Below are 502,330 nucleotides of genomic sequence, written 5' to 3' on the forward strand. Positions count from 1 at the left end.
TTGCTGGGGACTTAATTAATTAATTGTGTTAATGAAAATTTCCATTCATTCTTTGTTATTGTTCTAAGCAGTCAGATTGCGTAATAATACTAGTCAGGGCCAACCGTTTACGAGACTTCGTAATCGGACAAACAGCTACTAAAGCAGAAATTAAAATTATTTGCATTATATTTTAATTAAGCCCCCATGCATAGCTTACTTAGGGGGCTTTGCTCACGGTCGCCAAAAAAAAAAAAAACAAAAACAAAAAAAAACAAAAAAAAAACACACAAAAAAAAAGAAAAAAAAGGGAAGAAAAAAAAACAAAAAAAAATTAAAATTATTTTCATTATATATTAATTAAGCCCCCATGCACGTGGCGACCACTGCTTCGGATCCTCCCTTGGAATCTTCTGATTGTAAAAATAGTAGACAGTAGCATTGTTGTAGCAATTTGTAGTTTAGTAATTATAGTCTGTTTTGCATGTGTAGATTTGGTAATTGTCATTCTTATAATGGTATTTTTTTCTCTGAATTTGATTGTTGTCTTGTATACGCGTTGACGATTTAGCGCAATTATTTCAATTGTTCGTTAATCGTGTTTTTTGGGAAACATTTCGAGTGAATGGTATTGTTGATTATAAAGAGTCATTGTGTGTAATTTTCGTACTGTGACGAGTTTTGTATGTTTTGTAAATGATTACGCGATCGATGAAAAAGGCAAAAATGATGGATAGTCAGAATGACGAAATTGTTGACATGGCGAACTCGCCAACACAGGACAACAGTACGATAAATAATGAAGTTGAAAACAATTTAATAAGCAGGGAAAATAGTCCAGAACCCTTTCAAAATTTTTCTCAATCAGAAAATTTAGAGAATACGAGATTAACGATAGAAGATTCTGGAATAGTATCGAACACAGATAGCTTTACAGCTATGACGAAGGAAACTGGTTTTGCGGGAAATGTTAGGGGCGAAAAGAATTTCGAACCGGCTATTATGGAGCAGTTGTTGGGTGCAATATTAAATTTGGGATCACAGTTACGATCTGAATTGAAAACAGATAGGGAAACAATGGGATCACAGTTACGATCTGAATTAAAAACAGAGATTGGAACTTTGGCAACACGGTTAGACTCACAAATAGGAACAATTAAAACTGAGATAGGAACAATGGAAACACGATTAGATTCACGAATAGGGACATGTTTCAAAAACATGAAAGATGAATTAAAGAAAGAAATTAGAGAAGAAGTACAACCGATTTTGAATGCTCACAATAATAGATTAATTGCAGTAGAGATTAGACAAAGGGAACAGGATAGAGAACAGGAGGAAAGAGATCGCGTGATAGTGAAGAAATTTTCAGAGTTAAATTTGCAACGTGCACACGATAAGGAAGAAATATTTGAGAGAATCGAGGAATCCGTACCAAATGACAGATTAAATAACCTAACACAACAATATGAACAGTTAACTACCAAATGTGTCAACACTGAAACCCGAGTCGCGACACTTACGGAAGACGTAGGTAAACAGAAAGAAAAAATAGGTGACTTATCGGAAAGAGTTGAGGAGATTTCAGATAAATTGACAAATCTTAGTTTACATGGGGACAGAGATTCAGATGATACAGCACCATTGCCATTTGCAGAAACCGAAGAGTATCAGAACATAAATAAGCATGTTGAAAATCAGGGAAAATTTAATGAACGCGTTAAAAGGGAAGTTGAGGCATTACGAAAGCAAGTCAAACAAATTGAAGGGGAAATTGTAGGAAAAGACAGCAAAAGAAATTTGGAATCACAGATAGCAGAGGGGTTTGAAGAAAATAATTTGTTTCATTTACGGGATGCAACAAGAGAGCGCCAGGCGCGCGAACTTGACAATAATCGACATTCAAACTGGGACAGACGCGGTAGGTCTTTGTCGCCACGAGGCGAAAACTTGCAATTCTAGGAATGACATACATCCATGTGCATGGTCAGATCAATTTACGTACGCACTTCCGCCAAATTTGCCACTAAGTCACAAACTGAAATTTATGTGCAGCTATTAATGTCCTCAGGGGATTCACTACACTAAGTGAATATGTGCCGTAGCGATCACAGGGTCCCGAGCTGTAGTGGTGCTATTTCCCTTTTAGTTTTCTGCACCGCTGCCTACTCTTTCAGTATTCTTTGCATCTATAAAAACAACTCTTCTACTATCCATCTATCTAGACAGTAGGTAAAGAATAACTGTTTTACCCAAAAGTGACTTTGGAAATTACCGTTTGGATTTACTATATTTTCTGCAGCATTCATTCGTAGCTTAAATGAAATTTTACCTGTTTATCTTCGTGACAATATTACTTCATATGTTGACGATATTCTTATTGCTAAACGTTCTTGGAGTGAGCATAACAAAATTTTGGATTCATTATTACGTAATTTTGCAAGAGTTGGCATTACAGTGAACTTGGAAAAATATGAATTTGGTCGTTCTCAGGTGAAATTTCTCGGTCACATTATTTCTACAGAAGCTATTCTTCCTGATCCAGAGAAACTAGACGCTATTCGTAATTATGCTGTTCCTTCCACAAAACGTGATGTTCGTAGTTTCCTTGGTGTCTGTAATTTTGTTAGACGCTTTGTTAGATTGGACAATTTGGCCACACCTCGTTTATGTGAATTATCTGGAAAAAATTCTAATTGGTGTTGGGATGAGGAAGCTCAGTCAGAATTTGAACAACTTCGTGATGCTTTAGTTGCTGCCCCACTTCTTTCACATCCGGATTTATCTAAAGATTTTTGTTTGGCGACGGACTCATCATACAAAGGCCTAGGTGCACATTTATTTCAAGAGATAGAAGAAAACGGCGTTGTAGTACAGAAGACTATTGCATTTGGAAGTCGTGTTCTCTCTAAATCCGAAAAGAATTATTCGATTACGGAACTTGAAGCTTTGGCTGTTGTTTGGGCTTTCACAAAATTTCGCACATTTTTGTTTGGCAGACATACTAAGGTTTACACCGATCATCGAGCTCTGGAATTTCTTATGTCGACAAAATTAACTCATGGCAGATTGTCACGATGGGCGTTGTACCTACAGGAATTTGATTTTCGTATTGTTTACATACAGGGATCTTCAAATATTGTTGCTGATGCTTTATCACGTGCACCTATGGGTTTGAAACAATGTGCTGAAGAGGACTGCAAAGAAAACCATTATTGTTTGATGTACATTCAAGGTGTTGCGTTTGAGAACTTTATTTCGTCTTCGCTCCAGGACATCGCTAAGGAGCAAAATAAGGATCCAATCTGGAAGGACATTAAGGAGAAGTGGAGGAGAAAGGAAAGCGTAGCGATTAGACAGCATTATTTAGTTCGCAATGACATTCTTTTCAAACGAAAATCGGTCGACAACTCTGTTTGGTTAGTTTGTATTCCTGATGAGTGGGTCAATAAATTGATTTGGTACACACATTTCAGTTATGCGCATTTTGGTCCCAGAAAATGCTTTCATAAATTACGAGAAAATTGTTACTTCAGTAATATGGAAAAACGTATTCGATCTGTTCTTGCCAAATGCAAATTATGTCAAAAGGCTAAGCCGCCAACTGTTTCTCACAGAGCACCGTTGTTTCCTATCATTCCAGCGAAATTAAAGGACATGGCTGCAGTCGATTTGTTCGGTCCAGTGGTTCGTTCTACTAATGGTTTTGCGTACATTTTCGTAGCAGTGGAATTGACATCAAAATATGTGTGTTTTACACCTTTACGCAAAGCAACAGCTCGTTCAGTATCTAACGCTTTCATCAAGCACTTTCTTAAAGAAGTTGGTCATATTGATAAGGTTATATCAGATAATGGATCACAGTTTCGCTCTAAAATTTGGCTTCGTACTCTACGGCGTCGGAAGATTAAACCAATTTTCATTTCACTTTTTCACCCTCAATCTAATGCTTCAGAGAGATGGATGAAGGAAATCAATAAATTGTGTCGTCTTTATTGTCATCAGAATCACAGAACGTGGGATCAGTATCTTCATCTTTTTCAAAACATTCTGAATGAACTTCCTAATGATTCAACTTCTTTACCGCCTATACTGATATTAAAAAATAAAGCACCGATAAATCGCATTTCTGAAATCGTTTCTTTTCCGCCTTCACGGAAACTGCGGCATTCTGAAGTTGTCAACCTGGCTCTACAAAATATTGCATCTGCGGCTGCTAGAAGAGAGAAATCAGCTAAACGTCCTGGTCGTTTAAAAACTTTGTCAGTTGGTCAGAAGGTGTTAATTAAGTCTCATCGTTTGTCTCATAAAGGAAAAGGCTTGTGTCGCAAATTTTTTCTGCTTTATAACGGTCCATATAGAGTTCGCAAAATTATTCATGATAACACTGTTGAAGTAGAAACTGTTAAATCTCGACGCTCTAAAGGAATACATCATATATCAAACGTTAAAATTTTTGTGGAATGACATACTTGTGAGAAACTAATAGCTATACGTAAACATAGAGAGAGTACAAGGATACCGCGCTGTCTTTGTCGGCGGCACATACTCAAAGCAACAGTCAGTCTGCGCGCCGCACAAGGCAGTCGTTGACCGCAAACAATCACTTCCTATGTCACGCGCCTACAGCTGATCGAGCGCTCAGTGCGAATGCACTGACAGACGTAAATAAATACACAGTTCAATTTCTCCGAATAAATTCTGTATAAAGTTATGGTGACTTCATAAATTATGTTATTAACGTTCAGTATTTTTCAGGATACGGTTGTGTAAAATATTTAAGACCTTCAGGTAAATTCTGTGCGTGTCCGACGTTAAGACGACTTGCTTTGGAGAAAATTTCAGGAAGAATGTAATTTCAAAAAAAAAAAAAAAAGAAGTAAAAGACCAAAAAGGTAACGATTAATTGAGTTTATTTTTCAGGTAACATATTTCAACTTAGGTACGTACTTTAGACGTAATTTGCTGCTTGCGATTACGTGATTCATACTTTGTGCTAATTTCATGTTCTATGAATTTACTAGTGAAGCGACGTGCTTACGCATGTTAACTGATTTTGACAATGATTGACTAATGAACAGGGTTGTTATTTGTATATATTATGCATCGCTTGGCTGCTATGCTTTTTCACTGATGTCATATTTTTTTATTATGTGCCTGCTGTGCTTATTAATTTAAATTATAATTGTCACCTGATTAATTGTGCTGATGTGGTTAGATATGTAAGTTATACTTTGTGATTTATCTGCTTGCGCCTTCATGTTTACTTATTAAGATTACATATAAACATTTATTTGCTTAAGCTGATATGATGCTAATGACCTGTTTATTATGATAGATAACATATTTGCTGCCTTGCTTATGGATTGCATATTTACACATTTCTGTTTTGTTGTCATAACTACTCTTCAATTTAGTATATAGAAATGCTGATATACTGTGTACAAATATAGAGTTTACGTTACACTATGGTATTAATTATAGATTGTTCGCTTGGCAGAGCCTTGTTATAGGGATTGTGCTGCATCCACTTGTTGACATTCTGTTCTCTACTGGTATATTTACTCGCTATTGCATGTTTTGCTTACGCTCAGTGCCTTATATTTTTAAGATAAGAAAATGAACTGCTATAATTCGACGAACGACATTAGTAAAAGAAAGTCATAGAAGTCACATGAGCTGAGGTTTTATGGAAGCTGTATAAATTTATGCTAATAGGAAGGAAGCTAACGACATGACAGACCAAAACTAGGTTTAGACCATTGACAGTATTACACTGCATTTTCGTGAGCAATTGAAAGAGGAAGTGACAATTGACACAAAAAATACTCCACATGTTTGCTTCTGCTATGATTCTTGAAGTGGTGTACACACTGTGAAATATTATGATCATTCACACTCCGTAATCGTACTTAATTACTGAGAGTTATTCGAACTAAAGTCTGTTAGAGGTCATGTATGCATTTCTTTTATTTAATGATGGACAAGGAACCAAAATGTATCTTATAATTTATAATGAGTAGAAAATTTGGGTCAGATGGATTACACAGAGGTTGTGTGTGGACACTGTGTCTTCGGATTGTATGGGATGATGAATTGAAGTTGCACTAGGATTTTGTCTGTACTTGTTCGAGGAGACTGACTAGAGGAAAGAGTTGTTATGGAAGTGAAATGATATTGGTGCTGAGGTTTATATGTATCGACGTATTATTGAGGTGTTGAGATTAGGTGAAGTTGATGATTATTGGAGTTTTGGTGAATAAGAGGTAAAGTAAATGAGGAGCATATTGTTTTTGTGGGTTTATATGGAACAAGGAGGATGAAGATGGCAGACTAGAACACTAAAGTGGAAGGAAGATTGTCTATACACACACTTTGTCAAATCACTAAGCAGTATACACTTTTTTTTGAAGAGAGGAAGTATTTGCATATCTTGGCTCACTGACAGTTGTTCAGCAACAGTACAATTTGATCTGGCTTGGCAAACATTGGTCTAGACATGATGACTATGACGTTGACTAACTATTATTGACTGTTATACATTGCTGCCACTACTACTTGATACACATGATGAACATAAAATTTTGACAGAATTGCATTTACACAGTTAACACTATTCAATTACACAGTAGCACTAATGTGGATGAAAGATGAGTGAGTGTGTTTTGTGTGTTTTCCTTTTATAATCCCAGAGAAGTGATCCCAACCTATCTCCTAAATATTATTTCACTTGTTTGTTGTGGCTTGCACTGACACCCATAAATATTATAGGTTTACTGGTATTTGTGTATTGTAATAGTTAATAGGACAATTATCTGATATCATTTGTGTGTTTGTTATGATTTGTATGTTTAGTGTAAGAGCATTGATAATAATTTGTTAAAGAACTTGTATGTGCATTCAAACTATTGTTCATGACTGAACTGTCTCAGTAGTTATGGTGAATAGTATGGACTGTTACTTGCACTTTTTCTACATGATTGGTGCCACAAGGACATGTTTAATTTCTGCTGATGAACAGTGTGATCAGTGATTGTAAAAAATTATGGACTGATACTTGTACCTTTTCTACATGATTGGTGCCACTAGGACATGTTTAATTTCTGCTTATAAACTCTGATGAACAGTGTGATCAGTGACAGTGTATTTTATTGAACTGCTTCTGCTGAGAAATGTGACTTGTTGCTGTGTGTACCTGCTCAACATTGCTGGGTACCACTGATGGACTGCTTCTACTGAAATGGTGTTACTTGTTGATGTCTGCACCTGCTCAACATTGCTGGGTACCACTGATGGACTGTTTCTACTGAAAAGATGTCACCTGTTGCTGTGTGCACCTGATCAACATTGCTGGTGCCACTAATGGACTGCTTCTACTGAAATGGTGTTACTTGTTGGTGTCTGTACCTACTCAACATTTCTGGGTGCCACTGATGGACTGCTTCTACTGAAATGAAGTTACTTGTTGGTGTCTGCACCTACTCAACATTGCTGGGTGCCACTGATGGACTGCTTCTAGTGAAAAGATGTGACCTGTTGATGTCTGCACCTGCTCAACATTGCTGGGTGCCACTGATGGATTGCTTCTACTGAAATGAAGTCACCTGTTGCTGTGTGCACCTGATCAACATTGCGGGTGCCACTGATGGACTGCTTCTATTGAAAAAATGTTACTTATTGGTATTTGCACCTGTTGACCATTGCTGAGTGCTACTGCTGGAACTGTCAACTGCTTATTCTTGAGCTATGGAAAGCGTTTATGTGAATATTTGTATAAACTGATTTTTTGTGTATTACTGTTTGTGAAAAGTTATGAGACTCTTACCTGCACATATTCGTCATTGCTGACGCTATTGATTGAATTGTTTAACCACATAATACTTGTGTAAATTATTATGTAAAGTCACATGTATGAAAGAATTTGTATTGCTTACTGTATTCTATATAATAGGTTTTTGAAAGGTCAGTGCAAAGCCAAAATTTTATCTAGTTATATGATATTTACGTATTAATATTATCTTTCATTTTTGTCTGTATTTTTTTTGACGAATTTGGTGGTATTTTCACCACCAATGCTGGCAAAAATACCATCAAATTCTAGCCGTGGAGGAAGGGCATATGAAAGGTGGCTACACTGAGCCACAGCGCCAGAGATCGCTAGAGAGCATTGTTCCGCCGCCTCCACTGGCAGTGATTATTGAGATGTCGTAGTGGGCAGTGCTTGTCGAGGACTCGTGGTAGTCAGTTGGTGTTCAGATGTGCTAGTAGGGAGTGCTTGCTGAGATGTGATACTGAAAGGTTCTTGTTCAGATGTGGTAATAGCGAGGCGGTGTGGAGATATATTGTAATTATGAGAGTGATTTTGGTCAATATATGAAGGTAACGAAACTTGATTTATTTTTCATTATTTCCATGTTTTAAATAATGTGTCATTACAGGTTCAGTCAACAAAGCATCTGGCTTGGGTTCTTGGATTAGAGTGTAATTGTGGTTCTCTTGAGTAATTATGGTATTTGTATTTTCTTTAATTAATTCAGTATAATGTTATTTAAAAATTGTTGTCTTGTTGAAGAAGAACCGTGCCAGATGCGTACGTTGAGTCACACTCCCACACACAGAACAGTTACTCTTGTGCTTGTTGTTGCGTTGGTTTTATAGTTGCTGGGGGCTTAATTAATTAACTGTGTTAATGAAAATTTCCATTTCATTCTTTGTTATTGTTCTAAGCAGTCAGATTGCGTAACAATAACAGTCAGGGCCAACCGTTTACGAGACATTGCGTAATCGGACAGACAGCTACTAAAGCAGAAATTAAAATTATTTGCATTCGATATTTTTATTAAGCCCCCATGCACCTGACTGCTTAGAACAACAACAAGGAATGAAATGGAAATTTTCATTAACACAATTAATTAATTAAGTCCCCAGCAACTATAAAACCAACGCAACAACAAGCACAAGAGTAACTGTTCTGTGTGTGGGAGTGTGACTCAACGTACGCATCTGGCACGGTTCTTCTTCAACAACACAAGAATTTTTAAATAACATTTATACTGAATTAATTAGAGGAAATAAAAATACCATAATTACTCAAGAGAACCACAATTACACTCTAATCCAAGAACACAAGCCAGATGCTTTGTTGACTGAACCTGTAATGACGCATTATTTAAAACATGGAAATAATGAAAAATAAATCAAGTTTCGTTACCTTCATATATTGATGACAAGCACTCAAATTATTACAATACATCTCCACACCGACTCGCTATTACAACATCTCAACAAGAATTTTTCAGTATCACATCTCAGCAAGCACTCTCTACTAGCACATCTGAACACGAACTGACTACTACCAGTCCTGGACAAGCACTGCCCACTACGACAATAATCACTGCCCGTGGAGGCGGCGGAACAATGCTCTCTAGCGATGTCTGGCGCTGTGGCTCAGTGTAGCCACCTTTCATATGCCCTTCCTCCACGGCTAGAATTTGATGGTATTTTTGCCAGCATTGGTGGTGAAAATACCACCAAATTCGTCAAAAAAATACAGACAAAAATAAAAGATAATATTAATACGTAAATATCATATAACTAGATAAAATTTTGGCTTTGCACTGACCTTTCAATAACCTATTATATAGAATACAGTAAGCAATACAAATTCTTTCATGCATGTGACTTTACATAATAGTTTACACAAGTATTATGTGGTTAAACAGTTCAATCAATAGCGTCAGCAATGACGAATATGTGCAGGTAAGAGTCTCATAACTTTCCACAAACAGTAATACACAAAAAAATCAGTTTATACAAATATTCACATAAACGCTTTCCATAGCCCATGAATAAGCAGTTGACAGTTCCAGCAATAGCACCCAGCAATGGTCAACAGGTGCAAAAACCAATAAGTAACATTTTTTCAATAGAAGCAGTCCATCAGTGGCACCCACAATGTTGATCAGGTGCACACAGCAACAGGTGACTTCATTTCAGTAGAAGCAATCCATCAGCGGCACCCAGCAATGTTGAGTAGGTGCAGACACCAACAAGTAACACCATTTCAGTAGAAGCAGTCCATTAGTGGCACCAGCAATGTTGATCAGGTGCACACAGCAACAGGTGACTTCATTTCAGTAGAAGCAATCCATCAGTGGCACCCAGCAATGTTGAGCAGGTGCAGACATCAACAGGTGACATCTTTTCATTAGAAGCAGTCCATCAGTGGCACCCAGCAATGTTGAGTAGGTGCAGACACCAACAAGTAACACCATTTCAGTAGAAGCAGTCCATTAGTGGCACCAGCAATGTTGATCAGGTGCACACAGCAACAGGTGACTTCATTTCAGTAGAAGCAATCCATCAGTGGCACCCAGCAATGTTGAGCAGGTGCAGACACCAACAAGTAACACCATTTCAGTAGAAGCAGTCCATGAGTGGCACCAGCAAAGCTGAGCAGGTACACACAGCAACAAGTCACATTTCTCAGCAGAAGCAGTTCCATAAAATACACTGTCACTGATCACACTGTTCATCAGCAGAAATTAAACATGTCCTTGTGGCACCAATCATGTAGAAAAAGTGCAAGTAACAGTCCATACTATTCACCATAACTACTGAGACAGTTCAGTCATGAACAGTAGTTTGAATGCACATACAATTTCTTTAACAAATTATTATCAATGCTCTTACACTAAACATACAAATCATAATAAACACACAAATGATATCAGGTAATTGTCACATTAACTATTACAGTACACAATAACAGTTAACCTATAATATTTATGGGTGTCAGTGCAAGCCACAACAAACAAGTGAAATAATATTTAGGAGATAGGTTGGGATCACTTCTCTGGGATTATAAAAGGAAAACACACAAAACACACTCACTCATCTTTCATCCACATTAGTGCTACTGTGTAATTGAATAGTGTTAACTGTGTAAATGCAATTCTGTCAAAATTTTATGTTCATCATGTGTATCAAGTAGTAGTGGCAGCAATGTATAACAGTCAATAATAGTTAGTCAACGTCATAGTCATCATGTCAAGACCAATGTTTGCCAAGCCAGATCAAAATGTACCGTTGCTGAACAACTGTCAGTGAGCCAAGACATGCAAATACTTCCTCTCTTCAAAAAAAAAAATGTATACTGCTTATTGATTTAACAAAGTGTGTGTGTAGGCAATCTTCCTTCCACTTTAGTGTTCTAGTATGCCATCTTCATCCTCCTTGTTCCATATAAACCAACAAAAACAATATGCTCCTCATTTACTTTACCTCTTATCCACCAAAACTCCAATAATCATCACTAATCTCAATACTTCACTAATACCTCATTTACCTTACCTCTTGTCCACGAAACTCCAATAATCATCAACTTCACATAATCTCAATACCTCAATAATACGTCGATACATATAAACCTCAGCACCAATATCATTTCACTTCCATAACAACTCTTTCCTCTAGTCAGTCTCCTCGAACAAGTACAGATAAAATCCTAGTGCAAACTTCAGTTCATCATCCCATACAATCCGAAGACACAGTGTCCACACACAACCTCTGTATAATCCATCTGACCCAAATCTTCTACTCATTATAAATTATAAGATACATTTTGGTTCCTGTCCATCATTAAATAAAAGAAATGCATACATGACCTCTAACAGACTTAGTTCGAATAACTCTCAGTAATTAAGTACGATTACGGAGTGTGAATAATCATAATATTTCACAGTGTGTACACCACTTCAAGAATCATGGCAGAAGCAATCATGTGGAGTATTCCTTGTGTCAAGTGTCACTTCCTATTTCAATTGCTCACGAAAAATGCAGTGTAATACTGTCAATGGTCTAAACCTAGTTTTGGTCTGTCATGTCGTTAGCTTCCTTCCTATTAGCATAAATTTATACAGCTTCCATAAAACCTCAGCTCATGTGACTTCTATGACTTTCTTTTACTAATGTCGTTCGTCGAATTATAGCAGTTCATTTTCTTATCTTAAAAATATAAGGCACTGAGCGTAAGCAAAACATGCAATAGCGAGTAAATATACCAGTAGAGAACAGAATGTCAACAAGTGGATGCAGCACAATTCCTACAACGAGGCTCTGCCAAGCGAACAATCTATAATTAATACCACAGTGTAACCTAAACTCTATGTTCGTACACTGTACATCAGCATTGCTATATTCTAAATTGAAGAGTAGTTATGACAACAAAACAGAAATGTGTAAATATGCAATCCATACAAAAAGCAGCAAACATATATCTTACGTGATAAACAAGTCAATAGCATCATATCAGCATAAGCAAATAAATGTTTATATGTAATCTTAATAAGTAAACATGAAGGCGCAAGCAGATAAATCACAAAGTGTAACCTACATAAATAACAGCACAACTAATCAGGTGGCAATTATAATTTAAATAAATAAGCACAGCAGGCACATAATAAAAAAGCAGTGCAGCCAAGCGATGCAGCCAAGCGATGCATAATATACATAAGTAATAACACTGTTCATTAATCAATAATTGTCAAAATCAGCAAATGTACACAAGCACGTCGCTTCACAAGTAAATTCATAGAACATGAAATTAGCACAAAGTATGAATCACGTAATCGCGAGCAGCAAATTACATCTAAAATACGTACCTAAGTGGAATTATGTTACCTGAAAAATAAACTCAATTAATAGTTACCCTTTTTTAGTTTATTACTTTTTTTTCTTCAAAATTACATTCTTCCTGAAATTTTCTCCATAGTAAGTCGTCTTAACGTCGGACATGCACAGAATTTACCTGAAGGTCTTAAATATTTTACACAACCGTATCCTGAAAAATACTGAACGTTAATAACATAATTTACCAAATCACTATAGTTTTATACTGAATTTAATCCGAGAAATTAGACTGTGTATTTGTTTACGGCTGTCAGTGCATTCACACTGGGCGCTCGATCAGCTGTAGGCGCGTGACGTAAGAAGTGATTGTTTGCGGTCAACGACTGCCTTGTGCGGCGCGCCGACTTGACTGTTGCTTTGAGTACGCGCCGCCGCCAAAACACAGCGCGGTATCCTTGTACTCTCCGCATGTTTACATGTAGCTGTTAGTTTCTCTAAAGTATGTCATTCCACAAAAATGTTTCAAAATTATATCATTCCACAAAAATTTTAACGTTCGATATATGATGTATTCCTTTAGAGCGTCGAGATTTAACAGTTTCTACTTCAACAGTGTTATCATGAATAATTTTGCGAACTCTATATGGACCGTTATAAAGCAGAAAAAATTTGCGACACAAGCCTTTTCCTTTGTGAGATAAACGATGGGACTTAATTAATACCTTTTGACCAACTGACAAAGTTTTTAAACGACCAGGACGCTTAGCTGATTTCTCTCTTCTAGCAGCTGCAGATGCAATATTTTGCAGAGCCAGGTTCACAACTTCAGAATGCCGCAGTTTTCGTGAAGGCGGAAAAGGAACGATTTCAGAAATGCGATTTGACGGTGCTTTGTTTTTTAATATCAATAGAGGCGGTAAAGAAGTTGAGTCATTAGGAAGTTCATTCATAATGTTTTGAAAAATATGAAGATACTGATCCCAAGTTCTGTGATTCTGATGACAATAAAGACGGCACAATTTATTGATTTCCTTCATCCATCTCTCTGAAGCATTAGATTGAGGGTGAAAAAGTGAAATAAAAATTGGTTTAATCTTACGACGCCGTAGAGTACGAAGCCAAATTTTAGAGCGAAACTGTGATCCATTATCTGATATTACCTTATCAACATGACCAACTTCTTTAAGAAAATGTTTGATGAAAGCATTAGATACTGAACGAGCTGTTGCTTTGCGTAGAGGTGTAAAACACACATATTTTGATGTCAATTCCACTGCTACGAAAATGTACGCAAAACCATTAGTAGAACGAACCACTGGACCGAACAAATCGACTGCAGCCATGTCCTTTAATTTCGCTGGAATGATAGGAAACAACGGTGCTCTGTGAGAAACAGTTGGCGGCTTAGCCTGTTGACATAATTTGCATTTGGCAAGAACAGATCGAATACGTTTTTCCATATTACTGAAGTAGCAATTTTCTCGTAATTTATGAAAGCATTTTCTGGGACCAAAGTGCGCATAACTGAAATGTGTGTACCAAATCAATTTATTGACCCACTCATCAGGAATACAAACTAACCAAACAGAGTTGTCGACCGATTTTCGTTTGAAAAGAATGTCATTGCGAACTAAATAATACTGTCTGATCGCTACGCTTTCCTTTCTCCTCCACTTCTCCTTAATGTCCTTCCAGATTGGATCCTTACTTTGCTCCTTAGCGATGTCCTGGAGCGAAGACGAAATAAAGTTCTCAAACGCAACACCTTGAATGTACATCAAACAATAATGGTTTTCTTTGCAGTCCTCTTCAGCACTTTGTTTCAAACCCATAGGTGCACGTGATAAAGCGTCAGCAACAATATTTGAAGATCCCTGTATGTAAACAATACTAAAATCAAATTCCTGTAGGTACAACGCCCATCGTGACAATCTTCCATGAGTTAATTTTGTCGACATAAGAAATTCCAGAGCTCGATGATCAGTGTAAACCTTAGTATGTCTACCAAACAAAAATGTGCGAAATTTTGTGAAAGCCCAAACAACAGCCAAAGCTTCAAGTTCCGTAATCGAATAATTCTTCTCTGATTTAGAGAGAACACGACTTCCAAATGCAATAGTCTTCTGTACTACAACGCCGTCTTCTTCTATCTCTTGAAATAAATGTGCACCTAGGCCTTTGTATGATGAGTCCGTCGCCAAACAAAAATATTTAGATAAATCCGGATGTGAAAGAAGTGGGGCAGCAACTAAAGCATCACGAAGTTGTTCAAATTCTGACTGAGCTTCCTCATCCCAACACCAATTAGAATTTTTTCCAGATAATTCACATAAACGAGGTGTGGCCAAATTGTCCAATCTAACAAAGCGTCTAAGAAAATTACAGACACCAAGGAAACTACGAACATCACGTTTTGTGGTAGGAACAGCATAATTATGAATAGCGTCTAGTTTCTCTGGATCAGGGAGAATACCTTCTGTAGAAATAATGTGACCGAGAAATTTCACCTGAGAACGACCAAATTCAGATTTTTCCAAGTTCACTGTCATGCCAACTCGTGCAAAAATACGTAATAATGAATCCAAAATTTTGTTATGCTCACTCCAAGAACGTTTAGCAATAAGAATGTCGTCAACATAAGAAGTGATATTGTCACGAAGATAAACAGGTAAAATTTCATTTAAGCTACGAATGAATGCTGCTGAAGATACAGTAAGTCCAAACGGTAATTTCCGAAACTGGTAACAGTTACCAAAGGCTAAAAAAGCAGTATATTTTCTACAATCAGGGTGGAGTTCTATTTGCCAAAAACTTGCGCGCATATCAATCGTGGATAAAACTTTAATTCCATGGAAATGTTGAAGAAGTTCATCTAAATTTTGTGGACCGTCAGTTTCAGGAATAATAATATTATTTATCTGTCTGGAATCCAGAACCAAACGAATTGACCCATCCTTTTTAAGAACAACGTGTAATGGGCTGGTATAAGGACTGACTGCTGGCTCAACAATGCCCTGATCTAACATGTATTGAAGTTCATTCTTAACCTTGTCTCTGTAAGCCAAAGGAATAGCGTACGTTTTTCCGCGAAATGGTGTGTGTTCTTTTACTTTAAATAAATATTGTAAGCCTTGTATAGTTCCTGTGTGGTGACTAAACACTGTAGCATGTGAAGTCAAAATATGGTGCAGCTCTTCTCTTGCAACGTCATCTGGCACTTCAGCTTTTTTAACCTTTTCATTAATTAATTCTTCGCTACTAATTATATCCTCCATCGCGTCTCTGTATCTATTGTCATTGTCATGAATAAACACACTGTCGTCATAATGCTCAACGAAAGCATCAGAAGTAAGAAACCTTAAACATTTTGTATCTGATTCAGATCTTGCTAAACACTCGAAAAATTTCAAACATTTCGGCATTCCGGCAACAGTCAAATTCACACTTCCTTCTTTAAAGTTCAAAATTGCCTTATGTGTGTTAAGAAACTCCATACCTAATATAATCTGTGTACTGAGTAATGGAACAATAATAAAATTAGCCGAAAATTCGTATCCTTGACAAATGAAATTTAGGTTGATCTGTTGTTTAACTTCCACACCTTTTCCAGAAATCGCTCCTCGAATTGTAGTTTTAGAAATAGGTAACACAGGACAGGCAATAGTTCTTTCAAATATACGAAAAACTGATTCACTAATGACGTTCAATGGGCTCCCAGAATCTAAAACTGCAGTGAACTTATTCTTACCCACACATACTTCAATAACAGGATGTAAAAATGCGTCTACATTATTTTCCTTTTCGCCTAGCAAAATGTCTCTCATATCTTCCAGGCGTACGTAGTGTAAAGTTGTAGTGTCATTACTTTCTGAACCGTCTATATTGCTGCCAGAAGCCGAAGCTGCTAGTCATTGTCGATTGTTTGCGTCACGTCTTTGATTATTCCCGACATTTCGCGGATCAATTTCTACTATTTCCACTTGTCTCTCTGAATTTCTATCACGCGGAGGATGCCAATTAGGTCCTTCCTGTCTGTTAGATGCTAATTCTTGGTTGTGTCTGTTATTAAAATTTCTGTTTTCCTGTCTGTCTGCATAACTACTCCTTGTATAATTTCGACTGTCACTTCTGAAATTATTGTTGTATCTACTATCCTGGTTATTTCTGTAGTAAGAATTTCTATTGTTGTATGAATAATTTCTGTCTTTATGATACCGATTACTGTTTCCGTATGAATGATCATTCCGGTACGAATTACCGTTATCATAATTGCCTGTGTAATTTCTGTTAGAACGTCTGTTATTGTCATAAGGCTGGTATCTATTGTCCTGTCTGTTACGTCTGTCATTCTCAAAATTACCCATATAACGCCCGTTCCGATCACTATCCCTTTTCTCTGAAAATCTATCGTAATTACTGTTACTGAAAAAGTTACAAGAAGTCCCGTCGTCGTTGTCATACTCAAGTTCTTGTAACAAAGTCTTAAAAGTCTCAATGTCGTCTTTACATCTTCCAGCTAAAGCAATTTGTCTTATGGATTGTGGCAGCTTAGTTAAGCAAATGCGAATTAATTCAGTCGGGCTGTAAGGGTTAGAAAGGAACTGATTCTTTCGAATCATGTCTTCAAAATATTCTGCTGGTGTGCGGAACTCAGACTGTTTGAAATTACGCTGCATAATAAGACTGTGTTTGACTCTGTCTTGCGTGTTTTCGGACCAATATGCCGATAGAAATGCATGATAAAAATCATTCAGATTATTACACTCTCTAATGAGTGCACGCATCCGCGTCGCCGGTTCGTTTTCTAAATATCCACACATAAATTCCAGTTTGTGACTTAGTGGCCAATTTGGTGGGAGTGCATACATAAATTGATCTAACCATGCACATGGATGTATGTCATTCTTAGAATTGCGGAAGATCTTAAATTTCCGAACAGTCAAAAAGTGTTTATAGTCAAAGTTTTCGCCTCGTGGCAATAAAGACCTACCGCGTCTGTCCCAGTTTGAATGTCGATTATTGTCAAGTTCGCGCGCCTGGCGCTCTCTTGTTGCATCCCGTAAATGAAACAAATTATTTTCTTCAAACCCCTCTGGTATCTGTGATTCTAAATCTCTTTTGCCGTCTTTTCCTACGATTTCGCCTTCAATTTGTTTGACTTGCTTTTTTAATGCCTCAAATTCCCTTTTCACGCGTTCATTAAATTTTCCCTGATTTTCAACATGCTTATTTATGTCCTGATACTCTTCGGTTTCTGCAAATGGCAATGGTGCTGTATCATCTGAATCTCTGTCCCCATGTAAACTAAGATTTGTCAATTTATCTGAAATCTCCTCAACTCTTTCCGATAAGTCACCTATTTTTTCTTTCTGTTTACCTACGTCTTCCGTAAGTGTCGCGACTCGGGTTTCAGTGTTGACACATTTGGTAGTTAACTGTTCATATTGTTGTGTTAGGTTATTTAATCTGTCATTTGGTACGGATTCCTCGATTCTCTCAAATATCTCTTCCTTATCGTGTGCACGTTGTAAATTTAACTCTGAAAATTTTTGTACTATCACGCGATCTCTTTCTTCCTGTTCTCTATCCTGTTCCCTTTGTCTAATCTCTACTGCAATTAATCTATTATTGTGAGAATTCAAAATCGGTTGTACTTCTTCTCTGATTTCTTTCTTTAATTCATCTTTCATGTTTTTGAAACATGTCCCTATTCGTGAATCTAACCGTGTTTCCATTGTTCCCATCTCAGTTCTAATTGTTCCTATTTGTGAGTCTAACCGTGATTCCATTGTTCCCATATCTGTTTCTAAACACAGCAGATGACGTTGCAAGAGAAGAGCTGCACCATATTTTGACTTCACATGCTACAGTGTTTAGTCATCACACAGGAACTATACAAGGCTTACAATATTTATTTAAAGTAAAAGAACACACACCATTTCGCGGGAAAACGTACGCTATTCCTTTGGCTTACAGAGACAAGGTTAGGAATGAACTTCAATACATGTTAGATCAGGGCATTATTGAGCCAGCAGTCAGCCCTTATACCAGCCCATTACACGTTGTTCTTAAAAAGGATGGGTCAATTCGTTTGGTTCTGGATTCCAGACAGATAAATAATATTATTATTCCTGAAACTGACCGTCCACAAAATTTAGATGAACTTCTTCAACATTTCCATGGACTTAAAGTTTTATCCACGATTGATATGCGCGCAAGTTTTTGGCAAATAGAACTCCACCCTGATTGTAGAAAATATACTGCCTTTTTAGCCTTTGGTAACTGTTACCAGTTTCGGAAATTACCGTTTGGACTTACTGTATCTTCTGCAGCATTCATTCGTAGTTTAAATGAAATTTTACCTGTTTATCTTCGTGACAATATTACTTCATATGTTGACGATATTCTTATTGCTAAACGTTCTTGGAGTGAGCACAACAAAATTTTGGATTCATTATTACGTATTTTTGCACGAGTTGGCATGACAGTGAACTTGGAAAAATCAGAATTTGGTCGTTCTCAGGTGAAATTTCTCGGTCACATTATTTCTACAGAAGGTATTCTTCCTGATCCAGAGAAACTAGACGCTATTCGTAATTATGCTGTTCCTACCACAAAACGTGATGTTCGTAGTTTCCTTGGTGTTTGTAATTTTCTTAGACGCTTTGTTAGATTGGACAATTTGGCCACACCTCGTTTATGTGAACTATCTGGAAGGAATTCTAATTGGTGTTGGGATGAGGAAGCTCAATCAGAATTTGAACAACTTCGTGACGCTTTAGTTGCTGCTCCACTTCTTTCACATCCGGATTTATCTAGAGATTTTTGTTTGGCGACGGACTCATCATACAAAGGCCTAGGTGCACATTTATTTCAAGAGATAGAAGAAAACGGCGTTGTAGTACAGAAGACTATTGCATTTGGAAGTCGTGTTCTCTCTAAATCCGAAAAGAATTATTCGATTACGGAACTTGAAGCTTTGGCTGTTGTTTGGGCTTTCACAAAATTTCGTACATTTTTGTTTGGTAGACATACTAAGGTTTACACTGATCATCGAGCTTTGGAATTTCTTATGTCGACAAAATTAACTCATGGCAGATTCTCACGATCGGCGCTGTATCTACAGGAATTTGATTTTAGTATTGTTTACATACAGGGATCTTCAAATATTGTTGCTGATGCTTTATCACGTGCACCTATGGGTTTGAAACAAAGTGCTGAAGAGGACTGCAAAGAAAACCATTATTGTTTAATTAATTAAGTCCCCAGCAACTATAAAACCTACGAAACCAAAGCACAAGTGTAACTGTTCTGTGTGTGGAAGTAGAGAAAATGTATCTTATATATTTTTAAAAAAAAAAAAAAATTTAAAATTATTTGCATTAATATTTTTATTAAGCCCCCATGCACGTGGCGTCCACTGCTTCGGATCGTCCCTTGGAATTCTTCTGATTGTAGAAATAGTAGACAGTAGGATTGTTGTAGTAATTTGTAGTTAGTAATTGTAGTCTATATTGCATGTGTAGATTTGGTAATTAGCATTCTTCTAATGGTATTTTTCAAAATTTAATTTTTATTGCCTTGTATACGCGTTTGACAATTTAATGCAATTATTTCAATTGTTCGTTAATCGTGTTTGAGGGAAGCATTTCGTGTGAAGGGTATTGTTGGAGATAAAGAGTCATTGTGTGTAATTTTCATATAGTGACGAGTTTTGTATATTTTGTAAATGATTACGCGATCAATGAAAAAGGCAAAAATGATGAATAGTGAGAATGACGAAATTGTTGACATGGCGAACTCGCCAACACAGGAGAACAGTATGTTGAATAATGAAGTGGAAATCAATTTAATAAGTCGGGAAAGTAGTCCGGAACCATTTCAAAATTTTTCTCAATCAGAAAATTCACAGAATACGAGATTAACGATAGAAAATTCTGGAATAGCATCAAACACAGATAGCTTTACAGCTATGACGAATGAAACTGGTTTTGCGGGAAATGTTAGGGGCGAAAGGAATTGCGAACAAGCTAATATGGAGCAGTTGATGGGTGCAATATTAAATTTGGGATCACAAATAGGAACAATTAAAACACAGATGGGAACAATGGAAACACGGTTAGACTCACTGGGATCACAGTTACGATCTGAATTAAAAACAGATAGGGGAACAATGGAAACACGGTTAGACTCACTGGGATCACAGTTGGGATCACAAATAGGCACAATTAAAACAGAGATGGAAACAATGGAAACACGGTTAGATTCACGAATAGGGACATGTTTCAAAAATATGAAAGATGAATTAAAGAAAGAAATCAGAGAAGAAGTACAACCGATTTTGAATGCTCACAATAATAGATTAATTGCAGTAGAGATTAGACAAAGGGAACAGGATAGAGAACAGGAGGAGAGAGATCGCGTGATAGTACAGAAATTTTCAGAGTTAAATTTACAACGTGCACACGATAAGGAAGAAATATTTGAGAGAATCGAGGAATCCGTACCAAATGACAGAATAAATAAACTAACACAACAATATGAACAGTTAACTACCAAATGTGTTAATACTGAAACCCGAGTCGCGACACTTACGGAAGACGTAAATAGACAGAAAGAACAAATAGGTGATTTATCGGAAAGAGTTGAGGAGATTTCAGATAAATTGACAAGTCTTAGTTTAAATGGGGATAGAGATTCAGATGATACAGCTCCATTACCATTTGCAGAAACCGAAGAGTACCAGAACATAAATAAGCATGTTGAAAATCAGGGAAAATTTAATGAACGCGTTAAAAGGGAAGTTGAGGCATTACGAAAGCAAGTCAAACAAATTGAAGGCGAAATCGTAGGAAAAGACAGCAGAAGAAATTTAGAATCACAGATAGCAGAGGGGTTTGAAGAAAGTAATTTATTTCATTTACGGGACACAACAAGAGAGCGCCAGGCGCGCGAACTTGACAATAATCGACATTCAAACTGGGACAGACGCGGTAGGTCTTTGTCGCCACGAGGCGAAAACTTTGACTATAAACACTTTTTGACTGTTCGGAAATTTAAGATCTTCCGCAATTCTAAAAATGACATACATCCATGTGCATGGTTAGATCAATTTATGTATGCACTCCCACCAAATTGGCCACTAAGTCACAAACTGGAATTTATGTGTGGATATTTAGAAAACGAACCGGCGACGCGGATGCGTGCACTCATTAGAGATTGTAATAATCTGAATGATTTTTATCATGCATTTCTATCGGCATATTGGTCCGAAAACACGCAAGACAGAGTCAAACACAGTCTTATTATGCAGCGTAATTTCAAACAGTCTGAATTCCGCACGCCAGCAGAATATTTTGAAGACATGATTCGAAAGAATCAGTTCCTTTCCAACCCTTACAGTCCGACTGAATTAATTCGCATTTGTTTAACTAAGCTGCCACAATCCATAAGACAAATTGCTTTAGCCGGAAGATGTAAAGACGACATTGAGACTTTTAAGACTTTGCTACAAGAACTTGAGTATGACAACGACGACGGGACTTCTTGTAATTTTTTCAGTAGCAGTAATTACAATACATTTTCAGAGAAAAGGGATAGTGATCGGAACGGACGTTATTTGGGTAACTTTGAGAATGACAGACGTAACAGACAGGACAATAGATACCAGCCTTATGACAATAACAGACGTTCTAACAGAAATTACACAGACAATTATAATAACGGTAATTCCTACGGGAATGATCAACCATACGGAAACAGTAATCGGTATCATCAAGATAGAAATTATTCATACAGTAACAGAAATTCTTACTACAGAAATAACCAGGGTAGTAGATCTAACAATAATTTCAGAAGTGACAGTCGAAATTACACAAGAAGTAGTTATGCAGACAGACAGGAAAACAGAAATTTTAATAACAGACACAACCAAGAATTTGCATCTAACAGACAGGAAGGACCTAATTGGCATCCTCCACGTGACAGAACTTCAGAGAGACAAGTGCAATTAGTAGAAATTGATCCGCGAAATGACGCGAATAATCAAAGACGTGACGCAAACAATCGACAATGACTAGCAGCTTCGGCTTCTGGCAGCAATATAGACGGTTCAGAAAGTAATGACACTTCGACTTTACACTACGTACGACTGGAAGACATGAGAGACATTTTGTTAGACGAAAAGGAAACTAATGTAGACGCATTTTTACATCCTGTTATTGAAGTATGTGTGGGTAAGAATAAGTTCACTGCAGTTTTAGATTCTGGGAGCCCATTGAACGTCATTAGTGAATCAGTTTTTCGTATATGTGAAAGAACTATTGCCTGTCCCGTGTTACCTATTTCTAAAACTACAATTCGAGGAGCGATTTCTGGAAAAGGTGTGGAAGTTAAACAACAGACCAACCTAAATTTCATTTGTCAAGGATACGAATTTTCTGCTAATTTTATTATTGTTCCATTACTCAGTACACAGATTATTTTAGGTATGGAGTTTCTTAACGCACATAAGGCAATTTTGAACTTTAAAGAAGGAAGTGTGAATTTGACTGTTGCCGGAATGCTGAAATGTTTGAAATTTTTCGAGTGTTTAGCAAGATCTGAATCAGATACAAAATGTTTAAGGTTTCTTACTTCTGATGCTTTTGTTGAGCATTATGACGACAGTGTGTTTATTCATGACAATGACAATAGATACAGGGACGCGATGGATGATGTAATTAATAGCGAAGAATTAATTAATGAAAAGGTTAAGATAGCTGAAGTGCCAGATGACGTTGCAAGAGAAGAGCTGCACCATATTTTGACTTCACATGCTACAGTGTTTAGTCATCACACAGGAACTATACAAGGCTTACAATATTTATTTAAAGTAAAAGAACACACACCATTTCGCGGAAAAACGTACGCTATTCCTTTGGCTTACAGAGACAAGGTTAAGAATGAACTTCAATACATGTTAGATCAGGGCATTGTTGAGCCAGCAGTCAGTCCTTATACCAGCCCATTACACGTTGTTCTTAAAAAGGATGGGTCAATTCGTTTGGTTCTGGATTCCAGACAGATAAATAATATTATTATTCCTGAAACTGACCGTCCACAAAATCTAGATGAACTTCTTCAACATTTCCATGGAATTAAAGTTTTATCCACGATTGATATGCGCGCAAGTTTTTGGCAAATAGAACTCCACCCTGATTGTAGAAAATATACTGCTTTTTTAGCCTTTGGTAACTGTTACCAGTTTCGGAAATTACCGTTTGGACTTACTGTATCTTCAGCAGCATTCATTCGTAGCTTAAATGAAATTTTACCTGTTTATCTTCGTGACAATATTACTTCTTATGTTGACGACATTCTTATTGCTAAACGTTCTTGGAGTGAGCATAACAAAATTTTGGATTCATTATTACGTATTTTTGCACGAGTTGGCATGACAGTGAACTTGAAAAAATCTGAATTTGGTCGTTCTCAGGTGAAATTTCTCGGTCACATTATTTCTACAGAAGGTATTCTCCCTGATCCAGAGAAACTAGACGCTATTCATAATTATGCTGTTCCTACCACAAAACGTGATGTTCGTAGTTTCCTTGGTGTCTGTAATTTTCTTAGACGCTTTGTTAGATTGGACAATTTGGCCACACCTCGTTTATGTGAATTATCTGGAAAAAATTCTAATTGGTGTTGGGATGAGGAAGCTCAGTCAGAATTTGAACAACTTCGTGATGCTTTAGTTGCTGCCCCACTTCTTTCACATCCGGATTTATCTAAATATTTTTGTTTGGCGACGGACTCATCATACAAAGGCCTAGGTGCACATTTATTTCAAGAGATAGAAGAAAACGGCGTTGTAGTACAGAAAACTGTTGCCTTTGGAAGCCGTGTTCTCTCTAAATCAGAGAAGAATTATTCGATTACGGAACTTGAAGCTTTGGCTGTTGTATGGGCCTTCACAAAATTTCGCACATTTTTGTTTGGCAGACATACTAAGGTTTACACCGATCATCGAGCTTTGGAATTTCTTATGTCGACAAAATTAACTCATGGCAGATTGTCACGATGGGCGCTGTATCTACAGGAATTTGATTTTAGTATTGTTTACATACAGGGATCTTCAAATATTGTTGCTGATGCTTTATCACGTGCACCTATGGGTTTGAAACAAAGTGCTGAAGAGGACTGCAAAGATAACCATTGTTGTTTGATGTACATTCAAGGTGTTGCGTTTGAGAACTTTATTTCGTCTTCGCTCCAGGACATCGCTAAGGAGCAAAGTAAGGATCCAATCTGGAAGGGCATTAAGGAGAAGTGGAGGAGAAAGGAAAGCGTAGCGATCAGACAGTATTATTTAGTTCGCAATGACATTCTTTTCAAACGAAAATCGGTCGACAACTCTGTTTGGTTAGTTTGTATTCCTGATGAGTGGGTCAATAAATTGATTTGGTACACACATTTCAGTTATGCGCACTTTGGTCCCAGAAAATGCTTTCATAAATTACGAGAAAATTGCTACTTCAGTAATATGGAAAAACGTATTCGATCTGTTCTTGCCAAATGCAAATTATGTCAAAAGGCTAAGCCGCCAACTGTTTCTCACAGAGCACCGTTGTTTCCTATCATTCCAGCGAAATTAAAGGACATGGCTGCAGTCGATTTGTTCGGTCCAGTGGTTCGTTCTACTAATGGTTTTGCGTACATTTTCGTAGCAGTGGAATTGACATCAAAATATGTGTGTTTTACACCTTTACGCAAAGCAACAGCTCGTTCAGTATCTAATGCTTTCATCAAACATTTTCTTAAAGAAGTGGGTCATGTTGATAAGGTTATATCAGATAATGGATCACAGTTTCGCTCTAAAATTTGGCTTCGTACTCTACGGCGTCGTAAGATTAAACCAATTTTTATTTCACTTTTTCACCCTCAATCTAACGCTTCAGAAAGATGGATGAAGGAAATCAATAAATTGTGCCGTCTTTATTGTCATCAGAATCACAGAACTTGGGATCAGTATCTTCATATTTTTCAAAATATTCTGAATGAACTTCCTAATGACTCAACTTCTTTACCGCCTCTATTGATATTAAAAAATAAAGTACCAACAAATCGCATTTCTGAAATCGTTCCTTTTCCGCCTTCACGGAAACTGCGGCATTCTGAAGTTGTCAACCTGGCTCTACAAAATATTGCATCGGCGGCTGCTAGAAGAGAGAAATCAGCGAAACGTCCTGGTCATTTAAAAATCTTGTCAGTTGGCCAGAAGGTGTTAATTAAGTCCCACCGTTTGTCTCATAAAGGAAAAGGCTTGTGTCGCAAATTTTTTCTGCTTTATAACGGTCCATATAGAGTTCGCAAAATTATTCATGATAACACTGTTGAAGTAGAAACTCTTAAATCACGACGCTCTAAAGGAATACATCATATATCAAACGTAAAAATTTTTGTGGAATGACCTACTTGTGAGAAACCAACAGTTTACGTAAACATGGAGAGAGTACAAGGATACCGCGCTGTGTTTTGGCGGCGGCACATTCTCAAAGCAACAGTCAGTCTGCGCGCCGCACAAGGCAGTCGTTGACCGCAAACAATCACTTCCTACGTCACGCGCCTACAGCTGATCGAGCGCTCAGTGCGAATGCACTGACAGACGTAAATAAATACACAGTTTAATTTCTCCGAATAAATTCTGTATAAAGCTATAAGGACTTCATAAATTATGTTATTAACGTTCAGTATTTTTCAGGATACGGTTGTATAAAGTATTTAAGACCTTCAGGTAAATTCTGTGCGTGTCCGACGTTAAGACGACTTGCTTTGGAGAAAATTTTCAGGAAGAAGGTCATTTCGAAGAAGAAAGTAATAAACAAAAAAAGGTAACGGTTAATTGAGTTTATTTTTCAGGTAACATAATTCCACTTAGGTACGTACTTCAGACGTAATTTGCTGCTTGCGATTACGTGATTCATACTTTGTGCTAATTTCATGTTCTATGAATTTACTAGTGAAGCGACGTGCTTACGCATATTAACTGATTTTGACAATGATTAATTAATGAACAGGGTTGTTATTTGTATATATTATGCATCGCTTGGCTGCTATGCTTTTTCACTGATGTCATATTTTTTTTATTATGTGCCTGCTGTGCTTAGTTATTTAAATTATAATTGTCACCTGATTAATTGTGCTGATGTGGTTAGATATGTAAGTTATACTTTGTGATTTATCTGCTTGCGCCTTCATGTTTACTTATTAAGATTAGATATGAAGATTTATTTGCTTATGGCGATGTGATTCTAATGACCTGTTTATTGTGTAAGGCATGTTTGCTGCTGTGCGTATGGATTGCATATTTACACATTTCTGTTTTGTTGTCATAACTACTCTTCAATCTAGTATATAGAAATGCTGATATACTGTGTACAAATATAGAGTTTAGGTTACACTGTGGTATTAATTATAGATTGTTCACTTGGCAGAGCCTCGTTGTAGGGATTGTGCTGCATCCACTTGTTGACATTCTGTTCTCTACTGGTATATTTACTCGCTATTGCATGTTTTGCTTACGCTCAGTGCCTTATATTTTTAAGATAAGAAAATGAACTGCTATAATTCGACGAACGACATTAGTAAAAGAAAGTCATAGAAGTCACATGAGCTGAGGTTTTATGGAAGCTGTATAAATTTATGCTAATAGGAAGGAAGCTAACGACATGACAGACCAAACTAGGTTAAGACCATTGACAGTATTACACTGCATTTTTCGTGAGCAATTGAAATAGGAAGTGACACTTGACACAAGGAATACTCCACATGATTGCTTCTGCCATGATTCTTGAAGTGGTGTACACACTGTGAAATATTATGATTATTCACACTCCGTAATCGTACTTAATTACTGAGAGTTATTCGAACTAAGTCTGTTAGAGGTCATGTATGCATTTCTTTTATTTAATGATGGACAAGGAACCAAAATGTATCTTATAATTTATAATGAGTAGAAAATTTGGGTCAGATGGATTACACAGAGGTTGTGTGTGGACACTGTGTCTTCGGATTGTATGGGATGCTGAATTGAAGTTGCACTAGGATTTTGTCTGTACTTGTTCGAGGAGACTGACTAGAGGAAAGAGTTGTTATGGAAGCGAAATGATATTGGTGCTGAGGTTTATATGTTATCGAAGTATTATTGAGGTATTGAGATTGGGTGAAGTTGATGATTATTGGAGTTTTGGTGGATAAGAGGTAAAGTAAGTGAGGAAGATTAAGTGATGATGATTGGAGTTTTGGTGGATAAGAGGTAAAGTAAGTGAGGAGCATATTCTTTTTGTTGGTCCATATGGAACAAGGAGGATGAAGATGGCAGACTAGAACACTCAAGTAGAAAGAAGATTGCCTACACACACACTTTGTGAAATCACTAAGCAGTATATACTTTTTTTTTTGAAGAGAGGAAGTATTTGCATATCTTGGCTCACTGACAGTTGTTCAGCAACAGTACAATTTGATCTGGCTTGGCAAACATTGGTCTAGACATGATGACTATGACGTTGACTAACTATTATTGACTGTTATACATTGCTGCCACTACTACTTGATACACATAATGAACATAAAATTTCGACAGAATTGCATTTACACAGTTAACACTATTCAATTACACAGTAGCACTAATGTGGATGAAAGATGAGTGAGTGTGTTTTGTGTGTTTTCCTTTTATAATCCCAGAGAAGTGATCCCAACCTATCTCCTAAATATTATTTCACTTGTTTGTTGTGGCTTGCACTGACACCCATAAATATTATAGGTTAACTGTTATTGTGTACTGTAATAGTTAATGTGACAATTACCTGATATCATTTGTGTGTTTATTATGATTTGTATGTTTAGTGTAAGAGCATTGATTATATTTTGTTAAAGAAATTGTATGTGCATTCAAACTATTGTTCATGACTGAACTGTCTCAGTAGTTATGGTGAATAATATGGACTGTTACTTGCACTTTTTCTACATGATTGGTGCCACAAGGACGTGTTTAATTTCTGCTGATGAACTGTGTGATCAGTGATTGTAAAAAAAAATTATGGACTGTTACTTGTACTTTTTCTACATGATTGGTGCCACAAGGACATGTTTAATTTCTGCTGATGAACTGTGTGATCAGTGATTGTAAAAAAATTATGGACTGTTACTTGTACCTTTTCTACAATATTGGTGCCACTAGGACATGTTTAATTTCTGCTTATAAACTCTGATGAACAGTGTGATCAGTGACAGTGTATTTTATTGAACTGCTTCTGCTGAGAAATGTGACTTGTTGCTGTGTGTACCTGCTCAACATTGCTGGGTACCACTGATGGACTGTTTCTACTGAAAAGATGTCACCTGTTGCTGTGTGTACCTGCTCAACATTGCTGGGTACCACTGATGGACTGCTTCTACTGAAATGGTGTTACTTGTTGATGTCTGCACCTGCTCAACATTGCGGGGTACCACTGATGGACTGCTTCTACTGAAATGAAGTCACCTGTTGCTGTGTGCACCTGATCAACATTGCTGGGTGCCACTAATGGACTGCTTCTACTGAAATGGTGTTACTTGTTGGTGTCTGCACCTGCTCAACATTGCTGGGTGCCACTGATGGACTGCTTCTACTGAAAAGATGTCACCTGTTGATGTCTGCACCTGCTCAACATTGCTGGGTGCCACTGATGGATTGCTTCTACTGAAATGAAGTCACCTGTTGCTGTGTGCACCTGCTCAACATTGCTGGGTGCCACTGATGGACTGCTTCTACTGAAATGAAGTCACCTGTCGCTGTGTGCACCTGATCAACATTGCTGGTGCCACTAATGGACTGCTTCTACTGAAATGGTGTTACTTGTTGGTGTCTGCACCTATTCAACAGTACTGGGTGCCACTGATGGACTGTTTCTATTGAAAAAATGTTACTTGTGGTATTTGCACCTGTTGACCATTGCTGGGTGCTACTGCTGGAACTGTCAACTGCTTATTCTTGGGCTATGGAAAGCGTTTATGTGAATATTTGTATAAACTGATTTATTGTGTATTACTGTTTGTGGAAAGTTATGAGACTCTTACCTGCACATATTCGTCATTGCTGACGCTATTGATTGAACTGTTTAACCACATAATACTTGTATAAACTGTTATGTAAAGTCACATGTATGAAAGAATTTGTATTGCTTACTGTATTCTATATAATAGGTTATTGAAAGGTCAGTGCAACAGAAATGTGTAAATATGCAATCCATACGCACAGCAGCAAACATGCCTTACACAATAAACAGGTCATTAGCATCACATCGACATAAGCAAATAAATGTTCATATGTAATCTTAATAAGTACCCATGAAGGCGCAAGCAGATAAATCACAAAGTATAACTTACATATCTAACCACATCAGCACAATTAATCAGGTGACAGTTATAATTTAAATAAATAAGCACAGCAGGCACATAATAGAAAAATATGACATCAGTGAAAAAGCATAGCAGCCAAGCGATGCATAATATATACAAATAACAACCCTGTTCATTAATTAATCATTGTCAAAATCAGTTAATGTGCGCAAGCACGTCGCCTCACAAGTAAATTCATAGAACATGAAATTTAGCACAAAGTATGAGTCACGTAATCGCAAGCAGCAAAAAGTACGTACCTAAGTGGAAATATGTTACCTGAAAAATAAACTCAATTAACCGTTACCTTTTTTTGTTTATTACTTTCTTCTTCGAAATGACCTTCTTCCTGAATATTTTCTCCAAAGCAAGTCGTCTTAACGTCGGACACGCACAGAATTTACCTGAAGGTCTTAAATACTTTATACAACCGTATCCTGAAAAATACTGAACGTTAATAACATAATTTATGAAGTCCTTATAGCTTTATACAGAATTTATTCGGAGAAATTAAACTGTGTATTTATTTACGTCTGTCAGTGCATTCGCACTGAGCGCTCGATCAGCTGTAGGCGCGTGACGTAGGAAGTGATTGTTTGCGGTCAACGACTGCCTTGTGCGGCGCGCAGACTGACTGTTGCTTTGAGTATGTGCCGCCGCCAAAACACAGCGCGGTACTCTTGCATTCTCCGCATGTTTACGTAGCTGTTAGTTTCTCTAAAGTATGTCATTCTACAAAAATTTTTACGTTAGATATGTGATGTATTCCCTTAGAGCGCCGAGTTTTAAGAGTTTCTACTTCAACAGAATTTAGCACAAACACAAGCCAGATGCTTTGTTGACTGAACCTGTAATGACACATTATTACATGGAAATAATGAAAAATAAATCAAGTTTCGTTACCTTCATATATTGACCAAAATCACTCTCATAATTACAATATATCTCCACACCGACTCGCTATTACCACATCTCAACAAGAACTTTTCAGTATCACATCTCAGCAAGCACTCCTTACTAGCACATCTCAACACGAACTGACTACTACGAGTCCTGGACAAGCACTGACTTCTAGCACATCTCAATAATGACTGCCCGTGGAGGCGGCGGAACAATGCTCTCTAGCGATCTCTGTCGCTGTGGCTCAGTGTAGCCACCTTTCAACTGTTGTGATTTGGTATAGCTGTCGCAGTGTCCGCATGTAGCGCTTGCTGCTATTGTTATTCTGCATTCGTCTCCGCACGCAGAACAACTATAGTACACCGTGTTACCAGACGTCTGTGATAGTGTAGTGTTGTAGGAACTGTGACCATGGTGTATTCGAACTCTGAAAAGGCGGAGATGATAATCATCTACGGCGAGTGTCGACGAAATGCAGCTGAAGCCTGCAGGGTGTATGCAGAACGGTACCCGGACAGAGAGCATCCAACGTGCCGCACATTGCAAAACATCTACCGCCAACTGTATGCAACAGTTATGGTCGCAGCACGCAAACGGGTCCGTAACAGGCCCGTCACAGGAGAAGCGGGTGCAGTTGGTGTGTTAGCTGCTATTGCCATGAACCCACACATGAGTACACGGGACATTGCGAGAGCCGGTGGACTGAGTCAAAGTAGTGTCATGCGCATACTCCATCGTCACCACTTTCACCCGTTTCATGTGTCGCTACATCAGCAATTACATGGTGATGACTTTAATCATCGAGTACAATTCTGTCAATGGGCATTAACAGAGAATGCGTTGCAGTTTTACCTGTTTACCGATGAAGCGGGTTTCACAAACCACGGGGCTGTGAATCTACGGAACATGCATTACTGGTCCGTGGACAATCCTCGCTGGCTCATACAGGTAGAGCGACAGCGACCGTGGACTGTAAATGTATGGTGCGGAATCATTGGCGACCACCTCATTGGTCCTCACTTTATTGCAAGGGCCCAAACAGCTGCAACATACAGCGCGTTTCTACAGAATGATCTGCCAACGTTGCTCGAAAATGTCCCACTGGAAACGCGTCGACTTATGTGGTATCAACATGATGGTGCACCTGCACATTCCGCAATTAAAACTAGGCTGACCCTTGACAGGATGTTCGACGGGCGTTTCATAGGAGGTGGAGGACGCATAAATTGGCCAGCCCGTTCTCCTGATCTTACACCTCTGGACTTATTTTTGTGGGGTACGTTAAAGGAGAATGTGTACCGTGATGTGCCTACAACCCCAGCGGATATGAAACAACGTATTGTGGCAGCCTGCGGCGACATTACGCCAGATGTACTGCGGCGTGTACGACATTCATTACGCCAGAGATTGCAATTGTGTGCAGTAAATGATGGCCGCCACATTGAACATCTATTGGCCTGACATGTCGGGACACATTCTATTCCACTCCGTAATTGAAAATGGAAACCACGTGTGTACGTGTACCTCACCCCTCATGGTAATGTACATGTGCGTCAGTGAAAAAGACCAATAAAAAGGTGTTAGCATGTGGACGTAATGTGCTGTTCCAGTCTCTTCTATACCTAAGGTCCATCACCGTTCCCTTTGGATCCCTACGTAATTCGGTGCTCTCCGATACACACTATCGAACAGCGGAGGAGTGGTACTCAAGCGTCAACTTTAGGTTACAATATCTCCGGATGTAATCAACATTTTACAATGCAACAAATGGCACTGATTACGTATTTGTTTATATGTTCAGATGTGCTAACAAAACTAACGTGGTTCGATTTAAAAAAACGTAGGTTTGTGTTAAAAAACATACTTCCGTGTATTTTTGTATGGTTTGTATTAACCAGTTACACTAGCCCCTCTCCTCACGTTCAGTGTGTGGAATCGATTCGTCAGTATTTGATGTGGTTTACGAAATATATCCATCGGTAATGTTAGGTGACTCACCCTGTATACGGTTGCGCTAGTGGCGGCACCTCGCGGCCCGTATGCAACACGCTCGCCTGCGATCGCAATGCACTCTTAGCGCTCGCGGCGGCGTCTAGCGGCCCGTACGCAAGTTGTACGATTGCTGTCGCAGGTCGACCCTTAATCTATGATGTCACACTGGCCAGGTACCGGTAAGAAAAAGTGAAGGCCCAAGAACAAGAAAAATTTGGAATTGGTTACATGCATGACAGCTGTAAAAATAACAGAATTAAATCAGAATGCGTGCGACGTAATATAAGCGTGTGTAAGAAACGTTGTTTCACAGACACATATTATGTATGAAGTCAGAGTGAGAAGCAGACGTAACATAAATATACAAACAGCGGTCACAGGCCCTCTCATCGCTACACTCCGGACTGAAGCGCCTAGAACCGCTCGGCCACAGCGGCCAGCAAGGATAACTTTCATGTGGAGATAGTTGGCAATCAAGATAAGCCAAATAATGGCAAACTGGAACATCTGCAGAGTTGTCTCAGGACTCGCTTGTGAAATAGTCTTAGATTTTTTTTTTTCAGGAACATCTCGACCATTTATCGCACACAAGACTGTTCAGATGATCCAAAAGAAGAAATGAAAAGGCCCGGAACATCTCAAGACTTTCTGTCCACCTTTTAGGGTCATTTAGCGGCTTCTGAAGTTAGCTGTTGCCTGGAAAAATACGAATATTGAATGGGCCGCTTTAATTGAAATGCAAAATACGCTTTATGCCAGCCGTCGTAAAGATATGAATGCACAGAAATGTCCACATCGACCTGGTTAGCTGAGCCGTGCCTGGAAGGTATAAGTCAAACAGGTTTCCGTCGAAACCACAGCACTACGCTGCGTGGCCAGTTGCTTCTCGGAAGCCGTAGGCGGAGGCGGCGGCTATGCCATTCTCTACGGGCAGACACGGTTCTTCTCAAGAGGGAGGCCAGATAAATACTTCAGAGACGGTCGTGAACTTTGCTGCAGTGCTTTGCCCTCTGCCAGAAGGAAGTCGTCTTCCTTTCACTCCCAGCGCTTCATTTCTTCGTTTCTTTTAGATAAGACCTATTCACAGCACTTACCGCCTAGTAAAGTCATCAGAAGATCAAAACCAATTACAAAATGATTTGAACAAGGTATCTGCATAGTTTGAAAAGTGGTAACTGATCCTGATAACGGAAACTTTCATGTCTTCCAAATGAATACAACAAACTTCTGATAAATTTTAGCTGTACGAAAAATCACAAAAATTTCAAGGTTGTCGATTCAACTAAATAGCTATGAACTACAGTTACGAACAACCTGAAGTGTAACCAGCACAAAAAATGTTGTGGGAGAAGTCCAACCAAATACTGCGTTTTATTTACAGAATACTTAGTAGGTGCAACAAATTTACTAAGGAGAGCGCATACACTACGCTAGTATTGCTGCGTGATATCGGGTCTTTACCAGATAGAACTGACGGAGGATATCGAAAAACTTCAAAGGGCAGTTCGCTTCTTATTATCACGATACAGGGAAGAGAGTGTCATGGACCGGATAAACGAGTTCAGGTAGTAATCGGAAAAACAATTGTCTCCTAACGACAAACTATTTTATTGACTTCGTTCTACATAGGGGACACGATCATCGTAGTTAATTATGAGAATTAAGATATCACACAGAAATATTTAGGTATTCATTTATCCCACGCGCTGTTCAAAAGCATAGCAATAAATAAATAATCTGAAAGTGGTTCTGTGGAATCTCTGCAAAACATTTTACAGTGAGCTGGAGGGCGGTCATGTAGACGTAGACTAATGATATAGTCAATAGCTCGTATATGGATACGATAGAAATGTTTCTGCCTTCACATATTTATAGCCTACCAAGATAATTAGTTGGCGCGTGTAAAACCCAGATAATAGAATCGATTATACCACTGCAAAGCCAGTTTATTTTCGGACCCCCAGGGGCCTAAAATGACATATGATGCCATGCAGAATCAGACAGATAAATCTGTGTCTACCACGGCGTAACACTAAATGTAAGGACAGAATCTCAGCAGCTAAACAGAGAACATCTGTCTGCTTATCTTTTTGCATTCGAAGATTTCGAGGTTAGTATGAGTCCTAATGATAAATTGCGTGATAGTTTTTGAATGTTTCTTCACGGATATGAAAAATAATCTAAATCATAAGTGTCCTTTTGCATTTAGGGCCACGGGATGCGCAATTATATAAAGTTTCTGACCATAATTTGTCTTTGACTAACAGAAGACTGACAAAATCGGATCGGGAGAAAAATCTGGTCGATTTCACGAACTTCCTCCTGAGTGTCTCATACGAATTGTAAAACACTACCGGCTGGAGTGGCCGTGCGGTTCTAGGCGCTACAGTCTGGAACTGAGCGACCGCTACAGTCGCAGGTTCGAATCCTGCCTCGGGCATGGATGTGTGTGATGCCCTTAGGTTAGTTAGGTTTAATTAGTTCTAAGTTCTAGGCGACTGATGACCTCAGCAGTTAAGTCACATAGTGCTCAGAGCCATTTGTAAAACACTGCTGCCTCAGTGGCGTGGCTGTTGGAACTCAATGTATAAGATGGTCTGTCGATAGCTGCGTTGAAGTTTGTGCCGGAGTGCAGTGTTTTTGTCAAGTTCTGAAATTATTTTACTTCATAAAAATGAACTGGATTCAAATTAATACGTCTCTGATAATTCGTTTATTACTTTATTAAGTATTCGTTACACAGGAAGTTTATATGCCTGAGAAGAGATTATGGCGTTACCGACACGTTCGTACGCTCGGGCACGACTACCAATTTAATGACACAAATATTTTGTATTTCCTTGTAACAGTGTTAGTATAATGCGGGTGAAAAGGATAAATATTTTTAGTTCAATTTGTTATAATTATTACTTTGTTTACGTTTTGTACTGCAGATGGAAAAATGTAAAAGAGAAACTTCTTGGGGGGGGAGGGGGGGGGGAATGGTATACAAAATACAATTAAAGTTTACCGTGAAAAGAAGTCTGCGCCACGCAGCGAAATTGTCTGGGGCGCCGCATTTCTGCCAACAAACGAAAATGCAAAGTGGAAAAGATTCTCCATGAAAGGTCAAACAATGTTTACTAAGGAGAAAGAGAAAACTCTTCATTTGAAAAAAAATGGTTCAAATGGCTCTGAGAACTATGGGACTTAACATCTGTGGTCATCAGTCCCCTAGAACTTAGAACTACTGAAACCTAACTAACCTAATGACAGCACACACATCCATGCCCGAGGCAGGATTCGAACCTGCGACCGTAGCAGTCGCGCGGTTCCGGACTGCGCGCCTAGAACCGCTAGACCGCCGCGGCCGGCTCTTCATTTGAAGGATCCTGAAGTTATACGCATTTAATATTTCTTTTATACGCTATTCTGTAGCTACAAACTGTATAAAGTAGATTGTAACACGAGTTCAGCAAAGCTACTTTTTTATATCTATTTTATTTAATGCTAGCGGTTTCGAGCATGCCTCATTTTCAAGCGGTACGCAGTAGTATTGTAAATGCTGTTTTTTAGATATGTAAAAATAGAATTTCCGATACTACTGCGTGCCGCTTGAGAATGAGCCATGCTCGAAACCGGTAGTAATAAATACAAAAGATATAAAAAAGCAGCTGTGGAGGACTATCATTACAATGCTTTTTATAAGCATATGGCTTCCCGTTGGATTCAAATAATGTAAGAAGTCCTACCAGAATTCAACAAAACAAAGCTTCCTTTACAGGCACCTACAAAATGGCACGTAAAGAATGGTTAGAACGAAAACAAATTTGTCTTCGAGAAAATTAGAAAGGCTTTCCCTAACGAGATGTAATAGTCTTAATGAAGCGTACGTGGCTGAATTCTTATCCTTGTCGAGGAGTACTACGGAGGACGTTGATTCATTGAACAAACCTCAGATGATTTATATGCTGATGAATCAGGTTGTCAAATGACAACAAGCACACAAGAATAGTTTTACTGAAACAAGAATCAAACATGTTTATGATCATATTTGTGTAGAGAGAGGAATATGTCACTATCTTAACTTGTGCTAGTGCTAAAACAATTTTTATCCCCCTCTAGTCATACTCAAAGACAAAAAAATGATTACCTGAACTTCTTGATGGTTTAAAAATGGGTCCTTGGTAACAATGACAAACCTAGGTGAATTAATTGCGCATTCCAAAAACGGCTGAAACATTTTCAATCTCTGCAGTTTCCTGAGCATAGCATCTGACTTGCTGCCAGCAGCCATTAGACAGATCCTTTTAAGCCACTAAAACATACTACGACGATGTACACACTAGAGTGCTGCAACGCTCAATGTTTGACTGGTCACGGCTCTTATGTTGACGGGAGGACCGAGCCGCTAGTGTCCGGCCCCATACGACTCGTCTCGGTCACGTACTCGCCCCATGTCTGTTGTCCGGATTCCGGGCACGCGGATAACCGAGCATGACCGGTCACCGCAGACGTCTCACCTCGCCTCGCCGCGGCTCGCTGCACTGTACTAGTCCACCGTCTCTCTCTCTCTCTCTCTCTCTCTCTCTCTCTCTCTGTACCACACACACACACACACACACACACACACACACACACACACACACAGACACTGTATTTATCTCTGTCTCTCTCTCTTTTAATACAAAAGTAACGTTTCCAAGAACGAGTACGTGACACAGCTAAATTCATAAAGCACTTGGAAAGTAATATATTTCAACACAATCGCGGATAGGAGATGTAGCAATTTTATGTCTGGAAGTGATCACAGTCTTCTCACAAACGAAAGTCAAGGGTCGATTTTTAATCCTTTGTACCTCCTCTTAAAAAATACATATCTGTTAATACACATCAATTACGCTAGTTAATTATAAATCTATGGCGTGTCATAATGAAACAGTGCTTTTAACTGCAGTAATTACTCACCTGACAGTCAGTGTCATTGACACTGCAAATTTGTTGCGGTTTGTGAAACCTAAAAAGAACTAACTGGATTGTAGGTTCTTTTTCGCCTTCTAATTCATCTGTGGCTTCTTTAAATGGTCTCAGAAAATGCGCAGTTTTTCCTCCAAGCTCACTATCATATTCTTGCAATCTGTAAGCGGAGTGCTTTTCCGTCAGCAAAGCAGCAACTTCGTTATACTGAGTGTGTAAGGATTCCAGCATAGTGTACAAGCTGGTCCAGCGTGTGCAGACCTTTTGTTTCAACAATTATTTCAAAGACGAGCATAGGCCATTTTTCTTAATGAACCTTACAATGTATTTTGCAGTATATATTGTTGATGCGATGTTCGGGCATGATTTAACAAGAAGTTATCTTCATCGAAAGTATGGCTAAGTGCTGTGTTTATACAATGAGCAGCACAAGGAATCCTTTCTTGATTTTCCAAAGCCTTTATTACATTAGCAACCTGGTCGGAGACAAAAACAAAACTGTGCAACATGAGCGGCGAAATGTCCCAATCAGCCATCCTCTCTTCAATTGCTTTCATAATATTTACTCCCGTCTTCTTAACGTCAGGGAATTTTGTTGTAAATAAAGCATTGTTCACAGGAGACCAATCTGTGTTAAAGTAATGTGTTGTAAGTGTCAAACAGTGCACCTGATTACGCGAATCAGTCCACATATCAACTGTCGCAGCACTTGTTTTATTAATAACTTTCGCAATAAGAGAAGGCATTGTGCTGCTTCGCATTGCATCAGCTTGTTCTTTGACATGTCTGCTTATAGTAGAGGGATGTGGCATGATATCTGCCACGTTAACTTCTCCATAATGCGCTCCTAGATGTAGTAATTCTTAGCCTAATTCTCTGAAACCTTTACCGGAAACAGCATTAAAAGGTCTCATATCTTTAGCACAGATTGCAACACATTTTGCTGTAATACTATTTTTTATTAGTGGTGGTATTCCTGAGGGAGCTGTATCTTTGTGACCGAGGTTTCCTGCAACTGTGTTTCTTTAAATGAGGGTTTCTCGACTGGAAACACAATAATGTGGAGCCGTTTATGCACGATACGAACCCAGTAGTCGCACTGTTTTCGTCTAAAACCAACAGAAATGTACTCCATACTTGGCTTTTTAGACCTTCCCATTCCTCCAATGTGTAAACAATGGTTTCAATCTTAGGTCTTACTACACTGGCTTCCTCGCGCTGCTTGATTACAGAGAGAGAGACACACCACAAATGAGAAGCCCGTACTGGCTGCAGTCTCACACGGATAATGACACGTGTAATGGGTTTCAAGTTACGTGCTACGTATTCGGTCACGGCTTCTATGCTCGGTCACTAGAACTAGTGCGGGCAGCCTATCCAGTTAGGGTGTGCTCGCCCCATCTCGTATTTCGTGCTCGTGCACTCGGTCATGCAGGACTCTAGTACACACTTCACTAGTAACGCAAAAGGGGCGACGAAGATGAACAAACTATCACTTAAATTTATAGAAGCTATACAGAAATGCTTGAGGTTTGAGACGGCATTGTAAATTTATGAAACAATTTATACTGTTGCAGTCACTTTTTTGTAACATTTAACTGTGCGTGTCAATCGGGCGTTGACATGATAGTGTGTAGTATATGCAACGCCCTTTATTTAGGCCAAAGTCGAAGAACCTTCAAAAAAAGCACAAGGAACATATAAATGCATACCTCACAGAAAATTATTCTAAATCAGCAATGGCCACCCGCACAAAGGACACTGGCCATCCATTCCATGAAACCGCGAATGATCAATCATATATTATATAAAATGGACAAACAACACTAAATGGAATTGGTTCTAGGCGCTCAGTCCGGAACCGCGCGACCGCGACGGTCGCAGGTTCGAATCCTGCCTCGGGCAAGGATGTGTGTGATGTCCTTAGGTTAGTTAGGTTTAAGTAGTTCTAAGTTCTAGGGGACTTACGACCACAGATGTTGAGTCCCATAGTGCTCAGAGCCATTTGAACTAAATGGAATTGTATGTAAAATCAGATTTTTCCTTCATGGCACAGTACGTAGTAACAGATTGCCAAACGATAATCCAGAGGTTAAATTATAAATTTAATCAAAGTTGAACGTTTATTGTATTAAAAAGTTGTCTTAATCAATTAATCACACCATATATATATATATATATATATATATATATATATATATATATATATATATATATTTGAAGGCCATTGTTTTTATTTTACTTATTCCCGCATAACTTACGTACCATATACAGGGTGGTCCATTGATCGTGACCGGGCCAAATATCTCACGAAATAAGCGGCAAACGAAAAAACTACATACAACGAAACTTGTCTAGCTTGAAGGGGGAAACCAGATGGCGCTATGGTTGGTCCGCTAGATGGCACTGCCATAGGTCAAACGGATATCAACTGCGGTTTTTTTTTAATAGGAACCCCGATTTTTATTACATATTCGTGTAGTACGTAAAGAAATATGAAAGTTTTAGTTGGTTCACTTTTTTCGCTTTGTGACAGATGGTGCTGTAGTAGTCACAAACATATGGCTCACAATTTTAGACAAACAGTTGGTATCAGGTAGGTTTTTTTTAAATTAAAATGCAGAACGTAGGTACGTTTGAACATTTTATTTCGGTTGTTCCAATGTGATACATGTACCTATGTGAACTTATCATTTCTGAGAACGCCTGCTGTTACAGCGTGATTACCTGTAAATAGCACATTAATGCAATAAATGGTCAAGATGATGTCCGTCAACCTCAATGCATTTGGCAATACGTGTAGCGACATTCTCTCAACAGCGAGTAGTTCGCCTTCCGTAATGTTCGCACATGCATTGTCAATGCGCTGACGCATGTTGTCAGGCGTTATCGGTGGATCACGATAGAAAATATCCTTCAACTTTCCCCACAGAAAGAAATCCAATGACGTCAGATCCGGTGAACGTGTGGGCCATGGTATGGTGCTTCGACGACCAATCCACCTGTCATGAAATATGCTGTTCAGTACCGCTTCAACCTCACGCGAGCTATGTGCCGGACATCCATCATGTTGGAAGTACATCGCCATTCTGTCATGCAGTGAAACAACTTGTAGTAACATCGGTAAAACATTACGTAGGAAATCAGCATACATTGCACCATTTAGATTGCCATCGATAAAATGGTGGCCGATTATCCTTCCTCCCATAATGCCGCACCATACATTAACCCGCCAAGGTCGCTGAAGTTCCACTTGTCGCAACCATCGTGGATTTTCCGTTGCCCAATAGTAGATATTATACCGGTTTACGTTACTGCTGTTGGTGAATGACGCTTCGTCGCTAAATAGAACGCGTGCAAAAAAACTGTCATCGTCCCGTAATTTCTCTTGTGCCTAGTGGCAGAACTGTACACGACGTTCAAAGTCGTCGCCATGCAATTCCTGGTGCATAGAAATATGGTACGAGTAAATTCGATGTTGATGTAGCATTCTCGACACCGAAGTTTTTGAGATTTCCGATTCTCGCGTAATTTGTCTGCCACTGATGTGCGGATTAGCCGCGACAGCAGCTAAAACACCTACTTTGGCATCATCATTTGTTGCAGGTCGTGGTTGACGCTTCACATGTGGATGAACACTTCCTGTTTCCTTAAATAACGTAACTATCCGGCAAACGATCCGGACACTTGGATGATGTCGTCCAGGATACCGAGCAGCATACATAGCACACGCCCGTTGGGCATTTTGATCACAATAGCCATACATCAACACGATATCGACCTTTTCCGCAATTGGTAAATTGTCCATATTAACACGGGTAATGTATCACGTAGCACTGGCGGAATGTTACGTGATACCACGTACTTACACGTTTGTGACTATTACAGCGCCGTCTATCACAAAGCGAAAAAAGTGTTGCAACTAAAACATACATATTTCTTTACGTACTACACGAATATGTAATAAAAAATGGGGGTTCCTATTTTTAAAAAAACGCAGTTGATATCCGTTTGACCTATGACAGCGCCATCTAGCGGGCCAACCATAGCGCCATCTGGTTTCCCCCTTCAAGCTAAACGAGTTTCGTTGTTTGTAGTTTTTTCGTTTGATGCTTATTTCTTGAGATATTTGGCCCGGTCACTATAAATGGACCACCCTGAAAACGGTACACCACGAAAGAATTATCTGAATGCGACGGAAATCGATATATGTGATGTAGATGTAGAGACAAATAAATGATTATAATTTGAGAAACATTGGATGACTGATTAGAGTGAAAGAGCTGCACAAAGAATTGAACAAGTCAGTAACGCGTTGGTACTCCCCTGATCGTTATTCAAGCAGTTATTCGGCTTGGCATTGATTGACAGACTTGTTAGTTGTCTCCCTGAGGGATGTCGTACCAAATTCCGTCGAAAGGGAGCGTTAGATCGTCAAAAACCTGACGCTGGTTGGCGGGCCCTCCCCCAATACTCCAAACGTTCTCTTCTAAGGAGAGATCCGGAGACCTTGCTGGCCAAGATAGGGTTTGGTAGGCACGAAGACAAGCAGTAGAAACTCTCACCGTTTGCGGACGGGTATTATCTCGCTGAAATGTAAGCCCAGGATGGCTTGCCATGCAGGGCAACAAAACGGGGCGCAGAACATCGGCGACGTATCGCTGTGCTGTAAAGATACAGCAGATGACAACAAAAGGGGTTCTGTCATAAAATAAAATGTTTCCCTACACCACTGTTCTTGGTTGTCGGGTAGTGTGGAGGGCGACAATCAGGTTGGTATCCCACCACTAACCGGGACCTTTCCAGGCACGTCGTCATTGGTCAATGAGTCTCAGTTCGAAGCGGAACTCGTCACTGAAGACAATTCTACTCCAGACAGTGAGATTACAGGCTGAATTTGCCCGACACCACTGCAAACGGGCTTGCTGGTGTGTAGTAGTCAACGATAGTCGGCGCAAGGGGAATTGTGAGCTCAGCCCCCTTTCTGTGAGCCGCCTATTAATGGTCCTTGTGGTCACTGAAGCACCAGCTTGATAATGATGAATCCGGGGCTATGAGTGCCTCTCTGACGACTGCTCGGTCCTCACGTTCTGTCGTCTCCCTGTGTCGCCAGCTTCTTTCTTGCTGTGTTCGCCATGGTTGACCCATTCCTGCCAACCTGACAACATCGTCGAATAGTGGAATTGCTCCTATTCAAATGTGAAGAGATTCACCAGTTACTCCCACCGCCTTATTTGAGCCCAGGCGAACTACATGTCTTCTCTGAAATGCTGACATCTGCGTATACTGTTCACGCACCTATGTGCGAGGTATAGTTACTGCCCAACTAAATCCACGAATGAAGTTCGCGAAGACTGTATGGTGTAGTATCGACATGTCCCCTTTTTACTATCCTTGCCAACAGCGTGGTGAAATTGTGCTGAGCGTCACATTCATCTTATCGATCGACCACCAAAGCTTAGACTTTTGCATTTTTGTCGATACCTGTATGAATATCGATTTGTAACCAATTTGCATAGCTTCTTTCTCGTGCGTCTTTTTTTTCCTTTTTTGCTTTCCATATAGTGTATCCCTTAACACTTGAACTCAGTTCATCTTCGCAGTTAAGAGTCTTTGGAATGATGCAGAAATCTCAATATGCAAGTGTTGTAACGTATACCTCGTACCCCCAGCTAATGAAATTTATTCCATAAATTCAGATTTGGAAAAGTTTTCAAGTTTATGTGCACGAAAGCGACAACATCAGCAATTGCAGAAAATGAATTTCATCCAACAGGCTTTCTTCCACTGAATGAAAATGCAGTGGGTGAACATGAACTGTCGCTGCCTAGTGTATGGTCGAGCCAAAAGATATACACCAAAGGAAATTGAACTTCAGCCTTTGTCACGTCACGATGGTACTATCGATGACAATAATCGCTCGCCATAATCTTCCGAATCATCACACGACATTTTTTGTCTCCACGAACGTCTACACTATAATCTTCAGGCAGAAAACTCTACCGTATTAGTTTTTACAGTTCAAGGAAACATAAACTAAATCCGTAAAAGACTGGGAAAAGGAAAGAAAATGTCTCCGCAGCCACACAGTGAGAAGAAATGCCGCGTTAAGAAGAGACTACCTACGAGATAAATCATCAGAGTCAGGTTCATTAGAATCCTCCAAAGAAAGAAATGAAGATAGTGATACTTCTTGTGAACTCTGCAATATTGAATAAGGTGTTCCAATATCAGCGAAATTTGGTGCCAAGATTCAGTGTGAAAGCAGAGGCGGGGTATGGTGTAATGAAAAATGTGTTGGTGCACCTGTATCCACGTCTACACGTCTACTCGGCAATTCACAATTAGGTACCTTGCGGAGGGTTCGTCGAACCACTTTCACACCATTTTCCTACCTTTCTACTATCGAGCAGTGCGTAGGAAAAACGAACACTTAAACCTTTCCCAACGAGTTCTGATTTCTCTTATTTTATTAGGATGATTATTTCCCTCTGTGTAGGTGGGTTGCAAAAGAACAGAATATTTTCGCATTCGGAGGGGAAAGTTGCTGTCTGAAATTTCATGAAATATCTTGCCGCAATGAAAAATACCTTTCTTGTAATGACTACCACTTAAACTCCCGCATCATATCCCTGACGCTGTCTCCACTACTTCGTGATAATACAAAACGAGCTGCCCTTCTTTGAACTTTTTCGATGTCCTCTTTCAATCCTATCCTGTAAGGATCCCATAAAGCACAGCAATCCTATCCGGTAAGGATCCCATACAGCACAGCAATACTCTAGCAAAAGATGGACAATAGTATTGTGGGCACTCTCTTTGAATGTATTAGTTGCAATCTCCAAATGAAACACAGTCTTTTGTTCGCCTTCCCCACAACATTAGCTATGTGATCGTTCCAGTTAACGTTGTTCGTAATTGTAATCCGTATGTATTTAGTTGAACTGACTGTCTTTAGATTTGAATGTTTTGTCGTGCATCCGAAATGTAATGAACAAGATGTTTGTTCATGCAAATTGTGTTGTTATTTTAATCTGGTATATACATTGTAGCACGTATCACATTTGCTGAACTAATAGTCCAGTTCGTCTTACTTGAAGACGGCGAAAAGTATCATGTAGCTCATCTTCAGATTGAATTTGTAAAACCATGAACAACTTTTATGTAGTGTTATATATTGGAAATTGAAGACAAAAGGATAGTTCTCCAGCATTCACAATGAACATGTGTTGTGAAAAACTTTAACAAGTTTTGACCCTATTCAAATGACGCCGTCTGATACACGACCATTTCAAAATGAGATAATATACCGAAACAGGTTGTGCAGTTAAAAATAAATATATAATACTGTTGTGGAGGGTTTTATTAAAATAGTGAGGCCTCCCATCAAAAACATATAACTGAATTTCTTATGCAGCACTTTTCGAGACTGCTCTAGTAGCTTTATCGAAATTAACCATTCTAATTTTAAACATCTTATTCTGCACCTCGTCTCAGTTTATACACATTTGATGGTGTCGGGTAATGCAACAGTAACGGAACAAGTTAGAAACCGAAAATTCGAAAATTATTGATGCATCTGTACACAGATTCTGAAAAAAACATTGGACATTTAACATGATAAAAAATTTTAATTAAAACTGTTAAATTTCTGACCAACAGATTGCTCCTATCTGATCACATTTTCATCAAATAAATGTAAATAGAAGTGAATATAAACTATACTACACTCCAACTAGTGTTGTAATTGGAATCGACTCAAGAAAACAATGTTTGTTTCTTTAAAAATCTCATTTAAAAAACCGCCAAAAGGCAAAAAAGCAAACTATATTTAATAACGAAAATGTCATTAACATTCAGAACATTACATAGTTAGCCTTACACAAAGTGTAAAGAGCCATCTTATTTAGTGAGGGTAACTATTTAGTGTCACAGCAATATGTTGCATTCATATTGTATTTTAAATTTTCTTGCAATATAAGAAACATACCTAAATATCATTTGCATTTCTAGAAAATAAAACTTGATGTAGAATCGTAATGACTGTAGAGCACAATTTACTACTTTTTGGAAGCATGCAAAAATTATAGATACTCGCTAACTTCTAGGATCTTTTCTCTCCTAAATTATTTCTTAATTTTGACCAAAAAAGCCTATAGGTAGAGAAAATTCCTCCAATGAACGCAGTGTTGGCAGCGGAAGATACTAGGCGCTAATGAAGTATTTGTAAGAATGCGTCAGCGCTTTGAATAAATTCACCATACAAATTTAACTGAACTATTTAACCGTCATTTCGAGAAAAATAAAAAAATCGACAAAATCGATCAAAATACAATTTTATCCACTGGGTTGGTTTCTTTTAAAAATACCTGGGTTTTTATTAGTCCTGGCTGCAATAGAATCTATTGAGTCTGTTAAGTTTCATTTATCTGTGAAAAATTGAGCTTTTCTAACTGAATGTGTGTCGTTACAAGAAAAAAATTCTATATATTTCTTTTGTTAAACTCTAGTCAGTTCTCCGTTCTTTTTATCGGTATAAGATTGGGTGTAACCACCCGATCCACATTTTACCGATGTCTTTACGCCGAAGACTCTTTGTACCTCGTAACCTAAATTTTCACGTAATAAAACTTGATTCTGATGTTACATAAAACACTTTTGGCTACAGCGTTAAACTGCTTGTAATAATCGGTATATATTTCCGTATGAGTCATGTTTCTTATATTTTCTCTAATAGCTGTGATTGAGTGATTTAAGTTTTTTCTTACAGTTTCCTTTCTTGAAATTTTGCCTAACATTCATTGAAAGTCACACCCACCCAGTGACGTAATATGTTTCGTGATGGATATTTCCATAGACTAATCCCACCAAACTTGATATAAGAGCACTGCTCAACTTATTTTTTGTCACTTACTTCAACAAACATTTTGAAGCAAATATATATGAAGCAAGTCGAAATATGAAGTCAACAGACCACGATTCAGATGAATAGTTTTAAAAAAAGATAAAGTTCTAATCGATATTACCGAATTAAAAAAATCGATAAAAATGTGTCGATACCTATCAAAATACTTTGCCTGGGCAAAATTCGATTCCAGGATTTTACTCTCCTAATGAAACACAATCATTTGATTCAATGTATGGTCCGTCTTTTTTGTACCAATTTGTGTTTTGTCATGTTTTAGCTATTGTATTCCTATGTCTACATACTTTGGTCAATGTATTATTAACACGATTTTCATGGCAACTGAACCGGCAATATATGAGGACTAAATATTTATTATGGTGCACTGATTTTTCCATAAAATTGTACTTCTGTTTACTAAGAAATTACATGGAAGATAATTTGTATTGGAAGATTTTTTTGTAATTATTACGTACAGCTCGGTTGATACTAATAGAATAACGTTAGAAAATCCTATTGCAAAAGAAATAGCCCCATCTGAACGTCGCAGAGTATCAATAAACTGATGAGAGTGGAGTAGTGGTTGGTCTGACAGCAAGTGTGTCACATCAGATGGCGCTGCACTTTCATTTTGAGTAATGTATGGTATCAAAATCGATGCTAGCCATTCTGCAGTGGTCAGAAACATGGTGCTGAACGTTGATAATAAACAAACAGTAGATAAAAATTTTGTTTCATATTCAAATCTCAACATCGCTTTAGACATCAAATGAAACTGTGTACTTACACCCACTATTGATAATGGGGCCTCAGTTAAATGCCACAAAATAAACAGAGGTAGGGCTCACTGTGTGTTGGCGTGAAAAGTGTATAGCTGAAAATTAAAACCGTAGACTTTCGCTTTTTATCTGCTAATTTTTGATACCTCTATTAAATTCTATATGATATAGTTAATAATTGCGAAGTAGTATTGGTACCAACAAGAAATGCTTTTAAACATATTCCGTCTGCTACTCCGCTATAGAGTAGCAGTCTTAGAAAGCCGCGAAAATTTGTATTGTAACACTGCGCAAATATACTGAAGAGCCAAAGAAACTGGTACACCTGCCTAATATCGTTTACGGCCCCCGTGAGCATGGAGAAGTGCCGCAACACGACGTGGATTGGACTCGACTAATGCCTGCAGTACTGCTGGAGGGAACTGACTCCATGAATCCTGCAGGAATGTTCATAAATCTGTAAGAATACCACGGGGTGGAGATTTCCTCTGAACAGCAAGTTGCAAGGTGTTGTGACTTAGCAACACAGCCAAGTCACAACGAGAGGAAGCCGAAAGGCACGCGTTAAGCTCACGCAGATTGGCGTGAGGTCTGGAACAGTTAAAAGGAAATGAGAACTTAGAAAATGGACGCAGTTGCTGTAATCCTTAACTTTAATCCACATTTGTAGAACATCGCTCTTGATGATACATGCTTCAAAATATTAATTATCAAAGCTATGGCGCCTTGCTAGGTCGTAGCCAATGACTTAGCTGAAGGCTATGCTAACTATCGTCTCGGCAAATGAGAGCGTATTTGTCAGTGTGGCTTCGCTAGCAAAGTCTGCTGTACAACTGGGGAGAGTGCCAGGACGTCTCTCTAGACCTGCCGTGTGGTGGCGCTCGGTCTTCAATTACTGACAGTGGCGACACGCGGGTCCGACGTATACTAATGGACCGCGGCCGATTTAAAAGGCTACCACCTAGCAAGTGTGGTGTCTGGCGGTGACACCACACAAGGCATCCCAGATATCCTCAATAACGTTCATATCTGGGTCTGGGGAATTTGGTAGCCAGCGGAAGTGTTTAAATTCAGAAGAGTGTTCCTGGAGCCACTCTGCAACTATAGTGGACTTGTGAGTTGTGGAATTGTCCTGCAAGAAATGCCCAAGTCCATCGGAGTGCACAATGGACATGAATGGACGCAGGTGACCAGACAGGATGCTTACGTACGCGTCACCTTTCAGAGTCGTGTCTAGATGTCTCAGGAGACCTATATCACTCCAACTGCCCACGCCCCACACCATTATAGAGCCTCCGCCGGCTTAAACAGTCCCCTGCTGATATGCAGGTTCCGTGGATTCAAGAGGTTGTCTCCATACCCGTACACGCCCATCCGCTCGATACAATTGCAAACGAGACTCGTCCGACTAGGCCACATCTTTCCAGTCATCAACCGTCCAATGTCAATGTTGACGGGCGTAAAACTTTGTGTCGTTCAGTCATCAAGGGTACACGAAAGGGCCTTCGGATCGTAAGCTCATATCGATGATGTTTCGTTGAATGGTCTGCGCGCTGACACTTTTTGATGACCCAGCATTGATATCTGCAGCAATTTTCAGAAGGGTTGCACTTCTGTCACGTTGAGTGATTCTCTTCAGTCGCCGTTGGTCCCGTTCTTGCAGGATCTTTTTCCGCCCGCAACGCTGTCGGAGATTTGATGTTTTACTAGATTCCTGATATTCACGGTACACTCGTGAAATGGTCGTACAGGAACATACCCACTTTGTCGCTACCTTTGAGATGCTGTCTCTCATTGTTCTCGCGCCGACTATAACACCACGTTTAAACTCAATTAAATCTTGATAACCTGCCATTATAGCAGCAGTAACAACAACTGCGCTAGACATTTGTTGTCTCATACAGGCGTTGCCGTCCGCAGTGTGTATTCTGCCTGTTTACATATCTCTGTATTTGAATGGCATGCCTGTACCAGTTTCTTTGGCGCTTCAGTGTATAAACCCGTTGGTCATGGCCCACGTTGAATCAGTAACGACAGCGTGACAGTTCAGACTTTTAAAACTCGCTGTCCAACAGTTTTTCTGCAAAAGGAAGTTACCTTTATTTGAAAAGAGTAGAAAAAATATTGAAATTTTCTTCCTGAAAAAAAAAAAGCTAATTTGATTTTATTAAAGTTATCCTTCTCATTCTATTAGAGCAACCATGTTTTATGTATATACACTTCAACAAAAGTAATCGTTATGGAAGCAGCCATCATACTGATAGCAATACAAGGCTTTCAGAACTAGTGCACTACCCTCCAGCTGAGTCTGCACCATTCACTGCGTTGTTCCAGATCAGAAGCGCAGTTCGCCTTTACTGGCTCGACTGCAATATACCGCTACTTTTTGTGTTCCGATGCAACAGCGCTGCGCTTATGTGTAATCACATAACGTAACATGTAATTAATACTAAAGCGCAATACAGTGTATCCTGCCCACTGCCAAATTACATTTCGTTACTCGCACGACTCAATAAGCGACTGCGGAAATGGTCATTGATTAAAACAGAATTTTGCTGTTAGCTACGCTAAAGTCACTACTCAACTCTGTAAAACATTCGTTTGCTGACTTCACTCCATCCTTTATCTATTGCTGACAAGACTACATGACTGACGGCTTCTTTTCAGTTTCCTTGTTTACTGTTTATTGTTTTTGTAGTTCCGTCGCTCATAGAATCATTTAGACACGACTTAGATATTCACAGCTGTGAGATGGAATTCCATTTAATGACGCATTGGCTTTTACAAATCATTCTGAATGAGGTTGGAGGGTAAAAAAAAAAATATTGTCGCTGTTTTGGTCTTCAGTCTCAAGACAAGTTTGATACAGCTCTCCATGCTACTCTATCCTGTGCGAGCCTCTTTATCTCCGATAACTAGTGCAACGTACATCCTCCTGAATCTGCTTACTGTATTCATCTCTTGGTCTCCCTCTCAATTTTTACCCCCTAAACTTCCCTCCAATATTAAACTAGTGATCCCTTCACGGCTCAGAACGTGTCCTACCAACAGATCCCTTCTTTTGGTCAAGTTGTGCGACAAATTTCTTGTCTCCCCAGTTCCATTCGGTACTTCCTCATTAGTTACGTGATCGACCCATCTCCAACATTCTTCTGTAGCAGTTTATTTGAAAAGCTTCTTTTCTCGTCTTTTCTAAACTGTTTATCGTCCATGTTTCACTTCCATACAAGGTTACAGTCGAGACAAATATTTCCAGAAAACAATTCCGAACATTTAAATCTGTATTAAATGTTAATAAATTTCTCTTTTTCAGTTCTTGCTATTGCCACTCTACATCGAACATCATGAGGTATTTTGCTTCCCAAATAGCAAAACTCATCTACCACTTTAAGAGTCTCGTTTCCTACCCTAAGTTTCCCACCATCACCTGATTTAATTCGACCACGTTCCATTATTCTGGATTTGCTTTTGTTGATGTTCATCTTATGTTCTCCTTTCAAGACATTCTCATTCAACAGATCTTATAAGTCCTTTGCCGTCTCTGACAGAATTACAATGTCGTCGACACACCTCAAACTTTTTATTTCTTCTTCCTGGGCTTTAATTCCTACGCCAAATTTTTCTTTTGTTTCCTTTACTAGTCATTCATTGTACAGATTGGATAACATCGGGGATAGGCTACTCTAACCTAATCTAATCTGACCTAAATTAACCTAATCTAAGCCGCGCGGGATTAGCCGAGCGGTCTAGGACGCAGCAGTCATGTACTGCGCGGCTGGTCCCGGCAGAGGTTCGAGTTCTCCCTCGGGCATAGGTGTATGTGTTTGTCCTTAGGATAATTTAGGTTAAGTAGTGTGTAAGCTTAGGGACTGATAACCTTAGCAGTTAAGTCCCATAAGATTTCACACACATTTGAAAATTTGAACCTAATCTAACCTTCTCAAGCACTGCCTCCCTTTCATGCCCCGCGACTCTCATGACTGCCATATGTTTTCTGTATAACTTGTAAATGGTGTTTCGCTCCCTGCATTTTGCCCCTGATATCTTCAGAAATTCAAAGAGAGTATTTCGGTCAGCACTGTCAAAAGCTTTCTCTAATTTTACAAATGCTATAAACGGGGTTTGTCTTTGCTTAACCTATCTTCTAATCTAAGTCATAGGGTCAGCATTGCCTCTCTTGTTCCATTTCTCTATAATCCAAATGGATCTCCTCCGAGGTAGCATTATACCAAAATTTTCCGTTCTTCTTTAAGGAATTCGTGTTATTATTTTGCAACCGTGACTTATTAAACTGATAATTCGGTAATTTTCACACCCCTCAGTAACTGCTTCCTTTGAAACTGGAATTATTACATTCCTCTTGAAGTCGGATGGTATTTCGCCTGTTTCATACGTCTTGCACACCATATGGAAGAGTTTTGTCATGGCTGGCTCTCCCAAGGTCATCAGTAGTTCTAACGGAATATCGTCTACTCCCGGGCCTTTGCTCTTTCAGAGCCTTATCAAACTCTTCTCGCATTATCATATCTCCTATCTCATCTACGTCCATTTACCTTCCTATTATATACAGGTTATGCCCACGGAAAACAATGATATCATTTCCTTTACTATATTTTGCTCCAGATACCAGTCTTAGCCCATACAACGCTTTTTCGTGTTTTATCTGCGGCGTGAATTCACAGATGCACAGTTTTTACAAATTAACTTGCGATATTTCAAAAAGAACAATATACTGGTTTCAACACAAAGAAGGCTGTTTTGCATCTTTAATGTTGTGCCTTCTGATTTTCAGGGTGTATGGGTATATTGATGGGGTGGCCATGGGTAGCTCGGTATTGCCTGCTGTGGCAGACATAACACTTTGAAGCAAATGTACTAGAAGCTGCCAAGTTCAAGTCGACGTCTTCCTGTCGATACGTGAACGAAACGTTTGTGGTATGACCACAAGGAACGAGTTCTTGGAACATTTAAATTCCGTCCATTCTAAAAAAAATATTTTTCGTGTGAAGCTTATTTTTCGAGTTATTCTGGTTTGTCAACTTAAAATTTACACCCTTTATATTAACTACATAGGAGACAATCTGAGTAGCTCTCTTTGCCGTCTTGTAAAGTCATCAGATGACCAAAACGAATTGCAAAATGATTTAGGTAAGACATCTGTGTGATGCGAAAAGTGGCAATTGAGTGAATACAGAAAAGTGTGAAGCTATTCACACAAGTACTAAAAGAAACCTGCTAAATTTTGATTACGCGATGAGTCACCCAAACCTGAAGGCTGCAAATTCAATTAAATACCTAGGGATTACAATTACAAGTAACCTAAATTGGAACGGTCACATAGATAATGTTGTGGTTCAAAAAAATGGTTCAATGGCTCTGAGCACTATGGGACTTAACTGCTGAGGACATCAGTCCCCTAGAACTTAGAACTACTTAAACCTAACTAACCTAAGGACATCACACACATCCATGCCCGAGGCAGGATTCGAACCTGCGACCGTAGCGGTCGCGCGGTTCCAGACTCTAGCGCCTAGAACCGCTCGGCCACTCCAGCCGGCCATAATGTTGTGGGTAAAGCAAACAAAAGACTGCGATTCATTGGCAGAACACTTAAAAGATACAACAGGTCTACTAAAAAGACTGCTTACTCCACGCTTGTCCGCCCTATTCTGGAGTATTGCTGTGCGGTGTGGGATCCGCTTCAGATGACATCGAAAAACTTCAAAGAAGGTCAGCTCGTTTTATATTACAGCGAAATAGGAGAGATAGTCCCACACACATGATACGTGAATTGGAGTGGCGATCATTAAAACAAGGCGTTTTTCTTTGCGACGGGGTCCTCTCATGAAATTTAAATCACCAGTTTTCACCTGAAATTGCGAAAACATTCTGTTGGCACCCACCTACATATGGAGAAATGATCATCACGATAAAATAAGAGAAATCAGGGCTCGCACAGAAAAAAATAGATGCCCGCGCGACGTTCGAGAGTGGAACGGTAGAGAGACCCTCTGCCAGGCACTTTATTGTGAGTAGCAGAGTAATCACGTAGATGTGGACGTAGTCGTAGAGGTCACCGTCGGTAGTGTTCTGTGTTGCTGCGAGTGCGTTATTTCGGAACTAAGCGAGTTCGAACGTTTGCAAATTGTTAGTGTTCGTATGATGGGTGTTTCAGTAACCAAGGGAGCCGAAATGTTAGGTTTTTCTGGGAAGGTGTTCGCCGCTGACACAGAAAGCGGGAGAACGTCATCCGCTAAGTTACAACGCGGACGGAAGTCTGTGTTAAGTGATCGTGACAAATGGTCATTGAAGAGGACTGTGACGAAAAGTAAGAGGACGACATCTGTAAAAGTCACTGCAGAACTGAATGTCGCACCCGCGAACCTTGTCCGCAGTCGAGATATACTGCAAAAAATTGAAACACCAACTTGGCTGTACATCTTGACATACGCTGTTAATCAGACAAGATATATTTTATAATTCACTATCAAAGATAAAACTACCCAAAAAAGATCTACCTCCTGAGCTTCACTTTTCACAGAATACTTTACAGTTAAACTACTTTCATAATGGATATGGTGTCCATTATTAATCAAATCCCGCAATTCTTGGAGATGTTAATGGCTGTTCGTTGTATGCCGGGTTAACAACCGTTGCGTCTACAAGTGCAAAAATTGCTAACAACAACTTGGTTATATAACCGGAACCACAACATTAATCAGTCACACCGACAAAATCAGATCAATATTTTGTGCAACTGTGCATCGCCGCCCTACATTCATTTTGAAATTTTGATTGCAGGAGCGCGAAGCTAGTATCCAATGTGGGCAATGGACTTCTATATCAATAGCTTAAAACAAACTTAGCACCGAATACAAGCTAATGACAAGCAACTTAAAGTAGAAAATGATCAAGAAGAGTAGGAAGGAGTTTAACCTCCTGCGTGAGATAAAACTGCGAAAGACAAAGTAGTACCAGAAAAAGTGGGAGAGTTCTGCTATCTATGATGCAAATAACACATGATAACCAGACCGAGGAAGTTGACTGGCACGGCGAAGAAATCTGTCGAGAGAAAAACTTTAATAAAACATTGAAATGAAGAAACGTATCCAGAAACATCTGGAGCAACAGTGTGTACTGGAGTAAGTTCATAAAAAAATGACAAAGAAGGACTAAATGGGAATATTCTAAATTATAGTTACAGAAATTGATTTAAAAATTAAGAGTGCAGTTAAAGTACGAAATGAAAATCTTCTGGAAAAAAATAGGGTAGGAAAGAATATTTAGGTGAAACACTTGTTTCTGCACCCAAGAATAGAAATACTAGAAAGAAAAGTGCAGGCATGAACAAACATTGGTATATGCAACATGCTATCGAGAATGCTGGATGTTATAGGTGATAAGAGGGTAAAAGATTAGAACATCAGTGGAAGAGTGGAAAACGGCATAACGCTCAATGTAGAGAGTAATGCATTTAAAAAGAATGTTAAAACTTTATACATGCACGTATTATTCTCGAATAGACATTTTTTTATTAGAAATAACTCGAACAAGGATAAAGTGTAAAAATTCCATAACAGCTTTGTTTCAAAACGTTAAAACAAAATAAATGTGTCGTGAATTAGAGCAAATAACAACAGGATGAAAGTTCCTGTGAATCCCATGAAGGATAAAACACGAATGTCGGAGTTGAAGGAGTCGTTGACACCGAGGTCATTAAAGACTGACAAAGAGCATTCGCGCAGGCTGGACGACGGTGGGTGCTGGAATGCAGAGGTACTCGTACTTATAAACTTGCCAGATAAAACCGATACACAGTTTCACTGGAGAGGGTAGAAGGGCTACGAAATAACACAGTTGAACGTGATGTACGATAAAATCTGCTGAAGTCTTCAAGTATATAAAAGTGCGACAATTTAGATATATACACAGTGAACCCGAACAAATTGTCTTAGGTTATTCAGAGATTTCTTCTATTTTAGTATAAGGCACCCGTGGTCTATGATAGCTCTTTAACTAGTGGGTGCATTTCATATTTTCATTTATTCACACAATAGTTTTTGCACTGGACAAAAACATTTGCACAATAAGCCAAATGTCAACAGCAATGTTCAGTATGTCTTATTTCGAAAGAAACATGTTCCAATTATTGACGGTACTTGTTACTTACAACAGCAAAGCTTATGTTACTCTTGACGCTCAAGTTTGCATTCAGTACCGCTCGGTTCTGTATAGGGTGTGATTTTCGAGCAGTGTTAGTTGTGCGATAAAAGTGATACGGCGCAATATGGATAGCTTTACTGATAAAGAGCAGGTCGATATGCACCTCGTACGTGGGCTCACCGAGTGCAACGAAAGACCGGCACAACGACTCTATGCTGAGATGTTCCTGCGTACGTTTTTGTAAAGGTTTTTTTACAAAGAAGCAAAGATAAAAAGAGTAAAGAACCAAATAATTCCTAAGCACATTAATTGTAACCATCCACCTGAGACTGCTGTTGTGTTCTTTAGTGCGGAGACTAGTTTGATGCATTTCTTCGCGCTATCCTGTGAAAGCCTCCTCGCTTTCCCTTTGAAACCTGCTTACACTATTCATATGTTGGTCTCCCTCTACAATTTTTACTTCTCAGACTTCTACCCAATAGTTGAATGATGATTTGACAAACTGCCTGATGGCTTTTGTCTAGGGCTCTTCGGACGACGTTCGTCTGATGATTTTTCTGACGTTTCGCCAGCACGAATGGCTGGCATTGTCAAAGCTTCACCCTAGCGGTGAACTGGAGCACACTACATGTACCTGGCGCGCCAAAATCCAAAGGCTCCCCCGCGGTCACTTCCGATGCGGTTCTCCTCTTGCTACCTGCAACGGCCGTTCGCTGCAGCACGGGAAGCCAAGATCCGTTTACCTTGAGGCTTTCTTCCTTCTTGTTGAAGCTGTTCTCGTGTATGTGTATTTCTGTAGCTTCTCTGAACAAGCGGGTGTGGTAGCTCTTCTCTACTGCCAGAACTTCCGTGTCGGTGAATTTTAGTATGTGGTCGGTCTTACACAGCGTGTGCTCTTCAATGGCCGATTTCTCCTCCTGCCCCAACCTGCAATGTCGTTTATGTTCCGTGATCCTGGTGTTGATTGATCGTCGAGTCATTCCAACATAAACTTTGCCGTATGTACATGGTACGTGATATATTCCAGATATTCCAGCGGGTCCCTTTCCTCCTTTGCCTCCATGCCAACATAAAATTTACCATGAAAGTAGAAAAGGACAAAAAACTAGCATTTCTAGGTGTGAAAACCTGCGACACCCTTCTATTTTTTACTTGTCTGAACTGCTTATCGTCCATGTGTCACCTCCGCACAAGGCTAAACTTCTAGTGCCTTCAGGGAAGGATTCCTAACATTTAAGTCTGTACACGGTACATAATTTTTAACCTTCAGAAACGGTTTTCTTGCCACTTCCCGTCAGCGCTTTAAATCCTCTCTACTATGGCCATCATCAGTTACTTAGCCGCCGAAACAGCAAAACTGTACTACTAATTTTAGTGTCTCATCTCCTTATATAATTCACTTAGCATCGCCTGATTTAATTCGATACATTCCATTACCCACGTTTTCTTTTGTTGGTGTTCGTATTATAGCCTCCTTTCAAGACACTGTCCAACCCGTTCAACTTCCCTTCCAGGCCCTTTGCTGTATCTCAAAAAATTACATTGCCTCGCCAAAAATCAGAGCTTTTACTTCTGCTCCCTGAATTTTAATTCCTTTTCTAAACTACTCTGTGGTTTCCTTCACCGCTTTTTCAGTATACAGATTGAATATTATTGGCGATAGGCTAGAACCCTGTCTCACTCCCTTCTCAACCACTACTTCCATTTCATGTCTTTATACTATTATCACTACCGTTTCTGTACGAGTTGTAAATAACCTTTCGCTTCCTGTAATTTACCTCTGCTGTCTTCAGAATTTCAAAGACAGTATTCCAGCCAACATTTTCAAATGCTTTCTCAAAGTCTACAGATGCTATAAACGTCTATTTGCCTTTCTATAACCTGTCTTCTAAGATGTATGGTCAATGTTCCTCGCGTTTTCCAACATTTCTCCGGAACATAAACATTCTGTGAAGTCGCCTTCTACAAGCTTTCCCATTCATCTGCAAATGATTCGTGTAAGTATTTTGCAACGGTGTCTTATTATTCTGATAGTTCCGTAACATTAAGATCTCTGAGCACCTGCTTTCTTTGTAATTGGGATTATGATATTCTTCTTTGAGGGTATTTCGCCTGTCTCATACATCTTGTACACTAGGTGGAATATTGTTGTCATCGCTCCTAAAGCTTTCAACATTTCTAGAGGAATGTCTGTCGTCCGCATCAGGGGCCTTGTTTTTTCTTAGTTTTTCTAGTGCTCTGTCACATTCTTCTCACAGTATCATATGTCCCATCTCATCTTCATCTACTGCCTCTTTCCTTTCTGTAATATTGCTTCATTTCCCTTGTATATATTCGTTTCACCTATCAGTTTTCCCCTCTTTACTTACATTAGTACCGGTTTTCCATGTGTTGATATTCATGCAGCTGGTTCTCTTTCCTCCAAAGATCTCTTTAATTTTTCTATAACTGGCATCTATATTTCTACTACTTATAGGAACTTCTATAGCACTTTCAGGCAATCTCCTCTTTTAGACGTCTGTATTCCCTCTCACCTGCTTCATTTTAAGCATTTTTATAGATTCTACTTTCATCAGTTAAACATCTTCTGTGATGTTCAGATATTTCTACTAGGCATTGTGCTTTTACGTACGCGATCCTCTGCTGCTTCATTATTTCATCTGTGAAAGCTACTCGTTCATCTTCTACTGTATTCCTTTCCCCTGTTTCAGTCAGTCGTTGCTTGAAGCTCCTCTGGTTCTTTCAACTTATCCAGGTCCAACCACCTCTTTAATCTCCCACCTTTTAGCAATTTCTACAGTTTTAGCGTGCAGTTCATAACCAAGAAATTATGCTCAAAATCCACATCTGCCCATACAAATGTCATACAGTTTTAAATCTGGTTCTGAAATCTCTGTCTTTACATTATATAATCAATCTGAAGGCTTCCAGCATCTCGAGGCCTGGTTATGTAATCTTTGTTTTTCCATTATATGATCAGTCTGAAACCTCGCAGTGTCTCCAGGTCTCTTCCATATAAATAACCTTCATTCATGGTTCTTAAACCAGTTGTTATTGATGACTAAATTACGTTCTGTGTAAAATTCTACCAGATGAGTCACAGTCCTCATTTTCCTAATACTCTTCCATCTCTTCCGTTTCCTACTATCGAATTTCACTTCCTCACCGCAATTTAATTTTCCTCCCTCTTATCTGAGTAATTTTCTTTATCTCATTATACATTTTTTCAATCTCTACATCATCTGAGGAGCTAGCTGGCATATAAACGTGTACTACTGTGCCAGGTTCTAGCTTCGTGTTTATCTTGGCTACGATAATACGTTCATAGCGCTATTCATAGTAGCTTACTCGCAATCCTAGTTTCTTATTCATTATTACACTTACCTGATTTTCTATTTATAGTTCTGTACTCACCTGACCGAAAGTCCTGTTCATCCTGCCATCAAGCTTCATTAATTCTCGCTATAGCTAACTTCAACTTATCCATTTCCCTTTTTTAGTTCTCTAACTTATCTTCCCGATTACGGGAACAAACATTCCGCGCTCCAGCTCGTAGAATGCCTGTTTTGTTATTCCTGACGATGACATCCTCTAGAGTAGTCGCTGCACGGAGCTCCAAATGGAGAACTGTTTTACCTTTGTAATATTTTACCCAATCGTTCTACAAATCTAAAGTATTGTATCAGACTACACAAATCTTTACAGTTGGCTCTACTAAAAACTGAGTGAGGTGTAACGCAGTAGTTAAAACATTTCATTCGTTCCGTAAATGGGTGGAGTTAAAATATTCTTGTCCACCCAGACTCATCTAGGTTTCCCATGAGTTCCTTAAAACGCTTCAGCTATATACCAGGATGTATTCTTTAAAAGTATCAGAGCTCATAAGCAAACGTTTCCAGTCCAACTGAGCTACGGCCTTTCGGTTTTTCTTCCCTGCAGATAAACCAACGCTCCATTTGAAGTGGTGTCGTTCCCAACGAAGCGTTGCGTTGTAAAACAAAAAAGGAAACGAACAGATCTGTAATTAAAAAAACAACGGTGCATTGTGCGGAAGTAACTATTGGTTGGAAAAAAAAACATGATGTTTTTGTTCAACCTAGTAATGTTTGCACCAATCTTGATACTTCCTCCTACTTCACTGGACAAAGTTTTGTTCATTCGTCCCGTATTTGCATAATGTAATCGAAAATGTGCGTACACGTAAGCAAACTGTTGGTTTCACATCTTTCTCATCAAATGAGAGGCATTACAATATTACATGTGTAGTCATTCAACAAATTACATCAGTAATTCCATCAACACGATTGCCGCTGTTCATAAACGCATGCATGAATAGCACAGTCGATTACTATTTAGTCAACGTTAAGGCAAAACAATTTTATTAGAATTTTGCTAAATATTCGTAAGTATAGGTGGCCGCATAAAAAATATAAGTTAACGTAAGTTATAAAACAAATTATGTGCGTTGCATGTTTAATTGTTAAATATCAGGCGAGCTATCAGATTTATTTGTTCACGACATAACACCTATGCCTCATTCCATACGGCAAAAAAATAGGGCATTATGCAACAATCTTCAGTTATGTAGAAAGTTTTACATGCTATATATTAGTCACGAAAACTTATTTTTACATAATTTAAATTTATGGACTGCTGAATCAGAAAGAGCGCCATAAAGAAATCCGTGATATGGACTTCAGATATCTAAGAGTAATGTGAAAATGTGCAATACGTTGTATTTATTGATCTTTCACTCTGCGACGGAATGTGCGCTGCTTTAAGCTTCCTGACAGATTAAAACTGCATACCCGAGCGGTGCTGCTAACCGGAACCTTGTGTTTCTCGGGCAACGTTCTTGTCTAGCTTATTTTTTCCTTCTTTGTAAATTTTTAACCAGTAGGCCTGTTTTTAGTAAATTTCTTTAAGCCTGAAAACAAAAATCGAAAGTTAAATTGTATTTTACGTGTTAATATCTTCCTCCAAATGTAAATTAATGCTCTTGAAGAAACTACTTTCCCTCTTCCTTCTTAAAACCTGGAATTCCTTCATTCCTCGTATTCTTCTTTATTTTTTATTAAGTTTGTTTACATTTTATCTTAACTGATGAGTCTTGAAGGTGGTAAATTAGGTTAAAAAGGAAGCTACTCTTTGGCTTTCCTGTCTCCAACATATCGAAGACTGCCGACGGAATTTATTAAACGTCACTTTCTCTTATTACCATAATATATATCACAGAATGAGTAAAACAAATCATCACCTACTCGGCCGGGTACTTAAAAACTTTTTGCATTGTAAAAGGACATCTTGACACTATCGTCAAGTACATCTTAAACATCCTACTTCGTATTTAGGTGTTGGTAAGAAATTTAATTATTTACAAAAAGGAATAGCATAGTGATGCTACAGAAAAATGCAAAACGTTAGATGGGTAGACCAGAGAATTAATGAAAAGGTACTAAACTGAATTCGGGAGAAAAGAAATGTATGGCCCTATTTGACTAAAAGAAAGGATCAAATGAGAGACACAATCTGAGGCTTCACGCAGTCGTCAATTTAGTAATGGAGGGAGGTGTAGGGTGGTAAAATAATTGAGGAAGACATGAGCCTGAGTATAGAAAGCATGTTGAAGTAAATTTAGGTTGCCGTAGTTATGCAGAGATGAAGAAGCTCGCACAGGGAGTGTTGCTGCATGAAATCAATCTTCGGATTTAAGAACACAAAAATTATAAACGTCTTGAGTTATCACTTATATTGAGGCAAAAATTAAGAATCAATTTACTGGAATTAAACTACAAAGGCTTCCTGAGGATGGTACATATCATAGGTTGTACCTTGCTGGCGTTGTTGTAATACAGCAATATACCTCGTCACGGTTGTAAGAAAGTGTATTATTGACAACTGAAGTACATAAGCACTGTGACAAAATAGATTTCATAGTCATGGTTAGCTCAGAAATTGTCATTGTTTCAGACTGGCCATGTAAGGAGTCGACATGTTGGTTCCTGAATGTTATACATTCGCAGTGCTGACCTCATTTTAATTGCCACAGAAAGCATTAATTTTTCAAAGTATGCTGATCGGTAGGTAATGTGTATTGCTTTCGAAGCTGTTTCATTCATTTATTTTTCGTTATTAGGGATCTGTGCGTCATTTGGTCTTCCCAGAAATGTAGGTCGTTTCACCTTCAGCCCTGAGGCAACTGATTGATGTAACTAATTCCAGTGATTTCTCAGCGGAAGTTTACTAAAACAATGTACGTTCTTTCCATGTATGTTGTGATGAAGATCAGGTACCAAGACTTGCATGGTGCATTGATCGTACGCAGATGTTCTGAAGACTGCTTCCAAAAAATTCTTTCTCTGTCGACAAGAACTGTTTTCACTCTTGTCTAGCACCCACCGATAACTACACACTTTTCGCTTAAGGTTTTATGTGAAATAAGAACAAAACAAGAAAGAATAAAAACTCCGTTTGATTAATCAGTTTACTTACGGATATGTAAATGTTTTTTTTTTAAAAAAAACCTTGGGTTAGTAAGACACACTAGTGCACTCAGTCGGCCGGCCGGTGTGGCCGAGCGGTTCTAAGCGCTTCAGTCGGGAACCGCGCGACCGTTACGGTCGCAGGTTCGAATCCTGTGTGTGATGGCCTTAGCTTAGTTAGGTTTAAGTAGTTCTAAGTTCTAGGGGACTGATGACCTGAGATGTTAAGTCCCATAGTGCTCAGAGCCATTTGAACCATTTGAAGCAATCAGTCCTCAATTAAGTGTTCAGTTACACCAATACCTTTAAAGGTTTACTGCTGTCCAGTTTCGATGCACGTGATGCTTATTTTGGATACGATAGTGTCTACAAAATATAGTAGCATTTTTGGCAAATTTTTCAGCAAATGAAATAAAATTTATGTAAGTTGCTTCTGACGTTACTTGCATGTCAAAAATGACATCCACCACTTACATTATTAAACAAATTTTTGTATAGGAGAAACTTAAAAATCGCTGTGCATGCTATCTTTTGTTCTTTGAAAAGAGCAGCTAAATACTGCCAACGCCAATAATTATTAAAAGCTAGAAAACTAAAAGAAATTTTCATTTTAAAATAATGGTTTTTGAGTAGGATGGAAATGTGCAGAATTAACTGTGCTCTTGTTAAAAATGAAAATCAGACAGCATCATCTTCACCGTGACAGTCAGCATTTACACTGTAACTGAAGATGCAGTCTGTCTTATTTTATTTGGAGAATAATTTTGGTTTAGAATACCCCCTTTGTTTCCAGTTAAATTGATGTCCTGCAGAGCCACACAAAATGTATGTGGTTCTCTAGCTGAGGAAATATAAATGAATTTTCACCATGTGATAAAATTATGTGAGCTGCAACCGACTGAGTAACATTAACGGAGTTGTGTACCCAGAGACAACAATTACCATGAGATGTCGCCACCACACAGGCATAGCCAATCGACTGGGATATGTCAGCTCTGTGCAGTAGCCTCCAGATGGCGTTCCCAAACAGGGGCGTCTTTCTCCTTCTGCATCACTTCCTCTGGCGCATCACGTACATACGCCGACAGTGTGGATAGACAACAGGGAATGCCGTCAACTGCGGACTACTTTGCTTCTAGCTTGTACTGCGGACATCGAAATTCATCCATCGAGGAACACCACAACACGACGCGACTGAGGCACTCATTCAGTTCCACACCAGCATTTAGACAATACCGATCAGTGCTCGAGTCAGATCAGACAGTACTCTGAATACTACATAACGTCGTAGCAGGCCCTATTGCAGAGAACTGCAAGCAGTAACAGCGGGTCTGCAAACTTTACTATCAGCGAATTTAACAATATCATGTATTGCCAAGAGACAGAAAATTTAGTTAGATATTGTTGTGTTAGGTTTCGGATATCAAGGTCCACGCACCTAGTGGTACCAAAGTTAAGTACCATTTTGAAACATACTTCTAATAAATATTATTTGTCATTTCTTGTTGTGTTGCAACTTCTATGTTATAGCACGCCCCATCACGGTAAGTGTAATCACAGTGTGCAATGACCACCATTAAGGAACGGTAGCAGCGAAACAGTTTTCTGTTGCCGTGGATATTTGAAATGAATTAATACTAGCATTCAGTTACTACGTTCACAACAAGCGGAGATGGTTACGCTGTCACTCGTTTCACAAAACGAGTATTAAAATGTTTTAACATAGCGGGAAAGAAAAAAAACTCTGCGTTTTAGAGCTGTTCGTCCGGCTAGCGCATAACAAATTTATTTTGTGCTGTCTGTGGTTTTGCGTTTTTGTACAAAAGTACACAGCCCGCACAGCAAAAAATAAAACAAGTATACCATAGCAAGAGAGATAATACTGTATCATAAACGTCGGATGATTAAGCTAGTAACACAGTACGATGTGGGGCAGATGTAATTTTTTTTAAAAAAAGAAAGGAAAATTAATTGTTTAGCAGGCAACAACAGTGCTTCCGACTTTTTTACACGAATATTCGACTTTACTGACTGACACGTAATGTGTGGTCGTTTGAAAATTTGTAATGAGTGCTTAATGAGTGCCCTGTACATTCATGCAAAACGCACCATAAATTTTCACAGTGACTGATCAGATAACTGCATCACGTACTAAAATTACTGACGTGGTCAAATCGTAAAGTTTCTTCCAACCTTAATATCGAGAATTACCATCATGAAAGTAATGCTGCTATTGTCTATTGAATATGGGATTCACTGTAAGATTTTATGAAAGTTCTCCATAATAGTATTGCACTTTTTGTCAGCCGTGGGTGCATGCACTTCAACTAGACTGACATGAAAAACTGTTACGTGGTTATTTTCTTCGTTAAATCCGCATTTGGCAATATATATACGTTATTTTTATGTTAAGATATAACAGTTTCTGTACTGCCTTATATTTATACACTAGTTTATTACAAAGAATGCACTTATGTATCCCAAAATCCAGTTAAATTGACTAATTAAAGTAAAGCACTTGAGTGTAGTTGTTGCAATCAATAAAAATAAAAAGTTTTGCTCGTCAGCTGTAGGAACGAAATTACGTTTAGACATTTGGATGTGACCGGTGACCTCAAAATCTAAATAAACTGCAAAACTCCCAATCTCGGTCTTATTTTAATTTATTTGAACAGACTGTCAGATAACGACTTCATGTCCTCTGCGCCATTCCTTTGTAAAAACTGAAGAAGGCTTTACAGATGAATGTGGTTCTTACCCTTTAGGAAGGTACTTTATAATTACTTCATTTGCATAAGGATATTCTCTATTTTTAATTCTTCATTGGTTTATTTTACTGTGTTTAAGTTTTTCTTCTAAACGTAAACATTTATTGATGGTTTTGTTGAGATTAGTTTCAATTGTGGCTAAACCAATGATAGCTAACCTTCACAAAGGTAATTAGTAACGTACACTGAAGTGTGTATCCAAAACAACTCACAAATTTCCTTCAAGAACCCAGATTTAGAAACACAATATGTCCATTTTTTTACTAACGACCTTAATGTCATCTCTGTGAGTGTTCGCTGTTAATTACGTTGAGACAAATGGAACAGTGGAAGCCGAACTTTGTGTAGTTTACTTTAGTGCATCTCACCGCCAGGTGCGATCCGAGAGTCGATTTAATTTGGTGTGAAGGACGGCTTCTCATAGAGGAGCATTCACCCGAAAGTTTATTCCTCTATCAGGTGAGTATTAGAAATGAGTGTAGACTACGTTTTTGTTCGCTACTCAAGTCCTGAGGGAAATACATGAAGTCAAACTGTATGTCGTTACATTATTGAATACAGATTTTAAATTTCTCACTGGGGCTGTAAACAGCAGACTGAATTTTATTTTATTATACGTATATTTCACCCCGCGAAAAAAATCTTAGTCGTTTCTAAAATGCTTCACTCTTGACCCGAAAGCCAATATTTACGCAATTTGGATGTCAGATAAATAGCTCGCTTCCCGTGTTATGACAACGACTGCACTGTTTTCCGCGTCCACCCGACATGCTTTGTGTACCCTCCACTGCTAGTGCTGCTACCTGTCGTATGTGAGAAGCTATTGCACTATCACGTCGAACAGTGGCAGTGGTCACATTAATGTGACTGTACATGATTAGGCTATTTGTCACGAGGAGCAATTTTCTTCTTAACCCTCTAACGGTAAGGTTGGGGTTGGATCCGATCCCAGCGAGTCTGTTTCGTTTATAACTCCCCACTCCATTTTCTGAAAGCGCTGTGGTTCCAGCTACCCTACCAGTCAGTCGTCCCGAGAACACCGAGGAGGCCACGCCAGTCTGGTGAGTGACGTGCAGCTGCCCTCTCTATCCGAAACCTACATTACCCGCGCTCGGGTTGGATCCGACACCACCTTACTGTTTACGTCACACTTGTTAGTTTCTTTTGTTTTTTCTTCTAGTATCTTACTAAAATGGCGCATCAACTCCTTAGAACTCCTGAGGAGATGTACAACGAGTTTCTCCGACAGGAGGCTGAGTCAGAGGATGGCGACAATATCGATGCAGAAGACTGTTCAGAAACCGAGGATGATGTATTATCTAATACTGATGACGAGGATGATGTATTTCATTGTGCGGCAGGAGCAGTCGAGTTTGATAATTCTCAGTCAGATGTAGATGACGAGAGAAATTTTGAGCTAGGTAAAGACTTAGAGACAATATGGACCAAGAAACCCATCCATTCCAAATTTTCTAGGACACCAGCGTCAAATATTATTAATCTCCCTGGTTCACGTGGGGAAGCAAGGGGGTCACTAGTGAATTGGAAATATTTTTATTATTTATAGATTCGAAAATTATAGAAAAAATTGTTTTGTACACAAATGTTGAAATCGAGAAATCTAGGCAAAAGTACAATACGGTCCAGTGGTTTCATTCACCAACAGAGAGCGTTGAAATAAAAGGGTTGATGGGCCTTCTCTTCATGAGTGGTGTCCTAAAAAAATCTGTGCTCAGTGTAGATGAGATGTTCTCAGCAACTTATGGACCTCCGGTATTCCGTTGCACTATGTGCAAGAAAAGGTTTGCATTTCTTCTAGAAAACCTCCGCTTCGATGATAAAGCCACCAGAGAGGCCAGAAAAATCAACGACAAATTTGCGGCTTTCAGAGAAGTGTGGGACATGTTTGAATCTAACAGTGAAAAAAATTATAGTCCATCTGAATATGTCACAGCAGATGAGACTCTACTGAGTTTTCCGGGTGCCTGTCCATTCAAAACGCACATCCCATCGAAACCCGACAAATATGGGTTGAAAATAATGTCACTATGCGACACAAGGACATTCTATTTTTTACGTGGCATTCCATACACTGGCAAGGACAACAGAATAAAGAGGAGACCTGGGGATTTGCCTTTACCTGCCCAGTATGTTTTGCGCCTGACGGAATCTATCAAGGGTTCTAATAGAAACATTACAGCGGACAATTGGTTCTCCTCGCTGGAGGTGACTGACGCCCTCCTCCAAAAGAAACTCACATTTGTAGGTACATTGAGGAGGAACAAACCGCAAATACCACCATCAATGCTGCTTTCCGCTCCACTAGGTTCTTCAAAATTTATGTATCAGGACGACAAAACTTTGGTGTCATTTACCCCAAGGAAAAAAAAAGTTTTACTGATATCGTCTATGCAATTCTCTGGAGAGAGAAATGATAAATCAAATAAGCCTGAAATTGTGGAGTTCTACAATCTAACTAAAGGAGGGGTCCATGTATTAGATATGCTTTGCCACAGCAGAACCACAAAAAGAAAATCGAGAAGATGGCCCATGCGTATGCTATTTTAGACATCGTTGCTATAAATAGTTTTATCATTTACAAAAGCAATAGCAAAATGGACAGCTTTTCAAATGACGCGAGAATATCATTTCTCAAAAATCTTGCGCTCTCTTTGACAAAACCTCTTTTGGAAAAGAGGTTGAATAACACACATCTTCCCCGTGAACTCCGTTCGTCTATTGGAAAACTTTTAGAAAAAGAACCAATCGAATTAGACAAGCCTATTCAAGCACAGCCACTAAAGAAAAGAAGATGTGATTTTTGTGACAGATCAAAAGATAGGAAGGGGAATGCTTTTTGTAATAAGTGTAATCGTTCTATATGTGGAGAGCATAAAGTTATAATATGCCCTGGCTGTAAAGAAACTGAGATGTGATAAATTGTGCCAAATATGTTTTTTCAGGGCTGTATGTGATCGTTTCCAGGATAACATTATACATTTATTATTTGTTCCTATTACATTATGTGTACAAAGACATTTATTATTGAGAACTTTATATTTCGAAACTGCTGACACTATAATTATTTTCTACAGTTAGTAAGAGATGTTTCTCATTTAGTTCCTATCTTTAGAATTTCTAAAGCACTCAAGTTCCTAGTTGATGACTGAATCTATTGATTTTTACTATGTTTTCAATAATTTTATAGAGAATATTTCTATTAAGGTATCAAGTTCCTACCGGCCGGAGTGGCCGAGCGGTTCTAGGCGCTGCAGTCTGGAATCGCGCGGCCGCTACGGTCGCAGGTTCGAATCCTGCCTCGGGCAAGGATGTGTGTGATGTCCTTAGGTTAGTTAGGTTTAAGTAGTTCTAAGTTCTAGGGGACTGATGACCTCAGAAGTTAAGTCCCATAGTGCTCAGAGCCATTTGAACCATTTTGAACCATCAAGTTCCTATTTTTTCCAAAGTACTTTATATTGTTACTTATTGACTATAAAATAAAAAACTTGTTGTTATAACACACATTATGTGTGTTTAATTGATAATAAAATTTTTTACCATTATTCATTTTTTATTTTACCCCGAACAATCGATATTTGGAGGGTGGGGTCTGATCCAACCCCACCTTACCGTTTATGTCAGGAAACTTCACCTTACCGTTAGAGGGTTAACTGTGCGATCAACAGCATCCTGGTACCTTTCGGATCTGGCTGGTATTTGTGAACATTCTTGTAGTGGCTCAAATGGCTCTGAGCACTATGCGACTTAACTTCTGAGGTCATCAGTCGCCTAGAACTTAGAACTAATTAAACCTAACTAACCTAAGGACATCACACACATCCATGCCCGAGGCAGGATTCGAACCTGCGACCGTAGCGGTCGCTCGGTTCCAGACTGTAGCGCCCAGTACCGCACGGCCACTCCGGCCGGCCATTCTTGTAGTGAGTCAAAGGCGCTCGTTGATATTTTGCTACTGGGCTGCATGGACATGGTTTGTGGCGAACGTGCATTATAAACTGATTTTGACTCGCCACGTTACTCGCTAGCGTGGCTGGGTTTTCTCTGTACGCAAGCCCGTGGTTTCTGTAAAATCATTCTTTAAGATATCCGTCTCACGCAAACTTCTTCATTGCTCGCCATATCCTGGCATATTATCTATTCAACGCTCGCCAGCCTTCCTCAATTCATCGTTGGTTTGGTGTTTAACGGTATCAGTGGTTGCCAAACTGGTTTAATTCATTGAAGTTTTGTATTTTATTAGAGTGCTGTTTAACTCTTTCATTACTTGTCAAACTTTTTATGGATTATATTTAATTAGAATAGTGTTTAATTCTACGTGTATGTTACAGAACAGTTTAGCCACTATTTAATAACACGAATCAGACAATGGCCTTGCCGCAGCGGTAACACTGGTTCCCGTAAGGTCACTAAAGTTAAGCGCTGTCGGGCTAAGTTAGCAGTTGGGTGGGCCACCGTCCGGATCTGTCGAGTGCTGTTGGCAAAGGGTTGCACTCGGCACTTGTGAGGTCAGTTGAGGAGCCACTTGACTGAGAAGTGGCGCCACCGGCCACTAAAACTGACAACGGCCCGGAGAGCGGTGTGCAGACCACATGCTCCTCCGTACCCGCAGCTGGTGATGCCTAAAGCAGAGGATGACACAGCGGCCTGCCAGTAACATTGGGCCTTCATAGCCTGTTTGGACGGTGTTTGTTTTTGGTTTATCGAATCAAGAGGCGTAGTATGTGCTGGTTGGTATTGTGGCATTCACAAAATCATTTTGTAAATTTCCCATACGTCTATGAAAAAGGTACCTATTTATGGTGAGACAGCTGGCAGGTTTATTACTTGTCGCTAGCTCTTTTCCGAACTAGCAGCCTGTGTAACAATTGTCTTGATTCCATCTGCATCTTCTGTGGGCTACTGCGCCTGTTTACCTTAACCTCTGAGACTGAGCGTTTGCCTTGATTTGATGCTTTATATTTCATTTGTTCGAGATTTAATGCAGTTGTGCAGTTGTTTTTTCTAAACATAATCAGCACAGTCTAGAGGCGGATTGGGCATGCGTTTAACCTGAAGCTTTGGTCGGCCATTGCACTGAAAAGCTCCCTGTGTTTGTAAGCCTGATAATCTTCCTGCCCAAAGGGAGTCTACTAGTATCAAACATGGGCCTTAATTTAAGGGATAAATTATCTCAGAATGAGTGTTTGGAGCACAGCATTCTATGTTAGTTAAACATGGACTGTCGAAAAACCGGAACAGAAGATAATCAAAGCATTTGAGAGATGGTGCTACAAAAGGGTACTGAAAATTAGGTGATCTGATAAGGGTCTCTGCAGAATCTAAAAGGGACAAGATGGTAGGACACTTGTTAAGACCTCTGGGAATAACTTCCGTGGTACTAGAGGAACTGTAGAGGAAGAGAGAGACTGGAATACATTCTGCAAATAATTGAAAACGTATGGAACAGGTTTAGTGCTCTGAGATGAAATTTTGGGTACAGAAGAAGAATTATTGGCGAGCTGTATCAAACCAGACAAAACACTTACGACTCAAAAAAAATGGAAAGAAACCATATTTCAGAATGTCAGCATTTTAAATTTTTGTAAGTTTCGTAATCTTCGTATAGGTGATGTTATTGTTATTGCGAAAGGAAATTTTCTACTCTAGAGTCACCAAGAAGTTATTTAAAGACATTGACTAGATGAAGTCTATGGATTTGATTACGCAATCTGTTCGATTTTCAGTCTAAGTAGCTTTCATGTTTAGCTATAGGCGTCTTGTCTGTCCATGGAGGCGTGTTCAGACATAATCTTATGATCATTCAGGGGGTTACTAATGCATTTCTTGTATTTTAACCAAACTTTATGTAAACCATGAAGCACCTTCACTAATAGTACAATTGCCGCCAGCCTTTGATTCAGTGATCTTGTATCTGTCTTAAATGCTATTAAAGTTTCTTGTAGTGAAACTCTGTTCACTTAATATTGGTTAGCGTTGCAACAAACTGGTCTTCATGCCACCAAAGGCATGGTGCCTCTTAATGAAATTTGTATGTGATATTGTATTACTCAAAATCGCTTCGCATCGGTAGGCATTTATCATTGGGTCTTAAACCGTTTGCGCAGTTGCTAAGTATGGTCATTTATTTGATCAGTTGATGTTTCTGACATTTAGTTGTCTGATTACAACCAGTGCTGTACGGCTATTACCAATTTGGTATGTCTCATTTTCTAAACTACTTCCCTCAATATCTTACGATTTAATTCGACTACATTCCATTACTTCTATTTTAGTTTCCCTGGTGTTGATCTTAACATCTCTTTTCAACATATAATCCGTTTTGTTCAACTGACCCATCAGCAAACTCCAAAGTCTTAATTTTTTCTTTCGCATCTTAATTTTATTTCCAACTTTCTAATGGATTCCTTCACAATTTTCTCGATGTGCCGAACGAATAACATCGATCATAGGCTGCAGACTCCCTTCTCAACTACTGCTTGCCTTTCATTTTCTTTGGCTCAAACAACTGCAGTCTGGTTTCTGTACAAGCTGCAGGTTATGTGACGTTACATAAAAAAAATTGAAACATATCATTAATTTGTGTAACAAGGATACAAAGAGTACAACGAATATGAAGAAAGTCTATAACAAGGAACTGATTTCATTCAACGTAAAATCTGGGTATTAAAATTGAATATCGTTTGGGATTGTTGGCTGAAACGGACGGGAATCAGCCGCCTCGCAGGAAGGATTTTTTTTTGTGGTGGGAAGGGGGTCATCAGTAATCTGATTGGTGTGATGAGGCCCGCCACAAATGTCTTTCCTGTGCCAACCTCAGAGTAGCAGTTGCAACCTACCTCAGCAGTTATTTGCTGAATGTTCCAATCTCTCCATTCCTCTACAGTTTCTACCCTCTACAGCACCCTCTAGTACGGAGGAAGTTTTACCTGATGTCGTACCACACGTACAACCATTCTGTCTTTTCTTTTCGTCAGTATCTTTCCATATATTCCTTGCCTCACAGATTCTGCTAGGAATCTCACTCCTTATTTATCAGTCCACCTAGCTCTCAAAATTCTTCTGTAGCACGACATCTCAACTGCTTCGATTCTCTTCCGTTCAGGTTTTCCCCTTAGTCCGTGTTTCACTACGGTACAATGCTCTACTCCAGACGTACATTCTCAGAAATTTCTTCTTCAAATTAAGGCCTGTGTTTGATACTGGTAGATTTTTCTTGGCCAGGAATTCCCTTTCTTCCAGTGCTAGTCCGCTTTTTATGTCTTCCTTGCTCCGTCCGTCGTAGATTATTTTGCTACATAAGTAGCAGAATTCCTTAACTTCATCTACTTCGCGATGACCAATCCTCTTGTTAAGTTCTTCGTTGTTCTCATTTCTGAAACTTCTAATTACTTTCGCTTTTTTTATCTATTCTCACTCCATATCCTGTACTCATTAGATCATTCCAATCAACAGATCCTTTAATTCTTCTTCAGTTTCACTGAGGAATGCATAGCGTTCTGACTGCGGACGAACAGAAAAACGTGCAAACACCACCTGTTTGATAGCTCTGTAACAAACTGAAGACTAACAGGTTGGTACAATGTAGAAGAGTAACTTGAAATGAATTATACCTATTGTAGTCTATAGAAGAAATAATAAATTTAAAAAAAACGCTACTAATAAAACGAAGAACTCTCCCTCAGCAACTGCTACTACGTCATCATTTCAACATCATTACTCAGTTTGTATACTTTACTAATTTTTTTCATAGTTCCACACAACTTCTTCCTGTTTTCTCGATTGATCTGTGTCCAGTTTTTCAAGGCCTATCCACTGTGCCAACTTATAACTAAATCTGAGGGGGGGTGCGATGGGGAGGTTCCCTTGTCAGAAATTTCAGTACTGGAAAGATAATAAGTAACCTAACATTATAGGACCTAAATAAATGTTTAAAAATATTATCTGTATACTCGTAGAAAAATAATGCTATAGAATTTTCTGGTCAGTGATCAAAATTAAACACCAACATTAGTACCCCACCGCAATTTTGCACATTGGTATTATAAATACATTAAACCCCATTAAGATCCGTGCAACTTCCATCTTGATACTGTCCTTAAGTGACAAAGATGTACGGTGTTTGTCCTTTCATATTCTGTCTTTTGCTTCAAGAACAGATGCACGTCTGACCCAATGTTGTTGTATAGTGCTGTTTGTAGTTCTGCTTCAACCTCATTGTTATCACCGAAGTCGACTGTCTGTTGTTTGTGGAGACAACCTTGTAGCCGGGGCAACCACAGATACGAGTCTTCGTCTTAGGTATTAATAACAGCTTCAGCTGTATTTAGTCCTTTATTACTGGATCACTATCGGTTTCGTGGCACTAAAAGCCACATCTTCAGGTGAACGAATAATTACAACATTAGAATGGAAAACCTCCGAATCTTTTTACGCAACATTTTCCCATCAAAACAAAACACCGCTAAAAGACTATTTCATAGGTTAAAAACTGACCGTATGACAGAGCACGCGTCCGCGTCCCCTGTTCGTGATTCCGTATAGATCGGAAAAGCGATCACTATGGAATGATTTGTTTTGGACCCATCCAGTATATATCGAATTTGGCAGTTTTTAATCCATGACATACCGCCTTTTAGCAGTGTTTTGTTTTGTTTTATTTAGTTTTGAAGGACAACGAATGTTGGATAAAAATATTCCGAGCTTTTCCGCTCTAATGTTTTAATCATGTGCTCACCTGAAGATGTGACTTTTAGTGGCTTTTAGTGCCACGAAACAGGTAGTGATCCAGTAATAAAGGACTAAGTACAGCTGAAGCGGTTATTAACATGGTGTTTAAGTGCGCTTTTATTTCACTTTAAGAGTGTGTTTGCAAGCCAACTTCGTAATTTTGTTCTGTTGTGCTTTTTTGCAGTTACGTTTTTTTGGCACTTCGTAACCGTCGTTGGCTATAGTAATCCAAAGCCAAAACAAAAAAAGGATAAAAAAATAAATAAACGACAACAGAATTTCTCATGATAAAGCTGAAACATCGGTATATACACTGAAATAGTAAAAATGGTATAAAAATACCTTTTTTCTTACACTTAGTTTCTCCAATGCTAAGAAGTACGTGGGACAATAAGTTTCCTCCAGCTATCTCGATCAGCTGCCATATTTTCAGTTTCCTCCCAATTCATGTCCGTGCATTGAATATCCGTTGCTAAAGTTCTTTACCAGGTATTACGACGTCTTCTGTATCGAACCCGGTTGCCACAATAGTTCTAATTTGTGGATTCTACCATCTTTCATGCGTAGAACATGCCCTGCAAGCTTCAGTCTTCTTTTGGCGAGCTGCGAAGACCACTTCTTCAGCACTTCATCAATTGACACGTGGTCGCGATAACTGATTTCATAATTCGCCTCAAACATCGTTGGTGAAAAACAATGAAGTTGTGTGCTGACGTTACTAACATTAGACGGATGTTATTATTCAGTCTCGGTATGCCAAGAATAGCCACTTTAGCTTCCGTGAAATCCCTATTTGTTTTCACGCTCAGTAGTTCATTCTAGAAAAACATGAAGGCAACGCCGGAGCATCGATCACTGTGGGCCCCTTTTGACGTCAGCGTGGCTGGCGCAAGCCCTCGGCCGCCTATGTTGGCAACCACCTGCCTACCAGATAGGACGATCGCCGCTGCCCGACACGCCGCTATGAGCGGCCCACCTTTGCAATGCTGATGCGGCTCCCCATTGTCCCTCGTGACTTTGCTTTGCCTGCAGAACTGAATCAATCGGAACGGTAAGAAAACTCTTTATTCACTGCATTATACCTGTAAGATTGACGCAAAACCCAGTCAATAAAGCTTAAGAGATAAAATGTTGCCGGCGCTCCCAATTGTAGCATTACAGGCTTTCTGCTGTTCCTTAGCTACACGAGCGATTTAGGAGACAATCTGAGAAGCCGTCTTAGATTGTTTGCAGATGATGTTGTGGTTCATCGTCTAGTAAAGTCTTCAGAAGCTCAAAACAAATTGCAAAATGATTTAGAAAAAATATCTGTATAGTGCGAAAATTGGCAATTGACCCTAAATAACGAAAAGTGCGAGGTCATTCACACAAGTGCTAAAAGGAATCCGTTAAATTTCAGTTACACGATAAATCGATAAAATCTAAAGGTCGTAAATTCGACTAAATAACTGGAATTACAACAACGTATGTTGTAAATAACACAAGGTAAATGTTGTGGGGAAGGCGAACCAAAGACTGCGATTTTTTTGGCAGAACACTTAAAACATGCAACAGATCTACTAAAGGGGCTGCCTACAGTACACTTGTCCGTCCGCTTTTAGAATACTGCTGCGCGGTGTTGGATCCTTTCCAGATACGATTAACAGAGTACAACGAGAAAATTAAAAGAAGAACAGCACGTTTTGTATTATCGAAAAATAGGGAAGAGGGATATGATACAGGAATTGGGGCGCACATAATTAAAACAAAGGCTTTTCTCGTTGCGGAGTTTCATTCACCAACATTATACTCCGTATGTGAAAATATTTTATTGGTGCTGACCTACATAGAGAGAAATGATTATCATAATAAAATAAGGGAAACCAGTGCTCGCAGGGAAAGATATAGACGTTAGTTTTTTCCGTGCACTCTTCGAGAAGGGAATAAAAGAGAATTATTGTGAAGGTGGTTCGATGAACCCTTTGCTAGGAATTTAAGTGTGGTTGTGGTCTTCAGAGTATCCATTTATATGTAGATGTAGTATTCCTCCATAAAAGGGACTCTGGCATGGCCTGATTCTGTCCTGGCACTGCACCACTGTTCTAAATCTCGTTTATAACTTAACTCATTACAGGTCTGACATGAATCCAAAATAAATCTTGCTCCAACACGACAATTCACGCCCACACAGGTCCCAGAACTCAGGAAAACATCACTAAAATACCCTATGGCCCACACCTGGCAGCCTCAAAATTCCATCTGTTTGTTTCACTTAGATTTCTTGCGCCATACACACTTTGAAAATGATGAGAGCATAATTCTTGGAATGAAAACATGACTTCGAGTACAGAAACAGGTTATACCAATAGGGAATACACAGCGCTAGCGAATAGTGATTTGAGACTGTTTAGAAAAATTTTACGTCTAAAAGAAATGTTGACTAACACCCTTACCAAATCCGAACTGTAAATAACAAGTATTTTTTGAGAAAACACATTGCGGAGCATTATTTATTTAACAACCTGTTAGGGTAGTGTCTAAATAAAATTTCACATAGATAATTTAAGCACTAAATCTGTATCAATGTAACATTTGCTTTGATTTCTTAACCATTATTCCAGCCACACAGTAAACTTAATTCAAGACACTTTTGGCTTTTGGTAACTCCGTTCTCACATTAAGAAAAACAAAAAATAGTTTCAGAAGAGTATGTATTTAAATAACGTCCCGTGTTTTCTGACCTTCCCGAATAACAAAATTGTTAACTAGCTAGGCACTAACGCGTCACAGGTGATTCTCCAATGTAAAATACCTTTAAAAAATACAGAGTGCATGGCTTTGCTTTATAAGAGTCAGCTACCTACATCTTAATTGCCTCTGAGGATGACGCTCGCAGTACGAAAGGCACAACAGTATGCTTTAGCCTAAGGCCTACTTCGCAAAATCTGATGTCAGTCTGGATGCCAGCCATCATTTTGTCGAAAACGTGCATCGAAAAATCAAAATGGTTCAAATGGCTCTAAGCGCTATGTTACTTAACAAATGGTTCAAATGGCTCTAAGCACTATGGGACTTAAAATCTGAGGTCATCAGTTCCCTAGACTTAGAACTACTTAAACCTAACTAACCGAAGAACGTCACACACATCCATGCCCGAGCAGGATTCGAACCTGCGACCGTAGCAGCAGCGCGATTCCGGACTAAAGCGCCTAGAACCGCTCGGCCACAGAGGCCGGTCCGAGAAAAAAATTTGACAAAAAGTACCCATGGTTAAAATAGTTTGTTATCTTTTCATTAATGTGAAGTAGTTTCCTGAAATTTATGAACTGCACTACAATGTTTTATCCAGGATTAGATATTCCCACAGTTTTTTTTTGTAACTTTTAAATAGCAGACCAGAGGGAGCGGTTGATAGTATAGGTCTTAACGTTGAATAACTTCCCCATATGGGTCGACATGTGCTATAGTATAATCTGTTAAACGCAGAACGGTGAAGAACATTACATGTGGTGTATGACTACTTTCAATACATGTTAAGACAAGAACACGATAAACGCTAATTCTGTGAAAATAATTGTGAAAACATTGTAATTATTTAGAGAAAGAATAAACAACGTGCCGTAATGTCTGTGAACAGTAAATTATGCAATAATTCCAGAGGTCTTCTTGGTAAAATGTTGAACAAGAGCGGGCATTAGATTTCTACTTCTTCTCTGGATGTAACTGAGAGTATACGCTTAATTAATATTAGTGCTGTTGTACACAGGTCTGTATAGTAAGGGAGGTGAATAATATATGTATTAAGCATTAGTTTTGTGATTGTTTGTGTAATAACAGCACTCTCCGTGTCAAATATTTAAGCATTTTCAGATTTTACGACAGCAGCTTCGAGAAATAACATCGCTGGGGTGCAACAATACCCCACAATTACGGGGCAAATTTAATTTTCTTTAAATTGTGAGAAAAGCGAGCAGTTCTGCGGAAACTAAATTATGCATTCTAATTTTCGGCATATTAATGAATGAGAGCAATATACAGTAAGTTAAAGTCAGTTTTCAGATTCTTGATGAGTATTCCCGCAACAGGCTTACGTAACAATAGAAAAAAGAATTATATTCATTAACATTATTCGAAGCTCTAAACCATTAAGGAAGCAAAAATTCCAAATTCAAAGATTTTGAACACAATTAACAGAAGGAACAATTTTTTCCATTCTTGCTATTGCCTATACGACTCTCTACTACGTACGTGCATTCACGATAACATCTAAAAGGTCATTTGAAAACGTAAAATAAAAGGATAATAGTAGAGGGATGGTATGGTTGCCACATCGTACTATCCCGTCTGTACAAAAAGTCTCAAGACTGAATTAATAAGAATAAAACTTAATATTGAGGTTTAAATGCTTCATGTGTTCTACACAGTCTCACCCTCACTTGAGTATAATGCACAGAACGTTCATACAGCCATATGAAACTGACACAGGACGGGCCTCAGAGAGCTTTCACAGATGGCGACCAATTCGGGCGCGGACGTCCGAGGGAGCACCGGGGGAGAGAACACATTACAAGCAGCGCCAGGCGGGTGCGGACGGCAAAGAGAGCGCCCAGCACCCTCTGGGCATAAATACTGCACAAGATCTTCCAATACGGCAGTCTCAGGCAGCACCTGAAGAAGGCAACGCGTTACGTGGCCGAAATATTGTGCTAGAGCGACACAAACATCCGGCAGTAGACCCGATTATTTTCATGTCACGATCTCGCCGGGAAAGCCTGAAGAGTTACATCAGTATTACCGTTTTCACTTTGAAACTAGTAACTGTTAAATTTTCTTCAAAAAAACTGAGCAGTGCGGTGAGGGACTACTTGTTCAGTATGAATAAACTGCCTCAGGTTGGTTCAGAAGTATTCACGAGCTATTCTCTTACTCTTTGTAAGGTGAAAAATGGTTCAAATGGCTCTGAGCACTATGGGACTCAACTGCTGTGGTCATAAGTCCCCTAGAACTTAGAACTACTTAAACCTAACTAACCTAAGGACATCACACACATCCATGCCCGAGGCAGGATTCGAACCTGCGACCGTAGCGGTCGTGCGGTTCCAGACTGTAGCGCCTTTGTAAGGTGATTCACAGTCGTATCCCCCTACAACTGACTAAGTCAATTCACAGGTAGGCAGAACTCTTGGGCATACAGCCTTCACTAGAACGAGGCCTAGTAAAATATTTCACGTTCAAACCAACATTCGTGTCGATGACAGCTTTATTTAAGACAATCATATGAAAAACTCTCAGCAAAATTCATTTCAGTGATTTTAGCAGATCGAAGGTGATATTCAAAATTAACATGCATGAAACACACAGTCCAATCTGGGACACTTGAATGTATGATCTCCCAATTCTAGAGTAGAGATGTAAAACAGTGTTACTATTTCCTTGAACATATCAAAATATTAGATAGTCGAACAAAGGAAACGAGTTTCGACATAGTCGTAGTAACGTTTTCCAGCGATCCAGAAATTATTTATTTTATTATAAATCGAGTCACGGACCTCGAATATTTATTAACCAGATCATTAACTTCGATCAACGATGACCGTCTTCAGACCCGAGAAAACGTAGTATGCTACACAGTTCACACAGTGACATGAATCGTGTAATATACTAAGTGTACTCCTCAAGGTGGTCCGTGACTGGATTTATAATAAAGCGCGAAAGGAAACGTCGGCACACAGCGTAACCTGTTGCCCAGTCTAATAACAGTTTAACAACAATGCTTTTGTCTGTATAGTGTTGTGAGGTTGAAATCCACTACCGCCTATTATAATTTAGCCTGAGTGAATAGCAAACTATGATTCCACTGTTAGTGCCCTGAAATTATCCCCCTTTGTACGAAAATTCACCCGTGAATGAACAACAACGCGAACTGACTGCAGTTAATGAAATATGAGGTAGTAAACAAACTTTCATAGCGCAACGGACTGCAAAATAAAAGGAAGATAAATTGCAAGCAAGGTTTTCAGCCAACCTGATACAGCCTCTCAGTATAAATGCCTCTCTCTTGCACAAGAGAAGCGTGATGTACAGACGTAACTGCAAACAATAGACGCGCAGTCTAGGGCGCCTTGCTACGCTTCGCGACCCTCCCCACGGCGGAGGTTCGAGTCCTCTCTCGGGCATGGGGGTGTGTGTTGTCCTTACCGTGAGTTTATGTTATATCAAGTAGTGTTTAAGCCTAGGGACCAATGACCTCAGCAGTTTGGTCCAGTAGGAATTTACCACACATTTCCAAAAAAATTGCACACAATGTCTTCTAAATGCAAACGATAAGAAAATGAAACTTCGTGGCAGATTAAAACTGTGTGCCCGACCGAGACTCGAACTCGGGACCTTTGCCTTTCGCGGGCAAGTGCTCTACCATCTGAGCTACCGGAGCACGACTCACGCGCGGTAATCACAGCTTTACTTCTGTCAGTATCTCGTCTCCTACCTTCCAAACTTTACAGAAACTGTGAGTACCGGGCGTGAGTCGTGCTTCGGTAGCTCAGATGGTAGAGCACTTGCCCGCGAAAGGCAAAGGTCCCGAGTTCGAGTCTCGGTCGGGCACACAGTTTTAATCTGCCTGGAAGTTTCATATCAGTGCACACTCCGCTGCAGAGTGAAAATCTCATTCTGATAAGAAAATGGTTCGCAGAAATACAAAGTCTCCTACCATTCATTGCTGAAGCACGTGTCTTGAAATTCTCCGCAACTCATACTTACATTGTTTCGCTGACGGCATTTTAAAGTATTACTAATTCTACTGAAGGCAATTCGTTTCAAATATGTAGCACTCGTCCATGGCATTAGCATGAACAAAGGTAAGTGAACAAATGTGTATATGAGCATAAAAGATCGTAGGATTGAAAAAGACTTAGAAGGGGAAATAATGCTTCAGAGAATTTAAATTTACTTCCGTTATTATTCACATAGTAGACACGCAAATTCATGAACTGCATACACAAATATTTTTATATGCGTAATGTATGGTTTTACTTTTCTGTGAGGTTGCGAAAAAAGTTAGAGATTTTTGCATGTCTGTAAAAAGCAGAGAGGTAAACAAAGAAAAATTGAAAATAATAATGGACAAGCTGCTGGCGCAAATCGCTTACCGTACTTATGTAACAATTTCGTAGTTCCAAATGCGTCACTTTTTCGTGTCACTTCCGCATCATCTACAGAGATTCGACAATATGTAGAAGTGCAATAGAAAACGGAAAAAATATTGTTGGCTGTCACCTCTTATCGCATTACCGAAAAAACGTAAAGAAAATGGAACTGAGCTATGATACAGTGGCGAAAAAGCACAATAGCATTGTTCTTCATATCTTTAAGACAACTTCAGTTCCTGGTATCAAATTGTTAAGATGTCTGTAAGTTGCGTATACAAAGTTTCACGGTGCTTCTGAAGGTGATCTACCTGAAACAGCGAAGTAATAACATTGAAAATACGCTAAGCGCTATGCGGGCTAAAATGCGCCTTCCTAAAATCACGGAAGTTCAGCTACAGGAGATTTTGCGGGCAGAATTTTCGTTCTGCGGATCCGAACGCTCGCTTATACTCTATGGGCCAGACTGCTCTACCTTGAGCAACCTCATTGGCTGACAAAGTTCTTCCCTCACAGTACTACATCAAGAAATGCCTCTCTTTGCTCATCCATAGACTTCTCTAGCAAACGAAAACATGGTCTGTTAAGGGATTTCAGTCAATCGAGCGGTTCGCAACTCGCGCAGTCATACATAACGTGAAAAACATTTATAAGAGTTGGTTTTCAGGATAATAATGCCTGGAAACAAGATGCCCAAACACAAAAGATGCTTGATTAGAAAAGTGCGGATATTCTATCACTGTTGTATATAGCACATCTCTACCAACGTGCATCTGTTTACCTTAACCTCTGAAAACAGTAATCAAATATTCAACGCCAAACATACAGAGTTGTCATTATCAATACTGTAATAGTTTGCTACGTTGCTTCCTTTGTATGAGAAAACATGCGAGTACTGTACTTCTTAAAACAAAGATGCTGGTGCAGTGCTGTGAGGTGGCACACCCCTGCAGCAGTGGTGACTCTTGCGTCTCAGCGTTGCCAGTGTTGGCAGATGTCGGATGGCGGCTGAGGCAGTACAAGGCCGGCGGTTACGAGTCATTTGGGGGAGTTCTTCCGGAAGGCCGGACCGCGTGGTCGATAGCCGCTATGTGCCTAAATTGCCGACGCCGCCACGTTGGAAGGGAAAATCGACTTTCTAAGGTACTCTACCCATCTAGCAAAGTGAGTAGCCACCATGAACACTAAACGTCCCAGATACCAATGTTGGAGTGAGAATGTACTCGTATGTACAAACTTCGTACGCATATATGAAACCTACTCAGCGGAGCCAAATGCTACACAGAAACTACACAGAAAAACAAGGATTGTGCATGCACTCGAGGAAATGGAAATATAGACGCATGCTTGAACAGAGCGAGACAAAATGCTGAAAGAACAGACAAAATTACGTAGAATAAGGTTTTGTCAGGATTTTAGCCTAGTATTTGATGACATAGAACGGTATAAATGTAAGCAAGTGTCCAGACAGTCTGGAGTTACATATGTGTAATTATACGACAACTTACAACCTTGATGAATTTGTGAAAGTTTTAAATTTCAATGCTTGTTAATGTTTGTTTTAAAGTAATGAATTCTGTTTATAAAATGACTTACCATGTAGCATAACGTAAGGATTAACACATTTGTGTATATGAGGTGGAATACATATACGAGGGTTGGAACTCTAATAGTGGAAACTATTTATTTACAGCTCGTACAAAATAGATACGTGTTTCAAAGTCTTACTGACCTTCAAAGTAGTCACCAAAACGGTGTATAACCCGTTGCCAGCGATGTGGAAGTCATAGGATACTCTTAGCAGTGCCAGTTGTGTTGACAGTTCGAGCGGCGCGGTCTATTGCCCGACGAATTTGTAGCAGTTCTGAAGCGAATGCCGTGAAGTGGTTCCCTCACTTTAGAAATCGAGTTGAACTCACAAGGGTTTAATTCAACGGAGTGCAGCAGGTGGTATAGCCCTTAGCAGCCCCATCACTCAAACAAATCAGTAACAGCTTGCACTATACGTGCTTGAGCATTGTCCTGCAAAATGATGGTCAGGTCCTGCAGAAAGTGTCATCACTTCTGCCTCTAAGCTGGTTGTAGGTTGTGTTCCAAAAATAAACAGCATAGAGACAGAAGTGATGACACTTTCTGCAGGACCTGACCATAATTTTACATCACAATGCTCAAGCACGTACAGTGCAAGCTGTTGCTGATTTGTTTGAGTGATGGGGCAGCTAAGTGCTATACGACCTATTGCTCTCCGTTGACCTAAACCCTCGTGCGTTCAACTCGATTTCTAAATTAAGAGTAAGAGAGTATCCTTAGTAAGAGCTAAGAGTATCCTACGACTTCCATATCGCTGGCAACGCGTTACACACAATGCTGGTGACTACTCTGAAGGTTAGTAAAACTTTGAAACACGTATCTATTTTGTACGAGCTGTAAATAAATAGATGACACTATTGAAGTTCCAACCCTTGTATAACACACCGAGTGAGGTGATGCAGTGGTTAGCACACTGGACTTGCATCCGAGAGGATGACGGTTCAAACCCGCGTCCAGCCATCCTGTTTACGTTTTCCGTGTTTTCCCAAAAATGTCCGACAGATGGCGCTTCGTCTCATCAGAATAGCAATAATTTGCATAACAAATTAAGAGAAAGCAAAGATTATGTTCTTTACAGGAAATGCTCATTATGTCCACCATCATTCCTTAACAATAGCTGTAGTCGGGGAATAATGTTGTGAACAGCACCGTAAAGCATGTCCGGAGTTATGGTGAGGCATTGGCGTCGGATGTTGTCTTTCAGCATCCCTATAGCTGTCGGTCGATCACGATACACTTGCGACATCAGGTAACCCCAAAGACAATAATCGCACGCACTGAGGTCTGGGGACCTGGGAGGCCAAGCATGAGGAAAGCAGCGGCTGAACACACGATCATCACCAAACGACGCGCATCTGTCGGACATTTTGTGAACTTTATTTTTTTTTTGTTCTAATAAAACCCAATGTCATTCCAACCATGTGTGTCAATTTTTACCTCTCTATCTACATTATTCCGTGGTTTATTAAGTTTTCAAATTCATACTGACTTTTTGATCACCCGGTATAATAAATAGTACGGCACCATATCTCCGGCACGTACCGATATGTGCGATCAATCGGGCAGTAGTGACACTTAGTAGCTATACCTTTGAACACGTGTTGTTTGATCAACCCGGGAATTACAAAGATCTGTACGAATAATGACAACAGTTTTTGTTTATATAAGTATCCCACTCTGCAGTAGTTATTTTTAAGTGGTGACGAGTACAGGACGGTTTTCTTGCCGGTATTTTTCAAAAATGTAGGAGTATGCACTTCGAAGTATCTAACAGCCGAAATCAGCTAATCGTCGTGTAAATAACGGTGGTTGGGCGATCGTGTCTCCATGCGTGCTTATGGGTGTGTGTTCGTTTGTGTGGAGTGGGAGGGGGGGGGGGGAGTGAAATGGTTAAGATACGTAGAGTCGTAGGTGTAAATTTGTGTTCTTACATTATGCTAACTATTCATATATTTATGGTAAAATGGAAATGAGCGTTTGGCGTCATTGGCCGGCAGCCTTGGTGCAGGTCTTATTACATTCGACGCCACAATGGGCGACCTGCGCGCCGGATGGGGGTGAAATGATGATGAAGACAACACAGCACCCAGTCCCTGAGAAAATCCCCGGCCCAGCCGGGAATCGAACCCAGGCCCGTAGGACGGCAATTCGTCACGCTGACAACTCAGCTATCGGGGCGGACATATATTTATGGTGATGGTCGTATGAGTCCCTATTGTTACCACATAAACGACAAATTTATTAATCAATACATAAACATTTACAATCATGAAGAATAATTTAATCACGTCCTTAGTAGTGCGTAGCGCCCAGCGTCGCTCTAGTGATGTACCGATCTGGGAAAGACTCCAAGAGACAACAAAAGTGATGGGGACCCATCCTGATCCGCGGCAGCTTCTCCACCTCCCACAACTCACCCGACATATAGATGCACTTCAGCTGGCAATTAAGCTGTATTACGGTTTACCAGTGAGAGACGATAGCTATAGGGGGTCCTATTCCATCCCAAATAACTTCCTTAAGACGATAATGACTACACCACTTACCAGAATTGTGACTGTTGGCTAGTGGGACGCGGTTTTCGACATAATTGTACCATGCATCAGCGTGTACAAACCTGTACAGCGGTCATCAGTCGAGTCGAATTTTTGACAGCTCCAAGCGCCAAGCTGCAGTGGTCCTGAGGCCATGCTACTTGTGCTCCCTGTTACGTGCGGGCAGCAGAGGTACACATGTCAGGTGTTGGCGAGGAGTTGGTGCTGGATAGTGTGACGGTTCATCGGTTGTTATCGCCAAACATTGTATTGGCGGGGGACCAGTCTAATCCGGCCATCCTGATTTAGGTATTCCGTGATTTCCCTAAATCGTTTCAGGCAAATGCCGGGATGGTTCCTTTGAAAGGGCACGGCCGATTTCCTTCCCAATCCTTCCCTAACCCGAGCTTGGGCTCCGTCTATAATGACCTCGTTGTCGACGGGACGTTAAACACTAACCACCACCACCACCAGTCTAATCGTTGTTGCAGTTCCTGATAGTCGACGGCGACCACTGTGATCGACATTTTGTTATACGTGACAGTTGGTTCTCACGTAGGCGACTGTACCCGGATCGATTCAATCTTTAAGCATGGTGCTTCAGTTGTCGAACAACCACGATATGGTCGCGATCAATTCCGCAGGTACCAAGCGTCTTGCTGGTGCTGCAATTTCACTGATCTCACATTTTATGGTCCGATACCTCCTATACTTACAGATTACTTTTAAACTGCTGATAATCATTTCTTTTTTGCAATGTAGGGTCCGTTTTACAACATTTGTAATTTTTAGAGGTTTCCAGATTCCCAAAACCAACCTATAATTACGCCTGCAGCCACGTATATTCTAATATAGAGCAAAATGTAAGGTTACATCTACTGTAGAATCGCGATATCCACAAACTTATGCTTTTTGCCCACAGCCAAATTAAGCATGCGCAGTGCTCAAATCGTTGAGGCAGAATTTTCTTTACAACCATGAAAACATTTCGAACGCCTTGGTTATAACCGAGGAAGGGAACTATTCTTACTAAATTCTGGGACAGTATGTCCATTGCCAGAAATTTCGGGCGCTGATGACCGCGCAGTTGAGCGCCCCACAAACCAACAGTCATCATGATCATCATCATCATCATCATCACCATCATTATGACCAGAAATTTCACAGCTTAATGTATAATCCTATTTTTGTGGTAAGTGCCTATGGGACCAAACTGTTGAGGTCATCGGTCAGAAGACTTAAACACTATTTAATCTAACTTAAACAAACTTACACTAAGGACAATATACACACCCATGCCTGAGGAAGGACTCGAACCTCCGACGGGGAGAGCAGCGCGGATCGTAACAGGACGCCATAGACCAAATGGCTACCCCGCGCGGCATATAATCTGAATTGAAAATTCTTTGGTCCCATTATTATCTGTGGATAAGGCCATTAGGACTATGCAAAGTACTCAGAGATAAACACACTGCTTCTTTTGTGGCCATATTTCTTTCACTCTCTGGCTGTGGGCTACCTTTCTCTCCTCAGACCGTGTTGTCCCAGGTTACTTCTTTGGTTTTTCCTCTTGGTGAAGTAGTCATTCGTAAATGTTGGACCCAAAAATTTCAAGGTTTTGGACACCTTATGGTGCAGTTACCGCCAATTTCAGATCACCAATCCATTTTATCGCGTCCTTTTCGGCTTCACTCTTGTTGACAAAGAATTTGACTGCTTGTTTTGTTAAGTCTTCCTGGGTTTATTCTTTTAATGTGTCGCGACCTGCGATTTTTGTCATTATAAGTATATGTCTACTGTTTCGTTTCCTGTTTGACTCTGAGTCGTTATTGTTCGTCTACAACGTTTGGGCCAGTAATTTTTTTTTCCTCTTCCTCGATGTTTTCAGTGTCTGTTTTCGTGTTCAAAATTAGAACTTCTGACTCATGTAGGCATTCTGTTTTAATTACTGTATAGCTTTTTGTGTTTGGTGATACGTTTACTGAAGTAGATCTTTTGGGTAAGTCGATAAGCAGTTTCCAACGTTCGGCTTCTCATTTTAATTTCATTTCCTTTTGTTTTCGTTCCACTTTCCTGAGTGGTCTCATCGAGAAATTTAAACTAGGAAACTCTTTTTAGTTTTAACATGTTTTATCTCTATGAATTTTGGTGCTTGTTTGTTGCACGTCACGTATTCTATATTTTCAAAAGATATCTGGAGAACGATTTATTCTGCAGTTTCTTTCGAAATTTCAGTCTGATTTTCGTCTGATAAAATGTCACATGTTACTGTTGTTAAATTGTCTGCAACCGCTCGCCAGACTATTGATAACTTGCCTCTACATAAAGAGATTGACTGATCAATTTTGAGGTTTGATTTCTGTTTCTGCCTTCTTGTATCACTTTCTCAAGGACCCGGCTGAAAAGCACTGGAGGTTCCCCATTTCCTTTTCCAAGTTTTGATTTCGAAAGGATTTGAGATGTCCCCCGTAAGATATATGCAATAAAAGTCAAAGGCTAATTTTTTAAATTTATAATTTTTTTCATCGCTTACTTATGACAGCTGAGCAGGCTGTTGTAAAAATTTGTTATTTTCTGCCAATATCCCAGTAAGCTTGAATTATAAATTGAGATTATTTGGGAAAAGAATTCCAGTTTCTGCAATCAAAATCTCCCGCAAGCCTCGATCGGGACAGGGTGAAAGTATGTATTTTCATTTAGTACTCTGACGTTGTCCATTGTCCCATCCCGAAAGTCATGCGCTTACGGACAGTACTAGTTACTTGTAACTACGCCTTTCAAAGCTTCGGCGATAGCCCGTCGTAGCAGGAAAATTGTACATATCGAGGAAGTCATCGATTTTACCTTCTTCCTCACTTAAATAGATTCACGAACACACACTAAGCCATCGTATTTTTGTGTGAGGTGTATTGTCCCATAAACTAAATAAAAATAGCTCCACTTGCCAGATTCCGACAAAACTTTTGGGAGGCAATTTACAGAAGTGACAATTCTGTCCCGAATATTTCCCGTTACGGTTAGGCCCGCTTTCAACTTCCTGGGATTTGGCTAGAAGTAAGCCAGCTCCGCAATGTACGCCTCAAACAGCCTTCCCTACTTTCGTAAGTAACCTCATTCAAACGAGTAAAGACAATATATAGCTGAAAACCCTTTTGCTCCACTTCTACTTTAAACGCTACAACTAGTCGTCCTGCCCACGTACTTTCAAAATGAAACATTCCAAAGGTAAACACGTAAATAAAAAGAAAATTATAAAATTAAAATAATATCGAGATGGACACGTTCAATTCGAGAAGGTTTAGTATGACAATCCGAACGGAAGCACTATAACCCATAGAATAATAATGGCTTTTTCAAGGTAAATTCCCATTGCATTTCTCGTAAGCTGACATAATTTCCGAACATGTGCAGCTAGGGCGATATTTCACAACAGCTGCGGGTCGCTGTGACGGCTTCGCTGGTTAATGTGAACGCAGGTAGACAGAGCGTCAAACAGCAAGCTTTACGACGACCATAAAGATAATATCGTACTCACAGCAGAGGCCTCGTTTGCTGCTGCCGGAACAATGGAAGCCTTGGTGGCTTTTGTGAGTAATGTTCTGTGATCATATTTTGCCTGCGAATATCGGCAGCCTTTATCTACCAACTAATATGTAGATTGCTGCACTAAAGCTGTGCAATGCCGCCTCTCTCTCAGGCAGTACACGTAAAGTAAACTTTACTGAAGTTTAAACTTGGTCTTCTTGCTATTCAGATTCCTGACAGTTCTCAACTCTGTACAGTGGATATGCAACCTCCAGAGCCGGCCGAAGTGGCCGTGCGGTTAAAGGCGCTGCAGTCTGGAACCGCAAGACCGCTACCGTCGCAGGTTCGAATCCTGCCTCGGGCATGGATGTTTGTGATGTCCTTAGGTTAGTTAGGTTTAACTAGTTCTGAGTTCTAGGGGACTAATGACCTCAGCAGTTGAGTCCCATAGTGCTCAGAGCCATTTGAACCATTTTTTTGCAACCTCCAGATGAGTACACGGAAAAACTGTTCTTACTTTTCAATATGGAGCACCCGCCAGGGTAGCCGAGAACGCTAATGCGCTGCTTCCTGGACTCGGGTAGGCGCGCCGGTCCTGATCGAATCAGCCCAGCGGATTAACGACGAGGGGCGGTATGCCGGCCACCCCGGATGTGGGTTTTTGGCGGTTTTCCACATCTAGCTAGGTGAATACCGGGCTGGTCCCCACGTTCCGCCTCAGTTACACGACTCGCAGACATTTGAAAATGTTCGCACTATTCCATGGCTTACACTAGATGCAGACAGCTGGGATACACTAATTCCATCCTGGGGCGTTCGAGGTGGTGGTAGGAAGGGCATCCAGTCACCCACTGTAGTAACACTGCCAAACCAATTGTAACGCGGCCGACCCTGCACTGAAGCGGGACAAAGGAAAGAAAGAAACTTATTGATATAGAGTACTTTCATCTCGCTACCGATATGTTTTTACCCAGTACTTTTCAATTGATACTTTCACTCATATCAATACTTAGTAGCAGGCTTCGTATCGATTGGTCCTAATATTATATTTTTATTATTTGTCCAAAATTTCGAATACATTCCTCAGTTCCAACTCTTTCAATAACTGAACATGCGGGAGCCAACAGTCCAACAATTGGATAATTGAAGAGGGTATGGACGACATGCTGAGTGCACGAAAACACTTGCGATGCTTCTCCAAACTAGGAAACATTTCGTTTGCAGTTCGTTCAATTGGAATCACCTGATCTTCGCGTTTAGTCTTACTTTTTGGTTCTGTTGTTTAAAACAGTTTCAGTCTTTAGAAAATCAGCAGACAGAATGGTGCCTACCAGAAGAGAATTTTGGCATTATTTTGATAAATTGCATAATAAGTACGTGAGGTCCCGAATTTGTTTCAGGTCTTCTCGTGTTGTTCAGTTAATCTGTCCAGTAATTTCATGATTTAAGTTGTAAATTTTTTAAAAAATTTAATCTGTATTGAAAATAAGAACTTTGCCTAATTTAATGCCTCTATTAATCTATTTAAAATTTGCAAAATTTGCTGTCTTCTGTTAAAAACAGGAATGGAGACATTGAAACTGACAGAGGGTAATCTTTTTCATACAGATAAACATTGATGCCTCAAGGTACAGATACTTTCATGAATGTGAAACTACTGATGAGTGAAGTATCAATACAATTCGTTCAATAGCGGATTCTTGCTTCAGGCACCTCCTTGGGCGATGAGTGTTTCGGTTAATATCAAGTAAATCATAACCGAGGTGTAACAGAATTGCCGAAATGGATACTTCGTTGCTTACTGATGAATATTACTTAGAAAACAGTTCACTTCATTTTGTTAGCTTCACCAACATAATCAATGTCACGTACCTCAATTCATATTATCTATTCTGCACCTGTTGCGCAGACTACTCTGTTGCTGGTATCCATATCTTCCTATCTTACAGTAATATCTACTCATGCGTTTTATTCCTTGGTCCACTGCTAATATGTCCTAAATACATATCCATACAATCTTTTCCTGAATGAGATTTTCACTCTGCAGCGGAGTGTGCGCTGATATGAAACTTCCTGCCAGATTAAAACTGTGTGCCGGACCGAGACTCGAAATCGGGACCTTTGCCTCTCGCGGGCAAGCGCTCTACCAACTGCGATTCCCAAGCACGACTCACGCCCTGTCCTCACAGGTTTACTTCTGTCAGTACCTCGTCTTCTACTTTCCAAACTTTAACGAAGCTCTCCTGCGAAACTTGCAGAACTAGCACTCCTGAAAGAAAGGATATTGCTGAGACATGGCTTAGCCACAGCCTGGGGGATGTTTCCAGAATGAGATTTTCACTCTGCAGCGGAGTGTGCGCTGATATGAAACTTCCTGCCAGATTAAAACTGTGTGCCGGACCGAGACTCGAAATCGGGACCTTTGCCTCTCGCGGGCAAGCGCTCTACCAACTGCGATTCCCAAGCACGACTCACGCCCTGTCCTCACAGCTTTACTTCTGCCAGTACCTCGTCTCTTACTTTCCAAACTTTACAGAAGCTCTCCTGCGAAACTTTCAGAACTAGCACTCCTGAAAGAAAGGATATTGCGGAGACATGGCATAGCCATAGCCTGGGGGATGTTTCCCGAACGATATTTTCACTCTGCATCGGAGTGTGCGCTGATATGAAACTTCCTGGAAGATTAAAACTGTGTGCCGGACCGAGCCTCGAACTCAGGAACTTTGCCTTTCGCGGGCAAGTGCTCCACCAACTGAGCTACCCAAGCACGACTCACGCCCCGTCCTCACAGCTTTACTTCTGCCAGTACCTTGTCTCCTACTTTCCAAACTTTACAGAAGCTCTCCTGCTAAACTTGCAGAACTAGCACTCCTGAAAGAAAGGATATTGCGGAGACATGGCATATCCAAAGCCTGGGGGATGTTTTCAGAATGAGATTTTCACTCTGCAGCGGAGTGTGCGCTGATATGAATCTTCCTGGGAGATTGAAACTGTGTGCCGGAGCGAGACTCGAACTCGGGACCTTTGCTTTTCGTGGGCAAGTGCTCTCCCAACTGAGCTACCCAAGCACAACTCACGCCCCGTCCGCACAGCTTTACTTCTGCCAGTACCTTGTCTCCTACTTTCCAAACTGTACAGAAGCTCTCCTGCGAAACTTGCATAACTAGCATTCCTGAAAGAAAGGATAGTGCGGAGACATGGCTTAGCCACAGCCTGAAAGATGTTTCCAGAATGAGATTTTCACACTGCAGCCGAGTGTGCGCTGATATGAAACTTCCTGGCAGATTAAAACTTTGTGCCGGACCGAGACTCGAACTCGGGACCTTTGCCTTTTGCGGGCTAGTGCTCTACCAACTGAGCTACCCAAGCACAATTCACGCCCTTCCTCACAGCTTTACTTCTGCCAGTACCTCGTCTCCTACTTTCCAAACTTTACAGAAGCTCTCCTGCGAAACTTGCAGAACTAGCACTCCTGAAAGAAAGGATATTGCGGAGACATGGCTTAGCCACAGCCTGGGGGATGTTTCCAGAATAAGATTTTCACTCTGCAGCGGAGTGTGCGTTGATATGAAACTTCCTGGCATATTAAAGCTGTGTGCCGGACCGAGACTCGAACTCGGAACCTTTGCCTTTCGTGGGCAAGTTTCATATCAGCGCACACTCCGCTGCAGAGTGAATATCTCATTCTGGAAACATCCCCCAGGCTGTGGCTAAGCCATGTCTCCGCAATATCCTTTCTTTCAGGAGTGCTAGTTCTGCAAGTTTCGCAGGAGAGCTTCGTTAAAGTTTGGAAAGTAGAAGACGAGGTACTGGCAGAAGTAAAGCTGTGAGGACGGGGCGTGAGTCGTGCTTGGGTAGCTCAGTTGGTAGAGCACTTGCCCGCGAAAGGCAAAGGTCCCGAGTTCGAGTCTCGGTCCGGCACACAGTTTTAATATGCCAGGAAGGTTCATATCAGCGCACACTCCGCAGCAGAGTGAGTATCTCATTCTGGAAACACCCCCCAGGCTGTGGCTAAGCCATGTCTCCGCAATATCCTTTCTTTCAGGAGTGCTAGTTCTGCAAGTTTCGCAGGAGAGCTTCTGTAAAGTTTGGAAAGTAGGAGACGAGGTACTGGCAGAAGTAAAGCTGTGAGGATGGGGCGTGAGTCGTGCTTGAGTAGCTCAGTTGGTAGAGCGCTTGCCCGCGAAAGGCAAAGGTCCCGAGTTCGAGTCTCGGTCCGGCACACAGTTTCAGTCTGCCAGGAAGTTTCAATCTTTTCCTATTTACCGATCTTACTAGTGGTAGCTCACCAACACGGCTGACACAATTTGTCTTTAGAAATTTAACCGTTTACGCAATTTCAAAAATCCTTCCATCGCTCCGAATTTCATGTTTTTCAGGATTTTACACCTCGGCATTCTCAAGGCCCACCATCCACTTGCTCACAAATTTGTGTTCCAGATTTACTGTTTATGAAGCTCTACCTCAATCTTACATCAGTATTTTATATGAGTAGAGTTAATTTTGGCAATAAAACTTTCTTCCCTTCTGATGCTTCGGCTATCATGTGTAACCTTTCATACTCGGAAGCTAAATACTTCCGCTTTTCCTGTTGCGTCATTCTGTATTTTTGTGTTCTGGAAGTGTTAGCCACTTATTTTCCACTGTTCATCATTTCCAGCATTTATTACTCATAATCCGCATTCGATGCAAATTACACTGTCCATTACGTTTAATAACTGGTTCTGTTCGCTACTTCCCACCAGAATGCTTATATCGTTTGCAAATCTCTAGCATTAGTTCCTCTCATACACGTATTCCCATTCGAAAGTTTCCCCTCTTTGCTTATTAAGGTCGCAAGTTATACAAATCAGAGGCGATAAATTCCACCTGTGCCACACAATATTCATAACTCAAACTTAATTTTTTTCATTTTCCGTTATTATTACAGCCACTTTTACTGACTAATCTTCTTTCTCGTATTATGCTATGTCATAATAGGGTCTACATATTAATTCGAGTTTTGCAGCATTAATGGTAGTGGTCAACTGAATGTCCTTCTTGATGCCATCACTTCCTCCTGGTATGGAATGTGTGTAGCCCATCTTCATGCGTCTAGTTTTATCTCACATTCCAGGGTGAGGACATGTCCGATATGTCTACGAATCATGTAGCTGAGTCGGGTCATGGGTACCAGCCCAGCATTCACTTGGTTGGATGTGGAAAGGTGCCTAAAAAACAACGTCCAGTCTGACCAGCACAGGGGCCTTTGTCGTTAATACGCCGGGCGTATTCAATCGGGAGTCGGCGTCACCTCTTTTCCATGGAAAGGGCGCATTATCGTGTTTTTTTCCTTCATTTTGTTCCTTATTGTTCTCGGCATGTGGTCTGGACGGCGGACGTTTCGTGTCACCACTTACGCTGCACTAAGCTACCGTGCTGGCTTCCTCGTTCAACTCTCCAGGTGAGTCACTTTCATCATACTGATTAAATTTCCGTAAATAAAGGCTACCAGGCCGGTAGATACATACCTAATAAACCTTGGCATGTCATAAATTAACATATGAGAAATACGAAAAGAACTAAGAACGGCTTACTGCATCTTGCTACCATAATGTATCTCTTTCCTCCTCTTTAAATAGACGGTTTTCCAAACACTGCACCACCCTTCATAGAGGAATCTGCTTGGCGCTGCTTTCTTTCTACAGAAGAGCTCTCTAGCAAGTTGTCGTTAGGAAGTTTCACTGAAAGCGACTCGGCTTGGTGCCGTACGCTCTCTCTCAGAATTTAATTAGAGATTCGCTTCTTTTGGAAGTCAGAAGAGAAAGACCGAACGCTCGTTGTACAACTATAAGAGAACTCATTAGTCAACAAGAAACATCTCAAAATCGATGTAATGTTGCAGTGTTGAAGGTAATCCTTAATTTAATGTGCCCGATATTTTTATTAACTCCATGAGAATTTCTTAAAGGCCGTCGGTGTCGTTTAAATTGTCAGTACACCACGGTGAACATTAAGCTCGTAATTGCAATTAAAGAACATTCTGGAAGAAACGAATTACTGCTGTTACTGAGTAGTGGAAACTGTAGCTCTGGGAGAAAACGTTTTTCCTTCATTTCATGCACCTGTAGGAACTGCAATCATTCTTCTGATATTGTTTTCCATATTACCGACAGTGACCTCTCAACATTTCATATGTGCTTTTTTATGGATTCTGGTTTTCTCTCTGAGGAAAAAGCGTACACTCGAAAGCAGAGAAATAGTTGTCAAAAGCTTTGCACTGAATTTCTGCTAATAGCGAAACCAAGACAGCTTAGGAACAAAGAACTGTCTTTGTAGTCTAGCAATATGATGATAAACTGAATGAGGAGCGTCTCATAGTTAAAAGCTCTGAGGCCGAGCCGCCCAAAAAAAAAAAAAAAAAAAAAAAAAATTCAAACTCCACCTACAAACTCTCAGAGGTCGTTCAGGGACACCTGCTGGATATATCGGTGTAACAGACCAGCGGTCTCCGGCTGGTCTTTACAGAGTAATAATGTAATTACGATTCATTCAGTTTGTTACCGGAATCACCCTTGTTTCCGTGGAAATATCTCCACAGCAGTGAAGAGCCCTGTAGTATGCAATAACCGAAACGTACAACACAGAGTATGCAAAAACCCGTCAGGCAAAATACGTACATTTTTATCACAGTGTGTTCAATTGGTTCTGTCAGTGTACAGTACAGCACGCAACAAACGCAGAACTGTTCCATTGCAGATACTGTTCAACATGGCGAACACAGCGATCACGGCAGAGTGTACAGTGACACACCGCAGGCTGCATTACACGTTCAAGAATTCCAGGAATGTGGCGGATTACTTCCTCGGCTGCTATAATCATAGCAGCGAGGTCCATGTGGGTATCGATCAGACTCTCATAAGTAACCGAACGCAAAAAGTTTGTTTCGAAAAAAAATACGTAGCATATAGCATTGATACTTGCACTGTTGTGCACTATATTCAGTGATACAGGGATAAAAAGCTAATTAGGGCAAGAAATCAAACGAAACACAAGAACCCAGTAACGAGACGTCGGAGACCGCGTCTGCTTATACCAAAATACTTAGAATATATCCCTGAACAAACTCTGAAAATTTGTCTGTGCTGTTTCAACCTGTAGATTAAAATACATGTTTCAGTAAAGTGAAACGTTTTCCAACTCATAGTGGGAATGGTACAGGAATCAGTAAGGTACGATGAAGAACCAATCAGTTTTGGCTGCAGTATTGAGATTATTAATCATTTAAAAATGACGCGTTTTGATTGATTTAGGCACCTTCAGACTGCCTGATATTAAATTATGTTAGCCACATAGGATACCGAACATACAAAACGTCCCAGTAAATAATTGCCCTCGTCAAAGGTCGCATAGCCCGAGTGTAAGCAACTACACCACCAACATTTTAAAATGGTGACATATCTACTGAAATGTGCTTTCATGTTAGTTTAAATTGCATGACAGGAAAAAATGCTCCAGTTGTTGTTGTTGCGGTCTTCAGTCCTGAGACTGGTTTGATGCAGCTCTCAATGCTAATCTATCCTGTGCAAGCTTCTCTATCTCCCAGTACCTTCTGCAGCCTACATCCTTCTGAATCTGCTTAGTGTATTCATCTCTTGGTCTCCCTCTACGATTTTTACCCTCCACGCTGCCCTCCAGTACTAAATTGGTGATTTCTTGATGCCTCAGAACATGTCCTACCAACCGATCCCTTCTTCTAGTCAAGTTGTGCCACAAACTCCTCTTCTCCCCAATTCTATTCAATACCTCCCCATTAGTTTTGTGATCTACCCATCTAATCTTCAGAATTCTTCTGTAGCACCACATTTCGAAAGCTTCTATCCTCTTCTTGTCTAAACTATTTATCGTCCATGTTTCACTTCCATACATGGCCACACTCCATACAAATACTTTCAGAAACGACTTCATGACACTTAAATCAATACTCGATGTTAACAAATTTCTCTTCTTCAGAAACGCTTTCCTTCCCATTGCCAGTCTACATCTACTTCGACCATCATCAGCAATTTTTCTCCCCAAATAGCAAAACTCCTTTACTACTTTAAGAGTCTCATTTCCTAATGTAAATCCCGCAGCATCACCCAACTTTATTCGACTACATTCCATTATCCTCGTTTTGCTTTTGTTGTTGTTCAATTTATACCCTCCTTTCTAGACACTCTCCATTCCGTTCAACTGCTCTTCCAAGTCCTTTGCTGTCTCTGACAGAATTACAATGTCATCGGCGAACCTCAAAGTTTTTATTTCTTCTCCATGGATTTTAATGCCTACTCCGAATTTTTCTTTTGTTTCCATTACTGCTTGCTCAATATACAGATTGAATAGCATCGGGGAGAGGCTACAACCCTGTCTCACTCCCTTCCCAACCACTGCTTCCCTTCATGTCCCTCGACTCTTATAACTGCCATCTGCTTTCTGTACAAATTGTAAATAGCCTTTCGCTACCTGTATTTTACCCCTGCCACCTTCAGAATTTGAAAGAGAGTATTCCAGTCAACATTGTCAAAAGCTTTCTTTAAGTCTACAAAAGCTAGAAACGTAGGTTTGCCTTTCCTTAATCTTTCTTCTAAGATAAGTCGTAGGGTCAGTATTGCCTCACGTGTTCCAACATTTCTACGGAATCCAAACTGATCTTCCCGAGGTCGGCTTCTACCAGTTTTTCCATTCGTCTGTAAAGAATTCGCGTTAGTATTTTGCAGGTGTGACTGATAGTTCGGTAATTCTCACATTTGTCAACACCTGTTTTCTTTGGGATTGAAATTATTATATTATTCTTGAAGTCTGAGGGGATTTCGCTCTCCCAAGGCTATTTCTAATGGAAGCTTGTCTACTCCCGGGGCCTTGTTTCGACTCAGGTCTTTCAGTGCTCTGTCAAACTCTTCACGCAGTATCATATCTCCCATTTCATCTTCATCTACAACCTCTTCCATTTCCATAATATTGTCCTCAAGTACAACGCCCTTGTATAGACCCTCTATATACTCCTTCCACCTTTCTGCTTTCCCTTCTTTGCTTAGAACTGGCTTTTCATCTGAGTTCTTGATATTCATACAAGTCGTTCTCTTATCTCCAAAGGTCTCTTTAATTTTCCTGTAGGCAGTATCTATCTTCCCACTAGTGAGATAAGCCTCTACATCCTTACATTTTAGCCATCCCTGCTTAGCCATTTTGCACTTCCTGTCGATCTCTTTTTGAGACGTTTGTATTCCTTTTTGCCTGCTTCATTTACTGCATTTTTATATTTTCTCCTGTCATCAAATAAATTCAATATTTCTTCTGTTACCCAAGGATTTCTACTAGCCCTCGTCTTTTTACCTACTTGATCCTTTGCTGCCTTCACTATTTCATCCCTATAAACTACCCATTCTTCTTCTACTGTATTTCTTTCCACGATTCCTGTCAATTGTTCCATTATGCTCTCCCTGAAACTCTATACAACCTCTGGTTCTTTCAGTTTATCCAGGTCCCATCTCATTAAATTCCCACCTTTTTGCAGTTTCTTCAGTTTTAATCTACAGATTGTGATCAGAGTCTACATCTTCCCCTGGAAATGTCTTAGAATTTAAAACCTGTTTCCTAAATCTCTGTCTTACCGTTATATAATCTATCTGAAACCTTCTAGTATCTCCAGGGTTCTTCTATGTATACAACCTTCTTTCATGATTCTTGAACCAAGTGTTAGCTATGATCAAGTTATGCTCTGTGCAAAATTCTACCAGGCGGCTTCCTCTTTCATCTCTTAGCCCTAATCCATATTCACCTACTACGTTTCCTTCTCTTCCTTTTCCTACCGCTGAATTCCAGTCACCCATGACTATTAAATTTTCTTCTCCCTTCACTACCTGAATAATTTCTTTTATATCATCAAACATTTCATCAATTTCTTCATCATCTGCAGAGCTAGTTGGCATATAAATTTGTACTATTGTAGTAGGCGTGGACTTCGTGTATATCATGGCCACAACAATGCGTTCACTATGCTGTTTGTAGTAGCTTATTCATTATTAAACCTAATCCTGCATTACCCCTATTTGATTTTGTATTTATAGCCCTGTATTCACATGACCAAAAGTCTTGTTCCTCCTGCCACCGAACTTCGCTAATTCCCACTATATCTAACTTTAACCTATCCATTTCCCTTTTTAAATTTTTTAACCTACCTGCTCGATTAAGGGACCTGACATTCCACGCTCCGATCCGTAGAATGCCAGTTTTCTTTCTCCTGATAACGACGTCCTCCTGAGTAGTCCCCGCCCGGAGATCCGAATGAGGTACTATTTTACCTCCGGAATATTTTACCCATCATCATTTAATCATACAGTAAAGCTTCATGCCCTCGGGAAAAACTATGGCTGTAGTTTCCCCCTGCCTTCCGCCGTTCGCGGTACCAGAACAGCAAGGCCGTTTTGGTTACCGTTACATGGCCAGATCAGTCAATCATCCAGACTGTTGCCCCTGCAACTACTGAAAAGGCTGCTGCCCCTCTTCAGGAACCACACACACGTTTGTCTGGCCTCTCAACAGATACCCCTCCGTTGTGGTTGCACCTACGGTACGGCTATCTCTATCGTTGAGGCACGCAAGCCTCCCCACCGACGGCAAGGTCCATGGTTCAGGGGGGGTGGGGGCGATGCTTCAGTTATGCGACGTTTAAAGATGCGAGAAATTCTGAAGATTCGCTTACACATTTTGCCGCATCATTGAAGTACAGTCCAACAGTGAAGGGAAGAATTCCAGGTACTGGAAGACTGTAATTAATAACATTATTGATGTCTTTTTGGTGCACAGCACAATGCAGTCTCAAATTACATATTTCCAAACCTTAAATTTCCAAGATCATTGTCAAGTATTACAAATATGCATTTTGGTAGTTTCTTTTCAGTAATTCTTCATCTCGGCAAGCACCACTTTAGGTAGCAAGAAGATAATTCATAATATTCTACACTAGAAAAACATAACCTATTATTCTGATTGACTGTTACTGCTTTTATTACAAATGATTCAGACTTACTAGACATCTTAAGGGGGAAGGTTACAATATTTACCAATGGGAACTGTGGTACCAAGGCTCTCTAAAACTGTATTTCCTGTAATCAGATACTAAGTAACACCAAAATGTAATCAAAATATTCAACGTGAAAGCAAATACGCACACAAAAAAAAGACCCAAAAGACTAACGAACTGGAAACACACACTTTTTGGAAGGAAGCTATTTTGACGGAATTTTATTTTTTTGTGGGGTATCACTTAAACTGCTTATTTTCTTAATACATAATGACCGAAGACGGGACTGGAAGAAGACAGAAATGAAAACACAGACGACGATGCAACTAAATGGTTCAAATGGCTCTGAGCACTATGGGACTTAACATCTGAGGTCATCAGTCCCCTAGAACTGAGAACTACTTAAACCTAACCAACCTAAGGACATCATACACATCCATGCCTGAGGCAGGATTCGAACCTGCGACCGTAGCAGTCGCGCGGTTCCGGACTGAAGCGCCTAGAACCGCTCGGCCACAACGGCCAGCGACGATGTAACTAGATGCAAATGGAAGGTTGATACCTCGACAGTAAAATTCAAATTTTACAGCAAAATAAAATTGTATTATTTCTCAAATACGTAAGATTTCGGGCATTAAATATGCTTTTCGTGCATAATTGATATTAAAATCAAATATTTCCAAATCCAAATTGTCTGTGTTATTCATCAAATACACACAGCTTATTATTAGCTTTGCTTAAATAAATGAAGTATATATGAGCACTACTGTTGATGTAACTTACAAATTAAAGTGTACTTCTTAACGAGAATTAGCAAAGACAACAATGTTATTCCCTCATCAGAAAGTCGTCTGATACCAAAGTCGGTCAAATATTATAAAACCCCATGTTAAGGTACAAATTTAATCTTGCTGGTCAAAACGTTGTCATCTTCTGCTGTCACACCGTAGATACTAAATGACACTTCAATGTAATAGAATAATGAACAGTAATAATACACATTTGTATAGGTAAGAATCAAGGGTTTAAATGCTTTCAGAGTCACCCAGATATTACAGAAACTCCATGGTAAATGTCAGAAAGTCTCAGAATAAGTTAACATTAACACCAGTAGATATCAAATGAACTGTGTTGAAAGATAAATTTAATACCCCAGCAAGATGTCACTACTAATACTGAAGAAGCATATGTATTTTAGTCGACTTTCCTGTATAAAAATAAGAAACATAATAATTATAAGTCAACGACGACTCGTCGTTATAAATCATGAATGTATACCCCTTTATTATGGTTTTACTCTTCGTGACGATGCCATTTATAGCCATATATTTTATTTGCCTACTCTGTTAACTTCATGAAGACAGATAAATCTCAAGATGATCATTGAATAAACAGATATTTGCAATCAGAGACTGGCGTGGTATTTCCAAATTTCATAATAATTAACGTTGTTTATTATTTTCATCACAAATCTCTTTTACAAACTGTACAGTTCAGTTTAATAAAAAGTGAACCGTACATCTGACACCTCACGTTCGTCTTGTAATGCTCATAACAGTATCGATATTGAGAGTTAAAATCATCAGTCTGAAACACTTAAGACAGCCTGTCAAAGATGTCAGAAATATCATAAAAGTATGGTAACAATTGTGCTCGAAACAGATAGTACTCAATCACATCAAATTAAGACCTTTTCTGCAACCTTCTTGTAAATTGTATAAAGTAATTTACATATATTTTTAATTTAATTTACTCGAACACAGAATATGTAGCATTAGAATCTGCAGCAACTTCCTGCTTTTCATTAGCACTGTTGAATCAGTAATCTTCCAGCTGCGGCATTTTGACAACCTCAGGGATAATTTGTTTCAGAATGTTGATGGCATCTTGGCAAAATTACTTTCACTAAATACCATCGTTTTACAGTCGATGTTCTCTTTAAACAATAGTTTAATAGAACAGTTTTATGCTTTAGAAGAAGCTTCTGATTTGCAATATACATACATTTCCCTGACTTGAGTTAGCAATTACTGCTCTCACTGGATGTTGGTAAACTGCTAGAAATTATTATAATTTTGTTCATTTTTGTCGCAAAAGACAGCAAGAACTTCAGTAGCTTCCTCTCGCTTTAATAGATGTCTTCCCACTAGTTACAACAAACCTCTTGATGACGCATTCGTGGGTTAGCAACAACGACATCAGTAACTAGCTAGAAGTATCAGACTCGCTTTTAACCACTGTCTTTCCGTTTAACCAGCTAGTGGTGCTGTCTGCACATGAGCACTGATACAATATCCAAGCGTGTCATGTTTCACCGAGTCAACATAAATGCACATGGGCTTTTTCTCAGACAGGTCGAGAGTTCTTGATGCAGCAAAATTCAGGTACTGTGTCTTCAAACTGGGAATGGGACGGATTTGAATTGTATTGTTGCTTCATTAAATTAAGCATTACCATGTTCCATCTCCTGCTGATAATGCCAAACATAATACTACTATAAGAATACTCATTTGAATATGTAATAAATGAGGGTTTCTTTGCTTTCAGCTATCCACTTTCAAAGTCATTCAAACATTACAATGACCCCGTTCTAGGGTACCAACTTTATCCTGCAGTACAAAATTTCTCATCTTCTGCTAATAACGCTAAATCATACTGTCACACTGTGGGACGTACTGTCTGTGAACTGGATATTTTCCATAAACTTTAAACGTCAGAATTATTTTATGAAATCTGGACAGCTTACTAGCACTTGCTGTGGTCTATCAGCTACTGCAGTATCAATTACTTGGGAGGAGGGTGTCAGTTATTGGAGGTATCAGCTACTGCGGTATGTCTTCTACTAGGAGATGTTTTCTACTGGGGATGTCCTCTACTGGGGTGGGGGGGTGGGGGGCTGTCTTCCACAAGGGGTGTCTTCTATCGGGGATGTCTTCTACTGTGCGGTATCTTCTATTGGGGGTGTCCTCTACTGATGGGTTTTCAGATACTCTAGGCTCTCAGTAAGTCTGGAGTACAGCATTGTATGGTAGTGAAACATGGACTGTGGGAAAACCGGAACAGAAGAGAATCGAAGCATTTGAGATGTGGTGCTATAGACGAATGTTGAAAATTAGGTGGACTGATAAGGTAAGGAATGAGGAGGTTCTATGCAGAATCGGAGAGGAAAGGAATATGTGGAAAACACTGAAAAGGAGAAGGGACAGGATGATAAGACATCTGCTAAGCCATGAGGGAATGACTTCCATGGTACTAGAGGGAGCTGTAGAGGGCAAAAACTGTAGAGGAAGACAGAGATTGGAATACGTCAAGCAAATAATTGAGGACGTAGGTTGCAAGTGCTACTCTGAGATGAAGAGGTTAGCACAGGAAAGGAATTCGTGGCGGGCCGCATCAAACCAGTCAGTAGACTGATGACCAAAAAAAAAAGGCTCTCAGCTATTGGGGGGGGGGGGGGAGGGGAGGGGGCATCAACTACTGGGGATCGTTTTCCAGTGGCAACAATGTCTGTCGGAATGCCTATGGCCAACACTATTGACACATAGATATAAAATTATATTTAACAACAGCACTTAGTAGGTAGCATCTAATTCAAGCGTTAACTGTAGCTTATACTTTTAACATAAAAACAGGGGAACGCAATCAACTATAGTTTCCAGGCAGTGCATCAAAATAAATCACACAAAATTGAAATAAAAATAAAACCTTTTCCTTTAGCTGCAAAGCAGCAGTGATCAAGTTGCGACATCAGGCTAGATGTTGGTGGCAGCCATGAGGGCCGAAGATTGAATTCGCTGTCGTAGTTAACCACCTTTTTAGTGACTAAGCTCCTCGGAATTATATAGCATTGCCTTACTCTCAACCACAAACTTGCTGTGTTGTGGAGTTCGTTCACTGCTAAATGCGTACTCTGTCTCATTATTGTAGACTAATCCTTATCTGTATTACATTGGTAATCTCCATGTATGTTCAACACATCGACAGCACGTTCTGTAGAGCACAAGACTCTCTGATTTTGTTCCTCATAAGACGAGTCATCTTGAGGCCGACTCGCTAGTGGACTTTTCTCACTGGTTAGCTGATTCCCCGCTGGTATGGAAGGAGCACTATGTGCCCTTTCTCGATGTTCACCTGCCTCTAAGGAAATATCCGTTACTGTCACCATATGTCAGCAGCTAACCTGACTCCAGCATAAAAGTTTCCGTACTACATCTTTTGAATTTGTTCCGTCGTGTTCTGCGATTGCCTGTTGCGTCCTAGCGTGCACAGATGTGTACTCGCTGCGGCACAGTGACTGCCTGCAGCTGTACAATTTCCCCAGGGAGGTCATTTAATTAGCTGTGGCGTTAAGGGGAGGTCTTCGTTTACGAAAGGGCCAATCAGCGCGCAGCTTCAGGTAGCACCGGAGCCGCTGGTCAGAAACAAGACACTCGTGCAAATTGCCCTCCTCCGCTGTCTGCAGAGAAGGCAGTCGTCAGCACTTAATGTCAGAATTTGATGTCCAGTTAACCGTTGCTATTACCGTAGGGGTCAAGATGGTGCTAACACGCATTTGCGAGGGCTGCAGTATTTTCGTGTGACATGATAACTAAATGGATAAATATCAGATTACAAATCCAAAGGTCCAGTGTTAAGGACACAGTCGCTGCGAGGATACTTTTCTCTCATTTATTTCAGGGTGATAGATGTCTAAAGTCATCAAGAAATAACCTCCATTGTCATTGATGGAGCTGTAGAGCGAATACAAGGATTGGTATAAACTACCAACAAATAATTGGGGACTGAGATAAAAAATGGAAGAATATCTTGGCAAGCCGCGTCAAACTGGTCATATGACCGATGATCCAGAAAAGTTTCTTGTTTTAGGTCTGGCTGTGAGCTGTTGATTGGTTGATTGATTTGGGGAGGAGGCCAAACTGCGAGGTCATCGGTCTCAACGGATTAGGGAAGGATGGGGAAGGAAGTCGGCCGTGCCCTTTCAAAGGAACCATCCCGGCATTTTCCTGGAGCAATTCAGGGAAATCACGGAAAACCTAAATCAGAATGGCCGGACGCGGGACTCAACCGCCGTCCTCCCGAATGTGAGCCCAGTGTGCTACTGGGAGCTGTATACGGAAACTCGGGGCAGAGCGGGATAGCGGGGTACAACAGGATTGTGCTGTTTCCTAGGCGGGAGAATGCTGCTACTTATTGTAGTGACATGTCGGCATGTGACTGACTGGAAAGGAATGTGCAACAGCCGTTTTTACATAGTCTGAAGTGTGACTTGTATAGTGTCCGGTTCTGCCCCTTCTTTTTTCTCCAAATAAATTTCAGACTATACATTTTTTTTCTCTCATTTTTCCACGTGGTGTGAACTTACTTTAGAAAGACTGACAGACAGCAGTTTTATATTGAATCAATGAAAATGGCAGCTTCAGCCGTTTTATCTACCGTAATGAGAGTCTTAGCAGCATCTAAGGAGTTTGGCGATCCCAAATCACCGTTCTAGAGATACATTCGTAAAGATAAGAACAATCCCAACTGCAGAGTTGACAAATCAGATGGGAAATTTAGAAACGTGTTCACTCCAGAGCAAAACGACGAACTGGTAGCATATCTACGGCAATGGAGAGCAGGCTTTTCAGTCCAATTATGAAATGCCTCATTGTCAGATCATTAGCCTATCGACTAGCAGAAACAGATGACTACCGCACAGATTTAACAAAAAAACTTATCTAGCTGGGCAGAACTGTATTGTAAGATTTATTAATAGGCAACCTATGTTATCTACTAGCAAGCCAGAAAATTTAACAGCTGCGCGAGCGATGGGATTCACTAAAGAAACAGCAACAGTAACTTGGTATTAACCACTAAAAGGAATGAAATTACAATATTTTCTTATTGTTATGATTTTTTATTCCATCTTTCTTTGTCTAAATTGTTCATCAAACAACTTTGTGCCTTATTTTTAAGACGATATTCCTAGTAATTTGCACCTCGAGCGAAATAGTATGAGAGTGCGATAGGTGGCGCAGAGAATGGACAGCTATCCTCAGAACTAGCCGCTGCGTGCCGCACATTGTAGGCAGAGAACGTCAGGCATCCATCAAGCGAGGAACGGGACTTGGTGAACGTGGGGTCACTGACATCGCTCTAGGAAAATAACACAAGCGTTTTTATTTACACATATAACAGTTTCTAAATTTCAAAGCCAATTTTGCCAGAGTTAAATAACAAGTAAAGTAAGAACCTGGAAAATAGCAAAGGATTATAGAACCACGTTTGACTGTTAACTTGGAAGGGCCTGCGGCCTGGCCGGTTACATTCCAACCAGTAAAGGCATAATTCCAGAGGCCGATCTATCAGCTACCCACAATAAGTCTGACACGGTCCGTAATCCATAGCTATAACCGGCCAACCATAAATAATTGAGTAAGGGAAGACAAGTAGAGAAAGACGCTCCACTCAAACAACACAAAAAAGTAACAGAGAAATTGACATATCGAACGTAGACGGGTACTACTGAAAGAAATAGTGTTCTCTTCAGCTACGCTGTCGTTGAGGCATAGTTTTCAGACCAATGTTGAGAATCGTAGTGCTCCGTGAGATACTGATAACTGTGAGTGCACACTTCGATTTCATACTTTTTAAACTATGGTGTTATCGTAGTTGCGATAATTTGTTGCTACGAGGGTGTGCTAAAAAGTAATGCTTCCGAAATTTTTATGTGATAACTCTCGAAGCTTATTAAATAAAACAGAAGTTATTAATATTCTACATTTTCCTTCTTCATGAATTCATATTTGGTTTCCTGTGCCACTACAGGGCTCCGAATGGTAGCGTGTATGATGACGGTGTGTAACATAAGTACGTCGGGGAGTGTGGAACAGCTCAGAACACTAAAAGCACAAATTTGAAGAGCTCGTCCAGACATGTAGCACCCTGTCCTTCAGCATGACAATGCCAAACCACACACGAACGCTGAGACATCTGCAACGATCAGATACGTTGATTTCCCTGTCATCCTCCATTCAGTACCAGCTTGGTTCCCATCTGATTTTCCTCTCCTTCCAAAACTTAAAGAACATCTTCGAAGACTTCACTCTAATAGTGATGCAGCGGCGCAAGCAGAAGTGAGGTCGTGGTTGCATCAACAAATTCAAACATTCTGCAGTGACGGAATTAACAAATCGGTTTCTCGTTGGGAGAGATGTATCCGTCACCAAGGCAACTATGTTGACCAATAAATATGTAGACGCGTAGAATAAAGATGTAAAATTTTAAGGTATTTTATTTAATTTAAAAATCCTTAAGAGTTTTTACATAAAAAACTTTCAGCACACGTTCGTATCATAGTTCTTAATTGTGCGACCCATGTACTTCAGTAATTTTCGGATGCTTATCAAAGGCTATTTTTTTTCTGAGTCGCCATTTCTTGAATGTAATGCTAAAGCACTGTACTACCCAAGTTGTAAGTAAATTAGTATAACTAAATTACTTAATAAATTATAAAATAGTTAAACAATCTGTTGTAATATTAAAACATTTTATATATTTGATTATTATTGTATTTAAAATGGTACACATTCTTGGGACGTTATTTTTTTCGTCTACATCTACATGACTACTCTGCAATTCACATTTAAGTGCTTGGCAGAGGGTTTATCGAACCACAATCATACTATCTCTCTACCATTCCACTCCCGAACAGCGCGCGGGAAAAACGAACACCTAAACCTTTCTGTTCGAGCTCTGATTTCTCTTATTTTATTTAGATGATCATTCCTACCTATGTAGGTTGGGCTCAACAAAATATTTTCGCATTCGGAAGAGAAAGTTGGTGACTGAAATTTCGTAAATAGATCTCGCCGCGATGAAAAACGTCTTTGCTGTAATGACTTCCATCCCAATTCGCGTATCATATCTGCCACACTCTCTCCCCTACTACGTGATAATACAAAACGAGCTGCCCTTTTTTGCACCCTTTCGATGTCCTCCGACAATCCCACCTGGTAAGGATCCCACACCGCGCAGCAATATTCTAACTGTCTCTTTAGTGGACTTATTGCATCTTCTAAGTGTCCAGCCAGTGAAACGCAACCTTTGGCTCGCCTTCCCCACAATATTATCTATGTGGTCTTTCCAACTGAAGTTGTTCGTAATATTAACACCCAGGTACTTAGTTGAATTGACAGCCTTGAGAATTGTACTATTTATCGAGTAATCGAATTCCAACGGATTTCTTTTGGAACTCATGTGGATCACCTCACACTTTTCGTTATTTAGCGTCAACTGCCACCTGCCACACCATACAGCAATCTTTTCTAAATCGCTTTGCAACTGATACTGGTCTTCGGATGACCTTACTAGACGGTAAATTACAGCATCATCTGCGAACAACCTAAGAGAACTGCTCAGATTGTCACCCAGGTCATTTATATAGATCAGGAACAGCAGAGGTCCCAGGACGCTTCCCTGGGGAACACCTGATATCACTTCAGTTTTACTCGATGATTTGCCGTCTGTTACTACGAACTGCGACCTTCCTGACAGGAAATCACGAATCCAGTCGCACAACTGAGACGATACCCCATAGGCCCGCAGCTTGATTAGAAGTCGCTTGTGAGGAACGGTATCAAAAGCTTTCTGGAAATCTAGAAATACGGAATCAACTTGAGATCCCCTGTCGATAGCGGCCATTACTTCGTGCGAATAAAGAGCTAGCTGCGTTGCACAAGAACGATGTTTTCTGAAACCATGCTGATTACGTATCAATAGATCGTTCCCTTCGAGGTGATTCATAATGTCTGAATACAGTATATGCTCCAAAACCCTACCGCAAACCGACGTCAATGATATAGGTCTGTAGTTAGATGGATTACTCCTACTACCCTTCTTAAACACTGGTGCGACCTGCGCAATTTTCCAGTCTGTAGGTACAGATCTATCGGTGAGCGAGCGGTTGTATATGAGTGCTAAGTAGGGAGCTATTGTATCAGCGTAATCTGAAAGGAACCTAATCGGTATACAATCTGGACCTGAAGACTTGCCCGTATCAAGCGATTTGAGTTGCTTCGCAACCCCTAAGGTATCTACTTCTAAGAAACTCATGCTAGCAGTTGTTCGTGTTTCAAATTCTGGAATATTCCATTCATCTTCCCTGGTGAAGGAATTTCGGAAAACTGCGTTCAACAACTCCGCTTTAGCGGCACAGTCGTCGGTAACAGTACCATCGGCACTGCGCAGCGAAGGTATTGACTGCGTCTTGCCGCTTGTGTACTTTAAATACGACCAGAATTTCTTCGGATTTTCTACCAAATTTCGAGACAATGTTTCGTTGTGGAACCTATTAAAGGCATCTCGCATTGAAGTCCGTGCCAAATTTCGCGCGTCTGTAAATTTTAGCCAATCTTCGGGATTTCGCGTTCTTCTGAACTTAGCATGCTTTTTCCGTTGCCTCTGCAACAGAGTTCGGACCTGTTTTGTGTACCTCGGGGGATCAGTTCCATCTCTTACCAGTTTATGAGGTATGAATCCCTCAATTGCTGTTGCTACTATATCTTTGAATTTGAGCCACATCTCGTCTACATTTGCATAGTCAGTTCGGAAGGAATGGAGATTGTCTCTTAGGAAGGCTTCTAGTGACACTTTATCCGCTTTTTTAAATAAAATTATATTGCGTTTGTTTCTGGTGGATTTTGAAGAAACGGTATTGAGCCTAGCTACAACGACCTTGTGATCACTAATCCCTGTATCAGTCATGATGCTCTCTATCAGCTCTGGATTGTTTGTGGCTAAAAGGCCAAGTGTGTTTTCGCAACCATTTACAATTCGCGTGGGTTCGTGGACTAACTGCTCGAAATAATTTTCGGAGAAAGCATTTAGGACAATCTCGGAAGATGTTTTCTGCCTACCACCGGTTTTGAACAAGTATTTTTGCCAACATATCGAGGGAAGGTTGAAGTCCCCACCAACTGTAACCGTATGAGTGGGGTATTTATTTGTTACGAGACTCAAATTTTCTCTGAACTGTTCAGCAACTATATCATCCGAGTCTGGGGATCGGTAGAAGGGGCCAATTATTAACTTAGTTCGGCTGTTAAGTATAACCTCCACCCATACCAATCCGCACGGAGTATCTACTTCGGCTTCACTACAAGATAAACCACTACTGACAGACACAAACACTCCACCACCAATTCTGCCTAATCTATCTTTCCTGAACACCCTCTGAGACTTCGTAAAAATTTCTGCAGAACTTATTTCAGGCTTTAGCCAGCTTTCTGTACCTATAACGATTTCAGCTTCTGTGCTTTCTATTAGCGCTTGATTAAAGGCGCTGCAGTCTGGAACCGCAAGACCGCTACGGTCGCAGGTTCGAATCCTGCCTCGGGCATGGATGTTTGTGCTGTCCTTAGGTTAGTTAGGTTTAACTAGTTCTAAGTTCTAGGGGACTAATGACCTCAGCAGTTGAGTCCCATAGTGCTCAGAGCCATTTGAACCATTTTTTATTAGCGCTTGAAGCTCAGGAACTTTCCCAGCACAACTACAACAATTTACAACTACAATTCCGACTGTTCCTTGATCCAAGCACGTCCTGTATTTGCCATGCACCCTTTGAGATTGCAGCCCACCCCGTACTTTCCCGAGGCCTTCTAAACTAAAAAACCGCCCAGTCCACGCCACACAGCCTCCGCTACCCGTGTAGCCGCCAGCTGAGTGTAGTGAACTCCTGACCTATTCAGCGGAACCCGAAACCCCACCACCCTATGGCGCAAGTCAAGGAATCTGCAGCCAACACGGTCGCAAAACCGTCTGAGCCTCTGATTCAGACCCTCCACCCGGCTCTGCACCAAAGGTCCGCAGTCGGTTCTGTCAACGATGCTGCAGATGGTGAGCTCTGCCTTCATCTCGTAAGCAAGACCGGGGTTTGTCAGGGGTCGAGTGAGAGTAAGGAACTGTTTTCCTCCAGCACGGAATCTTGCATCCGCACCTGGAGAAAGCTACTGACTGTTGCTACAAAAGATCACATGCCACAGGATTCCTGCTTTGGCCAGGCGTTTTGGGAAGTTTGTCCTGAATGTAAGGTGAATACTAGAGATGTGCCCGTCCGCAGCTCGTGGTCGTGCGGTAGCGTTCTCGCTTCCCGCGCCCGGGTTCCCGGGTTCGATTCCCGGCTTGGTCAGGGATTTTCTCTGCCTCGTGATGACTGGGTGTTGTGTGATGACCTTAGGTTAGTTAGGTTTAAGTAGTTCTAAGTTCTAGGGGACTGATGACCATAGATGTTAAGTCGCACAGTGCTCAGAGCCAGAGGTGTGCCTCATAATCCAATCGAGATAAATTCTTAGTTTAAAAAATGATCATCTCGCCCTCGAAATCCGACGTCAAAAAAAAAAAAAATCAATGTCCCAGTAAGGAAACTTTAAGTAAGCTAAATCACCACAGAACATATGGCTTTCCGTGTGCTCCTTAGCAGAAAAAAGGAAGACGACACCTTACCTGAAGATTATGAGCAAGATACCGTTTGAATAGTTCATGCCCGGCACCACTGACAATCGGTGATAATCTGAGAACATTTCTGCAGTGAAATCTGTCGAGAAATATTACGTCTCATAACGAAATGAATAGATGACAAATTGTAAGTATGTGATCAAAAAATTTATTAAGGACTGTCTAATCATTAACTATGGTTCAAATGGCTCTGAGCACTGTGGGACTTAACTTCTGAGGTCATCAGTCCCCTAGAACTTAGAACTACTTAAACCTAACTAACCTAAGGACATCACACACATCCATGTCCGAGGCAGGATTCGAACCTGCGGCCGTAGCGGTCGCGCGGTTCTAGACTGTAGCGCCTAGAACCGCTCGGCCACCCCGGCCGGCCATTAACTATGATGCACAAACTGGAGGTGTCGCAGAATCTTTTGTGCATTCCGAGAACGGCGTTCCCTCCGCCGTGAGCGCTTATTGGGTATGTTGCTGTGCTGCGTCTACACAGTTCGACAGAAAATTGCTCAGGAACTTCCTCACTCCGTACCTCCATGAGACCGTGAAGGCAGTACATACTGGCACCCACATTGGTGCCATTTCCTCGACTTCCGGAAGGCCCTTAACACCAATAGTTCTGTCATTTTGCCGTATAGCGGTCGATATCCAACCGACTGCGCCATTTTGCAGGCTGAGGCACACCTTCCCCCTTCAAAGGGTGATGCCGTGCAGTCACGTAGAACTGAACCAGGGCTATAATTCCTGGAAGGAAGAAATCTACCAACGCGCAGTAGCACTTGATCCACAAGTTTTTGACATGTATTTACATCTAGCGTCAAAAGTACGTACATAACATTGCTTAGACGACAGCTCACCATCCTCGGAAACCATTCTATTCCCTATTGTATCTCAGAATATGGGACCTTGGCGTCTGTGTCAAAATATCGTTCCTTATTGCCAAGTCCACTGGCGGCAGTGTTTCCCACTTGGGTGGGTGCAGTGAGGGACAATAGGATCCTTGATGCGACCAAGCGTCGATACATTTCTTGCTCCCAAGAATTATAGCACTGATTAAGTGCAGTTGATGGTAACGCAACTGCACTGGAAGGGCAAGGAGGAGCCCCAGTACCGCAGCAGCCTACCAGTGTCGATCTCCGGCCACCACCTGAGCTGACGGACGCAGAGCAGCGAGTTGACACGGAGGACGGGGTACAAGTGTATTTCTTCCACCAACCCAGTTTTCTACACTGCAATCCTTGCCGCGTAGTCCACCCTTCTGTCATTGTGGCTTTTCAGCATCCCCACAACCAGGTGAGGCTCAGTGTGTCAAACATTTTGGCGATTGTCCACAGAAGTCGCCAGCGCCACGAGAACGATTGATCAGCCCACTTGGTCAGCCAACGAGCTCGACATGCGATATCGTCAGTGGCCTCAGACAATTATGCGGGTCACATTTATAAATCTGTAGTGTCGCGGAATAGTAAAGAGTTGGAAACTGGAATATTGTCAAAGTTTCGTTGCCTATGCCGAGAGCCAGAGGCAGTAGTTTAGCCAAGAGGTAAGAGAATTGCACATATATTGGAATGTGTCGTGACGCAGGGGCAATGGCCTGGTTACACACAACAGGCGAGATAGAATTGCTTAGCACGCGGGTTTGTGTTAGACGGAGACTTTCGTAGAGTGTGAGACAGAAGTATAGCGTCAGCTGTGCTGCATTTCACAACTTCGCGTAAGTCTGCCGCAATAACACGTAACTCTGTCGCAAGAACACCTAAGGGGCGAGTACGACAGATGAATCAGCAGCATAAGTGGAACGAATGCGTTCATTACAAACGAGCATGACGCCAGGGCGTCACTCGTGCTTCCTTTAAATACGACAGCTTTGATAGCAACAAGGCATTCGCAGTTAGACTTGCAGTTAGATGTGTACTGGGTCGCTGCGCAGCACTCAGCTCGGTGATCGACATGTTAATCTCTATTAAGGAGATGTTGCAGTAAGGGCGTCCCATCCAGCAGCAGACGTGAGGGGACAGTAACAGCTCTGGTCCTCTCTGCTGCCGTTGTCAATCATCAACCCAGGATTTGCGGACATTTGCGGCAGACTCGCTCGCCGCCAATGCTGACCACATCAGTGAGCCCTCGTCAAGATCGTGCGGGGCCTAGGCCCTGTGCATCCGCCGTCACAACCGGGTGAGCCGACGACGCTGGGGGACTGCAGCCCGTTCCGCCCGTCCACCGCGGACGAGCCACCAGGAGGAGCATGGAAGAAGACGCGGTGGGATAGAGTACACTCCGCACTACGAGAACGCTTCTCGTGCCGACAGCGCTGGGACTCCAACCCGGAGCCTCCCACGCACAGCGGCTTGCTGTCCACAGCCGAGCCGACCGGCCAGCTGGACGCCGCCAGCCACGCGCGGCCGAAGTAAGGACATTCCTTCGCTACGTCACAGCACGCAGCGCTGCGCCAGCAAGACTGTGCAGCCCGGAGCTGGTGTCATCGCTACGAGTCAGCGAGGACTTGGGGAAGGTCGTTGATATCACCAAGCTACATTGTACTCGGCAGGAATAAAGGTGTTATGAATTAATAATGTTTCTTTGGCGTTTCTGACGCGTCCACAGTCATTTCCTAGCATCCTGACAACTGGAGAGGTCACTGCTAGGCCTCCAGTCCACCGTAGGCACCGTAGGCACCGTAGGCACCGTAGGCGCCTACAAATCTACGTGGCTTCGTAACTCGCAGCCAAGGGAGTGAGTGCAGTCTTCGTCTTAAGCAGCACTTCAGTTCTTCACTGGCAGCAGAAGAGTTTCATCAAGAGTGCATCAGCCCTGCTGCCCCGGGTTCGTTCTTGGCGGCAGCCTGAAGAGAGCAGCCGCCAGTCTGGAATCGGTCACTTACAGCAAACAGCCGACGAGCATAGAAACTGCCGCAGCACTCAGCGCTGCAACGTTGGTGTTTACGTCTGGAAGTGACGATTTTGTTCCCAGTCTGTATGTGCCTAACCTGAACTGCATATCAAAGTTTACCTGAGCGCAGCAATAAATAAGTGTTCGATTGCATCATATTAATTTGTGTAGCAGTGTCCGAGAAACCGATTACCAAAGAGGGGACTGCCCACATTCAACGGCGCAGTCAGTTGAATATCAAACTGTTATACAGTATATTCTTAATGAAGATAAATCTTCACGTGCAAGGGTGTGTTCTAGCTTAATTACCTTTTACAATCTACACTCTCAGACAAAAAAAAGCACCACCAAGGAAATGTCCGAATGGGACAGAAATCGATAGATGTGATGCGCTATCGTACCGTAAAGTACACTCCTGGAAATTGAAATAAGAACACCGTGAATTCATTGTCCCAGGAAGGGGAAACTTTATTGACACATTCCTGGGGTCAGATACATCACATGATCACACTGACAGAACCACAGGCACATAGACACAGGCAACAGAGCATGCACAATGTCGGCACTAGTACAGTGTATATCCACCTCTCGCAGCAATGCAGGCTGCTATTCTCCCATGGAGACGATCGTAGAGATGCTGGATGTAGTCCTGTGGAACGGCTTGCCATGCCATTTCCACCTGGCGCCTCAGTTGGACCAGCGTTCGTGCTGGACGTGCAGACCGCGTGAGACGACGCTTCATCCAGTCCCAAACATGCTCAATGGGGGACAGATCCGGAGATCTTGCTGGCCAGGGTAGTTGACTTACACCTTCTAGAGCACGTTGGGTGGCACGGGATACATGCGGACGTGCATTGTCCTGTTGGAACAGCAAGTTCCCTTGCCGGTCTAGGAATGGTAGAACGATGGGTTCGATGACGGTTTGGATGTACCGTGCACTATTCAGTGTCCCCTCGGCGATCACCAGTGGTGTACGGCCAGTGTAGGAGATCGCTCCCCACACCATGATGCCGGGTGTTGGCCCTGTGTGCCTCGGTCGTATGCAGTCCTGATTGTGGCGCTCACCTGCACGGCGCCAAACACGCATACGACCATCATTGACACCAAGGCAGAAGCGACTCTCATCGCTGAAGACGACACGTCTCCATTCGTCCCTCCATTCACGCCTGTCGCGACACCACTGGAGGCGGGCTGCACGATGTTGGGGCGTGAGCGGAAGACGGCCTAACGGTGTGCGGGACCGTAGCCCAGCTTCATGGAGACGGTTGCGAATGGTCCTCGCCGATACCCCAGGAGCAACAGTGTCCCTAATTTGCTGGGAAGTGGCGGTGCGGTCCCCTACGGCACTGCGTAGGATCCTACGGTCTTGGCGTGCATCCGTGCGTCGCTGCGGTCCGGCCCCAGGTCGACGGGCACGTGCACCTTCCGCCGACCACTGGCGACAACATCGATGTACTGTGGAGACCTCACGCCCCACGTGTTGAGCAATTCGGCGGTACGTCCACCCGGCCTCCCGCATGCCCACTATACGCCCTCGCTCAAAGTCCGTCAACTGCACATACGGTTCACGTCCACGCTGTCGCGGCATGCTACCAGTGTTAAAGACTGCGATGGAGCTCCGTATGCCACGGCAAACTGGCTGACACTGACGGCAGCGGTGCACAAATGCTGCGCAGCTAGCGCCATTCGACGGCCAACACCGCGGTTCCTGGTGTGTCCGCTGTGCCGTGCGTGTGATCATTGCTTGTACAGCCCTCTCGCAGTGTCCGGAGCAAGTATGGTGGGTCTGACACACCGGTGTCAATGTGTTCTTTTTTCCATTTCCAGGAGTGTATAAGAAAGAATTGCGTTTCGCCTGATTTGCATGTAGCCCACATAACTTAGCTGTCTTGGAGGGCCTCTAATCTCTTTACAGTACAGTCGTTTGACTATACAAAACGGGTACCATAAGAGATCACTAAAGACCACTGTTATTTTAATAACCCTTCCAGATGTAAAACAACACCACGATGTTGCAAATACAAGGAAATGCGTCGTTGCAGAGGAAACAGTCCGTAACACTTGTAACCTCAATTTTTATACAATGATTATTTCAAAATAACTAACACATTCAGCATAATTTGAGTTAAATAACTGCGTCACAAAAGTAATTCGAACAGTGTTTAGGCAAAATTAAATATTTTTATGAACAAGATATTTTGAGACAATATCTTGACAGTCGATGTATTTTCCTATTTAAAAGTTTTTTTTTTTCCACCTGTGAAACGCCATTCTTGACGAGAGTGGCTTGACCTAAACTGGTTTTGAACTAACTAGTTAATACCAACGCGATTAATAGCTGTAAGCGATCTATGGACACTAACATCGTTTTCACCAGTAATTTCTCTGTAGTCGTATTTAAGCAGTTATTTGTTCACATGTCTCAACTTTAAACGACAAGACAAAGTTTTGGTTTTGGATATGTACCTATTGTAAGTAAGCAAAGCTTTCGTGCCTGACCGAGACTCAATCACAGCAATGTTCATCGTTGATGACTAGGCCTATCACGAACCTTATCCCCCTGTTAACTAACCACAAACAACATTTAATATAATATTAAGTGACAAAGTTTCCACCTGTTTGCAATAAAGTTCCTTGAGGTAAAGCTTTTTGACGGAGACTCGAATCCACCACGTGAATATACTGTTAACTAAGTAAAATCAGATATTGGATATCGAATTTTTTCAACAGCAGCGAGATATTCTAATCTCAAACGAGAATATAATTTCTTTGCCTGATTGAGAATCTAACTCCGCACCTATCCCCAATTAATGGCTTACTATTAGTGAGAGGTGTGAATATTTTACTAGAAATAACAGCACCTATCGCTATTGTTGACAGCACACGAAGATACATTACAAACGAGGATTATTTATCACTTGTAGTTCGGTGTGCGTATTCTAGGACTTATAGTGAAACCATGCATATTTTTGTGCTCGACCAGGATTCAAACCGACATACGTGCCTTTCGTGGAGCCCTAGAGGAGTTTGCAATGTCGGGGAAACAATGAAAGAGGAAATCCGAATTCGAATCCCAGTCCACAACGAAATTTTTGAAGGTCTCAAGTTCAAATAAAGAAAGAGCCGTGTGACGTGAAGTGATCATGAGCTCATTACGTAAAGTAAAGTTTCTAGTGTAACGAAGCTCACTGGCGACAGTTTTTTTTTTTTTTTTGCCGCGACCTCCGCCTTTTCTGCGGCCTAACCTAAACTGGTTCTCCCCCAGTTGGTAGAGGCGGATTATAGTACAGATTCTGAACTACAATTCAACCTCGCGTTTTTCACTTGATATTACTAGACGTGAAGGAGATTTGTTCGTGTGTGTCTAAAATATATGACGCAAGTGAAATCGAACACATACGTCGCAACTGGTCAGTTAGAGACCACTGAAACCCCAGTTTGCTACATTCATGATTGTGTCGTAACGTATGGTACGCTTAGCTTACAAACTACACACGACGAAAAAACTTCAGTTATCTATTACCTGGTCACGTATCACCAGGTTTCTGACACGGAAATTATGCTAGTCTTATGGCAGCAGTATGTAAAGATGCTTTTAGCCATTATAGCCTCGATTCGAAGCCATCTTTAAATTTTCACTATTTTAAGAAGTTTCTGAGATCGAGAAATACAATTGTCGATTACGGAGTTACCAAATACTGCTACTATTGCTACTAACATCTTCATTCTGCTGCTGCTACACGCGTGCCTCAAGGAAATGTTCAATGCTTCTTGGTCGTTTTTAGAAGCAGTTGCCCAAAAACAGGTGAATAGCTCGGGGCAAATGGCTGGGGCGTTCTGTGGCAAATGGACCGAAACAGTTATGTTTTAATTCTTTCATGACTGGGGAATACTTTTCAAGTTAATATCCAATTATTTGAACATTACATTAAAAGTAAAATAACTAATGAAGACGTTATTTCATTACAGAAATTGCGGTACACTACTTCATTTACTTGTGCTTTGCAGCGACGCTCGTAAAATGCTAAGAGTGGCGGTGAACATCACTTTCAAAGCCAGAAGTTAATGTCTCCTGTTAAATGTCGCTTTTATTTTCTACATATGGATTGTTCGACGTCACCTATTTCAAGTAGTACAAGCAAGAAAATATTGCAGAGCATCTACTATTTTCGTTGTAATAAATTCATTTTACGTGGTCCATGTTAACAATTTCATGGAATTATTCTAAATGTAGTAACCACTCAGACCATATAGAAAAATATTTCAACGTTGCAAAACTGACATCCAACTCAGAGATCTTATACTTAGTCGCTAATTCTAACTCTGCGAAACACCAGTTTCAGTAAACTGATGTAGCGAAGACTGTTTACTTCTGCTCTTTATCATCGAAAAATACTCAACGGGCTTACTGGGCTGTATAACTATACTGCAGCAGTAATTTCGTGTGCAAGCGATTTACACGAATTGTACAATTTAATAGTTCCAGGACTTCCAGTTCTATGTATTCCTGACCTAAACTGGCTTTGCATGATTCCAGGCCCCAGGTACTTAGAAGTCATACTGACACAAACAGTGTGTTGGTATTGCCAACTTTATTATTCGTTTACTTGATTTTATAATCACTGAAATACAAATCACTTGACCTTCTAACATGAGAGCTTCATTTCGTTCCTACTTTCTTCCTGGTAGATTAGTCTTCTGGTCAGTAATTTTTTTCCTTTGAGAATTCCATTGCAATATTCCTACTGTTGAGTAGTTATGATGTCTTTATATTAATTTCTCAGGAAGAGTTAATGCTAGGCCTAAGAAAAGACATATACTGGAGCAAAGTGCAGTGCATTGTGCACTACAGAAACATACCCAGGGGAGAGTATACCACAGCTAGTATTTTTTACCAACAACTACGACATATATAGGTCAGAGTGTAAGAAAAATGATCTACAAAATTTCTTCATGTATTGATACCAGGTGATGACGCACTCTGCCAGTCACTAACGAAACTATCCTGGAGGTAGAAAATTCATGCCTCATCCACATATTCTTCTGATCTTATGCCCCGAAAGTTCCTTATCAAAGGACAGGCAAATAAATTCCTCACTAGATAAAAATTCACTACAAACGTGGTTTAATGACATCTTTATCTCAGACCCAGTACGTTTATACAGGCATGGAACTGGTAAATTAGCTGAGAATTGTCAGACTGTTTTAGATGATGCAAGAGAATATACTGTTGATGATTAATTTCTCTCATATGTTTACTGTTGTGTTCAATAATATAATGGACAAAGCTATTAAAATACGTACTGTCTTAATTAAAATGAATTCAAATTACCACAATATACTTATGATGAAAGTCCTCGTGTTTAACAAAATATAACAGGGGTGTATCTCCTCCTGCGTAAATTAGAAAGATAATACTCATTCTGGATTTCGAAATGGTCTATGTGTACTTCCAGTGCTATGTCTCAGAGTGGAGTAGTATGGAAATGTGCATTTCGTAAATAAAGTAAATAAAATTTCCTTGTTTATTTTCGATCTCGCTGCTTGTAGATCTGGCACGAAACAGCTAAAAATGTAGCGTTCAGCGAGACTGGAGCCAGGGACCAAAGCAGCTCTCACTTTAAAAGCAACCACGTTACCTCATAGCTAGCGGAATAAAGCAGCACTTTGCTCTCCCTTATTGCTCCAGTGGCGGCTAGGACAGATAAGCAAACAACGTAAAACATGAGATTAGGTGCGATTTCCGCGTTTAATGACTTTCCTTGAGTCAAAACCGTAAATTGATAACATTATTTCACACCTTCTATGAAAATCACTCATATTATTCAACGGAAATGATGCAAATGTATCAAGTGAATTTTGCAGGCTAATTCTGTGTCATCCAGCACGTAGCTCGTCGCTAACATTTCTCCAAACATATCCTGCATTGTACCCAACCTTCAGTTATACTTCCAGCAGGAAGAACACCAGTCTGCAGAGTACTTGACTACAATTTGTGTCTCAAAGACGTAGCAGATGGCCGAAATTCCCACAGTATATATCAACGAGTCTCATTTGCGTTTCTGTAACTGGATTTCGGGACTAGATCATCGTCACTAATAATACTTATATGCGCCAACTGTAACAAAAGTCATTAACTGTCACTATGATTTTTTTTCTGTCTTAAGTCAGTCATGTTTCGTATTTTTAGCATCTCCAGTAGTTATAGTGTAAATTTTATAAGTAGGCAACACCTCTTTTTTGTAATATTTTTCTTGAAATCTAAGTCAATGGCGCTATCGATGATAGACATCCATACAATGAAGAGACAACAACACAGTATGAATGGCAAAACGTTAGTTCCACAGGAAGACTTCGTAAGCTACGAATAACATGAAGTTCCAAATCAAGAAAGGCTTCAATGCAGAAAACTACAAAAAATGACAGAAAATGCAGACTCAAAATTCCGTTGAAAATTAGTGAATATATGCAACGCAATTTAAGTTCCACCTTCCGCTAATGTGAAAGGAGGAGCAGCTGTTATTAGAAAGCGGAACAAGAAACACAAAACGCTGACAGTAATGTCTAGAATAAGTAATTCTTGAATAAAATTGTCATTCAGTCCATAAATACTAAAAGATAAATACGTCATCCATTCGTTATGACTAAAATTTATCAGCTGCTGATGCTTTGTCAATAAGAGCGAAAAGCGCCTATGTTGAAGAGTTTCTCACGTGCAGTATGCTTAAGACGGAGAGAACCCAAAATAACATCAGGTTCACCAAGTTGAGCGTGGTGCTGAGATTCTATGCGTCAATTGCACAGACTGTTACCAATGTAGCATCTAACTTTTTAATATTGACGACACCTCTAAGTTGCCACAATAGGGATATCGGAATCATTGAGTTATATTGGAGCGGCACAGATTTTCAGACAGTTCTAGAATTTGCAGAGATTATCCATATGCATCTTAATCATAACGTCAGACTATCACAACATAAGATGATAGGCCATACTTAATTTCTACCTGAGATAGAATTGCTCAACGGTGGGTGAATAGCGTCAGTGTTGTGTTTCTCAACAGTTATTGTGGTGCGGTATCATGTGTTGCACTTTTTGTATGTCAGTTGTTCACTTACGATTTAGGCTTCCCAAACTTCATTTGGTTTTTTGGCACTCTGGAGGAGCTGTGTAGTCACATTATACTGTTGCACTGCTTAATCTGACACTGATTTGGACGTAATTATTCCACAGAATCCTGGTTCCTAAACGTAGCCATCATGACAACAATTAGTAAAGAAAGGAGCCAGTATCACACGAAACAATTAACGAGTGACTTTCTTGCAGTTAAAAACTTAAAGTTTCCAGCCCATGCCATGTATTACTCACAAATTGCTCAGAAAATTTCATCAAAATTACAAGTAAATATCTACTGAAGTGAGTAGGATAATTTAGTTCCAGTCCAGGGCTGTCACTGAATGGCCAATCATTTTTCTGATGGTATTTTATATTTAACTGTTTTCTAAGAAAATGTGATTTGCGAACATTTGTTTTTCTACCTGTGTAATGAGGCTTTATCGGCATTCTTCCCTTAGTCATTGTTTCGTGATGGCGCTAAAACATGTCAAATATATGTGACCCAGAGTGTAACATCTATTTATTCAAGTAACTAACGGACAGTATATTTCAGAACAGTAGAAGCAACATTACTGCAGGCCGATTACTTAACAAACTGTAACATAGAGACCCTGTGCAGTGGCTGTCATTTCAGTAGCATTGCAGATGGTTATCTGTTAAGCAAATATGTGCGGAATTTATCTATTTACCACAAGAATGATCTCTGTGCCGGTTTGCTGCTAATGAGATAGCTGTTAAATAAACACAACAAAAAAGGTTTTGCGTCTCCTCGGTTCCGAGAGTTCCGGAACCTGTACAGAAAATTGGAATAGAGATCAACATAAACATCATTTCCACCCTTTTTGTTGCTCATTAAAATCACACATTGCATGTTGTACCACCATACAGCAAGAACTTCAGAGCTGGTGGTCCACATTGCTGCACACACCGGTACCTCTAATACCCAGTAACACTTCCTCTTGCATTGGTGCATGCCTGTATTCGTCGTGGCACACTATCCACAAGTTCATCAAGGCACTGTTGGTCCAGATTGTCTCACTCCTCAACGTCGACTCAGCGTATATCTCTCAGAATGGTTGGTGGGTAGTGTCGCCCATAAATAGCCCTTTTCAATCTATCCCAGGCATGTGCGATTGGGTTCATGTCTGGAGTTCGCAGACACACAAGATGTGCACGATAGGGGCGCGAACTGTCGTCCATGAAGACGAATGCCTCGCCAATATGCCTCCGATATAGTTGCACTGTCGGTCGGAGGATGACATTCACGTATCGTACAGCCGTTATGGCGCCTTCCATGACCACTAGCGGCGTACGTCGGCCCCACACAATGCCACCCCAAAATATCAGAGAACCTCCACCTTGCTTCACTCGCTGGACAGTATGTCTAAGGCGTTCAGCCAGAGGGGGTTGCCTTCAAATACACGACCTAGTTTTTATGTACAACCTACTGCTCCTTTTCTCCATCTCTCGCCATACGTGTTCTGTGAGACGGCGGTCAACATCTTTGGGAGGCCAGTCCAATAGCTTAAAGTCTCCGTTCATTTGAAAACAGCATTTTAAAAAGTTCACTGTGTGGACAGTTGAACGATCATTTGGAAGATTATTCTGCCTTCTGAAAGAATCCCAAAAACAAAAGGAATCTTTACGTTCTCGAGTACTTCGCAGTAGTAATGACTAGTAAAAGCAGTCCAGTTGCCACACAACCCCACAACCGCTTACTGTTACCCATCCCCATACTGTTACAGCAGTTCGGGCAAACCTTTGCCTCAGATGGACATATTTGGTGTCGACTGTCGCTCCGCTTCTTCGACATACATCGACTGAAATATTTGGTGCAGCAGAAAACAACCTTCTCGATCGTAAATGTAACTTGCATCCAGTACGAAAGCGGTTTCCTTCAGTACGCCAGTGGAAGTAAAATCTTCTGCTTCAATATTTTCTTAACCGCTAATACCTTACTTTCTCGTTGAAACTTAACACGATGGAACTCTACTGTAAACAGGTGCAAACTTCATTATTCAAACTATATTAATTGCTTTTCGTGGTTAGTTAATAGAGAGATACGGTTCTTGATAGGAGTCCAGGCAGAGCACAAACATTTTCACGTTTACATTTGCTAACTGATACTGGTGAAGACTTCGATATGTCACGACTCTTCATGCCCAGTCACCAATGATGATCGTTTCTGTGGTCGAGTCTCGGTCGGACACGAAAGCTTTGCTTAGTTATAATGGCTACAGGTGCTTGGTTTCTATCCAGATCCGAAACAAAAGAGTTCTTCATGTCGTTTAAAGTTGAGAAATGTGGACAAATAACTGCTCAAACACGAGTGCAGAGAAATTACGGGTTACGCAATGTTAATTTTGAAGTATCTATAGAGCTCTTGGCCCGTTTAATCGCATTGCTTTAAACTATTTAATTCTATTTTTAGTTATGCCTTACAATTCGCATCATGAATGACGTCTCACAAGTATGGGAAAACTTTTTAAAAAGCTAAAATACTTCGAATGTCAGAGAAGTTTAGGAGTCCAGATATTGTCTCAAAATATCTTGTTCATAAAAATATGTAATTTCGCCTAATGATTGCTAGAATACCTTATGTGACAGAGTTAATTCAAATTCTAGTGAGTGTGGTAGTAATTTTGAATTATCACTTACAGTAATAAAATTGAGGTTACAAGCGTTAATGACTGTTTCATCTCGACGCGTTCCTTGTATATGCAACATCGTGTGTTGTTTTACGCGGTTCTAGGCGCTACAGTCTGGAATCGAGCGACCGCTACGGTCGCAGGTTCTAATCCTGCCTCGGGCATGGATGTATGTGATGTCCTTAGGTTAGTTCGGTTTAATTAGTTCTAAGTTCTAGGCGACTGATGACCTCAGAAGTTAAGTCGCATAGTGCTCAGAGCCATTTGAACCATTTGTTGTTTTACTTTTGGACTGATTCCACAAACACAATTCTTTTTTTTTCAAATAAGTTATCTATATTGTTACCATTATTATTATTATTATTATTACTATTATTATTACTATCGTTATTGGAAGCGGCTGTAGCTGTATCAATAAGTTTACAAGCATAACTGCTATACTGCAGTTGTTATTAATTTCACATTCTCATATTTATCTATATCTAAAAATTCGTGAACACCCAGAATGTATACTCACGAGCCGCCACTGCTCAAAATGATTTTACTCTTATGAAAATCGGGGATGCTTGGTAACTCATAGCATCATTCGTAACAGAGAGAATTCTTTAGCCGTAGACCTGGTGTGAAACCTCCCTCGACGTAGTAAATACAACATAAAACCCATGAGAAATTTTTAAACGGGTGCTTTAGTTTATAGCTGTTAATTCTGAGAAAATCCAGACAAGAGACCGTTTTCACCATGTGTAGTTGCTAAATTGTTGAAAAATATAGGTTAACTGTGAATTATATAATGGAAAATCTCCAACAAGTAGAATCAATAGACGGAACTTTGCTCCGTATATAACGTGTATAAGGGTAAAATAAAGTGACGTGTGAAATTTCATTCGAATAATACGCTAACAGTGTAAAATAGTCTGTGTACTGGCATGCTGAACGCGCTGTTGGCTCCATGATCAGTTTATGTAGCATCTGTTTCCAGCTGTACAGTGGCGGAAAAGCTGACATGTCGAAAGCCTGGTAACGGGATCGAACCAGCACGTGTTCAGCCCTTTTTTCTTCGTTAAAGCTTTCCTGCATAATTAAAGGCTCTTTTTTTATCAGTTGGGAAGAGAGGCAGACGTGTCAGGGTGACGTTTAATGGCATCCCCCACCCCCGTGCCCCCACCAAACACACACACACACACACACACACACACACACACATCCGCACATGCGCCTACTTGCGCATGCCGACTAATCATTCTGAGGGCTTTGTGGCGTTAATCCGGTGTAATTATTACGAACGCAACGACCCATTGCTTCCCTCGTGACCTTCTAACAGCTGTTTCTCATCTCCAGCAAAGCAGTTACACGCTACTACAAAAACAAAAAAATTACATAAAATGTCACTCATTCGAACAAGAATTGTATGTTACTTAACATTGTTGCTAAAATGGGGCTCTACGAAACGGAAAGCTGCAGCTATTCCGAAGTCGAAAGACAAATTTCAATAATTTTTCTCTGTGTCCTAAGTTCCACTAACTTATTAAAACGACGAGAGCTGGAAATTGTGAGGAAATAACTGTGTAATAAACGGTTACCATTTGCAGGTGAGATATTCAAAATGACAGATTAATTTCAGTCTGCTACATAGAAAATTGATGTGCTGTATGAACTTCCTTGGGAACGAAGGAAGTCAATAATAAACATAAAAATCTAATCCAAATGCGTAAAAATAAATCGTGTAACTAAATGTCAACATCTTGCGCAGAGGGTCGACCGAAATGGACTACATAAAGGGCGTTAACAGGAAGATCAAGAGGAACCAATATTACACACCAACGGAGCCGCATGAAGAAAATCATTTTCTATAAAGTCTAGTTGTATTATGTTGGCGCGTAAGTTCGTAGCGTTTTTCGTCTCGCATGTTGGTATTCCGGTTGCTGTGGGTTTACTTATCGATAGTCATTTTTACGTGTAGTACACTGTTACTATTTGAGTTTACATATCGTTGTTTTATCATTTGGAGACACTGAGTGCAGCCTCGGTCTCTGGAAAATGGAGTGCCAGATGGAGAAATTGGAACATTTTCCACAAATCCATTTGTTTGAGTTTAGTAGAGGGATGACAGCAGCAGCGGAAGCCAGAAACACTTGCACCATGTATGAGGATAACGGCATTGGGCACAGCACGGCAAAAAAATGGTTTTCTCGTTTTAAGGAGGATCGTTTTGACGTTAGTGACTCTCCACGTTCAGGAAGACCTTCGGGGTTTGAAGAGGATCGTTTAAATGCATTAATCTACAGTGATACGTATCAGTGTACTCGATAACTGGCAGATGTGATGAACTGTGATCTTTCCACCATCGTGCAACATTTTCATGCAGTGGGGAAGGTCTAAAATGAGTACCGCAGAGAGCCAGAGTCACAAAAATCATCAGTGGGCATGTGTGCATCTTTGCTTGCTCGTCATCAATCAAATGGTTCAAATGGCTCTGAGCACTATGGGACTCAACTGCTGAGGTCATTAGTCCCCTAGAACTTAGAACTAGTTAAACCTAACTAACATAAGGACATCACAAACATCCATGCCCGAGGCAGGATTCGAACCTGCGACCGTAGCGGTCTTGCGGTTCCAGACTGCAGCGCCTTTAACCGCACGGCCACTTCGGCCGGCTTGCTCGTCATCGATTGGCTCGTGACCACACCGACCATTCCTATCCTTTGTCGTTACTGGTGACGAGAAATGGTGTCTTTATGCTAACACAAGGAAAAGAAAGGAATGGTGTGGCAAAACAAAGCAGCAAATCTTCGTACAAAGACCTGCGTGCACCCACTAAACGTAGCGTTATGCATCTGGTGGAACAGCGACGTTATGGTGTACTACGAATTGCTTCCTCGAGGAGTAACCTTCACTGCTGACGTTTGCTGTCAACAACTGAGACGTTCTGCAGACGCACTTCAAGAACAACGATCATGAAGAATGAGTGAAGTGATGCTTCTCCACGATAACGGCAGCCAGCGCTCTGCTGGACTGATAAAAAGCACCATTCAAGAGTTGGACTGGCAACTCAGTCCGCACCCAACTTATTCGCCTGAACTTGTGCCCGCTCTCTATCGAACAGCCTTCAAGGAACTTCCTTTCCGCATCAAAATGGGCTCCAAACATGGCTTGACCAGTTCTTCGCCTCAAAACCATGTGATTTCTACAGTCATGGTATCGAAAAGTTAAGTCAGCATTGGCAGACTGTGGTAAATAGTGAAGGACAATATACTATTGATGGGTAAAGTCTCTGTTTTGTGTTTGTATTGTGTTTATAGTAGTAGTAGTAGTAGTAGTGGTAGTTGGTATTATGCTTTACGGCCTCTTCCACTTTGTTTGTCCACAGCCAGTCTTTTTATTCCTGAATATTTGTCTACTTGGATATTGTCCACCATTTGATATCTTCTATTGTGTTTATTAAACTTAAAAAAAACCTGCGAACTTGTGCACCATCCCAACAACACTCTCATCAAACTGGTATGTCTGAATGCCTTTCTTTCAAATGGAAAATGTTTGCTTGCTAAATAAGAACGAAAGGGATAAAGGTCTTGCTCTATAGGTTAACCGACAGTGGAAATTGGGATTCGCATAAAATAATCCATGCGAAATAAACTTCTAGATGAAACAATTCACAGATTCAATTATCGAACAATTAGCTCTCTTCTACGGTTGTATGACAAAAACGGACATGAAACATCATTTGCATCCTTGATTTTAACTCAGGAAAATAGCTTCCTAACACTAAAATTTACAGAAATATATGAAAAGAACTGGACTACAATCAGAGGATGCGCACGAGCAGGATTATTTCAACAAAGTTACAGTGTCTCTTGCGACTTTTCAAGATGACAAATTGCTGCCCAGAGTTGAAGGGGCTGGCGCAGGATACAAATTTCAAACCAGTCACAAAACGGTTTGGAAAAAAAGGATAGTGTCACGCTAACTAAACATACCCTTCGTTCTTTCCTTTCTATTGATTCAGCACGATAACAGTCCATTAGCTGACGATCAGTTTGGCTTTAGGAAACGTTGTCACTAGAGAGGCAGTCGTGGCGTTGCGACTGATAAGAGAAGTAAGGCCGGAGAAAAATCGAGACACGCTTATAGGACTTGTTGATGACCCTGTGGCTGTCACGTAGGGCCCAGTTTCCACTGACCAGTGCATGCGCCGCTGGTTGCCACCCTTCCAGTACGTCCGCAACACAGCCGTCGGGGATCACAACCAGCAGCTGCCACGGCTCCTGGTGGTGCTAGCTCGCCATGACGCAGCGTTGCTGTCATCGGTACTATTTCTCATCAACCAGTCACCTGCCACTAACAGGCCCTCCTGGTATTCTTCCGGCATAAGGCTTTATTGACGCCGGCCCAACACTCTGCAGGCGAGTTCACATAGTTCACAGTTTTCTGTGCTAAACGCCGACGGAACCAAGCTGTTCCGCAATCAGAGTTCCATCCTCCGAGAGTGGTGTACACTCCCAGTTTCACGCTGGCCATTGGCAAACCAATTTGAAATCGCTGGCCGGCCGGGGTGGCCGAGCGGTTCTAGTCGCTACAGTCTGGAACCGCGCGACCGCTACGGTCGCAGGTTCGAATCCTGCCTCGGGCATGGATGTGTGTGATGTCCTTAGGCTAGTTAGGTTTAAGCAGTTCTAAGTTCTGCGTGACTGATGACCTCAGAAGTTAAGTCCCATAGTGCTCAGAGCCATTTGAACCATTTTGAAATTGCTGTTTTGCATGTCGCGTCCAAACCGCCGAGTCATCGCGAGTGCATCAACCACAGATGACATCGAAGTACGAACATTTCCAGGCTATGTCAGTGAGTCCCTAATTGGACAGACTAGACGATATCCTATTAAGGTAGACCAGGTAACGTCAGTGACAACGCTAGCATAATTATAAACTGAATCGTAGTTGCTTAGAAGTCTGATAAGGTTCCTTTGTTTTTTTGGCTGTCTGGTAAGGCCATTCGTTAGTAGAGTGCAATCTTGACCTATCCCGGGGTACATCACTTGAACTTGAAAAAAGGTCCGACAGTATAAAGTGGTCCACGATGTTCGAAAGTGCCAGGAAAATAGGTGTAGTCTGTAATGAAGAAACGGTAATATACTATATGTGTGAGAACCAAGAGAGAGAAACAAAGATGGAAGACCAAGAAGGATAAAAGGCGGGATATGTAGTCTTTCATCCCTACTGTTCAATCTGAACATCGAAGAAGCTGTGACGGAAATAAAATAAAGGTCCCAGAGTGGGGTTAAATTTCAGTGTAACAGAAAATGATAAGATTCACTGTGATATTGCTGTCTTCAGTAAAGTGAGGAAGAATTGCAGGAATTATTAAACGAACAATATTATGAGCACACTATGGACTCAGAATGAACCCGAGACAGACAAATGTAATCAAGAGTAGCAGAAAAGAAAGTAGTGACGAAACGGAGCGGGCAACCCTCCGACCGGGCGTGGACCTTCTTTTTTTTTCTTTTTTTTGTCACCTAGTCTTGGTTTCACCATTCTTCAGTTATTTTACATTGATTCTAATGACAGTAACACGCGAACACCCGATCGCCTTCGCCGGAACGTTCGTTCCCAAGTGTCGGGCCATACCAACCTGTCCTTTTTTAAAGTCGCTTATGTCGCTTATGTTTCTCTACTTGCTGCCCACATCGTCTCTAGAATGATTCTCATTTCGTCTGTCTTCAGCTCAAATGATTTCGTTATCGCGTAACAGGCCGGAAACGCCATTAGATCACATTCTGTCTCACGTTGGGCAGTCATTGTTGATAAAGTACGGAGCAGGGCACGAGGCTGCGGGAGTGGAATGCTGAGCCATAATTTGAGGATATATAAAAAAGAGATTTGTTTGATAAAACCAAGATGCAAATACTGGTAACAACGCTGTTAAAAATAATACTATCATAAGCAGCCGATGGTGTACTCGTGGTTTCAGAATTAAACAAAATTTTAAAAAATCATACTCAGCGGCAAATATAGACTCAAATCACAATTTAATAATGATGAAGAGTAGGCTAAAGATTAAGACACTAGTCAGGAAGAAGCAATGCACATGGAAACGGGATGCAGAAATACTGAGAAATGAAGACATACGCATAGAGTTTTCTGAGGCTAAAGACACTGCGATAATTAATAGATATTGTGATAATGAAGAGCTCAGCACGCAGTTCAGTTGAAGAGTGATTAACGTCTCTAAAAGAAGCTATCACAGAAAAGAAAAACATAGGAACTGGGAAAGTAAGTGCGAAGAAACCGTGAGTAGCAGAAGAAATAATTCAGTTGATCGACGAAAAAAGGAAGCAGAAGAACGTTCACGGAAATTCAGCAATACAGAAACACAAGTGCCTTAGCAGTGCAATAAATAGGGAGTGCAGGGAAGCAAAGGCGAAATGGCTACATGAAAAATAGATATGAAATCATTATCGGACGGACTGACTCAGCATATATGAAAGTCAAAACAACCTTCGGTGAAACTAAAAGCAAGGGTTGTAAAGGGAATTGCGCTGCTAAATGCAGAGGAGAGATCCAACAGGTGGAATCAGTACAATGAAGGCCTCTATGAGAGTGAGAGCTTGACTGATTATGTGATAGAAGAAGGAACAGAAGTAGATAGGAAGGGCTAGGGGATTCAGTATTAGAATTATAATTTAGAAGAGCTTTGGATGAACTTAAAATCAAATAAGGCAGAGGGGATGGATAACATTACATTGGAATTTCTAAAATCATGGAAGGAAGTGGCAATAAAACGCCTATTCATGTTGGTGTGTAGAACGTATGAGACTGGCGATAAAACATCAGACATACGAAAAAACACCAGCCACACCATTCTCAAGGTTTCAAGAGCAGACAAGTACGAGTATTATCCCACAATCATCAACTCAGAAGAATAGAAAAGAAAATTGAGGATCTATTAAATGATGGTCAGTTTGCCTTCAGGAAAAGGAAAGGCACCAGAAGGGTAGTCCTGACATTGCGATTGATAATGAAAGCAAAACTGAGGAAAAATCAAGACACATTCATAGAATCTGTCGACCTGGGAAGAGCATTCGACAATGTCAAATGGTGCAAGATGTTCGAAATTCTAATAAAAATTGGGGTAAGCTATAGCAAAAACGGGTCATAGACAATATTTACAAGAACCGGGAAGGAAGAAGAAAGCTGGAAGACAAAGAACGAAGTGCTCGGATTAAAAAATGTGTGAGACAGAGATGTATTCCTTCGCCCTCACTGTCCACATCGAAGATGCTATGACCGAAATAAAATAAAGGTTCAAGAGTGGGATTAAAATTAAAGGTGGAAGGATATCAATGAGAAAATTCGCTGATGATATTGCTATTCTCAATGAAAGTGAAAAAGAATTACAGTATGCGTTGAAAGGATTCAACAGCCTAATGAGTACAGACTATGGACTGAGAGTAAATAGATAAAGACGAAAGTAATGGGAAGTAGCAGAAATGAGAACAGCGAGAAATTTAAGATCAAAACTGATATTCACGAAGCAGATGAAGATTTGGAATTCTGCTATAATCAGCAAAGTAACCCGTGATGGATCGAACAAGGAGAATATAAGAAGCAGAACAGCACAGGCAAAGAGGGCATTCCTTTCAAAAGGAGTCTACTAATATCAAACATAGGCATCAATTTGAGGAAGAAATATCTGAAAACGTACATCTGGAGCACAGCATAGCATGTTAGTGAAGTATGGACTGTGGGAAAACAGGAACGAATGTGAATTGAAGTATTTGGGTTGTGGTGCTAAGAACAATGTTGAAAATAAGGTGGACTGATGAGGTAAGGAACGAGAAGGAAAAGAATATATGGAAAACACTGAGAAGAAGAAGGGACAGGATGATAGTACAAGTGTTAAGACATCAGGGAATAATTTCCATGGGACAAGAGGTAGCTGTAGAGTGTAAAACTGTAAAGAAAGACAGAGGTCACAGGTTGGCATTGCTACTCTGAGATGAAAAGGTTGGCACAAAAGAGGAATTTGTGGTGTGTTGCATTAAACGAGTGACAAGCTGAAGAATTAAAAAATATTGCTGAGACAGTCCTGCTCCCGATTCGCTTTTCCTGCCCTGCACTTCCGATTTATTTCATTCCTATGGGTTCATATTGCAATACCCCGTGTTTCCATGAATATTTTTCTACTTCCTTCTTTCCTTGTTCAAATGAAGTATTTCTTCTGTTACTCAACTTTTCTTCGCAGTTACCTTTCTTGTGCCTATGTTTGCCTGTCCAACATCTATGACCGCTGTTTTAGACATGTCAACTCCTCTTCAACTGAACCGGTTGCCATGATATTCCTTACTGGCAGTATCCACATCAATAGCGAACTTCAAACGCGTCTACCATTCGTTAAAACTTCAGTATCACACTTCCTTCCACTCTGATGAATGCATACAATTCTCTTAAACTTCAGTCTACTCTCCACCATTAGTAAGTTGTGATCAGAGTCTGTATCTGCTCCTGCATACGCTTCCCATGTCTCCAGATTATCTCCTGTTATACCACCTCCTTTTGTGGCTCTTGAACAGAGTATTCCCTATCAATAGCGAAATTACTGCATAACTCAATTAGTCTCTCATTCCTACTGCCAAGTTCATATTCTCCCAGTAAACATTTATTCTATTTTTTCCACCACAACCACCTTCCAGTACACCATCATTATCAGATTTTCCTTTCCCATTACATACTGAATTATCCGTTCAATATCCTGATATAGATCCTCTATCTCTTCATCTTCTGCTTTCGACGTCAGCGTGTATACCTAACCACTGTTGTCGGCGTCGGTTTGCTGTCGAATGCGATGAGAATGACTCTATAACGGAGCTGTTCACAGTAACTCACTCTCACCCGTAACTTTCTATTGATGATCAATCGCCCGCCGGAGTGGCCGATCGGATCTAGGCGCTACATTCTGGAGCCGCGTGACCGCTACGGTCGCAGGTTCGAATCCTGCCTCGGGCATGGATGTGTGTGATGTCCTTAGGTTAGTTAGGTTTAAGTAGTTCTAAGTTCTAGGGGACTGATGACCTCAGAAGTTAAGTCCCATAGTGCTCAGAGCCATTTTTGATGAGCAATCCCAGTCCCGTTTCACCATTTTCTGCTGCTGTTGCTATTACCCTGTACACGTCTCACCAGAAATCCTTGTCTTCTTTTCATTTCGCGTCACTGCCCCCCCCCATACACCAAGACTGAGCCTTAACATCTAGTTTCTCTACCTGACTCAAACATCGTCCACACTAGCGGAACTTTGTTGCCCTTTCGTTGGTTATTCAGTTTTGGCCACCTCCCCCTTGCCAGTGCCCTCGCAGCGATCCGAATGGGGGTCTAATCCGGAATCCTTAGCCAGTGGAGAAATCATATGATTTTTTTCAATTACAGACCGCATGCTCACTGGATGTACATTATGTGTCCTTAATGCTATTATTTCCATCCTCATGTTGTTGACCATTGCTGATTCGTCGGCGTTGTAGGTTCTGTTTCCCATCTCAAGGGCAAGAGAATGCCGTGATCATCTGTCTGCTCGTCCGCCCTCTTGTAGAATGCTGTTGGCAGAACAAGGGTGATTTCTTACGCCGAAATCTCTGTTGATCCATCATGGACAGGGGACATCAGCTGGTTAAGTAATTGTCAATAGCAATTAAATTCTCCAACAGTCGTGTAAATAAGATATTGTTTTGTATTATTTTCAGGACAACCAGTTTCGCGCATTCCACTATGTCATCTTCAGGCATATGGGACCTGAAGATGGTATAGTGGAATGCCGAAACTGGTTGTCATAAAAATAAAATAAAATGACATCTTAGTTACACGGCTGTTGGAGAATTTCGAATTTCATGCAGAACGTCTTTGGCCGCTGTTTCTGATGAACTTTATTCAAAATTTAAGCAGTGGTTCGGGGTTCAGGACGCTTCGATCGCCGAACGCCACAAACACGATATATATATATATATATATATATATATATATATATATATATATATATATATATATATATATATATATATATTGTGTGTGTGTCATGAAATGTTTGAAAAACTACAGAGGGAGACGTTACAAGTAAGACGCTGTGAATCGCAAAAAGTCTTTCTCACCCTACACCCAGGGCCCATGTTCTAGAATGAGTCAAGTTATATATTACTTCCTCCAAAACCAAAATATATCCAACGCCAGAAGCACGACGGATCTCGCTCTTACGATTAAGAGTCATATGTCATTACTCGCTGGGGGATCACGATACGATGGTTTGCTCACGCACCTAATATGAAATAGTTTTCTTCCTACGCACACAATGCTGCTATATCACGAGAGGTAAGAGTTGTGTCTTACGTATCTGTTTATGTGACTGTAGCGGTTGTGTCTGTATTGTGTGGTGTCATGTCTGTGTTGTTTGATAATGTGAGAAGGTAGACTGATATTGTGTAATTCTGTACAGTTGGAGCATTAGATGGTCGTAAGTTCGAGCCGGTTAGAGGGCCCTGCCCATAACGATCCAAACGTTCACAATTGGGCAGAGATCCCGGGCCTCAGTAGCCAAGGTGGTTTTGGCAAACACGACCAACCAGTAGAAACACTCGTCGTGTGCGGACGGATATTATATTTCCGAAACGTAAGCTCACGATGGGTTGTCATGAAGGGCAACAAAAAGGAGCGTACAATACCGTCAACTACTTCTGTACTGTAAAGGAGCCTCCGATGACAACCAAATTGTTCAGCTATAGAATGAAATGACACTCCACACCAACACTACTGGTTGTCGGCCCGTATGGAGGGCGACAGTCAGGTTAGTATCCGACCACTCTCTGGGGCGTCTCCAAACACGTCTTCGGCCTGGAATTGTTGACAGTGATGAGTCCTTCTTTGAACTGAGCCCCAGTTACCAGCGAAGACGTGTCTTGAGTCGCTCCAAACAGCAGTGAGATACTAACCAAACTGCCGCCCGCCTAATGGCTCGACAGCTTGGAGTGATGCTTCCATTTCTGTTCATACCAGGATCCGGTTGTTTGTCAACACGCGGTAGCTTTACAGCACAGCGGTACGTGGACGGTATTCTGTGCCCCATTTTTCTCCCCTTCTTGGTAAGCCATCCTGAGTTTACATTTCAACAAGATAATGCCCGCACCCACAAGGCAAGAGTTTCTAGCGCTTGTCTTTGTGCTTGATAAATCCTACCTTCGCCATCAAGGTCGCCATATCTCTCCCCAACTGAGACGTTTGGAACATTATGGATAGGGCCCTTCAGACAAGCTTGGGATTTCGATGATCTACAGAGCCAGTTGGACAAAATTTGACACTGTATCCCTCAGGATGACATCCAGCAATTCTCTTAATTCCAAGCCGAATAATTCCTTACATAAGAGCCAGAAATGGTCGAATTGGTTATTGAGTTTCGCAGTTTGTGAAGTTATTTCTCTTGAATAAATATTTTTTTTAAATTGTAATAATTTATTTGTCTGTACATGTACATAACAGTTTCCGTCCCATTCGGGTACTTCCTTCTTCGTGCGTCGTGGCTTTTTTTTTCGTCTTAGAGTCAGTTCATTATCTGCGGACCCAGTAGTAAAATTCTTCTTTAAAATAAATGTAAAAGACTGTGAATTAATTGTAGCATTCTTTAATGTTTTAAACCAGAATAATTTATTCCAATGTCAGTTAACCTATCGCTTCGTTTGTCTCTCTGTAAGTAGTAAAATATTCTAACCCCACACTGTAATGATAATTTGTAATGGAGGAAAGTAACTTGAACTTATAAAATTTATAAAGCAGAGTTGCAACAAGTTAAAGCATATAATAATAATTACTTACCAAATCGTTTTACGAAAACTTAATGAAAATATTCTTGAAACCCCTGTCTCGTATCACCCACTGTGAAAGTTGGGACGACACTAGTCAGCAATAGGGACCGTGTTGACTGCCACTGATTTATACTACAATGTGTGTGTGTGTGTGTGTGTGTGTGTGTGTGTGTGTGTGTGTGTGTGTGGATTCGAACCGGGTACCTCCGATTCAAGCACCACCGCACAGTGACCGGGATACCAAAATATTACTTTTCACATAACTTCTACCAGTGGAATAGGAAGAGGGAGGAGGCTGGTCATATAATTAGATCTTCATCTACACCCTTCAAACTACTGTGAAGTGCATGGCAGAAGATGCTTCCCATTGTTGCTTGTATTAGGTTTTCTTACTGTTCCAATCGCGTATGTAGCGCGGAAAATAATTACTGCTTTAATGTCGCTGTACGCAATGTAATTAACGTAACTGTGCTTTCATTATTTCTAAAGGAGCAATACGTTATAGGATTCATCATCAAATATTGGTTCTTGAAACTTCGTATCTAATCTATCAACGATAAATTGATGACAATATTCAAGAGTTTCTCCAGCTTGGGTGTTTCAGCGTCTCCGTGACGTTTTCCTGTGGGTCGGTCAAACCTGTAGCAATTGGTACTGCCTTTCTTTATATACGTTCAGTATACCAATTCAGTCCTACATACTTTGGTAATTTTATAGGATCAGTCAGAGGAGTATTTGTAACCAATCCCTCTTTAATGATTATACTTTCCAAGTATCCTAACGATAAACCGAAGTCTAACACTTGCTTTACACAGAACTGAGCCTGTCTCATTGCATCTCATATTCCCAGTGCCAGCCTGGGTGGACGAGCGGTTCTAGGCGCTGCAGTGCGGAACCGCGTGACAGCTACGGTCACAGGTTCGAATCCTGCCTCGGGCATGGATGTGTGTGATGTTCTTAGGTTAGTTAGGTTTAAGTAGTTCTAAGTTCTAGGGGACTGATGACCTTGGAAGTTAAGTCCCATAGTGCTCAGAGCCATTTGAACCATATTCCCAGTAATTGTTAAACCCAGGTGTTCGTATGAGTTGACTGGTTCCTACTGTGACTTTCGTCAGAGGATTTCAAGTTGATTGCTTATTTTTAGATTTGCAGAAGGCTTTTGAGCCCATTCCTTAAATGATGCTTATCAAATGGCGTGCCCATGAAGTATCGACTATATTCGTGACTTCCTGTCAGAAAGATCGTACTTCCGGGCACCAACAAGTCATCTAGTGGAACTAAAGTGATATTTGGGGTTCCCCGAGGAAATGTTAAAGATCCTCTGCTGTTCTCTGTCTACTTAATTGATTTAGAAGACAATCTCAGTAGCCCTCTTAGATTGTGTTCGTTTACCGTCTAGTACATTCAACATATGATCAAATCGGATTGCAAAATGACTTAGCAAAGATTTCTGCATGGTGTGATGCGTGACAATTGACCCTCACTAATAAAAAGGTTGATGTCCTCCACGTAAGTACTGAAACAAATTCTGTTAAATTTCTGTTACACGATAGCACAAATTGAAAGACTGTCGATTCAACTAATTACCTAGGGACTACATTTATGGACAACTTAAACTGGAACCATCATACAGAAAATGTTGTAGGGAAAGAGAACTAAAGGCTGCGTATTAACGGCAAAAATTTTAGTAGTCCAGTGAATCAGTACTGTTTGTCCATCGTCTTCTGGAGCATTGCTTCGCGTTGTGCAATCGTCACCAAACAGGATTGGCGGAGGACATCGAAAGGGCAGCTCGTTTTGTTTTCTCACGAAATAGGTTACAGAGTGTCACGGATATGATAAGCGAGTTATAGAGTCTTTCGATGCAGCGAGGTCATTTCATGAAATTTCAGTCACCAACTTGCTCTTCCGAATGCTAAAATATTTTGTTGACCCCCACCTAAATACGGCGAAATCCTAATAAAACTGAATAAAATAAGAGAAATCGGATATTTAGGCGTTCATCTTTTCCACGTACTGTTGCTGAGTGTAAAGGTAGTAAAATAATTTGAAACTGGTTGTACGCACTCTCTGTCAAACCGCGAAGTCTGAACTGTACAGTAATAATGAAGACGTAGTTGTAGACTGATATTATAGTCCTAGGATATTGCAGGTATGCATTTTGTTGAGTAACACTCTCTGATCAAATGTATCCGGGACCATATTAGTGATCATTAATACGGGATGTGTCCATGTGTCTGAATGTCTGTTGTCGGGTGGCAGCCCGTTCTTCCTCGATAGCCAAGCCAGGGAAGGCATAATGTTGAACGCTCCAGTCTGGAGCGATGTAGACGTTTTCGTTCCAAAAGTGTTCCATTAGGGTCAGGTCGGGACTCTGAGCAGGCCAGTCCGTTTCAAGAACCTTATTGTCCACATGCCTCTGCCCCACATATGCGGCTTTATGAGAAGGTGCACAGTCATGCTGATGCAAACAATCATCGTCTCCGAACTGTTAGTCTACTGTACACAGTCCTGTAACGTGTGTTCATGCACTTCCAAATTAAGCATTTTCTGAAGTGCAATGTGGTGATCACAACATAACCACGGAAAACACCCACTACCTCAAAATCACCTCTCTACATCAGTGTTGGCACTACACATGATGGCAGGCAACGTCACCCTAACTCCTTCACGGGGCTGCAAAGGGTATAGCGTGGTTCATCGCTCCACGTCTGTCGTTCCCAGTTATCCGAAGTCCAGTGATGTCCAGAATGAGACGAGGTACTGACAGAATTGAAGCTGTGGGGACGGGTCGTGAGTCGCGCTTGGGTAGCTCAGTTGGTAGAGAACTGCCGGCGAAAGGCATAGGTCCCGAGTTCGAGTCTCGGTCCGGCACACAGTTTTAATCTGTCAGGAAGTTTCATTCCAGTGATTTCTCTCTTCACACCACCTCAAGCTTCGCTTAGCGTGACTACAACTGCAGCTATGTGTGACTTACGAGGAGCTGCTAGACTACCCCATGGTTTAATCGCACATTGTGCTAGCTGGAGTACTGGTAACATTTTGAAACTCACGAGCAATTGCTTCAGCGGATTTTATGCGATATTTCGCAACAGACTTCCGCAATACACAACAGTCCCTATCCGTCGACGTTTTAGGGATGCCTGGTCTCCGTTTGATTGTGGTTGTGCCTTCACATTTGCACTTCACAGTCGCACCACGAACAGTCGACATGGGCATCTTTAGAAGGACTGAAATACCCTTACAGATTTCTTACGTGACATCCAATGACAAGACCACGTCGACGTCAATGAGCGCTCCTGACATGATCTATTCTGCTGTCAATGCTCCTCTACTTACTACAAACTCCCCGTCTCCTTCTTATACTGTCTGGTCATTTCGAAATTATATAGAGGTGTCCGTTTACCTTTGATCATCTAGTGCGTGTCCCTTTCATCACACGCCCTGCCGTGGCTTGCGGAGTGCAGACGTCGATGTGCCGGCCGTGTGAGCTGGCTGCGCGGGGCCCGGGAAGCACGCCCTGTGTAGGTGGAGGCGTGGGCGCAGGTGTGGGAGTGTGAGTAGGCGTGGCTGGCCCCCGGCAACAGGTGGCGGCCCCGGGCTCACCACCTAACGGCCCTCATCGATTGGCTGCCGGTCGAACGCCGAGTGGCCCTGCCTGTCTTGTAGCGTACTGAAGCGCCGGCCGACGGGCCCTTTGGCACTGCAGCTGGAGCAGCGGGGACATTCGCGTGAACTAACGCCGACTCATTACAGATTATACATCACAAGGAAAGGAACTAGAAAACCATCAGGCATAAATATTAGGAGGAATAAACATGTAAAGACGACGTAATTTGCGGTTGTTCAAGTAAGTAAAGTAAGGTAACATCGTATGACTGGGATAGCTGGAAGGACAGGTTCAGGCCGCCTAACTGGAAAGACTTTTTCTGCCTTTCGCGTCCACAGGCAGCTTTCCTTTGCGAAGTATAAGGGTTGTATGGAGAAGTGCATCCGTTAAGTGTAGCAGGCTGTAATGGTTTGGCTGACCGTTGTGGCCGAGCGGTTCTAGGCGCTTCAGTCCTGAACCGCGCTGCTGCTACGGTCGCAGGTCCGAATCCTGACTCGGGCATGGATCTGCGTGATGTCCTTAGGTTAGTTAGGTTTGAGGACTGATGACCTCAGATGTTAAGTCCCATAGTGCTTGGGGCCATTTGAACCACTTTTTTGTAATGGTGTGTGTATAGTTCAGTGTCATGTTCGTGTTGGAGACGATGAGAGATGGGAGGGAGTGAAACCCGGTGGCGGCACTCAGCCTACACCTGTCTAAAAGCACCAAGGGGGCCGCCGAGATTAACTTACCACCATACGACGGACGGATCACCATCAAATGTTTTTGTGTCTCCATTCTTGTGATTGGAGGTCTGAGGGACTTCCGCCGTGCACTTATGTAATAAAATGAACACATGAAGCTGTCCTTACGATGTCATTTATTATATTGCTACCAGTTTCGGTGGTTCAGTGCACAATCTTCAGGCTTTAGCTGACCCTGAGGGGATTAACTAGATTAGTATCATGATGCATCAGCGGCCAACATTTATAACTGGTTTTCGCAGACTATCTTGATAGCGATGTTCTCTCTCCAACCATCAATTATTAATCGAAGTTGGTGGTTGATGGTTGCACCCTCCGACTTCCATGTGTTGGCCCAATGAAGGATGGGGAAGTTTTCGATACAGCAAGACGTTGGCTCCAACCTTCAGCTATCAACTCAAGTTGATAACTGATGATCTGGGGAACAACGTCGCTCTCACAGGTAGTGTGGGAAAACCAGTGACAGATGTTAGCCACTGGTGAATCGTGTATAAGGATGGAGTTAACCACCTCAGTTTCAGCAAAGACCTGAATATTGCGCACTGAAGTGCCGAAACTGGCAGCTACATAATAAATGACATCTTAAGGACGGCTGCAGGTGTTCCATTTTATTATATACCATCCAGAATGTCCCACGCCCTCACTTCATGAGTCACTGCTGAGAGGTTTGGAATTTAATCCAGGACACTGGAGCAAAGAGGACTTTAACTACCATCCTTCCTGTCCTCTCTGGCTTAAAGGCAAAGGAAATTGTCAACAGCGCGGGGCGTAGCGGACAGTCACCCATACAAGGACTGGGCTAGCCAGACGGTACGTAACTTCGGTGATCTGATGTTAAACGATGTAGCCACCTCGGACGGCCGTTGACAAAAATGGTTCAAATGGCTCTAAGCACTATGGGACTGAACACCTGAGGTCATCAGTCCCCTAGACTTAGAACTATTCAAACCTAACTAACCTCAGGACATCACACACATCCATGCACGAGGCAGGATTCGAACCTGCGACCGTAGCAGCGGCGTGGTTCCGGACTGAAGTGCCTAGAACCGCTCGACCACAGCGGCCGGCACGGCCGTTGACTGATGATCTAGTTACTGTACAAGACAGCTAAGATAAATTACAAAGGGCATAACATAAACTAAATGAGAAGTGCAAGCTACGGTCTATCTGTAAACAGAACCAAAACCATGCTAGCTTTCTTAGTTATTCACTCAGAACGAACAAATTTTGTCCTCAATAACACACCGATAGAACAAGCAAACCATTTCAATTATTTATGATACGACATAACATATGATCAAGATACGGATACAAAAAAAAATTAATACTCACCAGCATATACGTGGCACAATAAGGAGAACACTTAAGAGACGTAACTGAGATTTTGTGAAGTTATGACAGTTCCAACGTCACTTTTTCTGAGAGCAATTTGGTTTTATTCAGGATTCCAATACACCATATTATTCCCCACTCTATTCACTCATTTGGCTACAAAACTGTATTTTTCACCAGCGGTCTAAGGCACTACAGTCACGGACTGTGCGCCTGGTCCCGGCGGAGGTTCGAGTCCTCCCTCGGGCAACGGTGTATGTGTTTGTCCTTAGGTTAATTTAGGCTAAAGTGTGTAAGCTTAGGGACTGATGACCTTAGCAGTTAAGTCCCATAAGATTTCACACACATTTGAATTTATTTATTTATTTATTTATTTATTTTTCAACATAATGTGAGTTAAATGCGACGGCCGAAAGCTACCTTACTGGGAGGACCTGTATGCCTCGATGGTACCATGTTGCCGCTCGACGTTGCATCCAGTGTACTGCGCGTCAGTTACCTCCCCGTCATCCACGTACTGCTGCAAGGTGCAACGTACGGGCTGTAGTGTGTATGAAAAAGAACAGTCCAATGAAGGTTAGTGAGTCCTTGCATTGTCATGGAACGAGGCTGTGTACGGCCGTCCGGTACGTGGGATATCGGACAGGTTTGCACGACCTCGTTGCGGTGACGACACGTGTCGCCGAACGACTCACCGTGCTTTCGTTCACTGGCAGGTCTCCGCAAATATCCTGCAAGAACCTATGAATATCTGCGATGTTCTGGTTTTCCGCCAAAAGAATCTCAATGACAGCTCTCTGCCTGAAATACGCGGAAGACCCAAAGAAACTAGTACACATACCTAATACCGTGTAGGGCCCCCACGAGTACGCAGAAGCGCCGGAACACGACATGACATGGACTCGAATAATGTCTGAAGTAATGTTGGAGTGAATAGACACCATGAATCCTGCAGAGATCTCTTCTGAAAAGCACGTTGCAAGGCACCCCAGATACGCTCAATAATGTTTGCGCCTGGGAAGTTCGGTGGCCAGAGGAAATATTTAAACTCAGAAGAGTATTCCTGGAGCCACTCTGTTGCAATTCTGGACGTGTGGGGTGTCGCATTCTTCTGCTGGAATTGCCCAAGTCCATCGGAAGCACAACGGACGTGGATGCAGGTGATCAGACAGGGTACTTACGTACATGTCACCTGTCACATCTACATCTACATGATTACTCTCCTATTCACAATAAATTGCCTGGTAGAGGGTTCAATGAACCACCTTCAAGGCGTCTCTCTACCGTTCCACTCTCCAACCGCTCGCGGGAAAAAGGAGCACTTAAATTTTTCTGTGCTAACCCTAATTTCTTTTATTTTATTGTGATGATCATTTCTCCCTATACAGGTGGGTGCCAACAGAATGTTTCCACAATCGGAGGAGAAAACTGGTGATTGAAATTTCATGAGAAGATCCCATCGCAACTAAAAACGCCTTTGTTTTAATGATTGCCACTCTAATTCATGTATCATGTCTGCGGTACTATCTCTTCTATTTCGCGATTATACAAAACGAGCCGCCCTTCTTTCTACTTTTTCGCTGTCATCCGTCACTCTCACCTGATGCGGATCGGACTCAGCACAGCAATACTCCAGAATAGGGCGGACAAATTTGGTTTAAGCAGTCTCTTTAGTAGACATGTTGCACCTTCCAAGTGTTCTGCCAATGAATCGCAGTCTTTGGTTTGTTCTACCCACAACATTATCTATGTTATCGTTACAATTTAGGTTATTTGCAATTATAATTCATAAGTATTTTGTTGAATTGGCAGCTTTCAGATTTGTGTGACTTATCGCGTAATCGAAATTTAGTACATTTCTTTTAGTACTCATGTGAATAACTTCAACGTTTCTTTATTCAGGGTCAATTGCCACTTTTCTCACCATATAGATATTTTATCTAAACCATTTTGCAATTCGTTTTGGTCATCTGATGACCTTACAAGACGGTAAATGACAGCATCATCTACAAACAATGTAAGACGGCACCTAAGATTGTCTGCTATATCGTTAAAATAGGTCAGGAACAATAGAGGGCCTATAACACTTCCTTGGGGAACGCCGGATATTACTTCTGTTTTACTCAATGACTTTCTGTCCATTACTACGAACTGTGACCTTTCTGACAGGAAATCACGAATCCAGTCGCACAACTGAGGCGATATTCCATAGGCACGCAGTTTGGTTAGAAGACGCTTGTGAGGACCGGTGTTGAAAGATTTCTGGAAATCTAAAAACATGGAATCAATTTGACATCCCCTGTCGATAGCACTCATTACTTCATGAGTATAAAGAGCTAGTTGTATTTCGCAAGAACGATATTTTCTGAATCCGTGCTATGTGTCAATAACTCGTTTTCCTCGATGTAAATGATAATGTTCGAATACAGTATGTGTTCCAAAACCGACCGCGCGGGTTTAGCCACGCGGTTAGGGCGCTGCAGTCATGGACTGTACGGCTGGTCCCGGCGGAGGTTAGAGTCTTCCCTCGCGCATGGGTGTGTGTGTTTGTCCTTAGGATAATTTAGGTTAAGTAGTATATAAGCTTATGGACTGATCACCTTAGCCTTTAAGTCCCGTTAGATTTCACACACATTTGAACATTTTGATCCTAAACCCTACTGCAAATCGACGTTAGTGATATGGGCCTGTAATTCAACGTATTACTCCTACATCCCTTTTTGGGTATTGGTGTGACTTGAGCAATTTTCCAGTCTTTAGGTATGGATCTTTCTGTGAGCGAACGGTTGTATACAATTGCTAAATATGGAGATATTGTATCAGCATACTCTGAGAGGAACCTGACTAGCATACAAGCTGGACCAGAAGCATTGCCTTTATTAAGTGATTTAAGCTGCTTTGCGACACCAAGGAAATCTACTTCTATGTTTCTTATCTTGGCAGTTGTTCTTGATTGGAATTCAGGAATATTTCATTCGTCTTCTTTGGTGAAGGAGTTTCGAAAAATCGGGTTTAATAACTCTGCTTTAGTGGCACTGTCATCAGTGACTTCACCGTTGCCGTCGCGCAGTGAAGGTATTGATTGCGTCTTGCCACTGGTGTGCTTTACGTATAACCAGAATCTCTTTGGGTTTTCTGCCAGATTTCGAGAAAGAGTTTCGTTATGAAAATTATTAAAAGCATCTCGCATTGAAGTACGAGCTATATTTTGAACTTCTGTAAAACTTTACCAGTCTTCGGGATTTTGCGTTCTTTTAAGTTTGGCATGCTTTTTTCGCTGCTTCTGCAAAAGCGATCTGACCCGTTTTGTATACCATGGGAGATCAGTACCATCACTTATTAATTTATGTGGTATATATTTGTCAATTGCTGTCGATACTATCTCTCCCGCCAACAACGCTTTCTTGTGCAGACATTACAAAATGTATCAATGCGCGGTCTTTCCCGCTCTTTCATTAAAATGTATCCATACGCGGTCTCTCCCGCCCTTTTTAAAATTACATCAATTTGCGGTCTCTCCTGCCGACAATACTTTGGTGCAGACATTCCCTGCTACCACAATTATTTCCAACATGACAAATATTAATTATTCCTACATAATCCTATAAATAAAATAAATTGTGCTTTGACAATAGACAATAGAAATATATACGTCTTACAACTGTACGACACAAAGCTTTACGCCTCGCCTGGGCCTGTCAACGCCGACATTGGACTGTTGATGATTGGAAATATGTTCCCTGACTGGACGAGTCTCGTTCCAAATTGTATCGAGCGGATGGACGTGTACGGGTACGGAGACAACCGCATAAATCCATGGACCCTGCATGACATTAGCGGACTGTTCAAGCTGGTGGAGGCTCTGTAATGGTGTGGGGCGTGTGATATGTGGTTGGAGTGATATGGGACACCTGATACGTCTAGATAACACTTCAGAGGGTTTCAGGGAACCACAGAAAGAGCGCCGTCTAAAAGGGGGGACAGGTATAACACAGTAAGCTAGTTGTAGAAACGATCGGTATTGTAAATTGTCGTAGCTGCGTTGGGAAAGAACCAGCGTTCCAAGCCCTAATAGAAAGTATTGAACCTCAAATAGTTATAGGTACAAGAAGATGACTAAATCCGGAAATAAGTTCAGCCGAAATTTTTTCGAACGATCTAACAGTGGAATATTTATTGCTGTCAGAAGTAGTTTGTCTTGTAGTGAAATTGAAGTAGTTCCTGCGAAATAGTATGGGTAGAGGCTATACTTGACAATTGGACTAAACTGTTAACTGTATCGTTTTACCAGTTGCTGAACAGTCCGAAGAAAACATGAGTCTCATTTCAAATGCGCACCCCGCTCATACACTAATAGTCGTTGGTGACTTCAATCTACCCTCGATTTGCTGGAAAAATTATGCGTTTAAAACCAGCGGCAGGCATAAAAAGCCATCCGAAATTGTACTGAATGCTTTCTCAGAAAACCTACATCGTGCTGACATGAGGAAAGTTTCCAACCGATTTGTAGTACACAAACAAGAGTTGAACGGCGTTGCCTGGTGAAACGTTGTTGTGATGCCTCGTGTAAGGAGGAGAAATGCGTACCATCACGGTTCCGACTTTGATAAAGATCAGATTGTACCCTATCGCGATTGCGGTTTATCGTATCGTGCAGCCACGTCTCGATTCCTGAGTCAACAGATGGGGACGTTTGCAAGACAACAACCATCTGCACGAACAGTTCGACGACGTTTGCAGCAGCATGGACATGGACTATCAGCTCGGAGACCATGGCTGCAGTTACCCTTGACGCTGCATCACAGACAGAAACGCCTGGGATGGTGTACTCAGCGACGAACCTGGCTGTACGAATGGCATAAAGTCATTTTTTCTGATGAATCCAGGTTCTGTTTACAGCGTCATGATGGTCGCATCAGTGTTTGCGACATCACGGTGAAAGCACATTGGAAGCGTGTATTCGTCATCGCCATACTGGCGAATCACCCGGCGTGATGGTATGGGGTGCCATTGGTTACACGTCTCGGTCACCTCTTGTTCGCATTGACGGCACTTTGAACAGTGGACGTTACATTTAAGATGTGTTACGACCCGTGGCTCTACCCTTCATTCGATCCCTGCGAAACCCTACATTTCAGTAGGATAATGCACGACCGCATGTTGCAGATCCAGTACGGGCCTTTCTGGATACAGAAAATGTTCGACTGCAGCCCTGGCCAGCACATTCTCCAGATCTCTCACCAATTGAAAACGTCTGGTCAATGGTGGCCGAGCAACTGGCTCGTCACAATACGCCAGTCACTACTCTTAATGAACTGTGGTATCGTGTTGAAGGTGCATGGGCAGCTGTACCTGTACACGCCATCCAAGCGTATCCAGGCCGTTATTACGGCCAGAGGTGGTTGTTCTGGGTACTGATTTCTCAGGATCTATGCACCCAAACTGCGTGAAAATGTAATCAAATGTCAGTTCTATTAAAATACATTTTTCCAGTGAATACCCGTTTATCATCTGCATTTCTTCTTGGTGTAGCAATTTTAAGGGCCAGTAGTGTACATTTTTATCGTTGCTGAAGCGCAGCGACTTCGCCTTTCGTTTGAACCTTGTCAGTGGAAATCAACTTAGTAATCCATCAGAGAGCCATAAATTCTACAAATAACAGTTCTGCGTGATCTCCAGACGAAGCTGATAATTGAGTCTTACGTAATCTGATGTTTATAAAAATTGAAGCAAGAATTTTACGTCAAACGTTCAAATTACGCTGCAGGATTGCTGGAAGCCCTGGAGTAAGAAACATTTACTCCACATCTCACTTCCAGCGACGCAGCAGTCTTTCACGTAAGTGGCATGGTCAAACGGCTCCACATTCGAATACAGGGTTCAGTACAGCCTTCGCGTATAACTGTATATCGGCATGACTCACTGAAGGTTAATGTATTACGTTCTGTGCAATTATTCATTTGTTGATCTTTATAGTTTATCCGCCATATAGTGACTAATTGCACATGTACATAAAATGAACCCTATTTCGTTACTTACTATTTTAACATAGATTCGCCTCTAAATACTTGAGATGAAAATACGATGTCAGCACAAAAAGTTGAACAGTCCATTTCCCTTCATTTAACTGTTAAAGTAAAATTTATCCACACAGGTTTGCTCACTGGCTGATGACTACTTTGATACAGACTCGATGTATAACATCTATGAGGAAGATGGAACACATTCACCTGGGAGTATGGAGGTTCGCATTTCCTTTAGATCAACATCTTACAAATGGCTCGGACGTGCTGGACATGACGACCATGTGTCCCGCTCTTGGCCACGTAGGTGTCCAGGCCTAACACCAATCGGCTTTTTTATAAAATAATAATAAGAATTATGTGTTGCTAAAAAAATTATGTGAGAGTCCTGGTGTAAGTGTTTCAATAGGATCCACTTAGGCTACTGTATCTCTCCTCTACTCCAGAAATACTACCTGGGAGAGGAGACTTCCTGCTTGAACTGGAATGACGTGTCATTTCTGGCTAATTATCACGTGATTGAAAGCTAAGGCCTATGTTAAAGGAAGACTGAAATATTCAGTGGCTCCAGTTCTCGGTTTCCAAGCGCGCATTGCACCACAAGACCATTTTTTATCTCCTTTGATTTCTCCCTCCCCTACTCCCTTTTCTAGCTATCTCCCATTGGCCTAGACTTCCTCGAGGAAATCTTTCCGAGATTTAAGCGGGTTTTTTTGTCCATGCAACTGGAGGCTCTATTTAAAACGAAAGATTCCATACTGGATCGTCTGCAGTACACTCGTCCCATGTGCTGTGGTAACTCCTTCCTCACAACCAGTTTAATTAAATTTAACTTAATGTAGATTCTGTATACATAACAATAAAAGTAAAAAGCCTCTCTAGAGGTTGAATAAAACGTATTTCGCTTCAACATCCTACGATTATTTAAAAATCCAGTTGAACCAGGTGCGACTTTTATGAGATTAAGTGGACGACCTTGTGCGAAAACAGTTCCGTAACTCAAAATGCACATTTCTATCGCACTTGCTTCGATGGGTCCACACATGATTAACAAAATATGGCGTGGAATGGATTATCGATTACATTTCGTTAGTGTGTGTGTGTGTGTGTGTGTGTGTGTGTGTGTGTGTGTGTGTGTGTGTGTGAGTGCGCACGCGCGCGCGCGCATGCGTGCGTGCGTGGTGTGCCGAAGAGGTATGGTATAGAACACTTACAAATTATTAAAATTTTTTGTTCTTTCTTACTTATTCTCTGTTACTCTTGTCGATGTATTCTTGCACATTAAATATTTATAGCAGTTTGCCATCTCCATATTGATTTCGAATTGCCCTGCGTTATGCTATCTTTAGATCGCATGATTATGTAAACCTACTACGCAGGATGTCTCGCCGGGCACTTCTGCTTCCGGCACAACACCAGCGACTAGCGGGTAATCGTGCTCCTGTGCCACAGGCACTTCTCGTCCGGGAACAGCAAACGCGCCGAGCTACGCTAGTATACAGTGTGTTCGGGAACTCTACTCTCTGCAAACAATAGTACCCATGTTGACACAGTAGTTTCCAGCAGGCGCCACCTGGGGCGCTAGCCTCGCCCGACAGCAATGCATGCATCGACGATAGTGGCGCTGCAATCACGGCACTATGCTACATCTGCAAGACAAGTGCTTACTCAACACCTCGCAGGTATTTCTCCGCCTGATGGTTATTTAAATCGCTGAACGACCGCTAGCGAGCAGCCTACACTTACACACTCAGGACTCTCACCGAACTGCCATTGGCCGCAATCCGGCTTCAACATCTTCCAGTTTCACTGGACTCGCATTCCGCTGTGGAACGTCGACTGTGAACCTGTATTTAGTAGTTACTGTCAAACCCTACATCACGACGGACATTGGCTTCGCCACACTAACACAAGATCAGGAGGTTCCTTTAGGTGTGTTTATCAGAATCTGTATTACACTGAACTTTGCTTTTATGTGTTACGCTAATAAAGTATTACTTAGACGTTACCTGGGAATCATCCAATGTTTGCGTATGTGCCTTACCATTGCAGGACCCTAAAAGTTGGCCGCGAGGGTAAGGCTTCTCTTCCTGCTGCACTTGGCCTCGTCTGTCACAAGGCCGCCGCCCTACTCCGACCGCGTTCAACACTGCACCCGCCGCTTCGTGCCTTCACAAGCAAGATGTAGTCATGGCCGGCCTTCCTTAGAAGGGTGTCGCAACGCAAAAGGAGCAGCTAAGAAAGACCGTGCAAAATACATCCAGAGAGAGTAAATATATCAATGTGAAGTCTGATATTGTTTGGAAGAACGCAGCATTCTTAATGTCATTTATTGAATAAAATTTTTTTATTACTTTTGAATACATTATGGGAGTGGCAGTGATCAATGTGTTACAAATATTTACTATTAAAAACAGTCTTGATCACCTACTCAATGGTCTGAAGATGACCACAGTAGTGGTCGAAACCGGATACCTTTATAAATAAATCGTGATCAAGACTGTTTTAAATAGTAAAAAAAAGTATAAAACAGTTTATTATAAAGGGCGATTCAAATAAAACTGAACTGCTTCAAAGGATTAATTTCCACCCGAAAGATCATAAAAACTGGAAAGTTGTTTCAACGGTCTGAGTAGCTTTGGGAAAATCAAAAGTAGCGTCCTTTGCTGGCAAGTTGATTGTTGTTTCTGCGTCTTTTGTCTGGTAAAATGCAACAATTGCTCTGCTCGTATTAGTTCGTTCGTAGCCTCGTCGGTGGAGGTTCGTGAAGTTTGTAAGTGTGTAGTTCCAGCCACGTGACAATCACGAGCAAATTGGTGATTTGTCCGCAGTCTTTAGCTGGCATAAACATGCTGTACACACTTCGAGGGCAGGTTTTTATTGTGAAAACATATTGGAAGACAGACTCATTGGTTACAACACAATGGGCATTCCGAAGACAGTTCAATGTTCCAAAAAAGACAATAATTTTAACCGACTTTAAGTAAGCCGGAGACAACTGGTGTACTAAACAGTGACAGTGATAAACATGGACAATCACTGAGAAATTATTGATAATGTTTCAAGAAGCTTGGAGAAGGCTCCAAGCACATTGTGTGTCAATTGGGCCAGGAGATAGGCATTTCATATGGCATGTGTCTCAGAGCTGCGAAGAAGTCGGCATTGTTACCCTACAGAGTGCACATGGTGCAAACATTGCAAGAAACCAAGAAAGAGACCATGAGAAAAGAATGCGTTACTGTCGGTGGACTCAGTTGAAATGGTTGGAATGGCTCCGAGCGCTATGGGACTTAACATCTGAGGTCATCAGTCCCCTAGACTTAGAACTACTTAAAACTAACCAACCTAAGGACATCACACACATCCATGCCCGTAGTAGCAGCGCGGTTCCAGACTGAAGCGCCTAGAACCGCTCGGCCACATTGGCCGGCTGTGGTCTCAGTGGTTTCTTATTCAACGTCCAGACATTCTCTCCATAACGTGGTTTGCAGATGAGGTATGATTCCACCTGTCAGGTTACATCAACACTCAAAACAGCAGATAATGGTCCAGTGTAAAAACCGTATCACCCACTAAACACGACTGTGTGATGAAGGGGTTGGAGTGTAGTGCGTGGTGTCAGCTTCCTGCATTGTTGGCCCCATTTTCTTTGATGCGACCGTAGACGCTATAGAGTATACGGGCGTCTTCAATACATTTTTGGAGCAGTTGGATGACATCGAGGTTAACGAAGGTTACGTCCATCAAGATGGAGCAATGTGTCAAACGTCTAGCGCTTCTATGCAACTCGTAAACAATTTCTTTGATGACAGAATAATCACAAAAAACTTGTGCCCCCCACCCAAGATTACCCGATTTTTTTTCTTGTGGGGATATCTTAAAAATCGAGTGTACATTAATAGACGACGGACAACTGCAGAAATTCGTGAACCCATTGCACGCCAAACAAGCAACAAAACCGAGGATACAATTCACAGAACGTGAAACGAGTGCGGTCGTACATCGATGCCGGTGAAGAGCACTTCCAACACTTGCTGTGAAGACTTTGTATGTATGTATGTGTGTAATCTCCCAATTATGTTTCATCATCTTCGAAAATTGCAGATGTGTTCCATTTTTGGTTCAAATATCATGAATCATTCAATTTGTTAAGGTTTAAATGGGTCGCACTGTGTAACTACAGCATGTTGACTAGTTTCGTTCGCTTTCAACAACCATTTTCATATCGTTTGAATCGTAAAACCGAGTTAAATATTCACTGAAAACATCATCAGTAGCAACTGTCACAAAGGACATGCTTTCGCACCACCTATGACAGAACGTGGTTAAAGCGCCGTCAAGAGCGAGAGAAGTTGTAAATTGTAATGTCGTAAGTTGCAGGTAATAAAGAAGGAAAATTGCCAGCTGCTAAAGTAAAAATTGCATCACATGCTCATTATACGCAGTTACACAGCAGACGTTATAATGAGAAATATATATGCAACGGTGACAAGAATTATTAGTTGTTCCACAGCCTGGTATACAAAGCAGTGATATGTCAACGCTTCTAAAGAAGTTACACAAAATGTGCCGAAGTTGAAGATTGAAAGTAAAATGCCAGTAACTCAACCAGCCTCGCAGTGCACACCAAAACCTGCGGTCCAAGCAATCAAGTCAGTAAAACAGTTTTTATATATATATTAAATTTTTTTATTGAATCGAGTTGTAGTTTTCACTAAATTTTAGCAGACAATGTAACGAATTTTCTGATTTCCACGACTAATTTTTTACTTTCGAAGCAAAGAAATGACGACGTAGACTTTTTTAAATGGAACTTAGGTATATATTTTTTCTGTGACATTGCAAAAATCCTTCAAAGAGGATTCCGGCGTAACGTATGGGGAACTCGATCGAAATATCGGCGCCGCCAAACCCTGTCCTGTCACCAGAAGAGATGCCACAAGCGCCTGCCCAACTCTACCAAATGTAAGCAAAATATGCGCCTATAGTTACGAATGTCGTACAAAACATCGAAAATACATGCTATAAAGCAATTTCCGACACACACACTACTGCATGTTATATATGCCGCGAATTACCGCAGTACAGGATGATGCTACACGGTATTTCATGCATTCGTCAGTAGTCGATGTTTCTAGTTTTAATTTTCTACACTCGTTAAATTTCTTAGGTGTTACGTCTGGTGAGAGCACAGGTGATATTTTGTTCTTTGAACTGGCGATCCAACGGTCTCCATATGTTCTGCAAAGGTGTGCACTTATCTGTGAGGAATGGGCGGGACATCTGACGTGCTGATACCACGTGTATGGTCTTATGCCCAGTGTGACGTCTACCAATAGCTGCTGTAGCACACTTGTTAGGAACTGTTAATACTTGTAGCCATTTAGAGTCCCATCGATAACACAGGAACCAGCGGTAAAATTATAGAAAAGGCCGCACCTCATGTTGAGGGACCGTGGTTCTTGTTCATGCACTTTTTTGAGACATCGTGGTTTTTCAATAGACCACTAGCGCGTGTTTCGAGTACTGATTGGCCCATGTCTTGCAAATGATGTTTCATCCGTAAAGCAACCGTGGGCATCATTCGGGGAACTGCACCCTATTTTGAAAGTCACTGGCAAGAGTCTGCTGATGGAGCGAAGTGTGGAAAGAATAAAATGATTTAGATTGTAGTGTTCAAATAGTGCTGCGTTACCTGCTCTCACTCACACATTCAAGCTGCTCAGTAGTGACACGTGAACTTTGTGTTACTTCTACTACACGATTAATTTCACTTCTCTCCGCACCTCTGCTCTAACAGTTTGGCGAAATTCGTTATAAACGAAAATCATATCCAGTTTCTCGACTTTCTTATACATTCTACAAGTCTGAATATGCACACGGGCAGGTTTCTATGTGCAGGAAAGCACACTAACCTTACCTGAGTGAAGTCTCAGGTTAAGTAAGGTATAGAACGGCATACGGTGGGGCAGTGGTTAGCGGAGGCAATATCTTGTTACTATTGATCCATTTCCACAACACTTATGTCGAAGAAGATTTCTTCGTGGGCTCTTTCTAATACCACAGAAAGAAGTATATAATTCGACTTAAAAAGAAACTGTGTCATAATTCGGCAATTATAGACATTACAAATCAGTTGCGGAAATAGGTCACGCTGTGGCTATAGCTTACTGAAAACATCATGTAGATATGTTTACTTGTTCTGCATGTACAGGGTGATTATAATTAAAGTTCAACATTCAAACCGCTGCAGAAATAACACCACTGATCAGAATGACGTCAAATTGCAACAGAATATTATCGGAGGAGGGAGAAAACGTATGGAAGAAGAAAAATAAATAGTTATAAAATGTAGCAATAGATGGCGCTGTGAGCATCTCATTTAATAGTGATCGACTACAAACAACAATTGAATCATACAACAATGCCTAAGGAGTACGTTCGACATTAAATAAACTGTACTACTCAGTGCGCATGGGTGTACAGATGTGATACTGTTAGATACATAAGCCCGTCCAAGGTCATATCACATCGGATGGAAAAACTGTTTTTAATTGTCCTGAGGCCAAAAACCGCATAAAAAGCATCAATCAAAATCAAATCGCATTATTAATTTCCGCGTGACTGGCACAAAATATGTTCAGTATAGTGTCTACTGTTTTCTGCAACAAGTTGAAATCGAGAAACAGCATGTTCCACAACTGATCCAAGTGTTTCCGGGGTCACGTTCAGAATGTGTCGCGCACTGCGTGCCTTCAAAGCAGGTTAAGTTTCCAGTCGGAACACTGAACCCAACGTCTTTCAGACAGCCCTACAGGCAGAAGTCACACGGATTAAGATCAAGTGATCGGGACGGCCAGGCTGTAAGGAAATGGTGGCTGATAATTCAAGCATTTCCGAAATGGCGCTTCAGCAGCTGCTTAACTGGATTTGCAACTTGCGGAGGTGCACCATCTTGCATAAAAATGATCCCATCCACACATCCACGCTGTTGGATAGCTGGAATGGCGTGGTTGCACAAAAGACACTCATAGCGCTTACCGGTGACGGTACAGGTAACAAGACCGGAAGCACCTGCCTCTTACAAGAAATTTGGCCCTATGATAAATGATTCCGTAAACCAGCACCACACAGTGACCTTTTCAGGATAATGTGGTACCGGTTGATTTGCGTGTGGATTTTCCGATGCCCATATTCGAGAATTATGTCTATTGACATATCCTGTCAGAAGTAAGTGGGCTTCGACTGTCCACAGAATCTTCCACGGTCAATCATTGTCCACTCCCATGTGAGCAAGAAACTCTAAAGCAAAGCTCTCTCTTGCTGGCAGGTCAACAGCAAGCAGCTTGAGCACTTGGATAATTTGAATGGATAGCAAAGAAGGATGTTTCGTAGGATTGTACGCACCATGCTCACTGGTATGTCCAATGTTTGGGCAGTTCTCCATGCACTACACGTTTGTACACCACCATTCGTCTCCAGCTGCACTGATGTCGAATCAATTCGTTTGCTCCCTCTACCAGGTTACACACAAAAAGAACCCGTTTTTACTAATTTCCGAATCAATTTCTCCAGACCCAATGTAGTCATCGGACCAACGTCCTTTTTTCAAACACTTCAGTGTCCGGAACTTCTGCAGAGCAACGTGTGCACAGTCATCATCCTTGCAATACAGCTTTACAAGCAGAGCACGATAATGCATTGAGCCACTCATGGCGAACGTCGCCGACGCTTAAGGACAAAAAGGCGTGTACACGACGTGTTTTTACCACCTTCAATAGGTCGTGCGCATGACAGGTGTTTTCATTTACGTATTCTGGCACATACAGCGCCACCTATTGATCAATTTTCACAGTATTTATTTTCTTCTGCCATTATTTTTCTCCCTTCTCCGATAATATACTGTTGCAATTTGACGCCATTCTGACCATTGGTGTTATTTCTACAGCGTTTTGAAAGTTTAATTACAATCAACCTGTATATTAGGAGCGGCCTATATTTACTGCGTCATCCTACATATTCAAAGAAAATACTGGGGTCACACGAGTTCTTCCGTTATCGCATGTCAGATACTATTCGTACAAATGCAGTGACTAATTAAAAGTACGTGGATACTCATACGTAAGGCGGAACTGACACCCAAATGTCGCAAGAGGCTGACAAGCCAGCATAAGAGTAGGAGGCGAGTGCTGTGTTTTCAGCAGAGAATCAGGCAGTGTCGGTCAGCACAGTTCAGTGACTTCGACCGTGGATTTCCCCTTTACTCTCAGTCCACATTCTGTACTCATTATGTTTTTCATGCCATTCAGTGCCTCCTAAAATTCTTCTTCATTTTCACTGAAGGTAGCGACATAACCGTTGAATATTATCATTGATATCCTTTCCCCAGAATTTTGATTTCTCTCTAACCTTTCTTTTCATTGGGTCATTGCTTCTTCGATTTATAGATTGAACAGTAGCGGCGAAAGACTACATCCCTGTCCAATACCGTTTTTAATCCGAGCACTTTGTGCTTGATCTTCCAGTCTTACTAATCCCCCTCGTTTCTTGTATTTATTGTATATCTCTCGTCTTTCTCTGTAGCTTACCGCAGTTTTTCTCAGAATGTCGAACATCTTGTATCATTTCATATTATCGAACGCTTTTTCCAGGTCGACAGATTTTATGAACGTGTCTCACTGTTTCTTGCTTCCATTATCAATCGCAACCCCTGCAGTGATTTTACCTTTCCTAAAGTCAAAGCAACTTAACTGATCCACAATTTTATTTCAATTTTCTGTATATTATTATTGTCAGCAGCTTGGGTGCATGAGCTGTTAAGCTGATGTTGGAAAATTCTCGCATTCGTCGGCTCTTGCTACCATTGGAATCGTGTGGTTGATATTCTTCCGAAAGTCTGCTGGTATATCACCAGTCTCATACATTCTCCACACAAACGTGAATAGTCGTTTTGTTGCCAATTTTCCCAATGATTGTAGAAATTCTGATGGAATGTTATCCACCACTTTTGTCTTATTTGATCTTAAGTCCTCAAAAGCTCTTTTAAATTCTGATTGTAATAGTGGTAACCCTATCTCATCCATATCGATTCCTGATTCTTCTTCTGACACGTCAAGAGACAAATCTTTGCCCTCACAGAAGCCTTCAATGTACTCATTCCACCTACTCACTCTCTCCTTTGCATTTGACAGTGCAGTTTCCTTTGCACTCTTAATGTTACCACCCATGCTCGTAATTTCGCAGAAGGCTGTTTTCTCACTTTTATATGTTGAGTAAGTTTTAAGACAATTATGTCTTCTTCGATATCTGGATGTATTTCGTGCAGCCGTTTCGCCTTGTCTTCCCTCCATTTCCGGTTTATTTCATCCCTAAGTCACTTTGTATTTATGTATTCCTGGATTTCTGTGAACATTCTTGTACTTCTTTCTTTATTTATTTATTTCTTTCTTTCTTCTGTTATCCGTGGTTTCTTCGCAGTTGCATTTCTTGTATCTACGTTTTCTTTTTTCAGCTTCTGTGTCTGCCCTTTTTAAAGACGTCCATTCTTCTTCAACTGAACTCCTTACTGAGCTGTTCATTAACGCAGTATCTATAGCGTCAGACAACTTCAAGCGTATCTCTTCATTCCGTAGTATTTCTTCGCACCTTGATTCATCCTGATTAGTCTCTTAAACTTCAACCTACTCTTCATCATTACTAAACCCGCTCCTGGATATGCTTTACTATCAACAGACTTCAGAATCTCTGCCTGGTTGCTATATATTCTAACTGGAATCTCCCCGTATCTCTCGGTCTTTTCCAAGTATACCTCCTCCTCCTGAACAGCGGTTCCGCAGATTTTTAACGCTGAACACGTCTTTCACCTTCCTCATTCCTACGACCTAGACCATATTCTCCAGTCAGCAGCTCGTGGTCTAGTGGCTAGTACTGCTGCCTATGAATCACGGGGTCCCGGGTTCGATTCTCGGCCGTGTAGGGGACTTTCTCAGCACGCGGACTTGGTGTTTAAGTTGTCCTCATCATTTCATCATCATTCGGGAAAGTCGCGTGACTGGACTGTTTAAAGATTAGGATCTTGCACGGGTGCTAATAACAGCACAATTGACTGCCACACAAACCAACCATCATCATCATATTCTCCAGCGACCCTTTCCGATCGTTTCCTCTACTCTCTCCCCTATAACCGCATCCCAGTCGCCCATGACTATTAGATTTTCCTCTTCCTCTACGTAATGAATGACCCGTTCAATATATTTTCTTTATATCTTCATCCTCTGTTAGCGACGTTGGCATGCATATCTGAACTATTGTTGTCGGTGTTAATATGCTGTCAATTCTGATGAGGACAACCCCCAATCACTCAACTGTTCACAGTAACTTACTCTCTGACCTACTTCCCTACTTATAAAGAATCCTACTCCCGTTATAACATTTTCTGCTGCTGTTGATATGACCCTATACTAGTCTGACCAGAATGTCTTCTGTCCATTTCACTTCACTGACCGCCACTCTGTCTAGATTGAACCTTTGCATTTCCAGTTTCAGGTTTGCTGGCTCCCCTACCACGTTCCAACTTCTGACATTTCACGCCCTGACTGGTGGAACGTTACTCTTCCTTTGATTATTCAGTCTTTTTCTCTTACTCACCTCCCCCTTGGCAGTCGTCTCCCAGAGATCTGATACGGGACTGGTACCGAATCTTTTGTCAATGAAGAGATCACCATGACACTTTTTCAGTTACAGGCCATATGTCCTGTGCATACACATTATGTGTCTTCAATGCAGTGATTTCCTTGCCTTCTGCATCTTCACACCGTTGACCATTGCTGGTTCTTCCGCCTTTTAGAGCAGCTTCACGCACCAGAGGGCAATAGAGTGCCGTGAAACTCAATCCGTTCCTGTACTCTCTTTGCAAAGCCGTTGACAGAACGAAGGTAACTTCTTATGCTCAAAGTCTTCAGCCACCATTGCTGATGATTTTTATTCAGAATTTACGGAGTGATGGGACCGAGAGCACATTATCCGTAGACCACGGGCAATACAAGAAATATTTCCGTGGATCGACGGAAGAAGAGGTACAAAAATCTTCAATTAAATTCGGGAATACAGAACTACAAGTCACTTAGGAATGAGACAAGCAGGAAACGCAGAGAAGCTAAGGCGAAATGGATCAATGAGAAACGTGAAAAATCGAAAAAGAAGCGATTGTCAGAAGGAGTGACTCAGCACATAGAAAAGTCAAAACACTCTTCGATAAAATGAAAAGCAAGGGCAGCATCATTGAGTGCAATGGGAATTCGACTGTTATGGAGGCGACACCGCGGGTCGGCGGGAAGAGTACTTTGAAGGCTTCTGTGAGGGGGAGGACTTGTCTGCCGGCGTGATAGAAAAAGATGAACAACCTGCCAACAAAATGGCCGCCCACCTGTTGCCAAGGCTATTTCGATTACGCTGCAGAGGTTTCGATGGGAAGGAAGCCCTCACTCATCCTCCATAAAGTACCGTTCTCTCCCCATGCGATATCCATATGTTTGGAGCCCTGAAGAAACACCTTTGTGGTCGTCGATTTGCTACGGACGAAAATTGTGCGCCTCGGTACAGTCATGGTTCCGTTGGCAATCGCAAACATACACTCCTGGAAATTGAAATAAGAACACCGTGAATTCATTGTCCCAGGAAGGGGAAACTTTATTGACACATTCCTGGGGTCAGATACATCACATGATCACACTGACAGAACCACAGGCACATAGACACAGGCAATAGAGCATGCACAATTTCGGCACTAGTACAGTGTATATCCACCTTTCGCAGCAATGCAGGCTGCTATTCTCCCATGGAGACGATCGTAGAGATGCTGCATGTAGTCCTGTGGAACGGCTTGCCATGCCATTTCCACCTGGCGCCTCAGTTGGACCAGCGTTCGTGCTGGACGTGCAGACCGCGTGAGACGACGCTTCATCCAGTCCCAAACATGCTCAATGGGGGACAGATCCGGAGATCTTGCTGGCCAGGGTAGTTGACTTACACCTTCTAGAGCACGTTGGGTGGCACGGGATACATGCGGACGTGTATTGTCCTGTTGGAACAGCAAGTTCCCTTGCCGGTCTAGGAATGGTAGAACGATGGGTTCGATGACGGTTTGGATGTACCGTGCACTATTCAGTGTCCCCTCGACGATCACCAGTGGTGTACGGCCAGTGTAGGAGATCGCTCCCCACACCATGATGCCGGGTGTTGGCCCTGTGTGCCTCGGTCGTATGCAGTCCTCATTGTGGCGCTCACCTGCACGGCGCCAAACACGCATACGACCATCATTGGCACCAAGGCAGAAGCGACTCTCATCGCTGAAGACGACACGTCTCCATTCGTCCCTCCATTCACGCCTGTCGCGACACCACTGGAGGCGGGCTGCACGATGTTGGGGCGTGAGCGGAAGACGGCCTAACGGTGTGCGGGACCGTAGCCCAGCTTCATGGAGACGGTTGCGAATGGTCCTCGCCGATACCCCAGGAGCAACACTGTCCCTAATTTGCTGGGAAGTGGCGGTGCGGTCCCCTACGGCACTGCGTAGGATCCTACGGTCTTGGCGTGCATCCGTGCGTCGCTGCGGTCCGGTCCCAGGTCGACGGGCACGTGCACCTTCCGCCGACCACTGGCGACAACATCGATGTACTGTGGAGACCTCACGCCCCACGTGTTGAGCAATTCGGCGGTACGTCCACCCGGCCTCCCGCATGCCCACTATACGCCCTCGCTCAAAGTCCGTCAACTGCACATACGGTTCACGTCCACGCTGTCGCGGCATGCTACCAGTGTTAAAGACTGCGACGGAGCTCCGTATGCCACGGCAAACTGGCTGACACTGACGGCGGCGGTGCACAAATGCTGCGCAGCTAGCGCCATTCGACGGCCAACACCGCGGTTCCTGGTGTGTCCGCTGTGCCGTGCGTGTGATCATTGCTTGTACAGCCCTCTCGCAGTGTCCGGAGCAAGTATGGTGGGTCTGACACACCGGTGTCAGTGTGTTCTTTTTTCCATTTCCAGGAGTGTATTTCAATGAAGCTATTGACCATCTCATGTCGCCGCGATATAAATGTGTTAACAGTTATGGAGATTACCTTTGAAACAATAAACAGTTTACTTGTTTTTTTTCACCTGTTCCTTATAGTTGGAAAAGTTTACGAACAGTGTTTCTCTGTCTGTTTTAAATGCAAAGATGATTTCCTGATTAGTCGAATTGGGTTATCCTTGTCTGGTTCCATTATCAAGACATAATAAATATTATTGATTGGCGACTCCATGGAGTGCTGTGTGCGCAACGACCATGTATGTTAAATTAAATGGAAGGTCAGTGTTGGTCGTATATTGATGTTTTATTAATAGCAGAATCGATTTTCGATCACTATGTGTGACCAACGCTGACCTACCTTTTAATAGTAAATATTATATTCAAAATTAAGATCGCTTCTTCCACAAACTTGACCACGGCAAGCCTTAACATCTATGGAGAGAGTAATACTAAATCGCAAAAACGGAAACTCAATCCTCTTGTAAAGAGGTACAATGAATTGTATCTCGGATGTAAGGTGGCCGACCTGGAAGAGAACGGTGCTCCATACATTCCTGAAAGGTTAGTTAAAACGTCCACGTCACACGTCTTTGCTGTTCCTACGATTTGGAGGGAGAACGGCGTACACTACGGAGTGTTATTTTTGTCTGAGAAAAATATGTGGAATCGGTCGGAAACTAAACCTGTGGAATATTCTGATTTACCATCTGCTATAAGACCTATATGTCGCAGTGAAGAATTGTCTACCCTGAGGCCCCCTGACAGTGTGACAATCAGTGAAGAATACAGTGGCGAACATCAAAAGAATGCCACTGTGATCCAAACGAGTCACACTTTTTATCTCAAGAGGATATCAACGGTTTTGTTCGTAATTAACACCTGGGCCTTCGAATTCGAGAACACAACGATGTAATCTTCTTCTTTGCGATAGGAATATTTATCGTGAGCGCAATGCTGTTTTTTTGTGATTATTTCTCCAAGTAAGACGACATCTTCTTTTTATTATATCTAGTCCGTTGGGATATTCTTGGCCGTGATTTCGGTGAACATCACTGGCGCTTGTTAATAGACTCCAGAAAATCTAGTCTGAAAGCAGTATTTCTCCACAATCGTCGCCAGTTTACTTCTTTTCTGATCGCTCATGCAGTTTTCCTGAAGGAGACATATGAGAACTTTAAACTTATATTGATAGTTATCCAGTCTGAGAAATACAAATGGCTTGTATGTGGACAAGCTAATTGCAGTTCTTCTCCTCATTCAGCTCGGTTACATAAAACGCTTACGACAACAAAAACAGAAAGAAACACTATTATGTGGAAAACTGCCTGCTCAGAATGAACTACTGCCTTGACAGAAGAATGTGGTGAAGAATCCTACTGTTGATCCCAAAAATGTGTATTCACCATCGCCGCACACTAAACTGCGTCTCGTCAGAAACTTTGAGAGAGCCGTACATAAAACCTCACGTGGATTCACGTACAGAAGCTTCCAAGGTTCAGAGAAACAAAAATATAGGAAGGAACATTTGTAGGACCGCAGATTAACGCCTGAAGAATAGTTCTTTGAATTGCTGAGTGATGTTGAAAGACTGGACACTTTCGCAAGTGTCTGCAAGAATGGTTTAGGCAACGATACAGCAGGCAACTACCGCGATATAAATAACTGCTGAGATCACGTCACCTTATGGGATGTAACATGGCACTAACACTTATTTGTTGAATAATAATTTGGGCTTATTTCCAGATAATCTTGCTGCCGTTGGTGACTAAAATGGAGAGTGTCTCCACTAGGACATTTCTCAAGCGGAAAACCGTTATCAGAGGAAATGGAGTCCACAATGTTTTCGAACTACTGTAGGTCTTTACTACTTCGTGACGTTCATAAAATTAAGATCGTAGGGAATAGAAAGAATACATTTTTAGGTGTGATTCTTTTTACTATTTTTTGCTATCATGTGATGCGTTTCTTCGACTGCTTATGGAAGTCTATTTGCGAGTGTCTCATTTTGTCAGATACGTATATTAATAGGTTGTCGTAAGCAGCTAGGATAATCATTATTACATATAAAATAAGAACGGAAGAGAAATTCTAAAATTATATTTGAATTCAGTTCAAATTATGATCTGGAAACTTCGTATACTTTCTTCCCTCGCGTCGGTATTGTCATTTCTGTCGCGAGCAGTATGTTGGTGAAGTTCAGTTTGAAGATAAATACTGCACTGTAGTTACTGATGTTCCGAACACACCACCCAATAACTAATCACGTGTAAAAACTGCTTCTTAAATATTTCACGAACTCTGTACACCCAGAGTGAAATTTCGTTTTTCTTCTGCCTAAAACATGGTGAATATCTGATGCTGGATTTTTGGAATATTGATAAGACACACAACCAGCGTCCTAATCTCGTACGTGTTATTACTTTCGAGGGGCTTTATGCCGTGGCTTTAAGCAAACCAATCCAACAAGCAGTCCATGACCACTTCTTACCACAATATCATATGCTTTATTAGGGGACAGAAGAATTATCCTGCTGACACAGAATAAGTCCGATTTCACACTGATTCTGTGATAAAAATACGTTCTGCAAAACCCTTTTATGGGTACTTGGGATCATTCTTTTGCCAGCGAAGTTGGTAGTTCCCTCTCATTGTGGTTCCTGGGAGAAGATGCTTTTTGCAGATGATGCTGTTGTTTACAGATAAATGGTAACGCAATTGCAGCGAAATGCAGGAAGATCTGCAGAAGATCACCACTTGGTGCAGGGAGTGGAAATTGACTCTCAAGATAAACAAATGCAACGTATTACGCGTAAATAGGCAGAAAGACACACTATTGCCTGATTACACGACGAATGATCACTGGAAGCGCAAGGAGCCTTACCAGTAAGCTTTCTTCCCGCGAACCATTCGCGATTAGAACAAGAAGGAAAGTAATAGTGCAACAAAATACCCTACGCCACACACTGTGTAATGGCTTACGTAATAAAGAAGTAGATGCAGATATAAATGTAGATGTGATACAGATGTAGAAGCGTAGCTCTGACAACACTGGGGCCGGTTCTCGACGGATAGTTTTGTGGCGGTTTTTCACCTGAACTGCAATGCTGGAACGGATTTGCTCGTACAGTAGCCTTCCGAGTGTTTTGATTCCTCATTTAATAACTTAGACCCGTCAGAGCAATTTCCTTCCCAGGCAAATCCAATTTACCATAAAATACCTTCGCCTATCCTAATAACTTATTCATTGTGGGCTGATGAATAAATACTAGGTAAAGCATGGAATCCGACGCTATATTTGATCACTTTGTAAGGAAGTCGCTACACTATAAAACATATTGATCGAGTGTCTAACCACAGATTCAGTTCATAAAAGCTCTTCGCCACCGAACATCATCTCTGGCCCCCTGTGTTTTAGTAGCCAAAAGCACACCGACGCTACTTTCATGTTTTAGGTATCAAATGCAGTGCTGTAACGTCAGTGTGTCACCTCACTCAGAAGACGAAAGGAAGGTGAACGCCCGAAGTATCAATTCAAGAAACCGAGTGCCAGTGGCTGCATGCCCCAAATCAAATGGAGCAGTTCATACGCACCGAAAAAATGAAGATTTACAAATAATTTCACGTCTGACATGCGGAATGAGTTACCAAATATTTTTTACGAGACAATAGAATAACAACATACTTTTATTTATGGACATCCCGCAGGCTTGTTCATCGTGCTTATGTGTTATTTTAGGGAGTGGTCTGGGAGGCATAAAGTGGCCATGAACACTCGAGTAAAAAATTTCCGGACTATGCATGGAATAGTAGTTTTAACATGGCGAATTTCTTTGTTGTATTACCTAAAAATATACTAAACAGCAATGTGAATCAGTTTTTACAATGTTCCATAGTGTCCTAGGTGGTACCTGTTATTTTACTCCTAGGTCAGGCATGAAAAACGACAAAATGTACCACACTGAAACAGACTCACGGTTAAATTAGGGATGGCACTGGTTCGAACCTCGAAGCATGTGCACCAGGTGAAATTGACACCGTCAGCTTTAACAATACAAGACTCTTGATTTTAGAATATATACACTAACACACGAACACTGACGCACGCACGGGCACACACACACACACACACACTCACACACACACACACACAGCGAGGGAAACAGAAAGAGAAAGAGAGAGAGCGTGAGTGAATGTGAGTGTGAGTGAAAGACGAGTGAAGAGATGAAATTGGATGAAGAGGTCGAGTACGAGCGTGGGCGGGGAGGAGGGTGGGAGGAAATGGAGGAGAGGGAAAGAGAGGGATAGAGAGAGATGAAGGGAGGATATGAAATGAACACCTCATGGGAAAGATCTGGGATTCATCCGCGACTTAGCTTGGATATTATTGTTCGACGTAAGTCTAAAAGCCTTCGTTTCACTGTAAGGCCCTCGACTGCAGCATACACTATGTGAACAAAAGTACACGGACACCTCCAAAAAAATACGTTTTTCATTCTAGGTGTATTGTGCTGCCAGGTACTCCATATCAGCAACCTCAGAAACCTTCCAGCACCTGATTGAACGTATGCGTGTCAGAGTGGTAGCTGTCATCAAGGCTAAGGGTGGGTCAACACCATATTGAATTCCAGCATTACCGATGGAGGGCGCCACGAACTTGTAGCAATTTTCAGCCAGGTGTCCGGATACTTTTGATCAGATAGTGTATAACATCTTCGGGAATGCGTGATATTTTTGAAGCCCGTCACAGTGTAAAGACGAAAAGCAAGAAATTTGAGAAATATCACGATGTAATTCATTATGGTAGGAAAGGAGCAAAAACGGGAAATGTATTGTTAGGCGAGTGTTTTGTTCGCGGAGTTAATACACTGCGAGTAATAAACACAGCCGGAGAGATCACTGCGTTCAGAAATACTTGCTGCTGCAGCGCGTGTGAAGTTGACTAGCTCTTTTGTAAGCGCAGATGGACCGTGCCTCTGCCCTGATCAAAGCGCCGGGAAGTCGGTTGTTTACAGCCACGGCTCCTGTGACGCGTGCTTTTGAGCGACAGAGGTTAACATGTTATTACGTTGTTACGTCTGCTTGTCTACATCGTAAACACGCGCCTCTGTAAGCTCTTTCCCGATGCTTTACGAGCAACAGCCGTCACGATTGTGAAACAGGGCACTTTATTTCTGATTGCCCAGCGAATTGGAAGGGAATTAGCCGGCCTACAAGCTATACATCTGCTGCAATTCTTTTAAGTGCCTTGTGAGACACAAAAATGTGAACAAATACTTCATACGTTTATTTTAAAATTCTACTCATTGGCGCCCCCAGAATTTCATAAAACTTACATTCAAGGAATTGGCACGTCTACAAACACAAGCCGTAATAACGTTCGGAGATGTTCTTTAGTCATTTTCCCACTCTATTCCTACGCTATACACGTAAAATCATTGGATAAAAAGAGACAATATAATAAGAGCGTTTAACAACACTTCTAGCCGTGATAATTCGCTGAGAAAGGAAGTCCAGACGTTTCTTCTGGTACGGCGTATTCTGATGAAGCAACTCATTGATTAGACCCCGCAGAGATACCAAATTGTGGGAATGCTGATAGCTGTTACAAGTAGTCGCAAACATTAATAGACAGGATGAATATTCAGTGATCTGGTGAGTCGAATGAAGTGCGACGTGGTGCCAGTGTTCGTCAATCAAGGATGTAAGCACACAGCCCTGTGAAGGCGGCTGTTATCATCCTGGATCGGAGTGCAAGGTGTTACTGAATCGTGAACCCTCTCGATCCGCACGTGGACCCCTCTGACTCAGACTCAGACGTAATGTGACAACTGTTCGCAGCCGCAAAGACTGGGGAAATAATGGTCCTGGAAAATGAGTCACGGGTGTGAGCCTTGCGAGAATTACTACACTCTAAGACAAAATAGAACGACGCACAACGAAGGAATTATCCGAATGGGGCGAGATCGGTAGATGTGATGCACATTTATAGACAAACAAATGAGTACAGTTGGAGAAAAACTGGATGATTTATTCAAGAGAAAGAGTTTCACAAATTGAGCAAGTGAATAACGCGTTAGTCCACTTATGGCCCTTATGCAAGAAGTTATTCGGCTTGGTATTGATTGACAGAGTTGTTGGATGTTATCCTGAGGGATATCGTACCAGTTTCTGTCCAATTAGCGCTTTAAATCGTCAAAATCCTTAGCTGATTGGAAGGCCCAGTCCATAATGCTCCAAACGTTCTCTGCTGGGGTGCGATCTGGTGAGCTTGCTGGCCAAGGCAGGGTTTGGCAAGCACGAAGACAAGCAATAGAAACACTCGCCATCTGGGGGCGGGCATTATCTTACTGAAATATAGCCCCAAGATACCTTGCCATGGAGGGCACCGAAACTGGTGCAGAATATACCGTCTACGTTCCACTGTGCTGTAAGGGTGTCGCGGATGACAACCAAAGAGGTTCTGCTACGAAAAGAAATGGCACCCCAGACCATCACTCTAGATTTTCGGGACGCATGATTCGGGACAGTCAGGTTGATATCCCACTGCTGTCTGGGACATCTCCAGACACTTCTTCGGCCTGGAATCTCATTGGAATTGATTGTCTTCAGTGATGAGCCCATCATGCTAAGCCATCCTGAGCTTACATTTTAGTAAGATACTGACCGCCCGCACGCAGCAAGAGACTATACTGCTTCTCTTCGTTCTTATCAAAACCTACCTAATGCAACAAGGATGTCGGATCTCTCCCCTATTAAGAACGTTTGGAGCATTATGTGTAGAGCCTTGAACCAGCTGGGGATTTTGACGATACAACGCGCCAATTGGACAGAATTTGGAACGATATATCGCAGGAGAACATCCAACAACTCTGTCAGTCTATGCTAAGGGCCAGAGGTGGATCAGTGGGTTACTGACGCTAAACGTGTCAAGCTCTTTTTCTCATCCAATTTTTCTGAAACTGTAATCATTATTTTCCTTTACATGTACATAATATCTACCGATTTCTGGCCCATTCGGATAATTCCATCGTGGAGCGTCGGCTTTTTTTTCGTAGAGTGTAGCAGAGGAATTAAGGGATTCATTTAACTACCGAGAGTAGTGACGGATGCACTTTGAACAACCTTTATTGACATAAAATTCAGGAGTAAAACCAAAACTTGATTTGTACGAAATGTCCACTTCTCCAAACCAGAAATTAAGAGACAAATTGTATCACAGAATCTGCACAGTATTCACTTATAACAAACCAATACTTACTGGCGAAGTCTGCAGGAAGGGTCAGGGATGCACCTGATACTTACTCGTGTTCAACCGGAAGAAATGATACTATTTGGAGATGGACGTGATGACTACGTCGATTTTAGCGGCCAAAAGGAAAACACTACAAGAACCCAAAATATATGAGTCGCGAGCGATCCGCCGCTCATAACGTAATTCTGTGAAGGTGCGCTGGAGGGAGGTTTTAGTGTATGGCCTCCCGCCGCAACGTGAACAGCGTGCAGTATGCGGTAGACGAAGACACCGCCGACTCCTTCCCGCCCTCCCCCTCATAAAAAAGAAAAACAGCACATCATCGTCGCATATTGTGGGGGAGGTTTGTGCATGGTGCTGCTGATGGAATTGGTTGTGGCGCGAAGGCAGATGGCACCAACCAACACGCCTGATGAATCACCGGTTCCATCCATCAAAATACTGGAGGTAGGAAGTCCATCCAGTGGCGCAAGTATGCGCAGCATTGCCGCTGTTGAGGCAGCCAAGGACTGAACAGCTGGTTAGACTTTATGTCCGTGACAGATGTAGCTGTGAACGGCGACATATCTTTTTAATACATTGACTTAGAAGCTTACATTTATTACAAAGTAAAGGGACTATACACTTTAGTATGTGATACAAATTTCAACTTGATAGTCTAACAGTTCCTAACAGAAAGGGGTCTAAATAGACGGATGGACAGACAGACTATAGAATAACAAAAGACAAAATTTTTCGTATGGTACAGTTACAAATTTAAAATTTCCAGGTAAGACCTTGCTTCATGCCAAATTTCTTGATTCTAGGTGAAAGGTAAATACGTTAAGGCTTCAATGGGTGTCTTTGTATCAAAATATGTGACACAAATGGCCGCTACTTTTGATTGCATTGACTTAAAAGCTTCAATTTTTTACACCACCTAGGAACTGAAGACCTTAGTGTGAAATGTAAATTTCAACTTGATACGTCTATCCGTTCATAAGAAAAATGGTTTTTTAGTGGTCGACCGGACAGACAGAAAGGTACACAGACGGACAACAGAGTGATCCTATAAGGGTTCCGTTTATATCGACTGAGGTAGGGAACACTGAAAATGACGCTATTGCATATTTTTAACTGTTGTTGTAACATATTAGAAAAAAATTCTGAAAATACTTTTTGACTTAGCTTCCCGCTGGTTATCGGCAGATTCCAGAACTGGCTATTCCTACTCAGTACGAAATACCCTCAATAGGGAACTCATTTGCTTCTCTCCTCGCTACCTGAGATTTGACGCAAATGAACGGAGGGTTCTAAAACGATCCAAAAATTTCTTGTTTGAATCTACACCACAGAGGCGTACAACCCAACTGAAAAGAAGACTGCGTCAGTTACAGAAATATTGTGCATAAAACCTTCAACTCTAACGAAAACTCAAAAAGCACCGCGTTCTGTATGTATATTGGTACAATGGTTGCCGCAGCTAACATGGAAACTTTTCTATTTGTATATCGGTATGCGTGCGACAGCTTGCATACCAATATCTTGCGAAACGCCGCGCATGAAAGTGGGATCCTTCCAACGCCCATACCTCGATTTCTGTTGGTGATAGAAAGGGAGAGTCGAGTATTCTGTGTAGCTCTTGCACTAGATACCATTTGCATAGCCAACTGAAGGATCGCCTTAGTGTCACTATCCTACACTACAGGGTCAAAGTATAAACATTACTCTTCTGCTTAGGCAAACGGAGCAAAACGGTTGGTTCTTTTTGCACATGATATGATCTATAGTGGGATTGATGGGACTTACGCAGGCGACATCAGTTCATGGGCGGTTCCTCGGAAAACCCTACAAAAAGCTTTGTTTTCCTAAATATTCGCCTCACCAGCAGGCCAAAATCCAGCCGAGAATTGGTTATGCACAAAAAATGGCTGAAATATTTGCGATATATTCTTAAGACTCCGACCTCGAACAACCTTGAAAAGTTTCTTGATTCATTAACCGATTCCAAGATAAAGACGTTTAAACTTACCTTACCTCTACACGTAAAATCCTGTATGAGGCTAAATCTAAATAATAAATAACCGCAGTTAATTGCTAAAATTTTAACGATATATTCTCTAGGCATCTATCTAGGAGCTCCTTCTCCCCGTTTCCAAAAATCTTTATCCGTTATCGAGAAACACCCAAAGAACTTCTTTTTCCAAAACCCAGCCATGGAATCCGACACGGCTATGCACAGAAAATGGCTATAATTTATATGATGTATTCCTAAGATCTGGATCCTGAACAGTCTTGAAAATTTTCCTCATGTCTTTATCCATTTCCGAAATACAGAGGCTCAAAGGTACCCTGCTTGTGCAAGTGAAATATCCACGTAAAATTCGATGTGAAGCGGAAACGTAGTTTATGAAGTGACGTCGCACTGAGATATATCCTGTAAAGTGTCTCCATTATCATCTGAGAACCGCATGTTGTAGTACTGAAGCACTTGCAAAAGTTTTTTGCAGTTGAATTCCGTCTGAGGCAGGTAAATTATCTAAATTTTGCTGACCAATATATTTCTTTTCATATGCGTTATATGCCCTCCTGCAGCAGGGAAAGGAAAAAGCTGGTACTTCACTTTTCAGTCAGAGCCTTTAAATAAACAAGAACATACTTGCATTTTTTGTGCTCCGATAGAAGCATTTCTCCGCTCATAATATCCAGACCAACAATGAGATTCGTCTTTTCGATCTCAAAGCGTTGTCTCCGGAAAGTACAATCATTTTTACTCAGTGACAGGCTGTCCCCAGTCCATTTAAACAATGTTAGGAGGCTTTTTCTACATTCCAAGTCAGTTGCAGACTAAATTTTCAAATGAACTTGAATTGACAGATGAGTGGAAAAGTGTCAAAATTCAGTCTCTAGGTCGCTTTCCTTTAGTTCAATAAGACCGGAATAAAGGAAAGCAATCTAGAGACTGAATTTGGACACTAACTTGTAAAGAGACAAAGGAATTGCAGATATTGGCTGCGAACGGACATTGATTTTAATCAATGGGAAAGTTCGAACTCTTATAGGAATCGGCGAAATGCTGCGAGTAATGACGATAATCGCTAAGGTATTCTAGATTAACATCGTTTTAATAAGTTGAGAATTTGGGTCTGACGGGAGGTGCTCAAGGGTAGTCCACGCAGTTGCGATGACCACCGTGTCCTGATAGCTTGGGGTCAGAGCATCTGCCTAGTGAGCAGGAGACCCGGGTTTGGAACAGCGTCCCGCACCAATTTCAACTTTCCCCATTGATGTAACTCAATGACGGTCGCAGCTAATGTCTGTAATTCCTTTTTGTCTTAATTGATAATGGCTGCTGGATCAAAGATGGTATCTTAACTTTCGGACATGTCCAGAAGAACAGACACCACATATATATAATTTTTTTACAGTATTTTGATACAAGCTGAAATGTTTCTTTCTCAGAGTGCACTGGTACCGAAGTCACATTAGTGTTGAACTCTTAACGTGTGGAATGAAATCTAATGTGTGTTTCAGATAAACAGCAAAATTCTGGTTTCGGGTTTATGAAAAATTAACGGCAGTCAGTATGTGGAACAAGTATACCCGGCTTCTCAGTTTGTGGAACTGCAGCTGATGACTTTTCTACTTGTTTCAGACGAGGAGTTCGGCCAGAAGACGGTGTCTGTGATGCTGGATGGACGCGAAGCCGAACTTGAAATCGTCGACCACCCAGCCTCAGAGATGTCGGTAAGTGCTGTAAAATACAATGCCTTTAATAAGACCCAACCGGGGTGCCGCAGTGCTAATACACTGCATTCTTACACGAATGGACGGCGGGTCAGTTCTCCAGTTCACTATGCAGATTCATTAGGTTGGTGCATAGATTCGTAGCGTTTTTGTTCTGTATGTTGGTGTTCCGGTTGCTATGGATTTATTCATCGATTGCCATTTACTATTTGTAGTCCATCGTTGCTATTTCAGTTTACATATTGTCATTTTGTCATCTGGAGATAGTGGGTAGAGCTGGAGCCGCTAGAAAATGAAGTGCCAAGTGGAGAAATTGGAACGTTTCCGACATATTCTTCTGTTTGTGTTCAACACTGGGGAGACATCAGCGGAAGCAGCTAGGAGCATTTGCGACGTATTCAGGAACAACTTCGGGGTTTGACAAGATCATTTAAAGGCATTAATCCGCAATGTTCCACGCCACTGTACTCGAGAACTGAAAAATATGATGAGCTGTGATCATTCCATCACTTTGCAACATTTATATGCAATGGGAAAGTTTCCAAAATCGGGTTTTTGGCTATCGCATGTGCTAAATCAAAATCACAAATATCAGCAAGTGGTTCGTGAAGAGCACCGACTATTCCTACTCTGTAACGTTACTGGTGACGAGACGTGTGTCTTTATGCTAACAAAAGGAAAAGAAAGGGATGACTGAGCCCAAACAAAGAAGCAATTTCCTGTAAAAAGAACTGCGACATACACAAATGATTACCATATGCATCTGGTGGAGCAACGACCGTGTGGTGTGCTGCGACTTACTTCCTCGAGGTGTAACAATCACTGCTGAAGTCTACTGTCAAAAGCTGAGACGTCTTGTAGACGCAATCCAAGAACAACGACAAGGAAGACTGCGTGAAGCGATTCTACTCCACGATAATGCCCGCCCGCATTATGCTACACTGACAAGAAAAGCTGTATAGGAGTTGGCATGGGAAGTCACTCTGCACCCACCTTATTCACCTGATCTTGCGCCGTCATATTTTAACCTCTTCCGATCTCTATCGAAAAACCTTCAACGAAATTCCTTTCCGAATGAAAATGCTCTCCGAACGTGGCTTGACGAGTTCTTCGCCTCAAAACCACATGATTTCTACAGTAGCGGAATCGAGAAGTTACCCCAGCGCTGGCAGACTGTTGTAAATAGTGTAGGGGAATATATTATTGATGACTAAAATTTATGTTATATGTATGTGTTGCGTTTAAACTTTTGGAGGAACACTACGAGAGACCGATGACCACGCTGTCTGGTCTCCTTCCCCAAAACCAACCAACCACTACGAACTTATGCATCAACCCAATATGTTTCCTCTGATTTCTCTAACGCGTTAAAGCGATTCCCGGGATGTTATTTAAAGTGAAGGGTTGGTTTCATTCGCCATCCGCCCCAAATCAAGCTTTTGCTCTGTATCTAATAACGTCGTTACAGGCGGGACAATAAGTCCTAATTTCCTTCACTTATTATTTTATAAGACACGAATATTCATTTGCTTGTTACAAAAGCCACTTTCTGTACCTATGTTTGTACAGTGACACACTCAAATATTTCTGTGGCTCCTTTTGACGTCGATTTTAACAACTCACGGCTTGCGATACGACCACACTCACCTTTTGGTTCACTAGGGCAACAGACAACACTAACCTTCCTGTTCAGATTATTTATTTATTTAATTAACCTGCTAAAATTAGTGCCATCAGGTCCCCGTCCTTACATCTAAATAGGTGTTCTACATATGTTACATTGCGTGTATTGTAGTAATCATGCCTTAGTATATTTAGCAAACAAAAATTACAATACTGCAGATAAAAAACACCTAAACAACAGCTAGAGATTACAGTAAGGTAGGTCTTTAATCATGATTGCTATTAGCAATGGGCACAGAGACTGGGGTGATGCAGGGAGGGAAAGAAGAAAGTGATACATCTACATCTGCACTGTATACATACGGTGCATGGTGGAGGGAACCATGAACCGCTACTACTCGTTTCCTTTCCTGTTCCATTCGCAGACAGAACAAGGGAAAACGGCTCTCGATATACCCCCGTGTGAACCCTGGTTTCTCTTATCTTCGTGGTTCTTACGTGAAATGTTTGTTGGTTTCGGTAGGATCGTTCTGCAGTAGGCCTCAAATTCTAGTTCTCCAAATTTTCTCAGTAGTGTTCCTCGAAAATAACGGTCGCCTTCCCTCGAGGGAACCCCATTTGAGTTCCAGTATCATCTCCGCAACACTTCATGTTGTTCGAACCCATCGGAAATAAATCTAGCAGTCCGCCTCTGAATTGCTTCCTTTAATCCGACCTAGTGCGGATCCGAAATACTCGAACAAGACTCAAGTTGTACCAGTGGTCTATATGTGGTCTCCTTTACAGATGAACCACGCTTTCCCAATAAACCGAAGTCGGGCATTCGTCTTTCCTACCACAGTCCTCAAATGCTCGTTCCATTCCACATCGCTTTGCAATGTTACACGCAGATATTTGAATGACGTGACTGTGTCACGCGGTACAGTACTAATGCTGTATCCGAACAGTTGTTCTTCCGACTCATCTGCATTCAATTACATTTTCCTACATTTAGAGTCAGCTGCCATTCATCACAGCAACTAGAAACTTTAAGTCATCTCGAATCCTCCTACAGTCATTCGTCTTCGCCACCTTCCAGTACGCCCCAGCATCATCAGAAAACTACCTCAAATTGCTGCCCCCCTTGTCCGCCGATCATTTGCGTACATAAATGATAACAACGGTCCTATCACACTTCCCTGGCGCGCTCCTGACAATAGCCTTGTCTCTGATGCACACTCACCGTAGTGGACAACATACTAGGTTCTATTACTTAAAAAGTCTTTTAACAGTCGGAAATTTAGGAATATGGAATCTGCTTGTTGCTCTTCATCCACAGTTTGCGGTATATCTTAAGGGAAGAAAAGATGGAATTTCTCATAAAGAAAGGAAAGGAGAAAGATAGGAGCACTGGTTTTGATATTTGAGAGAGTAAAAGCTGGCCAAGTACTTTAATTTTGGGGAAGCGCTATGAGGGTGATAGAAGAAGTGCTTAAACTTCTTCTAAAAAGTAGAAGGACTTGACATTGTGCGAAAAGCGCAGGGTCGAAGTAGCTGTTCCAGAGGCGGACAGCAACGACAGCGAAGGATTTGCAGTTCTTGCATTACTAATTTTTGAGAACATTTTTCGTGGAGAACAGCAGTTTTTTTAGTACTTTAAAATTAACATAAACAGTCTCGACCGCAGGAAATCTTTATTTTTGTTGTTACCGGTTTTGGTCATTTACTGACCATCTTCAGATCTCAAACCATGACGGTACACGGTGGAGGAAAATGGAGCACGCGTTACGAACTGCTGAGCAGTTGACGTTCGTGGAGTGCTAACGCCTACCATCACAGTATGAGATCTGAAGATGGTCAGAAACTGACCGAAATAGGTAACCACAAAAATAAAGGTTTCTTATGGTCGAAACTGTTTATGTTACTTTTAAAACTTCTTGTATTATGAATGGACATAACTAGAATACTAGATAAGTGAAACCTTGTTTCGCGTATGATGACATGACAGGAACTTAATTTCTGTTGCGTGTTACTGGGGTGCCTACGCACTGAGGAGCCGGTTATGTAGACACAGCGCGTGAAAGTGTCGTAATTTGTCGGGCAGCAGCCACCCTAACTGGACGTATGAAGCACTGACGGGGTCATATTGACGAATGTTGCAGATGTAACGCATGCAACCGTTCATGGCTAGTTCTAACCGTCTTGTATTTCACAACTCATGGCATGTTGAATTATATCGCAATAGTGGAGATTCGATAGAACGAGTGAGTGCACGAGTTCACCTTTCATATCCTCTGTAAACATGTTTCGAATTTTTTGAGGGCATAGAGGCAAGCGGAAGCCTTCCGGCACTTGGCGACAATATTCTCTGCCCACTTTATTCGCTGCTTTCTGATGCTGGACTGTATCACCGTCGACTGAAATGGGAGGAAATTGATCACAGAATTCTGAAGTTATTAATTTCTTACAGACTACTAAGATTAATTACGACCTTTTTGCATTTCCTTCGACACTCAAGTTTCTCATCCAAGTTACCACTGAAGACAGGTCTGACAGTCGGGTAGAGCTGCAGGTCGTCGCTATAGAAAAGATGTTCACAGAAAGACAAAATAAAGGAAATTTCATTGACATACAAGGAAAACAAAAGTGGGCTTAAGACTAAAGCCTGTGGCCCTCCAGATGTAACATGTTTCCAAGACAATTTTTCATTCCCACAGACTACAAATTGCTGTCTGTTTTTCAAGTAGCACTTCAGTCTGAGAAGTTTAGCTGTCGTATTTTCCTGAGCAATTTGCCAAAGTTGTCAGTATCAAAATCTGTGCTGAAGCCTAGTACTGTTAGTGTTGTGGTGTCACGGTTGTCCATGGCATATTTCAAGACACCATTTACCTTAATTAGTGCAGTGTTTGTGCTATGGTGTTTATGAAAGTCGGACTAGTATTTGTCAAATAAGTCGAATTCGCACAAGTGTTCAGTAACTTGACATTTAATAAATGGCAAGACAGTGCGAGTAGCATTGTATATGTCATTCCGTGACACCTACCTCGTGGTGTGACCACAACACGTTCCAAAATTTCCTATTCTTTTCCCACCCTGTAGACGTTGAAAATCGTAATGGTATCCTACCGTTTTAGGTGGTGGAGTAAGTTATTAATTAAAAATATTTAATCTAACTGTGAAGGAGAGTTGTCAATTAATTGGTCCCCGCTACTAAAGCCATGAATTACTCTGCAGTTTCTCTACTAGTTTGGGCAGCTTTACTATCCTGTACACTCTTACGTTCTTTAAACAAATTAATTTTTTTTTGTCCAGAGCACCTATCAAGAAATTTTGTGTCGAACAAAACTTGATCTAGCATCCCTTCCTTGTTTCTCACATCATCTTCCTGGCCCGAGTTAACTTTTCTTCACAACTGTAAACTTCTTATAAATTGAATCACTTCTGAACGTCTTGACTACAAGACTTCTCCTAGTAACGACTTGAGAACAGTCATCAACAACACTTGCAGTAGTGGTACCTAACATTCACCGACATATTCTTGTCTGCTCTAGGCGGTATGTTCTGCGCCTACCAGCCTTGTAATTCGGCACAAGGTGTAAGCTTGATTCGAAAAGCTTGCTTCCTTGGAATTCATGAGAACTGGTAATGAAGATTACGGGGACATACACTGCTATGCCGATGGGAATTAGGAACTCTCGTAGAAATTTTAATGAGACAATTTTCGCTAACTGACGTTTCAGAAAGTGGTAACCGCCGGCACTTTAGAGATAATCAGAAGAAGATTCTCGTTGAAATGGAGTACCTACTGTATTTTGTGTTTCGTACTTAGCAAATCCAGCGTGAGAACTGTGAGAAATCTACAGGGATACATCCGCTTTGGTCAGAAACAATCGCAATTCTACAAGTTGCTGGAACAAACTGCGAACTTTTTTTCTGACATCTGTGGCGTTGAGGATGTCGTTCGGCATACACGATACGTTGGGGTCGATTAATGCCTACCACACCAGTGAGTACTGGTCGTTCTGAACTCAAGTAAATTGTCACTGTCTCAACAAATATTTGTTCTCAGACATGTTTGTAGGACTTTTCTTCTAGATTTGTCTTATAAGGATATGGTTGACTTTTCATCACACGTTTTTGTGCTAGTGAGAAAGGAACTATTTATGTAAACAGTTAGAGTGTGTGGCGTTTTCTAAGCTTAAGGACAAAAAAAAATTAAATTCTGAGCCAGCATTCAGCTGTTGCCACAGATCCAACTTATCGATTTTACTAAGAACGAATGACGAAGTAAAAGTTACTGGAAAATTGTAGGTAAAATTCCACTAAAATAAGTTGTTTTCGTGAACCAGATACATCAATCAAGTTGTTTTAATGAAGCCGGGGCAATCATCTATAGTAGAAAATTACTATATAATTGCAGGAAGATTTTTCAACAGTCTTTCTATGGAAGGCTTTAGGCTTAACCACCTTGTAGGTACATGTCTCAACAAAGCATTGTATTCTACATCAACAAATTGAGATAAATGTTTCGATTGAGATACCCTTTTAGCTGAATATGAGAAATAGTTGAAAGTCTTAATGACCAACATTTCAATATCTATTGACATAACATTCATACCAGATTTACAGCAATTATGGACTACATGTGCGCAGCAATTTGATTTCACAATACCACGATTTTCCTTTTTTAAATGAGGAATGAAGGGATCACCAATTTAGTATTGGAGGGCAGCGTGGAGGATAAAAATCGGATAAAAATCGTAGAGGGAGACCGAGAGATGAATACACTAAGCAGATTCAGAAGGATGTAGGTTGCAGTAGGTACTGGGAGATTAAGCTTGCACAGGATAGAATAGCATGGAGAGCTGCATCAAACCAGTCTCTGGACAACAACAACAACAACAAGTGAACATAAACAGTTTTTCTCCCATAGTTTACATTTGTATTGTCTGCAGTAAAACATGAAACCTGGGACAAAACAAATGGCTCTGAGCACTATGGGACTTAACTTCTGAGGTCATCAGTCCCCTAGAACTTAGAACTACTTAAACCTACTAACCTAAGGACATCACACACATCCATGCCCGAGGCAGGATTCGAACCTGCGACCGTAGCGGTCGCGCGGCTCCAGACTGTAGCGCCTAGAACCGCTCGGGCACTCCGGCCGGCTGAAACCTGGGACCAATTCACCTCTGTGCTTTGGAATCCTTTTCAAGATCTGCTCAGACATTGCAGTTACAGATTCACCAGATTACCCATAGAAATCTAGAATTCTGTGGGACACGCCTGCTTGCACATCAAAGTAACTTACACAAAAAAGATAACACTTTTGATTTCCTCTGTGGGAAGCGTCAAACCACATGTCAAAAAACTTGTTATCCGTCAACTTCCGAGCTAAATTATTGACCCTATCTAGTCCCAAAACACCATTTCAGAAGCCTGCTCCTAAAGTTCATTTAAGCTATGTAAATTTTAAGAAATGACAACCACGTCTTCATACCATGATCTTCATTTCGTAAGCACACATTAGAATAGAAGTTCACAATAACAACAGCCATCGGCCGTGTTTTCCCTCGTGGAAAACTTACATTTGGAAGGCGCTCACAGAAACACAAGTACTGACGGTCTTAACGGCCTACCTCGACATCAACTCACTACATTGACGTAAAAAATTCGGAACACCAAGAAGTAGTTAATGTAGAGTAATGAAATTTCGGGAATACATTTGTCTAGGTAACGTATTTAAGTAATTAACACTGCGAGATGGCAGGTTAAAGTAAGTGCGAGATAAGCCATTGTAAATGTGAAATGTTAGTACATTACTCTCCGGGTGTAACCGGCAGAATGTTGAATGCAAGCTTGCAAACGACTATGCATTGCGCTGTACAGGTGCCGGGTATCAGTTTGTGGGATGGAGTTCCATGCCTGTTGCACTCTGGCGGTCAATACAGGGGCGGTTAATGCTGTTTGTGGCTGACACTAGAGTAGCTGTCCGATGATGTTCCATTGCGCTCGATTGGAAACAGATCTGGTGTCCGAGTAGGCCAAGGCAACACGTCGACACTCAGTACAGCTTGTTGAATTAAAACAGCGGTACGTGGGCGAGCGTTATCCTTTTGCGAAGCTCTCCCTCGAATGCTGCTCATAAATGACAGCACAACAGATCGAATCACCAGAGTGAAGTACAAATTTGCACATAGACTGAGTGGAATAACCACGAGAGTACTCCTGCTGTCATAACATTGCGGCACTCTCCGTAACTCCAGGTGTAGGTCCGGTGTATCTAGCACGCAGACAGGTTGGTTGCAGGCACTCGACTGGCCTCCTAACAAACACAAAGCCCTTACTGGCACCAGGGCAGAGCCATATCTCATCAGAAAAAAACTGACTTCTAACCTGTCCCCCAACCCACTGACGTCGCTTCCTCCAACCCACTGAAGTCGCTAATGACGGTGACTTGGAGTCAGTGGAATGCAATCTACAGGGCGTCTGGTTCGGAGCTCTCCTTGCAGTAACCGATTTGTAACAGTTCGCTGTCTATTGTGGTGCAAACTGCAACTCAAATTGCTGCTGCAGATGTAGTACGATTCGCCAGAGCCATACGCCGAACACGATGGTCTTCTCTCACGGTAGTGCCCCGCCTTCATCCGGTGCCCGGTGTTCTTGCGACAGTACGTTCTCAGTAACATCACTGCCAGCAGTGATGTACAGTGGCTACACTCCTGCCATATCCTTCTGCAGTATCGCAGAAGGAACATCCAGCTTCTCGTGGCCCTAACAGATGACCTTGATTCAAACGGGTGGAATGCTGATAATGGCCTCTTTGTTGCCTTAAAGGTATTCTTGACAAACATCGGCTCACCGCGTCTAGTCTCAAAGGTGACTGACATTCACGACCGTTATAGAGCGTATTTACAGCAAACCTACTAGTGCCATTCTTATGCGTCTGGCATGAAATTTGAATGGACATCATCTTTCAAATTTAAAAACACGCCTGTCAACTTTCGGTAGTGTCGCACAACTCCTTCTTGCTGTTGCGATTTTTTCTTCCCATCAGTGTATGAACTGCCTTCGGGCGTCTCTCAAAAATCTGTTTATCGGTATGCCTCTCCCCACAAGTTTAAGGTATATGAGGTTACAAAAATAAGTACTCCATAGTAGAAATGGGCTATGAGCACTATGGGACTTAACTTCTGAGTTCATCAGTCCCCTAGAACTTAGAACTACTTAAGCCTAACTAACCTAAGGACAGCACACACATCCATGCCCGAAGCAGGATTCGAACCTGCGACCGTAGCGGTCGCGCGGTTCCAGACTGAAGCGCCTAGAACCGCTAGGCCACCCCGGCCGGCACTCCATAGTAGAATTCAGGCCTGATGGCCAGCACTATTTCAGTTCATATTAGTTTTAGTTTAGAGGAGATTTTCCTTTCTATATTGCATATATGATTGCGAAATGAGATGTAAAATATCTCATCTTTCAAGAATTTTTGCGCTGATTCAGAAAATGGACTTAGTTTTTTGAGTCTGTTATATTTTCGAAGTTATGGAGAAATTAATATTATTTTTTTCTCTCGAATAACCCATTTGGAGGGTACGATGAATCAACTTTGGCTACTCTTCATTGTATTAGATTTCTTCAGTTTCCAAATTTCCTTCATCCTTTTAGAGTGTAGTTCCCTTTCTTCTTGAGTCCACTTTCGTCTAGTTATTTTCTTTCTCTCCTGAAATTCTGCCTTTTGAACTGCCTTTCTGAAATGTGTTCTGTTTTCTATTGTAACTCCAGCATTTTCAATGTCCTTTTCAGTCTCTATGAACCATGCTGGCTTGGATTTGTAGCTATTGAGTAATGTGAATATCCGCTTGGTTAGTCTGTTGTTATCCATTCTGAATATATGTCCAAAAAACTGTAGTCTCCTCTTCCTCATTACATCAGTTAGTTTCTCCGTTTTCAGATATAGCTCTCTGTTTGGTCTTAACCTGTATTCAGCATTATCGTTTCTTTTAGCTCTCAGTATTTTCCTTAAAATTCTGCTTTCGACCTTCTCTAGTTTCTCAAGATCTCCATTTCTTGTTAGTTTCAGTGTTTCTGCCGCATAGAGAGCTTCAGGTCTGGCCACTGTTTGGTAGTGTCTTAATTTCGTGTTCCAGGACAAGGATTTTTTATTATAAACGTTTTTGGTCATATGAAACACTCTTTCCATTTTGTGCACTCTAGTTTCTATAGCTATCTTTTCTTTGGCATTGTATGTAATCCACTCTCCTAGGTATTTAAAGGAATCTGTTTTGTGTATTGTGTTGTTGTCAACTGCAATATTTTGAGGAGCATCACAGATGTTTGTCATAAACTTTGTTTTTTCATAGGATATTTGTAGTCCTACTTTGGCTGCTTGTTTTTGTAGTTCTCTTATTTGTTCTTGGGCATTGTCTAGTGAATCTGTAATCAATGCCATGTCATCTGCGAATGCTAAACAGTCGACAGTGATCTTGTTTGGATTTCTCCCTAGTTGAATCCCTTTAGTATTGATGGCCTTCCTCCATTCTCGAACTACCTTCTCCAAGACACAATTGAAAAGCAGAGGTGACAGACCATCTCCCTGTCGAACACCTGACTTTATTTCAAACGATTTTCAGAGCTCTCCCCTAAATTTTACTTTCGATTTTGTATTTGTCAAAGTACCTTTAATTATTGCAGTTGTTTTAGCATCGAGTCCCAATTCTTTTAAGATATCAAGCAGTGTATTTCTGTCAATTGAATCATAGGCTTTTTTAAAATCCACAAAAGTAATTACATATTTTAAGTTCCTGATTTTCTTCATTTCTATTATGTTCTTTAAATTTAGTATTTGTTCTGCACATGACCTTCCCTTCCTAAATCCAGCCTGATACACTCCTAGCTGTTTGTCAAGTATCTCTTCTGCTCTTTTTAAAAGCGCCTTAGACAAGATCTTATAGGTCACTGGTAAGAGGGAGATTCCCCTATAATTGCTAGGATCTGTTTTCTTCCCTTTTTTTATGTAGTGGATGTATTAATGCAGATGTCCAGTCTGGTGGTAAGCTGTGTGTTGTCCAGATTTCTTTTAGTATTTCTGATAGACACTGTATCATGTTGTCACTGGAGTACTTCCATAGTTCAGCAACTATATTATCCTCTCCAGGGGCTTTATTATTTTTAAGCTCTTTTATGATTTCTTTTATTTCTTCTGTGGTTGGCGGCTTGGGGTCTGGTGGTGTTGGGTTTACAATATTGAAATTAAATTTTTCTTTCAGTGGATAACAGTTATGTAGTTCTTCAAAATATTCAGCAAGTATTCTACAGTTCTCTATGCTATTGTATGCAGTTTTCTGCGTTTTTGGGTCCGTGAAAAATAGACTAGGAGGAGAGTATTTCTTTAAGTTACTTTTGAAAGTTTTGTAAAAGTCCCTAGCATTGTTCTGTTTGAAGTTGGAGTCTATTGATGCTAGTTGGTCTTTTATGTATTGAACTTTGATCTTTTTAAGGCCTTTTGAAGCTTGCTTCCGGGCTTCTTTTAGGGAGTTCCTATTTTTATCATTTTTGTTGGCATTCCAAATGTTCCAAACTCGTTGTCTTGTTAGGATTAGTTTGTCACACTCATCATTCCACCAGGCATATTTCCATTTTTTGGTAAGGAGAATGGTTTCTTCTGCTGTCTGTACTATATCTTTTTGAAGTTGTTCCCATGTTTTAGGTGTTTTCTTTTCCAAAAATGTCCTGAAATTGTGTTCCTTGGTTAATTTCTGAGTGTCAAACTTTTTAGGTTGATATTCGCTCTTTCTTTTATATATTGGTCTAATTTTGAATTTAACGACAGATAGATAGTGATCTGAATCTAAACTTGCACTCTTAGCAACTTTTACGTTGAGTATCTCTGATGCAGACAGTCTGCTTATAGCAACATGGTCAAGTTGTTTCTCCCCACAGACTGGATTCGGGGATACCCATGTAGTTTGTTTTCTAGGGAGTTTTTTGAAATATGTAGACTTTAGAACTATGTCATGTTCTCTGCATAAACTAATAAGTCTTTCTCCATTTGCATTGGTTCTTTTATGTGCAGGGAATTTGCCTACTATGGATTGGTGATGACGTTCTTTGCCGATTTGAGCATTAAAGTCTGCCAACAATATTATTGTGTTTTTGGATGAAATCTGGTCTAAGGTGTTTGACAGTTCCTGTCAAAAAATTTCTGTTTGTTGTTTTCGTGTTCTGTTTCTCTCATTTGTTGGTGCATGTGAGTTTACAATGGTATACAGTTTGTTTACTGATTTGAAGGTTAATGTTGGAAGCCTTTCATTGACAGATTTAAATTCTCCTATCGAGTTTAATATATTTTGGTTTACAATGAATCCTGTTCCAAATTGGGGTACATTCTTCATAACTCTTTTTCCTGGCTTCCCTTTGAAGATTCTGAATCCCTCTGAATCAAATGAATGTTCATCAGTATACCTTGTTTCTTGGAGTGCAGTTATCATTATATATTTCAGTTTTATAAAATTTATTAACGTTTTAAGTTTTCCTGTTTTTAGAAGTGAGTTTACGTTGAACGTTGCCAAGTAGTTTATATTTTTGTGTTTAATTTCATTTGTTGCTTGCTTAAGGCAGGTTTCAGGATGCTCCGACTCATCCTTCGCACATTGCTGTAGGCCCCCAGAATCCGAATGCCTACTTTTAATTTCCTTAGAAATTGGAGATTGGTTACTCCCTGGGGTAAAATCTCTTACAAGGTGCGTATCCATTGTTGATTGTTTGTTGGGTTAGGGGAAGAAGTCCCCTAAGGATTCTACTCGAGGTTATTAGCTCCGAGGAATGGTTTTCAGCCGCACCACTGGTGGACAGACGCTGACCACTCAGCCGCTTGTTTCAAGACAGACGCCAAGTGGATTTTTTTCTTTGGTTGCCTCTTCCGCTAGTTCCGCCGTACCGAGAACTATTCCCTCCGCCTTCACTACCGTTGAGGTCTTCACTGTAGTCCTAGCAAGGAGCCCTTACAAGGTGCTTTCACCCGGGCCAGGTGAACCTTGGTTTTTTTAACGAGGTTGTTACTCCTCCCCCTCCTCCTTCCTCATCTCTTGTATGGTGAGGCCTCGGGCTTGGGACCGGCGCAGCGGAGTTAAATTAATATTATAATTAATATTTTGTTAATATTAATTCACTTTATGTGTTTGTGTTACAGAAGTATGTATAGAATATGTTATTTTGTTCTCTAACAGTAACTGAATGAACGTTACTTTTGAAAACAGTTTTTTAACTGAATTTTCATCTGAACTTCCTTTGATAACGAGTGATGCAGTTTTGGAATAAGCCAAACGAATAGATCTCTTATGAAACCTATGATCCTATTATGATCTTTAGACGTTATAGATCCTCAATTCATGATAGCAAAATACGGGATCATGAACTTCAGTGGTGTCAACATTCGAAGTATGGATTTCTTGCAGAAATTCTAAAATAAAACTTCAGAACGATTGTATGGTATCTGTGAAATCAGCAAGCAATCAGTGATGTTGCGCTGTTGTTGTAAACATGACTTACGTTTGAAAAAATATCATTTACGTATTATCAGTTTAGCTTAGGGTCAAAGAGTCCGTTGCTAGGTGTTGCAATCGGGCCGCGCGGGATTAGCCGAGCGGTCTGAGGCGCTGCAGTCGTCGACTGTGCGGGTGGTCCCGGCGGAGGTTCGAGTCCTCCCTCGGGCATGGGTGTGTGTGTTTGTCCTTAGGATAATTTAGGTTAAGTAGTGTGTAAGCTTAGGGACTGATGACCTTAGCAGTTGAGTCCCATAAGATTTCACACACATTTTTCGTTGCAATCGGTAATCGATAACCGATTATCAAATTAGAACTCAATTTTTTAAACTGCAAACAGTGCCTACCGGAGCGCCCTTTGTGAGCAAAGTAACACTTGTGGAATCTGTCTCGCCAGCTTTTCTACAGTGGGCTTTGCGACCAGTGACGCCAACGCGGTGTTCCCGACCACAAATATTTTAGCTGTGGTTTTGTACTAAGAACATCCCTTCATATTTTCTCCAGGCTTAAGACTGGCTATGCGCATGGTACACAAGAATGTTAATTTTATTTTGTTTGTTTTTGTTTTTACCTTTTTGTATTTTATTTTTACCTTTTTTCAATTAGTTTACCTTGTTAATCATTCTACTACATTACTGCAGCAAATGATTAAACTTCTGCCATTATTTTATGAATTTTAAATCTCACTCAATTTTTTGTATGAAAGCCAGAGATTTTGAACATTTTCTTATATCCCCCACCCCTCCCCCCCTAGTTGTTACACAGGCTGATTCATCTGCCCCTACTTATCGGTCTTATGAAACCCACAATGCCTTCAAAAACCAGGCAATATATTTTTAGATTATCCTGCTCGCTACATGCAAATTATTAGTCCTGCAGGAAAAATGAAAACGACCATTTTGCAAGAAAATTAATATAGTTAAATTTTGTACAGGAATACGTTTTCGCCTGGGGCCACAGTTATCGATTTATTCGAGAAAACCCGTCTGAAAATTACTTTTGTACGTTTTGTATCCCGCCTGGGAGGCGGCTCGTGGGTTGGAACGGGGAAAACGTAATACAAGTCGGTACTGCAAGAACGTGGTTTACTGGTGCAAAAACAAGGTGATAAACGATTACACAACTTTGTACGTAGGTGCGATACTGAAGCGAAGTGTCCTGGCTGTCTGCACCTGATCAAATGGGCTGAAGCAGTCGCGGAGCTCGTAGACCTCGACAGCACCGGCTAGAGGGCGCTGTCGTCTGTGTCTCTCGTAGTGCCAACTTGAGAAACTATTCCGTGGCATCGTTGCTATCGATACCACAGAACTTTTTTTTTCTTTAATAATTCTAAAACTACGGCCTCTAACAAACATGTATCCCAGTACAAATTTTAAGTACATTAAATTTCGTACAAACAGGTCTTGTTCATGTTTCCTGTGGGACTAAGAGTTTGGGCATAGTGGGCTAAGAATATGAAAATCATGTACGTGTTATTTGAATGGTTTTCGCTGCATAAACCCCAGCGACAGGGGCAGCTGTATCACCTTGTACGTTATTGTAATGTCTTTTAACCTTTTGTCAAGATCTATGTATCTTTTTCTTCTTTTTTGGAGCGGCAAGAAAATGGACTATTTTTAATTTCAAAGATAGTATTCGCTGTATCTTCTTTCAGCTTATGCATCACCTACATCCGCGGCACCTCCACGGTCGGTAAGGCCGCTTAGCCAGGTAATCGGCTGACAGGCTTGCAGCATGTAGCAGTAGGTCAGTGAGGGGAGGTGCGCGGCCTGCGGCTGAGAGCCACTAGGGACACGGACGGCGTCTTCCCTGCTAATCGATTGTCGCCCGGGGCCACGTCCCGACACCGACACCCGCTGTCTGCCAGCCGACAGCCGCCGCTGCTCCACCGATAATGCCGGCCGTGGCGCCTCAGGTCCGCTGCAGGCCGCACCGTGCAGGGCACCCACCAGCCGCGCACCTCAGCACGGCTGGTGTTGTTGTGCTCTTCCCTCCGAAGACTGGTCTGATGCAGCTCTCCTCGCTACATCTAACCTGTTCAAGCCTCGTTATCTCTGCAGTCTGCTGCAACCTACTTGAAGCAGAATGGACATCCTAAAAAGGGCAATCGCAGAAGTAGGATGGACAAAAATACACTACTGGCCATTAAAACTGCTACACCAAGAAGAAATGCAGATGATAAACGGGTATTCATAGGACAAATATATTGTACTAGAACTGACATGTGAATGCATTTTCACGCAATTTGGGTGCATAGATCCTGAGAAACCACTTCTGGCCGTAATAACGGCCCTGATACGCCTGTGCATTGACTCAAACCCAGCTTGGAAGGCGTTTACAGGTACAGCTGCCCATGCAGCTTCAACACGATACCACAGTTCATCAAGAGTAGTGACGAGCCAGTTGCTCGGCCACCATTGACCAGACGTTTTCAATTGGTGAGATATCTGGAGAATGTGCTGTCCAGGGCAGCAGTCGAACATTTTCTGTATCCAGAAAGGCCCATACAGGACCTGCAACATGCGGTCGTGCATTATCCTGCTGAAATATAGGGTTTCGGAGGGATCGAATGAAGGGTAGAGCCACGGGTCATAACATATCTGAAATGTAACGTCCACTGTTCAAAGTGCCGTCAATGCGAACAAGAGGTGACCGAGACGTGTAACCAATGGCACCCCATACAATCACGCCGGGTGATACGCCAGTATGGAGATGACGAATGCACGCTTCCAATGTGCGTTCACCGCGATGTCGCCAAACACGGATGCGACCATCATGATGCTGCAAACAGAACCTGGATTCATCCGAAAAAATGACGTTTTACAATTGGTGCACTCATGTTCGTCGTTGAGTACACCATCGGAGTCGCTCCTGTCTGTGATGCAGCGTCAAGGGTAACCGCAGCCATCGTCTCCGAGCTGACGGTCCATGCTGCTGCAAACGTCGTCGATCTGTTCGTGCAGATGGTTGTTGTCTTGCAAACGTCCCCATCTGTTGACTCAGGAATCGAGACGTGGCTGCACGATCCGTTACAGCCATGCGGATAAGATGCCTGTCATCTCGACTGCTAGTGATACGAGGTCGTTGGTATCCAGCACGGCGTTCCGTATTACCCTCGTGAACCCACCGATTCCATATTCTGCTAACAGTCATTGGATCTCGACCAACGAGTGCGGCAATGTCGCGATACGATAAACCGCAATCGCGATAGCGTACAATCCGACCTTTATCAAAGTTGGAACCATGATGGTACGCATTTCTCCTCCTTACACGAGGCAGCACAACAACGTTTCACCAGGCAACGCCGGTCAACTCTTGTTTGTGTGCGACAAATCGGTTGGAAACTTTCCTCATGTGAGCACGTTGTAGGTGTCGCCACCGGTTCCAACCTTGTGTGAATGCTCTGAAAAGCTAATCATTTGCGTATCACAGCATCTTCTTCCTGTCGGTTAAATTTCGCGTCTGTAGCACGTCATCTTCGTGGTGTAGCAATTTTAATGGCCAGTAGTGTAGGTACAATGAAAGTAACTGCAAAGAAACTTTTGTTAAGAAAAGGAACATTTCGAATGTTCGAAGGAAGAACAAAGAACAAAATAGTTGAGGAAAATTAAGGGGAGTTTTACTATCTTTGTCCCGAAAAAAGCATGTTCCTTGAGATTTTTTTTCTTGGGTAGTGTTATAGATTTCAATGTCAAATTTGGTCATAATGTTAACTGATATTTCCTCTACAAACTGGAATTTTTTCGGCCGGAAATGTCGATGAGTAATTGCGCAAGTGCCGTCGGAACAAAACAAAATTTTTATGTAGACCTCCACGCTCGGTATGTCACAGGTCAGCCGGCTCGTCTGAAACGAAATTTGAGTTGACGTTAGCGAAGTATATAAGATTCTTTAAGAGTTGTTTCTCGCTTAAGTTATTTGGACCGTAGGAAACAAAATGGTGGCCATTTGAAAAAATAGGGTTTTTCATCGAATTTTCGACTTCGTCGGCCAAGTAAAAATATTTATAGTTGATGAATCGGAATAAAAGTGGTACAACTCCTAGACAATTTAGCTAGCTTCGTCGGAAACAAAGAATCAAGCCAGTCGGTTCAGTAGATTTGAAGTTACCATACCGCGCGATAAAAAAAAGTCATTTCCAGAAAAACGCGTTTGAATTTTTGACTACATATAAATGCAATATTATGCAAATTACGTTCAATCTGCTATTCCGGATCCATAAAATAGTCCTTCCTCATCCTCATAGAGGGCGTTCTTCTCGATCAGGGCCGTCCTGCGATGCTCCAGAGCTGCTATTACGGCCGGTGACAAGTGGTTTTCGGCCGCTAGAGTCCGGTGGTGGTCCGAATGCTTGGCGAACTGCGTCGAATAGAGTGCCAGGGTGGCGTCCATCGTTGCCATGGCCTTCAGAATTGCTGAATACCCTTCGTTGAAGCGTATCACTGCCAGGAAACTCCCTATGTTCACATTCTTCGCATCGGAATGCAAATGCTTGAGAGCTAACTTCCAAACACACACGTTCAAACTGTCATTTGAATTTTGTGAGTTTCCTCCAAAGCACAGGTACAATAACGAAAGGACTTAGTAGATAGGTTGAATCACTTTTTGAACTTCTTTGGAGAGCGGCTGGTCCTGTTGATATTCATCCAGATGTCCGGTAGCCTCTGCAATGCGCCAGTTGCACCAACTAGTTTCCCCAGCCGGACAGTTTTGGTGTTGTGGGTGGTCATCCGTCGAACACTTGTGGAAATACGTTGCCCAAATTGCCTTCTTCATCTGTTCCACCGAATTGTAATGCCGTCGGATTGCCAAGCCGTAGTACGTCGTAAGCTCCTTGATCACTTTATCACTTTTAGTCATGGGCAAGCATATAGAACAATTGTTCGCGGCTACAAAGTCGAAATTCCCGAAAAAAACTGGTGCGTGAATAAGGCCGATTTCAGGCAGGTGCATTTTTTTGTTCAACCACGAATAACAAACATTTCCGTTCAGTATTCGAAAAAACAGTTTCAGGGGTGGATTCTAAACACTTTTATGTATCCAAAATTACAATTTTAAAAAAATCGATTTTTTGAACCAAAAGATAGTAAACCTCCCCTTAAGTAATGAAAGACGAAATGGCTGCAGGAAAATTCTGAATAAATCGTAAAGGAAATGGGCGCAGGAAGTCAAAACAACCTTCGGCGAAATTAAAAGGAATGGCGTCAACATTAATCATGTCATGGGACAGGAAAAATCTTGTATCCGTCCTTCCTCTGTTTTCCCCATACCTGCAATATTTAAACCAAAGTAAGGGACAAATAATGGAAACGCTTTGATCATAACTATTTTATTTGAAACACGTGCACCATTTTAAATTTATGGCCCCCTTACAAGAACACTAAATGCTTAAACACACGGAACTTAGAATAGCGCATTCGCCAGAGATCGCAACTCTGACGAGCGGGCACGAACAATTACCCTTTAAAAATCATTTTCTTCGTAATGAGAAACAAACCGACGCATTCCGTGGGCAATGGGCGTCACATGAAAGACGGGATGAGCAGTGTGTGTTTGGTATGACACTATTTACACATCACAAAACTGAAACTGCAAATATCCGCCGAACCACCAGAGAAAATGCGCCTGATCAATCTTTCTCGCTTAAAAACTAAAAAACAGTAATAAAAATACACTTAAAACGTGTGACGATCTATTAAATACGCACTGCACTTCCACCAAAAGGTAGGTGGATCTCACTGAGAAAAATTGTTTGGGTTCCGTAATACAATCGGTAAGAACGGAACCCTTTTAGGATGACTGTCTGTCTGTCTGTCTGTCTGTTCGACTGTTCTAAATCCTTTCTCTAACGAACAGGCAAAAGTATCAAGTTTAAATTTATGTCACATACTAAGGTCTATGGGCGAAGTAGTAAGCGTTAGCTTCTAAGTCGATTCAGTCAAAAGATACGGCCATTTACGTCATATACTTTGAAACTCGCGAACTCACTCATTAAAACCTATGCGGTACTTCCTCCTGACGTAAAATCATGAAATTTGACAAGAAGAAAAGTTTCACAGTACAAGTAAAGTGAAAAAATGATAAAAGTGTTAATTTCTAATTATACGAAAAATATTTATTTTTTCATTTTTTATGCCAATACAACTTGAAAGTAAAACATTCTGGAAAGTCTCCAATCCCTGGGGCCGATATCCTGACAGTACCACTGCCGATAACAGGCAAAAATCGTCGAGATCCAGGATGCCCGGAATGGATGAACTGTATACATAAATAATTAATCTTGCTCGGAACACTCAGTGTAAGCGTCCTACTCACACCTCGTGATGTGGAGATAAGTACTGGGCACGGTTGGGTAGTATCTATGGAGATGGAGGAAGCTTTTGGGTTTCGTTGTGGATGGTGGAAAGACAGGGACGAACAATAAGGAGCAAGAGGGATAGAGAAAGGTGCAAGGGGGAAGAACGAGTCCTAACACAAAATGTGATACATGGGAAAGAGTTATAGTTCATAGGAAGGATAAACATCGAGGTGGATCTTATTGTCTGGGAAAGGACTGTGGAGTATCGCTGGGAAATGATATAGAGAGTCTCCAGTTGTAGAGTTGATGGAATGTGTTCGTGTAGGTGCGGCAGCATGCCAGGATTGAGATATAATGGGAGCCAATAGGACTGCTGGACTCCAAAAAATGGTTCAAATGGCTCTGAGCACTATGGGACTCAACTGCTGAGGTCATTAGTCCCCTAGAACTTAGAACTAGTTAAACCTAACTAACCTAAGGACATCACAAACATCCATGCCCGAGGCAGGATTCGAACCTGCGCCCGTAGCGGTCTTGCGGTTCCAGACTGCAGCGCCTTTAACCGCACGGCCACTTCGGCCGGCTGCTGGACTCCAGTTGCCGATAGTGTAGGATGTACAGATGTGTGAAATGTGCATCAGAACAGGTCAGAAGTTGGTGATATGGTACAGGAACCATTTGGGAGAAGGAAAAAGGTACGTAAAACGAGGCAGAGTGTATGGTGGTAAAGGAATTAGATGGATAGAAGTTCTTTGGAGACGATGGCTATGCAACATTGACACAGGAGATGGCAGATCGTATCAAGATATTTTAGGTGTGGAAGACAGCAAAGGGCTATAATCCCCAAGTTCTTCCAGTATTTATTTGGTAGTTTTCGTCCACTGTAGGCTTTCTGTTGGATTGTTAGCAGGTGGGGTTTATATTTTAGTTGCTGGTAGTGTGTTAGTCTCAGATATTTTAGTGTGTTGTTTAGTAGCGTTGGATTGTCAGAGATGATGAAGTACATGTGATGGTGTAAGTGGCGAGTGGTTGTCTGGATTTTGGAAGGGTATACTCTGCGCATCTATTGGTTATTGGTTACACCAGGAAGAAAACATGTTAACGTGGATTTTGAGAGACCCTTCCGATTCCTAGAGTGTAGCGTAGAGGTCTAAGAAAGCGATGTTATCAGCCTACTGGAGGAACTGCTGAGGGGGAGGTGGTTTGGTCACAGCGGCAGTGTAGATACTGTATCGTTCCAGCCCCCGTAGTTATTGATCAATGGCCGCGCGAGATTAGTCGAGCGGTCTCAGGCGCTGGAGTCATGGACTGTGCGGCTGGTCCCGGCGGAGGTTCGAGTTCTCCCTCGGACATGGGTGTGTGTGTTTGCCCGTAGGATAATTTAGGTTAAGTAGTGTGTAAGTTTAGGGACTGATGACCTTAGCAGTTAAGTCCCATAAGATTTCGCACACATTTTTATTGATCAATGTGTAGTGAACTTGTTCGAAAATGTGCAGTCGACTGGCACTACAGAGTCCAGTGATTCCACTTGTGTGCTGGTCCCGCATCCCGTTGCCGCCCGCATCGTGTCGTAATAGGAGTCAATGTCTGCCGCGAGCAACCTCCCTGAATAAAATAACAGCCCGCGCATCCCACCGTGCTCCAGGCAGCCACCTGTTGGCTCGTAGTAGGCTCAGACACACGCTTCCTCGTCTCTCTCGTTCTGATACTGCATTATACATCCATGTTAACATGATACCTAGGCGGGAAGAGGAGGGGGAAGCGCACAGAGTCTGAATAAAAGCATATTTGATAATTTCGTGAAACACAACATACGTTCGCATATTACAGCCAACATCTCTTATATCCAATAGGGCCTCGTGACCAGATAAATAATAAAGTAAAAAAGCATTCTTGTAAAATTTCCAAAGTAGCCAAAATTTTAATTTTCTCTTTCACTCATATTTAAATTCTTTATGTTACATATTTATATAATACTAGTTAACATTTTTATGTTAAAGACTGATTTTTAAATGAACTCAATAAAAGGGTAATATATTGAGATTCAAGGGTGTTTAATTGAAATGGCGTTATTGCGAGACCGCACTAATGATGTGAATTCCCACATTCACAAATCCAGTGGACGTACTTGTCACATTCCTTCTGGTTATGCAGGTTTTAAGAAAATTCGTACCACTTTGCTGTCTGTAGTAATGTTATACACTCCTGGAAATTGAAATAAGAACACCGTGAATTCATTGTCCCAGGAAGGGGAAACTTTATTGACACATTCCTGGGGTCAGATACATCACATGATCACACTGACAGAACCACAGGCACATAGACACAGGCAACAGAGCATGCACAATGTCGGCACTAGTACAGTGTATATCCACCTTTCGCAGCAATGCAGGCTGCTATTCTCCCATGGAGACGATCGTAGAGATGCTGGATGTAGTCCTGTGGAACGGCTTGCCATGCCATTTCCACCTGGCGCCTCAGTTGGACCAGCGTTCGTGCTGGACGTGCAGACCGCGTGAGACGATGCTTCATCCAGTCCCAAACATGCTCAATGGGGGACAGATCCGGAGATCTTGCTGGCACAGGGTAGTTGACTTACACCTTCTAGAGCACGTTGGGTGGCACGGGATACATGCGGACGTGCATTGTCCGGTTGGAACAGCAAGTTCCCTTGCCGGTCTAGGAATGGTAGAACGATGGGTTCGATGACGGTTTGGATGTACCGTGCACTATTCAGTGTCCCCTCGACGATCACCAGTGGTGTACGGCCAGTGTAGGAGATCGCTCCCCACACCATGATGCCGGGTGTTGGCCCTGTGTGCCTCGGTCGTATGCAGTCCTGATTGTGGCGCTCACCTGCACGGCGCCAAACACGCATACGACCATCATTGGCACCAAGGCAGAAGCGACTCTCATCGCTGAAGACGACACGTCTCCATTCGTCCCTCCATTCACGCCTGTCGCGACACCACTGGAGGCGGGCTGCACGATGTTGGGGCGTGAGCGGAAGACGGCCTAACGGTGTGCGGGACCGTAGCCCAGCTTCATGGAGACGGTTGCGAATGGTCCTCGCCGATACCCCAGGAGCAACAGTGTCCCTAATTTGCTGGGAAGTGGCGGTGCGGTCCCCTACGGCACTGCGTAGGATCCTACGGTCTTGGCGTACATCCGTGCGTCGCTGCGGTCCGGTCGCAGGTCGACGGGCACGTGCACCTTCCGCCGACCACTGGCGACAACATCGATGTACTGTGGAGACCTCACGCCCCACGTGTTGAGCAATTCGGCGGTACGTCCACCCGGCCTCCCGCATGCCCACTATACGCCCTCGCTCAAAGTCCGTCAACTGCACATACGGTTCACGTCCACGCTGTCGCGGCATGCTACCAGTGTTAAAGACTGCGATGGAGCTCCGTATGTCACGGCAAACTGGCTGACACTGACGGCGGCGGTGCACAAATGCTGCGCAGCTAGCGCCATTCGACGGCCAACACCGCGGTTCCTGGTGTGTCCGCTGTGCCGTGCGTGTGATCATTGCTTGTACAGCCCTCTCGCAGTGTCCGGAGCAAGTATGGTGGGTCTGACACACCGGTGTCAATGTGTTCTTTTTTCCGTTTCCAGGAGTGTATTATTTTGCTGCCTGTTTCGGTTCTAAACCATCATTAAAGGCACGAAAATTATCACAGATGTATGACATATCATACTTGCTTTAACATTAGTTACAAAATTAGCTTGCCAATTATGGTTTCCTGTGGTACCAGTGTTATGCATTTTTTTAAAAATTGGTACTTGCTGTTGTCCATCGCCTAAGCAAAATGGTTTACAGGGTTGCAGGTCTATGGCTTCATTTTTCGTTTGAGGTGTTTCTCAGTTCTATAAATAACTAACAAAAACTTTGCGTAATAGTTGTTTATTTGGCATCAATGAATACACCACAGCACAAGTGAGATGCATTGGATGGACATATCGTGGTATTCCAGGGGCCCCGCAGTTACTGTGCAAATTCACATTACTGCCAAGAATTATGTGGCCGTATTGGCTGATCAGATGCATCCCATGGCGTAATGTTTGTTTACTAGTGGTGATGCTATGTTCCAGGGCCCCTGTTCACAAAGTTCCCATCGCCCAGGACTGGTTTTGTAAGCATGAGGATGAACTGTCGCATCTCCCCTGGACACCACGGTCACCATATCTCAATATCATTGAGCCCTTGTGATATAATTCGGAGAGAAGGCTGCGTGGTCGCTATGCATCTCCATTATTGTTACCTGAACTTGCCATTATTTTTCAGAAAAAAATAGTAAAACTGTCCGTTTCGAACACACAGGCTCTGTATCTATCCATTCCGAGACTACTGGAAGCCATTTTGAATGCCATTGGTTTTCCAGCACCCTGTTAGGCTGTGTTGTTTTGGCCTTTTCATATTTTTGTCTACTCCCTGTACTTCGTTACATCAGTGTTACCACCATCACACTAAACAAAAGCAAAACATCCCCTACTCCTACAGTTGCCAAAGCGTCTACCTGCTGCAGCTGTTGATATCGTGTCAAGACTCTCACCGCGGTTGCCCATCTATGGTGTCTTCTTTCATTCTATTAGTTTGTGACGTAATTCCCATGGCATCAAGCAATCTCTGTGTCAGAATTGCGAAGTGCTTTATGGTATCAATATGAAGTTGTTATGATGGCCAATTATATGGATAGTTTAATGCATCTGAACGGTATTCGAAGTCTTGCTCGCATGTAGATCTTTTTCACCTATTCATTGAACCTAGTTGACGACTGATGGAAGTGCTAAAAACAAACGCAAAAATCACTAGAAAACTGCCAGATCAAACATTAAACAGAACGTTATTTCGATGTACTTCAAACGATTCAGGTTGGTCAGAGGAGTATGGGACTGAAATTGAGTGGTGTATCTTATATCGATGTTTCAATTAATTAACAAAAATTAAAACTTTGCCCTTTAACTAAAACTACGTGTTTTGACCCCGTGCTTCGATTGCAATACCTCACTGGCATTTTTAACATTATCTTATTCCCAAACTGAACGAATTTTAAACGTATACACTAGTAAAATAATTTACTAGTCCAAGATCGAGCAAAAATTACAATTTCGCACAGCTGGTTTGAACACTTGATTCTCATCTTCATATGTAATTAATCCACTAACAGCTTCGTCAAGGTATGCAGAATTTCGAATTAAGCTCCAAACATCTATTAAATTAGCGTCGCTTTTAATATGTGACAATATGATGTGTAATTCATTGATACGTTAACTGAATCGAAAATCTCTGGCCTGTTTGTAACCAGGAGACCTAAGATGTTACCTTGACGAGTCGGCTCTCTGATTAACTCGTCAAGATAATTTTTGGATAAGGCGTTTGGAACAATTTCACACGATTCCCTGTCCCTACTACCTGCCCTATTAGTTGAATCTATAGCTGATAAGTTGAAGTCTCCATCTAATACTACAACATGGCCAAAGAAACTTAAACGCAACTTTCTCTAGTTTTTCATTAAGACGTTCTGCCACTACTACTGCTGAGACAGGGGTCTGTAAAAGTACCCATTTATGTTTGACCCACATTTAACACTTACCTTCACCCAAATGATTTCGCATTCGGAATCTCTACTAAGCTCACTAGATATAATTGTATTTTCTACAACTATAAACACAGCTCTACTATCGCTTCATTGCTATCTACTTCTGGTTTCAGCCATATTTCTGCCCCTACTGCGATGTGCGCAGTATTACCGTATCTACAAGATTACTTCTGGGACCTTTCCATGGACGCTCCTGCAGTTATCTAATACTACACTAATGTTTTCTTTCTCCGTGACCAATGCAACTCTCTTTAAGTAGAGAGACTGATATTCTTCTCTGAAATTAGAACATATCGTACCGGGTCAGTGCAGGGATTTCTCCGCCCTAAAACACCCACATGTGCTCACCAAACTCACTCTGCAATCGTCTAGTGCACCCCTTACCCGTTAAAAAATGAGTTAAATTCTCCAGCCGATAGTAGAGATCGAGAAATCCGCATTACAGAATCGATTGAGTCTCTAGTTTGTGCTGTCAGCTGGGCCCCAGAGCACAGCGTTCGTTTCTGGCCAAGACGCTGCAAAACGCTAGCTCTGCTTCCAACCAGTGTGCGAGGCTAGCTGTCTTCACCAAAGCAGACAGCTGCTTGTAGGAATCGAGGATGGTCTCTAAGTCCAGGCGTCACTCGTGCAAACGTGAGCCACGATTTGCATTCGGGTGCAGCCGGTGCGCTCGAACGCAACCTGCAAATGTCCCCCCCTCCCTCCAATCCGACAAGCGGAGTGAACGCTTGCCTTCCTTCCCAACATGTCCTCTATTTCTCTAAGCGGCTCAAACATCTGACTAATACTGGACCTCCGTATAACCGGCAAACCTGTTTTTAAGGCGTAAGGTGACATCGGTGCGTGCCTCGTGTTCCACTTCCAACTTACGCCCAATGATTCCTGACTCCGCCACTGTACTGTTCGGCATTTACCGTCAGGTTTGTGCCGCCGGCTAGCGGGAGCGAGTCGGAGGGCGCTGCGACCTCCAGGGTCCCAGGCGACTCCGTAGGCACCAAAGGTACCAGAGCATTTGTCCCAGGGTCCTTAACGCTACCGCACTCCAGAGCAGCGGCTTGAAGCTTGTCGATTGTATCTAACGTAGCTCCTACTGTTTCCAGACAGGGCTAATTTCTCCTGCATACATACACAACTGGTGCCCTCGCCATCCATCCTATGATCGTCAATACGACAAATAAAACAAAACAAACGAACACCTTCCAAACTGAAACCAATGCCCAACGGTACGGACCGGCCGCCATGTCGTCCTCAGCCCCTAGGTGTCACGGGATGCTTTCTCACACGGGCTGCTGTGCGCCCCCTACTTGCCAAAAGGACTCGACAGACCCGTACGATGACCCCCAAGTACTAGGCAAACCCGAAAGCGCTTAACGTTGATGATCTGACGGAAAGCGATCAATACAACAAATAGTATAACATTAACTTAACTAGTCGCTAGATGCTGTCCAAGTCTTACTGCTACCATTCTTTTAGTTATCACTATAAGATCAGCTCATGCTACACTGCTACTAGAAAAATATGCAACCGCTCAGAAAAAGTTAATCGACACAAGAAAACACAAAATATTTTATATTCCAGGCAAACGCATCTGTTGAAAGGCATGATTGAGGAGGAGCTCCATTAACAGCTGATAAAATTGTTGTTTATTGAATCACAACCGGTTTCGCGGCCTAAAGCCTTATCAGGTGCAACAACGTTAAAAGATCGTAGGCATTACTGTTTTAACTAGGAGTGATGGATATGGCTAAGATCTTTAACGTTGTTGCACCTTTAGATACCGAAACCAGTTGTGTTTTAATAAACAACAGTTTGACCAGTGGTTAGCGAAATTCTTCCTGACATTATGCTAGTCAGCACAATTAAATATGTTGTTATTATTATTTGTTTCCCAGAAGCACGTGAGACAAAGACTAAACTAAATACCGTATGCAACAGAAACTGCTGCTGCAGCTGTTGGGATCTCCACTGAATTCCGCAGCTGCGCTTCTACTGACTATTCAAGTACTGTACATAAGGGTCGCAAAATTCGAACTGAATCATGCGATACTACGGCTTTAAGCGGCGTGAAGTTTCTTTAGAAAGTCAGTTTACACAATGCAAACGCATTAAAACTACGTAAACAAACAAAAAATCAAATGTGTGTGAAATCTTATGGGACTTAACTGCTAGGGTCATCACTCCCTAAGCTTACACACTACTTACCCTAAATTATCCTAAGGACAAACACACACACCCATGCCCGACGGAGGACTCGAACCTACGTACACACTCAGAATAAATTAGATGATACTAGACAACAAAGTTAAATACACACACCATACACATCTTTCCAGAAGTAAGTGAGAACGAAGACTTAACCAAATTCTGTGTAGAAAAGGAAACTACTACTGCCAGGGCGCACATTCGACTCCGTAGTTGCACTTAGCTGGGATCTTTATAATCATTCGGCTGTGAAGAAAATGTTTTAGGTGTTAATCTGTGTCCCTTACGTTTGAAGAGTATAGAAAATGGTGTGATTCTCACAACATGTTGATCGACAACATCGCATGGTATTCGAAGTACTGTGCTCCATGTGGACCTAAATGGAAGCTCTGACACCATTGTTGCCTGTGCATGCAATATTAGGACTACAACATCAATTTGAACTTAAGTTATTTACCAGTGAGTCCAGTCATCAAAAACCGTGATTACTGCCTTGGGGCGGCTTGTGTCACACAGATTCAGTGTGACGCCCTAATGGTGGCGTGATGTAGCAGCATTATAGCGGCTAGTGGCTTCAGTGCTGCTAAAATACCCATCAGCAGAAAATACAACTAGTAAATTTAAATGACTTTAGACTCAGGTGTCTATATGGCTAATTAACCATTTCAGTATAATCAGAATTTCACGTAGCCATCCATAAGAAAACTCTGACTCAGTTACACCACAAAATAGCTAAGGACTAAACTTCAATTAAAAACACTCTTTCAAAAAATGGTGGCCACCAACATTTAAATAAAACAGAGCAACCCTCAAAGTAATCACCAATACAATAAAAAGATAAATAACATTAGTTAAGTAACTGCCTTCGGCTACTGTAACTAGAGTTAAGCGACGAAATTACACATGCAATAAATAACACAGAAAACCACCCTTAGAGAAGCACTGAAAGGCAAAAACCAGTTATTAATAAAAAGTAACAATAAACAAAGAGAGCTCAATCGGTAATCACAATAAATTCAGCCCTTCAGGAAGCCACCAAGAGCAAGTATAGCTGACTATGAAAGGCGCCAAAGGCGATACAAGTTGAATATTATCAGGGCAGCATTAAGTATCCAGTCGCATACAGTATTTAATCGCCTGAATCACAAACCAAAGGATATCAAGACGAATCGAATTCATACAACAGGACGCCGTCTCCCAAAATATTGCAGCAGGCGAGAAACTGAGAACTAAACAAGCACTCGAGAAATATACACTATGTGATCAAAAGTATTCGGACCCCTGGCTGAAAATGCCTTAAAAGTTCGTGGCGCCCTCCACCGGTAATGCTGGAATTCAATATGGTGTTGGCCCACCCTTAGCGTTGATGACAGATTCCACTCTCGCAGGCATACGTTCTATCAGGTGCTGGAAGGTTTCTTAGGGAATGGCAGCCCATTCTTCATGGAGTGCTGCACTGAGGAGAGGTATCGATGTCGGTCGGTGAGGCCTGGCATGAAGTCGGCGCTCCAAAACATCCCAAAGATGTTCTGTAGGATTCAGGTCAGGACTCTGTGCAGGCCAGTCCATTACAGGGATGTTATTGTCGTGCAGCCAGTCCACCACAGGCCGTGCACTATGAACAGTGCTCGATCGTGTTGAAATATGCAATCGCCATCGCCGAATTTGTCTTCAACAGTGGGAAGCAAAAACGTGCTTAAAAAATCAATGTAGGCCTGTGCTGCGATAGTGCCACGCAAAACAACAAACGGTGCAAGCCCCTCCACGAAAAACACGACCATAACACCACCGCCTCCGAATTTTACTGTTGGCACTTCACACGCTGGCAGATGACGTTCACCGACATTCGCCATAGCCACATCCTGCCATCGGATCGCCACATTGTGTACCGTGATTCGTCACTCCACACGACGTTCTTCCATGTCGTTTGGCATTTACCGGCGTGATGTGTGGCTTATGAGAAGCCGCTCGACCGTGAAATCCCAGTTCTCTCACCTCCCGCCTAACTGTCATAGTACTTTCAATGGATCCTGATGCAATTTGGAATTCCTGTGCGATGGTCTGGAGAGATGTCTGACTATTACACAACTGTCGGCGGTCTCTGTCACTCAACAGACGACGTCGGCCTGTACACTTCGGTGCTGTGCGTGTACCTTCACGTTTCCACTTCACTATCATATCGGAAACAGTTGACCTAAGGATGTTTAGGACTGTGGAAATTTCGCGTATGGACGTATGACATAAGTGACACCCAAACACCTGACCACGCTCGAAGTCCGTGAGTTCCGCGGAGCGCCCCATTCTGCTCTCTCACGATGTCTAATGACTACTGAGGTCGCTGATATGGAGTACCTGGCAGCAGGTGGCAGCACAATGCACCTAATATGAAAAAGTACGGATTTTGGTGTGTCCGGATACTTTTGATCACATAGTGTAGCTGCCGTTAATAGTGTGGACCGCTGGTCGTCCTGCTTCGCCGTACCCAGCTGTTCGCTTGCCCTGGTTGTATTGGTTCCTCCGCGTTCTGTCGCCTCCTCGATGCACTGCCAGAGATGTTGCTTCACAAGGAGAATCAATACACAGGGATATGTGGAGCCATAAAGTCATACGACTACGGTAGTAACCGAGCGGTTCTAGGCGCTACAGTCTGGAACCGCGCGACCGATACAGTCGCAGGTTCGAATCCTGCCTGGGGCATGGACGTGTGTGATGTCCTTAGGTTAGTTATGTTTAAGTAGTTCTAAGTTCTAGGGGACTGATGACCTCAGACGTTAAGTCCCACAGTGCTCAGAGCCATTTGAACCATTTGAACTACGGAAGACAGGGAAGAATCGATAAGGAGTGGCGCCACTGCTCAGTTACAAGTTTTTTAACAAACCTACGGGGCAAGTCACTACAAAAAAAACAGATATTCCAATCAAACGAAACCTGGGCTAGAAACGGTTTTAAAGTAACGGTACCAAAACACTACCAAGTCATTTGTAACACTGTAAAACAAAATATAAATCTTTTTAAGCCTTCGAGATCGTAAGTAAAGTGAAACAACACTCTACATCATCTCAGGCTGGTACAAACAAGAACCGATACGATCTGTAGAAAATGACTGTACGACCTAAAGTCGTTAGATTCAAAGGAAAACTATTTTACTGTTTATATCCTCACTAGTGGCAAATAAGGAATAAACATATCTACAGAGCAATAGGCCCTGCCGTAGGTTAACCACACAATGTAATAAATAATTAGTAACTACTGCACCGCAAGCCCGCATCTCGTGGTCGTGCGGTAGCGTTCTCGCTTCCCACGCCCGGGTTCCCGGGTTCGATTCCCGGCGGGGTCAGGGATTTTCTCTGCCTCGTGATGGCTGGGTGTTGTGTGCTGTCCTTAGGTTAGTTAGGTTTAAGTAGTTCTAAGTTCTAGGGGACTTATGACCACAGCAGTTGAGTCCCATAGTGCTCAGAGCCATTTGAACCATTTTTTGAACTGCACCGCAAAGCACAATAACGTCTCCCATAGTCACTTTATGGATTACAAGCATAAAAAAGCCGAGCTGTATATTCTTAATGCATCATAGTAGATATCTCAGTATAACTAGGAAGAGTATGGTGGAAATATAATGTACATGAAAAGAATATCACAATTATTTCAATGTTTAACAACATGGACATTGCTTAACGAACAGTAACAGGTGCTAGTATAATTGTGACATCATTAATTATAATTATAAGGAACCAGAAGTAGGTAGCATTACAGCAAATTACAAATTATCATACTATGTTTTGTTAATACAAACGAAAAGTTAATAACTTACAAAGATAAAATGAGATAATAACAGGTACTGTACCCTGCCGAGATTATTGGTCGCACTGTACAAAAACCAGTCATATAACACATTATAAAGTTATTTTGAACATGGCTGCACTATAGCAACAGTTACAGAATAGCAGCCAACCAGTTGCAATAAGTGATGATTTTCAAATAACCTTTACCGTGGTTTCAACAGATTTAAAACTGTCCTACTCAGAAGGATAAACAAACTTCTCACTAGCAACCAGTCAGTAAAGCTGTCTCCACATGACATGTATCAGCAACGGTCTATATGTCCATATTTAAAAATTTAAGGGCCCTAGAATCAAGGGCTTATCACTTCATTAAAACCACTCTTAAAATAACAGACCATGTAGCTACTAACATGGTCTTCACTGTTTGCTGGTAAATCTAAAACGTCAGCGTAACATTTCTTCGCTCCCCATTAGACCAGCAAACCGAGCTGCCACGGCTCAATAACTATATATGTACTGTCTATTATTTACAATAAGTGGAATAGTATTCCACATGGCAGAGCTCTTGGATTCTATTTCCTGTACTCAGATTTATTTTTTTAACAAGTTACAAAACCGTATTTCTTGCTGTAATGAGCCACTTCCCAATGAAGGTAATTAGTCAATAGGCCCTCTCGTAATCCAGACGGAGTTTAGTCGACTGAAGCATACTCGAGAACTCGTGTCTGGCATCAGGTAAAGTCAAACACTACATTTGATCAATAGCACAGAAAGAAAAGAATGTCGCATATACTTCAGCAGGTGAACCGTTACTAAAAATGATTGAGAGACCGCCTCAAACGGCCATGACTAACCACAGTGAGAGACAAGGTAAATACAGTCACCTTCGTGTTGATTTTCCTCTGTTGATTAAAGCACGTCAGGTAACGGCTGCATCAGATAAGCTAAAGAACAGTAAGTTAACTAAAAATGAACGAGAGATGCAACACAAACGCCCACGGCTACCCTCAGTGAAAGGCAAGGCAATTACAGCAACCGTCATTTTGATTTTCTCCTGTTAATTAAAGCATGTGAAGTGAAGGTTCCATCAAATATACAACTCCGATTTCCTTTCTCATTTTTGTCTGTGTGAGCTATTTCTCCACAAAAATCTTGTTTCCTTCCTTTGCTGGTTTTCCTTTTACCTGCAATATTTAAACTAACATAAGGGAAAAACGACAGAGGTTGTTTATATTATCTGTTTACTCATAATTGCGTTACTTGCAACTTGTGTAGCGTTTTAAAATTCTGGTGTCTGTCTAAGAAGACTAAATATATAAACGCGCCGATAAATTCCCTATTAGACTTCTAAACACTGAAAGCTAACTAAATGCTTTAGGCTTCAAGCGCAGTGCTCCCCGCTCAGAAAGTTCCATGATGTTGTGTTCATTTTTCGGAGCGTAATATGTATACCGAACTGTGTACACTCCATTTGCATTCATTTATCTCTGAATTCCACTGTAAATTTGCTTTGTTGTTTCCGGTAAAGTAAAACTTTTTTCTTTGTTTTATTATTAATATTAATGTTGTTCGAACTGACCATGCATAAAATTTAGTTAACGACGACTACTTCACTTGCAGGATAAACTTTGCAGATGGTGCGTTTGTTTGACAATTAAAGCTGCGAAAATGGCGCTCATTGTCACTCTTGACGTTAAGGATACACTGGCACAGACAAAATCTGACAACAAATGTGCATTAATGACTCATAGATTTTCTAGCATTCTTTGCACGATACAAGAAAATTAAATTTATTTAAATTTTAGTAAATTAGGAAGTAATGTACAAGTAAGATCTGTATCGGTGGTCCATCAGACTTTGCATAACCTCGTGGTGTATTGCCGTACCTGCTGACAGCCCAATTGCCGCATTTAAACGTCCTGAGATCTTCTGAGGACGTATATTATAGGTCACTGCGCCTTTCGATGGAGTGACTCTGGGCACTAAAATTCATCTTTGTCTTTCCAGTGCAACTGGCTGAGAAGTTTCTGTCTGCATGGGATACATTCTAGAATTTAAGAAATCTCTCAGGCAGCTGCATTGTAAATCTAATCCACATAGTTCTTTGTCCTGTATCTCCATTTACACGTCGATTTACAAATAAAGATGATAGTCGAAAATTTACTCTTTGTCTTTTGTACTGGCAATCCACTCATCACAGACCAATTCGTTCTGAGTTTTCTGTACGGTGTAATTGTTGATTACTGTAACAGGAATATGACTTTTATTCTATTCAAATATAAAGTAAATTTAATTGTAAATTACTTCATTTAATAAATTTCCATTTTAGCTGGAGGTGAGCTAGTGGTTATGAAAATATTCAAATGTGGCTCAGTCACACAAAATTTGCAACAGTAACCGACATTTAGAGAGCAATCTCTCGTAACCAAGCAAAATATACAAGAATTTTTTAAAAAGGCTGATACTTCATCAAAGAGAAAACAGTACAACTGTCTGCTTAGACAGTCTTCCTCTTACTTTAGAGTCAGCCTTCTTCGTATTCTGTTAGCATCGCCGAACCCAAACGCTGGCTTTCTTCTGCATATTATCATCGGCTAGCACACACTTCATATCGTGCATTCCTGCATGTTAACTGGGAAACGTTGATCGGCGTCCATTAATGACTTGACGATGCAAGGGCCAATCAATAGAATCCAATCGTCATTTTTGACACGAAGTCCAATCAAAGAGGTTTAACTCCCAAACAGGAGAGTAAGATGATTACTTAGACACAAAGCCAAACTAGGAAAGTTACGGGACCACTTAAATTCAACGTCCGAACTAAGAATATTAAATTATTGTTTGGAAGCAAAGTCCAACACAATCACTCGTCAATGGTGAAAGCTCCATGGTCGATCGATGGATATCCGTAACCACGGCTCGGCTGCTCGATGAACTCGGAGGTAACTCGCTGAAGAGGAGTGTAACTGGAACAGGCTCTGCAATCGGAACTATCTGGCTTGCAGCTGTGCGGCGTACTAAATAGCCACTGGGCGGAAGGTTACGTGTTACACTCACATATGGGACCATGATAAGCATAAGAAAAATAGTGCGGTGACTTTGGCGCACCGGTGGCAATGTTGACGCCGCCGATCCGCGTGAAGCCATCCGCAAACCATCCGCTAAACGTTATTTAAAAGTTGTAGACCCTTGTTCGTTAGGCAACCCGGCAGACCTCGATGTGATGCCGTAAGGCCTAAACCCCAGGATATAGCAATTAGAGATTTTTTTATAAACACTAGCGGAGAAACGTCCGCCCCCGGTAGCTGAGTGGTCAGCGCGACAGAATGTCAACTCTAAGGGCCCGGGTTCGATTCCTGGCTGGGTCGGAGATTTTCTCGGCTCAGGAACTGAGTGTTGTGTTGTCCTAATCATCATCATTTCATCCCCATCGACGCGCAAGTCGCCGACGTGGCGTCAAATCGAAAGACTTGCGAAATATGTATATACTGTCTGCGGAATTTACTGTGAATTTAGTTAACAGCAAGGATGTAACAAATTTAAACGTCGTGCATGATGTGGCAGTGTTTCAGGCGTCTCATGTTTATGACGTCACGTCTCCTGAAATATGTATCGTACAATGGTATAATTTTTCGCTTAGATTCACTGATATACACTACTGGCCATTAAAATTGCTACACCACGAAGATGACATGCTACAGACGCGAAATTTAACCGACAAGAAGAAGATGCTGTGATATGCAAGTGATTAGCTTTTCAGAGCATTCACACAAAGTTGGCGCCGGTGGCGACACCTACAACGTGCTGACATGAGGAATGTTTCCAATCGATTTCTCATACACAAACAGCAGTTGACCGGCGTTGCCTGGTGAAACGTTGTGATGCTTCGTGTAATGAAGAGAAATGCGTACCATCACCTTTCCGACTTTGATAAAGGTCGGATTGTAGCCTATCGCGATTGCAGATTATCGTATCGCGACATTGCTGCTCGCGTTGGTCGAGATCCAATGACTGTTAGCAGAATATGGAATCGGTGGGTTCAGGAGGATAATACGGAACGCCATGCTGGATCCCAACGGCCTCGTATCACTAGCAGTCGAGATGACAGGCATCTTATCCGCATAGCTGTAACGGATCGTGCAACCACGTCTCGATCCCTGAGTGAACGGATGGGGACGTCTGCAAGACAACAACCAACTGCACAAACAGTTCGACGACGTTTGCAGCAGCATGGACTACTAGCTCGGAGAACATGGCTGCGGTTACCCTTGACGCTGCATCACAGACAGGAGCGACTGCGATGGTGTACTCAACGACGAACCTGGGTGCACGAATGGCAAAACGTCATTTTTTTTCAGATGAATCCAGGTTCTGTTTACAACATCATGATGGTCGCATTCGTGTTTGGCGACATCGCGGTGAACGCACATTGGAAGCGTGTATTCGTCATCTCCATACTGGCGTATCACCCGGCGTGATGGTATGGAGTGCCATTGGTTACACGTCTCGGTCACCTCTTGTTCGCATTGACGGCACTTTATACAGTGGACGTTACATTTCAGATGTGTTACGACCCGTGGCTCTACCCTTCATTCGATCGCTGTGAAGCCTTACATTTCAGCAGGATAATGCACGACCGCATTCTGCAGGTCCTGTACGGGCCTTTCTGGATACAGAAAATGTTCGACTGCTGCCCTAGCCAGCACATTCTCCAGATCTCTCACCGATTGATAACGTCTGATCAATGGTGACCGAGCAACTGACTCGTCACGTTACGGCAGTCACTACTCTTGATGAACTGTGGTATCGTGTTGAAGGTGCATGGGCAGCTGTACCTGTACGCGCCATCCAGGCGTATCAAGGCCGTTATTACGGCCAGAGGTGGTTGTTCTGGGTACTGATTTCTCAGGGTCCATGCACCCAAATCGCGTGAAAATGTAATCACATGTCAGTTCTAGTATAATATATTTGTCCAATGAATACCCATTCATCATGTGCATTTCTTCTTGGTGTAGCAGTTTTAATGGCCAGTAGTGTAAGCGCTTACTGTCTGTAAAATGCGTCACGGTTAAAGTTAGTACTAAAGACGTAATAAATTATAACAGTATACCTCATGCGGTAATTTTACTACATAAATGGCGGAAAGTAGTAAGGTGAAAGCATTTTTCATCTCATCATTTGTAGGGGTTGTCAGCGGGAAGATAGCCGGCCGGTGTGGCCGTGCGGTTCTAAGCGCGTCAGTTTGGAACCGCGTGACCGCTACGGTCGCAGGTTCGAATCCTGCCTCGGGCATGGATGTGTGTGATGTCCTTAGGTTAGTTAGGTTCAAGTAGTTCTAAGTTCTAGGGGACTGATGACCTCAGTAGTTAAGTCCCATAGTGCTCAGAGCCGTTTGATTTGAGCGGGAAGATAAGTGAAAAAGGTTTGCAACTATTCATAAGTAAACGCAGACCTAAATACAGACACACACACAGACGTGCCCAATTAAAATGGCAGATGTATCAGTGCACATTGTACTGGCTGGAACAAAGTTCTTAGTGTGAAATGACGAGAGCTTATAAACTATTTTAACCTGACGTAATACTACAAATGCCATTGTGGATCAAATCTGTGCTATTAGTTTCATAAAGAAAAGTGTATTGAATAATTACGTGCGGAAGCGTGCGATCGTGTGTGTGTGTGTGTGTGTGTGTGTGTGTGTGTGTGTGTGTGTGTGTGTGTGTGTGTGTGTATGTGTGTATGAACAAAAATTGTGTCTACTCCTCGAAAAAAGTTCAAACTCAGGATGGTAACGCCACAGAGCTGACGAGATACCTTGTTTTCAAATAGATAGCAACATTATTGTGAACTCTGCCTCATACATTGTTTCCGCATGCAAATCTGATATCACAGTGCACTAAATGGACGCAAGCGATTGTCGTCTATTGTGTCGATACCCCAGACACGTCCCGCACCGTCATTCATTATGGATTGACAGCAAAGTCGCATTGACGGGACAAAGTGAGTAGCGTTACTGGATGAACAATGGTTTAATGTCAGGGACTCGTCATCCGTCACTCCTGTAGAAGCCAGGTGACATAAAATGTTAAATGAGTAGCCAAAACTAAATCAGCAATTGTGTAATGCTTTAGAACCATGCTACCAGTTTCAAAACTTCCATGTCCTAAACCTGCATCCGCTCCTAGTATATTTCACGCATTAGGCATTTGCCTATTGCAATACCCATAATTTCCACAATCCTCTTCTCTCTTTATGTTTGTCTCCTATGATTTTGAGAAGTAATCTTCGGCTAATGATCCTGTTTGTTCATTTCATTTTGTTGTGTTTTCATGGATCTTTATTTTTTGTTTTGGAGATGTCCTTTCACTGCTCTGAGAAATCTGATTTCTGCTGCCACAATTCTACGCTGTTGTTCTTTATATGTGACCCGTGACTCAGTGTTACACATCGAAGTAGGAAAATCTTTCGTTTCATATAATTTCAATCGTGTCTCAGGTATATGTTTTTCTTCCCACATTATCTGAGGCTTGTCCTAGTTTCTTTTCTTGTTCTTTCCTGTATCAATGTACACATATCCAAAAACGTGAATACAACTAAAAATTATAGAAACTGTATTCTACATTGCTCGGGTGACCATACGGATGATGTGCTGGTATAAAAACTTGGTCTCTTTCAGAATGGGTTCGAATAGGGCCTCCATGTACCATCCCGTTTGGTTACCCTAGGGCAGTGAGGAGGTTGTTTCCTGAAGAATGTCATGATAAATGTCCTCCTCAGCTTTAGCCTTTGAGTCTGTGCTTCATTTGAAACAGAAAACTGTTAGTGTGGAAACGCTGCAAGTAGTACGAGGTCATGTAATGACAGGCGGACTCATTTTGGTCGGAATTTCAAATCGAACACAGGCGATCCTGCAACATACAGTGCCAGCGGCGAGGACACGCCCAAACGAGCGAATGTGGGCTGGTGCAGGGTGGTCAGAGTCAAATCAGCATCTAATCAGCGGATGATGAACGACAGTTTGGATAGTTTCAGCGAGATGAAGAAACAGTGTACACCGCACATGCTACCTTGCCACGAATTCATGGGATATTCAATGAGGGGAGGACAGAAAAGTCAGTAGATATTTTTTAAGTCATCAGTCCTCTAATGGGTTTGATGCGGTCCATCACAACTTCTTCTCTTGTGCGAAAGTCTTCATCTCAGAGTGGCACTTTCGGCCAACTTCCTCAGTCATTTATTCATCTTCCGAGTTTTCTTGGTTCTTATGGTTCAAATGGCTCTGAGCACTATGGGACTTAACATCTGAGGTCATCAGTCCCCTAGATCTTAGAACTACTTAAACCTAACTAACCTAAGGACATCACACACATCCATGCCCGAGGCAGGATTCGAACCTGCGACCGCAGCAGTCGCGCGATTCCGGACCGAAGTGCCTAGTACCGCTCGGCCACCACGGCCGGCCCGAGTTCTCTATACGAAGTGGCGTCTCTCGCAGCCAAGTTTTGACTTCCTTCTATCTAGCCAATCATCATCTAGCTCCGCTCTGTCCTGTAACGCACGCCTCACTCCGCCATTCCAATGTAGCCATAATATTCCTCTTTCCCTGTGCCGTGAGGGTCTCAAGTGCCTTATTCTAGAAGAACATGTACTTTCTGGCATTTTTTTAAGATTTACATAGCATGATAGGCGTTTGTTTTCAGTTGTTCTCGTAATGCCATTTCTTATTTTGTCACTTCGCAACTTTGCTCCAAAACTATTATGTTTGCCTATAATTTCTTCTCGTTGATCCTGGAGACTTCCCACAACTCAGCATGAATGCTTGCAACTATAGTTTTGTATTTCCTCCTTTCTGAATTTTTAAATCACTTATTCCAAATAATGTAGCGTAGCTGATTAATTGCCACCTTTGCCCTTTCCTAATCTGTGCTTTTATTTCCTCCTCGCTTCCACTCATGTCAGAAATGATTGCCCCAAAATCTGTATATGATCGGCTACACATTACGATTGATCTAATACCCATAGTAAGATCCTTTCCTATCCTGACAACCAAGCATTCACTCCTGAAATTTATTTTCGTACCCCCTTGCTAATATTCTTCTTTAAGCTTTCTTAACATGTAATATTCATCCCTCCTCGGCGAAAATGATCCTCAGCGAAATTTAGGAACAACAGGGTACCATTATTTATTCCAGACCCCATTTTTTCACTTCCTTTTCCAGTTTTTCGGTGCTTCATTAAAAAAGATGGTAGGCGCTAAGCAGAATATTGGTCTCATTCGTCTGCTAACCTTAAATTTGTGTGATATTAATTTCCCAAATTTCATTGAAAAAAGTGACTTGACGCTATCTACAGGCATAACAGAGACACTGCCAAAGACATCTGTGCAAAGCTTCACCGGATTTCCACTGTAGATTCCATGTCGCGCCCGATCGGACCTTACTTTCTGAACAGCCCTCGTATAACGGGACTAGGACTCGCCATGAATACGAAAGTAGGTCAGAGTGAGTTACCTTGAACAATTCATTCACAAGATTAAAATCGTCAGAATCGACAGCAATCCAGTGCCAACAACAATGAAGCACACATGCCGACGTCACAAGTAGAAAATGGAGATATTGGAAAGTATATGAGGGGACTGAATATGTAATTCAGTATGTAAAGACAGACGAATTTCTAATAATGATGGGTGAATGGAATCCTGTAGCAGGGAAACGAAGACAGAGCTACGGCAGAATGTGGGCTCGGTACTAGGAATGAGAGGAGAAAGACTGGGTTATGTAGTAAATTTCAGCTAGTACTAGCGAATACACTGAGCATGAATTACAAGAGGAAGATATATACTTGGCCTTGAGATGTGGCAACATTCCAGCTGGATTATAACACGGTCAGACAGACTCTCCGAAAACAGATATTCGATTATACCGTGTACTCAGGAGCAAATACAGACTCAGATGACACTCCAGTAATGCTGAAGAGTTTAAAACAGTCATCCAGAAATTCAGTGTAGAAAGAAGTGGGGTACTGAAGTAATGAGGAATGATGTACGTTTGAATTTCTCTGAGGCTGTAGATACTGCGTTAAAGAATACCACAGTAGGTAGTTCACGTGAAGAGAGACAAATATAGGTTCAAGGAAGATAACTACGAAGAAACATTGGATGTCATAAGATATTCTTCAACTGATTGACGAAAGAGGTAGGTACAGAAAGGTAAAAAAATAAAATAAAGAATAAGTGCCATGTGTGACTTTGTATACAACAGTAAGTGGGCTACAGAGTGGTGCTCAGCTGCCGTTGTGGGGAAGCTGCACAGGAGCAGAAATAATTAACACACAAATTATCCCCATGAGTTTAGGATTTACTTCTATTTCGCCAGGTGTACAATGACCCGTTACAATAATGCAGCAAGATGTAGGGTCCAGGTAATACGATAGCAACAGGGATTAGGCTTTCTGAACTAAAGCAAGGACGATGATGTTGGAGCCGAGACTAGGCATCATTTGTGTAACATCACATAGTGAAAAGGCTTCATGCGTGAGTGGGGTTTGTGGCAGCCGCTGGCCATCCTACATCGCGGGGGCAGAGGATGCTCATGGTTTGGAGCCGCTGGAGGCGAAGCTCAGCGGGCGCACACTATTGAGTCTCCCAGATTCTGCGCTACTCCTGTCGACGTCTAACTTAAACCTGCAATTCTGTTGACAACTTTATGACGCGTGTGGGGTGTCATCAATTCGTGATGCCACAATAAGTTACTCAAGAATCAAATAAATAAGGAATGTAGAGGGAATCCAAGAAGAAATAGCTGTAGGAAAAAAATTGCATAAATCGAACGAGAAATAGTTGTCGGAAAGACCAGTTCACCTTTAGTGAAATTAAACGCCGCCAACATTAGAAATACAATGAGAACTTAAAGAGGCCTAGAAAATAGCGTCACCCGCCGAATGTAAGAGATTTTGCCTCATGGCATGCAGCCCACATAAGATAACTCATGCGTTTTCTTCTTCATGAAAATTCTAGGAGGCACACAAACAGGGGCAATGAAGATGCTCCTGCAGTTTTTTGAGTGGAAAATGTTTGATCACCCGCAATACAGCCCGTAATTGGGACACTCTCAGTTTCATCTCTGCTCACATGAACCGCTGGCTTTGAAGACAATGTTTTGTCACGGACAACGAGCTGTAGACCAGCGTAGAGAATTGGTGGAAAGCACATGTGACTGCCTTCTGTGACGAGGGCACTGGAAAATTGGTGCAACACCACGACAAATGTGTAAGTCAGAGCAGCGAATATGTACAGAAGTAGCTGGAAGTTGTAGGTGACTGTTGTAAATAAAAACATTTTTGCTTTTCACAGTGGTTTCCATTTCGCGACCGACCGGACCTTACTTACCGAAAAGCCTTCGCAGTCTTTTCTACTATGGTTGATATTACTCTAAAGTCGTCTAACAAGATATCCGCCGGCCGGTGTGACCGAGCGGTTCTAGGCGCTTTAGTCTGGAACCGCGCGACCTCTACGGTCACAGGTACGAATCCTGCCTCGAGCATGGATGTGTGTCATGTCCTTAGGTTAGTTAGGTTTAAGTAGTTCTAAGTTCTATGGGACTGATGACCTCAGATGTTAAGTCCCATAGTGCTCAGAGCCATTTGTACCATTTTTGAACAAAATATCCTTAAAGGATTGGACAAATGATATTGTTCTCTCCAAAATGTCATTTACTATCTGGAGATAGTAAATGATAACAAGAATGAAGCTCACATGTCGACGTCACAAATAGAAAATGGAGATATTGGAAACTATTTTTTACATGTGTGATACCACTATCAGATAACAATTCCTGCAACACTGTCACATCAATGACGATGACATTGCGTCACGTCACCACGCCGTTACAGGCGGTGAGTGCATGGTTCATTTCGCAAACGATGGTATCGCCACACAGTTCTTAATGATTTTGCTGCCTGCTAAGCTGCAGCAGCCTCGGCAAGAAGGATGCCCTTATCAGAGATTTTAGTGTACTTGCCTGACCTCATCATCCTTTCTGAATGTAAGGCGGAATAATTTTCCAAAAGAAGTACCTCCTGCTTCTCTAACGGCAACAGTGGTGCCCTGTTTCTTATTTTCTTCTCCTCGCATACATGAGTTATCCTGGTAGAACTGAGATGTGACATCTGCCCCAGAGACAGCTCGCTAACGCCTACTTTGTTCTCCAACAGCCAATCGCGCTATCAGCACGTAGCTCACGTTTAAATTGCTATTTTTTTCTTTAGTTTCTACCTGTGTCGTGAACTTTGCAGTTAAACCAAGACACCCGTGCTCTGTGAAACAGAATATTGCATTGTAACGCGTAACGATGCCGGCTCAAGTTGATCATTCCAAAGGACTGACAGCCCTGAGCAATCCACAACTCTGATATTCCCCGGAATATAAAATAGTTCGTTATTATTCGTCAACATCACGGCTGCTTTTTATTGTCAAAATGAGTGAACGAATAATAGGGGCCGGCCGCTGTGGCCAAGCGGTTCTAGGTGCTTCAGTCTGGAACCGTGCTGCTGCTACGGTCGCAGGTTCTAATCCTACCGCGGGTATGGATGTGTGTGATGTCCTGAGGTTAGTTAGGCTTAAGTAGTTCTAAGTCTAGGGGACTGATGACCTCAGATGTTAAGTCCAATAGTGCTCAGAGCCATTTGAACCATTTGAATAATAGGGTTTATGGTGGTGCTACTGTATACACATACAATTTTTTGTTTCATCTTTCCTGTTGATTTAGCCATATATTTCATATCAAAATGCAAAAAACTGTGTGTGAAATCTTATGGGACTTAACTGCTAAGGTCATCAGTCCCTAAGCTTACACACTACTTAACCTAAATTATCCTAAGGACAAACGCACACACACACCCATGCCCGAGGGAGGACTCGAACCTCCGCCGGGATCAGCCGCACAGTACATGACTGCAGCGCCTTAGACCGCTTGGCTAATCACGCGCGGCATCAAAATGCATACACTCATTGTAAGTCTAATACACGTGTAATACAGCGGAAGTGAGTACTCTAACGTTGAGACCAACGTGATGAAGCAGAAATCTATTTATGCATTGGTTTACACAAAGAGGGCATCCATCGCAATAAGAAGTCTACTAGTTTCGAAATTAGATCTTAATTTGAGAAATAAATTTCTCAGAAAGTACGTCTGGGAACAGATAATTTCATTGAAATATGGGGAGAACGGTAAAGAACAGAATCAAAGCGTTTGATAAGTGGTATTACAGAGGATGCTTAAAGCTAAGTGGAGTGATAAGGAATGAGGAGGTTCTCCGCAGGACGATATGGAAAACACGATTGGAAGAAGGGACAGGGTGACAGGACAACTTCATGGAGTAATTTTCAAGGCAATATTGGGTGCCGTCGAGACGAAGAGCTGTAGCGGAAGACAGTGATAGGAGTATGGACAACAAATAACAGAGAACGTTGAGTGTAAGTGCTACTCTGAACTGGCTGGCAAAGGAGAGGAAGTCATGGAGAAATCGATGTAACTAGTCAGAATACTGCTAACGCAAAAAAGAAAAAAAGTAGATTCGCACACGCAAACATGTCGTTCAAACAGATATAAAATAATGTCAGAGTGGAATGTTAGAGTGGAATCGATGATAACAAAGGTGACGTACAGTTTTGTTCCGTTTTGCGGTTTTGATCGAGAGGGTGTGACATGTACTACATCGTGTGTAAAAAGCATCATGTGATCTCTTCCGCTGAACTTCCGAATGCAAATTCGCTTGAGACAGAACAATATTCACTCGCAGGTACTCTACTCTCGCTCCCTTTCTAGGAATTTTTTAAAACGATCTACATCCACAGACCTTTAACTCGTTTATGACCAAACTAGAATTGGAAGAAAAATACGCACTTTTACTGTCTTTACGTTTCTAGCCTTAAGTTTCTGAAATCTCCGGAGTTAGTGGGCTTAAGTTTCTGAACTCGCCGCAATTAGTGCGACGGCTTACGCGTCTGAAGATGGCGGTCAGATGGACAGCCGAAATACTGAGTCAAGATGGCATTACATTCCCGCTGGAGATCCGATACGAATATCATGTATGAACCAGTCACTAATATGTAGCGTAACCTGGCTGGTCAATGTCAAAAAATGGTTCAAATGGCTCTGAGCACTATGGGACTTAACATCTGTGGTCATCAGTCCCCTAGAACTTAGAACTACTTAAACCTAACTAACTTAAGGACATCACACACATCCATGCCCGAGGCAGGATTCGAACCTGCGACCGTAGCGGTCACGCGGTTCCAGACTCAAGCGCCTAGAACCGCACGGCCACACCGGCCGGCTGGTCAATGTCAAGAACAAGTCATATTTTACTGAAACGCACTGTAATTGGAAGGGAATCGCCAAGTAACTTATTACTTCCAAACATCATCGAGCTGCCATGAACCGCAATTTCTTGGTGCAATGAGAATTCTGAAATGTCGCTGTATTCACCACACAGATCTGTACTCATCATAGTAATGTAATACTAATACGCCTTCGAAATTCAGCTGCTTGCAGTAGTCAACATTTGTGAAAATGCAGACCTTGATGAGAAGAAATTAAATACCCTAAATAAATAGTTGAGATATTTACAATTTATCTGTAAAAATGAAATCTTTAGTCTTGTTAATATTGTAGGTATTGTTATATTTAGCCTCAGAAGGTTTAGCGGAAGTTGTACGAGGAACTCAAAATGTCTTAAGTTTCGAAATATTGAGAAAGATAAATCTGGTAATAAACAATGTATAATATGATAGATCTCATAGAATAGAACAAATAAATTCATAATCTGTACGAATCTTTCCTTTACAGAACTCTTACGTCTGGACCTCTGTCTTGGTTACTACTTACGACTTTGTTAAGAATACTCAAAATGGCAAACTCCATAAAATAGCGGCTTAAAATTAATAATTTGTAGAGCATTTCACGTAATTTATTGACTCGTATGTATTATAGACAAATCATTTAAATTAAGATCTGGTTCGCTAGCCACATTTAGATTTAAAGACAATTCCAACAGATCACACAAAATCTCTATTCAACTCTTGATTCTGAATAATTCAGTCAGTAAGTTCGTTCGCCAGTAACTCAGAAAATAGCTATGAGCAAAACACTAGGTTTTCGAAAAATAGACGAAATCAAGTGAGCTGAAATTAAACTTCCTCCCCTACAAGCAAAATAATTTTTACTGGTAACTACAATGATGGCTTTCGCCTTATAAACAACACATATTAGATACTTTATTTTCTTTCTCGCATTTGTTTATTCTTAGACAAAGGTAATTTTATTTAAAAATTGAAATACGCGCTTATTAATTCCCTCTCGACCAATTCTTGAGAAGATGATTCACTTGGTGGCCGCTAGGAGTCTCTTGCCTCGCATACAACATGGATTTTTCTACCGAGAGAAGAGAAAATGAGGTGTTAGTACCTTTTTGTAAAATTTTCTAACTTTGGTTGAAAGAAACAAAATAATGCTGTTAGGTATCCATTCAAACACGTTCACCAACACTCGTAACATAACCGAAATGAAAACTAACTGAACCATAATAATAAATACACATATCCATGAAAAGGTTAATTAAAACGTTTATGCTCCAAAATAGAGCCAAGAACCTGCTTACTCCATTGATACTGGAGAGAATGTAACTTTTAATCCGTCTTGATTGCAAAATTCTTATTCGTATGACCGGTTTCGGTTCCTTTAGAACCATCATCAGATTTTATATTTCGGTTACAGGAGCAACCCGTCCAAATACAGCAACTTTCACATGCAGCATGTGAAAGTTGCTGTATTTGGACGGGTTACTCTTGTAACTGAAATATCAGATCTGATGATGGTTCTAAAGGAACCGAAACCGGTAATATGAATAAGAATTTTGCAATCAAGACGGATTAAAAGTTACATTGTAAAATCACTGATTGCGGCTATCCTATCAGACATTATGTCTGTTTTTGCAAATATACTGGAGAGGTTCATGACAAGGAAACGGATGCCATAAATGCGTGGGGCATTTCCTGCGAACCAAGGGAGTTCGTCCGTATAGCGCCCGGAGATGTATCATGCGCCGGGCATTAAGAAGTTACGAGTTACGCTCCTGATGAAAGCAGCTCCATCCCAGATTCCGTACTTCAAGGTACTACACTCTTAATCTTGTCTCGGCGATGCTCAAAGGTCAGGAGAGACAAGAAAAGTAAACTGAAAGAGCGCCGGTAAGGTAGACGCGCCGAGACGCCGACCCACTGCTTCCAGGTGCTGGTAAAGAATTCATCCGATCGACTCGCGCGACCCTTTCGCCGGCGGCGGCGGCGGCCCGTACACGTCGCCGCCGCAGGGCTGCGGGACATTAACGGGATGAGGGCCACGCCCTAATGTATTTGCTATACAAATACGCCTACGCGCGCCGGTGGGAGGACCGTCAAAGGGCCGGGTCGCGACGGCTGCGGCGAGCTCACGAGGAAAAGAGCGCGTGGCGGATCAGGCCGGCGCTGTTTGCCGAAGAGTGGAGGACCGCAGCGCACCGAGAGGCAACTCGAGCAGACCTGCCAACTCCGGCGGGAAACCACCCGCCACCGCAGCCGGCTCACTTGCAGTATCGCCGAGACCGGAAGGCGGGCAACCTTTTACTTCATCTCTCTGCAAGGCTCGAGGCACCCAGTCGATTTAATTGTGTGATAAAAGGCTCGTCAAGACAGTAACTTTCATTTCGTAATAAAAACAAATCGAGTGTTTGAACCGTTACTTTCAAAACCTTTTCTTAAGAACTTACTTTATTCATCAACAATGTTAACACATTTAATCACACTATGTGAGCGTGTAAGTAGTTGCCAATGGGTAACTGATGACAAATTAATTTTTTTCAATAAATGGAAATTTTATTCCTAAAAGCCTTTTTTTTTGCTTTTTGTTGTTTTTTTTAACAGATTTAAAATTATAATCAGAAAGCACCCTGTAAATATCAAGCTACAATTATTCATAGGCAGAAATAACTTTTTTTATATAGTATGAGCTTTCGGGCTGAGATTCTTGCCGCTCCCTTTTAACACGGCCGTAGTCACGACCGCTCACAACAACCTCTGAAAGACTACACTGGTGCAAATCTGCAACACACCAAATTACTTTAAACTAAAAATTTTAACAACTCACACAAAAAAAATGGTTCAAATGGCTCTGAGCACTATGGGACTTAACTGCTGAGGTCATCAGTCCCCTAGAACTTAGAACTACTTAAACCTAACTAACCTAAAGACATTACACACATCCATGCCCCAGGCAGGATTCGAACCTGCGACCGTAGCGGTCGCGCGATTCCACACTGTAGCGCCTAGAACTGCTCGGCCACTCCGGCCGGCCGCATCTCACACAAACACATAAACTATGCACCCCGTAAGAGGGATGGAAACGGTACAAAACACTCACATTAAAAATTATTTGCCACCGAAAGTGCAACTTGTTTTTAAAAGAACTCTTACGGTGGAAGGGTGGCAACTTTATATACTAAAAAGACCATTTAAATAAAATCCATGAAATGCAGTTTTCCATAAAATGTACCGACATGCTCTACATTACACATATACCATCTCGCAAGATGATAGGCAAGACAAAAACATATTTCAGGAATTCGGCCTTAACACCTTAAGCAATAAATTCGTTAACACCGAATCCGACAAACATGACAGAGGCAGCTATTAACGTATGGCAGACCGACAGACAGACACTAACTGCCTAACAAATGCGGACGAGAGACAGACGAGCAAGCTGGGGACGAGAGACTGACCAAGAAAACAAGCAGAATTTAACAAGTAATGAAACAACATATCACGAATCACTTAATTTCTAATAAACTGCGATGTCTGGCGAAGACCTGGCGCAGCACCCCCAAAACGCTCTCCCAAACAGTCCGCTGCCAGCCGCTTCAACGGACGCAGGAAGGCGCGCCGATCTCCCGTCTCACGGCGTCGCATCTCGCCCCGGCCAGCCCGATGTCGTGGTTTGACTCCTGTTGCTCTCGTGTCGGCCGCGAAGCCACTACCCCTTTGTATACCCCATTTTAATATGGATTAATAGCTGTCCGGATACTCCTAATGAGGTAGTATACAAATATTGAAGAAAACTATTTAGACAACGCAAATTATTTTGATTAAATATACATATTTCATGCCCTCAGGTACGTGAGAACGAATCTTAAAATTGTGGTTAAATACATATGAGTATGTAAATCACGTTCTTCAGTGACGTAACGGGTAACAAACGTTTTATGCAGAGCATTATATAATAATATCATGTATTTATATCGAGGGAGCAATAAATTTACTTCAGTCCTTCAGGCATGTAAAGATACCTTTAGCTAAACTTTTTCTGTTATTTCGAGAGAATACTTTTTGGCAGGATACGAAGACTCCTTAAAGACTTGTAATTGGTCAAATAGGTGACGCATCTAGTGATATGAGAGTAACTATAATGCTCATTGGCAACAATTTGTCTCGACCGCCAGAGAGGAGAGCGTTTTAGAGACAGTAGAACCACCAAGTTATCCAGAAATCCAGATCTCGTTTTTCATACAGGAAGGACGTTTCTCGAATTACTCTGAAAAACTTCGTGAAGTGTTCTATCACATATCTCGGTGAGAAACTGTGTGACGCGTATATTGTAAGACAGCACAGTGTGTATCAAGCATTTCTCCAAGTATATCGATACTGTTGACAGACGTTTGAAAAACTTTTCTCTACTCTTCAAGAGTTGAGAAATGTAATTATTGAAGCTGTCGATTCAGTAAACCGGTACATGTTCATTCGTGTGTCGAATGAAATAGACTACCGCTCCGATGTTTCTCGAGCAACGCATGGTGTTCATGTTCAAATGGCTCTGAGCACTATGGGACTTAACTTCTGACGTCATCAGTCTCCTAGAACTTAGAACTACTTAAACCTAACGAACCTAAGGACATCACACACGTCCATGCCCGAGGCAGTATTCGAACCTGCGACCGTAGCGGTCGCGTGGTTCCAGATTGTAGCGCCTAGAACCGCTCGGCTACCCCGACCGGCTGGTGTTCATGTTCAGTGTATGGTATAGCGTCTATTCGAACTTAAAACTTTGAATCTTTCTCTAAACAATGACACGCGTAATGCATTTCTGTCTTTCATAGTTTGTCTGTAGTTAAAAAAATTGAGATCTGTTCTTTCTTTTTGAATCACCCTGTATAGTACACCTATTTGTGAAAGTACTCAATACATTCAGCTAATGATCTTAGACATGTTGATCAAAGATATAACAGGTTAACATATTAGATGGCCCTTTAGGGACTCGCTCACGACTCACAGATGACTTCTTCCAATTACTAATCGCCTAGAACCAGAAAAGTATCGTTTCACGTCTTTTAAAGCAGAACCAACATACATCCGAGGCTCTAATTCCGTGAAACTCGAAATATTTTAGCCTCGCATACACAACGGTAAGTGTATGGTCAGATGGCTAACAACCAGTTCGTACTTTGTTTTCAGTTAGTGTGCTCCTTTCGTGCTTTCCACATTTTCCTTTGGCGCGCTTTCACCATGCTAACACAGAGGAGCTTCCCTCCTGATTTTCCTATTCTATCATCACAATTTGATTCACCATATGCGCTAGCTAGTAACCTAAATAATATTTTACTGTTACAATACAGACATAGAAAAGTCCATATTCAGTACGAAATTACAAATTAATTTAAATATTAACGAATTATGCACAACATATAGGTAAAACATTATTAATAAACAAGTGAAAATCTTAAGTACCCTGATGAGTTGGTGTTACATGTCTGTTTTGTTCCGTTAAGAACTACGGGTTCAGTTTTGTGCAGGAGGTAGTGCTGAATGGACCAATTTATATGCAACGAAAAAAATTAAGATTTACAAATAATTTCATGTCTGACATACGGAATGAGTTACCAAATATTTTTTACGAGACAATGGAGAAACAACATACTTATATTTATGGACATCTCGCAGTCTTGTTCATCGTGCTTATGTGCTATATTAGGAGGTGGTGTGGGAGGCATAAAGTGGCCACGAACACTCGAGTTAAAAATTTCCGGACTATGAATGGAATGCCGGCCGGGATGGCCGAGCTGTTCTAGGCGGTACAGTCTGGAACAGCGCGACCGCTACGGTCGCAGGTTCGAATCCTGCCTCGGGCATGGATGTGTGATGTAGTTAGGTTAGTTAGGTTTAAGTAGTTCTAAGGTCTAGGGGACTGATGACCTCAGTAGTTCAGTCCCGTAGTGCTCAGAGCCGTAGCTGAAAAAATATGAACTCTTTGTGATGAAACTCCTCATGCTTCGGCGAAGCATATGACGTTGTCTGTGAGCCGCCTGAGTGACACACTTTTACAGCTGTTAACGTAGTACGTGTCGCCTTACAGGTGGAGAGCTACTGCACGACGTACAACCCGGACGTGTTCGTGGTGGTATATTCGGTAGTGGACCGCAAGACGCTCAAGGCAGCCGAGGACATCCTGCTGTTCCTGTGGAAGAACGACTACGTGGCGTTGCGTGGCGTCATCCTGGTGGGCAACAAGGCAGACCTGGAGAGGCGGCGGGAGGTGCCCATGGCTGGTGAGTCTGTTGCCTCCCACTAGTACACCCTCAGCTCTCGGAAAGCAGGTTATCCAGGTAGGATATTTTGCATATTCTGGAATTGTGAAACAGCCATCGACCTCAATGCCTCCCGAGGACTGCCCTGTCAGGGAGATCTGACCGTCCAGGGACAAGGTAAGTTATCTGTTCTGATTTGTTGGTACACTTGGTTCTTTGTTTTTGTAGGCTCTGTGGGATCATGAATTTATTGCGCCTGTATGCTTACATGGTTCCTGTAATCCGATTCACTACATGTTACACTGCTGAACCTAAAACATTTTGTCCATTGCTCATTACGAGTTCGAATTTCACCTGAAGGCAATGCGGGCATGGGACATGATGAGGATTCTTTCTGTCGAGAGTGATGGCTGCAGATGTGGAAATACACTGATATAAGCGACTCTGAAAAGGACAGATTGCTATGACTCATCGCCAGATAATGAGCAACTCAGAAGCGACGAAGCTCACATGCTACTGTACCCGTCACTGCCAAATGTAGATGTTGGCGTGCAGTGGAGAAACGTATGACATGGATGGAAACTGTCATGATGCGCGGTATTTAAAATCAGCAGTGATCTTAAGTGTTTTATTATTCCCAGCTACAGTGCTGTATTCCCCTCTGTCTGCATCTCAGGGTCCCGTGATGCCGAGGACGCCACTTCACTGTCTCGAAAACTGCCTGGTGTGGAAGGGCTACCTCAGCGACCCGAGCAAAGTACTGCGGCATGCCCTCTGTGTACAGCTGCAGAGTTTTGATGATTTCAGGATGCGCTGGCAGACAACTCAGTGGCCTTAGTCCCCGTTGCCTCAGTGCCACTCGTTGGGAGCAGTAGGGCGGCCAGCTGCGTGCTTCTTCCCATTGTGGGTAAGATAGTGGGCCACAACAAGTACTTGCGATCTGACAGCCAAACCTGCAGCCCTCGTCTTGGGATGCCTCCGGCGTGTGTTAGGAACCAACAAGATTGCCCGGGATAGCGTGCTGTCGAATGGCCCGCCGCTGGCTGGCTACGGAACCTTCGTTGGCCTCAGAGGGTCGAACCAGCGACCCACCGTGGACTGGAATGCGGCGCCCCATCTGCTGATCTCCTACTGTGTGTAGCCGATGTTGTGACACGCCCCACCGTCCAGGAGAACTTCCACACTTGAATCCCCCTCATTAGAAAACCAGCACCTACTTATGCACGGCTGTGCGCCTCTGTTTTGCTAATGCGCCTCTCCGAGTCACATACTAGTAACACCTAGGTTGCGTCAGTGGGCCCCTTCTGCCTGTAACTTGCGCCATGCAAACTGCTGCGTTTACTCTTTCCAGCGGTTCGATGGCCCTGCAGCCTCCATTCTGCTTCGCAACCGCTGGTCAGCATAACTTACTGTCAACTGGCCTGTGCCTGGCTGTAACTTGTGCGCTCAGAAATATTGCACCGAATCTAACTTTCCTATCTTAAATGGTGGTGCTGCTACACTACTATCGTGAACAACTACGAAAGTGGTTGAAGGAGGACGAAAGGTGACAAGGTGTTGCACGTCCATAACCTGTCACACAACATGGAAGTCGAATGGTTGCTCGCTTTGTAAAGCAACAGAGACGGCGTTCTGTGGTAGATCTAACAACAGTGCTGATGCAGGCACAAGGGTTTCAAAGCAGACAGTCCACGTCACAAAGTTGTAGTTGAAGCTCCGCAGCAGACGTCCTCTATGTTATTATATTTTTCTGTTGCTACAAAGACATTATCAATCACGACTGCAGTGGATAGGGATCTTCGAGACAGGAGTGTGGACCAGTGGAAACGTGTCGTCTGAGTGAATGCATCACGTTTGTTGTTGCACTCTGTTGATGGCCACATCCGGATACACCATCATCCACACAAACAGCTACTCCAAATTTTGCATCGAGCCACAGACGCAGCCAATGGGGATAGTCTTACTCTATGGGAACATTCAAGTGGACTTCCACGAAATCTGTGGTAGCAACCGAAGGTAACATGACAGCTGTACACTATGTGAACGTTACTGCGGACCTCCTGCCTCCCTTCATGTCTTCCCACCCAGCGATTACATCTTCCAACAGGATAACAAGGCCATAAGCGTGCTACAGTGCATTGAAGAAGGTGATAATGAATTCACTGTCAATGTCATGGTCAACAAATTCGTCTCATCTGAACGCTGCGGAACACATCTGGGGTGCAATCGGGTAGCAGCTCCATGCTCAGATACCATCAGCCGGGTGACTTTGTGACCTATGAGCCAACGACCTTGCTACAGTGGTAACACCGCTTCCCGTCAGATCACCGAAGTTAAGCGCCGTCGGGCTGGGCTAGCACTTAGATGGGTGACCATCCAGTCTGCCGAGTGCTGTTGGCAAACCGAGTGCACTCAGCCCTTGTGAGGCAAACTGAGGAGCTACTTGATTGAGAAGCAGTAGCTCCGGTCTCTGAATCTGGCATACAGCCAGGAGAGCGGTGTGCTGACCACATGCCCCTCCGTATTCACATCCAGTGATGCCTATGGGCTGAGGATGACACGGCGGCCGGTAGGTACCGTTAGGGCGGGAGGAGAGAGTTTTTGTGACCTATGCGTAGACACCTGGTGCCACATACCTCGGGGAACCTGCCAAGAACTTCGCGTATCCATTTCACGCAGAATTGTATTCCAAAGCTGAACCGAAACGCTGTTAAATTGGTAGTCATAAGGTTTTGGCTGGTCAGTGTATAAAGTAAGAAAACAATGTAAAGTAATTATAGATTATTGGACCATGTCTTAAAGTTGTAAGCCGTACTGTCACCAAATTAAACATAGGTTTCAAATTTAATCTTGCAATCATAATTGTTACTTAGCGGTAAAGGCTTAAACCAGAACCGCAGTATCGTATCGCAGGATATAGCTGTGAATATACCATTTTAATCCATACTGGGGAATAACTCGGGGCAGAAATGAGATACAGCAAACTGTTTGCGACGAAAGTTGTAGTTCACAAAGAGGGTCACGCATTGCTACTAATGGCCGTGATTTTTAAGATGATTTGGATGCTAAAGTGATTTTTGTAAATGGGAACCGTAATACCTGGTTTAGGATTAGAAAAGAGCGGCCAATTTTACGTGTAAAATGATGCATTATTCAAGATCATGGCAAAGGTTCAATGGAGATCAAATAAGTTCTAGTAGAGATTGACTCGAAACCGACGGGGGAATGGTGGTCACTTTGACCATATACTCAATGGTCAGTTTCCAGGTACAAAGCGAAGCGCAGGGGAACGCTTTTAATCAAGCACCCTGAGGAATGAAAGGCGAGAGAACTCACTCAGCGACTTGTAAATCAATGACCTACGTTTTATTTATGTTTATTATGTCTCCCAGTGTCAAAACAACATTTACACGTTATGATGCATTTATTTTTGCCAATAAACACGTTAATGAAAATTTCGCCTTTCCTAATCCGACTTCATAAGCTGTGGCTTCCATGAAACGAAACTGAATCTTCCAGTGACGTCCGATAATTACCTTTAAGATTATGGTTATTGGTAATGATACGTGACCTCTTTTACACCTTCCAATTTGTATCTAACGTATTTTGCTCTATTTTGAGTTAATCTTAAAACTAAAAACGTATTTGCTTATTTGACCTTCATTGAACGTTGCCGCTTTTTTCGAATCTAAATCTAGTATTACGGTTCTTATTTTTTTAAAAAAATGGCATTAAGCTCCAAATCGCCTTGGAAATCACATTCAAAGTCACAACCGTTAGTAGCAATGCGTGACCCACTTTGCCACCTACAGCATTTATCTGAAAAATTTTGCTCAAGGGAATGGTCACGTAAAATTCTGCTTTAAAAATCATTTTGTTTGTAACAGAAAACAAACTGACGCTTTCCGTCAGTACTGGGGGTCGCATGAAGGACTTGATGATCGGTATTTGTCTGAGCTGACTCTCGCTACATATTCCAAAAACGAAATTGCTGTTATCTGCTGAAACACCAGAGAAAATGGGCCTGACGTCTGTTAGGAGAAGATCTTGTATGTATGTATGTATGTATGTATGTATGTATGAGAGAGGGAGGTGACGAGGACAAAGAGAGGAGGAAGGAAGAGATGGAAAGGGATAGGGGAGAAGAGGGACAAAATGGTTCAAATGGTTCTGAGCACTATGCGACTTAACTTCTGAGGTCATCAGTCGCCTAGAACTTAGAACTAATTAAACCTAACTAACCTAAGGACATCACACACATCCATGCCCGAGGCAGGATTCGGACCTGCGACCGTAGCGGTCACGCGGTTCCAGACTGAAGCGTCTAAACCGCACGGCCACACCGACCGGCCAGAGGGACAAAGAAAGGGGGATTGGAGATTAGGACGTACATCCTCAAATGTGAATGTTTGTCGGGTTTGCTAGACTGAGCGACAGTATTGCGTGGTCGGGTACAGCTAGCAATCCTAATAAACATATGACGAAAACCAACGGTTTCCCCGGTATGACATATTACGATTGAGTATATAAACCACATGAAGGTCACTAGGATCCAAAGTGCATGTATACACTACAACCAGCGTTCCGTACCGTCACCGTTCACATGAAGACAGGCATCAACAGGTCTCCTCATCGAGGCCTGTGTGCATTCACAATTCCCTGGCGTGTTCCAGATACACAACCATCGGCAATGCCTCCTCGGAGTTCATCGACACTATAAGCAGAGCGGGAATACGAGCTTTCAAATACCACACCACAAAAAAATTTGGACGGCTTCAGGTCGGAGTTCTGAGAGGCCTTGATGTTTACGAGTCATGACCGAAACACTTGTCAAATATTCGTGCTACGTATTCCCGAATATCCACATGAAAATGTGTCGGTGCTCCACACATGCATCGTTTCACCCTAAGGAACATCATCCAAACTGTCTATTAGCTTGTTGCAGTAAATTTAGGAGCTCTAGGTACGAAATGTGGCCATATTGGAGAAACCATTGTCTTCTGGACTTATTTTTATTAGGATTACTTGCTTGTTTCTTTGTTCTTTACTCGTCCCCATTCGGTTGTACCTATAATAGTCAAACAGGCTGTATGTGCTACTGTAGCAGTTTATCTAAAATCCGGGAGAGCTGTTGCTGCCCCCGTGTCAGTTGACGCAAATGTATAATTGAGAAAACATTAAAAGGTCCACAATAACATATGAAGATGTATCAAATTTGGCCTCACCATCTCAATAAAATGGTAGCCCTAAATCGTGTAGATGCTGACACGTGTATTTGTGATACTGGTGCATCTCTTACAAATGCTGAAATAAGAATATAATGTGTTTAACTTTTGCAATTTAAATACAGTTTATTATTAATAATAAATCACACTGACCAGAAAAGAAACTATCATTTTGCAGGACGGTAATAGACAATATTGAACAGCGCATAAAACGCAAAAATGACAGAAATATCAATAAGTGACAATTAGAATCACTGAACTCATGCAACTGCTTGGTGTAACAGTTTGTAGGCATATGAAATGAAATAATAACATAGGCTCAGACGTGGGTAAAGCAGTCAACAGACTTCTGTTCATCGACAGAATACTGAGAAAATGCAACTGTTGTACAGTTAATTATCTCTTAGAATATGTTTTATATCGTTCGTCACTTCATGGAACAGTTAAGATAGCAAATAATCATTTGTTTAAAAATGACTTTCTGCCTTTATGCTCGCGATCTTCAGATGTAAAGCACCATGTGACTGAAGTCGGCCGCTCATAGAACTGTTTCGTGATGTCACGAACGTTAGTACCTTTTATAACACAAAAATGGTCGTGGCATCACACAACTGTTCTGTGCACTGCCGACATCAGCCACATGGTGCTTTAGATCTGAAAATGGCCAGTATGAAGGCCGAAACCTGTCATCATTTTTAAATAAATGATTATTTGCATTCTTGACTGGTGCTAATTTGTAACAGAGCGTTGTCTTATGTCCAACCACGTTATCTAAACTTATTTTATATCGTTAACCGATATCGGCTCCCATTGGCACATTCGGAGGTAAAACATCTGATTAAGGCCAATGATATCCGTTAACGATATGAAACGTGTTCTACGATTGCGTCGAAGAGAATTTTAAGTGTGCAATTTCAAATAGTGAATCACAAACACCAAGACTAATTAGTTTACACAGGATATTGATTACGAAATACTCGTGTGACAATCTTAGAACTCTGTTCCAGTATATGTGACACATACAATATAGAGCTAGTAGAGGATACTTAACGGATACAAATAAGAGTAGCGCCACCGGCTACAGTTTGATTTACCCACGGGTGAGCGTCACTGAAATGTTGGAGAACCTGATCTGGCAGACGCTTTAAGATTGACCTCAACTACGCAGCAAAAGCTTACGTGATCTAGACTTTTTTCATTAAATGTTTACTGTGTTGTTGATATGCAGCATGGGGAAGTTACGCGTCATTTGCATTAGTCGACCACAATATTATTGCTCCTGGGCGTGAGAGTGCTTTGGTCAATTTATCACGAATTTTTATCGTGATATTTCATGAGGAAACGCTGAACCACTTGATAGTATATGCACAACCAGAGTTCAAAAACTACCGTACGTTACTGTAGACTACAATAAGTAAACGTAGACTATGGCAGTTTTCCTGGTACATTGGATTTGTTCGGTTCGAACCCACATTACCTATACGCTGGGAGTGTTACATACAGATCGGGCGTTACCTCATAACGATTGCTTTCCTTTCATGTGCGATCACGGTCTTACTAGATTCCTCTAAAAACAGGAAACGGTGAACTGTCTAGAAACTGAGTGACGGTATATGGAGGTCCGTGTAACCTACAGAACATTTTTCTTCTTCATAGTTATTCTCCTGTCTGTTACATACAAATAAACAGTATTCCTAGCAAAACTGAAATTGTCAACGTTTAATTCAGGTTTTATTCGAAAATTGTTAATTTGTAACGTGAAACGGAGGAACGTTGTAGTAAAAATAAAGAAAACAATACAGGTCTATCATACAGAGCCAGAAAACGAAATTTCCTAAACAAAAAGGTAAGTTAAAGAAGCGGCAAAAACGAAAATATAACAAACATTGTTTCAATACATCGTCGAACTTGTTATAACAGGAAATTCTTGCCTTTGATCATGATGAATAACGATATATTGTATTTGTGCATGTAAACTATACTTGCATTAAAAGTAATTGCTTCAGTTACATTAAAGCGCGGAATTTCCGCCATCAGCCAATTTTTATTACTTCTAAAATGCAATTTATATTCTGTGAGGATATAAAATACACAATGAACGAACAATGAATGGTATTCAGTTCTAATTACGTGCAATACAAAGAACCAAACAAACAAAAAGGCAAAGAGAAGTCATCGGCTCCCAGTTTCCCTCTCATCATTCACTTATGTTTCTTCCCCTACCAATTCTACCAATAATACTGGTAATCCTTCCATTTACAACGTCATTTATGTAGAGTACCAAAACTACCGAACCGTAGTTTCGACAAAGTTCAACTCTATGCACAACTGTCCTGAAAGCATTCACAGTGCGATACATTTTCCTTAATCACCACTGTACTTGTTTACTATGAGAATCACCGCGTGGGACGCCAAGTGCAATAACATCGTGGAAATAAAAGAAAGCTTCAAGAATCGAATTAAAATTCGAGATGAAAGTATATCACTGATACGATTCGCTGATGACATTGCTATCCTGAGAGAAAGAGAAGAATAATTACATGATCTGCTGAATGGAATGAACAGTCTAATGAGTACAGAATATGGATTGAGTGTAAATGGTTCAAATGGCTCTGAGCACTATGGGACTCGACTGCTGAGGTCATCAGTCCCCTAGAACATAGAACTAGTTAAACCTAACTAACCTAAGGACATCACAAACATCCATGCCCGAGGCAGGACTCGAACCTGCGACCGTAGCGGTCTTGCGAGAGTGTAAATCGAAGAAAGACGAAAGTAATGAGAAGTAGCAGAAATGAGAACATCGAGAAACTTAACATCAGGATTGATGGTCATGGAGTAGATGAAGTTAAGGATTTCTCCTACCTAGACAGCAAAATAACCAGTGACGGACGGAGCAAGGAGGACATCGAGAGCAGACTAGAAATGGCAAAAATTGCATTCCTGGCCAAGAGAATTCTAGTAGTATCAAACATAGGCCTTGATTTTAGGAATAAAATACTGAGAATGTACGTTTGGAGCACAGAATTGTATGGTAGTGAAACATGGGTTGTGGGAAAACCGGAACAAAAGACAATCGAAGCATTTGAGATGTGGTGCTACAGACTAATGTTGAAAATTAGGTGGACTGATAAGGTAACGAATGAGAAGGTTCTACGCAGAAGCAGAGAGGAAAGGAATACGTGGAAAACACTGACAAGGAGAAGAAACAGGATGATGGGGCATCTGTTGAAACATCAGGGTATGACTTCTATGCTATTAGAGGGAGCCGTAGAGAGAACTGTAGAGGAAGACAGAGATTGGAATACATCCAGCAAATAACTGAGGACATAGGTTGCAAGTGCTACTCTGAAATGAAGAGGTTGGCATAGGAGAGGAATCGGTGGCGGACCACATCAAAGCAGTCAGAAGACTGACGATTCAAAAAAAAGTCGTTGACCCTGTTCTACCACGCCACCGATCCAGAAAATTTGTGATTTAATATGCTCTTGGCCACCAAGGGAAAATGTGCTAGAGACCTAGACCTACATTATTGCTACATTAACAAAGGTGTTGCTAGTGGAATATATTCTAGTAAGCCTAACAGTATACGTTGGACAAATACAGAGTGGTTGCCGCCATTTAATTGCTCATGGAAAAAATAAATTCTAGACAAAGTATTTATGTTCCAGTTTGCTGGCTCTCTTGCTGGTGTAGCCTCTGCAGTGTTGTTCTGATCACGAGTGAGTGTTCTGGATATTTACCTTGCCTTCATATTTAAAAGTGGCTTCACCAAACCAGTATCACAACCGCGATTTTCAGATTTTGATTTTGTGTCATGATGGGAAAGGCGAGTACAGTCTAGAAATTGTGTTCGCTTAATGCCTGCTGAATATGGATGTGATACGGTCGTAACCAGCTTTCACGTAGAATTCTACAGACGGTAATTCTGCTCACCCCAAAACACTTTTGTGCGGAAATATGTGGGTCAAGATTTATTTTCGCTCTAACACGTCCTCTGACTTATTTTTCACAATAAAGTACTTGGGTACTATTGCTATTGTGAAACCGTACCTCTATTCGCTGAAAAACATGTCGAGGCGGCTGCAGACAATCTTGATAATTCTCTGCATAAACTCACTCTGTTTGCAGGTAATGATGATCACTTCCTGCGGGAATATAAAATACCTCTTCATTAGAATATGTCCTTGCTGTACACAACATAAACTAATGGCCACCACAGAACCTTTTGACAGTGTTCCCCAAAACGCCCCGCGTTTCATATGGCACTAGCAGCGAGAAGGTGTAATTTACGGTATTTGCCGTCAACGGCTCCCACTCGCTTCGGCTGACTAGGGTGTCCTAGCATGGGGTGTTGCTAAGAAGAATTTTTTCGTGTTATCGTCGAAAAGGAGGGAAATTAAAAAAAAGTTAGGCCAAAACGTTGACTTTTGAGAGCTCGTTGTAACGGTGCTAGTAGGTTTTCCCATGTTCATGTCTGAAATTCTGAAGCTGAGGTCATATTCGCCATTTTCCGACGGTGAATGTGAATTTCGCCATTCTATTCTCCCTTAATAGGTTGAGTAAAACGCATTACTCCCGAGAAAGAACGGACGCACCGTTTCCGAGGAGAATGCTGTTACAGAAGGTCTGAAGCACCATGCATATTACACAGCATCATCTCTTGCAGTAATTAATATTCAACGAAAAGTATCAGGAATTCAAATCCCATCCGGCCGTCCGGATATAGGGTTGCCATGGATTCATTCCTGTGAAAACGAGATGGCACACTTCATACCCAGTCCTTTGAAGCACAAGGTTCTGTGCCGCCTGTAGTGCTCTCGCCTTCGACGGGACGCTAAAACCTAATTACGTGTTCTATTTTCCCGTTCCCTTTCATGAGAATGAAACTATGACACTGCTCATTCGTCTTTAAAAAGGAACTTTTAACTACAAAAAACGTGCTGCAGAAATAATATATGGTGCTTGCCCACAATCGTCTTGTACATAGCAATTTCAGGAATGTAGTATTTTAATTACACCATCAATCATGAAATATTTTGCATGTAATTCATACCGTCATAATAACAAACATTACTTGAAGATAAAACACCCTTATTATTCGTCGTTAATATGCACTTTAGCGCATCATGGAATGAATACACTGATGTGACAAAAGTCATGGGATAGAGATATGCACATATAGAGATAGTAGTAATATCACGTTCACAGGACACACAAGGGCAGTCATTGCGGGAGATGTCACTTGTACTCAGGTGATTCATGTGTAAAGGATTACGACGTCCCGTACAACGGGAATTAAGAGGCTTCGAACGCGGAATGGTAGTTGGCGCTAGATCATGGGATGTTCCATTTCGGAAATCGTTAGGGAATTCACAATTCCTAGATCCGCAGTGTCAAGAGTGTGCTGAGAATACCACGTTTCAGGCGTTACACAAACCAGTGGCCTTCACTTAAAGACCGAGAGCAGCGACATTTGCGTAGGCTTGTCAGTACTAACAGACAAGCAACATTGAGTGAGGTAACCACTGAAGCCGGCCGGGGTGGCCGAGCGGTTCTAGCACTACAGTCTGGAACCGCGCGACCGCTACGGTCGCAGGTTCGAATCCTGCCTCGGGCATGGATGTGTGTGATGTCCTTAGGTTAGTTAGGTTTAAGTAGTTCTAAGTTCTAGGGGACTGATGACCTCAGCAGTTAAGTCCCATAGTGCTCAGAGCCATTTGAACCATTTAACCACTGAAATCAATGTGGGACGTACGACGTATGTATCCGTTAGGAGAGTGCGGCGAAATTTGGGGTTAATGGGCTGTGGCAGCAGACGACCGACGCGAATGCCTTTGCTAACAGTACAACATCGCCTGCACCGCCTCTTCTGTGTTCGTGAACCTATCGGTGGGACCTCAGACGACTGGAAAACCGTGTCCTTGTCATATGAGTCCCGATTTCAGTTGGTAAGTGTTGTGTCGATTCCCTAAGGTCTCGACACAATGAGTGGCTAGGTGCACGCGAAACTAACGCAGACGGGCGTAAATTCTGAAACAGGAGACTGGATGAAAAACTATAAAGAAAAGAACGTATTGGGTAGATTACTTAACTTTAATGTAGTCTTGTTCTTGTTGAAATACATCTCTTGCATAGTAGTAAGCAATTAGCAATGATACACATGGCGCCTTGCTAGGTAGTAGCGATGGACTAGCTGAAGGCTATTTAATCTGTCTCTCGGCAAATGAGAGGAATACTTGGTAGGTCTAGTCGCAAGCTATGTCGTCCGTACAACTGGGGCGAGGTCAAGTCCGTGTCTTGTGACCTGCCATGTGGTGGCGCTAGGTTTGCGATTACACAGTGGCGACACGCGGGTCCAACATGTACTACAGGACCGCGGCCGATTTAAGTTACCACCTAGCAAGTGTGGTGTCTAGCGGTGACACCACATTCCTCCCCCGCAAATCGGCGAACGGTCGTGAGATAAGGCTGCCGCCCGCCGTGGGGAGGACCCCATGTTGACGTATGCGATGAGGTGGGGAGCCTAACAACAGGCGAGGCTGTGCCACCCGCACCCGGCCATTCGGTCCGAGGGGAGCTAGGAAACGCCTGCAAACCTAGTCCAGGGTGCACGTCAACATGAGGTGTATGCGCACGTAATGAGACAGAAGGGTCGACCTCCATGTGGTCGGAGCACCCGACGGGCGAAGACGACATCTGGTCCGGAGCGGGCAAGAGGTCCATGGCGGAGGACAGCTGGTCACGGGAAGCAAGCGGCGGCGCGTGACCCAGAGAGGCGCGTGGCGGCTGCAGCGAAGCGTCCGCTGCTGGCGGCGCCGGCGGCGGCTGCGGCGGCGCAACGCCATGAGGCAAAATGGAAGGCAGCGTCGGTAACACCTGGGGATGAGGCGAGCCAGTAGATGGGTCCCCAGGGCGCTGACCTGACGGCTCCGTCGCTGAAAGCAGACGGGGAGCGGCAGAACCCAGGCGACGACAGAGGCGCAGCTGATTGAGATGCCGACGCACCTCACCAGAGGCCCCCAAAACCAAATACATCGCGCGGCCGAGGCAGCGAAGAATGCGCCCTGCGAGCCAACGCCGTGAACCGCGATAGTTGCGATAATAGACAACGTCGCCAGGAGCAAAAGCAGGAGTCTGCCGCTGCACAGGAACCTGATGTGGCGGATGCAGCAAAGACATCAGAGTTCGATGAGGACGACCATGGAGCAACTCAGCCGGCGAGCGACCATCGCGGGGCTGAGAGCGATATGAGGACAAAAAGAGCAACAAAGCGTCCTCCCGAGAATGCGACTCTTTCAACTTCAACATCTGTGACTTGAAAGTCCGGACCAATCGTTCCGCGGCACCGTTTGACTGAGGCGAAAACGGCGCGGATGTCAGATGTTGAATACCATTGGCCTTGCAGAATGACTGAAATTCTGCGGACATGAATTGTGGGCCATTGTCGGAAACAATAGTCTGCGGAAGACCTTCAATGCAAAAGATAGCAGACAAGGCTTGGATGGTGGCAGAAGACGTCGTGGAAGACATCCGGACAACAAAAGGAAAATTACTGAAAGCATCGACCACAACCAACCATCGAGCATTCCAGAATGGACCAGCAAAATCGATGTGCAAGCGTTGCCAAGGGGAAGTGGCTTTCGGCCATGCAAAGAATTTCCGCGGCGGTGCGGATTGTTGTTCGGCACACGCCACGCAAGAGGAGCACATATTCGTAATCGCAGCATCGATTCCGAACCAAGTACAGTGCTGTCGAGCAAGTTGTTTCGTTCGCACTATACCCCAATGTCCTTGGTGAAGAAGCCGTAAGACAGAGGACTGTAACGAACGTGGGACCACGACTCGGGATTGATCATTATCGGAACGCAACAACAAAACACCACGTCGGACAAAAAGTCTCTCCTTGTGAGCAAAAAAACGGCGAACCAAAGGATCCTCGATCCGTGACTTTGACAAGGGCCATTGCGTAGCAACAAAACGCAAAACGGGAGCAAGGACAGGGTCAGCAGCTGTGGCTGTAGCTACACGACGAAAATCAATCGGAAACGATGCGACCACGTCATCGGCTTCCGAATCAATGAACATGCAAGCAAGTTCGGAAGAATCGAATGCTTTATCCTCAGCAACAGGCAAACGGGACAACGCATCAGCGTTGCCGTGCTTAGCAGTGGACCGATACAAGATATCGTAGCGGTACTGCGAGAGAAAAAGTGACCAGCGAATGAATTTCTGCGCTGTACGTGGAGGTACAGGGTTGTTCGGATGAAAAAGCGATGTCAAAGGTTTGTGGTCCGTGATGATTGTAAAGTGACGACCATACAAGAAGTCATGGAACTTGGTAACACCAAACACTAGAGCTAAAGCTTCTTTCTCTATTTGTGAATAATTTCTTTGCGCAGATGAGAGCAATTTTGACGCAAAGGCAATAGGGCGATCATGCGAACCATCTTTGTGCGCAAGCACAGCACCGATCCCGAAATCCGATGCATCGACCATCAACAAAAGGGGTTTTCGGGGATCGAATGGCGTAAGGCAAGTATTTGAAAGTAACGCCGATTTCAACTGGCGAAAGGCGCGTTCGCATTCCGTCGTCCAGACGAACGGAACACCTGTACGGCGTAAGCGATGAAGCGGAGCTGAAATAGAAGAAGCATTGCGCACAAACCGATGATAATAATTTACCTTACCCAGCACACTCTGTAGCTGTTTTAAGTTCTGCGGTGACGGCAAGTCCTGAATGGCACGAAGGTGCTCTGGACTCGGATGTATACCTTGGGCGTTAAGGACATGGCCCAGGTACGGTAAGTCACGAGCAAAAAACACACATTTGTCCTTCCTCAAGCGAAGACCATTCTGACGCAAGACCTGAAATAATGTCCGGAGATTCTGCAAATGTTCGGCTTCTGTCTTTCCTGAGATCACAATATCGTCCAGATAGTTCGCAGCCGTAGGGACCGACGCACAAATAGTTTGTAAATATTGCTGAAATAAAGCAGGGGCGGATGCACACCCGAATGGCAGTCTTTTGAAGCGATACAAGCCAAGATGCGTGTTAACCACTAAGACGCGCTGGGATTCTTCGTCCACAGGTATTTGCAAGTACGCATCTGCTAGGTCCAATTTTGAAAAATATTTTCCCGGGCACAGTTTGTCAAAAAGATCTTCCGGGCGGGGCAAAGGAAAAGTAGCAGTCACAAGTTGTGGATTCACAGTTGCCTTGAAGTCCACGCAAAGTCTCAATTTTCCGGAAGGTTTGGGCAAAATTACGAAGGGTGAGGCCCAGAGAGAAGCCTGCACTCGTTCAATGACACCCTGAGATTCTAATTCGGCTAATGTTCGTGCGACCTCATCACGCAATGCGTGGGGAACATTGCGCGCTCTGAAAAATTTTGGTTGCGCGTTATCTTTCAGTTCCAAATGCGCTTCATAGTTCTTAGCGCAACCAAGGCCCGGTGCAAAAATGTCTGCAAATTCTTCACAAAGACTAGAAACACTGGCGGAAGGCACAGTCTGATTCACTGATAGGACCTGATTTACTATAGACAAATTAAACAATTGAAACAAATCTAAACCAAACAAGTTCACTGCACTAGAGGAACGAAGAACGTAAAATGATACAAGTTTTGTCTGTCCCTTGTATGTTGCAATAAGGCTGCACTGGCCTAACACAGGGATCTGTTGTCCTGAGTAACTAGTTAACTGAACATTTGCGGCACGCAATGGCGGTGCGCCCAGCTGTTTGTACGTGTCGTGATTGAGCAATGAAACTGCAGCTCCGGTATCGAGCTGGAATGGTATCACTTTTCCTGCAAAGTCTAAGTCCACAAAAAGTTTATTGTCTTGTTGACGACAAGAGCGACTGTCTCGTGCAATTTGAACGGATACAGGTCCAGAAGCACTTGCAACTTTACGGGATTTCCGGCGACGTCGACGCACACTTTGGGTGGGACGAACACAGTCACTGTGAGCTAAAGTGTCACTGGACGGGTGGGAATGTACTACATGGATGTCCATGGGTGAAGGTCCACGAGCCTGATTGTCCTGGGTTCGATTCCGGCGCGAAGCAAAGGGCCTGGAATTTGTGTGATTGTCTGACCTAAGCTTTTTCTGGCAAACACTTTGTACATGTCCTTTCTTTCGACAGTAAAAGCAAATAGCTTGGCGTGACGGGCAATTTTCACGCGAATGTCTAGTTGCACACCGCGGGCAAGATTTCACTGCATTTGCTTGCTTACGCGGCGCACGTGGTTGCAAGCTAGGCGGCCGCAGCGAAGTCGGGCGCGAGGGCCGCTTAGCGTCCCGTGCAGCGGGCCGGGCGGGCCGATTAATGTGACACACCGCTGGCGAAGTTTCAAATGATGCCTGAGCAAAGTCAAGTGTGTCTTGCCTGTCCAATATGTCTATCACTTGTTGCAGGGAGGGATTAACTAGCTTCAAAATCTGTTCCCTTATGCGAACATCAGAAACGTTCTGTGCAATTGCATCACGCACCATAGTATCTGAATATGGGAGGCCACATTCACAGGCAAACGCGCAGTCTCTAGTAAGTCCTTGCAAAGTTGCTACCCACTCCCTATGAGTCTGACCGGCGGTACGTTTTGTACGAAAAAACGTATACCGTTTTGCAACAACATTAACTGTTTCTTTGAAATAGGCATCTAAAGCCGACAAAATTTCCTCGTAGGTCAGAGTTGCTACGTCGCGTCGGGGAAACAATTTCACTATCACCCGGTAGGTAGACACACCGACACAAGAAAGCAAAAACGGCTGCCGCTCTTTACCTTGAATTCCATAAGCAGTGAGGTGGAAGTTGAACTGATCGGCCCACTCAGTCCAGCTTTCGGTTGTGGCCTCAAAGGGCCTAAATGGCGGTGCGACAGCGTTGTGTGGCTGCGGTAGCGATGAAGCGGCGGGTGCCGCATCGGTTTGCAGCGCACGTTGACCCTGGACGAGCTGTCCAAGGGCTTCCAATAACGCCTGCGTCTGCTGATTCTGCAAGCGAAAAAATTCGGACAGTACATCTGGAGAATGCGGCGAAGCCATGACACAAGCAAATTAGAGCAAATAGAACACAAAGACTGCAACGTGGGCGCGGCACCACACCTCGTCGCCAAAATATTGTTGTGTCGATTCCCTAAGGTCTCGACACAATGAGTGGCTAGGTGCACGCGAAACTAACGCAGACGGGCGTAAATTCTGAAACAGGAGACTGGATGAAAAACTATAAAGAAAAGAACGTATTGGGTAGATTACTTAACTTTAATGTAGTCTTGTTCTTGTTGAAATACATCTCTTGCATAGTAGTAAGCAATTAGCAATGATACACATGGCGCCTTGCTAGGTAGTAGCGATGGACTAGCTGAAGGCTATTTAATCTGTCTCTCGGCAAATGAGAGGAATACTTGGTAGGTCTAGTCGCAAGCTATGTCGTCCGTACAACTGGGGCGAGGTCAAGTCCGTGTCTTGTGACCTGCCATGTGGTGGCGCTAGGTTTGCGATTACACAGTGGCGACACGCGGGTCCAACATGTACTACAGGACCGCGGCCGATTTAAGTTACCACCTAGCAAGTGTGGTGTCTAGCGGTGACACCACAGTAAGAACTGATGGTAGGGCTGGAGTGAGGCGCAGAGACCACGTAGCCATGGATCCGTCAATAAGGCAATGCGCAAGCTGGTGGCGGCTTCATAATTGAATGGGCTGTGTTTACGTGGAATGAGTCCTTTAGTCCAACTGAACCGATCATCGACTGGAAATGGTTATGTTCGGCTACTTGGAGACCATTTGCGGCCATTCATGAATTTGATATTCCCATGACGATGCGCCATGTGATCGGGCCACAATTGATCGCGATTGGTTTGAAGAACATTCGGAACAGTTCAGATCGTCCGATATGAATCCCGTCGAACATTAATGGGACATAATAGAGAGGTCAGTTAGTGCATAAGATCCTGCACCAGTAACACGTTCGCAATTATGGACGGTTATAAAGGCATCATGGCTCAGTATTTCTGCAGGGGACATACCACGTCGAGCTGCTGCACTCCACCCGGAAAAAGAAGGTCCGATACAATATTAGGAGGTCTCCCATGACTTTTGTCACCTAATTGTAACGCAACAGTCACAACCTCTAATTACTTACCTATTGATGCAAAGTGCCTGTCAGAGAGCAAAACTAAATTTGAAACTAAGCTATCAGCATTCTTACTTGGTAACTCTTTCTATTGCTTAAAAGGATTTTATTTTACTTGTACTCCCTATAGTGCTTACTTCTGTTATTAAAACAATTAATATTTTTCCGATGAGAATTCATCTAAATGGTCATTATGCAGCCGGATTTAACAGCTATTCAATGTAATAACCTGCAAATTAAGTAGCTCCACTACATTCTGATAAGTTGTTATAGTGATCCGACGACATGTAACTAACTAATTAGATGCTCCAGCTGTCAGTTATCGCCTACTTGGGTAGCTAATTTTTGTTTTACTATACCCTCTCTTCCTCCCTGTGGTGTGCGTACTGTAAGACCTTCGGTACACATACCATCAGATTATTGTCGCTCTAACGAAGTAGGTGAGTGTCAGCAATATGCCTCGTGGTCTTATCGTGGCGTGTTTATCTTCTGTCGTTAGGTCAGACGATAGAAATGCCACTTGCACGCTTAGAGTAGCTGATTGACGGTGACCAACTTTAAACTGAGAGTGATTAATTTTCACACACATTTATTAAAATAATAACAATCATAAACCTTACTTAACTTGATTCTGGATGCTATTTTACAATTGGCAATCTGAAGTTCCTTTGGTCTTCGTACGTTAATCTTATTCTCACATATCTCTGATACTTGACAAAGTGTCTAGTCATTTATCTTCATGGCTATGTACAGGAATATGGTAATCTTATTAGGCGCAGACTGAAACTTGACTATAGACTGGTACAGACAAATGCAGAGGTCTGTACACTCGTTTTAGGGAACAAGGGATACTAACTACTGCTTCCCAATATATTTATTCCTTAATGAAATTTGTCATTAAAAATATATCACTTTTTCAAACCAACAGCTCAATTCATGGAATCAATACTAGAAATAAGAATAATCTTCACAAGGATTTAAAGTCACTTAGTCTTGTACAAAAAGGTGTGCATTATTCAGGAACACACATTTTCAATAACTTGCCAGCAGCCATAAAAATCTTAACAACTAATGAAATTCAGTTTAAGAGAAGCCTAAAGGATTTATTGGTGGCCGACTCCTTCTACTCCATTGATGAATTTCTTAGTAAAACCAACTGATTTGTATATAAGTACAACATAACTTCTGCACAATTTCAGTGCAGTAATGTGTTCATTGAAAATTTGTGTGTGTGTGTGTGTGTGTGTGTGTGTGTGTGTGTGTTAGTATAATCTAACTTCTGCACCATTTCAGTGCAGTAATGTGTTCATTGTAAATAAGTATTACAGTAGTTGTATTACCTTATAAATAAATAAAAAACTTTTTTATTTTAAATTCAGTGCATTAGTATTTGTAAAATTACTCTTAGTGTTCATTAAAAAATGACGATCATTCCACTTGGGACCTGTGGAATGGTACATTAGCTTATTTGTTTTAATTGTAAATATTTGTCATGTATTGTTGTTTTTCTGACATGTTCCACATCCTGGAGGACCTCCTCACTACGGATCAATTGGAATGAAAGTAAATCTAATCTAATCTAATCGTTATAATACCTCGCGCGTTCAGGTATCACTGCGCGAGTGTGATCCGCGAGGAGAAAAGGTTCTTCGTTAGCAGCAATCTCATTGGCTGCGTTACATATTAATACGCGGATCGGCGGAAGCAGAATTTGGTCCGTCACTAAGACAGCGCCATCTCGTAGTGCGGAGACGGACGAGCGCTGCGCCTGCGCTGTTGTGCTTAGCGGGGCGCGCTCTATTGGGAAAGTTGTGTACGCGCTGACTACGCGGAACTATGTACACAGCACTCCCCTTCCTCCAACCACTGTTTGCATCAACTTTTTTTTATTAATACATCATCACAACATCATTCTCTCTTTTTCTTTTTTGAATATCTCAATTTCTTCTTACCTACATACTGTGACAATATCCTGGAACATGTATGATTTCACAATTCCTTAATTACGTTTCTGTTTCACCGGGTCAAAAACACTAAACTTTAAGGAAATATTCAGACTCTGGTAGTCTCCTTGTTAATCGAAACAGTGGTGTGTGACATCCAAAATGAAGGTATGATATGCCTACGCAATATGAGTGACTGTTCGGCTTCCTTCCTTCCGCCACTTTTCTCCACTGCCTCCATCATGATATTCTTATGAATCCTTCTGCTATTTTCTTGTAAAGTATAAACGCTTCTGTTTAGTTCAGAAAATTCTATAGCTCTCATATTATCCTGTACCCTTAATTTGCTTCTGCTCTTCAACCTTTGCGTTTCCCTAATTTTTTTTTTTTACTTGTTTTCTTGGACTGGATTAGGTGGCGCAATAGTTAAGGCAAGTGATGTGCATTCAGGTGAAGTGGGGTTCCAATATAAGTATTCCATGGTTTACCTAAATCGAATAAGGTGAATGATTGGGTGGTCCGTTGAAAAAGACACGATCTATTTTTCGTTTCCCTTTCTTGTCGAATCCGAACTTCTGCATACAGTGTCTACCAATTTCTTCATCGATGTGACATAAAAATCAACATGTTGCTTCTTGTATCATTCCTGGGAACTTTCCAGACCGTTTGGGGGTCTTGGAATAGGAATAGGAATGACACAAAGAGTTCATGTATGCATTGAAGCAAGATCGACCAGTTCATTACATAAAGGCATCGTTGTCAGTTCCTACAAGCAAACGATTGCAAGTAAGGGGGATTATGATTAAACTTTCAAACCGCTGTAGAAATAACACCAGTGCCAAGAATGACATCAAATTACAACGGAACATTATCGGAGAAATGGGAAAACTTATGGCGGGAGAAAAATAAATAGTTACAAAATGTAACAATATATGGCGCTGTAAGCATCATAATTTAATAGTGGTCGACTACAAATGACAAATGAATCATACAACAACGCCTAAGGTGTACGTTTGACGTTAAACAAACTGTACATGGGCGTACAGGTGTGATACTGTTAGTTACGTAAGTCCATCCATCACGGCAAGGTCATAGAGCATCGGATGGGAAAAATTGGTTTTTAATTGTCGCGAGGCCAAAACCCGCATAAAAAGCATGAGTCAGAATCAAATCGGATTATTAATTTCCGTGTGAGTGGCGCAAAACATGTTCAGTACGTTGTCCACCGTTTTCTGCAACAAGCTGAAATCGACAAACACCATGTTCCACAACTGATCTAAGTGATTCCTGGGTCACGTTCAAAATGTGTTACGCAATGCGTGCCCACAATGCAGCTAGGTTTCCGATCGGAACACTGAACAAAACATCTTTCACACGGATTAAGATCAAGTGGTCGGGACGGCCAGGCTGTAAGGAAATGGCGGCTGATAATTCTAGCATTTCCGAAATGGCGCTTCAGCAGCTGCTTAACTGGATTTGCAACGTGCGGAGGTGCGCCATGTTGCATAAAAATGATCCCATCCATACATCCACGCTGTTGGAGAGCTGGAATGACGTGGTTGCGCAGAAGACATTCTTAGCGCTTTCCAGGGACTGTACAGGTTACAGACCGAAAGCATCTGTCTCTTCGAAAAAGTGTGACCCTATGGTAAATTATGCCGTAAACCCGCACCACACAGTGGCCTTTTTAGGATGACGTGGTACTGGTTGATTTGCGTGTGGATCTTCCATTGCCCATATTCAACAATTCTGTGTATCGACATACCCTGTCGGATGGAAGTGGGCTTCGTCTGTCCACAAAATCTTCCACCGCCAATCATTGTCTACTTCCATGCGAGCAAGGAATTCTAAAGTAAATGTCTCTCTTGCTGGCAGGTCAACAGGAAGCAACTCGTGCACATGGGTAAATCCGAATGGATAGCAAAGAAGGATGTTTCGTAGGATTTCACGAACCGTGCTCACGAGTATGTCCAATGTTCGGAAAATTCTCCATGCACTACACGTTTTCACACCACCACTCGTCCCCTCCTGCACTGCTGTGGCCACTGCTCCCAATGACGTCGAATCAATTCGTTTGCTCCCTCTATCAGGTTGCACACCAAAAGAGCCCGCCTTTACGAATTTCCGAATCATTTTCTCCAGACCCACGCTAGTCATCGGTCCAACGCCTTTTTTCAAACCCTTCAGTGTCCGGAACTTCTGCAGAGCGACGTGTGGCACAGTCATCATTCTTGTAATACAGCTTTACAAGCAGAGCGCGATCCTGCGTTGAGACGGTCATGGCGAACGTCGCAGGCGCGAAACGAGGAAAAGCCGTGTACCCGGCGTGTTTATATCAACTTCAATGGGACGAGCGCATGACAGGTGTTTTCATTTACGTATTCTGACACATACAGCGCCATCTATTGATCAATTTTCATACAATTGTTTTTTTCTTCTGCCATAGGTTTTCCCCACTCTCTGATAATATTCCGTTGCAATTTGACGTCATTGTGACCAGTGGTGTTATTTCTACAGCATTTTGAAAGTATATTTAATTATTTTTCTGGTACTGCAATTTCTTGAGAGATTTTCAATAGAATGTTACTGATATTGTCATTTATCGTATTTCAATTGGTTCTCCAGAGTCTAGAGAAACGCAGCAATTATTATTCACTTACATTTCCTACTAGCATAGAGCTCCTCCAAGTGCGATCTCAAATGGTACACAAACGTCTACAATATGTTAAGCAAGAACTTCAGTATCTCGACTGGAGGTAACACACTTATATGGTTTAATTAAACGACAAACCTACCCACAGTTAACTTCAGCGATAGGGCAAACAGTTGAGACAGTAACGTCAAACACACGAATGACGTAACGGTAAACGGTGATTCTTTCTGAGCTTCATGGAAAAAGTAAAATTGACTGCTCTCTTAATTTTTTGTAAATTCTTCTGGATTAGGCTGGTTGGCAGCTAAAAATGACCAACCGCTTTCCAGCCAGAATTATTTACAATTTTACAGTAGCAAAATATAAAAATATACAAAGGGTGATACCTGTGCACTGAAAATAAGACATGGAGTATGTGTTTATGATTTAAAGTAAAACAATAACGAATTAAGGACGAGTCCGCCGTTTTGCAAGTACAAAAATTATTATTTTGCTTTAATAGTCGAACATGTTTCATCACAGTTGTGGTAATCTCGGTGGGCTTTTTTTCTTTTATTTTTCTGAAATATAGACACACAAGGAAAAAACGTCACACGCCACATCACTTAGCTACACAAATGCACACTATTCTACAAAAACACTACACATATACAAACAACAGAAGCTTAGAAAACACCAATGACCTAATAGACAAAATCGAAGATATGTATATACCCATCACACGTACACTACTGTCATTTTACATCACATCAATGTACTGTACACGTACATATCAACCCAAAAAACAATCAAAATCATCGAAAAACATCTAAGGCAGACAAACATTATCCCCGCAAATACAGATACAGGACAAAATTCAAGATGAATTCTGCATCACATAGGAAGGACTGCTGGCTAACATCTTCCTTAATCACCTTAAAAACAAAATCTTTGAAGTATTAATAAAACCAAAAGACTAAGAATTAATGTATTAGCACCGCAATGTTGACGCCATAATTTGCTTCGTAGATCAAGCACATGACCGGGTACTACAGTTACACATATATAGCAGCAAGAACTACCTAGAAATACACATCACCTTGAACCTGAAAGAGATAAAAAAGTGAACTTCCTAGACATCACAACAGAAAACAAAAACCACAAATATAAAAACTACATTAACCAGCACAGTTATTCACCACTGGCCACACCACATGACAGCTCACAAGGAGTTCAGCCTCAGACACCTCCTGCACAGACTTAACAGAATCCCAATGGACAAAGATAGCTACGCACGAGAACTAAACATAATCATACTGGTTTCCACAGAAAATAGTTACAAGATATTGTTGACAAATTGAACCATAAAATAAAAATGTAACTGCCACCAAACACAACACACCAGTAACAACCACTCAATAGAAAACACACAAGATGAAGAAATCACAAACAATGAAACAACACACAGAATAGTATATATTATCGAAAAAACAAGATATGCATTGACATATAAAATAAGCAACACACTGCAGAAAATCTTAAAAATACCCAGCGCCACCACAGCTAAATTCAACAAAGCAGGTATACCCCAATTAGCGTGTAAGACTGTGATTCAACACATCGGACAGACAAGCAGAAATTTCAGGATAAGATACTCGAAATTTTTAAGAGCGTTGAAAATTGACAGCACGCATTCCACATTTGAAGACTGTCTCATTAAAAACAATCACCACCCACAATGGCTAAAAATAGACCTCCAAATCCTAAATCATAGTAATCATTTGGCTTTTAACAACAGAAGAAAATTACCATATCTAAAAACCCATCACAAACGCCAAACCTCATAGTGAGCAAACAGTACTATGCAGCAAAACACTGTTCATCACACTAAAACATAAAACACACACACAAACACTTGCGGGGGCGTGCGAATGCACACACGCACGCACATACATACCTCGAGTAAAACTAAAACCAGCGGAACAAATTCAAAGATTGAGAGCGTCAAACAAAAACAGTAAAACAAACGACTGTAAAAAAGCGCAACATAAACGTAAATTGTGCAGTGAAACGTGTGTCCTAGTCACAGCAACATAACAAGACCCAGAATTCACAAATGAGCAGCAGAAAACGAAGGTAAACGCTGTTAAAGTAGTAAACATGAACCATGAATAGCAAATAGTGCCAAATATTTCTTCATACTATAACTTCATAAAATTTTTGCCAATTACACAAATAACAAAAACACAAAACAGAAACTCGTTCAGCACACAAATACAAACAGCCACAGCTCAGTACAAGCCAAAGGCCATAAAACGAGCATACGCCACAATTTTTACCGGAATTCTTATTTTATAGGTTAACTTGCAAACAAAAAATTAATTGCAGGCGATTTGTTTGAATTTCTTATTTCTAGAATACAGGAGTAATCTATTTTACTTTCTAAAAACATTCAGCAGCCTACACCGCATAAAAATTTCTTTATTTAAGAAACCTATATCGACAGACTTTGCTGTCATCTTCAGATCTAAAAAATCTTGTTGTTGTGAAACGTGTTCATTTTACGTTAAAGACAGAAATATTTATTCGATCTAAGCTGTTTAATGTTTTTAGCAGACGATTTTTTAACGTCCCTTCTGTTTCCAGATGACCTGGTTTACTAATTTAGACCTGCGGCAGATTTCGGTTGACAGCCAAGTTACACACAACGTCAAATAAAAGGCAAACTGCTTATGTAATTTAAATAACAACACAACCCCATGTAAGATATTTCCTAACCTGAATATGATCGGCATGTATCTATTACAGAAAAGTAAAGAAAAATGCCCACTGAGTCTGCCATGACAGTGATGAAACATTTAGGTATTAAAGCAAAACAATAACTGTGTACTAGCAAAAAGGCGGACCCAACCTTAATTCATTATTATTTTCTACCAGCATGGGAACTGAGCTCAAAATTCAACTATGGTAAAGTAAAATAATTAGATGAAATTTACAGCCAAGTTCTTAGCACGCTGATGAGAAACGTATACAGATGATGATGATGATGATAAATATTACGATGATAAGTGATGAGGACGATCAAGTTTATGATGTAAAGGAAAGGCTGATTTTCGTAATGGGGCCAAGAAATTAATTTGCCCGAGTGAGCGTATCTGGTGCCTGCAAGGCACCCCTTTACATGAAAGTTTCCAGAGATTCTTGTGGCAGGCTGGCTGTGTATTATCGGCATGGAGAAAGTCAAGCTCACAGCAACTGTTTAAAAGTGACAGACTACCACTCTCCATTATTGTATAATGGCCAGTAAAATGAAAATCAGAGACATGGGGAAAAAAGGAAGTATACTGATTATTATTTCAAAAGTAATCGCTATAACTGTTAACACATTAATGCCACTGTGACAAGACGGTCTATGCATTAATTATGCTGTATCCAGTCATGCACCTCTTCTTCAGAAGCAAAACGACGACGACAAACGTGTTTCTTCAGGGGTCCAAAAGTATGGTAGTCGCATGGGGAGAGACCGGGACTTCAAAATGCTCGCCCACATGTTGTAGAACTTTCGCTGCGAAGACCTTACATACCCTCCGTACAGTCCCGATCTCTCACCATGAGATTTCCATGTTTTTGAAGCCCTGAGAAAAGACATTCGTGACTGTCGATTTGTTTCAGAAGAAGAGATGCACGCCTGGATACAACATAGTTAATGCATTGAGCGCCTAGTCACAGTGGGATAAATGTGTTAACAGTTGCTCCGTAGGCAACTGCAAACGTTTCTCCATGATGACTGATCGTCTTGCCTCACAGTTTGAAATGCGTATTAACAGTTATGGCGGCGGTTACTTTTGAAATAATAAACAGTTTACTCACTTTTTCCAAAAAAAAAAAAAAAATGGCTCTAGGCACTATGGAACTTAACATCTGAGGTCATCAGTCCCCTAGACTTAGAACTACTTAAACCTAACTAACATAGGGACGTCACACACATCCGTGCCCGAGGCAGGATTCGAACCTGCGACCTAGCAGCCGCGTGGTTCCGGACTAAAGCGCCTAGAACCGCTCGGTCACCGCGGCCGGCACTTTTTTCAAATCTGTCTCGTTTTCATTTGATTGTCCCTTGCAGTAAAACTGATTTCGCTGTCGGAATTATTTTCCCCATTGCTTGCGCATGTTATTTATAACACGTGTCTATATCTACATCTATAATCCGTTATCCACGATGTGATGGTTCAAATGGCTCTGAGCACTATGGGACTCAACTGCTGTGGTCATTAGTCCCCTAGAACTTAGAACTACTTAAACCTAACTAACCTAAGGACATCACACACATCCATGCCCGAGGCAGGATTCGAACCTGCGACCGTAGCAGTCGCACGGTTCCGGACTGCGCACCTAGAACCGCGAGACCACCGCGGCCGGCTCCACGATGTGAGGTAGAGGGTGTTTAGTCTATCACTGTTTCCTTTCCCTTTCCTGTTCCAGTCGCGAAGGGTGCTCGGCAAAAACGGTAATCCTCCGTGTGAGCTCCGATCTCTCTAACTTCATCTTCACAGTCGTTTCGAGAGATATACGCAGGAGGAAGCAGCACATTGGTTCACTCATCTAGGAATAAGCGACCTAAAGAATTTTAACACTAAAACAAACAGTGATTATTAATAAAGGAAATGGATTGCTTGTATGAGCTGGTGATCAGTGAGGATAGAAGCAAGAAGACACGTCCAAGGCGTCGACATAAGAATGCAATAACCTACCAGCAACGTACCCGTGCCACGCTTTTTGGAATTCACTGCAGAACATTCGCTGTGAAGCCCTTACATACCCTCTGTCCCGATCTCTCTCCATGCCATTACCGTATTTTTGCAGCGCTTAAGATAGACATTCGATGCCGTTGATTTGCTTCGGACGAAGGGGTACACCCCTGGGTACAGTCATGGCCCCATGGGCAACCGCAAACATTTTTCCATGAAGGCACTGAGCATCTTACCTTACACTGGGATAAACGTATTAATAGTTACAGTGAAACTTCCTGGCAGATTAAAACTGTGTGCCGGGCCAAGGTTTGGAAGGTAGGAGACGAGGTACTGGCAGAAGTGAAGCTGTGAGGACGGGGCGTGAGTCGTGCTTGGGTAGCTCAGATGATGCCGGCACGGTAGCTCAGCGTGTCCGGTCAGAGAGTGAGCTGCCCTCTGTAATTAAAAAGAAACTGAGTTAATGGATCAACGACGAACTAAAACGGGTGTCTTGCGACGTCCGCCCCGAGCAGATGCAACGAACTAAAAAAAAGAACAAAAATAAGATTAAAAAAAAATGATAGACCACTTGCCCGCGAAAGGCAAAGGTCCCGAGTTCGAGTCTCGGTCCGGCACACAGTTTTAATCTGCTAGGAAATTTCATATCAGCGCACATACCGCTGCAAAGTGGAGATCTCATTCTGGAAACAGTTACAGCGATTATTTTTAAAACAATAAACAGTTTGCTTACTTCTTCCCGTACTTACTTTTTTTCCTTCTGTCCGGTTTTCGTTTGTCTTCCCCTTATACTTGCTATAAACGCTCGCCACGTCGTGAAGTGACAAGTATTGGAAAATTCGACTTGCTAGTTCGGCTTAGAACAATTATGGAATTTAATATTTTATTAATGCTATTAATTTTTTGTTATACCAGAATGGAACTTATAGATATTAAATTAATTCGTATTCAAGTGTTACTTTAAGAAACTTGTTAACTAAACTGGTTTTAACAATGGCCTTTAATTATAAGTTACTTTAATCTTGAATTTTGAGTGAATGAATTTGTCACTGAAAGCCAAGCAGAGACTGATACAATGCGTCCCATGATACTCGTGAGTCTCATTTTTTTAAATTAATACTGGCCACAATCTTCGCTTTTACTGGTGAAACTTGAAAATGAGAAATTAGTAGCTTTAAGACAAAATTTAAAATAAATGAAATAGATGCTTGAAATGAAATGTAGGCACTCGCTAATTTTCATAGTTGGTGTATTCAATCGAAACGCTTCTCGCACCTGTCGAATTAAAAAGTTCGGCTCTTCTAGACATTACCAGAGAATACATTGTCTACAGCTCGTCTTGGCTGAAGCAGTGATTTAGTGCTATGAGGGACCAGTGGACAGCCTGCCAGAACCTGAACACAAATAAAGCATGAAAACGGGAAGAAGGTGTACTGAACTGAGAAAAGAAAGCAAAATAGAAACAGTGAACGGTCCAAGCTTAACAAGTGCAATATTAGCGGGCCAGTGAAGCAACGGCGTCGTGATTAAGTGGTGACGGTGATGGACAGCAAAGCGGGTGAGCCGCGTTCAAAGCTACCTTGTGCCTTTTTTGTTAATTATATTTTTTCGCTGTACGCTGTATTCAGATTTGTGTCTGTGCCTTGCTGTAACGTCCGTTTGCGACAGTGAGACTTAAGGAAGGGACCTATAATGAAAATTGATTCTGTACAACTACTCTATTAGCAGACGAAAGGAAGTGGCTTTGATGACAAGGTGACAAGCAACGGAATCCTCCACCGGAAAACACGTTTGGGGTATCACACACGGCATTAGTGACAGTACGTGTGTCTTATAATAGGACATAATTTGTACGCCTGGTGAGTGAAATATGCCTCCTTGCTCGATTTAGGTGTTCATGTGAAAGTGATCACTCCCAAGGAAAAGATGAAAACGTAATAGTTTGTCACATAAGCTGCAACAAATAAACGCAACAGTTCCACAATCACCAGTTTCTCTGTGCTCTGTCAAGACATATGTTTTTAACGTTTTTGAGGTTGCGTTCCGCTTTGGAAATTTTGTGTCTTGAATCCCTTTGTTGTAACATAGTTCACATACGTTTATTTGTAGTTTTCATTTCTGTGTAACGACTATGTGATATCTCGCCTGCTCTCACTGTGGATCACATTTACTTGCGATGCTAATGCACTCTTACCACGTGGCTTACATTCTGTAACCATGACAGCTGCCAGGATTACAGAAAGAGAACAAACGTTTCGATAACCAGACGGACAGTACATGAAGTTGTGAAAAAATTAAATAAATGGCGCGAGGGAGTTCAGTACCCGCTTCGCAGGCGAACACCGTGAACACTTAAGCATGACGCCATAACTATTACCCTCTATGTTGCACTTCTTGAGCTTGAACCATTCACTGTTTCTATTTTGATTGTTTTCCATAGTTCAGTTCACCTTCTTCCTTTTTCCATGCTTGATTTGTGTTAAATTTTCGACGGGCTATCCACTGGGCCGCCTTACCACTAAATCTGATGGGGGTGCGTTGGCGAGGTTCTCTAGTATATTCTCTAGTATAATATGCTCCTGCATATTATTCACTTGTGTAGTCCAAAGTGTTGCTGCCATTTTTCGTCCCCCTAAGGTCGAATAGCAAACGACTTGATGCCCACTTTCGACAAGTTTGCTGAACAGTAACACCCACATTGATTCCCCTACCTTTCGGCTTGCAGTGCCTCGCTTCTCCGTTCCCCCAGGTCAGTCTTGTAAGTAGACAGTGCCCTGTGTGGGAGCGATGGAGGTTGATACATTGACAAGTGAAAAGGTGATAGACGGCTATAAATTCCGTTTCCATAAATGTCTCGTCGTTGGCCTTGATTGGTACAAGTGTACGAGGAGAACATGTAAGTCTTTATGAATATGAAGATGGTATCTGTTCTTTCGGACATCACTCACATTGCCCGAACTCTTACCGGAATCGGTAGATTGACTGCTGCGAGTAATGAGTATAGTGGGCAGGGGCACTACAAATGTAGTGTGTGGACAGTAAGTTGTAAGTTGGGGTCTCACGGGGAACGTGCCAGAGATAAGCCCCTGCAGTCGCACTATCCTCTCTGTCCTCGGGGGCTCAGTCGAATAGAGCGTCGGATATGTAAGCAGGAAATCCCAGGTTCGAATCCCGGTCGGGGTACACATTTTCAACTGTCCCCGTTGATATTTATCAACGCCTGTAAGCTGCTAATGGTCTGGATTTCATTGCAATTTCATGTAAGTCTTTTGTGATATTAAATTCTTTAAATTGTATTGGCGGTTTCGTGAAAAGGATGTCTCTAGTATATGAAACAGGCAGGGACACAGCGATATTGTCAAGAGAAAGGATGAAGAAAATTTGTTTTAGCGCCCCTCCAAATTTATGCCCCTCAAGTTAGCTAATGATGATACTAGCTCTCTCATAACTCACGATTTGGTTCGAATAAGGACAAATATTAATGTCAAACTTTGTTTGGCGTGCCTTTCTTCCTCCCTACCAAAGTGAAATGGTTCAAATGGCTCTGAGCACTATGGGACTTAACTTCTGAGGTCATCAGTTATCTAGAACTTAGAACTACGTAAACCTAACCAACCTAAGGACATCACACACATCCATGCCCGAGGCAGGATTCGAACTTGCGACCGTAGCGGTCACGCGATTCCAGACTGTAGCGCCTACAACCGCTCGGCCACTTCGGCCGACCTACCAAAGAGAAGATTGCTTCGTCGAGGACTTAATTCCCTGAAAGCTAACAATCAACATCTAGATGTCTTTTTGATTATTTGCTTCATACTTATATTCTTGCTTATAGTGACTTTCCTCCCATTATGTGGACGGACTTTAGTAGTAGTTCTGAACGGACTAATAATTGCTGTGAGGCGTTCCACTCTGAACTGAGCGCTCAATTTCAGTCATATTCCATCTGTCGGAGTGTTTAAACTGAAACTTGCGTTTAAATTAGAAGCGAAAATAAAACTACTCCGAAAAAATGCAGTACAAACAAAAGTACATAAAAGAACAAGTGGAAAAGTTATCTAATTGACCCATTATCCGGCATGAATATCTTAAAAACATCTGCTACAAGTTTTTCCCACCTACATAATTTTGTTACTTATGCTTGATAACTGCAACTTTGCTTATGCTGTACTTGTATTATGAGAATATCGAAAAGGCAGACTTTTTTTTCCGTACCTGATGTATGTAGGTACCTAAGTCTGTGTCAAATGGGAATGGAAATGTTATGGCACTGTAGGTAGCTTAGGGGAATCAGCACTTGCGCTAAGCAAAAATAAAATGGCAGCTAATGAGAATCAGTATGTCCGCTGTCGCATAAACACAGTGGTTACTAATGGTAATCAAGACGTCTGTTTGAAAACAATTCGGCGTCAGCCTTCCGCAGTATAATACTGGCTACCCTTGATCAGCGTACTTGAAACAATATGTTGCAACATTTCCCACAACCAGTAATGACGGGAAAAGTCTTGCACCCACGGCAACGATGTAGAAGGGACGACTTTTATTTACAGAAGTGCTAGTCATTACTTGTTGCTATCAATTGCCGCAAAGTTAGCCAAAATACACCATGTATTGCAACACGACCTCTCATTGTCACTGCCAGCAGGCGCCTCTGCCCAACTCTGTCTGCAGTATGCCTCCTACTGAAAAGAAGGCGTTCCCAGAACAAAAAACGGCACGTCACACCTGCCACCCATTCTCTTCCCTGTCCACCACGATGACCTGCTGCACTGTTCCCCTCGTAGAAAAGGTGTTCCGTGAACGCAGCGACAAGGGAAACGGTTTGGCCGTCCAAAGGCCTAATGGCTGCCACAGTTCCAAAGCAGAATACTATATGTTCCTTAACAATTAATTAAATTACCTTTGGGATGAGCTCAGACACTTTTATTTCGTGTTCATTTATAGTATATTTTAGGCTAGAACAATAATTAAAGACCCATTTTCAAAAATCTTATCGTTTCACAAGTTGTTGATTACATCTATATGAACATCATTACACATTCATAAACCAATCAAATTATAGCATTACGACACACCAAGAGCCATGTGAAATAACATTGTTCAGCCTGAGTCCTCTAAATATGAAGCAAAGGCGGAAGGACTATTGTCACATATCACTGTGTGCTCTTTAAACTGGAAGCCTGCCTTCCTTCCTGTTTGATCAACATAAAACATGAGCAAATTTCCCAGTTACTTTCATGTTTGCCTGCTTCCGATTTACATGGCGTATGTCTCAATAGGCGGTTGGAACTATTATTGTACTTGTAACTTGTTATCACTTTTCAATTTTTAAAGCTGAGAACTAGGTACTACTAGGTACCACAGTATCTACATGAAACAGTTGAATGCTCGGATGAACACTCCATCCCGTTTCCCCCCATTAACAGTCTCAACCCTTTCCTCCTGTTAAATGCTTCATTACTTATTTAATACTTTTCGCTTATCTTCATCTCCCTCTACCACTCTCGTCCTCCCTCTCCTCCACCCCTCTCGCCTTTGAGCCCTCTCCCCATCTCAGCCTCTTCTGCCCTTTCCTCCTATCTCCCACTCCCACTCCCCCTCTCCCCCTCCCTCTCTCCCCCTTTCCCTCTCTCTCTCCCCCTCCTCCTCTATCACTCATCCTCCCAATCACTCTACTGCTCCAATCCTTTACCACTCTACTCCTTTGACTCTCCTATCTTTCTCCCCTCCCCCCTCTCCTCTTTCCCCTGTCTCACACTCTCCTCCCTCACCCCCACCACCTCTCCCATCTCTCACTATCCCTATCTCCTTCTCTCCCCCATGCCTTTCCCCCTCTCTCTCCACCATCTCTCTCCCCATGTCTCACCCCCTTCACACTCTCTCTCTCTGTCTCCACCACTCTCCAAGCGGAGTTCTCGGGGCCTAACCTTCTGCAACGTATCCACGTTTCCTCCTTGAGGAAGGGATTAACTGATCTGTGAGCTACAGTAGAAACCTGTGTGTGTGTGTGTGTATCTCTCGCCAGTACCGAAATTTTGCCCCACACAGTGAACCGCTAGCTAGGCGTTTTGGCTTCTGCTAATGATAGTTAAGTAAGGTATTCGCGACTGATGCTCGTTGGACCGGGACGTGAGCTGTAGTTATCCCCCCCCCCCCTTACCGCTCCCACCCCCACTGATCGCTGCTGTGTTATGCAGGTATTTCACAACACAGCGGCTCCCGAAAGGAGGCCAGGAATATTTTTGGGCGCTCGCACGGCTTGGTTCAGGGCGGCACACGGCCTTTGCGTCAGACGCTGGGAGGGAATTAATTTTCGCCCCGTTCCAGGCGAGGAAAGAGCGCGCCAAGTTGGCGGCGCTGATCAAAGGCGCAACCGGGGAAGCCGCACCCCGGCCGCGGGAACTAATTTGTTCCACTCGAGTGGCGTCAACCCCAGTCCAGTCCACATCCACGACATCCTGCAACGTGAGGCATTTACAGCCGTCTGGCTTTATCTCGATACCACCGCTCACTTCTTTCAGTGTGCACGAGGTTTCTTCATAAAACTTTCGTACTGGCCCTTCCTTGCCCATCCACTGCAGTGTTCTGCATACTGTCTCTTATCAAAAGTATTCGGCCACTACAAGGGTACAGATGTCGATGCTCTACTTGAAGGATCGAATCTACCCTTACGCTCTTTGCTACAGCGCAGCGGCATCGCTGACGGCGATGCCCCATTGTTCTAGAAGGGACAGATTGGCGCCTGGAGATCTTTTGGCGCGAAGGAGTGAGTCAATCGAGCCTGAGCAAGCCTGCAGGGCAGGTCCTGGGAGCTCATGCTCCGCACATTGCTCGTAAAAATTTGAATTAGTTTTGTGTTATTGCGGAATATTATCAGTAGAGTCAGGGCATGATTGCAGAGCAGATCCCGGGTGTATAAAAGTAATAATTTTGAAGGCAGATTTACATTCCATACCGAGGGGATTGTTACATAAAGGAAAGGCAAATCGTACAGTACTGAATCAACACTGATAACTTCAAACAAGCTCATGATAAATGTGTGAGTATATTTGTAAAGTGAGTGCAATCAGTACCAAAAAGGACTTGTTATATGATTTAAAGTGGAATAAAATTAACTGTGACGTACGAAAGTGCTCACATATTATACCCTCTTCGTTATCAACAGCGTATTTTTGAAGGGACAGAATCACATAACAGTGTGGAAGAAAAGAGAGGGCATGCGTCGTAGACTCACGGTCAGAACTTTAATTGGTGCATGGACCTCGGGAATAAGTTCGCCCTCTATATCTGAATGTTTATTAATGTACGATTATAACTTCCTTAACTGTCTAGACTACAGCAACTATTAATTAAGTACATTGCTGGAAAAAAATCAGTACACCGTTTCAGAGATTTCCAGTTCATTCAAGATTTGTTGTTGTGACAGAGTACGTGGAATGTATGAAATGATTACATTCACAGATCAAGAGCACAAGTGGTTCTGAGGTACCAGGTGTCGATCGATCTTGAAACACCCATGTTAGTACGTGGTGTAGCCTCAACAGGCAGCGATGCAGGCACTGACTGTGGCATCCAGTCTATCAAGGCGAATACTGTACTCGGATACGTTATGCCACGTCTGCTCGACCTGTTCACGTAGTTCTGTAATGGTTGTTGGTTGACGAGTCGCACGATTCACTCCTCGTCCCATCATATCCCACACGTGCTAGATTGGAGACAAATCCAGAGATTGTGCTGGCTAGTGAAGTAGTTGTATGTCTTGCAGAGCACGTTGAGTTTCACGGAAAGTGGATGGGTGAGAATTATACTCTTGTAACAACACATCACCTGCCTGTTGCATCAATGGCAAAAGAACGGGTCTAACAACATTTTGCACTTACCAAGCGCTGTTTAGCGTCTCCTCCAGAAACACCAAAGATGAACGAGAGTTGTAGCTTATCGCACGTGTACACTCTACGAGACAGCACTCGCCAGGTCGACGTCATACTCCGAAACTCCAACCACTTGCTTGCAGACAGAATCTGCTTTCGTCCCTAAAGAGCACGGCGAGCCATTCCATCTTCCAGGTGATGGTTCGACGGCACCAGTCGAGCCTTGCAAGTCAGCTCTGTGGCGTGAGTAGAAGACGAGTTAGCGGTGTGCATGCCCCTAGTCCTATTGCTAATAATTGGTTCGGCTCACAAGCTCTCTTGTCTCTGCTGTAGCAGCTGTTGCCCTTACAACGAAACTATCCTGCCGGGCGTCTGTGATGCGTGGATGTTCAGAATCTCGTCTATGTGTTTGAGAATGTTTACGTGACCGCTGATACCGGCATCGTTGTACAACTGGCGCACCACATCCAACTTTGGTGCCAATTCTCCGAAAGGACCATCCCGCCACTTGGAAGACCACAATTTGACCCCTTCAGACTCGCTCAGTTTGCTGTAGGAAGCACGAGTGCGTCTCCGTGGCATGGTTGCCTGTTTTCTTCGCATGTCTGCACCAGACTGCAGTCTTCTTGCTATTAGCATTCGCTATTGAAGGTGCTGCCATCGGATCAAAATCGACGTCATCTTTCCAGGTGTAGTATTTTTTCCTAGCAGTATGTATTCACTAATAAAATCAAAAAATAGCAGGAGCACCTTACATCATTATGTAATGAGGAATTGCGATCTGAAGTCTCCCCGGCGTATTTCCAATTTGAACAGTTCTCGGGTATCCGATCGAGTTGTTGTTGTTGTGGTCTTCAGTCCTGAGACTGGTTTGATGCAGCTCTCCATGCTACTCTATCCTGTGCAAGCTTCTTCATCTCCCAGTACCTACTGCAACCTACATCCTTCTGCATCTGCTTAGTGTATTCATCTCTTGGTCTCCCTCTACGGTTTTTACCCTCCACACTGCCCTCCACTACTAAATTTGAGATCCCTTGATGCCTCAGAACATGTCCTACCAACCGATCCCTTCTTCTGGTCAAGCTGTGCCACAAACTTCTCTTCTCCCCAATCCTATTCAATACTTCCTCATTAGTTATGTGATCTACCCATCTAATCTCCAGCATTCTTCTGTAGCACCACATTTCGAAAGCTTCTATTCTCTTCTTGTCCAAACTATTTATCGTCCATGTTTCACTTCCATACATGGCTACACTCCATACAAATACTTTCAGAAACGACTTCCTGACACTTAAATCTATACTCGATGTTAATAAATTTCTCTTCTTCAGAAACGCTTTCCTTGCCATTGCCAGTCTACATTTTATATCCTCTCTACTTCGACCATCATCAGTTATTTTGCTCCCCAAATAGCAAAACTCCTTTACTACTTTGTCTCATTTCCTAATCTAATTCCCTCAGCATCACCCGACTTATTTCGACTACATTCCATTATCCTCGTTTTGCTTTTGTTGATGTTAATCTTATATCCTCCTTTCAAGACGCTATCCATTCCATTCAACTGCTCTTCCAAGTCCTTTGCTGTCTCTGACAGAATTACAATGTCATCGGCGAACCTCAAAGTTTTTATTTCTTCTCCATGGATTTTAATACCTACTCCGAATTTTTCTTTTGTTTCCTTTACTGCTTGCTCAATATACAGATTGAATAACATCGGGGAGAGGCTACAACCCTGTCTCACTCCCTTCCCAACAACTGCTTCCCTTTCATGTCCCTCGACTCTTATAACTGCCATCTGGTTTCTGCACAAATTGTAAATAGCCTTTCGCTCCCTGTATTTTACCCCTGCCGCCTTTAGAATTTGAAAGAGAGTTTTCCAGTCAACATTGTCAAAAGCTTTCTCTAAGTCTACACATGCTAGAAACGTAGGTTTGCCTTTCCTTAATCTTTCTTCTAAGATAAGTCGTAAGGTCAGTATTGCCTCACGTGTTCCAGTATTTCTACGGAATCCAACTGATCTTCCCCGAGGTCGGCTTCTACCAGTTTTTCCATTCGTCTGTAAAGAATTCGTGTTAGTATTTTGCAGCTGTGGCTTATTAAACTGATTGTTCGGTAATTTTCACATCTGTCAACACCTGCTTTCTTTGGGATTGGAATTATTATATTCTTCTTGAAGTCTGAGGGTATTTCGCCTGTTTCATACATCTTGCTCACCAGATGGTAGAGTTTTGTCAGGACTGGCTCTCCCAAGGCCGTCAGTAGTTCCAATGGAATGTTGTCTACTCCGGGGGCCTTGTTTCGACTCAGGTCTTTCAGTGCTCTGTCAAACTCTCACGCAGTATCGTATCTCCCATTTCATCTTCATCTACATCCTCTTCCATTTCCATAATATTGTCCTCAAGTACATCGCCCTTGTATAGACCCTCTGTATACTCCTTCCACCTTTCTGCTTTCCCTTCTTTGCTTAGAACTGGGTTTCCATCTGAGCTCTTGATGTTCATACAAGTGGTTCTCTTATCTCCAAAGGTCTCTTTAATTTTCCTGTAGGCAGTATCTATCATACCCCTAGTGAGATAAGCCTCTACATCCTCACATTTGTCCTCTAGCCAGCCCTGCTTAGCCATTTTGCACTTCCTGTCGATCTCATTTTTGAGACGTTTGTATTCCTTTTTGCCTGCTTCATTTACTGCATTTTTATATTTTCTCCTTTCATCAATTAAATTCAATATTTCTTCTGTTACCCAAGGATTTCTACTAGCCCTCGTCTTTTTACCTACTTGATCCTCTGCTGCATTTACTACTTCATCCCTCAAAGCTACCCATTCTTCTCCTACTGTATTTCTTTCTCCCAGTCCTGTCAATTGTTCCCTTATGCTCTCCCTGAAACTCTGTACAACCTCTGGTTCTTTCAGTTTATCCAGGTCCCATCTCCTTAAGTTCCCACCTTTTTGCAGTTTCTTCAGTTTTAATCTACAGGTCATAACCAATAGATTGTGGTCAGAGTCCACATCTGCCCCTGGAAATGTCTTACAATTTAAAACCTGGTTCCTAAATCTCTGTCTTACCATTATATAATCTATCTGATACCTTCTAGTATCTCCATGATTCTTCCATGTATACAAACTTCTTTCATGATTCTTAAACCAAGTGTTAGCTATGATTAAGTTGTGCTCTGTGCAAAATTCTACCAGGCGGCTTCCTCTTTCATTTCTTAGCCCCAATCCATATTCACCTACTTCGTTTCCTTCTCTCCCTTTTCCTACTACCGAATTCCAGTCACCCATGACTATTAAATTTTCATCACCCTTCACTATCTGAATAATTTCTTTTATTTTATCATACATTTCTTCAATTTCTTCGTCATCTGCAGAGCTAGTTGGCATATAAACTTGTACTACTGTAGTAGGTGTGGCCTTCGTATCTATCTTGGCCACAATAATGCGTTCACTAAGCTGTTTGTAGTAGCTTACCCGCATTCCTAATTTCCTATTCATTATTAAACCTACTCCTGCATCACCCCTAATTGATTTTGTATTTATAACCCTGTAGTCACCTGACCAGAAGTCTTGTTCCTCCTGCCACCGAACTTCACTAATTCCCACTATATCTAACTTTAACCTATCCATTTCCATTTTTAAATTTTCTAACCTACCTGCCCGATTAAGGGATCTGACATTCCACTCTCCGATCCGTAGAACGCCAGTTTTCTTTCTCCTGATAATGACGTCCTCCTGAGTAGTCCCCGCCTGGAGATCCGAATGGGGGACTATTTTACCTCCGGAATATTTTACCCAAGAGGACGCCATCATCATTTAATCATACAGTAAAGCTGCATGCCCTCGGGAAAAATTACGGCCGTAGTTTCCCCTTGCTTTCAGCCGTTCGCAGTACCAGCACAGCAAGGCCGTTTTGGTTATTGTTACAAGGCCAGATCAGTCAATCATCCAGACTGTTGCCCTTGCAACTACTGAAAAGGCTGCTGCCCCTCTTCAGGAACCACACGTTTGTCTGGCCTCTCAACAGATACCCCTCCACTGTGGTTGCACCTACGGTACGGCTATTTATATCGCTGAGGCACGCAAGCCTCCCCACCAACGGCAAGGTCCATGGTTCATGGGGGGAGGAGTAGCGTCGTAATTTCTCCACAATATTTCGGCAGACGTACACGCTGCCATCTTCAGGTGGTTCCTGACGAATGCTGTGCTGTTCCTCTCGGCGCCTTACATATACTAGCCGTTACTCCCTCCACCGTTCCTCTCCTGGTGTCTCCGGTACGGCCGGCGCGGCGGCTACTGGAGGTGGTGGGGGAAGCGGCGCCTGGGTCTGAACTGGGGTCTGCAGTCTCCCTGCTGCCGCCTTCGGGGGCGGTCCTCGACCTCTGGGACCGCATCTTTCTCTCCAGGCCGAGTGCAGGGTTCCAAGCCTGACTAAGTTGAAGGCCGCTGTCTTTATTAATTAGATCGTTCTGCAGTCGGATTTCGATGGCCTCTTTAGTAACGCAGTCCCAGAAGTAGGAGGACTGACAGAGTATTTTTGTTTTTTCATAATCCATAGTATGGCCAGTCTTTATACAATGGTCAGCCACGGCTGATTTAGTGGCCTGGCGTAATTCGGTATGGCGCTTTTGTTCGCGGCACCTCTCTTCTACAGTGCGGACTTTCTCCCCAATGAATGATTTTCCACACTGACAGGGAATTTGATAAACGCCTGGTTTTCGAAGGTCTAGGTCATCTTTCACTGAACCCAATAGAGTCATGGTTTCTGCAGGGGGCAGACAAGAGAAGACCGTTGAACTTCTTCGCAGTACCTTCGATGGAAAAACTGTCAAGGAACTTCGACCACGAGCGGCTGCACCGCCACGACTGTATGTGGTCCGCAGCTCGTGGTCGCGCGGTAGCGTTCTCGCTTCCCGCGCTGGGGTTCCCGGGTTCGATCCCCGGCGGGGTCAGGGATTTTCTCTGCCTCGTGATGACTGGGTGTTGTGTGATGTCCTTAGGTTAGTTAGGCTTAAGTAGTTCCAAGTTCTAGGGGACTGATGACCACAGATATTAAGTCCCATAGTGCTCAGAGCCATTTGAACCATTTGACTGTATGTGCTTCCAAAGGTCCACAAGGATGGGACACCTATGCGTCCAATAGTCAGCAACATAGGAGCAGCAGCCTATGTACTGGTCCAACACCTGACGGGTCTCCTTAGTCCGTTTGTGGGAAAATGCGAACATCACATCCGCAATTCCATCCATTGTGTGCAATGTATAAAAGAACTTCGGCTCCAGGATAGCGACTTGTTAGTGAGCTTCGACGTAGTGTCGCTCTTCACTAGAGTACCACTGAAAGACTCCATCGATCTGCTAATCAGAAAATTCGACAAGAACCTAACAAGGCTCTTTGAGTTCGTGTTCACCTCAACATACTTCCTGTTCGACGGAAATTATTATGAACAGACAGATGGCGTCGCCACCGGTGGGTTGTAGCCAACTTTTTTATAGAGAATTTCGAAGAGAAGGCACTAGAACAAGCCAAACAAAAACCAACTTGTTTCTTCTGCTACGTGAATGACACATTCGTTGTTTGGTCATATGGACGGGACAGCTTAAATGAATTTCCCGAACACCTCAACTGGCTGCACCCCAACATACAGTTCACGATGGAGGTTGATCAGGATGGTGCCCTACCATTTCTTGACGTCCTGGCGAAACGGAAACCTGACGGCTAGCTGGGACGCAGTGTATACAGAAAACCTACACACACCGATTTGTACCTAAATGCCTTCCGTTGCCACCACAAGTCCCAGCGTGAAGGCGTTTTGCGCACACTTGTTCACAGGGCACGATCGATCTGCGGTCAGGAGAGTCTTCCAGCAGAACTGCTGCTGCACCTCGAGACAACATTTTGGAAAAATGGGTACAACCAGAAGCAAATAAGACACGCACTCAGACACACTGCGCCAAGAGAACAAGAAGAAGAAACAGAAGAACGCAAGACATTGGAGTGCATTCCATTTGTCGGAAGCACCTCAAGAAAAATCGGTAGAATCCTGGGGAAACACAATGTGAAATGTGTATTCGGACCCCCTGCAAAAACCTTGACTCTATTGGGTTCAGTGAAAGATGACCTAGACCTTCAAAAACCATGCGTTTATCAAATTCCCTGTCAGTGCGGAAAATCATACATTGGGGAGAAAGTCCGCACTGTAGAAGAGAGGTGCCGCGAACAAAAGCGCCACACCGAATTACACCAGGTCACTAAGTCAGCCATGGCTGACCATTGTATAAACACTGGCTATACTATGGATTATGAAAAAACAAAAATACTCTGTCAGTCCTCCTACTTCTGGGACTGCGTTACTAAGGAGGCCATCGAAATCCGACTACAGGACGATCTAATTAATAAAGACAGCGGCCTTCAACTTAGTCAGGCTTGGAACCCTGCACTCGGCCTGGAGAGAAAGATGCCGTCCCAGAGATCGAGGACCGTCCCCGACGGCGGCAGCAGGGAGACTGCAGACCCCAGTTCAGACCCAGATGCCGCTTCCCCCACCACCACCAATAGCCGCCGCGCCGGTGGAGGGGGTAACGGCTAGTATATATAGGGCACCGAGAGGAACAGCACAGCATTCGTCAGGAACCACCTGAAGATGGCAGCGTGTACGTCTGCTCAAATATTGTGGAAAAATTCACAATCATAATGTGGAATTGGCTATAGATGTCCCACGAAATGTAATCGCCTATATAACAGGAGGCGGGTGGGAGATGTTAGTAGATAAGCAGTAACAGCATAACAGCGGAATGGATAGGTCAGGACAGCTCAGCGATTTAGAACGCAGACCAGTCACTGGATATCATCTGAGTAACAAATCCATCAGGGACAGTGCAGCTCTTTTAAAGCTGCCCTACTCGACGGTTGCTGATATGATTGTGATGTGGAAATGTGAGCGAATAACCACAGTTAAAGCAAGACCAGGCAGACATCTTCTGCTGACGGACAGAGACCGACGAACATTGCGGAGAGTGGTCGTAAAAATCAGCCTAAGAAATCGACGTTAGCGATATTGGGTCGTAAGTGTAACAAAAAACAGTCAGTTCAGATCGCAAATGGTTTTTATTTTTTAGCCTGGTAACCAGTTTCATTCTACATATCCACTAGTACGCCTGGCGTAGATGCACACACCCGTTGCAAGTGCAAAGATGCAACAGTCGTCAACTGCAGTCCCTTACAACCTCTCCGCACATTGACTCCATTCGCTACCAGTGGAGATTTTACTGTTCTCATGGTGGTCTATGTTGACCGAAATCGGTTACCATGCTCAAAATAAACACCATTTGCTATCTGGACTAAATGTTTTTTGTTACAGTAGCGGAAGGATTCAATCGTATGTTCAAAAGAGCTACCAGCAGCCAAGTTACCAAAATAACTGTTTGTAGGGCCATTTTTATACACTGGGGTAACAAAAGTCATGGGCTACGTCCAAATATCACGTCGGACCTTGTTTTTCCGGTGTACTCGTACTGCAGCAAATGGACGTCGCATGGACTCAAAAGTCGTTGGAAGCCCCCTGGATATCCATCCATAATACCGAAAGTTTCCAGTCGAGAGATTTTTGCACGAACTGTCCTTTCGATCATGTCAGGTGATCTTGGTGGTCAAATCATTCGCTAGAACTGTCCAGAATGTTCTTAAAAACCAATCGCGAACAATGGTGGCCCAGTGACATGGCGTTTTGTCATCCATAAAAATGAAGTCCGTGAATGGTTGAAACGGTCTTCAGGTATCCAAATATAACCGTTTCACGTCAATGATCGGTTAAGTTGGAACAAAGGACCCTGTCTATTAAATATAAACACATTCTACATTCTACATTCATACTCCGCAAGCCACCCAGCGGTGTGTGGCGGAGGGCACTTTACGTGCCACTGTCATTACCTCCCTTTTCTGTTCCAGTCGCGTATGGTTCGCGGGAAGAACGACTGTCTGAAAGCCTCCGTACTCGCTCGAATCTCTCTAATTTTACATTCGTGATCTCCTCGGGAGGTATAAGTAGGGGGAAGCAATATACTCGATACCTCATCCAGAAACGCACCCTCCCGAAACCTGGCGAGCAAGCTACACCGCGATGCAGAGCGCCTCTCTTGCAGAGTCTGCCACTTGAGTTTATTAAACATCTCCGTAACGCTATCACGGTTACCAAATAACCCTGTGACGAAACGCGCCGCTCTTCTTTGGATCTTCTCTATCTCCTCCGTCAACCCGATCTGGTACGGATCCCACACTGATGAGCAATACTCAAGTATAGGTCGAACGAGTGTTTTGTAAGCCACCTCCTTTGTTGCTGGACTACATTTTCTAAGCACTCTCCCAATGAATCTCAACCTGGTACCCGCCTTACCAACAATTAATTTTATATGATCATTCCACTTCAAATCGTTCCGCACGCATACTCCCAGATATTTTACAGAAGTAACTGCTACCAGTGTTTGTTCCGCTATCATATAATCATACAATAAAGGATCCTTCTTTCTATGTATTCGCAATACATTACATTTGTCTATGTTAAGGGACAGTTGCCACTCCCTGCACCAAGTGCCTATCCGCTGCAGATCTTCCTGCATTTCGCTACAATTTTCTAATGCTGCATCTTCTCTGTATACTACAGCATCATCCGCGAAAAGCCGCATGGAACTTCCGACACTATCTACTAGGTCATTTGTATATATTGTGAAAAGCAATGGTCCCATAACACTCCCTTGTGGCACGCCAGAGGTTACCTTAACGTCTGTAGACGTCTCTCCATCGATAACAACATGCTGTGTTCTGTTTGCTAAAAAATCTTCAATCCAGCCACACAGCTGGTCTGATATTCCGTAGGCTCTTACTTTGTTTATCGGGCGACAGTGCGGAACTGTATCGAACGCCTTCCGGAAGTCAAGAAAAATAGCATCTACCCGGGAGCCTGTATCTAATATTTTCTGGGTCTCATGAACAAATAACGCGAGTTGGGTCTCACACGATCGCTGTTTCCGGAATCCATGTTGATTCCTACATAGTAGATTCTGGGTTTCCAAAAACGACATGATACTCGAGCAAAAAACATGTTCTAAAGTTCTACAACAGATCGACGTCAGAGATATAGGTCTATAGTTTTGCGCATCTGCTCGACGACCCTTCTTGAAGACTGGGACTACCTGTGCTCTTTTCCAATCATTTGGAACCCTCCGTTCCTCTAGAGACTTGCGGTACACGGCTGTTAGAAGGGGGGCAAGTTCTTTCGCGTACTCTGTGTAGAATCGAATTGGTATCCCGTCAGGTCCAGTGGACTTTCCTCTGTTGAGTGATTCCAGTTGCTTTTCTATTCCTTGGACACTTATTTCGATGTCAGCCATTTTTTCGTTTGTGCGAGGATTTAGAGAAGGAACTGCAGTGCGGTCTTCCTCTGTGAAGCTCATACCAATATGAAGCCACCACCATCTTGCACAGTGCCTTGTTGATAACATGGGTACATGGCTTGTGGGTCTCACTCCAACCCTACTATCAGCTCTTAGCAGCTACACTGGACACTCATCCGACCAGATCATGATTTTCCAGTTGTCTAGGATCCAATTGATATGGTGACAACCCCAGAAGAGGCGCTGCAGCCGATGTGTGCTGTTATCAAACGAACTCGAGTCGGTTGTCAGCTGACATAGCTCATTAACTCAAAGTTTTTCTGCACTGTCCTAGCGGATGCATTCGTCGTACGTCCCACGTTGATTCCTGCGGTTATTTCACGTGATGTTGCTCGTCTGTTAGCACTGACAACTCTACTCAAATGTCGCTGCTCTCGATCGTTAAGTGAAGGCCGTCGGTCACTGCGTTGTCATTGGTGAGCGGTAATTCCTGAAAATTGCTATTCCCAGCACCCTCTGGACACAGTGGATCTCGGAACCTCCTAACGATTGCCGAAATACAGTGTCCCATCATCTACCTCGAACTACCATTCCGCGTTCAGAGTCTGTTAATTCCCGTCGTGCGGCAATAATCAAGTCGGAAACCTTTTCACACGAATCACATGAGTGCAAATGACAGCTCCGCCAGTGCACTGCCCGTTTATGCCTGCTGTGCGGGATACTACCGCTATATGTATATGTGTATAACGCTATCCCATGACTTTTGTCAGCTCGGCGTATGTGTGGTGCTTATTGGTTCAAATGGCTCTGAGCACTATGGGACTTAACTTCTGAGGTCATCAGTCCCCTATAACTTAGAACTACTTAAACATAACTAACCTAAGGACATCACACACATCCATGCCCGAGGCAGGATTCGAACCTGCGACCATAGCGGTAGCGCGGTTCCAGAGTGTAGCGCCTAGAACCGCTCGGCCACTCTCCGGCCGGCCGGTGCTTATTCTTTCGGACGTGTCCGAAAGAACAGTCACCATACATGCAAATACGTACATATATGCGCCCTGGCGGTGAAATGATATTTATTGTTTAGATGCACTCACTTGTCCGAATCCTTGCGGGATTCGGCTGAATAGCTGCGAGCAAATTGGGGATAGTGGACAGAAGACATTTCATCTATACTGTGGGGCGTGGTGGGAATTTGGGCTAGATGGGAGGTGTGCTTGGATAGACGAGGCGGATAAGGCAACCATTCTTGAGGTATAGAGCATCCGGGTTCGAGTCCCGGTCCGGCACAAATTTTAATATGTCGCCGTTGTATTTGATGCAATACCCCTATGAAGCTAATATCTGAAAATTTCTCTTTCATTCTGTTGGTATGAAGTGACAAAGAATGGGGTAAAATGGTCGAGCAACTCCTTATAAGCGACACATTTCTGCAGTCAGTGCTATGGACTAGAGTGACACCACTGGACAGAGGATGACTGGGAACGAGTGATCCGTGTGAGGAATCACGTTATGCCCTGCAGTAATCCGATGGAACGGTTTAGAGCAGGGCTTCCCAACCTTTTCAGCTGGCGGACCCCTTCTTCAGTCGAAAATCCATGACGGACCCCTAGTCAGTCAAGAGCACAGTAACTTTAAATTTCAGAGCGAAACCCATGGGAACTGAAAGCTGCTTAATGCAAGTGCCATGTTCCCAATGACCCTCCCCCGCTCCCCTTCCCGCCGAAGTATCAATAGTCTTTGGTTTAGAGATGAATGAAAACAAGTTGAAATTAACGATCCAATTTGAATTCCCACTTTATCCAGACACTTACTAGTGGATTTACTCCCTTTGTTCAACACACTATAGCCTTATTAAAATTACTTGGTAATTGAAATTTCACACGATGGAGCTGTCTTTCTCCAAGAGCAATAAACCTGATGTCGAAACAGTTCGCTGTTGACAAGCTGACGCTTATGTTCACTTCCACTATTTGGCTACTGTTGTATAAGGAGCATGCATATTTCGTAACAGTAGTGTGTGTATATGTGTGTTTGTGTGTGTGTGTGTGTGTGTGTGTGTGTCGTTTTTCGTGAAATTGGAAGAAAAATGTTCAAATGTATGTAGAGTCTTCCTTTGGTCGTCCTCCCTCCTCATTCATTTCAACTGGAAACTTCCCTTGTTGTGAAGGCGATGGAGAAACTGCACCCTTCTTCAATGATACTGACTTCAGCCACCGTCCTTGTTAGAAGTAATAAACTGGTCAAAAATCGACTTATGAAATAGGTAGTGCACTGACAAAGCAAGTTTAACATTTAATGATGCCTGGGGCCGCATACGTGCCAGCAAGCGCTTTGATTGGTAGACAAAGCTTGCTCTGCGCATGCGTAAAAGGTTTCAGCGCATCTAGCGCCGTGAGCCGGGGCACAAATGACCCGCGTGTTGTTGCTGAACAGTCGATCAGAGAAGCCGCATTCTCCGGCGCTAAACTGTGTATGAGTTCTCGCTTACGAACCGCAAAGGCTGCTTGGGGATACGACCTGAAGTAAAAGTACACATGTTTTCCACACGAAAAAAAAAATAGTTATGAATTTGATTTTCACATTTTTATTCAATAATTTTACTCATTATTTTACACGATTTGGTGAAAGGTGCCCGCGGACCCCCTAGAAAGAGCCGGCGGACCCCTAAGGGGCCCGCGGACCACAGGTTGGGAAGCCCTGGTTTAGAGAATGACTGAAGAAACTTACCTGTAATGATCGAAGCAGTGGGGTTGCGTTATGAAGAGGGGGAACGTTTTCATGGTTATGATTAGGTCTCTTTATTGCGCCTAAGAAAACGCTAAATGCGAAAGGCTATGAACACGTTTTACAGCTTCGTGTACTGAGTACGGTAGAGGAATTATTCTAAGACGAAGATTGTTTACATTAGCATGACAATGAGCCTGTCGTACAGCAGCATCTGTGAAACAATGTTTAGTGGACAGTAACATACCTGAAATGGGCTGGCATGCCCAGAGACCCAAACTGAATCCAATGGAACACTTTCGGTAACCGTGCGAGGTGGCGAGGTGGTTAGCACACCGGACTCGCATTGGGACTGTTCAAACCCGCGTCCGTCCACCCTGATTTAGGTTTTCCGTGATTTCCCTAAATCGCATTAGGCGAATGCCATGATGGTTCCCTTGAAAGGGTACGGCCGATTTCCCTCCCCATCCTTCACTAATCCGAGCTTGTGCTCCGTGTCTAGTGACCTCGCTGTCGACAGGATGTTAAATATTGATTGCCTCCTCCTCCTCCTCCTTTGGGATGAGTTAAGGTACGTTGTCCAAGACGCGACGCACACTAGCGACTGCGACGGGTCGCTACGTGACGTCAGAAGTTGCCTGCTGGCGCATGCGCAGTTCGAGTTTGGGATGCGACGCGCGACTGTTGCGGCAGCTGCCGCAGCACTGCACCAGTGACCAGTGTTGCGACAGAAGTCGCACGACACAAAGACGTACGGCTGCCAGAAAGATGTCGAGCCGGTCAAGGAAAACTGAAATGAGCCACTCACAGGATGTGATGCTCTGTGAGCTGGTCTCGCAACATCCTTGCCTTTACGATTTGAAGAACCCTAAATATAGAGACACTATGTTCAGAGAAGAAATTGGTGCACAGTTGAAACTGGCGGGTGAGTGAAATATATAATATTTTCCCATTAATGCAAATTTTTCAGGCCTGTTATTAAAATCAGTATAATCCATGCAGATGTAGAATTAGAATGATGAAAATGAACTTGAAGGTCAATTTTCGCATTACTCTTTTTTGTGACGATAAAAATTGAAAATGGCAAGTACATTATAAAATGAACAATCTAAAGTACAACGAGAAAGCTACATTTTACAATACCTTCACTTTGAAAGTAAACGGTAGATTGGTGTCTTGATGATACCTTCTAGTTGTGAAAAACCACCACCAGATTGTTGTACAGCTTTCTGTAATCAATAGATGTTCGTTTTTGAGGAAGGCGCTTCTCAACAGATTGCGCAAACAGTATGCTGCAATAAGTAATTTGTCACATTCACTTCAATTCATTGGTAGAAGATGGTGCTCAAAAAACTTGTGCCAAAAGTGCACTACTGTTTTACAAGGCCCTTCTGGTCTGACACAGTTCACAATTGAAATTCGTCTTTTGTAAATCCTGGAGTCATCTTTTGAGTGCAGCTAGGCAAGTTTAAATGTTCATGTCATCCATAACGATGTATGCTGTCAGAATATAAGAATATGGAAGTTCATTTGGATGGGAATAAAGAGTCAGTCGGCTATGAAAGTTGCCTTAGCTTGTTCCAAAAGCTTCTGCATGGGAGAAACTGACAAGTACAATTTGGGGAAATTTTGTGAACAAGCACGGACATTATTTCTTCCACATTTCTGCCAGTGTATTCTGTAGACGTTCAGAATGAAAATTCTAGAGATGTTTAAGGTGTAACCCTATTTTGTTGTCAAGAACTTGAAACAATGCAATGACGCTAGCGTGCGCTTATTGTTAATAAACTTATCTTTCATTGGAATTTTAGGTGAAATGTGCAAAAACAGATGGAGGAGTATTCGGGACTCGTATCAGAGAAATAAACGAGAAAGAAAGCTTGGAACAGGTTCAGATGCCTCAGCAAAACCAAGAAAATGGGTTCTGCTTGATCACTTGGCTTTAAGAAACCTACATTTCGTGGCATTTTAAATGAAATTGTCAAGAGCATATGGAGAAATATTAGTAACTCATACCGGAGAAATATATGACATAAAATGGTTTCATTAGGTCCAAATGTGTCAGCGAAACAAAACAAATGCATTCTCTATCGTGTGATGACCACACGATTCTCGTTGCGCGTCGACAGAACTGGCGGCTAGTCGCGACGCTCCCGGAGATATATGAGCCCAAATCTCGGAAACGGAGATCGATATCATTCTGATCTCAACTTTAAAAATAATTTCGATATGTTGGCTTCTTTTCATCAGCAACGATGTATGACCTAACGTGAACCATACGTAAAGTAGCCAGCGACCACATTTTTCACTGTACACAATTCAAATTTTATGCAGCAGGTTACTTGTAAATTAAGTATCGGAATAACTGTGACGAATATCGGAAAAATAGACACCTCATTATCAAGCTGTGATGTGAAACTGTAAGATACGCAAACATCAATTTTTTGTGCCTTTTACTTTCCTCACAATTGATAGAGAAGTAATATACAGCGAAAAAAACACGCAAAACCGGAAGAGATACTTTTCAATTTTTTAAAGTAAAAGGAGAATCTGTATCGAAAAACTAACTCTGGGAGCCGATGTAACTTTGTTGCATTAACATACAGTATTTTTTACAGCAATAAAATCGGAATTCTTATTTTTCTTATGTATTTGAATCCGCCGCCGCCGATCGCAGCTTAGGAAACAGCGACGACTCCAGTCGTGTTGCGGCCGTGTCGCCGTCTGCCAGGGTGGGAAAAGAGGAGGGGGCAGCGTCGCAGTCGCAGCCAACTGTCGCGTCTTGCACAACGTAACTTTAGACCGTCGACTTCGCTCCACACCACAGCGTCCAACAACACTACCTTCTCTGTATTCGTCTCTTAAGGAAGAATCGGCTCCAATTGTTCCACAGACATTCAGACACTTCATTGGAATTGTTCCAAATGGAGTTCATGCCGTCATAAAGACGACAAATGTTAATATCTACCAATAACTGTCTGGACAGTTTTGATCAGATAGTGTGTAATTCGAGCCAGTCCCAGAAGCATTCTGTAATGTTAGATGCCAATATTTAAGAAAATCATGAGGTCTAAATTATTCTTACATACATTGCTTCCATTATAGATTTTGAAGCCGAAGACACATCCACCTTTTACACCTATGTGGCGTAAGTCGTTAATTGTGCCAGCCATCTATGGTGACCTAGCTACAATAGTTCGAGCTGTCCTCTGTTCAGTCAATTGTTCAGGTATGATTATATTATAGTGCGGCGCATGTGGGAACACAAGCCACGCGGCAGTATGCGTGCGCCTTTCCTACGGCACTCTCACAAATCTAACAACGCAACCGTTTGCAAATGGCGCGTCTGTAGCAGCGCAACGGCAGACACCAAAGCGGCACGCGGATTGCCTGCTCGGCAGAGGGTTGGTTGCATTCAGTCACATCAAAGAAGTGTTCAGTGTACGGCTACTGCAGCGCGGTTTGCATCCATATAGCAGCTGCCCTAAAATCGCATGTGTATATGATACTGATATCAATTAATAGCAATTTTTTTAGAACGATTTTGAAAACGTGTCCTCATTCTAATCTTTCTTTCGTGTACCATACAAATGGTGAATAACCTAATGTTACATCCTTTCTGTTTCGTAAGCTGTTCAAGATGGCTGAGCTATGTTTTCAGTAAATGATACTAGGCATGGGGGTGCATAATTTTGTTGTATGGGATACTGACGCAAGTATGTTTTTAAAGGAGGATACAACGGTATTAGAAAGCAATTGAAAACGGTAGTTTAGTGATATAACGCTCGTTAACGTTGATATTGAAACTTTTCGTTCTATCCGAGAAATGTGTTTAAACTGAAAGGCAAGCCGGTCAGAGTTGGCTTTTGATGTGATCTTCAGTCAAAAGACAGATATGCTGAAGCTCTCCGCACTAGGTCTATCCTCTGCTAGTCTTTTAATTTCCAATTAACTACTGCAGCCAACACCGACTTGAACATACTTACTGTATTCATGTCTTGGCCTCCCTCTGCAATTTTTTGAACCCCCCTTACTTTCCTCCACTTCGAAACTGGCTATTCCTTGATGGCTCATGATGTTTAATATCAATCGACCTCTTCTTTTAGTCGAGTTGTGCCATAATTTCCTTTCTCCTCAGTTTCCAGTACCTCCTCATTAGTTATCCGATTTACCCATATAATCTTCAGCATTCTTCTGTGACCACTCATTTCTTGTTTGAACTACTTATCGCTCACGTTTTACTTCCGTGCAGGACTATACTCCAGACAAAAGTTTTCAGAAGAAATTTCGTAACAGTTAAGTTTATTGATGTTACGGAATTACATTTTCCTGGAGACATGTGACTCAAATTTTATTTTCTATATACACTCCTGGAAATGGAAAAAAGAACACATTGACACCGGTGTGTCAGACCCTCCATACTTGCTCCGGACACTGCGAGAGGGCTGTACAAGCAATGATCACACGCACGGCACAGCGGACACACCAGGAACCGCGGTGTTGGCCGTCGAATGGCGCTAGCTGCGCAGCATTTGTGCACCGCCGCCGTCAGTGTCAGCCAGTTTGCCGTGGCATACGGAGCTCCATCGCAGTCTTTAACACTGGTAGCATGCCGCGACAGCGTGGACGTGAACCGTATGTGCAGTTGACGGACTTTGAGCGAGGGCGTATAGTGGGCATGCGGGAGGCCGGGTGGACGTACCGCCGAATTGCTCAACACGTGGGGCGTGAGGTCTCCACAGTACATCGATGTTGTCGCCAGTGGTCGGCGGAAGGTGCACGTGCCCGTCGACCTGGGACCGGACCGCAGCGACGCACGGATGCACGCCAAGACCGTAGGGGACCGCACCGCCACTTCCCAGCAAATTAGGGACACTGTTGCTCCTGGGGTATCGGCGAGGACCATTCGCAACCGTCTCCATGAAGCTGGGCTACGGTCCCGCACACCGTTAGGCCGTCTTCCGCTCACGCCCCAACATCGTGCAGCCCGCCTCCAGTGGTGTCGCGACAGGCGTGAATGGAGGGACGAATGGAGACGTGTCGTCTTCAGCGATGAGAGTCGCTTCTGCCTTGGTGCCAATGATGGTCGTATGCGTGTTTGGCGCCGTGCAGGTGAGCGCCACAATCAGGACTGCATACGACCGAGGCACACAGGGCCAACACCCGGCATCATGGTGTGGGGAGCGATCTCCTACACTGGCCGTACACCACTGGTGATCGTCGAGGGGACACTGAATAGTGCACGGTACATCCAAACCGTCATCGAACCCATCGTTCTACCATTCCTAGACCGTCAAGGGAACTTGCTGTTCCAACAGGACAATGCACGTCCGCATGTATCCCGTGCCACCCAACGTGCTCTAGAAGGTGTAAGTCAACTACCCTGGCCAGCAAGATCTCCGGATCTGTCCCCCATTGAGCATGTTTGGGACTGGATGAAGCGTCGTCTCACGCGGTCTGCACGTCCAGCACGAACGCTGGTCCAACTGAGGCGCCAGGTGGAAATGACATGGCAAGCCGTTCCACAGGACTACATCCAGCATCTCTACGATCGTCTCCATGGGAGAATAGCAGCCTGCATTGCTGCGAAAGGTGGATATACACTGTACTAGTGCCGACATTGTGCATGCTCTGTTGCTTGTGTCTATGTGCCTGTGGTTCTGTCAGTGTGATCATGTGATGTATCTGACCCCAGGAATGTGTCAATAAAGTTTCCCCTTCCTGGGACAATGAATTCACGGTGTTCTTATTTCAATTTCCAGGAGTGTAGATTAGAAGCTGAGACAATGAATTAAAATTTGTGCCACATCTAGGACTTGAACTGAAGTGTTTTATGTATTAGCCAGATGTGCTAACTACACCACTATACGAGTGCGCTTACCATCACTGCATGGACTACCACAGTCCAATTTTCTCCCTAACACAAGCTTCAATTTACACCTACGCCCCATTTTCCCGTTCTTAATTCGTATTACCAAGGATCTCCGAAATTGGAATAGCATCCCGACGTTGTTTGTAATAGGGAAATCCTGCCTGTTCCTCAGGTGTAGGTGATGTTAAGGTCACTGGAGCAGGATAGACTGAGCAGCTATTGTCGCCACAATGTACAGTGGTATATTAAATGGCATCTCTGCCTTGTAAGTAGGAGATACACGCTCAGAACAAAAATGAAAAGTCACTTTAAGTCATTGATTCAGCCTCTGTCCTTTTCGAAGAACTTAAATTTATATTCGATGCTAACATTTTCCTCATTTTCAGAAACACTTTTCTTGCTTTACAAGTCTGTATTTTATATCCCATCTTCTTTGCATCATCAGTTAATTTGCTGCCTAAATAGCAAAACTCGTCTAATGCTTGAAGTGTCAGGGAGCTGGTAGGCTGAGAGGTAATGTGGTGGACCAACAAATGCATATAAAATTTCAACAACTTATTAAGATTAAGAGTCACCAAAAAAAATTGTAAAGACTTGATAAAGATATTCTTTTTGTTCCTGAGAAAGCACCTTGCAGGGCAGAAGAAAAAAATATTACAGTTCTCTACGGAGTAGGTACACTAGAACGGCAGTTGGTTACTATTCTTTGAGCACAACAGAGAAATACATTCGGAGGAGACATTTGGTGATTGAAATTTCGTGAAAAGATCTCGCCGCAACGAGGAAAACCTTTACATGAAATGTATTCGCAGTTGCAAATACGAAAACCATCAGGTGTGTAAGGGAATAACGACAGTGAAAATTTGTGCCCGACCGGGACTACAACCTGTATTTCTTGCTTTACGCAAGCGGTTGTCTTAACCGCTTTGGCTATCAGTGCAGGACTCATGACCCTCTGCAAATCTCCAGATGTCGTCGTTCCTGCATCATAACTTGTACTCGCATTCTGCGTAGGTCTTTAAAACACAGGTACTGCGTATTTGTCCGCCGAAACCAGACAGCGGCTTTCAGTTAAAATATCCTGCTGAGAATGGAAATTACAAAACGTGTGCACGAGTAAAAGTTGAGAGGCAAGAACAACGAAATACGGAGGTCTGGGTCTGGCCGTGAGTCATGCACGGATAGCCAAAGCAGTTAAGGCGACCGCTCACTAATGCGGTAAATGATTTTACTAGGCGTTAAATGACAACATCATCTGCAAACAATCTGAGAGGGCTGCTCAGACTGTCTCCTAAAATATTTATATAGATTAGTAACAGCAGAGAACATATAACGCTTTCTTGAGGAACGCGAGGTAGAACTATAAAATAGGACCCTTCTGACAGGAAATCACGAATCCAGTCCCAGAAAAAGCGATACTCCAGAGGCACGCAATCTGATTAGAAATCGCTTGTGAGGAATGGTGCCAAAAGCATTCAGGAAGTCTAGAAATATGAAATCAGTTTGAGATACCCTGTTGCTAACACTCATTACTTCGTGTGAATAAAGTCCTAGATTTGTTTCACAAGAACGGCATTTTCTGAGTCCGTACTGACTACGTGTCAATAAATTTCTTCAAGGCAATTCATAATGCTCGAATACAGCAATACGTTCCAAAATCCTACTGCAAATCGACATCGGTGATCTTTCTTTCTTTCTTTCTCGGGGCCTTAGTCCCGCTTCAACGCGGTGTCGGCCGTGTTACTACTGATTTGGCAGTGTTAGTTGCAGATGGTGGCCAGATGCCCTTCCTGCCGCCGACCCGAACCCCCCAGGACAGAATTAGTGAGCCCCCAACTGTCTGCGTCTAGTGTAAGCCATGTAATAGTGCGAACGTTTTCAAATGTCTGCGAGTCGTGTAACTGAGGCGGAACGTGGGGACCAGCTCGGTATTCACCTAGTGGGATGTGGAAAATTGCCTAAAAACCACATTCAGGGTGGCCGGCACACCGGCCCTCGTCGTTAATCTGCTGGGCGGATCCGATCCGGCGCCAGCGCGCCTACCCGAGTCCAGGAAGCAGCGCATTAGCGCTCTCGGCTACCCTGCCAGGTAAATCGACGTTGTTGACATGAGCCAGTAATTGATCGGATTACTCCTGTTTCTTTTCTCTAGTTTTGCTATGACCTGCGTAAATTTCCGATCTTACATACGATTGTTTTTCCTTTGCTCCGTTCCCTTGTGTAGCTTGGTTCTTCTCACTTCTTCCACTACATCTCGTTTTGTGTAATTTTTCTGATCGCGTATTGCTGCTGTAAATTTGGCGATCCTAATTCTTTAAGGCGTTTTACGTTTGTGTGTACTAGCTGGGCTTTAGTACTTTCACTTTTCAAAAATTTTGGATCTGATTGGTGAGCTTATTTGAAAACCCAACTCGCTTTATTTGTTCATGAGACCCAAAAATATTAGATACAGGCTCCCAGGTAGATCCTATTTTCCTTGACTTCCGGAAGGCGTTTAAAACAGTTCCGCACTGTCACCTGATAAACAAAGTAAAAGCCTACGGAATATCAGACCAGCTGTGTGCCTGGATTGAAGAGTTTTTAGCAAACAGAACACAGCATATTGTTATCAATGGAGAGACGTCTACAGACGTTAAAGTAACCTCTGGCGTGCCACAGGGGAGTGATATGGGACCATTGCTTTTCACAATATATATAAATGACCTAGCAGATAGTGTCGGAAGTTCCATGCGGCTTTTTGTGGATGATGCTGTAGTATACAGAGAAGTTGCAGCATTAGAAAATTGTAGCGAAATGCAGGAAGATCTGCAGCGGATAGGCACTTGGTGCAGGGAGTGGCAACTGTCCCTTAACATAGACAAATGTAATGTATTGCGAATACATAGAAAGAAAGATCCTTTATTATTTGATTATATGATAGCCGAACAAACACTGGTAGCAGTTACTTCTGTAAAATATCTGGGAGTATGCGTGCGGTACTATTTGAGGTGGAACGATCATATAAAATTAATTGTTGGTAAGGCGGTTACCAGGTTGAGATTCATTGGGAGAGTCCTTAGAAAATGTAGTCCATCAACAAAGGAGGTGGCTTACAAAACACTCGTCCGACCTACACTTGAGTTTTGCTCATCAGTGTGGGATCCGTACCAGATCGGGTTGACGGAGGAGATAGAGAAGATCCAAAGAAGAGCGGCGCGTTTCGCTACAGGATTATTTGGTAACCGTGATAGGGTTACGGAGATGTTTGGCAAACTCAAGTGGCTGACTCTGCAAGAGAGGCGCTCTGCATCGCGGTGTAGTTTGCTCGCCAGGTTTCGAGAGGGTGCGTTTCTGGATGAGGTATCGAATATATTGCTTCCCCCTACTTATACCTCCCGAGGAGATCACGAATGTAAAATTAGAGAGATTCGAGCGAGTACGGAGGCTTTCAGACAGTCGTTCTTCCCGCGAACCATACGCGACTGGAACAGAAAAGGGAGGTAATGACAGTGGACGTAAAGTGCCCTCCACCACACACCGTTGGGTGGCTTGCTGAGTATAAATGTAGACGTAGATGAAGTAAACTGAACTACACTCTAAGACAAAAAGACTTCCAGTGCTGTCCGTGGCACCTGAAGACACATCTTCGCTGGTCATTGGAGCTCAGTTAGAAGCGGGACTCATCACTGAAGACAGTTTATATTCCTGTTAATGTGATTCCAGGCAGAAGACATGTCTGTAGACGACCCGGACAGTGGTTGAGTACCAACACGACTGTTGCCCGCCATACGGCTCGACAACTGGAAGTGACGGTCTGGGATACCATTCCTTTTCATAGCAGGACACCATTCGTTGTTATCCACGGCACCCCTATAACACAACAGTACGTCGTCGATATTCTACGCCAAGTTTTGCAGTTCTTAACGGCAAGCCATCCTGAGTTTACATTTCAGCAAGAGAATGACCGTCCGCACACGGCAAGAGTGTCTGCTGCTTGTCTACGAACTTGCCAAACCCTACCTTGGCCAGCAAGGTCGCTGGACTCTCCCCAGTTGAGAACGTTTGAAGCATTATGGGCAGGGCGCTCCAACCATTTCGGGATTTTGTCGATCTAACGCGCCAGTTGGACAGAATTTGGTAGGATATCCCTCAGGAGGACCTCTAACAACCTCTATCAATCAATGACAAGTCGAATAGCTGCTTGCATAAGGCCCTTGTAAGCAGGAGACACAGGTTCAGAACAAAAAAGAACCAGCCAGTTATTGACCTGCTCAGTTTGTGAAGCTCTTTCTCTTGAATAAATCACCCAGTTTTCTGAAATTGTACTCATTTGTTTGAGCGTACATGTGCATCACATCTACCGATTTCCGTCCCATTAGGATAATTCCTTCGTGGTGAGATATTCTCGTGATACTCTCGTGGGGTCAACACTGTAATCCGCTGTCCAGCGCGGTTGACGCGAATGGTGGCAATGTTCGTTCCATACACTGATATTTTTTAATCAAAAACTACATTTTTCTCTCTAATTTGTATAATTATGCCGGTCTAGTGAGGGTCTACCCGTGGCAAGAGCGACACAGCTACTACGTCCACTCACTCTTCCCACTACACAACCTCAACGAATACTGTCTGCCAACTGACCACTGACCCACCGGTCTCGGCAGTCCGACCTTGATAATCGATATCTGTACCTACAAGTGATCTGTGTGAGTTCTCAGTGATAGCTCAACGGGATCGTGGATCCCTTACAACATATGAAATTGGAATTATATTAATACCTTCAGCTGCTGACGGGCGTTGATATATATCAACGAGGACAGATGAAAATGTGTGCCCCGACCGGGACTCCAACCCTGGATCTCCTGCTTACATCGCAGACGCTCTATCCATCTGAGCCACGAGTAATGAGTGAGTGGGGTAGGGGCACTACGAATGTAGTGTGTGGACATACAAGGTGAGAATGTGGGTCTCGCGGGAGGCGTGCGCGAGATAGTCCCTGCAGTCGCACTATCCTCTGTGCTCTCGGTGGCTCAGATGAATAGAGAGTCTGCCATGTAAGCAGGAGATCCCGGGATCGAGTCCCGGTCGGGGCACATATTTTCACCTGTCCCCGTTGATATATATCAACGCCCATCAGCAGCTGAAGCTCGTAATATTAGCTTGTTCTACTTCTAATTGCTGGTTTAATGTTTGGCTGATGAGCAAGCGTCTATGAAGCGTAGAGAGTTTCTGGTTTGGTCACTATTGTATAATGGCGTATTTTACAGTTTCAGGAAAGGTCTCTTTTGAAAACTGAAATCCAGTTTGTAATTTCTAAAGCTGGATTCTATGATCCTCTTTTATTTACAGTTTTCACCTTAGTATTTAAATTCTTTGACACGGAATACTTTTGATTGCTAATTTTGAGCTCGCTCAGTGCTGTTTTATATATTTATGTCTTTTTTACGAAATTTGTAGTCCAGTCTTCTCTGCATGCTCCTTCAACAATTTAAGTTGTTTTTGTGCGTCAGTATTGTTTAGTCCTGTGTCATTCGCAAAGGTTAGACAATTTAATTTCAAGCTTTTGTGTGTCCATCCTTGTGCCAGGAGGTCTTGGGGTCTAGAGCCGTTCACTATTGTAAGAATGTGAAATACCTACAGCCGTCCTTATATTGTAGCTGTGATGTCGTCTCTCTAACCATCAGGCGTCAATTGACAGTTGATGGTTGGAGAGACGACATCACAGTTACAGGTAGTCTGCGTAATCCAGTTGTTGGTCACTGATGCATTATATATATATGGGTCGTGATAACTCCTTCAGCATCTGCTAAGGCCTGAAGATGGTGCACTGAAGCGCCGAAATTGGTAGCTGAACAGTAAATGACAGCATAAGGACGGCTGCAGTTGTCTCATTTTCTTACAATCTGATTTTAGGTCAACAATTTTCTCTAGGGATCAGTACAATACTAGTAGGGGAAGGCCATTCTCTTGCCATACTACTATTTTAAATTCCACATCTACATTATTTGCACATTTCTTTCATAAATACTACTTTCCATTTTGTCTCCGCGTTTCCTTTGTGAGGTTTGTTGTTTTTTGACCTTATCCGCCATGTTTTCTTCTCGGATGGGCCAACGAAGGATCACGTGCCAATTTCAATTCGTTATTGGTTGTTCTCTTCTTTGTATCCAGTTCTCTTTCCTCTGTTCACTATATTTTTTCTTTCCTTCTTCTCCTGATCACTACAAGACCAGTTTTTTTTTCACTCTTCGGCCTATGAATCCTTTCACATTTAATACTTTTTCCCTAGAGCCTCCTCTGTCAGTTGTTTGTCCATGCTTTCACCCTATCTTTATCTAAATCGTTTTTTACTTGATGGATCCAACTCGCTGTTGACTTCTTATCCCATAAATATCTGAAGATCTTTTTACTTAATCTACTGTCTTGCATTCAATACAAATGTCCGAAAAAATACCAGTATTATTTTTCTGATTAGTTATGATATGTTCTCTATGTTTCGATGAATTTCATCATGACTACGTAATTTCCAATCTTCCACAGTTTTTGTAAGCTGAATATTTTCCCAACGACTCGCCTTTATAGTGTTTCTAATTTGTCTAAATTATAGTTTAATGTTAGAAATTCGCTTGCATAAAGGCATTCTGGGTTCACTGTGAAGTAGTTCCTTTCGTAGAAGCTGATCAAGTTTCTTGCTAATGTGTATAAAGTGTCAAACAAAAGGATTCACTTCATAGGAGGTAAAAAAGGGAAGGTGCTATTATTCTCATTCATAACTGAAAATGTTGCAAATACTGATTATTTTTCTGTCTCAGTAAAGTGGAGTTCATCGGCTTTACTAGCTTGAATGTCAATTAAATTCAGGCCAAAATGCTCAATGTTGCTCAACGGCGTGCCTGATGATGTATAACCGTGTACGCAGATAATGTTCACAGAAAGCAAATCACTTTGCAAAAACTTAATCGGGCTTCGAATTATGATGCAGATTCAATTTTCAAAAAATAAAATAATTTACGATGTGACGCTAATGACGGTCTATCGTTGAGTCATCAAGCAAATCGCTTCCAACCTAGTTTAAATCTCCAGTAATTGCTTGCATTATATAACTAAAACGGCAAAACTGGAAGGTCGGTAAATTTATAAAATAAAACAAAGTTTAAAATGTAATGGTCCAATTATTATTGGCAAAACTTCACTACCAGAAAAAGAAGAACGAAACAATCTAATGTCGCTTTTTTCATAGACAAAATAATTAAAACTTTGTGGGAAAAAATTAGTATCACATATGGGGTTTACCGATGTTAATTTTCCAAAAGATTTTGTCTTTTTGTAAAACAGTTAAAAGAAATAGTTCTTTACCGTCAAGTCAAAGCAGTTACCATAACTTTGCAAATATTTTAACTGAAATTACGTCAGGGATTATTACGTGGTGTCCATAAGCAGGAATATAACTTTGCTCTTTTATCAAAAGACATGTTGTAACTGTTATATTGTAAAGCCTTATTTTTGCATTTTCGGAGAGGCATGTTTTTCTTTTTCTTTCTTTGTGTAAAAGACTTCCAGTTACACCATATGCTCTTCCCATTTCATGCATCCTGTTCTCTACTGCAATTTTTTCCACACCATTATCTTCGATTATCTCCCCAAGGTATTCAAATTCTTTAAGATTTTCAACCTGGCCAATTTCTGTTTTAAGAAATTTCGGTGAATTTTTAATGTTTATAAAAGAAATTTTTTTCTGTAAAAATTCTTTAGTCAGCCCTATTGGTTAGTTCTTCTTATTTAATTTGTGTTACCTATTATTATTCCTTCCACTTTTTTTATCGATCACAAACTTTTTGTTAAGACATCATATTCCATCTTTCAATATCGAAGGATTTCTCTATAGAACCAGATGCCACGCATTCAAGTTAGAATTTGTTTTTGACCGCAGCTGAACTTCAAAAAATGGCTCAAATGGCTCTGAGCACTATGGGACTTAACTTCTAAGGTCATCAGTCCCCTAGAACTTAGAACTACTTAAACCTAACTAACCTAAGGACATCACACACATCCATGCCCGAGGCAGGATTCGAACCTGCGACCGTAGCAGTCGCGCGGTTCCAGACTGTAGCGCCTTTAACCGCTTGGCCACCACGGCCGGCGCTGAACTTCAGAGAGAGCATAATACAACTGGCACCCTAAGATACGTAACCCAACTTGCATTAATCGCCCTGGGTACGTATAGCGTAATCTAGATTGGCTGAGCCAGGTATATTTTGCCCGCCCTATGCAACCCTCCACCTTGACGCTGTTGTTCGCTCTTTTGGAAATTACCGGTAACCAACACGACTTTATGGCGATGACGAAGTCGAAAGCAGTAAAACGGAATAATTCTGTGAAGAAGCGACCCGGTACACAAAGGGAAAGGACAAGGGCAAGGGCACCCAGCCCTTGTCCAGGTCTCCTCCCACACAGGAGGGCGGGACAATGGGAGAGCGGAAAATAGCGACTTATGAAATATTTACGCTGTGCGTTGCAGCCGCGATGAGGGAAAGCGCTTCGCACAACAGACGAATTCTGCCTCTCCGCCTCAAGTCCAGTGTTTACGTCTACAGGTCTGTGGGAAGGTGCATTATGGAAATGCGACCTTCAGAAAATTCTCGACAGAAAACTCAATACAGAACCAGTCTCGGCATTATTCATCAATTTTTCTCAGAGGAAATAAGGTGAGCACACTAGGAGGCTTCCTCGCCATTTGTGGTTAGATCACAGTAAGCGACTGCAAGGGTGAGCAGTAGATAGTCACGCAGAGGAACTTTCTACACGGCAAGGTAAGGGTGACATTCTTTTCAGGTTCATAAAACGCGTGCTTCACCACGATCCCGCGCTTGTTAGCATTCCTTCATTTCCTTAGAATGTTGTAGAGTAATACCAGATCTTTCCTGATAGATGTCAGTGGGATAGCTAAATTCTTTAGTAATAGGAGTCACCTCGGCTGTACCTTTGCAAAGCACTAAGTTTTTCTCCGTCGTTTTCTCCATTTCAGTCCTACGACCGTGTAACCTGCGTCCTATCCAAAACCACTTTGCATTCGAGAGGAGATTTATCTGTTATTGGCGTAGCTTTCCTCTCGGTGTATCCCAGCTATTTTCTTTCTGTCCTGCAGGGAGCCATTATCTCTGTCGTACTGTACCTATCTGTTCTTCTCTCATCCCTTTCTGTTTTTCTTCCTTCCATTCCATCTGCTATTATTTCTCGTTTTTCTGTGACCAGTCAACTTCTAGTCCCTCTTTGATTCTTTGCGTACTGTTACTATACATTTATGTTGTATACCATTATTCACATTCGGCAGTTTTAATACAATGTTAATAAGCCTGAAATTTCTTATGTACATGGCGAACAGGTATAAGTGCAGATATTTTTATTGGTGAGTGAGGACGGTGTACTGAGCAACAATACATCAGCATTTACGTAATTTGTAGACACTAATAATTATAGCTGTTACAAGTTGTCTGCTTTTAGTGTGAGTAGTATCTACGAGTACGTGCGGCAAGAGTAAGACATTAATGTCTGGGCAGTAGGTCAGGCTTTGAAGTGTGGACGCGTGTACACGTGGAAGAAAAGCCGATAATCCACACTAACAGGTATAGTCCACTTAGTGGTGCAGTTACGCTGGCACAAAGAGCATTACGTCCTCTAGTTTGTGACGTGTTTGTGGGAAGACTATTTGAGGCAGAAAAAAAAACGAATACACTGATGTGTCTACATATTAAGGCACCACATATAAAAATATCTGCACTTATAGTTCGTTACACCGACCATAGTAATGCTCTCCTTATTTAGTTGCCCTCAAGTTTACATTCAGTGCCGATCGGTTCTATCTCAGGTTTCGTTTTTCCGGAAATGTTAGCTGTGCGTCACATGTGAAGATTGTGGTGTGTGGAAGGGTTACTCCTGTAACCGAAATTGCAGATCTGAAGATGGTTCTGGAGGAACCGCAACCGGCCATGTGAAGAAACATTTTATGCAATCAAGACGGATTATAAGTAACACAGTAAAACCAAAAATGGCTCTGAGCACTATGGGACTCAACTGCTGAGGTCATTAGTCCCCTAGAACTTAGAACTAGTTAAACCTAACTAACCTAAGGACATCACAAACATCCATGCCCGAGGCAGGATTCGAACCTGCGACCGTAGCGGTCTTGCGGTTCCAGACTGCAGCGCCTTTAACCGCACGGCCACTTCGGCCGGCTACAGTAAAACCACTGACTGCGGTTATCCCATCAGACATTGTGTCTGTTTTTGCAAAGTTATTATGGTTATTGCAAATTTTGGTAATAAACATTGTTGTGTCACCGCCAGACACCACACTTGCTAGGTGGTAGCATTTAAATCGGCCGCGGTCCGTTATTATACGTCGGACCAGCGTGTCGCCACTATCAGTGATTGCAGACCGAGCGACGCCACACGGCAGATCTAGTCTAGAGAGACTCCCTAGCACTCGCCCCAGTTGTACAGCCGACTTTGCTAGCGATGGTTCACTGACTACAGACGCTCTCATTTGCAGAGACGACAGTTTTAGCATAGCCTTCAGCTACGTCATTTGCCACGACCTAGCAAGGCGCCATATTCAGTTACTTTTGTCTTCTGAAAAGATAATATTGTGAATCATGTACCGTCAAGAGCGACGTTCATCATTAATGGATTAAAGTTAAGTGTCAAACTACTTACGTCCGCTTTCTGAATTCTAATTCCTTTTCATGTTCCAGACCTCACGTCAGTATAGTTCTTCCCTCCTCACGCCAGCCTGCGTGAGCTAAAACGCGCGCATTTCGGCCTCCTCTCGTAACACGGTGTTGGTTCTTCTGCCAACACAACAAACATATCAGTAAATTAGCTTACTATGCCTATTTTCATTAACTGCTTTCATATGGGGTAACTTGTCATTAAGAGAAAAAGTATTCAGTATACAAAAACATGTAATCAGAATAACAGCTGGAGTCCATCTACGATCACCTTGCAGACATTCATTTAGGGAACTCGGAATATTCACAGTACCTTCGCGATACATACATTCAGTTATGAAATTTGTTATTAATAACTCATCCCAGTTCAAAAAAAATAGCAAACTGTATAGCTACAACGCTAGAAGAAAGGATGATTTTACTATTCTGCCACAACAATCTCTGGTCATTTGCCAAATAGCATTAAAAGTCTGACAGATAGTCAACCAACATTTAAAAACAAATTAAAAGAATTTTTGGATGACAACTCCTTCTACTCAGTGGATGAATTTTAATGCGTGAAGTAGTAACCGCAAAAAAAAAGTCTGAAAAATCTTATGTTAAACTGATACGTTCCACTTCATTATGAAATGTCGTATTCATAGTCTAAAGAACAAGTATTAATGTAATGTAAACGGAAAAATTTCGAATCAGAGTATCTGGGCGAGACGAAAACATTCCCTTGTAGGCTCCAGTTCCAGCTGAATTATATGTCGAAAGTAGGAGCAACAGTGTACTTCTCACAGCCAAAAAGTCAAGTTTAGTGAAAACAATATACATGCGGAATGTGCTATGTGGTGGGCAAAGCTGACTCTCAAAGGTGAAGACCTGGTAGGGGGGTTTTCTTTGACAGCCGCTTGCTTCGTTCGCAAAGAGGCGAATTCGTACAGAGAAATCTTTGAGAACATGGGGCTACCGGCAGGTAGAAGTATTCCTTTACTGCAGAAAGCAGAGACAAGGATTTGTGTAATGTCATTCAAAGAGTATTACTGGAGAATTATATTGGAAAAAACGCATCTTAACAGTTTTCTTCTTCTCCAGAGCGAGAATACAGCTCCAGTTTCAGCAGCGGTTTATTCGACACGACCGGTTTCAACCCTAATCAGGGTCGTTAGCAAGTGACAATAGTTAAAGGCAGCTGGCATAAGAACAGAAGAAAATAAATTTGTTTTCGCTTAGAAGTGCTAAAACAAGCAAAGTGAAGCTAGAATCATACAGAATACTGAAAACCACGTTGTATCCAGAGAGATAAGGAGGAAGCACACATGTTATTTTTAATTTTTCAGTTTCTTTACTTATGGTAAAATGAGAAATAAATTTCGGACTAAAATAATTACAGTATAAAGAAGCAGGGAGCTTAACTGAATCTTTCTTACGCATCGTAATGATTTTTGCCATTCATGTAATCGCTGTTCCCAGTAACATTCAAGTCATAATTTATTAAATGAGCAGTGTATTCTAATTTGTTAAAGTCAAATAGAGCGCAGGGCCGTTGCAGATAGTAAAACAAAGTTTGCAAGGAATGAAATTGCGTAGATTAGTCAACTTTTTGCTGTATTATCAACATTCATAACTTATATTTGTCGAGGTACTGAGGCAATTATCTTTTTAACGGAACACAGTTTCTGACAACTCATTAGTCTTCGTATTTTGCGCACTAGCAACATCTTTCTGTCAACATTTTGGTGCAAAGAATAACAAGTACCGTTACACTATTCCCTCTTTTCAAGTGCAGTGGAAAAAAGTACGTAATTTCATGAAAGTAATGTAGTAGCTTCAATATCTCTGTAAACAAAAAAGCTAAGAACATGAATCATCGAAAATATTGGCGACTGAGTGCTACTGCATCCTGAAAACTTTATTTTCTTACCTCAAAGGCTGAAACGGTTACCACAATAAATGAGTTTAACAGCTTAGATGATTCGTCCAGTAGTTAGTCAGTATATATCTTTTGACTAGCCTCTTCCTCAGCGGGACGTTAAATCCTAATATTCCTAGTTTTTTACCCAAAGACATTTAAATTATAGCATTTGGCCTCACTGTCAATTTTATAGCAGATCGAATCTAGAGCATAACACAAGTAGAGCCTGTAAGATATTTTCATTATTCTCATGGTGTTACTAGTTAATGGTAAATTATTAATTTAGAGCTAAAAGAGCCTTTTGTGACGGAACTAAATTACTCCATCAGACCATATTTTATGATATTTAAAGCTGGAGCCATACAAAGAAAACAATTTCCTTTATACAGTATCGTAATCACCTTTGTGAATTCATACACATGCCCCATCAAAGGTGCGGTGTTAAACTCCCTTAAGGAGCTGGTGCCTGTCATAAAGGTAACTGGCTTAGACCTCATTACTTTCCAGATGATTTGGGACAGCGACCTAGAGCTCTAACGCAGTGACAACTTTTTGTGAAAAGGCAAAGCTGTCATCATCCCGAAGGTTGGTTTCATCTCTCCAGTAGTGGGGACCTGGTATGGTGAGGAATAAAGTGGTAGATATCCATCTTGAGCTTACTGCAGTTTAATCAAAGACAACTACAGCAGAAGCGTTTCGCTTTTATTTATAAAACATCTTCCACAGTTATTATGCGACCGCTATGGTCGCAGGTTCGAATCCTGCCTCGGGTTTGGATGTGTGTGATGTCCTTAGGTTATTTAGGTTTAAGTAGTTCTAAGTTCTAGGGGACTGATAACCTCAGATGTTAAGTCCCATAGTGCTCAGAGCCATCTGAACCATTTGTACATTTTTTGTTGTTTTAGGTTAAGAACAGCGTTTTGTTTATAAAGTTGGCGTGCAAGTTACTGACGCTGTTTGTTTACATGTTCTGCTTCTTCCCTCCTTGCTAGCAGTGGCTGACATCAAAAGACTTCGATTCACATATGCACTTGGCAGTTTCCGCCATTCTACAGAATTTCTTAAGCTGTATTATTGACACTTCATTTTTGTAAACTACACTGAAATTATATGTGTTTCCTACCCTCCACAGTAACAGTGTCTATGTCCGTTTGTTTTCGTTCAAGTTATGAGGGTGCTACTTTGTGTGTGTGTGTGTGTGTGTGTGTGTGATTGTGTGAGACAAAGAGAGAGGGGGCGGGAGAGAGAGAGAGGATGTGTTAGTGTAAATTAGTGAAACTGTTTTGTATGTTAGGTAGAGATGTGAGAGGGGATGGGAGGGGGTTGGAATGGGCCTGAATGCTGATTATAGGACGGAGTATGGGAGGAGATAGTAGTGATAAATGGGACCTGTGGTTATATGTGCATATTTAATGCTATATTAAGTGACCAATCAGTTTAAAGAGAGTGTGATTTGCCAAGTTGCTGTGAGCATTTATCTTCTTTTCTGTTATGATTATTTGAAAGTGATGGTTTTCTTGTAAGGTGAGGAGGCAATTTTGTTGTTGTTTGTGCTTATGATTTCCATATCTGTGTCTCAGGTGGCATTTTTATGTTGGTGTTGGTGTAAGTGTTCTGCAAAAGTTGAGTAATTTGTTCTATACTTTTATGTTCTTAGGTGTCCTTTGTATGTGGTGTCAAATGCCCTCCTGGTTTGACCTATGTATCTTCCATCACATGTATTGAATTTCAATTGTTGTATTCCTTTTGTCTGATATAGATCAGTTTTTCCTGTTGTTTTTGGGAAGTATTTCTGAATTGAGTTGTTGGTTTGATAGGCTAGTTTTATGCCTCTTTTTTTGAAAATATTGGATATTCTGTGTCTGTGTATTTGCAGCTGTATATCATGGTGTACCATCTTTAATTTTCTGTTTTTTCACATTTTGTATTGTTCCTGTTCTTGTATTTTGCGTGTTTGTTTGTATGTGATTTTGTCCTCGTGTTGATGACAGCAGGGTGTTTATTTTTTTCTGTTTCTTGATTTTCTTGTTCAGCTTTGTTATTCAGTTCTCTTTGTATTCAGTTTTTGTCGCTATTTGTATTATGGTATTCATTTCTTATTTGTAATTTTCTGGATCTAATGAAACTGTAAGTCTGTGGATCATGTATCTAAGTGCTGCCTGCTTTTGAGCACAGGGGTGTTGTGATCGGTCATGTGTAAATGTGTATGTTGTTGTCGGTTTTCAGTGTATGTGAAATGTATGTTCGTTTATGGTGATGTACAAGAAATTTAACTGTCTATTTTGCTCTTTCTCTGTTGCAATACAATTTATGTCTGTGTGTAACTGGCCAATTTTATTGATTGGTTCATCTATCAGGTACAAGATATCATCCATATATCTAATTCTGTTTGGCACTATTTTGTTAAATATAAAATTACCTCCAGAGACACAGACATGGAAATCATAAGGATAAACAACAACAACAAAAAAACACCTCCTCATCTTAGAAGAAAACTATCACTTTCAAACAAGAAGAACAGAAAATAAGATAAATGATCTGAGTAACTTGGCAAATCACACACTCTTTAAACTGACTGACCACTTAATATAACATTATATAGACATATGTGCCACAGGCTCCATTTACCACAACCATCTCAGATTCCGTCCTATAATCACCATCCAGGCCCATCCCCAACACCAGAAAAAGAAAGCAATCGAATCCCCCATCCCCATCTCCTCTGACATCTCTACTTAAAGTACAAAACAGTTTCACTAATTCTCTCTCTTTCTCTTTCTCTTTCTCTTTCTCTCTCTCTCTCTCTCTCTCTCCACACTCGCACACACACACACACACACACACACACACACAAAGTAGTAGTTTCGTAGGTTGGCAACACTCAAAACGTAAACGAAAACAAACGAACAGACATGAACACTGTCACTGTGCAGAGTGAAAAACACACATAACTTCGGTTCAGTTTACAGATGTGAAGTGTAAATAATACAGCGCAAGAAGTACTGCAGAATGGAAAAAGCTGTCAAGTGCGTATGTCAATCGGAGCCTTTCGATGCCAGCCACTGCTAGCAAGGAGGAAAGAAGCGGAATATGTAAAGAACCACACTTCATAAACAAAACGGTGTTTTAGCCTAAAACAACCAAAAATGTACGAGTGTTTGTATCCAATTTTCATAATAACCACGGAAGATTCTTTATAAATAGAAGCGAAATGAGTCTGGTATAATTCTCTTTAATTAAATTGCAGTAAGCTCAAGAAGGATAACCAATAGTAATCGATTTTAACAGCTACTGCGGAAGATGACCATGCAACAAACGTATTAAAAGTACATAAAATTTCAACAATTTGTTAACATTAAGTGTCATCAAATAAACAGATAGTAAACACTTAAAGTGGAGGCTCTTAAGGTTCTAGACAAAGCGCGTTGGTAAACAGTATTACAACCATCAAGAAAGTACTTTAGAAAGATAGTTGTTTACTGTTCCTTTTGTACCACGGACAAGTACAAGCTTGATAACAATTCTAACGCCTCACGAAAGTATTAAAAACATAAAACTCCAAAATTTTAGATATCATCAAGGCCTTCTAGCAAATGAATGAATAATAATTAAATGGAAAAAAATTCCCAATGACAGGTTTTAAGTTTACAGTAAGTCATAATTCGCCCATAACGGCCAGTTACAGGTTGAAGAATAAACACCGCCTCACTGCGGTACTAACAAAAATTTGTTTTATTTTCTTACACCAATGGAACAGCCATCAATGGGCATGTACAATTAGGCTTAGAAGAAGCTCCTTAAAGCAATAATATGCCAAAATGGAGTAGTAAATACATGACGCTAAGGGGATCTTGCACCCAAGATATTTAATTAAAATGCCTTCTGTCACCTAATTAATAAATTAGCTAAGACATCTTGCAGCAACAAGAAAAATTATTAAAAATCAAATGAAATTCTTGATGCTCTCTTAAAATAAAATTAACAATTAACGCCGTTGAACAGCCAGAAACATTAAATACAAAATCCTTAAATTAACCTCCTCCACAGCAGTCAGAAGGGGGACAGAGAGGGGGGGAGGGGGGGTAGAACAATAGATAACAACAGAAAATTGTGGCAATACCACAAAGGGTCGAGATAATCCAGAATATGGCTCATGTGTTCAAAATCTGTAACAGAAACTCACAAATTGAACTAGCTTTAATAAAAGGAGACAGATACCTTTATTAGCCACTGCATTCAGAAATTATGCCGAGTTAGTCCTTTGATTTAAATTATTTGGCAGTTGAGGCGCCCAATAGCAGGCACAAAAGATTATACAGCTAGTCCCCCTTTTACGACTTTTGCCATGTAATTACAATAATGATAATATGAACTGAATCTTCCGTCGGTTCTTGGTAGAAAAACATTATAATAAATGAAAAGCACTAGTTTGCTTTTGTTCTACAGTACTGCAGAACGAAAGCAAAATAGTGCTTTTCATTTATTATAATGATAATAACAATAATCATCATCCTCCTATGCTCCTTTGCAACATATGAAATTGTGATAAAAATGCTCCTACTAACACAGGCGCAGAAACACACAAATAAACCCTACAACGTAGGCAAGGACATATGCAAACCAACAGGGAAGTTTTAAAACAAATCACATAAGTGCACAGCTCCTCTGGTGCAATTAACAAGAAAATTCAGCAAATAATATACACACGCAGAAGTTTTCTACGCGTGTGAAAAACGCACTCTCTCCCAGTTGTAGACAAGGCACAGAAAACACACTTGCCAGGTGCAAGGTAACCAGGTTGACAAGGGTTCAAGACACCTGTTTAACAAATACAAGTCGCGAACAACGACGAAATCAGATGCTTTCCGTACAGATTCCAAGAGTTCTCGGGTTCAAAGCAATTCCCCGGGTTCCCGTCCATCGCGTGGTTGAGTGGCTAGTGGCTCGAATTCAGATAGGTGTCTCAGCACCAACAGTCCTCAGACCAGCCTGCTGCTTCTGCCCCAATGATCATCCCGCTGAAAAGGTAAATATGCCCGCATCAACAGCGAATCCCAAACATCCGACTGTACCTCCAGTAAACCAACTCTCCTAACGTCAAGCGTGCATATCCATATATCGTCCCTCGGCGTCACATCGCTGTCCCTGTTTCGGAAGCACGTACGCCCGTTACCCAACAACGGAGCAAAGATATTTCTGCACAGCGGCAGCAACTGATATGGCACGTGCGTGGATCAGATATGGTTCAGGCATGGCTCAAAAATCACAGTCTATGGTCCTGTTGCCTTTCTCCTACCACTGAACAAGTTACCCAACCAGTTGCTGTGGGTCTATAAGTTATCGTGGACTCTGAATCACAGTGCAGCTTGATACCAACAAATCAGTGCCGCATGTGAAAAAAATGGAGAGTATTAATCGTAGGATCGACTGGGAATCGAATTACAAGACTTTGTATTTGTAGTTGACATTTATCTACTTTTTTTCTTTTGTATTCGAGACCCTTCATTGCTACGACAGAGCCCCACGGCAGACAGCTTGGTTTTTATCCAAAAAACTATCGGAAACTACCCAATCAATCGTTTGCTTTCCCAGGGAAATGAGCGTTTTCCAGCAGGCCTTGGCGGGCCTAATATCTATTATCCATATACTGTCGCAGGACTATCTAATCACTTGTATCTAAAGTACGTTTTATGCGAGTGACTTTCTTGTTTCAAACGACTATTACTTGAGTCTACGCTAGCGTCCCTGGCGTATCATTCCTGTACAAAGACTTGCCAGTCACGAGTGGTCGTTTTTGTTAACATATCGATGCCAAAATTATGTTTATTGTGAGGACTATCCGTCGTGCAGGTTGGAACCAGAACAGTGAAAGTGAGATTCTTACAAAACGTCTAAATAAACACTACACAACACAATTAAAGGGCCACTTTTTCGAAATCCCATAATTGTCTACCAATGAGACGCAGAAGCTTGACGTTTGGGTCCAAGGTGCCTACAATTTCTTTTGTAATGGTGCAGACGTGTGCCGGCTGGGGTGGCCGAGCGGTTCTAGACGCTACAGTCTGGAACCGCGCGACCGCTACGCTCGCAGGTTCGAATCCTGCCTCGGGCATGGATGTGTGTGATGTCCTTAGGTTAGTTAGGTTTAAGTACTTCTAAGTTCTAGGGGACTGATGACCTTAGGAGAATTCCCATAGTGCTCAGAGCCATTTGAACCATTTGCAGACGCGTGCTGCTGTGTCGTCACCCTGTGGCTCAACGATACATGAAAAACAATGTGTCGACACATGCGAAAAAAAAGGCCAGAGCTAAGAACTTCATGTGAGGTGGTTTAATGGTGTCAAATTGGCACCAAATTTCACCAAAATTTTGTCCAGTGCTGCAGGGAACGTATCACACGATGGGAAGGTTGACACATGTCCCTCTTACTCAGATTTCACCGCTTCTTTTGACGCCTCTGCAATGGAGGTCAGAACCATGACGCCCAGCCTTGAAATCACTCCATTTTCTTATGGGCACCCGAGGAAAACAACTCAGACACACCGCAAAACAATTCAGAGACACCGACTCTCAGAATCGACACCAAGAGGCCTCAGGGAATGGCACAATGAGCGTCAATGAAACCACCCCTTTCCTTGAGGCGTTGATCCCCTCACATCTCGCTGTCGAAAACGACAGTTCACAGTGCGATGAGCACAAAGATGACGTTCTTGACATCCATTGACACTGCTAATACTCCCCCCTCCCCCAACGATTCAACCCTTCTCTAAGGACATCGCGGGCGATCAACTCGACTGAACATGATCGCATACCTTTGGAACGCAGCGCGACTGCAACTTTTGCTCTGGTGTACAGAGTGGGACCACTAGAGACCATTCGAAACCATTAGAAGAAATCTGAACGTGATACGAAGCAGCTTTTTCAATCCTCCTCTTTGCCGCTCGCCTGTGGCGTGGTCACCAGATAGTGTGAAATTGACACACGCTCGAAATAAAGAACAAAGGGTATCTCTAAGACCCCACCAGTTCAGCAACACTGGGTGCCACTCGCACACCTTTGTTGTGACCTTTAGAAGTGTTCCTCTAAAGAGACAGTTTTTCACTGATAATTAGGCGCTGGGATGATGAGCAACCCTTTCGACACCCTTTATATTCCTCATATGGCCAGCAGATGCTAGGTTAGCGACATAGCTCCACTCAGATCAGGGATTTCGAAATGGTTGCCGTCAGATCTAGTATTCATTGATTGTCTGCCTCTGTAAATGTTTTTGTAGTGACCAACTAATGTGTACAGGTGGCAACGAGGGTGTTACCGAACAGCCGTGGGGAGTGACCGCGTGGTCTCAGGCGCCATGTCACGGATGGCGCGGCCCATCTGGCTGGAGGTTCTAATCCTCCCTGGGGGAAGGGTGTGGGTGTTGTTCTAAGCACAAGTTAGTTTAAGTAAGTTTAAACAGTGTGTAAGTCTAGGGACCGATGACCTCAGCAGTTTGGTCCCTTAGGAATTCACACACATTTGAACATTTTGTTACCGAACTGGTGGCTCTTAGATATACCATTTGGCGTTTATTTGACGCATGTGGCAATGTCGCACCCACTCGTGATCACGCCACAGGAGGGCGCGAAACAGGCGGGGTGAAGAGCATAAACAGTCTTAGCTGCTTCGGATCACGTTCAGATTTCATCGAATGGCTTTGAACCGTCTTTGGTGGTTCTACTCAGCTACCCACAAGAAAACAGCGGTGCTGATCTCCATCGCACAGGCGTGAAAAGAAAGGGCGAAATGCGGGTCAGTGCGGGTTTGACGACATTCCCATCGTGTGACAAGTCCACTATGGCTCTAGACAGAATTATGAAGAAATTTGGTGCCACTGTGACGCCACCAACCCACCTTGCGCATGATCTACTGGGCTCGGCCTTTTTTTCCGCAGTGTTGGCACCTTGCTGTTAAAAGCATCGTTGAGCCCGAATGTGAAGTACCAGCCGCCACGCTTTCGAGCCATTACAGAGACAGGTTGTAGGCACCTTTGAGTGAAATTTAAAACTTCTGCGCCGCAATGGGAGAATATTATCGGGTTTTTAAAAAGTGACAGTTTAATTGTGTCCTGCATAATTAAGAAACTAGCAGTGGTAGGCTTATAGAGCTTATTAATGAGCGAAGTAGAATTCAAGATTATGTTTTCGACAAAGGTCATACGGTAAATTCTCCACACTGATGAGAAGTGAAAGGATAGGAAAATTGTAGATTAAACATCTCAAAACAAACATTTATTTGCAAAAGAAAATAAATACACAGAAGCACATACAAAACGTAGAATGCAGTAAATTGCACCTTCTTACATTATCGTTTCTCTTGTTCCCCAAAATAATTTTTCCCCATCAATTAGATTTTTACACTCCTGAAACAATTTCCCTAAAATTTTTCAGCTATTTACATTCTTATTTATATATAGTGTAGACTTCATTTGTTCAGGTATTTTAATACTTCTTTGCCCTCAGATATTTGTTATTTCTTGTGGGAATAGTTCACAGAAAAAATAGCAAGTATCCTGGAATCTTTGCAAGCTTGTCACGTAAACGAAACAGACAACGGACTGAAAATTAAGAGTACCTAAAATATCAAAATACACTACTAGTTTGGTATCCGACATTGATCCGGATTCCCCGCCCGGCCCGAATACGACGGCTGCAGCTTTTATCTGCAAAGGGCGCCGCAGCAGCTGCGGGCATATCACGAGGGCCCCGTACGCTGACGCGAGAGTGCATGTAAATGCCACAGCCCCGCACTTATCCGGCAGTTCTCACTATTCTGTGAAGCCTTAGATATGCCCCATTGATATCAGAGTGATTGACCTTCGATTAAGATCACTCCTGGGCGACTTTCACAACGCTCTAGACTTCGCTTCCGGCTAGCTGTTCGCTTCATGAACACTGGCGCAGACAGCGGGATCCGCTTCTTTTTACACCGGTATCTGCGTTACCGCCAGTGTGAGTGATCATAAACTGTGTTCTACTAAAGCCGATGCTAGCAGACGACACTGCCGTCTTTGCATGCATGCACAGTCGTCAGTTGATCATTGACAACACCGACCCATTTGCCACGCAGCTGGTGCCTGATTTACTCCCTGGTACGCAACGTTCACCCACCACATATAGTGCATATTGACTAGAAAGTCGTTCTAATAAAATAGGCTCAAAGGCAACATGTGTGCACCAGCAGGTAAAGCGACAGTAAATGTCATATCCTCGATGATGACTCTTCAAAAGTGGTGAGAGGATCAAACCATCTCCAGCAGTAAATACACTGATGAGAAGAAATCACACCACCAAAAATAATTAATGTGTAGTAATGAAATTTCTGGAATACATTTGTCTACATAATAAAAATGGTTCAAATGGCTCTGAGCACTATCACTATGGAACTTAACATCTGAGGTCATCAGTCTCCTAGACTTAGAACTACTTAAACCTAACTAACCTAAGGACATCACACATCCATGCCCAAGGTAGGATTCTAACCTGCGACCGTAGCAGCAGCACGGTTCCGGACGGAAGCGTCTAGAACCTCTCGGCCACAACGGCCGGCTGTCTACATAACATATTTAAGTTATTAACCTTACAAGATCGTGGGTTAATGTAAGCGCGAGATAATCCACAGTAAATGTGAAATTATGGTACGTTAACAAACGGTGTAACCGCCAGAATGTTGAATGCAACCATGCGAACATACATGCATCGTGTTGCAAGGAGCTGGTTATCAGTTTGTGGGATGGAGTTCCGAGCCTGTTGCACTTGGTCTGTCAATATAGGGACGGTTAATGCTGGTTGGGGATGACGTTAGAGTTGTCGTCCGGTGATATCCCATATGTGCTCGATTGAAGCCAGAGCTTGTGATCGAGCAGGCCAAGGCAACATGTCAACGCTCTGAAGAGTATGTTGGGTTACAAAAGCGGTAATTGGGCGATCGTTATCGTGTTGGAAAGCACCCCCTGGAATGCTGTCCACGAATGGCAGCACAGCAGAAAGTAACACCAGACTGACGTACAGATTTGCAGTCAGGGTGCGCGGGATAACCACGAGGGTGTTCCTGCTGTCATACGATATCGCACCCCAGACCATAACTCCAGGTGTAGGTCCAGTGTGTCTCGCACGCAGCCAAGTTGTTTGCAAATCCTCAACTAATCTCCTCCTACCTAACGGGCGGCCATCACGGGCACCGAGGCAGAGCCAGCATTCACCAGAAAACGCAACAAACCTCTACCGTGCCCTCCAATGAGCTCTCGCTTGACACTACTGGAATCGCAAACGGCGGTCTTTTGGGGTCGGTGGAATGCACGCTGCAGGGCGTTTTGCCCTTGAAGTAAGTGAATTGTAACAGTTCGTTGTGCCACTGTGGTGCCAACTGCTGCTCAGATTGCTGCTGCGATACGCCAAAGCCATACGCCGAACACGACGGTCTTTCCTCCCGGTAGTGTCCCGTGGTCGTCCGGTGCCCAGCCTTCTTGCGATCGAATATTCTCGTGACCACCGCTGCCAGCAGCATACACAGTGGCTACACGCCTGTCAAGTCTTTCTGCAGTATCGCAAAAGGAACAACCAGCTTTTCGTAGCCCTTTTACACATCCCCATCCAACCTCCGTAACTTTCGTTTATGTCGTACAACTCTTTCTTCTTGTTGCGATTTTTTTTATGTCAGTGTATGTACAGTGTAACAAGTCCCAACCATCCAAAGGCCCTTGAGTTCGTAATCACTAACACGAGGGAAATCAGGACACTAAGGGAACTTCGGATCGACAGTGGATAGCTCTGGCCAACTGCGTTCTCCGACTCCTGTTATATCCTGTACTTTGACGCATTGCTCAATGCACAGGCACTGAAGCAGGGTTATAGCGATGCAAAGTGTAGTGTAAGTCGGCCGAGGTGGCTCAGTGTTCCCCGTGGGCACAGGCCCGCTACAGCGTATCCGCTGCCAGTGGCGAAGAACATATACTCATCATCTTCATCACCACAATCATCACCATTTTTTCTCTCGTTTAGGGCCTTTACATACCATGACAAGTAGCTACAAACCATTTCTGAAAGCCTTTTTTCGAGCTGAACTGCGTTGCATTCTTTCTCCGCGTGCCTGGCTTCTCTCCTCTCTCCAGCCGGTGTTTTGCTGTTACTCATGGTGGAAGTTGTTGATGGAAGTTGTTGATCAGCGAAGTATATGTTGATTGGTTGGGGATGTCTTCCTGATTTGGTTTAATTGCTCTTGACATCTTTCCTTTTTTCCTTGAACCATTTATCGGAGACTTTAGGTCTGTTGTTCTGCACATTAGGAATGTACTTCATTAGTCGAGTTGCATCAATCCCCAACAGATTTTCATACAGCTTCTGTCCTCATGTTCTTATTGACTTCAGCAGCCTTTCATTACCGGTGTATAATACTTCTCTTCTCGCAGTTTTTCCCGGTCTGTCGATTATGCTACGATCCATTACTTTCCGAAAGATCTTGCGCTCAAAGCTTCGGATTCCTATCATTCTGAGGCATTCACTAGCGTATAGGCATTCGGTTTTTATCACTGCTTTGTAATGCCTGAGTTTAGCTTTCTTTGAGATTGCGAATTGGAGCGACCATCTCCTTTCTCCAGCTGTCATTGGTCTTCTTTTCGCTAGTTTTCATCTGTACTGTTTCACCAATGTAACTGAAACTGTCTACGATATTCTGTTTAATCTTTGAATTGACCAACTGAGATCACGTAATAATTCTTCTTGCTTAGTTATTTCTTATTTTTTCAGTACTCGTTCATCTTCTCCCCATGTTATCTTCCCTTTCTTCTGTCAATGTTGTTCCCTATTTTTCATTTCTTATTTTGTAAGTCTTTTAAGTTTAGTATTGCATTCTTAAAAACGTTTCTTTCTGTTACTTCCGATTCTTTGATATTGTTTCTTTGTAGTTATTTCTTTTTTTTCTTTCCTATTTCTGTAAACCATGCGATTTTCGATTTCTTTCTCCAGAAACGGGAAATATCTCTTTCGTTAGCCTGCTCTCATTCATTCGGTAGTGTGTAAAGAAGAATTGAGGCGTTCGGTCGTAAAACATGGTAACCAACAAAATGAAAACTTACGGGAAATCGGCTGTTACGTTTTGAGGAAAATATCAAATAGTTTGCTGTAACAAAACTCACATAATCATGTTGCGCAGATATTGTATGTGTACTGAAAAGTAAAATTCGTCTTAGCTGCTCCTCATAACATTTTGTTTGCGAATATAAGAGCTAAAATCAGAGGAGAGGTACCCGTAGATACCATATTTTTCATTCACGTATGAGACATTGCTACCTTGTTATCTGCCAGATACCATGTTTCACAACAACTGACGTTAAATGTTGCTTCTCGTACGTGGCAGTTACCACATACATGGAACCTTACCAGGATGTTTACAGTGCAGTGGTGTAACATGATAATCACATTGCAAATAAAATAAAGTAGTCAAAAGTTGCATTACCGATTGTTTTATTAGTAGTTTTTAGGTACAATAATTTTACATTTAATGCTCAGGAACTACGCTCGTGTAGTATCCATGATACGCCTTTGGAATATACACTCCTGGAAATTGAAATAAGAACACCGTGAATTCATTGTCCCAGGAAGGGGAAACTTTATTGACACATTCCTGGGGTCAGATACATCACATGATCACACTGACAGAACCACAGGCACATAGACACAGGCAACAGAGCATGCACAATGTCGGCACTAGTACAGTGTATATCCACCTTTCGCAGCAATGCAGGCTGCTATTCTCCCATGGAGACGATCGTAGAGATGCTGGATGTAGTCCTGTTGAACGGCTTGCCATGCCATTTCCACCTGGCGCCTCAGTTGGACCAGCGTTCGTACTGGACGTGCAGACCGCGTGAGACGACGCTTCATCCAGTCCCAAACATGCTCAATGGGGGACAGATCCGGAGATCTTGCTGGCCAGGGTAGTTGACTTACACCTTCTAGAGCACGTTGGGTGGCACGGGATACATGCGGACGTGCATTGTCCTGTTGGAACAGCAAGTTCCCTTGCCGGTCTAGGAATGGTAGAACGATGGGTTCGATGACGGTTTGGATGTACCGTGCACTATTCAGTGTCCCCTCGACAATCACCAGTGGTGTACGGCCAGTGCAGGAGATCGCTCCCCACACCATGATGCCGGGTGTTGGCCCTGTGTGCCTCGGTCGTATGCAGTCCTGATTGTGGCGCTCACCTGCACGGCGCCAAACACGCATACGACCATCATTGGCACCAAGGCAGAAGCGACTCTCATCGCTGAAGACGACACGTCTCCATTCGTCCCTCCATTCACGCCTGTCGCGACACCACTGGAGGCGGGCTGCACGATGTTGGGGCGTGAGCGGAAGACGGCCTAACGGTGTGCGGGACCGTAGCCCAGCTTCATGGAGACGGTTGCGAATGGTCCTCGCCGATACCCCAGGAGCAACAGTGTCCATAATTTGCTGGGAAGTGGCGGTGCGGTCCCCTACGGCACTGCGCAGGATCCTACGGTCTTGGCGTGCATCCGTGCGTCGCTGCGGTCCGGTCCCAGGTCGACGGGCACGTGCACCTTCCGCCGACCACTGGCGACAACATCGATGTACTGTGGAGACCTCACGCCCCACGTGTTGAGCAATTCGGCGGTACGTCCACCCGGCCTCCCGCATGCCCACTATACGCCCTGGCTCAAAGTCCGTCAACTGCACATACGGTTCACGTCCACGCTGTCGCGGCATGCTACCAGTGTTAAAGACTGCGATGGAGCTCCGTATGCCACGGCAAACTGGCTGACACTGACGGCGGCGGTGCACAAATGCTGCGCAGCTAGCGCCATTCGACGGCCAACACCGCGGTTCCTGGTGTGTCCGCTGTGCCGTGCGTGTGATCATTGCTTGTACAGCCCTCTCGCAGTGTCCGGAGCAAGTATGGTGGGTCTGACACACCGGTGTCAATGTGTTCTTTTTTCCATTTCCAGGAGTGTACTTGAACAGGGTGAGGACATCGCGCAATTTTTCCTTATTGACTGGTATTGGTGTATTATACAGCAGTGGAAGAGGTGCGTTAAATTTCCCCAGAAAATCTTCTGTAAGAGGACGACCTTTCAGCTTCAATGATATTTCTTCACCGGATCCGAAACATGATTTATAAACAGTCAGAGAACCTGGTACTTCGCGGACACACAGAAGTTTGACAGACGCAGAAATTACATTCTTGGGTGCTCTAAACAGTGCCTTCAGTGAAGAAACTTGAAAGAAATCTCCCTGCTGCATTCTGTACACATTAAAGGGAGGTGAGCGTTGGGCGTTTTTCAAGATCTGTCCCCATTCCTCCGGGCAGTACACACACTGAATGTGATCCCTCACATACTGCTCTACTCGGCCGAAATCTCTATCTGATGGAAACATAGTATGTCCAACTACTGGAAAAACATGTTCAACACGTTTTACACGGCCACTTGCCAATAATTTAAGCCAGAGAGCGACTATTGTCCAGTTCTTATTTTGACCACAGCAGTTATCTGATATTACTATCAGTTTCTTGCACTGTATGTCATTCACGGTGAACTGTTTCAATATGCAACTTGCAATTTCATCTCTTCCTCTCCTAGCAGTAGCCTCGTCCCAGTAATAAAAGTACCCTACGTTATTGGAGCAATCATGAATGCTGAGGTTGTAGCAAAACAATTTTCTTTTGTAAAATGCAGGCCCAGTGGATAATTTTGTAATGGGCAACGCCTGTTGGAGATCAAATGTTAGAACAAGGGCTTCTTTGTCCTCTGGGGCAACTTGGATAAATTTTTGGACGGCAGCAGCATGTAGGTGGTCTCTCTCTTTAGCGTCATTTTTATCGTTTTCGGCTTGTTGCAGTTCAATTCTCATTGAGTCGCAGTCCTTACATGTGTCTGTCTTAGGAGACTTGAATCCTATATTAAATTCTTCCGTAAATATTCTTCTGAACTTATCTGAAGATACAGGGCTGCTACCACTTTCTGAACACAACTGAGCATATTCTTCAAAACAACGTTTAACTGTGTATTCCATAGACATAAACATCTTATAAGGATTTTTGCGCCTGGTGTAGTGACTCTCGTATTTGGGAGGTTTTGATATAAAAGTATGCACATTTTTTATATCGACTTCTGAATACTTTTTCTTGTGGTGCCCATGTGCACCTCTCTTATCTGTTGGTGGAGTATGAGCGCCATTGGTTTCTTTTTAAACCAAAATTTCGACTCTCCCCATACTTTTTTGCAGTCCGTGGATGTTGAGAAAAGCAGTTTTACATACTTCTACTTTTTGCCCTCCAACCAAGATATTGTAAGTAATGGTAAATTTACTTCGAGAGGAACTTCACTCTTTTTCGTACTTCTGGTAGTTTTTTAACATTTATTAGACCAAATAGATAAGCGTTTTGGATGTTGTAGTTTCGCATTCTATTGAACTATTCAAACACCGAATGTCGTTCGTCAGCACCAATCTTTGCAAAACATTTTTTCTTACAAAGGCAATCTGGGATTGCTTCTCGAGGTGCTTGTGGATTTCCTTTTCCTCGATAAGACAAATAGCTTTTACCTAAATTTCTTAATTTTTTATTTTTTCCTGTTGGTGTACCCCACGTTTCCTTTTTCTACCTTTTTTGTCTGATTTTTCCTGATCATCTACAGTATCCTTTTGTTCAAGAGGTACCGACGATCCTGCATAACGGACTCTACTAGGCGGATTAGATTTTCCAGAAGCAATAGGTGACCTTACATCCGCATTGTTTTCATCATGACTGTTGGTTGTAGACCTACTGGTACATGGTTCCGATTCACAATCCTGGTTGATATTGAGCGCGGTCGATTTCTGAAACAAAACAAGGAATACTTGTATCGAAAAGCTCATTACCCTTCTTTCTAATAAAAAAAAAAGTGCAAGAGATAATAATAAAAACCTCGTGTGCCTCCCGATTCTGCTGCTAGTCTATCAACTTGAAGCCACTTGGGAGGTCCCCGTATCCCCAACCTGCAAAAGAAGGGATCTACAGTTCAACGCGGAAGCCTAACCGAGGCTGTATCTGGTGTAATTCGTATCTTATTGAAAACGATCGGGTCGAAGATTAACTGAAAACGCTTCGTGATCCGACCAGGATTCAATCTCGTGACCTTTGGCTTGGTAGTCAAGCGCTTAAGTCGCTAACATTTCTTCTGAAGAACTGAGTTACACTATGATAATAGAAAAAATCCTGAGTGATTTACCCTATTGGGTGTAAAAAATGGTAACTTCAGTAGATACCGTGGTCACCTTCGCACATATTTATAATTTGCGAGTCAAAATGAAACCTATTTCGGTTATTTCTATATAATGCATTGTGTTTATGTTTTACGAAGTTTGGGTACCATGTACTCAGTTCATATTTGATGAAAGGAACGTTCAGAATTCCCGTTTTTGAAAAGTTTCAGTACGGAACAGGCAGTAAAACTTGGTAAGTGCAGTACATACCTTCTTTTACTTCAAATAGATTAAGAAATAAAGGCATCTGTTCTTACCTTTTAAGGAGTAATTTGCATCCGATTTGTTTGCACTCATAAACAGGGTAATACTCTGGGCTTTCATCTTCGTCATTACAGGAAGAACTGTAGTCAGAATTATTGTTAGCGCTCGAAACTTTCGATTCAAGTTCCTCATCACTACGGAACAGACTGTGTCGGGCCGCCATGTTTGTTACTTACAATGTTTTACCTGCAGTCAGTTGTCACTTACCATAACATAACACCAACATAATTTCTTACAACGTACACATCTCCCACAGATTCCTTCACCAACCTATTAAATCAGCTGTAAGGAGTCCGACGTTGCCAAAAACGCTCATTGGCAAATATTGTTAGATACCATGTTTTACGACCGAGTACCTCAATTATCTTCACTTTGTCGTTACTTCTGATATTTCTCTATACTCGTATTTTCGTAGATCTCGTAACTTCTCAGTTCCGAACTATTTGTAGTCGGTATTACGTCATTTCCTCAATAATCCGTCTTTCATATATCTCTACTCTGTCCAGCTTATAGTTCATGGGTAAGCACTCACATACCTAAAAACAAACTGTTCTTACCTTTGTAGTACAGTTTTGTTTTTCTAGATATTCTTGTTGTAGATTTTTTGTCAAATCATTTACTCTATCCATTTCATTAACTCTTACATCTATTGCACGTTTTTCTAGTCCTTTCTATTGGATTGTTATTCCAAAATATTTAAATTTACTAACTCGCTCTATTTTAACCATTTGTGTTTCTATGTACTTTGATGCAATTTTTCGTATTTGTCGTGCCCACCTCCGCTACTGAGTCAACGCGGCTGACTGCCACGTGGGGGACCCGGGATCGATTCCCGGTACTGCCGGAATGTTTCCTTGCTGGGAGGACTGATACGGGGTGCATTCAGCCTCGTGAGACCAAGTGAGGAGCTATTCGCCCGATTAGTAGCGGTTCCAATGTCAAGAAAGCTGACGACGTCCAGGAGACCGGTGTGCTGACCTCAAGCAACCAATGACACCATCGTCAGAGGATGACACGGCGGTCGGTAGGACCCCATTGGCCCGCCTAGTTCCAGAACGCGGAACTTCGTAGTCGTTGTTGTTTGTATTTGTCAGGAATTCTGTTTTTTCAAATGAAATTTTGAGACCAGTGCTGTTCGCTATTTTTCACAGAAGGTTTGAGTAAACTGCTTCTATTAGATTTTCTGAATGTATTGCGAGATCGCCTGCAAAATCCAGGCAGTTTGTCTTAATTCCATTTGATATCATTTGCAGAATTATTGGTTCAGTTTTGTGATTCTTTTATTCCAGATTCTAGATCCTTACAACTTTTTCTAAAACAGAGTTAAACAGTAAAAGTGAAAAAAAATGAAATTAAATGTCGTGTAGCTAGAGACTCGCGTCGGATAGACCGGTCGCCTGGTGCAAGTCTTTCTAGTTGACGCCACTTCGGCGACTTGCACGTCGAAACAATAAAAGTGATAAAATGGTTCAAATGGCTCTGAGCACTATGGGACTTAACTTCTGAGGTCATCAGTCCCCTAGAACTTAGAACTACTTAAACCTCACTGAGGCTCCAAACTGTAGCGCCTAGAACCGCTCGGCCACCCCGGCCGGCTGAAAGTGATAAGTCATTTCCTTGTCTAACACCAGTTTTTACATCAAATGGCCGAGATATTTCTCCCATACACTTCTTTGGGGAGAGGGAGAGACGACCTATGCCTTCACCCCCCACCCGCCTCCCCCACCACTGCGCATCCCTACGCCAAGAATATAACCCTGGATCTGCGCTTGCACGGTATTGACATTGCGCTGCAGTCCAGCAGAGGCCGCCCTGTTGTGTGGGCGGTGTTTGCAGCTGTGGGACGCAGTGGCGTGACCCTTAGACGGCGGCCTTGCGCCGGCAGCGGCACGGAGGTGCGTCCAGTTGGCTGGCTAGCGCACGGCGCTCGAGCGGGCCGAGTTTGACGCTCCACTAATTCTGTTAATCGCGGCTGTAATCACCCCAGTCTGCCGGCGCGGCGCGCGCTGCGGATCGCGGAACTAATCGAGTCACGTCGATAGTAATTAGTGCGCTACCACTTAGCGGCTATCTGCAGGGCCTGCGGCATTTATCGGACGGGGAGGCCTCCACAGTGGCCAGACAAGTGGGCCAGACAACTGGCTCTGCCCGCGGCTCGCAGCTACCGCCGATATCTCTTTCCTTTATCGTTTCGCGCTGCCTGTCCTTAATGGGCTAATAATGCTGCATGACTGGTGTAAGTCTTTCGGTTTATACGCCACTTCGGCGACTTGCGTGTCCCTGAGCCAACGGCAGCCGGTATACCCAGACGGTCATCCAGCCAAGTAATCGCGCGACCCCGACGTTAGAATATCCTTTTACTACCAGTGGTTTCTGCCTGAAACCATCATCCTATTAATATTTTTAAAGTACCAGTGCCCTTCGCATGATACGACCGACCTGTCGCAAGACAGATCTAGTGGTACACTGACCTACGTGTGTATTAGGTTCGTACATAAGTTAGCAGCGCCTTTACATAAATTAAATAAACACAACACAAGCACGTAATAGAAAGTTTAGTCGGAAATAATATAGTATCCTGTGCAGCTGGTCCCGACGGAGGTTCGAGTCCTCCCTCGGGCATTGGTGTGTGTGTGTTTGTCCTTAGGATAATTTAGGTTAAGTAGTGTGTAAGCTTAGGGACTGATGATCTTAGCAGTTAAGTCCCATGAGATAAAAAAAATATAGTCTCCTTCACTATTTACAATAGTGTACCAACGCTGGGGTAACCTTTCGAAATCACGAGATTTTGAGGTGAAGAACTCGTCGAGCCATGTTCGGAATGCATTTTCATTCGGAAAGCAAGTTCCTTGAAGGCTGTTCGATGGCCCGCGGAAAAGGTGAAAATCTGAGGGCGCAAGGTTAGGTGAATTAGGTGGGTGTGGAATGACTTCCCAACCCAGCTCCTGTGTAGTGTTTATTATCAGTCTAGCACAAAGAGGACGGGCGTTGTCGCAGAATAGCATCACTTCACGCTTTCTTCCTGGTCGTTGTTCTTGGATTGCGTCTTCAAGACATCTCAGTTGTTGAGAACAAATCTCAGCAATGATGGTTACACCTCGGAGAAACAATTCGTAGCACACCACACCGTCGCTGTTTTCCAGAAGCATGACATTGCCTTTTGTGTATGCTTGCAGGTCTTTGTACGGAGAGCTGCTGCTTTGTTTTGGCTCAACCATACTTTTTTTCCGTATGTTAGCATAAAGACACCATTGCTCGTACCCAGTAGCTTCGCCCGTAGTACTGGCGTAGCGTCTTTGATTCCTAATGAAAACGTCTTCATCCGGCGTTCGAATCCCGCCGCTGCTTCCGACAGAAGAAGTCACCCTCATTCTGCCAACGGCCTTGTCAAAGAGGGCGGAGGAGCGGACAGAGGTTCGGGTCACTGTATTGTCCTAGGAGTGGGAAACCGCCCCTGAAGGCAGAAGAATCATCGATCAACGGCCTGAGGATGCAGAAGGCAATGGAAGCGCAGGAAGCTAAGACGAAATGGCTGCAGGAAAAATGCGAAGAAGTCGAAAATGAAATGATTGTCGGTACGAGTGACTCAGCATACAGGAAGGTCAAAACAACCTTCGGTGACATTAAAAGCAAGAGTGATAACATTAAGAGTGCATCAGGAACTCCACGGTTAAATGCAGACGAGAGAGCGGATAGGTGGAAAGAATACATTCAAAGTCTCTATGACGGGGAATATTTGTCTGATGTGATAGAAGAAGAAACAGGAGACGGCTTAGAAGAGATAGGGGACCCGGTATTATAATCAGAATTTAAGGGACCTTCCGAGGACAAGATCAAATAAGGCAGAAGGGGTAGATAACATTCCGTCAGAATTTCTAAAATCGATGGGGGAAGTGGCAACAAAAAGACTATTCACGTTGGTGTGTAGAATGTATGAGTCTGGCGACATACCACCTGACTTCGGAAAAATATCATCCACACAATTCCGAAGACTGCAAGAGATAACGAGTTCGATAATTATCGCACAATAAGCTTAACAGCTCATGCATCCAAGTTGGTGACAAGAATAAGAATGGAAAAGAAAATTGACGATGTGTTACATGACGATCAGTTTGGCTTTAGGAAAGGCAAAGGCACGAGAGAGGCAATTCTGACGTTCCAGTTAATAATGGAAGCAAGACTAAAGAAAAATCAAGACACGTTCATAGGATTTGTTGGACTGGAAAAAACGTTCGACAATGTAAAATGATGCAAGATGTTCGAAATTCTGAGGAAAATAACGGCAAGCTATAGGGAGAGACGGGTCACATACAATATGTACAAGAGCCAAGAGGGAATAATAAGAGTGGACGACCAAGAACGAAGTGCTCGTATTAAAAAGGGTGTAAGACAAGGATGTAGTCTTTCGCCCCTACTATTCAATCTTTACATTCAGGAAGCAATGATGGAAAATAGAAGAAAGGTTCAGGAGTGGAATTAAAATTCAAGATGAAAGAAAATCAGTGATACGATTCACTGATGACATTGCTAAACTGAGTGAAAGTGAAGAAGAATTAAATGATGTGCTTAATGGAATGAACATTCTTATGAGTACAGAGTATGGATTGAGATTAAATCGAAGAAAGACGAAGGTAATGAGAAGTAGTAGAAATGAGAACAGCGAGAAATTTAATATCAGGATCGATGGTCACGTAGTAGATGAAGTCAAGGAATTCTGCTGCCTAGGCAGTAAAATAACCAACGACGGATGGAGCAAGGAGGATATCAAAAGCAGACTAACTATGGCAAAAAGTGCATTCCTGGCCAAGAGAAGTCTACTAATATCAAATATCAACCTTAATTTGAGGAAGAAATTTCTGAGAATGTACGTCTGGAGTACAGCATTGTATAGTAGTGAAACGTGGACTGTGGGAAAACCGGAACAGAAGAGAATCGAAGCATTTGAGATGTGGTGCTACAGATGAATTTTGAAAATTAGGTGGACTGATAAGGTAAGGAATGAGGAGCCTCTATGCAGAATCAGAGAGGAATGGAATATGTGGAAAACACTGATAAGGAGAAGGGACAGGAAGATAGGACATCTGTTAAGACGTGAGGGAATGACTTCCATGGTACCAGAGGGAGCTGTAGAAGGTAAAAACTGTAGTCGAAGAGAGAGAATAGAATACGTCCAACAAATAATAGAGGACGTAGGTTGCAAGTGCTACTCTGAGATGAAGAGGTTAGCACAGGAGAGGAATTCGTGGCGGTCCGCATCAAACCAGTCAGAAGACTGATGACCCCAACCCCCCCCCCCCCCCAAAAAAATGGGCGATACAGGTTAGAGCATGCGGTGGCTATAAACCCGATTTTTCACCCTCCCTCAATGCATCCAAATGTGGCACGATGGTGGAATGACCACAATTCATCACATTTTCCAATTATCGAGTACACTGCCGTGGATCATTGTAGATTAGTGCATTTAAACGGAGGAATGTGGTGAGTTACTATCAAAACGATCCTCCTTAAAACAACAAAACCATTTTCTTTCCATCCTCTGTGCAATGGCATTACCGCCACACACGGCGCAAATGTTTCTGGCTACATCCGCTGCTGTAATCCCTCTTCTGAACTCAAACAGAAGAATATGTCACAAATGAACCGATTTCTCATTTTGTACTCCATTTTCTAGCGTCCACAGCCCCACTCATTATTTCCAAATGCCAAAATGACAACATGTAAACTCATATAGCAACAGTGAATTGTAAAATAAAAATGTCGATCGATAAATAAACCTGTAGTAACCGGAATCCAACATGCAGAACAAAAACACGAGAAACTTATCCTCCAACCTAATATCTGAGTGGTGTCTGCTACGTGGAACATGTCCGAACAGAGCTTGAATGCTCCTTGACGTTTGTTTCGGTGTTGATGCACTAATATCGACCGAACTCCTACGGGGAATAATAATTTGCGAGTAGGGGCTTAATGAACGCGAGGCGCCGCATTGCAGCGTGCGATTAGTTGGAAATTTGAGTCGATCAGGGTCCGTTTACGGATATCCGAAGCGGTGAACGCAGACGCTCATGAGAAGCAGTGAATCCGAGCTCGAGTTCCGGACCGGCACAAATTCGAAGCTTCCGCCGCTGCGTTGTCAGAATGCCCTGTACGGTTTGAAGTCACTAACTCCCGCCCATCCCTTCCCTTCCTTTCCCCCTTCTTTATAAACACGAATGTAGTCCATTATAGCAGTCACTTACATCGTTCAAAGCACAATGAGGAGATCACTGACGTAAATTTGAGTTTATACTACTGCTATGATGAGTGGTTTCGAAACGAAACAACGGAAGTAGTACGTACTTTCCATATAAATCTATTAAAATTGAGGGCCATTTTTCTTGTGATTTACGGCCATACTTTGTTTTAGGCTCAATGAGTTCATGAAAATTTTGAGGTGTGGGATTTTGTCTAGGAAAATTTCGAAATTGCTTTCGAATATTTCATGTGGTTGGTGGTAAAAACTGTATGCCCCAGTGGTTCCAAAGTGAAAACACAATTTTTTTAAATGTTGTTTACTTTCTGCCAATTTCTTCTTGTATTCGTTGCTTACTATAATAATAAAGGTTAAATTTGCGGAAAATTTTAAAATTATACTTCAAAGTGAAACCACCTTCTTAAAATATTTGATTGTTTACTTTTTGCCAATTTCTTCTTCTATTCGTCGCATACTATGGTGATAAACGTCAACTGTGCGAAAAAATTATAATTAATTTTTTTGTATTGTTCTGACTCAAAGGGCGGATTTCGCTGATCGGGCGGGAACGGGCGCATGCAACGCGGTAAGGCCGCTGCTTCCCTAATGGGCTGACGGCTTATAGAGGAAAGCTGGGGAAAAGAGGCCACCGTAAGGAAAATGTTGTTTTCCTCTTAAATCAACGCTGATAACGTTGTCACTGACAGGCCGTAAGTTAAAGTTTTCTCTGATATCACGTCATAAATAAGCTTATGGAACATACCTGGCATGGTTCATTTCTAAATACTCATGGCCCATATCCAACATACCTACCGCGTGTCTCACTTTCTGAGATAGTTAACTGCCAATGCGGCGAACATGGATCTCCTGAACACATCTTGTTGTACTGAGAGAGATACTCACACGTACGCCGAAACATAACAGGAATCACAACATAAACACTACAACGCACACTCAGGGACTCACAGAAATGGATACAACTAAATGAACGATACATCTCCACGACATAACACCTCATCTATAAACAAAGGAGACGTTCAGACATCGTAGCAGACGTCAAAGAGACAACTGGGTTAGTTCCGACGAGGACTCCAGTACAATGTCCGCCAACAACCATATAATCGTGACCGGTTATTGGACCAGGCGCCACGTTAAACCCGTGACTATAATGGTATAGATTTTTAGCAGACACCGTAAGTTAGAATAAGACAACACACAGCATACGTCAATGGTAATCTCTTGTCACATAACACACAAACACCATGGAAAACCTAGAATTAAGTACACCAGCATCTCAACATACACTCCTGGAAATTGAAATAAGAACACCGTGAATTCATTGTCCCAGGAAGGGGAAACTTTATTGACACATTCCTGGGGTCAGATACATCACATGATCACACTGACAGAACCACAGGCACATAGACACAGGCAACAGAGCATGCACAATGTCGGCACTAGTACAGTGTATATCCACCTTTCGCAGCAATGCAGGCTGCTATTCTCCCATGGAGACGATCGTAGAGATGCTGGATGTAGTCCTGTGGAACGGCTTGCCATGCCATTTCCACCTGGCGCCTCAGTTGGACCAGCGTTCGTGCTGGACGTGCAGACCGCGTGAGACGACGCTTCATCCAGTCCCAAACATGCTCAATGGGGGACAGATCCGGAGATCTTGCTGGCCAGGGTAGTTGACTTACACCTTCTAGAGCACGTTGGGTGGCACGGGATACATGCGGACGTGCATTGTCCTGTTGGAACAGCAAGTTCCCTTGCCGGTCTAGTAATGGTAGAACGATGGGTTCGATGACGGTTTGGATGTACCGTGCACTATTCAGTGTCCCCTCGACGATCACCAGTGGTGTACGGCCAGTGTAGGAGATCGCTCCCCACACCATGATGCCGGGTGTTGGCCCTGTGTGCCTCGGTCGTATGCAGTCCTGATTGTGGCGCTCACCTGCACGGCGCCAAACACGCATACGACCATCATTGGCACCAAGGCAGAAGCGACTCTCATCGCTGAAGACGACACGTCTCCATTCGTCCCTCCATTCACGCCTGTCGCGACACCACTGGACGCGGGCTGCACGATGTTGGGGCGTGAGCGGAAGACGGCCTAACGGTGTGCGGGACCGTAGCCCAGCTTCATGGGGACGGTTGCGAATGGTCCTCGCCGATACCCCAGGAGCAACAGTGTCCATAATTTGCTGGGAAGTGGCGGTGCGGTCCCCTACGGCACTGCGTAGGATCCTACGGTCTTGGCGTGCATCCGTGCGTCGCTGCGGTCCGGTCCCAGGTCGACGGGCACGTGCACCTTCCGCCGACCACTGGCGACAACATCGATGTACTGTGGATGATGTGTTGGTGAATGTGCCAACACCTTGTAGATAGAGGAGGCCGAAATGCACTCTATCTAACGCAGACGGGCGTGAATTCTGGAACAGGATAAGTAGTGAATTCTAATAAGAAAAGTATGCAGCTCCTCTAATACTTAACTTTTATTTATCCTTGTTGTGAATACAGCATTCTTGATGAGACATTTCATACGATAACTATCAAACTATGTAAGGCTAATGGCGCCTTGCTAAGTCGTAGCCATTAACTTAGCTGAAGGCTATTCTACTGTCTCTCGGCAAATGAAAGCAAAGGCTTCGTCCGTACAGTCGCTAGCAACGTCGTCGTACAACTGGGGCGAGTTCTCGTACGTCTCTCGAGACCTGCCGTGTGGTGGCGCTCGGTCTGCGATCACATAGTAGCGACACGCGGGTCCGACAAGTACTAATGGACCGCGGCCGATTTAAGCTACCACCTAGCAAGTGTGGTGTCTGGCAGTGACACCACAGTGGAGACCTCACGCCCCACGTGTTGAGCAATTCGGCGGTACGTCCACCCGGCCTCCCACATGCCCACTATACGCCCTGGCTCAAAGTCCGTCAACTGCACATACGGTTCACGTCCACGCTGTCGCGGCATGCTACCAGTGTTAAAGACTGCGATGGAGCTCCGTATGCCACGGCAAACTGGCTGACACTGACGGCGGAGGTGCACAAATGCTGCGCAGCTAGCGCCATTCGACGGCCAACACCGCGGTTCCTGGTGTGTCCGCTGTGCCGTGCGTGTGATCATTGCTTGTACAGCCCTCTCGCAGTGTCCGGAGCAAGTATGGTGGGTCTGACCAGCACCCCCTATAGAGGAAAGCCTGCGCGCCCGCTCAGTGACGTCACGCACGTAGTCTGGTGCCGGTGCTCGCAGTCCGTTTGGCCACAGCAATAAGACTGTTACGGAAACCGCACGAGGAAAATTCGTAAAGAAATCTGACATACCTCTCTCATGAATTACAAGATTTCCTTTCTCAAATGACCCAGTTCTTTTGTCTGTAACTTATTTCTGCATACCATTTAGCCCCGACGTAAAAAGTGGCTGTAATAACTTTCATTATCTGAGGCATCAAAACTCCCAAATGAATGGACCCATTTCATTGTAGTTTATTTTAAAGTTGCTTTAATGGGGATTGTCACGACTTGTTTGATGGCAGTTTGGTTAGCCGTTCAAAGATCGTCAGCTACACAAAGTGCAAGTGTTTGCCACCAGTGTGCTCTTTTCCAATACCATTCCTAAACTGTAAGTGCTGTAGTATAAATTGTAAATCTCGAAAAGGCCAATATAAACGTCTGCAACGGTATACATTTATCTTTTATGGCTGGCCACCATTCACCATTCTTCCGTTTTGCAGCTCCTGTGTAAGACGATTTTTAATGACAAAAATTTTGATTGAAAGCCACCCGCGAAAGATTCTCGTATGCTCTCGCGGACTTTCTATTAGGGTTTTTGTTATGTTTTTTAAGTTAAATATTGCATCACTTTGACGCAGGTCTAATAGTGTGGACAGCAATTTGCAAAGTAGCACACTGGCAGCTAACATTTTAAGGACACTGTTATTGCCGCTGCTTATTCCTTATGTAGCAAAATCTATTTTAAAACCTGGTTGGATGATATACGTGTGAATTAAAAAAAGAAACACGAAAATTGGGCAAATAGTGTTCGAATTATAACACCCCCTAGAGAGAGGCACTGGTAATAAGCAATAGTATGAGTCGTTTCAAAAACTAACACTGCCCTGAAAGACATGTTCTACATATGTTTTAGTCCACCATTTCAGCAACCTCGTATTCATGCTTTTTTTTAAATTTAAAGAAATTTCTCCTGTTAATATTTTTTAAGTAAAATGCAGTTCTAATAAATGATATGATATCTCTTCTCAGTTTGTGCACCTTTCCCTAAGAAACTTTCTTTCCATTAAGAAAATCTCACTGACCTGAGATGAGTATGTAATGGTATTGCCATAAAGTTTTGGTATGCCAATACAAATTTCAATGAATTCTCTTTTCTCAGTAAGTTAACTAAATTTCCATTATGTATTGAAATTACATGAGGTCTCAAAATACAGATTACCAGGTTAGAATTTCGCTGCTCTAAACTGAATACCTTTGAAGAAAGAATGTTTCTGTACTAAGAAGTATATACTTTGAAACAAACTGTTTGCATGAATTGCACATAAATAAATTTCAACTACGAAGTAAACTTTCATTTCATCTGTTGAGAAGTTTTATGACGTGATGTGACCTGTGATGAAATAATTGTGAAAAATGAACACTTACCTTCATTTGGCATCACATTTGGGCTGCACTCACCAGTGGCTTAGATACTTCATCCTTCCGTAAGTTTGGGGAAAGGGGTGGGGGTGGTGGTTCAGCTCTATTTAGTTGCAATACTTTAACAGATCATCATTCCAAAATATATATACTGGTAATTGTTTAGAAGTGGAAAAAAAGTTTCATCTACTGACCATGCTGATATGAATGAATGCAAATTAAGTAAAAAAATTCTGTGTATGAATGAATTTATTTATTTCTTTTGTTCATCTTCCATACACTCTTGTCGATCACTAACACATGGAATGAGAAAAATTTTAGATTATAGTGGTTCACAATAGAAAATTATAGATGTACAGCATGAATACTATGTAGGGACAAAATAATTAAGACTTATGGACACCAAGGCCAAACATTAACAATAACCACATTCTTGAGACTTAAGTTTCATAATTTTAGGAATAATAATGATAAATTTTGAACAACATTAATTATTAAATTGCTATTTTATAATCTCCAGGGTAGTAATGGAAGGTCTTTAAGTGGGACACTAAAAGAATGCAAATAAAACACTGCACCATAAAGTTTTGTGGAGGAAGAATGCATATGAAAGCACTGTAGTAGAAAAATGGCAATGCATATAGACATTATATTAGGTCACCCTGTAAATTGCAAGTAATTACCAACTGTAAGTGTATGTTATGTGGCAAAAATGTGTCAAGTGGTGTTGGAATATGATCTGCTAACATTAATTAGATTAGGTGAGTGAAAAGCAATTGTGACAGGCTTAAGCTTTTTTAATATTCTTTTATAAACAAATATATTCAAAAAGCCAACAGAAGGGCATACCTGAGAGTCCACCTCAGATTTTTTCTCCTCAGCAAAGATGAGCTAACAAGAAGGCACTTTATGGCACAGAGCAAGCATCTATTTAAAGAGCTCAGTAATTAGTCAACCTGAGGATTAGTGGCACTCAATAGTGCTTGTAACAGAAGTGAGAGCTGTTCCAGAATTACATTACTATTAGATGAGGAGACCTGCCAATCATTATACACAAAGGCCATGAAAGTACTGCAAAGCCCTCCCCCACCAGCTTCTCCATTTGTATTGGTAGTAAAATATATGCAAACATGATCTACATAAGAAAATGTTGAGAGAACAACAGTTATAACAGCTGCAGAGAAAGTAGTAAACTCAGAAAAAGAGGGGCAATTGTCACAGCATGCACATCTGCACTCATAACAGTGACAGTAGTAGAAGACAGAGGAACACCACGAACACTACGTGAAATCGAAGTTTGTCTACCTAAAGAATGCATAAATACTATAGTAGCTTTTTCAACAGTAACAATTAATGAATCATTACAAATTGGCAGATTTCTCACATGTATCACAAGCTAAAGTAATAACTTCAGTATACAAAGAAAAGTATTGCAGAGAATGTAGAGAACTATAGAGCAATTTTGCTCTTGTCTTCCATTTATCACCAAAACAAACTAACCTTGTTTGCAAAAAAAGTGGAGTCTGCTATAGCACAGTTTGTGTAAGTTTTTCTCAAAATAATAAAGGAAGGTGATCAAAATGGCATTGTCTTGTCTTTGTCAAAGGCATGTGCCATGTTTGCAGCACATTCCGAGTTATATGACATGCCCAAAACACTACCTCCTTTATATTCCAAATAAGAATTTAGATGAATTTCATCTACACTCAAAACAACATTGACATCATTGCTGTTCAAGTATTGAAATTTCTGTCTTGCATAGGACAGGAAATTACTTCCCCCAAGCCTTTCGTGAGATGGATTCACATTAAATTTGCTGCAGACCCTACGCAGAGTGCTTGGATGTGGCATTTTCATTAATGAGCTGCTACGTAAAAAATTGTAAGCATGAGATGAAATGGAAAATAGCAAACAACACAGTATCATAAATGTAGAACTAAACCTATGATTAAATTTCTTTACATTTATGAGACTAACTTGTTCATATATAAAGTCTACCATCTCCTTTTCACTCTCCTGTAAACTGTCTTTCAGCACTCCTAGACTGTCTTTCACTATCTCTACAATACTATCTATAGAAGTTTCTGAGTGCCCACAATCTGTGTCTGAAAACTCCTGCAGTACACTGACAATTTCATGGATATTGGTTACAATTACAGGAAAAGATCTTTTTCCTAATGTCTTAAATTGTACATCTTTCTTAAACAATGAAACATTTAAATTACTATCTATAATGACAGAATGTGTGATTAATGGTGCTGGATTTCTTATTATCTTTAAAAAACAAACAAAATCACTGTGTTTTTCGATCACACTCCACTCGTTGGGCAAATCCACTTCCTTCGTACGCAACATCAACTCTTCTAAAGAACTGAAGCTGAAAGTGTTTTCATAGTCCTTCTGTGATGCTAAACTATATTGTAACGCTGCAGCTAACTGCTCATTTTCAAGCCTTTGCTTTTTCTCCTCTGGCCCTTCACGTCTACTTTCTTCCTTTGAAAGGTAGGAAGGACAGTTTGGGAGTAGTGATGGAACTGCATGTGGTCTCAAACGTGGTTTGAGAAGGGGGGCTCTTAATAACTGACCAGTCCTTTCATCCACAATTTGTGTTTCCCAAATAACATCATCCTTGTGGAAGTGAACATGACATACCTGTAATTAAAAATGAATAAAAAATGAAAACTGTGCTTACAACTGAATGTGATGACAATATTAATAGTGTGAAAACAATTTATGAATATAAAGTTAGTTTCTAGTTCTAAAATACAAATAGACTCCCAACTAAAATGCAGAATACTCAAGTGATAAATGTGGCCATGGCATAGTAACTCTATAAAACAATAACACTTCAATATCAAAACACATGCAGTTACATGTCATGGCAACAAGCTCTTAAAGAGATGGTGAAATGAAGAAAGTACTTTCCCCATCAAAAATTACAAACATTGACTAATGTTTGTAGCATGATTCAATAACAGTGACAATTTTTTTTATAATTTAGCCTTGAAGCTCATATATTCACAAGAGGGGTGGGACTTTTGCTTAATGTCTTGCTCTATTCCCCCCCCCACCCCCCACCCCACACACACACCTCGGACACAAGAAAGCATGATGACACCAAACTCACACAGGTGTAATCCATAGAAGCAACTGTGACACAGTAACAGAATAATACAAAGTAATTGTCACACTGTGTAACCTTTAGAACTACGAAATACTTAAAGGTAGTGCTTTTTATCAGATAGACACTGTTTTGCTTTTGATATCAGTTCATAACTTACATAAAAACTGACAGTATGATGAACTAATACATTGCCACTTATGTGCTACCTATTAGGCTAAACATGAGCACACAATTGCTTTCAAGTACTGTAGCTGTGTATCTATAAGACAGCTGTGTAGGTCACTGGCATGTATCTGAAATTCCAGACCCAGAAAGTAAGAATTTGTAAAATCCACAAGTATTTTTTATGTTTTCACAGTTTCTCCCTTTGCATTTTGTGATGGCCTGTTAATCCATTCATGTACCCATTCATTTTTCCTGTCTATGGTTCACTGTTAAGTCTAAAGCCTACTATATTCCCTAATAGTAACATTCCTTGCAATGACTTCAAATTCCCACCAATAATTTATTAAAAACAAGCGACTGAGACACTGTTTTTACTTCATTTTCAATTTCTGGGTAAACCACATTACTTGTTTTTGAACAGGCAACTTCCTAAAGACTTTTACAGCAAAAAGAAACACTAAATACAGAAGCAGAATACATCGAAAGTCGTCTGTATCTTAAGTGCACGTACTTAATTATAAACCGACTTTTATTCCTAACAACAGGCAGCATAAACAGTAAGTATAAAGATATACTGAGATATTTAACTACGTAAGTATGACTGTGCTTAGGCTATGCTGGTTGAACTTACAGAATTCATATAACCTATACCAGCTAAACTGTAGAATTGCCAGGGCAAGAAAACGAAACGCTATTTAGTTCGGCACTTATTCAGTTAAGATCTATTAGTCAAAATGTCGCTGACCTTCCTTACTGCATAAGTGCCTATTCTGTGTTAGCACACTTAACCTCTTTTAAGAAATAAACAAAACAAATACTTACTCTTGAACTTGAAGAAGGAGTGAAGTTATGTCTGCGAATACGTGACAACCATTTCTTCCTCGTTGCTTCATCCTCCGGAAATTTAAACACGGTTACTTTTGGTCCACCGTCGTAATTTCCTCTACAATTCGGCACACAACAACGATACGGCATTTTGCAGGCAACGAAATTTTCACAGCAAAGAAAAACAGATCACCAGTTTAGTGCACAGAAACTAAACAACCAAATCACGTACACTAACGCAGGAACACCATTCACTATAATACTAAACTGACGCGTAACTCGCCGAACGACTATTCACAAGCACTGTTCCGTGAAACTGTTGAAGAAGGGACTATGTGTGTAGCCATCTTGTGACGTCACGCACTACGTAGACAGGCTTTCTTTTACAGGGGGTGCTGGTCTGACACACCGGTGTCAATGTGTTCTTTTTTCCATTTCCAGGAGTGTATCTTAGTAAAATGGGAGGATAAAAATCCTACGTCAAGTTCGCTAAAATTCCTTTATTGATTAATAGTTTTAGCTCATTCATGAGCCATAGTCTGATCAATAAAAATTATTACTTAATTGAGCGTATATTTGCCACCATAGCGTGTATGTGTGTGTGTGTGTGTGTGTGTGTGTGTGTGTGTGTGTGTGAATTGCTGTTGGTTTCAGTATGATTAGGTGTGGGTTTTTTCCCGTCTCTCTCTCTCTCTCTCTCTCTCTCTCTCTCCCTCACACACACACACACACACACACACACACACACGTACCACACGCACAAACATTCCAGGTATCACAAAAACACATTCAGTAGCTGGTAATATCATTCGATAGTTGGCAATAACATTCAACACTTGGCAACATCAACCAATACAGTACATCAAAACGAGTATTCAGTTCCTAGTACTGTGAAGTCTGAAAACATCATTTGAAATGGTAGTTATAAGACGAATAACAGTGATAACAAAGGAACGAAAACCAACATGTAGACCAACATCCACGAAATCTGTAATTAGAACTTTAAATTGTAGTGGCTTCATAGAGAAGCAAAAAGTGGTAAAAAGCTTCAGACTTCACAGTACTAGGAACTGAATACTCGTTTTGATGTACTGTTTTGGTTGGTGTTGCCAACTGTTGAATGTTATTGCCAATTAACGAATGGTATAGCCAGATACTGAATGTGTTTTTGTGATACCTGGAATCTTTGTGCTTGTGTATGTGTGTATGTCTGTGTGTGTGTGTGTGTGTGTGTGTGTGAGAGAGAGAGAGAGAGAGAGAGAGAGAGAGAGAGAGAGAGAGAAAGAGAGAGGGAGATCGAGAGAGAGAGAGAGACGAAAAAACCCACACCTAATCATACCGATATATACAGTATAAGGACCTAAATGTAACCAGAATGAGATTTTCACTGTGCAGCGGAGTGTGCGCTGATATGAAACTTCCTGGCAGATTAAAACTGTGAGGACCGGGCGTGAGTCGTGCTTCGGTAGCTCAGATGGTAGAGCACTTGCCCGCGAAAGGCAAAGGTCCCGAGTTCGAGTCTCGGTCAGGCACACAGTTTTAATCTGCCAGGAAGTTTCCTAAATGTAAACTAAGTAATATAGACATAAACATGTACATATTTCAGGTCGCTGAAGGTGCCTTGAAAATAATAATGCCGAAACGAGTACGCCACAAAAATTGTGTTTCATTCGTCGTGACGTTGTGACGTGTTTGTGTAAATATTGTTCGACACAGAAAAAACGAGCAACACACTGATGTGTGTAGATATTAAGGTACCATACATATATAAAAGAATCTGCATATACAGGGTGAGTCACCTAACATTACCGCTGGATATATTTCGTAAACCACATCAAATACTGACGAATCTATTCCACAGACCAAACGTGAGGAGAGGGGCTAGTGTAATTGTTTAATACAAACATAAAAAAATGCACGGAAGTATGTTTTTTAACACGAACCAACGTTTTTTTAAATGGAACCCCGTTAGTTTTGTTAGCACATCTGAACATATAAACAAATACGTAATCAGTGCCGTTTGTTGCATTGTAAAATGTTAATTACATCCGGAGATATTGTAACCTAAAGTTGACACTTGAGTACCACTCCTCCGCTGTTCGATCGTGTGTATCGGAGAGCACCGAATTACGTGGGGATCCAAAGGGAACGGTGATGGACCTTAGGTACAGAAGAGACTGGAACAGCACATTACGTCCACATGCTAACACCTTTTTATTGGTCTTTTTCACTGACGCACATGTACATTACCATGAGGCGTGAGGTACACGTACACACGTGGTTTCCGTTTTCAATTACGGAGTGGAATAGAGTGTGTCCCGACATGTCAGGCCAATAGATGTTCAATGTGGTGGCCATCATTTGCTGCACAGAATTGCAATCTCTGGCGTAATGAATGTCGCACACGCCGCAGTACATCTGGTGTAATGTTGCTGCAGGCTGCCACAATACTTGTTTCATATCCTCTGGGGTTGTGGGCACATCACGGTACACATTCTCCTTTAACGTACCCCACAGAAAGAAGTCCAGAGGTGTAAGATCAGGAGAACGGGCTGGCCACTTTATGCGTCCTCCACGTCCTATGAAACGCCCGTCGAACATCCTTTCAAGGGTCAGCCTAGTGTTAATTGCGGAATGTGCAGGTGCACCATCATGCTGATACCACATACGTCGACGCGTTTCCAGTGGGACATTTTCGAGCAACGTTGGCAGATCATTCTGTAGAAACGCGATGTATGTTGCAGCTGTTTGGGCCCTTGCAATCGAGTGAGGACCAATGAGGTGGTCGCCAATGATTCCGCACCATACATTTACAGTCCACGGTCACTGTCGCTCTACCTGTCTGAGCCAGCGAGGATTGTCCACGGACCAGTAATGAATGTTCCGTAGATTCACTGCCCCGTGGTTTGTGAAACCCGCATCATCAGTAAACAGGTAGAACTGCCCATTGACAGAATTGCACTCCATGATTAAAGTCATCACCATGTAATTGCTGATGTAGCGATACATGAAACGGGTGAAAGCGGTGACGATGCAGTATGAGCATGACACTACTTTGACTCAGTCCACCGGCTCTCGCAATGTCCCGTGTACTCATGTGTGGGTTCATGGCAACAGCAGCTAACACACCAACTGCACCCGCTTCTCCTGTGACGGGCTTGTTACGGACCCATTTACGTGCTACGATCATACCTGTTGCATACAGTTGGCGGTAGATGTTTTGCAATGTGCGGCACGGTGGATGCTCTCTGTTCGGGTACCGTTCTGCATACACCCTGCAGGCTTCAGCTGCATTTCGTCGACACTCGCCATAGATGAGTATCATCTCCGCCTTTTCAGAGTTCGAATACACCATGGTCACAGTTCCTACAACACTACACTATTACAGACGTCTGGTAACACGGTGTACTACAGTTGGTCTGCGTGCGGAGACGAATGCAGAATAACAATAGCAACAAGCGCTACATGCGGACACTGCGACAGCTAGACCAAACCACAACAGTGCACTACAGCCACACTCGTAAACACGGTCGTCATCGTAAACATGTCCCTGCAGATGCTGCTCGCCGACCGTGGCACGCGTTTGTTACAATACGCAACTGAACGTCGGAGGTTTCAAGCGTCAACTTTAGGTTACAATATCTCCGGATGTAATTAACATTTTACAATGCAACAAACGGCACTGATTACGTATTTGTTTATATATTCAGGTGTGCTAACAAAACTAACGTGGTTCGATTTAAAAAAAACGTAGGTTTGTGTTAAAAAACATACTTCCGTGCATTTTTGTATTGTTTTGTATTAAACAATTACACTAGCCCCCCTCCTCACGTTCGGTCTGTGGAATCGATTCGTCAGTATTTGATGTGGTTTACGAAATATATCCAGCGGTAGCGTTAGGTGACTCACCCTATATACACTCCTGGAAATTGAAATAAGAACACCGTGAATTCATTGTCCCAGGAAGGGGAAACTTTATTGACACATTCCTGGGGTCAGATACATCACATGATCACACTGACAGAACCACAGGCACATAGACACAGGCAACAGAGTATGCACAATGTCGGCACTAGTACAGTGTATATCCACCTTTCGCAGCAATGCAGGCTGCTATTCTCCCATGGAGACGATCGTAGAGATGCTGGATGTAGTCCTGTTGAACGGCTTGCCATGCCATTTCCACCTGGCGCCTCAGTTGGACCAGCGTTCGTACTGGACGTGCAGACCGCGTGAGACGACGCTTCATCCAGTCCCAAACATGCTCAATGGGGGACAGATCCGGAGATCTTGCTGGCCAGGGTAGTTGACTTACACCTTCTAGAGCACGTTGGGTGGCACGGGATACATGCGGACGTGCATTGTCCTGTTGGAACAGCAAGTTCCCTTGCCGGTCTAGGAATGGTAGAACGATGGGTTCGATGACGGTTTGGATGTACCGTGCACTATTCAGTGTCCCCTCGACAATCACCAGTGGTGTACGGCCAGTGCAGGAGATCGCTCCCCACACCATGATGCCGGGTGTTGGCCCTGTGTGCCTCGGTCGTATGCAGTCCTGATTGTGGCGCTCACCTGCACATCGCCAAACACGCATACGACCATCATTGGCACCAAGGCAGAAGCGACTCTCATCGCTGAAGACGACACGTCTCCATTCGTCCCTCCATTCACGCCTGTCGCGACACCACTGGAGGCGGGCTGCACGACGTTGGGGCGTGAGCGGAAGACGGCCTAACGGTGTGCGGGACCGTAGCCCAGCTTCATGGAGACGGTTGCGAATGGTCCTCGCCGATACCCCAGGAGCAACAGTGTCCCTAATTTGCTGGGAAGTGGCGGTGCGGTCCCCTACGGCACTGCGTGGGATCCTACGGTCTTGGCGTGCATCCGTGCGTCGCTGCGGTCCGGTCCCAGGTCGACGGGCGCGTGCACCTTCCGCCGACCACTGGCGACAACATCGATGTACTGTGGAGACCTCACGCCCCACATGTTGAGCAATTCGGCGGTACGTCCACCCGGCCTCCCGCATGCCCACTATACGCCCTCGCTCAAAGTCCGTCAACTGCACATACGGTTCACGTCCACGCTGTCGCGGCATGCTACCAGTGTTAAAGACTGCGATGGAGCTCCGTATGCCACGGCAAACTGGCTGACACTGACGGCGGCGGTGCACAAATGCTGCGCAGCTAGCGCCACTCGACGGCCAACACCGCGGTTCCTGGTGTGTCCGCTGTGCCGTGCGTGTGATCATTGCTTGTACAGCCCTCTCGCAGTGTCCGGAGCAAGTATGGTGGGTCTGACACACCGGTGTCAATGTGTTCTTTTTTCCATTTCCAGGAGTGTATTTATTATTATTATGTGCGATTGGACCCATACGGATCACGCAAAGCTTTTCCGATTCAATTTTTTAATTCTCCAAACTTCTCTCATTCTTTCCCCATGAATTCTCTTTCTTTCCTCTGTCCATTTTGTCCCCTGTCTCTTGCAAACTTCATTCTCGGGTTGTACTTTCCAACTATTGATTTTTTGCCTGTATACATTTCTGTTTATAACTTCTGAAGAATTTATTTGTGCATTTGCTAGATCTGTTTTGGTTTCTTGTATCCAGGGTATGGTTTTCAATTTTTCAATGTATATTAAAATTTTGTGGGAGAGTCTGGGTGTTGGGAGTCTGTGGATATGACCGTAAAATTTTAGTCTTCTTTTCCGGATGTCTGCGGCGAGGTTAGATAATTTTTCTGTAGTTTTCCGAGACTGTAACCTGTATCCATCTTCAGTTCTTTTTGGGCCAAGAATCTTTCTGATAATTTTGCGTTCCTCTTTCAGGATGCCTTCCAGGTCGCCTTTTCTATGGAGTGTGAGTGTTTCGCTGGCATATAGTGCTTCGGGCTTGATTACTGTATTGTAGTGTCGTATTTTTGAGTGAATGGAGAGACACTTTTTATTGTAGATGTTGTGGGTTTTCCAGTATGCTCTTTTCAGTTTTTGCAGTCGAACTTTTTGTGCAGTTTTCTCTCCCCCTGTGGGTTCTAGGACCTCGCCTAAGTATTTAAAGAATGGAACTCTCTCAATATGTCCATATTTTGTAGTCAGTTTTTGAGTTTCAAATTTTGAGCAGATGAATTTGGTTTTTTGGAAGGAAATTTGTAGCCCAACTTTTTCGGCGCATTCTTTGAGAATGTCTATCTGTTTAATTGCTGTGGTCTCGTTTTCTGCTAGAATGGCCACGTCATCTGCAAATGACAAGCATGAAATTTTAATACCATCTTTAGATATTCCTAGTTGTATAGGCTTCCAGTAATTTTGATTCTTCAGTTCTTTTTCCCATTCTCGAATGACTTTGTCTAAGACAAGGTTGAAGAGGAGTGGAGACAAGCCGTCACCTTGTCTGACGCCGGTTTTGATCAGGAAGGGCTCTGATATTTCACCCAGGAATTTTATCTTAGAAGTTGTGTTTGTGAGCGTTTCTTTGATAAGGTTTAGGGTTTTCGGATCGAGTCCTAGCTCCTCAAGGATAATAAAGAGAGGTTGCCTATCGATTGAATCATAAGCCTTTGCGAAATCAACAAAGGAACAAATGATCGGACTGTTTCTGACTGCTTTGTATTTTAGTGTTGTCTTCAAATTGAAAATTTGTTCTGCACAGGATCGGTGAGGGCGAAAGCCAGCTTGGTATTCACCAATACTGTGTTCGAGTTGTTCTTGTGTTCGTTGAAGAAGACAAGCTGAGAGGATTTTATAAGTGACTTGGAGAAGGGAGATTCCTCGATAGTTGTTTATATCTGCCATGTCTCCCTTTTTATGCAGTGGATGAATTAGGGCGCATTTCCAATCTTCTGGTAGTTTTTCTGTCTGCCAAATGTCTGTGATGATTTGAGTGAGTTCTTTGAGGGAATTTGGTCCAAGATTTTTAAGTAGTTCTGCAGTGATATTATCTTCTCCGGATGCCTTGTTGTTTTTCAGTCTATGAATATGTCTTTGGATCTCCTCTAGTGTAGGTGGTGGGGATTCTGGATTTGTGCAGACAGCAGTTTCTTGAGGGAATCTTGAAGAAGGTTCAGGGCAATTGAGGAGTCCGGAAAAGTATCTTGCCAGCTCCTCACAATTTTCCCGATTTGTGAGCGCTAGTTTTCCATCTGGTTTTCTGAAACATAGATTTCGTGAGCCGTATCCATTGATTCTCCCAGCAAAGGTCTTATAGAAGTCTCGTACATTATAGTTACGGAAATTTTCTTCAATAGACTCACACTGTTCCTTGAGGTACTTCCTTTTGACTTGTCTGATTGTTTTTGCCACTTGTCTTCTGGTGTTGTGGAAGTGATCTAGATTTTCTGGGGATTTTTTACTGTTATACTTCAGAAAGGCTTTCTTTCTTTCTTCCAGCGCTTTTTCACATCCAGAGTCCCACCAGGGGTGTTTTGTGTTCTTTTTCAATGGGATCAGTTCTTTTGCCTTCTTTGTAATTTTTGTTCGAAATTTTTCCCAAGACTCACCCTATATATATATATATATATATATATATATATATATATATATATATATATATATATATATATATATATACGCGGTGGCTCAGATGAATAGAGCGTTTGCCATGTAAGCAGCAGATCCCGGATTCGAGTCCGGGTGGGGGCACGCATTTTCAACCGTCCCCGTTGACTTATATCAACGCCTGTATGCAGCTAGGGGTACTCATTTCTTTGTAATTACTGATCATTGTGTTACATTGCCTCAGTGTGCATGAAATAGGTTGCTCGATCACACCTTCACTTAGTTGGTCAAGTCCCGGTCTATAGGCATCCCTAATTAATCACACACAACCGTTTTCACCATCCACGTCTTCACTACCGTAAATTTGTATTCTAAATGAAAATATTTTAGTAAAGGAATGAATCTGAAAAGAATGTGGCCCCTAGTAATGCACCAAAAATATCACAACATTGGATCTCGAAACTGACATTCGAACAGCCCTCGATGTGTGCTTCACACTGGGCATCAAATGTAATAAAAATGAAATTAATGAAATTTAGATTCAAATGGCCCCACGTCATAGAAGTCGGAAGATAATAATGCAGAGACTCATTTACATTTATTACAGTTATGCTCAACCCATCGATACAAAAATTCAGGACCGAATTGAGTAGGCAAGCAAATTACACAGAAATTTGGCATGTAACGGAGTTGATTAATCACTTTATGTCACAATCTGCATACTCCAGTAACAGATCAATGTGTGGCATTGTCTCGGTGTGCATGAACATAACCTATGTTATGTTCAAATGTGGCGCGATGGTGCGATGCGACAAACCTCTGCCCAATCTCTCGCGGTGCCGCGCGGCCATTGAATGACAGCTGACAGCTTACAGTTTCATGCGCCTCGACTTTGGAGCTGCTCGCTTAACCCCCTTCTTCATTTCGCACTTCCTGTCCAATCGCTCTCCACGGAAAACACAAGCCAATGGCTGACAGGTGTTATTGTCCCCGCGAAATGGAGTGAACATTGCGCATTTCCAACACGCTCACAGCATCTATTGTCTGGAGTAATTACACCAAAGAGGCAGTGTCACATTGTACTGGAATTTAGGTCATACGAGAGGAACACAATTGAATATTTAAAGTTTCAAGCATAAGGATACCTGAAAGACCATATGAAACAGGATGGAAAATGTCATAAAGTAACAATAGACATCGAAATGAAAGCAGGAATCATACTCAAAATCAGAAATCATAGTATAAAATAGACCGTAATGCTTCCAGAATGCAATATCAGTATGTTTTATGTGTAATTGAATTGTTTAGCATAACACATGCGTCTCCTGAGAGCACCTCTTATATGACTCTTGAGTCACTTTCGAAAGAACTCTCATAGGTGTCTGAATCCTCCGACTGATTTAAGAATCTTCCCATTGTTTTCATGTCAAAGAGCCACCAAGTATGCTCTATGGCCCTGTTCAACAGTTCATTTTCTTCCACTCTGTCCATCAGAGCACGGAAGTTTCCATCTTCTCGTCTTTGTCTTTGGGTAACCATCCCCGCCAGCCTTCATGCAGGGATCCAATATTGCTTTGAAAAGTCCCAGGTGGTAGCTGGCGTAGAACATAGGAACTCCGGTGGTTGTTCCCACGTCGTTTCTCGTTGCGGCGCCTGCCACCGTTGGCTGCAAGTTCCCTGGCAACGCGCATGACGAATCTCCTTAAGAAAACTGCTGATAATGCCTCCTGGCGTTCCTCAGTATTACTGAGCCTTTGAGAAGACTGCAGTTTAACAAGAAACCTGTTTGTTTTTAAAGAGAACTCCTTTAATCCTCCTGTCCCCTCAGGAGCTCAGAACTTGGAGCTCAGGGGGAACTCTCAACTGTGACTCTGTCTGGACATCGGACAGCATTTCAGAGCGAAACAGGCACTTCAACTATTCCGCATCTGACTGGCTTCTGAAATTCTCACTATTTACAGACGTGCCTGTAGTGCAGCCTTTTTGTCCTCAGCATTGGGCTACGGAGTACTACAATTTTTGTTATAACAGCAAAATAATCTATGATGATGGCATTTTTATTTTTATATTCCGGGTGATTCAAAAAGAATATAGGTACTATAAAGCACTTTGTTGTTAAAATCATAGACTGCTGCGCCAGGGCTCTGTTTTTCTAGGAACCAACACAGTGTCTAGTTTATATTCATTGCCGCTAGATGCCGACTGTCTTCTGTTTGCTTGATTATCGTCGCATGTTGCAAAATGGCTACTCCGCAGCAGAAATCATTTTGTGTTCTCAAGTTTGCGAAGCGTAATTCCGTGATTACAGTGCTATGACGTTTCAGACTGAGGTATCAAACCGATGCTCCGAATAGGTGGAACACTCGAAGATAGAATCGACAGTTTGTAGACACAGGATATGTATGTAAGGTAAAGACTTCAGGCCGCTCTCGTGTTTTCGACGAAAACTTCGCACGAACCAAAACCGCTTCCCAACTTAGCCCTACAAAATTAAATCGTTGTACAATTCGGCAGTTGCAACTGTCTGCAAGAACAATTTGACGTATTTTGAGACGTCGATTGATGTTTTCTTTTGTGTCATCAGTCTTCTCACTGATTTGATGCGGCCTGCCACGAATTTCTCTCCTGTACTAACCTCTTCATCTCAGATTAGCATTTGCCACCTACCTTCTACATTACTTGCTGGATGTATTCCAATCTGTCTTCGTCTACAGTTTTTGCCCCTTACAGCTCCCTATAGTACCATGGAAGTTATTCCCTCATGTCTTATCAAACGTCCTATGATCCAGTCCCTTCTCCTTGTCAGTGTTTGCCACATATTCTTTTCCTCCCTGATCCTGAGCAGAACCTTCTCATTCCTTACCTCATCAGTCCACCTAATTTTCAACATTCGTCTGTAGCACCACATCTCAAATGCTTCGATTCTCTTCTGTTGTGGTTTTCCCACAGTCCATGTTTCACTGTGCTCCAAACGTACTCTCTCAGAAATTTCTTCTTCAAATTCAATATGTTTGATATTAGTAGACTCCCCTTGGCCAGGAATGCCCTTTTTGTGAGTGCTAGTCCGCTTTTGAATTCCTCCTTGCTCCGTCCGACATTGCTTATATTGCTGCCTAGGTATGGCTCAAATGGCTCTGAGCACTATGGGACTTAACATCTGAGGTCATCAGTCCCCTAGAACTTAGACCTACTTAAACCTAACTAACCTAAGGACATCACACACATCCATGCCCGAGGCAGGATTCGAACCTGCGACCGTAGCGGTCGCGCGGTTCCAGACTGTAGCGCCTAGAACCGCTCGGCCACCCCAGCCGGCCTGCCTAGGTAACAGAACTCCTTAACTTCATCTACTTCGCGACCATCTATCCTGATGTAAAGTTTCTCGCTGTTCTCATTTCTACTACTTCTCAATACTTTCGTTTTTCGTTGATTTACTCTTAATTTGTATTCCATACTCATTAGAGTGTTCATTCCATTCAGCAGATCATGTAATTCCTCTTCACTTTCACTCAGTGTGGCAATGCCATCAGTGAATCGTATCATTGATATTATTTCACCTTGAATTTTAATTCCACTCCTGAACCTTTCTTTTATTTACCTCATTGCTCTTCGATGTACAGATCGAACGGTAGGGGTGAAAGACTACGCCCTTTTTAATCCGAGCGTTCTTGGTCGTCCACTCTTTTTATTTCCTCTTGGCTCTTGTACATATTGTATATCACCCATCTCTCCCTATAGCTTATCCATATTTTTCTCAAAATTTCGATTATATTGCACCATTTTACATTATCGGGCTCTTTTTCTAGGTCGACAAATCCTATGAAAGTGTCTTAATTTTTCTTTAGTCTTGCCTCCATTGTCAACAGCAACGTTAGAATTGCCTCTTCGGTGCCTTTGCCTTTCCTAAAGCCAAACTGATGGTCGTCTAACACATCCTCTATTTTCTTTTCCATTCTTCTGCTTATTATTCTAGTCAGCAACTTTTACGCATGAGCTGTTATGCTGACTGTGTGATAATTCTCACACTCGTCATCTCTTGCAGTCTTCGGAATTGTGTGGATGATATTTTTCCGAAAGTCAGATTGTATGCCGCCAGACACATATACTCTACACACCAATGTGAGTAGTAGCTTTGTTGCCATTTCCCCCAATGACTTCAGAAATACTGATGGAGTATTATCTATACCTTCTGCCTTATTTGACCTTAAGTCCTCCAAAGCACTCTTAAATTCTGATTCCAATACTGGATCCTCTATTTCTTCTAAATCGATTCCTATTTCTACTTCTATCACATCAGACAAATCACTCTTATCATAAAGATCTTCAATGTACTCTTTCCACCTATCCGATCTTTCCTCTGCATTTAATAGTGGAATTCCCGTTGCACTCTTAATGTTACCACCCTTGCTCTTAATTTCACCGAAGGCTGTTTTGACTTCCCTGTATGCTGAGTCAGTCCTTCCGATAATCATTTCTTTTTCGTCCGCATCTCGTGGTCGTGCGGTAGCGTTCTCGCTTCCCACGCCCGGGTTCCCGGGTTCGATTCCCGGCGGGGTCAGGGATTTTCTCTGCCTCGTGATGACTGGGTGTTGTGTGATGTCCCTAGGTTAGTTAGGTTTAAGTAGTTCTAAGTTCTGGGGGACTGATGACCATAGAAAAAGTTACAGCTGTTACAGGCTCTACGTCAAAGGTGTGGCATTTTCAGACGAGCTTCAGTACGCTATTGACAATTATCACACTTTTGCACAACGCATAGTGTCCAGCGATGAAGCGACTTTCCACCTTAGTGGGGAAGTAAAGAAACACAATGTTTAACCCAAATGCAAACACTGAACATGTACGACGCGCACACACACACACACACACACACACACAGTCAATATGTATTGTTCGATATCACACTCATTTGTTTGCGGTCCAGTCTTCTTTAATGGAAACATGTTTAACGGGCAGCAGTACCTTGCTATGTTACGAAACTGGTTGTCTCAGAGGCTGAACGAGGGCAACTCCATTCTTCTGTTAGACGAGACACACTCCCACTGGAGTCATCAAGTGCGCGAATATCTGAATGAAGCTCTAATGAGCCGCTGGATAGGTCATCAAACCGTTGGCGACTTAGCACTTCTCAGCTGCCCTCCATGGTCACCAGATTTGATGCTCTGTGATGTTTTCCTTCTGGGGCTCATTAAAGACAACGTTTATGCATCTACGCTGCACAAAACATAAAAGAGTTGCAGAACCATATCCGTATTGCCATAACATGAATGACGATGGACACAATTACCCGAGTATGGGAGACATTCCGATATCGTTGTGATATTGTTCGCTTCGCTGCTGGAGGACATATTGAATATCTTTAATCTAAACTTGAGAGATTCGTAAATACGTGCCCCAAGTTTCAAAGTTGTATGTCTTACAGTTTAATAAATATATTCATTCGAAATACGTATATTCTTTATGAAACAGACTTTATAATGACACGGCTGCTAACTTTTTATATTTTTTAATTTGCCCGTTCGGTATGGAATACACGACGATTATCTGCGGTCCTACAGGAGATACATAAAAATAAAGCACAATATCTATATAATTACACGTACTTTGCACTGGACTGTTCAATACTTACTTATATTGTACGTATTTTCAAGCCTTCATAGAATTTTTTCAGCTGTTTTATTATTTTTAAATATGTTCTACAACATCCTCATATGATTATAAACGAGGAAGATCGTCCTTTCAAAAATCGACGACACATTTTGTTTCAAAGCTCCCAAAGGAGTCCAAGATAACGCTTCTTGTGTATTTTTTCTTTGATTTTGGTAATGTGTACTATTTTAATATTACTTTCGCTCATTGCTAAAAGAAACGTATAAAGTATTGTTAATATAAAAGTAAAACGTGGAAATGCTAACAGCTTTAAGTCTGTTATGCCTCTTTTAAAAAGGTTGCTTCTTCGTTGGACGAGGTTATTTGTTAAATTTTAGATAAAATGTTTAATTTTTAGGTTGGTTTGTTTGTTAAGAATTCCACTCGGGTCTCATATCACGTGAGTAAAAATTTCTAGTTCTTCCAGAATGTTTAGATATTCGTCGTTTATAAATACATTCGAACTCTCGTAACATACAGCATATAGCATTCATTATGTAATACTTTATATAGCTTTAGGAGGACTGCTGGTAATAAGCATGTGCTTGTATACTGGTCCGGTAAATTAAAAAGTATAAAAAATATATCAAAAAAGCAGACTTCTAATTATATATACAAATAAAAATTTCTTTTATCAACTATATTCAGGGCGCAAGACTCCTTGACTACAGACCTTTAATAAAATTACATTTAATCCTTGGTTTTTCTTTTTAAAAAAAAAACAAATCGCAGAACTATGCATGGATATTCTGCAAGACTAATAATCCACAACTGAATGATCAATAGTTTGCTGTACTTATGATACCTGCAGACTACGATTTTATATTGTGTAAATTACGACGTCGTCAAAGATTTGAGAGTTTCTTCCCACTTTAGTTCTTAATAGCACGCCACATGAACTTCTCAAATTTGAGACCAAATCCTTTCCAAATACTATATTTCTCTGACTTGAAGTTTCTTGGAAATTATGTGAAACGATGTACTAAAGTTAGGTGTAAATAAATTATTATTATTATTATTATATCTATTTTACATATTCCGTTATAAGTAAACAATTTATTTTTATTCTAGTTAAACATTTTGTTTTTTATGTTGTTGTTGATGTTATTGTTCTGGTCTTCAGTCCCGAGACTGGTTTGATGCAGCCCTCCATGCTACTCTATCCTGTGCAAGTTTCCTTCGTCTCCCAGTACCTACTGCAACCTACATCCTTCTGAATCTGCTTAGTGTATTCATCTCTTGGTCTCCCTCTACGATTTTTACCCTCCACGCTGCCCTCCAATACTAAATTGGTGATCCTTGATGCCTCAGAACATGTCCTACCAACCGATCCCTTCTTCTAGTCAAGTTGTGCCACAAACTCTTCTTCTCCCCAATCCCATTCAGTACCTCCTCAGTTATGTGATCTACCCATCCAATCTTCAGCATTCTTCTGTAGCACCACATTTCGAAAGCTTCTATTCTCTTTTTCTCCAAACTATTTATCGTCCACGTTTCACTTCCATACATGGCCACACTCCATACAAATACTTTCAGAAACGACTTCCTGACACTTAAATCTATACTCGATGTTAACAAATTTCTCTTCTTCAGAAACGTTTTTCCTTGCCGTTGCCAGTCTACATTTTATATCCTCTCTACTTCGACCATCATCAGTTATTTTGCTCCCCAAATAGCAAAACTCCTTTATACTTTAAGTGTCTCATTTCCTAATCTAATTCCCTTAGCATCACCAGACTTAATATGAGTACATTCCATTATCCTCGTTTTGCTTTTGTTGATGTTCATCTTATATCCTCCTTTCAAGACACTGTCCATTCCGTTCAACTGCTCTTCCAAGTCCTTTGCTGTCTCTGACAGAATTACAATGTCATCGGCGAACCTCAAAGTTTTTATTTCTTCTTCATGGATTTTAATACCTACTCCGAATTTTTCTTTTATTTCCTTTACTGCTTGCTCAATATACAGATTGAATAACATAGGGGAGAGGCTACAACCCTGTGTCACTCCCTTCCCAAACACTGCTTCCCTTCCATGCCCCTCTACTCTTATAACTGCCATTTGCTTTCTGTATAAATTGTAAATAGCCTTTCGCTCCCTGTATTTTACCCCTGCCACCTTCAGAATTTGAAAGAGAGTATTCCAGTTAATATTGTCAAAAGCTTTCTCTAAGTCTACAAATGCTAGGAACGTAGGTTTGCCTTTCCTTAATCTTTCTTCTACGGTGAGTCGGAAGGTCAGTATTGCCTCACGTGTTCCAGTATTTCTACGGAATCCAAACTGATCATCCCCGAGGTCGGCTTCTACCAGTTTTTCCATTCTTCTGTATAGAATTCGCGTTAGTATTTTGCAGCTGTGACTTATTAAACTGATGGTTCGGTAATTTTCGCATCTGTCAACACCTGCTTTCTTTGGGATTGGAATTATTATATTGTTCTCGAATTCTGAGGTTTTTCGCCGGTCTCATGCATCTTGCTCACCAGATGGTAGAGTTTTGTCAGGACTGGCTCTCCCAAGGCTGTCAGTAGTTCTAATGGAATGTAGCTCATTCCTGGGGCCTTGTTTCGACTCATCTATGTCAGTGCTCTGTCAAACTCTTCATACAGTATCATATCTCCCATTTCATCTTCATCTACATCCTCTTCCATTTCCATAATATTTTCCTCAACTACATCACCCTTGTATAGACCCTCTGTATACTACTTCCACCTTGCTGCTTTCCCTTCTTTGGTTAGAATGGGGTTTCCATCTGAGCTCTTGATATTCATACAAGTGGTTCTTTTTTCTGCAAAGGTGTCTTTAATTTTCCTGTAGGCAGTATCTATCTTACCCTAGTGAGATAAGCCTCTACATCCTTACATTTGTCCTCTAGCCTTCCCTGCTTAGCCATTTCGCACTTCCTGTCGATCTCATTTTTGAGACGTTTTTATTCCTTTTTGCCTGCTTCATTTATTGCATTTTAATATTTTCTCCTTTCATCAATTAAATTCAATACATCTTCTGTTACCCAAGGATTTCTACCAGCCCTTGTCTTTTTACATACTTGATCCTCTGCTGCCTTCACTACTTCATCCCTCAAAGCTACCCATTCTTCTTCTACTGTATTTCTTTCCCCCATTCCTGTCAATTTTTCCATTATACTCTCCCTGAATATCTGTACAACCTCTGGTTTAGTCAGTTTATCCAGGTCACATCTCCTTAAATTCCCACCTTTTTGTAGTTTCTTCAGTTTTAATCTACAGTTCATAACCAATAGATTGTAGTCAGAGTCCATATCTGCCCCTGGAAATGTCTTAGAATTTAAAACCTGGTTCCTAAATCTCTGTCTTACCATTATATAATCTATCTGATACCTTTTAGTATCTCCAGGGTTCTTCCATGTGTACAACCTTCTTTTGTGATTCTTGAACCAGGTGTTAGCTATGATTAAGTTATGCTCTGTGCAAAATTCTACCAGACGGCTTCCTCTCATTTCTTCCCCCCAATCCATAATCACCTATTAAGTTTCCTTCTCTTCCTTCTACCGAATTCCAGTCACCCATGACTATTAAATTTTCGTCTCGCTTCACTATTTGAATAATTTCTTTTATCTCCTCGTACATTTCTTCAATTGCTTCGTCATCTACAGAGCTAGTTGGCATATAAACTTGTACTACTGTAGTAGGCATGGGCTTCGTGTCTATCTTGGCCACAATAATGTGTTCACTATGCTGTTTGTAGTAGCTTACCCGCACTCCTATTTATTTTTTTATAGTTGTTATAAAATCATATGCACATGAACTGTAGGGGTGACAGCAAGCCCTGTTTGTAGAGGGGTGGGGGGGGAACCTCGAGCTGCGCCTTATTACGCACTACTACGTTCGCACAAAACAAGTGCGCTGATATGCTGTGCTGGTCGCGTGTGTGATGCTACATGGAGCGGTGCTGCGCGGCGCCGCTCGGCGTGTGCGGGCCTTTATCGAATTGAGTGACGCGGATAGGCCGCCCTTGTGTGCCGTCGTGCGTGTGCAAACAGCCGCCGGCGGCGTTACGTTGTCACCGGCGCTCCTCGCAGTTTATTCCGTCCATTGTGGCCGCTACACGATACACTGCACTAGGGCATGCTCCTGTACCCCTGTGTAAACGCCCGCCGGTTCTGCTACAAGTACAGTGCCGGGCGTGACTACTCGGTACACATTTTCTTCTTTCTGGTGACGTCTCGTGTGTGATCCTAAGATATTTTTGCTTTTATTTGGTTTCTGTCACACTGTGAACGTCTCGGTAAAAGCGGAGTTCTTATCTTAGGTTGCTCTGTCGTAATTTTAGGGGAGCAAATATGAGTCACACTTACACTAGACAGGGTTCAAATAAGCCACTCTGGCAAAAGAAATTTTAATGAAAAATAATGGTACGAAACATACGGATATAAATCTATATCTGCATCCAGGGTGAAGTGCATGGCAGAGGATATACTCAATTGCGCTATACAAAGTGAGTCATCTAAGCTCTTCACATACACTCTAATAAAAAAAAGAAAAGGCGCACCACGAGGCGGTGCAGAGATAACGGAGTCAGTGGCCAAGGTCCTCGACCGCACAGCGCATTGACATTGATCACGTAACATAAGTTTACACACAGAGAGGTTAAGCATTAGGTTACTGGGTGATGATAAGACTACTTATTAAAACAGTTTTCTAACAGATCAACGTAATTTATTGACAAAACTGTTGCATCTTTGAGCCCTGGTTCGCCATGTACGCGAGCTATACACTATTGCATACAGTACAGTCTTCAATAAATTTGAGTTTCTCTGACGTCATCAGTTTGCACATTGCTATATAAGTGATGGTCCTTGTAAGACGTCTGTTAGTCGGCAACATGCCATGACTTCGCGCACGCATCGTGTTTATCGCTGGCGTCCTACGATTTAGAAAACAGTTGTAGACGTTGAGACTGATTACAGTATGAATGCTGATGCTGCCAAAATACGAGGGTTGTCCAGAAAGTAAGTTTAGATCGGTCGCTAAACGGAAACCACGGTGAAAATCAGAAACATTTTATTTGTAAGAGTTAGCTACAGTTTCCAGATACTCCTCTACATATTCGCCGCTCCGACTTAGACATTTGTCGGAGTGTTATGCCAAATTTCCAGCACCATCGTCTTAGAGGGAGCCGCCGGTGCTTTCCGATGATTCTCTACGCTCGTCTGTAGCGCGTAGCATGCGCCCAAGTGTTGTCTTCGTATCCAGCGTTTCATGTGAACAGAGATGATATTCAGGACGGGCCAATTAGGACTGTGTTGTGGGTGAGCGAACACCTCCCATCGAAAAGGCTGCAGGAGCGTCTTCACTGCCCCTGCAGAGTGCGGCTGAGGACTGCCGTGAAGAAGGAAGTGCGTGGCAGTTGTGTTAGGTGAGCTGCATTCATTAAGGCGAGGCCTCTCAGCGGGCTCTCCTACTTGGAGGGAGACATCGTTGTTCTAGGCACCTTCACTCGCTCACACTGTGCTCACAACTGAAAAGAGCATCTTGATGCGGTCGACGGTCATACTAGAGACACCACCCAACACATTTGTGCAAAGCTTCATCGGGTTTTCACTGTGGTGTCCATTTCGCGACCGATCGGAACTTACTTTCTGAACAACCCTCATAATCTGAGTTGAATAGGCAGATGTGACGTACACGTACACACAAACAAATGATTACAGTTTCAAAAAAATTGATCACTTATTCAAGAGAAACAGCTTCACAAATTGAGCAAGTCAATAATACGTTGCTCCACCTCTGGCCCTTATGCTAGCAGATATTCGGCTTGGCATTGATTGATAGGGTTTTGGAGGTCCTCTGAATGGATAGTGTGCTATATTCTGACCAAATGACGTGTTAGATCGTCAAAACCCCGATCTGGTCGGAAGGCCCTGCCCACAATACTCCAAACATTTCCAGCTGGAGAGAGATACGGCGACCCAACTGACCAGGCAGAGTTTGGGAAGCACGAAGGCAATCATTACAAACACTCGCCGTATGTGGACGGGCATTATCGTGCTGAAGTGTTAGCCCAGGATGACGTGCCGTGAAGGAAAACAAACGAGGCCATAGAATATCGTGGACGTAGCGCTGTATGGTAAGATAGCCACCGATTCTCGAAATCCGGCATGTAAGCTGCCGGGGAACTAACGGTCAACAGTGGCAAATGCCGCAACAGGAGGCTGACTGGCAATGGTAACGTAATTCTGTTTTCATCCAAATGAATTGTCTAAATGACGTATAGTCACTTTTCATATCTATATTCATTACAGAGATGGAGGTACAACTGCGCCATTTTAAACACAGTTATAGCAACTGCTCCTGATGGCATCACAGGTCTAAAAGAGACGAATACAATGTCTAAGTTATAAATACAGGCGGTGAGCAAAAATATAAATACTGCAGAAACACGACACATTACTGTACCTACTACGGTAGTACTTAACATCTGAAGTTCAAAAATGGTTCAAATGGCTCTGAGCACTATGGGACTCAACTTCTGAAGTCATTAGTCCCCTAGAACTTAGAACTAGTTAAACCTAACTAACCTAAGGACATCACACACATCCATGCCCGAGGCAGGATTCGACCCTGCGACCGTAGCGGTCTCGCGGTTCCAGACTGCAGCGCCTGGAACCGCTAACATCTGAAGTCATCAGTCCCTTAGAACTTAGAACTACTTAAACCCAAATAACCTAAGGACATCACACACATCCATGCCCGAGGCAAAATTCGAACCTGCGACAGAAGCAGTCGCGCGGTTCCGGAATGAAGCGCCTAGAACCGCACAGCCACCGCCGCAGGCTGTTGGCATTCAAAACGCCTTCCACCCATATCAGAATGTATAAATACGGGTCTATACGGTTCCCAAGGAAATCTTAAAGCATTCTTCCTGCAAGGTAATGGCAAGTTCTGGTAATGATGATGGGAGTGGCTCGCAATAACGCACCCTTCTCTCCAAAGCAGACTACAAAGGCTCAATAATACTGAGATCTGGTAGCTGTGGTGGCAGGGGAGGTGCCACAATTAATCTTTGTGCTCACAAAACCAGGCTTGGTGGATGCGAGCTGTGTGTACAAGGGCACTGTCGTCTTGGAACATATCAGCGCCACTGGGGAACATACAATATATGGACCTGATCAGCCAAAATAGTCACATAATCCTGGCCAGCAATGCGGCTTTGCAGATTAACCATGGGGCCAACGGAATACCACGATGTGGCTGCCCACCGTGTTTCATGTAAACTCGGCCAGAAATTGGAAACACTGTAAAGCAACACTCATCAAACCAAATGACTTCCTTCCAGTGTTCCATAGTGCAGCCTTTATCGCTTCAGCACTAAGTTTTCCTGTTACGGGTATTTGCATCACCGATGAGTGTTTTGGAGCTCCAGCTGCCCCTGCAACTCCCTTCTTATTAAGCTCCCTTAGGTTCTTCTGGTGCTGATAGGGTTCACCAGTGCGACATTCGGTCCTGCAGTGAATTTTGTAGCTTCGTCCTTATCCTCTTCAATGACCGTCCGTCACGATAACTGAATACACACTTTCGTTTGCTTTGTGATTTAGCGACTGATGTTTTCCCGCATCCCCTGGATGCTGTATAAATCGCCGATCAGTGTCTCTTGAAAAACTAAACAGTTCACCTATCTTGATTACGGAAGCACCTGCCGTACGAGCCCCAACAATTCGCTCACGTTCGAATTGACTTACCTCCGACATAATGCACCACAATTACACAGAACACTGTTCTGACCACGGCTGACACTTGCGACGAATTGAGAGCATTGCACAGGAGCCGTTCGTAGTTAATTACAAGAGCGCAACTTGCAGGCTCGGCTAGAATCTGCAGTTACGTTCAAGCACACATTCATCACGTTGTTTTCATATTTTTGTCCAACGGCTGTATTACAGTTATTCAGTAACTAGTAATCGGATTTTGAAGGGTGAAACGGCGTTGAATTCCTCTTTTTTAGGACTAAAATTCTAGCATCGTAACTTACCATACCTCATTTTTTTAAAAGCGAAATAGATACCGATATGTCTGTAAAATATCTGCGAAAAGAGACTATAAGTCGTTTAGTGAAAACTACCTCGCAGCTCGTCTGAGTCAAAACAGAAGTGGCCACCTGCATAGCTCAGTAGTCCGCGTAGATGGCTGCCATGCGGAGAATCCGCGTCCGATTCCCGGAACTATTAAGAATTTTTCCTAGATTGGTGGATTGGAAGGACTGGAACGGGGTGCGCTCAGTTTCCTGATGCCAACTGAGGTGCTACATGAATGAGAAGTAGCGGCTCCATGATGTGGAAAGCCGGCAAAACGGCCGGGAGAGCGGTGTGCTGACCACATGCCCCTCCATACCGTACTAGGATTAGGCCGCAAGGTCGAAGATGGCGCGACGACCGGTCCATATCCGTTGGGACTTCAAGGCCAGAATGAGGAGCTCCCAAACAGAATTAAGATATCTTAAACGGTTCCTGTATTACTGAAGGTTGATATGTACGGGTCGTCTTGGCTGGACAGTTCATTCATTTTCCAACAAACAGCTCAGTTCATACATGCAATACCAGGAACAAAAATGATCTGCACAAGGACTTAAAAGCACTTACTTTAGTTCAAAAAGGGGTCCACTACTCAGGAACACACATCTTCAATAACTTGCCAGCAAACATAAAAAATTTAGTTACAAATAAAGATCAGTTTAAAAGTAGCCTGAAAGACTTACTAGTGGCCAACTCCTTCTACTCCATTGACGAATTTTTAAATAGAAACAAATGATGTATTGTATGTACTCATACTATTAGTACTGTTATTTCAGCTTTAAAAAATGATGTATTGTATATACTCATACTATTAGTATTGCTATTTAACCTTTAAAAAAATTGACATGTTCCACATCCACGAGGATCTCCTCAGTACGGATCTATGGAACGAAAATCTAATATAATCTAATCACACATCGTATTAGGTTTAGGTGTTCCGAGGTGGACGGAGGAACTGTGACAGTGCGAACAAATTAGTGACACACAGATGTACACTTCACTGCGCTGCGATACTTAATTTAAATTGTACAGCAACTCGTGGGATGTGCTTGCGGACAGATGCAACTAAGCAGTGGCCAGTCTAGGCGTGTGTTACTGAATACAATGTCAACAAGACTATGTCCGTCCTGGGCGCCATATTGTCAATCACTATAGTAAACACTTGTCCCTTTGCGAAGGCTATAGGTGATGTGATTCCACTTGTAAATAAGTCTCGCTGGCTGATCTCCACTACGAACGGCAACCCTGGAACCCCGAGCTAGAACTGTCGTGCGCCAACGCAGAACATGGAAACCGCTGCCGCCTGTGGCCGCCACTAATCACCGCGTGGAAATCGCTCATTGGGCCGCGCGTGTGATTGGCGGCGAACTTCAAAGCACCGACCGTGGCGCCAGTCGGCAACTGTCTCAGCGCGCCAGCTCCGGTTGCATCCATTGCCGACGACACAACAAAGGCGAACAGCTGAATCACCCCGTAAATTAAGGTCTTCTCCCTTTCTATTCAGAAATGGAACACGGGAAGAAGATCTGCTAAAACACCTCTGCACGGGTCGTGAGTGCCTTGATCTTGTCTTCGTGGTCTCTAAGGGTGAAACACGTAGCAGGTTTTCGTATATTCCTAGATTTCTTACTTAATACTGCCTCTTGAAACTTTTTAAGTCGCCTTTCAGGAATACTCGGCGTCTTTCAGCGTCTGCCAGTACATGTTTGTCAGAATTTTTGTAATCCAATATCCCTTTCACTCCTCCTTGTAATTTAATTACTGCCAAGCCTGCAATTTGCGCTCTTGTAATTAACCATGAATGGCATCTGTACAAAGTCCTCAGTTCGTTTCAAGTATCAGCCATGGTCAAAACAATGTTCTGTGTAGTTTTGAGTGCAATAGAGGCAGAATCACACGGTGAAATAAGTGCGGCTATGTTCAAATGGCCCTTAGCACTATGGGACTTAACTTCTGAAGTCATCAGTCCCCTATAACTTAGAACTACTTAAACCTAACTAACCTAAGGACATCACACACATCCATGCCCGAGGCAGGATTCGAACCTACGACCGTAGCAGTCGCGGGGTTCCAGACTGTAGCGCCTAGAACCGCTCGGCCACCCAGGCCGGCTCCGGCTATTTATTTAGTATTTCACTCGTAGCGTGGATTCGCGTGCTGTTACAGGAGTAGCACATGCTATAGTCTCCACAGTATACGACGGAAAAAAATGAAGTGATTTAAGATATGGTGACCACGTTGGTCGCGGTACGGGTCCCCCTTATCAGTCCATTGGTTTGGATATGTTGCCTCCAGATAGTGCGCAAATTTTCATCTGAATGATGTGGAGCTCTGTCGTTTTGCAGTCACATTATCTGACGAACCCGTGCCACTTCATCCAGTACGTCCCTGAGTAAAATGAGATAGATCTGCCCATTAGTCTTGTTGGTATTGTAATGATCTGATTACCAATTATACCAGCCCACCTGAACCACTGCTGGAAACTTTTAACAACTTGTCAAGTACATTTCCATTTGCCTGAATATGGATGTTGTGCAAGCTGCAGTGCCTTCTCAACTAATCGTCCAATCATCAGCAAATAGCACTAATGTCAGGAATCGTGGCTGGAGTACATAGTGTTGTAAACACCATTGTAGTAACTGAACTGGTTGCGTGTAGACCTACACAAGTTACTTGGAAGAAAGGGTTGATTGATAGGACACATCCAGAAGAATCAAGGAATAGTTAAATTGATAATGGAGGGAAGTGTCGGGGAGAACATAGATATTATAGAGGGAGATCACTGTGCTTCCTATGGTTCACATGTTAGCATAACGTACGCTCAAAGCCTGAGCCACTTGGCAATTTCTGTTTGATAGTTCTTCTTGGTAAGAGTTCCGGAACGTCTTCTTCAAAGGCAAGCATTCTAACCGACCAAGAAACACCGGCATCAGTTTATGACACCTAATACCAGCAAGAAATGCAGAACAACGCATACCATACGTACAGAAATTTACTCACTACTATACAGTTCTATTGTAAATACATAAAAAGGTAACAAGCACAGAAAACGCACTTTGACGTATGTACACCTACACTCCTGTAAAAACTCCAGGCGCAAAATAGGATACGGAAACTTTACGGTCCATCATGCTCTTCTGTCAATCGTTGCGATAGTTCAATGGCCCTCGCTACGACAGAGGCATTGTCTACCCATGAGTGTGTTACTGTTAAATTTTCAAGAGTGTACTTTCGAAGAAAAATCGAGCAACATACTGTCAAGGACGTAGTCAGGATTTTGTCACAGGAAGGGGCCGATGTGTTAAAGAAGACCTTGTTTATTCTGAAAACATTTTTTTAAAAATGTTCTATACATAATTTGCTTTCTGGAGGCCTTCATACAAGTAGCTTTCTGTCTATAAAAGTAAGCAACAAAAACTTTTCTTAAACATGTGTAACATATATTCTCAGCAACTGTATAACTGACGGAAAAAAATCGCTACACCAATAAGGTGCTGAGCACCAAAAGAAAGTTGGTAGGTGTGTTTCTACATCTGGAAGATTTTGTCTATTCAGATTTCGCGCCAGTGACATAAGAGTGGCGCTACTAGCGCGTAATATTCGCGAGCGTTAGTCACCTTTGAGACTGGACGTGGTGAGTTGATGTTAGTCAAGAATGCCTTTAAGGCCACAAACATGCCATTATCAACATCTCACTGAGTCTGAACGAGGCCGTGTAATAGGGCTACGAGAAGCTGGATGTTCCGACTGCGATACTGAAGAAAGAACTGGCAGGAATGTAGCCACTGTACATGGTTGCTGGCAACAGTGCTCGCGAGAATGTACGACCACAACAAGTCCGAGCTCCGAACAGTCACGTGGCACTGCCGACAGGGAACACCAACGTTGTTGGCTTTTGGCTCTGGCGCATCTTACTGCATCTGTAACAGCTATTCAAACAGCAGTTGGCACCACAGTGACACAACAAACTGGTACTTATCGTGTACTTCAAGAACAGCTCCGACCCAGACGCCTTGTAGCGTGCACTCCAATGACTTCAAACCACCGCCATTTGCGACTTTGGTGGTGTGAAACTAGAGCTCAGCCGGCCGAAGTGGCCGTGCGGTTAAAGGCGCTGCAGCCTGGAACCGCAAGACCGCTACGGTCGCAGGTTCGAATCCTGTCTCGGGCATGGATGTTTGTGATGTCCTTAGGTTAGTTAGGTTTAAGTAGTTCTAAGTTCTAGGGGACTAATGACCTCAGCAGTTGAGTCCCATAGTGCTCAGAGCCATTTGAACCATTTGAACTAGAGCTCATTGGAGGGACCTATTATGTTTTCTGATGAAAGTTGGTTTATCCCTCGACGCCGATGATGGCCGTGTGTTGACCAGGAGCCTGCAACCAACCTCTCTACGTGCCAGACATACCGGACGTAAACCTGGACTTATGGTCCGGGGTGCGATTTCGTATGACAGCAGGAGCTCTCTCGTGCTTATCTCACGCACCCTGACTGCAAATTTGTACGTCAACTTGGTGATTCGATCTGCTGTGCTGCCGGTCAGAAACAGCATTCCAAGGCGTGTTTTCCAACAGGATAACGCTCGCCCACATACCGCTGTTGTAACACAATGTGCTCTACAGAGCGTCGACATGTTGCCTTGGCCTGCTCGGTCACCAGATCTGTCTACAGTCGAGCGCGTATGGGACATCATCAGACGACAACTCCAGCGTCTTCCATAAACAGCGGTAATAGTTCTTGTATTGACCGACAAAGTGCAACAGGCGTGGAACTCCTTCCTACAAACTGACATCCGACACCTGTACACACGATGCATGCGCGTTTGTATGCTTGCGTTTAACATTCTGGCTGTTACACATGTTGTTAATGTACCAGAATTTCACATTTTCAGTGCCTTATCTAGCGCGTACATTAACCTGTGATCTTGCAATGTTAATCACTTACATATATTACCTAGACAAACGTACTCCCGAAATTTCATTCCCCATATTAATTATTTTTTGGTATTGCAATTTTTTTCCGTCACTGTTGTACACTGAGGTGACAAAAGTCTCGGACTTCTTTTTCCCTGCGTACTGCAGGAACTCGACATGGCAAGGACTCAACAAGTCGTTCGAAGTCCCCTGTAGAAAAATTGAGCCTCTAAAGCCGTCCGTAACTGCGAAAGCGTTGCCGATCAAGAATTTTGTGCATGAACTGACCTCTCGGTTATGTCCCATAAAAGTTCGATGGAATTCAAGTCGGGCGCATCTGGGTGGCCAAATCATTCGCTCGAATTGCCCAGAATTTTCTTCAAACCAATGTGGCCCAGTAACATGGAGTTTTGTCATCCAAAAAAATTCCATCTTTGTCTGGGAACATGAAGTCGATTAATGGCTGTAAATGGTCAAGTAGCCGAACATACCAGGGGAACCAGTCCACTCCATGTAAACCAACTCCAATCGAGACTCATCTGACCATCCAGTGATTTTTTAGCTAGCGAAGGCACTCTACATCTACATCTACATTTATACTCCGCAAGCCACCCAACGGTGTGTGGTGGAGGGCACTTTACGTGCCACTGTCATTACCCCCCTTTTCTGTTCCAATCGCGTATGGTTCGCGGGAAGAACGACTGTCTGAAAGCCTCCGTGCGTGCTCGAATCTCTCTAATTTTACATTCGTGATCTCCTCGGAAGGTATAAGTAGGGGGAAGCAATATATTCGATACCTCATCCAGAAACGCACCCTCTCGAAACCTGGCGAGCAAGCTACACCGCGATGCAGAGCGCCTCTCTTGCAGAGTCTGCCACTTGAGTTTGCTAAACATCTCCGTAACCCTATCACGGTTACCAAATAACCCTGTGACGAAACGCGCCGCTCTTCTTTGGATCTTCTCTATCTCCTCCGTCAACCCGATCTGGTACGGATGCCACACTGTTGAGCAATACTCAAGTATAGGTCGAACGAGTGTTTTGTAAGCCACCTCCTTTGCTGATGGACTACATTTTCTAAGGACTCTCCCAATGAATCTCAACCTGCTACCCGCCTTACCAACAATTAATTTTATATGATCATTCCACTTCAAATCGTTCCGCACGCATACTCCCAGATATTTTACAGAAGTAACTGCTACCAGTGTTTGTTCCGCTATCATATAATCATACAATAAAGGATCCTTCTTTCTATGTATTCGCAATACATTACATTTGTCTATGTTAAGGGTCAGTTGCCACTCCCTGCACCAAGTGCCCATCCGCTGCAGATCTTCCTGCATTTCGCAACAATTTTCTAATGCTGCAACTTCTCTGCATACTACAGCATCATCCGCGAAAATCCGCATGGAACTTCCGACACTATTTACTAGGTCATTTATATATATTGTGAAAAGCAATGGTCCCATAACACTCCCCTGTGGCACGCCAGAGGTTACTTTAACGTCTGTAGACGTCTCTCCATTGATAACAACATGCTGTGTTCTGTTTGCTAAAAACTCTTCAATCCAGCCACACAGCTGGTCTGATATTCCGTAGGCTCTTACTTTGTTTATCAGGCGACAGTGCGGAACTGTATCGAACGCCTTCCGGAAGTCAAGGAAAATAGCATCTACCTGGGAGCCTGTATCTAATATTTTCTGGGGCTCATGAACAGTAGGTCCAAGATGTTATCTCCACGAGTCGGTTCTCTGTTTAATTGCTCGAGGTAATTTTCGGATAGTGCACTCAGTATAATGTCACTCGATGCTCTGTCCCTACCACCCGTCCTAAGCATCTGAGTGTCCCAGTCTATATCTGGTAAATTGAAATCTCCACCTAAGACTATAATATGCTGAGAAAATTTATGTGCAATGTATTCCAAATTTTCTCTCAGTTGTTCTGCAACTAATGCTGCTGAGTCGGGAGGTCGGTAAAAGGAGCCAATTATTAACCTAGCTCGGTTGTTGAGTGTAACCTCCACCCATAATATTTCACAGGAACTATCCACTTCTACTACACTACAGGATAAACTACTACTAACAGCGACAAACACGCCACCACCGGTTGCATGCAATCTATCCTTTGTAAACACCGTCTGTGCCTTTGTAAAAATTTCGGCTGAATTTATCGCTGGCTTCAGCCAGCTTTCTGTACCTATAACGATTTCAGCTTCGGTGCTTTCTATCAGCGCTTGAAGTTCCGGTACTTTACCAATGCAGGTTCGACAGTTTACAATTACAGTACCGACTGCTGCTTGGTCCCCGCATGTCCTGACTTTGCCCCGCACCCTTTGAGGCTGTTGCCCTTTCTGTTCTTTCCCGAGGCCATCTAACCTAAAAAACCGCCCAGCCCACGCCACACAACCCCTGCTACCCGTGTAGCCGCTAGCTGCGTGCAGTGGACTCCTGACCTATCCAGCGGAACCCGAAACCCGACCACCCTATGGCGCAAGTCGAGGAATCTGCAGCCCACACGGTCGCAGAACCGTCTCAGCCTCTGATTCAGACCCTCCACTCGGCTCTGTACCAAAGGTCCGCAGTCAGTCCTGTCGACGTTGCTGCAGATGGTGAGCTCTGCTTTCATCCCGCTAGCGAGACTGGCAGTCTTCACCAAATGTTGGTCGTCTGCTACCACAGCCTTGTAACCTTCAATTTCGCCGCATTTTCCTAACGGATACGTTCATCGTACGTCCCACACTGATTTCTACGGCTATTTCACGCAGTGGTGCTTGTCTGTTAGGACTGATAACTCTACGAAAACGCCGATGCTCTCGGGCGTTAAGTGAAAGCTGTCGGCTATTGCGTTATCCGTGGTGAGAGGTAATGCCTAAAATTTGGTATTGTCGACACTCTACTGACACTGTGAATCTCGAAATACAGAATTTTCTAACGATTTCCGAAATGGAATGTCCCATGCATCTTGCTCCAACTATCATTCCGCAATCAGTCTATTAATTCCCGTCGTGCAGCCAAAATCACGTCGGAAACGCTTTCACATACTCACCTGAGTACAAATGACAGCCACGCGTTCAGACTCAGTAAGGTGTTGATAATGCATGTTTGTCGCCTTAAAGGCATTCTTGACCAGCATAACTCACCACTCCAATCTCAAAGGTAACTACGCATATTGTCGAGTTCTTACGTAAACCGCATTAAATTTAAACACTGTCTGCCCCAGAAATAAATAACTATTTCCCAAATTAAGGAAAGTACTGTTACAAACGTGACGAAAAAATTATTTACATAGTTGTTTCTACAATCTAAAAATATTTCTGTTTGAAGATAACCATACGACAGCTGAAAACGCTTCGGTTATTATAATGTTACAAGTGCATAAACAGATTATTGACGAAAGGAGGGGTGGAGGGGGCAAGGGTGGGAATGCAAGGTGCAGCCGGTTCGGACGAAGTGAAGCAGCTCGCTGAAACCTCTGTTAGAAACTAACGGACTATAGAACGTGCTGTCATCTCATACTCCTTCCGCTCTCCACAGTGCCCTCCCCGTCGTTCCGTATCGGGACTGGTTTCATAACTGAGTGCCACTCGGGTGACCATGTCGGGCGATACTTTGCCATTTGGGCTACTAATAATAGAATTTTGATCAATTTTTAAGGAAATGTAGCCATCACCATTTTGGCGACCCCGGCAAATCCAAGCGTATTTTTACGCACTGATTTTAGTTTAATGTTACTTGTAGTTATGTTTCTCTCTCCGCTGCCTTATGAAATACGAAATTTTGCAACCCCAAAGTTCTATCAGTTTCCAAATAACGGCGCCAGTGCTAACATAAAACCTTTATAGGTAGGCTCAAATGGTTCAAATGGCTCTGAGCATTATGGGACTTAACATCTGAGGTCATCAGTCCCCTAGAACTTAGAACTACTTAAACCTAACTAACCTAAGGACATCACACACATCCATGCCCGAGGCAGGATGCGAACCTACGACCGTAGCAGTCGTGTGGGTCCTTACTGAAGCGCCTAGAACAGCTCGGCCACCGCGGCGGGCTATAGGTAGGTAAATAAGCTATTACAGGAAAGGGTATATATTTTTATGTTAACATAACGTTAGTGGAGGAACCAGAATTGATTATCCTCTTCTTTCTTCTACATCTGGATCTATACTCTGCAAACCACCGCGAGCTGCGTTGCAGAGGGTACGTCCCATTGTTATTGGGATTTCTTCCAGTTCCACCCACGTATGGAGCGCGGGAAGAATGACCATTTGATTGCCTCTGTGCGTGGAATAATTATTCTAATCTTATCCCCACGATCGCTGTGTGAGCGATACATAAAGGGTTGTAGTATATTCACTGAGTAATTATTTAAAGCTGGTTCTTGAAACTTTGTTGACAGACATTCTTGGGATAGTTTATCTTTAACAATCTTCCAGTCCTCGCTTCCCACGCCCGGGTTCCCGGGTTCGATTCCCGGCGGGGTCAGGGATTTTCTCTGCCTCGTGATGGCTGGGTGTTGTGTGCTGTCCTTAGGTTAGTTAGGTTTAAGTAGTTCTAAGTTCTAGGGGACTTATGACCACAGCAGTTGAGTCCCATAGTGCTCAGAGCCATTTGAACCATTCTTCCAGTCCACTTCCTTCAGTACCTCCGTGACACTCTCCCACGGATTAAACAAGCCTGGGTCCATTCATGCTGCCCTTCTCTGTATAGGTTCAATATTCCCCGTCATTCCCATCTGGTACGGGTCCCACGCACTTGAGCAATATTCTAGAACCGGTCGCACGAGTGATTTGTAAGCAATCTCCTTTGTAGATTGACTGCACTTCCCCAGTAGTCTACCAATAAACCGTAATCTACCACTTGCTTTACACCCACGACTGAACCTATGTGATCATTCCATTTCATATCCCTGCCAAGTGTTACTCCCAAGTATTTATATGAGTTGGCCGATTCCCACAGTGACTCATTGATATTATTGTCATTGGATACTAAACTTTTTCGTTTTGTGAAGTGCAAAAATTGAGACATCCGAATATTTAAAGCAAGTTGCCAATCTCAGCACTACTTTGAAATCTTATCAAGATCTGGCTGAATATTTATGCAGCTTCTTACAGACAGTACATCATAGATAACTGCAACACCTGAAAAAACTCTGAGGTTACTATTAGTATTGTCTGCAAGGTCATTTATGTACAAAATGAACAGCAAGTGTCCCAGCTCACTTCCCTGGGACACACCTAAAGTTACTATTCCATCTGACCATGACCCTCCATCCAAGGTAACATGCTCCTTACTACAAAAAGGCCTCAGTCCAGTCACAAATTTCGCTTGACACTCCATGTGATAGTACTTTTGACAATAAGCGTAGGTGTGGTACTGAGTCAACTGCTTCTCTGAAATCAAGAAATACTCTATCTAGCTGACTCCCTTGATCCAAAGCTTTCAGTACGCCATGTAAGAAAAGTGAGAGTTGGGTTTCACATAATCGACGTTTTCGAAATCCATGCTGCTTGGTATTGAGAAGATCATTCTGTTCAAGATACCTAATTATGTTTGAGCTCAGAATATGTTCTAAGATTCTACAAAAAATCGATGTCAAGGATATCGGACGGTAGTTTTGTGGATCACTTCTACCACCCTTCTTGCAAACGGGTGTGACCTGTGCCTTTTTCCAAGAAACGGGCACGGTTTTTGCTCGAGGAATCTACTATAGATTATAGTTAGAAAAGGGGCTAACTCAGCCTCAAATTCACTATAGAATATGACGGGGATCCACCGCGCCCTGGAGCACTCAGCTGTTACTAAACACCTCTCCCACTAATAATGATTTCATTCATCTTTTCAATGGTACGAGGATTGAATTGGGGCAGTTATCCTGAGTTTTGTTTTGTAAAGGAACATTTTAAATCGGAGTACAGCATTTCAGCTTTTGCTTGCCTCAGTCACTAGTGACTGGACACTAACTTTGGTGCCACTAACAGCCTTTACATATGACCATAATTTCTTTCCGTTCTGTGAAAAGTCACTTGACGATATTCTGTACTGTAGTCACTGAAGGCACCAGGCATTGCTCTTTCGACAGCCAAACGCATTTCATTCGGCTAATCTCTGTCTATAGCCCTATACACTGTTTCTTCAAATCTTCCTTTGCAGTGTCTGTCTATAACCCTATACCGTGTTTCTTCAAAAGTTTCTTTACAGTGGCTTGTAACATTGTGGAACCCTCCCATTATGAACTGTTCTACTGGATACATATCTATACAGTGCATGGTCAACTATTCTTTTAAACCTGAGCCATAGTTCCTCTTACAAACTTACCTGTAATAAGAAACCATCAGAACAGCACACAGAGCAAAAATAATAAGCAATAAATTCGGCTCCAAGTAAGAACTGAACTGATCAACAAAACAACTGAGATCAAGTAAGGCCAACAATGCGCAGTAGTTGGTCTTGACTTAGTATGGATGGAGGATAGCTGATAGTGCTATCGATACATCGGTAATTGAAATCTATAGATGGCCTTGTTCACTATCGACAGTGCATATCTCTTTTCCGTCGTATGTTGAAAATTAAAACATCTTTTAATTTCACTACATGCCAACTAGGGCAAGTGTAATTTAGGTGATAGGGTCCAGACGCCTCCCCCCTTTTGCTTACGTCCTTGATACTCGTACTACCTCCTACCGCATATGTCTCGTGATGTGACAACTACAAGAAAGCCAAAGATTTTAGAGTTCATATGGGGGCTTATGGACAGCCGTTCTTCCCCCTAAAGCATTCCCGAAAGGAACAGGGAAGGGGGAAAATAGTATTGGTAGCAGAAGTACTCTACGCCACACATCGTAAGGGAACTTGAGCAGCAGACGCAGATGTAGTTCAGCAGGTTCATTTTCTAAGAGCGTGACATGCAGTCTCGTTCATCGTTATCAAAAGTGCTTAATTAGTGGTGGTGACTATGCTGAAAAAATGACAGCACAGCACTAATCAAAAGTACCCGGACGTCTACTAGTGGACAGCAGTATTGGGTGTATCCACCCTTAGGTTTTATGTTGAGTTGAACTCTGTTGGGGACAGTCTCAGTGACATGTCTGAATGTTTGTGCCGAAAAGGCAGACCATTACCCCTCAAGAGCCGAACCCAGAGATGGTAGTGCTTTTGGGCCCTGGGATTCTGAGTGATGACGACAATCTATCTCACGCAGACGGTGTTCCAGTGGATTCAGGTCATCACTCTGGGCGGACCAGTCTACTTCAGGAATGTTATTGACCAAAAACCATTGCTCCACAGATTCTGCTTTGTGACAGTGTGCGTTGTTATGCTGATACAGTCATCGCCTCCGAACTATTTGCGTAAGTGCAGTAAGCAGCCCACATCCTAACCATTAAAATCTGCCCCCCCCCCCTGCCATAATGCCACGTCCTCCACAATTCACGGCGGTACTACACACAATGTCAGGTAGTACTTTGGCCATTTGCCAAACCCAAACCCTTCCGTCGATTTGCCACAAGGAGTGGCGTGATTATAGCACTCCGTCTTCAGGCCACAAGTGGCCCATCGGGACCATCCGACCGCCGTATCACCCTCAGCTGAGGATGCGGATAGGAGGGGCGTGTGGTCAGCACACCGCTCTCCCGGTCGTTATGATGGTTTTCTTTGACCGGAGCCGCTACTATTCGGTCGAGTAGCTCCTCAATTGGCATCACGAAGCTGAGTGCACCCCGAAAAATGGCAACAGCGCATGGCGGCTGGATGGTGACCCATCCAAGTGCCGGCCACGCCCGACAGCGCTTAACTGCGGTGATCTCACGGGAACCGGTGTGTCCACTGTGGCAAGGCCGTTGCCAGTGGCGTGATTGATCACTCTAAATCACTCGTTTCCAGTCGTCCAGTGTCCTGTGCCGTCGCTCTTTACACCATCTCAAGCGTCGCTAACCTTTAACTTTACAAATCTGTGGCTTGTGAGGAGCTCCTCACCCATTGTACCCCGTTCATTTTTACTCCCTACATACAGTCTTTGTGCAAACTGGACTGCTGGTGGGACTTTGAAACTGTCGAGTGATAGCTTTCCCCGATTTCATGTGATTTTTTACAATCGCCTTCTACAATGCTCGACTATCCCTGTCAGCAAATGAGGTCTGCCTGGTCTTGGCTTAGCTGTGATTGTTACTTCGCGTTTCTGCTTCACAACTACATCAACAGTCGCCCTGGGTAGCTTTAGAAGGTTTGAAATACTGGCCATTAAAATTGCTACACCAAGAAGAAATGCAGATGATAAACAGGTATTCATTGGACAATAAATTATACTAGAACTGACATGTTTAATTTTTTTTTAAATGAATTGTCTTAAAATTCTTTGGAGCTTTCTTATCTGGCCAATTGCGTGAATTGTGATTACGGGCTTTGTTTTCAATTAGAAAGAAGACTGTTTCAGAAATCTGTATCTATAAAATAATTATTCTTGCTCATTCAGTAAAGTACTTGTTTGTCAGGCGTACAGACTGGGTGTTGTGAAAATTATCAAGATTGATAAATGTTTTTGCATATATTGGCTCAGTGGCCACCACTCCCTGATCGCCATGTCCTGTTATCACATTTCAAAAATCAGTAATAAAACATTAGACCATGAAAATTAAAAAAGGGGACAGATGATTATGGCTAGGTGGCTACTTAGAAATAATGGCTGACCAAACCACTCTGTGACACATTAAAAAGGGAAGAAGTGCTCACTTCATACAAAAGCTTAAAACACGAACCACACTCCCCTCATTATCAAAGATTAGTGGATACGTTCTGTGGGAGACCCAAATCTGCCATCGGGTCATCATATAAAACACACCCAGCTAAAATATATTATACCTACAGCTTTGTTGCACATTTGTGACACACTGGAGGCTCCCTGCGACTTAAGAGAAAGCCGTGTCTCAATGGGTAATGTCGCCCTTTTTTTGTGATCAGTCTACTGACTGGTTTGATGCGGCCCGCCACGAATTCCTTTCCTGTGCTAACCTCTTCATCTCAGAGTAGCACTTGCAACCTACGTCCTCAATTATTTCCTTGACGTATTCCAATCTCTGTCTTCCTCTACAGTTTTTGCCTTCTACAGCTCCCTCTAGTACCATGGGAGTCATTCCCTCATGTCTTAGCAGATGTCCTATCATCCTGTCCCTTCTCCTTATCAGTGTTTTCCACATATTCCTCACCGATTCTGCGTAGAACCTCCTCATTCCATACCTTATCAGTCCACCTAATTTTCAACATTCGTCTATAGCACCACATCTCAAATGCTTCGATTCTCTTCTGTTCCGGATTTCCCACAGTCCATGTTTCACTACCATACAATGCTGTACTCCAGACGTACATCCTCAGGAATTTCTTCCTCAAATTAAGGTTGATATTTGATGCTAGTAGATTTCTTTTGGCCAGGAATGCCCTTTATGCCATAGCTAGTCTGCTTTTGATGTCCTCCTTGCTCCGTCCGTCGTTGGTTATTTTACTGCCTAGGTAGCAGAATTCCTTAACTTCATTTTACTCCGTGACCATCAACCCTGATGTTAAGTTTCTCGCTGTTCTCATTTCTGCTACTTCTCAATACTTCTCATTAGGCAGTTCATCCATTCAGCGGGTCATGTAATCCTTTTTCACTTTCACTCTGGACAGCAGTGTCATTAGCAAATCGTATCATTGATATCCTTTAACCTTGAATTTTAATTCCACTCCTGAACTTTTCTTTTATTTCCATCATTGCTTTCGCGATGTACAGATTGACCAGTAGGGGAGAAGGGCTACATCCTTGTCTTAAACCCTCTTTAATCCGAGCACTTCGTTCTTGGTCGTCCACTCTTATTATTCCCTCTTGGCTCTTGTACATATTGTACAGGGTGATTCAAAAAGAATACCACAACTTTAAAAATGTGTATTTAATGAAAGAAACATAATATAACCTTCTGTTATACATCATTACAAAGAGTATTTAAAAAGGTTTTTTTTCACTCAAAAACAAGTTCAGAGATGTTCAATATGGCCCCCTCCAGACACACGAGCAATATCAACCCGATACTCCAACTCGTTCCACACTCTCTGTAGCATATCAGGCGTAACAGTTTGGATAGCTGCTGTTATTTCTCGTTTCAAATCAACAATGGTGGCTGGGAGAGGTGGCCGAAACACCATATCCTTAACATACCCCCATAAGAAAAAATCGCAGGGGGTAAGATCAGGGCTTCTTGGAGGCCAGTGATGAAGTGCTCTGTCACGGGCTGCCTGGCGGCCGATCCATCGCCTCGGGTAGTTGACGTTCAGGTAGTTACGGACAGATAAGTGCAAATGTGGTGGCGCTCCATCCTGCTGAAATATGAATTGTTGTGCTTCTTGTTCGAGCTGAGGGAACAGCCAATTCTCTAACATCTCCAGATACTGTAGTCCAGTTACAGTAGCACCTTCGAAGAAAAAGGGACCAAAAACTTTATTGGCTGAAATGGCACAGAAAACGTTCACCTTAGGCGAGTCACGTTCATACTGAGTTGTTTCCCGCAGATTCTCAGTGCCCCATATACAGACATTGTGACGGTTGACTTTCCCGTTAGTGTGGAAAGTTGCTTCATCACTAAACACAATCTTTGAAACGAAAGATTCATCTGTTTCCATTTGAGCAAGGATAAAATCACAGAAATCGATTCTTTTAATCTTATCAGCTGCAGACAGTGCTTGAACCAATTTCAGACGATAAGGTTTCATAACTAACCTTTTTCGTAGGACTCTCCATACAGCTGATTGTGGAATTTGCAGCTCTCTGCTAGCTCTGCGAGTCGATTTTCCTGGGCTGTGAACAAATGCTTGCTGGATGCGTGCTACATTTTCATCACTCGTTCTCGGCCGTCCAGAACTTTTCCCTTTGCACAAACACCCATTCTCTGTAAACTGTTTATACCAACGTTTAATACACCACCTATCAGGAGGTTTAACACCATACTTCGTTCGAAATGCACGCTGAACAACTGTCGTCGATTCACTTCTGCCGTACTCAATAACACAAAAAGCTTTCTGTTGAGCGGTCGCCATCTTAGTATCAACTGACGCTGACGCATAGTCAACAGCGCCTCAAGCGAACAAATGTACAACTAAATGAAACTTTATAGCTCCCTTAATTCGCCGACAGATAGTGCTTAGCTCTGCCTATTGTCGTTGCAGAGTTATAAATTACTAAAGTTGTGGTATTCTTTTTGAATCACCCTGTATATTACCCGTCTCTCCCTATAGCTTACCCATATTTTCGTTTTTTCCAGGTCGACCAATCCTATGAACGTGTCTTGATTTTTCTTTAGTCTTCCTTCCATTATTAATCGCAATGTCAGAATTACGAGGTGCAGTCAAGTTCTAAGGCCTCCGATTTTTTTTCTAATTAACTACTCTCCCGAAATCGATGAAACTGGCGTTACGTCTCGACGTAATCGCCCTGCAGACGTACACATTTTTCACGACGCTGACGCCATGATTCCATGGCAGCGGCAAAGGCTTCTTTAGGAGTCTGTTTTGACCACTGGAAAATCGCTGAGGCAATAGCAGCACGGCTGGTGAATGTGCGGTCACGGAGAGTGTCTTTCATTGTTGGAAAAAGCCAAAAGTCACTAGGTTCCAGGTCAGGTGAGTAGGGAGCATGAGGAATCACTTCAAAGTTGTTATCACGAATAAACTGTTGCGTAACGTTAGCTCGATGTGCGGGTGCGTTGTCTTGGTGAAACAGCACACACGCAGCCCTTCCCAGACGTTTTTGTTGCAGTGCAGGAAGGAATTTGTTCTTCAAAACATTTTCGTAGGATGCACCTGTTACCGTAGTGCCCTTTGGAACGCAATGGGTAAGGATTACGCCCTCGCTGTCCCAGAACATGGACACCATCATTTTTTCAGCACTGGCGGTTACCCGAAATTTTTTTGGTGGCGGTGAATCTATGTGCTTCCATTGAGCTGACTGGCGCTTTGTTTCTGGATTGAAAAATGGCATCCAATTCCAATCCATTGTCACAACCGACAAAAAGAAAGTCCCATTCATGCTGTCGTTGTGCGTCAATATTGCTTGGCAACATACCACACGGGCAGCCATGTGGTCGTCCGTCAGCATTCGTGGCACCCACCTGGATGACACTTTTCGCATTTTCAGGTCGTCATACAGGATTGTGTGCACAGAACCCACAGAAATGCCAACTCTGGAGGTGATCTGTTCAACAGTCATTCGGCGATCCCCCAAAAGAATTCTCTCCACTTCCTCGATCATGTCGTCAGACCGGCTTGTGCGAGCCCGAGGTTGTTTCGGTTTGTTGTCACTCGATGTTCTGCCTTCATTAAACTGTCGCACCCACGAACGCACTTTCGACACATCCATAACTCCATCACCATATGTCTCCTTCAACTGTCGATGAATTTCAATTGGTTTCACACCACGCAAATTCAGAAAACGAATGATTGCACGCTGTTCAAGTAAGGAAAACGTCGCCATTTTAAGTATTTAAAACAGTCCTCATTCTCACCACTGGCGGTAAAATTCCATCTGCCGTACGGTGCTGCCATCTCTGGAACATATTGACAATGAACACGGCCTCATTTTAAAACAATGCGCATGTTTCTATCTCTTTCCAGTCCGGAGAAAAAAAATCGGAGGCCTTAGAACTTGAATGCACCTCGTACCTCTCTCATGCCTTTACTTTTCCTAAAGCCAAACTGTAACCTTTTTTCTACTTCCCCTACAACTGCTTCCAGTCCCCCACGACTGTCAGATTTTCATCCCCCTTTACATACTGTATTACTCTTTCAATATCCTCATATACTTTCTCTTTCTCTTCATCTTCAGCTTGAGACGTCACAAGTATATCTGAACAATCTTTGTCGGTGTTGATTTGCTGTCGATTCTGATAAGAATAAGCTTCGTGGTCGGAAGAAGGTAAGAGACGGTCGCACTGAAGGTTTCACTTAACGCAGGTTATTATTCGTCACTTCCAACCACTGAGCTTCTCACCAACACATGTTCTCCTGGGTCACATGTGATAACAGCCTGCATGGGGACGGAACAACAACCAGGGGATGGAAGGGAGCAAGCCGGTTTGGCAGCAGCATCAGCGAGTTCATTTCCCGATCCCTAGTGTGCTCTCCAACCCAGCAGAAAATTATTTCCATTTCCTGTCTTCGCAAGAGAATGAGAGCGTCCAGCACTTCTCGCAGCATCCGATATGCGAGGTACATCTGATCGATAGGAGCAAGGGCGCTTGGACTCTGAATAGAAGAGGAATTTCATGCCACGACGTCGTCTCATCTGTTCCAATACCCTCAGGATAGCCAGCATCCGATATGCGAGGTACATCTGATCGATAGGAGCAAGGGCGCTTGGACTCTGAATAGAAGAGGAATTTCATGCCACGACGTCGTCTCATCTGTTCCAATACCCTCAGGATAGCAAACATTCCGGTTTCGTCGCCGAGTCAGCAACAGTTCTCGCCTCGTCGGTGAGCTTATACGACTGAAGCGGGATTGTTGACTTTCCTCTCGGCTTTTGCTTCACATTGTTTCTAAATCGTCGCATTATTTCGCCGGAACACATGTTACTTACCCCAAGGGAATATAAGGGTCATTGCTAAGCTAAAGCCTCGCATTTATTTTCTTATAATCTGTAACACGTGCAGAAAGCATAATAACACACTTAAGTAGAGCAATATACAGCAAAAAATGGTTCAAATGGCTCTAAGCACTATGGGACTTAACATCTGAGGTCATCAGTCCCCTAGACATAGAACTACTTAAACCTAACTAACCTAAGGACATAACACACATCCATACCCGAGGCACGATTCGAACCTGCGACCATTGCAGCAGCCAGGTTCCAGACTGAAGCGCCTAGAACCGTTCGTCCACAGCGGCCGGCTTACAGCAAAAACACCGCATCAGAAGTATCCGGAGACCAGTATGTAAAGCGGAGTTAACCAGTAGATGTGACAAGGGTCAGACCCGCCACAATAAAAGGAGGAGAGGAGGGATGCTGTATTGACAGCAGACAAGTAGCAACAGCAGAATGGGTCGGTCAGAGAGCTCAGTTACTTCGAAAGTCAGACACCTACAACGTGCTGACATGAGGAAAGTTTCCAACCGATTTCTCATACACAAACAGCAGTTGACCGGCGTTGCCTGGTGAAACGTTGTGGTGATGCTTCGTGTAAGGAGGAGAAATGCGTACCATCACGTTTCCGACTTTGATAAAGGTCGGATTGTAGCCTATCGAGATTGCGGTTTATCGCCGTGCAGGATCCCAACGGCCTCGTATCACTAGCAGTCGTGATGACAGGCATCTTATCCGCATGGCTGTAACGGATTGTGCAGCCACGTCTCGATCCCTGAGTCGACAGATGGGGACGTTAGCAAGACAACAACCAGCTGCACAAACAGTTCGACGACGTTTGCAGCAGCATGAACTATCAGCTCGGAGACCACGGCTGCGGTTACCCTTGACGCTGCATCACAGACAGGAGCGCCTGCGATGGTGTACTCAACGACGAACCTGGGTGCACGAATGGCAAAACGTAATTTTTTCGGATGAATCCAGGTTCTGTTTACAGCATCACGATGGTCACATCCGTATTTGGCGACATCGTGGTGAACGCACATTGGAAGCGTGTATTCGTCATCGCCATACTGGCGTATCACCCGGTGTGGCGGTATGGGATGCCATTGGTTACACGTCTCGGTCACCTTTTGTTCGCATTGACGGCACTCTGAACAGTGGACGTTAAGAAACAAACAGAAAATCAACTGTAGCCTGTAATCAGAACTTATTTATAAGAAAATGGGCGAAATAAGGAACAAGTACAATCATTAAAACTTTAAAAAATTTTAAGAAACACAAGCAATCATTAGTCTTTTTTATAGTTTCTTTTGAAGGCCTTCAGTGAATAACTAGATGATTATAATCTCAAAGAAATAATTCATAATTAGTTAGCAAGGAGTGCTAGTTAAACAATACCAGAAATCTTTTTCTTAAGAAAACCGACACATACATGTACTGGTCCACAAGCGGGCTACAGGCGGCACCATGCTTTACGCTTCTACTACGCGTTCCCTATACATATGGCTAAACGTACCTCAGCATAGGTCACTTAACAAGAGCAAATACCCTTTTTACAACAGGGAAAGAATCATTAGTCTTGAGCTCGTGGTATTATTTAAGAGTACTAGAGACCACCAAAAACACTTAATTAAAACATTACCTCCCAGTAAAACAAGACCCACTGATAACAAGAAAATGTTCTGACTTAAACAGAGCTCTGGTGAGAGGTATTACCCAACCAAGTTTATTAGACGTCCTTAGACTCCAGGAAGGCATCTGGCCAAGACGGTATACCCCTAAGATTATATGTTGACTATGCTACAAATATTGCACCATTCTTGTCCATCAACTATCAGAGATCATGGGAACAGCGGAAAGTTCCACGGGACGGGAAGAAGGTCCAGGTCATAGCAATCTATAAAAAGGGTAGAAAATCGGATGCACATAATTACCGGCCAATTTCACTGACATCGATTTGTTGTAGAATCATGGAACATATTTTGTGTTCAGACATAATGATCTTTCTAGACTCTGAGAAGTTCATCTGCAGAAACCAGCACGGTTCTCGGAAACAGCGGCCATGCGAGACACAGCTGGCCCTCTTTGTGCATGATATACAGTAGGCTCTAGATACCGGCTCCCAGGTTGATGTCATATTTCTCGACTTTCGTAAGGCGTTCGACTCAGTTCCACACTGTCGCTTGCTCCAAAAAGTGCGCATTTACGGTCTATCCGATGACACATGCTGTTGGATAGAAAGTTTTCTAACAGACAGGTAGCAGTATCTCGTCCTGAACAGGGTGACTTCAAGAGAAACAAGCGTAACTTCAGGTGTGTCCCAGGGCAGCGTAATAGGTCCGCTGCTTTTTGCGATTTACATAAACGATCTGGTTGATGCCATTGACAGCGGAATTAGACTGTTTGTCGATGATGCTGTAGTCTACAGGAAAGTAGTATCACGCGAAATTTGTGAACAAATCAATGAGGATTTGCAGAAAATAAATCCGTGGTGTAATGACTGGCAATTATCTCTCAACATTAGTGAGTGTAACCTATTGCGTATAACAAGGCGAGAATCCCCATTAATGTGCGAGTACAAAATAAATGCCCAGTCTTTCGTCAAGTATCTGGGTGTGACTATTCGAAATGATCTCAGATGGAATGGATTACACAAGTAACGTGTAAGGCGAACTCTAGATTGCGGTTTCTTGGTAGGATCCTGGAGCGATGCAGTCCTTCAACGAAGGAAATAGCATACAATACCTTAGTTCCTCTAGTCTTAGAATATTATTCGTCTGTATGGGACCCTCACCAGTTGGGTCTGATTCAAAAGATTGAGAAGGCCCAAAGAAGAGCGGCAAGATTCGTGACTGGTACATTTAGCCATCGCGAGAGCGTTACAAATCTGACAGAAAATTTGAAATGGGACACGCTTGTAGATAGACGGCACGCTAAACGGAAGGGGCTGCTCACTTAAATCCAAAATTCCATCTTCACAGAGGATGTAAAACATATATTATTACCACCAACTTTCAAATCGCGCAATGATCACCATTCAAAGGTAAGGGAAATTAGAGCTCGTACTGGGGCGTTCAGACAGTCGTTTTTCTCTCGCTGGCGGCTAGCGGAGTATAGATGTAGATGTAGAAACACTAATCAACGGGCACAGTAACTGAATACCACCCCTAGGGCCCGGAAAAGTAATTCAGGCGTGGTGCTTACGTAAAATTGAAAGTATGACATATCACTATCACCTGATGTCACAATGTCGAAGAGACTTCAAACACAAGATGACACAAGGAGGCTCACCATTGTCAACAGACATCCGTATGAAAGCAGCCAGAAAGTCAACGACCAATAACAGGCGGACAGGCAGTCTCATTATCACGCTTGTTGGCACGCGACGCCCTTCGCGTGAACCTCTGTCCTCATGCACAGAACAGCGACCGACTCTTCAACACGTTCCTCTGCACTCCGCCGCCGCGCGGGATTAGCCGAGCAGTCTGAGACGCTGCAGTCATAGACTGTGCGGCTGGTCCCGACGGAGGTTCGAGTCCTCCCTCGGGCATTTGTCCTTAGGATAATTTATTTTAAGTTGTGTGTAGGCTTAGGGACTGATGACCTTAGCAGTTAAGTCCCATAAGATTTCACACACATTTGAACATTTTTTTGCACTCCGCCAGAGCTCCCGTGACCGACTGCCAAGCTGTTCCCTCGTCCGTCCCAGCACGCTCCTCACGGGGCCTGCGCCGGCAAATAACGTCTCTCGAGGACCAAACACGCCTTCTCGTCCCGGAATTAGGAACTAACACGCCACTGTGGACGTGGAATCGATACCGACGTATCAGTTTTATCTAGTTACTAGCTGACAAATCTGGCATTGTCCGGGATCTCATTTTGCCAGTTTTTTATTATAAAAGGAACAAAAATGAAATTTATTTGTAGTGCAACATCGGAAATATTTCATTTCTATGCATTCGTGAAAACACTTTTGAAATTATGAAACGGTCGTACAGAGAAATATGCATAATGTACAAATGTATAAGTACTGCTGTTTCGTGCGTCTACAACGCGATTTTGTAAACGTCTCTACGGCAGCTCCTCTTCATCGCTCTGTAGACGGCTATTTTCCATCGCCTACACCCGTTTGCGCTTCGCAGCTGGAAACTGCCAAAGGCGCAGACAGGTGTTTAGGGATGTAAGTTGAGTCGGCTTGTGGGAGTGCGTTACAAGTAAACCTACCCAAGGAATGCACTTCGATTTTGATCGGCTTTGAATATGATGTAGAGCAGAACGAAATATTTTTTATACGTGACCATACAATCGTTAAGGGGGTGAAATACCCCCTTGAAAAAAACTGAGTTTAATATTTCTGAATGAATACCGTTGAAACAGGAACACACATAAAGTAGACTGCGCGTCCAACAGTCGAGGTGCCGGCACCGCTATCAGTGATGCGAACTAGGCGTCTCGGCACGCTTCGTTACTCTCGCACTATTTGTGCACACTTCGCTGCCCGTGCATTTGGGTAAGGTTGGTCAGTCGAGGGAAGGAAAAGGGGAATCGTCCCTTCCTTCTCGCTCCTGTCATAAAACTGCAATTTGCCGATACTTAGTGCGCAAAATCAGAGTGCATTCAGCATTTTTTTTTTTTACCTGAACAGTTCTGCACTTCCTCATTATTCTACACGTTCGCAGTTATGTTACAGCTATAATGTACAAATTTAACATAATTAAATCTGAAAGAGTTACAACTTGAAAAGAAAGTAAATATACCAAATGTAAAAAGAAAACAGTAATGCAAGGCAAGATATTTTATATTTCATAAAAATGAAAAGAGAAATACATATAGAACAATGGATGTATGATATACTTTTAGAACATGTTTATCTGGGAAAGACTCATTAAACAACCCAACGTGACAACTGCTGTTAAAGAGGACACATATCAGGCGCGCATACTCACAGATTATCTCTCACAGGTGCGTCTTCGGAATAGCACTTTAACATATATGATTAAATTTGGAATTAACGATGCTATACACACTGTTCAAATGATCAAACGTGTGTGAATTCCTAAGGGACCAAACTGCTGAGGTCATCGGTCCCTAGATTTACACACTATTTAAACTAACTAACCTAACTTATGCTAAGGACAACACATACACCTATGCCCGAGGGAGGACTCGAACCGAACTTCCGACGGGAGGGGCCGCGCAATCCGTGACAAGGCGCCTCATACCGAGCGGCCGTATATATTCTGCTATTAGTCAAATATCGAAATGAAAAAAAAATGGTTCAAATGGTTCTGAGCACTATGGGACTTAACATCTGTGGTCATCAGTCCCCCAGAACTTAGAACTACTTAAACCTAACTAATCTAAGGACATCACACACATCCATGCCCGAGGCAGGATTCGAAATGAAAATTAAAATAGCGGGGAGACAGGATTTCGAAAAAAGTGGCTATTTCAACAGATCTAGGTGCACCTTTGTAATGTACATAAAAGCCATAGAACTTTTATTTGCAGTTTGTTTATACGTGTTACCGTTTCAACGGTATTCAGACAGAAATATTAAACTCAATTCTTTGAAAATAGTGTTTTACCCCATTAGCAGCAGTATGTGCATGTAAAAAAAAGCATCTCTTATTTTGATGTAATTACAACATATTCAAACCCAATCAAAATTCAAGTGTATCGCTTGGTTAGGTCTAGTTGTTAGTAGCAAGGAAGAAATGCATGAAAACTGAATCTCAGTGTTTATGATATCATATCTCTTGAACTGTGTGTCATAGAAAAATGTAGGTACATTTAGCGGCATGTATGGATACTATCTGCGAATAGAGTTAGTAGCAAAGAAGTGATAAATTTAAACGTCATGTATAATGCAGCAGTTTTTCACGCATCTTATCTCCTCAACTCTGATAAGAAAGTGGTTCTTACCCCGACAGCGATTGTTGTGTGACAGTAAGGGGTATGTGCAGCAAGTTTGGTTGAAATCGCTCCAGTGTAGGCCTGGTCGACCAGCGCTCCAAGAGCGTAAGCGCTCTGGCCGCGTTCCTGCCTAGCGCTCCGAACTAGTCGCTGGTGAGGTTGAAGGGAGAGGAGGAAGACGAAAATGAAGGCTGCAGCCGGACGCCACTAGAGCAAGGTATTCGCCTCATCAGACGTCAAGCAGTTCGCTGACAATGCTACTTGCGTTACATTACATTTTCGTTCTGCATTAGGAGTGCTATCGTGTCTACGCCCTTGCAACAAAAAAAAAAAAAAATATATATATATATATATATATATATATATATATATATATATATATATATATATATATATATATATATATATATATATTAAATGAAAATAAAATTAAAAAAGTGGAGAAGCTGCATCATTAACACCGAATTGGAATTACGTTATTTTTTGTTTCATTTAAGGGCGACGCAAAGTGTGCAATAGGCCATCGCTCTATTATGAGCTGGAAAAACATTTTCTGGCATGTCATTAGAACACCAACCAGAAAGATGGTATGATGCACCTGTTTTCTGACAAACGACAGTGAACATTGCCTGAAATGAACGCAACCATTAGCGAAAAAACCGAGTTAATGTTAAGCAGAGTGGTAACAAAATCTTTTATGGCCAACATAACCAGTTATTTGAATTCATTAAGTGTCTTAATGCGAGAGAAGGATCATTTGGTAACAAATATGGCAGACAATATTGATGCTTGACAGATGTGAAAATTAACGAACTATCAGTTTAATAAAACACGGCTGCAAGATACTGACACGAATTCTTTACAGACGAATGGAAAAACTGGTAGAAGCTGACCTCGGGGAAAATCAGTTTGGATTCCGTAGAAATGTTGGAACACGAGTTACCTTAGAAAATGGATTAAGGAAAGGCAAACCTACGTTTCTAGCATTTGTAGACTTAGAGAAAGCTTTTGACAATGTTGACTGGAATACTCTCTTTCAAATTCTGAAGGTGGCAGGGGTAAAATACAGGGAGCGAAAGGCTACTTAAATTTGTACAGAAACCAGATGGCAGTTGTAAGAGTCGAGGGGCATGAAAGGGAAGCAGTGGTTGGGAAGAGAGTGAGACAGGGTTGTAGCCTATCCCCGATGTTATTCAATCTGTATATTGAGCAAGCAGTAAAGGAAACAAAAGAAAAATTCGTAGTAGGAATTAAAATCCATGGAGAAGAAATAAAAACTTTGAGATTCGCCGATGACATTGTAATTCTGTCAGAGACAGCAAAGGACATGGAAGAGCAGCTGAACGGAATTGACAGTGTCTTGAAAGGAGGATATAAAATGAACATCAACAAAAGCAAAACGAGGTTAATGGAATGTATTCGAATTAAATCGGGTGATATTGAGGGTATTAGATTAGGAAATCAGACGCTTAAAGTAGTAAATGAGTTTTGCTATTTGAGACGCAAAATAACTGATGATGGTCGAAGTAGAGAGGATATAAAATGTAGACTGGCAATGGCAAGGACAGCGTTTACGAAGAAGAGAAATTTGCTAATATCGAGTATAGATTTAAGTGTCAGGAAGTCATTTCTGAAAGTATTTTATGGAGTGTGAAGTGAAACGTGGACGATAAATAGTTTGGACAAGAAGAGAATAGAAGCTTTCGGAATGTGGTGCTACAGAAGAATGCTGAAGATTAGATGGGTAGATCACATAACTAATGAGGAGGTATTGAATAGGATTGGGGAGAAGAGAAGTTTGTGGCACACCTTGACTAGAAGAAGGGTTCGGTTAGTAGGACATGTTCTGAGGCATCAACGGATAACCAATTTAGTATTGGAGGGCTGCGTGGAGGGTAAAAATCGAAGAGGGAGACGAAGAGATGAATACACTACACAGATTCAGACGGATGTACGTTGCAGGAGGTACTGGGAGATGAAGAAGCTTGCACAGAATAGAGTAGCATGGAGAGCTGCATCAAACCAGTCTCTGGAGTGAAGACCACAACAACAACAACATTGGTGCTATTAAACAAAATCTAATCCTGTGGAAAAATTAGCTTCAAGTTTATTACGTGGAACATTTCCCATAACTCAAGGTAGTCATCTATGGAAACATTTTATCACGAGATTCCAAAGAGATTTCAAGATACTGCGTGAATGGAGACGGATTTAGATTTATTTGTCACACCATTCTCGCTTTTGGCTGCTAATGTATCTCACTTCTTCTAACCTAACCTGAGCTGATAAACGTACCAACCTCAATGTCGTCTTTGTCGAATCCGGGACTGACAAGACTTTCATAAAAAATTACCCAAAAAGCAACGACATCAACTGCACAAAGAAGCTTATGAAGTTATTTCAGTATTTGGTTCAAAAAATGCGTGTAAATGTGGTTTTTCCGTTATGAGATTTACAAAATTGCACTAAAGTTCAAATTTAACAGATTTTCATCTGTGTTACTCCACGTGTTTGACAGAATCACAACCATATTGTCAGATATATGACATCTTTAAAAATCGAAATGGGTACAAATGTATAAACATCACAACTTAATATTGAATGCATGTGTGTAAAAAAAACACTTTGCTAAAGTTATTGCTTTGGAGAAAAATAAAAAGTTAAAAATCAACACGTACGATACAATCCCGTTTATAAAAGTATGCTGTAATTGTCGCCTCTTAGAAGTAGTTGCACAGTGTTGCAAACACGTCTTCCTAAGTTTCTCGTGTGTACAGCCTGCTCTGAGTAGCCGAGTGGTGGAGGAAGCTAGAGCGCTGACTAGAATCGACTGCTCTCATGGAGCGAGACACTAACATACACTACTGGCCATTAAAATTGCTACACCAAGAATAAATGCAGATGATAAACAGGTATTCATTGGACAAATATATTATACTAGAACTGACATGTGATTATATTTTCACGCAATTTGGGTGCACAGATACTGAGAAATCAGTACCCAGAACAACCACCTCTGGCCGTAATAACGGCCTTGATACGCCTGGTCATTGACTCAAACAGAGCTTGGATGGCGTGAACAGGTACAGCTGCTCATGCAGCATCAACACGATACCACAGTTCATCAACAGTAGTGACTGGCGTATTGTGACGAGCCAGTTGCTCGGCCACCATTGACCAAACGTTTTCAGTTGGTGAGAGACCTGGAGAATGTGTTGGCCAGGGCAGCAGTCGAACATTTTCTGTATCCAGAAAGGCCCGTACAGGACCTGCAACATGCGGTCGTACATTATCCTGCTGAAATGTCGGGTTTCGCATGGATCGAATGAAGGGTAGAGCCACGGGTCGTAACACATCTGAAATGTAACGTCCACTGTTAAAAGTGCCGTCAATGCGAACAAGAGGTGACCGAGACGTGTAACCAATGGCACCCCATACCATCACGCCGGATGATACGCCAGTATGGCGATGACGAATACACGCTGCCAATGTGCGTTCACCGCGATGTCGCCAAACACGGATGCGACCATCATGATGCTGTAAACAGAGCCTGGATTCATCCGAAGAAATGACGTTTTGCCATTCGTGCACCCAGGTTCGTCGTTGAGTACACCATCGCAGGCGCTCCTGTCTGTGATGCAGCGTCAAGGGTAACCGCAGCCATGGTTTCTAGCTGATAGTCCATGCTGCTGCAAACGTCGTCGAACTGTTCGTGCAGATGGTTGTTGTCTTGCTAACGTCCCCATCTGTTGACTCAGGAATTGAGACGTGGCTGCACGATCCGTTACAGCCATGCGGATAAGATGCCTGTCATCTCGACTGCTAGTGATAGAAGGCCGTTGGGACCCGTATTACCCTCCTGAACCCACCGATTCCATATTCTGCTAATAGTCATTGGCTCTCGACCAACGCGAGCAGCAATTTCGCGATACGATAAACCGCAATCGCGATAGGCTACAATCCGACCTTTATCAAAGTCGGAACGGTGATGGTACACATTTCTCCTCCTTACACGAGGCATCACAAGAACGTTTCACTAGGCAACGCCGGTCAACTGCTGTTTGTGTATGGGAAATCGGTTGGAAACTTTCGTCATGTCAGCACGTTATAGGTGTCGCCACCGGCGCCAACCTTGTGTGAATGCTCTGAAAAGCTAATCATTTGCATATCACGGCATGTTCTTCGTCGGTTAAAATTCGCGTCTGTAGCACGTCATCTTCGTGGGGTAGCAATTTTAATGGCCAGTAGCGTAAGTGCCCGCCTGGCCGCCTGAGCGGCGTACCCTGTACGGCGCCCGTCGTCCACCGCCGCCTCCCGCGGGAAATTGCGCGGGAGGCTCGCGTGTCCTGGTCCCCCTCCCGTGGCCGCCGTGACGTCTTCCGCAGCCGCGCCCTGCTGCTTTCCCGTCCCTCAAGAACCGTCACGTGCACATCTTCAAAACCGATTTCGTCCCACCGTAGCTATACTGCTGACAAATACAATGTCGCATCCAGAAGGAGAGGAGGAAAAGAGGGTGTGCAATGTTATTTTATTAATTACAAAATAGAGTGAAACTTGGCAGTAGTACACTTACCGCCCCCCGCCCCCCGTCTGGCATGCATGCATGAACAGATTAGTTTGTGAAAGCTGTCTTAAAGCCATAGTATCCTCCCCTGAGGCAAGCTTCCCACAACTGTGACTGGACCCAGATGTCCTGTATACAGAACTGGTGTCACCCATGTTTCATCAGGGACACGTCTGGAGATCTTGCTAGCCACAGGAATACCTCAACATCATCCAGATAATGTGTAGGCTGAAGCGGTTAATTAAAATTTGCACCTGCTCTGGGATTTGAACCTAGATCGCCTGCTTAAAAGCAGGAGAGCTTCTGTAAAGTTTGGAAGGTAGGAGACGAGGTACTGGCAGAAGTAAATCTGTGAGTACCGGGCGTGAGTCGTGCTTCGGTAGCTCAGTTGGAGGGCAGTCTGCGTTCGGCAGGGCAGCAGTGCGCACCGCGCTCGGCCGTCCACGCCGCTGCGCGCGCGGAGTGTTTTGTTTACTTCCTCGTCACAGCGCTTCTCAGTCGAACAAGCTGTAATGGCCAACTCTTACAGGAAGAACATTCTTAAGTTCACCTTCTCAAACGAATACGCACGGCCCAAAGCACTGGCCGTCGAACGCTTCCTACGCGAAGACGTGAAGATCCCGCGTGACGAACTCATCGGCATACACCTATCGATCATTAGCAGCGTCGTTTATGTTAAGATGATTTCCGACGCTGCCTGCAACGAGATCATTCAAAGGACGCGACATGGACTAAAATTTCGGCACTCCGACGGAAACGTCGGGCCTGTGGATGTCGACCATGCAGGACTTGGCCTTCGGACGGTCCGTGTATTCGAACTGCCTTTCAAGGTGAATGAAGATGAAGTCATTGCGGCGCTAAGCCCGTTCGGAAAAGTCCAGAGCCACGTAGCCGAGACATGGGCACAGTTTACGACGTATCCAGTGCTTAATGGTGTGAGACAAGTCCGAATCGATCTCAAACGGCACGTTCCATCGTACATTTCTATCGGCGGCTGCCGTGCGGTGGTCATTTACGACGGACAACCTCGAACATGTTCCGGTTGTGGCAAAGAAGGCCACGTCCGTAATGAATGCCTGCAACGCCGCATCACACAACTAAGGCCCGACGATACGAACACCGACAGAACCACGACCACCCTTCCAGTCACCTATGCGGCGACACTGCACGTCCAGCCCTCACAAGGCGCCGTTCATGAGCGTCTCTCTGGTCCGATACACCCGGAGGCGTCCCAGCACCTTGACACCGGCGATGCCGCCCGTGAACATGTCCAACAGCCGGAAACACCCACGCTAGAAGATCACAAGGATACCAATGAGAGTGTTCTGGAGAATGAAGACCGCATCATAGCACCCGCGGCTTTTTTACCGGAACGACGTGACTCTCTTCCTTCCTCAGACACCGAAACTCATTGCCGAAAGCAGAAGTCGCCCAAACGACGAAAAAAACGCCGCAAGACATCAGACTCGACCATTGAGCCCCCTCCGCAGGACGAAGAGATGCCACATCACTCCGACGGAGAACACGATAACACTTTGGTTCAAATGGCTCTGAGCACTATGGGACTCAACTGCTGTGGTCATAAGTCCCCTAGAACTTAGAACTACTTAAACCTAACTAACCTAAGGACAGCACACAACACCCAGCCATCACGAGGCAGAGAAAATCCCTGACCCCGCCGGGAATCGAACCCGGGAACCCGGGCGTGGGAAGCGAGAACGCTACCGCACGACCACGAGATGCGGGCGATAACACTTTCTCCTCTGCCACGGAGACGCGTCATCCACAAGACGGTGAACCGTCCAACAGAGATAGTGCGCAAACCTCGCGCCCAGAAGCCATGGAACATAGCACGCCTGTCGTCACCGACGCCATTGAGGCGACTCGGCCAGCGCTGCCACCTCTCGCCGATGTCAAACCTGTCGGACACCTTTCATGGGCGGATGACACGGATTTCCCACCTCCATCTGATGCGGAAATGAGATCTGTTTCTCCGTTAGACCAACACTAAAACGGGGGAAGTTTCTACGGTGACTCCTGTGACTTCTATGGACTTCCAGCATCCACCACAACAATCTTCACCAGCTGCGAACCTATCGGCAGCACGGATCTGCCATCAGGCGTACCGAATAGCTACTATCAATACTAATAATATCGGCTCCCACGCTAAACTTCAACTGCTCCGTGACACGCTAAGAGCAGCGGACATCGACATCGCCCTGTTACAAGAACTGAGGACAGCGACTTGGACTGGGTGTTATGGATATGAGACGTACGCCGCCCCTGCAGCTATGGAACACTCAGGCGCAGCCATCCTCCTCCGAGAAGGAATTGCAGTTTCCGATGTCGCATACCTCCAAACAGCGCGAGGGGTGGCCATAACAGTTGAAGGACTCAAAATCATAAATCTCTACGCCCCATCGGGCACTGATAAAGGGAGGGATCGCTCCCAGTTCTACGCAGAAGATATCACGCCTTTATTCCTCGGTCGATACGATCATCTCATCGTAGGTGGAGATTTCAACTGTGTTCTCGAGCGCACAGACCAATACCCCCATTTCACCACATGTCCCGAACTTCGCTTCCTCGTCCGCCGCCTTTGTCTCCTCGACACTTGGCGAGTGGTACACGGCGTCCGCCCGGGGTATACACACATCACGAGCCACTCCGCCAGCCGACTTGATAGGATATACATCTCTAACGCTCTAAAATCAGTTCTCCTCGACGCAGAACGTTGGCCGTCTGCCTTTTCGGATCATGACATCTATATCTGTACCATGAACCTACGTCGACAATCTATATGGCGCAGTGCAGGACCTTGGAAACTCAATGTCGCGCTACTGCGGGACCCTGAATGTCGACAACAGGTCACCGACACGTGGCACACCTGTGTTCAACGCATTATGCGTTACGAGACCACACTGGAGTGGTGGTTGCTGTGCGCCAAACCGGCCATCCGACGCACATTGACACACTATGGCAGAGCCAAAGCCAGGTGGAATCATCATACAACTGATTTCTACTATAGCGCTCTACGTGAACTCATGGATCATCCTCCATCCCCGGATCGCCTCAAAGAAGCTCAACGCATCAAGGCAAAGATTTTATCCTTGACCAGATGCCGTCTAGAGGGAGCCATTGTACGAGCCCGCAGCCAAGACAGGATTAACGGTGAAGACCCTTCTATGCATCATATTGTTCAAAATGTTCGTCGACGCCGACAGACTTTAATGACAACTTTAGACTTACCAGATGGACGACGGCTGACTTCGCAAGCTACCATTGCGGATGCATTCACAACGCACTATAGACTTTTCTATCAAGAAGTACCTGCCGGTGCAGAGGCCATTGCTGAGGTTGCCCAGGAGACACTTGGTACTCTAAACGCAGCAGCTGCAACCCTCCTGACTGCTGAAGTGAGCACCGACGACGTCCAAGGCGCTGTGACCAAGGGGTCTCTGAATCGATCTCCCGGCCCGGATGGTTTACCTCTCGAATTTTACAGAACCTTCCAAGATTTGATGATGCCACGATGGAGGGACATGTACTGGGAACTTTTGTCCGGCGCGGCGAACCCGCCACCAATGTTCATGGAAGGCTTACTTGTACCAGTCCCGAAACCCGCAGGAGGAACACGACTCGACAGTTATCGGCCGATCACGTTACTCAATTCGGACTTCAAGATTTTTACACGCCTTCTAGCAGTGCGACTCAAACGTGTCTTACGGGACATTGTTTCCCACGAACAAACATCCTTAGGCGGCGATCGTAATATACAGACAGCCCTCAGTGAATATCGAGATGTGATCGCTGTGGCAACACACTCGCGACTGCCAGGCGCTTTAATCTCCATCGACTTCCAACAAGCGTTTGACCGCGTCAATCATGCATTCCTCAACGCAGTGATGGACCGAATGGCAATTCCCCCGACGTTCACGCAAGTGATTATGCGGCTCCTTCGTGGAGCAACGTCCAGACTTCTCGTCAACGGCAGACTTACAGAACCTATACGGATTGAACGCTCAGTACGGCAGGGTTGCCCTTTGTCGACGGTGCTTTATGCCATTGCGATGGAACCACTCATTTGCGGATTACGGCGACGTTTGACAAGTATTCCACTCCGGGATCATATGTTCCGCTGCCGAGCTTACGCGGACGACTTGGCCCTCGTCGTACGTTCAGCGGCTGACGTACAAGCTGCGATGCAGTGGATTACCCGTTACAGTGCAGGGGCAGGAAGCGTTATGAACGTGGCAAAATCATGCGCCATGAAGATCGGCCGCGGCCTTCCCGCAGACAGCGTAGTTCCATTTCAACTGGCGGACACCCTTCGTTGTCTCGGATTGGTGTACACGCGAGACATTCGTCGCACCTCGGCGATCAATTTTCGGGCGCTGCTGCAACGCATCCGGGCCAACATACAAAATCACATACTACGCCCGCTGAATATGTGCCAGAGAGTCACCTTCGTCAATACCCATCTGGCAGCTCGGATACCCCATATAGCGCAGATTCTGCCCATCACTGTGACAATGGCGGCCAGGTTACAGGCGGCATTCGGCTATTTCATTTGTTCTGGACACATCTTCAAAGTCCAGTATGAAGCTCTCACCTTACCGAAGCGGGATGGTGGCCTCGATCTGGTTAATGTGAGAGCCAGGACTACGGCACTTTACACCAATACTATGCTCCGGTTATGGAAAAGCCAAAATGCTAGTTTTACTGGAATGTTGACCACCGAGCTCGCACCTGTTTCGAGACGCCCACCGACGTCTTTGGCACACATCCCACCTCCGATGTCACATATCGGCCGTTTCTTTTTGGAGTACAGCTACTTATGCACCGAGCTCCCCAGGACCAGGAAGACGACCACCCGCGACATCTACCGCCTTCTCCGAAAGTCTCCACCCCGCAACCCCGTCGAAACACGTCACCCCCAGGTTTCATGGCCTACAGTTTGGAAAACGATCCACCAACCATATCACACCACTGACACCACCTCTATGTGGTACCTTCTAGTCAACGGCAAGTATACTACAAGACAGAAACTGCATCGCATCGCACTGGTGAACTCACCCCTGTGCCTGAAGTGCAATGTCGAAGACACGGATTTACATCGTTTTGAGTGTGGGCCAGCAGCAGCTGTCTGGACCCTCGTACAGAAGATTGTGGCTTTCTACCTCCGAGTACCACCACATCACGTTTCTCCCACTATGTTGATACATCCCGACACGACCTACTTTCCATCGGCTAAGTGGCACGCCATTACATGGATCAGTGGCATGGCTGTCAACTACCTCTTCCGGGACGACATCGTCGATCCGGCGGACTTTTGGACATGCCTCCAAGTACATCACCACACCCTTCGCCGGCATCGACACTATCGGGCCACTTTCGCGAACTATTTACAGAGCATTTTCACCAACCCGCCTGAAAGCTGGAATCTCAACGAACCGTGCCAGCCACGACTGGAATGCATTTTGTTCTGCTGGCGCGCCAAAGTGGAGCATGGCGCGGAAAGTATTCCTATTTATTTCACTTCTCTTTTCTCCTCCTCTTCTAAGTTTTTTTTCCTCCTTACACATGTTTATCCTTTTCACACTTAGCTCTCTATCTGCAGCCTATTTGTTCTCTTTCTCTTGTGCTCAAAAAAAAAAAAATTGCTGCTGATGGTGAGACTGTATACTCATTTATGTTAACAAAAAAAACATAAAAATACAAAAGAAGGCCGTTGCGGAAATATAGCTACCTTTTATGTTTTACGTTTTCAAAGGATATTCTGTTATTTTATGGAGAACGTTGTCTTTTATTTTCATACCCAAGAGGTTTTTATTTGTTTTTCTAAAAAAAACTGTAGAGCACTTATATAAAAAAAAGGTTGGTAGAGCAAAAAAAAAAAGTTGGTAGAGCACTTGCCCGCGAAAGACAAAGATCCCGAGTTCGCGTCTCGGTCGGGCACACAGTTTTAATCTGCCAGGAAGTTTCAAATTCATAAAACTTTAACAGCATGACCAGGAAGGATTCAGGATTCATACTCATAGCAGCGGAAGCTCAAAAACGTAACAAAACACATTTTTTTACATGTGAAATTTCATCATTTTTTCACTTACTACTGGCTGCATTTGTTGCAATAGGTACACTTTTCTTCCTAAGTAAGAGAGATTCTTCGATGACTTTTGCACAGCATACAAACCATAGTTACAGGTGTATGAAACTCTAGAAGTTATGTAATTTATGAAAAAATGACTGAACTGTTACATTTTAAACTTCATGTTTAGAAAAAATTCAGGTTTTATAGTTAATTATCTCAATTTTTCCACAGTTTTTTAATAGATTTGGAAAATTCTAGAGTTTCATACACCTGTAATTACTGTTTGTATGCTATGAAAAATTCATCGAAGAATGTCTCTTACTTAGGAAGAAAAGTGTACCTATAGCAACAAATGCAGCCAGAAATAAGTGAAAAAATTATGAAATTTCACATGTAAAAAAAGGTATTTTGCTACGTTTTTGAACTTCCACTGCGATGAGTGTGAATCCTCAATCCTTCCTGGTCATGGTGACGAAATTTTATGAATTTATTTGTAAAAGTATAGGCAGTAGAAATTAAAATGTCCTGTGGTGACTCTCCTGCTCCAAGTCGGCCCGTTTGATGTCCTATCCCCCTTAAGGTGCTATTACAAAATCGGTAAGCCTCGACAATACGGACGTCAGTTTGCAAGAGGAAGAGCAACTGTAATTTGTATTGAGGATGGAGAAATACTGGGGTAGTGCGTGCACCTCTGGCAGCTGGACTGCTAGTGTTGCGCAATGGATAGCACATCTGCTTAGTAAGCAGAAGGCCTAGGTTCGAATACCAGTGCTGGTACAAACTTTAATTCATTGCTTCAGCCGTCATCATTATCACAGATGAAGGTGAGAGTCGATATGTGTCAGGAATGTCATCTGTATATGATTAACATATCATGCAGATAGTTCAGAGAGCCATTTATGGACGAACATTCTCCTGTTTTAAAGTGGCACTGCGATGCTGTCGCATTACAGGTAATATACCAGAATGCAGGAGGTTCGAATGGCTACAAGCACTATGGGACTTAACATCTGAGGTCATCAGTCCCCTAGACTTAGAACTACTTAAACCTAACTAACCTAAGGACACCACACAAATCCACGCCCGAGGCTGGATTCGAACCTGCGACCGTAGCAGCAGCGCGGTTCCGGAATGAAGCGTCTAGAACCTCTCGGCCACAGAGGCCGGCAATGCAATAGGGCCGTGACGTACCATTGTGCAGTCAGAGTTCCCTTAGTAATTATCGATCATGACCTGAAGTCACAACCTGTGTCGTGCAAACATGCCGCCATTTGACCATCGGACAGACTCCCGTACTGACGACATAGTGATAAGCACCCGTGGCGTATAAATACTACTGAAAGACTGGAAAGCTATAAAATCACCAGGTCCGGATGGAGTCCCAGTTCGGTTTCCAAACAGTATTCTACGACACTGGCCTCTTACCTAGCTTGAACTAATCGTGAATCTCTCGCCCAGCAAAGTGCCCCAAGCGACTGGAAAAAGGACAGGTGACTCCGGTATATAAGAAGGGTAAAAGAACGGACGCACAAAATTACAGACCAATATTCTTAACTTCAGTTGCCTGCAGAATCCTTAAACATACACTCACTTCGAATATAATAAATTTTCTTGAGATTTAGAAGCTTATATCCACGAATCAGCATGGTTTTAGAAAGCATCGCTCATGCGAAATTCGGCTTGCCCTTTTCTCACATGATATACTGCTAACTATGGATAGAGGGCAACAGACAGATTCCATATTTCTGGATTTCTGGAAATCATTTGACACGGTGCCCCATTGCAGGTTGTTATTAGGTACGACCATATGGAATAAGTTCACAGATACATGAGTGGCTAGAAGGCTTATTAAGTAATAGAACACAGTATGTTGTCCTCGATGGTGAATTTCCTTCAGAGACAAGGATATCGTTAGGAGAGCCCTAAGAAAGGTGATAGGACCGCTGCTGTTCTCTATATTCACAAATGATTTGGCGGACAGGTGGGCAGCAATCTATGTTTGCTGATGAGGCTGTGGTGTACGGTAATGTGCCGAAGTTGAGTGACTGTAGCAAGATACAAGACAATATAGACAAAATTTCCGGTTGGTGTGCCGCACGAAGTAGCCGCGCGATCCAAAGCGTCTTGTCACGGTCCGCACGACTTCCCCCGTCGGAGGTTCGAGTCTTCCCTCGGGTATGGAGGTGTGTGTCGTCCTCAGCGTAAGTCAGTTTAAGATAGATTAAGTAGTGTGTAAGCCTAAGGACCGATGACCTCAGCAGTTTGGTCCCATAAGACCACACCACAAATTTCCAATTTTTTTCCAGTTGGTGTGATGAATGGCAGTTAGCCCTAAACGTGGAAAAATGTAAGTTAATGAGGATGAGTAGGAAGAACAAACATGTGATGCTCGGTGACATTATTACTAGTGTCCTGCTTGATACAGTCACATCGTTTAAATAGCTGGGCGTAACGCTGCAAAACGATATGAAATGGATCGAGCGTGTGAGAACTGTGATAGGAAAGAAGAATGGTCGCCTCCGGTTTATTGGATTTTAGGAAAGAGTGGTTCACCAGTAAACGAGACCGCATATAGAACGCTGGTGCGACTTGTTATTGTGCGCTGCTCGAGTATTTGCGATGTGTACTAGGTAGATTTGAAGGAATACCTTCAGAGGGGGGCTGCTAGCTTTGTTAACAGTAGGTTCGAAGATCACGTAAGTGTTACAGAGAGGCCATGTGACGTTCTTTTCGAGAAACGCTATTGGGGAAAATTTAGAGAACTGGCATTTGAAGCTCACTATCAGACAATTCTATTGCAACCAACAAACATTCAGCGTAAGGACCTCGAGGATAAGATTCGAGAAATTACAGCTCATATGGAGGCATATACGAGGGTTGTACCAAAAGTAAGGTTCCCATATTTTTTTACAAATAGAAAACATTGCTTATTGTTATTAATTTATACATCGCTGAAAAGCTTACACTTTTGTCTGTTTTTCTGCATAGTCTCCATTTTTTGACACTTTTGAAGACGGTGCTCCAACTTTTGTATTCCTAAATCGAAGAAGTCCCCCACCAACCCGTTGAGGAAGCGTGTGACCTCTGCTCGGACTTCATCGTCGTTGTTGAAGCGTTTGCCACCTAAGTGTTCCTTTAGCTTGGGGAAGAGGTGATAATCGTTTGGGGCTAAGTCCGGGCTGTGCGAGGGATGGGACGTAACAGTCCACCCAAATTTATTCAAAAGCTCCTGTTTTTTACGAGCGACGTGGGGTCGAGCGTTGTCGAGAAGAAGCACTACTCCCTTCTTCAGTCGTCCTCTCTGGCGGTTCTGGATTGCTCGCCGGAGTTTGGTCAATGTTTCGCAATGTCTGTCTGAGTTGATTGTCATCCCAGAATGCATGAAGTCGATGAGGAAATCCCAAAACTCAGTCGCCATAACCTTTCCTGCCGTCTGCGTTTGTTTGAATTTCTTTGGTGGCGGTAAACCCGAGTGACGCCACTGACGAGCTTGTTGTTTTGTTTCGGGGGTGCAATGAAAAATGGTTCAAATGGCTCTGAGCACTATGGGACTCAACATCTTAGGTCATAAGTCCCCTAGAACTTAGAACTACTTAAACCTAGCTAACCTAAGGACATCACACACACCCATGCCCGAGGCAGGATTCGAACCTGCGACCGTAGCAGTCCCGCGGTTAGGGTGCAATGAAACACCCACGTTTCATATCCCGTGACGATGGAGTCTAACAACTTCTCCTTGTTGCCTCCCACCTCACATTGTTGAACAAACTTGCGAGTACAGTCAAGGCGTTGCTTCTTATATGCCCTACCAGTCCTGGCTTTAACACTACACACGGAAACAGTTATGCACTCCGAGTGGCCGAGCGGTTCTAGGTGCTTCAGTCTGGAACCGCGCCACCGCTGCTGTCGCTGATTCGAATCCTGCCTCGGGCATGGATGTGTGTGACGTCCTTAGGTTAGTTAGGTTTAAGTAGTTCTAAGTTCTAGGGGACTGATGACCTCAGATGTCAGGTCCCATAGTGCTCAGAGCCATTTGAACCAAGGTATGCACTCCGGGGTGGTCGTTCTACCTGTCGCAAGAGAATCGTTTACATTCCTGCTGTTGGTGTTTACGTGTAAGAAGCTACATTGGTGTGCCACCATGCCTTCTGGATACTTTACTTTTTCCGGTCAGCCAGTGTAAAAATTCGTGCTTTCAAGTTGATTTCATGTTTCTAGATTTACAGAAGGCTGCTGATAACGTTCCTCAAAACTAGCTTCTAATCAAACAGAGTGTCATCTGAGTTGTGCATTTGGATTCATGATTTCCCGTCAAAAAAGTCACAGATCGTAGTAACTGACAGGAAGTCATCTAGTGAAGCAGAAGTAATACTTGATTTCGCCAAAGAGGTGTTATAGGCTCTATGCTGTTCTTAACAAATATAAACAATCTAGGAGACACTCTGAACTACTCTAAAACCTGTCTCTAAGCACTATGGGACTTAACGTCTGAGGTCATCAGTCACCTAGACTTAAAACTAAGGACATCGCACACATCCATGCCCGTGGCAGGATTCGAACCTGCGACCGTGGCAGCAGCGCGGTTCCGGACTGAAGCGCCTAGAACCGCTCGGCCACAGCAGCCGGCTGAACTACTCTCTTATGTAGTTTACAAATAATGCTGTTTTTACAGTCTAGTAAAGCAACAGTAGATTAAAACGAATTTCAAAATGTTTTAGACAGACTATCTGTATAATGCAAAAAGTAACAACTGACCCTAAACAATAGAAAGTGTGAAGTTCTCCACACGAGTTCTAAAAAAGATCCGTTAAATTTCCATTATGCAATAAAATATGTAATTTTAAAGGTTATCGGCTCAACTAAATATCTAGTCACTGGAATTACCAACAACTTAAATCTGAAATGTCCCATAGGTAATGTTGTGCAGAAGGCGAACCTAAGACTACATTTTACTCGCAGAACACTCAGAACATACAACAAACGTACTAAAGACACTGTCCACACTACGCATATCTGCTTTCTTTGGTAGCAAATTGCCCGTCCTCTTCTGGCGTATCGCTGCGCGGTATGGGATCCTTACCAGACACAAATGACGGAAGATATCTAAAAAGTTCAAAGAAGGGCGGCTCGTTCTCTGTCAACGCGAAATAGCGGGAAAAAATCAAGGAGAAGCAATAATTAAAATTCGTTTTTCCAAGAAATTTCAATCACCGACTTACCATCCAAAATTGAAAATATTTCGCCATCACCCACCTACATAGTGGGTAGTGATGATCGTAAGAAAAGAAATCAGAGCTCGAAGGGAGAGATTTGGGTGTTCATTTTTTCCACATGCCATTCGAGAGTGGAGCCATTGAGAAATACTGTAGTATGAAGGCAGTTCTATGAAACCTCGAGCAATCATTTATCTCAATGCAGAGTAGTCATATAGATTTAGATGTAGACGAAAGATGCACACACAACCTTTTGGGATGAGTTCCTCACATCAGACAAAAAAAAAGTTATCAAAACATATGCTTCGAGCATACTGATGCCTCAAATGCCAAAACACTCTAAGACCGTCTCACCCAAGACTGTAAAAATCCTCCCGCTTGATATCAGTGAAAAACAATGTCCGAATCTCAGTATCTACGCCTATGTAACAACTGCAACCACTCCCAACCAACCTACTCATATAACACGCCTCCTTCCATCAAACATAAAGTAACAGTCCCCATACGCCCTAACAAAATGCAAGTACACCGTAACGGTATAACAGACGGCACACAAAAACACTCAAGTTCATAGCATCTGAGTGGCAGCTAATTCCAATTCAGTAACGCTGTTACACGCGAAATTTCATTTAATAGTTTCTCCTAGTTTCTCCATGACGCGATGAAGCAGTTAGTTCCCAGATAGCACTCAGTTATGTCACTCAGTATTTTTTTACGAGACCATTCGGGACACGAAAGCTCACTAAAAACACCATCCGAGTCACACAGGCCCCACTCACAGGAAATATCTTTCCTGAGGCAGTAATAGTATACGGTGCTGTAAAGCGATAACTAATCTTGGTCAGATCCTTTCTCTGCACGGGGACGTTTTTCGCTTTCGTTCTACAGGAATCTATTGTATGTCGATTAGTACTCATAGACAGTTTGATTGGTATTAATTACACAATCGAAGTCTAAATTGGGAATGAGTACTTTGCCTGTATGTGGAATTCATCCGTAGCTGCAAATACTTCGTCCATCGTTTCGAACTGCTGTTGAAATATTTGGAATTGTAACTACAAACCATAAACAAAACACACTTACAAAGAAAGTTTGCTGTAATGATTGATTATTAGTGATATTACCTCGGTGAAAATGACTATTTTTGAATATTTTTGCGCGGCATGTACACTGAGGTGGGAAAGTCATGGGATAGCGATATGCACTTACACAGATGATGGTAGTATTGTATGCACAACCGATTAAAGGGCCTTGCGGTTCCAGACTGAAGCGCCTCACGTGATTCATGTGAAAAGATTATCCCGCACGACCGGAAATACACTACTGTCCATTAAAATTGCTACACCACGAAGATGACGTGCTACAGACGCGAAATTTAACCGACAGAAGAAGATGCTGTGATATGCAAATGATCAGCTTTTCACAGCATTCACACAAGGTTGGCGCCGGTGGCTACACTTACAATGTGCTGACATGAGGAAAGTTTCCAACCGATTTCTCATATACAAACAGCAGTTGACCGGCGTTGTCTGGTGAAACGTTCTTGTGATGCCTCGTGTAAGGAGGAGAAATGCGTAACATCACGGTTCCGACTTTGGTAAAGGTCGGATTGTAGCCTATCAAGATTGCGGTTTATCGTTACGCGACATTGCTGCTCGCGTTGGTCGAGATCCAATGACTGTTAGTAGAATATGGAATCGGTTGGTTCAGGAGGGTAATACGGAACCCCGTGCTGGATCCCAAAGGCCTGGTATCACTAGTAGTCGAGATGACAGGCATCTTATCCGCTTGGCTGTAACGGATTGTGCAGCCACGTCTCGATCCTTGAGTCAACAGATGGGGACGTTTGCAAGACAACAACCATCTGCACGAACAGTTCGACGACGTTTGCAGCAGCATGGACTATCAGCTCGGAGACCGTGGCTGCGGTTACCCTTGACGCTGCATCACAGACAGGAGCGCCTGCGATGGTGCACTCAACGACGAACCTGGGTGCACGAATGGCAAAACGTCATTTTTTCGTGTGAATCCAGGTTCTGTTTACAACATCATGATGGTCGCATCCGTGTTTGGCGACATCGCGGTTAACGCACATTGGAAGCGTGTATTCGTCATCTCCATACTGGCGTATCACCCGGCGTGATGGTATGGGGTGCCATTGGTTACATGTCTCGGCCATCTCTTCTTCGCATTGACGGCACTTTGAACAGTGGACGTTACATTTCAGATGTGTTACGACCCGTGGCTGTACACTTCAATAGATCCCTGCGAAACCCGACATTTCAGCAGGGTAATGTACGACCGCATGTTGCAGGTCCTGTACGGGCCTTTCTGGATACAGAAAATGCTCGACTGCTGCCCTGGCCAGTACATTCTCCAGATCTCTCACCAATTGAAAACATCTGGTCAATGGTGGCCGAGCAACTGGCTCGTCACAATACACCAGTCACTACACTTGATGAACTTTTGTATCGTGTTGAAGCTGCATGGGCAGCTGTACCCGTACACGCCATCCAAGCTCTGCTTGACTCAATGTCCAGGCGTATCAAGGCCGTTATTACGGCCTGGGGTGTTTGTTCTGGGTACTGATTTCTCAGGATCTATGAACCCAAATTGCGTGAAAATGTAATCACATGGCAGTTCCAGTATAATTTATTTTTCCAATGAATACCTGTTAATCATCTGCATTTCTTCTTGGTGTAGCAATTTTATTTGCCAGTAGTGTAACAGATTTTGAACGCAGAATGGTAGTTGGAGCTAGACGAATGGGACGTCCCATATCGAAATCGTTACGGAATTAAATATTGCGAGATCCACAGTTGAAGAGTGTGGCGAGAATACAAAATTTCAGGCATTAACTCTCACCGCGGACAACGCAGTGATCGACGGCATTCACTTAGTGACCAAGATCAGCGCTGTTTGCGATAATTTTTCGGTACTAACAGACAAGCAAAACTGCGTGAAATAACCGCAGAAATCAACGTGGGACGAACGTATATGTTATGACAGCACGGTGAAATTTGGCGTTAATGGGCTATGGCAGCAGACGACCGACACGACTGCCTTCGCTAACGGCATGGCGTCGTCTGCAGCGCTTCTCCTGGGCTCGTGACCATATCTGTTGGACCCCAGACGACTGAAAATCTGTGGCCTGGTCAGATGAGTCCCGGTCTCAGTTAGTAAGGCTGATGGTAGGGTACGAGAGCAGTGCACATCCCACGAAGGCATGGAACCAAGTTGTCAACAAAACACTGTGGAAGCTCGAGGAGGCTCCATAATGGTGTGGCCGTTTATGTGGAAAGGGCTGTATCCTCTGGTCCAGCTGAACCGATCATGGACTGGAAATGGTTACTTTCTGCTAATTGGAGACCATTTGCAGCCATTCATGGACTTCATGTTCCCATAAAACTATGTTACCGGGCCACAGTTGTTCGCAGTTAGTTTGAATAGCATTCTGGACAATTGAAGCCAATGACTTGGACACCCAGATCGCCCGGTATCAATCCAATCTAACACTTAAGAGATCTAATCGAGAGCTCTGTTCCTTGAATAAAGTCCTGCACCGGTAACACTTTGGCAGTTTTGAGAATTATATAGACAGCATGGATAAATAGTTCTGTAGGGGATTCCCCGACTTTCTGGATCCATAATACGTCCAATTGTTGCGCTACGCCTGAAAAAACGAGGTCCGACACGATATTAGGAGGAATCCCATGACATTTCTCACCTCCGTGTATTATCAAATGGCTCTGAGCACTATGGGACTTCTAAGGTCATCAGTCCCCTAGAACTACTTAAACCTAACTAACCCTAAGGACATCACACACATCCATGCCCGAGGCACGGTTCCAGACTGTAGCGCCTAGAGCCGCTTGGCCAACCCGGCCGGCCGTGTACTATCTGATCATACGATGTTCAATGAAGTTCGAAAAAAGAAAATAGTGCGTGGGCAGGATTTGAAGCCGTACAACCAGCATAGCAGTCATAAACATGCACTATGTGAACAAAAGTATCCGGACATCTGGCTGAAAATTACTTACAAGTTCGTGGTGCCCTCCATAGGTAATGCTGGAATTCAATCTGGTGTTGGCCCACCCTTAGCCTTGATAACAGCTTCCACTCTCGCAGGCATACGTTCAGTCAGGTGCTGGAAGGTTTCTTGGAGAATGGCAGCCCATTCTTCACGAAGGTATCGATGTCGGTCGGTGACGCCTGGCACGAAGTCGGCGTTCCAAAACATCCCAGAGATGTTCTATAGGATTCAACTCAGGACTCTGTGCAGGCCAGTCCATTACAGGGAAGTTATTGTCGTGTAACCACCCCGCCACAGGCTGTGCATTATGAACAGGTGCTCGATCGTGTTGAAAGATGCAATCGCCATTCCCGAGTTGCTCTTCAACAGTGGGAAGCAAGAAGATGCTTAAAGCATCAATGTAGGCCTGTGCTGTGATAGTGCCACGCAAAAGAACAAGGGCTGCCATCCCCTCCATGAAAAACACGACCACACCATAACACCACCGCCTCCGAATTTTACCATTGGCACTATACACGCTGGCAGATGACGTTCACCGGGCATTCGCCATACCCACACCCTGCCATCGGATCGCCACATTGTGTACCGTTATTCGTCACTCCACACAACGTTTTTCCGCTGTTCAATCGTCCAATGTTTACGCTCCGTACACCAATCCAGGCATCGTTTGGCATTTACCTGCTTGATTTGTGGCTTACGAGTAGCCGCTCGAACATGAAATCCAAGTTTTCTCACCTTCCGCCTATCTGTCATAGTACGTGCAGTGGATCCTGATGCAGTTTGGAATTCCTGTGTGATGGTCTGGACAGATGTCTGCCTATTACACATTACTACCCTCTTCAACTGTCGGCGATCTCTGTCAATCAGCAGACGAGGTCGGCCTGTGCGCTTTAATGCTGTACGTATCCCTTCACCTGTCCACTTCATTATCACATCGGAAACAGTGGACCTAGGGATGTTTAGGAGTGTGGAAATTTCATGTACAGACGTACCTCACAAGTGACACCCAATCACCTGACCACGTTCGAAGTCCGTGAGTTCTGCGGGGCGCCCCATTCTGCTCTCTCACGATGTCTAATGACTACTGAGGTCACTGATATGGAGCACTTGGCAGCACGTGGCAGCACAGTGCACCTAATATGAAAAACGCATGTTTTTGGGGTGTCCGGATACTTTTGATCACAAAGTGTAACTAACGTTACGCATATAGGTGGAATGCGTAAAACTTCAGTACCGATTTTCTCGGTTACAAAGAACCGTCGCAAAAAAAACCGCCAGTCAGATATTCAGGGCAGTGCCCTCTACAAGTCATCTTACACACATCAAAATCCTTGATTGACAAGTCTAATGGTCCCTTGTGAGACAATTGTCACTCACTCACTCGTGACACTAATTCCAGTGCTGTGTGCTTTGCCTGCAACCTTCAATAGTTTTTGTGATACTTTAGTTAGATACCTCTTTGGAGTCTGTCACCCCTTTTTGTGAAAATTTCCCTTGAATAACTCTTGCTACTCGATTATGAGTCGCCCAGCAGTATCGGCCACCTCGTGGTCGGATGGCAATGCACCTGGTTGCACAGGCTGGCAGTAAGTCGGTTTCCGGGTTGCTGCGTCCATGTACGAGGCCTGTTCAGAAAGTAAGCTCCGATTGATTGCCAAATTGAAACCACAGTGAACATCAGAAATGTTTTACTTGTAACAATTAGCTACACCTTTCAGCTACTTCTCTACGTAGTCGCCGTTCTGACTTATACTTTTGTCATAGCGTTGTACCAACTTTTCAATAGCCTCATCATAGAAGGCAGCCGCCAGTGCTTTCCGCCAATTCTCCACGCTGGCCTACACCTCGTTGTCTGTGTCAAAATGTTGTCTTCAAAGACAGCGGTTCATGTGACCAGAGATGAAACTCAGGGGAGACAATTGCGGACTGTATTGTGGGTAATCTCACATTTCCATTTGAAAACGATGCAGGAGCATCTTCATTGCCCCTGCAGAATGCGGCTGAGAATTGTCTTGAAGAAGAAACAGCACGACAGTTATGTAATGTTAGCTGCATAGCTTCAGGCGAAATTTCTCACCAGGCCCTCGTACTTGGCGGCAGACACTATTTACTAGACATCTTTACGCACTCACTGCGAGCTCAGAAATGAGAAGAGCGACGTGATGCTAACTGGGGTTATACTAGAGACACTACCCAACACATCTGTGCAAAGCTTTATCGGATTTTCATAGTCGTTTCCATTTCGCGACCGATCGGAGCTTACTTTCTGAACGCCCCTCGTATAAAACTGGCGCACAGTCTGTCGAACTCTGTTCGGCAGCAGCGGAATTCCAGCGATCTCAGCAAGTTCTCTCGTGGGAAAGCACCACGGAATGCTTTATTCTGTACATTTTGGCGTAGCGCTGTATGCTTTTTGGCGGCCTTGTTTCGTACCACGGCTGTATATTCAAGCACTTATTCGATTTGTGCCATATAATTTTCTGCAGCGTCTGCGTAGACGTGCCGTGATGCGGACGGCATGCGGAACACCTCCCCGTAGTTCAATGCTAACCCAGTTCATGCCTACAAAACGCATATAACTTTCCCCTTGGAGTCGTTGCATAAATAATGTATGCTATTTGTGATATCTACTTCTCAGTTAAAGTGGATAAATACCATTTCTCAGCATCTATAAACATTGCTAAAATCAAATCAAATAAAAATTGGTACTGAATCACAGTTCTTCAACTCTAAAAGAATGTTTAAAAATACACTATACCCTCATAATTTTAAAATTTAATTCAACTTTATTAATTCTATAACTGAAAGTAGTGCTGAAATTTCTGCATTCTATCCCTGTGGTTGATCCACCTTTTACAACAGAAATTCACATTTTCTCACGAGCTCGGAAAACAATGAAAATATTTGTGAATCGTCTTGGGGGCTGACCTCAAACATACATCCTCTGTAAGTTTATTGTTGTTCTTTACAGTAGCACTGAGCGAGTGAAGTATCTAGAAAAATACTTGTCGAAATCAAACCAAAATCACTTTCACAAAGATTTGCATTGGATTTTATGAAACACTATGATGTGTTATTGCACAGTCTCTTCCAGCAACACATCGTACTTTGTACTGGCTACTACCCTCAGGAATTCGTATAGGAACCAAACTCCCTTCCCCACACATCTTGCAAAGTACCGTTTGTGAAACAAGTGCGTTGTGTTTCACACGAATAGTGTTTCCTGGATCCCCAGTGATTTCTCGAAACAAAATTCTTGCTATTGAGCAAATATGAGATGCTCCCCAATATTTAAAAAAATGGTTCAAATGGCTCTGAGCACTATGGGACTTAACATCTATGGTCATCAGTCCCCTAGAAGTTAGAACTACTTAAACCTAACTAACCTAAGTACTTCACACAACACCCAGTCATCACGAGGCAGAGAAAATCCCTAACCCCACCGGGAATCGAACCCGGGAACCCGGGCGCGGGAAGCGAGAACGCTACCGCACGACCACGAGCTGCGGACCCAATATTTCATAAACGACTCGAGATTACGAAACAAGAATTTCGAGACATGATGGTAAGAACATGCACGACCTTTCTTTCCTTTATGGTTAATAACTGTAACTTTTTAAGACAGTCGAGATGTTTTTAAAAGAGTACTTTGGTAAACAATCTTTAATGTTTGCAGAATAAGTTTCCTCTAAAAATGTATGGTAAATGTTCATCAGTTAATCACAATATACAAAAATGACGGTTATAAATAACCGCCCAATGTAACAGATCTCGAAAAATTATTGTGATAACTGATAACCCAAATAAAAAGGTTCCCCTACTCCAACCTCTCTGAATTGTAGCACTCAAGTTTCTGTTGTCAACAGTGCTCTTCACAAATGTCATGATGTATGCCATTAGTCTACATTAAGACTCAATGTTCCATACAATTTTGAAAGTAGCATCAAGTCTTCTGTTATGTTTCATCATGCTAACGTATTTCGTGTTGTAATGAATGGAAAATTCTATGAAAGTCTAAATACACCAAAATCACCGGTTTCCTTCTGTCTGTGGTTCTTGGGATTAAATAGCAACGAATGGTTCCTAGTGAACGCTGACTGCGTTTTTATAAGGTTTTGACTCTGAAGCCGCAGCCGGACCGGAGTAGCCCCTTCGAATGCTGTTGGCGGCAGAAGCTTTCATTATCAGTAGTTTACCACCAGAGAAGGAAAGAAGTGTGAATAAATTTCTTGATTACATGATCTGGCACTAGTGTGCTGCGATACACAATAGCTTCCGGTGTAACACTGGAAGATGATCCGCGCGTCCGATGAGGACGTGTGTCTTATTGTCAGCACCACACTTGACGCATCGGTTTCACATTCTCGCTTCCTTTCATTCTGGTTTTTTTCTTTTTCTTTTTTTACTTCGCCCCACATGGGTGGGGGCTGGGATGTGCTCTTCAGCGTAGAGGTTGTACAAAATATGAATGAAGACATAACAAGTAATGTATATGGACCCAATGTTTAAAAACAATGATTAAAAAAGGGTTTCTAAAATGTAAATTAAAGTAAAAGTCTGAAGGTAGAAAAATGATAGACATTAAAAAGCAATAAAAAGGTCGGCGACGTTCATTAGAAAAAAGCACTGCACTATCACTAAAATGTTGGACTTGAGTTGGGTACAAAAAAGTTGTGTGGAGAATAAATAATGGGGATTCCGTAGGCGGAATGGTTGTGGGTGTAAATTTATAAGCCATCGGGAGGTGTCTGTGAAAAGAGGATAAACGGTATGGTAGATATTGGTAGGACGGAAAGGAAGGATGAATTTGGTGGGTGGGCAAGGCTGTTATACAAGAAGAGAATGGGGTAGTATGAAATGTAGTAGAGAAGAGAGGTGGGAGTCCTGATGTGGTATGGAATATGTGGAGACAGCTATAGCTGATAGATGGGATAAATATTGGAGCGGATTTCATTGCCTTGGGGAGGAAACCAGTTGAAATTCCGCTGGGATATGATATGCAGTGTGTATAGGTGTACAAATTTTGGGATGTGTTGTGAGAGTGCAGCAACATACTAGGGTATCAGAGGCGAAAAATTGGGGTTTTTGGAATCTAGTTTTCGGTTAATGTAGGAGACGCAGAGCTTTCCGATGTGGATGAGGAGCGGTGGGAACCTTACGAGATAGTAGAGGATTCATGTGGGGGAAGATAAACAGATGCAGACAGCGAGGCGAAGTGCATAGCGTTCAAGGATTTGGAGGGACTTATAGAACTTTAGTGGGGCAGATATCCATGAAACATTTGCGTTGGATAGGATGGGTCGGACCAAGGTTTCGCAGGTGCTGATGACAGTCGAGGGGTAGAGTCCCCAAATTCGCCCAGTCAGTAGTTTTATTCTATTGTGGATAGTCTGTTGGATGGTTGGTAGGTGAGGATTCCATGTTAATTGTCAGTCGAGGGCTAGTACAAGATATTTTAGTGTGTTAATTTACTGTATAGGACGGTCGTAAATAGTAGGATAAAAGTCATTGAAAGGGAAGGTGTGGATAATTCATGCTACAATTATTCCCTGGTTTTCGGATTGGTTGTCTCTATAGCGGTTGTCTCAAAGGTGACAGGGATGATAACAGTGACGTCCGGGGCGATGGGGTGACGATGACTGCAGCAGACGAAGATGGCGGCGGTGAGATGGCTATGACTGTAGTCCACAACGCGAGGTGCAGAGTAATGTAATTGTGGCTGGCAATCGATGGTAAACAGACGGGAGAATTCTGGACATGAACGAGTAAATATACACACGCAAAAACGAATGAAGACACACTGAGTAGACATTGTATATGACACGTACTGGGATAATATATGCGAGGCGTAGGAGTGTTCTCCTGTCATCTACGCAAATTCTGGAGTGATGAGAGCGCAATCTATTGATCTAACAGCAGGGTGTGCCGTAGTCAGTCTAGTCAAATAGCTGCAGGGAATGAGGGACTCCAGCCCTCAATTGTGCTTTCATTCCATACTCATAAAATCCGTAGATATTATAAATTAAGTGTCCATGCCCATGTATTCCTGTCTGCATGTTTGGCGAATCTCTGGGACAACTGTAGGGATTTTGCTATGGTTTTCTGTAATATATAGACTGATTGATGAGAAATATTTGTATATATAATGTATTGTTTATAGTAACGATGAGTGTGTAGTATATTATTGCTGTCTGCCCCATATTTAACTGGTGTTTGAAGTGATATCTTGTGGTGATGATGCTGGTCAGCTAGTAAGGAGGCAATATCTAGCGGGAAAACCAGTAAAATAACGGCACCTGCAAATTCAGTGAGCAAAGAAGCCTGACCAGAATCTATACATATAAATTAACCCCTCTCCCCCTCCCAAACTTTCCTGGTTTTTTTTATGTGAAGGGGTTTACACTAATATACTGAATCACGAGGAAGGTTAGTCTGTATCACCACACATTATAAACAAGCCGTCTGGCCGTTCATACATAGTGCTACCTATGCAAAGCCGAGATGGGTCGCTAGCAAGAATACAAATAAAACACTGAACTGCACAAGCATTTATAGCAGTCACTCACATGACAAAATGAAAACCACACGTCTTCGTCATGGCCCTAATATCAACTGCTAGTGGGTAGTGTTGCAATGTGAAACAACGTGTTTATAGGGTGTGGTGTAGAGGTGGGTCGTTTGCCAACGAATGGATCTGTTAATTAAACTGAACAGAAGGACTGAGGAACAACCATCTTCTCACACAACAGCAAATTTTAATTGGTGGTACGACTTTCACAAAGCAGTGGACAAAAAAATCAAAGCCTATGTATACCATCTAAACTGATAAGACATTTTTGCAATGAGATATGGTGATCCTCTGTTTTGGTAGAAACAAAGAGTGCTTGTTTACTAACATACGTAGAGACTTCGGAAAGTAAGTTGCACATGTCCGATGCTAAGACCATAACACAAGAGTGGCGCACTGTCAGAAGAGCACATGTTCCAGATATTTTGGAAAATTCTGCTGCGGTATGGGTAACAGGTGGATCACGGTGTGCAAAAGAAATCGCTCGGCAGCTGGAAACGTACTCCAGAGTTGATATATCTTTGATACGTTGCATTTATTTAATTTTGCACAAAAATAATTAAGTACTGACTTATTGAAGTAAATGTTAAAGAACCCAGCAACAACTGAACTATAAGTATCAATAATTAAGCAAAATGTTTAAAGACATCTAAAAAAATACTGTCCTAATAATACCAAATTATTTAAATGAAGATAAACCTAAACAAAACGTAAATTAATGAAAAATAAATATTTCTGGTGCTGTTTTGTTTCTAAGGCGAATATTACTATAACATTTGTGTTTATCCAGTCAAGACACCTCCGAGTAAGTACAAAAGGATGTTTTTACGTGATTCAGAAGCCGAGATATCAAAGATTATGCAAACACGTGCCGTTTAGAATCAGTTTTCAGAGCGAGTGCACACCGGCTGCCCTCCACTCCGCTGCTTGCTCCAGCTGACTCACCCCGCTATTGCACACTTCACTGTATTACTCAATTACTAATACCAAAAATCAATTAAACATATCCCAGAATTTCTTTTGATAATATAAGTATTAAATATTAACCACCATCAAGCACATCGCTGTAAAATGTTAATTTCATCCACTAGATTAAAAAAAAAGAAGTTATCTCGGTGTCAGAAGGTCGTAAAAAATTTTGTTTTGAATTCGTGAAAAAACTGTCAGCAATCCCTTCCTTTAAAAATTACTTTCATTAAAAAAAATTGATACAGCTAGTTAAAAAAGCAGCCCCAACAAAAGTGAAAATTATTCGAAATCATTTTTTGATCCTTACAGTTACTAAAATCTTATAAACCATTTAATAGCACGGTAGCACAACTCTTTGCGAAGAAAATAAGCCTAAAACCATTACTGTAGGACCATCCGCTGACAAGAGCTAGCCAGTTATCCAGAATTAATATTTTTCAATTTTTCAGATAAGTGCTTTTTCAATATATTTCCAGTAAATAAGAAGTATGGGAACGTGACTGTTAAAGAGTTATAGACAATCCTATTTTAACTGTTCTTCTGGTGGACTTCGAAGCATATGAAAGCAGTCGATACTTAAGAAAAGCAATCGATAGATCTTTCGAAGTCCTTTAACTTTCTCATTTAACATGTTTCGAACGGAGCACGAGTTTTTTACTTAAGAAATACCGTTTTTTGCAAATTTTTGTATTTTTTTTCTTTGCCACATTCGCGGTCTTGGATTGACTCTCTATTCAAAATTTAATTTCCCATGCACTCATATCTTTTTGTCTTCATGTAATTATTTTTGCAAAGTTAACATTAGGTCATCACAGGATGTTAGGACTAACGACGCTGTAGTCGGTGACAGGCGGCAACCACACGGAACGACGGCGAAACGACTCGTGATCATGCAGTAGGTAGAGTCCTCGGAGGCTATACTTGTGCCGACTTCTTGGCTGCTCATGGAGGTAACTGGTGTCTAGGCAAGTAACTCGGCGAGAACACACAATGCGGGATCTCAGCGAGAAATGTGCTGGCTATGCGTCGGCTGTATGGTTTTACGCACGCCCGGCGCAAAAGCACATGATCAGTTTCCAGCCAGCACGTGACCGGTGTAGGAAAATAGTTCCGTGATTGTCATGCCGCTTGGAGTGAAAGAAGCGCCACTGTATTATGAGGAGCTTTCCGTAAGTCTGCCGATACATATGCTCGCTATTATTGACAGTGGGTGTATTACTCGACAAAATGAAGAGGTAATCTCGTCACGTTGGCGGCACTGTCGTGTTTAACCCCAGAAGTAGGTAGGAGAAAATAATACTGTCGCACACCCCAGTATTCATAGTAATGGGCTGGTGGTTTACGCCGCCTGTCACCGTGTTTACACGTGACAGTTTTCTGAAGACGAAAATCTCATTTTTTAATCCGAATGTCATGTTCGCTCCGTGTTTTCATATTGTTTGTTTCCATAACCAGATCAGGTATCGGTTTCCGTGTGTCACTTGTCTAACAAGAATAGATTATGTAAATGTGCTGTTACGATTTAGTTTACTCTGTTAAGTAATACTGTCAAAACCTTCGTAGCTTTTTTTTATTTAATACTTTTTCAAAAAAAGAGATGCTGAAAAATCTTATCCGTGAGAGAGTTTTCTGTTATTCCCGCCAGATCACGAGCAATAAGGAAAATAATTGAGACGTCATCACCGGTTTGATATCATTGCAATCGAACATTTTGGCAACTTACAATGGCTATAAATGTACCGAATGATAAAGAAATTACGAGTAATCAACAAAAAGAATTTGCGTAATTCTCTAGGCACAAGAGTGTGTCGCTTAAAACCAACAGTATTGTCCTGAATAGTGGTGTAAAGCAGAAGCGTAAAACACATACCTAAACGTAAGAGGTTGTGGTTCTAATCGCTTCAAGTGTGTTGAAATTTTTATTTATCATCAAAATGACTCGATTCATTACGTAATTAATTGTATTTATTTCATTCCCAATTCTTTGCTGCGTCATTTACTCATCGTATTGGCTTTTATTTGCCCAGCACTGTATCCCTAAAATCAGCCTGCTAAGCTAAGAAGGATAATACTACTGTCGCTGATTAGTTTTGTTTTGTTAAATTAGAAAATATTTTAGCATTTGTATATCTTGTTGCAAAAATGGTTCAAATGGCTCTGAGCACTATGGGACTTAACATTTGAGGTCATCAGTCCCCTAGAACTTAGAACTACTTAAACCTGACTAACCTAAGGACATCACACACATCCACGCCCGAGGTCGCGCGGTTCCGGAATGAAACGCCTAGAACCACTCGGCCACTGCTGCCGGAATATCTTGTTTCATAAAAGAAAGATAAACGCGATTCTCCTCAAATAAATAAAGAAAATATTTCATGGTCCCTTTCTGAAGGACAGTCCGAAGCTATGGTGTCTTAATGACCAGCCCACGACACCGCCCTCATGCACAATAATGACGGACTGACCGGCACTTTCACTCGATAATATTTCTCGCACAATGTCACTTTTCGGTATATGAATCCATGTTTCATATAAGTAAACGACTGGTCGCTCTGATTTTGATGGTTCACTCTTCCGTAATATATACTTTTTGCAACAATGTCCTCTTGTTTGCACACAACACGTTTGTTTAGCACCTTTTAAAACTAAATCCCGTAGACTGAACAATTTTTCTAGGAGATTCAATGCTAGATTTGAAGTTCATTTCTGTGCGACAAAAGCTGTGCAGTGTTCCCGAAGTTAATATTTCTTTATATTGTTCGAAATAGCGTTTTAGAATCGAAGAACTCAGTGATGATAGCGATATTTGTCGCTGAAACTAGTTTCGAAATAAATAAATGAATAACAAAAGTGTTTTGCACAAAGGCGGACCCACAATTCCATGTGGTTGCTTTTGTATGCAAAAACGGACTAACGGAAGATTTCAAGAACCTCGCTTCTCCCTCTTTGGTGAAGGAACTTGAATTCCACTCTCTCCGGCTTCGTGGCCCTCCTTCCGTAATTTGCAAACCATCTTTTTGCTGACCATTGACATTTTAGCTGCACGTTCCGTCGCCTTCTCCGCCGGCACGACAAATCCCTTCTCTTTCTCATCGCCAACAAATTTAGTCACGTTATCCGGTAGCCGTCGCTCCAGCCAGAGAAGACATTTTACGCACTCACTGTCCATGCTTGCACAACGCGATGAACTTAAATCGGAGAGTGGCTCTACCTAGTCTCCTGAGCACGCTAGCTTCATCCGCTCTTTGCGTTGCCAGGTATTAGAGAGAGAGTCGCTGGCAGACTCAATGTGTTGCGGTACAGCCGAAGTTACAAGGAGTACCCCACCGTGACACCACAGACAACGCACCACTTCACTCAATCCTCAGGTTTGAGCGATTTCTTTTACATACTTTTTCGGTTTTCGGTAGCACATGGAACATGACGAGTGCCGCCAACTTTTTTAGAAACAAGTGACGTATCTTATTTAGAGGGGAGGAGAATAAAAAGTACGCTGTATTTCCTAAAAGAAAATTTTCCAACTTCATGGTTTTTTTTTTACTTAAATACGAATGTTTCGTACGTCTGTCATTGAATATGAACTTTTTGTCGGTTTTGAAAGGTCAATAACTAGTGTTACTTTATAAATTTATGTTTAAATAAATAAACAATTAAAGAATTAGTTTTTTATTTTAATTTGTTGAAACAAATGTAGACAGCCGAATACTCATCCAAGTCATCTATCGCTGGGAAAATATGTCGTATTGAAGTGTAAATTCATAGAGAACTAACAAAAAAATTCATGAGCACACTGTGTTTTTTCGAGATGATCATGAAAGTTTTATGACCCCCTCTCGTATCTGACATTTTTCAGGTGGCACTCAAACGTCGCTACATCAACCAAGACTCGGACAATACGGAGTCGGCTGTCTGACCTTGCAGAACGTGGTATTTCCCGCCGTGGCCAGCGGCTGCTGCATGAGCTGCCGGCATCACCAGTTAATGAATTACGCGTTTAAATGGCATTTCTTGATGCCTGCAAGAGAACTGGTGTTTTGTTATGGCAAAATCCTAGCGAACGAAATATCAGACCAACTGTTTGGACTGAAGTGTTTATGGCGAACAGAACACAGTCTATCATCATCAACAGGGAGAGATTTTCAGACGTAAAAGTAATCTGAGGCATAAAATACGTCTCATTGACGTATTTCAGGCACAAACCGAGGAAGCGTAACTGAATGATGACTTTTCACAATTGGTATACACAGAGTGAGTCACTAACTATTGCCACCTAGAATAACTACGAAAGTTTGATAGTAGCTGAAAAGTTTGTGGGACAAATGTTGCATGGAACAACGGGGGCCATAGTATGACGTTGGTTTTTTGTTGCTAGGTATGAAGGTCAACTTTGTTTTTGAAATAGGATGCTATAGTTTGGTACTTTCTGATAGTGGCTATCGAGACGAAACCAATTATGTGTAACAGTAAGATCTTTGAAGGTCAATGAAGGTCAAAAAGGTGCCATGAACGTCCATTTACAGAAGTGATGACAATTGGTATCAATGCAGTGCTGCAATGTTCTTATCATGGATTGAGTGATATTTCTTGTCACTTCGGCACTTATCGAAGCACATACTCTGACAATTCTGTGTCGTATATCGTTCAAATAGTAAATATTCGCCTAATACGGTGTATCCATCTGACGTGCTACTGACATGTAAACACCATTCGACGGTTTCGCAATACAATACTAATATGAACGGTAAGACTAGTATCGTCGAATCAAGCAAATGGGAATGGCATATTCCTTCGAAGAACAAGTCGATGTGCATCTCATTTATAGAGAATTCCAACGAAATTCAGTGAGGCTAGAGACTTATACGCTGAAAGATATCATCAACCTACTCACCCTACACGTCGTACATTTAAATATGTGTATGATAAACTGAGAACAACTGGATCTTTAACGCATCGTAAACATATCCGGCAAAGGAACGTTGCTAACGAGGAAACGGAAACTGGTACTCTTGCCATTGTGGTTCGAGATCCTTGTGTTAGTTCATGTCAAATCGCAAGGAAATCTGGCTTGTGCCAGAGTAGTGTTGTTCATGTTCTGCATCGCCATAAATATCATCCTTACCATATTAGTCTCCACCAAGAATTAACTGGTACGGATTGTATGCGTCGCATTGAATTCTGCAATGTGCTGATCTTCAGTTTCAGAGGCATGAAATATTTATTAATTTGATTTTATTTACTGACAAGGTTACATTCACGAACCATGGAAATGTTAATTTGCATAACATGAATTATTGGGCACCTGAAAATCCATGTTGGGTGCGGCAAGTCGCACGCCAAAAACCGTGGTCGGTGAATGTATGGTGTGGGATTCTGGAGGACAAAATTATAGGCCCCTATTTCATCGAAGTAAATCTTAATACTAGGAAGTACACCACATTCCTGCAAGAAATATTAGGTCTATTATTGGAAGAAATACCTTTAATAACAAGGAACAGAAAGTGATATCAACACGATGGTTGTTCGGCACATTTCTTGCTGATGGCTAGAAATGAGTGGCAGAGACAAGTCCCAAATCGTTAGATAGGACGCGGAGGAGATGTGTCGTAGCCGGATCGTTCGCCAGACTTTACGCCTCTGGACTTTTCCTTGTGGAGATTCGTAAAAGACATTGTTTATCAAGACGTTCCAATTACTCCCGAAGATATAGGGAGGGAATCCGACCAAATGGCTTTCTTCCCTTGTTCAATACTCCAGGTTTTATGGTTTCGCCACTGTATTCTCCCGTCAAGGGAATTTTTATCACTGGTCAGTGGCTTTGGAAATCCAGCTCGCCGTGCAATTGCTTGCTTATGGAGCGCCCTTCATGTTATTTTGGCGCTGACAGGCTTCGCGACTGTGACATTCAGTTCTGCAGTGGCTTATGGAACGGTTGTCCTCTTATTTGTCATCTCAATCCTCTTCAATGAACGAATGTTGGTTGAAATGGCTCTGAGCACTATGGAACTTAACATCTGAAGTCATCAGTCCCCTAGAACTTAGAACTGCTTAAACCTAACTAACTTAAGGACGTCACACACATCCACGCCCGAGGCAGGATTCGAACCTGCGAACGTAGCAGTCGCGCGATTCCGGACTGATGCGCCTAGAAACGCTCGGCCACCGCGGCCGGCTGACCGAGTGTCACGACCTCTCAACCATCCTTTCGTTCGCGTTATGACTTAGCTGATTATGTTCTTCCGCATTCCATATCCCGTATAAATCGTCGATACGGGGCCTCTCGAAACACCAAACAATTCACTTACCTCTGTTACGGAATCACCCTCGATTCGAGCGCCATCATTTTTCCCACTTTCGAATTCACTTAGCCGCTGTATAATGCTCTCACAACTAGTCAGAACACTGTTCTGCCCACAAATGACCCTCTCCGCATATTGAGGACATTGCGCAGGTGCCGTTCGTGGTCAAAGACAACAGCGCAACCTGCTTAATTGGCTAGCTTCTGCGTTTGTATTCAAGCAGACATTTCTCATGTGTTTTCATATTTTTCTTCAATCACTGCACGTCCGAGTTGGAGAGTAAAGAAACTGTAGAGCGTCCACTGTACCTGCGACGCCCAGCATAGTCCAAGACGGCAGCCACGCTTCGCATGCCGCTGCTTCCTGGAATCGCTGATTGATTAATCGACGGTGAGCTCAGATAACACCGCTCCATTAAGCGACGAGACCTCCCGCTCCTCTGTCAGACTCTAAGCAACTCCCCCACCGTGCCGCTTGTGAAAAACAAACAGCTTCTGGCAATGGAATAACATGTACCTCCAACAAAATTTACAATGAAATAATCCTTCTGTGGAAGTGAGGAATAACAACGGGACCTGCTAAATGGAATGAGCAGACTACTGAGCGTGAATTATGGACTGAGAGTAAACCAAAGAAAGACGATAGTGCTGGGCACAACAGAAATGAGATTAGCGGCTAATTAAACATCAAAACTGGGTACCATGTCTTCACACGCAAATGAAAATCTCTTGATCGGTGTTGGTAATCTAGTCTCTGTGCATATTCGCTGTATGTTTGTCATAATTCTGCCAATGTTCTTCGAGTAACATAAGCATATTCGTTAGAATAGCCATTAGTGTACAAATCATATAAACAAATGAAAGACCAACACTCAGTAATTTGACAGTTTAGTGCCAGAACACCTACAAGTAACAGCACTAACACGAGTTTTTTCCCCTCGCTTCAGCTGAGCTGGCGTGGAACTTTACCACGTACAGCTTTTTTATGATACCATCGAATCGGTCAAAATTTCATAAAAAGAGAGAAAGGTCAGCGTAAGCTCAGATGTGGAACAAAATTGATCGTAACCTTTTAAAGGCACCATTCCAAGATTTGCCTCGTTTTAGGGAAATCATGAAAAATCTGAATCTAGATGGCTGGGCAGGAATTTGAACCACTGTCCTCCCGAATATGCATCTAGTGTCTTAGCAACTGCGCCACCTCGCTCTGTAGGTACTGTGAGCCCTGTTAGACAGTATAAATGATACAATATTGATGTACCTGTGTTGTTAAGAAGAACGATGTAATGTTCCTTCGCTCACGCATGCATGTCCGAAGGAATATTGCATCGTTGTTCTTAACAATACAGACACTATAGTATCGTATTTATCCGCCGATAACAGGTAGCGCCTTTCTGTACGGGAATTTCATAATGAAATGACAACTCAAACAGCGGTCTAAATTTCCAAATTTTTTATTTTATTGGGCTATCAGTTTCGGCTGTATATTACGCGAACTTCAGGCCCTACGACCGACGTGTAGGAAGATTCCCACTTCTAATCTAGTCAAAATCGGGGCCAGCATTCAGTGATTGGTATCCACAGATTTTTGAGACAGCGATCACTTCAGACACAACCTGCCGACTGTTAGATGAACAAAGAAGGGGCCTGAAGATGGCGTAATACATCATCGAAATGGTAGCCCAGTAAAATAACAATATGGAAATTTAGACGGCTGAAAGGTGTTTGATTTGACACTCTGCACTAAACATCCGAGGTCACGCAACAATTTGTGAAAAGGTGGAATTGCATAAAGTGTTTACGAGTGCAGGTCGGGGAACGACGATATATGGAAGTCTGGATACGGTCGTAGATCGTGCACGGATATCCGAAGCGGTTAAGGCGATCGTTCTCTTAAAGCGGGAAATCCGGGTTCGTGTTCCAGTTCGGCACAAATTTCCATTGTCGTCATTCTCTTATACAGCTGATGGTTGCTCGTATTAGCAACTGCGAGTATATCTCATGCTCACAGATAGATTTAATTTAGAATCCCTCATTTTTGAAGCTTTCCGACGTGGAGTGGGGCTTTTGGCTTAGGGATACCAAAGCTAGTGATGTTAGTTACCACTCATGCAACATACGGCATGTGAAATGTAGAGGTATATAATTTTCCGTCACGATTACCATTTCCTCAAAACACAAACGAACAATACGTCACGAAACCGTAAGATATCAAACACTTTGCAAGTCGAAATCGACTGTGCAGTCTTGTGACATATGCAGATAGTTGGGATGGAAGCAAGAACAAACAGACTTAACTGATTATTCGATGCCACACAGTAATCACATTATTTGAGGATTTAGAAAAGAAGAAACTGAAAATTATGTTCATTAACACAGAAACTAAACTGTAAATGTAGGCAATGTGCAAATCTCCTCCTTCTCTTGTTTTTCACCTTGAGATCTATACATATATAACGCATGCCAACTCTATTTATTGCTTTCGTAATGTTTCCTTCCTGTTTGGTCCCTAACTGGTGAAAAGAATCCATATCCACGTCACTGGTGGTTCCTTCTAATCTTTGTAGCAACTTTTTTTGTGTTGTGTCGCTCGGTACTCATAAAGCAGACCACTTTGCCTGCTCCGACGAGGTATTGGATCGAGGTTGCCAGTGGCTTACGTATTGTATTCGAAATATAATATTACAAATGCAACACTCGCTCGATTACCCAGAATTTCCGTGTTGTGATGTCCTTAGGTTAGTTAGGTTTAAGTAGTTCTAAGTTCTAGGGGACTGATGACCGTAGATGTTAAGTCCCATAGTGCTCAGAGTCATTTTTTTCCGTGTTGTGTAAATAGAAACAAGAAGAAACCCCAGTTTGTCCGTTGGCATAATTCATTCGAGCAGCAGAGCAACAAAATTGTCATTTATTTTTTGCTCCTTTCGTGTCACCCTGCATAACATCAGTGACTATTCTCTTGTACAACCACAAATGGAACGGAATTACGATTAACCGGGATTGCCCCTCATTCCATCAGGAATCGTGGTGATGTGGATCTAGAAATAAGAGTCAGAACAGCTTCAAGAAAAATAGTATATTATGCTTGGTGTACTACATGGCACCTATCCTTAAGAGTTGATAAATGCAAGATAATGTCAATTAATAAGAGCCAGATAATATCAAATTTCATTACATGTGATAAACTTCTAGATCCGCTCATATAATTGAAAAATGGGGACAAAACGTAAGATTCATAGCAGACAAGTCGAACTGAACTTACGTTCGTTAGAAAAATTCCATGAAAGTGCAGTGCATTTGAAAAAGAATACCGTACAAGTCGCTAGGGCGACCTGTTATACACTGCTGTTGCAGTGTTTGGTTTTCTTGTCAAGTGACCTGCCAGAAAATGTCGCAATAATAGAACTACACGTCGACAGCACCATAAAAGGCTAGCAAAGGTAGTGTGCTACGATCCATGTAATTAACATACACGTAATTGTCAATCAATTAATTCTACTGGACTCGCATTCGGGAGGACGACGGTTCAATCCCGCGTCCGGCCATCCTGATTTAGGTTTTCCGTGATTTCCCTAAATCACTCCAGGCAAATGCCAGGATGGTTCCTCTGAAAGGGCACGGCCGACTTCCTTCCCAATCCTTCCCTAATCCGATGAGATCGATGACCAAGCTGTCTGGTCTCCTTCCCCAAACCAACCAACCAACCAATTAATTCTGTACTCGACGCCCCAGATTGAACAGCGCTTTTACATAAGAATCAGAATAACTGTTCACGAAGAATCTTGTAGCAGATTCGTCTAAAATTCTTTTTTTGTTTGTTTTTGTTTTTTTAGGCAGAATAGTGACACAACTGATACTATCTTTATCCAGTACAATTCAAATTAAAGTTTTATCCGTAATGTTCCACAGTTCTTTTTATACTGCTATAGGAACCAGAGATAAGACAATACTGCCTTGCTTTGACTAACATAAATCTCTGGATACAGATTAATTATTTTCAAATTTTTTCTTTAGGATCTTTTATCAGTATGGTCACTTTCCAGATAATTAACTGCAGTACTCTTTGCTGATAGATAACTTCAAAGCTCCTCTCCTTTCAGAAGCACCAAATAATTTGTTAAAAATTCATTCCGTCGTAATATTTCAAAACCAGTTTCAGTTTTGCGTCGTATTTACTTTTTAGTTCTAATTCAGCTACACCGGTGATTATATGCATACTGACAGTGGACAATTATCAAAATAATTTCATATAGGTATTTTCAAAATAAGTCTTAATATAAACACATTTTTACCTCCAACACTTCAAATAAATTTATTGCCTGTAGCAAAATATGTTTCATGACTGCTTAAAAAAACTCTGAGTTAATAAGCATTTATGTGAAAGCAGTAGTGGCTAAATCAGAACTGATGCAAAAATAACGTTAATATTTTGGCCTACTGAAAGTTAATAATAACAACGAAATTCTTGGCAAGGTTTCAGAATATTCCCGCGAGGAATCGGATAAAAATGCGTTCAAGCGACTCGAAAACTTCCTACCGCACCCAAAAGATTCACTTACTTCTGCCCAAGTCTCCGCATCGAACAAGCAACGTATAGAAAGCACCAAAGACACTTTGTAGCTCTTTGCGAATAATAATTAATAACACAAAATTCATTAACATGCGTAAAGATAGACTGTATAACATATTTCACGCTCTATTATTGAGGTGGCAAAACTACGAGGAATATTCTCTTTTTTTTTCTTTTTCTTTCAAACCTCCGATCCATCGCAAATGAAAACTGCAATGAAAATCAAAAACGTTTTATTTGCAACATATAGCTACAGCTTCCAGCTACTTCTCTGCATAGCCACCATTTCGACTTAGACATTTGTAATAGCGTGGTACCAACTTTCCAATACCCTCATCACAGAAGACGGCCACCAGCTATAAGTCTGGGCTGTATAGTGAGTGATCAAACGCTTCCCAACGAAAACGCTCCAAAAGTGTCTTCATTACCCCTGAAGTATGTGGCCGAGCATTTTCATGAAGAAGGAAACGAATGACTGTTACGTTGTGAGGGCTGCATGAAATCAAACGGAACGCCTCAGCAGGACTTAGCATTTGGCGGGAAAGACTATTTTCAAGGCGTTTTTACGTGCTCACTGTGCGCTCGGAACTGAAAAATGGGACGTGGCGCAGTACACGAGCATACCAGAGCCACTGCGTAAAACATCTTCCCAAAGCTTCACCAGATTTTTCACTGTGATTTTAATTTCGCAACTGATCGATGGTTGAAAAAAAAATAGCCCTCGTACATATAGCACATGCCAACGTGTAACAGAGTTGCCCAGTGAACCTGAATTGTAATATGTGAAAGAAACACACAGCAGTTCCTGTGAAAACATGTTGTTTACATTCAGAAAATCGTTAATTGAGGGGATTATAAAAGAACATTGTTTCTTCCAACCCATATCTCACATAGCAACCATGATGGTAAGAGAGATCGGGTGTTTTTTTTTTTTTTTTTTTTTTTTTTTTTTTTTTTTTCAGAGTGTTTCACCAAGAATAGAAAGGACATTAGGAGGTGTAAGAATAGAGCCATTCGAATAAAACATTCCACTTTCCATGTAATGTGTGTCTCTCCTGTTTACTGGTTGCAGAGACACAACTATTAAAATGTAATCCAAATAAATATTCACAGAGGTTGTTAATCAAAACCAAATGATTAAATTCAAAACTGAGTTTCATAAATTCCACCTCTGACTTCAATTTCCGTGGCACCTGTAGCTATTCTGTGGTCATCTTGCTGTTCTTATACAACGGTAGCATCATTCAGAGTGCGGTCTATTTGTCTTTGGTACTTAATTTTTCTTTCTAGAGTTGCCTTTCAACCATCCCTACAGACAAAATTCCAAAGAGGTTATGTCCGGGGATCTTGGTAACCATGATACGAAACGACTTTTGTCGACCCATTTTCCAGGGATTATCATCTGATGACTAGAATATGATGTTGCCCCTTCAACACTCTCTTTGCGTTGGCAAGACGTGCACCAGCCTGTAGCTGTAACAGAGTGCTGTACTTGCGAGGTTGTCGTTAGAGATGTGTAAACCCGTCACACTTCGCTATTTTTCTGAAATCCACTAACTGTGCATCCATTCGCTATGGTGGTAGTGCTCAGTCGTGGGCTCGTACGGATGTGGCGGATGCGGCACTGTAATGATGATAATTGCAGGAAATCTAGGCTTGTAGGAAAGAGTTTAAATTTTTAAGGGATGCCATTTACGAATCCTATGGTTTTAATCACCTGACAGTTCACTGTACACTTAATACGTAGTACAATATAATAGCTATGTATACCATTCTGCAATTGTGGGCTGATGACTAATTACTTCCAACGCACTTACTTGACTGGCCTGCGACTATGCAATCATAAACACTCTTTTTAACGACAGTTCTCAACAGATGAAAAGAGCCACTACCGATACGACTGCCTACAGTGGCTCTCGCTTCCAGACTGCTTTTCTACTGCTATAATTAACATAGATACGAGGGGCGGCCGATTTAAATACCCTCCGCCCGCGGCGCGCTCACTCCGCCGTCCGCGCCCCGCGCCACGGTCGCGCGGTGGAGCAGATTGCGACGGCGTCTGAGATGACGTCGGTGTGATGGCTCTGTCCGCCGTGGTCGTCACAACTATACATTTGCTCGATTTACTCTTGATTAACCCAATCAAAAAATGGTTCAAATGGCTCTGAGCACTATGGGACTCAACTGCGGAGGTCATTAGTCCCCTAGAACTTAGAACTAGTTAAACCTAACCTAAGGACATCACAAACATCCATGCCCGAAGCAGGATTCGAACCTGCGACCGTAGCGGTCTTGCGGTTCCAGACTGCAGCTCCTTTAACCGCACGGCCACTTCGGCCGGCTGATTAACCCAATCGCTGGTTCCCAAGCCTTGCTAAGATTATAGCCACAGTCACAGTTTATGAGGTCGTCATTGGTGTGAATTTCGATGGCCTCTCTAACAACGCTGTCCCAGTATCTCGACGTCAGTACCAGAATCCTCGTGCGTTCATACTCCATAGCGTGATTTTCCGACAAACAATGTTCAGCGACCGCCGACTTGCTCGGATACATCAGTCGAGTGTGCCTCTGGTGTTCACGGCATCGATCCTCGACGGTACGCATCGTCTGACCAATATATGACTTGCCACATTGACACGGAATCTGGTACACGCCGGCCTTCCTCAAACCGAGGTCATCTTTGGCGCTCCCCACCAGTGCACGAGTTTTATTCGGAGGACAAAACACAGTTCCGACCCGGTGTTTCTTCAAAATGCGGGCGATTTTCCCCCAGAGTGCGCCTGTATATGGGATAAACGCAGTGCCTACCTCCTCCCTCGTGATTTCATCCATCTCCACAGGTTGTGCTGTAGTGGGTGGGCGGAGAGCACGTTGAATCTGCCACTCTGAGTACCCATTTTTTCGAAATACAGTTCTCAGATGTTCCAATTCCTGGGGTAGACTCTCTGCGTCAGAGATAGTGCGCGCCCTATGTACTAGAGTTTTAAGCACCCCATTCCTCTGTGAAGGGTGGTGGCAGCTGTCTGCGTGCAAATACAGATCAGTGTGCGTTGTCTTCCGATACACCCCATGGCCTAGGGTGCCGTCAGGCCTTCTCTTGACCCAGACATCAAGGAAAGGTAGTTTACCCTCCGTTTCAGTCTCCATGGTGAATTTGATGTTGGGATGTATGGAGTTTAGATGTGTAAGGAAGTCAAGGAGTTTATCCATACCATGTGGCCAGATGACGAACGTGTCGTCCACGTATCGGAAGACAACGCACACTGATCTGTATTTGCACGCAGACAGCTGCCACCACCCTTCACAGAGGAATGGGGTGCTTAAAACTCTAGTACATAGGGCGCGCACTATCTCTGACGCAGAGAGTCTTCCCCAGGAATTGGAACATCTGAGAACTGTATTTCGAAAAAATGGGTACTCAGAGTGGCAGATTCAACGTGCTCTCCGCCCACCCACTACAGCACAACCTGTGGAGATGGATGAAATCACGAGGGAGGAGGTAGGCACTGCGTTTATCCCATATACAGGCGCACTCTGGGGGAAAATCGCCCGCATTTTGAAGAAACACCGGGTCGGAACTGTGTTTTGTCCTCCGAATAAAACTCGTGCACTGGTGGGGAGCGCCAAAGATGACCTCGGTTTGAGGAAGGCCGGCGTGTACCAGATTCCGTGTCAATGTGGCAAGTCGTATATTGGTCAGACGATGCGTACCGTCGAGGATCGATGCCGTGAACACCAGAGGCACACTCGACTGATGTATCCGAGCAAGTCGGCGGTCGCTGAACATTGTTTGTCGGAAAATCACGCTATGGAGTATGAACGCACGAGGATTCTGGTACTGACGTCGAGATACTGGGACAGCGTTGTTAGAGAGGCCATCGAAATTCGCACCAATGACGACCTCATAAACTGTGACTGTGGCTATAATCTTAGCAAGGCTTGGGAACCAGCGATTGGGTCAATCAAGAGTAAATCGAGCAAAAGTGTTGTTGTGACGACCACGGCGGACAGAGCCATCACACCGACGTCACCTCAGACGCCGTCGCAATCTGCTCCACCGCGCGACCGTGGCGCGGGGCGCGGACGGCGGAGTGAGCGCGCCGCGGGCGGAGGGTATTAAAATCGGCCGCCGCCGCGACCGAACCCAGTTCCCCCTGAGCAGCCATAGTGTACGGATCTCCGTGCCGGCACGTTCACAGGAGCTCAGTCCGTCAGTTCACCTGATGATGGCGACATGTATGATCGCCGAAATATTGTGCCCGTTGGACACTGTAGACCGGCAGTACACCCGTGGATATTTTGAGTATTAATGGCGTTACTCGGTAATTTGTAATTAGCCAACGACAAATTCCGATAGTCTATCTTCATCTCCTTCTCAAATGCTGAATCCGCTATAAAAGATAAGAATAGAGCACACGCATACTTAATGTCCGCCACATTTTTGTATGTGCAACAACGATATGTGTAGAAATTCTGCATGTGCTTGTTGAAATACTACTTTCTACCAGCTGAATAACTTGTTTTACCCTCTTGAGTATAGTTAGGTTATCGTCTACCGTATGCACTGCAAGCAGCAGCAGCAGAGTTTCCATTGCGAAACCTGTACGCAAATACCATGAAGACATAGTCAGCATCTGCAAATACGTGCTGCGTATTTAACGAAATAGTGGAGTTGGCGAACAAATCAGAATCACAGCGGCTGGTCCCGGCGGAGGTTCGAGTACTTCCTCGGGTATGGGTGTGTGTGTTTGTCCTTAGGATAATTTAGGTTATGTAGTGTGTAAGCTTAGGGACTGATGACCTTAGCAGTTAAGTCCCATAAGATTTCACACACATTTAATAAACATTTTTTTCAGAGTCACAATGGAATGGATGTTATCGATAGGGGATCTCAATTTGATTCCATATTTCTAGATGGCTTCTGACACACTTCCTCACAAACGACTTCTATTCAAATTATGTAAACTGATGGTGGAGGGAGTGGGAGAAAGGAAACGAAAGAGATTGCTAATTTCAGCTGCATTGGGACTTTATGCGGAATCATCGGCGACGAGTAAAAATGTGGGTCGGCCGGTGTTCGAACCCGGGATCTTCTCCTTACTTTTTTTATCTCATTTTTGTTCGTTTTAATTCGTTGCATCTGTTCGGGGCGGACGTCGTAAGACACCCGTTTTTAAGTCCGTCTTTGATCCATTACCTCATTTTTTTCATTACAGAGGGCAGCTAACCCTCTGCCGGCGAATACTAGGCCGTTAACCACTGCGCCACAGGGACGCAGTACTCATCGCAACTGCGCGGCCAATCTTGCCACACCTCGCGGCCCACATTCCCACGAAGCACCACTTATCCGCACTCCCTGTCCATGTCCTCCATCTTCGCTATTTTGAGATTACTGGAGGAGGTCGAACGTAATTGTGCAACCGCACTGAAGGAGGTAGTTTTCTTCGCCCGTCGAGGCGAATCATTTAAATGAATGCGTGGTGTCTGTTCTTTCGGACATGTGCGAACATGCTGCGGATTCCGCGTGGTGTCTGTTCTTCCGAACATGTCTCCCGCATATCCTCTGTTCTTCCTAATCTATATAAAAGATTTTGGAGACAATCTGAGCTACCCTCTTGCTTTGATTGCAAATGACGCTGTCATTTAGCGTCTAGAAAAGTCACCAGAAGATCAAAAACAATAGCAAAATGATTTAGACAAGATATCTGTATCAGATGACAACTGGAATTGACGCTAAATGATGAAAAATGTGAAGCCATCCACATGAATACGCAAAGGAATGCGCTAAATTTCTGTTACACGATAAATCACACAAATCTAAAGACTGTAAATTCAACTAAATACTTAGGGATTACAATTACTACGAATAACTTACACTGGAACGACATCGTAGATAGTGTTGAGGGTGAAAACGAACCAAAGACCGCGATTTACGGGTATAACAGAATATTCAACTGATCTACTAAAGATACTGCCGGCACTACGCTTGTCCGTCCTCTTCTGGACTATTGCTGCGTGGTACGAAATCCGCATCAGATAGCACTGTCGGAAGACATCGAAAAAGTTCAAAGAAAGGGAGCTCATTTTGTATTATCGCGAAACTGGGGAGAGATTGTCACGGACATGCTACGCGAACTGAAGAGGCAATCATTAAAGCAAAGGCGTTTTAGTTGTGGCGGAATCTTTTCAAGAAATTACAGTCACCAACATCCTGCTTCGAATGCAGAAATATTTTTTGGCGTCAATCTGCATAGGGAGAAATGATCATTATACTAAAATAAGAGAAATCAAAACTGAGCGGAAATACTGGTGTGTTCATTTTTGCCACGCGCTGTCACACTGAACTGTGAACCGCAGTGTAGTCATGTAGATGTAAATGTGAGTGCAGGTAAATGATCCAGAAATTTGACAATTTTCGCCGATCCATCTTGCAGAGATTGTGAGGTGACATTCCAGACGACTAGAAAGTGCAGCCTACTTGAAATGACGTACACACCCTTGTAGCGAAAGGACTCTCATCCAATAATGCTGGAAGCTCGTTTTCTTGATAAGACCCTGTGCGACGATGTGGTAACACAAGGAACCCCTCAGTGGATTGTCTCACGCCATACCACACGTCAACAAGAAAGCATTCTCTAAAATGTCTCTCCTCCACAAAGGCAATTGAGTTTCCGTCGGACGATGGATGTGACACAAAGTGCTACTGATGCCACATGGGTGAAAGCGGCTTCAACAGCAACCAGTATCAATGGAATTATTCGGCGATTTGCAATTAACCAACTGCAAAATTTCAGTCGTATACCTTCATCTCCTTATCGAAGGTGTTCAAGCCACTGTAAATGATAAAACAGAAGTCGCGCGTATACAGGGTGAAAAGTATTTAAACCGTCAAACTCTGGGAGGTTGTAGGGGACATCAAAACAAATATTTTTCCCTAATGTCATTTTTTCCTATGAGAACTATTTAAACCGGTAGAGGAAGATTTCTCTGGCGGCAAATTAATTAAACCAACAAACACTTTTCCATTTTTTATGACCAAGAGACAACACATTAACACAACCCAATTACAATAGATTTTCAAAAATGCCTCCATTGACCTCCAACGACACACACGACGACTGAAATGTGCCGGCGCCCCGTCATGTTGGAACCACATGCGTTGTCTTGTAGGGACTGGGACGTCTTCCAGGAATTCTGGCAATTTTCTGGCGAGAAAATTGTAATACTGCTTGCCATTTAATGGCCTAGGTAGCAGATACAGCCTAATTAAACACTCCTCAACAACACCGACCCACACATTAACGAAGAACCGCATTTGATGAGCGCTAGTAACTGTGCATTTGGGTTATTCTCACTCGAAACATGCAAATTGTGTATTTTGAGGACTCCATCACGCCAGAACGTTCTTCATTAGTAAACAACACGGAGGATGGAAATGTAGGATGCATTTCACACTGTTCCAGGTACCACTGCGAAAACTGTGCTCTGGGTGGATAATCAACTGGTTCCAGGTTGTGGACGCGCTGTAAGTGAAATGGACGTAACAATTACTCTCGAAGGAATGTTCTTACATTCGTCTGATTCGTCCCCATGTTACGTACAATTGCACGAGTACTGATTGAAGGATCCCGCTTCCTCAAATTGCAGCGTTCTTACCGTGCGACGGCGTCCCTGTCCAGGAATTCTGCTAAATGACCCGGTCTCACGCAGACGTTGGTACACAGCAGGAAACGTCGTATGATGCGGGATACGGCGATTAGGATATTGTTGTTGATAAACCAGCTGTGCAGCTCGTCCGTTGTGGTGCGCTACGTATTACGCACCAACCATATCAGTGTACTCACTTCAGGTGTATCGCTCCATTAGTAAACAGAGACAATGCACTACTACGCTGGTGGACAGCAGTTGCCTACAACTGAAGATCGTAATACTGCCTCTAACAACTGAAGAGCGTAATACGGCCTCCACCGTTTTAAATAACCCTCGAAGGAAAAAATGACATTAGGGAAACATATTTGTTTCGGTGTCCCCTACAATCTCTCAGAGTTTGTCGGTTTAAATACTTTTCACCCTGTATAATGTCCGCCATATTCTTATATGTGCAACAACGATACATTTAGAGATTATGCGATTGAAGACCTACTTTCTGTCGGCTGAATAATGTTCTCTACTTCATCCACACTTTGCTCGTTTGTACGTTCAGACGAAATATGGTTGCTGGGCACTGGATCAGTCTGGCTCAATTTAGTGAAAACACCGCTAAACGCTCTGAAATACAGTACTCTGCGGTTAGGTCATCAGCTACCGTATTTTCTACAAGGAGCAGCAGCGTTACAATTACAAAACCCGTACACAAATATCATATCGGCATACTCAGCATTTATAAATGCGTGTGGTATGCTTAAACTGTTTTGACCAGACGAAACTATTGTCGTCTGGCCATAACAGTGAACAGTGGGATCTTTGATTTCTCTGGGAGAAGGCTCATCAAACAAGAACACGTGAAATATTAGCTCACTTTATTACATAAATGAATAAAATATTTGCTTAACTTTGACGCAGTTCTTTTCTACAGGTTACATCTGTCATTGACTATGAAAGCACCATTTGATACACAGGCTATCAAACTGTTCTCTTGCAGTAAACTTGCAATATTTAAGAAAGTACATTTCATCAGAAACCTTAAATCACTCGTCAGCCCTACTGGACGATTTTGTCTGCTTCTCACGAGGTCACAAACTGGGACAGAGCACTTTCGTGCTCGGGTCTATATTGACCTCCGATGTGTTGAGAGTGCTGTTCGGAACGCCACGCATTCGTTGTTGCGGATCGCGGCGAGACCTCGCTAACGCATGCGGTACCGATGTGTATGGCCGACTTTGGAGTGGCACCGCGATCACTGGATGATATATACCACATAAACGATACTGCAGAACTACGCACCAAATCAAAACGACATTTGAAAAATTCAACTACTTGAACTCAAATAGAACTTCGCAATTTGACCTACCAAGCAAAAATGACAATCGATAAATAAACCCCAGCAGCTGGACTACAAACACACAAAATGAAAACTTATCTCTGTAACCACCTTACTGCAAGAAAAAGGAATAAAAGTGAGATAGTGTTAATACTTTCATCCTTCTTTACCTCCTCTGCATTACTGCAGATGACGTGTCACTGAGCACATTTGTACTGTGCATGCAGTACACGTGAGGTGCCTAGTTGTTTCCACTGCCCTGTGTGGAATACATAAGGTCCTGTACACTTCACTAACCTGCTGTCTTCATGATGATTATGTCCCCAGCGCAGAAAACAGCACGCAGGTCGTGGATTCTTTTTCTTGAGGCTGAAATTAATTTCGCAAGGAACTGCTGTTACGAATAAACTATAACTCATTTGGGATGCAACTCGCGTTTGTATTGATATAGACGCGAGAAACTATTCTTGATCACAACATATTGAACATATCTTTCCACAGTCATTATATCTGGCTAAAATAACATGAAATACATCCTGCCACAGACAACATGTCTGTCTACTGGAACCGTCAGAACTGGAGAATAAAATTACATGAATCAAATGCTACTATTACAGACAACATGTCTGTACCTAGCGACGGTCGGAACTGTAGTAAATAAAATTGCATGAAACAAATACTGCTGTCTACTGGAACGGTCAGAACTGGAGAGCCGGACGACACTTGGCGCGCCAAGCCAGCAAGGAGTGATCCGAACGCCACCGTAGTGCATCGGCAGTAATATCGTCAGTCTTTTGTTTTAGTAAAACTTTGATTTTAATAATTTTGAAATGACTGATTGATAGCTGGCTGTTGAGAGATGTTTATTTTAAAAAATGAAGTAATTTGGTTGACAGGTTTAATTAATAATAGCAACTAAAGTTAAACGTTTTGGCGCCCTACCGCCGAACACAGCAGCCAATCACAGAGCAGCAGCATCATGCAGGCGGTCTTTCTCACGGGAATGGTACCGAATCTAACATCTGTCACCGGTACCTCATCCCACATTGCGTCATCTATATACTTCTTGCATCTCCACTGCCCTGGGAATAGCTTCCTGGAGCCTAATATGATGGTTGAATAAGCCAGAAATATTACAACCTGTATCCCATTAACCAATAAAAATGGGCACGCCTTAAGTGGAATGTTTTATTTGTATTAGGAGATACTACCACTTCCTAAAATATTTACTGATCCTCCTGAAACATAACAAGTGATTACAACAGAAAGCACTCTCACGTGTGCGATGCAGAGAGTTGCGCAGTATACATCCGTACGTCAAATACATCTGACGCTTCTTTCAGTCGTCTTTGCAAGTTCTCCGTTTCTTACGAGTCTAAACATGTTCATGACAGCGCAGTAGACTCTACCGAAAGCTTGAAAGGTGTCTTGCGTCACGAGGGAAGAACAGACTGAACTGTCTCCCGCTATAGTCGTATTACTTACAATAGTAAGTGATCTTACAACTTGGAATTTAAAGTGACTTAGTTAACTGCTTGTGAATGGTAACGTCCTTCCTCTTCCCACCACATAAAAAATTAATGTATTGCACGTAACTACGTCCAGAGTATAAAACAAATTACGTTTGAAACGACGTATACCTAGATGTGAAAAAGATTCTTACTTGTAGTTATGCCGGAATAGAACTCGAACCATAATTATTTATTTTTCGAACAGTTGTTTTACCGACTGAGCTACCCAGACTCGCCCCTCTCCCATATCTCTTCCACACGCTCAAGAGCTACACAGTCTGTCAGTATATTTGTCTTACTTTCCCTTCAAGCACCTTACGAATTACCTTGTTCGACTGGCAAATCCAGCAAAAAGCGTTTGGCTGTCAGGAGAGCAACGCATGAAGACTTCAATGACTACCGTAGCAAAATAATGTCCTATTATGTTTCACAAAACTGAAATAAATTCTGGTCGTATACAAAGTTAGTGTCCAATCACTTAAGGTCGAGACAGGAACTGACATTGTAGATACAGAACAAAAACAGAAATCTTCAACTCCTACACGATATTAGACAGGTGGTGTACCAGTTTCTTTGGCTCTGCAGTGTATATAATGTGTCTTCAACACATCAAAAGATAATTAAAGTGAAGAGCCGCATCACATCACTCGGAATGACGGTAGAATCGGAAAGATTGTACACTAAGGCACACTTTTTGCTGCGAACTATTTTCATATTCCTGATATGAAGAACGTGTTTGAATTGAAATATCACCATAACTATGACCAGCAACAAAATGATGGACACTTCGCCATGAAGCTGATATCATGCAGAAATCAATTTTTTTACTGGATATATTGTGTAAAATCGTTTGAGAAAGAGTGCAGGACGTGTGCCTCGATTCTGTCAGTGCAGTACTTCACTAATCCCGGCCCGCTCTGCGAGACATCACACCGAGCAAGCTGCGGCTTTCTGTTTAGTTGGTGGTGATGGGAGCCGTCCAGATAGGACTGGCAGGAGCTGCTGAACGTGTACAAAAAAGAGCAGCACCAATGGTGACAGGTGTATTTGACTTGCGGGAAAGTCTCACACGGATATTGAAACAATCGAACTGCCAGACTCTTGAACATAGATGTAAACTATCCCGTGAAGCCTACTCACAAACTTTCAGGATCCGACTTCCAATGGTGACTCTAGGAATACACAGTAATCCCCTACGTATCGCTCCCTAAGTGAGCCGGAGGGAAAGATCAGACTAATTACAGCATGCACATAGGCATTTAAATAATCATTCTCCCCCACTTCATGCATGAATGGAACGGAGAAACGCCCTAATAAATGGTACAATGGGACTTTCCCTTTGCCACGCACAGTATGGTGTAGATGTCGATGTTTTGCCACAGCCTAGCGATCGTCCCGAGAATAAGTATTCCTGTCTGCAGTAACACGGAGCGTTCAAGTCACGGATGTGCCCTTAAAATGCAGGTTGCAGGTAAGCGTTCGGGCTCAATTCCTTGTCCAATTGTTAAGCTTGGAACAACATAGAGCGAGAGAGCTCCATTCTGCCAACAGAAAATGTTCTTGTGTTAAACTAAGCTTCAGCACACAACACGGAGCCTTGAAAACCACAATGAAATCAGGAAATCAGACCATTGTGTCTAGTCTGCTATTTTGTGCATACAGTTCATAAAGTTAATATAATTCCCTAATGTTACCTTTATTGTCTCAATAAAGCCACTGCAACAAGCTAAAGTAGTTAATTCGTTGCTTGTTCCAAGGATCCACGATAATTCGTTATGATGGCTGACGTGTCAGTATGTTACATATAGTAAATCTTTGAAATGCATATTTGGCTACACAGACGCCTATCTAGCCTGTGATTTCGATGAATGAAACTAAATTTAACATTTTTAACACCAGAACGATGCTTTATTTTCTATTTACTCATTTTATGATCAGAAAAAGAAAAACGTCTTGGTTGAGACATAAACTGCGTAGGAATTGTCTGCAACAAAAAGTTATAGGAGAGGAAATGAGAGAAAGAGAATTAGAGTGATGTACGATATTAGAAACGGACGGATATACAAACAGACGAAGGAAGATGCTCAGAATAGGACACTTTGGAGCGCCTCCAGCTAATCCCAGTCATAAGACAGATATACTAAGGAAGAGGAAGGGCGTTGTTTACAACTTCACAATGCTTACACTGTGTCCTGTAGTTGTAAAATCTGTCAGTTTATACCACATTTTCTTTTAGTGACTGACAAAAAATAACACGTAATGTTCTTTTATCGGCCACGTCCGCAATGGTTTCAGTTGTCATCCCGAGTACAAAGAATTACTCCCAAAGCACGAAAATAACCGGCCACAAGCCATTTCATAAGCGGCATTTTTGAAGTTCAATTAACATTCTACTTTAATATTTATGGACTGTAAATGAATAGCTTGATTTTGCCCTTGATTGGATCTGATATACGAGGAAAATTAATTCACTAATTAATAGCTCTGTTTTGAAATGCGGTCACTGAGGAATGCTAAAGCCATTTATTAAAACACGGGGAAAATAATTATTGTTTTGAAACTTCCTGGCAGATTAAAACTGTGTGCCCGACCGAGACTCGAACTCGGGACCTTTGCCTTTCACGGGCAAGAGCTCTGCCATCTGAGCTACCGAAGCACGACTCACGCCCGCTACTCACAGCTTTACTGCTGCCAGTATCTCGTCTCCTACCTTCCAAACTTTCTCACCTTTTACGCATTTTAGACGTGTAGGTACCACAGTAACACTTGACAAGCACAATAGAAAAATTTGTATGTAGAAATAATTAATTTCAAGGTCCATTGTGCCTAACATCAACTACATGCCAAAAACGCATCTTTTTAGGGTGTTATTTTTATCCACTTGTGTTTTATAGCTATTTACGCATGAAAATAATACTCCAGCAGCAGCAGGGGAGGTGGGTAGGGGGATGTGGTATGTCCTGTTACGTGGTGTTGATGATAATGATAGCACTGATAATGTTGTTGATGTCATGAGATCAAGGTCAAAGATCACAGGTAACGTCATCACCACCTGACATGAAGGCAACCCGAAGCTCAAAGGTCATTTTAATACAGAATCGGCACAGCGTTCCTGCTATAATAGACTGTCTCAAAATTTTCCTGGCCACGAGGCTTTGCTTGAAGACTGTTTTATGGCACCAACACAACAATGGAAATGAAAATGCAGAGAAACAGATATAGATACATACACTGCATACGCTGCAATTTGCGGACAATCAAGTCGTGATTGCAAACTAAAAAGATAGTCTAGGACGTATAATACAATAACTACAAGAAGATTATAAACAATGGAGATTAGAACTTAACGCCCAGGGAACATCTTCCAGTGGGAGAATACAAATTTAGCAACCAGCTCGATACAGAGGAAATTGCAGTTTGCAGTAGTCACACATATTTAGGGATAGAATCTGATACCACAGGTAAAGATTGCAGGATAGAAGTGTGACGTCTTGTTTGAACGAAATCCTTTGGAGTAGCGTAATCAGGAAGGTATGGCAGTACATTACCATGATACTCTAATTATACGTTCCTTGTTGCATGGACCAGAGACATAGTACGCTACAGAGAGTAAGAAGAGTTAATGGGAGGCCACCAATATTATTGTGCTCTGACGATCATTGGGAATATCCAGAAAAGAGATTCGACTGGGAATGAGGTATAAGGGTCATTAACAACTGATATCGAACGGAAACAATTAATACGATATGATCATGTCCAACAGATGAATGAATCCAAGTTACCTAAGAAGAGTGTGCTGTGGATATCACCGAACCGCAGAAAAACGGAAGGCTGAGGGAAACTTGAAGAGAGTGAATTATGAAAGCAAAGACATCAAAAAATTTAAGATAATATCGAAGGGACGATAGAGAATCATGGGAATTGGGCATTTGACAACGCAGATATTAGTATTTCCCGAAGAAATTGAAATTTATTCTCACAACTGAGGCTTTCCAGATGACATTCTAAATGACCAGAGTTGCTCAACAAAATGTTTCTGAGAAACTTCCATAATGTACTTACACAAACACACTCCACGTAGTCCTGAAAAAAATACTAATAACAAATAAAAGACCACATATTTCTGTTGTATTCAACATGAACCCATCCAGTGTATAATGTAAGCCTGCATCATGTAAATCAGTTGTTCTATCTTCATTCACTTTCTTCATTTTAAATGTCACTCCAATAGGTCAAATTTATTAACTGTGGGTAAAATACATAATATTGATCCTTTTAAATAAATTGTATTATTTTTGTAATATTGAACATAATTTGGTTAGCAAGTCATTATTTCATTTAGTAAATAACCATGCATAGCACTCACTACATTCCGTGCCAAGCATTTTCAATATTCAGTCACACAAAAGCATAAACTAAAAATATTTAATGTATACACCCGACTGATTTCAGCAGTACTTTAGATCCTGTTAGCAATGTATAACTTTGACCGTAAACATAATCTTCCGATGCAAACAAACATCTCAGTTGGCAGCAGCATGGGGGATATTGCGCTGTTTTCTTGCATCACACTTAAAAACAGTGTTTGTGCCACTGTTATAAATGCAGGAAAAAAGGATCAAAGACAAGCAGAATAGAAAGTAAATGCGAGTATACTTTGTAGTGTAAATGTTCAATTTGTGAAACGTGCTCGTAGTAGATAAATAAAATTGTTATTTTGCACAGGGCAGCTGCAGAATCCAAACTGCAGTCGATGTTTTTAACGACATGCTAACTTAAGATTTAAATATGTAATACACCACTTGAAGTTGGGTGAAATCCCGAAACGAATATTGGCATGAATAAAAATACAAAAAAAGTGGCTGGTTGCTGTATTTTCGATTTTTATCGTGGACTTAGTGGTGCTGACTTTAGGCCAGCTACCTTCCTTATACTTACACGCAGTAACTGCGCTTACGTTGTAAACTCAATGCTCGCATCTATAAGATACGGTATTATCATAGGCATGGTTTGCGTATTAAATACCAGAAAGTTTCTAGTAATATTTTCGAAAACCATCCCACGGCTGGAGTGGCCGAGCGGTTCTAGGCGCTACAATCTGGAACCACGCGACCGCTACGGTCGCAGGTTCGAATCCTGCCTCGGGCATGGATGTGTGTGATGTCCTTAGCTTAGTTAGGTTTAAGTAGTTCTAAGTTCTAGGGGACTGATGACCTCAGAAGTTAAGTCCCATAGTGCTCAGAGCCATTTTTGAAAACCATATGACCATTTAGATCAGTCCTTAAAATCTAGCCTGAGTACTCTGTGAAAGCTGAAAATCTCCCAAAGGCATTTCCCTACTCAGCTTGGCGAAATCCACTGCTCCTCAGCGTATGCTAAGAATAGATATTCTTATCACTGGGAACGACTCCATGTCATGCCTTTTCACATCTCTCGCGCAGAAAGGCAATGAATTGCTCGCCGCGGCTCAGTGGTTAAGAAATCATGACCACGCTAGGCGCCATACTTAAGGCACGTAAGATGACTTCCTAACTGAAACTATGAGACCGACAATTCACCTCTGTGTGGTGCTACAAAAGAATGCTTAAGATTATTTTATATTGGCAGACTGAATAACTAATTAAGAGGTGTTTTATCGAATTGGGGAGAAAAGAGAGGAAAAGAAGGAATCAGTTGCCTGCTTAACCAGACGCCCAAGGCACATACTTTTGTGAACCCAAAATATAACTGTAATTGATTAGGTTACATGTACTTCTCGTTCCATAGATAAATAATGAAGAGATCCTCAATAATGTGGAACACGTCAGAAAAGAAGAATCCGTAATATTTAAAAAGCTTAAATATCTGATAATGTGCCTTGCAAACACTGCAAGTAAAATGTTCTTCCTGGATGTGGAATAAATCAAAAAGTATTAAATATACACAGGTGTACAAATCTTAAGAACGAAAGTAGCTGATGCATGATGTACCGTTTCGAAGTATCGTAACTTGATAAAACTTTGACCATACACAGAAAGAACTGCTACTGTATAGTACAGGAGGTAGTTGAAAGAATACGCGTTAGAATGAACAGAAATTACACTTTTATTCAGAGACGATAATTACATTGAAGTCACCGCGTTTCATGAACTTCCCTGGGCATTACAAAAGTTACCTTCTGTACTATACTGCAGCAGATCTTTCCATCTATGGTTTACGTTTCATGGAGCTATGTCACTTTGCGGTGACACATTGTGCGGAAGTAACTCTCGTCCTTAAGTTTTGCATACGAATGTATATTCATTTAAAAGGCAATAACGGACTTGTCACAAACGTGGAAATGTACAATTCGCTGAGGTGCATAGGTCAATTCTTGGGCCATTGTAGCCACACATTATCAAAGAGAAAAATCAGTCTAAAGACTCACTTACTTTGATCACATTAGTCTTCTGCACTGAAGATGTACGGCAGCCAGATTACACGTAATACTCGCAAGATTCCAGATTATCAATAATATATACATATCAGTCGGTTCTACTAAGAAATTCGACAATGGAGTAGGAGGAGCTGGTCACCAATAAGTACTTTTGGCAGGTTTTGAACTAGACTTTATTAACAGCTAATCTTTTTATGGCTATCGGTAAGTTATTGAAAATTATTGAATACGATTTTCCTGAGTGAAAAGTTGCCATAAAATATTCCTCCAAAGCATAATAGATAACTGAAACACGCAAAACATGTTGAGAGTCTGATTTCCATGTCATATTCGCAATAATGCTTCTGAAAGTAGTAGCTGACTCTGAAAGTTTCAGTAGTTTTCTCGACATTAGCGTAAGGAGTGGCTGTGTACAACGACATAATAAATATAGCTCAGCGGAGAGGGTGCGGGGCAGGGGGAAGAGGACAGCAGGCTATAACTCTTGAAGAGGCTTTTCACACTGAAAGACTGGAAATGCAGTAACAACAACGAACTTGTTTCAGCTGGAGAGATGGACTCGAAAATTTTCACCGCCGGTAACAAAAACGTTACTTTGTGTCTGACAAAGAGCCAGATAACTCTCCTCGAGCATTCTGATATTATGACACCTTCCGTCTTCTCATTATTTCTTAACCGCAGGTGTATTTCAAACTCTTCTACGTTCTTCTCGTCTTTTACACTGCTTCCGTAAGCTGAAATTTTCATGTTCCACAATTACATTTAGTTAGGAGAAAGTGGTCTGCCTTACGCCTTAATTAACTTCACATTTACCTGCGGTTGGTAAAAAAGAAAAGAATACAGAAATAAAAGAGTACTAACAAGCCTGAGAGCTAGCGCGCCCAAGACTCCAGAACGAAGCTACCACAACGCCTGGTTGCTAGTAGCTATTAGGCAATTCACTTCTTTCTTCACATCTGCAAGAAGTGATTGTGGTTCGGATCCTGCTCTGACAGGCAGTTTTAAATTGTCCCCAAGGATCGTAGCAGTGAGGTATTTTAATTACAGTTACACAATACATACAACTCTTAATCAGAACTGTTGCTAATAACCCATTATAGTCTAAAGTGATTCACAATTACAAATCTATAAGATTTAAAACACCGACATTTATCTACCCTGACAATAGCTTTACTTACAAATATGTGATCTATACTGGCGTAGAATTTCTGGCAGTTATCGAAGTAAACAATAATAACAAAGTCAAAATCTTCCACTGTGGCTACATTGCCTATTCCATGGACTATTTTGTATATAGAACCATGTAGCCATCACAGAACAAAAAAGTGAAACACTTACTGCTACTGCTACAGTCTTCAACCCGGACTGATTTGCTGCAGCTATCAGTACTGGTCTATCCTGTGCAAGTATCTTCGTTCCTACAGAGCTGCTGCAACCTATTTCCATTTGAACCCGATCATTGTAATCAAGCCTCAGTCTCCCTCTACTACAATTACCCCCTAAGGCCGTTACTTCCCTTATTCCTTGGTGCCTCATAATGCCTTCTGTCAACCAGTCCCTTCTGTTTCTGAAGTTGTTCCATAATTTTTTCCCTCCCAATTCAGTAGAAAATGAGGTGTGCAGACAGGACTTGCAGTCACGAGGACTACAATTCAAATCTGCGACTGGCCATCCAGATTTATGTTTTCTGTGATTCCTCTAAAACGTTCCAGGCAAATTCCGGGATGGTTCCTTTCAAATGGCTCGGTCAGTTTGCTCTGATTCTAATCAACTTGATGTCTGTGGAACGTTAAATCTTAACCTCTCTTCCTTCACTTTGATTCAGTACATCCTTTTTGGTTAGTAGGGGGGGGGGGGGGGGGCAGATTCTGTCACAGGTTGTATTGTTGCCAGATTTCTTGTATTCTACATTTAGAACTCTATCCTAAGTCTAAAATGGTGGAAAATTCAAAAACCCACTTGTCCTAATTTTAAAACTCTGGCAACCTGCATGTTGAAACAATTTCCCCCACCCTAGCTACCCTTAGTGTGCTGTTGAAGCATTTGCAGTAGAATTGTATGGGAACACTCGCGTCTTTATTTAACCAGAGTACAATAGACCCCTTCCACAGTCTGCTCACAAAGTCTCTAGATGCCTTGCTTGCATTGCAATATGCCACTACCTGAGGGCAGTTCCAGAACTGAAGCTTCCTTGCTTCAACCACCCTCACTCTGCCGTAGACGCCTCAGCTGCCTTAACAAAGCGGCAGACCACAGGCTTCTGGTCCCAAGTTCATAATCCAAGAGCCCACAATTTAAAAATTGCGAAAAATTCAAAATACAAAATGGAGAATCTAGTGCAATTATCCTTCTCCTCAAACCCATCCGCTGCACTTCCTCCACTGCCTCTACAGAACTTGGACATCGAGTCTCAAGTTTATAACCCAAGAGTCCGCTCGTCCACCATAAAAAATATCGGTAAATTTCAAATTGTCCTAAGTTTCAAATAGTGTTAGATGTGGAATGGTCCTTACATATGTACTACACCATTATGTTACTACAACACCCATGGACAGAGACACAAAATCATACACACTAGATCCCTGCTGAGTACTTGGGCTACAATAGATTCAGGTACTATGTTTCCAAAATTCACCGCAATAATTAATGTTTGGGAAAGATGGCAGCTATTAAACAATCAGTAAGTAATCTGCTTCGTTAATAGCCAAGTCCTAGTTCTGTTAAACATGTACCAGTCTTATATGCGTGCACCACATTTGAGAGCAAAACACATTTATACAAAGTGACAAAGCAAATCACAACCACCAAAAATGTGGCAAACACGTGTGATGAAAAGAACGACACGTTACGAGAGTAAGCTTCTGGAATATATTTGGTCCAGCATTTCGAGGCGGAATATGTATGACCCCCAGAACGTCTTGGTCATGGAAACTGAATGCTATAGCCGCAAGCCAGTGAATGCAACTCGCATGAGAGTGCACCGCCCACCTAGTGGTGGTATGCATCTTGTGTCCACTTAAGCCGCAGTTGCCACCACATCGAGGCCCTGACACAGATAATGGGCCATCTACAAGCCTGGTGCTCACCAACAGCAGCAGTATTGTAGCAGAATTTGTGTTCGTTGTTGGAGTCTGGTTACCGTATTGTAATACAACAGTTTGTAGTTTTTTGCAATGAAAGTTCATGGAAAAGGGATAGAGATTGAAGAATATGTGACATTCAAGACAGTAGTTTTTGCATTTACTGCCATGATGTAATATTTACTGCCTGAACTTTCTAGGTCAACAAAGGTAGCTGTTTCTGTATCTTTTAGCGAAATATTTCCTATGAATAGTGGGTTATAAACCGATTACATGCATCAAGTGAACTAGCAAGGTAATTACATTCAAAACCTACAGGACGCTACAGGCAGACCTATTGTACCATAATCAGGTGTCTTAGGGGACAGTTGAGGAATCTAAGGGCGTGGCTGATATGCGAAAGGTTTTCGTTGCCATGATCGATCACTGTTGGAGTGGAACTTCTGTTTGACAGCAAGGTATGTTTTTGGCGAGCTTACATGAGAAGCACATACGTAAAACTTTCTCAATAGCCAATGACATTGATACTTCTCGAATTTGTCCCAAAATGTAGAATCCACCATCTAATGCACCGTATTTTCCAATAAAATAATGTCAAAGACCGATTCTTTGTTGCTTATAACGGGCACAGTGTTCGGAAAATGCATGGTAAACATAGTTAAAAGCGAGGGAAGAAGGTATGCAAGTATCAGGATGGAGATCAAATGAAACCATTAAAAAACTATCCAAAACAACATTAGATGAATTAAATGTACAGAACACAGTGAACACACAGAGAAAATCAATTTTGCGTCGAAATCAATGAATTTTTTGTCAGAATCGATTTCCAAGAGAGAAGTGCTCGTGTTGAACTCGTCTGCGTGATACGCATCTGTAAGTGCAATACAGCCATCAAATGTTTCCACGGCATTTCTAAATTATTCTGACATATATCAGTGTGATTCCTTCAACGAGGTCGCTGTCAAGAAATGTGTACCTCATGGAAACACCAGAGAGATAAGTGATTCGTCGTGTCGAAAGGTAAAGTCTCTTTCCAAGTGGGTGAAAGGGAGGATGTAACCACTCATTAATAGCTAATTATCCACATACGCCACCATTATAGCAATGAGAGTGCTTGTCATACATGTCTGTAGAATGGAATATTAGGTGTTTAAAATTTACATAAGGTTAAAAAAATCATATGCATGGCTTCAAACATCCAAATACTATTACACGTATTCTTACGTGTACAGTGTATGGAATGAGTTTGAGTCATTCTAAAACCATCTATTTGAGACGTTTTAGTGAAACGATATTTATGCAGAAAATCTGTAACAAACTGCCCCTGTCACAGAGAAATTGGACAAATTGGCCATGTTATAGCAAAGTTGCCAGTTTTCGATCTAAATCAACGATTTTTTTGTGTATAATCTGTAAATTGTACGTCGAAATCAGTAATTCTATGCCAAAATCGGCTTATGTGGTGCTTATGTTGGAGTCTGTATTATCGATTTCCATATAGTTTACCAATTTTGGGAGATGAATGATCGTTAAATGTAGTTATTCCATGAGTTATAAATACCGAAACTCAAAAAATCGTTAGGAATTCGAAAATCGAACCATGTTTCCTCGAGCCCAATTGTGGTAAGTGTAGAAACAGGGATGGCTGACCTGCGCCTCTGGAGCATTATTTTGAATACACGTAAAGCGCAGACTTGCCCATGTAGCTGCCAGGTATGTCTGCTCCCATTATTATAATGTTAATAAACCATTATATTTGACCTTACGCGCTGATAACCGCCGTTGAGCGTCCGTAAGCGCCTTCCTGGGCCTAATAAGCTTTGTATGAGACTAAATAGGATATAATTGCCATAAATCTACTACAGAAATTCATCTAGCGTTCCAGTAACGTATATGGAGGAAACTTCATTTGCTAAATGTAGTATAGAATAAATAACTATACTTAGAACATTGTTAAAGAAGAATGTCGCCAACACACGCCATGGGCTTAACAGACATTTAGTGAATGGTGTCAGCGAATACAGTGGGGCAGGAACTTCAGAAAGCATACATTGTGAAGTAGTGATGCTAGTGCCATACCTTTTATAAACCAGGTCAATACAAAAAGAATGTTTCTGCAGTGCATGAAGCACAAATGTCTGAAATTGTTTTGATCATTGTGACGTTAAAACATTATGTCTTCTTAGGCTTGAAGTATAATCAAGGGAGATATCATGCTGGACTGAGTCCACAGCCATGAATGCTTAATACTGCTCTATATGTCACAATGTTACAGCAAAATTTTTAAAAATTACCCCATGTCACAGCTAAATCGTAACAAAATACCTCCTATTACAGAAAAATTGTAATAACTTATGACACATAATGTCATGTTAATGCAAAAATTGTGACAAATTACCCCACTACAACCAACATGTAATAGCAAAAATTACAACAACATTGCCAGTGTTACTCTGAAATGGTTACAAATGGGACCCCATGATACAGTAAAGGCCCTGTGTTCCTATAAATTGTAACAAATTGCCTCTTGTTACAGTAATATTGCAGCAAATTACCCGATGTTGCAGCAAAACTGTAACAAAATGTCGCTGTTACAGTGAAAATGTAACACCACGTTACAACAAAAATTTTACCACAATACTCCATGCTACAGCAAAATTGTACCAAAATATCGCTATTACAATAACATTGCAGCAAATTGCCCCATCTTTCAACAAAATTGTAACCAAATTCTCCATGTTACAGAGAAATTGTAACAAATTACCGCATACATCATCATATTATAGCAACAATTATAACAAATGACCCAATACATCATTACCTTACAGCAAAATGCGCTAAACGTCTCCAAGCGGTAGAGTTCCTTACGACCTTTAGGGCAAACCACAGGCCCAACACAACAGGTCAGTACAAGTTCAGCGTCACTCACATACCAGTTATACTGATATGCAGCTATTAAAGGGTGCAACGTCATAGCTTTTAACAAGTGCTTGGTGCCGTTATCAAAGATCTCTTAGTTCCAACACAGTCATATCCTACTGGGCTTTACCCTTACATCACGCAATGTAGTGGTTGTGGCATCTATTTATAGCTCACAAACGTTCCATAGTTTGTGGAGCCTGCAAAGGTTTTAGATTTTCACTTGTCCTTTTGAGTTTTCTGTGACATCACAGTGCATATAGGTCATATGTGCTAAGTATAAAATACAGAATGGCCTCTTGCAAAATCAATCCAAGATAGTTCAAATGGTTCAAATGGCTCTGAGCACTATGGAACTAAACTTCTGAGGTCATCAGTCCCCTAGAACTTAGAACTACTTAAACCTAACTAACCTAAGGACATCACACACATCCATGCCCGAGGCAGGATTCGAACCTGCGACCTTAGCGGTCGTGCGGTTCCAGACTGTAGCCCCTAGAACAGCTTGACCACCCCGGCCGGCAATCCAAGATAGTCACACAGAGTATAATATCCAACATGACCACTTGTCCTACTGGGTTTTTCCCATGATGTCGGGTGATATGGAGGCTATAGTGTTTATATTTGATCTACTTCTCCTATGCAACACTGGTAGCCCAAAATAGTTGTTCCAGTTTCTATGGCACTGCAGTTACCTTACCCTATCACTCATCCAGTGAACAGTGCAGATGTGTTCAGTACAACCTAGTGAGGGGTTGATAATCATGAAGCACCTTCAGATATCTACGGTCTCCCATTGATCTCTTGTATGATTCACCTGTACATACTTCAGTTTTTAAACTGACACATTCTTTCAGTGAGTGTAGACAGTTTCTGGCTGCTTACCTGAACGTTGATGATAGCATACAAAACTCGAAGCTGCCAAGTGTGTGGTAATCACTTTCCTCTTAGAAGACGAAGAGAAGAGAAAACACGCTCATGTAGGGTCATAAAGATGTGTGTGAGTCGTAGCTCAACCAGTAACATGGGCAAAAGATAGGTAACCTCTAATTACAATACTCTCCCCCAATCGTAGTTGATTCAAATAGATTCCTAATAAAAATAGATTACCATTCTCTCCAACTGGCTGGTCTGTTATGACCAAACACACTTTGTAACTTCTAATAAGTGATGACTGGGTGTTGTGTGATGTCCTTAGTTAGGTTTAAGTAGTTCTAAGTTCTAGGGGACTGAGACCATAGATGTTAAGTCCCATAGTGCTCAGAGCCATAACTTCTAATAATGAAATCTTAATTCTGAAAATGCATAAAATGCTAAGATTCTGTTACATAGCAATAACTGAAAATGCATGAGACTGTCTCATTCTCTCTGACTTATGCTTTTACAACTATTATGCAGTAGTCTCAGTTTCTTTTGAAGTTTCCTTGTAGTGACTGTATGCCATGGATGACCCCCACATAAAGAATTGTTCTACTATGTACAAATCTATCCTGTGTATGGTCAACTATTTGTTTAAATTTGAGTTATAATTCTTTTACATGGCGCTACCCACAACTAAGTGTCTTCAGTTCCTCTTTGAGGTATGACATGAGTGTCTATTTGTTTAGGTTACTGAACATATACCTCATTCTAGTTGCCCTATGTAATTTAGTAACCGTAAATCCATATTTTATTCAACATGTTGGAGGTTTGGTTCAATGAAACATAGTTCAAAGAGATGGACATTCATTTATTCATTTTACGTTGTTTTAATATAAAAGAGTTCAAATATACACATAATTCTGTAACAGCATTTGCCACTCATGCTGACACATCATAAATAAAACAGTGCTGATGTAAGGACACATCGAAATCCGTAGCAAAGACTTGTTCTGAAGTGTTCTGATGGGCGAACCTCTATAAGGTATTTTTTTTACATTTGATAAAACATGAAGTAATTTGTTACAGTTTTGCTGCAACATGGTGATGCATGATACAGTTTGAGAAATTTATGGCTGTGGTCTCAGTCCAGGATGTCATCACTTGGTGATGTAGTATTTCAAGCTTGAGAAGATTATGATCATCAAGCCAATCACGGACATTCATTCTTCTAACACCGCAGAAACATTCTCATTGTATTCACCTGGTCTGTAAGAGAAACAGCATCACTACCTCACAGTGTATGCTGTCTCAGTTCCTGCCCCATAACAACGTTTAATGGTCGCTCATCTGCTAAACTGGTAAACTATATTGAAATCGATAACATAGATTCCAACATAAGTATCATACGAACTGATTCTCACGTAAAATTCACTGATTTTGACATAAAATTCACTGTTTCTAAAACAATATTCGCAGATTTATATTGAAAACAGGCAGTTTGCTATAATTTTACTATAACAGGAGCAATTGGTTCAATATCACTGTAACAGTTTCTTACAGGTTTACTGCATAAATACTTTTGATTATGTTTCAAATATTATACAAAGAACAATAGCGTTTGGGTGTTTCAGACCTTGCCATAATATTTTTTAAACCTTCTGTAAGGATTGACCACCCAAGATTAAAAGTGGCTCTGAGCACTATGGGACTTAATATCTGAGGTCATCAGTCCCCTAGAGCTTAGAACTACTGAAACCTGACTAACCTAAGGACAACACACACATCCATGCCCGAGGCAGGATTCGAACCTGCAACCGTAGTGGTCGCGCGGTTCCAAACTGAAGCGCCTAGAACCGCTCGGCCACATCGGCCGGCGCCCAAGATTAGGTTCTACTGACAATCATGAAAAGTACTCTCATGTCTTTAATGGTAGCACATGAGGACAGTTAGCTGTCAATGCGTGATTACATTCTTCAGAAGACAGAAGATGTCTTGCGACATCATGCGTGACTGGTCACTCTGGTATCACAGGCTTGTGGTGTAGGCTGTGATACTAAGACGAGAATGATTCAGTACGCGAGTGACTGAGTCTTATACGCTCCAGACTATGTTCCTTTAGGGCTTAAGGCATGTATTCTAAACATTTCTATGGTGGCAAGTGAAGAAAGGCTTCCGTCCTTGAGCCAGCACATAGCAGCGTCAGTAGTTGCTATACCATAACTAGCTGGCTCCGCTTCGCAAAGCCAATCGCCTGTATTTTGCTTTGCAACGCATAACACTTAGTCTACCTACAGGTGGCTCTGTTCCAATTCACTTCCGCTCTGGCGGAATTTTTTGATCGAATACGGTCGATACACTACATTGCCTTCCTTTTTATCAATATCCAGTCCCTCGGGTCGATCAAACAAGATTATCTTTTACGATAGATTTCCTGGCGACTGGCCCTTCTGGACCTATTTCGCCTCTTAAGAATTATTCTGACAATTGGTTCCCTTAGCCCTATCACTTAATCTTACACATTTCCACAGGGCCTCTTATCCTGCTCCTTAACTCAAATAGCATCGAACTTGCTTCATTAATAGGCTTCTTGCTCAATCATTTCTGACTCTCTTTTCCCAATTTAAAAGCTAAAGTGGGTCACTTATTCTTAATACTACCCCCTTGTGCGTTCAGATTCCTTTTGCTGCTTTTATACTCGGGAAATCCAATCCACTGGAATCTGAACGATGGCTGGATCCGACCTCAGTCTCGTGCTTTGTCTTATGTGTACTAAAACAAGGACTGCGCTCAGCGGAACAAGTGCCACTCCAGTGACTGGTGTGACAGTAGTCAGTGTCTCATTCTAGTACCGATATTCCCGGTATGAATTTACATGCTGCAATAATGTATCCGGAGAGACTCGTCCCTCCTTTTGGTTCAGAAGCATGTTTACAGACTGCATTAGCTCCACCCCTAGAGTTTGATTTAAACTGGTTAGATTTGCAACAGGTAGCACTTCCATGGGCTTCTCTGGCTGCGAAATATTCAGAAATGTTACCCCTGAAATTATGGAGGCCGGACGGAAAGTAGGCTCCATTATCTCGCACGCTGTTACATTTAATGAAAAACCACTCCCGTTTAATTCTAGCTTGTTTGCTGCCGTAAGCTCCTCCTGCTGGAAACAGGTAGCTACTATTTTCATCTTGTCAAAGGTGAATACAACCAGTGCGTCTCGACATGCTGAAAGTACAATTCCGGCTCGACTTCTCCTTTATTGCATTCTGTTTTCTTCTTTTGTCCCATTAGCAATTTCACTGCGCAGGAATCCTGCCCCTTTCTTATCACCATATTCGGACTGACTGTGATTTCCCCTTTGTGACTTTTTTGTAACTTTGCTTCTTCCATTTCTACATATCTTTCCTTGTCTTTTGCAATTAATAGCAGTCGCTGCGTTTTTACTCTTACAGATTTCTTCAGTATACCCCATTTGACAGGATACGCATGAACATGTAGCACTCGTAATGTACTTGTTTCTCTGTACTGGTATAGAAACGGAAATGTAAGCTTTCGCTCCATCAGTTCTCACCGATACTGTGGCTACCTTGAAATAAAAAGGTAAGTTTTTGTGTTCGGGTTATAAAATCAGCCTCAACTCCGGTGGCAGTTCCTTTTGTACTTTCCTTACCCTCTTTAAATACTGTTCTGGAGAACAGCACTCCCCTTTCCAGGTGCTGGTTCTGTAGAGCTTCCACACCGACGAAAATCAGTAGTCCCGCTATCAACCGCATCATTTCGCCTTCTCTGCACCTCGCCTACGGGTACGAATACCTATTATTTTCCTCTCCCTTAAATTCATTGCTGCTCCGCAGCTGCTTGTACTAATTAGACTAAATCTATACCAGACCTAAAAAAATATGAAATGACTCTCTCCTAGGTCTTAATCCATACGGTTCTTCGTTACCGTTTCATTCACAACCTCTTGTTTCTCTTCCGATACCTTTCTCCTCACTCTCCCTTTCTGGTCAGCATCTCCTACCGCTGGAATAACTTCCGCACTCCCTTGAAAAGGGTTCAACAGCCCTACATGCGCAATTATCGTTCTCGGCGCCAACTGAATCTTGACATTTACTGGCAACGTAGTCTCTATCACTTGGTATGGCTCCTAATACTTGCAAAAAAACTTCGTCTTTCCCTTCGGCGTATACAAAGCTGATAGCATCACCCCCTGACCAATCTTATATTATGGCATTCTTGCCGTACTACCCACTGCTTCTTACTGTTTCTCCAGTGCTCGTGTATTTACCCTCTGTATTCTATTCCAAATTTCCCTAATAACTCGGCAAATTCATTAACATACTCTCCAGTCTTCCCTTCCTTCGCTTTCAATATGTCGAACGGTGATGGTACTTTATGACCATATACTACTTCATATGGTGACTATCCTGTATTCGTATACTGCTTCAGGTTGTAGGCAGAAACGACGTACTTCAAACAGACATCATAGTAACCAACCATCTTCCCGATTATCCTATGCACTCTTTCAGTTCTTCCATTGGCTTGTGGATGGAAAGAGATCGTCCTTAACAACTTCATATTCAATAACATACACAATTCCTTGAATAGACCTAACATGAAGTTCGTTCCTCGGCCTATTGTTATTGTTTCAGGCACTCCAATCTTCAATATCCAACTATTCACAAGTGCTTGTGCCACTGCTGACGCCTGCTGATTTGCCATTGCGACCCCTTCTACGTCTCGTGAAAAAGATCTATGAATGTATTACTTATTCCCTGCAGGTGTTTTATTGAATGGACCTAAACATTAATCCCCATAAATTCGAATGATGTTAATGCTTCATGTAACCTCTGAAATGGTACTCTTATTTGACACAAATCTGCTCTCTATGTGCACTGTAGGCAATGCCGCACATACTGGTTTACGTCTGTCAACCTATTTCTCCAAGAATACTTTCCACTACTCTTCTATTGGTAGATCTGCAACCTCCATGAAGCGCTAATATGTGGTCATGGGCTTCTTGAGCACTCTATTCAAATGGTTCAAATGGCTCTGAGCAGTATGGGACTTAACATCTGAGGTCATCAGTTCCCTAGAACTTAGAACTATTTAAAGCTAACTAACCTAAGGACATCACACACATCCATGCCCGATGCAGGATTCGAACCTGCGACCGTAGCGGTCGCGCGGTTCCAGACTGAAGCGCCTAGAACCGCTCGGCCACATCGGCCGGCAGCACTATATTCCTTAGCTTCGCTCGTACCACTACCTTCAGTCCCATCTTGTTTTCTTTGCATAGCAACCCATCCTGCATACATAATTGTGACCACAGTTTTGAACATGGCTGTCTTTCAGTAACTGTATATGAAATTGTTGAGGCTTTCGTGGCCACTTGTTGACAAACTGCCTATTGGCTTCTGTCTCGGGTTCTTCGGCCGACGTTCATCTAATGATTTTTCTGACGTTTCGCCAGCACGAGTGGCTGGCATTGTCAAAGCTTCTCCCTCCATTGCCGGTGGTGAACTGGAGCCGAGCTCGCGGGCGCAGACTATATGCACCTGGCGCGCCAACGTCCGAGGGCTTCTCCGCGGTCATTTCCGATGCGGTTCTCCTCTTCCTACCTGCGACGGTCGTTCGCTGCAGTACGGGAAGCCAGGATCCGTTTACCTTAAGGCTTTCCTCTTTCTTGTTCAAACTGTTCGCGTGTTTTTGTATTTCTACAGCTTCTCTGAACAAGCGCATGTGATAGTGGTTCTCTACAGCCAGAACTTCCGTGTCGGCGAATTTTATTACGTGGTCGGTCTCATTCAGTGCGTGCTCTGCCACGGCCGATTTCTCCACCTGCCCCAACCTGCAATGTCGCTTATGCTCCTTGATCCTGGTGTTAATGGATCGTCCAGTCATTCCGACATAAACTTTTCCGCATGTGCATGGTATGCGGTATATTCCCGACGTTGCAAGTGGGTCTCTTTTCTCCTTCGCCCATCTAAGACACTCTTTGATCTTCCTTGTCGGTTTGAAAATCGTCTTTACGCCATGTTTGCGCAATATACGGCCGATTCTGTCCGTCACTCTGGGAATGTATGGCAGAAAGGCCGTACCCGACATTTCTTTTTCTGGTTCCTTACTTCGCCGAGTGTTTGGCTCAGTTACACTTCTAATATAATTTGTGGAGTACCCATTGCTCCTCAGGACAGTTTCCAGGTGTTGCATTTCTCGTTTGAGGTGTTGCGGCTCACATATTCGTCCTGCTCTCGTTACGAGCGTACTAATCATGCCTCTTTTCTGGCTCGGGTGGTGGTTTGACAGTTTGTGCAGGTATCGGTCCGTGTGAGTCGGTTTTCGATACACGCTGTGTCCCAGGTTTTCGCCGTCCCTTGTGACCAGGACAAGTAACTGCCATTTCTAGATGTGCTGGTCACAAGGGACGGCGAAAACCTGGGACACAGCGTGTATCGAAAACCGTATCACACTGACCGATACCTGCACAAACTGTCAAACCACCACCCGAGCCAGAAAAGAGGCATGATTAGTACGCTCGTAACGAGAGCAGGACGAATATGTGAGCCGCAACACCTCAAACGAGAAATGCAACACCTGGAAACTGTCCTGAGGAGCAATGGGAACTCCACAAATTATATTAGAAGTGTAACTGAGCCAAACACTCGGCGAAGTAAGGAACCAGAAAAAGAAATGTCGGGTACGGCCTTTCTGCCATACATTCCCAGAGTGACGGACAGAATCGGCCGTATATTGCGTAAACATGGCGTAAAGACGGTTTTCAAACCGACAAGGAAGATCAAAGAGTGTCTTAGATCGGCGAAGGAGAAAAGAGACCCACTTGCAACGTCGGGAATATACCGCATACCATGCACATGCGCAAAAGTTAATGTCGGAATGACTGGACGATCCATTAACACCAGGATCAAGGAGCATAAGTGACATTGCAGGTTGGGGCAGGTGGAGAAATCGGCCGTGGCAGAACACGCACTGAATGAGACCGACCACGTAATAAAATTCGCCGACACGGAAGTTCTGGCTGTAGAGAACCACTATCACACGCGCTTGTTCAGAGAAGCTGTAGAAATACAAAAACACGCGAACAGTTTGAACAAGAAAGAGGAAAGCCTTAAGGTAAACGGATCCTGGCTTCCCGTTCTGCAGCGAACGACCGTCGCAGGTAGGAAGAGGAGAACCGCATCGGAAATGACCGCGGAGAAGCCCTCGGACGTTGGCACGCCAGGTACATATAGTCTGCGCCCGCGAGCTCGGCTCCAGTTCACCACCGGCAATGGAGGGTGAAGCTTTGACAATGCCAGCCACACGTGCTGGCGAAACGTCAGAAAAATCATTAGATGAACGACGGCCGAAGAACCCGAGACAGAAGCCAGTAGGCAGTTTGTCAACTGTATATGAGTTTAAACGGAGGAATAAGACGGCCAGCCAGTTGCAAATCATTTTTAATACATTGACCTAGGTGTTGACACCTCTAAGAATGTCATTAGAATGAAATCTTAACAACCGTAAAGTTACATTGCGAGAGCGCAGTAGTCAAATTTTCGAGCATACATGCTCAAGTCAAAAATTAATTTTAATTTATTTCTGAATTTTTGACTTGTGCATGTCTGCTCGTAGCTTTGACTTCTACCTTCATGGCTATTAAAATTTTATTCTGATGACGACATCCGTAGAGGTTTGGCTTTGTTATTTCTCCGTTGAAAACTGTGACTGCTTAAAATACTGCTTACATTCGTCATTCGCTTTTTGTGCAGCCTGCCGTTCCTTATGCTCATTACCACCAACAAGTAATACTGCTACTTTCGGACTTAAGCCAACCTCGTTTCCGTGGTTCTTCACAGGTTTATTCGTAACTTCGACTCAAATTCATTTAGACTTACTGCCCATCACGTCAACCTACTGGAATGATCCTTTAATCCCAACAACCATTTTAATGCCACATGATCTGTTGTTACTCTAAACTTTTAACCACACAGAAGACATTTGAAATATGTGATTCCATAAATAAGGCTTGACATCTCTTTCTCCGTTGTGGAATAATTTCTTTCTGCAGAATTTAATTTCCTCGATGCATAAGCTACAGGATGTTCTACGCCTTCTCCCTCCTGTGACAACACACATCCAAGTGCGTGGTTTTATGGCTCGCATAATAAAACAAGTTCTCTATCAAAATTCGGAAATATCAATATCGGACTTGACGTTAAACTTCTTTCAGCTCCTCAAAAGCGTGCTGGCACTCTTCTGACCCCACAAATTTAGCACCCTTTCTTAACAACTGTGTCAACGGTCTGGCAGTTCCGCAAAACCTTTTATCAACCGGCAAGTAATAGTTCCCTACTCCCGGGAGCAACTGCAACTCCTGTACAGATTCTGGTACGGAAATTCACATGCAACTCTACTTAATCTTGGGTCTGTCTTATGATATGACCTGGGTATGCTACCTCTTCCATAAAAAAAAATTACACTTTTCTGTACTCACTGTTAATTTCGCTACTTTTAATCTCAGGAACACTTCCCTTAAACGCTGCATATGCTGTTCCATATCATTCCCATAGACAATTATGTCATCGTAATACACTAAGCATTGCCGTGGTTTCAAACCTCTGAGTACTGCAACCAACAATCTCCGAAACGTTGCAGGTGCAATTTTTAGTCCAAATGGCACTCTTCTCAACTGGCAGTGCACCAAGGGTACCGAAACACTGTTTTGCGTCTGTCCTGCAGTGCAACATGTATCTGGTTAACCGCTCTTCAGATTTCATTGTTGAAAAATATTTACATTGCCCTAAATGATCCAATGTTCCTGTGATGCTTGACAAAGGATAGGCATCCGTTATAATTTTCGAATTTAGGTGTCGGTATTCACAACAAAACGTATAGTTTGTGATCCATCCACAGATTTTTTTGGCAGGACGGCTACTCCTGACCCCTTGGACTGTGAATTTCTTCAATTATTCGCTCTATCAGCTGTTGATCGATAAATTTCTCCATAATTGGCTGCAAGTACCTAGGTACTCCGTGTGGTTTGCAGTAAACTGGTGATCCATTTCCTATTGGTGTGAGGTGCTGTGTAATATGCATATCTGGTAATGGCCCTTCTGTAAAAAATAAATCCTTACATTACAAAAGTAATTTTTCCATCCGTTCCCTATAGGTTCCCTCTAGGTGCTTCCCTTCTCCTTTTGTTGCAAATTCAATACCGTCCGACGATTGTCCTTGGCTGACACCCCTTGAGTCCCAATTCTTATTCCTCCAGGATACACACATTAGCGATTAACCTCCCTTTAATGCCATGTCCTCTGTGGTAAAATTATCTATAGAAACAGGTACCTTCTTTTCACCTTTCATTTCTTGTACGTATACGTACAATACCTCTTTTAACTAAGTAACTCGCCTAATCTCTTCTAACGGTTCCACCATACACAAAATTCCCACTGGCAAGCTAGACTCAGAATTGACCCAAAGTTCGTTCCCAGTACCCTTTGGTACACAGTTGTGAGAATCGTCATAGTGTGGTCGTGCACAGTTTAATCGGTTGGTTTTTCATGACAGATTCCCCTCACACGACATCACTACACTGGCAATGGCTTCACCTAACTGACACATTTCGCCATCAAGTTTCACCCTATGTTCCCAAAGATCGGTTGTGGCACAATGCTGATATAAGAAATCTAATCCCAGAATCATCTCGTAGCCCTCACGTGTGGCACAATCTCTACACATTGTTTAAATCGAACCGTATCCAGGCAAAAGTCTATGTCCATCGTTCCTAATAGCGTGACACTTTTATCCCCCACTTCACGCAGTCTGTAGCATGGTGGGTGCCATTGCTTACTTTTCGCTAGATCACTACTGGCGACCGACCTTGTGTCCAATAATAACCTACAACCCTTTTCCCACTATTTTTGGTTCAAATGGCTCTGAGCACTATGGGACTCAACTGCTGAGGTTATTAGTCCCCTAGAACTTAGAACTAGTTAAACCTAACGACATCACAAACATCCATGCCCGAGGCAGGATTCGAACCTGCGACCGTAGCGGTCTTGCGGTTCCAGACTGCAGCGCCTTTAACCGCACGGCCACTTCGGCCGGCCACTATTTTTCATATCATACAGTACACCTGTGCGTATGTTTTTGTAGCAGCCAATCTTACTGGAAAGGACCGTAGGTGGACCTGGGATTCCCATTGGTGTTTAACACCTTATTCCTTTCCGGTCCTTTACTCCTAAAACCATTACTTCCTCTTACATTATTCTCATCATCCTGAGGCTGGCGATATTGCCTCCTTACATGCTCCATTCGTCTACACCTGAAACATTTTATACTAGCTGCAAGCACTGTCCGCTTACACTGTATTACAGTCGACAAATCAGTCTCCTCTCACTCTATAGCTAACTGCACCGCTGTGTGCAAATCCGTCTGACCACCTGTCCGCACACACATTGGCATTTCCACATGCAGTCCTCCTAAAAAAGGATGGATTACAGTCTGCTCAGCTTCTTGCAAAATAATTTCATTGACAGCAGCATCCTGTCCTAATTCAAAGATACATCTATTAATTTTCCTTATCCTATAATTGTTCCACAGTTTCCTTATTTTTCTTAGTTATTACTCCTAATTGTTCCCTACAGTTCCTGGCACTATTTCATTTGGTTTATCTCTGAATTAACTCTTCTTTAAGTTCTTCGAATGTTGTGGCTCCCTTAATAGCTTCTGCATACCTTACATAAGTTGTTTTCGCTTCCGCTTTTAATCTCAGTTTTGCAACACTCAATAATTCCTTACCAGACTAACCTTCCATCTCAACCAAATTTTCAAGGTTTCCTACAAAGGCCTGCACGTACTCGGTGCCTCACCAGAAAAAGGAGCAATTAAACTTGCAACTGACAAATCTGCACCCTATTGTGACGGTCGCGATTCTACAAACCTACGCAGTTCTGTATTATCAGCTGTTAATTGTGCTACCTTTTCTAATAATATGCGTACTGCTTCTGGTTTTGACACACATTCCGCCTCTGGTTCTGTCGAAGCTTTGTCCTTAACACACTCATTTTGAGAACTAACATTCACAAGAGAAGAAAGCAAAACACATTAACTTCATTCTTACTTCTAATCATCTCGACTCCCAGCATTGCCTAACCATATGCCCCCAACGATTACATGTATAACATTTTACTGGAACTGATTTCGTACGTGGTGCTGAGTGACACTCAAGGTAACTCCGTGCACATCTAACAGGCACTAACCGATTGTGACTTCCATTCCCTCTAAAACTAGACAAATCCACTGGTTCTCTGCTTGCAATAAAATCTACTTTACAAAATGCACGACCATCAAACTTCTTCTCCATGACCAAATATATATATATATATATATTTTTTTTCACTAACTGTACCTTAGGCTGCAGGGTCCGCAGCTCGTGGTCTCGTGGTCGCGTTCCCGCTTCCCGAGCACAGGATTCCGGTTTCGATTTCCTGCGGGGTCAGGGATTTTCACCTGCCTCGAGATGACTGGGTGTTTGTGTTGTCCTCATCATTTCATCATCATTCATGAAAGTGGCGAGATTGGACTGAGCAAAGGTTGGGAATTTGTACGGGCGTTGATAACCGATCAGCTGAGCGCCCCACAAACCAAACATCATCATCATCATCATCATCATCATCATAGGCTGTAGGTTCAGGCGTTGCTCTAAGAAGGCGAATCAGTGTTCTGACACCAATGTTAAATGACGCTGGGATTGTCACCCATGGAGAGCGGAATGAGACGTCAGGAAGACAGAAAATTTGTTCAATTAATTTCTTTATTCCGGCCCTCGGCCACAGCTAGGAGGAGGCGTCCAGTTTCTTTTCTTGTGAAACAATAGACGTCAGGCATTTCTGACAGCGCAAAGAGCGGGGCTGAGGGTGGCATCACTCGAATGCCACTGTCAGCGACGTCTCCGGCGGCAACCGTGATGACAACGAAGGTTGTTAACTTCCTCCGGTGAGTATACAGCACCCTCGTGGCTCAGGGCAGGCTGCCCTGTCTCGTGGCCATACAGCGGACCCCGTACTGCATTCTGGGATGTCACTCTGGGTGTCACTGGTTCGTGGTGTAGGCTATGATACAGAGACCAGAATGATTTAGAACACAAATGGCTGAGTACTTGTATGCTCCAGATTATGTTCGTTTAGAGCTTAAGGCAAGTACTGTAAACACTCCCGTGGTGGCAAGTGAGCAAAGGCTTTTGTCCTTCCGCTAGCGTATTGTAGCGTCAGCTGTTGCTATTCCACACTCAGCAGGCTCCACTTCGCAATTCCAGTCGGCCATGTTTTGCTTTGCAACGCATAACATTCTCGTTCTTCTGCGAATGGCTTTGTTGCAACTCACTTCCACTCGGACGTATTTTTTTGTCAGAATACGGTCGATACGCTATACATACTTGTCTACGGTTATTTCTGTTAATCTCCATCCTGTTGTTCACATTATCTCTAATCTGAATCTTTTCATCGTATTAACCATGCATTTCCCAAATACTGTTTGCTCATTGTAAGCACCAAGAAATTGGTCTTTGACTTCACAAAGTACACTTCTTATCGCAAAATACAAGGAATTACAGTATGGGTTCTATATCTTATTATTAATTCAGGAATTATCAATGTCTTTGGCAGTAGAGAGAATTATACACATATGTCTGCTCACTAAAAACTTATCTTACGAACAAACAGAAATCTCACTCCACACAGATCGGTTATGACCATGAAGACCTTTCGAAAATCGGCCATACTTAATCCTCAACTGCTTCCAGAATCATGTGGCTATGGTGAAAGGCAAGATTTGCCTGGAAGAATCCTGCAGATTTTGAATGTCACTCCCTCGCTAGTTCACTTCATAGATTATGTAATCACAAATTATATAATGTATGTCACTAAAAGATGCAAAACTGTGCTACATTTGTTGTCCCAGTCTGTTGAGGTGGTAAAGTTTACATCACGTTATACACTGAAGCGCCAAAGAAACTGGTATAGGCATGCGTATTAAAATACAGAGATATGTAAACAAGCAGAATATGTAGCCGCGACCAGCAACGGCTATATAAGACACCAATTGTCTGGCCAGTTCTTAGATCGGTTACTGCTGTTACAATGGCAGTTTATCAAGATTTAAGTGAGTTTGAACGTGGTGTTGTACTCGGCACTCGAGCGATGGGATACAGCATCTCCGAGGAAGCGATGAAGTTAGGATTTTCCCGTACGACCATTTCACAAGTGTACCGTAAATATCAGGAATCCGGTAAAACCTCAAATCTCCGACATCACTAGAGCCGGAAAAAGATTCTGCAAGAACTGGGCCAACGACGAATGAAGAGAATCGTCAACGTGACAGGAGTGCAACCCTTCCGCGAATTGCTGTAGATTTCAATTCTGGGCCATCAACAAATGTCAGCATGCGAACCATTCAACGAAACATCAGCGACATGGGCTTTCGGAGTCGAAGGCCCTCTCGTGCACCCTTGATTACTGCACGACACAAAGCTTTACGCCTCGCCTGGGCCCGTCAACACTGACATTGGACTGTTGATGACTGGAAACATGTTGCCTGGTCGGACGAGTCTCGTTTCAAATTGTATCGTGCGGATGGACGTTTACGGTTAGGGACACCACCTCACGAATCCATGGACCCTTCATGTCAGCAGGGGACTGTTCAAGCTGGTGGAGGCTCTGTAATGGTGTGGAGCGTTTGCAGTTGGAGTGATATGGAACCCCGATATGTCTAAATGCGGCTCTGACAGGTGACACGTACGTAAGCATCCTGTATGATCACCTGTATCCGTTCATGTCCATTGTGTATTCCGACGGACTTGGTCAATTCCAGTAGGGCAACGCGACACCCCACACGTCCAAAATTGCTATAGAGTGGCCCCAGGAATACCCTTCTGAGTTCAAACACTTACGCTGGCCCCAAACTCCCAGACATGAACATTATTGAGCATATCTGGGATGCCTTGCAACGTGCTGTTCAGAGGAGATTTCCAGCTCCTCGTACTCTTACGGATTTATGAATAGCCCTGCAGTATTCATGGTGTCAGTTCCCTTCATTACCACTTCAGACATTAGTCGAGTCCATGCCACGTCGTGTTGGGGTAAATTCTGCGTGCTCGCAGGGGCCCTATACGATGTTAGACAGTTGTACCAGTTTCTTTGGCTCTTCAGTGTATTTAACTGACAGTAATGAAAAAACTGTTGTCTTCAGTGTCAAACATTTTTCATTCTCCTTCGTTTTTTTTCCAAGAACTTTCATTGCACAAACCATTAACAAATCATCATATTACTGCATATTAACCCTGACTTCAACAAACATTGCAAACTCGACGAGAATACTGTTGCTGCTGGTAAGCACCATGGCGACAGAGGGCACATCATCTGAGCTAGAGCCTCACCAAACCCCTTGGACTGGAGTGGACTTGTGATGCATGCCTCCGCTATAAGCGGGCAGAGTATTCTCGTGGAAGTTCCATTAACCAGCTTGTGGCTACATTATTCAGCTTCCATACTCTAGGAGCTGCTATGCGTCCTGCATCTACTGCTGCTGAAATTTTATCGTCTCTAAATGCTGGACACAAATATGTTACAAACCATTACTTTCATAACCCGTCGCTCTCTTCGCTACATGTATCGGTCAAGTTTTTGATATTTACGATTCGCCTTCTCATTTCATATAAACGTATTTTGTTCTCGAATTTGGTGGGTGCATTGTGAGTCCACATAAGAATGACGTGTGTTTGTCTAAACTTGGACTTCGCTGTGAGCAAAGCAGTTTGTTTAATAGCTGCCGCTCATTGTATGCGTTCATGTTTGTGGTGAAATGTAAAAGCACGTTATCTGGATGTTCTGTAGCACAAGTTCTAAGCAGAGAACAAGTATACATCTGTGATTTTGAATTTCCTTCCATGAGAAATGAGGTAAAATAGTGCTTAAGACATACGTCGACCATGGCATGTAAGAAGCAGTTTTAAACTCAGGACAATTTTGAATTTCCCGCTGTTCTTGGGTTCTGAACTTGAGGCTCAGTGTGTGTTCTGTGGAGGTGGTGCAGAGAATGGCTTGGAGGAGGAGAACAACGAGGACAAATACGCATGTTCCACCATCTTGGATACTGAATTTCCCATAATTATTAACTTAGCACCTGTAGGATCTGCGATTCTAAATTTGGGACTCGGTACCCATGGTCTACAGCTGTTCAAGGGAGGATGACGCGCCACAGTAGTGCGGGTCCTCCAGAGGTGGCACAGTGGAGGCAAAGCGGCCAGAGATCTTGCGAAAGCACTGTGGAAGGGATCTCCTGTTTTTTGTTTAAATAAAGTTGCCCAAGACAAAAGTAAATGGGCAAACATGAATAATCAGTTTTGTGATTTACATTTCTGTTTAGTCAAGATTTGTGGACTGGATGTGTTGATCACTTCGTTACGTTTTATGTTCTTGTATTTGTGTGTTTCTGTCTTCTACCACGGGCCTAAATGGCCAGTTTATGTGCAATAAATGATGATGATGATGAAAGATGCATTGTTCCCATCCTGTCCTACTGCGAATGCTTAAACAGCACATTTAGCGTAACTGGAGTGGGGGAGATAGTTTAAACACGTAAGTTGTGTGAATTTCAGTGGATTTTTTTAATTTTCTACGATTTCACACTTAGAATAGGATTGTAAACTTAGAACACAAGAAATCTGGAAACCATGCAGGCTGTGCCAGTATCTCCACACCCACTATTTTGGATTCTGTGCTTAGTAGGGGTTCTTCCAAACCTCCATCACCGATTGCATTCATATTGGGACGGTGAGTAGGGCACGACTAGGACTTCAACACATGTAAACAGGAAGATGCAACTCTCAACTGCTTTCAAGAAAACCGAGTTTGAAAATTTTATGAGTGCTTTTCTACTTTGTAGAATCGCTAGTATTCAAGGAAGCCACAGCAGAGCGAGTAAACACTTATTTTTCTAAGAGCGAAGTCTCTGGATCTAACCCACGTAATTCTAACAACAATTTCATTATGAGTGTGCAAATTATCACTAGCTAATGATTCGTCTGTTATTTACATAATATTTATCTTGAAAAAATCGGAAATTTTTCTTAAGGACATTGGAATTAAAGAAAAGATAAACGAAAATTTTCAAATCAGTATAATGATTTTATTTATATTATTGTATCTACATTTGTGAGACGTTTTAGTGCACTACTGACCATTAAAATTGCTACACCACAAAGATGACGTGCTACAGACGAGAAATTTAACCGACAGGAAGAAGATGCTGTGATATGCAAATGATTAGCTTTTCAGAGCATTCACACAAGGTTTGCGACGGTGGCGACACCTTCAACGTGCTGACATGAGGAAAGTTTCCAACCGATTTCTCATACACAAACAGTAGTTGACCGGCGTTGCCTGGGGAAACGTGGTTGTGATGCCTCGTGTAAGGAGGAGAAATGCGTACCATCACGTTTCCGACTTTGATAAAGGTCGGATTGTAGCTTATCGCGATTGGGTTTTATCGTATCGCGACATTGCTACTCGTGTTGGTCGAGATCCAATGACTGTTATCAGAATATGGAATCGGTGGGTTCAGGAGGGTAATACGGGTCCCATGGCTCTACCCTTCATTCGATCCCTGCGAAACCCTACATTTCAGCAGGATAATGCACGACCGCATGTTGCAGGTCCTGTACTGGCCTTTCTGGATACAGAAAATGTTCGACTGGTGCCCTGGCCAGCACATTCTCCAGATCTCTCACCAATTGAAAACGTCTGGTCAATGGAGGCCGATCAACTGGCTCGTCACAATACGCCAGTCACTACTCTTGATGAACTGTGGTATCGTGTTGAAGCTGCATGGGCAGCTGTACCTGTACACTCCATCCAAGCTCTGTTTGACTCAATGCCCAGGCGTATCAAGGCCGTTATTACGGCCAGAGGTGGTTGTTCTGGGTACTGATTTCTCAGGATCTATGCACCCAAATCGCGTGAAAATGTAATCACATGTCAGTTGTAGTATAATATATTTGTCCAAAGAATACTCGTTTATCATCTGCATTTCTTCTTGGTGTAGCAATTTTAATGGCCAGTAGTATATAACCTATGAAGCAATGCACCAATCGGGATGACACTGATCTTAGAAACACGAAAAACATTAACTGTGATACGCAGCACATCCAACTTATACTGGAGTTTTCTTGCGCATGGTTTTTTTCAAAGTGCCTTTTGCAAAACAAACATGATTTACATCCACAAACGGTTCTCGGTCGTCGTACAGTTTCGCAACGTACCACGCACATCAAAGCATATCAGCGAAAACTGGTGCAGACAGCTCACAAAAAATTAGTACCAGCAGCGGGACTCGATGCAGCAACCTCGCGCTAATGAAACTAAGCGATTACCCTCTTTTCTTTTTTAAAAAGTATTGTTAGGTTCGTTTGGTCCGAGCGGACGTCACATAGCATCCGTTCAAGTCAATCGTCGATTCTTTTACTCAGTTTTTTATTACAAAGGACAATCGGCCCTCTGGCCGAACACGCTGAGCTACCGCCCCAGGGTTACTGGCTCCGCTGCTATCTCGTTGAATATTAGCGATCCTACGAAGTATTTAAGCAAGCTCAAAATTTTCAAACTCTATTTTCTCGAAAAAGATTGAGAGTTGCTTCTTCCTGCTTACATATGTTGAAGTCCTAGTCGTTTCCTACACACCATACCAACATGAATCAGATCGGTGAGGGGCAGTTGGTACAGTCCCCTTGTTAGCACAAGTGACCTGTCAACCATACAGGCTGTGCCCAATGTTGCTCTTCTGCCGACATGACAGTAATATTGATCTCAGAAGTATGTTGTTCAATATTCTCATGTTTACGATTCATGACTGTGCTTTGCAAAATGGTTCAAATGGCTCCAGGCACTGTGGGACTTAACATGGTCCCCCAATATGGATTCATACTTGTGTTAATGCGTAGTGCCTTCCAGAATGACAAGATTAACCAAGAATACCATCTGGCCTGGACTGTACCACTAACTGTTGCAGCGTGTTTGCTTTCAGATGTTTCACGCCGTAGTACACGCCAAAGGTCATCCGTCCGTTAGAGCATAAAACATGGTTCATCTGTAAAGGCTGTCTGTGGCCACTCAGTGGACTTCGAGTTGCGCTGTTGGCGTACAAATTCCAGCCTTTCTCGGCTGTGAACGGCAGTCAGCATGGGTGCATGAGCCAAGTACCTGCTGCAGAGGCCCATACGCGGCAACGTTCACTGAGCTGTTGTTGAGGAGCCACTGTTGGTAGCCCATTAGTTTATCTGGGCGATCAGTTGTAGAACAGTTGCACGTCTGTTTGCCCGAACACATCTCTACAGCCATCGTTTACCCTTGTCATCTATGGTGACAGTGCACCATAGTGTCCAGGGTGCCAATTTTGAATATCGCCATTTTGCGTTCATGCTATACTTTAACCACGACAGCACGTGGCACGAGAATGACTTCACTGTTCAGAACGCCCCCCTCCCGCAACCCCTTCCCCCCCCCCCCCCTCACACACACACACCCGCTTTATATACACTCCACTGTTAGTGCTGCCCCTGCTGGCTGTGAGTTGTTACTGCACGTTGTCGAACGTAAGCGGTGGTCAGATTAGTGTAACTAGACCGTTACTAACAAGGGAATGGTCAGGCGTGTCATGTCGAAACCTGTGTTGCTTCCTTTACCACTGTGAGTTAACATTGTAAGAAGTCTGTATGCAGAATTTTAGCTGCTGACATGACCTGTAAGTCTGTAATCAATTTTATGAAGTAAGACATTATTGTCGCATGGTTTCCGCGCTTATAACTGCCTCTTGTACAACCCTGACCTCTCTCGCTACGTTATATCAACGCCATCTAGGGACAAGGTGGCGTTAGCTACGCGCCGCTCTCTTGCCACAGCAGTGAGAGAGCTGATTCCCCAGTGAAAGGAGATCGTACGACAGTTAAACATTCGTTGACAAATATGGTTGATATGTCATCTACAACATTCTTTCCAAATAGCTATGAAAATAGACACAAATAAATATACGGTTTAGAACACGTCCAAATTTTATTTCTTGTAATTACCGCAAAAATGTAAAATATTGATACAATGTTCAAAACATAGGTATTTTGTGCACCAAGAACACACAAGCAAAGACGACATATGACAGCCCTGCGAATCACAGACGTTGTTAGATGTCCGTAGACAAAACTGGGCTGGTGTTAGGAATGAATCAGGCCTAGTATCAGTATATTTCGAGGAGTGCCACGCATATTTAATCAAATTCTGAAACCGTGGGGAGGAAAATTGATAATGTACTACTGATTGCAGCTTGAGATTATTGTCACGGTGATAGACAGGAAATTGCAGTGATCTGCACACAATAATTTTCTCTGTTAGTTTTCTGTAAAATGCCTTCCACTGACGGAAAAATTCTGTCTAAAGGTTGAATTACGTTCGTCGTGCCGGGTGGAATCTGAAGTATCTCTACTTCTTTGTCAGGGTGGGCTCGAAATACAACTTTTAATGAATCAGACCTTTTATGACCTGACCACGAATCTAGACGTCCAGTTGGTTCTTGAAGACACATATATAGTTTAGGCAGCAATGAACCATCCAGACTAATTATGGGCATTATAGTGTATGAATGGGTGAGTGCAGTCGTGGACTGCGCAATCGCCTCAATATGTTTCTCCCCTTTGAATGACAGTGTTCTTTTCGCACGCATTTCTTTTTGAAAACCTGACTGATCTGCATTGTACACGTACGATTCACTAAAACTAGCGATCTTATTTTTTGCATTCGTAAGAAAAGCTTCTATCATTTCGATTTGTGTCACTCCATTTTCCGACCTGTTTCTCGATACAAATTTTGTTATTTTTCTTGCCACAATTTTATGTGTCTTTTGAAGCGACTAATCCAACTTTGAGAAGCTGTAAATTCTTTAGCGCCTATCGCGTTGGCAATCTCTAACGCCCAATCACGCAAAGTTGTATCGCTGACACTAAATGACTGTTGTCTGGCATCGGTAAATAGCTCAAACTGTCGCGCATTTATCTCCGTCGCAATTTCCAGTCGACTCTTGCGCCGTCCAGCGACTTCCTTTTTCCATCTATACAATTCACGTTCAGAACGGACAAAGCGATACTTATTTTGAACAGTACTGACACGTAGGCGTTTCTTACCACTTTTGTTCAATCAATACGTCACCGCTTTTTCTTTATCTGATAAGGTAATTGTAGTTGCTGGTGTTACTTCCGGAGATAATTGATGATGGTACGTGGCACTATCACTCGAAGGTCTTCATGAGTGCAACTTTCGTCGGTGTCTTCACCGTCTGTAGATTCACAGTCTGCAATATCGAGTGTTTCAGTTGTTCCTAGCCACATGTCTGCGCCATTTACATGCTCGTCTAGAAGTTTAACAACCATGTCGCACAACACATAGTCTTCACTCGTGTTTTCTGTTGATTGCTTCATTTGGCGTCTGTGGTATATCTCCATGGCAAGCAGCAAACATTTACAGGGTTCGCCATCACCTGTGAAGAGAGATTGAATGTTCACCGTAAAGTGGCTTGCGGAGTTTAGATGGACATGTACAGAACATCTTTCACATCTCTAACCAGTTTCAGGACGGTATGTTTCGAAATACGTACCAGAAATTAAAAAGGACGTGCATGCCACATAAACGAATTTCCCCTTTCAATCAAAACCGTGCAGCGATATTCCTCTTTAGTGAACGCCGCGATAAGACGGCCGCACTTCCCGACCATGCGCACAACGCTCGCGACTCGCCATTTCCAGGGGTGGCCAGCCGTCACTGCAAGCGCCAAACAGGAAACACAGCCATGTTCGTGATTTTTTTTAGGTGACTTCCAGTTCATGTCAGCAGCTACAATTTTGCATACGGACATATTACACAGTTAAATAACAGCGCTAAAAAAGGAATACATGTTTCGGCATGACAAGTCTGACCATTCCCTTGTAAGTAACTGCTCCGCAGTATATTAATGGCACGCAAATAACGTAATGCACTTGAATGACAAGCAGTTCTACGTATACGGAAAAAGCACATTATCTTTTCTGAACTTACGCTCCGTGCGTATTTATTGTCCTTGTTGTTCATGACATTCCAAAGGTTTCACTGACTGCCGATTACTTCCAAGACCATGAGTTCCAATTCGGAAATTTTATTTCGACTCCTCTATTAGCTCCTTTAGTGTGTAACCTTTCGAATCGCCCCGTATATGAGTATCCCGCCATGAAATATTTTTTTCGGTTGTAAGCTGCAACATCAGATTTAATAGTTTCCAGATAGTAAGCGCAGCCTGCCAATAGAGCACCAGCGGTATGGCTTCCGACCTGACCTGCCATACAGTTAATTGCCGTCCCGGGGAATACCGCTTTCCGATAATGGTTCACGCAGGCAAGAGACACACTCGCCGTAGCGAAGAACTCGTCGTATGTCGCCACGGAAAATGCGCTCTGCAAACCTTCACGGGCGATGTGTCGTCTGCTTACGTACCACAGAAACTAGACTGTAAGCAGCCACAGCGCAGCATTCGACTTCTGCAACAGAGCTTATTTTTAACAATGTATATAATACGCGTTAGTAGGAGCATAAGAAACACTATTGCTAGTCTAAAGACAGCTACACCACTCACAGAGTGACTCCCGAAAGACATTTGATTCAGCACTTATTATCATATGGAGCAGCAAATGAAATTTGTGCTTGGATATAGTACCAGTTGTACGAACGTGGGATAAAGTCAGCAATAGCTATTGCGAGAATAGGCTTACAACGGGAGGGTGCATTGTAGGACGCCATTTTATTCCGCGATTAATTATTCCTGGAATAGCATTCCCATTTAAGTTTGGTTTGACAATGCAAATCAAATCTGCGGAGCATTTTTGTAGGTGAAAGTTAAGATTTGCAGTTATTTTCGTTGTTGTCTGAGGTAATACCAATCATTAAAGGGAGGACGCGCTGTAACAAATATGTCCGAAAAGCCACACGCAGAAAAGCGGCGTGGTTTCTTAGTTCTCGGTTCCTATTTGAGCTAGGAAAATGGGGTAAACTGTTTTTGGTTTAGAGTGGACCAGCAGCCATTCGTATAAACAATCGAACATCTGTCTCACTGTAGCTACGTTATACGAGAAGCAATGTTTTAAGGACGAACCAGAGTTGGCGCCCAGGCAAATTCTGCGAATCGATTAATTCCTTCCGTAAATATTTTAATTGGACTGAAATTAACGCTCAGTTAATGGCACTATTTGCGTGTGTACCGTTCGGATTTTCGTGCAAAAGCATGCAAAGAAACACGTTTTTGGGAGGTTTTTGAAACGCACTACTTCTATACTTTAAGTTTGTACGAACAGATTCAAACTTTGCATGAAGGTAGATAGATGGATACAGTGAAATAGAATTTTTTTTCTCCGATAATCTTTATCCGTTGTCGAGATACGATGGTTTAAAGTCGAGCTAAATGTAGAACGTAAAATTCGTTCTTAAGTGCATTGAATGCGCAGAAACGGTTTAAACTGAATCAAATAACTAAAAAAGGCATTCTTGTGATAAAATTGAAAACACGTTTTCAAAAATCTAGCTTCTTTCGGATTTTATGTGCAAAACACAGCCGGCCGCGGTGGTCTAGCGGTTCTGGCGCTGCAGTCCGGAACCGCGGGACTGCTACGGTTGCAGGTTCGAATCCTGCCTCAGGCATGGGTGTGTGTGATGTACTTAGGTTAGTTAGGTTTAAGTAGTTCTAAGTTCTAGGGGACTTATGACCTAAGATGTTGAGTCCCATAGTGCTCAGAGCCATTTGAACCATTTTTTTGCAAAACACACGCTTTTGGTGTGTTTCTTTACGTGTGCCCCTACTATGTTTCAAACTTGTGCGGATACGTTCAAATTTTGTAAGTGCTAGACAAATACATGTAATTAATGGTCGTCCGTTGTTTTGTGAAAGCTTTCTCCATTGCATAGCATGGTTCCAAAGAAAATGAAAACAACCTTTACTGGTTCAGTCGTCGCCCAAGTCAACAAAAATCTACATTGGCTGCCAGACAATGGCGGTGTAATGTCAAAATTATGGCAGAAACCTGAATGAAAAATACTTCTATTACAACACAAAAAAGGCTAAAATGTCCTGGGCAGAATTCAAACCATGAAATACCAGTGGAAGATGCTCCTATCGGAACACAAAAAATGCTATTATTTTCCCATTTATTAAAAAGACTCTTACCATAAAGTGGGGTACCAGCTGCCTGATTCTACCATCCTCAGCACCATCAAAAATTTTCCAATAAATTTCGCATTTCAAAATAGTCGCACCTTTTTTGACGTGCAACTTTCCTCAAACTCCCATTAGCTCCACTACTATTGGGACAAGGCTGGTATGAGGCCACTCTGCATTGTTGCCAGATGTTCCCAAGATGGCGGCGATGACGTCATCCAAGATGGCAGCGTGTAGACTTGGCAACAGTGCATGACGTCATCCAAGGTGGCGGCGATGACGTCATTCAAGATGGTGGATTTTGGCGCGAAAGTGCCACGCCCCCATCCACCAGAAAAAAGGCAGGAAGTCAAAATTCCAACAGGATAACGCATGACACCACAGTTATCTCTAATAAACAAAGAAGAAAAGTGCTGGCGATATCTTAATATTATTCAATGACTGATCCACACCAGCTGGGGTGCTGACTGCCCTACACTGCTGCAACTGTAAAAAGCCCTTGTGCAGTCCCGTATTGATTATGGGAGCCTGGTGTATGGTTCAGCATCGCCCTTGGCATTGTAGCTGCTAGACCATATCCACCACCACTGTAGTGTCTGGCTTGCGACGGGAGCTTTTTGAACAACCTCTTTGTGGAAGCTGGTGTCCCTCCATTATGGCTCCGGCAGAAACTAGTGCTTGCAAATTATACCACCCACATTCATAGTGTGCCTCCACCAGCCCAATTACTGTCTCCTTTTTCCTAACAGAGCGATCCATCTTCCAAAATGGTGGCCCAGAACAGGGCATTCCCTTGCAGTCTATTTCCGGTCACTTCTTACTGAACTCGACACTTTCCCTCTACCACCTTTCCTGTAGATCCACTTATGTACACCTCCATGGTCCATCAGCCACAGCATCATCTGGACCTATCACAAGACCCAAAAGGCTCAGGTCCACCTGAGGCCCTCTGCTGGCAATTTTTCTCTATTCTTGGCGAGTTTCAGGGCTCAGAAATAGTCTACTCTGATGGATCAATGGTCGACGATCTTTTTAGTTTCACTTACGCTCACGTTGGACATACTGAACAGCTCTCCTTCCCGGCTGGGGCTGCAGTGTTTTCACTACAGAGATAGTAGCCATCTATTGTACTCTCGAGCATATCCACTCCTGCGCCTGGCAGTCCTTTGTTATCTGTAGTGACTCCTTAAGCAGCCTAAAAGCTCTCAACCAGTGCTTCCCTCACCATCCTTTGGTACTGATTATCCAGGAGTCTCTTTATGCCCTTTGCAACAGTGGACGTTCAGTGACCTTCATTAGCCCGGGCAATGAACTTGCTTACTGTCTGTCCAAACAGGCTACCAGTAAACCAGTTCTGGAGACTGGCCTGCTGGAGACTGATCTTTGCCACAAAGTTTTCACTATCTGGAATACTGAATAGCACACCCTCAGCACACCAATTAAACTCCGTGTTATCAAGGAGACACAAATGTGTGGTGGTCATTCATGCAAGCCACTCTCAGGTACTCCATTGTTCTTTGCTAGCTCTGCATCAGCCACACTTGGCTAACGCATGGTCATCTGCCCCGCACGAGGACCCAGTTCAGTGTGACTGTGGCTCCTACATGACTGTCACCTGTGTCTTGTTGGACTGTCCAATTATAGCCACTCTGCGGTGGACTTTTAACCTTCCCAGCACCCTGCCTCCGGTGTTGGACGACAGTGCCTCAGTAGCTGGTGTTTCTTTGTTTTATTAATAAGGGGGGTTTTTATCACACAGTCTAAGGTTGGGCATCTGGCATTCTCTCCCAGGCCTCCACTTCCCCTCAATTTTAACTCTTCCTCAATCTTTCTTTGGTATTTCTTTGCCTTGGTGTTGTTCTTGTCCCTATGTGTGTTAATCTCGTCTCCTCTTTTAGGCTGGAGATTTTAGTGTGTTGCAGAGTGACTGGCTCATCCTTTTTCATTCTTGTGATCAGCCAGCCTCAGCCATTTTTAATACCTTCCGCTACTTTTACTTTTAGTGTACGCTTCCCCCTTTTAGTTAACTTCTTTTGTTTTCTCTTTCCATGTGGTTCGGCATTAGTTTTCTGTCCTTTTCCTTTCCCCGACTCCTTTTGGGAATTGTTTTAACTTGAGCCTTGTTTGCATGAGGGAAAAGGGACTGATGGGCCCTTTATCCCCCAAACCAACCAATACGTGTATCTGAATGAACTTTCATTGAATTTCCAATGTTTTAGTTGTTCACTAATTTTTTTATTATTACAACAAATATTATGCGACTTTTACTTCTATAGGCAAGTTAAATCTTTATCAAGTGGCTTCAGACTTGCTCATATTTGATTGACAATGAACAGGAAATTGCTTCTCGTGAAGATTCTATTATACAACATTCAATCGTACATCGCCAATATTCTGCACCGATATTTACGAAAATGTTGCGTTACGAATTGTTTGCACCCAACTTGGAGGAAGGAAGAGAAGTTTTTCAAAATGTCAACGAACTTCATTTTTACTTTGAAACACTGAAGATTCCTTGTACATTCAGGAAAATTCCATTCTTTTGATGCAGTAGATGCTGTTTTAATTCATGAGTTCCGTGTCTGTATGAAAAATGTCATTCTGAACTTGTAATGTAGAAAGCACATCTGGCAATTAATCTGACATATTGTGAATTACTTTATTATCAGTGTTTATTGGTGTTTGACTTGGGCTTCCCAAACCTGTCCCTCGTCCTTGAAATGTGTGTCTACAGAATGAAGCGTCCAGATGCAATGCAGTTCTCAGTTCCTTACCCGATTACAGGTATAATAGATTTCTGAAATTAAGACAAACATACATTTTCAGGAATACTTTATGTGTTTGGTTGTCTACTTGTCGACATTTGTAATACAGGGTGAGTCAAAAATAATCATCGGATTTTGCACGTCTATATTTCTGAAACTAATAAACATATACAATGAATTTTGTTTTTTGATGAACGGGAAATTCAAAAAGTTTCTTTCATACCTTTTCATATGTGTGTAATATGCCCCCCTTGAGATGTATGGCATATGTCAATGCCGTATTCAAATTTTCCCGTGAAACTGCACAAAACACATTAAATTTTGGAGAGTCTCTCTCATGTGGTTGTTACGTACCCCATATTCTCACATTATGACAGTTCACCTTTCCATTTAAATGGAATGTTGCCTTGTCACCAAAAAATAAGCGTGGAAGAAAACTGTCACCCAAAGCGATTTGCCTTTACACAGACAACCTGTTTCTCGGAATTGTTTATTCCATGGCCTAACGCTCTGTGCTGTAGGAATATCCACAGCATACCTCGTACAAAAATCATGCTGAACAGTTATTACTGACCCGCACTGTTCAAAACATAGAATACAAAACACTTTTGATTTTTACTAGAACTGAACTGGGTGCACACTGCTGTACCAAGCGGGAACCATGTAAATCTCAAGAGTTTGCTCTTTTCAGCAGCGCGGTCTAAGCATCTTGCCACGATTCGCGCGGCTCCCTCCGTCGGATGTTCAAGTCCTCCCTCGGGCATGGGTGTGTGTGTTGTTCTTAGTATAAGTTAGTTTAAGTAAGAGTAGGTAGTGTGTAAGGCTAGGGACAGATGACCTCAGCAGTTTGGTCCCATAGAACTTACCACAAATTTCCAAAATTTTTTTGCTCTTTCCAACAGTACGTTGTTCAAGCACATATTTCAAATAACATAATATTTATGATTTTGTTTGAATCAGATGATTCTTTTTGATACACCCTGTATTTGCTGTGAAAAATAAAAATTATTAAACAACCAAATAACATTGCAATTCAGTAAACATTCAAGCATGTACACATGTCTTTGCATCACATTACCTTTCAAATGTAATATGTATGAAATGATATGACTAGTGTTGGAAAAAAATACAATTTAAAAAAACCATAAGCGTGACTCTATCCACTGATTTCAGAGCTAACCACATGCCCGCCTCCATCTTGTGCTCATGGTCGCAATGCACTGGTACATCGTTGATGTGGAGAGCTTCTCTTGTGATTCCCTTGAAGTCACCTAAGAAGTACACCTTACTATTTGCTCATTATGTTGTCCTAATGGACTACTAAAAGTGTACAAAGTCTGAAGCAAATCCGTGATCCGAACTACGTGACCTCCCCTCGTCAATTAGAGAGATCGTCTGGAGAATGAGTCTGAGGAGTAGTTAGAAATGGTTATAGAATCAGACAGGAATTGTTGTATTTTTCTGCATCATTCATCAGAATGGAAAGAGATAAGAAAATGAGACTGACCTAATTATTTCAAAGAATACATCGACTCAGAATTTACAACAAGATTTCGTGTCATTATTTCATCTGAGATGGAAGAGAACAGTATTTTGTAGTTTTATTTAGTGAATTAACTGCATGCATCCATTCATGCTGAAAGAGCTGCAAATACATCCTAACGGAAAGAAAGAAAACGACATACCACGAAGGAATTATCCAAATGTGACGGAAATCAGTATCTGAGATGTACATGTACAGGCCAACAAATGATTACAGTTTAAGAAAAAATGGATGATTTATTCAAGAGGAAGAACTTCACAAACTCAGCAAATCAATATGACGTTGATCCATCTCTTGCCCGTATGGAAACACTTATTCGGTTTGGCATTGATGAACAGAGTTGCTGAATGTCCTACTGAGGGATATAATGCCAAATTATGTCCAATTGGAGCGTTAGATCATCAGAATCCTGAACTGGTTGTAGGACCCTGTCCATAATGCTCCAAACGTTCTCAAAAAAATGGTTCAAATGGCTCTGAGCACTATGGGACTCAACATCTTAGGTCATAAGTCCCCTAGAACTTAGAACTACTTAAACCTAACTAACCTAAGGACATCACACACACCCATGCCCGAGGCAGGATTCGAACCTGCAACCGTAGCAGTCCCGCGGTTCCAGACTGCAGCGCCAGAACCGCTAGACCACCACGGCCGGCCAAACGTTCTCAGTTGTTGAGAGATCTGGCGACCTTGCCAGTCAAGGTAGGGTTTGACAGGCACGAAAACAAGCAGTAGAAACCGTGGCCGTGTGCTGGCAGGGATTATGTTGCTGAAATGTAAGCCCAGGATGGCTTCCCATTAAGGGCAACAAAATGGGACGTAAAATATTGTCGATGTATCCCTGTGTTGTAAGGATGCTACGGATTATAACCAAACGCACACTGCTATGAAAAGAAATGGCATCCCATACTACCACTCCTGGTTGTTGGGCCACATGGCAGGCGATTGTCAGGTTAGTATCCTACCTCTGTTCAGGGTGTCTCCAGACACGTCTTCAGCCTGGCGTCTCACTAAGTGTAGAGTCCTGCTTCCAGTCGAGCCCTGATAACCAGCGAAGACAAATCTGGAGACTGTACTGGTTGTGGTGGGATACCATCTGACTGTTGCCCACTGGGCAGCCTGACAACAAGGGTTGGGCACTTTTCAAAATTTTCCCAAAGATTTTGGCTTGCAAACGTATTTGCACATTTTTATGCTGGAAGAGAAGAAGACAGTTGCAGTGGCAAAGAGACAGAAAAGTAATAATTACTTGAAGATACCAGACAGTGGTTTTCTTATAGAAAGAGCAAAGGAGACAGTGGCAGTGTGAGAGAAAGAGAGGGACACAGTAGCATGGGAGCATAGTTGACTGTGATGGAATAGTGCTAGGAAAAGAATGAAGGATACAGTGCCGGCCGAGAGGGGGGGGGGGGGGGGGGGGGGGAGGAATAAAGAGAAAGTGAAAGTAGGTGATAGACAGTGGTAATGGTGAGAGACAGACGATTCGACAATGACAATGAGGAAAAGGAAGAGAGAGAGAGAGATATTGAAAATGGGAAGAAAAAAAAAGTGTTCAAATGTGTGTGAATTCCTAGGGGACCAAACTGCTGAGGTCATCGATCCCTAGACTTACACATTACATTAAGTAACTTATGCAAAGAACAACACACACACCCATGCCCAAGGGAGGACTTGAACCTCCGGCAGGAGGGGCCGCGCAATCAATGCATGGTGCCTCTAACAGTGCAGCCACTCCGTGTGGAAATAAGAACAGATAGCAGTAGTAGAAAGGAAGGTATGAGATGCCAGAAGTAAGAGAGAACAGGAAGGAGACTGTAGTAGGAGGACAGAACAAAGGGAAATGTGTCTGTGACACAGGGGACAATGACAAGAGACACACAGAGATAATGGCAGTGAGTTGGGCTGAACGAGTGAGTTAGAAGGGCAGCTGGGAATGGATGGGTATGAGCGACTTAGACCTAACTCACAGCGGTATCCTACCAATCGTTCACGCAACATAATTCCGAAAATGCGGACTGGGAATTATTTCTAAACAAACCTGAAACTTTACCTAAGTGGAGCATGCTCTAGGCCGCTGAGTAACTAGGAACAAAGAGATGAAAAATGATATTTCCACCCCCAAATACCGATCTCGGTGATGTAACAGATTCACTGTGTATGCAAACCATGCGAAAATATTTTTATTCTTGTAATTGCAGAGTCTGGAGACCGGTGCAGAAAAAAGAAAGCAGGGAAGCACGTCCAGACCAGAAACAGTAACGTGTCTGTGTCTAGGGAAACAGGCCAGTCTTTGCACAACACTTCTGAGAATGATTTCAATCTACAGGCGGCTTTCTGATGTAAAAGGGATGATTTTGTATGGTGGAGGATATCAATTGTACATTTACTACATTGACAAGGTACATGGTGATATATTGCTGAGTTGGAGATCGATTTCATTCACTAGTATTCAAGCTCCTGGCATCAGTGGGAGGACAGTATAACTGAGTAGGTGTCTTTCCGTATTTGATGATATGTATGGCACTTTGCGCGGTTTAGTTGTTGGTGCAATATGGCGATTAGTGTAAAACAGATTTTTTGCTGCTGAATGTCACATCTGTAGAAAGAAAGAAAAGGCAGACGGTGCTTCCCTAGGACTGAGGAGCATCGTGACATATAGTCGGTGTGAGTGTAGGCATACAATAATTTTTTCAGGTGCTGTACAGATATAAAGGATAATTGGACTATTTGTATAAAATGTGTATATACTGCATTGTAAAGTTACTGTGGCTTATGTTGAGCAAAATGTGTATATATTGCATATTAAAGTTACTGTGGTTTATGTTGTGGCATGACTAGAGAGGATGACAGTGTGTCCTATCATGAGGGACACATAGATTCAGCACATCGATAATGGTGATAGATTTTTTACATGGAAAATTATGTGTGCTGTAGATATTGAGATTCATTCCACAAGCACAGTCGTTAAGAGGAGACATTACCTGTACATGGATCAGTGTCAGACTATAGCAGCAATCATAATATTTCATTGTAGTTACACTGGTAAATAAGTTCTTAGCTTCCAATATCCTTGAGAGTTTCGTATGTATTTGATAATCTGTAAACAACTTTGCGGGTTCCACTGTCTAAGCAATTTAGCGATCTGTGTGACTTAACAGCTGAAAGTCCCAAAAAAAAGGTGGCTGAGGCTGGCTGATCACAAGAATGAAAAAGGATGAGCCAGTCACTCTGCAACACACCAAAATCTCCAGCCTAAAAGAGGAGACGAGATTAACACACATAGGGACAAGAACAACACCAAGGCAAAGAAATACCAAAGAAAGATTGAGGAAGAGTTAAAATTGAGGGGAAGTGGAGGCCTGGGAGAGAATGCCAGATGCCCAACCTTAGACTGTGTGATAAAAACCCCCCTTATTAATAAAACAAAGAAACACCAGCTACTGAGGCACTGTCGTCCAACACCGGAGGCAGGGTGCTGGGAAGGTTAAAAGTCCACCGCAGAGTGGCTATAATTGGACAGTCCAACAAGACACAGGTGACAGTCATGTAGGAGCCACAGTCACACTGAACTGGGTCCTCGTGCGGGGCAGATGACCATGCGTTAGCCAAGTGTGGCTGATGCAGAGCTAGCAAAGAACAATGGAGTACCTGAGAGTGGCTTGCATGAATGACCACCACACATTTGTGTCTCCTTGATAACACGGAGTTTAATTGGTGTGCTGAGGGTGTGCTATTCAGTATTCCAGATAGTGAAAACTTTGTGGCAAAGATCAGTCTCCAGCAGGCCAGTCTCCAGAACTGGTTTACTGGTAGCCTGTTTGGACAGACAGTAAGCAAGTTCATTGCCCGGGCTAATGAAGGTCACTGAACGTCCACTGTTGCAAAGGGCATAAAGAGACTCCTGGATAATCAGTACCAAAGGATGGTGAGGGAAGCACTGGTTGAGAGCTTTTAGGCTGCTTAAGGAGTCACTACAGATAACAAAGGACTGCCAGGCGCAGGAGTGGATATGCTCGAGAGTACAATAGATGGCTACTATCTCTGTAGTGAAAACACTGCAGCCCCAGCCGGGAAGGAGAGCTGTTCAGTATGTCCAACGTGAGCGTAAGTGAAACTAAAAAGATTGTCGACCATTAATCCATCAGAGTAGACTATTTCTGAGCCCTGAAACTCGCCAAGAATAGAGAAAAATTGCCAGCAGAGGGCCTCAGGTGGACCTGAGCCTTTTGGGTCTTGTGATAGGTCCAGATGATGCTGTGGCTGATGGACCATGGAGGTGTACATAAGTGGATCTACAGGAAAGGTGGTAGAGGGAAAGTGTCGAGTTCAGTAAGAAGTGACCGGAAATAGACTGCAAGGGAATGCCCTGTTCTGGGCCACCATTTTGGAAGATGGATCGCTCTGTTAGGAAAAAGGAGACAGTAATTGGGCTGGTGGAGGCACACTATGAATGTGGGTGGTATAATTTGCAAGCACTAGTTTCTGCCGGAGCCATAATGGAGGGACACCAGCTTCCACAAAGAGGTTGTTCAAAAAGCTCCCGTCGCAAGCCAGACACTACAGTGGTGGTGGATAGGGTCTAGCAGCTACAATGCTAAGGGCGATGCTGAACCATACACCAGGCTCCCATAATCAATACGGGACTGCACAAGGGCTTTTTACAGTTGCAGCAGTGTAGGGCAGTCAGCACCCCAGCTGGTGTGGATCAGTCATTGAATAATATTAAGATATCGCCAGCACTTTTACTCACGCTGGGAAGATGGGGAAGCCAAGTTATCACCCATCTGCCAAATCATTTATGTATATACAAAGCAACAGTAGTCCTATCACACTTCTCTGGGACACTCCTGACAATACCCTTGTCTCTGATGAATGCTCATCATTGAGAACAACATTCTGGGTTGTATTACTTAAGAAATCTTTGAGCCACTCACGTATCTGTGAAGTTATTCCATATGCTTGTATCTTCATTAACAGCCTGCAGTGGGGCACCATGTCAAATGCCTCCTTGAAATCTAGAAATTTGGTATCCACCTGTTGTCCTTTATCCATAGTTCACAATATGTCATGTGAGAAAGGGGCAAGCCGAGTTTCCCACAAATGTTGCTTTCTAAAGCCAGGCCAATTCGTGGACATAAACTTCTCAGTCTCAAGAAAGTTTATTACATTCAAACTGAGAATATGTTCAAGGATTCTGCAGAAAACTGAAGTTAGGGATATTGGTCCATAATTCTGTGGGTCTGTTTTTTTACCCTTCTAATACACAGCATTCACTTGCACTTTTTTCCAGTCGCTTGGGACTTAGTGCTGGGCAAGAGATTCATGATAAATGTAGTCTAGGTAATCTAGGTAAGGGGCCAATGCTGTAAAGTACTCTTTTTAAAAGCATATTGGGATTCCATCTGGATCTAATGACTTGTTTGCTTTCAAAACTTTCAGTTGTTTTTCTACACCAGGGATGCTTATTACTATGTTGTCCATACAGGAGACTGTCCGATGGTTAGGTCACAAAATGTTTGTACGATTCTTCTGTGTGGATTATTTCTTGAACATGAAATTTAAAATTTAAACATATCCACAAATCATTAAGTCTCTGCAGAAAGTGCTGGGTATTGTGCAGTCCTATGGTACAATATCTTGCACTATATATTGAGATAGCATCTGTATTTTTAAACCTCTGCAGTCTCCTTCAATATACTGCACAAACTGTCATTACTACTCTCAGGTGCTCAATATTATTGCAAAATGTTTAGTGTTGTGCAAGAAATATTAAGTGTGAGAGGGCCCCTTTACAATGTTACAATTTTGGGATCATTGAGGGTGGCATCAATCTGAAACTGAGAACATTCAACACAAATGTTCTGAACAGTACCAACTTTTAATGATTAGTATTGGGAGCTGGCAGCCAATTAGTCTATTAGTAGGGGTGCACAACATATTAAATTATATAAGTTACCAATTAATAAGAAGATCTGTAGATATGTGGCCCCACATTGTCAGTATTGGGTTCTTGAGTAAAAATGTTTGCCAACCACTGGTTCAGATCATCGAGCATAATAGTGCGACAGGAGACAGTGGTCCACCAAAAATAACCTAGCCATAAATTTCTACAAGAGTTCTTGAAGTCATTGTCACATGTGTGACAGCACACTTGTCCATTTCTAATACAGTAAAACACGCTCAAAATAGAATCCCATGGACCTAAAATAATTTTCCAAATTTGGCAAGTTTCCAGATTACACAAAACTCACTAGACTACATAAAATTTGTCAGGTATCATGCACAAAAATATAAATTTATGTAGTATGTGCACTCCTGAACAATAGATGTTTGTTTACCATGTATTGTACAATAGGACACTAGACTATTATAGTAACTGATAAATAATGCAGCATTTCTCTATTTTTACACCAACTTTAAATTCATTTATTGTTGTATCTAACACACATTATTCCTACATTTATTTGCTTTACATTTCACTTTTTTGCTACATATCACGGAGGTAAATCTGTATGAATTTCCTTTGCAAAATTGTTTTTGCTATGCAGTGTTTTGCGCTGTACTATAGTTTCAAGAGAATGGGAGAACTTGTGTGTACTTTAAATTGCATTAGATCAAATACACATACAATAGCTTCTTCGGGAAATTAATTTTTCTAGGGTCATAATTTTGCTACTTTTCTTCATCCTGACCATCTCCTGTGTTGCGGATTCCTGTTAAATTTGTTGCTGACATAAAAGTGGAGTGAGTTGACAAAAAGTTGTAACTTTGAATACTGTCATCTGCACTACATGAAATGTTTCGCATTTTAATTAATTAAGCAATTTCTGCTGCATTTCCTTGAGCTTCAATGGCCACAAATGTGTCTTGTTCTTGAGCTCCAAACTCCGCTTTACTGAAGCACTTGGTAACACTTTCGGACTTTATTTCCCTTCCTGCCAAGCCAAGCCAGTTTACTGCACCCAGGACAGAAACAGACTGTGCAAGAGCAAATGCACTTTCTGCTTCTTCAACACAAAGAATACAAGATTGCATTTACAATCACACATAATGGGACTTGAATGTGTAAATAACCACTTGGCCCATTGATTGTGTTGGGAACCAAGCAAGTTGCACATTTGATAACTTGACTTTCAGGTGGCAGGTTGCTTTGTCTGTGAAAAGGAAAATTTGGCAATTTTCTGTTTTCATTTTGGCATTAAAGATCCCAGCCATTCTTCTGTAAGACCATATGCCATCCATGCCTTTTTATCACTTCACCATTTGACTAAAAGATTACTGCAGTCTATGTTTTCAAAACAATGCGGTTTTGTCATCTTTCCAATCACCACTGGCTTCCCCTTTTCATGTAATGTTTCCAACAGCAGTACAGTGAGTCTTTCCTTGGACATTTTTCTGCCGGTCCACTTTTCACCTCAAATTGCTAGAGATTTTGAAGGCAGTTCACAATGAAACAGACCCATTTTATCGGCTCTGAACACGTTTTTCAAGTCACAATCCAAAATTTGGACATATAGTATTGCTTTCTGTTCTGTTGTTAGACTTTCCTGTACATCCTTAGGTTACCCGCATAGTTCATTCCATATAATGTTGTGCCTAGCTCTGAAACTGTTCAGCCTTCCTGTGTATGACAAAAACCCGCATTTCCAAGCTCTTTGGCGCACTATGCAGCATGGGTCCAGACAGAGGTAAGTTACTTCCCCAAGCACTTACAAACCATTCCCACATTATTTCATTAATTTCTTCATTTCCTGTCTTCTTTGCCTTTCTTTTCATTTGCCCATTCCTAATCATCCATTCATCTAGTATCTTATTCTTGTTTCTTAAAGTATTATAAATTTGTGTTTTACCACATTTGAAATGCAACATTATTTCGTGGAGAGTTGGCCTTTCTCACTTGCCTCAATTACCTTAATGTTTTCATTAAGTGTAAGTGTTAGTGACACATAATTTTTGTTTGGCATCATTTTATCACTTAAAGTGCTACTAGTCAACTGAAGTGGACAGAAAATAATGCGATAAGTGCATTTCTTTTGAATGCTTCACCTTGCCGGGTAAAACCATTGTTTATCAGAAAAATACTCACCTGTTTCAGTGCGCACATTGCAGCAGTGTCCACAGTTGGACTACTGTGATCCAATGTGCAGCCCCCTGCATCAGTAATAGTGGAAAACCAGAAACCCCAACAAACATAGTGCTCACAAATGAACCATTTCCTTTGATGTACTGACACTACGCATTAACTTTTTTGTTGTCGTACAGAGTGGTGCAGTTTGATGTCCACAACCACAACACATATCCTCTTTTCTTGGTTTGGCACTACTTAGCAGCATTGTCAGGGATATATAGTCTTTGAGTTAAAAGTAATGATCTTGTAGAGTTGTAAATAACTTTCTGCATTACACAATGAATTATTAATAAATTTGCATTTCGTTTCCACTTTATATACATTTCGCTTTATAAAAAAAATTGCATGTAAAAGTGTATTGAATGTGTCGAGACTGAAATACTTCTACAGTTTGGGCAGCTTGCTGACTTATACATGTTCCACATTGATCAAGTTTTACTGTATCTTCCTTGTGACAGAATTGTTATCAGTTGACAGAAGGAACTGGAAGGGGGGAGGGAATTAGAAATCCTCACATCACCAGTACAGAATGCTCTCCAGCAGAAACAGAAGGATAAGGAGAACAAGGAAAACTGAACAGAAGACAGAAAAAAATGAACTTCTAGAACAGAAAAAAGTCCTCATTCTGCAGAAGGTAAATTGCTCACAGCTTCTCAGTAGGGAAAAAAAACTTTGTCCAAGGGGTGAAAGTGATTGTGGTGAAGACTGGAACCCAAAGAATTTTTTATGTTCAACTACATTTTCATCTAATTCTTACAGCTGGGTTTATGATCTGTTTTTCTTCTGTTCTTTATGAAGAATAATGCTTTAATTTTCTCATTACTGAGAACCACCCTATTGATTTCATTCAAGTGAATCACAGCTGAAATTCTTAGTTTTTAGTTCAATTGTCTATAATTGTGTAATTTGCAAAAAGTATCATTTCACCTTCATTGTTTAAAGATATCTGTAAATGTTTCACAAGTACCAGGAAAAGCAGAGACCCTAGTAAGCTGCCCCGTCATAACTTAAGCCATAGAATTCTGATAGATACTGCCTTTGTTTGCATCATCTTTTCATTGCTTGTTTTCTTCTTAGTGACCTACATCTATACACATACTCTGCAAGGGTACATTGTACTGTTACTAGTTATTGATTCTTCTGTTCCACCCACAAATGGAGCGAGGGAAAAACTACTGTTTACATGCTTCTCTACAAGTCTGTTTCTCTCACCTTTTTTTACATGGTCCTTACATGAGATCTACATTAGTGATTGTAACATCGTTCTGCAGTTCATCACAAGTGCCACTGCTCTACACACTTTATTGATGGTTAAAAATGTACTCATCCCTCCAGGGATCCCATTTGAGTTCACAGAGCACCTGTGTAGTACACATTGACTGAACCTACCAATAACTAGCTGCCCTTACTGCTTCAGGAGTTCAAGAGTTCAGCCACCAGACACTCCACATGCAACTGGAAGTGGCGTGTTTGTCACTGTTAGTAGTAGTTTATCCTGTAGTGAAGTAGAAGAGGATAGTTCCTGTGAATTATTATGGGTGGAGGTTACACTCAACAACCGAGCTAGGTTAATAATTGGCTCATTTTACTGACCTCCTGACTCAGCAGCATTAGTGACACAACAACTGAGAGAAAATCTGGAATACATTTCACATAAATTTCCTCAGCATGTTATGGTCTTAGGTGGAGATTTCAATTTACCAGATATAGACTGGGACACTCAGATGTTTAGGATGGACGGTAGAGATAGGGCATCGAGTGACATTATACTGAGTGCACTATCCGAAGATTACCTCAAGCAATTAAACAGAGAACCGACTCTTGGAGATAACATCTTGGACCTACTGATAACAAACAGACCCAAACTTTTCGACTCTGTAAGCGCAGAACAGGGAATCAGTGATCATAAGGCCATTGCAGCATCCCTGAATATGGAAGTAAATAGGAATATAAAAAAAGGAAGGAAGGTTTATCTGTTTAGCAAGAGTAATAGAAGGCAGATTTCAGACTACCTAACAGATCAAAATGAAAATTTCTGTTCTAACACTGACAGTGTTGGGTGTTTATGGAAAAAGTTCAAGGTAATCGTAAAATGAGTTTTAGGCAGGTACGTGCCGAGTAAAACTGTGAGGGACGGGAAAAACCCACCGTGGTTCAACAACAAAGTTAGGAAACTACTGCGAAAGCAAAGAGAGCTTCACTGCAAGTTTAAATGCAGCCAAAACCTCTCAGACAAACAGAAGCTAAACGATGTCAAAGTTAGTGTAAGGAGGGCTATGCATGAAGCGTTCAGTGAATTCAAAAGTAAAATTCTATGTACCGACTTGACAGAAAATCCTCGGAAGTTCCGGTCTTACGTTGAATCAGTAAGTGGCTCAAAACAGCATATCCAGACATTCCGGGATGATGATGGCACTGAAACAGAGGATGACACGCGTAAAGCTGAAATACTAAACACCTTTTCCCAAAGCTGTTTCACAGAGGAAGACCGCACTGCAGTTCCTTCTCTAAATCCTCGCACAAACGAAAAAATGGCTGACATCGAAATAAGTGTCCAAGGAATAGAAAAGCAACTGAAGTCACACAACAGAGGAAAGTCCACTGGACCTGACGGGATACCAATTTGATTCTACACAGAGTACGCGAAAGAACTTGCCCCCCTTCTGACAGCCATGTACCGCAAGTCTCCACAGGAACGGAAGGTTCCAAATGATTGGAAAAGAGCACAGGTAGTCCCAGTCTTCAAGACGGGTCATCAAGCAGATGCGCAAAACTATAGACCCATATCTCTGACGTCGATCTGTTGTAGAATTTTAGAACATGTTTTTTGCTCACGTATCACGTTGTTTCTGGAAACCCAGAATCTACTCTGTAGGAATCAACATGGATTCCGGAAACAGCGATCGTGTGAGACCCAACTCGCTTTATTTGTTCATGAGACCCAGAAAATATTAGATACAGGCTCCCAGGTAGATGCCATTTTCCTATGACTGGAACAGGAAAGGGAGGTAATGACAGTGGCACGTAAAGTGCCCTCTGCCACACACCGTTGGGTGGCTTGTGGAGTATAAATGTACATGTAGATGTAGAACAAGACACAGAACAACTGATGTGGGCACTACAACGTTATGAACATAGAGAGAGTCAGTCAGCACTGCTCCACGCATGTATAAGCATGAGTTGCCAACAGACAGCATGGCAGAGACCGCGCCACATGCAGGCATCCCACAGGTGGCCTCCATCGGACAGTCCACGCTGATACAGTTGGTGGCTGATTCAAGGTCACACATGAGGTGATACCACACTCAGTGCATTTACACTAACATGCATTAGTAGAAGGATACAGCACACCTCTCCTTCATGTGAAGCAGGTGCCCAGGTGATGGAGGAGACACCCAACGATAGATAAATCCATCTGATCCAGAGTGGTGGCAGCTTGTGCTGACACAGGGGGTGGGACAAGGTCCCGGGCAGGCACCAGAGCATAGGGCCAGAATGCATGGGGATGCAGGCATGCCCGAAGGCAATGGGTCCACTGGAGCCCAATGGCAGCATCAGAAAGGAGGGTGCTATCACCATCTTTGTTTGTCAGCAGGCAGGTCCCAGTGCAGAGTAGACAGGGCTGGACCCACTGGCAACAATGGCTGAGGTGATGATGGTAAGGGGCCCAGTGTAGGCGGCCTGACAAGAACAGCAGGCATTGCCAATGGACCCAAGGATGGAGATGGACAGGCACCCACCAGGAAGCTGGAACCCCAAGGTGCCGCACATGGAGGAGGCAGCCAATGGGACAGAGGCGGCTCCACAGCAGGCAAAGATAGGCTCAAGGCAGAAGGCAGTGGGGTGGGCTGCAGTGGCAGGGTCACACCTGTGAGCCAGTAGCTTCTGGTGGCAAATGGGAGTGCAACTGGTAAAAGTTTTACGCCACCAGCCTGTTAGTGATATGGACATCACAATGATGGTGTCTCCAGAGGTGGACAACAGTGGTCAGTATCCACTTGCACCAGCAACCAAACCCTTGTGCCTACACTAGCGCTTACAGTGTGAAGAGCCAGATGAATCCAACCATGGCAGGTGTGGCACAGGCTGCAGAAGGTGGAGGAACATGTGTGGCTGCCAGCAATCAAACAACTCAGCTCGGCTCTGCTCTCCCATAGGCATGAATCAATAGATGCTCAGTAAATGAAGAAGGGTATTGTCCAGTGAAAAATCCAAAACAACTTTTTTCATTTGGGACTTGAACATATGCACTAGTCCTTCTGCCTTGGCATTTGATAGAGGGTGGAATGGCAGAGCTGTAACATGACAAATGCCATAACAGGTACATAACAATCGGAATTTGTGAGAAACCAACCGGGACCCATTGTCTGAAACTAAGGTAGAAGACAACCATTCAATAGAATAAACCACAAAGACATCCAAATTGTGACCGCAGCTGACATCCAAGCAAACTGAAGAATGTAAGGGAACTAGGAAAAGGCATCCACAACCAGGAGCCAATAGGAATTTCAGAAGGGACACATGGATGCCGGGGAACAGACCAGGGAGACAGGGACATTCTGGGAGCTGCCTGTTGTCAGGCACACTGCTCACAAGCTGCGACAAAACATACAATTTTGCCATCAATCCCTGGCTAAAGAACATGTCTCCTAGCTAACAGTTCAGTGTGCAGAACTCCCCAATGGCCCTGTTGGAGAAGGAGTAGAACCTCACGCCGTGGCATGGTGGAAATGACTACTCTGGGAGAGAGGTCTACCACTGACAACAGTAAAACACTGTGAGAAACAGAGAGGTGACACCATAATGAAAAATAGTTGTGCAGAGGGTCCAAAGGCCATCCCAGAAGTTTATCTGGCTAGCCCTTTTGAACAAACCAAACCACCTGCCAGAGAATGGATCAGTGGCAACAGCAGGTCATAAATGCAAAACCCTCAACCACGGCCTGTGTTTTAATATCAAGACAGAAGCAAAGCAATTCTGCACGATCAAAGTCAGGATCAGGACAGACAGGAAGATGAGACAAGACATCTGCATTGGCATGTTTAGACGTAGGTCGAAAATGGATTTCATAATTGTAGTGAGGTGAGAACAGCACCCATTCTCAGACAAGCAAGGAAGTGTGAGAGTTAAACAAGGAAACCATGGGTTTATGGTCAGTAATAAGGTGGAAGTTGAAGCCACACAAAAAACATGAAATTTCTGGAGAGAATACAACACGGTAAGAGCCTCTTTTTCCATCTGAGAATAATGCTGCTGTGCCAAAGTGGGAGATTTACAAGTGAAAGCAACAGGGCTTTCAGAGCCATTGGTATAGAGGTGCACTAGGAATGCACTGAGGCCATAGTGTGAAGCATCAATTGCCAAAACTATGTGCTGGTCCAGAGAGTATGTAGCTAAACAAGGGGCTGAGAGTAGTTGGGATTTCAACACTTGAAGAGCACCTTCAGAATCCGGGCTCCAGCAAAACAGTACATTCTTGTGCAATAAGGCATGCAACAAGTGGGCCAATGTGGCTACCCTACCTAGGAAGGCCTGAAGCTCCTTCATGCATAAATTTAACAGTGGAGATATGGTCTGGCAGATGCCGCAAACGCTGAATAAACAATAGAAGATAGAAGGTAGAAAAAATTGAGATTTTGTGAGGTTACACTGAAAGCCTGGCAACTGTAAGACATAAAACAAAGTGCACAAATTTTTAAAGTGATCAGCCATGGAGGAGCCAATGACAACAATGTCATCCAAATAATTAATGAAACCAGGTACATGCATATCTAGTTGCTCTAAAAATCATTAGAAAATAGCAGAAGCTCTAGTCACACCAAAAGGAAGGCACAAATCTTGATAGAGACCAATAGGATTATTCAAAACCAGTACCTGCCGAGACTAAGCATTCACATGAACCTGCAGATACACCTCAGACTGCCACCTGATATTTTCGCCAACAGCTCCTCCTGGTGTGGGAGAGTATACGTATTCACTGCACGTTGACAGTAGTACTGAAGTCACCACAGAGGTGAACTTTCCCCAACGGCCTCCAAACTACAACCAATGGAGATGACCATTACAAGCCATAACAGGTTACACCACTCCTAGAGATTGAATTCTGTACAGTTCTGCTTTCACTTGACCTTTAAGGGTGACAGGAATTGGACAAAAATGAGGCTGAGCCTTTGATTTCAAAGAAATATGAGCAGAAAAATTCATAGCACACCCTATACATTCCAAATATTTCTCACACAGTGTTTCCAATTGAGAATACAGTACCTGATCGGACAAAAGGTGAACGGCGTCAGTGACAAAAAAATCCAAATGTTTGAAATGCATCCATCCTGAACAAGATCTCAAAACTGGCATCAGCAACCATCAAAAATGTAATGGAGTGAACCACTGACTTGTAAGAGGCAGATGCTGTAAATTGTCCCAACAGTATGATGTTCTGTTAGTCATAACTGACCAGCTTCTGCCTGCCCAGTGTCAATGGCAGTGGGCCTAAACTCACATAGGTTTGAGAACAGTCATGTCAACCTGTAGCCAGAGCACTTGGAGAAAAAGGCTTAACTCGATAAACAACTTGGGAGAAGTCACAAACATTGGAGTCACACAATTTACACCCATGCTCATATCGCGAGCAACCTTCAGCGAATGACACACGGTGAGGATGTGACCTTTCATCTGGCAAGCATTACAAGTAGCCCAGTGCTTAGGGCACGCTGAACGTTTGTGTGGGACAAAACATAAAGGACAAGACGGAAACAGAGAATGCTGTCACTGGCATGGTCACAGTTGCTTGGGCCGGCCTACTGCTGCTTGTTGGGCTGGCCTTGGTCTGCTTGACATAGGGCCCACATGTTTATGGCTGTTGCTGCCACTTCCTCATGTAAGCCATCTGTCATAATAATGTGCACATCCTGTGACACTACCACCACATCACCCCACACTTCAATTTGATCACTGGCTGCCTGAGAAACTTCAAAAGACTGGGCTATTTGCTGCAAACGTTCTGCCTACAGGGGGTTCTCACAGAGCAAAGGCTTCTGGTGCTCTTCCTTGTCCAGAGCTAAATAGATAATTGTGTTGTGTACCACAGAGTGTGCATAAGAGTCATTGTGGGCATCAGTAATGAACTGACACTTTTGGCTAAGCTCGTGAAGTTTGGCTACACAGGCCCAATATGACTGGTGCGGTTTCTTGTGGCATTGGTAGAATTCAACTCATGCTGCAATGTCATGCTTTTGTTTGTAATGGTAGTTGGACAATAAACTGCACATACAATCAAAAGTAACAGCTGCTGGTTCTTGTAAAGGGGCAAGCTGACTGTAATTCATACATTTAAGGTGGAACCCACAAGAGGAAGACAGCTTTGCACTAATTCCAGTCTGCCACACCGAAAGCCAATAAATGCTCTCTGAGTATTTTTTTGTGAGTATCCCGAATGGTCATGGGTTTGTCCTCTTGCCGGATACTCTGGACAATGCATGAATGTGAATGCTTTACCTGCCGGTGATCACAATGTATCCAAGGCAACCCACAAGCTTGGTGGTAGCACACCAGCCTTCCACTTTGGGGGCGAACCCGCCGGGGTCCCGACACAGCCACTGTAGTTTCATGATAAGATGTACCGGGAACAACCTGTCAACAGCTGCTATTTCACACACAGAAAGTCTTTTACAAATTGTGTCAGTTCTGAAAAGGGCCTTTTTTGTAGCGAGGACATTGTTTACTCAAAGAAGGTGCTCAAACTGGCGACCCTCTGATGCGACAGATGCTCGGGTCCATGTCCTACAAGCACCTCTGCCAATTACCCAACCGTCTAAGAGTTCATTTAAATACCCGCACACAGCACAACTGTTATGTGCAGGTGCCCCATCATGCTGCAAACACATGTGTAGCAATATGTCCAGCGGAACATCTTCCAGCAGGTTGAGTAGAGTTTCTTGCAAAAATTGAAGGTAATTTGCCGCAGTTAGTCAAGGAGGTAGACAAACTGGCTCAATCAGATGGTCATCCACAATGCCTGCCCAAATGTTGAGCGAAAATTGTTCCTTGTGTCCGTGGACGTATGTGATGTAAGGATTTCCCCTTGCTCAGTAATGGAAGTTTTGAGTGTCATAAAAGCCACCCCAATGGAAGGTGTACTCGTTGGTAAACAACACAATGGTGTGGAAGTCAGGATCTAATGCAAAATCCAAAGAAACCACCGGCAAAAACCTAGCCTGTGTTCATAGTCCGCCAAAGGATTTAGGTCTTGGATAGGGTGGAAACTTAATGAATGCTGGCCATCAACCCTCAAAACCTCCCAAACTAACCAATGAGTGATCCCCATGTCATGTCCAGCCACTGAAGTACTTGTCGTAGGTGCTTCCACAAAGCACTCGAGAACAGTCTCTTCAAATGCAGCATCCCATTGTGTTTGAGGTCTTCCAGCATCACCATGATATCTCGCTAATGAGCTTGTTTCACCAAGTTGCCGGTGAATTGCTGTAATTGTTTGTGGGTGTGGGTGGTGTCTTGCTGGGTACCATTCCTCACACAACTGTTGAGTTTCATGCACGTTACTGTTGGTTAGTCCACAAACAAAAACCTTATCTCATTGTTCTTCAAACAAATATTGTGCTGCCATGCTTACTGTATTACTAAATCGCAGGTGACGTGTGTGTACTTCAAAGTGAAGCTTACATGTGAATGCCTCTGATGTGAGGTAGAGACAAACAGAAAGACCTATTCAACATGTGTGCGTATCACGTTGGGGCAGTGACAGGGTGAGGGATGTTTGTATGTGTGACCTGACAACCATAATGCTGCCCTTCAACGCAGGGAAATCCTTTGGCCAGTCGGAGTGCATGGCGCAAAGTTTCTGTAGTTTAAAAATGCTGCATTGTCGACCTATACAACATTAGTAATTTTGGTTCCTACTGGCATCAACTATCCAGAATTACAATTTTTTGCCAATTTTTCTCCACCCTGTATATATATGTGCGTTCACATTCATAAATACTAGGAGCAGGAGACAATAGTTCACATAAAACACACTAACCTTAATCTTTCAAAGATTCATTCCAAACAAAATAAGATTCCATAAATAGAGATATATGGGCATAGCTGTGTTATTTATTCCTAAGGGAAGAAATAGTTGCATTTGTGAAGTCTTCTGCTTCTCAGAGATGCACTGTCACCATGTAACAAACTCAACTATTGCAGCTAGCAAACATTTCACAAATCCAGACACTTACACCCAGGTTACTAATGATCTGTCCTTTATCCAGCACTAATAAATATTTTCACTTTTCCATCAGACACTACTAATTCCTACTGGTTGATTCATTTATCAACTAACAAAGTACCGTGGTCTACTTGATGACTACTGTAGCTGGTTAAATTTGCATTGGTATGTGCCATAATTAATTAATCACCCATTGCATATGCATATAACATTTTATCTAAAGCAAATGAATGATAACTTGAACATCTGAGCTGAAGAAACAATTGTTTGCTTTGAAGCAGTGATTTCTTTAATTTCCTTTGGGTTGAAATTAAAATAAGATAATTGCTTACTATCATACGTAAGCACTAATATACAGTGGCAGCAGTGATTGAATGTAATAGCAGAAGCATAATAATTGGTATTAATGCCTACTTATAGACCCTGCAGTACAGATAGTACTTGGGCAGATGGTTTTTTTTAAACAGCATGCATATTCACATCACATATACAGTCTTATGATGATTTTCTGTCAGTACATTATAATGATGTTCTGTCTAAAAGTGTTTAGTTTCTTTCATTTTCTTCTCTCTGGTCTTTCATCTTAAGCTTACATCATGTTCCATTTTTATGTTATTTGTACATGCCATTGTTTTCACCAATTTTTGTGTTAGGCTTACATTTGCAACATGTTATTCTTTTATTTACAGCAAGTGACCAGTAGTTATTAATGTGTGTTGTTATACTATAAATGTAACTGTAGTAACACTGTTCACGTTTACGTCGCACTTCACTTAGCGTAGACCGGGACTGTGTCCTAGGCATGCCCGATGTTAACTGAACGGGCACGGCCCGTGCTGCTGGAGTTGTTGTTGTTGATCTTGTTGTTACGCCGGCAGAGGTCGCGTCTGAATTCTCGCGTGCCCTCTGGTGGATGGGACTCTACTTGCGGCAACTACCGCCCGTGACGCGCCGTGCCAATGTGCGCCTCCCGCGATCTTTCTGGTGGCTACTACACTCCTCCTCCTTCGGGGGGTGAAGCCACTGTGATCCACTGCGTCGGAAGGTGGAGCGTCGGGCAGGAGCGATGACCTCCACATCCATTGGATGGCGGGAGTCGAGGGGATCTGCCAACCCTCGAGCTGGAACCTTCGAATACGGCTGGAAGTGACCCACACGAAGGGGCCCCCGTCATCCCACAACCGGAGCTCGGGACAGAACGGGTGACAAGCTGTCGAACTCCGGATCCTGTTCCACCTCAGGAGGGGCAAGACCAAGCGGCGGGGACGAAAGGGAAGGGACGACCACAGGTGAACTAGCCCCCTGAGAAACCGAGCCTGCTAGGGGGGCCGGCTCTCGCTGGGGCATCTCTAATGATGGCGATGCCGGTGCTGGAGCTACTGGAGGCTGCCAAGGCTGAGAACCATCGCCGTGCGGCAGAGTCACAGCGGGGAGAGGAGGTAACGTCCCCTGCGAAACCAATACAGGTGCCGGCAATGGGGAACCCGGTGTCCGAGAGGTGGGAGGGTGGGCGCCCGAACGTGGACGTAGCTGATTTTGGTGACGACGTACCACCCGATCCCCCGCCTGCAAGGTATAGAGCCGGCGGCCATTTCGGCGCAGGACCACCGCCGGTATCCAACGTGGATTGCGACCAAACCCACGGGCCCAGACGGACATACCCAGTGGAAAGCCAGGTACTCCGTGTTGTGAAGACTGGCGAGGCCTAGGCCGGAGGAGGTGCAGCAGAGTCCGAGGTTGACGCCCATGGAGGAGCTCTGCGGGGCTGCGGTCGCCCATTGGTGTGGTCCGGTATGCCGTCAAGAAAAACGTCAAGGCTTCCTCTGCAGGAAATTCGTGCACATACTTTTTCATCTGCGTCTTAAATGTGCGCACCATGCGCTCGGCTTCCCCATTCGATTGTGGATGGAACGGGGGAGAGCAAACGTGCCGAATACCGAAGCGCCTACAAAAATCCTGGAAGGTCTGCGAAATAAACTGCGGTCCATTGTCTGAGACCAGGGTGATTGGCAGACCTTCCACAGAAAAGATTTTTGCTAGTGCCTGGATTGCAACTTCTGAAGTGGTTGAGGAGCAGCGGACCACATATGGGAATCGGGAATAAGCATCAATGACAATGAGCCAAAAGCCATTGAGAAACGGGCCCGCAAAATCGATGTGAACACGTTCCCATGCTTGGGTTGCCGGCGGCCATGAAGAGAACGCTGCCCTGGGAGATGCTTGTTGGCTCGCACACTGGGAACAGGCGGCCACCAAGTGCTCAATTTCTCTGTCAATACCGGGCCAGTACACATGTCTGCGAGCCAAGGTTTTAGTACGAGAAACACCCCAGTGCCCTGCATGTAATAACGTGAGGACCTCCCTTCGTAAACCTGCAGGAACAACCACTCGAGGAGCTGTATCATCGGTAGCCAGAAGGAGAACTCCTTCCAAGACCGAGAGGCGGTCTCGTAGAAGAAAATAATTACGAAGAGGGTCCGAGGCCCGGCCCGGAGGGCGGGAGGACCACCCCTGCTGAATGAGGCGAACTACTTGCCGGAGAACTGGGTCAGCCGCCGTTTCTCTGGCGACTCTAGAACTAGTGATCGGAAAGCCATCAACTGCTTGGCGGGATGCCACATCCAAATGAAAACACATAATCTCCTCTCGATCGAACGTAGGATCCGGGCCCACCGGAAGACGGGAAAGAGCGTCGGCGTTGGCATGCTGTCCTGTAGGGCGAAAATGAATGCATAATGGTACTTAGAGAGGAACAAGGCCCAGCGCTGTAGTCTGTGGGCCGCCCTATCCGGAATCTGAGAGGCAGGGCCAAATAACGATATTAACGGCTTATGGTCAGTGATTAACTGAAACTTCGTGCCATACAAGAAAGGGTGAAACTTGGTAACAGCGTAGACAATGGCCAAAGCCTCTTTTTCCACCTGGGAGTAATGGGCCTGCGCGGGACTAAGCGTTTTAGACGCAAACGCCAGTGGTTGCTCGGAACCGTCTGCGTTGCGATGGGCCAGGACCGCCCCCACCCCATACTGCGAAGCATCTGTAGCCAGGACCAACTGCTTACGGGGATCAAAAGTAGCCAAACAAGGGGCTGAAGTGAGGAGGCCCTTCAACGCGGTGAACGCTCGCTCGCATGCAGGCGACCAATCAAAAGGAACACCCTTGTGCAGAAGGCAGTACAGGGGGTGGGCTATAGTGGAAGCCCTGGGAATGAACCGGTGGTAATAGGCTATCTTGCCTAAAAAAGCTTGTAACTCTTTGAGCGAAGTGGGCCGAGGAAGGTTGACGATACCTTGGACCAAACTTCCTAGTGGCTGGATGCCATGCCGAGATATGGTGTAGCCCACATACTCAATGGACGGTTGGAAGAAGGTTGATTTATGCAGGTTGCAACGCAAGCCCACAGACCTGAATTTGAGAAAGAGGGTGCGAAGGTTGTGCAAGTGTTCCTTTGTGCTGTGGCCTGTGACAATTATGTCATCCAGGTAATTAATACAATGAGGGATTGTCGACGTGACATGCTCAAGATAACGCTGGAATATCGCCGGGGCACTGGATATTCCAAAAGCCAACCGCTGGTATTGGTAAAGGCCAAACGGGGTGTTGACGACCGCCAGCCGTTTGGAGTCCTCATCAAGTGGTATCTGATGATAAGCCTCCGACAGAGCGATTTTCGAAAAATATTGGCCTCCCGCCACGGCGGAGAACAATTCATCAGCACGAGGCAAAGGATAGGTGTCCACCACCAATTGGGAATTAAGGGTGGCCTTGAAATCGCCACAAAGACGTAAGTTTCCCGAGGGCTTCTTGACAATAACGAGGGGCGAAGCCCACTCACTGGAAGAAACGGGAAGAACGACCCCTAGGGCTGTCAGCCGGTCTAGCTCTTCCTTCACCTGAGGGCGGAGAGCCAAGGGGATCTGTCTCGCGCGTAGAAAACGCGGGCGAGCCGACGCCTTCAATGTTAAGTGAGCTTCAAAATCGGAAACACGCCCCAGGCCCTCCTCAAAAATATCTGGAAAGTCTGAGATCAAAGATTCCAATGAGTGATAGGGAACATCTTCGGAGACCAACTGTATGGTGTCAGCAATAGAAAAACCGAAAGCCTGAAAGGCATCCAGGCCAAAAAGGTTAGCGGAGCTCGCATCACTGACAACAATAAAAGTAATAGGCCGAGTGACTGACTTGTAAGTCACGTCGGTAGTGAATTGACCCAGTAGGGGAATGAAATGTTTACCATAACCGCGTAGACGCCGGTAAACTGGCGCCAACGGGGGCGATCCAAGGTCCGGATACGTTTGGGCATTCAACAACGAAACTGCCGCGCCCGTATCTACTTGCAGTTGTAACCGGCGCGACCGAACCGACACCTCGATAAAGAGTTTGTGGGCCGATGCATCGGGAGCCTGGCCCGATGAAACTTCCTGAATGTCAACGTCCATGTCCGCTGTACTTGCTTCCTTCGATGCTTTGGAGGCTGAGCGGCAAACTTTAGCAATGTGACCTTTTTTAGTACATTTGCGACAAACGGCCCAACGCTGGGGGCACTCTGACCGATCGTGATGTATATAGCACGACGCACAGGACGGCAACAGGGGCCGGCGGCCGGAATTCTGTTTACGCGCCGTGCGGGAGCGGCCATAACGGCCGGATTGTACCGCTCGCACGTCGTCCACCCCGGACACAGTGGACGCGGCCGCGTCACCCTGAACCTCCGCGACGTCGCACCACGCTTCCAGCTGTTGACCTGCCGCGTGCGAGACTTCGTACGATTGAGCGATGGACAGTACGTCCTCGAGGGAAGGGTCTTCTAACTGCAGGGCCCATTGCCGGACCTCCCTATCAGGGGCCGAACGAACAATGGCGTCGCGTACCATAACGTGGGCATACGACTCTCGCGACTGCTCCGTGACAAAATGACACTTACGACTAAGACCGTGCAGGGTTGCGGCCCACGCCCGGTAAGACTGATGGGGCTGTTTCTTGCATTGATAGAACTCGACCCTAGCCGCCACAACATGCGTGCGGCGGCGATAATATGAAGACAGCAACGAACACAATGCGTCAAAAGTCAAGGACGAGGGTTCCTGCAACGGCGCTAGCTGCCGCAAAACTTGATACAGCGAGGGAGATATCCAAGACAAGAAGAGAGCACGACATACCTCCGCATCGGCGACATGAAACGCCTGGAAATGCTGCCGAAGGCGATGTTCATATGCGTCCCAATCCTCCGCCGTCTCGTCATACGGGGGAAAGGGAGGAGGGAACTGCGCCGGAGCAGACGGCGTGGAGAGCAACCCCGGAAGCACTTGTTTCATGGTGGCCATGAGTTCCGTCTGCTGCGCAACCAAAACTCGCACCAAATCCTCCATGCCGTGGAGGAACTGCGAAACCGGAACAACGACGCAACACGCGAAAGAACGACCCTACTCGTCGCCAATTGTGTAGTAACACTGTTCACGTTTACGTCGCACTTCACTTAGCGTAGACCGGGACTGTGTCCTAGGCATGCCCGATGTTAACTGAACAGGCACGGCCCGTGCTGCTGGAGTTGTTGTTGTTGATCTTGTTGTTACGCCGGCAGAGGTCGCGTCTGAATTCTCGCGTGCCCTCTGGTGGACGGGACTCTACTTGCGGCAACTACCGCCCGTGACGCGCCGTGCCAATGTGCGCCTCCCGCGATCTTTCTGGTGGCTACTACAGTAACTGTCTTTGGTTTTACATGTCATTTGTATGTCAGTGTGGAAAATAATTATGTTATTTATACAAAATCAAAGATGATTTGTCAAATAAGCAAAGTGCTGTTGAAAATGATGCAGAAGCTAAATGAAGCATATAACTTTTATGTTATGTCAACTCTGTGTATGAGTAACTGTATTGCTATAGTTCACATTTTTTAGACAAAAAGAATGCTAATCGATGTGCATAATCAAAGGAATTATTATTAGAATTTGCAGTCTTTGCCTATTTTTCAATTTTGTATTATTGGAAACTGAGCTCAAACACTGTAATACTTACATATTGTATGCTCTAGAAAATATGATTTGTTATTTTCCAACTCCTCACATTCACTGCCACTCACACTGTTTTGCATTTACAGTGGGTCGGAAACTGGCCAACAGCTGTGGCTGCAAGTTCATTGAGACATCAAGCGGACTGGATCATAATGTTGATGAGCTGCTCGTGGGTATCTTGGCCCAGGTTCAGTTGAACCCACATCGTGACCGCCACAAGCTGCGCAAGGACAAGAAGCTGCGTTCCAGTGGCCGTCGCTTGCTCAGACACCTGCTGGGCATTCGTCGGCAAGCCAGATCATGTGAAAATCTTCTGGTACTATAGTTCCAATGACAATGATGCTCACATCTGTGGTGTCATATAGTCAATTGCAAATTTCATGAAGTCTTGTTCTGATTTTGTAGCAATTTTATGACACAATGTTGGGCAACATACACCAGGAAACATGTGAAAACCACCAAAAACAAAATAGCACCATTGAGGATATGTGGTTCTCTCACATATGAAACTGATAAAGAATGAAAGCATATTACTCAATTAAAAATATATTATTAACATCAATAGAGTTCGCAAATGAATAGTTTAGCCAGCATTATAAGATGTCTCATCATTTCAGTGTCTGTTCATTCACAGGACCTATATGTAACATAATTCTTATTATTTTCCATCTGTCATGTAAGGAATGCGTACAAATCGGCCCACCTTACACTGAAATAAGATTACACAATGACATATACGATCTTTCGACAATAGTATTGGATGATACACTTTACACAGCAGGTCCTAGAATTTTCTTCTGTGACCTGCTTCAGATTTTAATGGCATTCAGTAATCTGTATAATGGATATAAGAAGTATATGAGACATAGACCTGTAATGAAATGTGGTCCGTCCACAATACGGGTCCATTATATTACAGTAGCATGACGTACACGATAAAAAGGAACGCACACACAAACTATTTTAATAGGAAACCTGGCTTAAATTCAATACAGAAATAAGCTATTTGATAAGCCACTTATTTCTTACATAAAACATGTTAAAAATATTTCATGCAAATAGAAATAGAAAAAGATTTTACTTACTCGGAAATAAGATATCAACAAAAACTAAAGATTAAACAAACATAATCTTGCTGTATTAAGGACTCCCTCATACCACAGAAGATAGAAAAGAATCAGATGAAATGACACTAAAAGTGCATATAAGGAACCATCTAGGCCCAGAGGATACAGCACGACATAATGAGAGAGACTCTATAGTGAAATATTAGCAACCAGTGAGATCTTCAAGTCTCATGAGATACTGCAGAAAGGATCAGAAGCCTGAGAGAGTAGTGAAGAACAGACTGAAAACAGAAACATTGGCAGAAAGCATGTACAGGGACAGGGGAAAGGGGAAAGGGGAAAGGGAAGAAGGGGGAAGGGGAAAGTGGGAGAGGGGGCATAAAACTTAATAGCAACACAGGAAAAGAGAAGGAATTGGAGCAAAAGACACATCTAGAGAAATAAAAGATATCAAAAGATAACAAATGAGATAAATGAAATCCAAAGAAATGTAAATTCATTTCAAAAGTTTATTGCACAAAAGAATAGTCTGTAGGTACATGTTGGGATCTTTGCCTATAAACAATAGAGTTTTTTATGCTATTTGTCACATCACCACAAAGAAATTTTATACATACCATAAAAATGATGTAATTTCCATTTGTCTTTCTTTTACTAAAAAATTCGAAATTTTAGTTCTTTTTTAATCTTATTTTGTCACTCAAGGTCTTCCTTTTCTTTATAGAGATAATGGTTTTGCGTCTGTAACAGCAATGAACATGCTACTCCGCCAAATAAACTTTGTAATAAAATCCACTTAACCAACAGATTTCAATGCTGAACTTGTCTTCATACAACTATAAAAAAATGTTAGAAAAAGCTATAATTCGTCTAACAACTGGAGCAAAGCTTACAGTCTAAAATAACACAGGGCTCAGAAACATAAGTGTTTATCTCATATTAAATCTCTGCATGTTAAATCTCCAGTTATCAGAGAAACTAAGATATTTTATATTTGAGTACCTGTATAAAATTTGGCTGTTGTTTACATTTTCTTAAACAGTTGCTGTAATAAAGATAGTATTATGGTGATTTTATTATTTAGACATTTGACCCAAGTGATTGGCAGCAAACTAACCAATCAGTTGTGATGCCTCATTTGAAGGCCAGAATTAATGACAAAGGGACCAGATGAGCTGATCAACAGCTCTTACTTTAAATGTTGTATTGCAAGTCAGAGATGGACCACAGACTTTGCTTGTTTCTTGACTTTCTAATTCTTCTTCGAAAGAAATACTACGAGTAAGTGCTACCTTAAATAAAAATTTAACACAGTTGCCTCATACAATCATTCATTAATGGACAGTTCCCAAGATTCATGATAAAAATATTTTCGATAACATTTCTTGATGAGAATTTATCTGAATTTCTATATTCATGGGGAATAATTACTGGAGTGTATTCAATAACCTATCACATACATTCTGAAATATTTATGTTTCATCATGACTTTTACTTGTCACATAAAAACACTTTTACATTTTCAATATCTTACTGATTGATTAAGGGACCAGAAAAAAAACCACTATAAACAGCATATAGTCACACAACTCAGTGCAGCTTTAATATACAAAATTACCCCTTCAAGTGTCATTGGTGAGAATTTTTTATGAAAGAGGAGAAATCATCAATCTGCCATGCATCTGATCTGAGAATTATGTGCTAAGTTGGCCCAAATATCCTACAAAACTAACTGTGTGGGAAAGGTGCCCTCAAAAGTTTTGTTGCAGCAGTGCCTATATGGGAATGGGATCATCAAATATAGTAAGCCTCCTGACTTTTTTCTACTTCATAAGCCATTGCTCAGCATTCATAGTGTTGGTCTAAATAAAAATAGCTAGATCATTGAAGGAACCACTTCAATTTCTTTGTCCTTTTCATAAGTGGAAATAACATAAAAATGCCATTTAAAGAACAAAATATATAACTATGTTCTATGTTATGATAAAAAGTATACACTAATATAAAAACTGACAACTTAAATGAAAATTATGCCTTTGAAAATTAAAATAAAATGTCAAACAGATACTGGCCATTTCTGAATCAAATTTTCGCATTGAAGAACACACCTTAACATTGAGTATCATCAGTATAAGGTAATATTTCACACCTGTATTTATGATGGAAACAATTGTAGATTGCCTGGTCAATTAATTCACAGTTTCATCAACAAGAAAATGATTGCAATAAAATTATGTTTGCTATTTCCATTACCAGAAACAGAACTATCAAAATTTCTTTAGTTTCATTAACGCAAAAACTGAAGCAGTAAGACACAATATATACTTTCGAATTTTATAGCACGATGACAATGACTCTCACATTTTCCAGAATTATGTAAATGACTATACTTGTTACATTCATTATGGGTATGTTGATAATTTCCAAGAATATCATTCACAAAAAATGCATCACTGCAATTTATTTTGAGTCTCAAATCTTTACTATTAACTATTTTTGTTTGAGTAATAATAGAAAATTCTCAGAGTTTATGGCATACTGGATATGTCTGTTATAAAAATATTTTATTTATTTTCATGGGACATTGCCACCCAACACCATTACCAGATATGAATAACCTCAGTAATTAGTATCTCCACTGTATGTTTGGTATGAGATGTCATTTCCTGCTGAAGGTGGGAGGATTTGTTACAAAACACTGTCTCTACCTCAAATATTAAACTGATTGTGACAGTATATTACATGGTACCCTATAATTAAGTATATAATCACTCTAGTGTAGTAACACAGTATCTATAGTTTAACTGATATTACTTTCTCAATCTCTACCAAACATTACAAATCAAATCAATATGTACATAAATTATTAATGTAACTAATTTTAAAGAAAGAAAATCCACAGTTATTTAATGAACATTTGCAATGGCTTCTCCTAATACTGTTGAATATTTTTTCTAATTTCTAGAATGCCACACAAGTTTAATACTTGTGTATTCCCTTTCATCTCGAGCTGCAATCTATAATTGACAACTAAAGTCCAATACGGAAAATGTTGTATCATAAAAATCTTTACGGACAGAAAATACCATTTTATACAACATAAATATTAGAGTACCATCCACATACCCTGCTGCTACAAAAATCTAAAGTCAGAAAATGTGTCAGTGATTAAACAAATGTGTGCAACAATAAAACATGTTAAAAAAATAAACAGATGCACAACATTAAAACACCTTGTAATAAACTCTTTTAATAACTGTTCAGCATAAAGTACACAAAAAAAGGTGAATGATAACGTGCATAAACTCAGTCAGAGCTGAAAAGCTGGCATTCACATTCTAACACATATGTATCAATGTGAGAGACAGTGGAAGATAAAGAGAGATGGAGAAAAATATTTTCCATCATTTTTGGAAAATCGTAACTCTGAAATATGCTGAAAATAATTTGTAACTTGATGCAAAGCAGTCGTTCATTTTTATCTGGAATCAGAAGCCTAACAATGAAATATAAAGATCTAATGTATTTCATGTATTGATTACAGCAATTATTGCTAAAAGTGCTTAACAACAGCATGTACTACAGTAGTAGAAGATAACAACAAATTTTAAATGCTTGTATAACTGTTTAAATTCTCATTTCACTAAGTAGTACTGTGGTGGTTTCATCGTATTTACAACTCATTCGATGTAAGTTTTCACTTTTCATTTAGTATACACCAGTTAAAATAATAAATGAATAATGTGCTTGGTGACAGAATTCCTCATGTTGCATTCCACATTCTTTTCTGTAAGCTTCTATACCCAATTATTTATTAATGAATGTAAATTTTTGAGTAATTATTCAGTATGGTTTTTCAGATATTAATGCCTGAAATGTGTCATTCACATTAGTAATGTTGCAAGACATTTTTATGATATGTATATGTCACTTCAACGTCATGCTGCTGTGTTTTCTCCTTGCTCACTGATCTGAATGATCCACAAACACCTTCTTTTGTAATTTATACATGGACATTATTAACAATGTACATTGTATCTGGGACAGCTTGTTCCACTGGAACTTCACTTGATGCTGATAGGCTGTGTGTATATTATTACTGACTATATGACCAAATGTAAACAATAATCGTTATACTTGATATGAGAAAAAGAAAAACAGATAAAACTTACTATAAATATTATTTACATGCAATCTATTGTCTTGCTATGTATTACACATCAAAATGAAATATGTTTAATGTTACTCATAATATTATAATTCTATTTACTGTTACATGATGTGTAAGTACAGTCATAATTTTGGTGACATAGTTGGGGACATTACTGTATGAAGTATGTATGTAGATGCATATATTTACAAAATTTAACTGATTATTTGACATATATTTAATGGCAAACAATGAGAAACGTTATCATGGACGATTCAGATTACAAATGAAATTTCCATTAAATGGAATGCAGTTTACTCCTCTTCACAAGTAACAGTAATAATATTAAAGTTATGAAGAGGTAAGAAATCTAATATATAAATTTAAGTCAATATTGATAGTTTTTAAAAAAGACTGTGTTTAACATATGAAGATTTGTCTTCTTGATTGTTAGATTTCATACAACCAATATTTTTTATTTTGACTTTACTGTGGAAGTGTGTAACAGATTCCTTCCTAGTGTAAATGTACTTGTCTATACGAAACATATTTATATTGTGAACATTTCAGTTCTGAAAACTCTTTGAGGCCAGTGTAAACACTTTTCTTTCATTAAACCACAAGCTTTAAAAATGAGATGGAAGATTTATATGTGTGTGTATTACAAAGTTTTAATATAAGTGTATACAGTGAATTTGATAGTTGTTTCTCTTTCTTTTAAATTTTGCTAAATATTTGTATTCAATATTAACAACTGTCATTTATTTATACATTCACAGTTGGGGAAGCTATAAAGTGTCATTGCCTACAGAACTGCATCGATGCCAAAATGCTGTGGGAACATGCAGTTATTTTATGCCGATAGTAATTACCTTCTGATACATCATTTACAATACAGTTATGCAGCCTATTAAATCACTACTGCCCATGGGCTACAAATCTATTTACAGTCTGGGAAAAAAAATTCACAAGAAAGCTCTGTTATCTGTAATGAGTCTTACATAGACACTTTACTAATTCTGAAGGGAAGCTCTGCAGGTCAGGTATCTGCATTGTGTGAAAACATATTATTTAAATTCTGATAAGCTGTCAGCACAGAAGATTCTAAGAACACATTGATCAGTATCCCACCATCCTCTACGTATCTAGCAACTGAAGAACACAGTTACAAAATTACAGAGTATACAGTATGTGTACATGAAGCTATTTTATCTGTTGTTAGATTTATAGTTATTTCTTTGTTGCTCCCCTGAAACATTTTTGTATACAGTAAAGATATTACAATGTACAAAATAGACACAAAATTATACAGGAAAAGAACAATCTGATGTAAATGTTGATGGCATGGCATGCTATGATGACAATTTACATATTCATCAGGTTAAAAAGTTTCGATATATAGTAAGTAGTCAAAATTCAACAATCAAACATCATGAGTGACAATGGGATAGATATAATTTGTATTTCAGCATAAGACAATATTGAGTGGCTTCTAAATGAAGATACAGATAGAGACCACAAATTTGTAATTCAAGATATTGTTGAGAAAAGGCTTCCCAAAATCAATAACAAAGTAATCCCAAAATTAAAAACTAGGCATCTGACTGAACAACATAAGAAAAATTATGGTAAGGATCCAGTAGCTGTTATCAAAATAAGAACTAAAATCAATATATAAAGGATGAAACACCTGAAGACAGGTGTAATAAATTCAGCAGATAAAGTATGTGGGTGATAGAGCAATATACAAAAACCAAAAGAAACAGTTTGATGGAATAAGAATTTTAAAAATGCTGTCGATAACAGGAGCTCTGTCAAAAGGGTCACATATTAAACAACAATACACAGGGGAGCCAAGTAACTAAAGACAAAGTGTATGTTTACAGGGAGAAAAAAAAATACATGCCATACATTTGAGTGCAGCTGCAAGGCAGAAATGTAGAGAAAAGCTCAGTACATAAATAACTGAAGATAGATATACAATATTTTTACACAATATAATTAAGAACAGAAGAAGTTATAGTGAGTAATCTCAATTGGTAGAACCTCCCAAACTAATATTACAAGTTTCAAACACACATTGACACACAGTGGAAGTGTACAGATGATGAAACTCTTACCATTGATGGGCTACATATTTCTTTAGTGTAAATACAGATTGTTTCACATGCTTTGAAATGGTGATAACCCTTAACCCATGAGGTGACTTTCCTCAAATGTATACTACAAGGCGTGGTCTCTGAGGTCCCTATGTTTAATGAAGATTTAATGCAAAAATCATTTCAAAATTTTAATTTAAGTTTTATAAAATTCGATTTTACAAACCCTCAGTTCACGAAAAGTTGGATATTTTGAATTCGTCTCTTCTTGTGAGGTGTAACTAGCTGCTATGCAAATTTCTTCATAAACTTCAGCTGCCTTACAAGTTTATTATTGGGATAGCTATTGTACAACACACAAGAACTGCCACAACTAACATGTAAAATTCTACAACATATTGCCATGCGTCACCAACAGGTTTTCCTTCCTGAACTATAGGTAAACACTTTTCACCAAGGCAGTCTGCCCTCTATTATAAAACTGAATAACCTCTGGCTTCTATGTTTTCTCATTTGTGTCCAGCACATGATGCATAATGAATAGCTGAACATCAGCTCTGTTTATCTCTGGAATGTGTGAAAGTAATGTCATTTTTGGGAACCCAAATTAATTTGAGTCTACAGGAAATCTTCTGTTAGGCTGTAATTCCTTAGACATTTCTCTTTTGATTTTCCTCATTGTACCAGCCAGCATCAATCCATTTTTTCCATTTCTTGGGCAAGTTCCACAGAAGAATACAAATTGTAGGTCATCCCATTGTGATGTGTCCTTTTGATTGGTGTAAGAAGTCAGATGTATGCTTGAGTAGGAAGTGAACAGTTCCTATCATCTGCTCTGAGAACCCACCCATAAGAAAACTTGCATGTCTAAATACAGCCTTTCAAAAAATAGTATGTTTTGGAGTCAACTAGGCTCTGAATTTTTATTTCACGTCTGCAATATTTCTCAGGCATGTAGATCGCGAACCTACGCCTCCCTCTGAAGGGCACAGCATTTCATTGGTAGTAACACATGGACCAGTAGTGTAAGCTGTCTGGCAATTTTCTTCAAATTTTGCAAAAATGTCAGCTATAGCTGTTGCTGATTCAGCTGTCATTCATTCAACTCTGTCTCGACAGTCATCATAGCAAAGGTTCTAAAGGACATCAATTCTCTTGTGGCTCATGACACAGTGAAAACAGTTGTCTTTACACAAAATAATTATTTTCTTTTTCATTTACTACTACATATCTAAAAATTCATCTGTTGAGTAGAAGAAGTTGTCATTCAGAGATTCTTTTAATTTGTTATTAAATTATGGCTGGCTCTCTGCCAGACTTTTAATGCTATTTGGCAAATGACCAAAGATTTTTGTGGTAGCATAATTCATCCCCTTCCGGTGCCAAAGTCAGATTTAACCCAGAATAGTGAAGATCATCCTTTCTTCTGGTGTTGTAGCTATGCACTTCACTGTTATTTTTGAATTGGGATGGATTATTAATAACAAATTTCATAAGTGAAAATATGTATTGTGAAGGTACTGTGAATGTCCCGAGTTTCTTAAATAAATGTCTGCAAGGTGATCTTGGGTGGGCTCCAGTTATTATTCTGATTTCACAATTTTGTGCAATGAGTACTTTTTCTCTTAATGATGAATTATCCCAAAATATGATGCCATATGAAAGCAGTGAATGAAAATAGGCATAGTAGGCTAATTTACTGATATGTTTATCACCAAAATTTGCAATAACCCTAATAGCATAAGTAGCTGAACCTAACCGTTTCAGCACATCATCGATGTATTTCTTCCAATTCATTTTCTCACCAATGTACACACCCAGAAATTTTGAATATTCTGTCTTAGCAACAGACTTCTGTTCATAATTTATATTTATGAATGGTGTTATGCCATTTACTGTACAGAATTGTATATACTGTGTTTTCTCAAAATTTAATGAGAGTCCATTTGCAGAAAACCACTTAATAAGTTTCTGAAAGACATTATTTACAATTTCCTCAGCTGATTCTTGTTTCTTGGGTATGATTACTACACTTGTATCATCAGCAAAAAGAATTACGAGGCATGTTTTTTAAGTAAGGTCCATTTTGTTGTAGACACTAGTAGTTCGCACGCATACCGCAATGAGTGCATATGTTGTGTATCGGCATGCGTCAGGAACAACTGTGCTCAGTTTCAGCTCTGTAGCTAACCTGTATTGTTCTGTTCTGTGCTTTCAAAATGTTTAAGACTATCAACTCACCCGCCAAGTGTGAGACTCACTCAGTGGTACAGTTTTTGTCACCAAGGAACCTGTCTGTTGCAGAAATTCATTGACAGATTTACGAAGTGTACGATGATACTGTTATGAGTGAAAGCAAAGTGGGTACGAGAATTCAAAGATGGCCATGACAACGTCCATGATGAGGACCGCTCTGCTCGCCCTTCTTTGATTACAGACGATTTGGTGGCTAAAGCTGAAGCAAGGATTTGTGAGAACAGGCACTTCACAATAACAGGTCTCTCAAATGAATTTCCTGACGTGTCGAGATCAGTGCTTTACAACATTGTTTCTGAACACCTAAAATTTAGGAAATTGTGCTCCCGTTGGGTCCCAAAACTCCTAACAGAGGACCACAAGAACAATAGATTTGAGTGTGCAATGAAGTTCTTGCCTCATTATCATGCAGAAGGTGATGGCTTCTTGAGTCAGATAGTAACTGGAGACAAAACATGGGTTTCACACATCACAACCGAATCGAAGCAACAGAGCATGGAATGGAGACATACACACTTGCCTGTAAAGGTGAAGGCCAAACAGACTCTGTCCCAGTGTAAAATCATGGTGTCGGTGTTTTGGGATAGGCATGGTGTTTTGTTGGTTGACTTCATGCAACAAGGAACCACTATCAATGCAGAAGCATACTGCCAAACCCTGAAAAAGCTACGTAGAGTGCTTCAAAACAAAAGATGCGGCATGCTGACAAAGGGAATTGCCCTTCTCCATGACAATGCAAGACCTCACACTGCATGTCAGACCCGCGATTTATTGGACAGTTTTGGCTGGGAAGTTTTAGACCACCCACCCTACAGTCCTGATCTTGCACCGAGCGATTACCATCTGTTCCTTCACCTCAAGCAACACCTCAGTGGCAACCATTACAATGATGACGACGGCGTGAAAACGGCAGTGCACTCTTGACTATCGGTGCAGGCAGCAATGTTTTATGAAGAGGGTATTTTAAAATTGTTTGAGAGGTATGATACGTGTTTGAACAAACTTGGCAACTATGTTAAAAATAGAGTGAAGTATGTACTTTCTGAAAAAATTTTACTTTTTTGAAATACCTTTCATTGTGTACTTTCGTTGTGTACCTATGTTCAAACAGACCTTACTTAAAAAATGCACCTCGTAGCTTTGCATCTTCATGAATATAGGGTGGCAAGTCATTAATATATATTAAGAACAATAAGGGACTCAAGACTGGACCCTGTGGGATACCATTCTTGATACCTCCCCAGTTAGAGGACTCTGCTGATTTTTGCAGACTATCTGTACAATTAATTTCAACTTTCTGCATTCTTCCAGTTAAATATGAATTAAATCACTAGTGCACTGTCCCACTTATACCACAATACTTAAGCTTGTGGAGAAGAATATCATGATTCACAAAATTAAAAGCCTTTGAGAGATCACAAAATATCCCACTGTGTGATGTTCAGTTATTCAATGCAGTTAATATTTGATCAGTGAAGCATATATAGCATTTTCTGTTGAAAAACCTTTCTGAAAACCAAATTAAGATTTTGTTAGTACTCCATTTTTACAAATATGTGATGCTACTCTTGAATACATTACTTTTTCAAGAATTTTGGATATAGCTGTCAGAAGTGAGATTGGACAGTAGTTGTTAGCATCAGATCTACACCTATTTTTTTGCAGTGGTTTAACAAGAGCATATTTCAATATGTCTGGAAAATACCCTCTTTCAGTGAGCTGAGCTACTATGTATGTGGCTGAAAATCCTACATATCTGTTGGGAGCAACCTTTTAGTACTCTGTTGGAAATGCCATCAATTCCATATGAGCTTTTACTTTTGAGTGAATTTATTATTTTCCTAATTTCAGTAGGACAGGTGGGTTGAATTTCAGTTTTATCAAATGACATAGGTATTGCCTCTTCCATATACTGCCTTGCATTTTCTAATGAATAGCTGGATCCTATTTTCTCTACAACACTTAAAAAATGATTATTAAAAATGTTTTCTACTTCTAACTGCTTGTTAACAAACTTTTCATTGAGTTTGATAGAAATACACTCTTCCCTTGCTCTCGGTTTCCCTGTTTCCTTTTTAACAATATTCCAAATTGTTTTAATTTTGTTTTCGGATGTGCTGATCTCAAAGATAATACACCTACTTCTAACCTTTTCAATAACTTTTCTTAAGTAGCTTTTGTAATGTTTCACTGTTTCTGGATCATTACTCCTCCTAACTATAGGATACATTTCCCTTTTCTGTTTACAAGATATTTTTATCCTTTTAGTACGCCAAGGCTTTTTATATGGTTTCTTACAATTATATTTCACTGTTTTCAAATATACCCACAAAGGTATCATGAAATAGGTTAAATTTTAAATTAGCATCAGGTTCCCTGTGCCCCTCATCCAGTCTAACTGTTGTAAGCTTTCCCTAAAATTTTCAGTTGTTAAATAGTTAATTGAATGCAGTATTTAGAAGGGCTGTTTTGCAATACTATAGGGAGCTATGCCATGTACTGTAACTAGCTGTGCATCATAATCAGACAGATGGTTCTTAACAGAAATTGTTTTTATTTGATTAAATTTATCTTGGTCTATAAACATTATCTGTGTGTGCTGCTTTCCTGAACCACCAGAACTGGAAAATCAATAACTGACATAAAATTGAAAGAACCAAGTAATATTTCAAGGTCAAGCTTTCTATCAGACTCTTTCAGAAAATTTACATTGAAATCCCCACAAACAATAATTTGCTTCCATCTATCTGACAGATAGCACAACAAAGAATCCAAGTTTTTCAAAAATAGCTGAAAATTTCCCAGTGGGGACCTATACACAGCTACAATTATAAATGTACCATTATTTAGTTTAAGCTCTCACATACACATGCTTCTATATGTCGCTCTACACAAAACTTTTTAGTTTCCAAATTTTTCACACTATGACAGATTTTTACATACGTAGGCTGTTCGATAAAGAAAGATCATAATTTTTTTATGGTCATAATTTCTTGCACTAAAATTTAATCTTATGATATTCTATCAGCTTAATGTGCAACAAACGTGCCATAGTAGTTTCATTGTTGGGACTCTTGGTTCCCACCTGTGAGACGCAGGCAAGGTCAGACATGTTCAGTACCGCCAACTGTTGCAATGGAGGTAACACAGAGGAACACTATGTGACTTTGAAATTCTGGTTTCGTCTCAACAAATCTTCAGCTGAGACCTATCCAATGTTACAGGAGGCTTATGGAGAGTCTGTTCTTTCCCCAAAGGTGGCTTAAAATGTTTAAAAGAGTGGAGAGAATCAATTTCAAATGAAGGTGTTACTGTTCTTACAGAAGAAAACATCAAAACTGTGGCTGTCATTTTCAGATTCAGATTCAGATTCATTATTGGTCATTCAGCATTATTACATGCAATAGACTTCGTCAGTTCACTTAACCTATTAATTTTACAAAATAAATTTTACATATTTAAGTTGATATAGGGCATTTCTAAAAACTCTTCTAATGAATAGAATGGATTAGTTAATAAGAAGTTATGAACATTTTCTTTAAATAATTTGTCAGGCTTGATTGACCCATTTTTAGACAATTTGTTATATACTTTAATTGCCATATACTTATGACTGTTGTTAGTTTTAGCTAATCTATTTTGTGGCAACAGCAGAGAAGTACAGGTTCTTGTATAGTAGTCATGCCTTTGATTTCTTACACTTAAATTAGGTAGTTCAGCAAGTATGTAGTTAACACTGTCAAGAATGTATAAATTAATAACTGTTAAAATTCTATATTTAATGAACAATGATTTAAAATGTGTTCTATTATCTACCTTAGCCATTACTCTAATTGCTTTCTTCTGGATCACCATAATTTCATTTATTTTTCTGCTGTTTCCCCAGAGTATTAACCCATACCTTAAAACAGACTGAAAAAAGGCAAAGTACGCTGTCCTTACGTACTCAAATGTCACACAACACATCAGTCTCTTCAACAAATATATAACTCTTGACAACCTAACCATTATGTGATCAATGTGAGAGTTCCATGTTAGACTGTTGTCAAGTACGATACCTAAAAACTTTGCCTTTTGTTTTTCTATTTTTGTAGTCTTTGATAGACTGAACCACAAATTCTGGGTCTTTCCCTCATTTAATAGCAGACCATTGGCATTTAACATGGTGTTGCATTTTCTTTTGCCAATTTCATATCGCTTACAAGGTTATCAAGTTCATGGTTTGCAGATAGAAAAGTTGTGTCATCTGCATACATATATGTCTTTACAGCTATATTTCCTCGTAAGTCATTTATGCGTACAAGGAAAAGAAGTGGTCCCACTTTAGATCCCTGTGGCACTCCGTGTTGAACCTCGAGTATGTTTGACAGATGACTTCCTGAGCTCACCACCTATTTCCTTTTATTGAGGTGTGATTTGATGAGTTTTAAACTTTTATCACATATTCCATAGTACTCAAGTTTAGAGAGCAAAAGTGAGTGGTCAACACAGTCAAAAGCTTTGCTCAGATCACAGAAGGTTACCTGTGTGTGCACATGGTCCTCAAATGCTTCTAGAATGTCTCTGACTAAGAGCTCTATGGCATTTGAGAGAGGATCGACGAATTACCTTAAGATCATTTTCTGAAATACTGAACATTTCATTGGGTGCCACCCACACGTTGGTGACAGAAAAAATACATACGACAAATGTTTGTGCGCGATAGTTTCCAAGACTGTTGATTCCTGAACAAAAGGATATTCACATGCAGGTCTGCACAGAGTTAAAGTTGATGTTAGAGGAAGATCCAGACTTTCTTTCAAATGTGATCACTGCTGATGAAACTTGGCTACATCATTTTGATCCTGAGAGCAAACAGCAGAGCTCAGTGTGGAAATCTGCTTAATCATCAACCTTCAAAAAAGCAAAAAGTGGTTGCTTCTGCTGGGAAATTTATTGTCACCTCGTTCTTTGATATTCATGGAATAGTTTATCAGCGTGTTGCACCTACACAATCAGTAACTGGACAATACTACAGGAATGTCCTGAAAACACTGGAAGTCCATATCAGGCACAAAAGACCACATTTATGTGAAGCAGGATGGAAGCTGCACCACGATGATGGGCAGCCGCATATTGCCAATGTTGTTGCTGAATATCTTGCAAAAATCAACACGAAGTGCATCCCTCACCCTACCTATAGTCCAGATTTAGCCTCATGTGACTTTTTTCTATTTCCTAACATGAAGGAACGCCTTCATAGGAGGCATTATCAATCATCAGAAGCAGTGGTGAGGGCTGCGGAAGTGATTTTGAAGGGCCACTGAAAAAATGGTTTCCAGCATATATTTGAAGACTGGCAGAAGTGCTGGGACAATTGCATCACTTTCATGGGAGACTACTTAGAGAAGGACCATCAAAATTATGAGGATGAGTATAGTTATGTTGTCAAAAAAAAAAAAGATCTTTCTTTATTGAACAGCCCTCGAATATGGAACTCCTCCTCTCTATAGTGTCTCTACCTGCATTTGCTGAAAGCTTATATAAACCTACATTTACCATTTCCATACCTACGGCTATATGATGTTCAGACAGACGTAGTACATCTGTTCCTCCCTCAGTTTCTCAATCTTCTAATCAAACAAGAAGCTCATCTACTTAGTTTTTTAATTCCCTGATATTCTGATGCAGTATACTAACATTAATTTTCACTGTGCTTTTATGAGAATCTTGTGACATACTAACATTATTTTTCACTGTGCCGCTGTGAGAATTTTGTGATATTTTAACAACTCTAGTGCCTGTGTGTCTGAGCTTCTCATTAAGCTTAATTTCAATCAATGTTGGATGATTGGACACTGATCTTAGCCTAAAAAAGACATGAGTTTCAGTGCCCCCCCCCCCCCCCCACCTAAAGATTTTGCTATCCTCATGGATCAATTTAAAAATAAATGTATAGATGAGGAGGTCAAAGAATGGTTTGAGTTCAATCATATCCAAACCTCTCACAACAGAGGTTTGCACTTTTCCACTGTATTTCTTCACATTCAAGTCTGAGCTTTGTGAATCTCAACTTTTGTGCAACACTGTGATATCACTTAATAAATTCTGGGTTTCTTCAGGTCTGTATGATGCCCAAGTGGTCTGGCTACAAAATGAAGACCAGGACACAGCAAAACAATATTGTTTCTTAATGTCCTTGAAAATCGACTTCGGCAAGCCTCCATTGACCTCCTAAAACCATTCTTGCCACAGTAATATTCCTTTTGAACAGCTGATCCTGCCTCATCTAAGTTAGAAGGAACAGAACGGTCCCCATCACCACTGCCCTAAAGTTGTTCCTCTGAAACATACTACTGTTCAGAAGCAGAATTGTGATCACTGGCAATTGCAAAATTGTCATCTGTTTTTTGATGTATATCACTGGTGTCATCTTCCATCCTTTGAATAACAATTTTATCAAATTTATGATTAGTAAAAGTGACATATTCCTGTGAACACATTCTGTACTAAGCTGAAGAAAACAGGTATGTAGTTCACAAGGTGTGTCAACAACAAATAAAGAAGGCGATAATGCAATTGACAATAAATCATTGTTGGGTTTATGAAAAGGAGAGAGGAAACATTGAGTTGCAGACAGGCATAAAAAAAGACTGCTATACATTTGAGCTTTCAGCCAAAAGCCTTCTTATAAAGTAGAAAACACACCACATTCATACAAGGACAACTCACACACATGATCGTTGTCTCTGGCTGCCAATGCCAGACTACACACAGCAACTACACCTGGCAGTGAATGCAATCTGTGGGTGGTGGGGGTAAGGAGAAGGCCAGAGCAGGGAGGGGAAGGATAGCAAGGTATGGGGAGGAGTGCTGCTTGTGCGAACATGCAGAGACATTGTGGGGACAAGGTAGGGCTGTTAGATGCAATCACGAGGTTTGTGGGCAGGAGGGGATGAGGAGAGAGGAAAAGGGATGATGTAGAAGAGGGGAAAAAGACTACTGTGTACATTGGTGGAACAGAAAGCTTTGTAGTGCTGGAGTGGCACCAGGGAGGGGAAAGACAGGTAAAGGTGAGGCCAGGATGGGTTATGGGAATATGGGATGTATTGCAAGGAGAGTTCCCACCTGCACAATTCAGGAAAGCTGATATCATTAGGAAGGTTCCACATTGTGCAAGCTGCAAAGCAGTCATTCAAGTGAAGAACACTATGTTGGCCAGCATGTTCAGTAACCTGGTGGTCCAGCACTCTCTTGGACACAGTTTGTTGGTTGCCATTCATGCGGAAGACACCCTGTTGGTTGTCATACTCACGTACAAAGCAGGATAGCGTTTGCAGCTAAATTTGTAGATCAGATAACTGCTTTCACAGGTAGACATGCCTTTGATGGGATAGGTGATGCCTGTGACCTGACTGGAGTAGGTGGTGGTGGGAGGCTGTATGCAACAGGTCTTGCAATTAGGTCTATTGCAGGGATATAAGGCAAGGGGTTGGGAACAAGGGTGGAGTAGAGATTGACAGAGACATTGCCTATTTTCGATGGGCATTGTAATACCATTGCAGGAGGGATGGAATGGATATTGGGTACGATATTCCTCATTTCAGGGCACAGAGAATGTGATTCAGTTGCTCCAGTCTTGGATGATACCGAGTCAAGAAGAGAGTAATCCTTTGTAGTTGGACAGTGGGAATGATAGAGATGGTAGGTGACTGAAGAGACAGCATATGAGATCTACTTGTGTACAAGGTGGGAGGGCAAGTTCAGTATATTTGGAGAGGGACTGCTTGTCACTACAGATGTGACAGCCACGGCCAGTATGGTAACGACTTCTTTTTATGGAAGGGGTGGCAGCTGTCAAAGTGGAGGTATTACTGGTGGTTGGTAGGTTTTATGTGGACGGAGGTACTTATATAGCCATCTCTGTGGTGGAGATCAACATCGAGGAAGGTGGCTTGTTGGGTTAAGGATGACCAGGTGAAGTGAATGGAGGAGAGAATGTTGAGGTTTGGAGGAATATGGAAAGGATATCCTGACCCTCACTCCAGATTACAAAGGTGTCATCAATGAATATGAGCAAGGTGAGTGGTTTGGGATTCTGGATGGTTAGCATGGAGGACGAATGTGTTGACATACGATGGAGCTGAGGGGAGGGGGAGAAGCACCCGTAATTGTAGGGGCAGCATCTTTGACCACTAATCAAAATGTCCCGAGTCCCATGTTCGAGCCTCACCCTCACCATTGCTTAAATTTTAAAATAAACTCATCTCCAATGGTGGCCCAATGGCCTTTTCAAAGAGGGTGGAGGAGTGGACAGAGGTTCTCTTGCCCTTAGGGTGGTAAACTGCCCCTAAAAGGTGGAAGACTCAGCAATGACCAACGGCATGAGGATGCAGAAGGCAATGGAAACCACTGCATTACAGACACATAATGTATATCCACAGCACATGTGGCTTGTAATTGAAAAAGTTTCATGATGATATCTCCATTGGCAAAAGATTCTGGACTGGTCCCCTACACAGATCTGCAGGAGGGGACTGCCAAGACCAAGAGGGAAGTGACCATGAGAAACAGATTGGATAACCAATGAAAGGGTAGCATTCTACAAGTCAGGGCATGAAATGTCAGATGTTTGAACGTAGTAGGGAAGCTAGAAAATCTGAAAAGGAAATACTAAGGCTCAATCTAGATATAATGGAAATCAGTGAAGTGAAATGGAAAGAAGACAAGAATTTTGGGTCAGAGAAGTGTAGGTTATTATCAACAACAACATATAATGGTATAACAGGTATAGGATTCATTATGAATAAGAAGGTATGCCAAAGACAGAGTTAGTTACTGTGAACAGTTTGGGGACAATGTTGTTCTTATCAGCATCAACAGCAAACTAACACTGACAACAATCATTCAAGTACACATGCTCATATTGCAAGCAAGAGATAGAGGAAGTATATGAGGATACTGAAGGGTGACTTAGCAACTCAGTAAATAAAGGGAACTGAAAGTCTAATAGTCATGGGAGACTAGAACACGATTGTAGGGGAAGGATTAGTAGGAAGAGTTTTGAGAGAATATGGGTTTATTAGTAGGAATGAGAGAGTAGAAAGGCTAATTGAGTTCTACAATAAATTTCAGCTAGTAACAGTGAATATTCTGTTCAAAAATCATATGTCCTTCAGAATGAGAGTCCAGTGTGCTAACAGCCATTCCACCTCGCTCGGTCATAGTGAAGAAGAAACCTATAAAATGGCACTCATGAACTCACTTCCACGTCACTTGCATTGACCACACAATCACTCTACCTCACATGCCTTAAGACAATGGAGAAAGGTTAAAGGTGCTATACCTGGGATTAAAACAGGAGCTAAAAACGAAGGCACAGTGAAATGTGACTGGCTGACCACTTAGAAAAAAACATGGGTGAGCCAGGCACCTTGTTAACATGTTGGAAATATCTCCATAAAATTGTCAGAAACATATTGGACAAATTACAAAACTTTAAAGCTCTAACCAAATTCATTTGAACATTACTTAAAATAGAGGGGAGATCTGTTGGCAAACCTGGGGCTGCTCACTGGTTGGAAAATAAAACACAGTCTAATAAAATGTGGAGCACAGTAATCTGTATGCCACAAGCACCACAAATTGGAGGGTCCTCTCGCCAGAACAAAAAGCCACGCATCAGAGGGCTGTGGCCTATGTGCAGACAAGTAAGAAGGACCTCGTCCTGTCAAGTGGTTGGACGAAGGTAACCCATAAACGCATTGTGGGCTTTACTAGACAGAGCTTGTTGTCTGTCCCTTCCAGACACTCATCCTCCCATCGACGCAAGACTCCATATCTCAACAGTGAGGCGATAGCATCCAGGGGGATGGCACACTGAACTAACTGAGCATCGTGACACACCTCCTTGGCTGCAATCCAATATGTGAATGCAGAGTGGGAAGTGGTCACTAGAATGAAGGTTATCAATTACTTCCCACAGAACAAAGTCTACGAGGGCTGGAGAGCAGACAGAGAGGTCAATGGCTGAGAATGACCCAGTGGCGGCACAGAAATGGGTGGGAGTGCCTGGGTTGAGGATGCACAGCTCATGAGATGTCATGTGGCTGTCCAAAACCTGACCCTTAAGGCAAGTACAGGCTGATCCCCACAAACATGATGAGCTTTAAAGTCTCCAAGTAGGAGAAATGGTCAGGGGTGTTGTTCCACAAGATCTGTGAGAGCCACAGAGTCTATTGCATCAGATGTAGGTAAATAAAGTGAACAAACAGAGATCCTCTGACACACATGAATTTCAGCTTCAACTGCTTGCAGGTCAGTAGCCAGGGGGAGAGCTGAGCAGTGCTATATGTTATTGGTAAACACAGTGACACCTCCCTTGGCCTTTCCCCAGTCAAGTAATCCATGTGATAGAGCACGTAGCCTCATAGGAAAGGGACACCAGATGCTTAAAAATGTATTTCCTGCAAGGACATGCACATGGAGAATTCCTGTGCAAGGAGTTTCAGTTCCTCCACATGTATCCTGCAGCCATTAATGTTCCACCATTGGATGGGAGCTTGTCTATCACAGGGGTAGCACTTTTATACTGACTTTCTGCTGAGGAAGGGAGCCTGCACTGGATGGAGGCTCAGTCTTGGGGCAAGATGATCACCTCAACTGCTGAACATCAAGATCCATCACCTCTGAAGAAGATTCGAGAGAGGCTTCTGGGAGGTTGGCATCAACATCGTGTGACTGTGTACTTTTCTCTACACCCCCCCCCCCCCCCCGCCCCCTTCCCCAGTGGGTAATTCTTCACCTTCGACTTTGATTTTTGGTCTGAGGTGGCTTTGGAGCCACAACTACAGAAATGGTAGTGGCATTGCTGGACAATGGACCAGATTGCTGGACAGTGGACCAGACTAAATCTTTGGAGAAGCAGGGAGTTCCAGAATGTCAGCAACCATGGCCTCTTCTGAAGTTCTTGGGAGAAGGACAGGCTTCAAAATGACTGCAGCTGCACATGAGCACTGTCAAATGCAGGTACTAGTGCTGACTCTAGCAACCTCCATTTGTGTGGCACCAATGGCTATCTGTACATGTTGTTTAAGAACTGAAGCAAATGAGGTTCGCAGCACGGCTTTATACATCTTTTTGGTCTCACCATATGCGATGTGCTTCATAATCTTAAGCTCTTGTATCTTCCGTTTTTCAAGACAAATCCTGCATCTCAGATATACTTGGAGAAGGCTGCGAGATAACAGCACAATTCCAGTTGGATTACATCGTGTCAGGCAGAGATTCCAAAATCAGATATTGGATTAAAGGTGTACCCAGCAACAAATACGAACTCAGATCACAATTTAGTATGATGAAGAGTCGGCTGAAGAGACTAGTTAGGAAAATCAATGTGCAAAGAAGTGAGGTATGGCAGTAATAAGGAATGAAGAAGTATGCTTGAAGTTCTATTAGGCTCTAAAAAGGACAATCACATAGGTTGGAAAGAATAACATATGTACAAGGAAAGTAAATGTGAAGAACATGGGTAGCAGAAGGAATACCTCAGTTGATCAACAAAAGAAAGAAGTGCAAACATTTACAGGGGAATTCAGGAATATAGAAATACAAGCCACTTAGGAATGAAATAAACAGGAAGCGCAGAGAAGTTAAGGCGAAAACTCTTCATGAAAATATTGTTAGAAGGACTGATGCAGCATACAGAAAAGTCAAAACAATTTCAGTGAAATTAAAAACAAGGGTGGTAACATTAAGAGAGCAATGGAAATTCCACTGTTAAATCCAGAGGAGAGAGCAAATAGGTGGAAAGAGTACACTGAAGCCCTCAAGGTCAAATAAGGCAGAAGTCACAGATAACATTCCATCAGAATTTCTAAAATCACTGGGGAAGTGGCAATAAAATGAATATTCATGCTGGTGTGCATAAGGTATGAGACTGGTGAAATACCATCAGATATTTGGAAAACATCATCCACACAATTCCGAAGATAGCAAGAAATGACAAGTGCAAAAATTATCACACGATCAGCTTATCAGCTCATGACTCCAACCTGCTGACAAGAACAATACACAGAAGAACAGAAAAGAAAATTGAGGAACTGTTAGATTATGATCAGATTGGCTTTACAATACGTAAAGGCATCAGAGAGGCAGTTCTGATATTGCAGCTGATAATGAAAGCAAGAGTGAAGAAACATCAACACACATTCATACGATTTGGTGGGAAAAAGCATTCAACAATGTAAAATTTTCCAAGATGTTTGAAATTCTGAGAAAAATAGTGGTAAACTATAGGAAAAGATGTATAATATACAAAAGATGTACAACTAAGGGGGAACAATAAGACTGGAGGACCAAAACAAAGTGCTCGGATTAAAAAAGGTGTAAGACAGGGTATGTAGTCTTTTGCCCTTGTCTTTCACCTCTGCTATTCAGTCTACACATCAAAGAAACAATGACGGAAATAAAATAAGGTTCAAGAATGTTGTTAAAATTCCACATGGTAGTGGCATTGCTGGACAGTGGACCAGATTGCTGGACAGTGGATCAGACCTAATCTTTGGAGAGGCAGGGAGTTCCACAATGTCAGCAATGTGATAACATTTGTTGATGACATTACTATCCTGAGTGAAAGTGAAGAAGAATTACAAGATCTATTGAATAGAATGAACAGTCTAACAAGTAAAGAATATGAATTGAGAGTACATTGACGAATTACAAAAGTTATGAGAAGTAGCAGAAACAAGATTAATGAGAAACATAATATCAAAATTGGGGATCACCAAGCAGCCAAGTTTTAACGCGTAGACACATTCAGAGTACCATGTAGAAGGACTGGTGGCACACATAAACACGTTCGAGCACACAGGGATGGGTACAAATGTGCACACGTTAACACGTCCAGAGTAGACACGTTCAGAGTACCAGGTAGAAGGACTGGTGGGGCACGTAAACACATTCAGAGCACACAGGGACAAGTACAAAGGCATGCACATTAACATGTCCAGAGTAGTTAAAGGGTTAAGGAACTCTGGGCAGCACAACAACCCATGATGGATGAAACAAGGAGGACATAAAAAAAAGCACTATTAAATAGGGCTTTCTTGGCCAAGACAAATCTACTAGTATCAAACATAGCTCTTAATGTGAGGAAGGAATTTCTAAGAATGTACATTTAGTGCACTGTGATGAAACATGGACTAAGGGAAAACTGGACCAGAAGATAATTGAAGCAACTGAGATGTTGTGCTATAGAAGAATGTAAAAATTAGGTGGACTGATAAGATACGGAATGATTATGTTCTCTGCAGAATCAGCATGGAAAGGATCACCACACAGGACCCAAGCAACTGAATCACATTCACTGTCAGGGTTTCAACTATCTCTCACCATACCATGAAGTGAGGAATATTCTATCCATTATCCTTCCCATCCCTCCCATTGGGATATTCTGCCACACACCAAACCCACAATATTCATGTCTATCCCTACTCCACACCCCCTCCCAACCCCTTGCCTCATATCAATGCAACAGACCTGGTTACAAGACCTGTCCCATACAACCTCCCACCACCACAAGCACCTACTCCAGTCAGGTCACAGGCATCATCTATCCCATCAAAGGTAGGACTACCTGTGAAAGCAGTCATCTGATCTACATACTCAGCTGCAACCACCATGCTGCTTTTTATGTGGCCACGACAACCAACAACCTATCAGTTCATATGAATGGCCACCGACAAACTGTGACAAAGAGATAGCTAGACCACCCAGTTGTTGAACGTTCTGCCCAATACAATGTTCTCCACTTCAAAGACTGCTTCAGAGCCTGTCCCATTTGGATCCTTCCTATCAATACTAGCTTTTATGAATTGTATAGGTGGGTACTTTCCCTGTGATATATCCTATGTTCCCATCACCCCTTTGCTAGTCCCTCTCTTACACCTATGGATCCCCTTCCGAGTTGCCACTCCAGCACTACATAGCCTTCTACTTCACCAACATGCCCACTGGTCTTTTCCCCCTCCTCTACTACTTCCTTCCCCCTCCCCCCCCTCCCCCCCTCAAATCTCCCGACTGTGCCTAGCAGCCTTACCTTGTCCCCACCATGTCCTACCACAAGCAGCAATACATCTCCCCCATCCCTACCCCGCTATCCTTCCCCATCCCCATCCCCATCCCCATCCCCATCCCCATCCCCATCGCAGCCTCTACCTTACCCCCACCCCCCACAGATTGCTTCTACCATGAGGTACAGTCACTGCATGCAGTCCAGCCTCAGTGGCCAGAGACAGTGGTCATCATTGTGTGTGAGTTGTGCTAGTGAGAATGTGTGTGTTTTCTACTTTAGAAGAAAGCCTTTTGACCAAAAGCTCAAATGTAGAGTAGTCTTTTTGTTTTGCCTGTCTGCACCTCAGCGTTTCCTGTGCATGGTGAGTAGCAATCTATCCTTTTCATAATACTGTCATTATTCCATCCTGGGTTTTCCATTGTTTGCCACTGTTGGGTTTGCAATTTAAAGGGGGCGGGGGAGTTGCAGAAGCATCTTGCCAGAATTGACCTTGGAGAGTGGGTTCAAAAATTGTCACATGGTTTGAGAGACCACACCTCAAGATCAGAAAAATCAGTGTCAATATGTTCAAAGCATTCAAAGGGGCTGGTCAGCAACTGCTATACAGAGTTTCAAGTATGTAAAGAAAATCTACAAGGGCATGCTGAAAAGTAATACTTCTAAATTTCTATGGGAAAACTTTTAAATCATTTTAATTAAAACAAATGTTATTAACAATCTACATCTTTATTCTTTATGTCTATATATTTGCAGCCCTCTGCTGTTCGAGTGCTGTGAATTGTAGTGTGTAACATAGTTGTGTGTAACGTAACTATGTCGGTGAAGGAGAAACAGCATGCTATAATTTAGTTTTGAATTTGAAGAGTTCGTCCACACATGGAGCACCCTCCCCTTCAGCATGACAATGCCAGGCCACATGAGTGCTGCCACATCTACAATAATCAGACACCTCAGTTTCACTGTCATCGATCATCCTCCATAATATCCTGACTTGGTCCCTTCTGATTTTCACCTATTTCCAAAGCATAAAGAACACAAAACTTCCTGGCAGGTTAAAACTGTGTGCCCGACCGAGACTCGAACTCGGGACCTTTGCCTTTCACGGGCAAGTGCTCTACCATCTGAGCTACCGAAGCACGACTCATGCCCGGTATTCACAGCTTTACTTCTGCCAGTATCTCGTCTCCTACCTTCCAAACTTTACAGAAGCTCAGAAGGTTCACAGGAGAGCTTCTGTAAAGTTTGGAAGGTAGGAGACGAGATACTGGCAGAAGTAAAGCTGTGAGTACCGGGCGTGAGTCGTGCTTCGGTAGCTCAGATGGTAGAGCACTTGCCCGCAAAAGGCAAAGGTCCCGAGTTCAAGTCTCGGTCGGGCACACAGTTTTAATCTGCCAGGAAGTTTCATATCAGTGCACACTCCGCTGCAGAGTGAAAATCTCATTCTGGCATAAAGAACACCTTTGATGACTTTACTTTCATAGTGATGAAGCAGTGTAGG

The 502,330-nt window shown here is 42.3% G+C and overlaps 2 protein-coding genes across 2 annotated transcripts; one reads left to right on the top strand and one right to left on the bottom strand.

Annotated features, from left to right (window-relative positions):
- The first annotated feature begins 217,696 nt into the window (after positions 1-217,696).
- Positions 217,697-477,532, top strand: LOC126263423 (GTP-binding protein REM 1-like). Its single transcript, XM_049960517.1, has 3 exons — positions 217,697-217,936; positions 221,727-221,919; positions 477,294-477,532. Exons 1-3 carry the CDS (start codon positions 217,697-217,699, stop codon positions 477,530-477,532), a joined length of 672 nt encoding a protein of 223 aa, XP_049816474.1.
- On the bottom strand, positions 314,803-318,973 carry LOC126263177 (uncharacterized). Its single transcript, XM_049960223.1, has 2 exons — positions 318,600-318,973; positions 314,803-317,140 (listed from the first exon to the last, which is right to left on the bottom strand). Exons 1-2 carry the CDS (start codon positions 318,750-318,752, stop codon positions 316,064-316,066), a joined length of 1,230 nt encoding a protein of 409 aa, XP_049816180.1. The 5' UTR covers positions 318,753-318,973; the 3' UTR covers positions 314,803-316,063.
- Positions 477,533-502,330: the final 24,798 nt, after the last annotated feature.

Source organism: Schistocerca nitens, chromosome 6 (genome assembly GCF_023898315.1).
Source record: "Schistocerca nitens isolate TAMUIC-IGC-003100 chromosome 6, iqSchNite1.1, whole genome shotgun sequence".
Taxonomy (NCBI): Eukaryota; Metazoa; Arthropoda; class Insecta; order Orthoptera; family Acrididae; genus Schistocerca; species Schistocerca nitens.

Coding starts and splice junctions, on each gene's coding strand:
- LOC126263423 (XM_049960517.1), top strand. CDS start 217,697: ATGTATTTGCTATACAAATACGCCTACGCGCGCCGGTGGGAGGACCGT. Junction 217,937..221,726: donor AGTATCGCCGAGACCGGAAG/GCGGGCAACCTT, acceptor GTCGCCTTACAG/GTGGAGAGCTACTGCACGAC. Junction 221,920..477,293: donor GCGGGAGGTGCCCATGGCTG/GTGAGTCTGTTG, acceptor TTGCATTTACAG/TGGGTCGGAAACTGGCCAAC.
- LOC126263177 (XM_049960223.1), bottom strand. CDS start 318,752: ATGCCGTATCGTTGTTGTGTGCCGAATTGTAGAGGAAATTACGACGGT. Junction 317,141..318,599: donor CTCCTTCTTCAAGTTCAAGA/GTAAGTATTTGT, acceptor TTTTAATTACAG/GTATGTCATGTTCACTTCCA.